Source organism: Schistocerca serialis, chromosome 8 (assembly GCF_023864345.2).
Source record: "Schistocerca serialis cubense isolate TAMUIC-IGC-003099 chromosome 8, iqSchSeri2.2, whole genome shotgun sequence".
Lineage (NCBI taxonomy): Eukaryota > Metazoa > Arthropoda > Insecta > Orthoptera > Acrididae > Schistocerca > Schistocerca serialis.
Window position 1 is genome coordinate 572,901,170 of NC_064645.1, and position 491,894 is coordinate 573,393,063.

General features: G+C 41.5%; 2 protein-coding genes, 1 long non-coding RNA gene and 1 other non-coding gene across 9 annotated transcripts; 2 read left to right on the forward strand and 2 right to left on the reverse strand.

Moving 5' to 3' along the window:
* The first annotated feature begins 39,491 nt into the window (after positions 1-39,491).
* Positions 39,492-41,521, forward strand: LOC126416455 (uncharacterized). The gene is made up of 2 exons (XR_007575462.1): positions 39,492-39,689; positions 39,803-41,521. It is a non-coding gene; the product is annotated as an uncharacterized LOC126416455 (long non-coding RNA).
* Positions 41,522-56,340: 14,819 nt separating this feature from the next.
* Positions 56,341-288,872, reverse strand: LOC126416454 (UNC93-like protein MFSD11). Its single transcript, XM_050084188.1, has 8 exons — positions 288,683-288,872; positions 119,702-119,871; positions 110,513-110,689; positions 106,333-106,598; positions 79,650-79,775; positions 74,402-74,570; positions 61,435-61,570; positions 56,341-57,688 (listed from the first exon to the last, which is right to left on the reverse strand). The coding sequence occupies exons 1-8, from the start codon at positions 288,785-288,787 to the stop codon at positions 57,491-57,493; spliced, it is 1,347 nt and encodes a 448-aa protein (XP_049940145.1). The 5' UTR covers positions 288,788-288,872; the 3' UTR covers positions 56,341-57,490.
* Trnas-uga (transfer RNA serine (anticodon UGA)) lies at positions 63,342-63,416 on the reverse strand. The gene has a single exon. It is a non-coding gene; the product is annotated as a tRNA-Ser (tRNA).
* On the forward strand, positions 112,387-455,696 carry LOC126416453 (rho GTPase-activating protein 44-like). Of its 6 annotated transcripts, none has more exons than XM_050084185.1 (17): positions 112,387-112,405; positions 291,198-291,368; positions 321,916-322,057; positions 326,637-326,707; positions 331,834-332,022; positions 332,104-332,200; positions 340,691-340,841; positions 342,068-342,217; positions 348,719-348,896; positions 357,312-357,521; positions 375,941-376,020; positions 391,369-391,615; positions 398,520-399,324; positions 422,857-422,992; positions 435,487-435,627; positions 447,345-447,471; positions 452,887-455,696. In XM_050084185.1, exons 2-16 carry the CDS (start codon positions 291,316-291,318, stop codon positions 447,464-447,466), a joined length of 2,772 nt encoding a protein of 923 aa, XP_049940142.1. In that variant the 5' UTR covers positions 112,387-112,405; positions 291,198-291,315; the 3' UTR covers positions 447,467-447,471; positions 452,887-455,696. The 6 variants fall into 6 exon arrangements, 5 of the variants coding, with proteins under 5 accessions (XP_049940142.1, XP_049940140.1, XP_049940138.1 ...); XM_050084183.1 differs by lacking the exon at positions 112,387-112,405 and adding an exon at positions 174,031-174,123; XM_050084181.1 differs by lacking the exon at positions 112,387-112,405 and adding an exon at positions 289,119-289,222.
* Positions 455,697-491,894: the final 36,198 nt, after the last annotated feature.

Genomic DNA, 491,894 nt, shown 5'->3' on the forward strand with positions numbered 1-491,894 from the left:
TTAAAAACTATTTGAAAGTACAACATGGTATAGAGCTAAATTTTAATTTATACTGTGAATATAAACTACAAACATATGAAAGAAATGAAAAAGTACAAGAATTTGGACATCAAACGCCAAACTATACTATTTTAATACAAAAAGATTTTAATAATAAATTCAAATATGGTAAAGACAAATTTTAGAAAAAATATCTTATTTTTTAGCACAAGGATCAGGATGGCCATTAAATAGAATAATTGGTTTACAAATAGTAACTAATAAATATGTTCCAGTAACGCGATCATCTTATATTGATTTACCAGATTTTATAAATTATAAAAGCATGTGTTAATGTAAAAAAATGATCAAAAGTGTTTTTATTGTCTATAAAAGCAGCTTTGTTTCCTGTAGATGAACATCCAGAAACGATAACAAAATATAAATATGTTAGTCTTGATATTGATAAAAACTTGAAAATAATGAATTTCCTGTATTAGTTGATCATATTCCTGAAATAGAATCTATAAGTAATGTATCTATTAATGTTTATTCATTTTGGATGAAGATGAAAATTGTTAAGTGTATCCATTAAAAAAAACAAAATTTAAAAAGGAAAAACATGTGAATCCACTTTATTTCAAGAAAGATAATAGTTCACATTATTGTTATATAAAATAGACTTGTATCAAGTCAAATGACTGAACATACTGAAGTAAAATCTATTTGTGATTTATGTTTACTACATTTTAATAGTAAAGAAAAATTAGATGAACACACAAAATATTGTTTAACTAATAAACCATTTAAAGTTGAAATGCCAGGTGAAGGAGAATTCATATATTTTCAAAATTATCGATTTACACAAAATGTTCCATCTCTTATTTATGCTGATTTTGAAAGTAAACTTTTAAAACTGGATAATTGTGAACCAAATCCCGAAAAATCGTATGCAATGAAATATCTCAAACATAAATCAAGTAGATTTTGTTTTTATATTAGATGTATATATATATGTAAGTTACACAGATCCTGTTGTCTATAGAGGATCAAATTGCCATAAAGATTGGCAGAATGTATAAAACGAGAAGTTGAAGAAATTGGATGAAAAATTCTCAAAATGAAGAAATGAAACCACTTGATCTTGATGAATACAACATGTGTCTTAAATCTACAGTTTTTACACTATGTAAATGTCCTTATACAATAAAGAATGAAAAAGTACATCATCATGATTATTTAACTGGAAAATATATTGCTCCATTAAGTAATATGTGTAATTTTAAACTACAAAAACCTGGTTTTGTACCAATTTACTTACATAATTTATTTGGTTATGATTCACATCTTTTTGTAAAAGAACTTGGTGATGATAATAAAGAAATAGAATTAATACCAAGTAATGAAAATAAATATATTAGGTTTGGTGAACACACAACAACTTTAAAAATTAGATTTGTAGATACATATAGATTTACATCTTCTTCACTTGTTAGATTTTCATCAAATTTACAGATAAATCAATTAAAAAAATATAACATTATTTTTCTCCTGAATTATTTAACTTAGTAATTACAAAATGTGTTTATCCATATGATTACATGGATTCTTGGAAAAAAATTGACAAACAAATTACCAACAAAAATTTTATTGTGAATTAAATGATTGTGACGTAAGTGATGAAGATTACGAACATGTGAAATTAGTTTGGGAAAAATTCAATATTAATAATCTTGGTGAATATCTTGATTTATATCTTAAAACTGATGTATTATTGTTAAATGAGGTATTTGAAAATTTTAGAAAAACTGTCTGGGTATTTTACAGCTCCGGGTTTATCTTGAGATACAATGTTAAAAATTACTAATCAAAAACATGATTTATTATATGATTATGATATGCTTTTAATGGTTAAAAAGGAATAAGAGATTAAATTTCACAATGTTGTAAAAGATATGTAAAAGCAAATAATAAATATATAAAAGATTATAATAATAAAGAAATCTCAAATTATATAATGTATGTAGATGGAAATAATTTATATGGTTATGCTATGAACCAATATTTACCATATTGTGGATTTAAATGGGAAGAACCAAATAATTTTAATTGTACAAAAAAGCAATATGTCATACAATAGTCAAGATGGATATATATTTGAAGTATATTAGAATATCCAAAAGAATTACATGATTTACATAAAGATTTACCACTAGCTCCTGAATCAAAACTTGTTCCAGGTGCAAATTAAAGTAAATTGCTTTAGATAGAAAAATAATGATGTAGTATGTTCTAGAAATCTTAAACAATATTTATCTTTAGGATTGAAACTTACAAAAATAAATAAAGTTTTAAAATTTCAACAATCGTGTTCGTTAAAGAAGTATATAGATCTAAACACACAGTTAAGAACTAAAGCTACAAATGATTTTGAAAATGATTTCTATAAATTAATGAATAATTCAGTGTTTGGTAAAACAGTGGAGTATATACGAAACTAACAAGACATAAAATTGGTTTCAAATAGTAAAGTATGAGACAAATTTGTAGCTAAACCAAACTTTAAACATAGAACTACATTTACTGAAAATCTTGACGCTATCCATATGAATAAAACTAAAATGATATTTAAATAACCTATTAATGTTGGATAAAGTGTACCTGATAGATCTAAAAAATTAATGTATGATTTTCACTATAGAATTATTAAACCAAAATATGGAGAAAAAATTGAATTATGTTATCAAGATACAGATAGTTATACTTACAATATTAAAACGAAGATTTCTAAGAAGATATGCAATCGATGATTGATTATTTTGTTAGAAGTGATTATCCAACAGATAATATATATGGTAATCCACAAGTAAACAAGAAAGTTGTTGGTAAAATGAAAGATAAATGTAACGGAAAAATGATGAAAGTATTTTGTGGTTTAAGAGCAAAGATGTATTCCTATAAAGTTGGTGACAAAAGAGACAAGAAATCGAAAGGAATTAAAAATGTGTTGTTAAAAACAAAATAAGTTTAGATGATTGTAAAGATTGTTTGTTTAACAATATAGAACAATACAGAAAATTTCATTTAATTAAAAGTGAAAAACATGAGATGTATACGATTCGAGTAAATAAAAAAGCACTAAGTCCTCATGATAATAAAATACACTCCTGGAAATGGAAAAAAGAACACATTGACACCGGTGTGTCAGACCCACCATACTTGCTCCGGACACTTCGAGAGGGCTGTACAAGCAATGATCACACGCACGGCACAGCGGACACACCAGGAACCGCGGTGTTGGCCGTCGAATGGCGCTAGCTGCGCAGCATTTGTGCACCGCCGCCGTCAGTGTCAGCCAGTTTGCCGTGGCATACGGAGCTCCATCGCAGTCTTTAACACTGGTAGCATGCCGCAACAGCGTGGACGTGAACCGTATGTGCCGTTGACGGACTTTGAGCGAGGGCGTATAGTGAGCATGCGGGAGGCCGGGTGGACGTACCGCCGAATTGCTCAAGACGTGGGGCGTGAGGTCTCCACAGTACATCGATGTTGTCGCCAGTGGTCGGCGGAAGGTGCACGTGCCCGTCGACCTGGGACCGGACCGCAGCGACGCACGGATGCACGCCAAGACCGTAGGATCCTACGCAGTGCCGTAGGGGACTGCACCGCCACTTCCCAGTAAATTAGGGACACTGTTGCTCCTGGGGTATCGGCGAGGACCATTCGCAACCGTCTCCATAAAGCTGGGCTACGGTCCCGCACACCGTTAGGCCATCTTCCGCTCACGCCCCAACATCGTGCAGCCCGCCTCCAGTGGTGTCGCGACAGGCGTGAATGGAGGGACGAATGGAGACGTGTCGTCTTCATCGATGAGAGTCGCTTCTGCCTTGGTGCCAATGATGGTCGTATGCGTGTTTGGCGCCGTGCAGGTGAGCGCCACAATCAGGACTGCATACGACCGAGGCACACAGGGCCAACACCCGGCATCATGGTGTGGGGAGCGATCTCCTACACTGGCCGTACACCACTGGTGATCGTCGAGGGGACACTGAATAGTGCACGGTACATCCAAACCGTCATCGAACCCATCGTTCTACCATTCCTAGACCGGCAAGGGAACTTGCTGTTCCAACAGGACAATGCACGTCCGCATGTATCCCGTGCCACCCAATGTGCTCTAGAAGGTGTAAGTCAACTACCCTGGCCAGCAAGATCTCCGGATCTGTCCCCCATTGAGCATGTTTGGGACTGGATGAAGCGTCGTCTCACGCGGTCTGCACGTCCAGCACGAACGCTGGTCCAATTGAGGCGCCAGGTAGAAATGGCATGGCAAGCCGTTCCACAGGACTACATCCAGCATCTCTACGATCGTCTCCATGGGAGAATAGCAGCCTGCATTGCTGCGAAAGGTGGATATACACTGTACTAGTGCCGACATTGTGCATGCTGTGTTGCCTGTGTCTATGTGCCTGTGGTTCTGTCAGTGTGATCATGTGATGTATCTGACCCCAGGAATGTGTCAATAAAGTTTCCCCTTCCTGGGACAATGAATTCACGGTGTTCTTATTTCAATTTCCAGGAGTGTATATGTAATGGAAAATAAAATAGATACATTACCATATGGTCATTACTCATTATTGAAAATCTAATACAAAATTATTATATATAAATCTAATAAATTTTTTTCTATATGAATGGAGACTACTTTAATCATGAAGCTAAATAATTTAAGTATTTCTAAAGAAATTGGAAACGTAAATAAGCTAGAGATAAATGTATTATATATTATCAAGGACTGTGAATATTTAAATACTAGATTTGGAGAACAACTTTGCCAAGAACTTAATAATGATTTTAATGTTATTTTACCAAATAAATTTTCTAAATTAGTTGACGTTTTTGATTTTGATATAAGTAAAAGAGGACAAATGAAACTGAAATACAGAGGACGAAGAAACTTAAAAATAGAAATAATAAATTGCATGATACAGTGTTCACAATGTAAAAAATTTACTTCTGTTAACTAATTCATTTACTTATGTTCACAATGTTGAATTATTTTTCTCATTAATTTCATTTTATTTAAATGGACAACCTAAGCGACAGCTAAAGCAGTCTTTAGGCTGTGCCAAGCCACAATTAAGACAGTGTAGTCAATGTATGATTAAAAAAGGCATTGAGGAATTTTATAAAGATAAATATCGAACAGTAATCCCATACATTATCACATATGGTCTGATTTTGAGCAATATTGCGATGTGTAGGGACTTCATTAGCTCACTAGATACTGTTACTCATGGTGAGTGGAATTTATTAGTATTTTACCTACCTGATAGTCTTTTATTGGGAATGTGTTCTTATAAACTTTCATCTTTTCTAGGTATTATGGGAGTGTATCACGGGAGTGTTCTGTTACTTTATGCCTTTTTTTGGCCTGATGTCCCCTAAAGAGCGAAAAATTGCTGACTATGAACGCTAGATCATCTCATTTCCTTTTATCGATCAGAATATGGCTTGATTTTGTGATATGTTCGTCATGGGAGTGTGTTATGGGATCATTTATTTATTTTATGCTGTTGCATATCTGACGTCTGGTACTGGGCGCTACATCATCTCAATTTCTTTTTTCTATCAGAGTGTGACATTTTTATGTATGTTTGTCCCTTATATACTATTCATTTCAGTTAAATTTTCTTGACTCACATGAGTTTTTGTCTATTAATTCATACAGATTGCACCTGATGTTTCAGTTAAAATGGTGCGAAACCGATCGCGCCAATAAATGAAGGACTCACAGCTAAAACGGTCTTATCTTTTCAAAATGATATACCCAGGCCGTGGATGCCCTGACTATAAAATTCTGCTGAATATACATAAAGCCATCCATAGTGTCTGGATGTCTTACGAATTATGCTTTTTTAAGGAATAAATAACGTTGAACACAGCTGTATGTTTCTCCTTCAATAGAGAGCGCCTTTTCACTGATAAAAAATATATTTAAAGAAACCTGCCTTGTTAGTTTATATTATTATTTACATGGGATACGGGATTTTTCTCTGTCCCGATCTCTCAAAAAAATATAATTTTTTGCTTTCAGAAATCTAGCTTGTCTTCTGGAAGTGTCGTCAATGGAGTAATCTTCAAAGGCGTCATGGTAAATTTGCAATTTGTCACAAGAACAAAGTATAGTAATAAAATATAGGTTAGGAACTCACAAAAGCACAAAATCAATTACTATGCAAAATACTTATTGCGGCGAAAATAGACTAACTTCCGATGTTAGCAGACAGCGACAAAGTACCCCGCACCTTTCTGAGAAATCTTGATTGTCACGTCACGTCACGTGATGTGGTGTTCTGTACAGTTGACGGCTTGTGTCAATGTTGAAATGCATTGGGGAATATTTTGACACGATGTTCCATTCCTTCAAGAGAGAATTGACCTTAAAAAGAGAATAAAAACTTCAATAATATAACGTGAGTGTGCATAAATCATTGACTTTGCCGTTGCGGGGTGGCTTTTGTGCCTCAGCGATACAGACAGCCATACTGTAGGTGCTACCACATCGGAGGGGTATCTGTTGAGGGGCCAGAAAACATATGGTTCCTGAAGACCGGCAGCAACCATTGCAGTAGATACAGGGGCAACAGTCTGAATGATTGACTGATCTGACCTTTTAATGTGGACCAAAACGGCCTTTATGTGGTGACACTGCGAACGGCTGAAAGCGAGGGGAAACTACAGCCATAACTTTTCCCGAGGGGATGAAGCTCTAATGTGTCGTTAAATGATGATGGTGTCCTCTTGGGTTATATATTCTGGAGATAAAATAGTCCCCCATTCGTATATTTTGGGGCTACTCAGGAGAATGTCGTCATCAGAAAAAACGAAACTGGCGCTTTGGATATTGAAGTGTGGAATATTAGATCGATTAATCGCCAGGAAGGTTAGGAAATTTAAAAAGCGAAATGGATATGTTGAAGCTAGATATGAAGGCAATTAGTGAATATCGGTGGCAGCAAAAACAGGGCATAAGGTGAGCTGAATTCAGGGCTATAAATACAAAATCAAATAGGGTAATGCAGGATTAGGTTCAATAATGGACAAGAAAATATAAATGCAGTTAAGCTTCTATGATCAGCATAGTGAAAACGTATTCATAGACAAGATAGATATTAGGCCAACACTCATCACAGTAAAATGAGTTTATATGCCAAATAGCTCTGCAGATGATGAAGAGATTGAAAACATCTATGATGAGATAAAAGAAATTATTCTAACATTTATGGGAGGTATAAATTTAATTGTGATAGAGATCTGAAAATCAATAGTTGGAAAAAGGAAGAAAATGAAAATTGTAGTTGAATATGAACTGGGGAAAAGGAATGAAAGAGCAAGCCACCTGGTATAACTATCCACTGAGCATAATTTAATCATAGGTAACATGTGGTTTAAGAAAGTGAAAGAAGGTCGTAAATGTGGAAGTCACCTGGAGATGCTGGTAGGTTTCAGATTGATTATATAGCGGTAAGACATAGATTTCAGAAGCAGATTTTAAAATGTAAAAGGTTTACAGGGGCAGGTGTGACCTCTGACCACAATTTATAAGTTACAAACTGTAGATTAAAACCAAAGAAATTGCAAAAAGGTAGCAAATTAAGGAGGTGGGGCCTGAACAAGTTTAAAGAACCAGAGCTTGTTGAGAGTTTCATAGGGAGTTTTGAGCAACAACTGACCAGAACAGGGGAATGAAATGCAATAGAAGAAGAATGAGTAGCTTTAAGAGAGAATAGTTAAGGCAGCAGAGATTCAAACAGGTAAAAAAACAAGGCCTGGTAGAAATCCTTGGATAACACAGGAGATATTGAACACAACTGATGAGAAGAGAAAATATAAAAATGCAGCAAATGCATCAGACGAAAAGGAGTACAAATGTCCAAAAAACGATATTGATAGGAAGAGCAAAATGGTTTTGTAGTAATGGATAGATGTAGGAATACAGAAGCATACATCATTAGGGAGAAGATAGATGCTGCCTACAAGAAAATTCAAGAGGTCTTTGGAGGAAAAAGAAGCAGCTGTGTGAACATCAGCAGCTCAGATGGAAAACCTGATCCAAACAAAGAAAGGAAAGCTAAAGGTGGAAGGAATATATAGAAGATCTGTAGAAGGGAGATGATCTTAGGGGCAATATTATAGAAATGGACGAGGACGTAGATGAAGAGGAAATTGGAGACATGACGCTGTGAAAAAAAAATTTAACAGAGCACTGAAAAATTAAGTTGAAACAAGGCATCAGAAGTCAATGACATTCCATCGTACATACTGATAGCCTTGGTATAACCAGCCATAACAGACTTCTTCCACGTTTTCTGTAAGATATATGAGACAGGCGAAACACCCTCAGACTTCAAGAAGAATACAATATCTACAATTCCAAAGAAAGCAGGTGCTGACAGGTGTGTATATTATCAAACTATCATTTTAATAAGTCATGGTTGCAAAATACTAGCACAAATTCTTTACAGAAGAATGAAAAAGCCGGTAGAAGCTAACTTTGGGGATATATCAGTTTGGTTTCTGGTGAAATGTGGGACATGCGAGGCAACACTGACCCTACAACGTATCTTTTAAGAAAGACTGAGGCATTACTTACATTTATTAAGACATACTTACATTTATGGCATGTGCAGACTTAGACAAAGCTTTTCACACTGTAACATGGTATACTATCTTTGAAATCTTGAAGAGAGCAGGGATAAAATACAGAGAGCGAAAGGCTATTTACAATATGTACAGAAACCAGACAGATGTCGTAAGTGTTGAGGGGCATGAAAGAGAAGCAGTGATTGAGAGGGGAGTGACACACTGTAGTCGCCTTTCCCCAGTGTTATTCAATTTGTACACTGAGCAAGCTGTAAAAGAAACCAAAGAAAAATTTGGAGTAGGAATTAAAGTTCAGGGAGAAGAAATAAAAAACCTAGAGGTTTACTGATGACATCATCATTCTGTTAGAGACAGAATGGGACACACAAGAGCAGATGAACAGAATGGGCAGTGTCTTGAAAGGAGGATATAAGATGAACATCAACACAAGCAAAACAAGGGTAGTGGAATGTAGTCTAATTAAATCAGGTGTTGACGAGGGAATTAGATTAGTAAATGAGACACTTAAAGTAATAGATGAACTGCAAAATAACTGATGATGGGCAGACTAGGTGGGATATAAAATATTGACTGGCAAAGGCAAGAAAAGCATTTCTGAATAAGAGGAATTTCTTAACATCGAATATAAATTTAAGTGTTAGGAAGTCTTTTCTGAAAGTATTTGTCTGAAATCTAGCCATGTATGGAAGTCTACATCTACATGATTACTCTGCAATTTACACTTAATTGCACGACAGAGGGTTTGTCTAACCAATTTCATACTGCTTCTCTACCATTCCACTCTCGTATGGCGTGTGAGAGAAAGGAACACCTAAATCTTTTCGTTCGGGGTCTGATTTCTCTTATTTTATTATGATGATCCTTTCTCCCTCCATAGGTGGGTGTCAACATTCGGAAGAGAAAGTTGGTGATTGAAATTTCGTAAATAGATCTCGCCGCAAAGAAAACCGCCATTGTTTCAGCGACTGCCACACCAACTTGCCTATCATATCAGTGACACTCTCACCCATATTGCGCGATAACACGAAACGATCTGCCCTTCTTTGCACTTTTTCGATGTCCTCCGTCAATCCTACCAGGTAAGGATCCCATATCTCACAGCAATATTCCAGCAGAGGACGGACAAGTGTTATGTAGGCTGTCTCTTTAGTGGGTTTGTTGCATCTTCTAAGTGTTCTACCAACAAAGTGCAGTCTTTGTTTCGCCTTCCCCACAATATTATCTATGTGGTCTTTCCAATTTAAGTTGCTCATAATTGTAATTCCTAGGTATTTAGTCGAATTGGCAGCCCTTAGATTTGTACGATTTATCGTATACCCAAAATTTATCGGATTTCTTTTAGTATCCATGTGGATGACCTCACACTTTTCATTGTTTAGTGCCAATTGCCACTTTTCGCACCATACAGAAATTCTCCCTAGATCATTTTGTAATTGGAATTGATCATCTGATGATTTTACTAGAAGGTAAATTACAGTGTCATCTGCAAACAATCTAAGGGGGCTGCTCAGATTATCACCTAGATCATTTATGTAAATCAGGAACAGCAGAGGGCCTATGACACTACCTTGCGGAACGCCAGGTATCACTTCCGTTCTACTCAGTGATTTACCATCTATACCTACGAATTGTGACCTCTCTGAGAGGAAATGACGAATCCAGTCACACAACTGCGACGATACTCCGTATGCATGCAATTTGATTAATAGTCGCTTGTGAGGAACGGTATCAAAATCCTTCTGGAAATCTAGGAATATGGTGAAAGGGTACAGTACCACCCGATATTGAAAATAGGTACAACATACTTCATTATTTTTGTCAGAAGAACACATTTTTTTTGTAAAATAACTCAATTTCAATTACTACAGCGAAGCCGGATACCAGTGTGGGAAAGAATGACAATTTATTTATTTAATTGATCACATGTGCACTCCCACAAAGTAAATCCCTACATCCAGTTTGGTGAGACCTGTGAAATGAATGAATGTATGGTCGTCTGCTAACCGCAGATAGTGAATGTGAATATATGATCATCTTTGAGTCGATCCTTTGGCCACCTTTGGTGGGACCAAAGGGATGAAAGTTACCAGAGCTTTGAGCGTCTGAAATGTGGCTGACCAATACGATAGCAAGGTGCTTCCCCCACCTCGACACAGGTGCGAGAGGACCTAGAGAACGGCCATGTTTCGGCACTCTGCCGCTGGATCTTGTGCTGTTAAGACCTGTTTTAGTTGAGCTCCGTAATGACGAAAGAGTGGAGACATGGTATGCATGTGGAATATTTAAGAGTAGTTTGAAATAATAATTTCTCTATTTCAGGAACTTTTGTGGGGAGAATTAAATGTCAGGCAGGTAATATTAATGGGATTGTAGGAATCTTCAGAAGTGACCAACGGTCACAATGAAACCACGTGTAGCAATAAGTTGAAATACTTCCGTGTGCTTAAGTTAAGCTGAATTACTAGCGTGTGTACAATAAGTTGAAATATTTAAGAAATAGCGTGTGTACCATAAGTTGAAATATTTAAGAAATGGCGTGTGCAGGACTTGAAATTAGAGACGAGTACTTCCACGTGGTGAGTACTGTGTGAGTCTCAAACTGTGTATGAGACAAAAGATAAAGAGAAGTACTCGTCCATGGTATCAGTTGAGGACTCGCGTGTGTGCTTAATATTAAACTGCATGATATGATTCCGTGTGACGCTAGATTTAAACTCTGAGAGAGAATCAAGGTGAGTCGGCCGTCTATCCAGCAACGCCACTTGGCTTGCGTTGCACAGGAAGACGTGCATTTATCTCCAGAGTTCACGGTAGGAAAGTAGAATTACAAAGTGGGGCAGTGTCGTGTGAAACTGGGATAAATATTGATTGAAGTGGGAAAGCTGAAAGTGATAATGTTGTAACCATTCTTTGTGTAGTATTTCATATTGTTGTGTGGGGTATGTCATGTAATTTGGGTATGTGTGGTTTGCATGGGGGAGTAGCAAGGTAGTTTCAAAAGATTTGTGGGTTATGCTTGTTCCTTCTGTATCGCTCGATCTGGAGGAAAGTTTCGTGATGATGATTGTGAGAGGCGAAGTGTGAGGTATAATAAAAGATCCACCATCCTATCCAGAAAGTGCACTGTAGCCTTAAATAAATTACGAGACCGTAATATAGAGATTCACCATTGTAAAGCCATGCCCACTGGGCGGAATTTCTCATGTGATATTGTTGTAGGTTGTAGAATTTGTGTGTTTAGGAATAAATCAGATAGTGAAAAGAAAGAGATTGGTGGCCTTTTTCATTGAATTGTATGCTGTCATAATGTCCCGAATTTATAATGTGTGCGCCATTCGTATTCAGTGGGATGGCCACGTGTAAATAAAAGCCGTTAAATAAAAGACAAAAAGTAAATGTGGTATTGCCAGTGCGTAGTGTACAGTCAGAGTTCTATAAATCACTGATAGTCAGATGCGTGTTTCCGTTGCGTATTATTCATACAGGAGAGTAATTTGTAACTAAATAGTAAGATACGAGAATTCATGTTACTCGATAAATTAAGGAAGAATCCACTCGCTTGGCAAACCACTCATCTTGCAGGCCTGACTGCTTGATGCCACAGTATGAGCAAGGCAAGTGGGTGCCTATCATAATTTCGAGCCTGCCAGGATATGTTTTTGCCAGGATACAGTTTTTGCCAGGATATTTTGCTGCCAGGATAATTTGGCCATGATATATTCTGCCAGGATATATTTTTGCCAGGATATTTTGCTGTTAGGGTTTGCTGTTAAGATTTTTTTATGGAATGTATTGTGATAGCGATAGAAAGTAAAATTTTTTTCTCTGTTTGCAATTTTTTTCTGGATTGGTGAGGATCTTTTATTTTTTTTATGTAATTAATTGCTATATAGTCCAAGGCTAGAAGATCGTGGTATAATTTTTTTTTGCGTAATGTCCGTAGTAACTAGGTCCCAGTCGAAAAGCGTAGCCACCATGGAGAATAGCGATTCTGGGGTGAACGTAGCAGTGCAGCAGGAAGTAGCTGTTGACCATGGGTTAATGAGCGAGAAAGACAAACACTCCGGAGGGGCTGTGTTGTTCAGTGGACCGCTGCAAGGGGATCCTTTATGCGGCGGGCTTTGTCCACAAACGCGGGCTTTTCCCGACGACGCGGGCTCGGGACTAGGTCAGGTATTCAGTGAAAGTGAAGCTACCCTTAGCGAAGCTACCGTTTCTCAGGCGAACGAGGTGAGCGCGTCGAAGGTAGCGAATGACAGTGTGCTACTGCAGCTTTTACAGAGGATGGACGAAAGATTAGAAGCGATGAATAGAGATAATAAGGAGAGAGATAGGGAGAATAAGGAAAGATTTGATAGAGATAATAAGGAGAGAGATAGGGAGAATAAGGAAAGATTTGAAGCAACTAAGGAAAGATTGGAAGTAAATAAGGAAAGATTGGAGGCTATGGATAAGGGAAATAAAGAGACAATGAGGAAGCTACACACAGTTATCGATGAGCGTCTGTCCGCAGTTAATAATCGGTTAGATGAGGGGGAGAAGAATCTGGGTGCGACGAAGCAAGTACAGGATGCTGTGAAAGAAAAAGCCAATAATTTGGAGGTACGAATAAGTGCAATAGAGAGCGATATTACAGAACGTAGGGACGTGTTGCCGGATGAGCGAATCAAAGAAGTAGTGGTCAGAATGAATACGATTAGTGTAGAGGTAGAAAAGATCAGTATAAGAGGCGAGACAGGCTCTGACAGTACGCAGCGAGAGGTTTATGCCAACCAGGAGGAGATACAATCACTATTACAGTTTAAAGAGGCACAATTAGAAACAAATAGGAAACATAGGGAAGAACTAGCACAGTTGCAATTAGCGTGCAGAAGCGAAGGTGAAACACCACCAGGTAGATTGCAGAGGGAGAGTGAGATAAATTCAAAAAACGAAAATAGGCAGAAAGAGGAAGACGAACTCAGAGAGTTAGAAGAACGGTTGTGTCGGATAAAACAGGTGGTAGACTCAACTGGGGATAGTCCAAGGCTGTCTCAATTTCAAGATTCATTACCTTCATCGTGGGGACTGCTCCTCAAAACGAAGTTTGGGTATAACCATTTGAGGGACGAGGCTAGAGCGAAAATGCAGGAAGTTATTAAAGACTGTAGTAGCTGTTTAAATGAATTCTGGTCGCAAAGTAAGCAGGACCAGGTTACGCAAAGCATATTGATGATGCGAAATGGTAACGAAGGTGGTATAAGAGATCCAGTGTCGTGCTATCAGGAAATGCTGAGACGAAACAGGTATTTGGATGTGCCATACGAAACTGGGGAGCTCATTAGGATCTGTATAACGAAGTTGCCAGTGAGATTGCGCAGAGATATAGTGATAGCAGGCAGAGGCTTAGACGATTCTGCGTCACTTCAGCACTTGTTACAGGAACTGGGTAATGAAAGCAATATCGTGAATGGAGACACGATTCATAGGTCAGACAGAGTCGAGGATAGGAACGGCAGAAACTATGAGAATGACAGGAGAGCATGGAATCCTGGCATTTCATTCTTGTCATAATGGATTGAAGGATAGGAGAAACCAATCCAACATATCAGCCCTTAGCATCTTGCCTTAAAACACATGCAGCTGGCTCTGAAAATTGTCTATGTAGCAGACATACTCTGCTGATATGTAGGAATGCAAATACCATACTTCTGATCAGAGAATAAAACACCAGTAATGGCATCTGTTAGGCTGGTCTCTCAGAGTAAAATTTGAAAATTTTTATTTGGAACACTAAAAGAAAAGGACTGTTTCCTCAAAGAAACCAGTTGCTAAAATGTTATGTAATAATGCCAATAAGTCCAGTTTAATTAGTGCGATTTGACTATTGCAGGTACTTAACATGTAATGTAAAACGTCAACATTGTGATCAGTGTGGAATAGGGTACGTTTATACTGCTGTTACAGGTCACATCAGTAATGTGATCGAAGTTTTTAAATTAGATGCCATCTGATCTATAGTATGTCATAGTAGTGGTGACAGTTATAATGAGGTGCTGTGTATGGTTGTTCGGAATCTGGTGTTAGTGAAAGAGGCTACTACCACCAAAGTTTCTAACACTTGGGCTGTCCCATTTCTCCCAGCTTGTATATTCTCTGCACACATTTAATTTTCATGTAAGCACAGATTCCTAACTAACAAATCCTTTACTGTGTATAGTGGACCATTCAGAGTGAGGCGGATTGTCCATGAAAATGCTGTACCGATTGAGACGATCAAGGGAAAAACAATCGCATGGGCTTCATCACATTTCCAACATCAAATTACGGAAAAGTTAAGGATAGATCTAAAGTAGGCAATTTATGGTAGATAGTCAGTGTATTTATTTGTGGTGTGTAACGTTGTGCAGGGTCAAAATCGAACATAGGAATTTTCAGGCGGGATGTCAGGAAATATGACGGAATAGACTGGTCGAATGAGTCATGAACAGGAGTCGACAGAGTGGTGTATGTACGTATTTTTTGTCATTTGAATGAGGATCAAGCAGAAACGACGTGATGATTAATGAGTGGCTAAAGATGGTAGATAGAGAAGTGACGTGATAAATAGTAGTGGATAAAGGTGATATATAAGGAGAAAAGCGACGTGAAGTAGTGTGATTAATAAATAGAGATTCGACGTGATGAAACAGTGGTAAATAAAGGTGAGTAGAATTAAATAATGTGGAGATGTCTTAGATGTATGTTACAGAGAGACCTGTGTATGCTGCAATAGAGATTGATGCGAATGGCGAAGGAAGACCAGGAAATGATGGAGTAATGGACGGACGGAGAGCCGAAATACGAATGAAGAGATGAGGACAACTGCACAATGTGAAAGGACATAAAGGGAGTATGAGATCCAGATGGTGAACGTTGTGGAACACTGACGTAAGATGTAATATAAGTGTAAGATCTAATTCTTAGCATAACATTTGCGATTTGGCAAAAATAATATTTATTGTTGTTGTTGTTGTTGAAGCCTGGTACCAGTATAACTAATCAAAACGGTACCAATAATGTGTACAGTTACTTTGCAGGAGGAATAATTTGTGTATTTTTTGTTCTTAGATGAAATGTCGCAATTTTAAAGTGATATTCAGCAGGAGGAATAGTCGGTAAAGGGAATGCAGAGGTAAGCCGATGGAGAGAGGTGCCAGAGTGAAAGGACGAATTCGGAGACTGGAATGCTATCTCCGAAACAGCTTCATGTGTTATGTGGTTGAGTATAAGGGAGCAAAGGTATGGTATATTGTCGTGAGTGTGGTGGTGTTATGAGTATAAGGGAGCAAAGGTATGGTATGTTGTCGTGAGTGTGGTGGTGTTAAGGTTAGCTGACTTCTAGACCTATTCTGTTAGTGTATTAGTGGATTGAATGAGAAGGAAAATGTGATGTCTGGTGAGTGAGAGTCGTAGAGTACTGTGATCAATGCGCACACTCCTGTAAAGGAGATGCTACCGATCTGTAACTAAAACATTATTGTGTATTGTTTGATTTGGATGAACCTCGATGGCAGGTCAGGATCTAACATGTGGATGGTACATACGTGTCCTAGAAATGTTGTTATATATAGTAAAGTGTAAAATAGATAAAGAGATACTAATTTCAGTGTGTCACAAGCACAAAGGTGCATTGTATGTTGTAGATTTAGAGTCATCAGTTTCTAAAATGTTTATTATGTTAGGATGTTAAAGTAGTTTAATATTTAATAACCTGTGGTAGGTAATTGTGAGCTGTGTAGATTATTTCTTATTTTTTTGTTAGAACACTTTCAAGGGGTATTAATTTCAGTCTGTCACAAGCACAAAGGTTCATTGCATATTGTAGTTTTAGAATCAACGGTTTCTAACATTTTCACTGTGATAGGATGTTAGAGTAGTCTACTATTTTATATTGTAATTATGAGTTGTATAGATTGTTTATTATTCCTTTTGTTTTTTTTTTACACTTTCATGTTTTGTATGAGGGCGACAGGTACAATCAATAGCACAAGTGTGGGCCGTATATAGAAAAGGGATAAATGTTGATGTATGTGTAGAAAACTAGGGTATATAGTTTTATGTTTTTTAGAACAAAGATTCTTTTATTACCAATGTATCTAATAGATCATACATGTAATCAATGAGTATTTAAATATATCCTTTTGTCTGTAATGTTGCGAGATGCACGGAACGGTCTGACTGATTGGGTGTCGTAACGCCCATACCGCTAGCGGGCCGAGCTGACGTAGCCATGGCGACGGGCGACAGAGCCGCGGCACTCCCCACTCCACTGCCGGACGGGGTACATTCCACGCGCCCGCTACAGCAGGTCAACGGCCTGGGGCGACACGCACGTACCACTGGCCATTCATAAGTCCCGCCACCCTTACGACTGGGGAAAGTATCCCGCGGAGGCAACAGCGGGTGGTTTCTTCTGCTCAACGGCGCGCGCAGCGGCGCCACGGCAGAATGGGCGACGCGCGGCAGAGCCCGGCGGGCATTTGTTACCAGCAACTATTAACTAGTACTGGACTGTGGAGCCGTGAAACAAGATGACTGCGACTTTCCATAAGGTGGAAAGTGAAGGATTGGTGTTTCCACGTTGTGAGTGGTGGAAAAGATTTTGTCTTTAGCAGACAGGACAATCGTTTTGTTTTGTCTTGACCACTGAATGGTGGGATCCATAAACTTTTGGCAGTGACTTGTTAAGTGTACTTTGTGAATTGCATGTGGGACGCTTGGTATTCTTGAAGAGGACAGTTGTCGTTTGGTGACTAATTATTGTATGAACGCAAGAAACTAGAGTGGGACATTGACATTTGCGTCTGTAGTAGGAGACATTTCTTGAATTGGTGCGGGAATAAGTGCTGTTTGATGGAACTTACGACTTTTAATTACACCATGAACTGAAAGGACAGAACCGTGGGTAATAGTAGTTGTAGGGCCATTTCTGGACGACCAGATCCGTGTGGATGGTACGCTGAGAGTGACTATGACATTTGTGTTTAATGTGAGATACAGTTTACTGTTCAGTGCGTGTTCAAAATGCCGATTTGAGTGACCTAAAGACTTTCGTCCGGGTAACCATGGGAGAGCTTTGACACCGAGACAGTGTTTCTAGGGAACCTCTCAGCAACTTTTTTGACCCCAAGAAAATCACAGAATGAAATGATTCCGTGTGACTCGCAAGATAGGGAATAATGTACTTGTAATTGTGTAAATGTTTTTTTTTATATATGTTTCATTCCTGAAGGGACAGCAAGGGTAATTGTATTTCTTTAACATTTGTGTTTAGAATAGTTAGTGTTTTTTTTTGTGTTTGTTCTGGGTATCAAGTTCACGTAGCATGTTTATTAGAATATTTGGTACAATGATGCTTTAATTATTAGCCAGTGGCGTAATACTAACGTAGCGGCTCTTGTAGCATTGATCAGTAAGGTTGTCACAGGGGAGAAGAGTTTGCATTGCACAACAAATATCGGAATTAATTGATGCATTTTGATGTCGTGGACAGTAATGATCTTGTTGGTGTGTTGACTGATGCCACTTATTTTATTATCACAGTGGTGATATTTCACATTAAAGTGTAACGAAGGCTAGTCGAAATGCAAGTTCTTGTCGTCTAAATGTGTGACAACAGAGAAATGAGCAGTAGAGTAAGATACGAGAGCTACTGGTGGATTCAAGCACTTATTGCTAACTATTTATTGTGTGTATTGATATGGAGCCTGAATTCTACATGTAACTAGTGTACGCAATTTTTTTTTCTTTTGTTGATTTTGTTGTGTATTTAGACTTTGCTGTGTAAAGGGTTTTACCCCGCAATTTATGAATGTCAGATTACTTGTTCTGTGTTTGGACGGTGAGCTACTTAGAATTTCATGAGTACAATTAGAATTTTTTTTATTTGTCATAGAATTAGTGAAGTTTGGATTAAGCAAATTTTTATCTCAACATAATTTTTTTATTTGTGTGATGTAATGCTTTGTCATGTGGATTGTTGCAAACTAGTATGTGTACGTTACTCCGGGTTGTGGAGAGTACAATAATAGAACAATTGTGTCAATACTTTGGTAAAGTAACAGCATTTGGTCGTCTATTTGAGGTCACCAGGGGCTAAGGTCTCCTCCTGGTTACTTTGACGACTTGCTACGTTTGTTCGAATACAGTTTTCTTAAAAAAATGTTCGGAACTACCCTCGCATTGCAAGGATAGTACCGTGCCATTTTTTTCTGCATGGGTAGCCGGTGGTGAAAGGGTACAGTACCACCCGACATTGAAAATAGGTACAACATACTTCATTATTTTTGTCAGAAGAACACATTTTTTTTGTAAAATAACTCAATTTCAATTAATACAGCGAAGCCGGATACCAGTGTGGGAAAGAATGACAATTTATTTATTTAATTGATCACATGTGCACTCCCACAAAGTAAATCCCTACATCCAGTTTGGTGAGATCTGTGAAATGAATGAATGTATGGTCGTCTGCTAACCGCAGATAGTGAATGTGAATATATGATCATCTTTGAGTCGATCCTTTGGCCACCTTTGGTGGGACCAAAGAGATGAAAGTTACCAGAGCTTTGAGCGTCTGAAATGTGGCTGACCAATACGATAGCAAGGTGCTTCCCCCACCTCGACACAGGTGCGAGAGGACCTAGAGAACGGCCATGTTTCGGCACTCTGCCGCTGGATCTTGTGCTGTTAAGACCTGTTTTAGTTGAGCTCCGTAATGACGAAAGAGTGGAGACATGGTATGCATGTGGAATATTTAAGAGTAGTTTGAAATAATAATTTCTCTATTTCAGGAACTTTTGTGGGGAGAATTAAATGTCAGGCAGGTAATATTAATGGGATTGTAGGAATCTTCAGAAGTGACCAACGGTCACAATGAAACCACGTGTAGCAATAAGTTGAAATACTTCCGTGTGCTTAAGTTAAGCTGAATTACTAGCGTGTGTACAATAAGTTGAAATATTTAAGAAATAGCGTGTGTACCATAAGTTGAAATATTTAAGAAATGGCGTGTGCAGGACTTGAAATTAGAGACGAGTACTTCCACGTGGTGAGTACTGTGTGAGTCTCAAACTGTGTATGAGACAAAAGATAAAGAGAAGTACTCGTCCATGGTATCAGTTGAGGACTCGCGTGTGTGCTTAATATTAAACTGCATGATATGATTCCGTGTGACGCTAGATTTAAACTCTGAGAGAGAATCAAGGTGAGTCGGCCGTCTATCCAGCAACGCCACTTGGCTTGCGTTGCACAGGAAGACGTGCATTTATCTCCAGAGTTCACGGTAGGAAAGTAGAATTACAAAGTGGGGCAGTGTCGTGTGAAACTGGGATAAATATTGATTGAAGTGGGAAAGCTGAAAGTGATAATGTTGTAACCATTCTTTGTGTAGTATTTCATATTGTTGTGTGGGGTATGTCATGTAATTTGGGTATGTGTGGTTTGCATGGGGGAGTAGCAAGGTAGTTTCAAAAGATTTGTGGGTTATGCTTGTTCCTTCTGTATCGCTCGATCTGGAGGAAAGTTTCGTGATGATGATTGTGAGAGGCGAAGTGTGAGGTATAATAAAAGATCCACCATCCTATCCAGAAAGTGCACTGTAGCCTTAAATAAATTACGAGACCGTAATATAGAGATTCACCATTGTAAAGCCATGCCCACTGGGCGGAATTTCTCATGTGATATTGTTGTAGGTTGTAGAATTTGTGTGTTTAGGAATAAATCAGATAGTGAAAAGAAAGAGATTGGTGGCCTTTTTCATTGAATTGTATGCTGTCATAATGTCCCGAATTTATAATGTGTGCACCATTCGTATTCAGTGGGATGGCCACGTGTAAATAAAAGCCGTTAAATAAAAGACAAAAAGTAAATGTGGTATTGCCAGTGCGTAGTGTACAGTCAGAGTTCTATAAATCACTGATAGTCAGATGCGTGTTTCCGTTGCGTATTATTCATACAGGAGAGTAATTTGTAACTAAATAGTAAGATACGAGAATTCATGTTACTCGATAAATTAAGGAAGAATCCACTCGCTTGGCAAACCACTCATCTTGCAGGCCTGACTGCTTGATGCCACAGTATGAGCAAGGCAAGTGGGTGCCTCTCAATGGAATCGATCTGAGATCCCTTGTCGACAGCACTCGTTACTTTGTGGGAATAAAGAGCCGTTTGTGTTGCACAAGAATGATATTTACCCAATCCGTGTTGGTTATGTATCAATAAGTTTTTTGCTTGAAGGTGATTCATAATGTTTGAGTACAGTATATGCTCCAAAATCCTACTGCAAATTGAGGTCAGTGATATGGGTCTGTAATTCAATCGGTTACTGCTGTTATCTTCCTTAAATATTTGTGTGACCTGTGCTACTTTCCAGTCTTTAGGAACAGACCTTTCGTAAAGTCAGCGGTTGTATATGATTGCTAAGAAAGGCGCTATTGTGTCTGCCTGATTGGTATAACATCTGGACCTGAAGAATGGCTTTTCTTAAGTGATTTGAGTTGTTTTGCAACATCTAAGATATGTACTTTTATGTCACTCATGCTAACAGCTGTTCTGGTTTCGAATTTTGAAATATTTGCTTAATCTTCTTTCTTGAAAGAATTACGAAAAACTGTATTTAGTAACTCTGCTTTAGTGGCAGCATCATCGGTAACATCTCCATCGCTATCGCACAGTGACAGTATTGACTGTTTTTGGCCACTGGTGTACTTTACATACGACCAGAATCTCTTTGGGTTTTCTACCATGTTTGAGACAATGTTTCATTGTGGAAAGTATTGAAAGCATCTCGCATTGATGTCCGCACTAAATTTCGAGGTTCCGTGATACTTAGCCAATCTTGGGGATTTTGCGTTCTTCTGAATTTAGCATGCTTTTTTCGTTGCTTCTGCAACAGTGTTCTGACGTGTTTTGTGTACCATGGTAGATCAGTCTCGTCTCTTATTAACATGCGGTAGAATCTATCTATTGCTGTCGACACTGTATCTTTCAATTTGAGCCATATTTGGTCCTCACTTACATAATTACATTGGAAGGAATGGAGACTCTCTCTTAGGAAGGCATCAAGGGAATTTTTATCTGCTGATTTAAATAGATATATTTTGCGTTTATTTTTAGTGGTTTTGGTTGATATGGTTCTGAGCTTCGCCACAATGACCTTATGTTCCCTAATCCCTGTATCCATCATGATGCTCTCTATTAGATCAGGATTATTTGTGACTAAGAGGTCAAGTGTGTTTTCGCAACCATTTACAATTCGTGTGGGCTCATGAACTAATTGTTCAAAGTAATTCTCAGAGAAAGCATTTAGTACAATTTCGGAATGTGTTTTCTGTCTTCCACCGGCTTTGAACATGTATTTTCGCCAGCAAATGGAGGGTAGATTGAAGTCTTCACCAATTATAACGGTATGAGTGGCGTACTTATTTGTAATGAGAGCCAAGTTTTCTTTGAACCGTTCAGCTATTATATTATCTGAGTCGGGGGGTTGGTACAAGGAGTCAATTATTATTTTGGTACGGCTGTTGAGTATAACCTCTGCCCATAGTAATTCGCAGGAACTATCTATTTCAACTTCACTACAAGATAAACTACTACCAACAGACACAAACACACCACCACCAACTTTACTTAACCTATCCTTTCTGAACACGGTTTGTATCATTGTAAAAATTTCGGCAGAATTCATCTCCGACTTTATCCAGCTTTCTGTTCCTATAACGATTTCAGTCTCAGTGCTGTCTATCAGTGCTTGAAGCTCAGGTACTTTTCCAACACAGCTATGACAATTTACAACTACAATACCGACTGTTCCTTGGTCGATTCTCGTCGTTTCTTTGCCTTGTACCCTTTGAGACTAGAGCCGTTTTTGATCTTTCCTGAGACTGTCTAACCTAAAAAACCACCCAGTCCACGCCACACAGCCCCTGCTACCCGTTTAGCCACCTCCTGTGTGTAGTGGACACCTGACCTATTTAGTGGATCCCGAAACCCCACCACCCTCTGGCACAAGTCGAGGAATCTGCAGTCTACATGGTCGCAGAACCGTCTGAGCCTCTGATTCAGACCCTTCACTCAGCTCTGTACCAAAGGTCCGCAATCGGTCCTGTCGACGAAGTTGCAGACAGTGAGCTCTGCCTTCATCTCTCTAACAAGACTAGCAGTCTTCACCAACTCAGATAGCCGCCAGAAAGCAGAGAGAATCTCCTCCGATCCATAGCGACACACGTCATTAGTGCCAACATGAGCCACCACCTGCAGCTGACTGCACCCTGTACCCTTCATGGCATCCGGAAGGACTCTTTCCGCATCTTGGATGACTCCCCCCAGTATGCAAACGGAGTGCACGTTGGCTTTCTTTCTATCCCTAAAGGGCTCCATCACCCATCTAACATTGGAGCTCTCAATGACAAACAACCCAACCGTCTGCGCTTGTCCAGACCTCCCAGGAAGACCGGCCACTGCTGCAACAGGCGAGGCCGCCCTTGCTCGCTCGGAAGTACTTTCAGCAGTGGGCAATACCTCAAACCTGTTATGGAGGCATAAGGGTACAGCCTTGTGGCCAGCACCAACATTCGCCTTCCACCCAGGGATTCACGACCCCGCCACGGTTCACCAATCACCGTCAGGCAAGTGTCGACTAGCAGGGACATCCAAATCCGAGGGTGCAGTGGCTTCAGAGATCCTAGGCGATGCTACACGTTCCAGACGCACCAAGGCGCTCGCCTCAGGTGTTACAATGTAACCGCAGCCCAGACAATCAACAGTTTAGAGAAGAAGAGAATAGAAGCTTTAGATATGTGGTGCTACAGAAGAATGCTGAAGTTCATGTGGGTATGTCACATAACTAATGAAGAGGTACTGAATGGAACTGGGGAGAAAAGAAATCTGTGACACAGTCTGGCTATATGAAGGGCTCAGTTGACAGGACACATTCTGAGACATTAAGGGATCTCCAGTTTAGTATTGGACGGAATTGTGGGTGGTAAAAATCGTAGAGGGAGGCCAAGAGATGAATACAGCAAGCAGATTCAGAAGGATGTCGGTTGCAGTAGTTATTCACAAATGAAGAGGCTTGCATCGGATAAAATAGCATGGAGAGCTGCATTAAACCAGTTTTCGGACTGAAGACGGACAATAATAACAAGTACAGCGAAAATAGGACAGTTGGTGCTGACAGCAGACGATAACACCGTTACCCCATCAACACTAATGTAAAAACTTTCTTAACAAGAAATCTTGTCCTTGGTGTCCTTGGTGTTTCATCCCATCCTGTTCCAGTTTGTTGGCAGTCTGTGCACTTGGTGGCGTTTGAAATACATTGTCATATCTTTTGACGTTTCATTCCTCCCTTTTCATTTCCTTCTAAGGCCTGTATGCATGTTGCCATTTGAAATTCATTCTAGAATCTACCATTCTGTTCAGTTACTTCAAGTGTGAATTGACCTTTATCTTCTGTACACATGCTTTAATACAATCCTACACATTTGTTGGCATGGACATCAAACGAGATATAGTAGCTACTGAAATGTGAAACAATTGCTAATGTAAATGTCCCTGACAGTTAATAAACAAAGTGTAAACATTAGCTTTCCTTTAGGTTACGTTGATCATCAGTAATTAACATTCTGGTTTTGTATTTTTCCTCTCATTTGTTATGAGAAGTCAGGAAAAAGTATCAACTTATGCATGTAGAAAGTTTTGGGATAGGCCTATTGCTAAGGAATGCTTTAGCTGCAAGTCAGTATTATGTGCACTATCTCAATTCATTTCATCCTTAAGGCCGATTCGCACTACACATCCATGGACCATACACATCATATCACACGACATCACTGTCATGTCAAGTTGTATTTGCACTGGAGATCGAGTGAAAGGTAAAAGTTAGATAACGAGACATGATCCTTTTTACAAAAAGTCAGAGTGCAGTTTCAAAACTGAGTAATTAACATTGATAAAGTGGCCAAAACAAACTACATAAAATATGTTTTTGAACAGTTTTGTGTGGTGAAGTGCTGAGAAGTGAAACAACAATTCATATGTCGACATTTATTTGCTATCAAAAGTATATGCGTGGAAATACATCAAACAATAGTTACAAGAGAATAAATACAGCCTGCTTCGGTGTCCTTGTATTACGTCATAGATTTTGTGGTTGACATCAGCTATTATTCTAAGTCTTCATTATTTGTTATTTTTTATTAATTGTAATAAATTGTTTTGTTCACTTATTTCTTTTGTTAAAATTTATGATTTTGTAATGAATGATGAAAGATTAACTGAATCTGTGAGGCAGCATTCCGAAATGTATGAAGTAATCACTACGCAAACTCAGTTGGGAAAGAAGCATTGTGAAATAAAATAGAATTATTTTGGTGGAATGCAGGTAAAGTAAATAGGATACTATGACATCAAAAAACTATTGTTACAAATACATGTAATATTAAGCCAAGGAACCATACCAACCTTTATTCATAGATCTAAATATTTTAACTATCCATGTGTTTACATATATGAACTATTTATTTTTATACACAACAATCCAGAATTACTTATAAAAAACTGTTCTCAACATACTTATGACACAAGAATTACGTTTTCTTATCTCCAATTGTGTCAGAGTTGATCAGACTGTTTTTCAGACTAGTAGAGCTCAGTCTCGTTTAGTTCAGCCAAAAGTGACCCGATTTAACACCTAGAGAAGCTCTTGGCAATACATGATGAGCTCTAAGTTTTTGTTTTGATATTTGCCAGCGACAATGTGAAAGTATGTCTGAAATGTTATGTAGGACGATTAATAAACCACATTTTGAAACACAAGAACTATTATCTCCACCATTTTTTGGTTTTTAGATATCTGACCTCAATCATGGAAGAATACTTACTAGCAAAAATATCCAAGCCATCTTGGAACATCAGCGGTATCATATAGATACTTAGACACAATGCTCAAAATGTGGAACTATAACATCAATGAACGCAGCTAATGTACAGAACTTCCAACTTTACACCTATTCACAGGTGTTGTCATGTCACGTCTGTTACGTCAAAACATTCTACAATGTATTTCAAATGGCAGCATCCACAGAGACACTGATGTCACATCATGTCAGGAACATTTTGATGGCTGATGTTATCCATCCACTGTCGATCACGTAACTTCTAAGCTTATTTCCTCCTGATATGTAGCCATGCTCTCATCCCACACACTTCATTTCATTGTGTTTGCATTAAGTCATGTTTTTTGTGGTTGGGGTCAGTTATTATTTCAAGTCTTCATAATCTGGTATTTGTTATAACATGTATTGTTCAGTTGTTTCATTTGTTAACATTTATAATTTTGTAATGAATGACATAAGATTATTAGAAGCTGGGAGCAAGTAGTTTGAATTGTACAACATGGGAAGTACAAGGTACTCAAACTCTGATCGAATAGAAGAATTATGGAATAAAATAGAATAATATTTCAATCGACTGCAAATAGTATAACTAAGATATTATTACTTCAAAAAGATTTTGGTAGAAATTTTTTTGATATGAAGCCTAGTAATTTATGGCAACATTTATTCATAGACTAAATAATTTAAAAACTCCATACACTTACACATGTGAACTGTTTATTTTTATATATAACAATTCGGAATTATTTATAGAAAACCATCTTTAACATATGTACAATATAAAAAGTGAAGATCATTATATAGATTAAAACTCTACCCCCAGATTTGTCAGTACATAAGTCTGGCTGCAATTCGACATAACAAATGAAAAATTGGTGGTTTGACATTCTAAAATATTTATAAAATGCAGATTCTTCTTCCTCAAGCTTCTTGTAGAGCGTGTGATAGATGTAAAAAAAGAAAAATTCGTTCTTTGACATTCTGAAATATTTACAAAATGTAGACTGCTCTTCCTCAAGCTCCTTTTAGTATGTGTGATTGACATAATAAGTGAAAAAATTGGTGCTTTGCCCTTCTGAAACATCTATAAAAGGCCAGTTCCTCTTTCTTGAACCCCTAGCACAGTTGCAAAATTCGCCTTCTGTACCCTGTAATGACATAATTTTTCGGACCCACACTCTTCTTTTGCGTTGATTCATACTTCATTCTTTCTTGTCTAATACACAAGTTGTCACTGAAAGGTGCAAACTACTGAGTCCAATAAATACCATTTTCGTCCAAACATGGAATCCACCACCAGCGTATACAAAAGAATCATCTTGTGAAGTCCACAGTTAGCGCAAGAAAACGGCTGAGTACTGCGATGCGTGTTGAGATTGCGAGACTTGAACTGACTTGACATAACGGACAGTGTGAATACACCCTGATGTGGTGGTGTCATGCCGTGTTAGTACCATGACGGCTAGTGTGAACTGGCCTTTTAGCAGGCGATGAAACTGTCGAAACTTTCTTCCCAAGAAACCTTGCTGGTGACATGATAGAATGGTCCATTGATGGCATGTATGAATGCCCTCATTTGTAATGCATTGTAGAATGTATTGCATCGTGATTATTCTGGTATTATTATAGCGCTAAAATTCTGTGATGGTTTATAGTGCCAGAAAAACAACACAGCATTCATAGGGTTAGCACATTACGCTTGTTTACTCATGTTCTTTTCCATTCCTTGTGGCGTAAATATTTATTCACAAGTACAAAAGAATGGTGGCAAGCCCTGGTGAGTTATCTTTGAACGCTCATTCACTTGAGTTCACTTCAGTTCATTCCGATTTTAATAAACCAAGATCTGACAGAACTTCTGCTTAGTTATGAACTAAATCATACCACTTAAATTCTAGTCAGATTTGAACTGGTTTTCATGTGTAAATTATATATTGCATAACTGTGGAGTTACGCGCAATTTTTCCGCAAACATAATTTGCCATTTGTGTATCGATATATGCTTCAGTCTTACACTATGAAAATTAATTGGCAAGTAATTAAAACCAAATGCTATAGAAACATGACTACACTAATTTTGCTACTTTTACCATTCGGTTTTAAATACACAACTCCTATGTTTCTATCTATATTTTTATTTATTTTACTATTTATATGTAACAGACATTGCAACGTAACAGGAAGTTTCCAGTTCCAGTATTTACAAATTTTGTAACTTTTATTAACAGAATGGCAATACAACTGAATGTGTTGACACTCTAAACTTGATTGTTTATATCTATGCAGGTGGGCCAGATGAAAGGTGGTGGGCATGAAAGAACCATTGGGAAGCTTTTAAGTAATAAGTCTTTTATTGGCCACTTTTGCCTTCTAATGGGTCTCGTAGTGAGATCTAGGGAGGTGAGAGTCAGGGGCGAACTGTAGTTTGCATAGTTAAGGAAAAGTGGTGTCTGGAAAGACAAAGTTGGTGGTGCCACAGCACCGGGAAGGGTGGGAGATCTTGACTGCTATGGGGTGCGTGATCGAGAGTGGGTCTGGTGGCGGGCGGCTGGGTACATTCAGCATGGACATGGGGCTTCCTCAGCCCTGATTGGTCAGAAGCTGAGAAACCCACGGGGGCAGCATGGAAATTTCCAGAGTGTGGCCTGCTCAGCATTGCAGAGACGGCGTTACCTTGCCTGCACACGAGCGAGGAGCGTGATCGAGATATTTGCTGACTTGCTGTTGCCAGACCTTGGGATGGAAAAATTACAGGCAGCCAATGCTACCGGCCGAGGCTTGGCCGTAATGAGAAAAATAAAGTCACCTTTTGAAAGCGACTAAAAAGTAAAATAAAATCCCCTACTGTCAGGCTACTATCTGGCTCACCCTTGCACTCAACCCCCTTGCATGGCAGCGGAGAACATGCGTGATTTTACTTTGTCTAACAGTCAATTTAGGCTCCCATGGAAGACGTCTAAGGCCTTAACCTATGGGAGGGTGTAGAGACTTTAAGGCCCTCCTAGGGGTCTCAAAGGGACTTACATACGTCAACAATATTATGTGTATACAAGAACAACGAATAATCTTCATAAAACATGAAAACAAAATTACATTAACGAAACACATGAATGAAACACATTAGAAAATAATAGTTTGAATGAGGCAAACATGCCGAGTGTTCTTGTTTCTAGGATGAAGTTAAAGTGTCTTTTTTGCTAAAATAAGTTGAAAGTGTGAACATATCACCACTGACATCACACGCAACGACGAGTGGCGCGAGGTGGCGTGTTGTGTTGTTGTGTTGTCCTCAGCAGGCAATGCGCAGGCTGCCGGTGGGAAGGGGGCGTGGCTATGGCCAAGCCCGTTCACTGGAACTCAGCACAGTGGGGTATGAGGGAAGGTTCACATGTTTCAAACACATTTAAAAATGGAGTTAACACTAGGGAAGCACTTCACTATACTGCACAAGTTTTCACATTTGTAGATACACAGTTACACTCTTAAAACTAAGGGAGGGCACATGCCTGATAGGTTCTTTCTTCTAGTCATGGGCGATATTTGCCCTGAGGCTAGGGTTCTGGAACCATTGGAGGGGACGGTCTTGTTCTTGTTGTTGTGTTGGTCTTCAGTCCAGAGGCTGGTTTGATGCAGCTCTCCATGCTACTCTATCCTGTGCAAGCTTCTGCATCTCCCAGTACCTACTGCAACCTACATCCTTCTGAATCTGCTTAGTGTATTCATCTCTTGGTCTCCCTCTACGATTTTTTCCCTCCACACTGCCCTCCAATACTAAATTGGTGATCCCTTGATGCCTCAGAATATGTCCTACCAACCGATCCCTTCTCCTAGTCAAGTTGTGCCACAAATTTCTCTTCTCCCCAATTCTATTCAGTACCTCCCCATTAGTTATGTGATCTACCTAATATTCAGCAATCTTCTGTAGCACCACATTTCAAAAGCTTCTATTCTCTTCTTGTCTAAATTATTTATTGTCCACGTTTCACTTCCATGCATGGCTACACTCCATACAAATACTTTCGGAAACGACTTTCTGACACTTAAATCTATACTCAATGTTAACAAATTTATCTTCTTCAGAAACGCATTCCTTGCCATTGCCAGTCTACATTTTATATCCTCTCTACTTCGACTATAATCAGTTATTTTGCTCCCCAAATAACAAAATTCCTTTACTGCTTTAGGTATCTCATTTCCTAATCTAATTCCCTCAGCATCAACCGATTTAATTCGACTACATTCCATTATCCTCGTTTTGTTTTAGTTGATGTTCATCTTATATCCTCCTTTCAAGACACTGTTCATTCCGTTCAACTGCTCTTCCAGGTCCCTTGCTGTCTCTGACAGAATTACAGTGTCATTGGCGAACCTCAAAGTTTTTATTTCTTCTCCATGGATTTTAATTCCTACTCGGAATTTTTCTTTTGTTTCGTTTACTACTTGCTCAATATACAGATTGAATAACATCAGCTGGCCGCGGTGGTCTAGCGGTTCTAGGCGCGCAGTCCGGAACTGCGCGACTGCTACGGTCGCAGGTTCGAATCCTGCCTCAGGCATGGATGTGTGTGATGTCCTTAGGTTAGTTAGGTTTAAGTAGTTCTAAGTTCTAGGGGACTGATGACCACAGATGTTAAGTCCCATAGTGCTCAGGGCCATTTGAACCATTTTTTTTAATAACATCAGGGATAGGCTACAACCCTGTCTCACTCCCTTCCCAACCACTGCTTCCCTTTCATGCCCCTCTGCTCTTGTAATTATCATCTGGTTTGTGTACAAATTGTAAATAGTCTTTCAGTCATCCCTGCCACCTTCAAAATTTAACCGATTGCAAAATTCCTTTTTGTACAAGGTCCATATCAGTACAATAATAAGTATAAGAGTGACTGGGGTTACTGGGGCGCTGGCTATAATGGTTGTATGTAGTTTAGTGGCTGTTTGCCATTCATTTAGGTGTGCTAACAGGCGATCGTAAGAAATTTGTCCTTGCTCATGTTTTAAAACGTCCTCAATTGACGTTAAGAGGTAATCATTTGATATATTGCATAAAGCAGGCAAATCAGTTGACAAGGGAATCACGAATGAGCTTTCAGGTAGAAAAAACGTAGTGAAATGGGCGCGAATACTAAGTAAGCCACAGTAACATGAAATGTTGTTAGTACACTAATAATGCGGGCGGGGTTCTGTGCAGTAGCCATGTCGAAGTGGCGTGCGGCAGAAGTGGGATTACATGTGACATCACGCTAAATACGTTGTTACAGCGAGTTCTGTTTAAAATTACCTTATGCTATAGTAAATTGGTTCATAAGCGACAAATACGTCACAACAATTACGTAGTAAGGCGTTATACATAAAACATATTAAAGTAAATTCAGTATCCTCAATAGTGCAGAAATGCTAGCTTGTTACCTGGATCCTCCTACACAATAGGCTTTAGTCACTTAAAAAAGAAAGATGACATGGCAAATGAGAAGGGTCTCAGCAATAGAGAATTATGCATGTGGACAGAGGGAAGGATAGCTCGGTACTCTGATGAGAAGTAAGAAATGAAATATAAGATTCGGAATGTTGGAACTGAAGATCAAAAGGTGACAGATGAAAAAGATAAGAAACCCCCCAACCCCCTACCCAGAATCCCCCACTGTTCCAGTACCTCACTGTGGCGCCGGAGGGAGAAATGTGTTCGGCATTCCTTGCAAAACGTACTTGCCACAGCTTCACCTTCCCAGTCCCCGAAAATTAACCCCAACACTCCCCATTAACTGATCAATGAAGGGTATCCAATTAGCATTCTGCAAGACAAAGTAATCAAAATTTTTTACATAGTGTTAGTTACATCCAATATCAAAGTTCCTTGGGAATCCATTTTAGCCCAGACGTAATTGTTACATAAACATGAAAATACAGAAATGGTACACAAGTATCATATTAAATTTACTGCATATTCCATATCAATAAGTAAACAAAGTTAAATGCACCTTGGGCTAACCATCGAAGTGCGATAATGTTCACATTATGAGAAGAAGTTTCTCATGCATCATTACATTTGCTAAACACCATAAAGTCATGTGTTAAAATGACAAAGAAAAATGACACCAGTTTCGTGCAGGTTGAGCCTCTCGTTGCCCAGGACTATGAAAAGTCGCATAGCCTCGACAGTAGAAAGTGTTAGTGTGGGAGGACAGGGTCAAATATCTGGGGTTACAAGTGTGTGAATTTGTGTTTGTGTTGATGAGTGAAAAACAGCTCTGCTTAACTCCAATGCCAGGGAAAAGAGGTGGGGAAGCAGTGTTACTGTAGTCGTACGATTACCATCTGTAATTAGATGGTACAGTCAGTCAGAAAAGGAATAGGTGGGGAGCCTAGAAACAGGCAGCATGCAGAGCGAATACTGCTAGAGATGCCAGGAAGGTTGAATATGAGTGGTCCCATGGTGACTGGGGCAGAAGACAAGAGAGAAATTCCAATTATAGTAACTGTACAGAAATGCTTCATATCAGCATTAAAAAATATCATAAGGTGAATGCCATGCAGGATGAATACTACTAGAGAGGCCAGAAGGCTAAACACGGCGACAATGGAGGAACTCCGACTGTAGTAGTCGTATTGGCCCCTGGATGGAGGCAATGATGCACAGATGAAAGCGATAGGCAGGCGATCGATTTATGAAACAGAAAACTGAAAGAATAAACTGATCAGCTGGGCGCTCTGCAGGCGCTAACTGCAACGTGTGAGATACACGGCCCTGGAGGAATTCAGCGCTGTTGATAATGAGAGGAGAAAAACAAAACTCGACGAGAACCTAGAGACTTCCACAGTGAAAACAGAAAACGCAAGGAATAGAATTAGAAACTACTAAATTGAGAGTAATTTCTGAAGGATTTTTCCTTTATGAACGTATAGTGCATGGCGCATCGTTGACACGACGGTATCACCTACTTAACTGAGTACGCGACAGTGCTTTGATTCCAAGATAGCTGCTACGTACTTCTTCCTAATACCCGGCATCATCCTCTATCCTTGGACATATCACAATGTCCTGAGACATGTCATACAGTTAAATAATACTACTTCAGTAGTCAGAGATCTTCCCTAAAATACAATGGAAGAATAATGTCAAAGAAGGCTCAAGTTTTGAACTGAGATTTCTGTTTACTGGCGGTTTAGCCGTGGGAAAGACATGGTTTGCATCTGATGATACCTGATCAGCTGTCGCCAGAGAGGACGAAACTCTGTTCTCGTGAACTCTTCTTCGAAATAAACGATTAAGTTCTAACTGTGTTAGTTCACATGGGCCAAATAGTTTTGTGTTAGGAACTTACCTTGTTGTCTCTTCAACTTTGCATTATGAAAGCAGTAAAATAGCACAAAAGGAAGACCCCTTTTACTTTTAAAGTAAACAATAAACTCCAAAAGACGTTGCTCAGTTGAAAGTTGACAGATAACAGTGGGTAGGACAGACTATGTCGCGAAATTGAAAAGTTAAGAAGCGACATACACAGCTGGGTCCGAGCGATTGCCTTTTGCGTTATGCCAGATGCGTACCCTTGCGGGTTGTGGTTCTCTTGTTCATCCAACAGACTAGGTGTATGGCCAAAGTTTGCTCATCCTGTGGGCGTTATTCACTTCGTTTTTGTTATCTATCATGGAGTTAGGAATGTGGCATGTCCCTTTGAATCAGCATCCAAATACAAATGAAACAAAACATGGTTACATCTTAAATTACCTTTCCAAAATAGTTTCTTAACTAGAACGTCCCCCCCCCCCCTTGAACCATGGATCTTGCCGTTAGTGGGGAGGCTTGTGTGCCTCAACGACACAAATAGCCCTACTGTAGATGTAACCACAATGGAGGGGTATCTGTTGAGAGGCCAGACAAACGTGTAGTTCCTGAAGAGTGGCAGCAGCCTTTTCAGTAGTTGCAGGGGCAACAGTCTGGATGATTGACTGATCTGGCCTTGTAACACTAACCAAAACGTCCTTGCTGTGCTGGTACTGCGAACCGCTGAAATCAAGGGGAAACTGTGGCCGTAATTTTTCCCGAGGGCATGCAGCTTTACTGTATGATTAAATGATGACAGCGTCCTCTTGGGTAAAATATTCCGGAGGTAAAATAGTCCCCCATTCACATCTCTGGACGGGGAATACTCATGAGGACGTCGTTATTAGGAGAAAGAAAACAGGCGTTCTATGGATCGGAGCATGGAATGTCAGATTCCTTAATCGGGCAGGTAGGTTAGAAAATTTAAAAAGGTAATTGGATAGGTTAAAGTTAGATATAGTGGGAATTAGTAAAGTTCGGTGGCAGGAGGTACAAGACTTTTGGTCAGGTGAATACAGGGTTGTAAATACAAAATCAAATAGGGGTAATGCAGAAGTATATTTAATAATGAATAAAAAAATAGGAGTGCAGGTAAGCTACAACAAACAGAATAGTGAAAGCATTATTGTGGCCAAGATAGACACGAAGCCTACTACAGTAGTACAAGTTTATATGCCAACTAGCTCTGCAGATGATGAAGAAATTGATGAAATGTGTGATGAGATAAAAGAAATTATTCAAGTAGTGAAGGGAGACAAAAATTTAATAGTCATGGGTGACTGGAATTCGACAGTAGGTAAAGGAAGAGAAGGAAACATAGTAGGTGAATATGAATTGGGGCCAAGAAATGAAGGAAGACGCCTGGTAGAATTTTGCACAGAGCATAATTTAATCATAGCTAACACATGGTAAGACAGAGATTTAGAAACCAGGTTTTTAATTGTAACACATTTCCAGGGGCAGCTGTAGACTCTGACCACAATCTATTGGTTATGAACTGTAGATTAAAACTGAAGAAACTGCAAAAAGGTGGGAATTTAAGGAGATGGGACCTGGATAAACTGACTAAACCAGAGGTTGGACAGAGTTTCAGGGAGAGCATAAAGGAACAACTGACAAGAATGGGGGGAAAGAAATACAGTAGAAGAAGAATGGGTAGCTTTGAGGAATGAAATACTGAAGGCAGCAGAGGATCAAGTAGGTAAAAAGACGAGGGTTAGTAGAAATCCTTGAGTAACAGAAGAGATACTGAATTTAACTGATGAAAGGAGAAAATAGAAAAATGCAGTAAGTTAAGCAGGCAAGAAGGAACACAAATGTCTCAAAAATGAGATCGACAGGAATTGCAAAATGGTTAAGCAGGGATGGCTAGAGGACAAATGTAAGGATGTAGAAGCTTATCTCACGAGGGGTAGGATAGATACTGCCTACAGGAAAATTAAAGAGACCTTTGGAGAAAAGAGAACCATTTGCATGAATATCAAGAGCTCAGATGGAAACCCAGTTCCAAGCAAAGAAGGGAAAGCAGAATGGTGGAAGGAGTATATAGATGGTCTATACAGGGGCGATGTTCTTGAGGACAATATTATGGAAATGGAAGAGGATGTAGATGAAGATAAATGGGTGATATGATACTGCGTGAAGAGCTTGACAGAGCACTGAAAGACCCAAGTCGAAACAAGGCCCCGGGTTACACAACATTCCATTAGAACAACTGACTGCCTTGGGAGAGCCAGTCCTGACAAAACTCTACCATCTGGTGAGCAAGATGTATGAGACAGGCGAAATTCCCTCAGACTTCAAGAAGAATATAATAATTCCAATCGCAAAGAAAGCAGGTGTTGACAGATGTGAAAATTACCAAACTATCAGTTTAATAAGTCACAGCTGCAAAATACTAACACGAATTCTTTGTAGACGAATGGAAAAACTGGTGGAAGCCGACCTCGGGGAAGATCAGATTGGATTCTGTAGAAATGTTGGAACGTGTGAGGCAATACTGACCCCACGACTTATCTTAGAAGAAAGATTAAGGAAAGGCAAACCGCGTTTCTAGCATTTGTAGACTTAGAGAAAGCTTTTGACAATGTTGACTGGAATACTCTCTTTCAAATTCTAAAGGTGGTAGGGGTAAAATACAGGGAGCGAAAGGCTATTTACAATTTGTACAGAAAGCAGATGGCAGTTATAAGAGTCAAGGGACATGAAAGGGAAGCAGTGATTGGGAAGGGAGTGAGACAGGGTTGTAGCCTCTCCCCGATGTTATTCAATCTGTATATTGAGCAAGCAGTAAAGGAAATATAAGAAAATTTCGAAGTAGGTATTAAAATCCATGGAGAAGAAATAAAAACTTTGAGGTTTCATCAATGACATTGTAATTCTGTCGGAGACAGCAAAGTACTTGGAACAACAGTTGAACGGAATGATCAGTGTCTTGAAAGGATTGTATAAGATGAACATCAACAAAAGCAAAGCGAGGATAATGGAATGTAGTCGAATTAAATCGGTTGATGCTGAGGGAATTAGATTAGGAAATGAGATACTTAAAGTAGTAAAGGAGTTTTGCTATTTGGGGAGCGAAATAACTGATGATGGTTGAAGTAGAGAGGATATAAAATGTAGACTGGCAATGGCAAGGAAAGTGTTTCTGAAGAAGAGAAATTTGTTAACATCGAGTATTGATTTAAGTGTCCGGAAGTCGTTTCTCAAAGTATTTGTATGGAGTGTAGCCATGTATGGAAGTGAAACATGGACGATAAATAGTTTAGACAAGAAGAGAATAGAAGCTTTTGAAATGTGGTGCTACAGAAGAATGCTGAAGATTAGATGGGTAGATCACATAACTAATGAGGAGGTACTGAATAGAATTGGGGAGAAGAGGAGTTTGTGGCACAACTTGACAAGAAGAAGGGACCGGTTTGTAGGACATGTTCTGAGGCATCAAGGGATCACAAATTTAGTACTGGGGAGCAGCGTGAAGGGTAAAAATCGTAGAGGGAGACCAAGAGATGAATGCACTAAGCAGATTCAGAAGGATGTAGGCTGCAGTAGGTACTGGGAGATTAAGAAGCTTGCACAGGATAGAGTAGCATGGAGAGCTGCATCAAACTAGTCTCAGGACTGAAGACCACAACAACAAACAACTAGAACATTGTTAATAAGCACTTAAATAATGGGCAATACTCAGGAACTTACTCTGGCATACTTGGAATCCTACAATTTAAATAATTATCCCCATCATTCAGTGACACATGGAAACACTAAGTTCATTGGCACAAATACTCAATTAGTAGTGCTGGTAAAGTTCTAGCAAAATTCTTCAATAACTAATAGTTGAACATAGACAAATTGAACAAAAATAAAAATTGTACATAGACATAAGTAATTGGACACAAGTAATAAGCCATAAGTAATTTTCAACCCATCCAATTGACAGAAGCGGTGGCAAAACGGCGACAGAAGCAAAAGTACAAAATATTATTTCCTTTACACAAAAACTTCCTTGTTCTCCAGTGATATTTCATAGCAAAATAAGTGTAAGTATTTTCCGTTATTCTCTTATGCTCTCGTTTATATTTCCATTCAGATTGACATGGCTTTGGTATGTCTACCTACAATAATGCTGTCGTTAAGTTAAGTCAATGTTATGAGCAATACTGTGGAATATAGCAGTGTCTCGTTAATACTTCCTTTAGCAAGATTTAATTTAGAGTAGTTTTACACCTCCTTCAGTTATCAGATCAATAATTGCCATTAACTTCTTTAATATTATCAAACATTTGGTATAATATTTCCTGTGTTATTTTGTACTCCTTGTCTCATTCTAGGTAAAGTTGATTGTTGGCAGTCCTTTAGCCTTTTGTGTCGAGTGTTGTTTGTTTTTCCTTTTGTTACTTTCTTACCTACCTGCTTCCTTATACTGGTGCTGGTTGCCTCTCGCTGACGTCATTATAACTTACCGGTCGGCGCTTTTGTTTGTAATAAAATTAGAGTCCAATTGTCATGTGTAGAGTGTGTAGCTAGGAAAGTAATTTCCTCAGTAGTGCAAATGTGCGTAAAGTTATTCAAAGTATTCGTCATATAGTGGTTGCGAATTCTGTGTTGAGACTCAATGCTGCTTGGGGCGCTAAGACGCGACAGGTTTAGGATTGCAGGTTGCTGACAGTACAGCTGACAGCACGGCTGCGACCAGTTTGAACGAGGTGCAGTGGCAGAGCTGGCATTCATGCTGGGTCCATCCTGATTAATACGTACATAAAACATTCTCATTGATACTGTGGCAGCAGATTAAAAATTAATTTCAGTAATAGTGGTGTTATCGAAGGTAAAAATGGTCTCACATAAAGTGTAGCTGTTTTGGGTACTTTTTGCTTTTGTTAACGTCGTGTACCGCACTAGATGACACAGCTCAGACGCTGCCGGAATGCAGGGTGTGGTCTTTTTCAACGGTCGTTTCTTTTGCCTGGGGCTAGACACAAACCAGATGGCGGGGTCTGGTCCCAATGGGAGGTGATTAGGGTGGAGAGCAGAATAGAGCTTTTGTATGTGTGGAGGCTGGGTGGTGTCGAGTTCCGTTGATGGGGTCACTACCAGCCATGGCCGGTATTACACTATCAAATTTCTTTGTCAAAGATTTGATCAAAGATGTGATTCAATATTCCGTCCAATATATTTGACAAAGATCTTTGACGTAAAAGCGCTAGAAGGGGTATTACACTGTCATCAAATTTTTCGTCAAAGTTCAAGATGGCCGACAACAACTTGTTATTTAACCGCAGCAGTTCTACGTACTCCAATTGCATTGTGTGCACATGCGGAAAATAAAGGGGGGGGGGGGGGGGAATGGAACCATACATACGAGGTTGACAGTCTTAAAAGTCCTGGGATTACAACTTGATAATAAATTCAGTTGGGAGGAGCACACCACAGAATTGCAGAAAGGCCTTAACAAATCTGTATTTGCAATTCGAGTGTTAGCAGACATAGGCAACATAAAAATGAAAAAGCTTGCATACTTTCATTCCATAATGTCATATGGGATAATATTTTGGGGGTAAATCTTGAAGTCAAACAAAAGTTTTCAAGGTCCAAAAGCGTGTAATACGTATTATTTGTGGAGTATATTCACGGACCTCCTGCAGAAACCTCTTCAAAGAACTGGGTATACTAACTACTGCCTCTCAGTATATTTACTTTTTAATGAAATTTGTCGTAAATAATATATCTCTTTTTCCAACAAACAACTCAGTTCATACATACAATACCAGGAACAAAAATGATCTGCACAAGGACTTAAAAGCACTTACTTTAGTTCAAAAAGGGGCCCACTACTCAGGAACACTCATCTTCAATAATTTGCCAGCAAACATAAAAAATTTAGTTAGAAATAAAGATCAGTTTAAAAGGAGCCTGAAAGACTTATTACTGGCCAACTCCTTCTACTCCATTGGCGAAATTTTTAATAGAAACAAATGATGTATTGTATTTATTCATACTATTAGTATTGTTACTTCAGCTTAAAAAAATCGACATGTTCCACATCCACGAGGATCTTCTCAGCACGGATCTATGGCACGAAAAAACTAATCTAATCTGGGTGAAGCCGTGGGTTTTACAACGACACGATAAAAGCATTCAACAAAACTTGTTACGTGAGCTTACAGTGGAAGACGTCAAGTCGTACATCAATTACTTAAGAATGGATGAGCATACATTTCTGTATGTGCTCAATGAAGTGTATCTTCATATCACAAAGCACAATATTCACTTAAGAACTGCTACATCTTCAGAAGACAGGCTCACTATAACACTCCGATTCCTTGCTACAGGAGAGGGTTATGTTAGGTTAGGTTAGGTCAGGTCAGGTCAGGTCAGGTCAGGTCAGGTCTCCAATCTTCTTAATCTATTTTTGTATTCAGGGTGCCTCACGTTGTAAAGCGCCTCATCAGCTTCAGACATCTCTATTAATTTTGTAGTTGTCGGCACACACCAATTGTATTTACCGGCAATGGTTATAAAAACACTACAGTCGACAGCACGCTGCAGCGATGCTAGCGCTCCATGTGGTAACATGTCACATTGCAGTGAACAGAAGACAAGCGGTCGGGAAGGGGCAGGGCTTGCTATCTGTAAACAGCTGTGGCCGGCGCCCGGCAGGCACTGCCTGGCGGTGACCACGCGACTTTTCTTTGGGTTGTTGTGTGTGTAAAATTCCTCTTCTATGCCATCTAATGACAATTTTCAGGCTCTCAGTCTTTTTTGCATAGTTTCATACTTCTGTCTTGTGGTCTAATATACGAGCTATCCCGGTAAGCAGAAAACCATTCGAATATGATCAATTTCATCTTCATGTAAAGTCAGCTCCAACATCTATGTATGTAAGACGCCATGTAGTGTATGTGCACTTTGTTCAAAAAAATAGCTGAGAGTCATCATGTGCGGACTGCAATTGCCGTAAAAAACAGTTGAGGAAAGCCTTGGAAGTTGAGATCATGTGACTTTAATTGACTAGATGTGATGTGACAGACATTGTGAATACACCTTGATTAGATGGTGCAGTGACATGATGGTGCCTTGACAGTCAGCATGAATTTGCCTTATCAGTCTGTACCAATCTGTTTCGATGGACAACAATACCCTGTTGAGTGCACTTCTCCAAATCTGCTAAAGACATAACCACATAAAGTTTTCTTGATGAATAAATCTGCTTGAGTTGTACTTGACAAATCCCTCATTTGGATGAAATCATACACATGACTTGGATTTAAGAATGTAAATCCGATCATCACGCGCTCGACTGTGTACAAGAAAATCGTACAACGAATGTAAAAAATGTTCAGTTTCTTGCAGCGTCTCATGCAAAAATATTTTCACGTTTTCCCTTTATGTATTTCCAAGCTCTATAACATAATTACTACAAAAGCCCTTTCCCACTTGAGAAGCTTCCAGAACATTCAATTTCATCTAAATAACCTTCTTAGGACAACTAATTTTCAGTTGTCATATTTAAAGTCATACGTTCCCATATGTATTCTGTGTCAGACACTGTATGATATGATATTGTAATAAATCAGGATCTCTCAGAACTTTTACTTTGTTAAAGAGTATACAATACCACTTAAATATCAGTGGAAGAAATTTTGTTTGCATGGCTGCATGCCCTAAATTTAATGAACCACTTAAATTCTATCCAGATGTGAACTGGTTTTCAAACCAATAACTGTCAGTGTTCATAGTTTTCCAGTCGTCAGCCGCAATTTTTCCGAAAATATAATTTGTTGTTAGTTATCGACATTTTCTCGTACTTCAATCTTACACCATGAAAGTTAGTTGTGAAATAATTAACAGCAAATGCTCTAAAAACACAACTACATTAATTTTCCAATTTTTACATTTCAGTTTTAAATACATGCAAATCTTACATTTCTGTTTGGAGTTGTATTTATTTTACTATTGGTATGTAGTGGATATTACAACCTAACAGGAAAAAAATGCCTCTGAGCACTATGGGACTTAACATCTTAGGTCATCAGTCCCCTAAAACTTAGAACTACTTAAACCTAACTAACCTAAGGACATCACACATATCCATGCCCGAGGCAGGATTCGAACCTGCAACCGTAGCAGTCCCACGGTTCCGGACTGCAGTGCCTAGAACTGCACGGTCACCGCGGCTGGCTCCTAACAGGAAGTTTCACGTTTTAAGATCTACAAATTTTGTAACCTTTGTTGTCAACTATTATTACTAAATATCTTCACATAAATATGAATGTCCAGGAGACAGTCTACAAACTAAATCTGATATATAATCTAAAAAATGGAGGTTACCTTAATATTATTTTGACTTACAAAGTGTTCAGGAATGTTTGAGAAACAATTACAAGTCTTATATTACGTTTGTCTGCACCAATTGCGTCAGACTCAGTCAGATTGTTTCTCAGGCCAGGAGCATTCAGCCTCATTGAGTTCAAGTCAGACTCATATATATTTTTTTTGATATGGTTTGAGTTAACACATAGAGAAATTTTGCAATATGTGATAAGCTCTAAGTTCTTTGTTTTTATATTTTCCTGCGACATTGTGAAAATACACATGTGAAATGTTATGTGCAATGATGAATAAACCACATTTTGAAACTGAAGATCTATTATCTCCACATCGTATCATTCCAAATCCTGGGGCAGTCTTTAAAAGCTAAGTGAACATTTTTACTGTTATCTGATGTTACCTTCCTTGCAGTTGAATATAAATTGCCTCATATAGAGAAAATGTATTGTGCAATATCGACATGAACTAGAACCATAAAATTATTTAACAAGAGGTACGTAAATAAGGCTCTATTTGTCCACAGTGTAGGATTTTTTTCAGATATTGTAGAACCTAATTAGTTTTTAGCTTCTAGATGTTTACCTGCATTTGTCAAAGTATGCATATTGCAGAACAATCCAAATCTTAGGGGAATCGTTTACAATGTGTCATAAAAGAAAAGAAGAAAATTCAATAGAAACTAAGAATTCAGAAGCACAAAACCCACTGTACTGTAACACGTGAGAGTGCAACGAGAATAGGTTAACATCAGCTGTTATCAGAGATGGAGAAATACCTCCATGTTAGTAAACGATGAGGTCTTCAGGCCCCAACCAATAAGTGAGTGATGTCACCAACTGCAGGCATACAGGAGTGTCAGGGATCTTTTATACAACGGAATTTCTAGTGAAGTTAATTCGTTTCTGAAATAGTATGGTGTTTTGCTTTTTAGTCGACTATTCAGGTATATTGACCCTACAACCTGTAGCAGTTGAGAACTTATTTCTAAGATGGTGAGCAAATGTGTACTGTGTCGGTAATTACAACCAGAAGCTGAGATCTATACTTTTAAATTTTCGAGCAGTGGAAATACACTTAGGAAATAGTTATCAAAAAGGACAAACTTGTTCCTTCATTCATTCAGCGATCAGAACTTTTTATTTTAAGCATCATAAACTGACACAAATAGAGTGACAAGAATACAAGTAGATGGATTTGCACTACAGATTTCAGCGATGTGCATAAAGCATCTTTTTCGTCACGTCATACCTCCGAAGATGATATAGTGTGAGAAACACAAGCATTAGACATGAAAACTGAAGTAAAGTGACTGCACCCATAACCAGGCCACAACTCAGAAAAATTGCTGTACCAAGGCTGTTTCCTAACTGTGTTCCACATCTTTTTAAAAGTGATACCAGAGTCCAATGTAATGAGTCATGACTCTTCACCAATTTTTCTGCAACTTTACTACTGCAATGCCGCCAAGCGGCTGGCATGTGTAAACACACTGCAATACGATTTCGTATTGTGGATATGAGGTCGAGAAGCCCATTCAAAATGCACATGAGGCCCTACTTTGGAGCTTATGGTGCGTTTAATTATAGCAGCTTCACTTGTATGTGGCATACATGAAAGATTGTTATTGTTTATCAAGGCCAGAAAAGTGGCACAGTGAAATTAATTTATGACATTAGTCGAAAACGTACACTAATTGCGCTTTGTACTAAATGTAATGGAACATGTGCTAGTTTAGTTTAAAATATGCTCATAAATAAGATGAAAGCGCCACAAGTGGATAAGGTGGAGGACTCAGTGTTACACCCAGGAAAGAGAATCTTTTAGATGTATGTACATTTTGATACCTGGGAAGAGGAATAGGTAAACATGATAGGCAGATGTGAAACATAGAAGTAAGAACAAGGCCAAAAAGTCGTTGATAAGAAGTAACAGCTAATCTCAAATAATGCAAAACTCATGCATAGTTTTTAATGTATTAAAAATGGTTCAAATGGCTCTGAGCACTATGGGACTTAACTTCTGAGGTCATCAGTCCCCTAGAACTTAGAACCACTTAAACCTAACTAACCTAAGGACATCACACACATTCATACCCGAGGCAGGATTCGAACCTGCGACCGTACCGGTCGCGTGGTTCCAGACCATAGCGCATAGAACCGCTCGGCCACTCCGGTTGGCTTAATGTATTACAATGAGCTTGAAATACACGGAGAAACTCATTACACGAAATATAATGGACATATAGATTCAGAAAGTATGTGCCAAGTATATGGATGTACTTGTAATCAGTTTCTTTTGAACTTAAAATATGTCAAACTGCAATTCATTTCTCATCTTACATGATTTTCGATTATATGATTATGACCCCGATGCTGTGAACCGCATGTATTTCATTGCATTGAAATCTTTTTATTATATATTGACATTATCAAAAGATGGGATATTACTTTAATTACATTTTCCTGTTAGTACTGGACAAATTTCAGCCACGTTTAGTGACTGGGAAATATAGAAGTGACAACATTAAAAAATAGCTGGTTCTCATTTGCATCGTGCCACTCTTCTGTTACTACATGCTACCTGCTTGGAGGGCTCCAACTGCATGGAGTTGCATGTTTTTGCCGTGGAGTTTCGCAACTGTTTGTTGTAGACTATGGTAATACCAGGAACCACAGAAAGGGGGAATACCCTTTTCGAAAAACAAGAGAAGAGAAAAGCTAGTACACTCAAAATATGCATAGAAACTAAAACCACTGGAGGAACGTAAAAAGAAGCTCTATTTCATTTCATGAAGTAATCAAGAAATATTAAAAAGTGAAATACACAGTATAAATGTTGCACAATAGCACTTATTCTATATTTTGTTATGAAACAGCTCTCCAATTTCAAGACCATCACCAGACTGCTTTACACTGAACAGACAGTCCACAGACCAAAAGCTTGAGAGCTAGAAGCTCTCACTGATGTTGTACAGACTGACTGTTCAGTCTTAAGTTATCTAACAGTGTTCTAGAAAGTTGAAAGCCGGTTAACAACAATAATTAAAATTATTGTGGAATATCACTACTGCATATTTCAGTTTTTGATATGTCTGTGTTCCTCCAAGTACCAATGGAATATATCATAAAAATAATGAAGAAAATTAACTGTTACCTGTGGTGAAAACAGGCCACCAGCAGCAAAAGATTAATTAATATATATGGCTTTTTCTTACTTTTGATTTTCAAACTGGATGAAACATGTGATATATTGTGCATAATTATTAATTCAGAACTCAGAGTAAACGTTTTTGTTAATGGCTGTGAAATCACTTACAAAAATGTTCCAAAACCTAGAGGTAATATCCATGATTCAGACAATATTATAAAATGTGCATAAAGGTTTGTGTTCATACAAGAACATCATCAAGATATTGTTCCTGAACTGTACTTCTTTCAGTGGGAGGGCAGGAATGAAACTACTTTTGAGTTCATAAGTAGCCAGATCAGTATGCTTGTTACCTCTTGAATGACACACGTTAGCTCTACATGTTTAGTAATTGATTCTCTAGCGTTTTTCATTTCAAGCCATACTTTCAGATTCTGTCTTGTCCTAATGCTATTACAAATGATTGTGCAGATGTTAATGTTAATCCAAGTAGTAAAAATTTGTGCCTTAAATTAGAGAGAAAGTGTCAAATGTGAATCAACTTGAGTAACCATAGATTACAAAGGTGGAACCTTAGTTGATATGACATGTGACAGCACTTCTCTTGCAACAACCACACATGTCTTCATGGTGCAAGTTGTAATGACATTTAAAGATATTGTTAATATCTTGCATGTGACTAAGGTGATGGTTTCGCAGGTGTTCAACAAAAAAAATATACTTTTTGGGCTACAAAACTTAGTTTTAAGAATTACGTGACTTGCTACTGGGAACAACTCAATTAACAGGAAAGCTATTTGTAATTTTGCAAATCCTTGATAACTTAGTCTTGCTTACTCAGACTCCACAAATCATTCCAGGCACGTCTTTCATGTTAGAGATACTGATCATATTTTAAATGCATAAAAATAAATGGCTTAACTGAAAGACTAATTTCTCTCATTTTACATCTACAACTTTGACAGCAAAACTGTAAGAACGCAAGCCTCATTTGATATTAAAGAAATTATTAAAATTCGGGTATAAACTCTCCAGTACTTTAACCAAATGTGAAAGCTTTTTTGTCATATTTGCAATGACAGGTGTAATTAACTGGAGTTGCACTAAGCACAGTGATTTTTCTACCTCACAGCTTTGTTGCTACACTGATGGCAGTGCACTAGGTCAACGCTAGCCGAATGTTCTGTGTTTGCATCCAATACAGTGTGTTCATGTGTGGTTTCAGTGTTACATTAACATGTTACTGTTAGCGAGCGAAATGCAGGAGCAAGAGCCTGTGTAGAGGACGAAAAGACATTAAAAAACAATCTAAAATTGTCGTATCGAATGTTTTGAAGTTTTTTAGTGAAGAAGCCAGGAATAACGTAAATTTTATACAAGTACATAAAATGGCAACAAAACCTTGTGGTATTTCGGAATCAACTATATTCCATATTAATAGTGCAGTAGTGTTGACAGAATCCCTAGATGTAAGCATGTGTTTTGAGTCTCAGAGAAAAGGCTATCAATGAAAACGGAAATCCACAGAATTTGGCGATTTTAACAAAAAGTTATTATCATTTGAACTTATCTCTGACTGGCAAGGCTGGAGGTGGCGAGATAACCTTAGGGTGCATATTATCATGGTGGCTAGTAAATGAACATATACTGCATTTATGGATACAACATTTGCTTTGCCGGCCGAAGTGGCCGTGCAGTTCAAGGCGCTGCAGTCTGGAACCGCAAGACCGCTACGGTCGCAGGTTCGAATCCTGCCTCGGGCATGGATGTTTGTGATGTCCTTAGGTTAGTTAGGTTTAACTAGTTCTAAGTTCTAGGGGACTAATGACCTCAGCAGTTGAGTCCCATAGTGCTCAGAGCCATTTGAGCCAACATTTGCTTTACTAGAACAGAGAACCAATTGTGTGTCAAAACTTTCATTGTCAAACTTACTACCTGAAAAATTTCAGTTTGATGTAGGGGAAGATCGATTTGGGCAGTATAAATTCTAGTGTACAACTCCACCAGTCAGCTTTGACCAGTCACATGCCGGACCAAATAACAGCAAACATAAGCTTTGAAAATGGCGACAAATACTCGTAAACATTTCCATGGCACCAAAATGTAATCAAAGATTATAAAATCGAGGAAATTCTTACTAATAAATATATATAAAGAAATGGGATAATCATGGGCTCTGGGTGAGGAAAAACATGTACTGTATGTACCTCAGAATCACACTAATAGTAATATATAGGAAACACGGATAAATTGTAGCACTGGACTCCATTCGCTGACTTTGAGTAATGATGTGATACCTACGGCAAAGACACTAGATACACGCAATCAATGAAAGCAACAGATCATACTCGTAAACAAATGAATGTAGCATACGATAAAATTAAAATCACATTCATGCAGTTATTTACTTAGTCGTGAATTATACAGAGTGTTACAAAAAGCTATGGCCAAACTTTCAGGAAACATTCATCACACACAAAGAAAGAAAATATGTTATGTGGACATGTGACCGGAAACGCTTACTTTCCATATTAGAGCTCATTTTATTACTTCTCTTCAAATCACATTAATCATGGAATGGAAACACACAGCAACAGAACGTACCAGCGTGACTTCAAACACTTTGTTACAGGCAATGTTCAAAATGTCCTGCGTTAGCGAGGATACATGCATCCACCGTCCGTTGCATGGAATCCCTGATGTGCTGATGCAGCCCTGGAGAATGGCGTATTATATCACAGCCGTCCACAATACGAGCACTAAGCGTGTCTAGATTTGGTGCCGGGGTTGCGTAGACAAGAGCTTTCAAATGCCCCCATAAATGAAAGTCAAGAGGGTTGAAGTCAGGAGAGCGTGGAGGCCATGGAATTGGTCCACCTCTACCAATCCATCGGTCACCGAATCTGTTGTTGAGAAGCATACGAACACTTCGACTTGAATGTGCAGGAGCTCCATCGTGCATGAACCACATGTTGTGTCGTACTTGTAAAGGCACACGTTCTAGCAGCACAGGTAAGAGTATCCCGTATGAAATCTTGATAACGTGCTCCATTGAGCATAGGTGGAAGAACATGGGGCCCAATCAAGACATCACCAACTATGCCTGCCCAAACGTTCACAGAAAATCTGTGTTGGTGACGTGATAGCACAATTGCGCACGGATTCTCGTCAGCCTACATATGTTGATTGTTAAAATTTACAGTTTGATCATTGGAATGAAGCCTCATCCGTAAAGAGAACATTTGCACTGAAATGAGGATTGACACATTGTTGGATGAACCATTCGCAGAAGTGTACCCGTGGAGGCCAATCAGCTGCTGATAGTGCCTGCACACGCTGTACATGGTACGGAAACAACTGGTTCTCCCAGAGCACTCTCCATACAGTGACGTGGTCAACGTTACCTTGAACAGCAGCAACTACTCTGACGCTGACATTAGGGTTATCGTCAACTGCATGAAGAATTGCCTCGTCCATTGCAGGTGTCCTCGTCGTTCTGGGTCTTCCCCAGTCGCGAGTCATAGGCTGGAATGTTCCGTGCTCCCTAAGACGCCGATCAATTGCTTCGAACGTCTTCCTGTCGGGACACCTTCGTTCTGAAAATCAGTCTCGATACAAACGTTCCGCGCCACGGCTATTGCCCCGTGCCAATCCATACATCAAATGGGCATCTGCCAACTCCGCTTTTGTAAACATTGCACTGACTATGCAAAACCACATTCGTGATGAACACTAACCTGTTGATGCTAAGTACTGATGTGTTTGATGCTAGTGCAGTAGAGCAATGAGTCGCATGTCAACCCAAGCATCGAAGTCAACATTACCTTCCTTCAATTGGGCCAACTGGCGGTGAATTGAGGAAGTACAGTACATACTGACGAAACTAAAATGAGCTCTAACATGGAAATTAAGCATTTCCGCACACGTGTCCACACAACATCTTTTTTTTATTTTTGTGTGAGGAATGGTTCCTGAAAGTTTGGCCATACCTTTTTTAACACCCTGTATAGAAACAAGATGAAGACAATGAAAACAATTAAGAACAAGAATTAAAGACAAATTTTCGTGTCTGATAAGAAGTATTCCCGTAATTTATGCGACTAGAGAAGCGCAGAGTACCTTTAAATTGCATTACAGTAAAGCGCATGATGAAGTCATGCTGCTATAAAATGGCGTAATTTTACATTAATTATTGAATCTAATGGGAGATGCGCAGGAAAGTGGGGGTTTCAGGAGAGGAGAAACTAAAAAGTATCAGAAAAACAGGGAAAATTAAATGAATGACAACAAATACGAAACATTAGTATAAAATATGGAGAAACCGACACACTAAATTCTAAAAGAAAAGCCAGAATTGACAAACTAATATCAACAAAAAATTAAAAAATGTTGGAATCGATAACTAGAATTAACCTATATAGATAAATTCCAGTTACAGATTCCAGCCTCTCCATGATTCTTATGTAAATTATTTTTGCAGTTGTGTGCACTGATACATAATACCATTTTTACATTTGTAATTACTCTCTAAATCTATTGCGTTGCAAAACAAAAATTGGAATCGGTAACTCGAACTGACCTTGTATATAGGTCAATTCTAGTTGCCGATTCGAATATTAGTAACATTTTTGCAGTAGTTCAGAGAGCAATTACAAATGCAGAAATCATAGTAGTCTACATTTTAGTCCACGCACTTGCTGAAAATACGATCTAATTAATGAATATCGAGTGGCTGCAACCAGTAACCAGAACTGACCTATATATTAGGTCAATTCTAGTTACCGATTCCAGCTTTTCGATAGTTCATAATTTTGGACATTTTGCAGTAAATCTGTGGATTATGTTTTTGTAGGATTTCTAGATTTCTTATTGATCTCAGAACTACGGTACTACGAAAAACCAATAAATATTGTCGGTACAGTTTCCAAATTTTTCTCTTTTTCATAGTGATGAAGATAGTAATAACATATTTATAAATCCTGTAACCCTTTAAAGCACGCATTTGTTGCTTAAATGATGTAAATAAGGAATCGTGGAATGGTTGGAATCGCTCACTAGAATTAACCTATATAGGTCAGTTCCAGTTACCGATTCCGGTATTTGTTAGACCCTACTTTTTGTCAGTTTTTGTTACTTGTGTATTCGTCCCATTAGATTTAACAATTTGTATTAAAAGTTAACGCTGATTCATAATATTATGATTTCAGCATACACTATACTGTACTGAATTTAAAGGTTTCTGTGCTTTTCTTACTCGCATAAATTTACTATAATAATTTATTTCAGACATGTACACTTCTCTTTTTCTGTTCTAATTTATTTTCATTACCTTCAATTCTTGTCAGTATATTTTGTCGCTACGTAATTAATCATGTGAACTGTGTTTGTAATTTTATCGTATGCTACATTCGTTTGTTTACGAATACGATCAGTTGCTTTCATGGAGGTAAAAATCCTCCATGGTTGCTTTAAAAGATTGCCTCTATGTAACGGCTCTGCCTTAGGTATGACGTCTTTGCTCAAAGCCGACGACGAGTACACACACGACGGCACTAGAATTTGACCCAGAAACACAACAGAGAAGTGCAAGATAGCCAAAAATAAGGAGACGTGGGATTGACAATTAGAGATGCGCTGTGTAACTGAAGAACACAGAGCGATACCAAACAAAGGAAATCCTCAAAGAAAATGCACTAAATAGTGAAAAATCGCAGGAAATAACAAAACAGAGTCAACAACTTGAATTGAGCTGTATAATCAAAGTAGACAGAACGATACCAAGAAAATAAATTCTAAAAGAAATCTTTCCACACTCATAAATAAACAGCCAAATATTTTAGAGACCAATATTATGTATATTACACATATTACGAATATGGAAGCTGTATTCTTAGAGCCGGCCCTAATGGCCGAGCGGTTTTAGGCGCTGCAGTCTGGAACCGCGCGACCGCTACGGTCGGAGTTTCGACTCCTGCTTCGGGCATGGATGTGTGTGATGTCCTTAGGTTCGTTAGGTTTAAGTAGTTCTAAGTTTTAGAGGACTGATGACCTCAGCAGTTAAGTCCCATAGTGCTCAGAGCCATTATTATTATTATTATTATTATTTTGTATTCTCAGATTCCTGTCGAAGCACGCACTTTGATTAGATTAGAGTAGATTTACTTTCATTCCAGGAGGTCCTCCAGGATGTAGAACATGCCAGAAAAACAATAATATGTGACAAATATTTACAACTGAAACAAATAAGCTAATGAACCTTCCACAGGTCCCAAGTGGAATGATCGTCATTTTTTTTAATGAACACTATATGAAAGAATCATCTTACAAACACTAATGCACGGAATTTAAAATAAAATAAAAAGTTTTTTTTATTTATAAGGTAATAAACATGTAATAGAACTACTATAATACTTATTTACAATGAACACATTACTGCACTGAAATTGTCACACACATTTAAAGACAACCACAGATTACATATAACAACGGGCTGCTTGCATCATTCTCATCAAAAGCTCATGATATTCTGAGTCAAAACCAAGAATCAGAATCGCACACGAGAATTGATCGTGAATTGTGTCCCAGGGAAATATGCTCAGAACCTTGCTACTCATGTTGTACATCAGTATTAACAGTAATAACAGGCTGAAAGAAACTACATAAGTATTCAGTCAGATTTTGATAGGATTTGAACATGTTGCAAATATTGGTAAGTTGCTTTAAATGTTCAGAGATGTTAAACTGTAACGTCCTATAACTATAGTATCAGTGAGTCACTGTTGGAGTCATCCAACTCATACAAATATCTGGGTGTAACACTTTGTAGGGATATAAAATGGAATGATGACATAGGCTCAGTCGTATGTGACGCAGGTGGTAAACTTCAGTTTATTGGTAGAATACTTGTGAAGTGCAATCAATTTACAAAGAAGATTGTAACTGGTTCTGGAATACTGCTTGAGTGTATGCGACCCGTACCAAATAGGACTAACAGGGGATGTTGGACATTTGCAGAGTAGGTCACAGGTTTGTTTGATCCATGGGAGAGTGTCACAGAGATACTGAAGGAACTGAACTGGCAGGCTCTTGAAGATAGACATAAACTATTCCGAGAAAGTCTATTAACAGAGATTCAAAAACCATCTTTAAATGATTACTCTAGGAATGTACTACAACCCCTTGCATATCACCTGTGTAGGTATTGTGAGAATAAGATTGGAATAATTACTGCACACACAGAGGCATTCAAACAACCATTCTCCCCACACTGTATCTGTGACAGGAAGTGGAAGAAACCATAATAACTGTACCCTCTGCCATGCCTCTCATGGCAGTTTTCAGTGTATAGATTTAGATGTAGACTGTCCATTAGGTCAGCTTCACACATGAAACAAAAAAAAATAGTGTCACCACACCTAGTGGCACAGTGCAGTTGCATGTGTGAACTCCCAGTTTTTAGTGGTGCAACTTAAGAGATGCAACTTTTGGCATGCCACAAAAAAGTTCAACTTTTTTGTATGTTGTTGTGCCACTTTCCTTCCACCACTGCTCCCTGGTGAATGTATTTTGAGACATCAACATTCTGTCACAGTTATTGTGGAGTAATTGCTGCTGTACTCCATTCTATTTTAGTGTGTTTTCATTTTACTACTGAAAAAAGTGAAAACATTGGTCGGCAGGTACACTTTTGCAGCTTCCGAAACTACAAGAACAGCAGCCTACGTTTAATTTTTTGCAACAGTGTGGGAGTGTGGAGGGAGTAGCGGTGTACAATATTTGCAAACAAATGATTTATCCCACAATCTAAAAAGATTTCTAGATGAATAAATAAATACACATAATATGTGTTACAAGTGATTTGTAAGACAAGCATTGTATAAGTTGTGGATTACACGCACGAAATAGCTTCCAGTGGCGTGTTTGCAGATGATTCTTACGTGCTAGCTGTTGTTTAGTTTGCCATTGCAAACAGCGTTTTCCTCTCCTACTGTGATGTCTTTTATAAATGTGTCTGTAGCCCTTGATTTATCCCTGTGCAAAATCTATTTTCAGATTCAACACTTGGGTTTCATCTCCCTTGTATTTAACTCTTGTGACAACTCCAATGCCATGACCTTCAATATAACATCCATACCTGCTCAGATGATTGAAGTTGACATCATTCGAAAGGTGTGCAACTATATGGAATTTGTGGCATCCTGTGTGAAAGGTAGTTCACGGTGCCATTACAGAAAGCCACAAGGTGCGGCACTGTATTAGTTATGTGTGTGAGCCCGGCTGAATTGTTAGCAATTTATCACCTTAATTACGGTGTTATGGATAGTTACTAAAAAGTTTCATGTTTTAAGTAAACTGAAAAAGACACTGTTTAAATTTCACTAATTATATGCTATTTTTAGATTGTAATGATTCTCTTACTGAGTACACAATAAACATGTCACTACGGTTTACTAAAGGTGCACTTACACTGGTTTCAAAACATGTTCTGTAACACTGTTCACACCTAGTAATGGACTATCAATGTTCACATATTGTCAAAATCTTGACAACGCTAAAGCAGTGTTCCACAGCTGTGTCGGTACAATTTGAAAGAACTTTGTTCTTGGCCTGCTCCCACTAAATGCCGCTATGCAGATTAGTGTTTGTTTTATGTAGTGTTGTGTTTATGACATGGAGTGGACAAGAAGCAACATTTTCTGATTTGTCACTTAGCCAGAGGAGTGTCTCTGGAACTTTTGGAGTCATAGCTATGAGAACGTTGAACAGTAGCCTCCCAGCAAAAAGGGCTGTGTTGCTTCGCACCAGCAGCAGTGACGTAGATAAGAAAAATTAAGTCCATCATTTCCCAATGTGGCAACAACAACAATGAAAATGAAAATGACAGGATTTGTTGTCTGAATATGGAAAAATTTGCCATCATCAGGTTCCATGATGGGCCACCTTACGATATGCTGATGACGCTGAAAAGAATGTACTGGTATGTAGTTGGCAGCAGCCAATATTAAACAAGAACTTTCCATTATTGAAAACATTAATTTGAATCAATTTCAGAATGAAAATAAAAATAAATATATGATCAGTTAAATATATCTTTATTATTTAGGGTCGAAGAGTGTCTTAAATATAGTGTTCAAAGGCTGATAACCTCTTCTCAAGGTTGGTAGCTATGCTCTGCATCCTGTATTCATTTGTCAGGACACACATTTTCTCATCGTGGATGTTGAATAAACAAAAATACAGCCATTTTTTATTTTATTTTTCAATGGACAAGCTATATACTTTTTCTACATCGAACTTTTTCCAAGCATCATTCTTCCTGTAATGGAGCACGTTTACAATATTATATACCACATCACTTAATTTTTGTCCCTCCACAGCCTAACATGACACTGCTTCATTGGATGCCATCTGATCTTAATGGTCAATAATTTTGCCCCGTCAGTGGCACATTACAACAGCAAGATTGTGTACTTAACTTTGGTCATGACTTGCCTTACATCCCTGCAGCCTTCAGTCAGAGAGAGAATGAGTCAACGAGTAGGAAGCAACTGCAGCGCCACGGTTCTCACTCATATTCATGGAATTACTGCAGGAAGACAGAATCCAATATAGCACTGACATAATAGCAGTGTCTTTATTTCTAAGGTATGCAGCTCTCAACTTAAGACTTGTACTAGCTCCATTCCTAATCTCTAAGATGGAATACATATTGGACAGGGCAACAATTTTCCACACACAGTGTCAAGGCAGGTCAGGACACAATGGGCAACATGCAGTCCCATGTTCTTTTATCAAAAGATAATATTGCAGAGACCTCGAAGGTAGGGCACAACCACTGTCCCCGACACACCATAAATGTATTGGCTGTGTGAACCAGAAGTGACCATGTGTAACCACTGGAACATCAAACCAGATGCTGGGCTCATATGACTGTGACGAAAACTACCTAGCAATATTTACTCACCTCAGAGGCTCCATACTTGGATATGTTCATTGTGATCCATACAGCGAACTAGGACTCATCTGAGGTGACGGCACAGTGCCAGTCGTATGTCCAGTTTGACATCGGGTGCACCACTGTCGATGCGGCCTCTCTACTGCACCACTGAGGGAAGCTACACAATGCTTAAAGTCCACAGTGCTCCAAACACTGTTGTACTGTCTGTGCATATACTCCACTTGCTGCAAACGAGCCTACCTGCCGATTCAGGGTATATGGATGTACAGTCCTATAAGAGTGAGCAAACAGTGTGTCTGTACTCTAAGAAACTAATCACACAGAGCCACTGATATATTAGATGCTGCCAAGTTTGACCCTCGTGAACCCAACAATTCCATACTCAAAAGACAGTCGTGGGATCCCGACTGACACGAGTAACAGCAGAATGACAGTTTGTAGCCTCGATAGACCACAATCCTGATGCTACTGAATTTTAATGTGACTGGGTAGACATCCTCCTTTTTACACATGGCATATCACCATCTTTTCACAAACTGCCAACATTCAAATGAAATTTCCGAATGAAACAGCAGGTGCTTAAACTATCATTATATACCAAATGTAGAAGGCTTTAGTGGCCCATAGCACACTATCAGTCTTCTACCCCTACTCACTTGCTGTCGGAGTACCGGTACTGACTATTCTTCATGTTTTCCTGTTCTGTTGACACACAATGTTTAAGTGAATATCATTAGGCCAATCTGGAAACCTCTAGTGAATGACTGCATAAAAATCCACTTCAAAAAACCATTTTGTTTACAGTAAAAAACAAGTATTTTCCATTTACACTAGGTGTCACATGAAACACAAAATGAATACATGGGAACTCTTCCCATCAGCTATTATAGTTCTTAAATTGATAGAACCCTTGTTCTACAGTGAAGTGTATTATCTTTTACCTTCGACTTTTGCTCTATTGTCTAACTGCTTCCATGTACACTACTCACATGTTAATTCGAGTGTAATGAAAGGGTATTAAAGTGATACATAAAACAAATGCATCAATGAACGGAGTACCACAACATTATTCAGAGCACTTCCTGAGAGCAGTATCAACAAGTAATATTTGTTTTGGCTCTCTGCACATACCCATTATGCAAACAAAACTGCAATTACCTGCCAAAAGAACAGGCAAATTGCACCTTACAACTCTTAGAAGAGCCATCCAGTTGAGGAGAGGTTGGACGAGCCAATATGCAACTTGGCATTTTTCACATCATCAAATCATTCCCAGAGGTGTGTGTCTGACAAAATGTTGAGGTATAGGATTTTTGTGTGTGTGTGTGTGTGTGTGTGTGTGTGTGTGTGTGTGTGTGTGTGTGTGTGTGTGTGTGAGTGAGAGAGAGAGTGAGGGGAGGGGAAAGGGGGGTGCCTCTGGATCAACAGAGGATTTATTCCTAAAGCTAGCAGGTTTGTTCCTCTTTTGCGTGTGCTTGTCAAAGACTCAACACTTCTGTTCGGTGAGGGTCTCTTTAACTCTTAAATTATTTACATTCTACCACGACTTTCTTAATATATTTATATTTCTAGTATACTTTTTTTGTGCCTGTCTATGACTCAATACCTTTTCTGTGTTGTGAGTAGCAATCTTATCATTTCTAAGCATGTGTATAAATTTAGCAACATCACAACTTCACTTTAAATGCCCGTATGTTCAAGGAATGTGTAGTTATGATTATCACTTTAACATTAAGTAATGTAATTATCTAATTAATACAGTTATTGCTTTGGTGGTAATATAAAAAATTGAAACTAAACACTACTGATACAATCGTGCTTATGGAAATATGCAGTCGCACTGTGATCATGTTGCAGGAGCGCAAATCTCGGTCAGGCTTGGACTAATTACTTGTTACTCACAACTTAACTGTCTGTAAATACCTTTTGTAAGGATTATAACCATCATGGAAATGCAATTTGAAATAACTACCAATAAAATTTGTTGGTGAATAGTGGGAAATAATAGAAAAAAATATTACACTCAGTTTCTGTGAAATAAATTTCTTCAACAAAATTTCTCACAGTACAAAATTTTTCTTCTTCTACCTGTGCATCAACAGCCACACACATCCAATAGAACTGACAAAAGTAAAGTAATGGGCATTCACTGAGTTTTATCTTGTAGGCCTGCTAACAATACTTTGTTTATAGGCAATAGAGAATTGTAGGCTATAGGAATTCAAATTTGTGGCACCTGTATCTCATCCATTAATTGTAGTACTCAAGTTTTTACCTCATGCGGTATTTGAAAAATATAATACATACTAGGAAATACAGTAAAAAGTCATCTAAAACGATATTATTCATTGCTTGAATGGTAAATAAAATAGGACTAAATTTACAGGGTTTTTAATAAATATTGTTCATGCTTCATTAGAAAAATAATCTCTGAAACAGGTCTTAAATATTGCACATAAAAAGTTATTAAATCTTATTTTATAAAACAGTTGTATAGAATAAAACCTGATATTACAAATTATTAATCTGATAGTTTCCTATGAACATGCCGGACCACAAAATACTGAATAACATCACTTCAGTGTTGTTCACAGGACATCCTGAAATGCTAATGAATGTTAACTGATCTGGAACTGGTAATTGATCCTTGCTTCTGCAAATAATTCTTGTTGAGCAAGAAATATCCATTTTTAAGAGTGTTAGAAGATTCCATTAAAAATGACAGCTTACTGTCAGTGACAATTTTGAAGGAAAATATTTAAAAACAATTAGGAAGGAATGTAATTGTAGAGATCCTCATTAGGAAGCGCACCACAGTGCAACATACATATCACAGAATTTTTGTTATCAATTTAACATTTGTGTAATAGCACCATTAAAGTTATAAGATATACACGGAAGGACTGTGCTAATTCCTATAATAATGGAGGTTAGCTACAATTTGCAACATTCCCGACTCACTAAATACTATAATGATTCAGATATGGCCAGAGGAAGACAAAAATGTCATTAATGACAGGTGAGGACAGAACCTAGACACAGTTGTTTGTTAAATTCACAATTTTGGAGCTGGGACAGCTATGTCGGCAATGCAGCAAATGTTAAGTTCCTCAGGAGGGCACTCTCCACAGGATTGGCACAAGCACATGTCTGCCACAGTAAACACACGGCAGTTTGTCAGTCTCCCTTGGTGGCTATGCTGCCTTCAACCTGACTGAGGTCTGGGCTGCGCTGCCTGTCTCGCCGGGCTCTCGACCGCCACTCGACCCAGCAGAACATGACGGTGCCCAGTGTGGACAACACGAGCAGGATGGCCAGCTGTGCATGCAGCCCTACGTGACTGCTGTAGAAAAAACTGGCGGCGGCGGCCACAGACTGGAAAAACACACAAGATTGTAATGAAGTTTAATCTCTCTCACATCATCATGTTTTGTTTGGAAAATATCACCTCTTGAGCAAAATAAGAATAACATGAGCCACTGTGTTCCAATCAATTGATGGAATATTGGCCAACAGCTATGTCCCTAATACATTTAAATTGAGTCGATGGGCAATATGGTATCTTTGTTCTAGGCAGCTTATGTTGATAAATTCTGTGGTCTCAAAGTGCATTGTTCATCCAATTTCTAATTTCAAAGATGCAGATTGGTTTCGAGCACTTTAAAGATTCATTTAACTTTATATTTTATCACCACACGTAAGTAAATTTCTCTTCGGAGGTAATTGTCATACCAAGATATACATTAACCTTTTAAACTGTTTATTAATTGTTGACAATGCATTTAAAATATGTCATGGGATGATTATGTGCAGAAATTATAAGCATCTACACAGGAGTGAAGTACACTGCTTGAGAAAAAACGTGAAGTGTCCAGAAATGAGGAGTGCATGAAATGAAACTTCGCAGTTTGAGAGGATATGTGATGTTATTTTAATTGTTCGAAAATTGAGCCAGATTTACAAAGAAATTGGCAGTATGAGCTCACTTATCAGTATGATGTTACACTCCCTCTGGCCTGGATGCATGAACTGATTTGTTTGGCAAGGGTGTCTTACAGCTGTTGTACCCTCTCCTGTGGCTAGCTTGTTCACAACTGTCGTAACGGTCCTCGATACTGTTGCTGGGACAATGTTGACCTCCAAGTTGGTCACAGACATGTTCTATTGGTCACAGTCTGTGGATCTTGCTGATCATGGAAGTACCTCAACATCATGCAGACAGTTCCCAGAGTAGTATGGATGAGAAATGTTCTGTAGAAAAATGGCATCACAATGTTGTTGCACGAGAGGTAACATGACGAAAAATGTGGGTGATGTGTTGTTGTGTTGCCATAGTTCCCTCAATCAAAACCACTAGTGACCTGAAGTAATACTTAATGGCTCCCCACACTATGAGGCAAGGAATAACAACACTGTGCCGCTCCAAAACATTGGAAGAGCGAGACCTCTCCCCCACGTCACCATAATACTTGCTATGATGGTCACCAGGACAGTGCAGAATTACTATCCATTGCTGAAGACAATGTAATGCCATTCATCACCACTCTGTGCTTCACAGTCAGAGCACAACTTCAAACACAGCTGTTTGTGCTCAGACAATGACATATGGGATGGTAGTTTCCTAGTCTGGCTGCTGTTAGTATCTGAGCCAATGGTGCCTGATGACAGAGAATGTAGTGAGAAGTCCATTACTTGTACTCAGATGGCAGGCACAGATGTAAAGAGGTTACAATGTGCTTGGTGCACAATAAGGCAATGCTCTCTTGTGGCTGACAGATGTGGTCGATCAGAACCTTGACGAGTATTCCTGCCTTCACTTTCCCACTTAGTCCAACATCGGGCCACAGTCACATCCAAATGCCCCACAAATCTGGATATTGCACGTTTCCATCAGCTGACCAAACGGAGGCTCATAGTAAGGCCCCTTGCAAACTCTGAGCTGGTGACAGTGTTGTCTGACATGAGTACACAGCACCCCCGTGTCCTTCACAGTGATCAATCAACATCCAATTCTATTCGTTCCCCTTATACACCCCGGCAACTAAACATGAACCATACTAATGCACCACCAGTGGTGTGTGTGTGTGTGTGTGTGTGTGTGTGTGTGTGTGAAATTATGTTGACATCCAACCATGCTTTCTGGCCGATTTCCTTTTTTATCATAAATGACTTCTTCTTTTGTAACTGGTACTGACACCACAGAATTTAAGTTTTGAATGAAAGCTAGTTTTTAATTTAGTCTCTAATAAGAGTTCATCACAGCTGCAAATTTGTGGTAATTTATGTTCTAATTCATTCAACACATCTGCATTTTATCCCTTATAATAATCCCTGTGGAATTTAATATTACATTTGATTAATTGATTAATGTGAACCTCATGGAGATTCTGCTTCCAAACTTTCCCGGTAATTACATAACAAGAAATGAACTCTTAGTTACCCATTACCATTCTGCAATATTGGCCCAGATTTTACTGTTCTAATTTGTGCAGAATGCTGTAGCTGGTAGATGCACGGGGCAGCAGGGCACGCATGGGGTTGGGCTTACAGGCAGGCATTGTAGGGGAAATGCTGGGCACTGGAGGGAAAGTGCCATTCTGAACTGAAGCCTACGCTCAAATTTTTTGTAAATGCTAAGTGGGGCCCCTCTATGCCAACACCTGCATGGTGACCATTCAAAAAGATCTACTGTCACCTCTGCTTTCGTTAGTATCGAAAAAGAATTCCACTGCAAATGCAGTGATTTATTTGTGCCTGGCTTGTTAGCCATTTGTAACTTTCAGAGAAATGTCATGAGTCGCAAATTTTGAGTAAAACCTACACATTTCCCTGGTTACAATGGTAAAATTTGCTTCTTTTGCCAAAACACAGAGGAGTTTACAAAGTCTCTCTTCATCAACATGTTGTGCAGACAACTGCAAGAGAATTCTGAAACAGTGGTTTCTTAAGTTTATTAAGTGAGGAACTGAGGAAAAGCAAAGTCAGTAGCTTACAAAAAAACCACATCCTCTGCACAAAAAAATGTGTATTCATTCTTCATTATATTGTTCCAAAACCCATAGCATTTCTCGTTTCACCAGCTATTGATCGCACTTAAAAATTACATTCTAGATAATGAAGATTTACATAACAACAACATAGTAAAATACTCTCCTCTTTGCGTGCTTTCATTTGCCAAAATCTGATATCAATGTCTGAAACATTTTATCAGATGTGAGGAATGTTGTGGATACTTCACTCTGACTTTATCACTGGCTTGGGGTGATCACAAGTGAGAGTGATACATCAGATCAATTTTCTCGAAATTGGTGACAGATGACTGTACCCAAGTCTACAGAAAAAATCAAATTTCATATGGAACAACATATGATGTAATATGCACCAAATGCAAAATCATAGCGACCTTTATTTTTTGTTGCACATTTTTCTGAATTTCAGCTAGTGTCTTACTTCCACATAAGTATTACAATAACTATGACCACTAACAAGATGATGGGCACATCATCATGAACCTGACATATAAAGCTATAAGTAGAGCAAAAATGAATTTTTTTACTGAATAGTTTCTGTAAAATCATGTGAGAAAGACTGCAGGACATGTGCCTCGATTCTGTCAAGGTTGACTGGCCATAAGCTGGAAAACACTTGTCGGCTTCCCCTTTCGAACAAACGAATTAGCTCGCCCAGCACTTGGGACGAAAACTGGTCACTGCACATTAGCCACAATACCCTGCATTAGGGTCTTGATTTGTCAACAACTATAATCTGTTGTTGTCAGGTTTGACATGTACTTGACAAATGAAGGCAACAAAAACAGAATGTGAGTACACCTATATAGTCTGCAGGAGAGCTTGTGTGTAAATCAGAATAAACTACTTGAAAACTCTTAGATAACAGGGTGATTTAATTGAACACACAAGGCAGTGACACAGTTTCATACATGTCTATATATTAGTGCTAATAGTATCTTGCCAAGAAAGTTTGCATCATCATTTGAAAGTGAAGTTTCAGTATTCTCAAAAGTACTGAACAAGAGTAAAAAAAAAAACAGACAGAGCACTGGAGGCTAGCTCTGTATATGGCATGAGGAAATTTATGTTACAATAGTGTAGTCAGCTTACCTGCGTAAATTTGAAGAGAGCAAATGCTGCTGCGCTATCATCTGCCCACACTCCTCCCAAAATTGAGTAGATTTGTGTATTGTAGCAGCTGTCACCAAAACCCAACAGCAGGCTACAGAGCATCGCAATATAGGCACTGAAAATATAACAATGAAAGCATTATTAGGCATTTTTTAAACAAATCCCTCAAGTAAGTGTTTGTACATTTCTGGGTACTTAGTGAAATACTCAAATTATGTGCTAAATCAATTGTATTCTGTTACGTATATCAACCAGATTTCAACAGTATTAAAACTAGAATGGCAGAAGGGGTCAAAATGATCCATCACACTTTTTTCTTCAGTGCCATATCCAACGTTTTTCACAATATTATGAGAAGTAAAGTTGCCACTCACCATATAGCAGAGATGCTGAGTCGCAGACAGGCACAACAAAAAGATTATCACACCTAAAGCTTTCAGCCAATGGCCTTTGTCATCAATAGACGCGCGCGCACACATGCACGCACGCACGACTGCCGTCTCAGGCAACTGAAACCACACTGCGAGCAGCAGCACCAGTGCATGATGGGAGTGGCGACTGGGTGGAGTAAATGAGGAGGCTGGGACAGGGAGGGGGAGGGATAGTATGGTGGAGATGGTGGACAGTGAAGTGCTGCAGGTTAGGTGGATGGCAGGGGAGAGGTGGGGAGGGGGCAGGGGGGGGGGGGGGAGGAAGTAGCGGAAAAGGAGAGAAATAAATTAAAAAAAATAATAAAATAAACGAAAAAGAAAGACTGTGTGTGGTGGTGGAATGATGGCTGTGTAGTGCTGGAATGGAAGCAGGGAAGGGCTGGACGAGTGAGGACAGTGACTACCAAACTTTTTTTACTTCGTTTATAAATTCATACAACTTTTCCTAATTGTTTCTTCTCTTTACAATGATGTATTAGGATTTAGAAAGTATTTATATTTTCTTGGACATTTCACTCAACATACCTAGAATGATGAAAGGAGTTAATTTGACACTGCTGTGATTGCTCTTATGAATATATGTAAATAATACAACAATAAGTAGCAACAATCAGCTATCAAGCAGAATTGTTGCTGTTCATTGCTGCGCCTTGGCACGTGCACATTCCAGTCCGCTGCAGTTTATACGCTTGACCATGGAAGACATTTTGATCATCATGGTCTTTCAGATGAAGGAATGTGTTATCTCTTAGAGAATTCCAACATTGAATTAGAAACTGACTCCATTCATAAAGATGAGGATTTTCTACCAGGGACAGGTGAAGATGAAGAAATTGTGTATAAGTAGGGATTAGTGAAGGAGGATTCAGATGCTGATCTATGTCAGTCCTCACTTTATACGTCACAGCAGACCCATCTGAATCCCTCTACAAAGGTGGTCATTAGGAATAAAACCAGGTATAAGTTAGCTAATTTTTCATCTTCTGGAAGGACGTTGGCTGCAAACAATCTGAAGGCGATAGGTGCTCCCACTACTTACACTTGTCATCAAGTAGACGACTGTCATTAGTGGTTCCGATCTTAAGTTTTGGCGAAGCAAAGCCACAGCTCATGAAGAAATATACAGAATCAAATGCTTGAAAAGTACTAAAAAACAATGACTGGACATAATCGCTTTAAATGGAAAACTTGATAGCAGTCATATACGTTCCCGATGTCATTTCTAAAAAAGGTATATCTCCAGATGATCATTGGTCGCATTCTTTGAGCCCCACTTTCATCAAGCAAGTTATTCAGAAGGACAGATTTCAAGAGCTTCTCAATTCTGATCACACAAAACAAGAAGTTAGTTCACTCAATTCATGCCCAACAAAGTTGACAAATGTGCCCAGAATGAGATTTTCACTCTGCAACGGAGTGTGCGCTGATATGAAACTTCCTGGCGGATTAAAACTGTGTGCCGGACCGAGACTCGAACTCGGGACCTTTGCCTTTCATGGGCAAGTGCTCTACCAACTGAGCTACCCAGGCACAACCCGTCCCCACAGCCTTAATTACGCCAGTACCTCGTCTCCTACCTTCCAAACTTCACAGAAGCTCTCCTGCATACCTTGTAGAACTAGCACTCCTAGAAGAAAGGCTGCAGAGTGAAAATCTCATTTTGGAAACATCCCCCAGGCTGTGGCAAGCCATGTCTCCACAACATCCTTTCTTCCAGGAATGCTAGTTCTGTAAGGTACGCAGGAGAGCTTCTGTGAAGTCTGGAAGGTAGGAGTCCAGGTAGTGGCAGAATTAAGGCTGTGAGGATGGGTTGTGAGCCGTGCTTGGGTACTTCATTTGGTAGAGCACTTGCCCGCGAAAGGCAAAGGTCCCAAGTTCGAGTCTCGGTCCGGCACACAGTTTTAATCTGCCAGGAAGTTTGACAAATGTGGGTTCAAATTCTGTATTGTTGCAGACATAGTGACAAAGTAGGTATGAAAACAAAAATACTAAATACCTTGTCACAAGAAGTCTCCTATAATTGTTTGAGTATTATAATATAATTCTTACTTTGTTACAAGTTCTTATTACAACTACTTTTAATTGTTGAAAGATTGTAAATAGTTATGTGGCTGTAACTACGAGAGTTATTATTGTCTTTGTTTCAGTATGCAGTTTTCAGGAAAATGATTTTTCTGTGGTGTTTGATAATCAGTGTTATGAGATGTAATGAAGGTATGAAGATATTTTTATTTGTGCCCTATGGTATGCACCAAATTCCGGGGACTGAAAATCCTCCCCTTGACCAATAAAAATTGGTTTTGAGTTTATAACACGCTGCTCTGGCTCTGCAAATAATTTTGATTCACTAGATTAGCAGTTACTCACACTTTACTATAAATGCTCAATTTTAAAAGTTGTATACTATAAGAAATTTAGTTATGGCAGAAGTTGGCATACAGTGCAATGATTACCTCTGTTTGTATAATCTCTTTGTGACAGTATCTGTTTTGCCTTTGACTTAACAAATTAAATATCTTTCCTACTTTTTACTCTGTTGTTTATCAATCCACACAAACTGCATTACTTGTCTTAACATTTTCCTACAAAGTTTCACTAAAACTGTCTCAGCTCCTCTTTTCTCTTCTTGTACTGTTTTATCTTAATTTTTGGTTCTTTTATGTTTTTGTTAATTTTCAGTCCTTTTACTGCCTCTACACTTCCTCCAAGGCGTTTACTTCTCTTTAACAGCTGTCTTTATCATGCTGTTCCACCAAGGCACCTTTTCTTCTCCCCAGTAGTCATTTTTATGTGTTCTCTGCACACTTTACAAAACCAGTTGTGAAACATATCTAGTCCTCTTCTACTCTGTTGACTTTATATATGTGAATTTCTTTTTTTCAGATCATCTTCGAACCATCCCCTTGTTTTATTCTCTTGTAACTTCTGTACCTTTATTTTCTTTACGTCTTTCTGATGACTGAGATATCGTCAAGACCGAATTTTGCTACCATGGTCTCCTTAAAATCTTCTTGGCATTGCTGTCATGTGTTCCAGTTGTCAATATTCCTCCTCTTCTTCCACCACAACCACCAGAAAAACATCAATCATTCTCCCCCCCCCCCACCCCCCACCCACGCACCCCTAGTTATTCTTTGTGCGTTATTTTTTGTAAACCATGTATTTCCAACAACTGATCATTTTTTTCTGCAAAGTCTGTTAACAAATTTCCTTCATCCCAGTTACCATAACTAAAGGGGCAAATTATACCTTCTGTACTTTGCCCATAATTTCCCATGTGTTCCACTCATATCTCCATTCATCTGTCTTTTCTAACTGTATAAAACTCATTGTTCCACAGTTGAGTCCAAGTCTAACTTAGATTATTTGATCTAGTCAAATTGTTTCCAAGCATTGAACTTAAACCTCCTGTCAGTATGATACCTACCCCATTTGTTGCCATTTTCTTCAATTTTTCTTTCTATTTCCCCTTCCATTTTATCTCGTTCATACCCATTATTGCAAAGTTTTTCATCTCCATATACTCAGTTACTCGTTCTGCCTTACCATTTAAAATGTGCACACTGATAACAAATTTCATGCTATCCAATAGCCCACTTCTCACAGGTGCACCGAAGCACTTGAAAACACGCATAACTTCCGGAGAACGCCCTAACATTTTCCAAGACTCATGTTACAGGTTGTTAATGTCATGGGGGAGGAAAGCTTTCACTACACCCAGAGGCATTTTATAAGCTTATCCCATGCTTAAATCAGATAGGCTCTAAATTGTATGTAGATACTCTTTGTAGCTGCTTCACTATCGAACATAATCTATCAAAACCTATAACCATTCAAATGGACAATCAGTTATTATCTGACAAAGGGAACTGAAAATCTAGACATGCCAGCAGCACCATAATGTTTATGCCCAAGAAACAAGGCAGAAATGCAGTGGCAGTGTATGTTATAGTACTCTTACAGATGAAATGCTGTCACATACTGCTTGTCTATGACAAATGACCTGCATGGTGCAACAATTAAACATTATCTAGCACTTGTTTGCTAATACTCCTTGCACAATATCAAACTGAAAACATTAATTTAAAGCATGTGGTATGTGTATCTACATTTTGCCTTAATGAACAATTGGGCACTAATTCTGATACTTCATTTTTCTTTCAGAAAAATGTAAAGTAGTATGATTGCACACGATGGCTTGTTTGTGATAGAAATTTAAAATTAATCCCATATACAAAATGAATTTTCTCAGAGTATACTTACTGGCCTTAAAGTACAGCTCTGTGAATATAAAAAAAATTGAAGTTGGGTAAAGTGACCAAACAACTAGGTCATGAGTCCATATTTCCTTGAACAGATGGGTCTATATGCCTGTAGGTCATTGTATTGTGCAAAACCCAAGATCTACCAAAGGTCAACGAAACTGAGAAAGGGATAGAAAGAAGATAGGAAGACTGAGGAAGATAGGCAGGCAAGGTGCCCCATTTAGGGAGCAGACAGAAACCCATGAAAGCAGAGTGCAATGAGGGGACATAACACCCCAGCCCCCACCACTTACCAGAGGTACGCCAATCATAAATGTGTAGGAATAACTAACAATATGGACAGGGCAAGAGGAAGAGGAGCACACAGAGACAAAAGATGAACAAGTCTAACAGACCACAAGAGGGAGGGGGAGGGGGGGAAGTAAAAGAGCAGGTAGGGTGATGACTAGGTTGGATCACTGAGCTCAGACAGTTGCAGCCTGGTCTGTGCAGAGGAGGCAACAGAGTGTTCTGCCAACCCCTCAGTGGACCAATAAGGTTAAGTGGCCCTCCCTTAAAGAGAGTGGTAAAAGCACCCTTCATGAAATAAAAAGGTAAAACTAAGTCATTGGATAGATAAAAGAATCTACTCACCAAGCAGTGGCAGGAGAGCACACACACAATAAAGTTTAACTTATGCAAGCTATCAGAGGTCCCTCTTCCAGCAGAAGAGATGAAGGGGAAGGAAGAAAGCTGAAAGAAAATACTGGAGAGGTTTAGGAAAAGGGGTACAGTTCAGAAAAGTCACCCAGAACCCTGGGTCAGGGGTTGCTAGAGGCTAAGTTTCCCCTGGCCCAGGGTTCTGGGTGACTTTTCGAAACTGTACTCCTTTTCCCAAACTTCTCCAGTCCTTTTCCTTCAGCCCTCTTCCTTCCCCTTCAACTCTTCTGCTGAAAGAAGGAGCCACTGGCTCCAGAAGTTTGCATAAGTTAAACCTTTTTGTGTGTTGATTCTCCTGCTGCCACTTAGTGGATAGAGTCTTTTATGTATCCAATAACATGACACTGTCAAAAATTGATTATTTTTGTTGTTGTAAAACAAAGTCAGCCACTGAGCCAATGTCTCCAGACACCAGGGGTAAGGAGCCAGGGAGATTAAGAGTCCACTGCATGGCGGTTAAGTTGGGACAGTCCACCAAAATATACATCACTGTAAAACAGGAACCACAATGGCAATAGGGTGGGTCCTCACTACAGGAGATGACCGTAAATAAGCCAGGTGTGACTGGTGTGGAGCTGGCAAAGAACTGTACAGTCATTGCAAGAGGTCTGTATGAAGGACCTCCACAGATTCATAGTCTCCTTTACCACTTGTAGTTTGTTTGGTGAAGTCACAGCGAGCCATTATATATTCCAGATTCCTAAAACTTGACAGTGTAATATCAATAGCAGGTCGGTTACCAGAATAGCAATCTGAAGAGTCGATTTACTGGTAGCTGGTTTGGCCAGGCTATCAGCGAGTTCATTGACTGGGATCCCAATGTGGCCCAGAGTCCAGGCAAAGGTCACTGAGCATCCACATTGTTCGAGGGTTTACAGGGAATACTGGAAAGCAATGACCAAGGGATAGTGAGAGTAACACTGGTCAAGAGCTTGCACTCTGCTCAAAGAATTGCTGCAGATGAGAAAGGATCCAAAAGATGCAGCATTATATATGCTCAAGAGCATAAAAGATGGCTACCAACTCAGCAGTGAAAACACTACAACCATCTGGCAAGGTATGCAGTTCGGTATGTCCTGTGTGAGTATAAGCAAAGCCCATGTGACCAGCAACCACAGAGTCATCAGTGTAGACTACTTCTGAAACCCCTACATGTGCCAGGGATGGAGAAAAATTGGCAGCGGAGGGCCTCAGGAAGGACCAAGTGATAGGTCAAGATGAAGTTGTGGCTAAGGAATGAACCACAGAGGTGTACATGTGTGGGCCTGGAGAAGAGGTGGAAGAGGAAACAACAAGAGGTCAGGGAGGAAAGACCAGATGCAGATTGCTGTCATAATCCCTGATCTGGGCCACTATTGTGGGAGATGGAATCCTACATTTGGAAAGAGATGCTTAGGGGAGCTGCAAATGTGGGTAGCATAATTGACAAGGTGTTTTTGGCACCTGATCTGCAATGGAGGGACCCCAGCCTCCATCTGTAAGCTGTTCACAAGGCTAGTTTGAAAGGCTACTGCTGCAAGTTGAACCCCACAGTGGTGTATTGGGTCCAATGCTGAGGGTGATGTCAAACCATATGCCAGGCTGCCACAATCAAGACAATATTGTATCAGGGCCTTGTAAAGCTGCAGAAGGTTAGTGTAATCTGCACCCCAGCTAGTGTCACTCAGGTAGCAAAGTGTACCCAGCACTTTTTCTTAAGATTGCAAAGATGGGGAATCCGCATCAACTGACAATCAAAGACCAGTTCTGAAAAGCAGTAAGTCTCCACCACATTGAATAGTTGGTCATTGAGTTAAAGTTCTGGTTGTGGGTGAACAGTATGACATTGACAGAAGTGCATGACGTGAGTCTTGGCAGCTGAAAACCGAAAGCCATTAGTGAGGGCCCATGCCTGTGACCTTCATAGGCCCATTGCAGTCAATGTTCAGTGAAACCCACACTAGAGGAGCAATACTGGAGGCAAAAGCAATCATGTACAAGGAGGGTGATACTGAGGATCCCACAGCTGTTGCCAGACCGTTGATGGCTACTAGAATGAGAGGGACGCTCTGTACAGAGCCCTAAGGGACCCTGTTCTCTTGGATATGGAGCATACTGTGGGAAGCACGAATGCAAACACAGAACATATGGTGTGACAGAAACTTCTAGATGAAAATTGAGAGTGGGCCCTAGAGATGGCAGACTCTAGGTGTGGAATGGCCTTGGCGAAAACCATCCTGGGATGGATCCAGTAGACCTTGAGACTCAAGAAGCCAACACAGCTGCCAGATCACCATGTGTTCAAGAAATTTGCAGAGAACATTGGTGAGAATTACTGGGTGATAACTGTTCATCTCTAAGGGGGTGCTTACCTATTTTCAGCAATGGGACAATGATACTTTTACAACATTGTGATGGGAACTCGCCCTCACTCCAAATATAATTGAAGATGGCAAGGATATGACACTGACAATCCAGTGATAGATGCTTGAGTATTTGGTTGTGGATATGGTCCGGTTCTGGGGCAGTGTCAGGGCAGTGGTCTAAGACACTGATGAATTCCCACTCTAGGTCACATGTAGTAAAAGATAATTGCTTTTGCCCCACTCACTGTTTTAGAACATGAAAAAAAGGTTGATAATTGTCAGATACTGAGGTTCGAGCATAATGCGGAGCAAAATGTTCGGAGATAGCATCTGGATCAGTGTAGACAGTGCCGTTCAAGGTAATACCAGGTAAACATGCAAGTATCTGGTATTCACAGAGATGTCTGATCTTAGCCCAAACCTGTGAAGGAGAGAAACATGGTCTAAAGGTTGAAATGTACTGTTTCCAGCATTCTTACTTCTGTCATTTTATTAGGTGGTGGACTCGGGCACAGAGCAGCTTGAAGGCAATGAAGTGCTCCATAGATGGATGCTGCTTATGACATTGGAGAGCCTGTCTATGATGTCTAATGACCTCTGTGATTTCTGATGACCACTAAGATACTGTCTTCTGTATGGTTCCACATCACATCAGTATACCATCACCCTAACATTTTCCTGCAATGAATCGCCATCAAAGGCCAAGATGAAGCCCCCTATTTACGCAACAGACAAAGTGTACACTTCGCTCCAAGTTGGCAGACATCATCAGAGAGTAAGAGCAGATCTCTCTGCAAAATGATGGCCTGAGCCATATTAAGACTTTTATGGTGAGTGACAGTCACTGGTACGTCCCCCAGCTTATTACAAATGGGCAGTGCCCGTGACTGGATAGGGGATGCTGCTTTGATCAGAACTGACCCACTCTTCATTTTGGAGATGGCTGCAACTTCCCCAAACTTGTCCTCTACAGTTTCTGCAAAAGAATAAAGGTTTTGTGGCCAAGAAGGAAGTGTGTAAACTAAGTACTGGGGGAGTATTTCTCTACTTGCCACTTAGCCCTACATTCCTCCCATGGCATAGCCATGGAAGGGAACGTTTTAGGATCATACCTCTCTGCATTAAAAGAGGACTGTCCTTTCATAGACACTGTTGGGGCATCAAGGCCACCAACAGAAGATATGAGGCACATCCAGAAAGGAAGTTTCCCTATTTCTTAAAAACAAAAACAAAAACAACATAGTTTCATGAAAAACATTATGGGCAACTGGTAAACAACCGCAGAAATTCCAGTGCTGCTCCAAAGTGTTTTGTTTTGTGCTCTGGTGTCAGGTTATTCAGCACCCACCTGGCATACAATTTCATGAACAGCAGGTGCTTAGTGACAATTTCATGTAACAAGGATCACAATACCTGCTTAAAATGGCTGCTGAGCTCCAGAATTGCGAAGCAATGGTTCTCCAGGATGCGCTGCTACACCAGCTCAACCAGGTGATTGTTGATGAGGGACAGTCACACACTATGCTTTCATCATCGACACGTTGATGACGTTTAGGAAAAAGCATACACCAGTAAAGAAACATCTGTTTGTTCATGATGTTCTGCCCATAGACCTGACAGAGCAGATGATGAATTTCAATGGGCACTATGTTTTGTGCATTAAGGAACCTTATCACTGACCAAACCTCACAGGTGGCGAGAGAATAAGAGACACCTTTCCGAGGCACTGCTGCCATGGTTCTGTCACCAGGCAGCACCTGTCCAGCTGGTATTTGATTGTCGTCATAGATATGTTGCGCATGCCAATCACGACGGGCACATACTCCTTGGTATACATGGGGAGTTTTCAGTTCAGGTACCAACAGTTCAGTCCCTGAATCATTAGGGGCCTATCACCATGCAGTTACTTGACGACATCCCCCGCTCCGCCCCCCCCCCCCCTCCCCCCCCAAACAGGATGGCTACAATGCTGGATTATGGGTACATTTCCATATTAAAGGGAAGGGTGCAAAATGGAAAGGCACAAGGGTGAAGCATACACTGCACTTCTGGAGAATTTTGAAAATTGGTGTCAGGTCAAACCCAACAATGAGGAATACGTGTTTATTTAATGAAAAGTTGTAGTAAATGCTGGAACTGGAAATTCTAGTCCCAATCATAAACTAAGTCCAAGGAAGATCTGCACCAAGACAACCATCCGATGAAGAGGCAAAGGGGAAGGGGTAGTGGATGTATAAATTGCAGCACAGGAAGGAAGGAATGCCGCAAAGGCTGCGGTCATGTGGCAGCCAACCATGTATTCACAAAGGAGTTCTGAGCTCCCTGCAGGAGGGGGTCTTCCTTTAAGTTGATACTTCAATACCACTACACTCAGCACTACGTCCCAACAACAATTATTTGCACTCATCTGCTTAACTTCATCATTTATTTTTGCTTCTTCTTCTTTCAGGTTGATACTTCAATCCCACTACACTCAGCATTATGTACCAATGCCTATTATTTGTATACATCTACTTACTCAACTTTATCACTCTGATTGCATATTACGATAGCATTTTCACTTGTTATTGTCAGCATATTTAATGATGTTAACTGCAAGCCGTGGTGGCAGCCAATGAAGGCTTTGTTCACCATGATTTTTGAAGACTGTCTTGATGAAATATAATTACACAACAATTTGAAAATTGTCAAGAAGCTAAAAATCTAGCATAGTCACTCATATCATAGTGGTTAACTGAACCACTAAATAACTAATACAACAGAAATATAAAAGTTCATACAGACTGTTTTTATGAAGCTCTATTAACATCATAGTAAAATGCTAAAGATCAACATGACAATGCTAATTTAACCAGGTACAGTTAATAAAAACATGCTAACATAGTTTCTTACATAACATATGGTGTATCTGCAATATTTTATCAAGGCAATCCTCAATTTTATTTTTATTTTTATTATGATGTAAAAATTCTGTGTAGGGCAGTTGTATGAACTTATTAGTGATCTTTGCCATATGATTTGGTGAATCACTTCACCACTAAAATATACTGACCAGCCACAACATTATGACCCCATATCTAACAGCCAGTATGTCCACCTTTGGCACAGATAACAGTGGCGACATGTTGTGACACGGAATGAATGAGGACTTGGTATGTCAATGGAGGGAGCTGGCACCATATCTGCACACACAAGTCACCTAATTCCTATAAATTATGGGGAGGGGGCGATGAGCTCTGAAGCCACATTCAATCACATCTCAAATATTTTCTATTGGGTTCAGACCTGGCGAGTTGGGGGGCCAGCCCATCAATTGGCTTTGCCACTGTGTTCCTTGAACCACTCCATCACACTCCTAGCCTTGTGACATGATGCATTTGTTGAAAAATGCCACTGTTATCAGGAAACATGATTCTCATGAAGGAGTGTATGTAGTCTGCAACTAGTGTACAATACTCCTTGGCTATCACAGTGCCTTACTCGAGCTCCACTGGACCCTTGGATGCCCACGTGAATGTTCCTCAGAGCATAATGGAGCCGCTGCCAGCTTTTCTCCATCCTGCAGTACAGTTGTCAAGGAGCTGCTCCCCTGGAACATGGCTGATTTGTAACCCCCCATTGGCATGATGAAGAAGGTATTGGGATTCATCAGACCACGCAACACTCTGTCGCTGTGCCAACATCCCGTGTCAATGGTCATGTGCAAATTTCAGTCTTAGTTGCTGGTGTCATGGTGTTAAATTGGTACATGCATTGGTCATCGGCTGTGGAAGCCTGTCGTTAGGAGTATCCGGTGAACTGTGTGATCAGACACCCTTGTACTCTGCCCAGCATTAAACTCTGATGTTAGTTCCACTGCAGTTCACTGCCTATCCTGTTTTACCAGTCTGGCCAGCCTATGATCTCTGATATCTGTAATGAGGGTGGCCACTCAATCCCACGTCTGGACTGGGTTGCACCTTGGTTTTGCCGCATGTTGAAGACACTCACCACAGTACTCCTCAAAAACCTGACAAGTTTTGCAGTTTCCAAAATGCTTTTGCCATGCCTCTGCCCCATCACAATCTGCCCTCGGTCAAATTCAGATAGTCTGCGTGTCTTCCTCATTCTACACACGGATAGCACACTCACTGATAGTACACGCAACATGTGTGAGTCTGACTAGCAGCCATTCCTCACTTGGTGATGCTGCTATCACCTGGACAAGTTCATATCAATAGAAAAAAACATTTTAAACTAGCATATTGGAAAGAATGAAGGTTGGTTGGTTGGTCTGCAATATAGAAGGTGTTGCATATACTATATGATGCAAACTGAGGCTACTGTACTTCTTGTAAACAATTAACTTCAGTTTCTTTCCTTTCTGTCTGCCTGTCTGTCTGTCTGTTGTTGTTGTTGTGGCCTTCAGTCCAAAGACTGGTATGATGCAGCTTTCCACACTACTCTATCCAGTTCAAGTCTCTTCATCTCCGAATAATTACTGCAACTACATCCTTTTGAAATTGCTTACTGTATTCATCTCTTGGCCTTCCTCTGTGATATTTACCCCACACACTTCCCTCCAGTATTAAATTGGTGGTCCCTTGACACACCAGAATGTGTCCTATCAACCGATCCCTTCTTCTAGACAGGTTGTGCCACAAATTTCTCTTCTCCCCAGTTCTATTCAGTACCTCCTCATTAGTTATGTCATCTGCCCATCAAATCTTGAGCATTCTTCTGTAGCACCACATTCTGCCTTTACACCAGCAAAGTCATTTGGTGACAATTACAGCTGCAAGTTTGTTGAATTACAGCTCACTCAGATCTTATGTTGACTATAATGGATCATTGCACTGGATAACAAATTGTTTTACTTATTGTTTTATATCAATTGTTTTATATCAATCAATTCTGTTTCTGTAATGTCCTATTTTAGAACAGAAAAAGACTATTTATATCTGGAATTTGGATATGCAAGAATAATAAAAAAAAACCAATGGGATTTTAACAGATTGTTCTGTTCCTATTATTTCTTACCTGAAATTTTGCTGTGGTAGTTATTACAAGTGCTATGCACAAGTACAATGGAATATCGTTCAGTAATGCCCACTTATTTGAAAGAGTATTATGAAGTGACCGTGAAAGAGTATGCAGTGCCATACAATAAGAAAGCAGAAGGAAAGAAATAATTTTCTAATTATTACATGATGAAGAAAATGTTTACCTGCTTGAAATGTAAGCTTCGTCATTAGTATCTTGAAATGGTGCTGAATTAGGCAGATTGAGGAATATGAGAAAAAATGAGAGGAGATGTATTACAAAGCCCATTATTACAATTGGGTCTCTGCCCCATCGTATTGTTTTATGTCCTAAAATTCCAAACAACAATCCACCTGCAAAAAGGTAACAACAGCAGTAAATTAAAATAATGGCAAGCATTACTAGTGAAAGCATATACAACAGTATTGAGCAACAATGTATTAAATTTATATTCTTTGAACATGCTTTGGTTTCTGTCATTCCCATGTTACTTTATACTATTTTATTAATATTACAAACAATTCTCTTGCAGAACAATGCTGACCATTTTCTGAATTCTGGAGTTCTATTCTTCAAAGTATAGCTTATAATTTGAATTTTGTTATTAAAAATATTTAAGCATATGAAATAATTTAAAATTATATGATGCTGTTATCTCATTCATACATCAAGCAAAATAAGCAGATTTCAAAATCTTTCACTGAACAGAAATTCTTTTTCACAACATTCATGTGAGTCAATTCATTCCATGACCTGTACTTCTGTTTAATGCATAACAGGACATACACAACATTTGCCTCATTGAAACAGCCATCAAATGAGTTGTCACATCAGTTTGAGAAGTAAACTTTTTGCATCTGCCAACTAAATAAATAGCTTCATTTGTTTACAAACTGAACTGTCCCATTGGGGCCTGAAACTTCTTATGAGTACTCAAAACTGCATTGTCCAATTAGTTTTTAAGTATAGTAAGTTTTTTCTCTGGAATAACAAAGTAGCTGACAAGAACTATTTACAGAACAGCTACCATGGCAACAATCACCCACAGAATGAGCTAGGCCATGCACTCTGTTCTCTTCATCAGTGTCACATGGTTACCAATACATAGTGAAGAATTGCAACATGTAATGTAACTGTTATAATTAATTTTTTGCTCACTTTGTCTTTGTGTGCAGCATGTATACTTCTTGCAAGAGAATGTTAAAGCTGACAGTGAAAGTGGACAGGAAAGCAGTAAGGCTAGCATGGCCCTGCAAAGAGAATTCAGTAAAAAAAAAAAAAAAAAATAGTGAATGTCTCCACGGACAACATTGCTTCCCTCCTTGTTCACCTAGACTGAAGTGACAGTCACTTTCTGATCCAAATAAATCTTATAGTTCATGATACCATCTGGTGTTCCTTCTGTTCCATCTGTAATATTCATCCACTGTGTTTGCAGCCTTCCCATTCGCCAACCTTGTTGCTTTCATCCTTTATGAATGCCCAAACCACTTAGTTCAAAATTATCTGACTTGCTCTATTAGTTTTCTTAATTTGTCCAGTTTTGTTTTCTGTACTGCAGAACTCAAGAGCTACTCTCTGACACCTGTAGTTGTAATGAGTTGCTCTTTATAGCTTTTCTTAGCCTTGATTTGATGTAGGTGTTGTTCATAACTGATTTTCATTTTCTTGGCATTTTGGGATCCCACAAAAGTAGACTAACATGTTGATGGAAATATGAGATCTTCTGAACACTATTTACAACTTCCTTCACGGCCAGACTGTCTTGAGATATTACACTACCAAGGTAGGCAGGATTTTCCACCTTTCCCGGGGAGCAATAACCTAACTTGATGTTTGCTGGTTACTCTTTACTATTCACTGCCAATACTACTGTTTGGCTTCACTTAGTTTTAGACCTTATTTCTGAAATTTATCAATCCATTTGTCCAGCTCAACTGTATTTCCACCACTTTTTCTTCCTGGGTCACAAAATCATACACAAAATCCAAAGGATTTAGTTATGCATTGTATTTCTTGATGTTCATTATGTCATTCATGATAATGATAAAGAGAAATGGCAATAAGGCATTACCTTTATGAATGTCACTTAGTCTGAAACTGGGGTGAATGACTTTTGCCAAATTGCAATTGCTAGTACTGTGCTCATAAACATTTAATCTTCCCCACTAAACCTGCAAGCAACTTTTATTTATTTTTTACAACATAATGTACTTTCTCAATATCAAGGACCACAAGGGGCCAATCATTCACTTTTCTCTTGGTATTTCTCCATTAACGTAAGGACACCGGATATTATATCTGCTATTGACTTTTTGTGGCCCAGATCCATACTGTTACTCTTCTAACTGTGGTTCCAATATTGTTTTTAATATCTGCTCCAGGAGCTTCTCAAGAATCTTCAGACTATGTGAAAGAAATGCAGTTCCTCGAAAGGTAGAAAACTTTTGATGATTACCTTTCCTGAACAGAGATGTAACAACACCTTTGCTCCAATCTTTCAGCATTGTGTTGTCCTTCCATGCTGCACTGAGTATTCTATACAGCCACTGTATACCTTGGGCCACTTCTGCTTTAGTCTTTTTCACATTAATTCCTGGTGATTTCCTATTCAGTATAATCTTAAGTGCTGCTTCAGTCTATGCCCACATGATTGCAGGTTTTCTATAATTGGCTGGTATCTGTCTAGATGATCAAAATAGTTCTTCATGACCTCCCCAACCTCGTGCTCCATCGTGACTAGATTTTGATTGACATCCTACATCACCTTTATGCTAACCAAAGACTTTAGTTCATTATTCACTACTCTGAACAGCTATCCTATATTATTTTTGCTGTGTTCCTCCAGCTTTTGGGTATATTTCATGAATACTACGCAGTTGTGCTACTTAAAGTCAGTGGTCACTGTTAAGGTTCTCACTTTGTATAGCCTTGACATCAGTCACAAGTCTACTGCTTCATCAGCAATGATGTTATCAGTGATAGATTGGAATGGTCCTACCCTTAAACCAAGTGTTTTGCACAACTAACCCACTCCTCATTCAGGAGCATAGGAGATGATGATCTGCATTTCTTTGAGCATAGCTATGTGGTCCAACACTTTTTTAAATGCTGTTCTACCTGACTTAAGCTGCACATTTAGGTCTCTCTCTCTCTCTCTCTCTCTCTCTCTCTCTCTCTCTCTCCATTCAGAGGCTGTCTCTTCAGGGTCTACCTGGAAACATATCTCTGGTGTATCCAGACTTGGGTGCATTTAAGTGTATCAAAGTTAACTTCTCCTACGCCACACGAATTGTTGCCTTCTCAATCCTCTTGTTGGCATACTGAATATCTGTTGGCCTTTGTAATCCTACACTAATATCAGAACAACACCATTTCTCATCTCTTTCTTGTTCCTATGTCAGTTGAATGGTTAGATCTTTCTCAACTATCTCTTTTTCTGCTTAATTTCACTAAATCTGAGGGCTGGTATCTTTCTATTCTTCTCGAAACCCACCGATTTTCATTTTTCTCAGTCAATGTTATTATATTTATTGTCTCTATTTGTGTCTGTAATCTTCTTTGAAATTTTTGCACCATTTCAAGTCCTGGATTATCACTAAGCTGTGTGCCATCTTGCTTGGCATATGTCTGTGGGTACTGCTTAGTCCAAGAATTGGATATTCCAAGGTCCATTTCACATTTAGAAGCAACCAATTCAATCCTCCCTCTATCTGGCTTCTTAGGCCTAAGACTACAGTGGATTTTCTGTCACAGTTGGTCTGCTTTAGCCTTTAACAGTCCTCTGCACCATGTGGATGGCAGCAGGTTTTTAATTGAAAATGTGTCATTTACAAAACCTTCAACAGTTCTCCTACAGGAGAATTCCTCTATCTGAAGCAGTTGATCCTCCCTTAGTTCAAAAAGTAAGGTAATGGCTGCCTCACCTTCAGCCAGACAGTCGCAGGCACTACTGCCTAATGTCACATACAATAGCAGGATGATCCTGACCTGATATATCTTAGTAATTATGTAAAACTATTTGATTTTTTATTGATTGATTTTGATATTAGACGGAATACGGGCACCAGAGATGCAATAGGGCTCCTACGAATCTTAGGAGAAAGGTTTATTGAAAAAGGAAGAGACCTATATATGTGCTTCATCGATTTAGAAAAGGCATTTGACAATGTGGTTTGGGACAAGCTGGCGACTATTATGAGGGAAAAGAGAGTGGACTGGAAAACCAGAAGACTTATAAACTCATTGTACCTTAATCAAAAAGTTTCAGTTAAAGTGAGAGGAGAAAGTACAAACTGGATCAGACTAGGGAAAGGAGTAAGACAAGGATGCTGTTTATCACCTACTCTTTTCAACCTGTACTTGGAAAATATGATTGACCAATGCTCATTAGATGACAAAGGAGTAGAAATTGGAGGAAGAAGAGTAGGGTGCTTGAGATTTGCTGATGACATGGTCCTTCTAGCCACAGGGGAAAAAGAATTACAGGATTTGGTGGACACCATTGCAACTAACGGAAAAAAATATGGAATGAAAATTAACACAAATAAAACAAAAGTATTGGCAATAGGAGGAAATAAGGAACTAAAAATTGTGCTGAAAGGAGAAACACTAGAACAGGTGCAAAATTTTAAGTATCTTGGAAGCAGGATAGACACCGACTGGAAGTGCACCACAGAAATTAAAACAAGGATAGCAATGGCAAAAGAGGCGTTTTATAAGAAAAGGAGAATCTTCTGCAGCGGTATGGACAGAGAACTCAGAAAGAGACTCATAAAATGTCTTGTATGGAGTGTTCTTCTATATGGCGCTGAAACATGGACTATGAGGAAAAAAGACAGAGAAAGGCTGGAGGCTTTTGAGATCTGGACATGGCGGAAGATGGAAGGAATAAGTTGGATGGACAGAGTAAAAAATGAAGAGGTACTGAGAAGAGTGGGAGAGAAAAGGCAGTTACTAGATGTAATAAAGAGAAGAAAAAGAAATTGGATTGGACATATATTAAGAAAAAATGACGGACTGATAAAAACAGTTTTAGAAGGTTATGTAGAAACGAAAAGGAAGCGAGGAAGGAAGAGATTCCAGATACTGGATGACATGATGGACGGTACAACATACAGCAGCCTTAAGAAGGAAGCAATGGATCGCAGAAAATGGAGAGGCAAAGGACCTGCTAATATAGCAGATAACTGATGATGATGATGATGATTTGATTTTTGTGTGTGAAACTATAAAATTTAATGATTTACATTTAGCAGAGAAAAACTTGAAACAAACATATTATACACATTGCAGCAGAATTTTATTTGTATGTTTGTTATCTACGTCTACAACAGATGGTTGGGCAAAAAATCAATCAATTAATAGTGATGATATACTTGCAAATAAAATTTTGGATGATAATATGCTGTGAACAGATTAACCAGTCTCACCTGTGACTTCACCAACACCAATAAATATTCCAGACAACCCCACAAGCTGCTTTGCATTTGGCCCAATCTGAAGAGTGAATCCTACACTTGGCCCATATACTCCACTGAAGAACGAAAGTTCAATTCCTGTAGAAATAAAAAATATATACAATTTGTTTGCACTAGTGCAAGGCTTAGACAACTATAACTTCTCAGCTGTGAAATGAAAATGAAGGCAAAGCAACTAGGACATTTGATACTAAATACACAGAGTGAATCATGAAGAGATGCAAATATTTTAATATGTTATTCTACAAGTAAAACTAAAGAAAACAGTTCACATAAACAAAGGTCTGCAAATGATTGGTTATGGAGTTACACGTAATGAAAGATTTTGCCAGAAATTTAGCAGCTTTGCTACTATGAAGCCATCGCAAAACTGTACAAGATTAAAGTAAAGAATGACTTCCATTTATTTTGTTGTTATTGATCTGGTGAATCTAATGAAACATGTCCCAGATGTGTATCTGCAGTACTTTTCCAGAACATCCATAGAAGCAAAGATGTAATTTCATAAAATTTTTAATTTATTAACTACCACACAACCGCACACAAAGTTTTCAACAGAAGTTGTAGAGAATTTAATTTTGGAAAAATGATGGTAATAGCATTAACTGAAACTGCATGAATGTGGCAGATAATCTGCTTTTATTGATACCATAGCACACGTGAATTCATGTTAAACCAGAAAAAAACAAAGCTCAGTGTTAAGGAAGTTGTACAGTGTACATACAACTTCATAATACATGTTCAAAAATGTCTCCATCGAGTTCAATGCATTTAGCTGCACATGTATGAACAAATTTTGTTGCTCATTCCCATTTCACAGGGTTGTTCTTAATTTCATATTTGCTTCTCTGGATGTTCTGGATAGCTACTGCAGATACATGTCTGGGAAATGTTTTATTAGATTCACCAGACTGAACCACAAAGTAAATGAAAATTGTGATTTACTTTAACCTTGTACAGTTTTGCCATGGCTTCATATTAGCAAAGTTGCTAAATATCAGGCAAAATCTTTTATTAGCCATAACTCCGTAACCAAACGTTAGTGGACCTATGTTTATATGAACTTTTTTCTTTAGTTTTACTTGTAGAATAACATATATTTGCATATCATCTTGAAGCACCCTGTATACTTTAATATATGTACTAGTAATAGCAGTGTCCCACAAAAAACTGGTATTGCATTTAATATATAAGTATAATATATTATGACAGATCACTAATCTCATAAAATGGAAGAGGAGCTCTATCTTCAACACCCCCTTCTGTTCAGTGATTATTGATCTGTCAGCATTTTCCAGTCTTGATTTTTCCATCATGATATTCTAGTTAGTTAATTAATTAAACAGAAATTTTATAGATCAGAACTGTAAAGGGAATAAAATGTTCTCAGTTTTCAAGCCGCGTCAACTCGAATAAAATCCTCGAGCTTTCAATGACCATCTCCGCCATCGTCATCAGGAGTTCACTGACTGCTGGGGCTGCTACGGTTTCTCGCTTATATAGGCATGACGACTTCATCAGCAGCCAATCAGATAGACCCAATGTGGTGTACGTGCGTGAGTCGACCCGGACAGCTAGGGGAGCTATCGCCCATGGCAGCACCGGTGACATCAGGTGGCGCCTGCCCTTGGCACACGCATCACATTTGGTCTATCTGATTGGCTGCTAATGATGTCATCATGCCTATATAAGTGACAAACCGTAGCAGCCCCAGCAGTCAGTGAATTCCTGACGAGGATGGCAGAGATGCTCATCGAAAGCTCGAGGATTTTTATTTGAATTGACGCGGCTTGAAAACTGAGAACGTTTTATTCATGTATGCTATCACAAAAGACTACGAGGACACAGAACTGTAAAAACTTTAATGGTCTGCAACATATACATTTTGGAAATGATACTGGGAAATTGTATGTGGTTGCATGCTAGTCCTTTACTACTTCTGTCCCAAAGTCAGTTTATGTGGAAAACAACATGTTGCCCAGTAAAAACAACATGTTGCCCAGTAAAATTCTAACACAGACAAGCATAAAGATTCAGTCTTGCCACATTAAAAAAAAATATTTCAGCATTCTACTACATTTTACAGATAAAGATATAAAAATTTGCAAGTGTTATTATTTTAAAATATTATGTAAGAAACTTACTGATACGCTCATACAATTACCTCTTTGCCATGTCATTGTCATTAATCCATACAAAGTTATTGCTAATTTTACATGATAAATTTGAATGAGGTCGTGTCAAGGTAAAAAGCAAGGCTGTCATCACAATGAACATTAGTTTGGATGTCGTAGTGCTTTCTGCTGTGAGTAGTTCAAATTGTTGTACAATATCCTCATCTTAAGTGCCTTATACAGCCGTCTAGTAAGGAAGTTACAGCATTCATTCATCTACATCTACATGGATACTCTGCAATCACTCTTAAGTGCCTGACAGAGGGTTCACGGAACCACCTTCACAATATTTCTCTATTATTTCAATCTCTAACAGCATGTGGAAAAAACAAATACCCATATTTTTCTGTGTGAGCTCTGATTTCCCTTATTTTATTATGATGATTGTTCCTCCTTACTTAGGTTGGCATCAACAAATTATTTTCTCATTCAGAGGAGAAAGTTGGTGATTGAAATTTCGTGAGAAGATTCTACTGCAATGAAAAACGCCTTTGTTTTAATGATGTCCACCCCAAATCCTATATCACATCAGTGACACCGTCTCCCTTATTTCTCGATAATACAAAATGTGCTGTTCTTCTTTGAACTTTCTGGATGTACTCCATTAACCTTGTCTGCTAACGATCCCACACCATGCAGCTGTACTTCAAAAGAGGACAGACAAGTTTACTGTACACAGTTGCTTTAATAGATCTGTTTCGTCTTCTAAGTGTTCTGCCTGTAAAATGCAATCTACAGTTAGCCTTCCCCACAATATTTTTTGCGTGTTTTTTCCAATTTAAATTGGTCATAGGTGTAATTCCTAGGTATTTAGTGGAATTTACTGCCTTTAGATTTGACTGATTTATTATGTAACTGAAGTTTAATGGATTCCTTTAAGTACTCATGTGAATGCCCTCACCCTTTTCATTATTTAGGGTCAACTGCCAATTTTTGCACCATACAGATATCTTTTCTAACTCATTTTGCAATTTCGTTTTATATTCTGATGACTTTCCTAGCTGATAAATGACAGCATCTTCTGCAAATGAACTGAATTGGCTGCTAAGATTGTCTCCTAAATTGTTTATACAGATAAGGAGCAGCAGAGGGCCTGTAACAGAAATCACTTCTGGTTTACTCAATGACTTTATATCAGTTACTACAAACTGTTCTGTAAATCCCTTTAAGGAAGAGGATATTCCGAGAAATGAGTCAAGAAAGCAAGCAAACAATTGAAACTTAATCTGTGTACTTTACTGACAATAAGCTATCATCAAACTTATTAATGCTATGAATGATTATGCTAGCTGAATTTAATAATGTAAATCAGAAAGAAAGGATCTACTTTAGACACAGAGCATCACACTAACAAAAACGGAGGCCTCTGAATAATATGTGCATATTTAAGCAAATGGGTCACTACATGGCTTTCCATAAACATAAAATGAGCTAAAGTATTCTCAAAAATCTATTTGAGAGGATCTTTCTGGAGTCTGATACTGAATGGAGTCTGAGGAAGACAGAAAAATAATGATGTAGCCATGTACTGCCAAGTGCGAAGCACGTCTTTGTTCTTATAAAGAGAAGATCCAGCATCGGTGGCCACGAAGAGGGTCATGTGCATATGAATTGTGTGTGTGTGTGTGTGTGTGTGTGTGTGTGTGTGTGTGTGTGTGTGTGTGTGTGTGTGTTGTCTATTTTAGAAAGAGATCTTTTGGTCAAAATCTCACATCTTTGTCAGTCTTTTTATTGTGCCTGACTGCGACTCAAAATATCCACTATATGGCGAGTAGCAATCTATCCTTTTTATAATATTGACAAAAATCATAAAATAGTATAAAAAGAATGTTCTAAAAACATTGTTTACTATACTGGGTGTATCTCTTAAAAACACTCAATTTATTATGGTATTTTAGCAGCTATTTGTAATATATACTGCACTATGTGGATGGAGTTACCCCAAACAAATGCTGCCCATAATGCATTTCATGTGGTGCTAATTGTCAAATGAAAACTTTGCCTGGTTTCTCACAAGTTAATTTTTTTTTTTAATGTGAATTTTTCATGCTCGTCTTATAGAACAGACCCCAGTTAGTTTCAGCCAATACTCAATTTAACAATATGTTTTAACATAGATGGCAAAAAATGAATAATAACCAGTACTCAAGCAGCAAATGATGATACAAACATTGCAATAAATAGTAAATCAAATACAAATTTAGAAAGGGCAGCTAATCAAATTTTTACTGACATTAATATGTGGTTCATACCCAATTCACTGTCATTAAACTTTCAAAAGATCCTCTATATGCAGTTCAGAACTTCCAAGAGATTTCCTTCTGGTGTGTGTGTATACAATATGATGAAATGGAAATAGAAGAAGTTGAGAGTGTAAAATTCTTGGGATTACAACTTGATAATAAATTCAGTTGGGAGCAACATACTAATGAACTGCTAAAGCGCCTAAACAAGTCTGTTTTCGCAATGCGAATGATGTCAGACATAGGAGATATAAAATTAAAAAACGCATATTTTGCTTATTTTCACTCCATTATGTCATATGGTACCATATTCTAGGGTAACGCCACAAACAGAGAAAATTTTTTTTAGAGTACATAAGCGTATAATAAGAGTAATGAGTAGTGTAAATCCAAGAACATCATGTCAAAACCTATTCAAAGAATTGGGCATATTAACCACAGATTCTCAGTATATTTATTCCTTAATGAAGTTTGTTGTAAATAATACATCTCTTTTTCCAACTAACAGCTTAGTACACAGTATCAATACTAGGAATAAGAATGATACACATAAATATTTAAAATCACTTACTCTTGCCCAGAAAGGAGTCCAGTATTCAGCAACGCATATTTTCAACAAGTTACCAGCAACCATTAAGAGTTTAGTTTCAGACAAGGCACAATTTAAACATAATTTAAAAGAATTTTTGGTGGCCAACTCCTTCTATTCCATCCACGAGTTTCTCAACAAGTGCAGTAGACCATTTTAATGAAAATTTATTATACTTTAATTTTTGACAATACTTGGTTGTAACAGCCAAGTAACTACCTACTGTGTGAATGATGGATGTATGGAAAGCAGATTTAAGTCTTAAGTCTGTAAATAGTGGAAGTTTAATTTTAAATCTTGTACATAATCTGACTGTTCTTAACTGAGGATCACTGAAATGAATAATTTACTTTAATTTCTGACAATACTTGGTTGTAATAGCCAAGAAACTAGCAAATGTCTGAATGATGGATTTAATAGTTGCAGATGTAAGTATCAAACCTGTAAATATTAGAAGTTTAAATTTAATTCATGTAGGTAATTTTACTGTTTATTGACTGAGGATCATTAAAATTAATGAAACTCAAGTTTTTCTAATTACATTTTTGTAATGTGTTTATCTGACATGTTCCATACCCAGGAGGATTCCCTCTTTTATGGATCTATGGAATGCATAATTAATCTAATCTAATCAACAGTGAAGTGCTGACAGCAGTGTAGACAGACAGTGGAAGATGTGGGAACAAATGTATGCAGTTATGAAATGTGCTAAAGTATATGTCAATTGAACTGGATGCTGCACTAGACTAATTTGGGAATACTGTATTAAAATACACTGGTTTTCTTTTTTTTGTAGGAGAAACATAACCAATTTTCTGTTGACATTGTCACAAGAAACACAGGAGCAGTACTTGTTTAAGGTGAGTATTACACATTGCAAAAACAGAACTGCAAATATCTGGGGAAATACCAAAGACAATGCACCTGATGACTCTTAGGAGAGAGACCTGATTTGTATAAATAATGCCTCTGAGTAAAATAATCATTTGCACCCTTGAAAGCCTCATACATATTGTTTAAACAGCCATCAACATTCCTGAACCTAAACAACATAGCCATACAGGAAGTCTAGTTCTAAATACTCTGGAACTTTTCCAGATAGCAAATTCCAGTGTTTCTGTAAAGGAAATGCCTAAGAGAGACATATATGTAACTAACAAAGTAATTATCCTGAATAGATAAAATTAGAAATGACATACACAATTAATAAGAGTTTAAGCCTCAGAGATGTGGATGAAGTGAAGGTACATGTCAGCTAACTAGCTTTTACCAATTAATCTCTAATAGACATAACATGATTAGTTTCCGTAGCTATACAGTGCACACTATGTGCTTCCACAAACTAAAAGAAACTTAATAAAATTAGTAAAAAGACGCTACTTGGAAAAAGTAAGTAATATTTGTTCATCTGTTACCACATTATGTGATCAGAGTATCTGGACACCTGGCTGAAAATGTCTTACAAGTTCATGGCACCCTCCTTTGGTAATGCTGGAATTCAGTATGTTGTTGGCCCACCCTTAGCCTTGATGACAGCTTCCAAACTCACAGGCATACATTCAATAAGGTGCTGGAAGGTTTCTTGGGGAATGACAGCGCATTCTTCACGGAGTGCTGCACTGAGGAGAGGTATCGATGTCGGTTGGTGAGGCCTGGCATGAAGTCAGCGTTCCAAAGCATCCCAAAGGTGTTCTATAGGATTCAGGTCAGTACTCTGTGCAGGCCAGTCCATTACAGGGATGTTATTGTCATGTAATCAATCCGCCACAGGCCGTCCATTATGAACAGGTGCCAGATCATGTTGAAAGATGCAATCACCATCCTCAAATTGCTCTTCAACAGTGAGAAGCAAGAAGATGCTTAAAACATCAATGTAGGCCTATGCTGTGATAGTGCCATGCAAAACAACAAGGGGTGCAAGTCCCCTCCAGAAAAAACATGACCACACCATAACACCACCGCCTCCGAATTTTACTGTTGGCACTACACACGCTGGCAGATGATGTTCACTGGGCATTTGGCATACCCACACCCTGCCATTGGATCGTCACATTGCGTATCGTGATTTGTCATTCCAGACAATGTTTTTCCACTGTTCAATCGTCCAGTGTTTACACTCCTTACACCAAGCAAGGCATTGTTTGGCGTTTACCGGTGTGACTTTCTGGTTTATGAGCAGCCGCTTGACCATGAAATCCAAGTTTTTCTCACCTCCCACCTAAGTGTCATGGTACTTGCAGTGGATCCTGATGCAGTTTGGAATTCCTGTGTGATGGTCTGGGTAGATATCTGCCTATTACACATTACAACCCTCTTCAACTGTCGGCGGTCTCTGTCAGTCAACAGATGAGGTCAGCCTGTGCACTTTTGTGCTGTATGTGTCCCTTCACATTTCCACTTGACTAGCACTTCGGAAACAGTGGACCTATGGATGTTTAGGAGTGTGGAAACTTGTATACAGACGTATGATACAAGTGACACCCAATCACCTGACTACATTTGAATTCTGCGAGTTATGCGGAGTGCCCCATTCTGCTCTCTCATGATGTCTAATGACTACTGAGGTTGCTGATATGGAGTACCTGGCAGAAAGTGATAGCACAATGTTTTGGAGGTGTCCGGATACTTTTGATCACATAGTGTATTTGCCTCATGATCTGCATGGCTCTGATAGTTATCACAAAATAATCATTACCTATATGCTATAATAATGGTGAATATTGTAAGTTCAAATATTATTAACATAAGTTTTTCATACATGAATATCAATAAATAAACAATTTGTAAAAATAAGTAGCTAATACGATGTACACTTTTTTTTATTCTACTAAGATTACCAGAGTCTTGCTTTACTTCTGCTAGCAGCTTGTCATAGGCTGCAGCATAACGGAATACATTGTTCGGACTTGAAACACGTATGTAACGCAGCAGCGATGGCGAGGCATTGTAGCATCTGTGACCAGAGAGTATGCGCTTGACCGCGCGAGTGTTGCGAGCGGTTCTCAGTCAGTCAGTAGTCGTTGCTCAGGCTGTTAGTAGCTGTAGGCCAGTGCAGTACAGTAGTCGTTGCGAGTCTGTAGCTCTGTCTAGTTGAGAGCAGTACTCAGTCTGTAGTCGTCTTGCAGAGCGGTCGGTCAGTAGTAGCAGCCCAGTGCGGTTGTGTGATGTAGGCGGTCGGCAACAATGGTCAAGATGAGGAATAAGGTATACTGTTAATTAATATAATCATTAGATAATGAAAAATTTTATTTATTGTAATTATTCTCCAACAAGTCTCCCAATAATAATTTTTTATTTCAAAAGCATTTTTTTCAAAAGTGTAATTTTTTTTGAACTAAAGATCTCGTTGCACTTCCCTTTTCACTCCACTTCTTTAAAAGAAAATTTTTTAGTAAAATCACAAAAAAGGAGAATATTATTATTTGCAATGCAGTTCCTCCAAGCGGTGCGCAACAACAAGAGCAGATATGTAACGTCCATTTATTCTGAGGTAAAACTTGAATTCTGATTGTTTTACACAGGGCCAAAGACCGATATTTCGATTTAATTGTATTTTCTTGTCACTGAACGGACTTTAAATTTTGTGAAGAATTTATATTTGAGTCAGATTGCGTATTTCACATTTTTGTTGCCATTGTCAGTACATTTGATTGTGGGCAGGTTACGCTTAGAGCCATGTCCATCAGCATTTCTAATTAGTATCGTTATTTTCTTTTAAAATTTTTGTGGGGAGGTTACACTTGGCTCCCATTTCTATTAAGTATTGCTATATTTTCTTATATAAAAAATTGCGGTGGGAGGTTACACTTGGCGACACCCAGTCCAGGATCGTATTTCGTTGAGAGTCTTTTGAGCAACAGTCAGATATCTGCTCTTATTTGCTTAAGTATAATTAGGATTTGGCGCAACGCTTTTATTAATCTTGTGACTTTCCTTCTACAGGTCAACGGCAATTTGTTGCTTTGTTGTATTTGTGTGTTGCTTTTGCATTGTGTTTATTTGTTTTGTGAAAAATTTTGACTATTGTAAAAATGCCGCGAAAGACTGTGAATAGTGTATCGCGAGGTATTATGAATGAAATTACCGACTTCAACAACGTGACCGATAGTAATTGTGATACGCAGCGTAATGATGACAATCCTGCGTTCACTAACAATCAGTGCATTCCAACCACTAATGATGACTTTTACCTTAATGATGAACAAACGAATTCAATTGTCTCGTCTGTTAACTCGACGACAATTGATGACGCGGAGCGGTCTATAGTAATGAGCGCTGCCGAGCTTAACACAACCGATTTAGTAAATTCACGTGACGAGCAGACAAATTTGTCTAATGAAGATGAACAGATCACACAAAGTAGGACGGATTTATTTAATTCCGAAACAATGACTGACAGTGTACGTCCGACTGATAAACCTTTCTGTGAATTACAGAATGACCAAATGGTCAAGCAAAACGTGACAATTGTCGGTACGCAATTAAACAGCACAGATATTAGAGTAGTTAATGGCTTGGGTCAAATTTTGGTAATGTTACGTCTAATGAATGAAAAACTGGATAACAATCTCGAACGAAGCAAACTGATTAATGAAAGGGATAAACAATCGAATGAAGAACAAGACAACATTGATAAAAAAATCAAACAACTTAGTGAACGAAATGAACGGATTAGTGAACAGATTAAAGCCATTGCCACGCAAAATTGTGATAATACAAGTCAATTACGTGAGGATACTAAGACTTGTGCTAATAACAGTAATGAAAAAGTTGGCACTGTTGCACAAGAATTAAGTAGCACACGTGTAAGCACAACAGAATTACATAAAGACGAAGTTAAAGCAGTCACTGAACAATGTTCAGCAAACGCAACAGTGATACACGAAATTAATGCAGTCACTGAAGAATGCCCTAAAAACGCAGTACAGATTCGCGACAAAATTAATTTAGAGTCAGTGGAAGTTTCACACACTCCGAACACGGAAGATGACGAGAAATTTGCAAGACACAACAACCAAATTGACGAAAGTATTAAAGTAACAGAATTAACAATTATTTCAGTCACCAATACGTCACAGAACCCGCCACGTTGCGAGCATTTGTCAGAGTCACACAGCGTGTATAATGTGAGCAATTTACAGCAACTACGCGACTTAAAATCCGAAAAGCCACGCGAATTAAAATCTGAAAAGCTACACAACTTAAGGTACGAAATGACACAGACGAGCGGATTCACACACAAGCCTGAGCATGTTATCAAATTCAATGACGAGAACGTAGATTTCGAGCAATTTGCATTTGTAAGAAAATCTAAGGAATTTAATAATGACAGCGTACAGGTACACGCTTTGCACTGTATACGACAATTTATCTTTGTACATTCACCGCTATTACCTGTAATGCAGAAGCTAGCTTTGAACCAGATGCGACAATTTATTTTTGTATTTACAACAGCATTGCCTGTAATGAAGAAATTTGAATTAGCACGAATACAACAATTTGCCTTTGAAATTTTACCGCTATTGCCTGTAACACAAAAGCTAAAATTTATTTGCAGTGCGTAAATGACCTCAGGGGATTCATTACGCTTTAATGAATATGTGCCGTAGCGAGCATAGGGCCCCGAGCTGTAGTAGTGCTGTTTCATCTTTAGTTTTCTGCACTGCTGCCTTCTCTTCTACTATCCTTTATATCTATCAAAACTGCTCTTTAACTATTGCTCTACCTAGTATTAAGAAACGAGTAATGAAAACCCGATGTGACAAACTTTTACCGAATGTGACAATTTTCATTAGGCACTCCAGAACCAGCGTAATTTTAATAACGGATAAAATCGTAATCATCAGTATGTGTAAAATTATCAGCAATAGAAACCATATTTTTGTAACAATAGATGTTCTTCACCACAATAGCATGAAAGTCAGCCGCTTAGCATACCTAACCAACAATGCAGTCTACAAGGTCAACCAAACTTTAATGTTTCGCCGCGTGCATGTATAGTCTCAGCTCCAACAAATAGTAACGCATGGCAGCAAAGAAATAACTACGTACAGACAACACACTATTTCAACTCGCATCGCTATGCGCCGTATAGAAATTACTATCATGACAGACGTAAAAATGATGAGCACAATTTTCAGCGTACATTTAATAACAGTCGATCTTTTCAGCAGCAACAACATCAGCAACAACGAATAATCATGAATGAAACAGACAATAGGTGTCATCCATAGCGTAACACGTCCATAAGAAATAACAGAACAGTTCATATAGTGGATATGCCACAGCATCCTCCCGTAAAATAAATAACGGAACGTAAGATGGATTTTAACCAGATACAGCACAGATTGCATATTACAGTAACGCAAACATTACTTTTGACACGCAGAATTTTGTTCACGAGAATGTTACGTGAAACATGCTTTGTTGAATGCACCACTATTATCGCACCCAGATCTTACTAGAAATTTTTCCATTGCCACCGACAGTTCCAACACCGCTTTAGGCGTACACATTTTCCAGGAAATAGAACAAGATGGCTCTACAGTAATTAAAAACATCGCATTTGCAAGTCGCATTTTGTCACCCGCTGAACGAAATTACTCCGTTACAGAACTTGAAACATTATGTGTTGTATGGGCTTTTACGAGATTTCGGCATTTTCTTTATGGCAGACATACCACTGTTTACACTGACCACAGAGCGATACAATTTTTACTTTCAGCCAAATTCACTCACGATAGATTAAGTAGATGGAAACTATATTTACAGGAATTTAATTTTACAATAGTTCACATTCCCGGCACACAAAATGTTATAGCAGACGCACTATCGCGTTCTCTCAGCAACAATCAGCAAGACGTAGCAACCAACTTCTGCAAAGCAAATTTCAGTGTCATGTACATTCAGCAAGTTGCATTTGAAAATTTTATTTCATCGTCATTACAGGACATAGCACAAGAACAAAATAAGGACAATGTGTGGAAAGAAATTAAACACCTTTGGCAAGATAGGAAAAATGTTACGATTAGGAACCACTACACTGTACGCAATGACATTCTGTTTCGCCGCTCTCATCCTGACAGCAACATTTGGTTATTATGCATTCCTGACGAACTGGTTAACAAACTAATTTGGTACACTCATTTAAGTTACGCACATTACGGAGCACGAAAATGTTTTCTTATACTGAGACAGAACTGTTATTTTACCAACATGGAAAAACGTATACGACGAGTTTTAGCGTCTTGTAAAATTTGCCAGAAAGCTAAATCAGACACCACTTCACATATTCCTCCTTTATATCCCATTATACCTGTGAAATTAAGACACATGGCCGCAGTAGATATTTTTGGTCCGATTCCGAGAACTAACAGAGGTTTTTGCTACATTTTTGTCGCTGTTGAGCTCACTTCAAAATTTGTTACTTTCACTCCGTTACGCAAAGCTACTGCTAAAACTGTTTCAAATGCATTTGTAAAACATTTTCTATCTCATGTAGGGCATGTAATGAAAGTAATTTCTGATAATGGATCTCAATTTCGTAGTAGTGTATGGACACGCATGTTACGAGCTAGAAACATTTCTCCGATCTATATATCCAAGTACCACGCTTCTTCGAACCCTTGTGAAAGATTAATGAAGGAAATTGGTAAGCTGTGCAGAATATACTGCCACAAAAGACATATTGATTGGGATACACACATACTCTCATTCCAAGATGTAATTAATTCCATTTCAAATGAATCCACTATGCTATCTCCGACTGTTATACTGAAAAACGTTGAACCACCGAACAAAATTAAAGAATTAATAGAATTCCCCAAAAATCGTCGCCTACGACACCACGAAATAATTGACATTGCGCTGAACAACATCAAACGTGCCGCAGAGCGCCGGAGAAGACAGCAAAAACAGGTTTGTACACGCCGCGACTTTCACGTTGGACAGAAGATATTAGTACGTACACACTATTTATCCAGCAAATTAAAAGGTAAGTGCAGTAAATTTGAACTTCTATACGCAGGTCCGTATCGGATTCGCAGTATCCCTCACCCCAATGTTGTACACGTCGAAACTTTGAGAACCAGAAAATCGAAAGGCAATCACCATATCTCAAACATTAAACCGTTTATTGAGTGAAACCACTGTATGATTCAACACACTATGATGCCATTTACTAATGCAATTAATTCACCTGACTAATTATTGATGATTATCGTATTTTTTTTTTGGCAAGTGCCCGGCAAGGTAAGGTTAGCAGGTCGCTTTTCTTGTCGTTACACATCAGACCGTGCACATTTTCCATTTTTTTGTGTATATGACTGTACTCCAGTTTTGTTTGTATGCACTATGAAATAGTTAAGATATAACACACACCAGTAGACTTTGACATTTTTTTTTTTGCCTTATGACATCTCAACATCGTGACTGTTTCACATTTTTTTTTGCTACTGCATTGTATTATTCTGTGTACATTTTTTCGCATCCGAACACTGTCAATGTCTTGGACATATTACGTTTTCTGTCATGTTATGCTGTATGGTTAATTGTGTCACCATAAACCAGTCATTATTTAGTGGGTATAGGATTTAAATGCAAGACATTAATCTTTGTTCATCAATTTCAGAAAGGAATGATGATTCTAAGAAATAAATTTAACATAAATGGGAATTTCACCTACGGAATAAACGAAAGGAGATGCAATAACTTTATGAGGAAGAGTAAAGGGATCAGGATTAACAAGCATTAACAAGACTATACTATACTCATCACAGAATAGCAGTCTTAACTAATTTTTTCTTTCAGAATACAAGGTGATTGATGCAGGCTGTCAGAGAGAACTACACATCTTATTTTTAGTGATGAAATATGCTAGAGATAAGGAATAGTTATGTAATGAGTAATGAAGTGATTTTTTGCAGATGATAGTGAATACTGATGAATAATGATGAAGGAAATGGTATTATGAATAATGAAGTTTTTCTTTACAGGTGATGACAATGGTGAAGTTATGATGATATGGATAATGAAGTTTTTTTTTTCTTTATGCCACGTAGTTATTTAAGTATTTGTTGCGGTTTGCTTTGACAGCAGGTGTTACATTGCATAGTAGGATGACGGAAAGTTTTGGAAAGGACAGCTATGGAACACATTTTATACACATTTCACTACTTGTTAATTCGAAGTTCACTACTTTTCAGCATAGTGTGCGTTTCTTCTTTCAGGTCAATAATCCGTTTTTGTATTTTTTCCAGGAGAAGTTTTTCATGACACTTACTAAACCTGTTACTTATTATACCTGTTCTAGTACTTGCATTTTTATATTTTTTACCCATTTGTGTTTATCATTTATAAATGTGATCACATGTACTGCCTTGTTACATAATCTTGCTACAGCTGACTCATGACGAATGACGTTACCTATCCTCATTTGCAGCAATAGGTCAAAAGCAAAAAGTATTATGCCTCAGCAATTAATTATCAATCCCAACGCAATGCATTGCTACCAAAAAAATGTATAATGTCACTAGTTTATGATAATTCTGAATAATACTGATCAACTCTGAATAGCATGTCACTCGAGTAATGACCTCTTAATGAGACTATATTCAAAATAATGCTTTGTCACTAGCTAATAACTGCCACTGTTTATTGTAATGCCTGTGATTACTAATGATTTGACTGTAATTAACTGATTTTTAATAATGACTTTGTAATGATCTGAATAATACTGAATGATGAACTATGTTTTATTCTATTCAATACTTGATGGCCACTGAGTGCCAATAATTAATGTCAATCAACGAAATTGTTATTAATTATGCCATTAATTAACTCTTGTTTTCAATGTTCATACTTTGTAATTTGAAATGAATGTGACAGTTTAATAATGCTTTGTAATTAATTAAGGCTAATAATTCTTAATATATTGAAATGACAAATGATTAATTAATTAACTGTAATTAGACAAATGATTAATTAACGACAAATGATTAATTAACTGTAATTAGACAAATGATTAATTAACGACAAATGATTAATTAACTGTAATTATACAAATGATTAATTAACTGTAATTAGACAAATGATTAATTAAAGACAAATGATTAATTAACTGTAATTAGGAGAAGGTTAATGATTCTTGATTATACTCTGTAACTGAAAAGAATGCGATTATTTCATAATGCTTTGTAACCAGGAAAAGAAGGCTACTGATTCTATGTAAAACAATTAATGAACATTTTTCTGTAATACTACATACTTGGTACAGAAATGTTCAATAACTGGGCTATGAATGCCACGAACTATCAATGAAGACTGTAATTGTCAATATTATGTGACTTGATGTCCTTCACCTCATAAGCTGACTACCCTGAATTACTGCAATGTCCATTTGTCCTGTTTATCCCAGTGATCATGGAGCACTATATTTGGTTTTGCACTAATTCTACGTTGGTGTGCCTTGTAAGAGTGTGGTGTTGACACGACATGCTGTCCACCACCATGAGCGATGAAGACATTATTATGGTCCCACTGTTTGGTGTACCTAATGTACTGCCAAAATGAAAACATGGAACATTACTACGACAGTTCAGTGTCTTGGCTACACTGATAAATTCTGATGGGAAAAGAACTTCAAGTTGTGTCACTTGGTGTTGTACTACTGTGGAAAGATATGGACTTTCAGAGCAGCTGTGTGCAATCTAAAGTGCTACAACCATGATGCAATCCTTCCCTTTCCTATCCTGATTCTTGTCACATAAAGAAAAAATTTTTTTTTGGTAACATCATTTATGTTCATAGGTTATACATTTTTCGATTCGCTAAACTCCAGTGTGAGTACACTTATGTCACTGGTCGACATGATGTTTGCCATTATGTTTATTTGTTGTGAAAATACTAAAGACATTTTTCAGTGCATGTGCACTTTGGACATGAATTTTTTTTTTTTTTTTTGCCATTATGTTTATTTGTTGTGAAAATGCTAAAGACATTTTTCAGTGCATGTACACTTGTCAACATAATATTTTTTGCCAGTCTGTTTATTTGTTCTGAATATGCTAAAGAATTTTTTCAGTGCCTGTGCACTTTATCTGTCAAAAAGTTTGTATATACTTTTCTGATTTGCTACTATGTTTAGTATTCACATTTTGTCCTTGTCTGATATATTTTGTACTTAGTGCGTGTGCACAACATTTAAATATTCTGTAAGTTGTAGGATTTTGTTAATTAAAGAAAAATTTTGCCGCGCTTGGCAAGTCCAAATGACTCACCATCGCTGCCAAATTTTTGCCCCCCGAGTGGAGGGTTATGAAACACGTATGTAACGCAGCAGCGATGGCGAGGCATTGTAGCATCTGTGACCAGAGAGTATGCGCTTGACCGCGCGAGTGTTGCGAGCGGTTCTCAGTCAGTCAGTAGTCGTTGCTCAGGCTGTTAGTAGCTGTAGGCCAGTGCAGTACAGTAGTCGTTGCGAGTCTGTAGCTCTGTCTAGTTGAGAGCAGTACTCAGTCTGTAGTCGTCTTGCAGAGCGGTCGGTCAGTAGTAGCAGCCCAGTGCGGTTGTGTGATGTAGGCGGTCGGCAACAATGGTCAAGATGAGGAATAAGGTATACTGTTAATTAATATAATCATTAGATAATGAAAAATTTTATTTATTGTAATTATTCTCCAACAAGTCTCCCAATAATAATTTTTTATTTCAAAAGCATTTTTTTCAAAAGTGTAATTTTTTTTGAACTAAAGATCTCGTTGCACTTCCCTTTTCACTCCACTTCTTTAAAAGAAAATTTTTTAGTAAAATCACAAAAAAGGAGAATATTATTATTTGCAATGCAGTTCCTCCAAGCGGTGCGCAACAACAAGAGCAGATATGTAACGTCCATTTATTCTGAGGTAAAACTTGAATTCTGATTGTTTTACACAGGGCCAAAGACCGATATTTCGATTTAATTGTATTTTCTTGTCACTGAACGGACTTTAAATTTTGTGAAGAATTTATATTTGAGTCAGATTGCGTATTTCACATTTTTGTTGCCATTGTCAGTACATTTGATTGTGGGCAGGTTACGCTTAGAGCAATGTCCATTAGCATCCCTAAATAATATTGTCAATTATTATAAATTTTGTGGGGAGGTTACAGACTCCATGACAAATTACAAAACTCTGTATAAAGATGGTGTGTCTTGTTCTTTGGTAGCATAAATCACAGGAACCACTGGATTTTATATTAATTGCCAGCCATAAATATCATTTTGGGGGAAGTTAATTGGTAAAAATTTAGGGATTCCATGATCTATGAAAACACACATCTCCAAGACCTGTAGTTTACTTTACATAATATTCTTATTGCTAATCTTTCCTGAATATGTACTGTATTTACTTTAACTGTGACAACCTGTAAGATAATTTGCTTAGACAACATGGAAGGAAACTAAGGAAAGTAAGCTGTCACTTTTGTCTTCAAGGTAAAACTCTGAACAAAGGTACTTCATATATTGGATTAAAAATAAAATCAAGGCTGGCTGGTCCAATAATGTCACTGGAAATAACAAAGTTTAAAGAGAGTAAATGAAACTGCATGTGATATTTTATGGCAAGAATCAGGAAAAAGGTAACAGAAATGGCTTGAGCGACCTCAGAACCATATTAGATTCAAAAATTAAATAAAAACTATAAAAAACTTTGAAATCATAGTGCACATACTAATAAAATTTACTGCAAACAAAAATGTATAAATGTGATGGAACATCAACTACAGAAATTATATATCGCATGCAGGAGGACATACAAAGGACAGTCAAAAACATCCTGGAATTTCATTGTAACTGTTTTGCTGCCCCTCATTGTTGTTGTTGTCTTCAGTCCTGAGACTGGTTTGATGCAGCTCTCCATGCTAATCTATCCTGTGCAAGCTTCTTCATCTCCCAGTACCTACTGCAACCTACATCCTTCTGAATCTACTTAGTGTATTCATCTCTTGGTCTCCCTCTACGATTTTTACCCTCCACGCTGCCATCCAATGCTAAATTTGTGATCCCTTGATGCCTCAGGACATGTCCTACCAACCGATCCCTTCTTCTATCCAAGTTGTGCCACAAACTTCTCTTCTCCCCAATCCTATTCAGTACCTCCTCATTAGTTATGTGATCTACCCACCTGTTGTTGTTGTTGTGGTCTTCAGTCTTGAGACTGGTTTGATGCAGCTCTCCATGCTACTCTATCCTGTGCAAGCTTTTTCATCTCCCAGTACCTACTGCAACCTACATCCTTCTGAATCTGCTTAGTGTATTCATCTCTTGGTCTCCCTCTACGATTTTTACCCTCCACGCTGCCCTCCAATCCTAAATTGGTGATCCCTTGATGCCTCAGAACATGTCCTACCAACCGATCCCTTCTTCTGGTCAAGTTGTGCCACAAACTTCTCTTCTCCCCAATCCTATTCAATACTTCCTCATTCGTTATGTGATCTACCCATCTAATCTTCAGCATTCTTCTGTAGCACCACATTTCGAAAGCTTCTATTCTCTTCTTGTCCAAACTATTTATCGTCCATGTTTCACTTCCATACATGGCTACACTCCATACAAATACTTTCAGAAATGACTTCCTGACACTTAAATCAATACTGGATGTTAACAAATTTCTCTTCTTCAAAAACGCTTTCCTTGCCATTGCCAGCCTACATTTTATATCCTCTCTACTTCGACCATCATCAGTTATTTTGCTCCCCAAATAGCAAAACTCCTTTACTACTTTAAGTGCCTCATTTCCTAATCTAATTCCCTCAGCATCACCCGACTTAATTCGACTACATTCCATTATCCTTGTTTTGCTTTTGTTGATGTTCATCTTATATCCTCCTTTCAAGACACTGTCCATTCCATTCAACTGCTCTTCCAAGTCCTTTGCTGTCTCTGACAGAATTACAATGTCATCGGCGAACCTCAAAGTTTTTATTTCTTCTCCATGAATTTTAATACCTACTCCGAATTTTTCTTTTGTTTCCTTTACTGCTTGCTCAATATACAGATTGAACAACATCGGGGAGAGGCTACAACCCTGTCTTACTCCCTTCCCAACCACTGCTTCCCTTTCATCTCCCTCGACTCTTATAACTGCCATCTGGTTTCTGTACAAATTGTAAATAGCCTTTCGCTCCCTGTATTTTACCCCTGCCACCTTCAGAATTTGAAAGAGAGTATTCCAGTCAACATTGTCAAAAGCTTTCTCTAAGTCTACAAATGCTAGAAACGTAGGTTTGCCTTTCCTTAATCTTTCTTCTAAGATAAGTCGTAAGGTCAGTATTGCCTCACGTGTTCCAGTGTTTCTACGGAATCCAAACTGATCTTCCCCGAGGTTGGCTTCTACTAGTTTTTCCATTCGTCTGTAAAGAATTCGTGTTAGTATTTTGCAGCTGTGACTTATTAAGCTGATAGTTCGGTAATTTTCACATCTGTCAACACCTGCTTTCTTTGGGATTGGAATTATTATATTCTTCTTGAAGTCTGAGGGTATTTCGCCTGTCTCATACATCTTGCTCACCAGATGGTAGAGTTTTGTCAGGACTGGCTCTCCCACGGCCGTTAGTAGTTCCAATGGAATATTGTCTACTCCGGGGGCCTTGTTTCGACTCAGGTCTTTCAGTGCCCTGTCAAACTCTTCACGCAGTATCATATCTCCCATTTCATCTTCATCTACATCCTCTTCCATTTCCATAATATTGTCCTCAAGTACATCGCCCTTGTATAGACCCTCTATATACTCCTTCCACATTTCTGCTTTCCCTTCTTTGCTTAGAACTGGGTTTCCATCTGAGCTCTTGATATTCATACAAGTCGTTCTCTTTTCTCCAAAGGTCTCTTTAATTTTCCTGTAGGCAGTATGTATCTTACCCCTAGTGAGATAGGCCTCTACATCCTTACATTTGTCCTCTAGCCATCCCTGCTTAGCCATTTTGCACTTCCTGTCGATCTCATTTTTGAGACGTTTGTATTCCTTTTTGCCTGTCTCACTTACTGCATTTTTATATTTTCTCCTTTCATCAATTAAATTCAATATTTCTTCTGTTACCCAAGGATTTCTACTAGCCCTCGTCTTTTTACCTACTTGATCCTCTGCTGCCTTCACTACTTCATCCCTCAAAGCTACCCATTCTTCTTCTACTGTATTTCCTTCCCCCATCCCTGTCAATTGCTCCCTTATGCTCTCCCTGAATCTCTGTAGAACCTCTGGTTCTTTTAGTTTATCCAGGTCCCATCTCCTTAAATTCCCACCTTTTTGCAGTTTCTTCAGTTTTAATCTACAGGTCATAACCAATAGATTGTGGTCAGAGTCCACATCTGCCCCTGGAAATGTCTTACAATTTAAAACCTGGTTCCTAAATCTCTGTCTTACCATTATATAATCTATCTGATACCTTTTAGTATCTCCAGGGTTCTTCCATGTATACAACCTTCTTTCATGATTCTTAAACCAAGTGTTAGTTATGATTATGTTGTGCTCTGTGCAAAATTCGACCAGGCGGCTTCCTCTTTCATTTCTGTCCCCCAATCCATATTCACCTACTATGTTTCCTTCTCTCCCTTTTCCTACACTCGAATTCCAGTCACCCATGACTATTAAATTTTCGTCTCCCTTCACAATCTGAATAATTTCTTTTATTTCATCATACATTTCTTCAATTTCTTCATCATCTGCAGAGCTAGTTGGCATATAAACTTGTACTACTGTAGTAGGCGTGGGCTTCGTATCTATCTTGGCCACAATAATGCGTTCACTATGCTGTTTGTAGTAGCTTACCCGCATTCCTATTTTCCTATTCATTATTAAACCTACTCCTGCTTTACCCCTATTTGATTTTGTGTTTATAACCCTGTAGTCACCTGACCAGAAGTCTTGTTCCTCCTGCCACCGAACTTCACTAATTCCCACTATATCTAACTTCAACCTATCCATTTCCCTTTTTAAATTTTCTAACCTACCTGCCCGATTAAGGGATCTGACATTCCACGCTCCGATCCGTAGAACGCCAGTTTTCTTTCTCCTGATAACGACATCCTCTTGAGTAGTCCCCGCCCGGAGATCCGAATGGGGGACTATTTTACCTCCGGAATATTTTACCCAAGAGGACGGCATCATAATGTAATCATACAGTAAAGCTGCATGCCCTCGGGAAAAATTACGGCTGTAGTTTCCCCTTGCTTTCAGCCGTTCGCAGTACCAGCACAGCAAGGCCGTTTTGGTTATTGTTACAAGGCCAGATCAGTCAATCATCCAGACTGTTGCCCTTGCAACTACTGAAAAGGCTGCTGCCCCTCTTCAGGAACCACACGTTTGTCTGGCCTCTCAACAGATACCCCTCCGTTGTGGTTGCACCTACGGTACGGCTATCTGTATCGCTGAGGCACGCAAGCCTCCCCACCAACGGCAAGGTCCATGGTTCTTCAACATTCTTCTGTAGCACCACATTTCGAAAGCTTCTATTCTCTTCTTGTCGAAACTATTTATTGTCCATGTTTCACTTCCATACATGGCTACACTCCATACAAATACTTTCAGAAATGACTTCCTGACACTTAAATCTATACTCGATGTTAACAAATTTCTCTTCTTCAAAAACGCTTTCCTCGCCATTGCCAGTCTAAATTTTATATCCTCTCTACTTCGACCATCATCAGTTATTTTGCTCCCCAAATAGCAAAACTCCTTTACTACTATAAGTGTCTCGTTTCCTAATCTAATTCCCTCAGCATCACCCGACTTAATTCGACTACATTCCATTATCCTCGTTTTGGTTTTGTTGATTTTCATCTTATATCCTCCTTTCAAGACACTGTCCATTCCGTTCAACTGCTCTTCCAAGTACTTTGCTGTCTCTGACAGAATTACAATGTCAAAGGCGAACCTCAAAGTTTTTATTTCTTCTCCCTGGATTTTAATACCTACTCTGAATTTTTCTTTTGTTTCCTTTACTGCTTGCTCAATATACAGATTGAATAACATCGGGGAGAGGCTACAACCCTGTCTCACTCCCTTCCCAACCACTGCTTCCCTTTCATGCCTCTCAACTCTTATAACTGCCATTTGGTTTCTGCACAAATTGTAAATAGCCTTTCGGTCCCTGTATTTTACCCCTGCCACCTTTAGAATTTGAAAGAGAGTATTCCAGTCAACATTGTCAAAAGCTTTCTCTAAGTCTACAAATTCTAGAAATGTAGGTTTGCCTTTCCTTAATCTTTCTTCTAAGATAAGTCGTAAGGTCAGTATTGCCTCACGTGTTCCAACATTTCTACGGAATCCAAACTGATCTTCCCCGAGGTCGGCTTCCACCAGTTTTTCCATTCAAGAATTTGCGTTAGTATTTTGCAGCTGTGACTTATTAAACTGATAGTTCGGTAATTTTCACATCTGTCAACACCTGCTTTCTTTGGGATTGGAATTATTATATTCTTCTTGAAGTCTGAGGGTATTTCACCTGTCTCGTACATCTTGCTCACCAGATATTACTCTGAATTAATTATTCTGATTTAACTAATTATTCTTGATTGTTCCGCAATAATCTGTTTAATATTTTTTGTTTCTTTACAGGTAAGAGTGTGTGGTGTTCTGTTTGCACAATGTTGCAGTGCAAGCAGAGGACAAACATCAGATTAATGTGCAGATTGGGAAAATCTGCTTCAGAGACTTTTTTAGCCTTACAAAGTTTTTTTTGTGAATGCTGCTTTAACAAAAACCACCATCTTCTTTAATGAAAACAGCCATTTATGAATGATTTTTGACATTTCGAGATGGACAGGAATTGTTGGAAGATGAGCACCACAGTGGAAGATCATGAACCTCCAGAAACAAAAAGAAGGTTGAGCAAGTGAAACAGTTAATCAGATCATACTGACAATTGACCACTGATGAGTTGGCACAAGAACTGCAGATCTGTCATGGATCCATTTTCACAATCCCGTCAGTTGATTTGAAAACGGAATATGTCAGCGTAAAGTTTGTCCACTGGTGCTGATTGGATCAAATGGAACTCACCTGTAGACTGCAGCCATATTTTTGAAATAAGGACAGAGGACCTAACGTTTCTTAAGACAATCATTACTGGTTATGGGGACTTGGGCGTAAATGTACTATTGGGTTGGCAGAAGAGCTAACACCGTGTTACTAGAGGAGGCCGAAATGCATGCGGTTTAGCTCATGCAGGCTGGTGTGAGGAGGGAAGAACTATACTGACGTGAGGGCTGGAACATGACAAGGAATTAGAATTCAGAAAGCGGATGGAATTAGTGTGATACTTAACTTTAATCCATTAATGATGAATGTCGCTCTTGATGGTACATGATTCACAATATTGATATCAATAATAACTGAAGATGGCGCCCTGCTAGGTCGTAGCAAATGACATAGCTGAAGGCTATGCTAAACTGTCGTCTCGGCAAGTGAGAGCGTATGTAGACAGTGAACCATCGCTAACAAAGTCAGCTGTAAAACTGGGGCGAGTGCGAGGGAGTCTCTCTAGACTAGACCTGCCGTGTGGCGGCACTCGGTCTGCAATCACTGATAGTGGCGACACGCGGGTCCGACGTATACTAACAGACCACGGCCGTATTAAAGGCTACCACCTAGCAAGTGTGATGTCTGGCGGTGACACCACACGTACAACCTGGAGCAAAAAAGGCAGTGATCAGAATGGCACGCAACATCCACTCCTTGACCAAATCACAATATTTCAAATCCAAAACAAAGTGAAACTCATTGCAATTTTCAGCAATGAAAGTGTGGTGCACCATGGATTTGTATCAGCTGGACACACAAACAATGTTCCCTCAACACATTGCATGTTGTGGGGGACATGACTCACAGAAACAAACATTCTACTCTTCTGAAACTTTCTGGCAGATTAAAACTGGGTGCTGGACTGAGATTCGACCTCAGGACCTCTGCCTTTTGCAGGCAAGTGCAACTGACTGAGCTACCCAAGCATGACCCGCAACCCGTCCTCACAGCTTCAATTCTGCCAGTACCTCGCCTCCTACCTTCCAAACTTCACAGAAGCTCTTTTGTGAACCTTGCAGAACTAGCACTCCTGGAAGAATGGATACTGCAGAGACATGGCTTAGCTACAGCCTGAGGGATGTTTCCAGAGTGAGATTTTCACTCTGCAGCAGGGTGTGCACTGATATGAAATTTCCTGGCAGATTCTACTCCTCTAATCGCATCCCTACTCACCGGATTTAGCACCACTGAATTTCTGGATCTGCTCAAGATCAAAAAGGGACTCACAGATAATCATTTTGCCACAGTAGAAGGCTTCAAAACCAATGTGATGCCTGAACTTCAGAAGATACCACAAAAGGAATTTCATGGTTGTTTGTAGCAATGGCAGGAGTGGTGGAACAAGTGTATGTGCACATGTAAGGGCCTGTTTTGAGAGTGATTAAGTAGTGAATGTGTACCTATATTGTGGCAATAAATAGCCACAATGAAATTCCGGGAACTTTTTGACTGCCCCGCCCCCCTCCCCTTCCCCAGTATATAATTGCTATGTCATTTTTGGGAGAAGTATTTCCGAACTACTCGAGAAAAGCGATGATAAAACCAATATGATAATGAGTGGTAACTGCAAACATGTATACCTATAGCTCTTTTATAAGCAATTTCAAACTTATACTCACATACTCTTTACATCTCTAATTGAAAGAGATTTATTTATAAAAGCCACTTTGGCTTCTATAAAAAGAATGTACTGTAGAAATGATCTCAAATTTCATTTGGAGTATTAATTATTAGTAACAAACTCTAAAATAAATCGTTCATTACTTTCCATATGCTGGCCTCTATGACTGAGCAGTTCTAGGCGCCTCAGTCCAGAACCGCGTTGCTGCTGCGGTCGCAGGTTCGAATCCTCCCTCGGGTGTGGATGTGTGTGATGTCCTTAGGTTAGTTAGGTTTGAGTGGTTCTAAATCTAGGGAACTGATGGCCTCAGATGTTAAGTCCCATAGTGCTTGGAGCCATTTGAACCATTTGAATTTTCCATATTACATACTGATTATATTCTCAGCATCATTACTTGTGATAATATTGATAATCCCATTATTCAATGATAATCACACAGAAAATGATGCACTTTGTATTAATTTTTTCTGCATTAAGTTGTAAGTCTATCTTGTAACGAAGAACCTCCAATATTAGCAGCTTATTCAAACAACAGTAAAGAAAAAGCCAGAATAATAGCCAATATTGCATGTAGAAAACCACATAGCCCATCATGTAAGGTAGTCGATACATTACATTAACCAAGACTTCAAATATAATCCCAACATCATGACATGGCCCAAATGTGACAACTAAATAGCTTCCAGGAGACCAGGAGAAAAAAAAAAAAAAAACCTATGAAACAAAAATCAAAGCTATGTTGTCTTAATATTGAACCAAATGCTAGAGGAAAACTCCCCTGTAACCTCAAGAACATATTTAAAATATCTGTAATGAAACAAAACAACTTATTATAGCTAAGACAATTTTAATATTGTGCAAGCCTATGTAATATTATTTGTCTGCCTCCATAGTTGAGTAGGTAGCATAGATGGCTAACATGTGGAGGACCTGGGTTCGATTCCTAACACTGAAAATGGTTTTTCCTTGGCAGGCGGCCTGGTATAGGGTATACTCAGTCTTGTGATGCCAACTGAGGAGCTGCTGCAATGAAAAACAGCAGCACCAAGTTCTTGTAAGTTGACAAAAGAGCCAGGAGAGTGGTGTGCTGACCATAGGCCCCTCCTTACAGCAGCCATGTAAGCTGAATGGCATAGGATGACATGGTAGCCAGTTAATGTCCCTTGGGCCTTGAGGGACTGGACAAGGAGCTCATAATAATGTTTACAACATGAGATATATGAGCATTTCGTACCTTAATATTGAAACTCTTGAGTTTTCTTCCTCTTGTTCCAACAGAGTTCATTTTTTCTGTGGTTTTATTTCTGTCTTTGTCTTTTGCATTTTAAGCATATTTATCCTCTTTCTGTTTATGTTTTGTCCTTTTGCTTTACTAGCTCCTAAGTTTTATTGTTCTTCCACAGCAATTCCTCCTCTATAAAATGTGTTTTCTTTTATGTCCAACCTCACTCCTCTTTTTTTCCTTTTATAAATTCAAATGTAACTATCTCAAATTCAGTTGCATTCTAACATTTTTCAAAATTTCCTTTGAACTCTCCATCTTTCTGTATCACCTTTAGCAAGTTTGTCATTGTCGGTTTGTCCTGTATCACTGTAAATTGTGACACCCAGCTTCATTTATTCAGATAATTTTCTAGCTTTCATGCCTAAAAACTTCTGTAACTATATATGGTTTCCTTCCTCTACCAATATTAATAATGTAACAATAAATATTTATAATGAACTGCAGTAACATCCTGCATCTCATTCTTATTAAATAGCATTCTTAAATGACATAGTTCCAGTTATTACAGTATTCTATATTTAGTCTTTCTCTCTGTTGTGTTAACTTCCAAAACTAGAGCAATCTGTGGTTCTAGGAAACTGAGTACAATATTTATGCCTGTCCTTATAACTAAATTGTTTGTATCTCCAGATATACAAAGTCTGCGTACAATAATCTATTCACTCACCTGTGTAGAAAAAAGTCAGGGTGAGTAGCATCATATCCTTGGTAAAGAACAACCTAAATGCCTTCTTCAGTGCAGTGAGTGGGCCTGTGGTATCTTTACCCACCATCTCTCCATCTGCCCTCTCTGCAGGCCTTAGTACCAAGAGGAATACTATCCCCACTGCCGCAAGAACTATAAGGACAATGAAGACTACCATGCGAGTTTCATGGTCAATGTGTGTTTTCCCTTGAAATTTGAAGTATACAAAGAGGTTTCCAAAAAACATGCTGCAAGAGTAACAAGAAGACTGTTAGAAATTTAAAATCACATACCAATTTTGCAATTCAATTAAAAAGCAAGAACTTAGGCATATCTAAATAAATGTAGATAAAAACTACTTACAGAATATATCTTTAGAGTAATGCATAAAATTATAATCTGAATTTCAAGCAAAAGGCAAATTGTGAGAAAATCCACAAGAGCAATAAGGATAATTAGAATATATTACACAGAATATTGAAAAATGCTATGAATGCCCTCTGAAATTCATAAAATGCAAGAAGGGAGAGTTCAACAAAAATTGAAATACCATTTTAGAATAATTCGTGACTTACTGAAAATTAATAGCAGATTAAGGAATGAAAAAGAAAGCCTGGTGAGAAACTGGAGTTAAGTGAAATGCAGGAAAATATAAAAAGATAAAAAACAGGAAAGCTGCAACACATCAAATCCTAATAAAATCATGGTGGATTTGTGCAACAAAAAGAAAAAAATGCTAAAGACTGGGAAGCTGCAATAATCATTCCTATCTTTAAGAATCTTGAATGTAGAAATCATTGGTGCCTAGAAAGATGTGCTGCAGGATTTTAGAGATTTCTCGGAAGGAAACAAGTGTAAGATAAATTATAATGAGAACAGTGTGACCTTTGAACAAACAGAGGTTTGAAGATATTTGCAAACTCTTAAGTCTGTAGAGGGATGTGACATCCAGTGGCCTTTAAGTGGATCCATCAGGAACATGTACACAAACTGGAGTTGAATTCTTAATGAGGTAAGAAGTCCAGCAAAGATACAGCTTCAGTCCCTTGATTTTTTTATTTTATAACTTGGCCAGATAATGAAGACATCTGGCAGCAGAGTTGAAGAACTGATCAGAAATTACCAGATGAAACTAGTTCAATTGAATAGTTTCCCTTTTGCAGTCAAACTCTTGACAATAACATGTAGAGAATAAAACCTTTAACACAATACTAGCGTTTAGGTGGAAGAAATGAAGCAGGTAATGCAGATAAATGCTTGCAGGAAAAAGAATGAGGAAAATTAAAACAGAGGGGAATGATGCCTCAACATAACGATTTAAAGAAAGGCATCAGAACAAGTTTGTAAATTAAAGTAGTCTTAGTATCAGTGCAGGGGGGGGGGGGGGGGGGGAGACAGAAGAAGAAACTGGACACAATGCCATTTTTTTAAACAGTCTGCACTCCAAGATTGACCAAAGCTTTGAATCTTTATCAATGAGTGAGGATGTAAATAGATCAAAATTAAAGAGATGAAATATCTGTAAATGAAGAAAGCAAAAATTGGAGGGACAGAATCCGAAACAGTTATTTTAAAAAATTTGAACACATCAACTGGAGAAAACTGAGCAACAGCTGTAGTATCTGGCAATGTCTGAAAAATGTTAAAGATCACAGACCAACATTAATGAAAGAGAAAAGGAAAAAGGAATGGATGACACAAAAACAGGAGAACAGGACGTAAGATGCACTGCAGGAGATGGGAATGTGTGAGAGAGTGACATAAATCACAAGGCAGGAAAAGAAATCCTTGAAATTACTGTTATCAAATTTGTGGCATATGCCTCAAAATCAGTGACCATGATGCCATGCTGCCAAGTTCTACGTAATTAATTAATACCTGAAGAGGCACATGAAGTAAAGTACCAATATCAATGCCTGTAATAAGCTCTTTGAATACTAAGACTTTTCAATAAATGATTAGTGCATATTCTGCATAAAAGTAGTGTCTTGATTCCTTCAATGGAGCTAGCAAGCCATGTGTATAAAAATTAGCACATTTTAATTTGCAGTTCTGTTCACATGATAGAAACAGATGCGAGAAGCCAGTTCCTAGTAAACTGAAGCAAATGTCCAAGTGCTGTGGTTAGCTCGCAGTGGTATGACATCATTGTCATAATTGGCACAAGAAGGAAAATTAGGTTTAAATGCCCATTAATATCAAGGTCTTTTTCAAGGATTGTTTAAGATGTATTATTGCACAATAACTGTCTCACAGTGTATTTGAGATTTAACTCTTATGTCAGTATAATTATAAACAGTGAAATGCAAGATACTGATAATGATAGATTCACATAATTATTATACCGAGCAAGACTGACATCTAAAACTCCTGACATCAATATTTATAATATACATTTAATCAAAATATGATGCAGAACTCTTATAATCATCAATAGTCTCACCAATACATAAACTACCACCACTTGTTTGCTTCTGTCATAGCTCTTTTAACATAATAACAAAAAGTTTTACGGTACTCTGTTTTGCCCAATACAGCACCTTATTTCACATTTACATCTACATACATGTTCTGCAAACCACTGAAGCACATGGTAGAGGGTACTCAGCATGATGCTGCATGTTAGGGTTTCTTCCTGCTCCAATTGCGTATGAAGTGTGGGGTGACTGACTGCTTAAATGCTTTGTATGTGCTGTAATTAGTCCAATAGTTGCCTCACAGTCTCTATGGAAGTGATATATAGATGTCCAAAGAATTTCTCTAGAGCCTTCACTTAATAATGGCTCTTGGAGTTTTGTAAGCAGCCTTCCACAGAATAATTTGCTTCTGCCTTCAAAAGTCTGCCAATTCAAGGTTTTCAATGTTTACACGACATTCTCCTGTGATACATTTCTTGACAATTATGTAAGCGTCAACAGCAACTGTCGTTTTTGTACCACTAGTAGATTTGGGTTTGCAGTGTTGTGTATATATAATCTGAAGTACACTTCACAGTTTTTACTAGGTTACACACAATACTTTCTTATACATGTTAACAGGTCACAGACCCCAGCATTTCTGAGGATAACTTTAAATTTAGGATTTGAACTGACTTTCAGGTTAGTGACAGTTTTACCTGCTGCTAACAAGATACCACCAGCCAGGGCCAATTTGAGACATTTTTCAACACAAATGATGTAACATTTACAACCCCCCCCCCCCTCACCACCCCCTTCCTGCTCCACCTCACTTTTCCTTTGCACCCTTTCCTGGTATCAGTTTCACTGCTAATTGTGATATGCACATATATAATACTTGCACTTGGTCATCCCTCTTAGCTTGGCACCTCCATCGGTGACTTCTAATTGTGATACAGCCCATATTGAAATCTAGCAATTTGGCACCCCTCTTAGTTTGGTGCACTTGTGCCTTAAACTGTCTCTGCCACCAACACATCATGTTATTTGTACAATACATTTAGGTTTAATAAACCTGTATTTTTGCAAATGGTTGGCTGTTATTTCCAATCCACCAAAGATCTTGCATGCACAGTTGCTGAAGCACAGCCATGTTTAAACTCTTGAAACGTTATAAATTATTACACACTGAATAACACCACATACCAGGTCACACAGGGCAGTGTGGGTATTTCTGAGCAGAAGATACTACGTAAATTTAATATATGAAGTTCAGATCATTTTCTTCTCTTTAATCCAAGCAAATCATTTTTCTGCAAAATGACTTCCGCTGGGTGCTATACCTTACAACTTCTGTCATGAAACTCTTAAAAATTTCAGTAGGTTAATAGTTCCTCTAAAGAATCATTTTATTCTACTGAGTCACACCAGTGATATAATAATACAAACCTATAATGCTTTGATTGACAAATATTATTTCTGAGACATTTGTTCAGACAAACAAAATGTTTGTGCATATTGAAAAAAATTGTTGAATAATGAGTGTTGTGTGTGTGTGTGTGTGTGTGTGTGTGTGTGTGTGTGTGTGTGTGTGTGTGTGTGTGTGTGTGTGCGTGTGTGTGTGTGTGTGTGTGTGTGTGTGCACGCGCGCGGACACACACACACACACACACACACACACACACACACACACACACACACACTTACATGCATGCACACACTGAACAAATAGCAGTTCTGTAAGCTAATTTGGAAGTTATTCTTACCTGGCTTGCAGCATTGCCCAGAAGATACCGGAGTTCCGAGATATAGTTGAAGAGTCAGAATTGAGTGTGAGGTAATTGCCCTGCCCAGTCCATATTATGGCTGCACCAAATCCAATTACACAAGAGGCCACATATAAAAGCCATGTCTTGGGAAGCAGGAATGTAAGAATGAACAATCTGCAAAAATAAAAACAGAAATATTTTAAATCAGGAAACTAGTAGAATCAACAGATGACAGCTATGCAATAAAATAAGTAAAATAAACAGATGAAACATCACTATAAATGAAGAAGATGAGGAAGAGCCACTTCCATGAATGTGTAATAAAATAAAGTTTGTGAAAATAAATAAATAATTAAACAAATTTAAAAATGTGTTGTTTTTTTTTTTTTCAATTCTGAATAGCACAGTACTATTGTAGCATTGAATCTAACTTCAAATGAATAAGACAGAAATTTTTCAACATGCTGTAGCTTCATTAAACATGAAAATGACGATCAGACCAGTCAGGTTTCACGTTAAGTTCCGAAGAACTGTAATCCAACCATAAAACATATAAGTCACAATATCAAAGTTCAATTAATTGTCAAGCATTGTCTGCAACTCCAACATGTTGTGTGTAAGGGTAGAGAAGATTCAAGATGGTCTGTATGATTCATGTTGATTTTTTATTAATTTCTACAGCAAAGCTAGTTGAACTTTTTTGTCAGTGGTTCCATACGGTGCATCTCTTTGCAACCCCATCTCAGTGTTTTAAATGTAATTACTATTAACACCACATCTAAATGGCTGAAATATTAATTTCCACACAGGAACAATTCATAGAAATAAATGGTTGCAAATGGCAGAAGAACTGCAATTGCTAAATCTGATGGAGCCTCCACACCAAGCCAAATCTGTTCAAGGTTTTTACTGGAAAATTGAAGTTTGTGGTTTGAGTTACAAGACAGTTCTGCAAATTTTTCCTGAGATTTTAGCAAGAGATATTTTATATGTTCCGTTCCTATGGCAAAAAGATGAGAATAATCTAACTGATTATTGTTTTGTTCTGATAACAAATGCTTCAGTAAATTATTTTATAAACATGCCAAACAATCTGTTATGATGTGCTCAACAAAAGAAACAAACTTATTATCAGCATTAAGTTGTTTGTACATGAAAACATTTCAAACAAGGTATTTTGACAAATACACAATCATTCTGAGATAAAATGTTGTTACTTCTTTTTCAACTCAGATCCATTTCACAACATTATCCCCTTGACAGCCACTGCAAGATTAAAAAGCTATGGAAAATAAATTTTTCCAGATTATGGAATTTCCTAAAACCATTCATGTGACCCTCAGTTAAGCCCTGTTACAGAGCATGACAGAAGTGATAAAAATGCTCCAGTAGCAGGCACTACTGAAACTATCTTTTAGATCACAAAGATACCTACTCTCAAAATTCCAAGAAATCACATTTCATATTGACATATAAGTAAAACATTACTTACTCAATACACTTTTGAGAGCAACGATCTATGTAGTCACTTTTGTACAGGAGGTATAAATGTATACCTGCATTCTCAAACAAGTTGAACATGGCGTGCTGTGTCTTGTACTATGTCCTGCATTTTTGCAGGTAATTGGGAGGACTGCATCAACCCAGACAGTATGCGGGCTTCTGCAGACAATCAAGTGGCCTCTTTGCATCCATTACAAACAACAGTAAAAACTCCCCCTAGCATCTTGGAACTGAAGAAGGTGGGCAAGGAAATGTCTGGAATGGAACCTAACTGTCTTCACCAATGAGGACAAGATTCCTTTGATGCCTACAGATTGTTGTAGAAGAGAGTGCAGTTGGAGAGGGACCAACACAAATCTCAAGCAAGCAGTCCTGAAGGCTCAGCAGGTAGGTGGGTCAGTATTGTTTTGGACCAGTGCCATTTGTGGATTAGAGATTAGATTAGATTAGATTAGATTAATACTAGTTCCATGGATCATGAATACGATATTTCGTAATGATGTGGAACGAGTCAAATTTTCCAATACATGACATAATTAGGTTAATTTAACAACATACTTAAGTTAATATAACAACTTTATTTTTTTAATTTTTTTTAAATATTTTTTTCTTTTTTTTCCTTAATTTATATCTAAAAATTCCTCTATGGAGTAGAAGGAGTTGTCATTCAGAAATTCTTTTAATTTCTGACACCTCTATCATCTCTGTCAAGGATAATTTGATGAGTGTGGAGTATCAGGTTCAGTTCCTCCAATGTACTGTCCAGCCCTACAATCAGCATTCATCTTTCAAGGTGGCAGTGGAGGAGCACAGCACGTCCACCTTGTGCATGCTGATTTTGAAAAAAATTGCAGTGTATGTGGCAACACTGGACATGCATCGATGGAAAACATGTTAATACTTTACTCCTAAAGGAGACCATTTACCAAAAAGCAGAGGCCTGTGCCACTACTTGGTGCTGGCTGGACACAAATTACCAGGAGTGCAGTTCGTCATGTGGATTGTGGTAGGGTAGGTAGAGGAAGAGAGGCAGGAGGCAGGAAGAGAGTTTCAGGTGGGTAGCTAGTGGATTGAAGGGAGATAGCTGGTTTGCTGGTTCGGAATGTGGGAAGGGAGGGATGGCAGGTGCACAGGCTAGGTACGTGATGCAAGGGTGTTGAGCCAGTGGATGGCAGTACACAATGAAGGTGATGTGGAGAGAAGGGGATGATAGGAGAGAGGAAGGGGAAGCTGTTGGGTGGAGGGTATACAGACAGTCCATTAACGGAGACTAAGGCCAGGATTGTTCCATGAATGAATGACGTGTTGCAGGGATAGCTTCCATCTGCGTGGTTCAGAAAAACTGGATGTGGAGGGAAGCATAGATATGGCCCGGATCATGAAGCAGCCAATGAAATTGAGTACATTGTGCTCTGCTGCATGTTGTACCACTGGGTGGTCTATTTTTCTCTTGGCCACAGTCTGATAGTAGCCATTCATTCTGTTGGACAGCTGGCTCTTAGTCACACCAACATAAAAAGCTGTGCAGCAATTTCAGTAGAGTTGTTACATGACATACCTGCTTTTGCATACGGCCTGGTCTCTGACTGAGCAGGATAAGCCTGTTACATGACTGAAGTAGGAGATACCGGGTAGGCAGACTGAGCAGTTCTTGCACCTGTGTCTTCCACAGGGATATGACCACTGTGCAAAGGGACCCCACACAGTGAATGAAGACATGAAACTACATTTACTAAGTGAATAGGATCGTTTAAACTGGCAGGAAAGGCTGAATAAGTATTTGCCATTTCCTGCCTTTAGACTGAATGAGAGAACCACACTTTGCTTACTCACCTGTGTTTTGTATGAAGCTGCACCTCCAAGGTGCAGACAGACACCATAAGCAGAATCATCTTATCCATGTAACACAAGCCACAAACTCCATGCTGTCAGGCCACACACACACATTGCCCAGTTTCCTGGCCAGATATTAGCAGTTAGCATTTGCACATTAACTAAAGTGTTCGATACTGCTTCATCAATCAGCAAAAGAACTGTCACCTTGCAACCTAGCCAAGACCTTAGGCAATGTTACAGGTCAGTCTGCCAGCAAAGCATACATTCTAAAAGCCAATATATGTCTAAAAGAAATACTGTCATTATTCTATTCTCTCTCTGTTTGCACATGTATGACATTGCTTGACACATCACAACTATGTTACATGATGGAGTTGAGATCCAGGATTGGTAGGTTCAATTCACCTGCTGTTTTGGACTGGAAATAATGTATCATTGGCATGAAATTTTGAGAGTTTTAGAACATGTGAAGAATACAGTCATTATCATTCTTCTTTATTAAACCATATTTTATGGCTTACATATTGGCACAAGAGTATTGCATACGTATTCTGTTCCACTCTGGTCTGCTGTGTATTGTTACTAACATATATCACAATATTGTGGACAGATTACTACCTTTGCATTATTAACAAAGCTCATCTACAAAACCTTTTCTTGCTGTTCCCTTCCATCGAACAATGAAGGCTGCTAAATGAAAGAGTTGGACAATGAGAAATCTTATGAATTAAGATGATATAGATCTGGCTCACTTATTTATATTTTTGTTTTTCTATTAAACAATCCATTCACTAATTGTAAGTTCAGTCAATGTGTCTTTACAGATTTCACTGCCATGTTTCAATGCAATTCTTTAAGATTTTCTTTCATGTTTTAATGTTTAATCTATTCTAATATGTCAGTGTGCTTTTTTTCACCTGTCAAATGTAGTGGTGTTACATTTTTAGTTGCTACTGCAAAGCACAACTTGGGTCATACATTTTCACCTAGTGTATTGCCATGTTTTACTATGGAGCATTGTCGTATGGAATGTGTCATAAAATTTCATTCAATCTAGAGGGCTAAACTTTATAAGTTTATAACATGACAGATTTTACTTTATAATGTGAGCTGTAGTCAACTATAAAGAATTTTGAGACACTGTGCAGAAGCCTGCAACAACAGGTAACTGTCAGTTCTGATTACAGGTAATCTGAGTGATAATAAAAACCTGGGACAGTAAATAACTTATTCTTCCCACCTAGTGATAACAAGAACAACAATATGTGGCCAGCGTCAGTGCTACATGCAATAAGTAGGCATTGGCCCAAAAAATGTATTTCTGTTTTATGATGAAGGAACTTTTACCATAGGGGAAGTTAGTGCTCAAATTCCCCCCATCTAGTTTCACCAGTGCAAAGAGGCCCATGCAACTTCAAACTGGTGCTGACCACATGGCTCAGTACATCCTGTGTCCTGCCCATCATGCTGGTGGACTCACTTATCAAACATGATCACAGATGGGTTACAGTTTAGTCCGTAGGGCAATTCTTGCGATATATCCATCTCTCTCATTCCAACAAGATGCTGAAGACATGCCAGTATTATGGAAATCAGCCTGCCATGGCTCCAGTTTACTCTTTGATCACATGGATAAAGCTGTGGAATTGGCAAACCAAAGACTGTTTTATTTGCAGAACACTTAGAACAGACAACAGGTATACTAAAGAGACTAACTGCACCATACTTGTCAGTCCTCTGCTAGACTACTACTGTGCAGTATAGGATCCTTACTAGATAGGGTTGATGGAGGACATCAAAAAAGTTCAAAGAAGAGCATCTCAGTTTGTATTATTGTGAAACAGTGGAGAGTGAGTCAAGCATATAAGACACGATTTGGGGTGACAATTGTTGAAACAAATGTGTTTTTTGATACAGTGAGATCTTTTCATGAAATTTCACAAATGTGTTTTTTATACAGTGAGATTTTTTCATGAAATTTCAGTCTCCAACACTCTCATCTGAAAATTTTGTAGACACCCACCCGCACAGCGACAAATGATAATGTAATAAAATGAGAGAAATCAGAGCTCATACAGGAAGATCTAAATGTTTCCCCAAACACTGTTAGACTATGGCACGGGGAGGGAGGGCAGAGAATAAAAGTGGTTCGATGAACCCTCCGGCAGGCACTTAAGAGCGATTTTCCGAGTAGTCATGTAGATGTAGATGTAGATGTGTTAACATCATGTTGAGAGCACATACGCATGTGCCCATTTTCCTTCGAATACTACAGTGGCTGCAGTGTGGAGGGACGATACCTCACAACAGTAAGTTCACACACTCATATGTGTGGAGCTGGATTCTATCTGACAGATTATAATACCTGAACACAGAAGTCGATGGAGGCCATCACATTCACTTGACTCACATATAATTAAATATTCATCTGGCATTCTGTGCTGAGGTAGTCACTTTTGGGGGAGCGTAATCAAGCAATCAATTGTTGATGAGATTGTCATGGCGTTTTATCTCAGTGATAAGAGCTACCAGTCAAGTTGGAAACAGAATCTGGCATTAGCAGCCACACTCCAGAAACACACGCAGCAGATTATGCTTTGTGAGTCTCAGCAAGAATGAACACACTAAGAGTCGAATGGCGACCCGTGCCCTTCACCACAAGTTACTGAATCGAATGGCAAAAGGGGTGGGAGACACAGCGTTCACTCAGGAAACTGTATGGGACAACCATGCAATCTCAACACTTCACCAGAAGATGATGAAAGTGACACTCATTGAAACAAGCTTACAAGCAATATGTCAAATGCAGTGTTAGCAACAGTTTTTCCTGATCAAAAGGTTGAAGTAACTCACTAAGTTGGCGTGCATCAAGGAAGGTGTTTTACCTCAGCTGGTAGTACTTAATGTTGGAAAACCAAGAACATACTGTGTTTGAACTGCCATCTGTTTGGGATATTGCAGACGACGTCAGAATATCGAGTGTTTCGTGCTATGAGATTCTAAATGAAAAATTGGACATACAAAGAGCTGAGGCATAGTTTGTTCCTCATTTTGTGATCAAAGACTAAAAGGGACATTCAGCGAAAGTTTTCAAAAAACTCTTTGAACAAGCTGACGATGACAAAACTTACATGCACAGGATAATAACTGCAAATGAGTGAGAGGTATTGAATGAGTAACAGGCATCCCACAGTTCTCAAAGAAGCAGAGTAGGTTGTCAAAGGTGACCTCCAAGGGCCTTGCACCCCCCCCCCCCCCCCCCCCCCCAAAACAAAGAACATCAAATGTCTAAGTGACGCTCAATTATCTTGTTTATTTCAGCAGAATTCTGCATATATACCTACAATTTGTTTCTCCAAGTTGAAATCATCAATTGTCATTACCATACACAAGGGAATTGGAAAGGTTGCGTGAGAAAATTTGCAAAGAGACTGCACTTGTCTTACTAAACCTCACAGTACCTTCATCCACATGTTCATCTACATAGATACTGTGCAAGCTACTGTATAGTGCATGGCGAAGGGCACCCTGTACCACTACTAGTCATTTCTTTTTCTGTTCCACTCGCAAAAAGAGTGATGGAAAAATGGCTACCTAGATGCCTCTGTACGCCCTAATCTCTCTAATCTTATCTTCAAGGTTCTTATGTGAAATATTCGTTGGCGGCAGTAGAATCGTTCTGCAGTCAGCTTCAACTGCCAGTTCTCTAAATTTTCATAACAGTGCTCCTCAAGAAGAACATTGCCTCCTTTCCAGTGATGATCATTTGAGTCCCCGAAGCATCTCTGTAATATTTGGATGTTGTTCAAACTTATCATTAATAAATCTCACAGCCTGCCTCTGAACTGCTTCGATGCCTTCCTTTCCTCTGACCAGGCTTGCATCCCAAACACTAACAGTGCTCAACAATGGGCTGCAGTAGCATCCTATGTGTGGTCTCCTTTACAGGTGAACCACACTTTCCCAAAATTCTAGCAAGAAACCAAAGTTTACCATTCGCCTTTCCTACTACACTTGCAACCTTAAACCTCCTACAGCCACTGAAGTTCAATACCTTCTTGTACTCCACATCATCATCAGCAAACAACCGCATACTGCTGCTTACGCTGTCCAACAGATCATTTATGTATATATAAGGTGACAATTATTGAACTATATGAAAGAAAATGTAAATTACTTACAAACTACGGTGTGCGCACACTTTATTCAACATGTAAATGTCACTACAGACATTCAGATTTTGGGTACGACATGTTCGATATCCCTGCCATCATTGGCGACAATGTGGTGCACACGAATAGCGAAATTCTGCACGACCTGCTGAAGTGTCGCCAAATTGATGCTGTTGATGCCGTCCTGAATGGCTGTTTTCAGCTCAGCAATGGTTTTGGGGTTATTGCTTTAATATAGCCCCTCAAAAAGAAGTCACATATGTTCAGATCTGGAGAATATGGCGGCCAATCAAGGCCCATGCCAGGGCCTCTGGGTATCCTGGAGCCAGAATGCAGTCCCCAAAGTGCTCCTCCAGGACTTCAAACACTTTTCTGCTTCAATGACGTCCAGCTCCATCTTGCATGAACCACGTCTTGTCAAAATCAGGGTCACGTTGTATAAAGGGGATGAAATAATCTTCCAAAACCTTAATGTACTAGCACCACATCTGCATACACAAGTCACCTAATTCCTGTAAATTCTGGCGTGGGGGCGGTGTATGTTCAATCACATCCCAGGTGTGTTTGATCGGGTTCAGATTGGGGGAGGGGGGGGGGGGGGGAGGCAGCACATCAATTGGAATTCTCCACTGTGTTCTCGATTCACTCCATCACACTCCTGGCCTTGTGACATGATGCCTTATCGTGTTTAAAAATGCCACTGCCATCGAGGAATATAATCGTCATGAAGGGGTGTACATGATCTGCAACCAGTGTCCTTGGCTGTCATTGTGCCTTGCACCAGCTCCACTGGACCCACGGATGCCCGAGTGAATGTTCCAAACAGCTTAATGGAGCTGCCAGCAGGTTTCTCCTTCCCCTAATACAGGTGTCAAGGAGCTGTTCCCCTCGAAGACGACAGATTCACGCCCTCCCGTAAACATGACAAAGAAAGTATGAAGATTCATCACACCGTGCGATGCTCTGCAACAGCGGCAACATCCGGGGCCAACGGTCACATGCCCATTTCAGTTACAGTTGCCGATGTCGTAGTGTTATCATCGGCACACGCACAGGTCGTCGGCTGTGGAAGCCCATCATTAGGAGTGTTTGGTGCACTGTGTGTTCAGAGACACTCGTACTCTGCGAAGCATTGAAGTCCGATATTAGTTCCAACACAGTTCACCGCCTGTCCTGTTTTATCAGTCTGTATGGTCTACAATGTCTGACATCTGTAAGGAGGCATGGCTGCCCAGCCCCATGACATCTAGACGTGCCACATTGTTGAAGAGACTCACCACGGTAGTCCTCGAACACCCAGCAAGTCGTGCAGTTTCCGAAACGCTCCTGCCGAGCCTCTCTGGGCCTTCACAATTTGCCCTCGCTCGAACTCAGATAGATCACACACCCTTCCTATTCTACATAGGGACAGCACGCTCACTGATACTACATGCACTGTGCACGTGTCTGAAAAGCAGTCATTTTCCACCAGGTGACGCAGCCATCTGCTGGACGGTTTTGTATCAATATTAGGTCGATGGTCGTAATGTTCTGGCTGATCAGTGTATTCTCTGAAGGTTATATGCTATGCAGTTCGGAAAAGGAGGCGCTAGACGCTAGTAGTTACATAACTGGTGTCGGGAGCCTTTCAGCCAGATGACGTGTGGTGTTTTGGTAGTGGGGTGTCGAGACTCACGCGTAGGTGATGCCGCCGATGACCATGGTTAGACGCGGCCCCACCACGCTGATGATGGACGGCGCTAGCCAGTTGCAAACGGCGAACACGGCGTAGATGACCGCCAGGCTGGTGTAGCCATCCCCACGGAACTCCGGGTCGTCTGCTTGGATGCTGTCCAGTACGGTTTTCTGCAGACAGAAAACACGAACAGGTGTAGGCAGGCTCTCCCACTTACCATGGCCAAGCCTCATCAAGTGTCGCTACATAGCGTCAAGCTACATCTACATACAAACTCCGCAAGCCACCACAGTGTGCGTGGCGCAGGGTACCTTGTACCACTACTAGTTATTTCCGTTCCTGTTCCACTCACAATTAGAGGGAGTAAGAACAACTATCTATCTAAGCCCCAATTTCTCTAATCTTATCTGTGTGGTCCTTACGTGAAATGTATCTTGGCGGCAGGAGAATCACTGTGCAGTTAGCTTCAAGTGCCGGTTCTCTAAACTTTCTCAGTAGTGTTTTTGGAAATGAAAGTCTTCTTCCCTCCAGGGATTACCACTTGAGCCCCCGAAGCATATCCGCAACACTCGCATGCTGACCGAGCCTACTGGTAACAAATCTACACTACTGGCCATTAAAATTGCTACACCACGAAGATGACGTGCTACAGACGCGAAATTTAACCGACGGGAAGAAGATGCTGTGATATGAAAATGATTAGCTTTTCAGAGTATTCACACAAGGTTGGCGCCGGTGGCGACACCCACAACGTGCTGACACGAGGAACGTTTCCAACCGATTTCTCATACACAAACAGCAGTTGACCGGCGTTGCCTGGCGAAACGTTGTTGTGATGCCCCGTGTAAGGAGGAGAAATGCGTACCATCACGTTTCCGACTTTGATAAAGGTCGGATTGTAGCCTATTGCGGTTTATCGTATCGCGACATTGCTGCTCGCGTTGGTCGAGATCGAATGACTGTTAGCAGAATATGGAATCGGTGGGTTCAGGAGGGTAATACGGAACGCCGTGCTGGATCCCAACGGCCTCGTATCACTATCAGTCGAGATGACAGGCATCTTATCCGCATGGCTGTAACGAATCGTGCAGCCACGTCTCGATCCCTGAGTCAACGGATGGGGATGTTTACAAGACAACAACCATCTGCACGAACAGTTCGACGACATTTGCAGCAGCATGGACCATCAGCTCGGAGACCATGGCTGCGATTACCCTTGACGCTGCATCACAGACAGGAGTGCCTGCGATGGTGTACTCAACGACGAATCTGGGTGCACGAATGGCAAAACGTCATTTCTTAGGATGAATCCAGGTTCTATTTACAGCATCATGATGGTCGCATCCGTGTTTGCCGACATCGCCGTGAACACACATTAGAAGCGTGTATTCGTCATCGCCATACTGGCGTGTCACCCGGCGTGATGGTATGGAGTGCCATTGGTTACATGTCTCTGTCACCTCTTGTTCGCATTGACGGCACTTTGAACAGTGGACGTTACATTTCAGATGTGTTACGACCCGTGACTCTACCCTTCATTCGATCCCTGCGAAACCCTACATTTCAGCAGGATAATGAACGACCGCATGTTGCAGGTCCAGTACGTTCCTTTCTGGATACAGAAAATGTTCGACTGCTGCCCTGGCGAGCACATTCTCCAGATCTCTCACCAACTGAAAACGTCTGGTCAATGGTGGCCGAGCAACTGGCTTGTCACAATACGCCAGTCACTACTCTTGATGAACTATGGTATCGTGTTGAAGCTGCATGGGCAGCTGTATCTGTACACGCCATCCAAGCTCTGTTTGACTCAATGCCCAGGCGTATCAAGGTCGTTATTACGGCCAGAGGTGGTTGTTCTGGGTACTGATTTCTCAGGATCTATGCACCCAAATTGCGTGAAAATGTAATCACATGTCAGTTCTAGTATATATATTTGTCCAATAAATACCCGTTTATCATCTGAATTTCTTCTTGGTGTAGCAATTTTAATGGCCAGTAGTGTAGTAGCTCGCATCTCAATTGCTTCAGTGTCTTCTTTCAATCCGACCTGGTGTGGATCCCAAACACTCGAACAGTTCTCAAGAATAGGTCGCACCACCGTCCTATACGCGGTCACCTTTACAGATGAACACGCTTTCCCAAAATTCTCCAAACATAATCGTCACATGCTCGTTCCATTTCATATCACTTTGCAACTTAACGCTCAGACATTTAAACAACCCGACTGCGTCAAGCAGGACGCTACTAGCGCAATATCCATATATTAAAGGAATGAGATTTTCACTCTGCAGCGGAGTGTGCGCTGATATGAAACTTCCTGACGGATTAAAACTGTGTGCCCGACCGAGACTCGAACTCGGGACCTTTGCCTTTCGCGGGCAAGTGCTCTACCATCTGAGCTACCGAAGCACGACTCACGCCCGGTACTCACAGCTTTACTTCTGCCAGTATCTCGTCTCCTACCTTCCAAACTTTACAGAAGCTCTCCTGCGAGCCTTGCAGAACTAGCACTCCTGAAAGAAAGGATATAGCGGAGACGGCTTAGCCACAGCCTGGGGGTTGTTTCCAGAACGAGATTTTCACTCTCCAGCGGAGTGTGCGAAAGGCAAAGGTCCCGAGTTCGAGTCTCGGTCGGGCACACAGTTTTGATCTGCCAGGAAGTTTCATATATTAAAGGTTTGTTTTTCCTACTCGTCTGCATTAACTAACATTTTTCCACATTTAGAGCTAGCTCCCATTCATCACACATCTAGAAAATTTGTCTATGTCATCTTGTATCCTCCTACAGGTACTGAAGTTCAACAGCTTCTCGTACACCACAGCATCATCAGCAAACAACTGCAGATTGCAGTTGTCCGCCACGTCATTTATGTATATAAAAAAATAATAGTGGTCCTTCACGCTTCCTGTGGCACTCATGACGATACCCTTGTCTCTGATGGACACTCGCTGTCGAGGACAACATACTGGGTTCTGTTACTTAAGTCAGTAGCATATCTGGTAGCCTATTCTGTATGCACCTTCATTAACAGTCCGGAATGGGGCACCGTGTCAAATGCTTTTCAGAAATCTGCTTGTTACCCTTCATCCATAGTTAGCAGGGCATCGTGCGAGAATAGGGCAAGCTGTGTTTCGCACGAGCGATGGTTTCTAACACCATGCTCATTAGTTGACACAAACTTCTCAGTTTCAAGAAAATTTATTATATTCGAGCAGGCAATATTTTGGATCTTGCAGCAAACCGATGTTAGGAATATTGGTTTGTAGTTTTGTGGGTCCGTTCTTTTGCCTTTCTTATATCAAGGTGTCGAGTCATCTGCACTTTTCTCTAGTCGTCTGGAACTTTGCGCTGGGTAAGAGATACGTGATAGATGCAAAGTTCCTCATCTCACAATACAAACAAATCAAGCTCCCAGTTGCCCGGATGCTCATTATTCGTTTTGCATTGTGTCCGTGTACAGTTGGGCAATATTTGAAAAAATAAAAGTGAATTCGTAATTACTCTGTTACAATTAGAAGGAGTAAAACTTCCTGGCATATTAAAACTGTGTGCCCGACCGAGACTCGAACTCTGGACCTTTGCCTTTCGCGGGCAAGTGCTCTACCATCTGAGCTTCCGAAGCACGACTCACGCCCGGTCCTCACAGCTTTACTTCTGCCAGTATCTCGTTCCTACCTCCCAAACTTTACAGAAGCTCTCCTGAACCTTGCGGAACTAGCACTCCTGAAAGAAAGGATACTGCGGAAACATGGCTTAGCCACAGCCTGGGGGATGTTTCCTATTAATGGAGAGGTGAGGTCCAAAGATCCATAGGAATTGAGGAACTTTGTCAGAGTGGATGTGTCTAGTTTTGATAAGCTGCTGAGGATCAAACATGACGGGATTTGCGCAAGTGACACAGTAATGAGGGAAGCTATTTCACAACAGTACGAGTGGAAAGATGCTAAGAAGTTATTACAGTCCTCCCTGGCCGTGGCCAGGACGACTGGTCTGACATTTGCGGCTATTCTCTGAACACTATCTTTCCTAGCATGTTGACATAATACGAAAGATACACTCGACTGAAACAAGTGTGGTACTTTCACAAATTAAGGACACACACACACACACACACACACACACACACACACACACACACACCGAAATAAATATTCACATAGACGATATACACTGTGCGATAAAATGTTTTTCTTATTAGGTGCACTGTGCTGCCACCTACTGCCAGGTACTCCAGATCGGCGACACCAGTAGTCATTAGACATCGTGAGAGAGCAGAACTCACAGACTTCGAATGTCGTCAGGTGACTGGGTGTCACTTATGTCACACGTCTGTATGTGAGATTTCCACACTCCTAAACATCTCTAGGTCCACTGTTTCCGATGTGATAGTGAAGTGGAAACGAGAAGGGACACGTACGGTACAGAAGCGTACAGGCCGACCTCGTCTGTTGACTGACAGAGACCGCCGACAGTTGAAGAGGGTCGTGATGTGTAATAGGCAGACATCTATCCAGACCATCACACAGGAATTCCAAACTGCATCAGGCTCCACTGCAAAACACGTGACGTCACGCCGCGGCGCGGGAGCGCGCGGACACGGAATTTAGCGGCAGTCAGTAGCGAGCCAGTGGGTGGTTTGGACCTTCCATCGAGCTACGGACCCCCTTGAAGATGTATCCCGCAGTCGGAGACGAAACGTTGGGAATTGACACAGAATTCAACAACCGACCACGGCATAACAGCCCGGATAATTATAATGGACATGAGTACTATGACAGTTAGGCGGGAGGCGAGAAAACTTAGATTTCACAGTCGAGCGGCTGCTCGTAAGCCACACTTCACGCCAGTAAATGCCACGCTTGGTATAGGGGGGCGTAAACATTGAACGATTGAACAGTGGAAAAACGTTGTGTGGAGTGACGAATCACGGTACACAATGTGGCGATCCGACGCCAGGGTGTAGCGCCAACAGTAAAATTCGGAGGCGGTGGTGTTACGGTGTGGTCGTGTTTTTCATAGAGGGGCTTGCACCCCTTGTTTTGCGTGGCAGTATCACAGCACAGGCCTACATTGATGTTTTAAGCACCTCCTTGCTTCCCACTGTTTAGGAGCAATTCGAGGATGGCGACTGCATCTTTGAACACGATTGACTACCTGTTGATAATGCACCGCCTGTGGCGGATTGGTTACACGACAATAACATCCCTGTAATGGACTGGCCTGCATGGAGTCCTGACCTGAATCCTATAGAACACCTTTGGGATGTTTTGGAACGCCGTCTTCGTGCCAGGCCTCACCGACCGACATCGATACCTCTCCTCAGTGCAGGACTCAGTGAAGAATGGGCTGCCTTTCCACAAGAAGCCTGCTAGAGTGGAAGCTGTCATCAAGGCTAAGGGTGGACCAACAGCATACTGAATTACAGCATTACCGATGGAGAGCGCACGAACTTTTAAGTAATTTTCAGCCAGGTGTCTGGATACTTTTGATTACATAGTGTAACTCGGATTTGAATATTTGCAGAAGTACCTTGTTACTGTACAGCGTATCTAGAGTATTATATAGACACTTTCCTTGCTGTATGCTTCAATAAGCGCACTCATATTTTCTTTGTTTCACTTCATTTTTACAGTAAGAAGACATGATTCGATATACAATATTTCTCAATGCAGTACAGAAAAAAAGAATTTTGAATTGTTTAATTACAGTATTTATAAAAATTACTCTGAAAATGTTGGAATATCTCGTGCAATAGCCAAGAGTCCTCAAGAGTTTGCTGCCCACAATTGTAAACAATAACAAGCAAAAAGCCCGCTCGAAACGCCGAGTTCTGCTCATGGGCGCTAACACCACCACCACCACCACTACCACTACCACTACCACTACTACTACTACTACTACTACTACCGCACATGCGCGGATCCACGACAGAATAGAAAGGTTCTCTTTTCTCGCCCGCGCGGCGGATAAACGGTCTGCTAAAATCTGCAGCTAGGCAGAAGGCCGTCTACCCCTTACTTATACATGGTAGGCTTTGGATAATACTCTACTGACTGAGCGATGGCGACAGGCAACAAGGCTGCTGAGACTTCTCCGACACGCTGTATGATAGTGCGCGGAATACCGGCACTTTTCCGACCGCGGATAGTCCGAACTTTAGAAATAGGCTGGTCCGCGTGTAGTAGAGTCAGGCGAGGCACGGAGGCGGGCGGCCACGCCCAGGCCGCGTCTTTGGCAAAGGTCGGGGGTTCGAGGCCCGCCTGCTGTGACCCGCTACAGGCGCGGACCGGTTGTGCTGGCTGGCCTGCTCCCGTTTCTACGGCTTGATCCCAGCCCTTACATGGACCGCGGGAGTGGACACCTCACAGTACAGAATTATTGACGGTAGGCGAGTCTGATGGTGCAAACAATAGCAGCTATATTACACACCAGAGTGTTGGAAAGCCACCGCAGCCTCAACACGTACTTCGTCATCTCACGCCTAAAGGCTGGTTCACACTGTGCCAGTGATTTAGAAGGAGGAGGTCAGTGTTTAATGTACCGTCGACAACTAGGTCATTAAAGACTGAGCACAAGCTCGGATTAGGGAAGGATGGGGAAGGCGGTGCCCTTTCAAAGGAATCATCCTGGCGTGTGCTTGAAGCAATTTAAAAATACCTACATCATGATGGCCGGATGCGGGTTTGAACCGTCGTCCTCCCGAACGCGAGTCCAATGTGCTAATCACTGTGCCGTCTCACTCGATGTCACATTTAGCCAAGGGCCAATTGACTTAGTAAGTAAAATTTTCTAAACGACATTGTTTCGTATACGAGGCGTGAGGAAAGTAATAAGCCTGATCACTACGAGCGATCTGGCAACGCTGTGTTGTTCTACTTGTGTAGACAGGTTTATTCATCAAAAAATGGTTCAAATGGCTCTAAACACTATGGGACTTAACATCTGAGGTCATGAGTCCCCTAGAACTTAGAACTACTTAAACCTAACTAACCTAAGAACATCACACACATCCATGCCCGAGGCAGGATTCGAACCTGCGACCGTAGCAGCAATGCGGTTCCGGACTGAAGCGCCTAGAACCGCTCGGCAACAGCGGCCGGCGTTTATTCATCCTTTCCAGATGTTCAATCCAAGTTTCAGCTCTGTACAGCCATCATGTGATTTCTGAGAGCGTCCTCAGTGACGTTGCGTTTTTGTAGCGCGTCACGAAAATGAAACAGCGGAATTCAGAGCAATGTCATGCTATTAAGTTTTGTGTCACACTTGGGGAATCATCGAGTGTGACCTCTGAAAAGTTGAACGAGGTCTATGGGGAATTTTATCAAGAATACAAGATTTTCGTTGGTACAAATCAGTTTTTGAACGTCGAGAACAGGTTGAAGATGAACCTCACTCAGGGAGACCTTCAACTTTAAAAACCGACGAAAACGTCGAACGTGTGCATGCTCTTGTGAGATCGTTGCTCCATGACAATCTGTCAACCACGTGTTTTACAAAGATATCCTTAAAAGGTTTAGAAAAAACGGTGAATGCAGCTCGTGGTCGTGCGGTAGCGTTCTCGCTTCCCACGCCCGGGTTCCCGGGTTCGATTCCCGGCGGGGTTAGGGATTTTCTCTGCCTAGTGATGACTGGGTGTTGTGTGATGTCCTTAGGTTAGTTAGGTTTAAGTAGTTCTACGTTCTAGGGGACTAATGACCATAGATGTTAAGTCCCATAGTGCTCAGAGCTATTTGAACCATTTGAAAAACGGTGAATCGAATGAGATCGGACATTGCAGACAACTGGATGTTGCATCAAGACAACGCCCCATGTCACACGGCCACTTCAATCAAGAAATGTTTGACCTCGAAAGGCATTCCTGTTGTTCCACAATCCCTCTATTCATCTGATCTGAGTCCTCGTGATGTTTTTCTTTTCCCGGAATTGAAAAATGTTTTAAAACGAAGTCATTTTGGAACTCGGAAGAGCATTCAAAAGAACGTGGCCGACATGTTAAAGACCCGACCAGTTGAAGCCTTTCAGCGCTGCTAGCAATACTGGGAACAGCGACGCCGCCGGCGTGCAGGTGTCGAGGGGAACTACTTTGAATGGGACAAAAGTGTTGTTTGGGAGGGAATAAAACTATGGTAGGTTAAAAATCAGCCTCATTACTTTTCTCAAGCAGCTAATAATCTGTAGGTAGGTAGTCCAGGTCACCTAACAATGGCACGCCCCTGGACTAGTGTGAAAAGCTGATTAGTAGCACGCATTATTGTCTGTCTTCGTTCCGCCCTCTCCTTTGAGTCAACTGTTGCTTGTGGATCGGCAACATGGCTCGTTGCAGTGACGTACCACTGTTAACTTAGTTTCCCTCTATGTAGATCAGGAGTATTTGTGGAACGTGAAAGTCCACTGTACAAAAGTAAAGCAGCCAAGGTAGCCGGAATATCAAAGCTGGAGAAGTCGGCAGGAATGCCGGGGTTTCAGGAGGATAAGATTAAACAGAGTGTTAAAAGCATCAGGTCGGTATTTATTGTTTATTTTATGATTCTGAATACTGCACTACAGCGAGCAGATCTGACATACGCTGTAACATTAATAGTGCGGTTTTAAAATTACCACATTGCATATTCCTGAGAGATCTATCTACTCCCAAGAACAGAAGAAAGTGAAGGTAACAAAATCATCGGTATATGCGCTGATGCAGTGTGTGTGCCAAATGTTAAATGGTTTATGATATTGGAGGAACGTCTCGGAAAGCTGGACACGGAAATTAAGTAAAGTGAAGGCAGATCGGTAAGCTAATAGTTTACTAATCGAAAGATGTTTGTCAGGGTCCTTGAACCACAACCAGTAGCAAGAAGGTACACCATTTCCTGCAATTTACTTTCTGTATATATGGCTTCTCGCAGATAAGTATCAATACACTGGTTTTTCCTACACATTTTTTATAATAAAACAATGAAGCGACTTTTCACATTCTCAGTGTTGGAAAGTATTCTTTTGGATCTTGATTCGCAATTTCTTTCAGAAGCACAACGCACCCTTCACGAAGATCTCAGCGAACACTCCGCTGTACACTAGAAGATTCACTCTGCAAACATTACTCTAGGCTGAGGGTAAGCTGTTCCTCTCAGTTCCTTTCTTCCAGGACTGTTAGTCCAGCGCCGGCCAGAGTGGCCGAGCGGTTCTAGGCGCTTCAGTCTGAAACTACGCGACCGCTACGGTCGCAGGTTCGAATCGTGCCTCGGGCATGGAAGTGTGTGATGTCCTTAGGTTAATTAGGTGTAAGTAGTTCTAAGTTCTAGGGAACTGATGACCTCAGATGTTAAGTCCCATAGTGCTCAGAGCCATTTGAACCATTTTTTGTTAGTCCGGCACGGAATGCAGGAGAGCTTCTGTGAGGTTTGGAAGGTAGGAGATGAGGTACTGGCGGAAATAAAGCTGTGAGGACAAGTCGTGAGTTGTACTTGGGTAGCCTTTACCCATAAAAGCAAGGGTTCTATGTTAGAGTACCAGTCCAGCAAATAAATGTAATTTTCCAGGGAGTTTCACTCATGAATCGTGTTTCCAGATCAAATGCCGCAACAGAAAAGTACTCTGTATACCACTTAGCAACTGTTTGCATTCACTTCAAACAGATAATCAACAAAACACTTGACAAAATCGTCTAAGTAAGAGTACACGCACGATACGATAGGCGATTCGCAGTGACCAATTTTCCTCCAAAGCGCTGGGCGAGTTCATTCGTTTATTCGGAAGGGGAGGCCGTCAGTGTTTCCCACCTTTCAGCCAGTCTGCGATGACAGAATCGAGAAGCACGCCCTAAAATCTTTCTCAAACGATTTTAAAGAAACTATTCGGTAAAAAAATTTCTATTTTGCGATGCTTATGGCTTTAGATGTCCAGTTCACGATCATTTGACCATAATTTCGTTAATGGTCATAGTTATTGTGATATTTATGTCGAAGAACAGTCACAAAAACCATGTAAGTATATAGTTCTGGCAACACCGACCATGACCTTCTTCTTCTGTACGGATGCACACATGTTCCCCGAACTCTTACGGGACTTGGTAAGAATGTCTTCCACGAGTAATGAGTGTGTTCGGGTGGGACATTGCGAATGTAGTGTGTGGACAGACAAGGTGAGAATGAGGGTCTCGCGGGAGGCGTGCGCGAGATAGTCCCTGCAGTTGCACTATTCTGTGTGTCCTCGGTGGCTCAGGTGGAAGCCGGCACGGCAGCTCAGCGTGTTCGGTCAGAGGGTTAGCTGCCCTCTGCAATAAAAAAAAACTGAGTTAATCGATCAACAACGAACTTAAACGGATGTCTTACGATGTCCTCCCCGAGCAGATGCAACGAACAAAAGCGAACAAAATGAGATTCCCCGGCACGGAAGCTCAGTGTGTTTGGTCAGAGAGGCGCTATCACTTTGTAATAAAAAAACTGAGTAAAGGAAACTACGATCAACTTGTACGGATGTCCTGTGACGTCCGCCTAGACCAAACGCAAGGAACGATACTGAATAAAATTTTTAAAAAAGATGGATAGAGCGTCTGCCATGTAAGCAGGAGATCCCGGGTTCGAGTCCCAGTCGGGGCACACATTTTCACCTGCCCCCGTTTATACATATCAACGCCCGTTAGCAGTTGAAGGTGTTAATATAATTCTAATTTTGATACATAATATGTTACTGCATTCGAAATTTAGCTAACATACTGAATACAGGGTGAGTCAGGAGGAAAGGTATATACATGTTTTGACGTATGATACTACTGGTGATTCTGAACAAAACACTTCTAATAAACATATGCCCTTTTCTTAACCGTCTCCGGGTAAACCACTGAAAACAGCTAGGAACGGGAAAGGTGCAGGTGGCGGTAAATGGAGATACTGTTATGATATGGTTTGTTTAATTGTGTACGTTTCCTCCCAGAAGATGTTCAAACAGTCCACTGTCAACTTCAATGCATGTTGCTGCTCTTATAGACAGGCGCTGTGTCGCCGATCGGAGCAGTTTTGCATTCCTTTACCCGGGCACAAGCATGTAAAATACGAACGAGAAGTTGCTCTCTTGCGTCCACTCTCCGCTTGTAGACGTCGCTTTTCAGCCACTTCCACAAGCAGTAATCCAATGGCGTAAGATCGGGTGATCTCGGTGGCCAAGCAATAACTCCACAGCGACCGATCCAACGACCAGGATATGTTGTGTTGAGATACTGTGTCACTGGCCGTACGAAATGTGTAGGAGTGTTGCCAAAGGGATATCCTCCACGTATTCTGGTAACACATTTTGAAGACACTCAAGATACCATGTCCCAGTAAGACGATTATCTAAAACAACTGGACCGATGAGTTGGTCACCAACAATACCGCACCACACGTTGACTGGGAAACGTCGTTGAAAATTCGTTTCCACAGTAGCGTGCCCATTTTCATTTGCCCATGCATGAGAGTTGCGCCTGTTGTTGATTCCGTTGCGGGTGAATGTTGACTCATCAGTGAATTGACTACGTGGAATTAATAGCTCATTGGCAATGATCCATTGACAGAATTCTTGCCGGGGGCAGCATCTCATTCATGCAGATGGTTCAAATGGCTCTGAGCACTATGGGACTTAATATCTGAGGTCATCAGTCCCCTAGAACTCAGAACTACTTAAACCTAAATAACCTAGGACATCACACACATCCATGCCCGAGGCAGGATTCGAACCTGCGACCGTAGCGGTCGCGCGGTTCCAGACCGAAGAGCCTAGAATCGCTCGGCCACAGCGGCCGGCGACGTTTTTCCTTCTGCCGATGAAAGAGATACAGACCGTGCTCGTGTACTGTGCGTATCACTCGTGTTTGCGGAATACTAAGTTGGGCAGCAATTCTTCTAGAGCTAGTAGTAGGGTTGCGTTCCACTATTTGAAGGACGTTCTCAACTTCATTAATAGTTTGTTGTATGGGACATTTAGAGAAAAAATTTACGCTGGAAAGCCGTACCACAGTCACGCAATCCGTGGAACACCTCGCTGAACACCTTGCTATCTTGTACTCTGCGATTCGGAAATCGTTGTTGGTATTCTCGCCGAGCAGCTCTGGAATTCCCATTGGACAAACCATAGACAAAATGGTTCAAATGGCTCTGAGCACTATTGGACTCAACATCTGTGGTCATAAGTCCCCTAGAACTTAGAACTACTTAAACCTCACTAACCTAAGGACATCACACACATCCATGCCCGAGGCAGGATTCGAACCTGCGACCGTAGCGGTTACGCGGTTCCAGACTGAAGCGCCTTTAACCGCACGGCCACACCGGCCGACAAACCATAGACAAACACCATGTCAGCATACTCTGCGTGCGTAAACATTCGTGGCATTTTCACTACACAAAACTGTATTCGTCGATCACTTAACAACACTGTAATACCGTGCATTACGAAAAGCACTTTCGGACTGAGACATGAGGTAAACAACTGCACCATGCGCAAGTGAACTGCGTACTGACACGGTTAGTAAGGATGACGCTACACGTCTCCCGTTCCTAGTTGTTTTCATTGGTTTACCCACAAACGATTAAGAAAAGGGCATATGTTTATTAGAAATTTTGTTTTCGAAATCACCACTACTATCACCCCTCAAAGCATGTACCTTTCCTTCCTACTCACACTGTATTTCTTTAGACTTGGGTGGGGATCCATCTGTCACCAATCTCGATAAAACTGATCTGACGTTGCACACTCATTTGCCATCGCACCATGCTGGTGATAAAGCCAGACTGAAATATTTACAACATTCCTCATATTTCATAAACGGTTTGAGATATAGAAATGGTATTGTAGCAAATGATAGCAAGAAAAGAGGAGAGTATTTTTCCATGCAGTTATTACGCAAAACTTAACTATCTACCATGTTACTCCACCAACTACTGACTTTTTGGATGAAAGAATGCAGTTTTTATGGGCCATCGATGTCTGGTGAAACGAGAAATGTTACGGGTTTTGGAACAACGTATGTTAAGACTTACAAGTTTAATTTGTTGATAAACTTAATAAACCAATGTTTCAGGATTCTCTCGCAATAGCCTATGCACGACGTGTTAGTGAGGTGCCACTGTGTAATTTCAGCTGTGTATAGCAGAAGAAGCGAATTTTAACATGGCAACAAGAGAAATGTGTAGGTTTTACTCAAAATTTGCCACTCATGACACTTCCCTGACAGTTACAAATGGTTAACAAGCAGGCGAAAATAAGTCGCTGCATTATCAGTGGAATTCTATTTCGATTCCAATCAAAGCAGAGGCGACGTCACAATACGAGTGTGGGCGTGCCGGGGCTCCACTTAACATTTAGAAAAAAATATGAGCGCAGGTTTCAGTTTAAAACGGCCCTTCCCCTCCAGCGCTCGGCACGTGCCTTACAGCGCCTGCCGGTAATCCTCGTCTCTACCGCTCTCCCAACACAAATCCTGAAGACTGCTCATCTACAGGCCACGGTATTCTACGCGGGCTTTAATCTGCATTCGCAAAAGGCAGAAATTTATTCAGTGTGTTGTCAGTCGTTGGATAGAAATTAAGCCGGCCGAAGTGGCCGTGCGGTTAAAGGCGCTGCAGTCTGGAACCGCAAGACCGCTACGGTCGCAGGTTCGAATCCTGCCTCGGGCATGGATGTTTGTGATGTCCTTAGGTTAGTTAGGTTTAACTAGTTCTAAGTTCTAGGGGACTAATGACCTCAGCAGTTGAGTCCCATAGTGCTCAGAGCCATTGGAACCATTTGATAGAAATTAATGTTAGCGTTGTCCATTCTGTCACTGAGCCGTACATGGAGAATTATAAAAACAGCAAGCACTCTATTGCAGCAATTAAATCTACAGGGTTATTACAAATGATTGAAGCGATTTCACAGCTCTACAATAACTTTATTATTTGAGATATTTTCACAATGCTTTGCACACACATACAAAAACTCAAAAAGTTTTTTTAGGCATTCACAAATGTTCGATATGTGCCCCTTTAGTGAGTCGGCAGACATCAAGCCGATAATCAAGTTCCTCCCACACTCGGCGCAGCATGTCCCCATCAATGAGTTCGAAAGCATCGTTGATGTGAGCTCGCAGTTCTGGCACGTTTCTTGGTAGAGGAGGTTTAAACACTGAATCTTTCACATAACCGCACAGAAAGAAATCGCATGGGGTTAAGTCGGGAGAGCGTGGAGGCCATGACATGAATTGCTGATCATGATCTCCACCACGACCGATCCATCGGTTTTCCATCGGGTGTCAGGGCTTGTAGCAATTGTAAACGGTAAGGCTTCTGCTTTAGCCTTTTCCGTAAGATTTTCCAAACCGTCGGCTGTGGTACGTTTAGCTCCCTGCTTGCTTTATTCGTCGACTTCCGTGGGCTACGCGTGAAACTTGCCCGCACGCGTTCAACCGTTTCTTCGCTCACTGCAGGCCGACCCGTTGATTTCCCCTTACAGAGGCATCCAGAAGCTTTAAACTGCGCATACCATCGCCGAATGGAGTTAGCAGTTGGTGGATCTTTGTTGAACTTCGTCCTGAAGTGTCGTTGCACTGTTATGACTGACTGATGTGAGTGCATTTCAAGCACGACATACGCTTTCTCGGCTCCTGTCGCCATTTTGTCTCACTGCGCTCTTGAGCGCTCTGGCGGCAGAAACCTGAAATGCGGCTTCAGCCGAACAAAACTTTGAGTTTTTCTACGCATCTGTAGTGTGTCGTGACCATATGCCAATGAATGGAGCTACAGTGAATTTATGAAATCGCTTCAATCATTTGTAATAGCCCTGTTGATAGTTTTGTACAATTATTCTGACAACCTTCAACGTGTTGTTAGTGTGAGACAACCAGGAACTGAATTAAGAATGAACTGCACCAACTGTGGGATACTGAGTATAAACGCTACTCCTAGCTTAGCATTTATGGTGTTTGCCATCGATGCGTCTCAGTGGAATTCGTAATTATGTTTTAACCTCTAATATAAGTTAGGCCATTTGAGTGACATCCTTTTGGTATTCTGGTGTTCCTTCAGCTCTGTACATGAGCCCATACATTTGGAATCCATCGAACATAGGCTTGGCAAGGTAAGTCATTCGAGTAACAGGTCGATATGGACTTCAATTGCTCATGCACCTGGTTTATTTTAGACTTGACAACATCGCGGAAGAGGTTTGGAAAACTTATCGTCCACTGATTTCCTGGTGTTGCACTGAATTATCTGGCCAAATTCACTAGATAGTCTCTTGTAAACTGTAGGAAATTCCATGAGTAAATCACATGTAAGACATGACACTGAGGTTATGAATTTAATATTTCGAGCCCAGGAAAATCACAGAACCGTTCTCACGCTACGGACAGTCTAGAGCAGAGGAGGACACTGTTCAAGATGAAGTGTTTGAAAATCCTATCGACGCCCTTTCTAATAATACGCGATAAGCTGTTTTATTATAACTGCGTAGACCAAATATGTTGTAGATTAAGTCGCGAAATGATCACAGGTGGAACGTTATTGTACTTCAGTATTTTAGGGACATTAAAGAGACTGTCGAGAAAGGAAAGACAAATACCTATTCCAATGCACATAATAGGCGGATGTTTTATCACGAACCACGGACTGTGGACAAGCTGAGAGAGTGGATGTAGCAGTTAAGATGAGTGTACGGTTGATGCAGAACATTTTCCTGATTCAGAAAATGTACCAGCATTTATGTATTTCTTCCCGTCTAAAGAAAATAAAATTTGTGGTTTTCAAATAAATAACGACAACGGGTGTGCCTTGAAGCTGATACGTGCACGAAGCTGGCACGCTACAGATCTTAAGATCGCAGGTTCGATTCCCCGTCATTCGTATGATTTTTGCAGTCATTTATCTCTAGAATTTATTTAATTTATGAAAAAATGAATGAGCTGTTACACTTTGAACTTCATGTTTAGAAAAAAACTCAAATTTTATGGTTAATTATCTCAGTTTTTAAAAGATTTGGAAAATTCTAGAGTTTCATACACCTGTAAGCATGGTTTGTATGCTGCGCAAAATTCCTCGAAGAAGCTTTCTTACTTATGAAGGAAAGTGTACCTATAGCAACAAATGCAGCCAATAGTAAAACGATGACATTTCACAGGTAAAAATTATTTTATTATGTTTTTGAACTTCCACTGCTATGAGTGTGAATTCTGAATTCTTCCTGGTCATGCTGACAAGGTTTCGTGAATTTATTTGTAAAAGTATAGACAGTGGAAATTAAAATGCCCTGTGGTGCCTCTCCTGCTCCAAGTCGGCCCGTTTGACGTCCCATCCCCCCTTAAGAAACCCATACCGTACAGCCAATACTCTAACAGAGGAAGAACGACCATAATATAGGCAGCATCTTTAGCAGACCTGTTGCATTTTCTAAGTGTTTTGCCAACAGAACAAAGTGTTTGGTTTGCCTACCCCCCCCCCCCCCCCCCCCCTCCCTTTGTGATCATTACAATTACAATTTAAGTTGTGCGTAATTTTAATTCCTAGGTATTTAGCTCAACTGACAGCCTTTAGATTCGTTTCATTTGTCGTGTAAATTTAACAGATTCTTTTTAGCACTCACTTTGATGCCCTAACAATATTCATTGTTTAGCGTCAGTTGATACTTTTCGACTAAACGGAAATATTGTCTAAATCATTTTGCAATCCGTTTCGATCTTCTGAAGACTTTACTAGATGGTAAATGACATTATCATCTGCAAACTATGCATGACGGCTATTCAGCTTTTCTCCCAAATCGTCTGCATAGATTAGGAAAGCGGAGGGCATATAGCACTTCCTTGTGGAACGCCACATATCACTTCCATTTTTTCTCGATTACTTTACGTCAGTTACTACTGTGACCAGTCGCACAACTGAGACTATACTCCATAAAAGCCGCTTGTGAGGAACGGTATCCGAAGCCTTTTGGAAATCTAGAAGTATGAAATCAATTTGAAATTCCTTGTCGATAGCACTCTTAGTTCGTAACAGTAAAGAACTAGTTGTCTAATATTTTCCGCAGCAATGCTGACTTTGTGTCAACAGATCGTTATCATTGAGGTAATTCATAATGTTCGAACACAGTATACGTTCCAAAATCCTGCGGCAAATCAACTTCCGTGATATGTTGTTGTTGTGGTCTTCAGTCCAGAGGCTGGTTTGATGCAGCTCTCCATGCTACTCTATACTGTGCAAGCTTCTTCATCTCCCAGTACCTACTGCAATCTACATCCTTCTGAATCTGTTTAGTGTATTCATCTCTTGGTTTCCCTCTATGATTTTTACCCTCCGCGCTGCCCTCCAATACTAAATTGGTGATCCCTTGATGCCTCAGAATATGCCCTACCAACCGATCCCTTCTTCTAGTCAAGTTGTGTCACAAACTTCTCTTCTCTCCAATTCTATTCAATACCTCCTCATTAGTTACGTGATCTACCCATCTAATCTTCAGCATTCTTCTGTAACACAACCCTTCGAAAGCTTCTATTCTCTTCTTGTCTAAACTATTTACCGTCCACGTTTCACTTCCATACATGGCTACACTCCATACAAATACTTTCAGAAACGACTTCCTGACACTTAAATCTATACTCGATGTTAACAAGTTTCTCTTCTTCAGAAACGCTTTCCTTGTCATCGCCAGTCTACATTCTATATCCTCTCTACTTCGACCATCATCAGTTATTTTGCTCTCCAAATAGCAAAACTCATTTACTTCAGTGATATAGATCTGTAATTTATCGGATTACTACTTCTTCTTTTCTTGTGGATCAGTATGACCTGTGCAACTTTAAAATTCCGAGAGCGTACTTTCTTAAAAGAAAAAATGGCTCTGAGCACTATGGGACTTAACATCTGTGGTCATCAGTCCCCTAGAACTTAGAACTACTTAAACCTAACTAACCTAAGGACGTCACACACATACATGCCCGAGGCAGGATTTGAACCTGCGACCGTAGCGGCCACGCGGTTCCAGACTGAAGCGCCCAGAACCGCACGGCCACACCGGCCGGCTTTCCTAAAAGAGTCGAAGTCCGCTTCACCAAAGCGAACACAAGTGAACCACGTGAACACATTCGCAAACAATACGCAAGTGTGCACTAATTATGAGGCTATTATACTTTAAACCGTCGAGGATGCGTATTCCTAGACATTTTACTGTCCAGGCGTGGAAAACAATATTTATCTGTCATAACATATTCGTAACATTACACGTGCGCCAGCTCTGGATGGCTTGCACTGATAGCATTTCACCTTCATTGGTTTCATCCCCAGTGACGCCATTCGTGTAGGTTCCAGAGACCGCAACTCGCTGTTTACATTTAGCACGCCCGCGCACGTCGAGCGGCGAATCGACAGGTGGCTGTGTGGCGTTGTCAGCCGCTCGCCATTGCTGGCCGGACGGCGTTTATCTGACTTTGGCGATGCGATACGATATGAGGGACACTCCCTGACGGGCGACACGGAGCGGAACCACGCCACGTTTCGTCGCGTCCCTTGGAATAGCAGCAGTGTGGTGAGTAGCCAGCCTATTGGTGAGCGTGTGTGCAACGCAGCCTCTCACATTCCTGTTCTCTTATTTCATCTAAGCTTCTGGGTCACGAATCCCTGCTGTTACATCAAGAGTGGCTCGAAACCCACGCAGCGCACCGTATCAAAGCGCGTCGGTGACGGCAAGCGGTCAAGTTGTGAAAGTGGAGGTGGTCTTTCTTCTGGTCGGGGATCAGTGTCATCAGACTATGAGATAGTAGCACACACTCGACGAGGTAGGCAGGACTGGGTTGGTACAAGGGGACAAGCTGGTAACCACCTCCCCCTTTCCAGGAAAAACTTTTCACAATTCTTCGGCAACTTGCATAGTAACATCGCAACTTGATTTATGCTCCCCTTCAGCATTTGATCTCTCTGTTTTTAGTATAGCAATTTATCTGGTTTCGCGTCAAAGTAAGTCCTATACTAGATCTACATCTACATCTATACTCCGCAAGCCTCCTGACGGTGTGTAGCGGAGGGTACCTTGAGTACCTCTATCGGTTCTCCCTTCTATTCCAGTCTCATATTGTTCGTGGAAAGAAAGATTGTCGGTATGCCTCTGTGTGGGCTCTAATCTCTCTGATTTTATCCTCATGGTCTCTTCGCGAGATATACGTAGAAGGGAACGATATACTGCTTGACTCCTCGGTGAAGGTATGTTTTTGAAATTTCAACAAAAGCCCGTACCGAGCTACTGAGCGTCTCTCTTGCAGAGTCTTCCACTGGAGTTTATCTATAACCTCCGTAACGCTTTCGCGATTACTAAATGATCCTGTAATGAAACGCGTTGCTCTCCGTTGGATCTTCTCTATCTCTTCTATCAGCCCTATCTGTTACGGATCCCACACCGGTGAGCAGTATTCAAGCAGTGGGCGAACAAGCGTACTGTAACCTACTTCCTTTGTTTTCGGACTGCATTTCCTTAGAATTCTTCCAATGAATCTCAGTCTGACATCTGCTTTACCGACGATTAATTTTATATGGTCATTCCATTTTAGATCACTCCTAATGCCTACTCCCAGATAATTTATGGAATTAACTGCTTCCAGCTGCTGACCTGCTATATTGTAGCTAAATGATAAAGGATCTTTCTTTCTATGTATTCGCAGCACATTACACTTGTCTACATTGAGATTCAATTGCTATTCCCTGCACCATGCGTCAATTCGTTGCAGATCCTCCTGCATTTCAGTACATTTTTCCATTGTTACAACCTCTCGATATACTACAGCATCATCCGCAAAAAGCCTCAGTGAACTTCTGATGTTATCCACAAGGTCATTTATATATATTGTGAATAGAAACGGTCCTACGACGCTCCCCTGCGGCACACCTGAAATCACTTTTACTTCGGAAGACTTCTCTCCATTGAAAATGACATGCTGCGTTCTGTTATCTAGGAACTCTTCAATTCAATCACACAACTGGTCTGAAAGTCCATATGCTCTTAATTTGTTCATTCAACGACTGTGGGGAACTGTATCGAACGCCTTGCGGAAGTCAAGAAACACGCCATCTACCTGGGAACCCGTGTCTATGGCCCTCTGAGTCTCGTGGACGAATAGCGCAAGCTAGGTTTCACACGATCGTCTTTTTTCGAACCCCATGCTGATTGCTACAGAGCAGATTTCTAGTCTCCAGAAAAGTCATTATACTCGAACATAATACGTGTTCCAAAATTCTACAACTGATCGACGTTAGAGATATAGGTCTTTTGAGGATCTGCGTGTATCTACTGTATATACTGCTTATCAGTCAACGTGACGTGAGTGGTGTTGTTGTTGACTATGTGAGCAGAAGGCGAGACCGTGTGTCAGCACACAACCTGCTGCTCTTCAATAGCACCAACTGCCGAGCTTAAGACCCTACCTGACGGACGAACCAATCGTAATGGTCTTTCACTCCGTCAGACATTAAGTGGTTTGGAATTTCGCCCGTGATATTCGGCGGTCAGTAGATGACTTCTTCACCTCTACACCCTTTAAGGCATAAAGGACGATCAACACATAGCAGCGTAGCGGGCATTGATTTATGTCAACCGGAAAAGTTGAAAATTTGTGCCGAGCAGGGATTTGAACCCTGGTCTCCTCCTTAATACGCAGATGCTCTGACTTTTTTTTTTGTTGACCTCATTTTGCTCGTTATTGGCCGTTGATTTTTGTTCGAGGCGGACGTCCTATGACCCAGGTTCATCGTTGAGCCATTCACTCAGTTTTTTATTACAGAGGGCAGCTAACCCTCTGACCGAACACGCTGAGCTACCGTGCCGGCAACCACTACGCCATCAGGACACGGAGGTCATCCCATCTGCACGGACTACCCTAGCACGCCTCCCGTCAGACCCAAATTCTCAGTTTACTCACACACAATTGACGTAGTGCCCTACCCATTGTCCTCATTACTCGTGGCGTTTCGCCGATTCCTGTAATAGTATGTGCGTGGGGTGTATCTACACTGAAGAGATCATTGGACAGCCACGCGCTAATTATATATGTCGTGTCTGTTTCTTTGGACATGTCCGAAAGAACAGACACTACGTATCTAGTCCCTTTTTCGAACCAAGTACTTCAAGATGGAGTCCGCGATCTAGACTATTCACTGCCGAGCTGGGCATTTGTGTTTGCTGAGGGGCAGCCTAATAATGGGTAAAGAAGTTATCCGATCGTCTTTAATTGAAAAAAAAGGCAGAATTTTGATCAGACGCCTGCTCCCCTGTTCTAAAATAGCACCCTCCATACCCCTTCCCGAACGTTATCAGGGAACCTTCCAGAACCACTTCCTTTTCAAAAGTTTCCGTTTACATCAATGAAGCAAATCATATCAGTTCTTACTTCAGTAACATTAAATCATTCCCAGAGATTTTTGACGAGGAACGATGCTATTTCTACTGACAAGATCATCTTATCTCAATGTACTGCTACCAATCAGTAGTTATCATTTTCTCTGAATGGGGTGTGTCGGACAAAGTTTCATATTACGCGAAATTGTCTCTTCAATTCAGGAACGTGAAAATCTTACCTTTACTTGAACTTCAATTGTAGAGCTGCGTCATGCTATGTCATTATCACGCAACCAGCATTTGAACCTAACTTTATTTAATGGTGAATAACGAAACCAGCCACAAATACTTTTACAATGCTTTATTTCATTGCCATAACCGGTTACGGAAATGTTATCCATCATAAGATGGGCATAAATGCCCGAGATCGGATACTGAACTGGCCACGCAGTTCTTGAGATCCAGTAGGGATAAAGAAACAATAGATTTATTCGTCCAATTCAGGCTTGGTAAATACAAAAATATACCGGTAATGCCCCTTTTAACAAAATTTCGGCTGCTGAATGTTTCAAACTGTTTATGCTCGGCTTTGGAATGCTGCAGCAAGACAAAATGTCCATATCCATTGCCACTTTATTCGCAGGTCATTGTCAGGAATATGCAGTCAGACTCTTGAGTACTATTTTTGACGTAACAAATGGTTCAAATGGCTCTGAGCACTATGGGACTTAACATCAATGGTCATCAGTCCCCTAGAACTTAGAACTACTTAAACCTAACTAACCTAAGGACATCACACAACACCCACCCATCACGAGGCAGAGAAAATCCCAGGCCCCGCCGGGAATCGAACCCGGGAACCCGGGCGTGGGAAGCGAGAACGCTACCGCACTGACGTAACATAAAAAGAAACAAAATGTAATGGCAAGTTGTCGCCTAAACAAATTACATGGATGGTTCGATAAGTCTGGTAAATTTCCATGAAAGAATTGTACATTTTTGTTGCGCCTTTGTGGTAAGTAAGCTTGATTGTTCCACGAATCGTATAAAGAATTCAACAAGGTACAGCGTACGGTCCATTGTTGATCGCCGTCTGAATTAGTGTGTCTACTGCGACTGAAAATGGAGAAAACCAAGTCTCGTGCTGTTATTAACCATTTTCATTTGAATGGTTGGACTGCCGCAAAGTCAAAACAGAACTGTATAAAGTTTATGCGGGTTCTGCAAAATCACTGAAGAACTTTACTTTTGGATAAAGCAATTTAAACGTGGTCGGACAAGCACAGAAAACGAAGCTCGATCCAGCCCTACAATAGAAGTCACCACAAAGGAAACGCCCGACAAAATCAATGATACGGCAATACAAGGCGCCACATGAAAATTCTTGAGATTGCTGAGACTGTAGGCATGTCAAATTAGCGAGTGCACGGAGAACTGGCAACGAAAAAGCTGTGTACGAGGTGGGTGACCCGACTGCCCACAATCGATAGAAAGCGCACCCGGAAGGACATTTCAACACCATGTCTGGCGATGTTTAATCGCAATCTGCTAAACTTTTTGCGCCGAATTTTGTCTTTTGACGAAAACTGGATCCATCGTTACACGTCAGAGTCAAAACGGCAGTTTCAACACCATGTCTGGCGATGTTTAATCGCAATCTGCTAAACTTTTTGCGCCGAATTTTGTCTTTTGACGAAAACTGGATCCATCGTTACACGTCAGAGTCAAAACGGCAGTAAAAATAATGGACAAAGGCAATGGCCATTTCGTCAACTGGTGAGGTGATCGTCACTATTTTTTTGGGTTTCCCAAAGAATAGTCGTGATAGAGTACTCGAAAGAAGACAGAACCGTAAATGGATCCTATTATGCTTCATTCCTGGATCGTTTGAAACTTACATTGGCTGAAAAAAGACCAAGGTTGTCACGCAAAATAGTAGTATTTCACCAGGATAATGCACCATCCCACACATCAGAGATAACATGGCAAAAATGGACGAACTGGGCTTTGAATTCGTTCCTCACCCACGCTATTCACCAGACTTAGGGCCAAGTGACCTATTCTTGTTCCTTAACTTGAAACTTTGGCTTACTGGGAAGTAATTTTCATCAAGTGAGAGAGTGACAGTTGCAGTCAAGAAGTATTTTGCCAACGAGTATTTTGCAGAGTTTGAAAGAACTAATTTTGCGATGGGAAGAAAAAGCTGGAGAATCGCTGGACCAGGTGTAAATCCCTAAAGGAGACTTTTTTACCGGACTTACTAAACCACCCTCGTACATGTTCACAAATTTAATTTATTCAACTAATAAAAAGTTGAGACATATATCAGCATTTTGCATAAAGTTCTGCTCTGGCGGTTACCATTAAAAGTAAAATTGTAATATCAACAGTGCAGAAAGAGTACAAATGCTATGGCATGTGGTGCGCTATCTGGAAACGTATTAGAAAATATTGCTTCCGTCCCAACGTATGAGATGTAACGAGTAAGTAAAAACACCAGTATTCCCAACTACTAATTTTAAAATTCAAAGTTCTATCTACGTCCGGTAGTAGAATATTTTCTGGTTAGTAAGAGGTATTCACACCTCTCGGTATCTTGAATTTACCAAAATTGTAGATATCCTGACGCTTCAATCCTCCCTCTCCACAACCCAAATAACTGGCTAGTGAGGCGCTTCATCTGTACGAGGAACACAAGGGCACAGTTATAGCTTCACCAGATCAATTTAGAATACAGCTAACTGCCGGCCTCTGTGGCCGAGCGGTTCTAGGCGCTTCAGTCTGGCGACCGCCACGGTCGCAGGTTCGAATCCTGCCTCGGGAATGGACGTGTGTGATGTCTTTAGGTTAGTTAGGTGTAAGTAGTTCTAAGTTCTAGGGGGGTGATGACCTCAGATGTTAAGTCCCATAGTGCTCAGAGCTATTTGAACCATTTTGAATACAGCTAACCGATACTGAAACCAACAATACTGGTTGACTGCCTTGCTTAACGTAAAAGGAGTTCCATCACGTCTTTTCCGAGACAGTTATTATATTGTGTTCATCAGTTTCAATTGTTGACGCTAGCAAATTATTGGTTTAATTCACTCCGAATAGTCCGTATCAAACGATAAGGGGCAAGCGAACAAAACACTACACGGGAAACTCTTGGCTGGCCTGCAGATAAGGAGAGAAGATATTTCTCGATGATTGCAGCTGTGTGCAAGTGTTACGTAATGAAGCTGAACACCGGCGAAGGGAAGGCAAACGACGAATATACATGTCTGTTAGTGTGAGACGCTGAAGGAAAGGGACTTTTTCTGCCTTGTCTAGAAATAGCGGGCACCAGAGTCAACCATATGAAAACTTACGTGACTGGATGCACCCTTATCGCTCTGCGCTTGCGACATATAACAGCCGTGTTGAGATAATTGTGTGGTATCTCTCGTCGCTGGTTTGTAATGTTGATGGCCGCTCTTCAGAGACTGCCAGTTTGTAAGTACAGAAAACATACGTGTTCGGTGTTCGAAAACGTCCCTTGAGAAAACACTTTGGTATCAGGTTTAACATTTGAGTATAATGACCTTTTCGTAGAACGAAAATAATGAAACTTACTGGCAGAGTAAAACTTTGTGCCGGACCGAGACTCGAACTCGGTACCTTTGCCTTTCGCGGGCAAGTGCTCTACCAACTGAGCTACCCAAGCACGACTCACGCCCCGTCCTCACAGCTTTACTTCTGCCAGTACCTCGTCTCCTACCTTCCAGACTTTAAAGAAGCTCTCCTGCGAACCTTGCAGAACTAGCACTCCTGAAAGAAAGGATATTGCGGAGACATGGCTAAGCCACAGCCTGGGGGATGTTTCTAGAATGAGATTTTTGCTCTGCAGCGGAGTGTGCGCTGATATGAAACTTCCTGGTTGATTAAAACTGTGTGCCGGACCGAAACTCGAACTCGGGACCTTTGCCTTTCGCGGGCAAGTGCTCTACCAACTGAGCTACCCAAGCACGACTTACGCCCCGTCCTCACAGCTTTACTTCCGCTCCAGAGTGAAAATCTAATTCTGGAAACGAAAATAATGTCGGTAGGGATCACATGGATTACTCAAACAGGAGCCTTCAGAAAACTCAGCGTGCTTTATTCATCCATGAGCTCTAGAGGGAAGTAGATAACTGTGCCTAGATACACGCTGTGTTCCTTGGCGTCCGTAAGGCATTCTCTACAGTTCCGTACTGTTTTTAGTGAACGTGCTACGAGTTTATCGAGCATCGGATCAGCATTGTAGAGATACAACTCTACAGATCTTAATGGAACGGAATCATCAGATGTTAAAGAAACGTCGATCTTTTATAAGTGAGTGTTTCAGAAGCGTTACTCTTACAATTATACACAGACTACCAGGGGCATCCAATAAGTAATGCCACACATTTTTCTCTCGGACAGTTTCGGTTGAAAAAAGAAAGCGGAATTTGTTGTGGGACATAATGGATCATTCCCGTTACAGCCCCTGTAGTTTCATAAATTTCAGATACGCAACCTTCAAAATGTCGTCTGTAACGGAGGTGCGTCCAGGCAGAGAGATGTCACTGATTTTCTTTTGGCAGAAGACAAGAGCATCGCAGATATTCATAGGTGCTTGCAAAATGTCTACGGAGATCTGGCAGTGAACAAAAACACGGTGAATCGTTGGGTAAGGCGTCCGTCATCATAGCAACAAGGTCGCAGAAACGTGTCCGATCCCCCGCGTGCCGGCTGGCCGCCACAGCTGTGGCTCCGGCAATATTGGGACGTGCGGACACTCTCATTCGAGGCATTCGACGGATAACAATCAAATACCTCGCTGCTCAACTGTACGTCTCTGTTGGTAGTGTTGACGCATTCGACCACCACTTGGGGTACTCACATGGGTGTGACCGCTGGGTTGCTTGTCGCCTAGCAGAAGATCATAAAAAGCACTCTAATGGGATTATTCTGTTTAATCTTCGCACATCCATATTTAAACTGTATGAAGGTGGGACACAGCTAGCATAATTTTTTTTATTAAAAATGAAACTCCTCCGCTGTACTTAAGATTTATATTTACTTGGCTACTAGTTTCGACGTTGCATCAACGCCATCTTCAGGCCTGTACACTTCGATGAAATCAATTGTGTGTGGCAGTTACTGTCCGCCATCCATGTGGAGCACGTGTTGGTCTCACCGCGGACTTCTAGTACTGAGCCACACACAATTTATTTGATCAAAATTTACGGGCCTGAAGATGGCATTGATGCAACGTCGAAACTAGTAGCCAAGTAAACATAAAATCGTAAGTACAGCTGGAGGAGTTTCATTTAAAAAAAAAAAATATTCCGTTTAATGTCCTTCCCCATGGTGCAACGATCAACTCTGAAGTATTGTGCTACCTTCAGGAAATCGAAGGAAATTCAGCGTGTTCGTCACAACAAAAATGCAAATGAACTTCCCATCTCCATAACAATGCAAGGCCTCACACACGTCTGCGCATCCGAGAGAACGAGAGAAGTTCACATAATTTCATTGGACTGTACTTCCTCATCCACCCTACAGCTCGGGTCTCGCAGCTTCCGACTTCCTTCTGTTTGGCCCAATGAAGGATGCACTCCACGGAAAGCAGTATGTGGAAGGTGGGGAGGCTACTAACGCACCAATACGTTGGTTCCAACGTCGACCAGCAGAATGGTACCATGCGGGCAAACAGGCCCTCGCAGTAAGGTGACGTAAGGCTTAAACGGAGATCGTGTTGAAAAATAGGACTTTGTAGCAAAAGGAGCGGGGAATAATACGGTTACTGGAAACCTGAATAAAACCAATATACTTTCAGGAAAAAAGTGTGTTGCATTACTTATTGAAAGCCCCTCGTAAGTGATGTGGTTGATAATTATGCAAGGGTTTTTGTGGATGTTTACAGGAGAATCTTAACGCCACAAAATTGCAGCGAAAACGAGGAAGGCCTGCAGAAAATCGATGATTGGTGTAGGAATCGGTACTTGATCCTAAAGAAACAACTGTAACAGGTCGCAAATAGAAGGAAAGGATTATTATTGTTCGACTACACAACTGTCTCTTGTGGAAAGAGTCGTAACTGTAAAATATCTACCCCGTCAGACCAAAAAGTATCAACACTGGATGAACCAAAAAAGAAAAGATAAGATGGTGGTTTTTAGTATATCATGTGTTCTACATAGTCTTCTCTCACTTGAATACAGCTCACAGACCGTTAATACAACTACGCGAAACTGCCATTAAACTATTTCTATGGGATATTATTCAACTCGCTTGTCACGTTGGCTTGAACGTCAGTTATGACGTCAGAGCGTTTACTTTGCATGTGGATTTCTGGACTTTTGTGATAGGTTCGTATTGATAATACCAGCTCTTGTCACCACTCTAAATTTTTTTTCCAGAAAAGAAATGGGCACGTTTTGCATTTCAATCTCGTCGCGACAAGTGTCCCTAAGCCGTACTTTTTGCTCGGGAATCAAGGTGTGAGCGACCAACTTTTGGCAAATATTTTTCTCTTCTTCAAAAACTTTCTCCAGAAAATCTTTAACACTTTATTTCCATAGTGGCTTGTGGCACAGCAATGGTGGCACACTCGGGCCGCAAGCCCATTATTTAACACCGCCTGTTGACCACGGTCTGGACGAAAGCAAATCTGTTGCTTACAGTTGTTTGCTCACGCTGCAACCGCAGTTGCTCCGCTGAAGTCGCGTATACGCCAGGAATAAAATCAATCTCGGAATTTTTTGGGCGAACAGTGCTAAAGTATGTGACCTGTGCGGTTTCAGTTTGAACTATGACCCATAACTGCCCGTCAGAAAGATTGATTAGAATAGACCAAAAGGAGATACCTTACAAAACCTTCATTCAATCGACTGCTGAGGACTGTTCGTTAGTCTAAGGTATCTACCTAATAGGTAGGATCAACAGATAAGACGGACAAAATCCAAAGAAGAGCAGCGCGCTTCGCCACGCATTTCGTATAGCAACAGAGCATCGTTGGGAGAATCGGAAAACTTCAGTGACAGTTTAAGAGTGCGTATCTGTTGAGTTGTGCAACCAGAGTCAAACAACGTATTTCTTTGTTCCACACCCATCTCCCGAAATGATAGTGACTGTAAAATCACAGATATTCCAGCTCATTTACGGAGCTTTGCCGACAGCCGCTAGCACACAATTTGTTAATGGAACAGGAAAAGAAGCAAGTGATATTGGGACATATTGATAACTGATATTGATAACAGTCCGTATGAGGAATACAGCTGACAGAACGCAGTACGATATCCTGGCCAATGAGTCATCCCCCCCACTCCCCCTCCCTCTCTCTCCCTCTCCATTCCCCCCCCTCCGTCTCTCTCTCTCTCTCTCTCTCTCTCTCACACACACACACACACACACACACACTGTCTGACGTGTTCCTGGAAAATGTGAGAAGACCATTACTCTCTATAGTATCTGTATTACTAGAGGGATAAACCGTCACCTGGTTCCTATTGCAGATTGCGCATCTAACGGCTTCGATGTATAACAAATTTCATTTTTAGTATTTCAGATAATTATTGACTGAATTTAAAGTTTAAAATGCTGTCATAATCTACCCATTAAGGAGTACAGTCTTATGTTAAGGTATTAGCACAACAAACCAATTATTACAGTTAGAAAGTGTGTATGTGTTTAGACGGCGTAACTCACGACTATATGCTCCGAGTGTTTGATAAAGAGAGCACAAGCGACTTCACACATAATTTCGACGCTTTCTGAAACTTTTTCACTAGTCTATGAGTGAATAATCGGAAACTAATAAAATCAACATAATTAGCGTTTTGCGCCTTCAAAAAAATGGTTCAAATGGCTCTGAGCACTATGGGACTCAACTCCTGTGGTCAAAAGTCCCCTAGAACTTAGAACTACTCAAACCTAACTAACCTAAAGACATCACACACATCCATGCCCGAGGCAGGATTCGAACCTGCGACCGTAGCGGTCGTGCGGTTCCATACTGTAGCGCCTTTAACCGCTCGGCCACTTCGGCCGGCTTTGCGCCTTCAGGCACGAGAGTTTTAAATTATTAATGTCAAATACACTCCTGGAAATGGAAAAAAGAACACATTGACACCGGTGTGTCAGACCCACCATACTTGCTCCGGACACTGCGAGAGGGCTGTACAAGCAATGATCACACGCACGGCACAGCGGACACACCAGGAACCGCGGTGTTGGCCGTCGAATGGCGCTAGCTGCGCAGCATTTGTGCACCGCCGCCGTCAGTGTCAGCCAGTTTGCCGTGGCATACGGAGCTCCATCGCAGTCTTTAACACTGGTAGCATGCCGCGACAGCGTGGACGTGAACCGTATGTGCAGTTGACGGACTTTGACCGAGGGCGTATAGTGGGCATGCGGGAGGCCGGGTGGACGTACCGCCGAATTGCTCAACACGTGGGGCCTGAGGTCTCCACAGTACATCGATGTTGTCGCCAGTGGTCGGCGGAAGGTGCACGTGCCCGTCGACCTGGGACCGGACCGCAGCGACGCACGGATGCACGCCAGGACCGTAGGATCCTACGCAGTGCCGTAGGGGACCGCACCGCCACTTCCCAGCAAATTAGGGACACTGTTGCTCCTGGGGTATCGGCGAGGACCATTCGCAACCGTCTCCATGAAGCTGGGCTACGGTCCCGCACACCGTTAGGCCGTCTTCCGCTCACGCCCCAACATCGTGCAGCCCGCCTCCAGTGGTGTCGCCACAGGCGTGAATGGAGGGACGAATGGAGACGTGTCGTCTTCAGCGATGAGAGTCGCTTCTGCCTTGGTGCCAATGATGGTCGTATGCACGTTTGGCGCCGTGCAGGTGAGAGCCACAATGAGGACTGCATACGACCGAGGCACACAGGGCCAACACCTGGTATCATGGTGTGGGGAGCGATCTCCTACACTGGCCGTACACCACTGGTGATCGTCGAGGGGACACTGAATAGTGCACGGTACATCCAAACCGTCATCGAACCCATCGTTCCACCATTCCTAGACCGGCAAGGGAACTTGCTGTTCCAACAGGACAATGCACGTCCGCATGTATCCCGTGCCACCCAACGTGCTCTAGAAGGTGTAAGTCAACTACCCTGGCCAGCAAGATCTCCGGATCTGTCCCCCATTGAGCATGTTTGGGACTGGATGAAGCGTCGTCTCACGCGGTCTGCACGTCCAGCACGAACGCTGGTCCAACTGAGGCGCCAGGTGGAAATGGCATGGCAAGCCGTTCCACAGGACTACATCCAGCATCTCTACGATCGTCTCCATGCGAGAATAGCAGCCTGCATTGCTGCGAAAGGTGGATATACACTGTACTAGTGCCGACATTGTGCATGCTCTGTTGCCTGTGTCTATGTGCCTGTGGTTCTGTCAGTGTGATCATGTGATGTATCTGACCCCAGGAATGTGTCAATAAAGTTTCCCCTTCCTGGGACAATGAATTCACGGTGTTCTTATTTCAATTTCCAGGAGTGTATTTTACACATTAAATGATTTGTAAAGTAGCCACACGTTTGAAGCTGTGGTACACACGAGAGTTCTATTCTTTAAAGAACTAGTGGTACGTGGGAAGGGTACTGATTTATTACTAGCTGAAAGGGCACAATTAGTTGTTGTACGAGACTCCTCGCAGACGAAGCTATCATTCCTATGTATGATTTCGTTGTACCACCCGTCCACGATATTACTGCGCTTTGCCTGCCGTGGCTGTTACCGGAAACACGCATCGCACTGTGGATTGCTTCAGAACAGCTACGTATACACTGTGAAATGGTTCAGTGTGACCTCGTCAAATATCACGATAAAAACTCAACGATATGCCGACGGAGCGCCCTCAGTGCCAGGTGCAATAATTTTGTGATCGACTAATAATAATCATAAACACGTCAATAAAACATCATCCACATGGGAAGATTGGCAATTATCTCTTAATGAAGGGAAACAAAGTTATGCATTTCACGAAATGTGAAGTTCAAATAGGCTAAGCTACACGCACAGCAAATGGTTGGCTTCGATTAATTGGTAGAACATTTCTCAGGTGTATAGCGTTCACATCAGATCACACTAACAGGCGACGTCGGTAGCATACAAAGTAGGTCAGCGCCATTGGTAAAGGAGCTGTTTGGCTCAAGGGCGTCTAACAGATATGCTGGAAGATGGTGGTGGTGGTGGTGGTGGTGGTGGTGGTGGTGGTTAGTGTTTAACGTCCCGTCGACAACGAGGTCATTAGAGACGGAGCGCAAGCTCGGGCTCGGGAAGGATTGGGAAGGAAATCGGCCGTGCCCTTTCAAAGGAACCATCCCGGCATTTGCCTGAAACGATTTAGGGAAATCACGGAAAACCTAAATCAGGATGGCCGGAGACGGGATTGAACCGTCGTCCTCCCGAATGCGAGTCCAGTGTGCTAACCACTGCGCCACCTCGCTCGGTATGCTGGAAGATATCGTTAGCAAACTTTAAAGATGTCTAATATCTCATGAAACATAATCTGGAAATTATTAGGATCTGTTTTTAGACTAAATCCGTGTACATTCTTGAATCACCCGAGACGATATGACACGATTTATTTTTTAAATTCATTTTTCTGACGTCTTGTGTTTCGTAAGCCCAACGCTTTATAGTACCAACGTATGGAATAGTATGACGACTGCTATCTCTCAGAAAATTATCAATTTACTTAAAGTGCTGCGTAAATGGACGAGTTAAGTTTTGCCAACCAAATTATATTTGAATTTTTTTCCGTACAGTATTTTGACGTAGGTAGAAATGAAGATTGTGATCGCTTGCACACACGGTGACGTGGATGCTGGTGGAAGATCAAGGCGCTTCCGTGTAGTCTGCAACTACAGCTAACGCAGTTTACGGCTGGGCAGGCAGAAAGTCCAGACCACAACGAAGGTCGCCGTAAAGAATGGTAAATACGTCTTCAGAGAAGTCCAAATCGAGAAACGAGCAGCAAGGTCGACCTCGGAATAATCGTACGGCGTGTAGACAAAGGCTTCACAGGCTGAGAGAGAGAGACAGAGAGAGAGAGAGAGAGAGAGAGAGAGAGAGAGAGAGGCAGGCTGGCCGCGGTATCGCTTCAGTGGCCACGCCCACCCCACACCACGTGCCGGCTTCACTGTCCATAGGACTCCGCGTCAACTGCTTGGGATGGCCACACGGCCCGATACATCATTGATTACGGGTCTTCATCATTAGTACTCAGGCTGGGCGGTTTAAAGATCCACAGTTTGATAGTTTCTGATACAAATTGCGTCTATCGATGCCGGGTTACTGTATCAATGTTTTCGATATTGTTTTTGTTCGTATTTGCGCAATTTTCTGTCTTTGCGGGGGTGTTTGGTGTATTAATGTACTTTTCAGTTGTTGCTGTTTCGTTATCCTTTTCGAAGCTTTCAGGAACATTTTGTATGTTCGGGATGCAAATAAATGAAAACTCTGGAAAGCTAGTCATTCTGGTATTTTTCAAGCTAATTTAAACAAAAATTGATAAAAAAACATCATTATATTTACAAGAAAAGATCAATTTCTGATTTTTATTGCGCGCAGTGCACATCACAGGTTCTATTTAAATCTTTGTAAGGCTGTTGAAATTTGTCTTTGGAGTATTATTGTCTTTGGTATTGGGATGGCTCCAAGACGGGCGATCAGTTTCTGCTGCATTAATCATGGTGCAGAGAGAGAGAGCTGTGTGTGCTGCTTAATATAACTGTTTTAAGACCGAGTCTCAGTTGAAGTTGTATGTATGTGAAGCTTTACATTGTGCTCGAAAACATATTAGTGTGCTCGTCTAAGAAAATATTGTAACAAATCAAAAAGAGCAAATAATTAGTCTTCAGGAATCTCATGACATGGAGCTGCATGAACCGTTTATTTACTGGCGGTTATGTCACATTGGTTTTGTGAGTGACAATCGATGAAGCGAGAAAATCGTTGTCTCCCTTGCAATTGGTCGCGACTTTGACAGTTAAGGTGATTACGTTTCTATATGAGTAACATGTAATTTGTATTGGCCAATTTTTCGCACCAGACGACGGATTTGGGGCGAAACAGGGAGTAAATAAGCAGTGCAGTTTTGTGTCATGAGTTTCTTAAAACATGTATACGCTGCTGATAAGAGCCTGAAAAAAGTATCGGAATCAGCCTTACGTCATCTCAAGAAATTGGCAAACCCGGACCGACAAAATGGAAAGCTTGAATACACTATTAGCATTTCTAGACGACTGCTGCCAACAGAAGATAAGTACATCTACATCTACATGGATACTCTGCAAATCACATTTAAGTGCCTGGCAGAGGGTTCATCGAACCGCCTTACAATTCTCTATTATTCCAATCTCGTATAGCAGCCGGAAAGAATGAACACCTATATCTTTCCGTACGAGCTCTGATTTCCCTTATTTTATCGTGGTGATCGTTCCTTCCTATGTATGTCGGTGTCAACAAAATATTTTCGCATTCAGAGGAGAAAGTTGGTGATTGGAATTTCGTGAGAAGATTCCGTCGCAACGAAAAACGCCTTTCTTTTGATGATTTCCAGCCCAAATCTTGTGTCATTTCTGTGACACTCTCTCCCGTATTTCGCGATAATGCAAAACGTGCTGCCCCTCTTTGAACTTTTTCGATGTACTCCGTCAGTCCTACCTGGTAAGGACCCCACACCGCGCAGCAGTATTCTAAAAGAAGAAGGACAAGCGTAGTGTAGGCAGTCTCCATAGTAGGTCTGTTACATTTTCTAAGTGTCCTGGCAATAAAGAGCAGCGTTTGGTTAGCCTTCCCCACAAAATTTTCTATGTGTTCTTTCCAATTTAAGTTGTTCGTAATTGTAATACCTAGGTATTTAGTTGAATTTACGGCTTTTAGATTAGACTGATTTATCGTGTAACCGAAGTTTAACGAGTTCCTTTTAGCACTCATGTGAATGACCTCACACTTTCGTTATTTAGGGTCAACTGCCACTTTTCGCACCATTCAGATATTTTTTCTAAATCGTTTTGCAGTTTGTTTTGCTCTTCTGATGACTTTATTAGTCGATAAACGACAGCGTCATCTACGAACAACCGATGACGGCTGCTCAGATTGTCTTCAGAATCGTTTATATAGATAAGGAACAGCAAAGGGCCTATAATACTATCTTGGGGAACGCCTGAAATCACTTCTGTTTTACTCGATGACTTTCCGTCAATTACTACGAACTGTGAAATCACAAATCCAGTCACATTACTGAGGCGATATTCCATAAGCACGCAATTTCACTACGAGTCGCTTGTGTGGTACAGAGTCAAAATTACTCAGCAACATCGCATAACACCTCTCAGTGGATTTTAATTATGTGTAATATTAGTGATGATTCAGTACACTGATATGCTAATATTGTTATCAATTAGTAACTACCATTTGATGATGATGATGATGTTTGGTTTGTGGGTCGCTGAACTGCGTGGTCATCAGCGCCCGCACAAAGTCCCAATTTTTACACATTCCAATTTTTTCACATAATCCAATCTAGCCATAGTCACGAATGATGATGATGATCATGGCCAACACATGTGGTGCGCTATTGTCGAGAATGGCGGCGAATATTTGATGAGGCCCGCGCCAGAAGGCAGCAGACCGATCTTAGCCAACGCCAACTCCGGGACGACGAAGATGAACAAGAAGATGTGGGTGCAGGAAGACATAGGTCACCATCGACGCAAGCTAGGCGCTGGAGAGGACGCACCCCAACACGCCGATCAAGGTCTCCATCGCCGTTTAGAAGCTCCAGCCGATCACCTACCCGCGCAACCTGGAAAACTAAAGGGTGCGATCTTCCTTGGAGGTGAGGCCGCCGAAGAGAAAAATCCTCCGCCGCCGATCACTACTAAAATGATAGGAAACTACGTCGATATCCTCATGGATGGCCGACCAGCCCAAGCTCTTGTGGACTCTAGAGCATCATATTCAGTCATTTCGGGGGAGTACCGTCGCCAGTTGCAGAAAACCGTATTCGTCGACAGCAAAACATCTCTGCTGAAGATGGCTAATAGGAAATATGTAAAACCTACAGGAAGATGTACCATTCGTGTGGGTATAAGTGGACATACACGGCCCTTAGAATTCGTCGTCTTACAAGAGTGTAGTCGCTTGGCGTAAGGAGCATAAACACTGGACGATTGAACAGCGGATAAACGTTGTGTGGAGTGACGAATAACGGTACACAATGTGGAGATCCGACGGCAGGGTGTGGGTATGGTGAATACCTGGTAAACGTCATCTGTCACTGCGTGTGGTGTTATGGTGTGGTCATGTTTTTCATAGAGGGGGCTTGCACCCTTTGTTGTTTTGCGTGGCACTATCACAGCATAGGCCTATATTGATGTTTTAAGCACCTTCTTGATTTCCAGTGTTGAAGAGCAATTCGGGGATGGCGACTGCATCTTTCAACACGATCGACCACCTGTTCATTATGCACGACCTGTGGCGGAGTGGTAACACGACACTAGCATCCTTGCAATGGACTCGCCTGAACAAAGTCCTGACCTGAACCGTATAGAAAACCTTTGGTATGTTTTGGAATGCCAAATTAGTGCCAGGCCTCACCAACCGACATCGGTACCTCTCCTCAGTGCAGTACTCCGTGACGAATGGGCTGCCATTCCCCAACAAACCTTCCAGCAACTGATTGAACATGTGCCTGCGAGAGTGGAAGCTGTCATCAAGACTAAGGGTGGCCCAACATCATACTGAATTGCAGCATTACCAATGGAGGGCGCCACAAATTTGTAAGTCATTTTCAGCCGGGTGTTCGGATACTTTCGATTACATAGTGTAGGTTTGTAGTTGTGTTCGACTACATTTTTCGAAAACGGGAATGACTTGTGTTTTCCCTGCATAACTAAGAAAGAATTGCTCCTACGGCGACCTACGGTACACTATTGTTAAGGCTTTCGTGGCCACTTGTTTAGACAAACTGCCTGTTGGCGTCTGACTCGGATTCTTTGGCCGAAGAACCCGACACAGAAGCCAATAAGCAGTTTGTCTACGGTACATTGCTGCTAGAAAGACAGCAGGTTCTGTCACTAACTTTATGCAGAATAGTGTTGGTATCTCATCAGGTGTCCACAGTCTGTGGTCTCGCGGTAGCGTTCTCGCTACGCGGGTTCGATTCCCGGCGGAGTCAGGGATTTTCACCTGCTGCGAGTTCACTGTGTGTCAGTGTATGCTCGACAGTGAGCTCTTGGCTACGTTAAAATTGCAGTCACGCTCTCTCTGCTTTCGTAGCAGCTTAACAGCGTTATCGGGTATTCCTCCTAGCACAATGAAACGAGGCGTCAGATAAGGATTGCACATGCTCTCCGGTAAGAAACAGAAGTAAATAACCTTCAGTATCTAGCATACGTAATTTGGAAGACTCTCGCAGCTGTAACACACAGTGGGATACAATGGTACTGTCACCTCGTTTATCTGACTATTGATCTTCAGAACTTAGGTGACTTTTGATCGTCACCTGCAACTGTTACGAGCTATCGGTGGGATGTACAATGAAAACATGCTGAGTTAAGTCTGTTTTATCGGGAATGGAAGTATGAGTTTCTCAGTCGCGTAAAACCTTGATATGATCCGCACCCATCTCTGAAACTGCAAAGGACCGCTGCTCGCAAGTAACTCGTTGAAACATCTTTCCATTGGTGGGCGAATTACGGTACGACATGTGGGTGTCTGTAGCTTGATAAGTATTTTCTAGGCTACTCTCATGCTGACGATGTAAAGTGGCGGCTCCGCAAACTCAAAACAGATGCTGACCCTAAACGCCCCGTTAATAAGGCACTACTTCCACGGTGCAGCTCATCTAATGTTTTGAATATGATTGTCTAGCAGACTTGTCACTCGTGCACTAATAATCGCGCCATGGACGCACGCAGGGGATAGATTATCTATATACACTCCTGGAAATTGAAATAAGAACACCGTGAATTCATTGTCCCAGGAAGGGGAAACTTTATTGACACATTCCTGGGGTCAGATACATCACATGATCACACTGACAGAACCACAGGCACATAGACACAGGCAACAGAGCATGCACAATGTCGGCACTAGTACAGTGTATATCCACCTTTCGCAGCAATGCAGGCTGCTATTCTCCCATGGAGACGATCGTAGAGATGCTGGATGTAGTCCTGTGGAACGGCTTGCCATGCCATTTCCACCTGGCGCCTCAGTTGGACCAGCGTTCGTGCTGGACGTGCAGACCGCGTGAGACGACGCTTCATCCAGTCCCAAACATGCTCAATGGGGGACAGATCCGGAAATCTTGCTGGCCAGGGTAGTTGACTTAAACCTTCTAGAGCACGTTGGGTGGCACGGGATACATGTGGACGTGCATTGTCCTGTTGGAACAGCAAGTTCCCTTGCCGGTCTAGGAATGGTAGAACGATGGGTTCGATGACGGTTTGGATGTACCGTGCACTATTCAGTGTCCCCTCGACGATCACCAGTGGTGTACGGCCAGTGTAGGAGATCGCTCCCCACACCATGATGCCGGGTGTTGGCCCTGTGTGCCTCGGTCGTATGCAGTCCTGATTGTGGCGCTCACCTGCACGGCGCCAAACACGCATACGACCATCATTGGCACCAAGGCAGAAGCGACTCTCATCGCTGAAGACGACACGTCTCCATTCGTCCCTCCATTCACGCCTGTCGCGACACCACTGGAGGCGGGCTGCACGATGTTGGGGCGTGAGCGGAAGACGGCCTAACGGTGTGCGGGACCGTAGCCCAACTTCATGGAGACGGTTGCGAATGGGCCTCGCCGACACCCCAGGAGCAACAGTGTCCCTAATTTGCTGGGAAGTGGCGGTGCGGTCCCCTACGGCACTGCGTAGGATCCTACGGTCTTGGCGTGCATCCGTGCGTCGCTGCGGTCCGGTCCCAGGTCGACGGGCAGGTGCACCTTCCGCCGACCACTGGCGACAACATCGATGTACTGTGGAGACCTCACGCCCCACGTGTTGAGCAATTCGGCGGTACGTCCACCCGGCCTCCCGCATGCCCACTATACGCCCTCGCTCAAAGTCCGTCAACTGCACATATGGTTCACGTCCACGCTGTCGCGGCATGCTACCAGTGTTAAAGACTGCGATGGAGCTCCGTATGCCACAGCAAACTGGCTGACACTGACGGCGGCGGTGCACAAATGCTGCGCAGCTAGCGCCATTCGACGGCCAACACCGCGGTTCCTGGTGTGTCCGCTGTGCCGTGCGTGTGATCATTGCTTGTACATCCCTCTCGCAGTGTCCGGAGCAAGTATTGTGGGTCTGACACACCGGTGTCAATGTGTTCTTTTTTCCATTTCCAGGAGTGTTCAAGCTGCTCTGCACAAGGTGTTTCTCTCGGTACCTTACAAAGTAATACGTAAACGGAACATACACTACTAGCCATTAAAATTGCTACACCAAGAAGATGACGTGCTACAGACGCGAAATTTAACCGTCAGGAAAAAGATGCTGTGATATGCAAATGATTAGCTTTCCAGAGCATTCACACAAGGTTGGCGCCGGTGGAGACACCTACAACGTGCTGACACGAGGAAAGTTTCCAACCGATTTCTCATACACAAACAGCAGTTGACCGGCGTTGCCTGGTGAAACGTTGTTGTGTAAGGAGGAAAATTGCGTACCATCACGTTTCCGACTTTGATAAAGGTCGGATTTTAGCCTATCGCGATTGCGGCTTATCGTATCGCGACATTGCTGCTCGCGTTGGTCGAGATTCAATGACTGTTAGCAGAATATGGAGTCGGTGGGTTCAGGAGGGTAATACGGAACGCCGTGCTGGATCCCAACGGCCCCGAATCACTAGCAGTCGAAATGACAGGCATCTTATCCGCTTGGCTGTAACGGATCGTGCAGCCACGTCTCGATCCCTGGGTCAACAGATGGGGACGTTTGCAAGACAACAACCATCTGCACGAACAGTTCGACGACGTTTGCAGCAGCATGGACTATCAGCTCGGAGGCCATGGCTGCGGTTACCCTTGACGCTGCATCACAGACAGGAGCGCCTGCGATGGTGTACTCAACGACGAACCTGGGTGCACGAATGGCAAAACGTCATTTTTTCGGATTAATCCAGGTTCTGTTTACAGCATCATGATGGTCGCATCCGCGTTTGCCGACATCGCAGTGAACGCACATTAGAAGCGTGTATTCGTCATCGCCATACTGGCGTATCACCCGGCATGGTGGTATCGGGTGCCATTGGTTACACGTCTCGGTCACCTCTTGTTCGCCTTGGCGGCACTTTGAACAGTGGACGCTAGATTTCAGATGTGTTACGACCCGTGGCTCTACCCTTCATTCGATCCCTGCGAAACCCTACATTTCAGCAGGATAATGAACGACTGCATGTTGCAGGTCCTGTACGTTCCTTTCTGGATACAGAAAATGTTCGACTGCTGCCCTGGTCAGCACATTCTCCAGATATCTCACCAATTGAAAACGTCTGGTCAATGGTGGCCGAGCAACTGGCTCGTCATAATACGCCAGTCACTACTCTTGATGAATTGTGGTATCGTGTTGAAGCTGCATGGGCAGCTGTACCTGTACACGCCATCCAATCTCTGTTTGACTTAATGCCCAGGCATTTCAAGGCCGTTATTACGGCCAGAGGTACTGTTTTCTCAGGATCTATGCATCCAAATTTCGTGAAAATGTAATCACATGTCAGTTCTAGTATAATATATTTATCCAATGAATACCCGTTCATCATCTGTATTTCTTCTTGGTGTAGCAATTTTAATGGCCAGTAGTGTAAATTCTCTCCATCCAAGCGTTTGTTTCACGATGGAAGCGAAGAAAAATGAAGACTTCCCGTTTCTAGATGTCATGGTTCGTAGAAAAGCGGATGGCTCTTTGGGTCACAGTGTGTTTTGTGAAGCAACACAAACCGACCTGTATCTACGAACTAAGAGCTGTCGACACCCACACAGCGCAACAGTGCATTACGGACACTCGTACATAGGGCCCGAGCTATCTGAGGCACGGAGGGCTTGTCTGCAAAGCTCAGCCATCTCCGCTCCGTGTGTGTCCTGAACAGGTACTTCCATAAGCAGGTAGGCAGTGATTTTCAAACAGCACGCACTAAACCTCTGGAGCAGGCAGAACAAATTCAGAACTCCACTAGTATGGTTATGCAGCCTTACACTGGCGACGGGTCCTTCAAGATTGGTAGACGCTTCAGGAAATGCCGAATAAAGTGTGCGTTCTGTGCTCCACCACAAGCGCAAACGTTGCTGGGTTCCGTAAAAGTCGACCGGGTCTAAGGAGACCACGAATGTTCAAATGTGTGTGTATTCCTAAGGGACCAAACCGCTGAGTTCATCGGTCCCTAGACTTACACACTACTTAAACTAACTTGCGCTAAGAAAACACACACACACACACACACACACACACACACACACACACACACACACACACACGCTCGAGGGAGGACTCGAATCTCCGGCCTGAGTGGCCGCGCAATTAGTGACATGGCGCCTCTTACCGCGCGGCCACTCCGCGTGGGAGACCACGAATATATCCGACCCCATGTGAGCGTGGAAAATCATACATTGGCCTTTACGTACTGACGCAGTGTTAAAGACAGATCGAAGAACATAGATGTCACACACCGTAGGTCAGCCAGAACAACCTGCTGTTGCTGAACACTTTCTTGATACGAGATATATGAACCACGGACTGACCAAAATCCTCTCGTCGTCCTCTATGTACTGGGAGTCCGTCAATAAAGGAGAAGCGTAGATACGTGCAACTGACGACGTAACTGCCGGACACATGTTTTCAGCTCAGCAAAGCACGAGAACCAGTATTGGTTGCTGCAAGGAATCGTCGGCCGGAGACAAAGTAATTCAGCGAAATGATACCGATGAAGAATCGAAGGCAGGACAGCTGAAGGAGGACAATAACGTCTCGCCCGCGAGCGTTCGCTGCGGTCCGCGATCGAACTTTCTCCCGTTTCGCAAACGGAGTCCGCGGCTCTCTGCTCTGACAGTGGGCTCTAGTCGATCCTCCGATGACGTTATAGCACCGTCGCGCCTCTTGGCGCCTGTGCTACATTGGTGATATGCTCGAAGTCACTCACTTAGATACGACTTTAGACGCTGTATGGATAACATTCCATCAGAATTTCTAAAATCATTGGGGGAAGTGGCAACAAAACGACTATTCACGTTAGTGTGTAGAATATATGAGTCTGGCGATATACCATCTGACTTTCGGAAAAGCATCATCCACACAATTCCGAAGACGGCAAGAGCTGACAAGTGCGAGAATCATCGCACAATCAGCTTAACAGCTCATGCATCGAAGCTGCTTACAAGAATAACATACAGAAGAATGGAAAAGAAAATTGAGAATGCGCTAGGTGACGATCAGTTTGGCTTTAGGAAGAGTAAAGGGACGAGAGAGGCAATTCTAACGTTACGGCTAATAATGGAAGCAAGGCTAAGGAAAAATCAAGACACTTTCATAGGATTTGTCGGCCTGGAAAAAGCGTTCGACAATATAAAATGGTGCAAGTTGTTCGAAATTCTGAAAAAAGTAGGGGTAAGCTATAGGGAGAGACGGGTCATATACAATATGTACAACAACCAAGAGGGAATAATAAGAGTGGACGATCAAGAACGAAGTGCTCGTATTAAGAAGGGTGTAAGACAAGGCTGTAGCCTTTCGCCCCTACTCTTCAATCTGTACATCGAGGAAGCAATGATGGAAATAAAAGAAAGTTTCAGGAGTGGAATTAAAATACAAGGTGAAAGGATATCAATGATACGATTCGCTGATGACATTGCTATCCTGAGTGAAAGTGAAGAAGAATTAAATGATCTGCTGAACGGAATGAACAGTCTAATGAGTACACAGTATGGTTTGAGAGTAAATCGGAGAAAGATGAAGGTAATGAGAAGTAGTAGAAATGCGAACAGCGAGAAACTTAACATCAGTATTGATGGTCACGAAGTCAATGAAGTTGAGAAATTCTGCTACCTAGGCAGTAAAATAACCAATGACGGACGGAGCAAGGAGGACATCAAAAGCAGACTCGCTATGGCAAAAAAGGCATTTCTGGCCAAGAGAAGTCTACTAATATCAAATACCGGCCTTAATTTGAGGAAGAAATTTCTGAGGATGTACGTCTGGAGTACAGCATTGTATGGTAGTGAAACATGGACTGTGGGAAAACCGGAACAGAAGAGAATTGAAGCATTTGAGATGTGGTGCTATAGACGAATGTTGAAAATTAGGTGGACTGATAAGGTAAGGAATGAGGAGGTTCTACGCAGAATCGGAGAGGAAAGGAATATATGGAAAGCACTGATAAGGAGAAGGGACAGGATGATAGGACATCTGCTAAGACATGAGGGAATGACTTCCGTGGTACTAGAGGGAGCTGTAGAGGGCAAAAACTGTAGAGGAAAACAGAGATTGGAATACGTCAAGCAAATAATTGAGGACGTAGGTTGCAAGTGCTACTCTGAGATGAAGAGGTTAGCACAGGAACGGAATTCGTGGCGGACCGCATCAAACCAGTCAGTAGACTGATGACAAAAAAAAATAAAAAAAAAAAAATAAATAAATAAAAAAGGGTAAAAGCAGATAAACTCTTTTTAAAAGTTGAACAAGTGCAACATACGTTACCGAAGCTCCACAAAACAGGCCTCGACAACCGAGCGACGCAACAGCTAGACGGTACCCCTCTGCTAGCAATAGACACTAGTTTCATCAACTTCAATGTGGGTATCATTAGCGAACCCGGCAATGCTTCGCAATTGCTAAATATGTATGGGAATTGTATATAGTTCTAATTTCCTTCTCCCTTCTGTCTCTGTCCATCTCCTCCTCTTCCCCCTTCTCTTTGTCCATCTGCTCTGCCTCACACCTCTCATGTCCTTCTACTCCGCCCCCACCAATCTGTCCACACCCTCCTTTCCCTCTATCTCTGAACTTGATCCTTGTTTACTGTTACTGCAAATGAAACCTCGAATGGGAAATGTCACTTAATGATTAATACATGGAGTACAGGGTTGCAAAGGGAGTGAGACAAGGTTGTAGCCTATCCTCGATGATATTCAGTCCGTAAATTGAGCAGGCATTTAGAAAACCAAAGGAACAAATTGAAGAACTAATTGAAGTTCATGTAAAAGAAATAAAAACTTGGAGATTTGCTGATAACAGTGTAATTCTGTCAGAGGCAGCAATGGACTTTCAAGAGGAGTTGAATGGAAAAGATACTGTCTTGAAAAGAGGTCGTAAGATGAGCATCAACAAAAGTGAAACAAGGGCAACGGAATGTGGTCTAATAAAATCAGGCAATTCTGAGGGAATTACGTTAGAAAATAAGGTCTTAAAGAGGTACACGAGTTTTGCTACTTGGACAGCAAAATAACTGTTGATGGCCGAAGTAGAGAGGATATACCATACAGATTGCTCTTTTCCGGAAACGGTAGAGCAGGTATGCTGAACTTAACTACAGATTTGAGTGTTAGGAAGTCTGTTCAGAACGTATTTCCTGGAGTACAACAGGTTCAATAACATCTGAGGTCATCAGTCCCCTAGAACTTAGAACTACTTAAACCTAACTAACCTAAGGACATGACACACATCCACGCCCGAGGCAGGATTCAAACCTGCGAGCGTAGCGGTCGCGCGGTTTCACACTGAAGCGCCTAGAACCGCTCGGCCACACCAGCCGGCCTGGAGTACAACCTTGTGTGAAAGTGACACGATGGTAGTTAACACTTTAGGCAAGAAGAGAATAGAAATGAGATAGTGCAGAAAAATGCAGAAGATTAGATGGGTAGGTCGATGATGATGATTATTTTTATTTATGGCAGAGGGTGCTAAACAACTAGGTCGTCAGCGCCCTTGAATTAATGTTACACCGAAGAAGATTTTCACGATCTATGGAAGGAGATCAATAAACTGGAAAACTACGTTTGATCCCAGCACAGGAAACGTAAAGCAACCCCAAAAAGGTGAGGTCCAGAAAAGCCCGCAATAAAACCCCAGCGAGACACAGCGGGATAACTAAATAAAATCATGGAGGAAATACCTGTGAGGATGCTGTTACAAAAGGGACAAGTAACAATGGCTGGATGACGACTTAGATCGAGTCACTAATGAGGAGGTACTGAATAGAACTGCAGAGAAAATATATTTGCGGCACATCGTGTCTAAAAGAAGGGATCAGTTGACTGGACACGTTCTGAGACGTTATGATATCATCAGTGCGGTAATGGAAGGAAGTGTGAGAGGCAAAAACTGTAAAGGAAGAACATGAAATTAATACAGTAAACAGGTTCAAAAGGATGTAGGTTCCAGAAGTTATTCGAAGATGAATAGGATTCCACAGGATAGGTAGCATGGAGAACTGTGTCGAACCAGTCTGGGCTGACGACGAAGACGAAAACGACGACAACATGTAGCAGTAGTTTACTGTTAGTATGGTTGTTCATTTAGTTTATAACAGATGCTGCTTTTCCTATTTTATCGACAAGGATATAAGCTGAAACGATGAATTAAAATTTGTGCACCAGCCGGGACTTGAACCCGTGTTCCCTGCTTACTAGGCAGACGTGCTAACCATAAAACCACCCTACCGTTTTGGTGGTGGTGGTGGTGGTGGTGTTGGTGGTGGTTAGTGTTTAACGTCCCGTCGACAACGAGGTCATTAGAGACGGAGCGCAAGCTCGGGTTAGGGAAGGATTGGGAAGGAAATCGGCCCTGCCCTTTCAAAGGAACCATCTCGGCATTCGCCTGAAACGATTTAGGGAAATCACGGAAAACCTAAATCAGGATGGCCGGAGACGGGATTGAACCGTCGTCCTCCCGAATGCGAGTCCAGTGTGCTAACCACTGCGCCACCTCGCTCGGTCTACCGTTTTGGCTACCACAGCTGCGCGGACTACGTAATTCCAATGCCCTTCTTAGCACAAACTTCAATTCAAACCTGCAGCCCATTTTGCCCTTCTCTCATCGTCACTATTGCCGAGGCTGTCAGTCATTGGAGTAGTACCCGAGCATCTACATCTACATTTATAATCCGCAAGCCTACCAACGGTGTGTGGCGGAGGGCACTTTACGTGCCACTGTCATTACCTCCCTTTCCTGTTCCAGTCGCGTATGGTTCGCGGGAAGAACGACTGCCGGAAAGCCTCCGTGCGCGCTCGAATCTCTCTAATTTTACATTCGTGACCTCCTCGAGAGGTATAAGTAGGGGGAAGCAATATATTCGATACCTCATCCAGAAACGCACCCTCTCGAAACCTGGACAGCAAGCTACAACGCGATGCAGAGCGCCTCTCTTGCAGAGTCTGCCACTTGAGTTTGCTGAACATCTCCGCAACGAATAACCCTGTGACGAAACGCGCCGCTCTTCTTTGGATCTTCTCTATCTCCTCTGTCAGCCCGACCTGGTGGTGGTGGTGGTGGTGGTGGTGGTTAGTGTTTAACGTCTCGTCGACAACGAGGTCATTAGAGACGGAGCGCAAGCTCGGATTAGGGAAGGACTGGGAAGGAAATCGGCCGTGCCCTTTCAAAGGAACCATCCCGGCATTTGCCTGAAACGATTTTAGGGAAATCACGGAAAACCTAAATCAGGATGGCCGGAGACGGGATTGAGCCCGACCTGGTACGGATCCCACACTGATGAGCAATACTCAAGCATAGGTCGAACGAGTGTTTTGTAAGCCACCTCCTTTGTACGTAACGGGGAAATCCTCAGCAATAGTGACAAGTCTGTATTTAAGTTTGTGTTAAGGAGTGCGCCAGACGTATCAAGTTCATGGAGTAGTGGTAGTCACAACGCTACGGTGGTGTAGCGGAGAGTCCATCTACCTAGTAAGCAGGATAAACGGGTTATAGTAATGTAAAATTATTTGTTTGTTGGCATTAATCGTCAGAGTAAAAACTCACACACAATGAGGAAAGAAGTCAACGAACCCAAATCGAAAACTTCACAGAAGAACAAAGCATTCTCAAAACAGACACAAGGAAAAATTTCCAAAGTCCAAAAACAAAACGAACTTTCAACAGTGAAAACATATTCAATGAAAATGTAATAAAAGAGGAAAGTTTCAGAAGGAAAAACTGAAACGAAACATAATGTAACATTTCCTAATAATATGTGCTATTTGTAAGTACATACTAAACTGAATAAAGTTTTGTGATTGTTAAAAAAAGCTCAAGTCCCGGCAGTGGTACAAATTTTAATTCATTGCTTCAGATTCTATCCTTATCAAAGATAAAGTTGGGACTCATGTGTCTCTATAATTCCATCAGATCAACAGATGCTGTTTTGATAAAGTGAACCCGGTCTCGTTTTGAATCTGTCACGATTCTCTTTCCTGAAGATCTAAAAAAACACCATGGGTGGATGGATGGATGGATGGATGGACGAACGAACGGTTAATTATCTCTAGGAAGCTGGGGGGGCCAAGGTCAGTGGGTCAGACAGGAGAGGCTGGAAGTTGACGATGATAGTCGGACCCTAAAGGATGCTTCCGGTTGTTGCGGCTCTGTCCCAGTGTTATCGCCACACTTCCTGGCCGGATGGTGGCGATGATACAGCGCAAGATGGCGCGAGACCCGACCAGCCGCACCCAAACTTGGCTGCGATTCTTGCTGGAGCAGACGGTCGAACGTGGAATGCCGACGAACCGGAGATGACAACTGGCCTCTATCCCAACACGCTGTAAGTTGATTATACCTGTGGTCAGCCAGACACCAGAACCTCGAATATAGGGCTAACCTAAGGTGAGACAATTACATGCTAAATACACCAGCTCAAGTCAGAAGTAATTCTCTTAAAAATAACTACTTACTGGTGAAAGAAAGTTGCAAGTCACACCAATGTCTATGTAATATCCCTCGACCACTACTCAGTAACTGACAAGCCTCCTAATTGCGTTCTGGAAGAAGCTTTCTGACATCTCTCACTTCCACTCTATAGTCCGATTAAAATTACTTGATAGTTGACACTTCACTTCAAGCGTTGGAGCTGCTTTCCTCCAGTCAGAGCGCTCGACGTCACGCCTTTATCGTTCGCCGTTGGCAGATTGCCACCACAATTGATCAGTTCAGTTCCTTGTCCGGCATTCTTTCTTTGCATGTTTGGATCCCAAATCACTTATTTCGTATTTCACGACACATGATAACTAAACTCCGTCCGAATAGGCCTTGGAAGGCCCAACGGTCACCGACCGGCCGCCGTGTCATCCTCAGCCCTCAGGCGTCACTGGATGCGAATATAGAGGGGAATGTGGTCAGCACAACGCTCTCCCGGCCGTATGTCAGTTTACGAGACCGACGACACATGATAATCACACCGAAAATAACGCACACACGAGGCAGTGCTAATTAAATACACACGTTTCATATACAGCACTAACCAAACAATACTGGATACTTCCGCACAAGACGCAATTTAGCGTCACATACACAGTTACCAGAATTACAGATATCGGCTTACAGTAGTTCCGCACGACATTGCGTGAAGCCGAATTTTTGAAGGCTGCAATTCATCGATGCGACTGATGCACCACAATCATATATATAACCGCTCAACCGTCTCTGGTGGCTTAGCACAACTGCAAGCGAATTAACCTACTGCGAGGATGGTCGTAGACTCGAATCTCATCAAATAAACTGTAGAGAGATATTTTTATTTCTTGATCTAATCAAAAGACATTGATTATTATTTTTATTCAATTAATTGGTTTAAAAGTAATTTTTTATTTCTGTTTGTAGGTGGTAAGGTCTTGTGGGACCAAACTGCAGAGGTCATCGGTCCCTAAGCTTACGCACTATTCAATCTAACTTAAACTAACTTACGCTAAGGACAACACACACACCCAAGCCCGAGGGAGGACTCCAACCTTCGACGAGGGCAGCCGCGAGGACCGTGATAAGGTGCCTCTGGCCGCGCGGCTACCCCGCGCAGCCTTTCTGTTTGTTTGTTGCATCGTTTTCATCACTGTATTGACCTTATTTGCTGTTATTTTTCTTCCTATCATTCGTTTTTCGTTTGGAATCTGCACGAGTCGCTTATAATCTGCAAACCAATTGCAAACAAAGGCTTCTCATCGAGTGGTAACGGGCAGTTCGTGTGACAAGTGCGAGGATAATTTCAGGTAATCAGTGACAGCGAGAAATTACAGTTTCCTTTTAGTGCCCAAACTGATTTCTTTTTCATCTTGAGTTTGCTCGTAATAGGTTAGTTTTAATCGCCGTGAACAAAACGATAGTGATTTTAGTTCTGCCGCAGATTGTTGACAGTCGTTTTCTCGGATACACTGCGCAGGTTGTGTCCAAAGCTAACCACGAGTTCAAACTCAGGGCTACAATAGGCGTTGCCTGCCGTTTAAAAATCAGCTGTCGACAGAGCATCTCGCCATTCCCGCACCTCGCGACGGCCACTTTCAACATTGCTCCGCGTTACACATTAACAGCATTTGTGAAGTACCTGTTGTGTGTGCGTTTGTGTCACCCATAACCGAGCGGAAGCCGGTAGCCGATGTGGCAACACTATAGCGGCAACTGATCGACCTCAACCATCAAGTAATTTTGATCTGACTGTAGCATCGACTCCCACAACCTTGTCACGTGAAGGAAACACTTACGGAAGTGCTCCCTCGTCAGACAAAACAAGTGAAAATCACTTTGAGCTGGCCCAGTACTGAACACTGGATAGATGAAACAACATTCTGAGGATACCACAACAAGGTGACTTGTAATATGCGTCACTTGGATTCTGGGGACTCACTGGTTAGTTATAAACAGAAGAACAGCGACAAAACTTTCCTTCTTATTTTTGTTAGTGCTTTTTTCCATGAGACAATTCCATATCATGTGCCGCTAAACAGCTGCCTGAGAATAACATAACTTTCTTTGGCAACTTTTCTTTTTTAATTTATTATTTTGTATTTTTCCTTTCTTGGACGGAAAGTCCCTACGTTTGACAGAGGGATCGGAAGCCCGTCCATATCCTTTGGAAAGAAAAAAGAGCAGAAAGTCCCCCTGCGTAGGGACAAATGGTTCAAATGACTCTGAGCACTATGGGACTTAACATCTGAGGTCATCAGTCCCCTAGAACTTAGAACTACTTAAACCTAACTAACCTAAGGACATCACACACATCCATGCCCGAGGCAGGATTCGAACCTGCGATCGTTGCGGGTGCGCGGCTCCAGACTGAAGCGCCTAGAACCGCCCGGCCACTCCGGCCGGCTGCATAGGGACATGTGGCTACAGTTGGCAACTGTGTTTAGAAGCATAATGGACCATCAGTGGACTTGTAAATACCGAGACAGTCATTATCAACGTCACTGATGACCTCAGAAGTCGCATAGTGCTCAGAGCCATTATCAACTTCTCTTTAGACGCTTGGCTTTTGGTTTTGCTGTAGGTAGAGGTGGATGTTTCCACTCCGTGCACTACCGCTATTGTCCGTAGTCACTACGTTACTGAGAAAGCTTTCTTCCTCTTCAAAACGACGTAAATGTGTTTTCGAATTTTTGAAACATTTCTATCTTTCTTCAGCCATCACTAAACGTAGTCCCCAGAGAGCACACAACTTTACGATAGTTCAGATATTCATGGACGATTGGGTAGTGTTCAATACCCGCAATATCGTCAGTTCTGGGACGGCGATCACCACGAGTCATTCGCTCAACTTCTCGATGCTTCTCTCCTTTATTCGAAGTGGATGGCCAAGCCGAATGGTTTTCGTCGCAGACCGATGCTCATCCTCATTTAAAGCAATTTACCCACTCGAAAGTTTTTCAGCCTTTAAGACAGCTGCCTTCTGCGAAGCCTTTCCGTATTCTAGTCCCTTCAGATCAGAGAAAATTAACCAATCTCCACATTTCTTCCTTGTGACACAGCTCAAAGAGGTTTATTACCAGTGCCGTCATCCCATGGAGCAGAAACAAGTATCGTCTTTAGGTACTGAGTTGGGCTCGCAGCAAACACATTGTGTGACATACACAGCATGAGGTGAGCAGATACCGTTCCAACGCGTATGTAACTTTCACTAGATCGCGGTCGAAATCTTATCCGTGTCTGGTTTTAATGCAACTTCCAGCTAGGGCGGTGTTCTGGGCTGTCGTGCTGCGCCCCCTCCGTCCAGTTTTTCCATACACACGTATGCTGTGACAGCAATCTCGGCGAAGAAAAACTGGCCACGCGCATGTCGGGAGATAACAGCGCGACACATGTTTTCCACGCGTCACCCATGTTCTCCCTGAATCGCGGCGCAGGTGCGTTCTATAGTCGTCATATTCATTCACTGTGTCTAAAGTTTTTCAGATGAACAACATGCTGCAGCATAATTCACGACAATTCGTTCCAGCAAATTCTTCAGTGTGTTCGGTCACTGCTATTAAAATTCCACTGAACTTCTCTCTCATCACAATAATACCGTGCTGCACTTGGAGCTTGTACAAAATCCAATGAAGTTCCTTTTCGTAGAGCCTTCCTCGAGTTGGAAAACTCAACTGTTTGCAGACTCGCTCCGTGTTGTTCCTGATCTGTATGTTCAGTCAGCCATCTTAATCACGGATTTTGATTAGTCTCAGTTATGTTGAGGAGGGACCTGTTGTGAGTACGTGGGTGGTGGCTATTCACGCGACAGCCCCTAGTTTCTGAGAAAATCGATGTTGAAGTTTTATGCGTACCATCTGTATACGTAACGTTAGTCACGTTTATCCGGAGTGGTTAGTTATAAACAGAAGAACAGCGACAAAACTTTCCTTCTTGTTTTTATTAGTGCTTTGTGTGATAGGACCGTTGCTGTTTACAATATACGAGGGTTGGAACTTAAGTAGTGGCAACTATTTATTTACAACTGATAGAAAAGAGTTACATCTTTGCACCTGTTACTGTCCTTCGAAGTACTCACCAACGTTGTATAGAACCCGTTGCCAGCGATATGGAAGGCGTAGTATACCGTCAGCAGAGCTTATTCTGTTGAATGGAGCGGTGTATTGCCTGTCGAATATCTGGAACAGTTCTGAAGCGAATGCCACGAAGTGGTTCCTTCATCTTCGGAATCAAATCAAAGTCACAAGGACTTAAGTCCGGGGAGTATGGTGGATGGTACAGTACTTCCCTGTCCCATCGACCGAACAGAGCAGCCACAGCTTGCACTGTATGAACCCAGCCATTGTCGTGCAAAATGATGGGTGGGTTGCGCAGAAAGGGTCGCCGCTTCGACCGGAAAGCTGGTCGCAGGTTATGCTTCAAAAACGAACAGTAATACTGTGCATTTGATTCTGAAGATGAAGGAACCACTTCGTGGTATTCGCTTCAGAACTGTTCCAGGTATTCGACAGGCAGTAGACCGCTCCATTCGCACCATCAACAGAACAGGCTCTCCTAACGGAATAGTACGCCTTCCACATCACTGGCAACTGGTTCTACACGACGCTGGTGACTGCTTTGGAGGACAGTAACAGGTGCAAATATGTAACTCTTTTGTATCGGTTGTGAATAAATAGTAGCCACCATTTAAGTTCCAACCTTCGTATATATAAATGATCTAGTAGCTTTTTAAGGCTACTCGCAGGCGAAGAAGTTGTCTACACCAAAGTAGCAACGCCAGAAGACAGAATTTGCAGAACGACCTGCAGAGAATTTATGAATGGCAGTTGACCCTGAACGTAAATAAATGTAACATATTGGGCAGACACAGGAAAAGAAAACCACTACTGTACAGCTACACCATTGATTACAAACAGTTGGAGACCGCGTCTGCCGTAAAATATCAAGGCATAGCTATCCAGAGCGACCTTAAAAGAGATAGTGGGAAAAGCAGATGCCACACTCGGATTTATCGGAAGAAATAAAGAAGTTGCGCTTGCCCCGTATTGGCGGTCAAGGGAGTCATCAAAAAAGGACACACAGGATGGATGGTTGGGATGGAGGCGGAACGCAGCTGTAGTTTGGCGGCGTCTGCATAGAAACTCATAACTGGGCTAGTGTAGAAAGCTCCAATGACCAAACTTACGCCTCGATGGTGGACTGTGTTGAGATGGCGTAACGTAAGACAACAGTGAGCAATAAACCGCAGAATAAACCAACATTGTTGTCTTTAGGCCAACATAACATGAGATGCTTCTGAGAGCGTAAAACGCTGAAATGAGCTTCTCGATTCCTTCATGAGTGTGTTGACTCCATTTTAACTTTTTTATTCATCTGGACCCCGATTACACACGGTGCATGATTCAACGTATGACCATTTATGTCTTCTCCTGCTATTAAAAGCTCATTATTGTTTCTTTGAAATTGCTTAACATGAGTCTTTGTGAGATTCAGAAACTGCTAGCTGGTCAACCACTTGTAGGCCTGTACAGTTATCATCTGAGCTGTGACTGCTAAGATCGAGTTGGGACCCTTGACTAGTATACTGGTGTCGTCAGCAAACATTTTATATCTGTCCTTGAAAGATGTCTGTGGGACTTCAGATGTTATCTCCCGCAGTCTGAAGTTACAGCCGAAACCGGTTATAACGACATCGAAGGAGCCGATGGTTTACGGTCGGTAGCCAGTAGTCGCACAAACTTGGTATTTGCTTTGTTTTGTGATAAAAGCTTCGTATCTGTAAAACTTAGGTGCCATAGAGTTTAAAATGTAACAGAAGTACAGTACACCTTCAGTGTTTGTAATACAGTATTAGTGAAGAGAGACAAGACAGGATTTTATCCTTATGTTTATGCAGAACGCACAGCAAAAAAATGCCACCAAGATGTAAAAACCTCTAATAAGTGAAGAAAGAAGCAGCAGCAATGCAAGTTTTTCAGTAATGTCGAATACGGCCTCAGATAATGAATGACATAAGAGTTGAGCATGCTTGAAACTGATTGTATCTTCTGTATAGAACAACAGTCATGAACAACACAAAAATGGTTCAAATGGCTCTGAGCACTATGGGACTGAACTGATGTGGTCATCAGTCCCCTAGAACTTAGCACTACTTAAACCTAACTAACCTAAGGACATCACCCACATCCATACCCGAGGCAGGATTCGAACCTGCGACCGTACCGGTCACGCGGTTCCAAGCTGTAGCGCCTAGAACAGCACGGCCACTCCGCCCGGCAATGAACAACACAACTTCGTTCCAGTTACTGTATTACAAAAAGTAATCAACAGTACCAAAACGAAAAGATACGACTCTATACATAAATTACACGAAGGTCTACACGTTCTCCTATGTTTCTCTTTAAAATATTGTAGAAATGTTATGTACTACACCTAACAGATAACCACAAAACATCGATAATGGATACACTATTATTTCATTTCTGTACTTTGGAAAAGTAACACATATTGGAATTTCATTTTCCAGTTTTCTACAGTCACCGCAAAGACAGTATTATTTCGTTTTTTAACCAGTCGCTTTAACTTTAGAATGCAATACAGTAACTCATACTACAGTATACTGTCCTACTTACCGTAATTAATTACCTCTGTTCGCTTTCTGCTTTAATATATGCGTACGCATTTTGAATTTGACAATGCATTCGTTTTGACGACTGATTTGAAACCAACGAAAAAAAAACCACGAGTTCGAAAACAAGAATTACATTGTTAATAGTAAGCACCTAAAACGTAAAAAAGAAAAACGAAAATTGGAAGTTGTAGTCGATATATTTTTCGAAAAATGTAATTAAAAATTGTATGTCGTTTTATACGATAAGCTGCGGTAAGCCATGTCGTACTAAGCGATTTTTTAAGTATAGCCTTTACATACAGCATTTAGACGGGACCGTTAGATTTCCCCGTTATAGCCACTGCGTCGTTAAAAGCGATGTCGCTATAAACGATATCGACTGTTGATGAGACCCTATGCATTCTGCGAACTATTGAGGAAGAAATGCAGAAACGTTGTGCGGCCGGTTGGCTTGTTGTCGCATTATGACTAAGCCAGACATTCGTTCGATAAACTGACGCGGAAGGAAGGATGGAGGGAAACTGCAAGGGGACACGCACACGCAGCTGGTTGTTCGCTGGGTGAGGCCGCCATAGCGTCGCTCCACTGGGAGGTAGGAAACAGAATACTGTAGACTAGCTACTAGACGCCTCCTCCTTCCCTCCTACCAGTCTCCCAGCCTTGTTCCTGCCGCCGCCGATTCTCGTCTGTCAACTGAAGCTTTCTGGTCAAGGCAGTCTTCGCTCTGTTGTGATTGTTAAAAGGCCCATTCACACATACCGTCAGTGCATCGGAGCGGGACGTGACGGTCGGACACCAACGCGAAGGATTCTCGGGAAAAAGTATCCACGTTGGCTCCTGCGGTGGTGGACAGTGCCTTCATCTGCCAACATCGGAAGTTCGCCACTTCTCGCCGATCTCACTCATACCTACATACTCCGTTTTGTGCTCTGGTGTCCTCTTAGTCATTTTATTGTTGGCAATTTTTTGTGATATTTTGTCATTGTTCTACGAGGGCTTTGCTACTATCTCTGTGACCGTTCTTCAATAACAGAGACGAACTACCTGAAAGCGAAATACACCTCGACAAAGAAAGGCACTACATTGTTCATCGTCGGTACAAGCTGGGCGGACTGCCGTTCGACCGTTAGAACCTGCATGTACTTAATCGACGGAACCACACTACACAGAAACTCCTAACAATATTAAAGTTAGCTTTATTGATTACAGCCACAGGAGACGCCAAAGGATACACGGCTTGTTCTATGGTTCAGAGCTTGTAGTTGCTAATAATTTAACTTGCAGGGAACGAAAACATCAACGTTATCTCGTAGCTATGCACGAACTAACTACCAGCATGGAAGATACAAAACAATAAAAAAAGCATAATCAAAGACTAACAGAACACACATTTAAGAAACACAACGCCTCTAGAACAAAGCGCCTCTGGTGGCTGGCGCGAAATGTTTGACGGCGCGGTAATTTCTAAACACAAGCAGACGACATGCGTAATACAACACTATGTAACTGCACGATGTCGCCACACTCGTGAATACTAACAAATTATTTATACAATTGTCACTAAAAACCTGTTTCATACTTGAAACGTCATCTCTACTAAAGGCGAAAAATGATGTTTTTAATGTTTCTCGATACTTTGAAAATAAGCGAAACACAATGGATAAGGCAAAAAGGTATTTTGTTTTGTGTTTTAAACATTCTCTGATGTGTATGTAGGTCGGCGTATATAATTTCTCGAGCAATTAAATGTCAATATTTTTAAACGTTTCGGCGTCACTTTCCTAATTCTTTCAGTGACCAGTGATGTAGAGAATTCACCCTACAGGCTTTTTATAGAGCACCGTCGGTTATGAAGTTTGCCGTAGCCATTAATGAACTTTTACATCACTGTTACTTCACCAATTCTCATAGCATATTCAGCCTTTCTGAACGACGGGTCGTATCCCCAGTACCTCGTCCCCTACCTCCCAAACTTCACTGCCTCTTCTGATTAGTCTGGACGTTTCAAAACAGCGCACATTCTTCTGTAAAGCGAAAGATTCATTCTGAAAACAGTCCCCCAGTGAGCTTTTGTGAACTATGGAAGGTAGGAGACGGCATTAAGTTTCAATTAGACGTTATTTGCTGGTATCTTATATCTATTGTTAGCTGGTGTTCATTACACATTTGTATACGTATAGTTTTGACCCTAAATATTTGTCACATCCAATACAGCTATAATATTTACAAGTTGGGAACCTGGAAGAGATTTAGGAATGTCAGGCATAGCGCTGTCTCTTATCTGTTTTCTCTTATGGTAGGATTTGGTTCAAAATGGTTCAAATGGCTCTGAGCACTATGGGACTTAACATCTGTGGTCATCAGTCCCCTAGAACTTAGAACTACTTAAACCTAACTAACCTAAGGGCATCACACACATCCATGCCCGAGGCAGGATTCGAACCTGCGACCGTAGCAGTCGCGCGGTGGTAGGATTTGGTAAGCCGTGCGTGGCAGATCAGCAGTTTAGTTTTACGGTCCACCACGGTCGATAAATAGACTGACAATGAGTAACGTATACGATGGGTTAGTAGTCATACGAGGAACAGATGCAGCACGGTCAGATGACATCCTCCGCGATAAGCAAATGTAGCGTGTGTGTGAGTCAGGCTGCACACAGCTGAGGCTTAGGGGGTGTGTGGTTCCCTGCTCTGCTGTTATGTTGGCCCTGGAGCGGTGCTGTAACACGAGCTTCCAGCGCACAACATAGCTACAAAAGCAGGCTGTAGATGGGCATCGGCGGAAATTTATCCGAGAAGTGGCGAGATACTAAATTTAAAATTTCTAAGAGTTTCAGAACTTGTCATAGCGTAGCACACAACGCACTGTATGGCAAACGACTGATAGTCTCAACCATTTTTTGAAGGTAGATTACTTTGATACAAAAAATGTAAGCAAGCATTTGTATACTAAAAATACTTCTTTTGGATTATCAATGTGAATATGGATGTCCCCTCTTTGATTTATGTGAGATTACATCCAGTATGATTAAATCCAGGATATCCAACGAATTGGGAAACACACCTAAAAAAAAATCACAGAATTATTTATGTTCTATAAACCGATACGTCTCGTTTCCGGACATAAGTTTACTGGAATTCCTTCAATTATCGTACACCTTCATTGACGTCAGTTTTCGACATTAATTATTGTGCTCTGTGGTGGCTCTTTTTTAATTTGATATTTTTAAATTGTGCAACTGCTCTGACAATGAGTCAACTGCATAAACTGGGAGGAGTAATTTACAATCAACAAAGCGAAAGGGGATGACGTGCCATTTGGCACATACTCGTACACAAAATAACAGACAAATATCCTTAATATCGGTTTGCTGTAGCCTCTTCCGAGTTCGAATATAACAAATTTCCTATGGAACATAAAGTTCATGTCCACGAATCAGCACGCCTTTAGAAAGCATCGCTCGTGCGAAACCCAGCTTGCTCTTTTCTCCCATGATATCCTGCGAACTATGGATTCCAGATTTCCGTAAAGCATTCGACACGTACCCCACCGCAGACTGTTAACGAAGACACATGCATACGGAATTACTCACAGATATGTGAGTGTATCGAAGACTTCTTAAGTATTAGAACTCAGTATGTTGTCCACGACGGCTAGTGTTCATCAGAGACAGGGGCAACATCAGGAGTGCCCCAGGGAAGTGTGATAGGACCGTTGCTATTTCCTGTACACATAAATGATCAGGCAAGTAGAGTGGGCAGCAATCTACGGTTGTTCGTTGATGATGCTGTGGTGTGCAGGGAGGTGTCCAAGAAAAGTGGCCGTAGCTTGATAAATGATGGCGTAGACAAAATTTCTAGTGGTGTGGTGAATGGCAGCTAGCTCTAAATGTAGAAAACTAAGTTAATGGGGATGAGTAGGCAGAACAAACCCGTATTGCTCGGATACAGCATTAGTTGTGCCCTGTTTGACAGAGTCACATCGTTTAAATATCTGGGCGTAACGTTGGAAAGCGATATGAAACGAAACGAGCATGTGGGGATTGTGGTAGGGAAGGTGAATGGTCGACTTAGGTGTATTGGGAGAATTTTAGGAAAGTGTGGTTCATCTGTAAAGGAGACCGTATATAGGACGCTAGTGCGACCTATTCCTGAGTACTGCTCGAGTGTTTGGGATCCACACCAGGCCGGATTGAAAGAAGACATTGAAGTAATTGAGAGACGAGCTGCTACATTTGTTACCAGTAGGTTCGGTCAGCATGCTAGTGTTGCGGATATGCGGGTCGTGAGCTCAAGTGGTAATCTCTGGAGGGAAGAACATTACTGAGAAATTTTAGAGAACCGGCATCTGAAGCTGACTGCACACGAAGATAAAATACGACACGAAGATAAAATATGAGAAATTAGGGTTTATATGGCGCCATATAGACCGTCGTTTTTCCCTCGATCTATCTGCGAGAGGAACAGGAAAGGCAACTACTAGTTGTGTTACAGGGTACCCTCTGCCACGCATTGTACGGTGGCTTGCAGAGTATGTATGTAGACGTAGATGTATGTTTGAAAACAAATTCCCTAAAAAAATTGTTTTTAATTTTGTTATCTCAAAAATATTATCAAAAGTCCTTGATAACACAATGACTTTATTACGTTCCAACTTACATGTTAACTTTGACAATGAAACCTATAAAGCTTTTACAAACGATGTTTGTGAGACAAATGTGTCGACAAAAATCACATTTTCTTTGAAAGATTCTTATTCTTCGATGACGTCCGTTTTTATGCCCTACGAACTTCTTGCGATGCTGGAACTTAACGCTCTCAGCGAGAGTTACAGTGAACACTTTGGCTGTCCTTTTCTGCAGTAACTTTAACGACCCAGCTGTGCATAAGATTACCAGCACTGTCAACAGATGCGGATACAAGGCAGTGGGACTTAGGGGCCATGTGCCCCACAAAAAAATAAAGCGTTTATATTTTCACGTACAAGCTTTGATAAAAACGGGAATTTTCGTTTACTGGAAAGACAAAAAGTGAGAGAAGGTGCATTATAGGGTGCAAAATCCGTGAACTGTTTTGGCACAAACATGCACTTTTTTTTCCTCTCTGACATGCAAACGGCGCTGAACTTGCAAGTGTTATTCCTTACTGATCGTTCGACCTTGTGCCAAGAGCTCCTGGTGCTCTATGCCGTTGTCGCTTGGGGCTACGTCTGGTGAATAAGGCGGACGAGGAGCCAATTCAAAGACAAGTTTCTCCCCTCTCGGCATTGTTATCACTGATGTGTGGGATGATGCATTATCCTGGTGAAAGAGTACGTTTTTGCGTGCCAGCCTTTGTCATGTTTCAGTCAATGCAAATTTGAAAGATCCAACAATGGAGCATAATAGGATCCATTTACGGTTCCGTCTTTTTCCGAGTAATCTGTGACGATTACTCTTTGGGAATCGTAAAAAAACCGTGGCCATCAGTTTACCAGTAGACAAAATCGCCTGTGACTTCTTCGGTGCACTTTCACCAGTCTTTGTTCATTGTTTTGACTGCCGCGGTCGCAGGTTCGAATCCTGCCTCGGGCATGGATGTGTGTGATGTCCTTAGGTTAGTTAGGTTTAAGTAGTTCTAAGTTCTAGGGGACTGATGACCTCAGACGTTAAGCCCCATAGTGCTCAGAGCCATTTGAACAAATCGGCGCAAAACGTCTTCTGGATTGCGATTAAACATCGACAGACATCGTGCTGAAATGTTGTGCCGGATGCCCTTTTGGTTGACAGTGAGCAAATGCGGCACCCACCTCGCGCACACCTTCTTCATAGCCAATTCTCCGTGCAGGATATTAACGACTGGCTCAGTTGAGATGTCTACAGTGTCAAGAATCTCACGGAGTTTTATTCGGCGGTCTTGCATTACCATTCCATGGAATCTGTCAATGGTTTCCTCTGTGGTGATCTCAATTGGACGGCCAGAGTGCGCTTCGTTTTTGGTGCTTGTCCGACCACGTTTCAATTCATTAGTCCAAAAATAAATGGTCTTCATCGATGGTTCAGAGTCCCCGTGAACTTTGTCCAGTTCTGTTTTGATTTGTGCGGCATTCCAACCCTTCAAATGAAAATGTTTAATAACAGCACTAAACTCTGTTTCCTGCAATTGCAGTCGACGCGCGGGATTAGCCGAGCAGTCTCGGGCGCTGCAGTCATGGACTGTGCGGCTGGTCCCGGCGGAGGTTCGAGTCCTCCCTCGGGCATGGGTGTGTGTGTTTGTCCTTAGGATAATTTAGGTTAAGTAGTGTGTAAGCTTAGGGACTGATGACCTTAGCAGTTAAGTCCCATAAGATTTCACACACAATTAACAATCGCAGTCACACACTGACCAATTAAGATGGCTGTCAACAAACTGTAGGCTGTACATCATTGAAATTCTTTACACGATTTTTGCAATAATCAAGCTTACCAATGATTAAGGCGCAACAATAGTGTTCCATTCTTTCGTGGAAATATACCCACGACTTATCAACCAACCCTCATACATACGCATTCAATGAGAAATCTTCTCATTCGGAATGGGCAACGTTTTCGCTCCTAAAAAAAATCATGGGTCAAGTTACTGCACTTTGTTAGAAACAAAGTTTCATATTTCGAGATTTTCGTTTTGTTCCGAAATGGCTTCCGAATTGCTTCCCGATATCCCCAGACATTAACACAGTAATTCGCAATGATTGGGTACCGCTTTAAATCGTCAGACTGAACGCAGAGCGCCTATGGAGCCAATAGAGAGGGGAGACGCAGCTTTCGCAAGGAGGGCGGTGCGAGTGGGCGTGGCGCGGGGGGGGGGGGGGGGGGGGTTACCCGTGGCCGGATCGGCTTTCCCTGCTCTCCACACGAAACACAACGCGGCACTTCCGCCAACAACGCAACGCAAGTCAGCTCACCGATTCTGGACTGTCCAGCACTGTAAGCCAGTGGTCGTCAAACTGCACCTCGCGGACATTTAGCCGTATTTTATAGTAATATCCACCTAGCAATTAACTACCGACTCCAAAAAACACCACTAACATTAAGGGAGGTAGAACGTCAAAAATTTTAAAAAATTCGATTTTTCAAAAATATGCCTATTTTGAAGCGCACATCTTCCTGAGTAGTTTGATGTATAAAGCAAATACATTTCAGAGATTATAAGGCACGTTATTTGGTCTTAACTGTATCAAAATGCAGCGCCACACCCCTTTGCACAGCATTTTTCTGTCATACGTAAGTACGAGGGGCGTTTGAAAAGTCCGTGCAAGGTCCGAGAGATAGCACAACCGGCGCGTATCGAGATCATGTTTAATTAGTAGCATCTTTGGAAAGAACGCACACCAAGTTTCAGCCATACTGGTCTATTTCTTTGTGTTTGGCATTCGCGTGAAACAAGAAAGTCGAGTGACTGTCAAAAAATAGACGAAAAAAATTCGTGTAGTGATTAAACATTACTTTATGAAAGGCAAAACACCTCACGAGACTAAAGAGAAGCTTGATAGACATTACGCTGACTCTGTACCTTCCATTAGAACAGTTTATTATAAGTGGTTTCAAAATTTTCGGAGTGGCCATATGGGCAAGAGTGATGCTGAACGTTCTGGACGCCCTGTGGAGGTTACGACTCCAGAAATCGTAGATAAAATCCATGATATGATGATGGCCGGCCGCAGTGGTCTCGCGGTTCTAGGCGCGCAGTCCGGAACCGTGCGACTGCTACGGTCGCAGGTTCGACTCCTGCCTCGGGATGGATGTGTGTGATGTCCTTAAGTTAGTTAGGTTTAAGCAGTTCTCAGTTCTAGGGGACTGATGACCACAGCAGTTGAGTCCCATAGTGCTCAGAGCCTTTTGAACCATGATATGATGATGGATGACATAAGAGTTCAGGTGCATGAGGTTGCTAGTGCTGTGGGCATCTCGAATGAACGAGTACATAATATTTTGCATAAGCATTTGGACTTGAGAAAGCTATCCGCAAGATGGGTTTCGCGATTGCTCACGCTGGACCAAAAACGGAATCGCGTGAAGTGTTGCAAAGATGGTTTGCAGCTGTTCATGAAGAATACGCAGGAATTTAAGCGTCGTTTCGTCACTGTGGATGAAACATGGATACATTGCTATACTCCTGAGACCAAACAACAATCTAAACAATGGGTTACCAAGGGGGAATTTGCACAAAAAAGGCGAAGACCATTCCTTCGCCGGCCGGTGTGGCCGAGCGGTTCTAGGCGCTTCAGTCTGGAACCGCGCGACAGCTACGGTCGCATGTTCGAATCCTGCCTCGGGCATGGATGTGTGTGAAGTCCTTAGGTTGGTTAGGTTTAAGTAGTTCTAAGTTGTAGGGGACTGATGACATCAGATGTTAAGTCCCATAGTGCTCAGACCCATTTGAACCATTCCTTCGGCCAGAAGGGTTATGGCGACCGTCTTTTGGGATTCGCAAGGAATAATCCTCATAGACCATCTGGAAAAGGGTAAAACTATTACAGGTGCATATTCATTGGACCGTTTGAAAACCGAGCTGCAAGAAAAACGCCGGAGATTGGACCGCAAAAAAGTCCCTTTTCCATCACGACAATGCACCAGCACACACCTCAGAAGTTGTGGTCGCAGAATTAATGGAAATAGGATTCCAACTCGTTTCACATCCCCCGTATTCTCCAAACTTGGCTCCCTCGGACTACTATTTGTTTCCCAGTTTGAAGATATGGCTGGCAGGACAAAGATTTTATTCAAACGAGGAGATGATTGCAGCAACTAATAGCTATTTTGCAGACTTGGACAATTCCTATTATTCGGTAGGGGTCAACAAATTAGAACAGCGTTGGACGAAGTGTATAAGTCTAAAAGGAGACTACGTCGAAAAATAATAAAGGTTTACCCCAAACACGTAAGTAGTTTTTATTTTTGCACGGACTTTTCAAACGCCCCTCGTAAGGAAATCATCACAGGAATTCTCTACCAACTGCTGTAATGGAAACCATCATATATATTCAGGGATCTTCAAAATTAAAACTTATTGAAGAAACGTCTTCATGGCAGTACCGAAAACCCAAATGAAAGTTTTAACCAATGTGTATGGGAAAGATTGCCAAAAACCATTTTTGTGGACGGAAATGCACTTCTTATTGGTGTTTATGATGTAGTTTAATGTTTCAATGATGGTGTGCAAAGCAGGAAATACTTTTTTTTTTTTTTTAAATGGGAATTAAGCCCGGAGTGAACTGCATCAAAGCTTTGTATGCGATAGAGAGCGTGTAGTGAACGCAGATAAATCATTTTTGGAAGTGAGAAGAGTACATCATAGGAATTTGAAAAGGAAGAAAGCTGATTTGGAAAATGAAAAAGAACCTGCTTATGGTGCTGGACAGTTCTAAAAGAATGCCAAATATAAGCAGAAACTTTAACGCCCATTTTACGCGAAACGCAAATTTCTGTACTTAGGTCCATGTAACATCCGAAATAAATGTCCTATTACTTTCAAACTTGCTATGCTTATTAAACACAAACTCCTTAATGCAAAACATTAGAATTTTCCAAATCAATTAAAAACTGTGGTAAAATTGAGATAATTAACTATAAAATTTAAGTTTTTTTCTAACCATTAAGTTTAAAACATAACAGCACCTTCATTTTTTTATAAATTAAATTAATTCTTGAGTTTCATGCACCTGTAAGTATGGTTGTATGCAGTGCAAAATTCATGGAAGAATCTCTCTCACTAATGAAGAAAAGTGTACCTACAGCAACAAAGGCAGTCAATAGCAAGTGAAAAATGGTGAAATGTCACATGTAAAAAAAAGTTTATTTTGTTATGTTTTTGAACTTACACTGCTGTGAGTGTGACAAAAATTGTGTCAAGGCAAACTCTGACAAACTCTTACGACTTTATTTGTAAAAGTATAGGCAGCAGAAATTAAAATGTTCTGTGGTGCCTCTCCTGCTCGAAGTCGGTCCGTTTGGCGTCCTACCCCCCCCCCCCCCCCCCTCCGTTTGGCGTCCTACCCCCCCTCCCCCCCTACGGATTTCTTAAGTGTGTAGTTTTCATGCTTAGTAACAAAAAATATAGAGACAGAAATATTGTAAGATGTGCTTAATTTAAATTGACGTTGGTGAATTCGACCGTGAGCTACGTTGCGTCACGGGCATAGGGATAATTAGCGCGGCCACTGCGTTGTTAGAGGAAGTGAGCGGGTGAATGTGTTTTTCTTTTCTTTTTTTTTGTCTGTCTTCCAGTACTGACAACACTCACGTGTGCATTATTCGTACCGATCAGCTGCAAGGGCATAAATCGCAGTCTAATAAACACAGTCAGGACACACTCTAGAGCGGTAGTTGTTACCGTTTGACTAGCGCTCGCAGCAGCGAGAAAGCACACAGTCACGTGCGTAGTACGCGTTTGTTTTTAATTATTTTCTACTTAATTAACGGACTGAGTGTTATATTTCTGAGTTCCATGCGTCAGGAAGTTATCAAGAGACATGAATTATAGTGAAATACATGTAAAAACAGCTGAATCACACTGATTTAGTGACATAAGCTACAGCTCATGAAGAAATACTTTCGAATATATATTTGCAGCTTATTCCTCTGAAAGCAAGAGAGTACAAACACATGAGAACTATGCATTTCTGTTGTCTGTTGCTATCGTCATAGGCACTTGCCTTGACACAAATTTTTGTATGGAGTCCATCTATTCACCCTTTCTTACACTTCACTCGACTTCGTAATACTGGAATATTTTTGTAAATGTAAATACTTTTGCTTCAGAAGCGAATGTATTGATGTTTCTTGCCGCTTATGGCTCAGATTTGCCAACAATTGCGGATTTGGTTTTTCCTGTGTTGGGAAACAGTTTTATTGCTTTTGCCGTTTTTTTATCACGTGTGTTTGGTTCTCTCTTAAGCCACAAATAGGGTGGCTTACTTGATACGTTAAATAATGTAGCTATTACACTCCATACAGGTTTCCTATGTTCCACATTCACTATTTTGGCTGGAAGAATAGCGAACAACTCTCTGCCTTGTTGGATAGATATACGTCATCTTTCTGTAAAAGGTCAGGTCTTCTTTTGCTATTAAAGGAAACCGACATTATTTGGCAAATGTTTGTAAGTTAGAAGAGAATCGTAAATAAGCTGACACCGTTTCGTATCTCCCATGGTCCTTAGGATACTAAATAGTCACAATTTTTTTAGTTATTGTCCTTTTTATGGTACTACACACTGTCCTATTGTAAAAACTATGTTACAAATCAATATAACCGTTAGCATTCGCACTAATCTGACATATTATTCAGAAGTGCCGCTTGGGGCGCTGCTATCGCTGGGGGTAACAAAAACGAGATAGAGTGTCGCGACCGTGTTTATTACACTATGGTATAAATGTTGATACAGAAGTAACATGGATTAGCGGATGCACATTGTATAGACCGTCGGGTTCAAATGTGGTAAGTATTTATAGCAAGGCATTTGAAACTAAATTAAGGCTGTTGTAATGCAACGCCATGATTAGCAGAAAAATAACATTTAAAACTTTTAGTAAACATTTGATCTGACACTTGTTGTATAAGAGGCAGTCAAATGAAAACCAGGCAGACGAAAATAAGTAAGTCCACTGTTTATTATTCCAGAAGTAGTTGCTGTAACTGTGGTGTCACCGCCAGACACCACACTTGCTAGGTGGTAGCTTTAAATCGGCCGCGGTCCATTAGTACATGTCGTACCCGCGTGTCGCCACTTTCAGTGATAGCAGACCGAGCGCCACCACACGGCAGGTCTAGAGAGACGTACTAGCACTCGCCCCAGTTGTACGGACGACGTAGCTAGCGATGCACACTGACGAAGCCTCGCTCATTTGCAGAGCAGACAGTTAGAATAGCCTTCAGCTAAGTCAATGGCTACGACCTAGCAAGGCGCCAGTAGCCTTACATAGCTTGTATCTAAAGAGTCTCACTTGTCTCATCAAGAGCGATGTACCACAAGGATGGATTAAAGTTAAGTATTCCAGAAGCTACGTACTTTTCTTTATAGCCTTCATTACGTATCCTGTTACAGACCTATCTCTTGCCTGCGTGAGCTAAACGCGTGCCTTTCGGCTACTTCCGTGGCGTGGCTGTCTTGCTACGCCACAACAGTAACTATTAATACATTCATCTCATTATGCGGTTGCCTACTGGACCATGATTGTAACCAGACGCGCACTTCTTCGTCCAAAGCAAACCTATGGTCACATATGTTATCCTCCAGAGCTCCAAAAACATAGAAATCGCATGGCGCGAAAGCGGGACTGTATGGAACATGTGTAACGGCTACCCAGTGGAACTTTTGCAGTACAGTCGAAACAACCTTGACAACATGTGGGCGGGACAAAATGCTGCCAACAAGGTAGACATTCGTGGCCATCGATTTGCTTCGGACTAAGAGGTACACGCCTCGGTACAATCATGGTTCCTGAGGCAGTTTGAAACTTTTTTCGATGAAGATATTGACCGTCTTGTTTCTCAGTAGCATAAATGTATTAACAGTTATGACGATTAATTTTGAATTAATAAACAATCCACTCACTTTTTTTTCATTCGTCTCGTTTACAGTTGACTGCTCCTTATATCATCCATTCAAATGTACGTAGAATTACTATTATTAGTCAGTCATCGGCTCACAAAGACAACGCAACAAGACATTGTCACGGTTTACAGTGATGATGATAATGATGATGATTGGTTTGTGGGGCGCTCAACTGCACGGTTACCAGCGCCCGTACAAATTCCCAACCTTTGCTCAGTCCAATCTCGCCACTTTCATGAATGATGATGAAATGATGAGGGCAACGCAAACACCCAGTCATCTCAAGGTAGGTAAACGGTTTACAGTGTCACAGTTTTAGGGTCGCTGGGGGCTGGTAGCAGTCTATATTAGCGAACAACCGACACGAAATGCTCCGAATAGTACCGTATTTGAATGATAAGTACTTGAGTGCCAGCGGCCAACTTATTGCGCCTTTACTACAACTAGTCTGTTGTGGCTCAATACGTACTAAAATAATAAATAATAAATAATAATAAAATCGGTAGATGTGCGGCCCGCGGTTCCGCCACGCTGTCAGTATTTGCTCCAGAGCAAAAACGTTTAACGACTGCTGCTTTAAACACCCCTATGCCATGTCCCGCAGAGGCACACTTTCTTCCCGCAAATGTACTAGGAAGGGTGTAAGTTTCTACCATCACCACTTCCACCCGCCCGGTTATTCGTGCTGTCTAACACACGGCTTTCCAGATTGGGAAGGAGCGCCTGGTCCCTGGCACGAATCCGCCCGGCGGACTTGGGTCGAGGTCCGGTGAACCGGCCAGTCTGTGGATGGTTTTTAAGCAGTTTTCCATCTGCCTCGGCGAATGCAGGCTGGTTCCCCTTATTCCGCCTCAGCTACACTACGTCGGCGATTGCTGCGCAAACAAGTTCTCCACGTACACATACACTACCATGCAAACATCTGGTGTCAGACGTCCCTTGGGGGGGGAGGGGGGGGGGGCACCGGAGGCCGAACCGCACAATAACCCTGAAAGATTGCTTCGGTGTGGGGCGGCGGAGGGGTGAAGTGGACTGCGGTAGTCGTCGTTGGGTTGTGGACCAAAACGGCTGCGGCGGGGACGGAGCCTCTCCGTCGTTTCTAGGCCCCCGGTTAACATACAATACGCCCCACTCCCTCCTGTCAAGGATGTTACCGGAAGCGTGGGTTGGCAGCTCGTGCAATAGTGCTTACCGTCGCTGTTTAGATCGCGTGGTACTGGGGTGGATTCCCGGGCACGTCAGAGATGTTTTTCGGTCGGGCACTGGATGTTCATTTGATCTTATCTTAGTCCGAGCAAGTTCTCGAAGCGGCGCCAAATAGAAAGCGTTGCCCCAGAGAGCCGAGAAACTCCAGATGGGGTCTCCCGGACAATAATGCCGTACGATCATTTTATTCAACAGCTCTACGTCAATTCGCAGTTTAATTGACACATTATGTACCAGTTCCTTTAACAGGTCCCACTTGCTTCGATGGCGTGAAACAAACATGGGGAAAGGTTTTTGAGTTTACGTCAATGTCGCGGTGTAGCCTTTCTACGGTATTACACAGTGGTTGGGTAAAATATGGAATCGCCGCTTGAACATAAAGAGAGATGCTAGCCATGCCTGTGAACGGCACTTGAGCAACGTCCTCAATGCGTTGCAAGTTCACTCGTGATCAGAACAGTATTCTGTGTAGTTGTGAATGTGTGTCGGAGATAAGTGAATCCGAATGGGGGTAAAAGGTTAGCTTTCGTATGATGGGTGCTTCCGTAAACAAGGTAGACGAAGTGTTTGGTGTTTCAATAGGCACCGTATCGACGATTCATACCGCATTCAAAAATGGTTCAAATGGCTCTGAGTACTATGGGACTCAACATCTGAGGTCATCAGTCCCCTAGAACTTAGAACTACTTCAACCTAACTAACCTAAGGACATCACACACATCCATGCCCGAGGCAGGATTCGAACCTGCGACCGTAGCGGTCGCGCGGTTCCGGACTGAAGCGCCTAGAACCGCTCGGCCACCGCGGCCGGCACCACATTCAGTGGAAGCGGAAAAACATCATCCGGCAAGCCAAAACGCAGACAATACTGTGCGCTGAGTGATCGTGATGGAAGGTCATTGATGATGATTCTAACGAAACATTGGAAGAACACAGCTGTAAAAGTCACTATTTAACTGAAATTCGCTCTCGTGAACCCCGTCAACACCAAAACAACACAAAGGGAGATCTGGAAGCAGGGAAATAGGGTGAGCAGGAATTCCGAAACCAATGATCAACGATGCAAATGCCCGTAATAGGAAAACGTGGTGCCGAACCCATAAAAACCTGGACTATGGGACAGTGCAAGAAAACCATTTTGTCAAGTGAGTCTCGTTGCACAGTTTCCAATTTCTGGAGGAGTTTACCTCCCAAAAGGGGGGGCGGTGGTCATTTGGGCAGTCATATCGTCATACTCCAGGATTACTCTCCATGTTCACATTACTGCCAAAGATTATGTGACTGTCTTCGCTGATCAGTCCCACCCTCTTAATAGAATGTTTATCCGGCGGTGGTGATACTGTGTTCCAAGACGAAAGGGCCAACAGCTCTATGGTACTGATGCATGATACCCAACCACTAACATAACCTTACCTTGCACGATCTGTCGCAGATAGCAAGAAACCGCTACTGCCCTTACTACCCAACCTGACACTGTCGCAGACGTTTTTTCCCCTTGGCCCTTGCTTTGGCACCGGCTGCGGCGGCCGTGCGCTTCTAGGTGCTACAGTCCAGAACCGCGTGACTGCTACGGTTGCAGGTTAGAATCCTGCCTCGGGCACGGATGTGTGTGATGTCCTTAGGTTAGTTAGGTTTAAGTAGTTCTAAGTTCTAGGGGACTGATGACCACAGATGTTAAGTCCCATAGTGCTCAGAGACATTTGAACCATTGGAACTTGCCTTGGCACTTTTTTCCCTCTGCCCTTAAAAACCGCTTTTCTTTCAAGCTTGATTCTGTCAAGCTTTTTCGACCACTTCTATCACCCAGATGCGCCCGTATTAATGGGTAAACTTACCCAGATGTACGGATAACATCGCAGTTCCTCGCTCCTGCGATCTCCTCGATTATAATTACTACATCTACATCTACATTTATACTCCGCAAGCCACCCAACGGTGTGTGGCGGAGGGCACTTTACGTGCCACTGTCATTACCTCCCTTTCCTGTTCCAGTCGCGTATGGTTCGCGGGAAGAACGACTGTCTGAAAGCCTCCGTGCGCGCTCTAATCTCTCTACCTTTACATTCGTGATCTCCTCGGGAGGTATAAGTAGGGGGAAGCAATATATTCGATACCTCATCCAGAAACGCACCCTCTCGAAACCTGGCGAGCAAGCTACACCGCGATGCAGAGCACCTGTCTTGCAGAGTCTGCCACTTAAGTTTGCTAAACATCTCCGTAACGCTATCACGCTTACCAAATAACCCTGTGACAAAACGCGCCGCTCTTCTTTGGATCTTCTCTATCTCCTCCGTCAACCCGACCTGGTACGGATCCCACACTGATGAGCAATGAAATGAAATGTCGTGTGACGAGGGCCTCCCGTCGGGTAGACCGCTCGCCTGGTGCAAGTCTTTCGATTTGACGCCACTTCGGCGACTTGCGCGTCGATGGGGATGAAATGATGATGATTAAGACAACACAACACCCAGTCCCTGAGCGGAGAAAATCTCCGACCCAGCCGGGAATCGAACCCGGGCCCTTTGGATTGACAGTCTGTCGCGCTGATCACTCAGCTACCGGGGGCGGACACTGATGAGCAATACTCAAGTATAGGTCGAACGAATGTTTTGTAAGCCACCTCCTTTGTTGATGGACTACATTTTCTGAGCACTCTCCCAATGAATCTCAACCTGGTACCCGCCTTACCAACAATTAATTTTATATGATCATTCCACTTCCAATCGTTCCGCACGCATACTCCCAGATATTTTACAGAAGTAACTGCTACCAGTGTTTGTTCCGCTATCATATAATCATACAATAAAGGATCCTTCTTTCTACGTATTCGCAATACATGCAATACCAATACTAACAATGCAGAGGTGACAGTAGACCTTTTGAGTTGGCCACCATGCTTGTGCGAGCGTGGAGGGGCTCCCACCTGTAAAAAAAAAAAAAAAAGGCTAGCACAGTCACCAGACTTCAATATTACTGATCCTTTGAGGTCTACTTTGGAGAGAGGTGTGCGTCATCGCCCGCATCTCGTGGTCGTGCGGTAGCGTTCTCGCTTCCCACGCCCGGGTTCCCGGGTTCGATTCCCGGCGGGGTCAGGGATTTTCTCTGCCTCGTGATGGCTGGGTGTTGTGTGCTGTCCTTAGGTTAGTTAGGTTTAAGTAGTTCTAAGTTCTAGGGGACTGATGACCTAACATGTTAAGTCCCATAGTGCTCAGAGCCATTTGAACCATTTGTGCGTGATCGTTATCCACCTCCATCATCGCTACCTGGCCTTGGTACTATTTTGCTGGAAGAATGGTATAAGATTACCATACAGGGGCAGTATTTATCCATTCCGAGACGACTGGAAGCTGCTTTGAGAGCCAACGGTTTTCCTAGACCTTACTGCCTTTCCCAGGTACTGTGTTGTGTTTTTGGTACTCCCACCCCCGCTGGCACAACCTGTCTGACAGCGGACTATGTCGCCAGACCTCGGCCCTGCGCTGCTGGATGTGGGCGTCCGGGTCGCCGCCCGGCTGACCTCGTTCGGCCGTCAGCCAGCTCCGAGGATTGAGTGCTTCTGATTGTGGTAGGCCGCCGGATGCCGGCCGCTCTGGGACAAAGTTCGGCCGCGCTGGTCATCCATTCCGCTCGCTGTGATAACGTTGACGCAGTAGGCACGCGATCCCGCATATCAAGCGCACTATTTGTTGGAAAACCTTACCAATTTATCTCCCGTTTTCACTGCTTAATCTCTCTACTTTAATGTTCTGGAAGAATCAGGATTTGAACAAGATGATTTAAATAATGAAAAACTGTACCAGTTACTTGGTTCAAATGGCTCTGAGCACTATGGGACTTAACTTCTGAGGTCATCAGTCCCCTAGAACTTAGAACTACTTAAACCTAACTAACCTAAGGACATCACACACATCCATGCCCGAGGCAGGATTCGAACCTGCGACCATAGCGGTCGCGCGGTTCCAGACTGTAGCGCCTAGAACCGCTCGGCCACTCCGGCCGGCTGTACCAGTTACTGCTTTTTAATGCTTAGTACAACGCGATTCGACAATTTATTCTCATTTTCAAGTGCATTTGTTTAACTGAATTTTCTCATTTTGATAGTACCGAAGGAGCTGTCTGTTTTACTTGCTAAAAACTTTCAACAGCCTAGATATTTCTTCATTTAAGACAATCAGTTTGGGCAGACTTTGCCGTCATCTTCAGATCTTAAAAATCTTTTGTTGTGAAACGCGTTCACTCTTCGTCGGACCTCACGCCAAGTTGTCATGTGGATAAAAATCAGCAATTTATAAGAGGTTTGTCATAACTAGAATATTTAAAAACATAAAGCATCTTGTGCAAATGGCCATGTCTCGGTTATTAAAACAAAAAGTTGAAATGTGGGTGAAATCTTATCGGACTTAACTGCTAAGGTCATCAGTCCCTAAGCTTACACACTACTTAACCTAAATTATCCTACGGACAAACACACACACCCATGCCCGAGAGAGGACTCGAACCTCCGCCGGGACCAGCCGCACAGTTTATGACTGCAGGTTATTAAAACCTGAACATCACAGCGAAGTCTGTTGAAACAGGTTGTCTTAAATAAAAAAATATTTATGTGGTCTACGCTGTTGAATGTTTTGCATTTGTTTACATAAATATTTTTGGTGGTGTTTGCATGTGTTTTTTTCTGCCTCTCTTGCATTGTAGATGTTTAAAAAATGGTTCAAATGGCTCTAAGTACCATGAGACTTAAGGGGGGTAGGACGTCAAACGGACCGACTTGGAGCAGGAGAGGCACCACAGGACATTTTAATTTCCACTGTCTATACTTTTACAAAAAAATTCATAAAATTTTATCAGCATGACCATGAAGGATTCAGAATTCACACCCATAGCAGTGGAAGTTCGAAAACATAACGAAATAATTTTTTTTACATGTGAATTTTCATCATTTTTTTCACTTACTAATGGCAGTATTTGCTGCTATAGGTACACTTCTCTTCATAAGTAAGAGAGATTCTTCGATGAATTGTGCACAGCATACAAACCATACTTAAAGGTGTATGAAACTCTAGAATTTTCAAAATATATTAAAAACTGTGGTAAAAATTGAGGTAATTAACTATAAAATTTGTGTTTTTCCTAAACATGAAGTTTAAAATATAACAGTTCATTCGTTTTTTCATAAATTATATAAATTCTAGAGTTTCATACACCTGTGAGTTGGTATGTATGATGTGCAAAATTCATCGAAGAATCTCTCTAACATATGAAGAAAAGTGTACCTATAGCAACAAATGCAGCCATTAGTAAGTAAAAAAATGATGAAATTTCACACGTAAAAAAAATTATTTTGTTATGTTTTCGAACTTCCACTGTAATGTGTGAATCCTGAATCCTTCCTGGTGATGCTGACAAAGTTTTATGAATTTATTTGTAATAGTATAGACACTGGAAACTAAAATGTCTTGTGATGCCTCTCCTGCTCCAAGTCGGCCCGTTTGACGTCCTACCCCCCCTTAACATATGAGGTCATCAGTCCCCTAGACTTAAGAACTGCTTAAACCTAACCAACCTAAGGACATCACACACATCCATGCCCGAGGCAGGATTCGAACCTGCGACCGTAGCAGCAGCGCGGTTCCGGGCTGAAGCGCCTAGAACCGCTCGGCCTGGAGGTCGGCTGTAGATGTCTTTTTGAGGTTATAAGGTAGTGTACCTCCTCCATTACACACAATGTCACATACACACGAAAACTGCCTCGTGATGACTGGGTGTTGTGTGCTGTCCTTAGGTTAGTTAGGTTTAAGTAGTTCTAAGTTCTAGGGGACTGATGACCATAGATGTTGAGTCCCATAGTGCTCAGAGCCATTTGAACCATTTGAACACACGAAAACCGTCACCATCACTTACATTGTTTGTTTTATTAATCAAAACATGCTACATCAAAGAGACATCTATTAGTCGACCACAATATCATTGTATCTGGGAGAGAGAGCGCTTCGATTGGCTTATCGTGAGTTTTTATCGTGATGTTTCTCGAGGACATGCTGAACCACTTGACAGAGTATGCACAACTGTCTTGAAATCGTTCACAAAGCGAAGCGTTTTCCTTAGTAACCACTGTACTTGTTTACTGTGACGCTACCACTTGTTTCCGATAACGGTCAAGGGAGGCGAAGTGCAACAGTATCGTATGGGATAATATAATGCAAGAGAGACAGAAAGTCACTCCCGCAAGCATCTCCAAAAATATTCTTGTAAACAAATACACTTGAAAATGAGAATGAATTCTCGAAACGCGTTGTGCAGTTTTTCTTTATTTAAATAACGGATGACAGTTGCAGGCTTTTCTAAAGCATCGAATATGACGAACTAAATTAAATTTCTTGAAGTCCATCTTTAATAGGATGGTTGAGGGACTTCGGCTGTTCAATATAAGATGTGAAGCGTCTGTATTTCAAGTTTTATTTTGCGAATGCGACCAATTCCAGCGTTTCACTATGTCATCTTCAGTCCCCTGGCCGACATGTAGGAAGAATCCAACCTCATCTGCACTCTAAATATGAGCCAGCATTCAGTAATTGGTATCCGTAGACTACATTAACAACGCGGTCCCTTCGTTCATCAGTTGCGAAATTGATGTACGAAGGGATCGCATTGTTTAAAAAAAGTCTACGGATAACAGTTACTGGCTCATATTTCGACTGCACATGAGTTCGGATTCTCCCTATACGTCGGTCAGGGGGCCTGGAGAGGGCGTAGTGAATCTCCGAAACTGCTCGCATAAGTAAATAAAATCTGAAATATAAACGGCTGAAGGCGTTTTTGATTTGACATTGAAATTAAATTAGAACAACAGCTGTATGTCACTTTGTTATGAACAGTTTCTGTTACATAACACACCACCCTCAGGCATTTATATACTGTGAAACACCGCAATTAGGCAGTCATCACAAACAATAACAATCGTCACACAGCTATTCAACATTCCTTACGTCACTTACTGAAAATTAGTTAAGTGGGGACAACTATTATCTACATCAATGTGTCAGAACCATAGCAAGCAGGAAAGACACGTTTTGTGACAGAAGAACGTATGCCACTACATGTTGTCCATGTACTTTACCACATTAAATCATTACCTTACGTGTGTGTTGTACGCTTTTCTGCATGTGATGGTTGCGATGGATTGATGTAGATGAAACTTGACATCATCTGATACACGTCCTGTAACTGATGGAGTTTTCTTATACTATGTGAGGATTCTAGGAGTCTCTTTGTTTGCGATCGTTGTGCCTAATTACGGTCTTCTTCACTGGGTATAGACGCCTGAGGATGGTCTATTATCTGACGGAATTGGTTGTTTGCAGCGAAGTCCCATACAGATACACCCATGCTCCTAAATTAAGAATAACGCTGATACATGGTGAAACAACGCTCTGGTGGGCGGTTTGCGGGTTTAAATCACCTCGGGGTATGACCATGGGGTGCATTTGACCTGCGGTCGTCGCACGGTGGCGCTGGCAGCAGTCCACATACGCAGAGGTGTGTTGGTGCATGTCAGAGTACGGTGCAGCGAGTAAGTGTGCAGACGTTTTCAGACGTTCTATGGTGACTGTGTGTTGAAAATGGCTCAAAGAACACATATTGATGACGTTATGATGGGTAGAATACTAGGGGGACGGGAGGCTGGTCAAACACAGCAGGTCGTAGCATGGGCCCTCCGTGTGCCACAAAGTGTGATGTCAAGATTATGGCAACGATTCCAGCAGACATGAAACGTGTCCAGGCGCTACAGTACGGAACGCCCACAGTGTACAACACCACAAGAAGACCGATATCTCACCATCAGTGCCCGCAGGTGGCCTTGCTCGAGCCTTACCGCAGCCACTGGAACAGTTTTCTCCAGACACAAAGTCCACAGACGACTAAACAGACATGGTTTATTTGCCCGGAGACCTGCCAGGTGCATTCCACTGACCCCTGGTCACAGGAGAGCCCGTAATGGCCGGTGTCAAGAACACAGTAGATGGTCATTGGAACAGTGGTCCCAGGTTACGTTCACGGACGAGTCCAGGTATAATCTGAACAGTGATTCTCGCCTGGTTTTCATCTGGCGTGAACCAGGAACCAGATACCAATCCCTTAATGTCCTTGAAAGCGACCTGTATGGAGGTCGTGGTTTGATGGCGTGGGGTAGGATTATGATTGGTGCACGTACACCCTTCATGCCTTTGACAGAGAAACTGTAACAGGTCAGGTGTATCGGGACGTCATTTTGCACCAGTATGTCCGCCTTTTCAGGGGTGCAGTGGGTCCCACCTTCCTCCTGATGGATGATAACCCACGACCCCACCGAGCTGCCATCGTGGAGGAGTACCTTGTAACAGAAGTTATCCGGCGAATGAAGTGGCCTGCCTGTTCTCCAGACCTAAACCCCATCGAGCACGTCTGGGATGCTCTCGATCGACGTATCGCTGCACGTCTTCAAACTCCTACGACACTTCAGGAGCTCCGACAGGCACTGGTGCAAGAAAGGGAAGATATACTCCAGCAACTGCTCGACCACCTAATCCAGAGTATGCCAACCCTTTGTGCGGCCTGTGTACGTGTGCATGGTGATCATATCTCATACTGATGTCGGGGTACATGCGCAGCAAACAGTGGCGTTTTGTAGCACACGTGTTTCGAGACGGTTTTCTCAACTTATCAGCAATACCGTGGACTTATAGATCTGTGTCGTGTGTGTTCCCCATGTGCCTATGCTATTAGCGCCAGTTTTGTGAAATGCCACGTTTTGTGGCATCTCATTCTGCAATTATCCTTTATTTATGAGTATGAGTGTATTTTTCGAATCACGATTTTTCGAAAACATTTACAAGATGTTAATCAACACTTCCTTAAATTAATGCGTAGACCGAGATTGAGACACACTTGAACATTCAGGAAAGCTGGCTAATCGTGTCGTCGTTCCTCCCACCAACTCTAACGCCGGCTTGACGCAGTTCCACATTCGTGCCGCCTTGCCATCTGCAAACTTAATTCAGTTGCAACTCTGGTCGACGAGATGCCTTAATAAACTTTTATGTAGAGCTGCCGATGCAATTCTTCCCTTCCGTCATTTTCTCATTTGCTCAATTTTCAACAAAGACTCGTGGTATAATATGTGACTAACTACTTTATCTGAAAAAAAAAGCGAAGTACCCAGATGACTTATGCTTTGGTATACGTATGCGCCATCGCGGGTATGCATATGGTTATAGCTTCAATTTTCTTCGACAGCTGCAACGGCGACCGAAGTGGATTAGAGTTGTTCGTGTTTAGTGTTTTTTATAGACGTGTTAGGATATATACTGCCTGACCACGATATTACTGCACTTGGCCTCCAGTGGCTGTTAACGGAAACATACGGCGACTGAAGTAACCAAGTACAGTGGTGACTAAGGAAAACGCATCACACTGTGAATGATTTGAAGACAGTCGTACAAACACTGGTTCAGCGTGTCCTAGTGAAATATCACGATGGAAACGCACGATAAGCCGCCCAAAGCGACCAGATTTCAACGAGCAGCAATATTGTGGTCGTCCAATAAGGGCGGTGAACAGCGGCAGATGCGTCAGATGTTGAGTGGTAACCGTGAAAGACACGGAAGTGCCTCATATTCAAGTGAGACAGCGTTATCAATACCTGACCGAATTCGAATGGGGCCTCTTGTGTGTCTCCATTTGACCGTCTGCTCGAATCGTTCTGTATGCAGAACTGTGCGCCATTCGAACGTGACAGAGGCCTTATTTTGGACTGCGCGGGAACATGAGGACAAGCATACTTTTCGTCAAGCTTGTGGACGATCACGTTTGACAGAGCAAGATAGAATCGCCGTATCGTGCACCAAGGACATGGTAACAGATTCATATAGCTGTGCCCGGCATCCGACTAAAGTAATCGCCTCCCTCCAACATTCTGTGCTATCCCGCGTCAGAGGTCGGAGAACAGCCGATAACACAACACGAACAGCTGCGTTTGGAATGGTGCCGTGACCATGAAGCATGGACTGGTGAAGAGTGGCGTCGCATTGTGTTTAGCTATGAATCGCAGTTCTCCGCTACCCTGGATGACCATCGTTTGCGACTATAGCGGCGAGCTGGGTAGAGGTCGCATTCTTCCGATGTTTTCGAGAGGCACAAAGGTGTTTCTCTTGGCAACGTGGTGTCCGAAACCATTGGGTAGGACTTCGAGTAGCGACTGAGCTAAGTGTGATGGCATAACGGTTCGTCGCGGACATCTTCCTTCCCACGCTACAGTATTGTGATGCCTTTATTCCGGACGGTTATGTTCATCTACTTGTGGAATGCGTCTCTGTCAGTTGTCTGCGTGATGTTCAGGCACCCTGGTGGCAAGCACCACACCAGATCTGTTACTGATAGTACACGAATGGAACCAGCTCAGGCGTCAAACCCTTCCCAGTGCCTCTGTCCAGGATATCCTGGGCGTGTTACAACAGTTGTAGGCGAGTTTGCCTCAGGAGAGGATACAACGAGTTTAGGACACTTCCCAACCAAATCACTGCATGTATCCAAGCCAGAGGAGATACAAGGTCATACCGACAAGTAGACTCATACTGCCAAGGTCAGTTTGACTCGAAATTGCAAGCACTTAAGTTTCATCACATACCCTCTCACCCTGTGAAGTATCATATCGCTTCGTCCTCCCCTTCTGGATGATCCACTTCCTTTATCAGGCAGTGTACTTCGTCTCCCATTCACAGGTTCTTTAACAGGCACTTTTTCACACTAACTCTTGTCAAGATGACTTCACTCCTAACTCGATCAACGCTGCTGACCTTCAACAATCTCCTGTGACGGACCAATAAAAAGCCTTCTGATCTTCTCACTTATGCCTTCCGCATTGTCTACGTTTGGCAGCCGTTCAGAGTCCTGCTCCAATCATTAACCAAGAGGCCAGAAAACATTAACCGGAAGCTGTAGCTGCGGAGATTAGCAGTTGTTTCCAGAGAGAGCACTTTTCAGCAAATACATGCTATTGTATTTTTCTGGCATGTTCCATCTTTATCTGTTCCGCTTCCGAGATGACAAGGGACCATGTAAGACTTGGGTGTATTTTCTGAAGCTTATCATTAAGCCATCTAGGGGCATGCCTTGCGTATCATTACCTTTGTTTTCTTTTTGTTTCTATTCATACTGTAGCCACTGGCCAGCAAACGTTCCATTTCGTTAAGTACCAGAATCTGTTGCTGTTAACTTCCGGAGAGCAATGTTACGTCATCATCAGAGAACCGCATCATGCTGATCATCTGACAGTGACAAACAACTCCCATCCTGAGATAGTTCTTTACTTCGCCCCATTACCTCTTCAATAAATCAATTAAATTCGTATATATCGCAGATTATCCATGATTTTGTTTCTTTCAATAAATGAGTGCGTTCATCTCGTTCAGCTACTGCTCAAATGGTTCAAATGGCTCTAAGCACTATGGGACTTAACATCTGAGGTCATCAGTCCCCTAGACTCAGAACTACTTAAACCTAACTAACCTAAGGACACCAAACATATCCGTGACCGAGGCAGGATTCGAACCTACGACCATAGCAGCAGCGCGGTTCCGGACTGAAGCGCCTAGAACTGCTCGGCCACAGCAGCCGGCCAGCTACTACTCAAAGCTTCTTTTTGGTAGATGTAAATCTATATTCAAACTGAGACCAAAAGCGTGAAAACACTGACATTCGTAACATATGTAAATTGTCTGAAGAAAGGAAGTTTTACTCTGGAATCAAACATACGATGTAGTTCCACTTCCTGACAGCTTGAAGTATTCATCGCAAAGGAATTCAAACCATGTGGTGCCGAGGGAAGGGGAAATGCATGTGGCTATTTTTGTGCTTGCCTTAGGTTCCGCTGAAACAAGAAATCGAGAAGAGCTTCGAACATCTTCCGTGCATGGAGAAGAAAAGTTGTTCACAGTGGAGCTATCGGATTCAGTTCATCTATTTTTAAAAAAGAAAAGGAAAAAGAAAAATAGACTTATGATTGTAATTCTAATCAATGTGATAGACTACGACAAGTAACAGAACGCAACATTTTAGTTCCGACTGAATGAATAAACCAAACTATCCTAACAACTGATACAACCATTAAATAATAAACAGCGCACAGACAAATATAGGATACTTAAATACAGCGAAGAGACATATTCAAATTATCATTTACATTTTTTGGTAAATCAAGATTATACATCAAGTTTGATTTTCATTTTCCATTTCTACCTTTCCGTTCATAAATATTTTTCAGTGTTTCTCCTAATAAACGTCTGAATTCCTTGTTTCCATTTGGACGGTGGTCTGCCTCTTTCCTTCCTTCCCGGAGGTTCCTATTCCACGATTCGTTGTGGCAGTGTCATCTGACATCCTTCACGTGTGTGCACATCAGAGTTGATTTTCTTCCACAGAATCAATAATAGGACTTCAGAGATCCATTGTCTTCCCGATGATTTCATTTCTGACCCTTTCCGTTCTGGATATCATTGCAGACCGTATCCAAAAATCCATCTCATTTGCCATGAACTGCGATTTAACTGTCCATACTTCTGATCTGTACATCATAATGCTTCTAATACTTGTTTTGAAATTTTTTTCCTTTCTTTTCTTTTCTAATCTGTTGAACGTATAAAATACCATTTAATGTTCGAATAGTGAACTTTTCTAGATTTAGTCTTGAATTAATTTCCTTATCGTGTTTATCCGAGTTGTGTGATTCTTAGTCCTACATATTTATACTCTTTAGTATGTTTAATCGTTCCCATTCATTCTTGGACTGTCAAATATTAATTTTTTACTCCTATTACCACGTATTTTGTTTCATCCATGTTAAACAGAAGGCCCCACTTTTCTTCAACTCTTCTGTTAATTTCCTAATGATATAGTCAGTGTCTTCCTCATCTACCAAAATTAGGTGTTGGGCAGCAGATTGTGGTGAATATGCAATACTATAATTTACTGGTATTCTTAGATTTTTTCTTTTAATTTTCCAAGAGCTTTCCCTTGCATATTTAATAAAGTGTCGGTGATACACTCCCATTATTCCTTTAAAACAGAAACACTGCTAACGTTGCCATTAACGTAAGGGGGCAGGTTACACTTAACAGTTTAATTAAAAGCTTTTGTAATAATTTGATATTTTGCAAAATACCCCACCAACAGGCCGGCCGAAGTGGCCGTGCGGTTAAAGGCGCTGCAGTCTGGAACCGCAAGACCGCTACGGTCGCAGGTTCGAATCCTGCCTCGGGCATGGATGTTTGTGATGTCCTTAGGTTAGTTAGGTTTAACTAGTTCTAAGTTCTAGGGGACTAATGACCTCAGCAGTTGAGTCCCATAGTGCTCAGAGCCATTTGAACCAACCCCACCAACATTAATTATGAAAAATGAAAACTTTTGTAATAACACAAATTAAGGAAGCTTTCATGCCACATTGATCCACGTGTAACAAAACTGGTTTCTGAAATACCATTTCTGGAAAATAAGCTGTACACAGTGAGCTGTCAGAGTATTTTCAGCATACTTTATTATAATATCGAAACATTCATTATTATTCTAATTATTTGTTTTGCTAATTTTTTGTTTATGTTTTAAATTATTTATGTTTCAAATTCTTGTTTTTGTTTTTTTAAAGTTTACCATCTCACATACATGTATTTTCTTAACTGAAAATTATAGGCTGATACAAAACATTACAATAATGAATCTGTAAAGAAGTGCTTAAAACATTCTTTTTTTTTACACACTGCACATAAAAAAATTCTTCACGTAATAAATACGACCAACAACACATTATATAATGAAATTCAGGAGAACGATCTAGGAATGTGCCACTGCCTTTCGTATCGCTCCCGTAGCGATTGCGAATGAAGAAGTATACTAAAAAGAGCGCGCACAGAGGCTTTTAAGCATTCTTCACGCGCTCCATACGTGAACGGAAAGGAAAGAAACCCTACGCACGGTGCAATGGGAAGTATCCTCTACCATGCACTTCACAGTGCGTTGCAGAGTGTGGATGACGTGTACAGTTGTCACGTCGTGGACAAAATACAAGATTACGGAACCTTTGCTCAGCTTTGTGACTCGATTCGAGTAGAACCCTACACGTATCTCTTAAACGGGATCGAGTCGAGAGATGTATACGCAACTTTAGGAGCATTCCAGAAAGTGTTACAAGCACATAGCTACTCGTAATGTTTATAAATGATGTGCTGCATAACGTCGGAAGCTCGCAGATGGTGACGTTGTATTTAAGAAACTGTACCGTATCTAAGACGACGTAAACGTCGACGAAACGAAGTAGATGATTCTGCGTAATACCTTACACGACTACCTGCAGTGTAACCAGTCTTCTTAACTTCGCGCAGCTAGGCCACTTCCAAAAGAGCACCTGAGTAATATGCCTACTATAAAAATAAACCACACCATCATTAAATCTGAGTGTTGGCCTATCATTTTAAAAATCATTCTACACGATACCAAAAATGTGAACTGCTGAAAGACAGCATGGACAACTGTATAAAACCAGTCTTTGAACTGAAGACTACTACATCAACAACAAATTAGATGTATATGGTAATGAGAACAATTTGCATACATTATTTCCAATCGAGTATGTTACCTGTATCAATGCCCACAGAAGGTGCATGGATGCATAGGTGCCACAATAAAAGTGCTGTGGGTGAAAAAAATCGTTGCATTTTACGCTATTGCCTGTGAAATGTCTTATAAGGACTCCATTTTTGCACACAGCACAGAACAGTTCCACATTTTCCGCATTTTAAAGTCGACTATGTTGAGGGCAAAGTCTAAATCTTCCCTTCTGGCCCATACTGTGACCAGTTATCAAAACTGCCATATCGGATATCATCCACTGGCACAGGGGCATCAGTTTTCTTCTTCTTCTTCTTCTTCTTCTTCTTCTTCTTCTTATTCTTGTCTTGTCCATCCAATACTCAAAGCTAGGCTTCCTCTTCCCAGAAAAGATAAGTCAATCTGCAATATCCCAGGTAAGAATTCGCTAACATTTGTATAATGACTGACCTTCAAGACTTCCTCTTTCCGTTTACGAGCGGTTTTTGTCCACAATAAAAAAATAGCGCCACAAAATCTAAAGCAGCTGGTGCACGGGAAACTGATGCTCACATAATCTTGCACGATGTCTGCTCATTATTTAGAAATTTTTCACCAGAGACCATAGAATATTGCTGTATATTAAAGCTTAAACGTTGCTTGCAAATACCATTAACAATCCAAGGACGAATTTGGAACATGTTGCAGGAAACAGTCTGCAATTTTGATGTTGGTTGAGAGCAACATTGCCAAATAAAGGATTAAGATCTTTACCTCTCTCTCGCAGCTGCCCTGCCGCAACCCCCATTTCTTCTCTAGAAAAAAAAAAAAAAAAATCTTGGCAAACCGAAGTCGCAGCCTGCTTCACCAGCATATCAATTTAAGTCAAGTCGGCACACGTGATGTGGAGTGACCAGTAGCAAGTGCAAGCGAAGTCATTTTAGTCGTGTCACCTGAAAGTCGTGTCAGATGATACCTCTCCGCCGGCTCAGTTCCAGAGTAGACTCTCAGTTAAAATAACCATTCATAGGTGCGACACACTACACTTATAACTTCCACAACTTACAGGTTTACCCTCAGCGAATTTTATGAGACGATAAAGGTATTCGTTACGAGGCAACCCCCAAAACACATAGAAACCATTGAAATATGCTACCTCAGAATGGAGGATTTGGTATTGGAAACCTGCTCCTCTACAACGAGAATCGAATGTGCTGACGTCAGAGACACTTGGCTGTGCAATCTCTCCCGTGTAAGAGATTCCTAAGCCTATAGGCTGTCCGTGACTCCTCGAAAATGTATCGGGTTACGGAGAAAAAGCAGTATCAAATTCTGACATCGAAATCCAACACACGTAACGCTGTTCGCATGCTCTCTCTCTCTCTCTCTCTCTCTCTCTCTCTCCCTCCCCCCTCCATGGCGCACAGATTTCGTTTCCCCGTGCAGCACTTCTGTGCGCTCTCAAAGCGAACTCTCTCGTACTACTCGCCTTTCTTAGAGGGAACGTATTTGGAAGAATAAATTCTGTAGTATTCCGATTGTGTGATTTGGAGACCTGTTTAGTGAATTTTTGGGGCTTGAGCGCGACACCGAAACAATGTTATCACAGTGAATCATAATAATGACTTCTCGAAAAATCATTTCTTCTTGGGGAATATCTGTCTCTGTACATTGATCTCTCTTTACTTCTAATCCTTCGTATGGTCAGTAACAATTTTCGTCCTCCGCGTGTAATTATCTGCAATTCTGTTGTATATCGTCGACATCTGTACTGTTTTATACATATTTTTAGTACAATACACGTACAAAGATAAAGGAGGGTAAGATATCAAACGAAATTAACTTCTCTGTATAGAACCATTGGATACCACGGGTAAATTATACCAAATTAGCCAGAAAGTGTTCCTCAACTACATCGGAAATTTTGTCGCCGCATTTCGTATTCACTTGTAGATGGTGCATCTGCCCGTTTTACGCCGGAGTGTGACTGCAGAAACAGGACACCCTAAATCCAAGACTTGACCTAATTTGTGTTGCGCCCCCTAAGCTTTTCTTACTTCAGTTGTTACGATGGAATTCCATATTCGACGATACCAATCGCCGAGGAATTTTCGTCCGCTACCGCTTTATTTCACGTAGACATCTTACCAAGAGTCGTGTATGACATGGCCTTTGACGCTGTAACGTTTCTTCCTTACTAGCAGGATAAAAAGTGAAAGAAGTATTTAAATCTGGTAAAAAATATACAGTCATTAACATAGGCTTGCCTCGGCGAAGACACATCAGAAATGAGATGGTACAATGCCGTTACTACTTAAACAAGCATCAAATAATCTCCAGCTATTTTATTATATTTCATCACCTTCCATGATTTACGAATGCCATCGCTCGCTTCTTTTCCTCTTTATCTATCATCTCCGATGGCGATTGTACATCTTCATTGCTGCACAGCATTGATCGTGAAAAATATTATAATGACTTCCACACACAAAGCGGTAATAACTATAGAATCGGACTTCGTAGTAAAGAACGCAGAGGTTGGACTATATATGCACGTAATATGGCTCTGAGCACTATGCGACATAACTTCTGAGGTCATCAGTCGCCTAGAACTTAGAACTAATTAAACCTAACTAACCTAAGGACATCACACACATCCATGCCCGAGGCAGGATTCGAACCTGCGACCGTAGCGGTCGCTCGGCTCCAGACTGTATCGCCCAGAACCGCACGGCCACTCCGGCCGGCTGCACGTAATACTTAAACAACGCGATAAGCTATCGGACGTTTTGCTCTCGAATAATGTGTGCACTACCCCGATACGCTGACCTGTGCTGTGAAACTCCAATAACAAAATTAATGTATTGTTTCGAACGGATACTACTAATAATTGTAGACACATATAACAGAAAAGGGACAGTTATTATTCAATAATAATTAGAAATTGCACCGGACCAAATAGGTACCTCTGATCGCTTCGCAAGTGAGAGCTGAAGTGAATTACAAGAAAAGGAAGCCCTCCTTCCCGAATTTTTTGCTTTTGAAAAAACTGAAAGAGATTTTGAAGTTATCCTTGGCATTTCTCGTGTACACAGTCTGTGGGTTACACCCAATATTAGTTCTCTTGCACATGACATGTTTCTTTTCCATTACACTGTTCTTATAGAGAGCAACTATTTCGTCGTAACGCAAAGAAAACCAAAAATAATTCCTCTTTTATAAGATATGTTTGAATTACTGCTGTGGCTTGTTGCGTTCCAACTGCCTGACGCAAAACTTATGTCATCCATCCTCACTTCGTTTTATGTATTTCTGGACAGCTACAAGGACAGAGACGTAATACGGTCTCTGTCGTTTCGCTTAGAGAAGGGAAAGAGGTTGTACTACGGCAGTGTTAGCGCGAGGGATCCGTGTTATCGCTTCACAAATATTCTTCGTGCCAGAACAAACTCTTAACTGGGCATGTTTACTCGTCCGAAATTTATCACCACAGACTTCATGTTCACAGCGTGGCGCCATACGTCCTATTTTGTTGTGTGTTAACTGCCGCGATTTAGTTTTCGGGGATGAACATAGACAAACGACGCCCGTAGAAAACAAAAGGTCTGTCTCAGCACGACTTATGTTAGGCTTTGGAGTTAAATAGAAGACCCGTCGCATGACTTGTTGAGGTCGTCAACCCTGAAGTCAGTTTGGTGGAGTCCTCCATTCATGCCAGCTGCCACTTATCCTCTTAATTTCGGCGTAACCGCTGCAGACCACTCCAGCGTCATATCCAGCTCTAGCTCTGAGATGCTTCCCCTCTATCGCCCTTTAAAGTACTTCAAATAGTTTAGTTGCAACAGAGATCACAGCCGTGATGAACTTCTTGAAACAAGTAAGTTTCCTGCATTGTCTGTTGTTCGTTTCCATTTTATTGTAATTAGCATACTACGACGTTTCGGCTGTGTAGCCATTCTCACGTAAATGTTAAATCCGTTAACTACGTGTTTTTTGAGTTGCAGTCATTTTCATAGGTAGTCCGTGGTTGGCCGGGCTTGAAAGTTGTAGCCACGATATCCGGTATGGTACAGTACAATACATGAAAATGAGATAAAGGGGTTAAACATTTTATTTTACAATACCTACACAGCCGAAATGTCGTAGTATGCAAAATGAAAATAAAATCTAAATGAATAACAGCCGATGCCGAAAACTGTATTTGTTTCAAGACTTCCAAGTATTGTTTTCGGGGGTGACATATGTCAATGTGGGCCCAAAAATTCTCTCTGTTTCATTAAGTCCTCCACGACATTTTTTTTTTCTTCTCATCTGATCGTCGCCAATCCTTTTATTTCTCGCTCAGTCAATCTATCTAATCCTCAAGAGTTCCCTGGAACTGGGTATTTTAGAGGCTTCTAAATATTTTGTTTCTCTCTTCCCTGTTACAACGTATCGCACCCATAACAAGCCGTGCTCCAAAAATAGCTTTTCAAGAATTTTTTTCTGGTATCAAAGCTTATATTTTAGATGTAATCAGTAGATTCTTCAATAGGAAGCTCTCATTAATGTGTGCCATCCTTGCTACTAGACTGTATCTTACATATCTCTTCCTTTTTTCCTCTCTTCTAATTTCGTCATAGCAAAATTCATTCAGATGTTCAGAGGTTGTTGTCCAATTTTAACACTTAGCCATCCATCATGTCCAGGACTTTAGTTTTCTTTTTGTTCAGGTATATAACAGGCATCAGCTAACGTACGTTCCATTTCACGGAACATCCGGATCTGTTCCTATTCACTCTGCTGTGTCGTAAGCAAACAACTGTGCTACTAGCTTCACGTCCCTGACGTTGATATTGTTTTGGAGAAGCGGAGCAATTCTTAACCGGGTTACCAGCCCTCAGCTGCCGATAACTGGGCAGGTCGTCTTCACTGATAACAACTGTGACGCAACATCATATGTTATGGAATCTGACATGTTTTCACGACTGTTCTCAACGCTTTCGGAAGGATGGATGTGCTACAATCCAAGGCCTTCCAAGACAACAGTACAGGAAACTTAAGATTTACTACTGAATGTTATTCTCACGAGTTCGCAGTAACAATGGCACGGTTCATTGACCACTGAGCAGTGGCTGGATGGATTTAAAATTTCTGGGCGCTAAACAACTCGGTCATCAGCGCCCCTTCACAAGATCGTGGTATTATTGAGTAATAATTGTCTTTTTCTGTTAAATGTGTCTGCAATTATTTGTAGAATCCGTTAGAAAGAGTACATTTTTTTCTGGAAAGCGATAGCCACAGTAACAGAAAATATTACAAGTTCCAGTAGCTCCAAGCACGCCTTCGTCACACAAGCTGCCGTCGGTCGAACCGACTATTCGACCATGGCGCACATCTTTACGAACTCCACGAAAGGACGAAAGTGGTCCTCACCCGCCTTCGTATAGGCCACTTGCCCCGTGACTCTTGCGGCAAGAAGACCCGCCGGCAATTGGCACTTGCTGAGTCATATTCACGGTGCACCATATGTTAACCTCCCGTGTGTTGTATGGTGATAGGAGGGAAGCCTTTGGTCTATAGAGGGACTCAAGCCATAACGAAACAGTAGCACGACAATTGACATTGTGTGTGGCGTCAAGACTCCTGTCCAGTTTAACTGGACGGAGGCTGGCTCAACTTTTTAGCTCCGTGAACATCCAGCCTTCTAGAATGAGATTTTCACTCTGCAGCGGAGTTTGCGCTGATATGAAAATTCCTGGCAGATTGAAACTGCGTGCCGGACCGAGACTCGAACTCGGGAACTTTGCCTTTCGCGGGCAAGTGCTCTACCATCTGAGCTACCCACGCACGACTCTCGCCCCGACCTCACAGCTTTACTGCTGCCAGTATCTCGCCTCATACCTTCCAAACTTTACAGAAGCTTTCCTGTGAACCTAGCAGAACTAGCACTCCTGAAAGAAAGGATATTGCGAAGATCTTCCTGGTAATAGCAACCATTCGTGTCGTGATGACTCCATTTACTAGCTCACAGCCTTGGCTGACCCTTGCAGTCAACCCCAGCTAAGGTAACGTCCTGTCTCTAATTAGACTAATTTTGAAATACTGAAAGACAGTTATCGATCTCCAGTCCGAAAGATGCTCTGGCACAGTAGTAGCTCAAACGATGCAGAAATGTTATTTCCAGTTACCTGGTTCAAATATCGGATTTAAACAATTTTTTATCATTTTAATTCGGCCGGCACGAGTGTGAAACGTGACGGTGCACTGTTTCTGATCAGATGGTTGTATACAACAATTCTGTGTTAAAATGAACTACTTCGTGGACCAGCGCAGTGATTCTTAGCTGAAGTATTATTTTATTTTTTATGATTTAAATAATAATAATAATAAACTACAGCTGTCACTTGTCAGTACTTGTAGATAACTGGTGCAGTTTTCCGTGATTTAAATTATGATTGACACAGTTGGAGGCTTTATCGAAAGCATAGACTACAACAAACGAAATTAATTTTTTATTTTATATTCGTCTGAAAAACAGGGTCGTCTTGTAATAGCCGTGTGATTTGATTGTCTCCAAATAGTTTTCTTATTGTTTTGTCAGGCCTATAATTTGTCCAGCTAAGCACCTCCGTAACTGGATTGATAATTTTTTTCATACGTCGAATGAAGACCGGGGGCACACCGTCTCCTATAGTACGGTACCTCACAGAGTATTGTGCTGGTCTAATCAACCTTCCGGTTGATGGTAGTTTTACTTTTTACAGGAGTGGTCGTCAACTTTCTTCCCGTCAACTAAACGCGAATTTCATAGGAGTGGGTGCGGGAGGAGGGGGTGGGAGGGAAGTTTATGATTGACTACGAATACATCGCCACACACCGTACATTGATTTCCTAACTACAGTTGTAGGTGAAGTTCCAAAGACCTTGCTGCAGTCATAACACCGGTTCTCGGCCGGCCGGAGTGGCCGTGCGGTTCTAGGCGCTACAGTCTCGAGCCGAGCGACCGCTACGGTCGCAGGTTCGAATCCTGCCTCGGGCATGGATGTGTGTGATGTCCTTAGGTTAGTTAGGTTTCATTAGTTCTAGGCGACTGATGACCTCAGAAGCTAAGTCGCATAGTGCTCAGAGCCATATGAACCACACCGGTTCTCGTCAGATCACCGAAGTTAAGCGCTGTCGGGCATGGCTAGCAACTGCACGGGTGACCGTCGGACTCTGCCGAGCGCTATTGACAACCGGGGAGCTCTCAGCGCTTGTCAGGTCAATTGAGGAGCTACTTGACTGAGAAGTACCGGCTCCGTCCACGAAAACTGACAACGGCCAAGACGACCGTGTACTGACCACATAGCCCTCCATATCCGCATCAAGTGACGCCTATCGGCTGAGGCTGGTCGGTACCATTGGCCATTCCGAATCCTGTTCGGATGGAGTTTAGTGTATTCGTAGACGTATTACATTGATACAATAGCAGAGATATCTGCAACTGCAGATCAGACTCAAAAGCAGCCAAGTGCCTTGATGTGACGACTTCTAACGGTTAGCATCGAATCCACAAACTGACAACAGTGAAACACTGGTGAGCCAAAACGTTACCACCACCTGCTTGATAGTGTGTTGCTCCGTTCTGGTTCAAATGGCTCTGAGCACTATGGGACTTAACTTCTGAGGTCATCAGTCCCCTAGAACTTAGAACTACTTAAACCTAACTAACCTAAGGACATCACACACATCCATGCCCGAGGCAGGATTCGAACCTGCGACCGTAGCGGTCGCGCGGTTCCCGACTGTAGCGCCTAGAACCGCTCGGCCATCCTGGCCGGCCGCTCCGTTCTGGAACAGACTATTTACATCTACATCCATACTCTGCAAATCACCGTGAATTGCGTGGCAGAGGGTATGTTCCATAGTACCGGTTCCTTCCCGTTCCATTCCCGCATGGAGCGCAGGAAGAATGATCGTTTGAATGCCTCTGTGCATGCAGTAATTATTCTAATCTTGTCCCCAAGATCCCTCTGTGAGCGATACGTATCGGTTGTTGTATATTCCTAGAGTCATCATTTGAAGCCGGTTCTTGAAACGTTGTTAATACATTTCCTCGAGATAGTTTACGTCTATCTTCAAGAGTCTGTCAATTCCGTTTCTTCTATATCACTGTAACGTTCTACCATGGGTCAAGCAAACCTATCATGCTGCCCTTCTCTGTATACGTTAAATATCCCCTGTTAGTCCTAATTGGTGCGGGCCATGTTCCAGAATGGGTCGCACGAGTGTTTTGCAAGCAATCTCATTTGTAGACTGATAGCATTTCCCCAGTATTCTACCAATAAAACGAAGTCTACCACCTGCTTTACTCACGACTGAGTAGGTCTTCATTCCATTTCATATCCCTACAAAGTGTTATACCCAGGTATTTGATGTGTTGGCCGATTCCAACAATGACTCATAGCTATTATAGTCATAGGATTCTACGTTTTCTGTTTTGCGAAATTCAGAACTTCACATCCAGAACATTCAATGAAAGTTATCAAGTTTGCACCACTTCGAAATCTTACCAAGATCTGACTGAATGTTTATGCAGCTCCTTTCAGACAATAATTCATTATACACACACCAAAAAAAGGTCACCCCGGTTCCCAGAACTCCTGAAGATAAAAGTTGAATGTGGGTATTGTATCACACAGACACAGTCCCTTTGACTGTTCAGAGATATCACTAAACCCGCCAAAACATGTAAACAACCATGCATGAGCAGCGCCTATTAGACGGAGGGGGTCCGACAGCCGATCAGTTCCAGTCATTCTACCAGGAATGAGGTAGACGGCTCGTATTGTCTGTAGTTCAACCATGCATAGACGGTTAATATCGCGATTCGATCGCGTCCGCATTGTTCCTTTGTGCCAGGAAGGGCTCTCAACACGGAAAGTGTCCAGGCGTCTCGGAGTGAACCAAAGCGATTTTGTTCGGACACGGAGGAGATACAGAGAGACAGGAACTGCCGATGACAAGCCTCGCTCAGGCCCCCCAAGGGCTACTACTGCTGTGGATGACCGCTGCCTACGGATTATGGATCGGAGGAACCCTGACAGCTTTCGTGCAACCACAGGACGTCATGTTACGACTCAAACTGTGCGCAACAGGCTGCATGATGCGCCACTTCACTCCCGACACCCGTGGCAAGGTCCATCTTTGCAACCACTACACCATGCAGCGCGGCACAGATGGGCCCAAACAACATGCCGAATGGACCGCTCAGGGTTGGCATCACGTTCTTTTCACCGTTGAGTGTCGCATATGCCTTCAACCGGACAATCGTCGGAGATGTGTTTGGGGGCAACCCGGTCAGGCTGAACGCCATAGACAGACTGTCCAGCGAGTGCAGCAAGGTGGAGGTTCCCTGCTGTTTTGGGGTGGCATTATGTGGGGGGCCGATGTATGCCGCTGATGGTCTTCGAAGGCGGCGTAACGACTGTACGACACGTGAATGCCATCCTCCGACCACAATAGTGCAATCATATCGGCAGCATATTGGCGAGGCATTCGTCTTCATGAACGACAATTCGCGCCCACATCATGGACATCTTCTGAATGACTTTCTTCAGCATAATGAGATCGCTCGACTAGAGTTCCAGCAAGTTCTCCGGACATGAACCCTGTCGAAACATGCCTGGGATAGATTGGACAGAGCTGTTTATGGACGACGCAACCCACCAACCACTCTGAGGGATCTACGCCGAATCGCCGTTGAGGAGTGGGACAATCTGGACCAACAGTGCCTTGATGAACTTGTGGATAGTATGCCACGACGAATACAGGCATGGATAAATGCAAGAGGACGTGCTACTGGGTATTAGAGGTACCGATGTGTACAGAAATCTGGACCACCACCTCTGAAGGTCTCGCTGTATGGTAGTACAACATGCAATGTGTGCTTTTCATGAGCAATGAACAGGGCGGAAATGAAGTTTATGTTGATCTCCATTCCAATTTTCTGTACAGGTTCTGGAACTCTCGGAACCGAAGTGATGCAAAACTTATATTGATGTATGTAGATAAATGCATCACGTGCAAAATTCTGATGTTACTATTTATATTACCTACAACATGAACAGCAAGGGTCCCAACACGTTTCCGTGCTGCACGCCTGACGTTACTTCTACATCTGACGATGACTCTCCATCCAAGATAACATGCTGTGTCGTCCCTAACAAGAAGCCCTCAATCCAGTCCCAAATTTCACATATGATTGAACTTTTGAGAATAAGAGTAGGTGCGGTACCGAGTCAAATACTTTTCGAAAATCAAGAAATACTGTATGTATCTGCGAGCCTTGATCCAAAGGTTTCAGTATGACATGTGAGAAAAGTGTGAGCTGGGGTTCACATGATCGATGTCACAGCAGCGCTTTAGTCCGACACGGATTCGAATAGTCCTTCCGGATGTGTGGGGCCCCAGGTGTCTAAGCACAGATCACGCAGTTCTCGTGAATTACAGACCCGTGGTTTTTGTGTGAGGACCTGGCGCCCAATAGCGCCCCAGATGTGTTCCAACGGCTTCAGGGGATATTCACATCCAAGACTTCAGTGTGAGTTGTGTATCAAGCTCCTCAAACCAGTGTAGCACGATTCTGGCCGCGCGACAAAGTTATCCTGCTGGAAGATGCCAAAGATAAAGGTGGTTCAAAATAAAGTTTATGTAGTCCACAGCTGTGTGGTGCGTTGGAATACTACCACAGGTCCAATGAAAGCCAACGTGGATCGCCTATAGCGTTAACACAGCCCCTACACCCATCGTCCTTGGCGCGATTTATGTTTCGAGCAGGCGTTGGCGTGGATTACGGAATATATTTGGACACCACTGACGTGGCGTAACAGGAGGCTTGGATCATTTGACCACGCAATACGTTTTGTGCACAGGATTGCCACATCTTGCTGGAACCTTGTCGGGACACTCTAAGATGGGGGTGTAGAAATGAAGTAAAAATTTTATTTAATACAATTACTTTTACACTACTGGCCATTAAAATTGCTACACCAAGAAGAAATACAGATAATAAACGGGTATTCATTGGACAAATATATTATACTAGAACTGACATGCGATTACATTTTCACGAAATTTGGGCGAATAGATCCTGAGAAATCAGTACTCAGAACAACCACTTCTGGCCGTAATAACGGCCTTGATACGCCTGGGCATTGAGTCAGAGCTTGGAAGGCGTGTACAGGTACACCTGCCCATGCAGCTTCAACACGATACCACAGTTCATCAAGAGTAGTGACTCGCGTATTGTGACGAGCCAATTGCTCGGCCACCATTGACCAGACGTTTTCAATTGGTGAGAGATCTGGAGAATGTGCTGCCCAGGGCAGCAGTCGAACATTTTCTGTATCCAGAAAGGCCCGCACAGGACCTGCAACATGCGGTCGTGCATTATCCCGCGGAAATGTAGGGTTTCGCAGGGATCGAAACAAGGGTAGAGCCACGGATGGTAACATATCTGAAATGTAACATCCACTGTTCAAAGTGCCATCAATGCGAACAACAGGTGACCGAGAAGTGTAACCAATGGCACCCGATACCACGACGCCGGGTGATACGCCAGTATGGCAATGACGAATACACGCTTCCAATGTGCGTTCACTGCGATGTCGCCAAACACGGATGCGACCATCATGATGCTGTAAACAGAACCTGCATTCATCCGAAAAAATGACGTTATTCCAATCGTGCACCCAGGTTCGTCGTTGAATACACCATGGCAGGCGCTCCTGTCTGTGATGCAACGTCAAGGGTAACCGCAGCCATCGTCTCCGAACTGATAGTCCGTGCTGCTGCAAACGTCGTCGAACTGTTCGTGCAGATGGTTGTTGTCTTCCACACGTCCCCACCTGTTGACTCAGGGATCGAGACGTGGCTGCACGATCCGTTACAGCCATGCGAATAAGATGCCTGTCATCTCGACTGCTAGTGAGACGAGGCCGTTGGGATCCAGCACGGCGTTCCGTATTACCCTCCTGAACCCATCGATTCCATATTCTGCTAACAGTCATTGGATCTCGACCAACGCGAGCAGCAATGTCGCGATGCGATAAGCCGCAATCGTGATAAGCTAAAATCCGACCTTTATCAAAGTCGGAAACGTGATGGTACGCAATTTTCCTCCTTACACGAGGCATCACAACAAGGTTTCACCAGGCAACGCCTGTCAACTGTTATTTGTGTATGAGAAATCGGTTGGAAACTTTCCTCATGTCTTCACGTTGTAGGTGTCGCCACCGGCGCCAACCTTGTGTGAATGCTCTGAAAAGCTAATCATTTTCATATCACAGCATCTTCTTCCTGTCGGTTAAATTTCGCTTCTGTACCACGTCATCTTCGTGGTGTAGCAATTTTAATGGCCAGTAGTGTATTTAGAACACGAATACATGGATCTTGTTGCGGCGGAAGTAGTTGGTACACCATATTTTCCAGAAGATTTGGCCTTTTTCAAAAAGTATTGTTTCCCCTTTTACATGTTTATAAAACTCCATGCAAGTCAGCTTGTACTTAAACCACCATATTTTCCAGAAGATTTGGCCTTTTTCAAAAAGTATTGTTTCCCCTTTTACATGTTTATAAAACTCCATGCAAGTCAGCTTGTACTTAAACTGGCACTGTAAGATTGATTCCACATTTCCTGGCAGCAGTCCACTGGGCCTACATCAGCGAAAATACTCTTTCCACAGTGGAATAAGCCGTAAAATGAAACTTCTTGCTATTGTTTTATGCATTCGGAGTGTGGTGCGAGAATATCTTTAACAAGGGCTGTAGCTTTGGTCCTGGCTGTAGATGCTTTGCGGCGACTTTGGAGTGAGGGTACATTGCGGCATTCAGCCTCAAGGTACAGTAAAGAGAACTAGAGGGTTGATGATACCTGGCGCTTTATAATCTGTTGTTAATCCTGCAGCAGCAACGAGCAATTCTTCCCGGGTATCTTCCTTAACCATGTATGTAGAAATACGCTTTCATGCCGATGCTACCGCGGAACTACATGGTGCAAAGTCCGGGAACACTTTCAACTATTTATTGCTCAAGAATTTGAAAAAAATTGTGGTAGGGACTTATGAGACCAAACTGCAAAGGTCATCGGTCCCTAAGCTTACGCACTACTTCCTGCGTGCGGAACGATTTGAAGTGGAATGATCATATAAAATTAATTGTTGGTAAGGCGGGTACCAGGTCGAGATTCAATGGGAGAGTCCTTAGAAAATGTAGTCCATCAACAAAGGAGGTGGCTTACAGAACACCCGTTCGACCTATACTTGAGTATTGCTCATCAGTGTGGGATCCGCACCAGGCCGGGTTGACAGAGGAGATAGAGAAGATCCAAAGAAGAGCGGCGCGTTTCGTCACAGGGTTATTTGGTAAGCGTAATAATGTTACTGAGGTGTTTAGCAAACTCAAGTGGCAGACTCTGCAAGAGAGGCGCTCTGCATCGCCGTGTAGCTTGCTGTCCAGGTTTCGAGAGGGTGCTTTTCTGGATGAGGTATCGAATATAATGCTTCCCCCTACTTATACCTCCCGAGGAGATCACGAATGCAAAATTAGAGAGATTCGAGCGCGCACGGAGGCTTTCCGGCAGTCGTTCTTCCCGCGAACCATACGCGACTGGAACAGAAAAGGGAGGTAATGACAGTGGCAAGTAAAGTGCCCTCCGCCACAAACCGTTGGGTGGCTTGCGGAGTATAAATGTAGAATGTAGATGTAGATGTACTTAATCTAGCTTAAACTAACTTACGCTAAGGACAACACACACATCCATGCCAGAGAGAGGACTCGAACCTCCGATGGGGGAGCCGCCCAAACCGTGACAAAAAGCCTCAGACCGCGCGTCTATTGCACAAGAACCAACATTGTACAGATATCATACATATGTCATTTTGAAGAGAAACCTCGAATTTTTTTTCATGTATACCGCCACAGCGTAGTTTGGTAATTTGCTGATAGTCAGCGCTAGTCGCAAACATGGCGAGTTCAGCTGCCGAGCTAGCTTTCTGTGTGTTGGAGTTCGAAAAGGCCTCCCCGATCACCAGATCTCACTCCGTGTGACTCTTTTCTGTGGGGAAACATTAAAGATCTGGTGTATGTATCGTCTCTACCACGTGATGTAGCAGAGCTCCAGGAGAGAGTACGGGAAGCGAATGCCACGGTCGACGATGCCATGCTGGGACGGGTATGGCAAGAATTTGATTACCGGGTCACTCATGGTTCGCATCTCGAATGTTAGTAAAAAAAACTTTCAGAGTTTCTCTTCAAAATGCAGTATGGATGACATCTGCACAATGTTTAGTTTTTGTGCAATAAATAATTGAGGGTGTATCGGACTTTATGTACACCCTGTATTTGTATGGCTCTTCATAGAATTGGGACGCCTCACATCTGCCTTAGCTTCGTGAGTTAACAGAGATGAAAAAGCTACAAATCACACACACAACGCTACCTGATCCGTACGTAATTTATTGACAAAAGGTGGTGGTGGTTAGTGTTTAACGTCCCGTCGACAACGAGGTCATTAGAGACGAAGCGCAAGCTCGGGTTAGGGAAGGATTGGGAAGGAAATCGGCCGTGCCCTTTCAAAGGAACCATCCCGGCATTTGCCTGAAACGATTTAGGGAAATCACGGAAAACCTAAATCAGGATGGCTGGAGACGGGATTGAACCGTCGTCCTCCCGAATGCGAGTCCAGTGTGCTAACCACTGCGCCACCTCGCTCGGTATTGACAAAACACCACTCTTTTGTGTAACATCCGAAATGTGCCACTTTCTCTTTCCATCATTGGGCATTTTCAAAGTTTACTAGACGGTATACGGTCGACAATAAAACTTTACTCATCGAAGTACACTTCACTATAAACTTCACGCCATATGTACCCGCAGTAAACACTTCAGACATTACTAACTTGCACTCGTTGTTCGTATTACGTTTAGAGAGAATCGTTTTATCAGATCGCTATTCAAATGGGAAACTGCCAGATTCTTCCGCGTGGCGCTGCTTAAATAGTTCCAGTCCCGCACTACTAGAAGTCTGGCACTTTCTCGAATAATGGCGCTACATCTAGAGGTACTCGCACTCGTCAACACACGATACACGACATGCAACGCCATCTGTAAGACGACCCTGTGAACACAAACGTGTCGACATAAATAAAACTAACTTAGGCCGAATTTACATTGCTCAGTCACTGCAAGCCATCATGGGCCTACATTTCAGTAAAATAATGTCGCCCGGATACGGTAGGGTTTCTACTGCTTGTGTTCGTGTCTGCCAATCCCTAGCTTACCCAGCGAGGCCGCCGGATCTCTTTCCAATTCAAAACGTTTGCTGCATGCTAGGCAGGGCCCTCCAATCAGCTCGGGATTTTGACGATCTAACGCGCCAACTGGACAGAATTTGGCACGACATCCCTCACGAAGACATCCAACATATTATCAATCAAGGCCTAGCCGAGTAACTGCTTGCTTAAGAGCCAGAGGTGGATCAACGCGTTACTGACTTTCTCAATTTGTGAAGTTCTTTCTCTTGAATAAGTCATCAAATTTCTCTGAAATTCTAATCAATTCTTTCGTGATGGGGCTCTTTTTTGTCTTAGCGCGTACTTTCATTATCCGCGGTTAATCAAATGAGGCGAGTAGTGGCCTCGCTTTTGGCAGGAGAGGGTAAAACGCCCATCCGGCTATTCTAATTCGGAATTCCCCTGAATCACAGCGAATGCTGGGACAGTTCTGGTGAACAAGACATCTGCAGTTTCCTTTCCAAACGTTGTCCAGACAAGGTAGTACTGTGTCTCTAATCAAGCAGTCGTCGACGGGCGGTCAACCTTTTTTTTTTTAGTTCTGTGATGAACGAACCCGATATTAGGTCTCATAAACACCGCACCAATTACTCCAGTGTGATCTGTGTTCGACGCTGGAGGCAGCCACTGCTGCCGTACTGAATGACCGCGCAGAGGGTCGAAGGAAAGACCCCTGGCAAATGGTTTAGGAACCAGAACAGAAGCACGAGCTGTCCGTCAATTTGTCACCGAGTTCCAAACGCCAACCAGCTAGTGCGCGCACGTCCTTGACCCCTGGTATTCTGGGCTGTGAACACGACGGCTGTTACCGAGCGCGCAGCGGCACTTTCACCACGCACCGGTGCGCTAAGCGAGTATCTCGCAGGGGCAGCCCCGCAGACCGGCCACCAGCATTTCGTGTACACCAAGCATAGAGACAGCAGAGTAACGACAGTCGAATGAACCCCCGCTCCTCGTGCTGATTATTCACTGGCTCCGCAAAATTACAAGCTTTCAAGAAGAAAAACGTGTTTCACTCTCTCGGGTTACAAACGTACGAGCTGGCAACAGTAATACAGACAAATCTAGTTACAAAGTCACCGTCGTGTTGCAAGTAATCTAAAGCTGGCGCCGATTCCAGCTTTCTGTTTTCGGCTTGTTCCGATCATGCCAGTCTCCTTGTAGTCCTCCGGCATCAATCGCCAACCGCGCCTCTCGACTCTAGCTCCTCCAAGGTCGTCCACCCTTTCTTCTTTACTCTGTGGTCCGCCGCCACACTTCCTTTCGCCATCGACTATCATCCATCCTTTCCAGATGTCAATACCATTTTAGGCGTTTTATCTCTATGGCGTCCATTATTGATTTATCGACACCCATAGCCCCTCTTCTGTTGGTATTTGATACACGGTCCAGACTGGAGATGCCACAACTTTATCCCCAGAAGTCCATCCCTAGCGCAAGAAACTTTTTTCTCTGTCGCTTATTTAGTACCCACGTTTCTGCTCCCTGCTTTTGTTATTCCGAAGGACCACGCACAGTGATCGTATGGTCCTCCTACCCCTCCCTATTTTATTATTTATGTCATCCTCACTTTTTCTGTTCGACAACATCATACCCCCCCCCCCCTCTTTTTTTTGTCATCAGTCTAGTGACTGGTTTGATGCGTCCCGCCACGAATTCCTTTCCTGTGCTAACCTCTTCATCTCAGAGTAGCACTTGCAACCTACGTCCTCAATTATTTGCTTGACGTATTCCAATCTCTGTCTTCCTCTACAGTTTTTGCCCTCTACAGCTCCCTCTAGTACCATGGAAGTCATTCCTTCATGTCTTAGCAGATGTCCTATCATCCTGTCCCTTCTCCTTATCAGTGTTTTCCACATATTCCTTTCCTCTCTGATTCTGCGTAGAACCTCCTCATTCCTTACCTTATCAGTCCACCTAATTTTCAACATTTGTCTATAGCACCACGTCTCAAATGCTTCAATTCTCTTCTGTTCCGGTTTTCCCACAGTCCATGTTTCACTACCATATAATGCTGTACTCTAGACGTACATCCTCAGAAATTTCTTCTTCAAATCAAGGCCGGTATTTGATATTAGTAGACTTCTCTTGGCCAGAAATGCCTTTTTTGCCATAGCGAGTCTGCTTTTGATGTCCTCCTTGCTCCGTACGTCATTGGTTATTTTACTGCCTAGGTAGCAGAATTTCTTAACTTCATTGACTTCGTGACCATCAATCTTGATGTTAAGTTTCTCGCTGTTCTCATTTCTACTACTTCTCGTTACCTTCGTCTTTCTCCGATTTACTATCAAACCATACTGTGTACTCATTAGACTGTTCATTCCGTTCAGCAGATCATTTAATTCTTCTTCACTTTCACTCAGGATAGCAATGTCATCAGCGAATCGTATCATTGATATCCTTTCACCTTGTATTTTAATTCCACTCCTGAACCTTTCTTTTATTTCCATCATTGCTTCCTCGTTGTACAGATTGAAGAGTAGGGGCGAAAGGCTACAGCCTTGTCTTACACCCTTCTTAATACGAGCACTTCGTTCTTGATCGTCCACTCTCATTATTCCCTCTTGGTTGTTGTACATATTGTATATGACCCGTCTCTCCCTATAGCTTACCCCTACTTTTTTCAGAATCTCGAACAGCTTGCACCATTTTATATTGTCGAACGCTTTTTTCAGGTCGACAAATCCTATGAAAGTGTCTTGATTTTTCTTTAGCCTTGCTTCCATTACTAGCCGTAACGTCAGAATTGTCTCTCTCGTTCCTTTACTTTTCCTAAAGCCAAACTGATCTTCACCTAGCGCATTCTCAATTTTCTTTTCCATTCTTCTGTATCTTATTCTTGTAAGCAGCTTCGATGCATGAGCTGTTAAGCCGATTGTGCGATAATTCTCGCACTTGTCAGCTCTTGCCGTCTTCGGAATTGTGTGGATGATGCTTTTCCGAAAGTCAGATGGTATATCGCCAGACTCATATATTCTACACACCAACGTGGAAAGTCGTTTTGTTGCCACTTCCCCCAATGATTTTAGAAATTCTGATGGAATGTTATCTATCCCTTCTGCCTTATTTGACCGTAAGTCCTCCAAAGCTCTTTTAAATTCCGATTCTAATACTGGATCCCCTATCTCTCCTAAATCGACTCCTGTTTCTTCTTCTATCACATCAGACAAATCTTCACCCTCATAGAGGCTTTCAATGTATTCTTTCCACCTATCTGCTCTCTCCTCTGCATTTAACAGTGGAATTCCCGTTGCACTCTTAATGTTACCACCGTTGCTTTTAATGTCACCAAAGGTTGTTTTGACTTTCCTGTATGCTGAGTCTGTCCTTCCGACAATCATATCTTTTTCGATGTCTTCACATTTTTCCTGCAGCCATTTCGTCTTAGCTTCCCTGCACTTCCTATTTATTTCATTCCTCAGCGACTTGTATTTCTGTATTCCTGATTTTCCCGGAACATGTTTGTACTTCCTCCTTTCATCAATTAACTGAAGTATTTCTTCTGTTACCCATGGTTTCTTCGCAGCTACCTTCTTTGTACTTATGTTTTCCTTCCCAACTTCTGTGATGGCCCTTTTTAGAGATGTCCATTCCTCTTCAACTGTACTGCCTACTGCGCTATTCCTTATTGCTGTATCTATAGCGTTAGAGAACTTCAAACGTATCTCGTCATTCCTTAGTACTTCCGTATCCCACCTCTTTGCGTACTGATTCTTCCTGACTAATGTCTTGAACTTCAGCCTACTCTTCATCACTACTATATTGTGATCTGAGTCTATATCTGCTCCTGGGTACGCCTTACAGTCCAGTATCTGATTTCGGAATCTCTGCCTGATCATGATGTAATCTAATTGAAATCTTACCGTATCTCCCGGCCTTTTCCAAGTATACCTCCTCCTCTTGTGATTCTTGAACAGGGTATTCGCTATTACTAGATGAAACTTGTTACAGAACTCAATTAGTCTTTCTCCTCTTTCATTCCTTGTCCCAAGCCCATATTCTCCTGTAACCTTTTCTTCTACTCCTTCCCTACAACTGCATTCCAGTCGCCCATGACTATTAGATTTTCGTCCCCCTTTACATACTGCATTACCCTTTCAATATCCTCATACACTTTCTCTATCTGTTCATCTTCAGCTTGCGACGTCGGCATGTATACCTGAACTATCGTTGTCGGTGTTGGTCTGCTGTCGATTCTGATTAGAACAACCCGGTCACTGAACTGTTCACAGTAACACACCCTCTGCCCTCCCTCACCCGGTATTTAAAAGACTTACGTCCCCTGGTCTGACTGGCTTCATCCTCCAAGTCTTCTGTGTCGCCAACCTTCAGGTATTCGGTTTTTGTCATGCTTACGGTGAGGCCCCATCTTTCATACTCCTCTTTGGCTTCCAAAGCTTGTACTCGGCATCATACTTGTCTCCTCGAACGATGACCTGGTTATCAGTGAATAGAAGTCTGTAACAGATTTTGTCACCCACAGGGACTCCAATGCCTCCACATATGTTCCTATGGATTTTAAGTGCTTCCTCAACATAAATTTTTAAGCAGAGTCTGTGCTTAGTGTAGCCCTTTTGTACAGGGAAACTCCGGGGACACTGAATTTCCTACTTTGACGGCGGTCACACAGTTTGTATCGAATAGTTTAACTGCTTTGGTGTAAACGGTTAATGCGCTACTATTCTTCATACTTGCCCCCAGAAACCGTTACAGCCTGCAGGACAAAACTGTAGAGAGTGCTCAGCGATATTAGAGTACTGTTGGATACGTAGAGAAAGCAGAGCGCAAGGTATTTCATAGCAGCCCGACGTTTATGCATCAGGCAGTAGCTCCGCAAGGAGGACCGAAACAACTGATAAGGACCGAGGAAATGAGGGGACGTCAATTTGAGCAGACTTTCCAAATAAGCACAGGTTGGGAACGGTCCATTTCGGAGCTACGGTCGTAAAACGACAGCTAGTTAGCGACGAGTGAACGTGTTTTTGTGGTGTGCTTGTCAGAATAAAAATTCATCCATCCGCTTTTTACGCTCGTAAGGAATGGACGCGTGTGGCCTTAAGATTTCTTTATTAAAACACTGCATTTACAGGGCCTCATGTTCACTATCCTACTGTTTCTTCAGTACAGCTTATTATTTCAAAAACTTAATAGCACGGTAGTTTTACAAGACTCTTCCATCTGATATACAAGATATATGAGAAATGATGAATATTGCCAGATCTGAAGAAGACTGCAGTAATTCCAATTCCAAAGAAGGCAAGTACTGCCATGTGTAAATATTATCGGACTATCACTAGAGAGCAAAAAGGAATACAAACGTCTGAAAAATGAGATCGACAGGAAGTGCAAAATGGCCGAGTGGAGGTTGCTAGAGGAGAAATGTAAGGATGTAGAGGCATATATCACTAGGAGTAAGATAGATACTGCCTACCGGAAAATTAAACAGACCTTTGGAGAAAATGGTTCAAATGGCTCTGAGCACTATGCGACTCAACTGCTGAGGTCATTAGTCCCCTAGAACTTAGAACTAGTTAAACCTAACTAACCTAAGGACATCACAAACATCCATGCCCGAGGCAGGATTCGAACCTGCGACCGTAGCGGTCTTGCGGGTCCAGACTGCAGCGCCTTTAACCGCACGGCACTTCGGCCGGCCGAGAAAATGGAATTACTTATATGAATATCAAGAGCTCAGATGGAAAACCAGTTCTAAGCACAGAAGGGAAAGCAGAAAGGTGGAAGGAGTATATAGAGGGTCTATACAAGGGCGATGTACTTGAGGACAATATTAAGGAAATGGAAGAGGACGTAGATGAAATGGCCGATATGATAATGCATAAAGAGTTTGACAGAGCACTGAAGGCCCCGGGAGTAGTTCCATTAGAACTACTGACAGCCTTGGGAGAGCCAGTCCTGACAAAACTCTACCATCTAGTGAACAAGATGTATGAGACAGGTGAAATACCCTCACACTTCAAGAAGAAAATTATAATTCCAATCCCTAAGAAAACAGGTGTTGACAGATGTGAAAATTACCGAACTATCTGTTTAATAAGTCACGGCTGCAAAATAATAACACGAATTGTTTACATCCGAATGGAAAGACTGGTAGAAGCTGACCTCGGTGAAGATCAGTTTCGATTCCGCAGAAATGTTGGAACACGTGAGGTAATACTGACCCTACGACTTATCTTAGAAAATAGATTAAGGAAAGGCAAACCCACTGTTATAGCATTTGTAGCCTTTGAGAAAGTTTTTCACAATGTTGACTGGAATACTCTCTTTCAAATTCTGAAGGCGGCAGGGGCCAAATACAGGGAGCGAAAGGCTATTTACAATTTGTACAGAAACGAGATAGCAGATATGAGAGGGCATGAAAGGGAAGCAGCGGTTGGGAAGGGAGTGAGACAGGGTTGTAGCCTATCCCCGATGTTATTCAATCTGTATATTGAGCAAGTGGTAAAGGAAACAAAAGAAATATTCGGAGTAGGAATTAAAATTCATAGAGAAGAAATAAAAACTTTGAGGTTTGCCGATGACATTGTTATTCTGCCGGAGACAGCAAAGGACCTGGAAGAGCAACTGAACGAAATGGACAGTGTCTTGAAAGGAGGATATGAGATGAACATCAACAAAAGCAAAACGTAGATAATGGAATGTAGTCGAATTAAATCAGGTGATGAGGTAATTAGATTAGGAAATGAGAGACTTAAGGAGTAAAGGAGTTTTGCTGATGGTCGAAGTAGAGAGGCTATAAAGTGTAGACTGGCAATGGCAAGAAAAACGTTTCTGAAGAAGAGAAATTTGTTAACATCGAGTATAGGTTTAAGTGTCAAGTAGTCGTTTCTGAAAGTATTTGTATGGAGTTTAGCCATGTATGAAAGAGAAACATGGACGATAAATAGTTTAGACAAGAAGAGAACAGAAGCTTTCGATATGTGATGCTAGAAATAATGCTGAAGATTAGATAGGTGGATCTAATAACTAATGAGGAGGTACTGAACAGAATTGGGGAGAAGAAAAATTTGTGGCACAACTTGACTGGTAGAAGGGTTCGGATGGTAGGACATGTTCTGAGGCATCAAGGGATCACCAATTTAGTACTGGAGGGTAAAAATCGTAGAGGGAGACCAAGAGATGAACAGAATAAGCAGATTCAGAAGGATGTAGGTTGCAGTAGGTACTGGGAGATGATGAAGCTTGCATAGGATAGAGTAGCATGGAGAGCTGCATCAAACCAGTCTCTGAACTGAAGACCACAACAACAACAACAACAACAACAACAACACTTTAGAAAGTCATGGTTTAACGAAAATAACAAGAATTATTCACAGAATAACTGCTAGAAGCCGCTCTCAGTTTGCGCTACAGATAAATGTAGGAATAAGCGAGGCAGTACTGACCATACGACTCATCATAGAAAAAAAGTTGAAGAAAGGCAAACCTAAATTTACAGCACTTGTAAACTTAGAGAAGATTTTTGACAATGTTGACTGAAATATAGACTTCGAAATTCGCAAGGTAACAAGGATAAAATACAGAGAGCGAATGTTTATTTAATACTTCAACAGAAGCCAGAGCGCACTTATAAGAGATGTGGGACACGAACGGAGAGCAGTGGGCGTGACGGCAGTGAGACAGGTTTGTAGCCTGACCCCGATGTTATTCTATCTGTACACAGAGCAAGCAGTGAACGAAGTGAAGACGAAAACTGGAAAGGAATTCAAGCTCAAGGAGAAGGAATAAAAACTTCTGATGTTTGCCGATGACACTGCAATTCTGTCAGAGACGGGAAAGGACTCGGAAGGGCAGTTGAACGAAGTGGAAAGCGTCCTGGAAAGAGGTTGCGGAATGAACAGCTACAAACAAAAAAAAAAGGCTAAGCGAATGTAATCCAATTACAGGTGACGCAGAGGAAGTTAGATAATTAAATGTGACAATATAACTCGTAGATCAGTTTTGCTGTTGGGTTAGCAAAACAACTGATGGTGGCCGAAGTAAAGAGGATATAAAATACCGACTGGCAGTAGCAAGAAAATCGTTGAGGAAAAAGATGAATCTGTTAACATCTAATATAAATTTCAAGTTAGGAAATCTTTTCTGAAGGTATCTGTCTTGAGCACCATAAGAATGGTGAAGATTAGATGGGTAGATTGCGTAGTTAATGACGCGGTACTGAATAGAACTGGGGAACAAGAAATTTATGTGAGAGATTGACAAACGATTCTGAGACATCGGTGGGTCGTCAGTTTGGTAATGGTACGAAGTGTGTCTGGTTAAAACTTTAGAGGGAGACCAAGAGATGAGTACAGTAAGCACGTCCGAATGGATGAGGGTCGCAGTAGTTATTCCGAGATGAAGAGGCTTGCACAGAATAGAGTAGCGTGGCGAGCTGCATCAAACCAGTAATCGGACTGAAGACAACAACGGTACTTTTAGCGTAGAGCTGATTTAATCGTCTCATTTTACCCAGTACACATCGCACAAAATTCATGTCTAACGTTCAAATGTATGTGAAATCTTATGGGACTTAACGGCTAAGGTCATCAGTCCCTAAGCTTACACCCTACTTAACCTAAATTATCCTAAGGACAAATACACACACCCATGCCCGAGGGACCAGTCGCACAGTCCATGACTGCAGCGCCTAAGACCGCTCGGCTAATCCCGCGCGGCTCATGCCTAACGTAACTAACCACAGAAGGAATTTAAAGTTTGCTTAGCTTTGACTGATCATCTCCAACCATTGTATTCGGCTCATTTTAGTATTATCTGTGCCCTTTATCACAACAGGGATCGATTAAGGAAAGTCAGTGTAAATGCGTACACTTAAGCGAGCTCGTCACCTGTTGGTTGTCGCTTTATGGCATTTCCGACCTGCAGTTGTCTGGAAAAAGTTACACGATTCGACATCCCCTATCCTGCTCTGCTGTGACATTATTTCGTGTTGTCTGCCTTCCATTGTATATACAGTGTTTCACAATTCATGTTACACACTTCTAGAGATTGTAAAAGGGCTTAGTAGAGCAAGTTTTACATAGGAACCCGTGTCCGGAAACGTTGTCAAGCGACGTTACGGAAGGTCAAAGTCATAGACGCCGGCGCCTGTAAATGTACGCATAAAAGGTGATTCCTGGATGATGTTACAAACTTTCTGAGATGATGGAGAAGGTTAAATGTATCAGTTTGAGCTAAGGGTCGCTGTACTGGAAACGAACGAGTCTAAAATTTTAAGTGAAAACTGTTCTGATACCTCTGACAGTGTAGTACATGTCCTTGTACTATTGTTGCTAAGATTGTAGGACAGGCAACTATCAGAGGTGGTAATATGGACCAATACAAGCAAAAAAAGTGCAGTAAACATGGGATCTAGAATGCATACCCTAACAGCTATGAGCACTTGTTCAATAGAGGAGGTTTATTCCACAGTGCAAGGACCCTTACCTCAAACTGACACATTTATCTGTCTCCATCATCCCTGAAAGTTTGTAACATCACGGAATCGCCCTATACATACATACATATCTACCATAGATACACACGCGCTGGCCCCTGTAACATGGACCTCTGTAGGGTCGTTGGATGACGTTTCCATACAGGAGTTCCTATGTAAAATTTGATCTGCTAACGCCCCTCTACAACCTCCAGAAGTGTGTATCATGAGTTGCGAAACATTCTGTATATGTATGACAGTACTGGTGCAGTTCGCATAAACTTAGATAAACTTGCCTATAAGGGGATGGTTGGTTTCAGCATCGCAGTACTTTACTACGCATCGTCCTTTTCGAAGTAGTATGCACTTCGCTCGACTTTTCATCTGAATGATCCACCCAGCTTTAGGGTGACCCAGTCCACGTGAACTTACGACTCACGGTGCAACTTGGCATTTTTCACATTAATATACCATTGCCTGCGGTTAAAGAAGCCATGACCACCAACCTACGGAAAAATAATCCCATTGGTGTGACCTAAAAAGACGACTCTTGGATACGATGGAACGCAGTCTAGGTGTTCGACACGTGCCACAACTTAAGAGAACACAGAAACATCGCTTTACATTGCGTGTTGATCTTAACGTGTTTAAGGGCACAAAAGGTTGCGTTAGTTTGTTACAGTAGAAGAAACGTCAGTTTGTATCGCGAACAGCAGTACATCAAAAACAGGGATGTGTGAAGCCGTTTACGATGGTCCATCTAAGCTCTGCATCAAATTAATATTATTCCTGCAAAGCTGTTGCAACGTCTGTCGTACGGAGTACCGTACAGTGGCTCGCGAAGTGAAATTTCAGATGCACGAATACAATATACAACAATACAGTGTTTTGTTTTTTATTCATATTTAATCGTCGTCCCATTCGTCTCCACTTTCTTCCTCGTCACCACTGTCTTCCGAGTCCTCTTCAACTGTGGTGCCATCTATCAGCATCAAGAATAATAACCACAGAACCACTGCGAGCAGCAACATGTCCATTAGCTCGATCTGCGAGGACACCTTCGGCCAAACAAAGCACCTTTTCTTTCGTGACCTTAAATGATCCATATACCCATGATCACCTGTAAAAAATATATATCCAGTTCCACCTTTTGAAATGACAATACAAGCATCAAAGCGAGTTTGCTGATGTTATACAAAACCATTTTACGTGGCCTCAATAAAAGCTGAAGTAGAATTAGACCACGAAAGAAGAGCAACTATAAAAGTTTCTCTCACAAACGCCATTACTACAGGTAAAAGCGAAAATAATTGTAATACACCTCACTGTACTTTAACTAGGATACCGGGAATGTAACGTTTACGTTTCCATTCAGTAATGATACATTTCTCGTGATTGTGGAATTCGTCAAACTGTCTAGTTGTTTGTTACAATATTGCAGTACCTACATTAGGTGATCAAAAGCATCCGGACACTCCCAAAAACAAACGTTTTTCATATTAGGTGCATTGTGCTGCCACCTACTGCCAGGTACCCCGTATCGGCGACCTCAGTAGTCATTAGACATCGTGAGAAATTGGGCGCTCCGCGGAACTCACGGGCTTAGAGCGTGGTCAGGTGATTGGGTGTCACTTGTGTCATACATCTGTACGCGAGGTTTCCACACTGCTAAACATCCCTAGGTCCGCTGTTTACTATGTGATAGTGAAGTGGAAACGTGAAGGTACACGTACAGCACAGAAGCGTACAGGCTGACCTCGTCTGTTGACTGACAGAAACCGCCGACAGTTGAAGAGGGTCGCAATGTGTTTAAGACAGACATCTACCCGGACCATCACAAAGGAATTCTAAACTGCATCAGGATCCACTGCAAGTACTATGACAGTTAGGCGGGAGGTGAGGAAACTTGGATTTCATTGTCGAGTGGCTGGTCGTAAGCCACAAATCACGCCGGTAAATGCAAACGACGCCTCGCTTGGTGTAAGGAGCGTAAACATTGGACGATTGAACAGTGGAAAAACGTTGTGTGGAGTGACGAATCACGATACATGATATGGCGATCCGACGACAGGGTGTGGGTATGGCGAATACCCGGTGAACGCCATCGGCCAGCGTGTGTAGTACCAAAAGTAAAATTCGGAAGCAGTGGTGTCATGGTGTGGTCCTGTTTTGCATGGAGGGCGCTTGCACCCCTTGTTTTGCGTGGCACTATCAGAGCACAGAACAATTCGGGGATGGCCATTTCATCTTTCAACACGATCGAACACCTGTTCATAGTGCACGGCCTGTGGCGGAGTGATTACACGACAATAACACCCCCGTAATGGATTGGCCTGCACAGAGTGTTGACCTGAATCCTACAGAAAACCTTTGGGATGTTTTGGAACGCCGACTTCGTGCCAGGCCTCATCGACCGACATCGATACCTCATCTCAGTGCAGCACTCCGTGAAGAATGGACTGCCATTCCCCAAAAAAACCTTCCAGCACCTGATTGAACGTATGCCTGCGAGAGTGGAAGTTTGTCGTCAAGGCTAAGGGTGGGCCAACAATATTGAATTCCAGCATTACCGATGGAGGGTGCCACGAACTTGTACGTCATTTTTAGCCAGGCGTCCGGATACTTTTGATCACATAGTGTATGTCGTTAAAAAGAACGATGCAATGTTCCTTTGGACATGCATGCGTGTCCGAAGGAACAGTTACTGATGCCACTATAGCCGTTATGAAATACATGAAATGTGTTTGCAGTTGTGAGTACTAACAAGCATCAGCTGTATAAGGGAATGACGACGATGACAATGTGCCGGACCGGGACTTGAACCCGGATTCCCCGTTGTACGGAAGCGCCACAATCGCTTTGGCTATGCGTGCACAACTCCCGGCCAGACCCAAATTTCCATACATCCGAAGAAAGACTGCATCTTTTTTCTTAACACAGGCACTGCAATATAGTATTCATCCGCCGATAATAGTCAGCGATTTTCAATTAAAATGCATACAGGCAACATCAATTTATGAGTGTCGCGAATAGCAGTACATCGAATACAGCAATGTGTGAAGCAGTTTACGATGGTCCGTCTAAGCTCTGCAAGAAATAAATGCTATTCTTAAACAACTGTTGCAACTTGTGCCTTGCTAATAAAAGTACTGCACAGCGGCTCGAAGTAAAAAATGTAGAAGCACGAATACAGTATAGAACATAACAGTGTTATGGTTTTTATTCGTAATAATTAGTCGTCAAACTCGACTTCACTTTCTTTCTCTGTATTATTTCGGAAACCAGATGACCACTGAAAACTTCCAGAAGACTAGGGAGGAACTACCAGAGCGTGCAAGATTTGTAACGCTAGGCCTCTGTTTTGCTATCGTTGTGTGAGGAACTTCATGTTCTGCAGAGATGTCACACGACTTCGGCTGTGCGCATACGTGACCGTCAGTCACAGCCGATGATGATGATGATGATGATGATGATGATGATGATGATGATGTTTAGTTTGTGAGGCGCTGAACTGCGCGGTCATCAGAACCCGTACAAAGTCCCAATTTTTACACAGTCGAATTTCTTTTTTTTACCCAATCCAATCTAGCCACTGTCACGAATGATGATGATGATGAAATGATCAGGACAATACAAAAACCCACTCCCCGAGCAGAGAAAATCCTCAACCCGGTAGGGAATCGAGCTCCGGACCCCGTGAATGAGAGACAGCAACGCTCGGCCGTAGACCGCTAGACCCGAGCTCAAATTTGAAGGAACTGTCACGAGTGTTAACTGCACTCCGTTATTCGCCTTCCAACCAAATATGACATATGGCTCTGGATTTTAAAATCTCCCCGAAGTTTTTTTTATCTCCAATTCGCCATGTTTTTTTTTCATACGTTATCCGCTACTTCAAAAAAACAACTGAACACGTTCGTATGGAACGAATCCGCATCTACCTGAGTGTCATATGCCGCCCCTCTAAGTTATTGTTTTTTTATGGATGATGGATGTTTGCTGTAGTCTGGCTAGCTAGGGAAATTAGGCATCGGACATTGATAATTAGCCAAATACAGAGGGAGTACTCAATCTCAAAGGTACATGCGCCAGTAATTAAAGTTCTGATCGTGAGCCTAAGACGCGTGCCGTATCAATTCTCCAACACCGTACTATGATTCTGTCCCTTTCAAAATCTTTTTATTATCAATGAAGAGGTTTTAATATGTGAACTCTTTTGTACCGTATAGTTATTTATTCCATTTTGTAAAATCATGTAACACGTCCCATCTGGTTAAAAAATGGCTCTGAGCACTATGGGACTTAACTTCTGTGGTCATCAGTCCCCTAGAACTTAGAACTACTTAAACCTAACTAACCTAAGGACATCACACACATCCATGCCCGAGGCAGGATTCGAACCTGCGACCGAAGCAGTAGCGCGGTTCCGGACTGAGCGCCTAGAACCGGGAGACCACCGCGGACGGCCGTCCCATCTGGTTCAGACTACATTCACACTACAGTTACTCATTTATCACGATCTTGTACAAGTAGACAATTGCCGGTTCATTACTGTACGATCACCTCATCATTCATAACAACTCTTCCGGTTACGAAATATTCAGGGCGTTTAAAAGAATGACATTATATCAAAACTGCATATTTTTTGATAAAAACATACTATAAACATGGGATCAATTGTAAAATACTCACAAAATCTTAAACAGTTGGCCGTGCCATTACAAATGCTCTATCTGTCCACCAGCAGGAGCAAGAAAAACATATAGACGATAACTAAACTGCCATAAACTGTGTACAATGGATCTGCATTTACAGACATAATGGCAGATGTTATTCTGTTCTTCACTTCTTCTGTGTCACTAGGTAAAGCGGAGATGATCACACTTTCCTTCACATACCCCCACAAGAAAAAATAGTGTAGGGTCACGTATGGCGATCCTGAAGGTCAAGAATTAAGGGCAGTGTCTCGGGGTCCCGTGCGCCCTCTCCAGCGTTCAGGCAGAGTGTCATTGAGAAAACTAGGTACATTGTTGTTCCAGTACGGTGGAGCCCCATCCTGTTGGAAAATCAAGTCATCTGTGTCCCCCTGAAGTTGTGGGGAGGAAAAAAAAACTGCTCATGTGAAGATAGCTTGTTCCAGTACTGTGATTTCCTCGAATAAGCAAGGACAACACATTTTTTCGTCAGAAATGGCACAAAAAACTTTCACTTTATGTGACTCTTCTTTGGGTGCGGGCGGATGCCAAAACGCCGACGAAAAGCACGCTGAACCGAAATCACTGATGCACCCTTTCCAAACTGCAGTACACAAAGCCCCTTCTATTTAGCGGACGAAATCTTACTTCTGACTGATTGCAAATTGAGAAGGCGCTTTGACTGACATCTTAACGGCGATTTTCTGAAACTCGAAGCCACTTCCATTCAAACAAGACACATTTCCTTGCCGGCACGTCCAATATTTCGTAATTATTACTGTCCACAATCAGGTCACTTTTTTTCAAATACCATGTAATACTGAGCTCTAAAATTCTAAATTTGCTCACACATATACGCTTTTTAACTCTGGTGTGACTATCATCAAAATCTCTCACTGTTATGAGACCTGCCCTGTAAGCATGCTTCGGCTGGACTAGCAATATTGTGCAATATCCTACAACTAATGATGATTAATCGAAACCCTCAGCTGCCAAATGGTGTTGTTGATATACCTCAATGGGGACAGCTGAAAATGTGTGCCCCGACCGGAACTCGACCCTGGGTTCTCCTGCTTACATGGAAGACGCTCTATCCATCTGAGCCACCGAGGGCACAGAGAATAGCGCGACTGCAGGGACTTATCCCTTGCACGCTTCCCGTGAGACACACATTCCCAACTGTCCACAACCTACATTCGTAATGTTCCTTTTGTATGCGCGATGCGCCTAGCACGAGCTCCCAGCACCTGCACTACAGACTTGCTCAGGCTCGACTGACTCAATTCTTCACCCCAAAAGATGTCCACGCGCCAGTCTCTTCCTTCTAGAACTATGGGGCATCCCCGTCAGCGATGTCGCTGTGTCACAGGCAAAGAGCGTAACAGTAAAGTCGATCCTTCAATTATAAGATCGTTATTTGTACCCTTACAATGTCAACTGCCTGACAGCACAGATCTCATACAAATTATATTGTCTTAATGAGGCACATTCTACGTAGTAGATACCTGTAATAAAGTGGTTGCATCAGTACGTCTGGCCATTAATAAAAGGTTTTTGAATAAATTTAAATATTATTTAGCTCCGCTAATATGTCTTTCAGTGACCGCTATGCGATGCTTTGACGCCTGACGAGGAACCCTCGTCGTCTGTTGGGCGAGTGATCAAAGAACGAGATCACTCAAGATAAACAGCAAAGTTCAGAAATATCTCTCCGACTTTGTAATTACAGCAGCGTGAGTTGCGTCAGAGGAAACACGGTCATTTGTTTCGTTGACGCTCTGACCTGTGCGTGTTTTCCTAACTGGACGTGAAGGAAACCAGTCGGTCAGGTCGCGGAAAGCAGTCGAGGATCTGGGCCGACAGCACTCCTGTATGCGCCGCGGATGAAAGCTGCTTGCGTAAGAATATTTGCGTGCTGGAAAGCCGGTCGCTAAGAGAGAAAGCTGCCACGCACTCTTTCTGCACTGGTAATTAATTAGAATGCCCGCCGTTGCTCGTTTGTGACTTCCTCTCAATGTGCTGCATACTCTTCGCGACGAAGTTCGTCTCACTAACCCGCAACACAAAAAATGAGTGTGCAACATTCGGAGTACTTCAGTAAGGTCGATGTAAGGTTATTGTATCCTTACATATACACTGAAGAGCCGAAGAAACGGGTACACCTGTCTCATATCGTGTAGGGCTACGCGAGTACGCAGAAGTGCCACAACACGACGTGGCTTGGACTCGACTGATGTCTGAAGTAGTGCTGGAGGGAATTGACGCCATGAATGCTGCAGGGCTGACCATAAATCCGTGCGACTACTAGGGGCTGAAGATCTCTTCCGAACAGCACATTGCGAGACAACCCAGATGTCATCAATAACGTTCATGTTCATGAAGTTTGGTGGCCAGCGGAAGTGCTTAAACTCAGAAGAGTGTTCCTGGAGCCACGCTGTAGCAAATTCTGCACGTGTGGGATGTTGTATTGCCCTGCTGGAAATACCCAAGTCCGTCTGAATGCACAATGGACATGAATGGATGCAGGTGATCAGACAGGTTGCTTAAGTATGTGTCACCTGTCAAGAGTCGTGTCTAGACGTATCAGGGGTTCCATATCACTCCTGCTGCACACGCCCCACACCATTAAAGAGCCTCCACCATCTTGAACAGTCTCCTGGTAACATGCAGGGTTCAATGATTCATGAGGTTGTCTCCATATCCGTACACGTCCGTCCCCTCGATACAATTTGAAACGACACTCGTCCATCCAGGCTTTGTGTCGTGCCGTCATCAAGGGTACACGAGTGGGCCTTCGGCTCCGAAAGCCCATATCGATGATGTTCCGTTGAATGATTCGCACGCTGACACTTGTTGATGGCCGAGCATTGAAATCTGCAGCAATTTGCCAAACAGTTGCATTTCTGTCACATTGAACGATTCTCTTCACTCGTTGGTCCCGTTCTTGCAGGATCTTTTTCCGGCTGCAGCGATGTTAGAGATTGGATGTTTTACGGGATTCCTGATATTCATGGTACACTCGTGAAATGGTCGTACAGGACTTAGCTGCGATGATGACAGACGCCTCGCCCGACGACGCACCGTGCTTTTGTTTACTGCCAGGTCTCCGTAGACTTTCTGCTAGCGCCGACGAATGTCTTCGTTTTTCTGGTTTTCCGCTGAAAGAATGACAGCTCTCCGTTTGGAACGCACCTCCGTTGCACACACCTTTATGAAGGCTGCATATAGCGTCGCCACTTATCGGAACTTCATGGAACTATACGGGCTAAAACGGGAATATTCCACGATGACTCACGACAGATTCCACAAAGCCCAAAACTAGCCAAGAAAAAATGTGTTGCATTACTAGTAGAAAGAACTGCTTCACAAAAATACACAAGATAACTGAAAGAAATACGCAATGAGACGTACAGAAATTACAGAGGAGTTCTAGCGATAAAATGTTCTAATTTAACCCTAGCTTCATTGTCTACAGGGTGTACCTCTTGAAAAGAGGATTGGTTCAAATGGCTCTAAGCACTATGGGACTTAACTTCTGAGGTCATTAATCCCCTAGACTTAGAACTACTTAAACCTAAGTAACCTAAGGACATCACACACATCCATGCCCGAGGCAGGATTCGAACCTGCGACCGTAGCGTTGGAAAGAGGAGTTGAGTGATATGACAACTGTTACGGTTTACGGTAGAATTTTCTCATAAACACCCGTGTAATTTTCTAATCCGAAGCGCCAAGGCAGATGGCATCGTGCGTCCTTACGCCAAGGAGATGTCGTCCTATCTGGGCGGCTGTCGGTCCGTGCCGCGTAAACACGCTAACTGCCGTGGCCGTGGTGTCTATTGTTATCGTACACACACACACACACACACACACACACACACACACACACACATTACGTGTCGCGTGAAGAGAGCTGCATACAGGCCAGAACTGACAGCTGACAGCTCGGGCAGAGCTTAACACGCGAAATCGTTACGCAGCTTCCACGTTAACTGCTCAGTTCGATGCAGTTCCTCGTATTTTTCCTGTTGTCCTTCCGTGAGAACAATTATCCATCCTCGCAATGGCCTCAAACAGACTTCAACCAGGGTTGGTTGGGCAAATGTTTGACCCTACTCCACCCCTCCCGAATACGACACTATTATCATCCCATTACAGCCGGGTGAAAGTCTTTAGCTTACACAATATTTCTGCCTTGTCGTCACCAATAACATTATAATCAGGATCGTCATAAATTGTTACCAGCACCTATACGCTACTCCGCATACCATTATGAAGTGAGTTGCAGAAAATAAACACCGAAAGGAAAAAATCGAAACACGAAAACATAATGAACAGTGATGACATTTCGGGAATAGAATGAAGTTTCGTATCAGCGCACACTCCGCTGCAGAGTGAAAATCTCATTCTGGAAACATCCCCCAGGCTGTGGCCAAGCCATGTCTCCGCAATATCCTTTCTTTCAGGAGTGCTAGTTCTGCAAGGTTCGCAGGAGAGCTTCTGTAAAGTTTGGAAGGTAGGAGACGAGGTTCTGGCAGAAGTAAAGCTGTGAGTACCGGGCGTGAGTTGTGCTTCGGTAGCTCAGCTGGTAGAGCACTTGCCCGCGAAAGGCAAGGTCCCGAGTTCGAGTCTCGGTCGGGCACACAGTTTTAATCTGTCAGGAAGTTTCATTTCGGGAATACTTTGCCTAGGTAACATGCTTAAGTGATTAACAATAACAAGTTCAAAAAATGGTTCAAATGGCTCTGAGCACTATGGGACTTAACATCTACGGTCATCAGTCCCCTAGAACTTAGAACTACTTAAACCCAACTAACCTAAGGACAGCACACAACACCCAGTCATCACAATAACAAGGTCACAGATTAAGGTAAGCTAGGAATAAGCCACTGCAAATGTGATTTGCTGGTACTTCAGTAACCGGTGTAACTGCCAGAATGTTGAATGCAAGCAAGCAAACGTGCATGCATTTTGTTTTGCAGGTCCCAGATCAATTTCTCTGAGGCTACACTTCACTGTCTTCTTATGAATCCGAAATGGATCAAAACAACTTCTTTGTAGGAAAGAATACTTATTCAGAAACACTTTCATATGATGATAACAAACACTAAAGTTTCCAGGAACTGTACTTCTTGTGCCCACAGGGTGTATCCCGGATCTCCATAGCAACAAATCTTGGTCCGATTCATCCAGACCATACAGTACAAAGTGAATGCCACATTTTGTTCCATGTGTTGTTTTATGAGATTCAGATGCTCGTGCTCTACCAATACTGCAACTTGTTTGAACAAAATACCACTAGGACACTCTTCTGCCTCCACACTGACTTTCCACAACAGTACTGACCAGTCTGAACTAGAATCTTAAAAACATAAGTAACCTGTAATTGTTGCTTGTTTCCTTTGTTGTTCCTGCCAACAATGACATTCTGTCCCTGAAAACTACCATTGTTTAACTTTCTGTTGCTTAATGGTTCCCAACAATTGCTGCAGCTTTATCTGAAACAAGCTGTCTGCATCATCACTATTACTTGCTACATCGTGTTAAAAGAAACGTAACCAAATACATCTGTGTCAACTTTTATTGTACACAAATGGCTTGCAATAACAAGTTGAACTTTTGCCACATATTATATTATGGTCTACTTATGCAGTGTTTGAAATTTGGCTTGGATATCACTTGTCCCTTTTGTGCTACCACACTTAGAAAATCCATGTTCTTGATGTAATTTTTCAAATTTTTGTATTTTCATGTGCATGTAACTCTGTTTGTGTGACTGATATGGGTAAGATGAGTTCTGTGTGTGTTTAGGCCACATTAAGCTTACCACAAAAAAATTTATACCCTTTTTGAGTGAATTATATTTGGCATAGAGGGCATCTACAATATGTACCTTTTAATGTATTACTTTTTTAATCACATTTTGGAATTTTTTATTTTCCCTCAGAAATATGTTGTTGGTGTTTTGATTCATAGAGTGTGTTCTCTAAGTGATGTTACTGAGTTGTAAAAATTTCACTGGACTGTGCAGAATAGTTCCAAAGTCATTAAGACGTGAAGTTGGGTCTGAAGATAGATTGCCAGATGCGGGTTGCAATTTCGGGGTCACGCCACCTTCTTTCACAAGCCATAATTCTGGTACTAATTGGCAGGGGAACTTAAAATTTTGTACATGAGTGTTCCACACTTGGTAGCATTGGTGTGCTAAATTTGAGTCAAATCTGAGATTATCAGATGGAACATTAGCTCAAATTGATTGAATTGACATGGAATGACCAGGATGTCAGTTTGTTGGATGGAGTTCCATACCTGATGCACTTTGTCAATACAGGGACGGTTAACGCTGGCTGTAGATAACGCTTGAGCTATCGTCCGGTGATGTCCGATATGTGCTCTACTGGAGACACATCTGGTGATCGAGCAGGCCAAGGTAACATTTCTACATTCCGTAGAGCATGCTGGGTTACAACAGCGGTATGTGGAAGAGCGTTCTCCTGATCCGAAACACACCCTGCAATGCTGTTCTTGAGTGACAGCACAGCAGGTCGATTCACCAGATTAAGGTACAACTTTACAGTCTGTGTGCTTGGGATAACCAAGAGTGTTACTGCTATCATACGAAATCGCACGCCAAACCATAACTCCAGGAGTAACCCCAGTGTGTGTAGCACTCAGACAGATAGGTTGATTGCACGTCCTCAACTGGCCTTCCCCTATACAACACGAGGCCATCACTGGCAACGAGGCAGAGCCGGCTGGAGTGGCCGAGCGGTTCTAGGCGCTTCAGTCTGGAACCGCGTGACCGCTACGGCCGCAGGTTCGAATCCTGCCTCGGGCATGGATGTATGTAATGTACTTAGGTTAGTTAGGTTTAATTAGTTCTAAGTTCTAGGCGACTGATGACCTCAGAAGTTAAGTCGCATAGTGCTCAGAGCCATTTGAACCAACCGAGGCAGAACTAGCTTCATAAGAAACCACAACAGACCTCCACCCTGCCTTCTAATGAACTCTCGCTTCACGCCACTAAAGTCGCAAATGGCGGTGGTCTAGGGTCGGTGGAATGCTGGTTACAGAGCATCTGACTCGTAGCTATCCTTGAATTAATCTATTTGTAACAGTTCGCTGTGTCACTGTGGTGCCAACTGCTACGCAAACTGCTGGTGCAGATGCAGTACGATGCGCCAGAGACACATGCAGGCCCTCAACTGGTCTCCTCCTAACCATCACACAGTCGTAACTGGCACCAAGACAGAACCATCTTTCACCAGATAACAAAATAGATCTCTATCCTGCCCTCCAATGAGCTCTTCTTGGCACCACTTTAGTAGCAAATAGTCAGTGGAACACATGCTACAGGGCATATGTCTCGGAGCTGTCTCGGTAGTGCCACGTGTCCTTACGAGGGGCGTTTGAAAAGTCCGTGTAAAGTCCGAGAGATGGTACCACCGGCGCGTATTGAGGTAATGTTTAGTTAGTAGCATCTTTGGAAAGAACGTACACAACGATACTGGTCTATTCTTTGTGTTTGGCATTAGTGTGAATCAATGAAGTCGAGTGATTGTCAAAAAATGGACGAAAAATAATTTAGTGTGGCAAAACGCCTCAGAAGACTAAAGAGAATCTTGATAAACATTACGGTGACTCTGCACGTTCGATCAGTGGTTTCAAAATTTTCGGAGTGGCCATATGGGCAAAAGTGATGCTGAACGTTCTGGACGCCCTGTGGAGGTAACGACTCCAGAAATCATTGATAAAATCCATGGTATGGTGATGGATGACTGAAGAGTTCAGGTGCGTGAGATTGCTAGTGTTGTGGGCATCTCGAATGAACGGGTACATAATATTTTGCATAAACATTTGGACATGAGAATGTTATCCACAAGATGGGTTCTGCGATTGCTCACGCTTGACGAAAAATGGAATCGTGTGAAGTGTTGCAAGGATGGTTTGCAGCTGTTCAGGTAGAATCTGCAGGACTTTAAGCGTTCTTTCGTCACTGTGGATGAAACATGGATACATTACTATACTCCTGAGACCAAACAACAATCTAAACAATGGGTTACCAAGGGAGAATCTGCACCAAAAACGGCGAAGACCATTCCTTCGGCCGGAAAGGTTATGGCGACCGTCATTTGGGATTCGCAAGGGATAATCCTCATCGACTATCTGGAAAAGGGTAAAACTATCACAGGTGGATATTATTCATCGTTAATGGACCGTTTGAAAACCGGGCTGTAAGAAACACGCCGGCGATTGGACTGTAAAAAAGTCCTTTTTCATCACGACAATGCATCAGCACACACGTCAGCAGTTGTGGTCGCAAAATTAATGGAAGTAGGATTCGAACTCGTTTCACATCACCCCTATTCTCCCTCGGGCTACTATTTGTTCCTCAATTTGAAGAAATGGCTAGCGGGACAAAGATTTTATTCAAACGAGGAGGTGATTGCAGCAACTAATAGCTATTTTGCAGACTTGGACAATTCCCATTATTCGGAAGGGATCAACAAATTAGAACAGCGTTGGATGAAGTGTATACGTCTAAAAGGAGACTATGTCAAAAAATTAATAAAATGTTTACCCCAAACACGTAAGTAGTTTTTACTTTTGCACGGACTTTTCAAACACCCCTCGTACAGAGCCCGGTCTTCCTGTGATTGTTCATTCCCATGACCACCGCTGCCAGCAATCATGGCAGTGGCTACATTCCTGCCAAATCTGTCTGCAATGTCGCAGAAGGAACATCCAGCTTCTCGTAGCCCTATTACATCTTTCAAACTCAGTTAGGTGTTATGGCGTATTTGTTGCGTTAAAGGCATTCTTGAGTAACAGCTAACCACGTCCAATCTGGAAGGTAACTAACGCTCACGATCGTTACAGCGTGTATTTAAAGCAAAACTGGTTTGCTTCCTCATTGTGGCGCTACTAGCGTCACTCTTAGGCGAATGGCGCGAAATTTGAATAGACATCATCTTTCAGGTTTAGAAACACGCCGACCAACCTTCGTTTATGTCGCATAGCTCCCCCTTGGTGTTGCGACTTTTTTTCATCAGTGTATTTCATTGTACTGTAAGTTGCATAATAACGTCAGTTTAGTCGTTGTTGCATTTACATTTGTACCTCGGCATCTACAAGCCTCACTGTACATGGGTGGGTATGTGGTACCAAAATCAACGATTTTCTGTCCTACTCTACCGGCTTATGAATAGAGGAGGAAGTGATTGTCTGTACTGATCGCTATGTACAGTATCTTAATTTCTTTTGTTCTCTTGATTACGATAGTAGCAACAAAAATTAAGCTGTCTGTTGGTCTGTCCACGCACCTTTATGAGGGATACTAACGTTCGTTTTGCTCTATGCTCTGCAACCCACAATGAAGGTTGTGGAAAAGGATACTTCTTACTATACCACATCTCACACCTTTCCATCCTATTTATTGACGGACCGAGGGAACAATGACCGGTTGTACGTATTTTTGCAAACTGTGTGTAAGCTAACTCTGCGGAATCTGTAAGTTATTTGTTGTTTATGCCGTCGAAGGCGGTTTTTAAGCCTATTGTCAAGATGCATATTGTGTCGTTCTTCCAGTTTCTGTCACTTAGCCGGCCGCTGTGGCCGAGCGAATCCAAGCGCTTCAGTTCGGAACCGCGCTGCTGCTATGGTCGCAGGTTCGAATCCTGCCTCGGGCATGGATGTGTGTGATGTCCTTAGGTTAGTTAGGTTCTAAGTCTAGGGGACTGATCACCTCAGATGTTGCGTCCCATAGTGCTTAGAGCCATTTGAACCAGTCTGTCACTTATTATTTTTCACCATTTCGGTTACACTCCCCTTCCCATGACCAACTGCACTGTTCGGTTTCCACTCGGATGATGTACCCTCTTATGGATTTGACGCACTTTAAATTTGGCAGTAGTGTGTTTTGCAAGCGATCGCTTTTGAGGGCAATCTATAGTTCCAAAGTACACCGACAACAAAACAAAACATGCCCTTTGCTTTACTATAAACCAAGTCTATGCCGTCGTTCCCCTTCATATCCCTGTCGACCTCTCGTATTTATTTGTACAACTTCCCTTTTCCTGATTCTAATTGAGAATCATTAATCGTACAAATATCAAATAAAGTTTTGCATCACCACGGTTCCGAGAGTTCCGGAACCTGTACAGCAAATTGGAACAGAGGTCAACATTAACATATTTTCCGCCCCTTTTATTGCTCATGAAAACCACATGTTGCATGTTGTACTACCATACAGCGAGACCTTCAGAGGTGGTAGTCCAGACTGCTGTACACACTGGTACCTCTAATACCCAGTAGCACGTCCTCTTGCATTGATGCATGCCTGTATTCGTCGTGGCATACTATCCACAAGTTCATCAAGGCACTGTTGGTGCAGATTGTCCCACTCCTCAACGGCGATTCGGCGTAGATCCCTCAGAGTGGTTGGTGGGTCGCGTCGTCCATAAACAGCCCTGTCCAATCTATCCCATGCATGTTTCGACAGGGTTCATGTCTGGAGAACTTGCTGGAACTCTAGTCGAGCGATCTCATTATCCTGAAGAAAGTCATTCAGAAGATGTCCATGATGGGGGCGCGAATTGTCGTTCATGAAGACGAATGCCTCGCTAATATGCTGCCGATATGGTTGCACTATTGTGGTCGGAGGATGGCATTCACGTATCGTACAGTCGTTACGGCGCCTTCGAAGACTGTCAGCGACATACGTCGGCCCCACATAATGCCACCCCAAAACAGCAGGGAACCTCCACCTTGCTGCACTCGCTGGACAGTATGTCTAAGGCTTTCAGCCCGACCGGGTTGCCTCCAAACACGTCTCCGACGATTGTCTGGTTGAAGGCATATGCGACACTCATCGGTGAAGAGAACGTGATGTGAATCCTGAGCGGTCCATTCGGCATATTGTTGGGCCCATCTGTATCGCGCTGCACGGTGTCGTGGTTGCAAAGATGGACCTCGCCACGGACGTCGAGAGTGAAGTTGCGCATCATGCAGAATACTGCGCACAGTTTGAGTCGTAACACGACGTTCTGTGGCTGCACGAAAAGCAGTATTCAACATGGTGGCGTTACTGTCAGGGTTCCTCCGAGTCATAATCCGCAGGTAGCGGTCATCCACTGCCTCAGCGAGGCATGTCATCGACAGTTCCTGTCTCTCTGTATCTCCTCCACGTCCGAGCAACATCGCTTTGGTTCACTCCAAGACGCCTAGACACTTCCATTATTGAGATGCCTTCCTGTCACAAAGTAACAATGCGGCCGCGATCGAACCGCGGTATTGACGTCTAGGCACGGTTGAACTACAGACAACACGAGCCGTGTACCTCCTACCTGATGGAATGACTGGAACTGATCGGCTGTCAGATCCCCTCCATCTAACAGGCGCTGCTCATGCAAGGTCGTTTACATTCTTGGGCGGAACAGTCAAAGGGAGTGTGTCCGTGATACAATATCCACAGTCAATGTCTATCTTCAGGAGTTCTGGGAACTGGGGTGATGGAAAACTTTTTATGTGTGTGTAATCAAAAACTTCTACTTTTTGGTTCAAATGGCTCTGAGCACTATGGGACTTAACATCTGTGGTCATCAGTCCCCTAGACTTAGAACCTAACTAACCTAAGGACATCACACACATCCACGCCCGAGGCAGGATTCGAACCTGCGACCGTAGCGGTCGCACGGTTCCAGACTGTAGCGCCTAGAACTGCTCGGCCACATCGGCCGGCCCTTCTACTTTTTAAATGCTTAGATTTACATATTTAAATACCGTAAATTAAGGGTAGTTACAGTATTTGCGGACGAGCCTGACATTTTGTTGATTTCTAACCAGTTGTTAAAACATTTTTCATGGGACAAGATTTCTTCACAGCAAACTGCGTTATTTACAAAACTCTGACTGCGACAAATACAGCTGTGTTATTAACGTACATTATCTTGTGCAACTGCTACTTCAATAGTAACTCTACAGAAATTTGGTCAGAATTCTGCACACGAAAACAGCACGCCGTGACATAACATGAAGAGATCGCCATCCATTGAAATGAACTGGTGTACGTTAGTTACATTTCATTACTTTCAGGTTAAACTGTCAATTGCTGCACGAATTGTCGATGCTCTGCATGTCTTCCTGCATATCACTACAGTGCTCTGGCATTGCAACCTTCCTATAGGATATATACACTACTGGCCATTAAAATTGCTACACCTATAACAAATGCAGATGATAAACGGGTATTCATTGGACAAATATATAATACTAGAACTGACATGTGATTACATTTTCACGCAATTTGGGTGCATAGATTCTGAGAAATCAGTACCCAGAACAACCACCTCTGGCCGTAATAACGGCCTTGATACGCCTGCGCATTAAGTCAGAGCTTGGATAGCGTGTACAGGTACACCTGCCCATGCAGTTTCAACTCGATACCACAGTTCATCAAGAGTAGTGACTGGCGTATTGTGACGAGCCAGTTGCTCGGCCACCATTGACCAGACGTTTTCAATTGGTGAGAGAGCTGGCCAGGGCAGCAGTCGAACATTTTCTGTATCCAGAGAGGCCACTACAGGACCTGCAACATGCAGTCGTGCATTATCCTGCTGAAATGTAGGGTTTCGCAGGGATCGAATGAATGGTAGAGCCACGGGTCGTAACACATCTGAAATGTAACGTCCACTGTTCAAAGTGCCGTCAATGCGAACAAGAGGTGACAGAGACGTGTAACCAATGGCACGCCATACCATCACGCCGGGTTATACGCCAGTACGGCGATGACGAATACACGCTTCCAATGTGCGTTCACCACGATGTCGCCAAACATGGATGCGACCATCATGATGCTGTAAACAGAACCTGCATTCATCCGAAAAAAAATGACGTTTGCCATTCGTGCACCCAGGTTCGTCGTTGAGTACATCATCGCAGGCGCTCCTGTCTGTGATGCAGCGTCAAGGGTAACCGCAGTCGTGGTCTCCGAGCTGATAGCCCATGCTGCTGCAAGCGTCGTCGAACTGTTCGTACAAATGGTTGTTGTCTTGCAAACGTCCACATCTGTTGACTCAGTGATCGAGACGTGGCTGCACGATCCGTTACAGCCATGCGGATAAGATGCCTGTCATCTCGACTGCTAGTGATACGAGGACGTTGGGATGCAGCACGCCGTTCTGTATTACCCCCCTGAACCCACCGATTCCATATTCGGCAAACAGTCATTGGATCTCGACCAACGCGAGCAGCAATGTCGCGATACAAAAAGCGCAATCGCGATAGGCTACAATCCGACCTTTACCAAAGTCGGAAACGTGATGGTACGCATTTCTGCTCCTTACACCAGGCATCACAACAACGTTTGACTAGGCAATGCCGGTCAACTGCTGTTTGTGTATGAGAAATCGGTTGGAAACTTTCCTCATGTCAGCACGTCGTAGGTATCGCCACCGGCGCCAACCTTGTGTGAATGCTCTGAAAAGGTAATCATTTGCAAATCACAGCATCTTCTTCCTGTCGGTTAAATTACGCGTCTGTAGCACGTCATATTCGTGGTGTAGCAATTTTAATGGCCAGTAGTGTCGATTGAGTCAAAAAAATATTTACACACTAACATGGCACATCGGGCATACAACAAGGATTAGTAATCACACATGAATCCCGGGTCACAAGGTCATTCGGGGCTAGTAAATGGCGTTGCAGTTATTTAGTCGCATACTATAAATGGACCCTCCACTACAGGAGATGCTCAAAGTTTTGTCCAGATGCATCCAGGAACGCGTGAAAGTGACGCTGCACTGAACGACACACCCTGTCAAAGACGTCTAGTGTATCTTGAAGATATCCTGCTTCCGCAACAATCCTGCCTATTAGATTCTCCGGCGATGTAACAGGTGTTTCATACACAAAGCCCTTCAGATACCCCCACAAGAAAAAAATCGATTGGGAACAGATCAGGTGATCGTGGTGACCATTAATTCAGTGGTCGGGATAGGTCAGCTGCAGATGTGCCCTCACTTGCCTGCTTAAGTCATTGAGGCTCCATCGTGCGCGGCAACGAAATGGCATGGGAACATTATTCAGCATGTCCTGTAGAGCTTCTCGCAGTATCAGGGGATATGTGCGACCATCAAATCGGTGCGAGAGAATGTACGGCCCGATTGAACAGTCTCCAACAATGTCAGCCCTCTCGTGGCGTTTACGACTCCCGGTTCCTATGTGGTTACTAATCATTATTGCATGCCCGACGTGCCATGTCAGTCTGTAATTTTTATTTTTTTAGCACCCTGTACACAAGCCCATTAATATATACTGTAAGCAGTGAAGCCCCTGCAACACTGCCTTCGGATACTCCGCAGATTATCTTTACATCTGTCAATTTTGTAACATACACTGTATCGTCAAAAGTAACCTGCCATATATTAGTGGACGTTAATATCGACTATGTCCAGCTTCGCGATTATGACGACAGTATCAGCGAGGTTTCTGTATGTCTGAAGAATGGCAGCTGAAACCACAGAAGGTTGTGATACTGGGCTCTGGGATCAGGAGCGAAGTCTACCTCGTAACTTATGCAAAAGGCGTTCCATTGCGTTCCGATAGGGACTCTGGGCACGCCAGTTGAGTCTTAGAATGAGATTTTCACTCTGCAGCGGAGTGTGCGCTGATATAAAACTTTCTGACAGATTAAAACTGTGTGCCAGAACGAGACTCAAACACACACATCCCTGCCCGAGGCAGGATTCGAACCTGCGACCGTAGCGGTCTCGTGGTTCGAGACTGTAGCGCCTAGAACCGCTTGGCCACTCCGGCCGGCTACAGAGAACACAAATCTGTAAAACGTTTTCATATGCTTTCATATTCTTTAGCATCGACATGGGCAGCATCAGAAGTGTAAAAATGTTCCTGAAGGATTTGCTGCTCAGGTGTCATTGAATGACTAGTCCACGTTCAAAGTTACTGAGTCCTCCTGGCAATCTGCTGTTATCGGTTCACTGCGGAGAACACCAGAATATCAGAAGGGCTCCGCCCATGTTACGATTCGGAAACAAGAGACCGACAACAGCGTGAACTTCGAATTCCAGGAAAAGTTACACGATAATCTGTAGTCTTGCTCTGCGAAATACAAGTACTAGAAGATATTATTTTTCATTTATACTTTTTGGGTGGGTCTGGTAGTCTGGTGGAAGAATGTGTTTATTTGTAAAACCCAATATTGCAATATCGATCGTGTGGCTGTTATCAAATGGCAGTTATGCTCCTGATTATGAGCTCTTTGTGTGTATTGCACCTTTTGAGTAACATTGTAAATATGTTGCTTACATTCTTTTTAAATTTTGCTCTCATCCGTAATATTGCGTGGGGTAAATGGTATCACATTTGTTTTTCTTTCATACGAAACAAAAGCTCGTTTTTTCGTATGGTATTCTGTGGACTCATGTCTGCCTGTTACTGCTTACGAATCCGCGTGTGAACTGTTCGATTTAAATGCATTGTAAGTATATTGCTCATATACTGCGTTATTTTTGTCCCCATCCGTTTTTCTTACTTCTGCATTTAATGGAGGCCACCGAAATTTTCACTGATTTCAGCTAAAATGTATGCTTTGCAGTACTTGTTAACAATGTGTGAAAATGTTTGTGTCAATTACTGTCGCATTTTTAGCATTTGAAAGGAAGAATGCTCTCGTAACTAAGGCTACAAAGCATACACTGGCAAGAAGCAACATCACTCAAAGCAGAATTACATACTCATTCCTTGACAAAATGTAATAAAGTTGAAAACGATATCTGCCTCCATTAAATGTGAAAAATAACGGAAAATGGATGCAAACAAAACAGAATAAAAGGAACATATTTAGAATGCATTTAAATCGAGCAATTCGCACACAGGCTGGTAAGAAATAAGAAGTGCATACAACACCATGCAATGAAAGCAGCTTCTGTTGTATGTATAACAAAAAGAAATACCGAATCATTTACCCTACCCAATATTACGGATGCGAGCAGAGCTCAATCAGAAGATGGGCAATATACAGGGTGGTCCATTGATAGTGACCGGGCCAAATATCTCACGAAATAAGCGTCAAACGAAAAAACTACAAAGAACGAAACTCGTCCAGCTTGGAGGGGGAAACCAGGTGGCGCTATGGTTGGCCCGCTAGATGTCGCTGCCATAGGTCAAACGGATATCAACTGCGTTTTTTTAAATAGGAACCCCCATTTTTATTACATATTCGTGTAATACGTGAAGAAATATGAATGTTTTAGTTGCGCCACTTTTTTCGCTTAGTGATAGATGGCGCTGTAATAGCCACAAACGTATAAGTACGTGGTATCACGTAACATTCCGCCAGTGCGGACGTTATTTGCTTCGTGATACGTCGTGTTAAAATAGACCGTTTACTAATTGCGGAAAAGGTCGATATCGTGTGGACGTATTGCTGCTGTGATCAAAATACCCAACGGGCGTGTGCTATGTATGCTGCTCGGTATCCTGGACGACATCATCCAAGTATCTGGACCGTTCATCGGACAGTTACGTTTTTTAAGGAAACAGGAAGTGTTCAGCCACATGGGAAACGTCAACCACGACCTGCAACAAATGATGATGACCAAGTAGGTGTTTTAGCTGCTGTCGCGGCTAATCCGCACATCAGTAGCAGACAAATTGCGCGAGAATCGGAAATCTCAAAAACGTTGGTGTTGAGAATGCTCCATCAACATCGGTTGCACCCGTACCATATTCCTATGCACCAGGAATGGTATGGCGACGACTTTGAACGTCATGTACAGTTATGCCACTGAGCACAAAAGAAATTACGGGACGATGACAGATTTTTTGCACGCGTTCTATTTAGCGACGAAGCGTCATTCACCAACAGCGGTAATGTAAACTGGCATAATATGCAATATTGGGCAACGGAAAATCCACGATGGCTGCGACAAGTGGAACATCAGCGACCTTGGCGGGTTAATGTATGGTGCGGCATTATGGGAGGAAGGATAATTGGCCCCCATTTTATCGATGGCATTCTAAATGGTGCAATGTATGCTGATTTCGTACGTAATGTTCTACCGATGTTACTACAAGATGTTTCACTGCATGACAGAATGGCGATATACTTCCAACATGATGTATGTCCGACACGTAGCTCGCGTGCGATTGAAGCGGTACTGAATAGCATATTTCATGACAGGTGGATTGGTCGTCGAAGCACCATAACATGGCCGGACGTTCACCGAATGACGTCCCCGGATTTCTTTCTGTGGGGAAAGTTGAAGGATATTTGCTATCGTGATCCACCGACAACGCCCGACAACATGCGTCAGCGCATTGTCAATGCATGTGCGAACATTACGGAAGGCGAACTACTCGCTGTTGAGAGGAATGTCGTTACACGTATTGCCAAATGCATTTAGGTTGACGGACATCATTTTAAGCATTTATTGCATTGCTGTGGTATTTACAGCTAATCACGCTGTAACAGCATGCGTCCTCAGAAATGATAAGTTTACAAAGGTACAAGTATCACATCGGAACAACCTAAATAAAATGTTCAAACTTACCTACGTTCTGTATTTTAATTTAAGAAACCTACCTGTTACCAACTGTTCGTCTAATGTTGTGAAGTTGTGAGCCCTATGTCTGTGACTATTACAGCGCCATCTATCACAAAGCGAAAAAAGTGGTCCAACTAAAACATTCATATTTCTTTACGTACTACACGAATATGTAATAAAAAATGGGCGTTCCTATTAAAAAAACGCAGTTGATATCCGTTTGACCTGTGGCAGCGCCATCTAGCGGGCCAACCATAGCGCCATCTGGTTTCCCCCTCCAAGCTAGGCAAGTTTCGTTGTTTGTAGTTTTTTCGTTTGACGCTGATTTCGTGAGATATTTGGCCCGGTCACGATGAATGGCCCACCGTGTATTTTCACGCAATTTAAAGAGTGCAATATACGCGAAAAGTCGTAATCAGAAGCACCTTGTGGTGAAACAAACTTTTTTTTAACTACGAATGGAGGACTGAAAATAGCCAATAAGAAAGCGAAATGGCGGAGTGATGTACTTGTAGCGCACCAAGCGGCCTGGCAGCGAACCAAGATCGCGTTACCGGAGGTCCCCTATATGAGCTTCACACCCGTGGTTCACTATTTACAACACGGCCCGACTCTCGTGACATCTAGTGGTCAGTTTCGCATTCCATAAGGGTGTCCGACACACAAAAACCAGTACCGCCTCGGCGCCGCACAGCGTCGACGTTATTCCTCCACCAGGACACGCTTGGGGCAGGAGCGACCTTGGTAGGCGTGGCACTGCTTGGAGGCAAGGCCGATGCTGAGCACGTAGGCCTGTGGCGAGGTCGCGTGGGTGTACCGGGACCGGCACTGGATGGACGATTCGCTTTACGGTCAGGTACACGGCGACCGAGCGAGGTACTCCGTCCCACGACTTTCCGTCGAGTGTGCGTCAGTCCAGCAGTGAATTTAAGCCTTTCGTACGATCTGGTGTCATTTGAATTCACCTAGGATTTTTCATTCCGTGGCGTACGCACAGTAGCATCATCTGTAGCCGCCCTTTACGTCTGCACAGCTTGAACTACCTCACATGTTTCAAACCTTATTTGTCTTCGTTTTCAAGCTGTGACTGAATTTGCCTTTATAGGGCATGTTTTGCGCTTGGATTAGGTACAGAAAACTGTCCAAATTTGTAGTCTGCGTATTGCGACAGTCATTAAATTTATAAATTTATTTTCGTAATTATTGTCGTGAATCATTTTGAAACAACTGCGGCTCGAAGGTCAACATGACTAGCTGTGAAGAGGTTGTTGTATTTCCAGTATCACAAGATGTACTCTAGCAGAATAAAGGTAGAGGAAATTCTGGCGTGCCTTCGAAACGGATTTCTTCTGACGCCGACTCGGAGATTGGCAGTAGCAGTGAAAGTGGAGATAATGTGTTAGCTGAAGACAGTAATCTCGATTTGGGGATGTACGCCATAACAAATAGTTTTCCAGACTAAGCAGAAACTCCTGGACGTCCAAGTACATCAACAGAACTATTAACAAAAAAAAAATTAAATAAAACTGTTGACTGTTGTTTCAGTTGAAAAACGTGCAACAGAAGCAAAGCTCCTACTAATACACGGCACCTCAGCGCGCAGTATTAATTGTAGAACAAAGAAGGAACCTCACAGAAGCAGATGGCGGTGCGCCCTCTGTAAAATAGCCCTATGCCTAACTGCGGAAAGGAGCTGAAGTTTACATTACCATCAAAAGCAGGACATTTCACGTACAGTAGCTCCATTTGAAATTACCCCGTACGTGTTCAACTAATGTATGTAACACTTGTTTTTCGCATTGTTTTTTTCTCGTTGTGTGTCTAATAATCTAAAAGATAAGAAAATTCGGAAAACCTAATTTTCAATATTTGGACTCTGAATGGTTTAAGCGGCCCGTCAGCTTGGACACAGACTGGTCCCGGCAGTCACTGCGGGCAGTACCCGACGGCCCCTTTAATTTGCAACACTGTGACAGCCAAACTTTGTTCGTGCCTTTAACAGGAGCAACTGTGTGTGTGTGTGTGTGTGTGTGTGTGTGTGTGTGTGTGTGTGAAGGCAGGCGGGGGTTTAGGGGGCGCTGGGAGGGGGGGGGGGGGGATGAGTGTCGAGGTAGGCATGGGAGGGTGGATCAATTCTTTGTAGGAAATTGTGTGACGCCATTTTACCTTCACATCCACAACTTAAGCTGTGTGAGATTCTACAAGAACACACATGAAGACCCACATCGACTTCATACAGCGATGTATGGACGTCATGACTGCGGCACGTTACGGCGTCACACAATACAGATTTCTCAGGCAGAGATCTGGACTGTGCGGCTGGTCCCGGCGGAGGTTCGAGTCCTCCCTTGGGCGTGTGTGTGTGTGTTTGTCCTTAGGATAATTTAAGTTAAGTTGTGTGTAAGCTTAGGGACTGATGACGTTAGCAGTTAAGTCCCATAAGATTTCACCCACATTAGAACATTTTCAATGGTTCAAATGGCTCTGAGCACTATGGGACTTAACATCTGTGGTCATCAGTCCCCTAGAACTTAGAACTACTTAAACCTAACTAACCTAAGGACATCACACACATCCATGCCCGAGGCAGGATTCGAACCTGCGACCGTAGCAGCCCCGCGGTTCCGGACTGCGCGCCTAGAACCACTAGACCACCGCGGCCGGCAGAACATTTTCAGGCAGAGATCAAGCGCAGTTCGGTAATCCTAAATATCTGTATGTTGTCATGTTCCTAATCCCTGTTATCAAGTCTTAACAGTCAGATGTATCCTTGGCTTTGAAATGTTTAGAAATGCTAATGTGCTACGTGATACCGACGGAAAAATAGCTAAATCTTGGTGCTTATTGACATTCTCTCTTTAAGAGAACCGTGACATTGCGAAGCTGACCAACAGGCAACCCCCCCTCCCCCCCCCCCCCCACATACACAAAAACACTGCAATAGAAGACAGTTCTGTGTGGGTAGAAGTCGTATGCCACTATACATTAATGCCCAAAAATTTGGCACATCTTGCGTGTCTGCTCATATGAGTAATTTTAGGACCAAGCCAGCAGGGAGTGGAAAAAGTTAACGGAAATAAAATAGTTTTACTGATAAAAAACGAAAGAGTAACTACTACACAAAAATTACTTTAAAAATATATCACCCCTCCGTATTCTGACCAAGGATTTCGGGAGGTTTCCATTGGTCGCAAGACAAAGGTAACGAATAATTTGGAGTTTGAAATTTGCACCATAACTGCGCTGAATAGCAAAGTTTTTTGGTTTTCGCTCATTAGTGAAGACTATGTTTTCATCTTTAGTTATAAAAACGCTGTGCCTGTCATGTGCAAAGCAGGACGGCTCCAAGCACGAAAATACTCGCTACGTAAATTAAAAGTCACTAATCGAAGGCCGGCCGCTGTGCCGCTGTGGCCGAGCGGTTCTAGGCACTTCAGTCCGGAACCGCGCTGCTGTTATGGTCGCAGGTTCGAATCCTGCCTCGGGCATGGATGTTTGTGATGCCCTTAGGTTAGCTAACTTTAAGTAGTTCTAAGTCTAGGCGACTGATGACCTCAGATGTTAAGTCCCATAGTGCTTAGAGCCATTTTTGAACTAATCAAAGACGGTCCCACCGTATCACCACCAGCAACGATAACAACAACAACTAATCAACCAATTCCATCACACGGCAATGTGGCCTCTTTGACACGGCGTGCAACATAGGATCCCTACAGGTTCTTCCTTTTCTGCCGATCTTTTAGTTTTCGGTTGCCAACTGAACCCAGCTCTCATGTCTCTGTCCCATCTGTCAGCTGGACTGCCCAAGGCTCGCTTTATTGATTTGGTTGTTGTCGATTATTTTTTGTAAATTGCTCTCGAATCTAATGTCTGTTTTGACCATCTACCATCCTTTCATCGAGCGGCATGAGCGGCCCACTGTCATTTGAAGGAATTTACTCTTTCCATTAAACCTTTTTTTACGTCAGATACCTACTGCTGTCTTTCTCTGTGTAGCCCAACATCGAACTTACTATTCCTCTTTGAGCTAATTTGAGTTTTCTAACAATGAACTCATTTTATGTCCATCTACGTTATTACTCGGTTTCAAACTAAGGAACGAACAATAAAATTGAAATTTAAAGGCTGTGTAATAATATGGCCATACACTGAGGTGACAAAAAGTCATTGTATAGTGGTATGCGAGAATGCATATGGTGGTAATATAGCGTACACAATGTATAAAAGGGCAGTGAATTGGCGGAGCTGCCATTTCAACCCAGGTAATTCAAGTGAATAGGTTTCCGGCGTGATTACCACACGACAAGAATTAACAGACTCTGAATGCAGATAAATAGTTGGAGCTAGACGCACGGGATATTCCGTTTTGTAAATCGTTAGGGAATTCAATATTCCGAGATCCACAGTGCCAAGAATGTGCCGGGAATACAAAATTCAGTCATTATCTCTCATCACGGAAGACGCAGTGGCCGACGGCCTTCACTTAACACTTTGCCGTCCGCACGTCTCGTACAAATTTATTCGCTTGTTGCCGGCAGCGCTAATTCGGATTACTTGGCTTGTTGCCGGCCGCCTGTCACCTTTCCGTTGATGACAAGCTTCAAACACATTGACTTTTGCACGCTTTAGTTTTTCCGGAAATCCTCTATTTTGCCGTCACGTTCCACAAACTCGAATTTTGTTTTCAGGTAACTTCTCTGCAAGTTCTACACTGTTATAGTAATTATCCATGTAGAGGTGATACCACTTTCCATAAGAAGGTGCCAATAGTTCAATCATTGTTTTTGCTAAAGGCTGTCCAGCGCCGGAAAATATCTTGAATGAGGAAATGTATCCCGTACTCGAACCACACAGCATCCGAATGAGTATGCCATATTTGGTAATTTTCGACGGATTGTAAACTTTAAAAATTTAACTGTCCATGCCACGGCATCATTCCTTCACCAGTTGAGATGTTTTGACTTAGATTAAACGTTTCTTTAAACTTTTTGGAAAAATAATCAATTACGAATTGCGCTCTCAAAAGCCGGTCGGCCTTATCCGGTTTATTACAGTTGTGGGAAAAATGTAAAAATGATAATATTTGTCTGAATCGGTTGCGGGACATAGTTTTGCGAAATATCGGTGTGTCTATCAACGGATTCGTTGACCAGTAATCATAGATCCGTGCTCGTATTTTCAATTCCCATAAGTATAGCAAGCCCAAACACTTTTCTGAGTTCGGGTCACGTAACGTCGACAAATTTGGCATTTTTTTATCCAGTTTTCTTCTATTGCAATTTTGACTGTAATACTTGTTGGCTTCGTTGCTAATATATTCAAATAGATCGTTTCCAATATATAATTCTACGATACCCACGACGCTCTGCGTATCTTTGGGAAATGTGTGTGGAGCCGAAGATCCTTCAAGTTTATTATTGGTCCTCAGTAAATCATAGTCTGTCTTCTTCGTCTGATTGATCCGAATCAGATGGCAACCGTATCGTTAGCCGAATTCTTCTTGCACGTATTTCAGTGTCTTCCGACGATTCTGCTTCACTTTCATTTTTTTTTATATTCAATGTCTTCTTCCCAATCGGCCAAGTCCGGAACATCAGACAAGACGTCCGCGCATTCATCGTAAATAATCGTATCGTCTCTTTCGTGTGCCATGATGAAAGTGCACGGGTTCTTATAAAAACAAAAAACTTGTTGACGTGTTTAACTTATTGTTACCTAAACAAAACACCAACAGAATGAACAAGATACTAAAGTGCTGTCGCCGGCCACTGTGCGATACTGTGCTCACGACACCACTGTGGTGTCGCCGGCCCCTGCGCGATACTATGCAGACGACACCCTGTGGTGTCGCCGGTCAGCAAAATGTTAACGACAGATAGCAGCGACGTTTTCGTAGGGTTGTCAGTATTAACAGACAAGCAACATTGCGTGCAATGACCGCAGAAATCTATGTGAGACGTACGACGAACGTATCCATTAGGATAGTGCTGCGAAATTTGACTTTATTTGGCTATGGCAGCAAAAGACAACCGACGCAAGTGCCATCGCTAACAGAACGACATCGCCTTTAGCGCCACTCCTTGGCTTGCGACCATATCGGTTGGACCCTAGACAGTTGGAAAACCCTGGTGTGGTCAGATGAGTCCTGATTTCAGTTGCTTCTTGAGCTGATGCTAGGGTTCGAGTGTGGAGCAGACCCCACAGAGCCATGGACCAAAGTTGTTAAGGTTGGGGTTGTTTTGGGGGAGGAGAGGTCATCGGTCTCATCGGATTAGGAAAGGACGGGAAAGGAAGTCGGCCTTGCCCTTTCGAAGGAACCATCCCGGCATTTGCCTGGAGCTATTTAGGGAAATCACGGAAAACCTAAATCAGGATGGCCGGACACGGGATTGTACCGTCGTCCTCCCGAATGCGAGTCCAGTCGGACCGAAGTTGTCAACAAGGCACTGTGCAAACTGGTGGTGGCTCCATAGTGGTGTGGGCTATGTTTACATGGAATGGACTGGATCTTCTGGTCCAACTGAATAGATCACTGAATTGAAATGGTTAGGTTCGGATACTTAGAGACCATTTGCAGCCAAACAACGATGGAATTTTTATGGATGACTATGCACCATGTCACAACTGTTCGCGATTGGTTTGAAGAACGTTCTGGACAATCCGGAAAATGATTTGACCACACAGATCGCTCGACTTTAATCTCATCGAACATTTATGGGACGTAATCGAGAGGTCACTTCGTGCACAGTAACCTGCACCGGGAACATGTTCGCAATTATGGACAGCTATAGAGGCAGCGTGGCTCAACGTTTTTGTGGGGGACTTCCAACGACTTGTTGAGCCCGTGTCACGTCGAGCTTGTGCACTACCCCAGGCAAAAGATGTCGGACACGATATTAGGAGGAATCCCATGACTTCTGTCACCTCTGTGTAAACTACTGGCCATTAAAATTGCTACACCACCAAGATGACGTGCTACAGACGCGAAATTTAACCGACAGGAAGAAGATGCTGTGATATGCAAATGATTACCTTTTCAGAGCATTCAAACAAGGTTGGCGCCGGTGGCGGCACCTACAACGTGCTGACATGAGGAAAGTTTCCAACCGATTTCTCATACACAAACAGCAGTTGACCGGCGTTGCCTGGTGGAACATTGTTGTGATACTTCGTGTAAGCAGGAGAAATGCGTACCATCACGTTTCCGACTTTGATAAGGGTCGGATTGTAGCCTATAGCGACTGCGTTTTATCATATCGCGACACTGATGGTCGAGATCCAATGACTGTTAACAGAATATGGAATCGGTGGGTCAGGAGGGTAATGCGGAACGCCGTGCTGGATCCCAGCGGCCTCGTCTCACTAGCAGTCGAGATGACGGACATCTTATCCGCATGGCTGTAACGGATCGTGCAGCCACGTCTCGATCCCTGAGTCAACAGGTGGGGACGTGTGCAAGACAACGACCATCTGCACGAACAGTTCGACGACGTTTGCAGCAGCATGGACTGTCAGCTCTGAGATCGTGGCTGCGGTTACCCTTGACGGTGCATCACAGACAGGAGCGCCTGCGATGGTGTACTCAGCGACGAACCTGGGTGCACGAATGGCAAAACGTCATTTTTTCGGATGAATCCAGGTTCTGTTTACAGCATCATGACGGTCGCATCCGTGTTTGGAGACATCGCGGTGAACGCACATTGGAAGCGTGTATTCGTCATCACCATACTGGCGTATCACCCGGCGTCATGATATCGGGTGCCATTTGTCACACGTCTCGGTCATCTCTTGTTCGCATTGACGGCACTTTGAACAGTGGACGTTACATTTCAGATGTGTTACGACGCATGGCTCTACCCTTCATTAGATCCCTGCGAAACCCTACATTTCAGCAGGATAATGCACGACTGCATGTTGCAGGTCCTGTACGGACCTTTCTGGATACAGAAAATGTTTGACTGATGCCATGGCCAGTACATTCTCCAGATCTCTCACCAATTGAAAGCGTCTGGTCAATTGAGGCCGATTAACTGGCTCGTCACAATACGCCTGTCACTACTCTTGATGAACTGTGGTATCGTGTTGAAGCTGCATGGGCAGCTGTACCTGTACACGCCATCCAAGCTCCGTTTGACTCAATGCCCAGGCGTATCAAGGCCATTATTACGGCCAGAGGTGGTTGGTCTGGGTACTGATTTCTCAGGATGTATGCACCCAAATTGCGTGAAAATGTAATGACATGTCAGTTGTAGTATAATATATTTGTCCAATGAATACCCGTTTATCATCTGCATTTCTTCTTGGTGTAGCAATTTTAATGGCCCTTTGTGTATATTGGGTCACGCAGGTAAGTCACACCCTAAGTTTCCGTGACCGAATTTTGGTGATGAAGCTGGGTTTCTGTTTTAGGCAATACGGTACTAAAAGAAAGTAAAACAAAAGCTAGGTGTAACTTAGGCGCGCAGATCTGCGAGCGTGCGCCCTACTTAGGTCGTTGGCGACGCAGACTTTTGCACGTTTCGCGATGAAAGTGTCGCCTTTCTCCGCTGTGCGGTAGCAGATCTTGGTGGCAAAGTGCCAGCCAGACACCTGCAGGGAAAGCCGGGATTTGCACGCCAGGCCGCGTTTGCTTGTTTGACTTGTCGGACGGGATGTGGGATGTGCGTTAGCGAGGACACCGGCCACTGGTGTGGCACGGCAAAGCACTTACTTGTTAGTGCCTTAAAGGGCCGTCACTGCGGCAGAGGCGCGTGAAACGGGTGAGCGGCCGACACCTTCGCGGTCTCCCTAGGCGCTCGACTACGTTCATTTTACAACTAGTGTATCATTTGTTATTTTTCGCCCCGTTAATCCGAGGGCAGCAACGAGCAAAATTTTAAAAACAGAATTTATCACTGTCAAAACTTGCGTAAATGATACCCAGGCTCCATGGGTTTTGACTTCAGTCTGCTGGTTTTCCATCACGTATACAGCGACGTTCAACCACAGACATACATTACCAATCGTCGTCTTTGTTTGTCTGCTTCTTTTTTCCGCATTTGCACATATACAAGTTGTAGAGGTTAACTTCCGTCTTCCGCAACTGTAAGAAAAGTCTTATTGAGACCAGATGCGGTTGTGACCATTTATTTTGAAGTATCTTCAGTGACAGGTTTTTTTTATTGTTCATTGCATTCTTCGTCTTCCACGTGTATGTGTTGAGTTTTTATACACAGTACATTCACAGCACTTTATAAATTCACATTTCTTTGTCGGTCAGTAGCACTACCCTCTCACCCTTTCGAGAAATGGCGAGAGGTCAGTGATAGTTCCCGATAAAGACATGTGAATTTCTTTTTCTCAATTTTGATATCAAGTAGCAATTGCCCCATATTTGGTTGAATTAGATTCATTGGTTTAGGATGATATGGCTGGCATCCACACATACATATATATCCATTCATTTATACATATAATACACTAGGTGATCAAAAGTAGCCGGACACCTGGCTGAAAATGACTTACACGTTCGTGACGCCATCCATCGGTAATGTCGGAATTCAGTATGATGTTGGCCCAACCTTTGTCTTGATAACAGCTTCCACTCTCGCAGGCATACGTTCAATTAGGTGCTGGAAGGTTTCTTGGGGAATGGCAGTCCGTTCTTCACGGAGTGCTGCACTGAGGAGAGATATCGATGTTGGTCGGTGAGGCTTGGCACGAAGTCGGTGTTCCAAATCATCCCAAAGGTGTTCTATAGGATTCAGGTTAGGACTCTGTGCACGCCAGTCCATTATAGGGATGTTATTGTCGTGTAACCACGCCGCCACAGGCCGTGCATTTCGAACAGATGCTCGATCGTGTTGAAAGACACAATCGCCATCCCTTAATTGCTCTTGAACAGTGGGAAGCAAGAAGGTACTTAAAACATCAATATAGGCCTCTGCTGTGATAGTGCCACGCAAAAAAACAAGGGGTGCAAGCCCCCTTCATGAAAAACACTACCGCACCATAACACCACCGCCTCCGCATTTTGCTGTTGGCATTACACACGCTGGCAAATGACGTTCACCGGGTATTCGCCATACCCACACCCTGCCATCGGATCGCCACATTGTGTACCGTGAGTCCCCACTCCACGCAACGTTTTTCCACTGTTCAATCGTCCAATGGTTACGCTCCTTACACCAAGCGAGGCGTCGTTTGGCATTTGCCGGCGTGATGTGTGGCTTATGAGCAGCCCCTCGACCATTAAATCCAAGTTTTCTCACCTCCCGCCTTACTGTCAGAGTACTTGCAGTGGATCGTGATGCAGTTTGGAATTCCTGTGTGATGGTCTGGGTAGATGTCTGCCTATCACATAAAGATCAGTCAACAGCCGAGGCCGCCCTGTACGCTTTTGTGCTGTACGTGTCCCTTCACGTTTCCACTTCACTACCACACCGGAAACAGTGGACTCCGTGAAGAATGGGCTGCGATTCCCCAAGAAACCTTCCAGCACCTGACTGAACGTATGCCTGCGAGAGTGGAAGCTGTCTTCAGGGCTAAGGGTGGGCCAACACCATACTGAATTCCAGCATGACCGATGGAGGGCGCAATGAACTTTGTAAGTCATTTTCAACCAGGTGTCCGGATACTTTTGATCACATAGTGTAGGAAGGATGTCCAGAAACGGTTCGTTTCCATTTTACAAGGTAAACAAGAGCTACTCAGTCGCGCGCTAGATGTTTCTTACACAGTTCGGTTATGGTTGACTACACACATTCATGAATGGTACGACGACGTGATATTCTCTGCTTCCCTCCGCCTTGTTTTCATGTTTCTGGTGATGCGTCAGTTGACATTATGGTGACTAGCACTACAGTAATAAGGTGCCTTAACACACGTTCGCAGAGCACACCGATATATTTTAATTTAAGGCGACGTTTGCCGTAATGGAAGAGAAGCTCAACTTCTGGACCACGAGTGCTTTCAAAATCGTGTTACTCCATGTCGTCCCATGTCTACCAGAGTGGAGCATCGGCTGCGGGAAAGGGGAAAAATTTCACAAGTGATAGAGTAAATTGTGGTGTTCCAAGAAGACTGCGTACAGTCGTATTTGAAGAGGAAGTGCTTTGTAAAGTTGAAGAGAACCCATCGACGAGTACTCGAGCCATTGCACGTGTCTCGAATGTCTCTTAGTCTTATGTCTGGCGTGTTCTGCATCATGCACGCCACGCTCCCAGCGGATTTTGTGCCATGTGTCAATTTCTGTACTTGGTTTTTACACCGTTGTGTGGATTTACCTCAGTTTCCAAGGCTAATTTTGTTCAACGACGAAGAGTATTCCAACATGGAAGGTGTTTTGAACGCTCGAAAAAGCAACATTTGGGCATCAACAAAACCTCAAAGCTACGTGTACACGAAGATGTCTCCACACCTTCGGCGTCAGTGTCTGGCCAGGCCTTGATATTACTGCAACAAATGATGGCGGAGTTTTTCGGAATTTGTCCCATGCAACTTTCGGCACGAATTTTGGTAACACCGTGATGTCGCGGAAATACATTTTGCAGTTCACGTCCGAAACCATCTGAACGTAGTCTAAGGGGACAGGTGGATCGATCGAGATGGATCACGTGTTTGGCCACCAAGATCCCCACATTTAACCCTTTTAGGATGTTCTTGTTGGGCCACATGAAGAGTCTTGTTTACGAGACCCTTGTCCAGCCAGAGAAAGATCTGGTTGCGGCAGAAGTGATTAGCAATACACCACGCATTTTGGACAGAGTTTATGCGAACTAACTGCGCACTGTGTGCACCGAAATTGGTGGTCGTCATATCGAAAAGCTGTTGTAACATCGCAGTAAATAGGAGTGAAATCTTCACACCTTGTTTACCGGACACTGTGGCCGAGTGGTTCTAGGCGCTTTCTGTCCGGAACCGCGCTGCTGTTACGGTCGCAGGTTCGAGTCCTGCTTCAGGCATGGATGTGTGTGATGCCTTTAGGTTAGTTAGGTCTATGTACTTCTAAGTTCTAGGGGACTGATGACCTCAGATGTTAAGTCCCATAGTGCTTAGAGCGATTTGAATCATTTGTACACTACTGGCCACTAAAATTGCTACACCACGAAGATGACGTGCTACAGACGCAAAATTTAACCGACAGGAAGAAGATGCTGTGATATGCAAATGATTAGCTTTTCAGAGCATTCACACAAAGGTTGGCGCCGGTGGCGACACCTACAACGTGCTGACATGAGGAAAGTATCCAACATATTTCTCATACACAAACAGCAGTTGACCGGCGTTGCCTGGTGAAACGTTGTTGTGATGCCTCGTGTCAGGAGGAGAAATGCGTACCATCACGTTTCCAACTTTGATAAAGGTTGGATTGTAGCTTATCGCGATTGCGGTTTATCGTATCGCGACACTGCTGCTCGCGTTGGTCGACGTACAATGACTGTTAGCAGAATATGGAATCGGTGGGTTCAGGAGTGTAATACGGAACGCAGTGCTGGATCCCAACGGACTCGTATCACTAGCAGTCGACAAGACAGGCATCATATCCACATGGCTGTAACGGATCGTGCAGCCACGTCTCGATACCTGAGTCAACAGATGGGGACGTTTGCAAGACAACAACCATCTGCACGAACAGTTCGACGACATTTGCAGCAGCATGGACTACCAGCTCGGAGACCATGACTGCGGTTACCCTTGACGCTACATCACAGACAGGAGCGCCTGCGATGGTGTACTCAACGACGAACCTGGGTACACGATGGGCAAAACGTCATGTTTTCGGATGAATCCAGGTTCTGTTTACAGCATCATGATGGTCGCATCCGTGTTTGGCGACATCGCGGTGAACGCACATTGGAAGCGTATATTCGTGATCGCCATACTGGCGTATCACCCGGCGTGATTGGTTACACGTCTCGATCACCCCTTATTCGCATTGACGGCACTTTGAACAGTGGACGTTACATTTCAGATGTGTTACGACCCGTGGCTCTACCCTTCATTAGATCCCTGCAAAACCCTACATTTCAGCAGGACAATGCACGACCGCATGTTGAAGGTCCTATGCGGGCCTTCATGGATACAGAAAATGTTCGACTGCTGCCCTGGCCAGCAGATTCTCCAGATCTCTCAGCAACTGAAAACGACTGGTCAATGGTGGCCGAGCAACTGGCTCGTCACAATACGCCAGTCACTACTCTTGATGAGCTGTGGTATCGTGTTGAAGTTGAATGGGCAGCTGTACCTGTACACGGCATCCAATCTCTGTTTGACTCAATGCTCAGACGTATCAAGGCCGTTATTACTGCCAGAGGTGGTTTTTCTGGATACTGATTTCTCAGGATCTATGCACCCAAATTGCGTGAAAATGTAAACACATGTCAGTTCTAGTATAATATATTTGTCCAGTGAATACCCGTTTATCATCTGCATTTCTTCTTGGTGTAGCAATTTTAATGGCCAGTACTGTATATCTTGTTTGCCTTCTATTACTGAAACGAACTATTTTCGGACATGCGTTCCTATGCGAAACCCCTCTACAACATCCAGAAGTGTGTAGCATGAATTGTGAAACACGCTGTATGTCTACATTATGGATCGCTGTTTGGCCTTGAAGGCGAAGGGGAAAGATCTGCAGGGGTCCCCACAAGGTCCCTTTCATGGTACAAAAACCAATGTTTAATGGCGCCTTCTTCACTTGGTAAGCCTTGGTCAGTTACACACACACTCCAGTGAGGTGGACAGGAAATATTTCCTGAGTCACCTGAGGACGCAGACATGTGCGTTCTTCGACAGCAGCCGCAAACCACCTGTGGACTAGCCGAACACCGCACCAACAGCTCGATAGGTAGAAGGCGGTGCCGGTGCGGTTGCAGGACCTGGCTATTGCGACACGGGCGGGCGTGGCAGCGGCCGTTTCTGCGCGCCTCCGCTCCCGTCGAGCGGTGCCGGTGTATTTTGGCAGAGCTCCTGCCGCGAACGCTCCCAACACCGGGGCTGACCTGCCCTGCCCGCAATGAGCCGAGCGTGACTATTTCAAGACCGCCGCCTCCTGGAGAATCACGCGCCAAAATACTCGACGCAGTGCTGGCGCCCTCACAGCGGCACCCGAGGTGAAGACGGAGTCGCGACTACGCACGCCACATTGTGTGGCGAAAGTACTTTGCGTTGCATTACCACTTACAGCTTAGGGTAGGCTACCTGTACACCGGCAGAGAAAACAAGTTAACGAGCATTCCGGAGAACAACTCCCTAATGTTCACTAACATTCGCTTGTACTTTCGAACAAGCGTTTACACAAGACGAAAGAGAGAGAACACTACCGAACGAGCATTGACCGTGCGAACACTACGTTTTTGTTAATTTGGCACTAAACTTAGGTTACCCTGTATCCACTGAAATGACAGCTACGTCTTAAGATTTAACAGGGGAAAGCTTCATAAGCATAACAAGGGGAAACGTACGAAGCAGGTACGCAGCACCAGAGCGGGGCAGCAGGCTTACGTAAAATATCATGTGCTTCAAGTCACGTAGAAGGGATCATTACAGTCGGTGACACCATGAAGAAGCCAGCCGCGCTCAAGAAATAACACTGTAAGCAATAAATATCATTTCAGAGAAAGGGAGTAAGAGAGAGAGAGGTTCAAATGGCTCTGAGCACTATGGGACTTAACTTCTGAGGTCATCAGTCCCCTAGAACTTAGAACTACTTAAACGTAACTAACCTAAGCACATCAAACACATCCATGACCGAGGCAGGATTCGAACCTGCGACCGTTGCGGTCGCGCGGTTCCAGACTGTAGCGCCTTGAACCGCTCGGCCATCCCGGCCGACAGACAGAGAGAGAGAGAGAGAGAGAGAGAGAGAGAGAGAGAGAGAGAGGTTGGGGTCTATGGAAGGGGTACATATACACTATATCATCAAAAGTATCCGGACACCTGGCTGGAAATGACTTAAAAGTTTACGGCTCCCTCCATCGCTAATGCTGGAATTCAATGTGGTGTTGGTTCATCCTTATCCTTGACGACAGCTTCCATTCTCGCAGGCATACGTTCAATCAGGTGCTGGAAAGTTCCTTTGGGAATGGCAGCCCATTCTTCACGGAGTGCTGCACTGAGGAGAGGTATCGATGTCGGTCGATGAGGCCTGGCACGAAGTCGGCGTTCCACAACATCCGAAAGTTGTTATATAGGATTTACGTCAGGACTCTGTGCAGCCCAGTCCATTACAGGGACACTATTGTCGTGTAACCACTCCGCCACAGGCCGTGCATTATAAACAGGGGCTCGATCGTGCTGAAAGATGTAATCGCCATCTCCGAATTGCTCTTCAACAGTGGGAAAATGGTTCAAATGGCTCTGAGCACTATGGGACTTAACATCTGAGGCTATCAGTCCCCTAGAACTTAGAACTACTTAAACCTAACTAACCTAAGGACATCACGCACATCCATGTCCGAGGCAGGATTCGAACCTGCGACCGGAGCAGTCGCGCGGTTCCAGACTGAAGCGCCTAGAACCCCTCGGCCACCGAGGCCGGCTAAAACAGCTATGTCGGCCTGTGCTGTGATAGTGCCACGCAAAACAACAAGGGGTGGAATCCCCCTCCACGAAAAACACGACCACACCGTAACACCACCGCCTCCGAATTTTACTGTTGGCACTACACACGGTGGCAGATGTTCACCGAGTATTCACCATACCCACACCCTGCCATCTGATCGCCACATTATGTACCGTGATTCATCACTCCACACAATGTTTTCCTTCTGTTCAATCGTTCAATGTCTACGCTCCTTACACCAAGCGAGGCGTCGTTTGGCATTGACCGGCGGGATGTGTGGCTTGTGAGCGACCACTCGACCATGAAATCCAAGTTTTCTCACCTCCCGTCTAACTGTCATAGTACTTGCAGTGGACCCAGATGCAGTTTGGAATTCCTGTGGATGGTCTGGATAGATGTCTGCCTATTACATGTTAAGACCCTCTTCAACTGTCGGCGATCTCTGTCAGTCAACAGACGAGGTCGGCCTGTACGTTTTTGTGCTATAGGCGTCCCTTCACTTTCCCACTTCATTATCACACCGGAAACAGTGGACCTAGGGATGTTTAGGAGTGTGGAAATCTCGCGTACAGAGGTTTGACACAAGCGACACTCATTCACCTGACAACGTTCGAAGTCCATGAGTTCCGCGGAGCGCCCCATTCTGCTCTCTCACGATGTCTAATGAATGCTGAGGTCGCTGATATTTCAAAAACATAATAGCTATGATATATTTTGGATCGGATGATCCTTTTTGATTCACCCCGTATTTCGACGACCGACCCAGGATTCTTCAGGTGCTGCAAGTTTTCCAACCATACAGAAGTCCAGGCAATTAGTACAGACAACAGCAGAACTCGCAGCACTTGAAGATAGAGGATAGGCTGATCGTCCAAACATTCATATTGTGCACAAAAGGGAAACAAGACGGCAGAACACCCGGAATCTCACTATTACCTCAGTAAAAAAAAAAACTAAAAATACGAGAAAAACCTCTAAAAAGTTTAAAAATAGTATGTCTACATCTACATGTACATTTATACTCCGCAAGCCACCCAACGGTGTGTGGCGGAGGGCACTTGACTTGTCACTGTCCTTACCTCCCCTTCCTGTTCTAGTCCTGTATGGTTGGCGGGAAGAACGACTGCCGGAAAGCCTCCGGGCGCGCTCGAATCTCTCTAATTTTACATTCGTGATCTCCTCGGGAGGTATAAGTAGGGGGAAGCAAAATATTCGATACCTCATCCAGAAACGCACCCTCTCGAAACCTGGCGAGCAAGCTACACCGCGATGCAGAGCGCCTCTCTTGCAAAGTCTGCCACGTGAGTTTGCTAAACATCTCCGTACATCTACAGAGTAGATTCTGGGTTTCCACAAATGACATGATACGCGAGCAAAAAACATGTTCTAAAATTCTATAACAGATCGATGCGAGATATACAGGTCTATAGTTTTGCGCATCTGCTCGACGACCCTTCTTGAAGACTGGGACTACCTGTGCTCTTTTCCAGTCATTTGGAACCTTCCGGTCCTCTAGAGACTTGCGGCAAACGGCTGTTAGAACGGGGGCAAGTTCTTTCGCGTACTCATGTGTAGAATCGAATTGGTATCCCGTCAGATCCAGTGGACTTTCCTCTGTTGAGTGATTACAGTTGTTTTTCTGTTCCTTGGGCACTTATTTCGATGCCAGCCATTTTTTCGTTTGTGCGAGGATTTAGAGAAGGAACTGCAGTGCGGTCTTCCTCTGTGAAACAGCTTTGGAAAAAGGTGTTTAGTATTTCAGCTTTACGCGTGTCATCCTCTGTTTCAATGCCATCATCATCCCAGAGTGTCTGGACATGCTGTTTCGAGCCACTTACTGATTTAACGTAAGACCAGAACTTCCTAGGATTTTCTGTCGAGTCGGTACATAGAATTTTACTTTCGAATTCACTGAACGCTTCACGCATAGCCCTCCTTACGCTAACTTTGACATCGTTTAGCTTCTGTTTGTCTGAGAGGTTTTGGCTACGTTTAAACTTGCAGTGAAACTCTCTTTGCTTTCGCAGTAGTTTCCTAACTTTGTTGTTGAACCACGGTGGGTTTTTCCCGTCCCTCACAGTTTTACTCGGCACGGACCTGTCTAAAACGCATTTTACGATTGCCTTGAACTTTTTCCGTAAATACTCAACATTGCCAGTGTCGGAACAGAAATTTTCGTTTTGATCTGTTAGGTAGTCTGAAATCTGCCTTCTATTACTCTTACTAAACAGATAAACTGTAGTGTTGGCAGAAGAGCCAACACTGTTTTTTCTAGAGGAGGCCGAAATGCACGCGTTTAATTACACGCTTACTGGCGTTAGGTCTGGAACAGGTCAGAGAAATAAGACTAGCAAAACAGGAGGTAACTGGTAGAATACTTAACTTTAATCCACAATTGTAGAACATCTCTCGTTACGGCACATGCTTCATAATATTAATTATCAACTGAATACGGCGCCTTGCTAGGTCGTAGCAAATGTAGCTGAAGGCTATGCTAACTATCGTCTCGGCAAATGAGAGCGTATTTGTCAGTGAACCATTGCTATGAACGTCGGCTGTACAACTGGGGCGAGTGCTAGTACGTCTCTCTAGACCTGCCGTGTGGTGGCGCTCGGTCTGCTATCACTGACAGTGGCGACACGCGGGTCCGACGTATAATAATGGACCGCGGCCGATTTAAAGGCTACCACCTAGCAAGTGTGGTGTCTGGCGGTGACACTACATGAACCTTCCTCCCTTTTTTTATACTCCTATTTACTTCCATATTCAGGGATGCTGCAACGGCCTTATGATCACTGATTCCCTGTTCTGCGCTTACAGAGTCAAAAAGTTCGGGTCTGTTTGTTATCAGTAGGTCCAAGATGTTATCTCCACGAGTCGGTTTTCTGTTTAATTGCTCGAGGTAATTTTCGGATAGTGCACTCACTATAATGTCGCTCGATGCTCTGCCCCTACCACCCATCCTAAACATGCCTTTACGTTTATTTTAAGTAGCAGTATTTTGATCCAAACGTCGTCGCGTCGGAGGATCGCTAACTGAATAAAAAAAATAACAAGTTACACGCAAATCTCGTTTCTAGACCAAAATACTTTCATTATTGCTGGGCGTAAACCTCTTCTGTTTGACATCATCTCTTGCAGTCCTGGGTGTCATGCGTCCACGCCTCAGAATAACTAGTGAAGTTATATTTACTTACCATATAAAATGCGAAAGCCAATCAGTCTTTAATTAGCCTATCAATTTTAAAGAATACAGTTACCTATTTATTTCATATCACATTTTTACACAATTAGGTTCGATCTTAGTCGCATGGCTCATTCTACCTTACGAGGCCTCTGTCCTGCAGTGGTTTGATGACAGCGTGTTAGCTCACGTTTCATTAAATCTGCAGAGCGAGTCGCACATTTTGCGGCGCGGGGCGTGAGATGACCAAATAAGGCGACCCGAACGAGCAGATGCCTGAGGGCCGGAGTAATTTAATTAAGGCTTAGACTCGACAATTAGATATTGTAGTTTTGATATTTACCTACGTTGCCTAGGTAGCTTACTTGAACTTAAATTTCTTACTTTACTATTTTGACATGTAATTACTCTATTTTTATTTTATTTCCTTAGCTATCCCTCGACACGACGACGCTTTTGCCAAAATATTGCTCCTTATATTAAAACAAGGCCCCCGGAGTAGACAACATTCCATTGGAACTACTGACGGCCTTGGAAGAGCCAGTCCTGACAAAATTCTACTATCTGGTGAGCAAGATGTATGAAACAGGCGAAATACCCTCAGACTTCAAGAAGAATATAATAATTCCAATCCCAAAGAAAGCAGGTGTTGACAGATGCGAAAATTACCGAACAATCAGTTTAATAAGCCACAGCTGCAAAATACTAACACGAATTCTTTACAGACGAATGGAAGAACTGGTAGAAGCCGACCTCGGGGAAGATGAGTTTGGATTCCGTAGAAACACTGGAACACGTGAGGCAATAATGACCTTACGACTTATCTTAGAAGAAAGATTAAGGAAAGGCAAACCTACGTTTCTAGCATTTGTAGACTTAGATAAAGCTTTTGACAATGTTCACTGGAATACTCTTTCAAATTTTAAAGGTGGCAGGGTTAAAATACAGGGAGCGAGAGGCTGTTTGCAATTTGTACAGAAACCAGATGGCAGTTATAAGGGTCGAGGGGGCACGAAAGGGAAGCAGTGGTTGGGAAGGGAGTAAGACAGGGTTGTAGTCTCTCCCCGATGTTATTCAATCTGTATATTGAGAAAGCAGTAAAGGAAACAAAAGAAAAATTCGGAGTAGGTATTAAAATCCATGGAGAAGAATAAAAACTTTGAGGTTCGCCGATGACATTGTAATTCTGTCAGAGACAGCAAAGGACTTGGAAGAGCAGTTGAACGGAATGGACAGTGTCTTGAAAGGAGGGTATAAGATGAACATCAACAAAAACAAAACAAGGATAATGGAATGTAGTCGAATTAAGTCGGGTGATGCTGAGGGAATTAGATTAGGAAATGAGACACTTAAAGTAGTAAAGGAGTTTTGCTATTTGGGGAGCAAAATAACTGATGATGGTCGAAGTAGAGAGGATATAAAATGTAGACTGGCAATGGCAAGGAAAGCGTTTCTGAAGAAGAGAAATTTGTTAACATCGAGTATAGATTCAAGTGTCAGGAAGTCATTTCTGAAAGTATTTGTATGGAGTGTAGCCATGTATGGAAGTGAAACATGGACGATAAATAGTTTGGACAAGAAGAGAATAGAAGCCTTCGAAATGTGGTGTTACAGAAGAATGCTGAAGATTAGATGGTTAGATCACATCACTAATGAGGAGGTGTTGAATAGGATTGGGGAGGAGAGGAGCTTGTGGTACAACTTGGCTAGAAGAAGGGATCGGTTGGTAGGACATGTTCTGAGACATCGAGGGATTACCAATTTAGTATTGGAGGGCAGCGTGGAGGGTAAAAATCGTAGAGGGAGACCAAGAGATGAATACACTAAGCAGATTCAGAAGGATGTAGGCTGCAGTAGGTACTGGGAGATGAAGAAGCTTGCACAGCATAGAGTAGCATGGAGAGCTGCATCAAACCAGTCTCAGGACTGAAGACCACAAAAAAAAATGGTTCAAATGGCTCTGAGCACTATGGGACTCAACTGCTGAGGTCATTAGTCCCCTAGAACTTAGAACTAGTTAAACCTAACTAACCTAAGGACATCACAAACATCCATGCCCGAGGCAGGATTCGAACCTGCGACCGTAGCGGTCCCGCGGTTCCAGACTGCAGCGCCTTTAACCGCACGGCCACTTCGGCCGGCTGAAGACCACAACAACAACAACAACAACATATTAAACTTAGTGGCAATTCTTTGTTTTTGTTAGAGGTTTTTCTCCAGCTTTTGTTTAAATTTTTAATTTAAATTTTATTTCAAGCTTTTTAAACTTTATATTTTACTAGTGGACACGGTACGATCGACACAATAGCCCCACATTCACACAGATATTTCCGAGACGAAATACGAAATTGCGACGTGAGATCCAGCCTCGCCGAAACCTCCGTGTTCCAACAACACATGTGTTTTCATGAATATTAGTACAGCTGCAAGATTTTGGTAACGCAATATTGCACTTGTGGTTTTGAGTTTCAACCTGAAACTATTATTTTATGACTTTCATTGACTATGTTTTAGTATAGATTTAGATACTACAGTTAACATAAGCAACAAGCATGGCGACAACTGTATATCAGGTCGGAAGAAAGTGGGCTGGCATTGCGCTCTCTTGCAATAGGCTACCTAAACCACTAGAGCAACATATTTGATTTACTACTGAATTGTAGGCCTCAAGAAGAACTACAAAGAAGTCTGCGAGAGTATATGTTTAACAGTTGAGTCACAGTTGCCCTTTTCCTACTTTGTATGTGCTGAAACGGGCGACCTCAATACGCAAAAATCTTCGCTGTTAGTCAACCGTAAAAGATAACCACATATCCTCGCGAACTTTTATTTAGATCTTTTTGAGTTCTACAATCTGGTACTGTAGCTTGATGTAACACGTATTACGTAGCGCATATCAAGAGAGCGCGCTTACGGGAAACATTTTTATTTAATTTAGGTGATGAAATCTAAATGGCTAAACAGACTTTCGTGGAACATAGCTAAGAGTGATCCCGATTAAACTATCTTACCAAAAAAAGCATTAAACTCGGACCTTTCGTTTATGCCACAGACAAATGGAAATGCCATGTGGCTAGGGCCTCCCGTCGGGTAGACTGTTCGCTTGGTGCAAGTATTTCGAGTTGACGCCACTTCGGCGACTTGCGTGTCGATGGGGATGCAATGATGATAAGGACAACACGACACCCAGTATCTGAGCGGAGAAAATCCCCGACCGAGCCGGGAATCGAACACGGGCCTTTAGGCGTTACATTCCGTCGCGCTGACCACTCAGCTACCAGAGGCGGACTATGCCACAGACAGACACACATGTTAAACTTGCAACATCCCTCTGTTTGCGTCTTGATTTACAGTGAATTTTGTGTAATTCCTGTAAAATTTACATCATGGGACAACACGCGTTCTCAGAGTCGGCAGTGGTGGATTTTTGTTTGGTCTTCTGTCCGAAGAGTGGTTTCATGCAGCTCTCCACACTACCCTGACCTGTGCAAGCCTCTTCATCTCCGCCGGCCGGTGTGGCCGAGCGGTTCTAGGCGCTACAGTCTGGAGCTGCGCGACCGCTACAATCGCAGGTTCGAATCCTGCTTCGGGCATGGATGTGTGTGATGTCCTTAGGTTAGTTAGGTTTAAGTAGTTCTAAGTTCTAGGGGGCTGATGACCTCAGGAGTTAAGTTCCATAGTGCTCAGAGCCATTTGAACCATTTTGAACCTCTTCATCGCCGAGAACTACTGCAACCTACATCCTTCTGAATCTGCTTAGTGTATTCATCTCTAGACCTCTCTCTAGGAATTTTACCCTCCAATACTAAATTGGTGATCCCTTGATGCCTCAGAACATGTCCTACCAACCGATACCTTCTTCTAGTCACGTTGTGCACAAATTTCTCCATTCCCAATCCTGTTCAGTACCTCCTCATTAGTTACGTGATATACCCATATAATCTCCAGCATTCTTCTTTAGCACCACATTTCGAAAGCTTCTATTCTCTTCTTGTCCAAACTAGTTATCTTCCATGTTTCACTTCCATTAATGGCTACACTCCATACAAATACTTACAGAAACGACTTCCTGACATTTAATCTATACTCGATGTTAAATTTTTCTTCTTCACAAACGCTTTCCTTGCCATTGCCAGTCTACATTTTATATCCTCTGTACTGCGACCACCATCACTTATTTTGCTCCCCAAATAGCAAAACTCCTTTACTACTTTAAATGTCTCATTTCCTAGTCTAACTCCCTCAGCATCACCTGATTTAATTCGACTACATTCCTTCATCCTTGTTTTGCTTTTGTTGATTTGCATCTCATATCCTTCTTTCAAGACACTGTCCATCCCGTTGAACTGTTCTTCCAAGTCCTTTGCTGTCTCTGACAATTACAATGTCATCGGCAAAATTAAACGTTTTTATTTCTTCTCCCTGGATTTTAATTCGTGCTCCAAATTTTTCTTTTGTTTCCTTTACTGCTTGCTCAATATACAGATTGAGTAACATCAGGGATAGGCTACAACCCTGTCTCACCCCCTTCTCAACCACCGCTTCGCTTTCTTGCCTCTCGACTCTTATAACTGCCTTCTGTTTTCTGTATAAATTGTAAATAGCCTTTCGCTCCCTGTATTTGATCCCTGCTACCTTCAGAATTTGTAAGCGAGTATTCCAGCCAACATTGTCAAAAGCTGTCTCTAAGGCTACAAATGCTAGAAATGTAGGTTTGCCTTTCGTTAATCGATCTTCTAAGATAAGTCGTGTGATCAGTATTGCCTCACGTGATCCTACATTTCTACGGAATCCAAACTGATCTTCCCCAAGGTCGACTTTGCCTTCGTCAAAAATAGACCACACCCACTCCCACCCACCCACCCACCCACCCACCCACCACACACACACACACACACACACACACACACACACACACACACACACACACACACACACACACACACACACACACACACACACATTCGCCACTGACCCTCACTTGACTGCTCAGGCAACTGGCCTCAGTTGCTTGAGGCTGCAGTCGTATGTGACTGAGTTGCGTTCGCGCGCGTGGTGTGTGTGTGTGTGTGTGTGTGTGTGTGTGTGTGTGTGTGTGTGTGTGTGTGTGTGTGTGTGTGCGTGTGTCGTCTATTTTTGACGAAGGTCTTACTGGCCCAGAGCTTTATTTGTGACCGTCTTTTAGTTGTGCCTATCTGCGACTCAGCATCTCCGCAATATGGTGAGTAGCAACTTCCCTTGTGCCCACACTTGGATCTATTGGACGCCCATGGCCAGAATGCAACTCCCGTCACGTCCACGCGTCGCCAACCGGCCACAGCTGCGGTAAGTGGCTGGAACCGGTCCGGAGAAGACCCCGTGTGGCCAGTGGCATTTGCCGACGAGCCGCTAATCACTGAGCTCTCCCGGCGCTGCCCACCTCATCTTCACTTCCGCGTAGCGACGATCCGCTTACCGTGACCAATGGAACGCAGTGGTATTGCGCAGTACTTGGCTGGAACTTACCGCCGCAGTGACGGCTGACAGCTGACTACAGTTGTCAGGAGAAACAATGGACTGTCACTGTAACTGCTCTGCAGCCGAAGCCCGTGACGTCATCGATTCGCTTTCTCGACTGCTGCGGCTGGATCGCAGACCGAGCTGTCTGGCGGTCACGTTCCGACTGCCAGGTGTGTCCAATACGGTGGCAGCCACGTCTTATTTAAGATATAATATACAAGAATGGCTTTCATTTTGACGACGACGATGGACTGGCAGGGTAGAGTACAGTAGGCTGCTGATTGGTTGGTTGATTTGGTGGAGGCGACCAAACAGAGGTCACCGGTCGCATAAGATTAGGGAAGGATGGGGAAGGAAGTCGGCCCGCAACACTACCAGGCGGCCTTCAACCTCGTAGTGGATAGTGTTAATTATGTTTTGGCTAATCAGTATATGTATACAAGAACGTTCTCTTTATCTTATATGTTCGTATGCATGTCTGGTTATTCCAGAAACTGAGGAAGGAGAGTAAAGTAACCGCCGCGTTCTTTTCGAGACAGATGTAACTCATTCACATGCATTTGGCGCCTTTTTATTGGCAAAAGGCGCAATGCAACACACTCTTGCAAACACAGAGTCGCGTGGTATCTATCCCCTCCCCTTAAGGAGGTTAAAATCCAACATATTTCACACATAGAACAGTTTCTAACCTGACCTAGTCTCCCTGACCCCACCGAAAACTGACGAAGGAAATCGAACGCACCGTGACCAAGCTGTCGGACGCGGGCGACCTCTGGCGACCGCTTTTGACAATCATTGTCGGTGTCACTGTGAACGCAGCCTTATAGGACCACTTTATTGTCTATCCGTCCGTCTGCTAAAACACTTTTTCCCCAGGAGTGGGTCGTCGTTGTTGTTGTTGTGGCCTTCAGTCCTGAGACTGGTTTGATGCAGCTCTCCATGCTACTTTGTCCTGCGCAAGCCTCTTCATCTCCCAGTACCTACTGCAACCTACATCCTTATGAATCTGTTTAGTGTATTCATCTCTTGGTCTCCCTCTACGATTTTTACCCTCCACGCTGCCCTCCAATACTAAATTGGTGATCCCTTGATGCCTCAGAACATGTCCTACCAACTGATCCCTTCTTCTAGTCAAGTTCTGCCACAAACTTCTCTTCTCCCCAATCCTATTCAATACCTCCTCATTAGTTATGTGTTCTACCCATCTAATCTTCAGCAATCTTCTGTAGCACCACATTTCGAAAGCTTCTATTCTCTTCTTGTATAAACTATTTATCGTCCATCTTTCACTTTCATACATGGCTACACTCCATACACATACTTTCAGAAACAACTTCCTGACACTTAAATCTATACCCGATGTTAACAAATTTCTCTTCTTCAGAAACGCTTTCCTTGCCATTGACAGTCTACATTTTATATCCTCTCTACTTCGACCATCATCAGTTATTTTGCTCTCCAAATAGCAAAACTCCTTTACTGCTTTAAGTGTCTCATTTCCTAATCTAATTCCCTCAGCATCACCCGATTTAATTTGATTACATTCCATTATCCTCGTTTTTCTTTTGTTGATGTTCATCTTATATCCCCCTTTCAAGACACTATCCATTCCGTTCAACTGCTCTTCCAAGTCCTTTGCTGTCTCTGACAGAATTACAATGTCATCGGCGAACCTTAAAGTTTTTATTTCTTCTCCATAGATTTTAATACCTACTCCGAATTTTTCTTTTGTTTGCTTGACTGCTTGCTCAATATACAGATTGAATAACATTGGGGAGAGGCTACAACCCTTTCTCACTCCCTTCCCAACCACTGCTTCCCTTTCGTGCCCCTCGACCATTATAACTGCCATCTGGTTTCTGTACAAATTGTAAATAGCCTTTCGCTCCCTGTATTTTACCCTGCCACCTTCAGAATTTGAAAGAAAGTATTGGCACAAATGGTTCAAATGGCTCTGAGCACTATGGGACTCAACTGCTGAGGTCATAAGTCCCCTAGAACTTAGAACTACTTAAACCTAACTAACCTAAGGACAACACACACATCAATGCCCGAGGCAGGATTCGAACCTGCGACCGTAGCGGTCGCGCGGTTCCAGACTGTAGCGCCAGAACCGCTCGGCCACCAGCGGCCGGCAAAGAAAGTATTCCAGTCAACATTGTCAAAAGCTTTCTCTAAGTCTACAAATGCTAGAAATGCAGGTTTGCCTTTCCTTAATCTAGCTTCTAAGATAAGTCGTAGAGTCAGTATTTCCTCACGTGGTTCGACGTATCAAGCTGAAATTCATGTCAGGTACGAGAGTCTACGATCCATTGGCGGCGTAACAAATTTTAACTTTACGTCAAAGTAACCAAAAGATACGGTCATCCACGTCACACATTTTGTTTGACACTCGCAAACTCACACATCATAACCTATAGGGCACTTCCCGTTGACTCAGAATCACGAAATTTGGCAAGAACGAAGGTTTTACAGCACAAGTAAAGGAAAAAATCCGAAAATTGTTAGACCGTAATAATTTCACATAAGTATCTTGTTGCCATTAGAACTATCGTCTATTAAAAGCATAACAAACATAAAATGTATGTTGTCATATTTTAGTAAGTAAATAAAAATGCTTTACAGTATTACATATTCTCTCTGTACGTTACAGAGTGTCTCCTGAGAGTGGCCAGGCGCTTTTTCTCTGGCGTTTCAGTATATATTTGCAATTGTGTTTTTGGTGTGTGTAGCTGGAGTCAGCCCATATGAAAACTGCCCATGACGCCTTTCAAGCGACGCCCAGTGCTGACTGACGGTTTGTTTCCCGTTGGAAAGAAAATCGGTTTTCAAGTGGAATTTAACGAGCCCATTCAATAGAGCAGTCCCGAGTTAGTCTAGTGCGATGCTCCATTTATCTATATGTATTAACAGGAATAGATGCGGCAGGAACAAAAGAGAATCGAAGAGTCTGAGATGTGGTACTACAGAAAAACGTTGAAAGTCAGAGTGATAAGGTATGGAATGAAGTGGCTCTGCGAGGAATCGGCGAGGAAAGGAATATATGGAGAAGAAGGGACTGATTGGTAGGGAATCTGTTACGAGATCACAGAATAACTTCCACTTCCATGGTAATAGGAGGGAGCTGTAGAGAGTAAAAACTGTAGGGTGAGACAAAGATTTTAGTACAGCCAACGAATAATTTCGGACGCAGGGTGCAAGTGCTACTCTGAGAGGAGATGGAAATGGAAATGAGCGTTTGGCGTCATTGGCCGGAAGGCCGCTTACGGGGCAGGTCCGACCGCCTTGGCGCAGGTCTTACTTGTATTACATTCGACGCCACATTGGGCGACCTGCGCGCCGGATGGGGATGAAACGATGATGAAGACAACACAACACCCACTCCATGGGCGGAGAAAATCTCCAACCCGGCCGGGAATCGAACCCGGGGTCGCTACATGGTAGGCAAGCACGTTACCATTTTTTCTTTTTCTTTTATTCTACTTTTTTTGCCTTAGACCGCTTTTTTTACACTATAGAACATCTTTTTATTGGTAATCTATTTGGATACAAAATTAGGCAGCTCACAAACACTAAATGAAATGCATCCTCTGCAAAAAACATTGTAAAACAAATCACAAATTTAAAGGAACAGGGATGTTGTTGTTTTGTTTATTTATTTTCAATAAAGATCACTCTGTTAAAAGGAACATGTAGATCATTTCATGGTATAGTATGTACATTACATATTGAGTGGTGAGAGAAGCGTGAGGTTCGTTAGCAGCTGTCAAATGTGCACACCGACTGCACCCGGCACATCCCAACTGCGTGGTGGGTCGAGGAAGACTGCCTGAAGATAGTTGGCAAAGGTTTTCCGATAGTGTGACCATCTATGAACCTCACTGTGGGCTTGCTGCAAGAAATACCAAAAGTCAAGTCGCGACTTGGCAGCGTCCCCATAGAGGTACGCGATCGTCCAACCTTTGACCCAAATGATCGACTGTGACTTAGTCGCCGGAAAGTAGTCACTCTCCGGAAGTAAGAAGGAAGCAGGTGTAATATGTTTCGGGGTCACACGGAGGTAGCTATCATCTGTCTTCCTAGCAGCCAGACGTCCTCCACCGCGATACAAGTTAAGCGGCGATGGTCGTCATCCACTTGGCGACATTTCGGGCATAGTGGAGTGTCCACTAGTCCAATTGCATGGAGCCGTTGGTTGGTGGTGAATTTGCCACAGGCGACAGAGAACCACAGTGTCCGAAAGAAGGTAGGAAGGAATTTTTGGTGTACATGTCTCCAAATCTTCGGCCAATGCAACCTGGGGTGTTTGAGTTCAATGAAATTACGACTTATCCATCGTAGCAGCCAAACGTAAAAATCCTTCGCGCATGGCGGTCTCGTGCGCGGAAGCTCGTCTCTGATATAACTAAGTTCCACGATAAATGTCGATACATGCGCAAAATGTGGCGTAATGTTGTCCACCGCCACCGGAGGTGTGAGGCACGCTGGAACTAGGAGATCCAGTAGGCGGGATGTAAGGGAATCACGCCCGCTACGCCATTGCTTGTACATAGTGGCTAGAAGGAGTGCCGTCGCTCGGCAGTGAACATTCGTAAGTCCGAGTCCCCCCTTGTCCGTAGGGCGCGTGAGCGTTGCATATCGCACCTTGAGGGGCGACCCAATCATCACGAAATAGCCTAGTGCTGATTGAAGTCGACGTCCGAGCGTGAGTGGTAGGGGCAGGATCTGCGAAATATGCACCATTCGAGAAACCACATAAGTGTTCAGATACTAGACTCGCTGCAAAGGATCAAGGCGCCGTAGGAGATGTTGTCGGACCATGGTACGTGTTGTCTGTAAAGTACGTCGGTAGTTAACAGCCGCAGTATGTTTTACAGATGAGGTAAAGTCTATGCCGAGATAGCGGAATCGTTGCACATAAGGAAACGGACTGATTTCTTCCGGCGTAAGGCCACTTCCAACCGGCATTGCCGCCGATTAGTTCATGTTCACCATTCAGCTATCGGGGCGGACTGAGATGAGATTAGCACAGAGGAGGAATTTGTGGTGGGCCGAATCAAACCAGGCATAAAACTCATCATCATCATCATCATTTAAGACTGATTATGCCTTTTAGCGTTCAGTCTGGAGCATAGCCCCCTTATAAAATGCCTCCATGATCCCCTATTCAGTGCTTCTGATGTTAAACCTATTACGTCAAAATCATTCTTAACCGAATGCAGGTACCTTCTCCTTGGTCTGCCCCGACTCCTCCTACCCTCTACTGCTGAACCCATGAGTCTCTTGGGTAACCTCGCTTCTCCCATGCGTGTAACATGACCCCACCATCTAAGCCTGTTCGCCTTGACTGCTACATCTATAGAGTTCATTCCCAGTTTTTCTTTGATTTCCTCATTGTGGACACCCTCCTGCCATTGTTCCCATCTACTAGTACCTGCAATCATCCTAGCTACTTTTATATCCGTAACCTCAACCTTGTTGATAAGGTAACCTGAATCCACCCAGCTTTCGCTCCCATACAACAAAGTTGGTCGAAAGACTGAAAAGTGCACAGATAACTTAGTCTTGGTACTGACTTCCTTCTTGCAGAAGAGAGTAGATCGTAGCTGAGCGCTCACTGCATTAGCTTTGCTACACCTCGCTTCCAGTTCTTTCACTATGTTGCCATCCTGTGAAAATATGCATCCTAAGTACTTAAAACCGCCCACCTGTTCTAACTTTGTTCCTCCTATTTGGCACTCAGTCCGTTTATATTTCTTTCCCACTGACATTACTTTCGTTTTGGAGATGCTAATCTTCATACCATAGTCCTTACATTTCTGATCTAGCTCTGAAATATTACTTTGCAAACTTTCAATCGAATCTGCCATCACAACTAAGTCATCCGCATATGCAAGACTGCTTATTTTGTGTTCACATATCTTAATCTCACCCAGCCAGTCTATTGTTTTCAACATATGATCCATAAATATTATGAACAACAGTGGAGACAGGTTGCAGCCTTGTCTTACCCCTGAAACTACTCTGAACCATGAACTCAATTTACCGTCAACTCTAACTGCTGCCTGACTATCCATGTAAAGGCCTTTAATTGCTTGCAAAAGTTTGCCTCCTATTCCATAATCTCGTAGAACAGACAATAACTTCCTCCTAGGAACCCGGTCATATGCCTTTTCTAGATCCATAAAGCATAGATACAATTCCCTGTTCCACTCGTAACACTTCTCCATTATTTGCCGTAAGCTAAAGACTTGGTTCTGACAACCTCTAAGAGGCCTAAACCCACACTGATTTTCATCCAATTGGTCCTCAACTAATACTCGCACTTTCCTTTCAACAATAACTGAGAAGATTTTACCCACAACGCTGATTAAAGAGATACCTCTGTAGTTGTTACAATCTTTTCTGTTTCCATGTTTAAAGATTGGTGTGATTACTGATTTTAAAAAAAAAAAAAAAAAAAAAAAACAAAAAAAAAAAAAAAACGAATAACTAGCTGCATGGCGGTAGCAATCAGCACGGGCCAGGGCGATGGGCAGTGGCTGCTCTAATGCTGGTTATTCCTTAACTTGTTAATATGTATCGGTGAAACGAATGTCGCACTTGGCTATTTGTTTGGGCTGACTCCACTTACACACTACAAACTGAAATTACAAATATCTGTGGAAACACCATAGGAAAAGTGCCTGACGACTACTGGGCCGGTATAAGCCCCTGGTGCCGCGCGGGATAGCCGCGCTGTCTAGGCGCCTTGTCACGGTCTGTGCGGCTCTCCCCGACGGAGGTTCGAGTCCTCCCTTGGGCGTGGGTGTGTGTGTTGCACATAGCGTAAGTCGGTTTAAGTTAGATTAAGTAGTGAGTAGGCTTAGGGACTGATGACCTCAGCAGTTTGGTCGCGTAAGACCTTACCACAAATTTCCAAATAAGCCCCTGGTTGCTTCTTTTTCGATTCCACGCTAGTCTCTGGAACTACTGTAGAAATTCTGATATGGTCTTTGAATTCCCGGAACCAATATCAGGAAAAAATCGTCGAGATTCACGGGATGGTTACACTATCTGCATATACAGGGTGTTACAAAACGGTACGGCCAAACTTTCAGGAAACATTCCTCACACACAAATAAAGAAAATATGTTATGTGGACATGTGTCCGGAAACGTTTAATTTCCGTGTTAGAGCTCATTTTAGTTTCGTCAGTATGCACTGTACTTCCTCGATTCACCGCCAGTTGGCACAATTGAAGGAAGGTAATGTTGACTTCGGTGCTTGTGTTGACATGCGACTCATTGCTCTACAGTACTAGCATCAAGCACATCAGTACGTAGCATCAACAGGTTAGTGTTCATCACGAACGTGGTTTTGCAGTCAGTGCAATGTTTACAAATGCGGAGTTGGCAGATGCCCATTGGATGTATGGATTAGCACGGGGCAATAGCCGTGGCGCGGTACGTTTGTATTGAGACAGATTTCCAGAACGAAGGTGTCCCGACAGGAAGACGTTTGAAGCAATTGATCGGCGTCTTAGGGAGCACGGAACATTCCAGCCTATGACTCGCGACTGGGGAAGACCTAGAACGACGAGGACACCTGCAATGGACGAGGCAATTCTTCATGCAGTTGACGATAACCCTAATGTCAGCGTCAGAGAAGTTGCTGCTGTACAAGGTAACGTTGACCACGTCACTGTATGGAGAGTGCTACGGGAGAACCAGTTGTTTCCGTACCATGTACAGCGTGTGCAGGCACTGTCAGCAGCTGATTGGCCTCCACGGGTACACTTCTGCGAATGGTTCATCCAACAATGTGTCAATCCTCATTTCAATGCAGATGTTCTCTTTACGGATGAAGCTTCATTCCAACGTGATCAAATTGTAAATTTTCACAATCAACATGTGTGGGCTGACGAGAATCCGCACGCAATTTTGCAATCACGTCATCAACACAGATTTTCTGTGAACGTTTGGGCAGGCATTGTTGGTGATGTCTTGTTTGGGCCCCATGTTCTTGGGCCCCATGTTCTTCCACCTACGCTCAATGGAGCACGTTATCATGATTTCATACGGGATACTCTACCTGTGCTGCTAGAACATGTGCCTTTACAAGTACGACACAACATGTGGTTCATGCACGATGGAGCTCCTGCACATTTCAGTCGAAGTGTTCGTACGCTTCTCAACAACAGATTCGGTGACCGATGGATTGGTAGAGGCGGACCAATTCCATGGCCTCCACGCTCTCCTGACCTCAACCCTCTTGACTTTCATTTATGGGGCATTTGAAAGCTCTTGTCTACGCAACCCCGGTACCAAATGTAGAGACTCTTCGTGCTCGTATTGTGGACGGCTGTGATACAATACGCCATTCTCCAGGGCTGCATCAGCTCATCAGGGATTCCATGCGACGGACGGTGGATGCATGTATCCTCGCTAACGGAGGACATTTTGAACATTTCCTGTAACAAAGTGTTTGAAGTCACGCTGGTACGTTCTGTTGCTGTGTGTTTCCATTCCATGATTAATGCGATTTGAAGAGAAGTAATAAAATGAGCTCTAACATGGAAAGTAAGCGTTTCCGGACACATGTCCACATAACATATTTTCTTTCTTTGTGTGTGATAAATGTTTCCTGAAAGTTTGGCCGTACCTTTTTGTAAAACCCTGTATAATTATGTTTGTGCGGAATCGTCAGCGCGCGAGTCCTACTTTTAGTGAAAAGTGAATGCAGACATCACCTCCACATTAAACTAAAGAAACATATCACAAAAATCTTGCCAATGGCGGTGTTTTAACTGAGTAAGACAGAACACGTATCGTTAGGAAACATCTTTCAGTACCTTCATGCTCAGTAGCAGTATTAATGAATTACTGACACAGCAATTACTGATATCGTGTACACAAGTGGAGAATTTGACCGACGTTATTTCGAAATAATCAATCCATAGACGACTTGATAGGAATTAAGATATTTACGTCGCTCAAACGTCTTCAATTGGAAGTGAGTTACACGTTAAAACGAACGCGAATATGCTCACATAACAAGGTTTTTTGGGAAAGTTTTTAAGGCGGTAGAGGACGGTACGGTGGGACAGCTGTGTGCCACTTTTCAATCAGAATCTTTTAAACAAGAGGAGCATATTCACCTTCTTTCTGCTCTGTATAGACAGCGGAGTTGACAATGGTGCATGGGTCATTGGAATCTGGTTTAAACGAATAAAAAATGCAGCTGGTAACATTACCTTCAAATTAACTGGAAACCTATCGTGGTCCTTACGTGGAAATCTAACGAAGTAAATAAATAACGTGGTATGGCACTTTTGGCTGCGAGATCCCTAGCAGTAGGTTCAGCCACCCTTGTTGGAGAAGTTTCCTTTCTCTGTATAACTTTCCCTCGAGAAAGTTGTGTCTTAAGTATTTTTTAGCGTAGGTGACAGAAGTAAGTGCATACACAGTTCTAGTGAGCAGGAACATTGTACATGTACACAGCTCCCCCCTCCCCCCGCCCCCCTCTATATAACCTGTGAGGCCGCCGAGCTTACGTTCCATCATCATCAAGTCTCATTTGCTCTCAAGTCAAGGGACGCAGCGGAATGGAATTAAATCAAAAAGCGCAAAAGCCTGGCAATTAGGAACTGTACGCCTTATCTTTTAGGTCACTGACGGCCAAATAGTGGCGGCTAATTTTCTTCCTTATACAAATGAACCAAATTCACTAAACCAGTGTGGATTAATTCAACCAATCAATTGAGGCGACAACCGTCCATTCACCCAAGATGATAACCGACCAAGAAAAACAACGCGATAATCGGTCAGTCAACCAAGGCAATCAATCGAGTCGATAACAACATGTAAATCAGCGCAAATATATTAAGGTGATAATCGAACAGTGCATAAACGCGGTAATAGATCAATGAAATATATTTTATTCGACAAACTATTTACGACGAATAAACAACTGCAATAAACAAACAAACAGATGCGATAACCGACCTAAAAATAGATGCGATAACCGATCACTCCTTAAATAACTGCCGTGCGGTTAAAGGCGCTGCAGTCTGGAACCGCAAGACCGCTACGGTCGCAGGTTCGAATCCTGCCTCGGGCATGGATGTTTGTGATGTCCTTAGGTTAGTTAGGTTTAACTAGTCCTAAGTTCTAGGGGACTAATGACCTCAGCAGTTCAGTCCCATAGTGCTCAGAGCCATTTGAACCATTTGAACCTTAAATAACTGGCGAGATGGTAGGCAAATAAATCGACGCTGAGAACGAAAATTGATCGATAAATATGTCTACGCGTAGACGACCTACAGATCTGTGCGATAATCGACAAATACGTTGGTACGATAATCGACCAACAGCAAGATTTGATCGAGGCGATAACTGAGCAGTTGCGACCTTACTATAGTCATATTTATTACAGCTCTTTGAAGCACTCCTGTTGTAGTGCAAGGGAAAAGGACGAAACATCAGTTACAAACTGAGTCAGATATGGATGTGTGCTGAGACACACCTTACGGCTGCTTCTTAGAATAAGGAATCAGGTTTCTAGGCCAAGACTGCAAAATGTTCAACGGTGGTTCCCTGTTCCACGCAAGAAAGGTATGCGGGAAGAAAAACGAACAGTAAGCTTTCGTGTTCCATTTAATCTCTCTCACTTTTCCATTATGGCCACTTTCCGATAAATGCACACTTATGGAATTTTAACAGCAAATTATTCCGCGTTGTACAACGGCTCTGGGACTGGTGACCTCGTTATTTTGTCCCCTTCCCCCAAGTCGAACAACCAGCAACGCCTGTCTTGTAGAGTCTGCAACTGGTGTTAGATGAGAATATTCTGTGTGATGCCCTCGCTGTAACTAAAAGAGCTCGTGACGAAACGCACAATTCTTCGGATCTTTTCTACTCTCTAGTAGACCTATCTGGTAATAGTTCTAGATTGACTATGAATTCTGGAGATTCAGTCGAAAGAGGCACTTGTGAGCGTCATCCTTTGTGATTGAAATATTCGTTTAAACCTGGATGAACAAGTAACATTTTCTTTGGCAGAGTAAAGTTTCATTTGAAATTATGTCTTCAGAGAGATTAATGAATGACAATGGTAAATTAAGTTGGTACATACTCAGGACTCTTGTGAACTTCGCTGGAAAGGAGACTGAAACACCTGCTGCTATAAAATTTCGGTGGGTACAATCACGTCTACTCCTAGTACCATCTACGCATTCCTGAATGAAACATTCCCATTTTCAGCAAACTGACGTCTCATTATTTATCAGTCTATTCCCCTTCCGAGCACTCACTAAGTTCGGTCGCTCTGTACCTGTGAACAACTTAAGTGGAAAGGTTAGATGCATGCAAGCTTTGGAAATGAATGACAGCTGCACCTTTACCTACACAACCTGTTCCTGGGATAGGACCACTATCTTGAAGTAGCTGGGAAGTCACTTGCCCGATGAAAGAAAAAGTGGCGGCAAAAAGTTAATAACACTACTTTGTGCGCTGTTGTCCAGAGCTGGATTAAGAACCTGTACGCAGGATCTAGCACAGTCCGGAAATGTTTGTGGAAATCTGTTGTGTGGTCTCATTAAGGTTGGTCTACGCTGGCTTAAAGGCTCTTTCTTCGCCCCCCCCCCCCCCTCCCTCCACCCCCTTTCTCTCTGCCTCTCTACCTCTATAACACACACACACACACACACACACACACACACACTCTCTCTCTCTCTCTCTCTCTCTCTCTCTCCATTTCCAACAGAAGGTAGGTGATGACAGGTGTACTACTGAACTATTGGTTTAGTGACTCATGCTCACAGAAACACTGACACAAATTATTCACAGAAGAATGGAGCTGCCAGAAGCCGACCTCGGGGAAGCTCAGTTTAGGTTTCGCAGAAAAGTAGAAACACGCGAGGCCATGCTGATGATGACTTACTTAGAAGATATGTTACAGGAAAGCAAACCCATTTAATAACATTTTTAGATTTTGAGAAAGCTTGTGACAATGCTGACTAGAAAACACACTTTGAAATTCTAAAGGTAACAGAGACAACATACAGGGAGCAGAAGGTTATTTATGAGTTGTACGGAAACCAGACGGCAGTTATAAGAGTCGGGGGCGTGAAAGGGAAGCAACGTGCTGACATGAGGAAGGTTTCCAACCAATTTCTCATACCAGGCGTTGCCTGGTGAAACGTTGTTGTGATGCCTCGTGTAAGGAGGAGAAATGCGCACCATCACGTTTCCGACTTTGATGAAGGTCGCATTGTAGCTTATCGCGATTGCGGTTTATCGTATCGCGACATTGCTGCTCGCTTTGGTCGAGATTCAATGACTGTTAGCAGAATATGGAATCGGTGGGTTCAGGAGGGTAATACGGAATGCTGTGCTGGATCCCAACGGCCTCGAATCACTAGCAGTCGAAATGACAGACATCGTATCCGCATGGCTGTAACGGATCGTGCAGCGACGTCTCGATCCCTGGGTCAACAGATGGGGACGTTTGCAAGACAACAACCATCGACACGAACAATTCGACGACGTTTGCAGCAGCATGGACTATCAGCTCCGAGACCATGGCTGCGGATACCGTTGACGATGCATCACAGACAGAAGCGCCTGCGATGGTGTACTCAACGACGAACCTGGGTGCACGAATGGCAAAACGACATTTTTTCGGATGAATCCAGGTTCTGTTTACAGCAGCATGATGGTCGCATCCGTGTTTGCCGACAGCGCGGTGAACGCACATTGGAAGCGTGTATTCGTCATCGCCATACTGGCGTATCATCCGGCGTGATGGTATGGGGTCCCATTGGTTACACGTCTCGGTCACCCCTTCTTCGCATTGACGGCACTTTGAACAGTGGACGTTACATTTCAGATGTGTTACGACCTGTGGCTCTACCCTTCATTCGATCCCTGCGAAACCCTACGTTTCAGCAGGATAATGCACGACCACATGTTGTAGGTCCTGTACGAGCCTTTCTGGATACAGAAAATGTTCGACTGCTGCCCTGGCCAACACATTCTCCAGATATCTCACCAACTGAACACGTCTGGTCAGTAGTGGCCGATTAACTGGCTCGTCACAATACGCCAGTCACTACTCTTGAAGAACTGTGGTATCGTGTTGAAGCTGCATGCGCAGCTGTACCTGTACACGCCGTCAAAGCTCTGACTCAATGGCCAGACGTATCAAGGCCGTTATTACGGCCAGAGGTGGTTTTTCTGGGTACTGATTTCTCAGGATGTATGCACCCAAATAGTGTGAAAATGTAATCACATGTCAGTTCTAGTATAATATATTTGTCCAATGAATATCTGTTTATCATCTGCAATTCTTCTTGGTGTAGCAATTTTAATGGCCAGTAGTGTATTTTAGGAAAGAGCGGTTCACCCGTAAAGGAGACCGCTAACAGGACGCTGGTACGACCTGTTGTTGAGTACTGCTGTACTGCCTGGCATGCGTACCAGGTCGGGTTGAAGGAAGGCGATGTTCTTTTCAAGAAACACTATTAAGAAAATTTAGAGAACCGGCATTTAAAGCTGACTGCCGAATGATTCTATTGCCCCCAACAAACATTGCGCGTAAGGATCACGAGGACAAGTTACGAGAAATTGGGGCTCATAAGGAGGCATACGGACAGTAGTTTTTTCCCTCGCTCTATTTGCGAGTGGTACAGGAAAGGAAACGGCAAGTAGTGGTAGAGCGTACCCTCCAGCACGCACCGTACCGTGGCTTGTGGAGTATCGATGTAGATGCACAGAGCTAATTCTAAATATAAAATAAATACTAACTTTAAGAGCCTCTGTAAAGAGTAGTTAGAGTTGGTTACACAATGTTAAACACCACATTATCTACAAAATATCTTAGTCCAATGCAAACGCTATAATGACCCCGACGAAACTTATCTTGCCCTCTTCGTTCCCGTCTTATACTGCCAGGTAAATTAAAATTTCCAGTGTGGACACACGTACAAGCTCGTCTGCGAGAAGAAGGCGCTAAGATATAACTGCCAGTCTGCTAGAATAAGACCAGAGGGTGGTTCCTTCCAACACGAAATTTGATCAACAGTAGCCCACTATCGTGTCAATACGAGGCATTTACTCTGTTCGACTGTTGCGTGCCGTGATAGCATCACCCGCAGTTCCGCATCTTTCTAACTTGGTGCGTCAAGTCACTGACTACGGCATTAAAACGGAAAAGTTCTTTTGTATATGCCGCGCATATATTTTGTTGTGAAGAAACTGGAAATTTTCCCTATAAGTATACGTCATTGTGGCTTCAATATTCAAAATAAGCATTTACAATCCTTCCCTCCCCCTCATTAATTTATCAACCAGCAAATTTTATACTCCCTAATTATAAACAAATCAGAAAACCCAGCAGCAGAGCGTTAAAAACTATGGATCCATTCTCAAGAATTGGAAAAAAGGCCCTTTTGCTTTTATTAGCTTATGAAAAACGACATCGAATGCACTGGAAAATATATTTGAGGTTTAGGGTGAGTAGGAAGTCTATACTACTTATTTTCTTGTCCGGCAACGTCTTTGGATATTTGCTGTTTTAAACCTATTATGTTTGCCTTTAACCTTGGCTTCTTGAAAACAAAATCCGAGTGTCATCGACTTAGCCGATTATCAGTCTTGCAGTATTTAGACTTAATTCTGCACTGACCTACGCAATCTATGCGTTGTACTAAGAACTAAAGATAATTGTGGAAATACTTTTACTTAGGAATCTGCCTAGATCCGTGAATACGTAGGCGTGTGTGTATGCGGGGCAATCTTATTGTTGCGACCTATTTTGATAGTACTGTGTACAGAAATACAAATATAATTTATTACGTTCTATTCGTCGAGTTCCTCACTGAAGGTAAGTAATAACGTTAAGCTGCCACAGAAAGCCAGTTTGATATATTTCAAAGTGATGGAGACGCGGCCTTTTTAAATTTAGCGCTGTAGTGATCAAAATGTTTTAGCTTGCTGAAAAGAACTGCTACGTCTAAACACCTTAATGAACACAAAGCTTTAATATTTCAATTAAAGTGAAAACAATCATCGTAATATTAGCTACGGTGGATACCTGCACACATGCTGGTGTATCGGGAGAAAATACCGCCACTATTTCACCGTACAAAGTATTTGACATATTACAAATTTTCCGCAGCTTCTTTAATGTCTACTACTAACAACAAAAACAAGTGCTGCATCAGTAATCATGAACGGAAATAACCCAAAATATGTTTGCAACCTGTTCTTATTTTCCAGATAATGATTTTAATTGTCGGAACAGCTCAGTTATGTAAATATTGTATCCAAATATTGCCATCACCAACTTTAAGCCGCAGCTGCTGCAATGACAGACATGTACTTCATATTCTCTAGTAAAATGACATAAGACTAGTCTCGCTGCGTTCACGGGTCTGTTTATTATTCTTCTACACTAAAATATTCAGAAGATGGGAGAATAAAATTTAGTTCTCTCATAAATAAAACATTAATTTCTGAATATTTATTCGTTGCTCATAAATCTTACCTCTATGTTTCCCATTGTCTGGAAGGCTGTAAATACGAACATGAAACCAAACCCTAACAAAATTACATTTAAGAATCTTCTGTCACATCGCGAAACACACGCCATGGTTGTAACACTTGTTTACCGAACCGTCTGCTTTCTTGGTTTCACGTAATTTAACGCGTCGCAGCCAGATAACTTGTTTAGTAAACTCAGATGTTCCAAAGAAAAGTGGTGAAGATACTGCACACTCGTATGCTTGTAGGTTGCGTATTCTTAGTGTCAGTATGTCATACGCATTGTGTGCCTTAGTTATATAAATACTTTACTTATATTTTTTCTTAATTTCATAAAGTCTATATTCTTTTTATTTTATTTAATTATGATATTTTTGCTTTGTCTTTGACAATAGTCGATTTCTATATATCGAAACTGTGATGTTGGGCAATCAGCCGCATATCGATAATATGCAGTGTACAGAAGGAAGTGTAATTTGTGTTTAGTTCTATGCTTGTGTGCTCGGTACAGGCTTTAATTTCATGAACTTGTAACTAATTTAAGGTACATAGTTCTATGCTACGTTCAATTGTGCTATATTTTTTTGTACAAAGAGCGTCTTTATTGTTGTGTCCAGCTATGGAAGTGTCTATCAATTGAGAAGGATGAGATCATCTGCCATTATGACTTTTGTGTTGGGCTGGGCTGAACGTGTTTGTTTTGGGTGCCAGTACAGTGATATTTACAATAATCAAACTGAATTCCATACTTAATTCGTGACCTTAGTGTAGTGGGAACCCTTCGGCACAGGTTAGTCGAAGTGACTATCATGACGATTTGACGAGGGATGCTACTTGGAAGTATCGCTTTCTTTGGTAAATTTGAACTGGCGGAATTCTGCTTGTTGGACTAAAGTGGAGATATTTTTCATATTTCTGATTTTAATAACAATGAGTATCCACTTAAGGTTTAGTAACGTAGAGGAACCATTGTTTCAAACAGTAGCAACAGTACTTCGTTTCTGCAGTTGATGTAGATTCAACTTTAGTAAAGCACATGTAGTAAATTCTTCATTAGATTTTGTCGTAGACTTAGAAACTAAAGTTTGTGGTTTTGTTGTCTGTCACGTTACCTGTTGGTTTATAAAATAGTCATTTCCTCAACAGTAACTTAGCCATAGTCATAGATTAAAAATAGCTCGTATTTCCTTTCTAGCAGATTTAGTAATTTACAAGTAAGCTGTTCTTTTCCTGGACTTTATCTTTGTGATCACTTTTACATAGCGAACAAAGAGGTCCGTTTCATCTTCGAGTCGCTGCCTGCTATCACCCAACGCCTTCTATCTTATATTGTTGTGTTAAAATTAAGACACACAAATTGGATAGCACATAACAGCGTGCATGTACCCACCTTTTGGAATATAAGTTTGGATAATTTAAGTTTATGGTATGATGTGTTGGTGTTTGGAAAACATTCTGCTGTCTGATACAACTCGCCAGTTAAAAGTAAAGATATTTTCTAGCTGTTCATGGCCCTTTGAAATACCTACCACTCCTCTTCAAGAAGTCTATGATTTGGAATCAGGCAATTGCAGTAGAATTTATATTAAATGAAACAACAAGGTTACTGTTACCAGTCACTGTTTATTTATCTCCATGATAAGATAAATAAACAGTGACTGGTAAGAGTAAATTTGTTGTTTCATTTAATGTCAATAATAGTCACGGTAAAGCCTAACCTAAAATGTTCGCATTTTCAGTAGAATTTGCTGATGCTCACTGTGACAGGTCACCCTGTATATTAAGTCATTCACAGTGCTAGAAATTCCTGAAAATTATGTTGCTAAGCAGTTCACCACATTTAGGCCTTCTTGTATGAAAAGCTGCATTTGCACCAAACATTGGCAACTCTCCGAATCCACTTCAATAGTAATTTCAGTCTTATCAGTCATGTCTGGTAGATGTCTGTGATAAATGTGATTTTATGAGCCTCTGTAGTTTTCTTCAACACAGTTTACCTTTGGATTCAACTTTTCATGTGATGTACATTGGAAAAAAAATTTTCCCCCTCTGCACATTGTTCTAAACTGTCGGGCTTTTCAGTTTATTTTTTTTTTTTAATTTGGCATATAATACTAGCAAAACTGCGGCTAAAATGGCAATAAGTATTTGAAGTAAAGTGTGAAACCTCATTGTGAACAAGATGGATCTGCAGTAGTATTATGATTTTGGCTATAATTAATTGCTTATAGATTCCATTACATTGTTCACTGATGAAGCTACTGACACCCAGTAAACGCATTATCATCTTTTTAACATTCGTTCAGTGAACATCCATTTACTTTTGTTTTGAGGCACTCCACACTCATTTATGTATGAAGTAGTGTCTGTAAATTTATGAAGTAGAGTATTTGACATGTGACTGCATCAGTTGGGCTTAGCAAATCATGTTATATGAAAATTTACTACCCTAACAGATGAACTTAATTTTTTGTTTACAAGGAGGCTGTGTTGTGTGAAACTTGGACATTATCTTCCAGGTATGGCAGTGGTATTGAAAGCTTCATGACAATAAGTACGAGAGGGAATGAGCCGGCATAGAACTCTGATGCCATCTTTTCTACGCCTTCCTTCTCCAACCCATTAGCTTATTTGAAGATGAAGAAACAGTTCTTCCGTGTGAAGCAGTTGGCTGATCAGACCTTTTCTAGGTATTTATGAAGAAAATATTATTTCTACATCAAAGAAAAGCTCTTTACTTACTTTTGTTTTGTGAATTAAAAAATATGGGTTTCTGTTTGTATACCCTGCTCCCCATTTAACTTTTATAAATTCCTATGGACAGAGGATAAATTATTTGTGTTCTATAAATTAATTGGAAATGATGGCAGGAGTGATGAAGTTGCAAGAGAAAGAGGTTCCAGATATACTGCATAGACTCCAACTTGAGAGCAAATACAGAGTGGAAAGAATTGTCTGTAGGGAGAGGGAATGAAGTAGTAAAAACAAATAATTCAAAATACGAAGTAGCTAAAAGAATCGGTAAGAGGTGTGTGCTTGCCTCCCATTGCACATTTCTTAGTTTATGTACACTGTGTGAACAAAATACACACCAAAATGTACATAAGATATTTGTCAATTATGTAATATACCTTTTCTGAGTTTACCTAGCAGTTTTAGTTATTTATAATATAGAGGGTGTTATGTGTGCAGTGATCGTAGACGTCCGACATTTTGAGATGTTTGCTGAAGAAAATGCTGACAATGTATCCCGATGTTACATTATCAAATGTGAATGTCGTGTCATGATTTCACAGTGAAGTGTTTATGAGTATAACTGTACGTGTAGCCTAACCAGAAAAAGAACTTAAAAGTACGAAAGATCTAAATTAGGATTTTGTAACATACTGTATGCTGAATGAAAGCTAGTAAAGTAATTGGTGTGTATTTACTTGGATTTTTACAGAACATTGTAAAGAGAGGTGTTGAGGTGGTTGTGTTCCGGTTCTGTAATCTCCACTACGGAGATAGTAATAACTGTCGAAACCCAATATCTGTGACATGCATGTGCCACGAGAAACATGACTAATTATTGTAGGCAAAAAGGTTATAGGTTTTGATTTCCAAGACTGGGGAAACTTGCTACATGATGAGGTACAAAGAGTGAAGCTCATATCTGCATCTGTACTTAGCAATCTGCTTATGGGTAATTGTAGTTACTCGCACATTTCATGGTGAAATGTTGGTTTCGTGAAATGTGACGAAACAGCAGGCATTCTCTTGACAGTTAATTTAAAATAAAAAATAAGAGTACAGCAGGCAGCTGACATATTGTTCTATTTGAGAAAGCTCATTAGGAACGTATCACAATTTAGGAGAACTTTGAACAACAGTGGATGATAGTGTGCAAATTATTAAGATATATGGCAGCAAGCGACCTTGACAACTTATAAAAAAATGTTAAAGGAGAAAAGGATTATTTGTGAGACGCACCTAACCTGTAAATACTTTCTACTGAACCGCTAAGGACTTTCTACTGAACCACTGCTTCATTGGTTGATAATTGTAGCCAAGCTGCTTCTGTCACCAAAAATCATCATTTCAGATATGTACTACTACTCACTCGTCAGATCCGACAGTATCACACACTCCTCTACAGTCATTGTAAAACATAGTGAGCAGTCACGATTCTAGCAATTCAGGGAATACCAAAAATAGCAGTGTCGCATGCCAGCTTTAGCCTGCAATGTCATAAATATGGTGGGTGCCCCATAAGGCGGCTATTATGTTGTAAGTTACACACAAAAACAACGCAAAAATCATTTACTTGCAGAAATAACAAGAATCTTAATGGGAAAAGTGCATGAATTAGGGGGGGTTTTGGGTGAGAACAAACTAAATATATGTGACAATCCTAATAATGGAGACATACCAAAACAGACATTAATGAAAAAATCAACCAAACAAATCCTGAGCAATCAACAATAAAACACAATAACAAAAAACCTGGGAGAGAAAAAGGTACCAGAAATTTCATTTGACCTGTATAGGTCAAATGAAGCCCACAGTACCACAAACCTACAAAAGTAAAGGTACTGGAAAATTCCCTTGACCCATATTGCTCAAAGAAATCCATGATACTACCATCCAACACACAAGCCAAAACCAGGTATCAATAATTTCACTTGACCTATACAGTTCAAACAAAGCTCATTGTACCAGTAAACTACAGCTAGCAGAATCAACTATTCTCAAAACCTAACCAGACCAGAATAACTTACTACACACTCCACCGTACCCACCACTGCAAACTATTAAATATGAACTTCAACTACCAACCCAAACCACAACATAACAAAAAGTAACTCTGACATAAATTTCAATACCCACAAAGAAAATTACATACATAAACAAACCCACTACACTTCTTACACCAAGTAGGGTAGCACAGTGGTTAGCACGCTGGACACGCATTCGGGAGGATGACGGTTCAAACCTGCATCCGGCCGTTCTGGTTTAGGTTGTCTGTGATTCCTGGAAATCGCTTAAGGCAAATGGCAGGATGGTTGCTTTGAAAGGGCACGGCCTTCTTCCTTTTCCATCCTTCCCTCATTCGAGGATTTGCTCCATCTCTGGCGATCTCATTGTTGATGGGATGTTAAAACACCAATCTCCTCCTCCTTAGATTTCTGACAATAAAGGCCACAAAAATGTCTCTGCCACCACACCCCAAACCAAATTAAAGAAAGAACCCTTTGTATTATTGGTGCAATCCTCAGTTGCATAATATTTAAACTCTACACTATAGCTCATTGTTAAATGTCAATAACCACTGGTATGTAAATCTGTATGAAGAAAAAGAATCTGAAACAATAGTGGGACCCTCTGCAATGTGCTCTTCAATCAAATCGGCCAAAACCTGTGTTTTACACCTCACCATCATCCTAAAAACCACATCAGACCAAGCGAGGTGGTGCAGTGGTTAGAACACTGGACTCCCATTCGGGAGGACGACGGTTCAAATCCGTCTCTGGCCATCCTGATTTAGCTTTTTTGTGATTTCCGTAAATTGTTTCAGGCAAATGCCGGGATGGTTCCTTTGAAAGGGCATGGCCGGTTTCCTTCCCCATACTTCCCCAATCCGAGCTTGTGCTCCCCGTCTAATGATGTCGTTGTTGACAGGATGTTAAACACTAGTCTCCTCCACCACATCAGAAGACCCACCCCAGAAACAACAGCCACCCTCAGTGATGTTCCCACAGAATTATCACCCCTCCCATACTTAGCCATCTCAAATGCAGAGCTGCCAATCTCTACAACTGCCTCCTTCGTTTCTCCTCACCTACCAAAGACCATGTGCACTTAATAAACCCTGAACACACCTTATGACAAAACGGAAAATCAATCTAAAACACACCTATCACTGACACACATCACATGAGGACGAACCAGATAGGCAAATGATACCACAAGTAAGAAGTTAACAAAATGATATCCCTCATGGCTAACCTAGATTCCTCGAACCAGGAACCACTTGTGAGGAACCTTCAAATATTGTCATGATGACACTGCCACATGCACTTGTTCCTGGTTCAAGAAGCAGCGATTTTAGTCAACTTCTTCAAATCCCGACACTGCAGACACCTTACATACTCGTCCATGAAGTCATATACCTATACAAAATTTGTTGCAGCCTGATCATCACTCCTAGCAGCAAATAATAAACAACTAGTAACTTTAGTCCTGAAATCTATACTTTAGCACCTAATGACAAACAAAGAAAATCAAATTTCTAACTGTGAATGAACAAATTTCAAACAGTGAACTAATATAACTAACAACTCCAAAACTGGAAACAAATCAGTAGCTAATAATTAAGAACATTAAAATAACTCAGTGACAATCCAACAAAGACAAACTCTGAAAATGCAGAGTAATGCACGGCATTAAGTATAATGCTGCACTAACATCACTCACAAACCATTCAGAAACGTAAATGTCCCACACTGTAATGTGCCACTGCGTAGTCAAGTACGCTCCCTGCATACATGATTCACTTCAAAGATGGAGTATTGCAGTTACACCACACAACAAAACACAGTTACATCATGGATCAAAGCTGAAGTGCAGCACTGCAACTTTTGGTATTCTCCATTTGTTAAAGCCACTCACTTCAGAGCAAATAAAAGTACCACCTTCCAAACTAGTTATATCTTCAAAATAACAACTTCTTCACACTGTAGGATGTGTATGGATCCTCCTGAAGCTTTAGCCAAAATCAAGAAAGGTTCATTTTAGCTATGTTTACACTACATGAATTCAAAGAAGTGACAACCAAATAGAATTTTATCGTGTGTTGACCTATGTAGCGACGTCGAAATTGTGCTCCAAGCTCCCTTAATATTGTTAGAACAATAGTACAACTTTTAGCAGTTGGAAATGTTGTAGTGCCTTTCAGAGATACTCTCCTTCGTAATACGCAGAACAGCTTTGGTCTGGCAGCTAACACAAAAAAGGAAATACCAGGCTTTTTTCTGAATAGCCTATCCACAAACTGTAGTCTTGTCATTTTGTTGCGTCAGTAGATTTACTCTTACTAAACTGAGATCCATTATTTACAACTACTTCTCCCATTCCAAAGTGTGTCTCATTTTCGCTCAAGGACATTTGAACACAAACACCTCTGCAGAAATGTCTCCATCTAATAACAATTTTTTTTTATTGTGCTCGATTCTGAAAAGTGCAGCTTTATGAGAAGTGATCTCATTACGGCACTAAGAACCCACAAATAAGTCTCCATTTTTAGTTTTCTGCCAATGGATCATGACCCCTCACAGACAGAACACTTCCTGCTCTGTCAGCTTGTACACTTCTTCTACAAGACATCTTCAATCACAAAATTATTTGAAAACAGTCTTGATCACAGCTGAGGTTTTCTTCTGACTCATTTCGGCCTTTTAATTCGGGTCATCATTAAAGTTTGCACCATCTGGATGATGGCGATGGCGTCTGACGCGCTGTGGAGGCCTCAGTCGTAACCGGCCAAAAACGGTCAGAAGTTAACATTAGCTGCAATCAAGACTGTTTTTAAATAACTTTATGAGAATAAAGATCGCTGTTCTACAACAATATTATATAAAATTGTCATCAATCAGTTGTGCTGTTGTTTAGACTTATTTCCCCATTACATCTTTCAGCGCTTGTAACTCATCATCCTTGCCTATCTATTCCTTATTCGGCAGGGTGCTTCACCAAATGAAATTGTTATCTCTAATGTGTGGAGCAACAACAAAATAATATGGCGAACATACCAAACTTTGAATGTGGCGGAAAGATTTCAATTTCTGGGAGAGAAATCGGGGGGGGGGGGGGGGGGGGGGGGAGGAATCTCCTGTTCCATTGATTCAAATTACTTACCTAAAATTAACTTTGTATTGGTTATTGTTTATGTAAGCTAGTATTTTGCCAACTTATAAATGATAGCTGCAAAGATCCCCACTAATGCTTATCACGTTCTTGAGCTGGGTCTGTAGAGAAGTAAAAGAAAGCACTGGAATGAAAGAAATTAAATCAAAATTTTTAAACTATATGCAAAGACTGATGGAGTAAATGTTATAAAACAAACATATGAAAATAATATAATGACATGAATCCTACTAAGCACTTGGTTTTGATTGTTATGTGATTGACCACTTCATGAACCCTAAATTGCACATCAGATCATAGTATACTACAAGTTCTGTGTGCATATTTCAGTATTATTAATTTGATTTTGTGGAGAATGTCATATGAGATCAGAAGGAAAAGGAGAAAAAAACATTTGAAGTGGAATCCACAAAGGAACTTTGGAGCCAGCTCATGTTACCAGTAGAAAAGTTTTGCAACAGAAAAAAAGTGAAGGAAGGTAACATTTATATGACAAATAGTATCTGAATGAAAGAATCTTATAAATAAGAGTGTCAGTAGCTTGTGTAGGGTTATTACATATACACAGCTTTCTCCAACACAGCTAGTCTTCCTACCCCAGAGAGCCTTGGTATGCAATTAGTAAATTAGGTTGACTACTTCTCTTTTAGTTGGGGGAAGTCTTGGGTATTTGCGTGGTATTTGGATGTAGTAATCTCTTTGAATCAGTGGAGTTATGGTGCCACAACTTGGAGTATCCGCCTGAATGCTTATCTATAACTGAGGTTCTTTTAATGGCTATAACTTTTTGTACTGTCGTATATGTGGAGAAATTAGCAGTATTCAAAGCAATCCTAATACTGGGCAAACTGCAGGGATGTGCAGTGGCGTTTATGTAATTCACATTGTACTACCCCCCTGCGGGTTCGGGGGTTAGAATAGGCCTGCAGTATTCCTGCCTGTCGTAAGAGGCGACTAAAAGGAGTCTCAAACGTTTCGGCCTATATGCAATGGTCCCCTCTCGGGTTTGACCTCCATATTTCCAAATTCTTCGGAAGAGCAAGCCAATTGGGGAAGGGCACTGTGTCAATCGTGCATTGAGACCTTTAGCCAGCTTTCTCGTCGTCGCATTGCCGTCCCACTCGTTCTCCATCTCTTGGGTAAGGATACATTCCTGGGTGCAATTTCCACCAAGTACTGTGCAGTGCTGCGTTTTGTGGAGTCGACGACCATGGACTTCCTTGCACCTAATATCCAGCATGGTAGCCAGTCCATTGTGGTGGGGCCACCATGTACCCAGTTGGTTGTAGCCCCCGACAACACAGGGATTGCCCTGCTGATGCCTGCGCCGTTAACTCCCCATGTATCCCAAGGAGTAGATGCCTATCTCCCTGGGGCATTGGGACTCCCGGCAATGGCCGTCCTGCGAGGTGGCCCTTGCTGAGGCTGGGTGGCGCTCGTGGGGAGGGCCCTTGGTCGGAGTGGGTGGCATCAGGGAGGATGACCCACAATGAAGCATGGTACATCATCTCTCACTGGTGGCCGGCCGCTAGCAGTCTCTAAGCATTCTTGGGATCAATTCAACGCTCAGAAATATGGTTCCAAATCATTCCCCTCCCTGGCCACACCGTGGGAGGAGCGTAAGGCTCAGGATGGCAGTGACACTTATTTGCCTCGGTTCCTAGTTTGTATGAGAGCTGGTGGAGAGTCTTTCATCTCAACAAAGCCTCAATTCTTTGTAGAACATTTAGAGGACAAGTTTGGGGAGGTGGAGGGCGTGTCCAAAATGCTCTCTGCATCAGTATTGATACAAACGGCATCCTCTTCCCAGTCATGAAGGTTACTTGCGTTTGACAAGTTGGGGGATGTGCCGGTTACCATCACACCCCATAAGAGTTTAAGTATGCCCCAGGGTATTATTTTCCATAGGGACCTTCTTTTGCTGTCTGATGACGGGCTATGCACCAGTATAGTGTGTCGAGGTGTTCATTTCATCTGGTGCGTTCATCGGGGTCCAAAGGATAATCATATTGCTACAGGTGCCTTCATCTTGGCCCTCAAGGGTGATACATTACTGGAGAAGGTAAGATGATTGTCTACCGCTGTGATGTCAAGCCCTATATCCCTCCCTCGATGCGGTGCTTTAAGTGCTGGAAGTTCGGCCATGTGTCTTTCTGCTGTACTTACAGCCTCACATGTTGAGATTGCGGTCGCCCATCACATCCCAGTACTTCATGTGTCCCGCCTCCCATCTGTGTCAACTGCGGAGAGCATCATTCACTTTGCTCGCCAGACTGCAGGATGTTACAGAAAGAGCATAAAATCATGGAATACAAGACCCTGGACCGACTGACCTATACTGAGGCTAAGAGGAAATATGAACGACTCCAACCTGTGTGAATAACTTCCTCATATGCCGCCGCTACGACAACCATGATAGCCCCATCAGTTCAGCGAATTCCAGTCGGCTCACTGAGCCGTATAACTCCACATGCCCCCATGCCCATGGGGGGCACTACCCAACCTGTTGCTCCTGCACCGGGAGCAACACCCCCCCCCCCCCCCCCCCACCCATTGGGGGTGTCTGTCCGCGCTTCTAAGCCGGAGAAGTGTCCAACTTCTTCGGCTCCTCTCGCTTGCAAGGGGTCTCTTGGGTTCCTCCCTTCCCAGATTTTCACAAGTGGGAAGGATGACGCCTGACAGTGGCATAAGTGCCCACAAGCAGCTGGTCGTAGGGTTTTGCGATCCTCCTCCATCCCGGAGACTGAATCGGTGAAGCCCTCCCAGTCAGCAAAACCTAAGGAGCAGCGAGAAAAGGCCAAGAAGAAGACCTCTAAGACGAAGAAACTTGCGGTGGCACCCACCCCACTGAACCTACAAGCTCTGCGTCTGAGGGCGAGGTAGAGATTTTGGCGGCCGCTGAGGACCTAGATCTTGCTGGACTCTGACACAATGGATGTCACTCGCACAGGTACTCAATCAGTGGCAGCAGGTGACTAAGCAGCGTAATCTGCCTGCCCGGTCCCTTCGCGCCTTTCTTGGCCATGGACAGTGTCGTCCTCCAGTGGAACTGCAGCGGTTTTATCCACCATCTTGCTGAGCTCCGACAACTTCTCAGCCTTCACCCTTTCCTCTGCATTGCTCTTCAAGAAACTTGGTTTCTAGCGATGCGAACCCACGCCCTCCATGGCTATCGGGGTTATTATAGGAACCAGGCAGCTTATGAGAGGGCATCTGGTGGCGTCTGCATCTACGTCCTTCACTCTCTTTACAGAAAGTCTGTCCCTCTACAAACACCTCTAGAGGCTGTTGCTGTTTGGGTGTGGATGCCTCAGGCTGTTACTGTCTGTAGTCTCTATCTTCCACCGGACGGTGATGTCCTGCAGCATGTCCTGGCTGTGCTGATAGCCAAATTGCTGCCACCTTTTCTGTTATCGGGTGACTTCAGTGCCCATAACCCTCTGCAAGTATTGGCACAGCTCGACCTTTCCCTTTTAAATAATGTTGCCTTCACACATTTCAGTGTGGCACATGGCACATACTCAGCCATCGACCTTTCGATCTGCAGCCCTAGCCTATTACTATATGTCCAATGGAGTGTGCATGACGACTTGTGTGGTAGTGACCACTCTCTGATCTTTCTGTCACTCTTCTGGGTGCTCCTGCACATGGGCTATGAATAAGGCTGACTGGGACTTGTTCACCTCCATTGCCACTATTGAGCCTCTTTCCAATGACGCCATTGATACGGTGGTTCACTCGGTCGCCATCGGCATCGTTACTGCCGCAGAATCTGCCATTCCCTTTAATTCTGGGTCGCCTCGGCGGAGGACTGTGCCTTGGTGGTCGCCTGAGATCGCTGAGGCGATTAAAGATCGCAGGTGGGCACTCCAGCGTCACAAGCAGCATCCCTCATTGGAACACCTCATCGCCTTTAAATGGCTCTGTGCGTGAGCCTGCTGCCTCATTCGCCAACACAAGCAGGAGTGCTGGGAAATGTATGTCTCCACCATTGGCCTCTGTACCTCTCCATCACAGGTTTGGGCCAAGAATAGGCGACTCTATGGCTATTGGACCCTCGCCAGCGTACCTGTGCTTTCACTGAATGGAGCAGACTGTACTGACTCTGTTACAATTGCAAACTGCTTAGCGGAGCATTTTGCTCAGAGTTCTGCTTTGCAAATTACCCACTGGCCTTCTGCTTCCTGAAAGAGCAGTTGGAACGTTGGAGCCTTTCATTTCACACGCGCCATCCTGAATCGTACAATGCTCCGTTCAGTGAGTGGGAATTCCAAAGTGACCTAGCCGCTTGTCCTGATACGGCTCCCAGGCCAGATTGCATCCATTGTCAGATGCTCAAACACCTCTCGGTGGACTGCCAGCGACGCCTCCTAGACCTTTACAACCGTATCTGGGTTGAGGGTGAGTTCCCGTCACAATGGCGGGAAAGCATTGTAATCCCTGTGTTGAAACCTGGCAAGAACCCACTCAGGGTGTATAAGGCCTGGGACATCCGGGAGGTCCGGGAAAAGCCCGGGAATTATGTAGAATTCCGGGATTTTTCATTCTTTTAGATTTCAGTTAAATTTTTGTAGGTTTGACGTGTAAGATCTGATACGCTGACAAAGAACTTTAACCCACTACTGCTGAATAATACTGCAGCAATGAAACATAAATCAGAGAATAACACCAAAATAAAAGTTTAGTTGCATAGGAAATGAGTAATTTACACAATGCACAGACCAGTTTGCCGACAACGAAAAGTGTCAAAGGCTTTAGGTCGAAGATTATGCAGTACGTCCGTAACAACTAACGTGCATTCGATGTGCTTGCGTCGCAGTTGTTTACATTTCTAACAGATCACTGGAAAATATTACGAATAGTGACTTGAGAAGCGTCACTTTCAAAGTAAATTTCCACGCAAGATGATGTATGTTACGTGTGAGAATGTGCAGTGAATTTCTTAAATCACAGGGCGTTATAACTCTCATTCAAAACGCACCGGTAACACTTGAGGATCAGCCATTTGAAAAATTGCGGGCCCAGAAGATAAGTCATTTATGCCACTATTTAAAATTTTACTGCACATTTGTATTTGGTATGACATAACGTGCAACACACGTTAAAAAAAGACTGAGCTTCAAGTTAGTTTTCATATTTAATGTTGTTCTTTCATACATAAAAAATTATGCAATTGATGGCAAAAAGTATAATTGACCTTCAAAAAAGTGAATAATATGTTACTGAGCAATGTCACAAGTTTCTTCATGCCAGAGCACTTCGACTTTTCTGTAGTATACAAAAGACGAAGTGTTCTGGCATGCAGAGCAATACCATTTCGCTTCTTTTCTACTTTTTTGCCGGTGAATTGGATCTTCGTCTCCGAACAGCTCTAACGTTCGCTACTACTTCTTTCTAACTAATCCTATAAATGGACAACAGAAGGCAACACCAGTCACGCGACAGGTAGCGGGACATCCGTACCTTGATCTCGTACGAAATTAGTCCAGTTTTAGAGCGAAAACCTGTGTCAAGCGCAGCTACTATATTCCCCGCTCTAAAATTTGCTTTCAGTAAGGACAAGTATGTCTTTTACCTCTTCAATTCTTCATTTTTTCTGATTTTATTATTTTTTATTTAAATACAAAAGCTTGTGGTTTAACCATTGTTAAAGACCTTTAATTACTGTCTTTCGTTTTAGAATAGTAAGAGATTTTTTCCGTAAAATATTTTGTGCATTTTTACAGTCCTTTCTTTTCGGATTTTCGTGTTGCTAAATTTTAGCTCCGGTCGTTATTTTAATACTTAATTTCTTAAATTAGGTTTATTTTTCAAATATTTTTTAATCACGAAAGTTATTGTTTGAAATGTATATTCAAACATCTGTGGGAGTTAGCAGTTAAAATAAATAACGCTATCATATTCATTTGTTTTAAAAACATTTTATTAAAGAAACATTTTAATTATAATTAGACAATACGACAAATAAAACAAATAATTTAGAAGGAAGTACCACGTTTAATAACAAATATTGTAATTTAGGAATTTACCTTGGAGAATAACTCGCTTGGAGCTGTGTGCGAGAGCCTTGATTCGTTCTGTAATAGATTCTCGCTCTATCTGAGCGTTTTGAATAGTCCACTCAAGTTTTGCCTTCTTCTCTTTAAGCTGTCTTATTTCTGCGTCAACAATCTTCCTTTTAGTCAGATGATCCTTTTTCCTGGATGACTCGTCGGTTCGATTTTTGAGGTCTTCAGCATATCGATCTCGCGAGTTTCTTACAGAGTGTATAAGGGACTTTGTCATAGGCACTCCTTGGACTCCGCCGTGTGTCTTGACGGCGTCGTACACCAGTCTTCTGCTCACTACAGATTGTTCCCTCATATTCTCGAAGAGGCACTCTTTGTTCACCGAGAATCCTCGCTCCGCAGCTGCTTGACCGTGCGACAAAGTGAGCGCGATTTCCATTGCCTTCTGCAGCTCGTGGCATGTTGCATTCTGGTTCTTGAGACATTTCATCCAGAACTCATCCAGCCGTTGCTCCTTTTTGTTGAATGTTTCGAATTTTGTTTTGCAGTTCTTCTTTACAACAGAAGCGTATTGCGCTTCTGCTTTATCGGCACATACACCGTTCATCCAATTGCTCTCCACCAAAATCTGCAGAAAGGAATGAAATCGTTTGGGACCAGCCTCCCTGCACGCTATTGTGGGATCAAAGCAGCTTACAGCTTTTGTCAACCTGAAGTGTAAGGGAGATTTCTCCATCAACTTTGACACAAGCTTGATCATTCCTCTTCTGCATTCACTCCGGAACTTAGCGATTTCAAGGGCTGTGAGAGACTTGCATTTTCTGAATTCATTCTTGACGGTGAACCCAACCTTGACGTGGTTCACACCCAAAAGATTGGATTCTTTGTCCAAATTAACTGACTGCGAGATCTTCGTCGGCTGGACAAATCGCGTCATCGTTGTCTCCATTATCTCTGTCAAAGCAGAGTGGAGGAACGGTGCTAGTGGCCAATCGGATTGAAAATCCTTTAGGAAGGGTGTCAAGTCTCCAGCAAGAGTCTTAAAAAAAGCAATTTTCGGACCAAGTAGCTTGTCATTGAGGTGATCCTCCACTACTCTGTAGCTAGCACATTTTGGTTTGTTTTTTTCTTCCATTTTTCCAACAAATATTCGCAGAAACGAAAGCATTACTAGAGCTTGCTCAGCAACTTTCACATTCTCCAGCCATCGGATCGCGCAAAACTTAAGGGTAACAGTTCCGATTCCTTTGTCGAAATATACAGAGCTCTTCTGGCAGGGACATCCTTAAAAAGATTGTACAAGGCACGTAAAAACTGAATTATCGTCCACTGTGTTTCTTGAATTGCGGACTTGAAGGCGCCGTGAACAACGTGAAGCCCACACGTTCCAATTTCCAGTAAAACGGTGTCTACTCCTTCAATTGCTTTCAAAAAATTTTTAAGTTCCCTTAAGAACGCGAAGTTGACGTTAGGGCCGTCCATCGATACTTGTAAAAGTTTTTTCATTGCTTCACCGGGAATTTTTTTCTTGAAGGACTCGAGTAGCTTAGCTGCCGTCGAACTGCCTAGAAGAGCCGATGCGTAGTAACAGGTGCACACTAGATTTTTTTAATGTCCCAATGACGCACTAAAATGTCCATCTGGATTATTTTGCACACCTTGTTCAAGGATTCGTCAAAACAAACAACAATCCTTGATGCGTTTACGAGGTCAGATTTAATTTCAGACTCAAAGAAGGGAGCTAGTCCATATTACACGATATAACCGATTTTGTCCTTTTGTAAACGCATGCTCTTGGCCACTTCACTGTCGGGGAACATTGCGCAGAAAAGCAACACGTCGTTCTCAGAACTACGCAGTGACTTGTGTGAAATAATGCACTCCAAACACCACAGTATTTCCGCCTTTGTTACTTCGTCCTTTATTGCCATCCGATCAATTCCTCTCAGTTTATCCATGGGTTTTGACATTGCAGTGACATCCTTCTGCGGAGGCGCAACAATTCCTGCGGCCAACGCCACTGTTGTTGACCCAGCTGAATCTGCAGATGTGGTAGTGGAAGTAGAATCTGACTGCTGGGTTGAAGTGGTCGCTGCCGGTCGGGTGTAGACATACAAACTTGCTGTGCTTCTCATGGCAGCTGCTTTCGCAACGTGCTTCTTGGATTTTGTCATTTGACTTGTAAGAGCCGATCTTCCCATAGTACGGATGTTAATGAGGGTCCCTGGACATAATCCACATTTAGCACTATAAAGGTCTGTAGGTACTTTCACCAACCAGTCCTTGAATGCTGGATCTGAAAGCCAGCTATCTTGAAAACCAATCGACATGGCGCAGTCGCAGTGGTTGTTGGTGGGCAACCTTTATTGGAGAAAGAAGAACGATGGATGTAAAGAAGGCTGCACCTCGTTATTATGCATAATGAAATATGACACAAAGAGTGTTACCTACCTTGTCAGTTTATAAAATTTTGCCCCGCACGTGCGCAGAACTGAATTCAACAGGTGAGCCGAGCACACTGACTACTGACAGACTGTGATTTGAAAATCGAACGAGGCACGTTTGACAACACTGTCTCTGCCAAGCAACAATCGGCGTTAATTACAATATTATTGATAGCGCTGCTTTTGTTGACCCTTTAAGAAACTACGAGGGCAGTTCAATAAGTAATGCAACACATTTTTTTTTCTCGGCCAATTTTGGTTGAAAAAAACGGAAATTTCTTGTGCAATATTTTCAAACATTCCCGCTTCGTCTCGTATAGTTTCATTGACTTCCGACAGGTGGCAGCGCTGTACAGAGCTGTTAAAATGGCGTCTGTAACGGATGTGCGTTGCAAACAACGGGCAGTGATCGAGTTTCTTTTGGCGGAAAACCAGGGCATCTCAGATATTCATAGGCGCTTGCAGAATGTCTACGGTAATCTGGCAGTGGACAAAAGCACGGTGAGTCGTTGGGCAAAGCGTGTGTCATCATCGCCGCAAGGTCAAGCAAGACTGTCTGATCTCCCGCGTGCGGGCCGGCCGTGCACAGCTGTGACTCCTGCAATGGCTGAGCATGCGAACACACTCGTTCGAGATGATCGACGGATCACCATCAAACAACTCAGTGCTCAGCTTGACATCTCTGTTGGTAGTGCTGTCACAATTGTTCACCAGTTGAGATATTCAAAGGTTTGTTCCCGCTGGGTCCCTCGTTGTCTAACCAAACACCATAAAGAGCAAAGGAGAACCATCTGTGCGGAGTTGCTTGCTCGTCATGTGGCTGAGGGTGACAATTTCTTGTCAAAGATTGTTACAGGCGATGAAACATGGGTTCATCACTTCAAACCTGAAACAAAACGGCAATCAGTGGAGTGGCGCCACACCCACTCCCCTACCAAGAAAAAGTTTAAAGCCATACCCTCAGCCGGTAAAGTCATGGTTACAGTCTTCTGGGACACTGAAGGGGTTATTCTGTTCGATGTCCTTCCCCATGGTCAAACGATCAACTCTGAAGCGTATTGTGCTACTCTTCAGAAATTGAAGAAACGACTTCAGCGTGTTCGTAGGCACAAAAATCAGAACGAACTTCTCCTTCTTCATGACAACGCAAGACCTCACACAAGTCTTCGCACCCGAGTGGAGCTCACAAAACTTCAGTGGACTGTTCTTCCTCATGCACCCTACAGCCCCGATCTCGCACCGTCGGATTTCCATATGTTTGGCCCAATGAATGACGCAATCCATGGGAGGCACTATGCGGATGATGAAGAAGTTATTGATGCAGTACGACGTTGGCTCCGACATCGACCAGTGGAATGGTACCGTGCAGGCATACAGGCCCTCATTTCAAGGTGGCGTAAGGCCGTAGCATTGAATGGAGATTACGTTGAAAAATAGTGTTGTGTAGCTAAAAGATTGGGGAATAACCTGGTATATTTCAATGCTGAATAAAACAACCCCTGTTTCAGAAAAAAAAGTGTTGCATTACTTATTGAACTGCCCTCGTATGAATGACAAGACGTATCAACCAGTCTTACTCCAGTAACCTGTTGCAAGTTTCTAGCTAATTTTACATGTACAGTACAGCACCTCAATTATAAAGACGAAAGATATTAAGGCCACCGCGCTCATCGACCAAAGTTCTGAAGGCTTCGCCACCTTTTCGTTCTAGCTTATTCCTTACCATGAGGCTTCTCCTCCTTCTCTCTCTCTCTCTCTCTCTCTCTCTCTCTCTCTCTCTCTCTCTTTCTATTGGCTGCTCTTGGTTGCTTGCTCTCGTCTCCCATCCACGATTACTAAGTTATGAAGTCTGCCGGTTACGAACGACTTGGCCTCCCAGTTACTCTACAGCTGAGGCGCTCTACTGTGTGTAAAATTTCCGAAGTGCTTTAGGACTTGGTAGACCTTCTGTTGTACATATACCGATTTTAATTTAAAGTCTAGATTCTGTAGCAGCGTACATGTTGATTTACTTGTAGAGGAATGATTTACCCGCTTAATTTTAAAATATGGTTTTACTTGACATCCAGTACATTGATAATGTTGCTTTTTATGTATCCCTCAGTACCTAGAAACGTAATAAACCCTGTTCAGCTGTTGTTGTTGTCTTCACGTTATGTTTTCTTGCTGTTCTTTGACGTACTTGCAAGCCCCCTCTCCATATTTTTCTGTTAATCAAGTCCGCAGTAAAGGAAACACTCTGGATGATAATTCAGTTTGTAGATGCCCTGTAAAACCTATTTAAGGATTTCCATTCCAGACTAGCTCTGTATATTTGGACCATTGAATCGGAACGTTTGCCCTTGAAGATTTGCGTGATCCGATGGCTGGAGCACTTTGATGTTGCGGAGTGCGCTCTAGTAACTGCTTCTGTATTTGCCAATGTTTGTTGCAAAGATAGAGCACAAAAAACCCGAAACGTGCTAGCTACACGATAGCCTATGATCATCTGAAGAACATGCTACTTGGCTCAATAAACTCATATTTCAAGACTCTTGCTCTAGACTTTTCTTCTTTAATTATTGACCAACTTGTGTAATGTTTTCTTTACCACTTATTTGCCAGCTAGTATTTTCCTGTAATACTGTCTGGACGTTTTTTTTTCTCTTTAAATATACCAAGTTATAGTTTTTGGCAATGAATGTATAAACGGCAATTGTTTTATTTGTATTTAATCACGGTAACAGCGCCTGTATTATTACGGCGTTTCACGGTATTGGGATTTTGAACAGGCATGTAACGATGTTAGCTGCTGAAAGCAATGGCTCGTCTTTCGTGTGATAGATTGCTGGCTTGGTCATCTCACCTCGCCTTCTCAGCTCGCAGCGATGTCTCTTCCCACTTCATACAGTCGCTGGATCGCTTGCATTGACCAGCTGATGCCATGGTGACTCCTATTATGTCCCATCCTTCATTGCCACTCCAGTCCCAGTCAGGCAGAACGCAGAAAGCTCTCAAAGAGCCCTAGACCTTGTTGTGAGTGCTCGCAGCCTTACGTCAGTGGGTATTTAAATGTTGTACAGTATATTCAGAGTTTCGGATAAAAACAATGTAAAAGTTGATGCATCACTCGTCGAGAAAACATGACACCGACTACAGCTAAGTATAAACTTCACTTTGTAATGGTTCTCCTAAATCGCTGCAGCCATGATCACGAAATAAAAACTAAATAGTGTTATTGGAAAACGGCTTATGGAAAGTTTAGGGGTTTTATACTTCCGAGCACTTTAGGAAACGAAATCCAGCAAAAAACAACGCGTTTTGGAAAGATCTTTGATTCGCATCGGCATTTGGACTGCATGTTTGCATAATACGAAAGTATATGTATGAAATACATCAAATACAGCAGTTTAGTTTCTGAAGCATTCAGGTTCCTGCCTAACCACGCCCTTCGAGAAAAAGCAGCAAAACATTGTTAATGCCAAATATTATATGTGAAAGTTCAGCTTTTCGTGAAGACATAGTGTACTTACATTACTTCAACCCATTAACCTTTCGTCTTTGTATGGTCGTGCTACTTAACAATGATGCTGCTAGTGATTGAGTACATAACATGTATTATGCACTGACCGAGGCCCACGAGAAAGACAGGCTGCGGTGCGTACGTCACGAAAAACGGCCTGAGCTCACTTGTTCCTGTAACTCAGCGGGCAAAATGCTTATTTAAATCTGTTAACTCGCATCCGGGTTTGTGCATACTAACGAGAATTTCATCTTGTACTGGAATCCGTTATTATGAAGTCTTACTGATTACTGTTCGTACAACACAATTTAAAATCAATTCTCGATAGAAATGGTATAACCGCTCGTTTACAGCATTTAGTCTCTTCTTCGTAACAGTTCTCCTTTCATAGAAGATGTGGTGCCTTACAGAACTGATAATCATTTTGGTATGATTTTAATTGCCAAATTAGAGCCTGTTAGTAGGCCTACGGACTTCCTATCATTGTAGGACTAATAATAGTGGATTCCAATAGTCGATGCAATTCTCGTTCTTACATACACATTTAGTTACGTTAACCGGTGTAGAAACGCACTTTGCTGAGTTGAGCGAGCTCAGCCGACGTTCGTAATGTACACGCCGTGACCTGTCTTTCTCGTAGGCTTCGTGCTCTGAATAACTGCCGTCATTCGCTAGCGAGATCACGTGTCACGTGACATGAGCTGTGACTGGCTGACAAAAGTGCATCGCTCAACGCAATCTCTATTTTAAGGCTTCGGAAGCTACCGTGCTGTAACATGTGGAATTTGTGTATATACTTTCGCAATCCGAAAATAAAATCTGTCTATATTGTCTCGCATCAAACATCTATCCCAACGCATTGTTTTTCCTGTTTCCTTAAGTGCTGGGACGTCCTCAGCCGGTATAAGACCTTCACTATTCAAAGGACTGATAGGTTTTACAGCCCGAGAGAAAGTATACTGTTGCTTAACACGGATGTATTTTCACCCCCCTTTATAAGTAATTTCATCCGGAAGAAATTGTATTTTCACCCGCTTTATACGTAATTTCATCCGGGAGAAATTATGTTTTTAACCGGGAAATTCGGGAATTTTTTTTTCTTGTCCACGTAGACACCCTGCCACTGGAGGTGGACAGCTACTGCCCCATTAGCCTCACCAACGTTCTTTGCAAGTTGCTCGAACGCAAGGTGAGCCAGAGGTTGAGTTGGCTACTTGAGTCTCAGGGGCCTTCTGGCTCCGTTTCAGGGTGGGTTCTGTAAGGGCCGCTCTGCTGCTGATAATCTGGTGTGCCTGGAGTCTGCCATCCATACGGCCTTTGCCCGCCGTCAGCATCTGGTTGCCATTTTTTTGACATGTGGAAGGCATACAATATGACATGGCGACATCACATCCTCTGTACCCTTCATGGTTGGGGTCTTTTGGGTCCGCTCCCGATTTTCATACAAAATTTTCTGTTGCTTCGTTCCTTCCGTGTGCAAGTTGCGGCCTCCCGTAGTTCCTCCCGAGTTGAGGTGAATGTGTACTGCAAGGATCTGTCTTAAGTGTCTGCCTCTTTTTAATTGCAATTAATGGGCTTGCTGCGGTGGTGTGAACATCCGTCTCAAATTCCTTGTATGCTGCCGACTTCTGCCTATACCATAGCTCCACTGGCGTTGCAGCTGCTGAATGGCAGCTGCAGGGTGCTATCCGCAAGGCGCAGTCTTGGGCTGTAGCTCATGGCTTCCAGTTTTCGACTGCCAAGACCTGCGTTATGCATTTCTGCCGGCGATGCACTGCTCACCGTGAGCCACGACTTTATCTTGAGCCTCTTGCTGTGGTGGAGACGCACCGGTTTTTAGGATTGGTTTTTGATACCCAGTTGACTTGGCGCCCTCATATTCAGCAGCTTAAACAGACGTGCTAGTGGCATCTTAACGCTCTTCATTGCTCGAGTCACACCAGCTGGGGTGCCGATCGGTCTACCCTTCTGTACCGGGTGTTAATTCAGTCCTGTCTAGATTATGGTAGCCTGGCTTACGGTTCGTCATCACCTTCCGCATTGCAGTTGCTGGACCCCATCCTTCACAGCGGTATCTGACTCGCCATTGGAGCTTTCCGGACAAGCCCTCTCAATAACATACTTATGGAGGCAGGTGTCCCTCCATTGTGGTTCTGGCACCAACATTTACTGGCCGCTTATGCTACACACATTTGTATCTTGCCCGAGCATCCCAATTATCGTCTCCTGTTCCGTCAGTTGGTTGTCCATCTTCCGGAACGGCGGCTCCGGCCAGGGTTTACAATCGCAGTTCGCGTCAGAGCTCTTCTCTCTGGGCTTGAGGTTTTCTCTCTTCCACCTCTTTTCCCTACCCCTCCGCATATACCCCTGTGGTGTGTGCCCTGCCCATGCCTTCAGCCCGATTTGGCACAAGGCCCGAAGGACTCAGTCCCTCCTGAGGCCCTCCGCCGCTGCTTTCTTTCAATCCTTGTCGCGTTTCAAGGCTCTGGCGTTGTCTATACTGACGGTTCGATGGTTGCTGGTCATGTTGGTTATGCTCTTACCCTAGGGGATTATTATGAACAACACTCATTGTCAGCTGGCTGCAGTGTTTTCACTGCCGAACTGTTCGCCATCTCTTGCGCCCTAGAGTATATCCACTCCTGCTCAGGTGAGTCCTTTGTTATCTGTAGTGACTCCCTGAGCTGTTTACGAGCTATCGACCAGTGTTTCCCTCACTCTCGTCTGGTGATGGCTATCCACCCCGAGACCCTCCATACTCTTGCCCGTTGTGGACGCTCTGTGGTCTTTGTGTGGACCCTGGGTCATGTCGGCATCCCAGGAAGTGAATGTGTTGATGTGCTGGCCAAACAGGCTGTCGGTGCACCAGCCTTGGAGATTGGCCTTTCAGAGAGTGGCCTCAGGTCAGTTTTGCAGTAGAAGGTACTTCGCACCTGGGGTGAAGAATGACGCACCCTTCCTGCGCATTGGCCACACCTGGATAACACACAGCTATTTATTACGCCGCGAGGATCCATCTTTATATCGCTGCAGGTTGGCTTTGACGGTGGTCCACATATTGTTGGACTGCCCACTTTTAACTCCGCTCAGGCAGACGTTTGCGCTGCCTGATATGCTTCCTGCACTTTTATCAGATGACGTTGAAGTGGCAGATTTAGTTTTGAGTTTTATTCGTGCAGGGGGTTTTTATCGCTTGATCTAAGTGTTTGTCCTTTTTTTGTATGTTGAGTGTACCCTTTGGCCTACGATTTTAGACTGGGGTTTTTAGTGCGTTTCTTGGTGGTTGGCTTTTCCTTTTTTTTCTATGGTCTGCCAACCACTGTCACACTCTGTGTGATTTTAATTCCTTTTTTCTGGTCTCTGTCTGTGTCTTTCTTGTCCTGTGTCGTCTCTTGTCATCATCATTGTTTGTTATTCTTTGTGGGTGTTTGAAGTTCCTGGAAAAAGGGACCAATGGCCCTAGGAATTTAGTCCCGTCAATCCCACAAACCAACCAACCAACACTGTACTAAAGAAAGCTACAAAAGAATTTGAATGTTCTTGAAAACAATCTTGTGGGCAACATTTTAGGAAAACGATATTTCCAAAAATCTTGTGGATCCTATTGGTATAGAACATTGTGTGGTACAAAGGATGCCATCATGAGAGCTATGACTGGTGATGACGCGTAGTTGCAACACACACACACACACACACACACACACACACACACACACAGATAGAGAGAGAGAGAGACAGAAAAAAATCGCAGCACTTTAAAAGGAGTTAAATGACAAACAAAAGTTGGTAGACATGTTTCTGCATCCGTAAGATGACATCCACTCAAATTCCATGCCAGCCACTTAGGAGTGGCACTACTAGCACCATTATGAGGATGCAAATCAGGTTTGCTTTAAATACACTCTGTAACAGTTATAAGTGTTTGTTACTTTTCAGATTGAAAATAGTCAGTCAATGTCGGTCAAGAATGCCTTTAAAGCTGCTAATGTGCCATTACCAACCTCGCTGAGTTTGAACGAGGTATTTATCCCCCTCCATGAACCATGGACCTTGCCGTTGGTGGGGAGGCTTGCGTGCCTCAGCGATACAGATGGCCGTACCTTAGGTGCACCCACAACAGAGGGGTATCTGTTGAGAGGCCAGACAAACGTGTGGTTCCTGAAGAGGGGCAGCAGCCTTTTCAGTAGTTGCAGGTTGCAGGAGCAACAGTGTGGATAATTGACTAATCTGGCCTTGTAACACTAACCAAAACGGCCTTGCCGTGCTGGTACTGCAAACAGCTGAAAGTAAGGGAAACTACAGCCATAATTTTTCCCGAGGGCATGCAGCTTTACTGTATGATTAAATGATGATGGCGTCCCCTTGGGTAAAATATTCCGGAGGTAAAATAGTCCCCCATATGGATCTCCGAGTGGGGACTACTCAGGAGGACGTCGTTATCAGGAGAAAGAAAACTGGCGTTCTACGGATCGGAGCGTAGAGTGTCAGATCCTTTATTAAAGTTAGATATAGTGGGAATTAGTGAAGTTCGGTGGCAGGAGGAATAAGGCTTTTGGTCAGGTGAATACAGGGTTATAAATACAAAATCAAATAGGGTTAAATGCAGGAGTAGGTTTAATAATGAATAAAAAAAGTAGGAGTGCAGGTAAGCTACTACGAACAGCATAGTGAACGCATTATTGTGGCCAAGATAGAAATGAAGCCCATGCCTACTACAATGTACAAGTTTATATGCCAACTAGCTCTGCAGATGATGACGAAATTGATGAAATGTATGATGAGATAAAAGAAATTATTCAGATAGTGAAGGGAGACAAAAATTTAATAGTCATGGGTGACGGGAATTTGAGAGTAGGAAAAGGGAGAGAAGGAAACAGTAGGTGAATATGGGTTGGGGGTGAGAAATGAAAGAGGAAGCCGCCTGGTAGAATTTTGCACAGAGCATAACTTAATCATAGCTAACACTTGGTTTAAGAATCATAAAAGAAGGTTGTATACATGGAAGAATCCTGGAGATACTAGAAGGTATCAGATAGATTATATAATGGTAAGACAGAGATTTAGGAACCAGGTTTTAAATAGTAAGACATTTCCAGGGGGAGATGTGGACTCTGACCACAATCTATTGGTTATGAACTATAGATTAAAATTGAAGAAACTGCAAAAAAGTGGGAATTCAAGGAGATGGGACCTGGATAAACTGAAAGAACCATAGGTTGTACAGAGTTTCAGGGATAGCATAAGGGAACAGTTGACAGGAATGGGGGAAAGAAATACAGTAGAAGAAGAGTGGGTAGCTTTGAGAAATGAAATAGTGAAGACAGCAGAGGATCAAGTAGGTAAAAAGACAAGGGCTAGTAAAAATCCTTGGGTAACAGAAGAAATACTGAATTTAATTGATGAAAGGAGAAAATATAAAAATGCAGTGAATGTAGCAGGCAAAAAGGAATACAAACATCTGAAAAATGAGATCGACAGGATGTGCAAAATGGCTAAGCAGGGATGGCTAGAGGACAAATACAAGAATGTAGAGGGTTATCTCACAATGGGGGTAAGATAGATATTGCCTACAGAAAAATGACAGAGACCTTTGGAGAAAAGAGAGCCACTTGTATAAATATCAAGAGCTCAGATGGAAACCCAGTTATAAGCAAAGAAGGGAAAGCAGAAAGGTGGACGGAGTATATAGAGGGTCTATACAAGGGCGCTGTACTTCAGAACAATATTATGGAAATGGAAGAGGATGAAGATGAAGATGAAACTGAAATGGGAGATACTACACTGCATGAAGAGTTTGACAGAGCACTGTAAGACCTGAGTCGAAACAGGGTCCTGGGAGTAGACAACATACCATTAGAACTACTGATGGCCTTGGGAGAGCCAGTCCTGACAAAACTTTACCATCTGGTGAGCAAGATGTACGACACAGGCAAAATGCCCTCAACTTCAAGAAGAATATAATAATTTCAATCCCAAAGAAAGCAGGTGTTGACAGATGTGAAAATTACCGAACTATCAGTTTAATAAGTCACAGCTGCAAAATACTAACTCGAATTCTTTACAGACGACTGGAAAAACTGGTAGAAGCCGACCTCGCGGAGGATCAACTTGGATTCCGTAGAAATGTTGGAACATGTGAGGCAATACTGACCCTACGACTTATCTTAGAAGAAAGATTAAGGAAAGGCAAACCTACGTTTCTAGCATTTGTAGACTTAGAGAAAGCTTTTGACAATGTTGACTGGAATACTCTCTTTCAGATTCTGAAGGTGGCAGGGATAAAATACAGGGAGCGAAAGGCTATTTACAATCTGTACAGAAACTGGATGGCAGTTATAAGAGTCGAGGGACATGAAGGGAAGCAGTGGTTGGGAAGGGAGTAAGACAGGGTTGTAGCCTCTCCCCAATGTTATTCAGTCTGTATATTGCGCAAGCAGTAAAGGAAACAAAAGAAAAATTTGGAGTAGGTATTAAAATCCATGGAGAAGAAACAAACACTTTGAGGTTCACCGATGACATTGTAATTCTGTTAGAGACAGCAAAGGACTTGGAAGAGCAGTTGAACGGAATGGACAGTGTCTTGAAAGGAGGATGTAAGATGAACATCAACAAAAGCAAAACGAAGCTAATGGAATGTAGTCGAATTAAGTCAGGTGATGCTGAGGGAATTAGATTAGGAAATGAGACACTTAAAGTAGAAAGGAGTTTTGCTATTTGGGGAGCAAAATAACTGATGATGATCAAAGTAGAGAGGATATAAAATGTAGACTGGCAATGGTAAGGAAACCGTTTCTGAAGAAGAGAAATTTGTTAACATCGAGTGTAGGTTTAAGTGTCAGGAAGTTGTTTCTGAAAGTATTTGTAATGGAGTGTGGCCATGTATGGAAGTGTAACATGGACGATAAATAGTTTGGACAAGAAGAGAACAGAAGCTTTCGAAATGTGGTGCTACAGAAGAATGCTGAAGATTAGATGGGTAGATCACATAACTAATGATGAGGTATTGAAGAGAATTGGGGAGAAGAGGATATTGTGGCACAACTTGACAAGAAGAAGGGACCAGTTGGTAGGACATGTTCTGAGGCATCAAGGGATCACAATTTTAGCATTGGAGGGCAGTGTGGAGGGTGAAAATCGTGGAGGGAGACCAAAAGATGAATACACTAAGCAGATTCAGAAGGATGTAGGTTGCAGTATGTACTGGGAGATGAAGAAGCTTGCACAGGATAGAGTAGCATGGAGAGCTGCATCAAACCAGTCTCTGGACTGAAGACCACAACAACAACAAGAGTAGAATTTAAGGAGGTGGTGTGGGATTTTGTGGGAAAAGATTCCTCAATAAGCAACAATCAACATACCCATTAAGTACATACTGTGGAAAACACTGTTGGAGCAGCAATTAATGCTACAATCGTAAACAATGTGCACAAGCAGTGAGTCAAAATGATGTTGAACCAAGAGGTCAAATACTGCCAGTGTTGTTATAAAGAATGCATTGAGACTGGTGGCTATCGGTTTCACCTATTACTGACCTTAAGTTACATTTGCTGTAAGATGTAAATTGTTCATGTGACAAAAATGTTTATTTCTGACCATTATTTCCTCTTATAAAAGCTGTCAGTTTAGAATCCTGTCTGCCCCCGGTATCTGGGTGGTCAGCGCGACAGACTGTCAATCCTAAGGGCCCGGGTTCGATTCCCGGCTGGGTCGGAGGTTTTCTCTGCTCACGGACTGTGTGTTGTGTTGTCCTAATCATCATCATTTCATCCCCATCGATGCACAAGTTGCCGAAGTGGCGTCAAATTGAAAGACTTGCACCAGGCGAGCGGTCGACCCAACGGGAGGCCCTCGTCACACGCCATTATTATTATTATTATTATTATTATTATTATTATTAGTTTAGAATCCTTGAGCATCTGTGTAATTTTGAACCTAACAGTAGCTTACAGCAAGGGAAACTCTCTCGTATAAGTTTTCAGCACCAACATAGCATGATTTCTTGGATGGTGAGACATCAGCATATTCAGGTGTGCTCCAGGGAAGTATGTTGGGACCTTTGTTCGTGTTATGCATTAATGACATGGCAGGCAGTATTAATAATCACCTCAGACATTTTTCAAAAAAATCCATGATAAAATACTGTCCGAAAACCTGCACCAACTATTAGGTGAGATTCTCATAAGATTTCAAAGTGGTACAAAGATTGGCAACTTGCTTTAATTATTCAAAAACAGAAAGTTGTGCACTTATATCGCATGACTACAATATCAGTGAGTCTCCGTTGGAGGCAGTCAGCTCAACTTTTAGGGACATGAAATTGAAGAAACACACAGTCAGTCCTAGGTAAAATAGGTAGCAGACTTCAGTTCATTGACAGGATAATGATCACAAAACACTCTTGTGGCCTACTCGGGAATATTGCTAATTTGTATGAGACCTATCCCAGATAGGACTAACAAGGAATATTGAATGCGTGCAAAGGAGGTCACCACAAGTGCTACCAGGTTTGTTCGACCCTTGGAAGAGCTGTAAACCCTGAACTGACAAATGCTTTAAAACAGATGTCAACTATCCTGTGAAATCCAAGATACAAAGTTTCAAGAACCAGTAGTGACAGATAAGGAATCTGGGAATATACAATGGCTATTCATAAAGTAATTTCAATTTTCTTATAGTGTGCATAGTAGTAGAGATAGTGGCACCAGTGTTGCAGTGGAATGCACCTTGAATGAATAGGCTGTGAGCAGGAGAGAATCAAGGTCCTTATTCCTCTCTGAGCCACATGCTTTTAAAATGTTTGCTGTAATCAAGTCCCAAAATTTGTGAAGTATGAAATATGTTCTGTACTTGAAAAAACTGTAAATCTGGTGAAGTCCATACAGTAGTTTAGGGGCCAAATGTAAGAGAATGGTGCTGTATGTTTGAAAACGGGCAAACCAATGTCCACGATGAAGAGAAAAGTGGTCAACCAAGTATTGTGAATGCAGACCTGATTCAGTCAGTTGATGAAAGGCGTAGAGAAAATTGTAGATCCATCTTGGAGCTTTGTGTTCGTTTTCCACAGATTTTGGTTGTGAAATGCGAATGCAGAAACGAAACTGCAACCAATGCAGTGGGGCTGTACTGGGTCACTGGGAAAAACCAACAAAGTGTCATCAAACACTTTTCCAGCAGGAAACTCGTGGAAACTGTTATGTGAGATAGAAAAGGAATTTTGCTAGTGGAATTCTTGGAGAGAACTGCCACAGCTAATGTTGGAAGATAATGTAACACACTAACGAACTTGAGAAGGACCATTCAAATCAAAACGTTATGGCATGTTGAACTCTGATATAATTTTCCTGCCCGCCCCCCCCCCCCCCCCCCCCTTTTCCCTGCAGCCCCTGCTACTGTGACCAAACTGCAAGAGTTCAGATGGAGGTATCGGATCATCCTCCTCACTGCCCTGATTTGACACCAAGTTATTATCACCTCTTCCTGCTCATGAAGAGGTGGCTTGTCTCAAAGTGCTTCGGCGATGATGAAAACCTGTGTCTTAGGTTGGCTTCAGTCACAGGCAGCAAAATTCTGTGGTTGTGCAATTTCAGAGGTAATCAGACAATACGACAAATGCCTCAGTGTGGCTGGAAACTGTGTGGAAATATAAAATAGTGTGTGTACTTTCACAGTATTGTACAACAAATCCTGTAACTTCATTCTGATTTTAAAAAAATAATCTGATGCAGTTACTTCATGAATAACCCTCATAGTACAACCAATATGTATCACTCCCATGAAGACAAAATTAGATTAATTACAGCATTTATGTAGACATTTAAGTAATAATTCTTCCTGCACTCCATACGCACACGAAACAGAAAGAATTTCTAACAAGTTGTACTGTGGGACATACCCTGTGGTGCCATGTACTGCCCAGTGGCTAGCAGAGTATGGATGTAGAATGGGCTGCTCCATCTCAAGTTTCATTGGCAAGCTGACTGGCACTCATGGGTATGTGAACCCTAGGGGCAGTGTTGGAACAGCCTTATGCAGATGTTGGATGCAGGCAACTGGTGATCTGGATGCAGAAAATCTTGAGTTGTTCCCTTTGTGTGGACTGCCTTTCATTCACTTTCTGCATTTACCTCATCTTGACAATTTGGTGCACTCGCTCATTGTGTTGAAATAGTTATTAATTGTTTCATCAGTTATATGAAATCTTTGGTTTTGATGACAGACTGATCTATAGCATACCCTGAGTTGTGATTTACGTTTAAAGGTGATGGCTGTATTTTCTCCGAGCAAAACAAGTAGTGTGTACAAGCTGGGATTCTGGGATATATATAAGAGGGAAACATTCCACGTGGGAAAAATTATATATAAAAACAAAGATGAGGTGACTTACCGAACGAAAGCACTGGCAGGTCGATAGACACACAAACATACACACAAAATTCAAGCTTTCGCAACAAACTGTTGCCTCATCAGGAAAGAGGGAAGGAGAGGGGAAGACGAAAGGAAGTGGGTTTTAAGGAAGAGGGTAAGGAGTCATTCCAATCCCGGGAGCGGAAAGACTTACCTTAGGGGGAAAAAAGGACAGGTATACACTCGCACTCACGCACATATCCATCCACACATACAGACACAAGCAGACATATATATATAAAAAAGATGATGTGACTTACCAAGCGAAAGCGCTGGCACGTCGATAGACACACAAACATACACACAAAATCCAAGCTTTCGCAACAAACTGTTGGCTCATCAGGAAAGAGGGAAGGAGAGGGAAAGATGAAAGGATGTGGGTTTTAAGGGAGAGGGTAAGGAGTCATTCCAATCCCGGGAGCGGAAAGACTTACCTTAGGGGGAAAAAAGGACAGGTATACACTCGCACACACACTCATATCCATCCGCACATACACAGACACAAGCAGACAATGTGTACATAATCGACACATGAGTGGAATATTTCTTGTGAAAAGAAATAACGTGAGGTGATACATGTTGTAGTTCGTAGTAATACATTGGCAAAGGGACTGGATAGTTCGCTTAATCTAAAGGCAAAGACTGCTGTTGCAGTTAAATTTTATCTTATTACTCAACGCTTATATGCAGTACACAGATGTATTTCCCATGCCAACATTCCTGGCATCTGGATAGGTAGTGTGTGTAGTTTAAGTGAAGAAACAAAATTTCAGTCCTGTCAATTTTTAAAGCTGTATGCTGAAATATCAGAGATGTCTACTGCAACTGTAATTTCATAAGAGAGGTGCAAATTTTGCATTGTCATATATCAGTAAAATGAAAAGCTAAGTAGGCATGAAAACATTACACTCACATGTGGAACTCTGAATATATCGAATATCTGTTCCTTAAAATCATATTCCTGAAGTGGCAAAATAAATCGCCAAGGATTTGTGTTAATAACCTGGGTGGCAAAAGAAAGCCCAATTATAATAGATAAGAATAAAATGTATGCTACAAATGGGAATGATGATATAACCACCGAAGTATCATAGTTTTCGACAGCATTAGTAAGTTAGCATTGGTTGCTGCAGGCCATCTTTCCATAGAGTCCATATAAAAACAAAACACAAAAACCAAGTACAACAAGTTGTCTTCCTAATAGGTTGATGACGAGACTTAATGCGGTGTGATAAACCTCGATAATTTTTTTTTTTTTATCGTAACACAAGAATCTGAACAGTAAATAACTGGTAAAATGCCTTCTAAATAATAGAATTATGAGCATCATAACGACAATGAACTGTATAGGACTGACAAGTATGGGGGGAGGGGGGGGGTGAGAGGGAGGGAGTGAGTGAGTGAGTGAGTGAGTGAGTGAGTGAGTGAGTGAGTGAGTGAGTGAGTTAACATGGTGAAGTTAGCAGTTACTGCGGAGGGAAGGAAGTTCACACCCCCTCCCACCTGGTTTTATTCTGAAATTGAAAACTTTGTCCGAAGAAAATTTGTGTAAAGGGTTAGTGATTTGTTGCTGAGAAAAAGGCTGGATGACAACAGAATTAATGATAGACTTATAGTTACTGTTTGGATAGACTTGTAATTACTGTTTGGAACCACAGAACTGGTGCACTGCACAATAAGATAGAACTGGTGCACTGCACAATAAGATTGATATGCTAGTGTTTCATGCACTTAAAGGTACCTCACACCTGAAGTATAGGATTAAATTGCTGCATTTAGGATGAAACTAGTACTTATTCGTGAAGGTATGACTTAAAAACTGCATGTTTTTGGTGGTATCTCAAAGAAGTCATTTAAAATCAGGCTAAACTAATTCAGATTGGCTTTTAGAAAGGGATCATGTACTCATTGTATCTGGCAAGACTAGAAAAGCCATCAGTCTGCCTTGTTGAGTGGATTCTCTATTCATGGTGCAAAATGCAGGTTGTTTTGAAGTCTTTGCATCAAACATCTTTGGTGTAACAGATCATGGCATGGTGAACAACTTTTGTTCGAGATGTTTGCTGATACTTCCCAGCAACTCTAGTTATCTTTTTATTGAATTCACGAGCCCTGAGATTTCACAGAACTAGCAGGATCTACTAACCAGGTGTGCCACTTCTGCATGTTACCTGTCCCAGTAAATTTTAAGAGTGATTTTCAACAGCAAAACTCTAAAAATGAGTGAGGAGAATGGTGTCTCAGAAGCCTGGCCTACCCCCTTTCATGTGTAGCAGATGATTGAATCATAGGCAACACATATTACGTGCAGATCCCACAGAATGCTGAAGCTTTGCTGTGTATCAAGTGCATAACCAATTATAAAAGCCACCTAGTGTTGCTAGAAAATGTCAGCAAACATTTTATCTGTAACAAAAATTATTCCCTACAACATGATTTATCACCCCTAGACGTTACTGCAAGGACTTTGAAACACCCTGTATAACCTAACAATGTCGTCAGAGGATTCCAGAAGTTCTGCATGCCTAATGCTCTTCATGGTATCAAGGACACTGTAATTTGGAAAAAATGATGAAAATACTGACGGTGATGAAACAGGTATGGATAATGATGTTAAACTGTGACATCATGAGTGTTGGTATTTCTGTGTAATTTATGTACATTACAATATAAAAAAAAAGTGATAAAGAGTTATCTTATTTTGTAAACAGGTAGTGTGACATAAATTTCTCTGCATCGAGTTCTGAATTAATGCTGCAGTTTGTATTTTGGCCAATAAGGTAGTACATATGAAGTTGGTATGTAATTATAGTCATATCACTATAATGGAAACAGTATTTCAGTGATATAAAGAGCATTTCTGTGCTGGGTAGGGTATTTTCTGCTTGCCTTACTTAATACATATGCAGAAATACAAAAAGACTGTGGCAGATGATTTCTGGTACACACAATGTGCTGCATCATTCTGTTTCAGAGCTGGAAAAACAGAAGTGCTGTCAGACGATTTAATAGAAGCAGACCGAAGAGTAGACTACATACGAACAGCATGTCAGAATACAGGGAAGAAACTGACCAACTGTTTCCCCTATCAAGGACAAGAGATCGACAAAAGGGTCGTGAGTATAAAATAACATTTTTTCCTTCTTTAATATGAAACTATAAAATTTAGCACTGTAGCAAACCCTATCAATAAAAATAATGGCTTTAGTTTTCCCTTTTAGAGTCCAATCCTTCTCTGTCCACTTGTGTTACCATATCCTCTTCTTCGTGCATTATACATACACACAAAATTTGTTCTCTATAAATTGAAATTATTGTTGTGTTCCCTTTATTGTTACCTGTTTCTGGGTGTAGGTCATATATCTCCCACCGTGAGTCATTATGTCAGATATGGAGTAGCAATTCCTATTCAAACTTCTGTGAGTTTCTTGCTGTTTTATTCATATGTTTCTCAAAAATTAAACCACAAAGACTTGCATAGCTGCGTGCCCTTTTGAAGTTGTTCAACTCTTCGAAGCACATGACTCTAAATGTTACTTAAGCTGTAGCAGTTTGTAAGATTTAAGTGGATGATTTGCTTCTGTAAATGACATTACTTAGTAAATGACATTAATTTAGATCACTTAGATTTTTAATTTTATTTTAGAGTGTATCCTTCATTCATCAAATTCCAGAAATAAATAACTACAGTTACCTACATACCTGCAAGAGGATAGGCCATAATAAGGAAAATGATTGACCAAATTCCTATTCAGTACTGAAGTTTGAGATGAAATCATAAGCAAACTAAGGAGTGAAACATTAATAAATTGAGTGCTGGATCCCAAATCATTGATTAAATGAAATGCTGTATCATGTTTGCAAAGTTTTCTGGACTCCATGTCTGAATATTCCCCTGTATTGCACGGTCCTGGAAACTTCGAGCTTGTACTATAGTACTAGTTCTTTCATATCCAATCATGCAATATAATTCTGAAATGAAATGTGATAAGACAAGTATCATGGTACAGACTCCAAGAATCGTGACAGAATAATTAAGAAGTGTATTAAAATAAGGTGGTCAGAAAACAGGGACTAACCTGCTACAAAAAGATTTCGGGCTTGCAGCCGGTCATCGTAAACTTCATTGCACGATATTTCAGTTGGACAACTGCCAGCCATCTTCAGGTGAGCCGAATGAGGACTGACGAAGACGTTCTCCAGTCCGTCTTATATAGTGCGCTGATAGTACTGCCGCACATGCGTTGCAGTCGCGGAAACAGAAGGACCACGCTGCCCAGCGGCAGTGCCGTCACTGGTGGAACTGCGAGACTCAGCTGCATTCGGTATTGTTGCTGGTCGCAGCTATCAAAGTCTTCTGGCATCTTAATCTCAAGCAAATTTCGAAAATGATGGGATTCCATGTGTTATCCAATTGGTAACCACTGTCACGGTTCATTAGATTTCCTGCAATGCGTATTTCAATGGATTCTTTGATAATGGAGTCCCAAAAAGTTGTTGCTGCGGCCAGAATCGAAGTTTTGTCATACTCCATTGAATGTCCGTTAGAAATACAATGTTCCGCAACTGCAGACTTACTGGGTTGCAGTAGGCGAGTGCAACATTGATGTTCCGTACAACGCTCTTCCACTGTATGTGTTGCCTGTCCTATATAGGCCATACCACATTGACACGGTATTTTGTAAATTCCCGCCTTCTGCAGTAACAAATCATCCTTCACTGATCCCAGCAAATCTGAAATCTTTGAAGGCAGACGAAAAACCACTTTCATGTGAAAATTATTAAGAATCCTCGCTATGTTTAAGGAGGTATTTACAACAAAGAGAAGAAAAGCTAGGGACTTGGCTGGCGCGTTCTCCTCTTTATCCGCTTCCTGGTTCCTGGCTCCAGTTGAGAAGGCCCTGTTAATTAGCGGGGTTGAGTACCCTTTGTCTCTGAACACCGTCCTTAAATGTTGTGAAAGTTCCTTAGGCAAATTTCCTGCATCCGACACCATATGTGCCCTGTGCACAAGGGTTTTAAGTACACTCACGGTGTGGGATGGGTGATGGCAACTTGAAGAATGCAAGTAAAAATCAGTGTGAGTGGGCCTACGATAAACAGAATGTCCCACCGAGCCGTCACTCTTTCGTTTAACCAAAACATCCGGGAATGAAAAACAACAATCTTTCTCTAGTTCCATAGTAAATTTAATATTCTCATGGATGGAGTTAAGATGATGGAAAAACACTATTAACTTTTCTTCTCTGTGGGGCCACACTATCAAAGTATCATCGACGTATCTCCAAAAAATAGTTGGTTTACAAACTGCTGATTCATGTGCTCTCTCCTCAAAATCCTCCATAAAAAGGTTAGCCACTAGAGGAGACACTGTCAGACTGTTCAAAATATTCCTGGTTAAACATAAAATAAGTTGAAGAAAGAGCATGTCGAAGCAAAGCAATGATGTCCGATTCAAACTGTTGACCAATTAGAATCAAGGAAACCGCAAGAGGTACTTTTGTGAAAAGGGAAACTACAGCAAAACTTACTAGAAGATCCGAACTACTTATGTGGAGAGCCCCCAGTCTGTTGATAAAATCAGCAGAGTCCCATATATGATGTGAACATTTGCCAACAGATGGTCTCATCAAAGAAGCTAGATGATTGGCTAAATAATATGTGGGTGCGTCAATATTACTCACTATAGTCCATAAAGGCAGACTTTCTTTATGCACTTTAGGAAGACCATACAGTCTCGATGGTACGCCGCCATGTGGTCTTAACAGCTTGATGGTCTCTGAAGCTAATGAGGAAGAGTTCAAAAGTGCACAAGTCTTTCGTTGCACATGTGCTGTTAGGTCTTGATCAATTCTCCTGTACATAGTATCACTAAGTAGACTATACATTTTCTCCAAATACAACCCACGAGGTAGATAAAGTGTAGAATTACCTTTATCAGCCTTCAGCACCACTATTTCCGGATCTTCTCGGAGGTTCCATAGTGCAGCCCTTTCTTCAGCAGGTATATTACTGCGTTGGGGAGGAGCTTTCAGAACCCGACCAGTTTCCCTTCTTATTTCTTCAGCAGCATCCATAGGAAGGCGACATACAGGTGGTTCAACACGACTTACAAAACTTATAAGAGGTACTACACTTGGTGTAGGTGCAAAATTACGACCTTTGCCCAAAACTGACTACGTCGCATTGTCTAAAATCTTCTCTGTGAAATTAACCACGCAACGTCATGCAGTTATTTCCTGTGGCGTCAGCTGTTGTGGTACTAAGCAAACAAATTTCGACATCTGCTGGGAACTGGCAGCCCTATATGCCCAATCAAACTTAGCTGAAGTCACTCCATTCACCCAGTCCCATGATAAAGCATGATGCAGCTGAGTCTTGCAGTCCCATCAGCAAGGGTGCTGTCGCTGTGCGGTGTGGTCCTTTTGTCTCCGTGACTGCAACGCATGCATGGCAGTACTATCAGCGCACTATATAAGACGGAGCGGAGAACGTCTTTGTCAGTCCTCGTTCGGCTCACCTGAAGATGGCTGGCAGTTGTCGAGCCGAAATATCGTGCAATGAAGTTTACGACAGCTGGCTGCAAGCCCGAAATCTTTTTGAACAGTTGATTCGCCGGGAAAATTTCAAATTATACAGCGACTAACCTCTTTAATTTCTCTTGAAGTACTTTCCATTTGTTATTTTTAAACCCACCCTTGTCTTTAGAGTTAATGAAATATAACGTAGGCAGATAAAAAATTACTCAGTAAGCAATAATGTGAGAAAATACATACAAAAGTATGTGGAAATGAGTGAGCTTTCGGTGCCCCTGGGGTTTTTTCCCCCCCCCCCCCCCCCCCCCAGAAGGGAAAGGAAGCAGTATGAAGAAAATGACTGACGTAGTTTTGGAAATGGGGGGAGTTGAGGGGAAAAGTTGTCCGGAATCCTGGTTCAGGGCAGAGTTGCTGTACAGGACGTGAAGGAAAGAGTGATTGATAGTGCCTGCACTAGATGAGATTTGAAAACCTGAGAACTTAAAGGTGGAAGGTAGGATAATAAGTCTTTCCTTCTCATCCTGTCTGGTAAGCCTCCCTTGATCTGGGGTTCTGGGCAACTTTTCTGTAGCTATTTCTATTTCCTAAACCTCAACAGTTCTTTTCTTCCATTTATCTTCCTTTCCGTTTTACATCCACATCTACATTTATACCTTGCAAACCACTGTGAAGTGCACAGCAGAGGGTGCATCCCATTGTAGCATTTATTAGGGTTTCTTCCCGTTACATTCACATACAGAGTGCGGGAAGTGTGATTGTTTGAATGCCTCTGTGCCTGCTGTAATTATTCTAATCTTATCCTCATGATCCCAAAGTGAGTGATTTGTAGGGGGTGTCATCATTTACAGCTGGTTCTTGAAACTTTGTTAGTAGACTTTCTCAGAATAATTTACACCTGTCTTCTAGAGTCTGCCAGTTCAGTTTCTTGAAAAACTTTGTAACACTTTCCCATGTATCAAACCAAGCTTCTGCCAGAAGAAAGAATCACTGGCTCTCAAAGGTCCTATATTTCCACATCTATTACATGTCTTTTCTCCTGCTGCCACTTGGTGAGTAGAAGATGTATTTAGAGTATAGACGGCAGCTGTGGTTTTTACTCTGAAATATGTTTACTTTGGAAATTGACTGAAATATTGACCACTAATTTTCTTTGACGCAGAAAAAGATTCCAGAATACATCCTAGGAGCTGCGATGCAAGAAAGTGGGACAGGTGATAGTTGCCTTTTAGGGTGAGTTCCAGTTTTTGATATTATGTATTTATTTTGTAAATTTATTCTTAACACAGCCATGAAAAATATTTTGCTGAATACAGGGCACTTTAAAAACAGGACTGTATCTTCTACAGATTAAAGATGGAAACTTTGAGATAATTTTAACTTACCAGTCAAAATTAAAAGTTTATGTTGCCAATTGTTATAAAGTGGTGCTGGCTGGTTTATATGGTTGCCAGAAGGAGTCCCCCTGGTGCAACTGGTGCGCTCATTTGCACACCTGTTCATTGCTCGGTATGTTTTGATTCAAGATGGTGATAACACTGTCACAAAAAGTGTTTTGCACTCTTCATTTCATTAGAAGCAATTCAGGTACAGCTATTTGGTGTGATTTTTGTTGAGGGTGCAGCATTGAAGGGATGTACAGATCTTGCATTGCATCATTGACTTCAAATGTTGCCTCTCATGGTATGTGATTTGTTTGTGGGAGTTTGTGAAAGCTTCCATTTATGTGGCCCCTTTCAACAATTTTGGGTAAAGTGTGACTCTACATAGCAACTTATGCATAACTGTAGACATGCTCACAAATATATGAGATAAGATTGATTATCATCTCAATGTTCAGCATTCATGATGTGGAGAGTCCATTGAAGATTTATGAACCTAAATATAATAGTAAAAAGTACCCCAAGTTTGAATTTGCTTATATGATAAGATATATATATCTTTGTTAAAAGTCTGATGGGTCTTATGAAAATGAAAACTCTGTTGTACAATGTGTAAGTTAAAATCCACCCCAGATTTCTATCTTTATTCGTGTAGAAGATATAGCCTTGTAAAATTGGATGAATCATATTGGAAAAACCTACATTATAAAGTGTAAGTAATTAAGGTCTCATTTTTTCGTATCTTGTCAGGATGTGAGGAAATAAGGAATATTGAATACGTTTTAGGTCTACAACTTTGCTTCCACATTTTTTTTCTTGAAGTTAAAGGTTTTTTCATGAAAAACTGACAAAATGTATGATTCAAGACACTAGTGATAGCTGGCCACTACTTTCTCTCGTCTTTTGGCCAGCATACAAATCTGACGACTGAAGAACTGCGTGTCTTTTGAAGAGATTCTTGTATTGATCCAGTTTTGCACTTGTTCATATAATGGGAGACACTGGTCATCCAGGCTGTATGCCATTGACCAAAAAAGGTGGTTATTCAGAGGGAGCAGTGCCTGGAGAATATGGCAGAAGCACTTCCCATTTCATTGTTTCCAAGTATGTTGTTGTTGGGTTTTGCGACCTGAGGTCAAGCATTGTCATGCTTCCAAATCACTTTTTCATGTCTATTGGTATATTATGGCCACTTTTCTTTCAGTACTTGACTCAAACGCATTAGTTGTTTTCGATAGTGATCTCCTCTTGATTGTTTCAGTGCTTGCTCAAACACATCAACTGCTTTTGGTAGTGATCTCCTCTTGTGTCAGTAGCTTCGAAAACCTTCAATCTTCCATCAGTATGCCAGTCTTATACATCAAAATCGCTGTTTTTGCAGTGTTGGAACCATTCTCTGCATGTTCTTTCACTAATAGGTGCCTCACCAAAGGTCTTATCGAGCACTGTATGAGCCTCAGCTGCAGATTTCTTCATGTTAAAGTAGAAAATTAAAATTTCCTGCAAATGATGAGAATTGAGCTTGTAAGTTGATGCATTCATTTGAGAATAACTTTATGATGCAACCACAAACTAACATTTTGATGGCGTTATGTTGACAGCTGTCCAAGTTTATTGTACGACACTTATGATCCACAGACTGCACCATCATTTGCCGCTGCTGCCATGTGCTGCAAAAATGGCAGAAGCAAAGTTGTAGAACTGATGTCTTAATTTTTCTTAATTAAAATGGGGTATTTTGTAAATTCTTTGGCAAGATAATGAAAGTCTTCACACAATGTTTGTATTGTTATTTTAAATAACGTATATTTCATTGTGATCAAAGAAAAAGAAGCGATCATCATAGGTACCTACAAACTTTGATAATAAGTGTTTGATCCTGATTGCAGACTCTTAAGGCTCTTTTGTGCTGTTCAGGTTTTTATTTATTTATTCTCCCCCTTGCAAAATAAACTATATATACGAATCCTCTTACAGAGTGTGTGAAGCTAAAGTTAGTAAAGCATTTCATAATTATTAGTAGTCCCCCGTCTCCCTACCCCTACCCCACCACCACCTCCTCCTATCTATCTCATTGGATGGTAATTCTTCATAGCAGGGAAAACAGAAAAATCTTCTCCATGAAAGTTGCTGGAGAAAAGCTGTTTTCCTGAAAGGTGCATATCTCCTGCTCAGTATGAATTGGGTAGCAATCTTAGTTTATGTTTATGAAGACACTTCTTGATGATTAATTTCAATGTGTATCATGCATATGATAACATAGAGATATTAAGTCTGACAACTGATGATCTATATGACTTTTGATCTTTACAGTATGCTATAGTGAAGAAAGAGTTACAGCCAGCCACAATTTTTGAATCACATTTATTTCACCTTAATCAGTTTTGGGCCTAGGCCTGCTGTTGGATGGCAGTGGTGATTTTGTATGCGGATTTCATGTTTCTGTCTTGAAGGAAAGGCACTACATTACATAATAGGAGTTTGCTTCCTTGACATGTGATGATGCACTGAAACATGAACAAGACAAAAATGTGAAATTTGTACACAAGATCACTGCTGCTTTCTGATGACAGGTGTAGGCTCAAAATTTGATCCAATGAAGTAAACCACCCATTTAAAAATGTGACTGGTGTTAAATCTTTCTCCAGTGAGTTTTTACCAGAACAGCAGTGGTGTTCCAAACAATTGTGGGTAAAATGGTGTGTTTGTGGTCTCAGCTGGATGGTACAGTTTTTTATATCTTTTGAGAAGTGTCTTAAGTCTGGCAACTTTGTAATGAAATCCTTAACTTGGTAAAAAAAATAAATAACTAAGTACACAGGAGTGTGTAGCTGAAAGGAAAATTTTCACATTTATGTCATGGAGTTACAATGCGTAAGTGAAGTTCTTCAATTTTTGGGGCTCTTCTTGCAGAGACACGTTTCATTCTTTGTTAACTGAAAAGTTAAACGTAGCTTTCTTATTTTCATTGAAAAGCAACTTATGGAACTATATTGTAGCATAGTTGCTGTTTAAGAACTTTTCCCAAATTCGTCATTCGAAAAACACAGGGTTGTCTTATATTCACAGATAAAATTGTTGCTGCTGAGGTTAACATTTTTATGTTGTTTAGTAGATTATACAGGGGTTATCTTAACATTTGCAGATGAAGCTTGGCGTATCGAAGTCACGTGCAGATTTATTTTGGAGAATTTGGAGGTGCGTGTCTGGGTAAACAATACTCTTTGATAGACGGACTTGTGAGTTCTAATAACTGGAGGCGCCCAATGCAGTATATGCATTGCTAGAACGATCACGTGACAGCTGACTCGCACAGTGCCAGTGCCAGGTCTATGCGATAAACTATAAAGGAGTCACTACAACTGTCTATTGCCCTGCTTAAAATTTGGCAGATTTGTGAAACACAGGAGGAAATAGCATTAAATTCTATCAACTTACAAATTGTTGTTGTATTTGAACAGGTTTGCAATAAAATTTCTCTTACTGTACATGTACGGATACAGTACACAAACATTAATGTTCCTTTTTTAAGTAGAGGTAACATTCAGAAGCAAAAATGTCATCCTTAAAAATGCATTACTTGACTGAACCCAGATCAGTATTATATTTGATTATGAGAAACTCCAATAATGTACCAAGCAGTTCGAAAAAAGAGACATTTGGTCGCCGTTCACGTACTGATGTAAGGTTATCTGGGTGAAATGGAAGTGTGTAACAAAAGAAATAAATCATACTAAACTGACTGTAATTGTTATTGCTAGAACAAATTACAGCAGTAAGACTTGTCGTGGAATAGTACAAACAGGCATCAGTAGATCGGGGGATGAGCAAAACTTCGAGAATTGGACTGAATCATGACTGCGAAATTTTACTTATGTATTAGTTGCTGTTGTTACATACGACCTGCACCATGTTTCACAGTTGCTTAAGCCCAGCACTATGGAAGGGTTGGAGGGGGACCAGTCACACCAGCTTCCTGAGAAATAGGACAAGTGCGAGGAGTAGAGTGGTGAGCTTGCAGCAAATTACATTATGTTGCCAATCTATACTGCTTGCTTTGGCTTTTCGTGAACGTCTGCCAAGTTTAAACTGCACCTTGCTTGAATCTGTTTGTAATCGGAATTGAATTGAATTTAAAATTGGACTAATACTCAAAAATAATGTTCATTTCTGCAGGAGACAGTGAAACTCTAGATAGGGGCCAGTGACATACTTGACTTGTTTCGTGCTGCGATGTTGTTGGCGTTTGCCGTGCTGCGTGATGGGAATGAAGGGGGTGTGTCAGGTGCTGGTTTTACGTAGCCAATGAGAGAGCAGTGGGCAGATGATATGTTTGGAAGCAAGAGACATAGAGACATTTTAACATTCTCACATCAATCTGGAAGCGAAATCTGATTTGTATTCAGAAAAAACAGTTGTGTTTGCAGGTCCCACCATGACCACAACTTTGGAAATAACAGCATATTCAGAAGGAAGAGACAAATATTTGTGACAACTAAGATATAAATTTCACAGATATGCTATTAGGCTGATGATTAAAGTAATGATACCACAGACGACAGGGTTGGTAAGCAAAAAAGGTATAAAAGAAAACCATCCTCAAATTAATGTAAACCATTTCTTTTTCTTTATTTTATTTCTCCTTGTATCATCAAATGTAGACAATCAATAAATGGCATAAGTTTAGATTATATATGAGATTAACATTTTAGGCAGATACCTTATGTCAATAAAACAGTTTGTAATTTTGATTAGTCAGACTATGTTAAAAATAAATTTTTCTCAAGGAGCTTCTTAATCAAAAAGAAATGGGGAGGGAGGCGAAGGACTCTTATATTCAGGGTTACTTAGACCCAGATAAATATGATAATTTACTTCTGTTACTATCCTATAAATATATTCATCCGTCAGTAATGATGATATTGTTTAACTGTTATCACATAACTTTATGAAGAGTATTGTGAACATTTGTTACAGAAATATTCTTCAACGGTGTGGCGAAGTCGAACAGGACCTGGCAAACTTGCTTGTCAGCTATGAAGTGGGCGTTGAAAAGGCTGTGATAGAACCTCTACAGAATGTGATAGATGTGGATATTCCTAATATCAGTAAACATAAACGGAATTTGGCAAAACTCACATTGGACATGGATGCTGCAAAAACTAGGTGGGTTCCACACCATAAAAATGTATGCAGATGTGCTATATGGCTTGAATGTTGTTGAAATAATTTTTGATGGCTGTATAGGTATCAAAACTCAGTGAAGCATGCGAACACAAATGCACGCTTAGATTCCATAAAGGATGAAATGGAAGAGGCTGAATTGAAAGTGGAACAGTGCCGCGTAAGTTTTACCAGTACCATTTTTGCTTGCTATCAGTGGTAAGGAATATGTTGGTTTAGAAAGTGATATATGCAATAACTATACAGCTTCGTCTTTATTTTGTACTTCAGTGTACAGCTTGTTCTTTATTTTGGACTTCGACATTTGAGTTTTGTTCACACACACACACACACACACACACACACACACACACACACACACACACACACACACAGCTATAGTTACTGAACTGATGGATTTGAAAATGTGCACTGTGTGCTGCTCAATTCAAGTTACAGTATGCTTTCTGTTAGTTCCATGTGCAGTAAACTAATTATTAAGTTTATATTCATTGGAATAATATTGTATTTTGACCGATATAAAGTTGTAATTTGTATTGTCATATATCTTACAGATTATATGAATATATCTAAAAACAAAGATGATTTGACTTACCAAACGAAAGTGCTGGCAGGTTGATAGACACATAAACAAACACAAACATACACACAAGTGTCTATCAACCTGCCAGCACTTTTGTTTGGTAAGTCACATCATCTTTGTTTTTATATCTAAAAACAAAGATGATGTGACTTACCGAACGAAAGCGCTGGCAGGTCCCTCTGGAATTCAAATTGTGATTAACAAGGGGGGGGTCCCCAGGGGTTGGATTTTTCTTTTTACCCCAAACCACCTGTACAGTGGTGTAGGTTAGGTTCCCATGTATCAAACCCTGCAGCCATTCATCCTGATGAGACCTCGTTTGCAAGTAAGTAACAAAACAGAATTTCTTGTGGTCCACTACAGCCTTGTGAAAATAGCACTTATTTCAAAAGAGTTCCAGAGCCTAGCAGTTAAATTGTTAGACCGAAAAGCTGAAGGTTGTGGGGGACTTAATGCTCAATGGATGTGATCCACTTTTTTCCATATTTATGTAAAGGACTGCAATCATTACTTTTATTCAGTTAATCAGTTTAATTATAATTTTTCATTTCTATTCCCATTTAACATTGTATTAACTTTTTTATTTGTTCTCATTTCTTCTTCTTTTTATTCTCTTTTTATATTTCAGATCTGTAACCATATGATTTTAGTTATTATTTTGCATTTAGTCAAATTAATTCCTTCTGGATTGTAGCTTGCTGGCTTTCTGGGGGATGAGTGAGTGGTGGTGACAGGTCATGGAGCCGAGGGCAAACACTGTTAACAATTACAAAGAACTTTTATTGATTTGAATAAATGATGTAGTGAGGCAGACATGAGTAGCTCTCCCTGTTGCCCCTGGCTGCTACTGACAAATAGATTCTGCCCGTAGCTGCTGAGCTGGCGTCAGTGGTGTTAAGTGTTGTACTGTGTCAGTGTTCCACTTGGGTAACTGCTCTGCAGGTGACCACGGTGGCAGTGTGTGCTTCGCATGCACTGTCCATAAATCATATACCAGCAGTGCTGCTGGAATTGATGATGGTCAAGCAAAATTCAGGGTGTATACGACCCCGGACAACCGGGAGATCTGGGAATTGTTTCATCCGGGAGAAAACCGGGAAAGACCCGGAATTTTTTTAGAATTCCGGGAATTTTTCATTGTTCTAGTTTTCTGTTAAATTTTGTAATTTTGACTGGTATGAGCCGATACTCTAACTAAGGAGATTGCTGTATCCCGCCACTGCAGAATAATACTTCAACAATAAAACATAAATTAGAGAAAAAAAATGAAAATAGCTTAAACTGCAAAGGAAATGCGCCATATCCAACAACAACACACAGTGCTCATGCAGGCATCTGCCAACAGCAAAATGTGTCAAAGGCTTTAGGAAGACTATGCAATGCTTCATAACAACAAACTGCCTCCGTGAGCATGAAGTCACAACTGTTTACATTAGATTCGTTTTAGCAGTTACGAGCGGGCTCATGCGCATGCGCAGTTCAGTCGCATTTGATTAGTAGATACTCCCGCTTCTGGCTAAAGGAATGTGGCTGTTGGCTGTGCAAGCATAGATGCTACCAGGAAAAGGGGGCGACAAATTCATATTCTTGAGGGGCGGGGGAAAAAAAACTTGTCTCACCTAGCATCCAGTGCATGTTGGTCTCTCGATTATTCATATGATTTTGAAACACATCCCTGTTGGTTTTTGAACACATTTTAATTGATTTCTGAATGAATCATAAGTTGATTTTTGAATGCGTGCATAGTGTACGTGATGTCTCTTGTCAGGAGAATCCTCGTCGCATCTAGAAATAAACTTTCCGCAGACAAAAGGGGATGGGGCTATACGAAGTGAGCAGAGTAAAGCCAAACGGATTAATGCCAATCGCTGTCTGATTATGTGGTTGATTGGGTTTGCGAATGATCAGCATTGTTATAATTACTAGCGAAATCCATAAATTCAGACTACCAGAATGGAAATAAATGACTAACAGGTGAGAAAGATTACATGTTATCTTCTCGGTGTATCCAAGAAAATGAAATTTTGACAGAAAATTTGAGGCCAGATCACTACATTAGTAAGGACCAGCCGCTTAAGTTCTATTCTGGAAGTAATGCGGAAAACGTGATGTACGAACATGTTACAACACCTAATCAGGGAATAATGGCGGGATAATTAAACCGGTGATTCTAATAGGGTTAGTGAAGTTAATCGGTGAACAAATTTTGACAACGGCAGGAACACCTACAGAATTGGTGATGACAAGATTGTTTGTTAGAATGAGGAAGGAGAAGAAACGGGGACATCACACACATTATGGAAGAATAAGACCATTCCAAATTTATGTAAAAAAATGCGTAATACTACTATTCAATCTCATGCTTGAGAAACTGGTGCGTATGATTGAAATGTGAAACTATTTCGTAAAATAAAGCTTTTTGCTTGTAGTAGGCCTTATAGGTATTTGATATTGGTACTTCGTGAATTATATTCTGTTGTGTTATAAAAATGACCATTTGTGCCAAAACAGTCTCGTTTATTTGGTGTGTGTTACAAAATTGCTACCATATTAGAAAGGCCTATTTTGTTTTATCTAGCAGACAATGAGAAAATAGATGTAATCAGATCGAGAAACCACACCAGTCTTGTGGTATTATTTGTATTAACAGCTTTTTCAGTATTAGATAACGACATTTCGATTTTTCATGTAGCATAACGTTTGACGAACTTTGGTGAGGTAATAGATTCTTTCGCGGAAAGGAAAGTACGCCATGTAAAGCTGTAGCAAGATTAGAGAGAAAAAATGCTAGGAGCTAAGGATTGAAGAAATATGTACTTTGTTGCTTGTCCCTTGTCTTCATTGGTTTTATGCATCCTATATTTAATTTTATGTCACACAAAACAGCAAGTTATTAGCTAATAGGCAATAAAGAGTGCAAATTTTCTGAAGAATTCTTGTTCTCCCGATTACAAATAATCCCATCTACTATTAATTGCGAGATTTTTTAAAAAGTGGGGCAGGCTGTTAAACCAGCCGACTGGGAGCTGGAGAGGCACCATAGACTTTCAATTTCCACTGTCCTGAATATAGTTTGATGGCATCCATTGCAAAATATACATGTTTCGATTCCACAGAGCGAAATACAGTGACGTGTGATAGAAGAATGCTGTATGAAGAGGCGTGGCACTGCGCTTTGGCACACTTACGACCAAATGACATGCCTTACATTTCCTCGAACACGTTTTATGTTTCAGACTTTTCAGAAAGATGTGCTTGCTACAAGATGTACATAATTTTTTTTTTTAGTTAGCAAATATCGTAGATCTGCGGCTGGTGCGCAGAGCAGTCCGAGTTATAGTGGATAGTCTCCATGTGACCCATGTTTACATTTAGTTCAAAAATGGTTCAAATGGCTCTGAGCACTATGGGACTTAACTTCTGAGGTCATCAGTTCCTAGAACTTAACCTAACTAAGCTAACTACATCACACACATCCATGCCCGAGACAGGATTTGAACCTGCGACTGTAGCGGTCACGCGGTTCCAGACTGTAGCGCCTAGAACCGCTCGGCCACCACGGCTGGCTTACATTTAGTGATTTTGCTGTTTCCCTTCGTTTACTCTCATGTCGAATGAAAACAAAATGGATATCTGTGACCGGGAGCTATCAAGTGAATTAAAATTCACGTAATTACGGAGGGCTAAAATATGTTATTAGTTTCAGATTTTATTTTCGTTCCACCTTTCTGACAATCAAGCGTTAATTGCCTTGCAGAACAATGAAGTTATTTTTGTCTGTTTGCTAAAGAAATTTGACTTTTATCAACCTTTTCCACAGAGGCAGTCAATGTATTTGAAACGAAATGGTTAATTCCACAGTACTGGCTAGTTTCAACTGTCCGCTGCATTTCAGGTGCATGTTTTCATCTTCTAGCACGTATGGCATTATGCCATAATAAAGAACCAAACATGATATAATACAGTACTGGTGCTCCAGGAAAATTTACATCCCGAAAACCACACTGAAAAGCTTAATATCAGGTCGAAGTCTACTTCATTGGGACTCTGGACATACGAATGTGCACTGTAAATATGCAGTTTAAATGTGCACATTTTAGTATGGTTCACGAAATTCTGATGCTCTTGGAGTGTCCTCTGATGTCTTGTTTCTTTTATGACATGATGTGTGATGTTTCAATGTTTTACACGTACGTACATATGGGCTTCCTACGTCATGGTACTTGCGCAAGTGTGGTGTCACCTGTTCCTTGTGCTCTCTGGCAACTGCTGAAATGAAACTGTTTGTAACAAGTCACAGAAAAATATTGCGAATGGTAGTTTGAAAAGCGTTACTTTCAAAGTAAATATTGTTTTACGTAAGTTGAACTACTTGCGAGACTATACCATGAATTTCTTAAATCACAGAGCGTTTGACTCTCATTTAAAAATCAACTCTTTGATGACAAGCCTTTTAGAAGAATTTCGAACCCTGAATATCAGACATTTATGTGATTATTAAAAATTTTACTGGCACATTTGTTTGATATATCTTAAAGTGTAACATGCGCAGAAAAGATCAACATTGTATGCGAAAGCTTTGGTTTTCTTGTAGCAACACTATATATATTAATTTAAACTTTTAACTTTCCCTGTTGGTGTGTTCTTGCTATTTAACAGTGATGTTGCTGCTGGCTGACTACATCACATGTCCTGTGCTCTGCATATCCGCTGTCATCAGCTGGTGAGATCACGTGACGTGAGCTATGACTGGCTTACAAAAGCGCATCGCAATCTCGATTTCAATGTTTTGGAAAGTAACATGCGGAGTTTGGTGGGATTCCAATGTATACTTTCGTAATACGAAAATACACAGCATACATGTTGCTGCACATCAAAGATATTTCCAAAACGTGTCTTTTTCCGTGAGTTTTGTTTTCTAAAGTGCCGGGAAATCCTATGCCTGTGTATAAAACCATAACCATTCAAATGATTGATATGTTTTGAAGTTTCGAGGGAAGTACACTGTCACTTAACATGGAAAAAGTGTGTTTTCACCCGTGAGAAAGTGTATTTTTAACTGGGAAAAATCCGGGAATTTTTTTCCTTGTTCGCGTATACACCCTGAAAATTGGTTTGGGACATATCAGTTACAACAGCTTCTTACTTACTTCCAAAGATGTTGCTGATCAATTACAACAGCTTCTTGCTTACTTCCAAAGATGTTGCTGTGCTCTTAACAGTCTGACCAATGGGAAATAAAGGCTCACCTTTTTCGTTTTCTTTCTCAAAATAGTCTATTGTGGGATTGGCTGTGTAGCATTCTTTTCTTCCTCCGTTTCACTTCACATGCTGGGCTTGCATCATTCATTGCACTGGACATCGTTTGAAATGAAACAGAAGTGAATAAACACTAAAAACACCAAAGTAAAACAAACTATGAACGACACTCCTAATTAGACAAGTGATGAATGGTAACAGATATGCATTTCAGCTGTGCAGCACGGCAACATGACTTGTGCTATTTGCTCGAGCACAGTCCATCAGTGGCTGGCTATCCACTGTCACTAGACAACAAAATGATTCAACTGAGTTGTCAGACCAAAGACTTGTGTTTCAAATGATAAATATTATGGTAGATAAATAAACGTGATTAAAATATCATGGACAGAGATTCCTAATGCAAAAAGAATAACAGTAAGCAAAAATGAGACAAACAAAAAGTTATTATGATAATTAAATGACACAGCTAAGGATTAGAAATGAAAAAAATTATATTTAAACCATTCAGTTGAATAAAAGTAATGATCACAATAATTTCAATAAAAATCTAAAAACAGCAGATCATACCAGTCAAGATATGAACTCTCAACCTTCAGCATATCAGCCAGATAACTTCATCACTGTGCAACGACAGTATTTTGAAACTGATGTCATTGTCAGTCAAGACTAATGGATCACAAGAAATTCTGAAATTATTTTTTGTTGATTACTCGCAAATAAGGTCCCACCAGAATATAATAATTCCAATCCCAAAGAAAGCAGGTGTTGACAGATGTGAAAATTACCGAACTATCAGCTTAATAAGTCACAGCTGCAAAATACTAACACGAATTCTTTACAGACGAATGGAAAAACTAGTAGAAGCCAACCTCGGGGAAGATCAGTTTGGATTCCGTAGAAACACTGGAACACGTGAGGCAATACTGACCTTACGACTTATCTTAGAAGAAAGATTAAGGAAAGGCAAAGCTACGTTTCTAGCATTTGTAGACTTAGAGAAAGCTTTTGACAATGTTGACTGGAATACTCTCTTTCAAATTCTAAAGGTGGCAGGGGTAAAATACAGGGAGCGAAAGGCTATTTACAATTTGTACAGAAACCAGATGGCAGTTATAAGAGTCGAGGGACATGAAAGGGAAGCAGTGGTTGGGAAGGGAGTAAGACAGGGTTGTAGCCTCTCCCCGATGTTGTTCAATCTGTATATTGAGCAAGCAGTAAAGGAAACAAAAGAAAAATTCGGAGTAGGTATTAAAATTCATGGAGAAGAAATAAAAACTTTGAGGTTCGCCGATGACATTGTAATTCTGTCAGAGACAGCAAAGGACTTGGAAGAGCAGTTAAATGGAATGGACAGTGTCTTGAAAGGAGGATATAAGATGAACATCAACAAAAGCAAAACAAGGATAATGGAACGTAGTCTAATTAAGTCGGGTGATGCTGAGGGAATTAGATTAGGAAATGAGGCACTTAAAGTAGTAAAGGAGTTTTGCTATTTGGGGAGCAAAATAACTGATGATGGTCGAAGTAGAGAGGATATAAAATGTAGACTGGCAATGGCAAGGAAAGCGTTTCTGAAGAAGAGAAATTTGTTAACATCCAGTATTGATTTAAGTGTCAGGAAGTCATTTCTGAAAGTATTCGTATGGAGTGTAGCCATGTATGGAAGTGAAACATGGACGATAAATAGTTTAGACAAGAAGAGAATAGAAGCTTTCGAAATGTGGTGCTACAGAAGAATGCTGAAGATTAGATGGGTAGATCATGTAACTAATGAGGAAGTATTGAATAGGATTGGGGAGAAGAGAAGTTTGTGGCACAACTTGACCAGAAGAAGGGATCGGTTGGTAGGGCATGTTCTGAGGCATCAAGGGATCACCAATTTAGTATTGGAGGGCAGCGTGGAGGGTAAAAATCGTAGAGGGAGACCACGAGATGAATACACTAAGCAGATTCAGAAGGATGTAGGTTGCAGTAGGTACTGGGAGATGAAAAAGCTTGCACAGGATAGAGTAGCATGGAGAGCTGCATCAAACCAGTCTCAGGACTGAAGACCACAACAACAACAACAGGGTAATGGCTGCAGGGTATGATAAGTGGAATCCTAACCCATACCACCGACCACATAGATGGTTTGAAAAAGTCAATCCCACCCCTGGGGATCTCCCCTTGAAAGTCTGAATCTTGCTGCAGAGGTGGTCATGAAATCTGTCTTTATATTATTATTACAAGGGGATCTGTCAATGGCTTACTTGAGTCTGCTTGGAAATACACATTTTGAAAGGTATCCCTTGTTATATATATGTCTTGATTGTCAGTGGAACTGACTGAGATTAAAAATGTTCAAATAATAGTATTAAGTAGAAAATGTAGACAGAAATGTGAAAGAGCAGAGGGCTAATAACAACATACACAGAAAATATATATTTGTTCTCTCAAGCTTTTTGAGCTACAAAATAGTTACCTGCTCCATTGCTATCTTCTCCAGGTTTTTTTCCCCTGAAGAACAACCCATAGTTATCTGTGCTTGTTTCCTTGGACTGTAATGGAATTTGTGTCAGTATGTTACATGTAATTAAAAGTCTCTAGTGCAAGATTAGACTGAAATTTCAATGCTTTTTGTTAAGAGTGTAAAACTTTTTGGCTGCAGTACCACAGTGTCAGATTTATCTGTACCCGGCACTAAAATGTGAACAGTAGTTAAATACTATCACACTTTCTCATTTTGTGGCCATTATTGAAATATTGCGAAAGCTGGACATTGTATCAATATCAACAACAGAAATTGTGGAGAATTATTTATTTCAGGATGCTCTTGCAGCGGAGATGTTCCAGTTCATTTCAAGGGAGGCTGAAATTGCTCAGATGGTTGTTGAATATGCAAGGCACAAACGTGATTTTCATGAAAAGGCTCTCAAATGTTTAGAGGACGTTATACCAGCATTAGAGGCTACTATTCGTAAGTAATTACGTGGTTTTGCAATACGCAATTATTTGGGATAATTTAGCATGTAATATTTAGATTTTAGCACATTGTTTCTGTGACTTGTCATCAACACAGTTGAATGGAGACATGATTGTAAGCAGTTTTGTGGTCAGAATTTTTTCAGAGGTGATTGTAAGGAACCCCCAATGATTTCTTAGCCTGCTAACCATTATGTTTTGGGTGTTTTAATTAGATTCCAGGCAGTGTCATATTTTGATACATAGATTTAAATTAAATAAATAGATAGTTATCTGCAGAAAGTATGCAAGGTTAAATTTTCTATTTTTCTATTAAGATGATGGAAAGGTTGGAATAAAATTAACTAATTATTGCGAACACTTTTCATGCCTTGGGAATGCAGTCAGGAATATCCATTTTATTACCCAGAACTAAAAAGTATCTTGAAGCGACTGAACTGGTGGGATGACACGGTCACAAGTAATAACCGATTTGAATCAGTGTGATCACTGCATTCCTTGGTCGTATGTTTAATTTACTTTGCAAATAAAACAGTCTGGGACACCCTTTACCTTCTGCCAAAACAGTTGAAGGAAGTATTATTCTGCTGATTATGGGCCATGTGGGCATTTAGGGAAATGCATTAGCAGACAGTGCAGTCAAACTAGCATGCCAGCAGCTCATTGTGATAGTTACTATCTAAACTTCCAGGTATCTCTTATGTCATTAATGCAGAAAATCATGAGACGATGGCAAAATGAGTGGATGGAAGTGACGGGCAACAAGTTACATTGCACGAAACAGATAATTCAAATCTAGTGCACCACTTGGTTTTGCGGACAAAGCAAAATGAACCCTCATATACCTCTGTTAACACATTGATTTCTGCTTCCATCCAAATGGGGGAGTAAAAACTAGCACATACAGTGCTTTGCATGCCAGACCAACAGCTGATCTGTATTTGGCTGATAGTCTTCTTCAATCCTGGGTGACAATTGGAAATGTGTACAATGTATATTATGGTGTGGCAGCATTCCTTAAATTCTCTCTCTCTCTCTCTCTCTCTCTCTCTCTCTCTATTTGTGAATAGCGGAGGAGGATGATTGCACTTTAACCTATCCATTTACTTACTGTTCCATGTCAAGTTAAATTTAGATGGGGATATAAAGAGTGTCGCATTACTTCCTGTTTTTGTAGATGGAGAAATATGTTTGTAATCTGAAATCTTTGATTGTACGCAGAGGAAAGTGACATCAAGCCTGTGTACTCGCAGCCTCTAGAGGAGCACCTGCGCATCACGCACCGTAAGATAGCACTGCCTATTGAGTTGTGTGTTTGTGCGCTGCTGGAGCTGGGTATGGCAGAAGAGGGTCTCTTCAGGGTTGCTGCAGGTATGTAGCAATATTTGAGACATTTTGTTGTTTATTCCTTGCTTTATATTTTCCTATTGTGGAAATACAGTCCAAGGCTCTTTATGGTGATTCAAGTGTCATCTGTCAGATTCCATAGTCGTATTCTGCGAACACCACAGAGAGTAGTAGTCACTGGGGTGTGGAAAGGTGTCAAAGACGTAAATTTAATTTAAGTGTAATACAGTGAAATGCCTATTCAAGAGTTTTTGCAAGGATACCCTTCAGTGGGGTAAAAGGAGGTGCCCAATGAAAAGTTCTTTAAATCAACAGTAAACTTCATCACATTATCTACATACATTTAATGTGCTCTGGTAGGTAAGTGAATACATGTGTATTTTGACGGCTCTCATTTTTCAAGTTTGACTTTTCCTTTGTGCTACCCTCTAGTTTGGTCCTGCCGCAAAAAAAAAATTAAAAAAAATTAAACTGTGTATAATTTGGGCTGTATAGGAAAAGGGAAAGATGTTTGTCCGTGGCCTCCACACTTGAATGGAAAAAAAGTGCATGAAATTTGAATTAATTTTATCTAAAACTACATCATAATTAATAAAGTCCATGAAACATTTTAAAAATAGCATAAGTAAATCACTAAACATAATGTAACAAATGATACAGTACGTGAAAGACAAACTCGGGATTTTTTCAAACATATTGCCTGCAAGTGCCACTGGTTGTAGTTGCAGAAAAATTATGACGAACCAGGCAAAGAAAGCATTATGTGTGCTAGAATTTGCCTGTTACCACTTGGTAGTGAGAATGTAAAGAGCATTCCATAGCAAGTATCACAGGACACCACCAGTTAACAGCAACATAGAGAAGCGGTACAAGAAATTTGAGGAGGATGGTTCTTTGTGCGATGTAAAATATTCAGACTAAATGGATATGTGAAACCAGGCAGTGGACTGTGTTAGGGACATAATATTAGGAGACCCCACAATCTAACTATCCAGTCAACAGCGAGAAAGATATTCGTAAGCAGTTGAGAGTGAAGCCATACAAAACTCAGCTCCTGCAGGATGTAAGCCGAGATGACAAACTGCAAGTTCTGCATAGATAAGTATCTCTCAGGGAAGGTAAATCAACACATCGCACACATGTGGGGGTACAGAGAATTCACCTGCGACTGTTAAAGATGTCCTTGATTCTGAGATGTCCTTGATGTCAAACAAGACGTTCCGTAGGCCTTTCTTTGCTGTGAGAACTGTCAATGGTATCATCTTTCATGACATGCAGCAGTTGTTGCTCTGGCCACAACTTGAATTGATAGTAGTGATTTCGGCCTTCAACAAATGGCCCCCTCAATGTTTCCAGAGTTGTGTTCGAGATTACCTGATCACTACAGGTACCAGACTTGACACCCTGAGATTTTTCCTTGTGGGGTTATATGAAGAATAGTGTTTATGTCCCACCTTCACCACAGAATCTCGAAGACTTGTGACGCAGCATCACAGCAATTATGGAGTTGGGTATACCTTATTTACTGGAATCTAAGCCGCGCTTTTTTTCCGGTTTTTGTAATCCAAAAAACCGCCTGCGGCTTAGAATCAAGTGCAAAGTAAGCAGAAGTTCTGAAAAATGTTGGTAGGTGCCGCCATAACTAACTTCTGCCGTCAAATATACGTAGCGCTACACAGGCTTGCTTTGCAGGCACAAAGATAAATACTGGCACCAAAACCTTTGCGTCAGTAAATAAATTAACGAAGTAAATACAAATTCCACATTGTTCATCTTCGAATGTAGCAGCATTTCAATGTACTACGAAAATCCGACTGGCAAGACTGTTTGGGGTTTTTGTCAATATGGCCAACTCTACATTCAGAATTTTTTCCTACCTGTGAGAAGAGATGGTTGTTAAGAGGAATTTTTATGAATTGTGAATCACATGCATTATTCTCTTCACCACAAGAATAATACGAATATAAACATTTTGCCATGTATTCTTTCGTGTTTGCTGCTATCTCATTTAAATCCTGTCTGCCTAATAAACTACGAAACTAGAGTGAGACAACAGCAAATGTGGAAGAATGTACATATCATGTCATGTTTATATTCATATTATTCTTATGCCTAATAGTGATACAGTCAGAAATGAAGCATGGCAATTGACTAGATTTTTAAATCTAAGATGACTCTAATTTCTGTGCAGAATGTAATGTACTAAAGAGGCGTCTGCAAAGATTTTCAAACGGAGAAAAATTTTCGCTAAGCTCTCATTCAGAACATCTTCTATCATACACAGTCTATTATTTGTTTCTTGTTGATCATTATCAAAGAAAGCAGCAGTGTAAGTAACAACAAATAGCAGTCTCTTGCCATTGTTTCGCTGATGAGACAATTCCCCCCCCTCCCCCAAATTGTAAGCAGTGGTAGCGCGCACAAAAGCAAGCCATGCCGCGAGCGGCGACAGGCCGTAAACACTCATTATCAGAATGCGACAAACAATGCATGACACAGTACAGTAATGCATTTTCAGCTTAGAGTGACGTAAACACCTATACCAAAGAGAACGGCACTTACGAGATCAAAGAAAAATAAGCAATCAATTCAATCCAGACGAAGCACGTGAAAAAGGAAGGGTACCCGTATAAATACCAATGGAGCGCCTGACGCATAGCAATGGCTACCTGATAAAGCTTAACTGCTAAGCTTACGACTCAAACCAAACTACTGTAGCTGTATCGTCATTCATTCGATCTAAATTGTGTCTCATATTAAAATGGACCAACTTTGTTTCGATTTGGAGGTGCGGCCTAAAACTTTTCTCTCCCCTTGAATTTCGAGTCTCAAATTTCAGGTGCGGCTTAGATTCAGGAAAATTTTTTTTCCTTGATTTCGAGTTTCATTTTTCAGGTGTGGCTTAGATTCGAGTGCGGCTTAGATTCAAGTAAATACGGTAGGCGGAATTCGACTGCTGGTTAGATGTATGCCAAAGATGTGTGCCGTGTGATGAAGGATGGGCACATAGAACATTTATAAACACTGGCGGGGGGAAAGCTTTGGAGTTTGTCTTTCACACGCTGTATAATTTCATATTGCCATTTGTCTGTACAGATGTTTTGAAGTGTTTCATGGATCTGATAATTGCCCTGTATTACAATGGAGGTGATGATTAACCAATTACTTTCAATTTAATTATGAAGTTTCCTTTGAGAAATCCTTATTCTTGGATAAACGTTTCTTTTTCATTGGCTGGAAAATTAAGGCAATACTCAGATACAACCTGAAACATACACGCTTAGATTTATCATTTTATGTAAATAGTTATTGTAGTCCTTGATGAGCTTGATGCTTTTATTTGCTGGGTCATTTACGATTTTCAGTTTATTGACTAGTTCTAGAAAGTTGATGAAATCTTCATTTTCATGCCACAATGAAGAATCTGTCTTAAGGAACTCATCTAAAAGCTAAACTCTGCCTGAACAGGCCACGAAGGCCCATCTCTACCAACTGGCTGCCGTGTCATTCTCAGCCCACAGGCGCCACAGGAAAGATACAGAGGGGCATGTGGTCAGCACACCATTCTCCCAGTCGTATGTCAGTTTAAGAAATAAGGAACTCATCGCTCAAGTCAAATCTGTTAAGAAATTGCCTTGTTTTATTATACAAAAACTGTTCTATCCCATTGATAGTTTTTAGGATTTGATCAATTCCTACTTAAATTCTTTTAATATTTTTACGAAATGGTTATTCCTCATGATACAGTTTCCATTTTTGGGTCAGAAGACAAATTAGTATCAAAGAATGCAAAGCCAATAGATTGAGAAGACAGGTACTGCAAATGGTGTTTCAGTTTGTGTAAAACCACACAGGAGAAATCACAATCGACCACCTGGTATTTATAAAATATCTATCTGTACCACCCGTATTAACCAACATCTTGCCCCTACATCTTTTCTAGTAGTGATTTCCATGCACTTAGACCGATACGTTGATATTTACAAATTTGCAGGTAACTCTTTGTTTATGATTCACTATACTCTGCACGGTCTTCTCCTGATCATCTTTCTCTGATTTATTTGCAAATCTGACAGCACTTTTCTTTCCTTCTTGCCATTTACCTTGCTTCTAGGTGATTCTTTCACATTTTTGTGTGTTTGTTTCACCAAAATGCACTAGTTGACCGTTACTGCGATCTCCTGCATTATTTTATTTCCCAAACACAGCACATTCCATTTTCTGCAGTGACTTCCCTTCTCTATTTGCCCTGTTTTTAAGCTTTTGTTTGTTGTTATGTTTTATCCACGAACTTCCCCGACCACAATTTGTTGTTGTAATTGAGGTGTTGTCGGGAACAACTACTTAATTGAAATCCAGATCAGTCAGTAATTCTTGCATATTACGCTATCACCTCATATATTCTGAAAATACAGTATTTCATTTATATTTGACTGAAGTTTAAGGCATGTACTAGTGTTTTAAAAGAAAAAAAAAGAGCTATTTGAGACGCTTGATAATCCATCTCACAATCTGAATATTGCTGTTCCAGTGAATGGCTCAGTTTTTTCCTATCATAATTTTTTTCTATAATAGTGTCCACTTTTCTTGTGAGAAAGTCTCGCCTGCTTATTATGTAATATGACCCACAACCCGGCACCGGCGAGTTCGTGCAGCACGGGATAACAGTGACAGGGACCTGGAAGAGTGGAGTGAGAGGGGATGACAGAATAGAGGAAGGGGAGACTGTAGGGAAGAGGGTGTCAGTGTATGCTGAGTAAAGTTAGGATGTTGGTGGCAAGGTTCAATTACATGTGGGGAAAGAGGCTAGCGGAGAGTGAGGTTAGAGGATTACAAAGTTGAAGGGTCTGTTGAAAGGGTAACTTGCGTCTATGTTGTTTGTAGAAGTTGGTGCTGGGCAGGGGGATACAGGTAGCATATATTATAAAGCAGCCATTGAACTAAGTATGTCATTCTCAGTATCATACTCTGACAGCAGTTGTTGGTCAACCCTGCTCTTGGCCACAGTGCGGTGGCGGTCATTCATTTGGGTGGGCAGCTGGTTGGTGGTCACGCCTGCATAGTGTGTAGAGTGCTGTGCAGAAGTTGTAGTAGAGCTTCTATATGACAAGACTGCTTTCACAGATGACCCTACCTCTGGAGGGACAGGTTAAGCCTTTGGCTGACTTGGAGTAGCATGTGCTGAGTGACTGAATTGGGCAGGTCTTCCACACCTGGGACTACCACAGGGATATGACCCAAGGGGCAAGCTGGTGGCAGTGGGAGTGGGCCAGAGTGTTGTGCAAGGTGGGTGGGCGACAGAGTGCCACTTCCGGGGCGCTGGATGGGATTTGGGTAGGATGTTCCTCATTTCTGGGAATTTATTTAATCGTATGGCTAGGGCACCCCATCGGGCAGACCATTCACCGGGTGCCGGTCTTTCAATTTGATGCTACTTCGACAACCTGCAGTCGATGAGGATGATAGGATGATGATGATGATGATGATAGGATGATGATGATGATGATGATGACAGCACAACACCCAGTCCCTGGGCGGAGAAAATTCCCCGACCCAGCTGGGAATCGAATCCGGGTCCAGAGGATTGACAACCAGTCACACTGACCACTCAGCTACAGGGGGGGGGGGGCATTTCTGGGAATGATGATGGATAGCTGAAGCTCTGGATAAAGATATGATTCAGTTGTTCCAGAGTGGGTGATTTTGGTTTTTCTGGGGAGGGGAGGGGGGAGGTACTCCTTTGCAGTTGGGTCTTGGGGTGGAGAGATGGTTCGGGGAAGCGTGGAATGTGAGGATCTGGCATGGGAAATCTATTTGCCGACCAGGTTTGGGCGTTAGTACCTGTCTGTGAAGCATACTGGGTGAGGGAATTCTTGTGACTGCGGAAGCACCATCCATCCATAGCCAGATTATGTGGGAGTGTTTTCCTTTGGTGTGGATAAGATCCCTCCCACATCTGTCTGCTTAGATGTAGGATTCCCACAGTTTTTTAAATGTAGTTACCAGCTATTTCTGATATAACTAAAGCTTTCATCATTTACTACCTTTAACTAATCGGATATAAAATAGCTTCCGTAATACAGCGAAAGGCCTTTCCTATTTCCTTTCTCATTTATTTCATTAGATTTGGTATTATGAGCAACTGAATGTGATTCAGCTGTCACCTGAAGATGGACTGAGAAGCCAAAAGCTGGTTCATGACTAAATTAATATAATTTTGCAGAAATGTTTTCGTTTTTAACATTAATAAAATGCATTACGTATTTGCATCCAATTTTTCAGCTTCTGTTCTGATAAAAAGCGGCAGTACTTGTTCTAGATTACATGGAAAAAGTTTTCCAAAGCATCAGCTTAAAATGTAATTAATTTTTCTGTTCAATATTTAAATTTGAAGTGCTATTTTAGTAGTTCGCTCACCACTCTCCCAGTGACAGTGTTTTAATTAAGTCATGTGTAATTACAGACAAATGGCAAAGCCTGTTTTCCAAAGTAAATTTGGTGCATGTACTGTGGTTATTTTTTAAGGTATGTCAAAAGTTCGGCGCATGAAGTTGAGCCTAGATGCTGGTTTGATGAAGCTGGAGACAGCGGTAGAATATGGTGACCCTCATGTTGTCGCTGGTGCACTGAAGTGCTACCTGAGGGAACTCCCGGAGCCACTCATGACATACAAATTGTATGATGAGTGGATTGCAGCCTCGAAGTGAGTGTGCTTTTCATTTTTTTAGTGAATTGATTGATGCAGGGAACACACACACACACACACACACACACACACACACACACACACACACGCACACAGACAGAGAGAGAGAGAGAGAGAGAGAGAGAGAGAGAGAAGTAAAAAATTCTAAAATTCTATTCTGCATTGGTATCCAAAATTAAAGCAACAGTCTGGTATTTACCCATCCTGTGTCCAATTCACGCACGATATAATCGCACAAACTGACAACAGGTGTACATATGGTGATATTCTGCATGGAAGATGGCGTTTTGGTCAACAGAAAACAAAGCCAACGATGACGTCAGGGCACCTATCAAACGGAGTTCTGTTTACCGGGTAGTCCCACATCCACAATCGCTGTGTGCACATTCACAGATGGTGCAGTATGGCACGAATAAACCTACCATGCTCTATGCCGTGGAGGGCCATAGGAAGAATGAAGCAGGACAGTTGAAAACTCATTTGACCCGATGGCTCAAAGTGTATCATTCTGTTTCTCGGATGTGGCGACAGTTTATAGAGACCGAAACTTTATCCCAAAGGCCAGGGCAGGGCCGACCATGTGTGAAATCAGAAAGGGGTGACCGTTATGTGCTGTAAGGTTACAACGGTACCGCCTTAGTACTGCACAGCGACTAGCATCTGATCTATCAACATACTGGACGTGTTGTATCAAGGCAAACACTGTAGAGAAGGCTTCAACAGAGCGGCGTTTATTGTTGGAGACCTGCTATGTGGGTGCCTCTGTTGAACAGTGGGCCAGTTTCATTTCACAGATGATCCTGATTTGGTCTGCAGGATGCTTCTCAATGGATTCACATCTGGAGGGAATGTGGAACACGATTTCGAGACTCGAACATTGTGGAGAGAGACTGATATCAAGGAGGATTGCTAATGGTGTGAGCAGGGACTATGTTGACCACTTGAAAACCTCTCCATGGATGAATCAACAAGGTTTAACTGCTGTCAGGTATCATGACGACATACTGGTACCTCATACATGGTTGTTGCAAGGTGCTGTGCGCCCAGACTTCGTATTGATGGATGGTAGTGCTTGACCTCATAGAGCACAAGTGGTTGATGTTTTCTTGGAAACTGAAAATACTGCTTGCATGGTGTGGCCTGCTCACTCTCCCAATTTGAATCCCATAGAGCACATTTGGGATGCACTAGGGAGACAGATTGCATCACGTTAACATTCACCAGTCACTCTCCAAGACTTGTGGGCAACTGTGCAGGAAGAATGGGCATTATTGCCTCACCATGACATTGATTACATCATTCACAGCATGGTCAGTTGTCAGGCCTGTATTGCTGCTAGAGGTGGTCACACACCATGGTGAGCACATTAACCAGTTGTCAGAATGTGTGTGCAAATCCGTTAAGTCGGGAAAAACGAAGACCATTTTCGTCTACTGCTATACATGCTACAGTTGATCATGTTCTATGTTCTTTACATTGTTTCTATTTTGCTATCACCTGTTTATACCATTTTGTAGCAAAATAAACTTAACCATGTAAAATTTCCATTTGTTGCTTTAATTTTGGACATCAGTGTATTTTAAGCATAAACAATGTGACTGGATGCTGCCTGTTGATTAATTGAGAAGATAGTGAACAATTGAAAAACTTAAACATTTGCACTATTATTGCAAGCCTTTTATTACATGAGTCACATTCCATGGATCACATGGAGAGAGATCACTGGTATTAGAGAGAAGTCAAAGGTGTGCAATATATTTCGTTTGAATCCAACACCATAAAATGACTTAAATTATGAAAGATCACTGTATACAGTGATAATGTGAATAAGATAATGCGAAACATTAATTTTTAGTTTCTGTGAAAATATTTGTCAGTGGAGTAGGTTTTGCCCAACAGGAAGTTCCTTAATTTAGTCGTGAACTCCACATTTTCTTCCTGACATTCAGTAAGGCCTGGCAGGATGTTGAATGCTTCTGTACCCGTGTATCAGACTCCTATCTGTACTGTTGTTTACTCTTGAAGCCTTTTTTGTAGGACTTTTTTGTGCCTGTTATATTTATGCTTTTCACTATTTCTTGAGAAAACAGAAATAGCGGTTATGTCAAATGATATGTATTTATGTTTTTGGAGGTGGTTAAAATACCCTGCTTTTTGGTGAAGTCCCTGCAGAATGTTCTAAAATTAACACCAGACATGAGTAATAGCACACTTCTGTATTCTGAAAATACCCCTATCAGTTGCGTACCCCCCTTCCAGATGTATCATAACTCAATAGTGCACAGAAATTTGTTGAATAAACTAGGATAAACAAGTTTCCTCATATGTAAATCACCTACAATAATTTCGTGAATACTGAAAATAATAGCTAAACAAAGGCACCTAATTAATTCTAGACAGTTGGTATTCCAATCAGTTGTGTGTTGGTTGTGTCTTTTTTGTAGTCCCAAGAACTGAACACTCTCTTCTTCTTGTATTTCTTTCTTTGGAAAAAAAACATTACTTTGTTTGAAAAAAGTGTTTTTATAGCTTATGAAACTCTACAAGTAGTACTATGCGCTATGTACCAAGTCTAGTCAAAGTTCAAATATGATACATTTTTCTTGAACTTGTGTGTTGATGTTTTCAAATACTTCGTTAACGGTCTTTTTCAGCAAGAGGACTAGCCCTACCTTTTGTTCTTATATTTGTATCATATGCAAAGAGGGTCCGCCCCTCGTGGTCTCGCGGTAGCGTTCTCGCTTCCCGAGCACGGGGTCCCGGGTTCGATTCCCGGCGGGGTCAGGAATTTTTCCTGCCTCGAGATGACTGGGTGTTGTTGTGTCGTCTTCATCATCATCATCATTCATTCCCATTACGGTCGGAGGAAGGCAACGGCAAACCACCTCAATTAGGACCTTGCCTAGTAAGGCGGTGCGAGTCTCCTGCATCGTTCCCCTACGCTCTGTATAGAAGCATGGGACTTCATTTCCATTTTTCCATGCAAAAAGGATGAAGTTTGCCTCTCCCGGGGCTGCAATTGAAAGATCATTTTATATGTAGCAGCACACACATCACTACAGAATGAAAACCATTCTGCAAGTCATTCTCTGTAGCATGAATAAGCCATTTCCATAGGATATCTTCTCTTGCAGGAGTGCTAGTCCGCCAGTACATGAAGGAAAACTTGTGTGAAGTATGGAAAGTAGAAGAAGAGGTGCTGGTGGAAGTGGAGCTGTGACAGAAGATCATGGGTTGTGCCTTACAGCTAAATTAGTACAGCATTTGGCAACCAAAGGCAAACAATCTAGGTTGGAGTCTCAGTCTGGAACACAGTTATAATCTGCCATGGTGTATCAGAATGCTAGTTCTTCTTGTAGTTCCCAAAGTGGTTCCCCGCCATCTCTGAAAAAATTGGCCGTATGTGCCTATAATGTGACTAGTACAGAGCTACTTTTAACATCATAGAGACTTGTTCTGCTGCACTAATAAAACCTATGATGTTGCAGTACTTCTGGTGTTTCTACATGATTGAGGCAGCTTCCTAAAACAAAAAAAGTCATCAGTTGCTTTTTCAGATAGATTGATAACTTTCCAGATGACCCATAGTTTATGTTTAGTTTGGAGACCCCTCCCCCCACCCCTGATGCATCCAAATGATGCTATGTATCAGAAGATGATGCAATGAAGGTTGGTATTGTGTAGTACTCTGAGAAATTTATTTACTTTTCTATTTTGGTAGATACTCATTGCAGTGAGTTGACCTGATAGCAATACAAGATCAGGTCATTTTGATGAGTGATTACTGAAAGTACATTCTGAAGGACCAGGAAATATATGATAGCCGCAGTGTGAGAGTGGGAATCAATAGCAGTCCCTATCACACATTATATCTGGATGTAAAGCTCCACCATCTGGAGAATATTTGAAGAGGTTGTTGAGGTTATCGAAATAGTTCATCGGAAGATGGGACAGCAATATCAATTACTGACTTTGTCCACACTATAGATATGATCCTCCCACTGTTCTAGAAAATACCAAGTAATACATTGTGCTGATGGATCACTGGACTCCTGTTCCAAAGGACAGCAGTAAAGTCCTTGTCCAGGCATCCAGATTGTAGATTTCTCTACAACACTTCAGGTGAATATCAAGATGGTTCCTTTGAAAGAGAACTGCTGTCTTCCTTCACTCAGTGAAGATAGAGCTCTCTCATCGTCTGGGTATTAAACTCTTACGATCTCTCTCTCTCTCTCTCTCTCTCTCTCTCTCTCTCTCTCTCTCTCTCTATTATTATTATAAAAAAACCAGTGGGAAATCCAGAATGGAATAATGACAATATTATAAAAAGGACAGTTGCTACTCACCATATAATGGAAAAGTTGAGTCACAGATAGGCACAACAACAAAAAACTGTCAAACAAAGCTTAGCAGCCAGCCGACCTTAATTTTTTTTCTCTTCTAGCTAGTACCTTCAGCTACAGGGATATGATCAGAGTACACCATTAGGCCTCATACTTCTAAAGAAAACAATATTTGTATTAGAGTTTTTGTACGGAAAAAAATTAAAACTTTGGTTTTAAGTCATATTTAGCCACATCTAATATATTTGAACTTAAAATTTGTGTTCATATTATCAATCTACATAGATTCTGCATGATATAATATTTGTTTGTGTGTTTCTGTCACATATTTTAGAAAATAAGGCACCCTGAAAAAACTGACGCTAAAAATGGGCAAAACATCTATAATTTTGTCAATAGTTCCAACAGAAAACAACATAATACCCATAAGTTTTAGGATCATTTATTGACACACAAAGGTTGACCAACACATTTGGGATGTAATCCCTTCTTACAAAGTACACATATTGTTCTTGATTGTCGCCTCGTATCTTTTGTAGAGCACACAACACAGGCTTGCTCCTTCTTTCCCGGTAGTATTTCTACACCATACACTGTGGGGGGGAGGTTATAATAATCAATTGGCGTAACACTTATTGGTACATGTTTGGGGCCCGGTAATTCCGAATACATGAAGCGCTGAGGAGCAGGATTGTCCAACTAATGAATTCCAATTTCAGCAAACGTGTCGCTGGCTGCAGTCAATTCTTCAACGTTGTCTTCCACACTGCTGGTTGCATTATTCGGCTATTGAATGACTCACATGATATCACGACTAGACCACTCATAGATCGATCCATTGTCCGAAAAACCTGCAAAATCGTTCTCACTTTCACTACTTTCCACGGTATACATCACACTCAAACGAGATTTCTTCCTTGGCGGCGCCATATTACCTTCGAAGCAAACGAAAAACAGCCATGTGTTTGGAACTCATAAATATCGATTATTGGCATCGACAATGGAAACGAAGTACTTGACGACTATCTTTTGACTTTCGTTTATCTTCACGACATCGATATAGTACGATCTGTGCCTTAGTTTGCAAGAAAAGTGCACAAAAACGACAGTACGATTAGATCGTACCTGGCACTTTTCGCATGTACCATGTGATCCGATTAGATCGTATTTGGCACTATAAGGGTTAAGCATTTTTCAAGATTTTTTAAAAGCCTGCCAATATATGAGTGACAAGGAACTGTAAACTCACATTATATTAGGAAGCAGGTAGAAAGCGTTACTTGTCGACTATTTGTTTTATAGTTGTCTGAAAATTGTAATTATAAATTCATTTTAACTCAGTTTTCTATTAGTAGACTAAATTACTGTACCCATCACTTGCTTTCATAAGTAAGTCATATTTACACATGTACCTTGAACACTTTCCTAAGAAACAATCTTTGGCAAAGTTAATGAAAGACGACTACACATGAATCTTATAAGATAAACAATGTAATTGATATGGTACATCGACTGAGTCTGCTTTTCCCAATGTTCATCTGCCTTGATTTGTTTGTCTTAATTTTCTTGTTCATACTGAAATTTACAATTGCTAGTGTATATGTTTGTTAAAGTAATTGCATGCAGGAGCGTAGACAGATACATGCAGATGCCTAGACAGATATAGCACAATATAATGTAGGTAATATGGACATCTGTGTGAAAGTCAGTTTTCCATTTGCATGCTTGTGGGAGAAACAGCTTAAAACAACTGTAAACTTAATTAACAACAATATTGAAAGGGTAAATTGCTACTCATCTTGTAGAGGAATGTTGAGTGGCAGACAAGCACAATGCAGAAGGCTGCTACACATCATTCAGATATCAGACTACATCCTTCATCACATTAGACAGTAGGGGCGGAGGAAGATGGTGGTGCTGCCTATGGAAATGTACAGGGACATGGTTCGAACAGGATAGCTGGTGGGAACTTTCCCTGCAATATATACATTTTTAATCTAGCCACATGGCAGTGAGGTGCTGCAGCAGTTTCTTATCATTTTGATGGTATACATGTCATCATAAGCTTCACGGTGGAGATGGACGGGAAGTTTCCTTTCATAGATGTGTTGGTAGAATGGAAATCAGATGGACAACTCGGCCATTCAGTGTAGAAAACACACACATCTATATTTCAACGGGTGTAGCTTTTACTGTCTAACTGTGAAGAGAGCTATGCTGAACACCTTAGTAGAAACAGAACTATTTCTGGCATGGACCACCTTGGTTCCAATATTAAGCATCTGAAGCTGGTGTTCAGAAGGAATGGGTATTCTGTTCGTGACATTACACCAACACTGTCAAGAAAACAAAGATGTGATACTGTTCAGACAAGCCAAGAGGACCAACACATAGCTTGGCTTCCATTTTGCGGTGCAACAACTGGCATGTTGACTAAACAGGCAAGGAATCAGATCAGTCATCAGGCCACCCAGAAAAATTAATTAAGTGTTGTGACTGGTTAAAGATAATCTCGGCCTGTGTGTGCAGGAATTTATAACATTCATTGTGAGTGTAGCAATAGTTACATGGGGCAGACTATATGGCCCTCTCGGGCTGGCCGAGCGGTTCTAGGCGCTACAGTCTGGAACTGTGCGACTTCTACGGTCGCAGGCTTGAATCCTGCCTCGGGCATGGATGTGTGTGATGTCCTTTGGTTAGTTAGGTTTAAGTAGTTCTAAGTTCTAGAGGACTGATGACCTAAGAAGTTAAGTCCCATAGTGCTCAGAGCCATTTGAACCAGATTATACGGACCGTTGCCAATTGTTGCACCTAGCATTACCTTAAATACAGGCAGTTGGATAAATCAGTTGTGGCAGAGCACAGCCTATTAAATAAGCACAAGATTTTGTTTGAACAAATAAGAATACATGCTCACACATGGACCTATTGGGATTCTGTGATTAGAGAAGCAGTGGAAATAAGTTTTTTGTGAAAACAACTTCAATAGAAATCCTGGCTCTGCACTTGGCAATGCATGGAAGTGGGTGCTTGACAAGGGAAAAACAGAGAAATACTTCTCACAGTTCACCGCGTGATGCAGTGGATGGCGTTGCGGGCAATGTTAAAATGGAGAGTGCAAGCAAAATCTATGGACTGTATGCACCATCATGACATAATCCAGCCAGTCGGATGCCCTCCTGTGAGTATAAAAGAAGGAACCTTGCCAGTTCACAACAGTCAGCTTTAGTCCATGATGACAGTGATGGAGGATATCTTTGGAAGCTCAGAATTTTATCTGAATTTGACGTGGCAATCAAGACCATTTTATGCAACATATCCTTTGTTCTCTAACCCCTCCGATCTCATCCCTCAGTAGTTCCTGTCCTCCACCTACGTATCCTCTTCCGTGTTCCCACTCGAGCCGTATACGGAACTTCTATTCTGCCAGTGCACCTGCGTAGTCTTTTCTCCTCAGCAAAGGTCAGTGCTCCACCCCAGAAGGAGTCGCAGTCGGGCCTTAGTGCCTGGAGATGACAGGGTCATTTGTATGTGTGTGGGAACTGTGCTTGTGTGAATGTGTGAAAGTTTTGTTGTCTCCGTGCGACGAAGGATGTAGCCTGACACCTGAATATTATTGATCAGTCTTTTTTCTTGTGCTTGTCTTTCACTCAGTGCTTCCACTGTATAATGAGTACCAATCTATCCTTTCCATATTGTTATTCCATCTCATATTAAGGAAGAGTAATGAAGCAAGTCAGCAAGCGCTCCACAGCTCTGAAATGATAATGGAAAGACTTCTTCAAGACACTAAAAGCTGCAATATCAATAATTTTAATATAGGAAAGTTCTAGTAGAATGTAAATAATTTAGAAGTTCTTTTGTATGTGCCTATCGACGACTTAGCGCTTCTGCTATTCAATGACTGGTCTCCTTTGTTCCTAAATTGTCAATAACAATAATTTTTTATTGAAATGAAAAATAATTTATTTGTTTAAACAGTGTTACTGTATCATCTTTTGGCAGCTTGGAAAGACATACCTGGATGAAATGCTTAAAAGGAAACTAAATTGAATGCATTTGTTTTCAGAGTTCAGAACCAGGAGATACGCTTACAAGAGTTGTGGAAAGTAGTCCAGAAGCTTCCGACAGCGAATTTTGACAATTTACACTACCTCATTAAGTTCCTTTCTCATCTGTCACGCAATCACGCTCTAAACAAGATGACGCCACAAAATATTGCAATTGTTATTGCTCCAAATCTTATGTGGGACAGTGAGACTGACGCAAATACTGTCGGGTGAGTATCTGTATCCCTTTTTTGAATATTAATGTAAATAAATTTTGTTGGTAATTTGCCCTTATTTTGCATTTTATACACCACAGAAAGAGGATATCAAACAGTGGAAAGTTGAGTATGGAATAACAACAATAAAAGTGGGTATAACACTCATAATTACCAGATGAAACTAAGACAGGCTTTCACAATACTAAGTACATCACACAGTCTGATTTCTTGTTTCTTGGTTGTACAAAACTTCGACATTCATTGCATACATACAGTTTCTGAATGGGAGAGATTTATTTTTTTTTTTTTTATTTTTTTTTTATTTTTTTTTTTTTAGTGACAGTATTTTGTCAGTTACGTCCCTTTTTTTTAATCCCTTATCTGAGGCTGTTCCAGCTCGTGTCTGCCTGCAGGCAGAGGTAGGCAGGGGCGGGCAAACAGTTCACGTGACAAAGAAACTGTAGAGTTTGCGACTGTATCTCAGTCGAACTTCCTCTTGCAGGGGTGGACAAATTGTACCACTGTAGAGTTTGCGACTGTATCTCAGTCGAACTTCCTCTTGCAGGGGTGGACAAATTGTACCTGCACACATCAGAACAGTGTGTGAATGCAGCACAATGGGTCCACCTGGTTTGTTGCCTGTGTTAGCTGCACCTGTCCATGGACGATATGACACATGCTTGCAAGTGCCCATGCCCCATATGTATGTTAGAACAGCCATGGAAAGTAAGTTGTTGGCTCCACAAAACCTCAGATGTTTCTTTATTCTTCGTGTGTTAGCTCTGAAAAAGGACGTTCAAAAACATAGCAAGGTGTCATCCTTTTATACGTGTTTGTGAATGCTGCTTATTGATTTTCTACTTGATGTGTAGTTATAAGTTCTCGTACAACTACACTGGAATAACATTAGCACATTTCTGAAAGGACCACAGATTTTGAACATCATAAGTGGAAAAACATTATTGAGAAACATCTAATTTGGTAGTGATTCGATTTTTTTTGTTGTTGGTGAAAATGCAGAATTAAGGGTACTGTATGTGGAGTAATATGCAAATCCACACTTCCTGATGTACTGTCTCAATAAATTATAATTCAGAATGCACTTTTGAGAAAGCATTTTGAATCGCACACAGAATTTCTCAAAATCACATGCTAGTATACAAGAACCAAAAATGTGTTAAATATGACAACATCAGCTAAATCCAATATATTGGATGTATACACTTCTACCATTAACCTGTTGGAATGCAGGAAAATCAGACAACACAAGAGCGTAGCCTCATCCAAAACACATACCTGGCTTGTAATGTAGACTTAATAAAAGTATGCTAAAATATTAATTTTTATTGCACTTCTATCAAAACAAACAAATGTCTTCATTTAGCAGCTCTCCATTAGTGAATCGCTACTGGTAATTGATAGGGGTTTTCATTTAAACAAACTATTTGTGTATTGTACATCTTGTTAGCCTCACTAAAATTTAACACAATAAGATATTGTGCCTAGTCCTGTCTCCATAAAGGTTTGAAAAAGAAATCAGTAGTTGACTGTTTGTTTCGTCAGAATGTTAATATTGAATTGTCCATCATAGTTAATACGTTCATCACTTCTTCGTCAACTTCAAAAACTCAAAACATAATGCGGCACTGTGTCCATTGTTTCAATGGTTTTTGACATTGTGGGGACTGGCAAAGGTTCTGATTCATCCTTGACTTTACTTTGTTTCTTTGTCATCTGTTCCTGCAAGACTTGATTAATTGTCATGAAATGAAAGTCAAGAACACCATTGTCACATTTAACATACTCATTGAAGTTTAAGGCAGAGAACATTTTCCTCTTGTTCCATTATTTGCTGTCTTTCTTCAGCTGCAATTCCTTTGTTTTCAAAAGTAATGTCTTCTGTAAGTATGTGATGAAAACTGGCCATCTTGAAGTGGTTTGAGATTGTGCTTACTTTTATGGAAATATATAGTGTGCATCTTTTTCATTATAGTGTCAAGACACACCAGCCTCTTCCGTACAAAAATCTCCCTGTATTTTTGTTTTAGACTTTTTATAATGTCTTGGTCAATTGTTGAAGGTGGCGTGTACAACTTGGAGGAAAAAACACTACATTTATATTATATAGAAACAACATATTGGTGGGGATGTGTTTCACATGGGTGAACAAACTGTAGGCTTTTTACTCTTTTGAACACCCAGCCTTGCATCCCAGGCAGGCAAGAGTTGTTATCCTTGTGTTTGCATTAGACGTATATTTACATGGAAATGTTTGCACATTTTTAAAGCATTATGTACTCGTCCCCTTCCCAGTTGTCAGTTGCACCAACATCTCTGTTCCATTTTCATTACAACGTATTAAAACAGTTAGCCTCTCTTTACTAACTTTCCCCCATGGCATTTTTCTCCTTCGAACTCGAGAGTTTTGTTGGGCAGAAGGTGAAAAAATAAGCTTGTTTCATATGCACCTGAAAAATCACTGGGACTGTTCTTTTCTGTGATTGATGGAAGAGTATTTTTCAATGGCTGAACAGTGTCAGTGTTCACGCTTCGAGCCTAAACTCAAAACATGTTTATACACTATATTATGTGTGTTATTCAATGTTTTGATCCAACCATTGGATGCTTTGATATCGGCGAGTCCCAACTTTTGTGTCAAATGTATTGCTTTAGCACGAAACACAGTTATATTGGTTGGAATATTCAAAGCAATTCGGTAGTATGTTTTCCAGTTCTGGAAACTGACCTTCACACAATAGTTTTCGTGTGCTGTTCACTTCTTCCGGACATGCTTCCTTTTTGTTTGCTGCTTACTGTGCTTAATGTTGATGGAGGAGTCAGATTTGATTCCTAGTGGAATGGGTGGTTCCAGTGACTTTGTTTATTTGAAATTGAAACAATGTACATTAATTAGTTGCTAATAACTTTTGCAGATCTAGTTTTTAACCATTGTGTGGCTGTCATCAGTGCTGAAAACATGTAAGAATATATTACATTAAACACATGCCTGACTCAAGCTGTATGAGTTTTGTATGAGTTGAAACCCCTATTCATGAGTTTGTATGAGTTTTCTAAGAGAGTAAATGATGAAGCAACTTGCTAGTAAGATGTCAAATCATTATTATTGCTTGTCTATATGAATAACCTATACTATACTATCCGTATCAGTATTTCAGTTTACACTATGGCCCCTATGTGTATTGAAATACTAACATGGATAGTATAGTAGGAGCTATTTATATAGACAGGCGATAATGATGATTTGACTTGAATATTACTTTATCGTTTATTCTTGTGCAAAGATTTTGATTCATGAATGTCTTATTGTAATGTATTCTTACATGTTTTTAGCACTGGTAAGCCACACTGTGATTGTAACCTACATCTTGAATAAACACATTATTAGCGAATGATTGATGTATGTTTACTCAGCTTGATGGAGGAATGTTAATTTTTTGCAAATACAAAGGGTACTAGGAAAGTTTTGCAATACAGCTTTATTTATTTAATTTTTTAAAGTAATTTCTGCCACATTGAATACACCTCCCCATCCTATGGAACCAATCCCTAAACCATTTATCCCAGGTTTCGGTAGGGAGTAAGGCACACTCGTCCCAGCCCCTCAGGAGGGCCTCATAACTTGACAACTGCATTCCCTTCAGCTTTCTTTCCACTTGCAGGAACAGGGCAAAATTACAGGGAGAAAGGTCTTTACTGTAAGGAGTACGCTGAAGAAGTTTCAGTGCTGTACTCCACAAATGCTCCATGCATGTGTTGGCATGGAGAGCTGGATCATTGTCGTGGAGAAGGAACTAAGTGTCCGTTCTTGACTTCGGTTGCAGGTTCTCCAATGTTTGGATGACCTTGGGTGGGCACTACTCAATGTACCACATAGCTGTGACTGTCTCCTGTGTGTCCAAAACAGCACGCTCCATAATTCCGCTTGATTTTTTTTTTTTTTGGGGGGGGGGGGGAAGAAGCTATCATATCATCATATCAGTCGTGTGTGGTCAACTCCGAAGACCCAAACTTTGTTTGCGTCTCGGTCGGCACGTCATAACAGTACGGCCAAGTCTTGTCATATGTCATGATGTTATTCACATACTGAGATTGTCTCTTAGAAAACTTCTTTAACATTTGCCGGCACAAAGTCACACATCATGTCATCTGCTCTTTTGTTGGTCTGTGCGGCACCCAGAGACATCCAAATTTGTGTACTTGCAAACAATCATGCAGATTTGTACTAATTGCTGGTGCATTTAGCCCTAAGGTATCCTCTATCTGCTTATAGATCACTCACCTGTCTTCGTCGAGCATTTTCCTCATAGCATCAATGTTTTCCTCCGTAACTGATGATCACCATCTTCCCATCTTCTCAGCACCCTCCAGAGTGAAATTTCCTCTTTGGAATTTTCTGTACCACCTGAACATAGTTGTACGATGTGGACACACATTACTGAGTGAGTGAGTGCAAGTCATTTCTTCAGAGCAGTGCTCTGTGTTCAATCGTGCATGAAGCTGCACCCTAAAACTGTCTTAATCTCACTTTGTGACCATGATGCCAATAGCAAGCACTTCTAGCCAACACTGCTAGTGGACAATTGTACCCTCAGACTTGGCACAGTGGCTAAAATACAAGTATGAAGTATTCTCAGAACACAGCTAAACAGTCTTCTGCTATTTATTATTGTGTTGTATTGCAAAACATTCCTAGTACCCTTTCAGCACTGAATGAAATTTTCACTGTGCGACAGACTGTACACTGACATTAGTCAATGAAATATCAACAGACTTCACATGTGAATTTCAGTCCACTTCCTGAGCATAACATTCTACTTTTCTTCGTTTGTTAATTGTCCCACTGTCTTTTTGTCAATGACATACCGGTACACTTAAAAAACAGACTGAGTCAGTCAAATGCAAAACACAAACAAAGAACACCAGCAGCTGAGTTGTTTGGTATCTGGTTTATTGTTTGGCCGCTACGGAAGTTGGAAGTCGTCGAAGGTACTGTCAACCTATACAATTTACTTTTGTGCCTCAGTTCTTCCAAAGAAAGAAGGCTAGGAGAGTGTTTCTGCTAGAAAGAGTGGACAAGCAGTCATTCGCATTCGACTTGAGAAATGAATTAACATCATGATGAATATGGAGGAAGTATGGGCAAAGTGTAAATGGATTATAAATTGTGGTCTGGAGAAGTGTGTGCCGAGTACAGTGTAAACCTGCTCTCATATTCCCAGAATTAACTTTTTCGTGCCATTTATGGCATTATTTATCGCTCATCGATTTTCCTGTGCTCACAACGTATATTCACATCCAATTTTGCATTAACATATTTGTAATTTTCACACGATTTATGCTTTATGGAAAAATGTTTATGGAGAAAAATCTGATGTAATTGACGTAGAATGATGCTGGCATGGCGTTGGATTTCCCGTAGTGTTTACAAACGTTATGTGGTTAAGTTTCTTGACAGTAGGGGGCTCTCCTCAGCTGATCCGCTTAAGTAAAAGTCGGAACAATTTGCTATTTATCACCTGCTGCTACCACCAAGATCTTGGCACGGTGCCTGGATGGGAGTAACTAGGTTTTTTCGAATACACGTATCATGACCCATCACAACCATTTACAAACTCTCTCTATCATGCATGCGCAGCTTCATCATAGTTGTGATTTAACGTCGTTGCATTTTGCTTGAATGCATATTTTGCTGGTTTCGTTGTTTGGCCACCTGTAGCGATAGTTGACACCTTTGCTCTCTTTGCAATGCCCAAAGGTTTTTGGTTTCAAAACAGTACCAATTACTTATTTTTTATGCTTAACAAGATGCATTTCTAGAATTTATTCTCATTGTGAAGTGCAAATATTTTCTGAAGTATTTTTTTTTTTTGTTTCACAAAAAAACAATGTGAGTGATAGTTTGCATTGTGTGGTGTTTTGCATAATGGATGAGGCACAGTACCTTATAGCCTCAGAAAGGTGATCACAGCGCAAGAGGTGCAAAACAACACACATACAAACACCACACAAAATACTTGTCAACGAGAATAAATTTTCGAAACACATTGTGCTAAACATAAGAAAATAAGTGGTACAGTGTTTCATTATTTAAATAACGAATGATAGTCATAGAATGCAAGATGAAACTAACAGTATTGTGAAGAGGAAAGTTACTACTCACTATGTAGCGGAGATGCTGAGTCGCAGATAGGCACAACAAAAAGATTTGTCACAGTAGAAGCTTTCGGCCAACAAGGCCTTTGTCAAAAATAGGTGAGACACACACACACACTGCAGCCTCTGGCAGCTGAAGCCACACTGTGAGCAACAGCAGCAGTACATAGTGGGAGTGGCAACTGGACGGGGTCAGGAAGAAGCTTAGGTGGGTAGGGGGAGGGGTAAGTCACAGTTCTTTGAACACTATAATAGTGTTCAAAGAACTGTGACTGAAGCCCGAACAACAGGGACTTACATGCATTGAGAACTGAAAATAGTGCATTGAGAATGGCTAGCTACTAGCCGGGATTTGCGTAATAAAATTTAAAAAAAGGATGACTGATTGCTGCACTCTATAAGTGACATAACAGTCGCTGAGTGCACCGACTTTCCAAATGGAAGGTAACCTGGCTTTAAATGTATGCCGTTATTAAACGTACAGCCATTGGGTGATAATCTCTGAATGAAACTGTGATGAATCACTTGGATTTTTATTCCTTATTTGGTGAGATATGCCCAGTGCAATACATTCTCGTACTAATCAGAACCATCAAAATTATCACCAACTCTGAATTCTCTCAGTAAAGATGAATAGATTAAATTTTATCTTGAAACATATCTAATCTTAGTTTGGCAAGCAATCATTTTCAGTATGCAGCTAGCTGCCCAAGCATTACCTTCACTTCAGAGATCACAGTGTATCTGTTTCCACAAAAAGAACTACCTTTATCATTTCACTGACAGGAAATATAAATCTTGATTTATATTTTATAAGTGATTTACATCAGACTGTTCTGCATTACTAATGATGTTGCTTGAACAGATTCTAATTCAAAGTTATTTTTAATGCAAATACAAAATTAACTGGGGATACTTACCTCTCTTTGTTATAATCTTCAAATTTTAATACATCGGTTGACATGGTGTTGAGTCATAGGGGAAAAAAATCTGATAATCCCACTAACTCTCTACCTATCTTCAACCTACACTTTCTACACAAAAGGAGCATAACAAAAATGGGAGGACAGCCTATATGGTTCTGCCACTTTTGCAACTACAATTATTGATACAATTTTTGTAAAGGAAGTATATAAGAGTTTCAACAAAGTTAATCCTAATCCAGCATGTTGAGCACAGTGACTGTGTGTTAAGATTTTAAGACTTTAGAATTGCATGTGAATACATGGTAGGATAGATAAAAGAGCATGTTTCGATTCTCATATATTGGCATAGGCATTTGAGTATAATTTACACAAAAGGAAGAATAATAGTGCAAGAGTTAACTGTGTACAGGTTAGAAAGCAACCCCCCCCCCCCCCCCACAAGCACATGTAAACGTGGCAGAGCCATATAGGACTTCCTCTGACTTAATTCCTTTTGTGTAATAACTGTAGTTAGAGTTTTGCTAGAGAATTAGTGGAGTTATCAGAATTTTTTTCCATATGACTCGTGACCATGTCAACCAGCGTGTTAAAATTTGAAGAATTAAAACAAACAGTGATAATTTCTGTACGTGCATTAAAAATACACTGAAGAGGCAAAGAAACTGGTACACCTGCCTAATATCGTGTAAGGCCTCCACGAGCATCTAGAAGTGCCGCAACATGTTGTGGCAGGGACTAGACCGAAGTAGTGCTGGTGGGAACTGACACCATGAATCATGCAGGGCTGTCCAAAAAATTTGTGCATACGAGGGTGTGAAGATCTCTTCTGAAGAGTGTGTCGCAAGGCATCCCAGATATGCTCAATAATGTTCATTTGTGGGGAGTTTGGTGGCCAGCGGATGTGTTTAAACTCAGAGTACTGTTCCTGGAGCCACTACCAGTTCTGAAGATGTGGGGTGTCGCATTGCCCTGCTGGAATTGCCCAAGTCTGTCGGCATGTGCAATGGACTTCAATGGATGCAGGTAATCAACAGGATGCTTACGTACTTGTCACCTATCGGATGCATATCAGGGACCCCATATCCCTTCAACTGCACATGCCTCTAACCATTACAGAGCCTTCACCATCATGAACAGTCCCCTACTGACATGCAAGGTCTATGGATTGCCTCCACACCCATACACTTCCATCTGCTCGATACAATGTGAAACAAGACTCGTCCGACAAGGCAACATGTTTAGGGTAATCAACAGTCCAATGTCGGTATTGACGGGCCCAGGCAAGGCGTAAAGCTTTATGTCGTGCAGTCGTCAAGGCCTTCGGCTCCTAAACCCCATATCGATGATGTTTCGTTGAATGGTTCGCACACTGACTCTTGCTGATGGCCCAGCTCTTAAATCTGCAGCAATTTGTGGAAGGGTTGCACTTCTGTCACGTCGAACGAATCTCTTCAGTTGTCGTTGGTCCCATTCTTGCAGGATCTTTTTCCAGCCGCAGTGATGTCTGAGATTTGATGTTTTACTGGGTTCTTGATATTCACGGTACACTCATGAAATGGTCGTACAGGAAAATCCCCACTTTATTGCCACCTCAAAGATGCTGTGTCCTGTCACTTGTGTTAAGACTATAACACCACGTTCAAACTCGCTTAAATCTTGATAACCTGCCATTGTAGCAGCAGTAACCAATCTAACAACTGTGCCAGACACTGGTTCTCTTATAGAGGCATAGCCAACTGCAGAGCTGTATTCTACTTGTTTACATCTCTGTATCTGCTGCTCGTGGTCTTGTGGTAGCGTTCTCACTTCCCGAGCACGGGGTCCCAGGTTTGATTCCCGGCGGGGTCAGGGATTTTCCCTGCCTTGAGATGACTGGGTGTTGTTGTGTTGTCTTCGTCATCATCATTAATTCCAATTACGGTCAGAGGAAGGCAATGGCAAACCACCTCCAATAGGAACTTGCCTAGTAAGGCGGTGCAGGGTCTCCCTCATCATTCCCCTACGCTCTGTAAAGAAGCATGGGACTTCATTCACATCTCTGTGTATTTGAATACTCACACCTATAACACTTTCTTTGGTGTTTCAGTATAACTTTGCATTAGAAAATGGTCAAGCAACATCATTAGTAATGCAGAAAAGTCAGACACAAATAAGTTTTAAAACATAAATCAAGGTTTTATATTTTTTGTCAGTTAAATGAGAAAAGTACTCCTTTTTGAATGCCTTTTTGTAGTTAAAATTATAATATATTCACCTTCTCTGATAGATTTCAGAGTTGGTGATTGATTTGATGAATTTAATCAGTATAGGACTGCATTGCACTTGGCCTACCTTGACAAAGAAGTAATAAAGATCTGAGTCATTTTCCATAGTGACGTTTAATGATTATCACTCAAAGGTTATGGCCAGTACAGGTAAACTTTTATCAACAATTCCGTAAATAAAAAAAAGACCCAATCAACATAGAGTGTACGTTATCCTTGATTCATCAAAATGTTTTGATTGAGTTGAAGGACTGTAAGATTACTAGACAATCCCTACAAAGAGTGTGAAGACAAAAGCCTCAGCCTACCTCTTCTCTTGAGGTGGTGTTCTGCCAGGTCAGTCTTATTTGCAGGATTACCTATAACGAGTGGATTGAATACTCTGGCTGATCAGGCTTTTGTCACATTTGGAAAAGTAACTGATTTTTTTTTTCTTTTTCCTTTTCGCCTGTATGTACCCTAGTTGAAACTATAAGGGTATAGCTATTACTTCTAAATGAGTTAATTAACCAATGACTAATTTTATTAGGAGTATGTTGTTGTTGTGGTCTTCAGTCCTAAGACTGGTTTAATGCTGCTCTCCATGCTATTCTATCCTGTGCAAGCTTCTTCATCTCCCAGTACATACTGCAGCTTACATCCTTCTGAATCTGCTTAGTGTATTCATCTCTAAGTCTCCCTCTACGATTTTTACCCTCCACGCTGCCCTCCAATGCTAAATTTGTGATCCCTTGATGCCTCAGAACATGTCCTACCAACCGGTCCCTTCTTCTTGCCCAGTTGTGCCACAAACTTCTCTTCTCCCCAATCTTATTCAATACTTCCTCATTAGTTATATGATCTACCCATCTAATCTTCAGCATTCTTCTGTAGCACCACATTTTGAAAGCTTCTATTCTCTTCTTGTCCAAACTATTTATCGTCCATGTTTCACTTCCATACATGGCTACACTCCATACAAATACTTTCAGAAACAACTTCCTGACACTTAAATTTATATTCGATGTTTACAAATTCCTCTCCTTCAGAAACGCTTTCCTTGCCATTGCCAGTCTACATTTTATATCCTCTCTGTTTCGACCATCGTCAGTTATTTTACTCCCTAAATAGCAAAACTCCTTTACTACTTTAGGTGTCTCATTTCCAAATCTAATTCCCTCAGCATCACCCAACTTAATTTGACTACATTCCATTATCCTCGTTTTGCTTTTGTTGATGTTCATGTTCTCTTTTCTCCAAAGGTCTCATTAATTTTCCTGTAGGCAGTATCTATCTTACCCCTAGTGAGATAAACCTCTACATCCTTCCATTTGTCCTCTAGCCATGCCTGCTTAGCCATTTTGCACTTCCTGTCGATCTCATTTTTCAGACGTTTGTATTCCTTTTTGCCTGCTTCATTTACTGCATTTTTATATTTTCTCCTTTCGTCAATTAAATTCAGTATTTCTTCTGTTACCCAAGGATTTCTACTAGCCCTCGTCTTTTTACCTAGTTGATCCTCTGCTGCCTTCACTACTTCATCTCTCAAAGCTACCCATTCTTCTTCTACTGTATTTCTTTCCCCCATTCCTGTCAATTGTTCCCTTATGCTGTCCCTGAAACTCTGTACAACCTCTGGTTCTTTCAGTTTATCCAGGTCCAATCTCCTTAAATTCCCACCTTTTTGCAGTTTCTTCAGTTTTAATCTACAGTTCGTAACCAATAGATTGTGGTCAGAGTCCACATCTGCCCCTGGAAATGTCTTACTATTTAAAACCTGGTTCCTAAATCTCTGTCTTACCATTATATAATCTATCTGAAATTTGTCAGTATCTCGAGGCATCTTCCATGTATACAACCTTCTTTTATGATTCTTGAACCAAATGTTAGCTATGATTAAGTTATGCTCTGTGCAAAATTCTACCAAGCGGCTTCCTCTTTCGTTTCTTAGCCCCAATCCATATCACCTACTACATTTCCTTCTCTCCCTTTTCCTACTACCGAATTCCAGTTACCCATGACTATTAAATTTTTGTCTCCCTTCACTATCTGAATAATTTCTTTTATTTCATCATACATTTCTTCAATTTCTTCGTTATCTGCAGAGCTAGTTGGCATATAAACTTGTACTACTGTAGTAGGCATGGGCTTCGTGTCTATCTTGGCCAAATTTTTGTCTCCCTTCACTATCTGAATAATTTCTTTTATTTCATCATACATTTCTTCAATTTCTTCGTTATCTGCAGAGCTAGTTGGCATATAAACTTGTACTACTGTAGTAGGCATGGGCTTCGTGTCTATCTTGGCCACAATAAGGTGTTCACTTTGCTGTTTGTAGTAGCTTACCCGCTCTCCTATTTTTTTTATTCATTATTAAACCAACTCCTGCATTACCCCTATTTGATTTTGTATTTATAACCCTGTATTCTCCTGACAAAATGTCTTCTTGCTCCTGCCTCTGAACTTCACAAATTCCTACTATATCTAACTTTAACCTATCCATTTCCCTTTTTAAATTTTCTAACCTACCTGCCCGATTAAGGGATCTGACATTCCACGCTCCGATCCGTAGAACGCCAGTTTTCTTTCTCCTGGTAAAGACATAACGACGTTCTCCTGAGTAGTCCCCGCCCGGAGATCCGAATGGGGGACTATTTTACCTCCGGAATATTTTACCCAAGAGGACGCCATCATCATTTAACCATACAGTAAAGCTGCATGCCCTCGGGAAAAATTATGGCTGTAGTTTCCCCTTGCTTTCAGCCATTCGCAGTATCAGCACAGCAAGGCCGTTTTGGTCAGTCAGGGTGTATACGACCCGGGAAATCCGGGAAAAACCCGGGAATTTTTTTATCCAGGAGAAAACCGGGAAAAACCCGGAATTTTTCGGAATCGCGGGAATTTTTCATTGTTTTAGCTTTCAGTTAATTTTTTGCAATTTTGACTGCAGAATTGATTCTCTTGCAAAGAATGTTGTTGTATCCTGCTACTGGAGAATGATACTGCAGCAATAAAATATAAACAAGAGGGAAAAAAATAAAACTTTAGTGGCAAAGGAAATGAGCAATTTACAACAACAAAACACCGTGCACGCACAAGCGTCTGCAAATAGCAAAAATATTTCAACGGCCGTAGGGCGCAGACTGTAATTCTTCGTAACAATAAACTGCTTGCTATGAGCATGACGTCACAACTGTTCACGTTAGGTTCGTTTGACCAATTTCCAGCGGTCTGTTGCGCAAGCGCATTTGACTCGCGTATAAGCAGTACCTTCTCCCGCTACTTGAAGTTTGGCTGTTAGTTGTATCGGTAAGCAGCCAGATGCAAACGAGAAAAATTTTTCTCCCGCGCCCTAGCTGCCAGATTCACGCTTGCACAGAGTTGTCTGGGTTGTCGTGGGGAGAGGGTTTATCTCCACGTGACCCGTGTTTACGTTAAGTGATTTCGCAGCTTCTCTTCGTGTACAGTTCCCACGTCATGTGAAAACGAACGGATTTCTGTGGCCGGGAGCTATCAAGTGAATTAAAATACATTCACATAATTACGGAGGGCAAAAATATATTATTAATTTGTTTTCTGATTTTATTTTATTTCCAAGTTAGTAGCAGTCAAGCATTAATCGCCTTGCAGAACAGTGAAGTCATTTTTGCAAGTTTGCTAAAGAAATTTGGCTTTATTAATCTTTCTGCTGAGGCAATCATTTTATTTGAAACGAAGTGTTTCATTCTACAGTATTGCCTAGTTCCAACTGTTCGCTAAATTTCAAGTGCACGTTATTATCTTTGGCCATATATGGCATTATGCCATAATAAAGAACCTAAAATGAGATCGCAGAGCACTGGTACTCCAAGAAAATTTACATCCCAAAAACCACACTGAAAAGCTTAATATCAGATGAGACCTACTTCATTGTGAACTGGAAAAAGCCAATTTGCACTTCAAGCCGAATTATGCATTTTAGTGTGGTTTACGAAATTCCAATGCTCTTTGGAGTATCCTCTGATGCTCTGTTTCTTTTATGGTGTACTGTAAGCTCTGTTAGTGCTTTATACACGAACATGCGGGCTTCCTGCACCACTACAGTTGCACAGGCACAATAATGCCTGTTTCCTGGCGTTCTCTGGCAACTGGTAAATCGAACCTATTTCTAACAGTCTCCGGATAGTTTTGCGAACGGTGGTTAGAAAAGTTACTTTCAAAGAAAATTTCTTTTTACGCAACATGAATTTTGTTATGTGTGAGAAAGTGGGATGGATATCTAAATCACAGAGCGTTCGAAACTCAACAGTTTGAGGACCAGCCACTTACAAGAATTTCGAGCCGAGACATTTAGGTCAGAATTTTAAATTTACTGGCCCATTTGTGTGATGCATCTTAAAGTATAACACGCGCAAAAAAAATCAATATTACATGTGAAAGCTTAGCTTCTGTTGGGGCGCGTTAATCTTAGAGACCAAAATTGTATGTGAAAGCTTAGCTTTTCTTGTAGATATACGGTACTGTGTACATTAATGTAAACCGTTAACTTTTCCTCTTGCGTGTTCGTGCTATGTAACCAGTGATCTTGCTATTGGCTGACTATAACAGGTGTCCTATGCTTTGAATAGCTGCTGTCATCGGCTGGCGAGATCTCGTGGCTTGAGATATGACTTGCTTACAAATGGACATTGCAACCTGAGTTTCAACGCTCTGGAAACTAACGCGCTGTGTTTGGTACAATTCGAATTTATACTTTCGTAATACAAAAATATGCACCGTATATGTTGCTGCAAATCAAAGGTATTTCCAAAACTTCTCTACTTTTTTTAATCAAAAGTCTCTCCAAAACTTCTCTGCCCCGTCTTTTTTTTTTTTCCGTGAAGTTCTACGTGATTGTATAAAATGTTAACCATTCAAAGGATAGATAAGTTTTACAGTTCCGAGGGAAAATCTACGGAAAACCTACTGTCATTTAGCACAGAAAAAGTGTATTTTCGCCTGGGAAAAAGCATATTTTTTAAACGGGATATCTGGGAGAAATCTGGGAATAATCCGGGAATTTTTTTTCCTTGTCCCCGTATACACCCTGTTAGTGTTACAAGGCCAGATCAGTCAATCATCCAGACTGTTGCCCCTGCAACTACTGAAAAGGCTGCTGCCCCTCTTCAGGAGCCGGCCGAAGTGGCCGTGCGGTTAAAGGCGCTGCAGTCTGGAACCGCAAGACCGCTACGGTCGCAGGTTCGAATCCTGCCTCGGGCATGGATGTGTGTGATGTCCTTAGGTTAGTTAGGTTTAACTAGTTCTAAGTTCTAGGGGACTAATGACCTCAGCAGTTGAGTCCCATAGTGCTCAGAGCCATTTGAACCATTTGAACCCTCTTCAGGAACCACACGTTTGTCTGGCCTCTCAACAGATACCCCTCCGTTGTGGTTGCAACTACGGTATGGTTATCTGTATTGCTGAGGCATGCAAGCCTCCCCACCAATGGCAAGGTCTATGGTTCTTGGGGGGAGGTATTAGGAGTAATAATCTCAAAAAATAAAGAAATTTCTACCCAAGAACAAAAATAACTTTTAATTGCAAATGTGGCAATGGTAATGAAATTCATCCTTTACATTTCATAATCCTTTAAAAGCCAGTAGTTTCTAACCCCCTGATACTTTTTCTTACAAATGTTATTTTATACAGTGTTATATGGATTAAGCTCAGTCGGCCAATAGTTACGATTGATGTCTTAGCAGGTGCAGCTTACAGTAATTGCAGAGCACAAATGAGAGAGATTAAGAAACAATATGTCTGATAGTAAATAAAATTACACAGATGCTTTTGTACGAAGATTAATTATTTCCACAAGCTGTGACATGGCTGTGAATAAAACAGTGATCCAGAAAATATAGAATAAATTTCTTTACTTCCCATCTGTGATCACTAAATTATTAGATCCTTAGACTACCAGTTTTAGTCAACAGTGGCCATCTTCAAATTTGCAGCAAAACGTAGGAAAAACAGAAATACTTTAAATGCATTGTCTACATCTTAAAACAATGAAAGAGGCCATAATCAAAAGTGTTACCAACATACATGTGGTAAACATTGCTTTAAATGTGACGAGGCATGTGTTTTAATAACATGCCGTAATATAATGGAGCCTTCATGGAGTCATCATAAGATAAAAATCAGCTTAGCGTTGTTGCACATATTTAAAATATGGTCTAAACTAGCCACAGGGAGATGGAGTCGTCATGTTAACAGTGTTGGTGTTTGTAACAAACTGCTGTACAGTAGCCACAAAATGTTTGTGTCATAAGCTCGTCAGATGTTGCTACTGTAGGCGTACATGTTTATGTCATAGATAAAGCCTATAATGAGTTTACCAGGTGTGTAAGTCATTACAGTAATTAATGCAATAAATTAAAAACACAACTAAAGTTAGATTTTTAAAGAGAAAATAATTCTGATGCACTCCTGTGGCAAATTTTAAATAAAAGTAGAATGACGTTCGTAAGAACAAGCTTATGGAGTTAACAGAATAATATAAAAATGATGAAATAAATAGGAAAATAAGCCAAATGGATGAAACCACACACTGTAGTAAGTAATCAGCATCCTGTGTTGCCATGACCGCCAGAATGCCACATAGGCGAGAAGTGGTCAGATTGACTTAACTGCCAGAAATCCCCTCATATCCTGCGACATGCCTTTCCAAGAAAAGAATGATAAAACACTGTACCACTCAATGTGACTGATTAATGAAATATATAAACAGAGAAGGGTCAAGAGAACATGAGTAATATGCTCAAAGTAAAGAAACAAAGTAAATATGTATAGATGTCTATACCAGGTAAAGGCAAAGGCAAGATATATTTGAGATAGACATTGAGTGATTAAAGTAGAACATTGTCAAACAAAGCAAAGTGTGCATTGGATACAAAATCGCTCTGCCCATTGAGCACTTTTGATGGCTCTTGTCCTTCCACTTTATAAATTTCAAGCTCTTTTAACAAGTTGAGAGCACGGCCTTTTTGCACCACATGGAGAATACACATACTATTCACAGTTTTCTCTGTAGTGTGACCAATTTCTGATAAGTGTAATCCCAAAGCAGTTTTGTTCCGTGGTTGTGAATGCACCTTAAACCTTGCATTAAGAGAGAGGCTGGTTTGGCCGGTATAATATTTGTCAAGTTGTGACAATGAATCCTGTATCTTCAGAACCATTAAATTTATCATACACCCTTTTCAGTTTGTGTTTTACTCTCAATTTCAGGGTGGTTTTAACTTGAAAGCCACATTTAATTTTAGATTTTCTGAAACACTTATTCATTTGCATGGACATTTTGACGTGAAATTTCATTGGAATGTTCTTCATTCGTTCCTTATTGGTTCTAGTTTCTGGATGAGTGTGCATTTACGTGCTGTTTGTTATTCATTTCTTTAGCTTATTGGAAGGGTGCATGACATTATTTTCAGAAAAAAATGCATTTTATTACTGTAATTTTTACACCTGGTAAGCCAACTACAGACTTTACCTATCACATAATTCTTTTTATTCATATCATACAGTTATATAATTGACATAACTGTGTACACTTACAGTAGTGGCATCTGATGAGCTTACGACACCACCATTGTGTTCCTACTGTACAGCAGTTTGCTATGAAAAGTAGTACTGTTAACAGCATGATTCTGCCTACATGTGGCCTACTTTAGACATATATTTCAAATATGTGCAGTGATGGTGTGTTTATCTTTTGACAATGCCACTATGGCTCCATTACATTAGGACATGTTTTTAAAACAGGTATGCCTTACCATTTTTGAAGTGCGTGTTTTCCGCATTTTTGTCAGTAATATTTCTCATTGTGACCTATTTTATTGTTTTAAGATTTGGACAATCTACTTGAAGTATTTGTTTCCCCCGCCCCCATGTTTTGCTGTAGAACTGAAGGTGGTCATGTCTGACTGAAACTCATTGTCTAAGGATGTAACAATTTTGTGATCACAGATGGTAATGAAAAAATTTATTCTACAATTAATTAGTTGTTAATCAAAGATAATGATGTAACCCTCAGTGATGATATCCTTTTTTTAAATTCGCAGCTATCATTTGTGTATGTTACACACCTGAAATCTGGCATTAGAGCAAAGCACTGGTAAGTTTTTGGCAGTGCCTCAAGGATATGCTGTCATCTGTTTCCATATGCTGTCATTACATGGAAAAGAGAAAATATGACTGTGTCAACATATGCTCGAACAGTTCATCTCCTAAATTTAAGGATTCTTATTTCACTACCAAAACTAAATCATTGATATTGATGTGCATATTTTTGACATTTGAGCAGTCATTAAGAAACAACAGAAAAAATTGACACAGGTAAAAAAAAAAAAAAAAGGTGGGGGGGGGGGGGGGGGGGAGTACTGGATATATTGACTGTAATCTTACAGGAAGACTCTGCCATTGTGACTGGTTAATTTCAAGATCATAGTGATAAACCTAGTTTTCATCACCAGTAACAACCTTTGGGAGAAAGTTTGGATCAACTTGAAGCTGCTGTTTCAGCTCAATATTCCTTCCGTTCACCTTCAAGCAGGTGTGGCAAAAACATCACTTCAATCCTTCTCATGTTGAAATATTGTTACAGAATAGATTCACATGTACAATAACTTATTCCTAATGCATGCAATGATTTGACTACAATGTTGCAGAATCGGATCCATTGTTGGCTAAACATTTTCTAGTGTGTTACCAGTGATGGCTGACCAGAACATTTGTCGTCATCAGTTGACATTTGCCCATTTTCAAATGTTTACACCAGTTGTAGGTTTGTGTCGGATCTAAAGTATTGTCTCCAAAAGCTTGCTTCACCATTTGGTGAGCAACACCTAAGCAAACTACACAGTTCACAGCTTTTTGCCCTACTAATTCAAGAAGAATGTATGGAGGAACACCTAGTGGTGTTTCAGGGTACTTGTAACATTAAATTTTGGGAGTGTTTGTATACCCATTCGTATAAGTGTGAATCTGTATGTGACGGTATATTCCAAGTTACTTTTGTAGAGAATTACATGTTAGTATGACCATAAATCTTACTGTCCCTTTTTCTTTTCAGAATGAATATGAACTCGGCCAATATCCACAGCAGTGTTGTGGATAGCTTGGTCACGTACGCTGATTATTTCTTCCCCGGAGGTAAGCTTTTTATTACTTTTGTTATTTAAAGGAATACATGAATAACAGTGTTGTGTGATATGTGAAGGTAAAAGTGATAGAAAAGTCAGTCTTGTTGTCAGAAATGCTCATCTTATGTGTAAACTTAAAACTGCTCACTTGATTATAGGGAAGCAATTCCAAAAGCAGCGTGGTTTAAAAGTTCCATTCACCTTAACTCCTCCTGCCTCAGCACTTTGGCCTTGTTGCAGTGTTACATATTAGAAGGGTGTGTACTTAAGGGAAAGCAGTGCTGTGAATAGAATCACTGTGATGCCAACTGCTGCTGCAGCGTTCAGTACAGTAACATGACCTTTGACTTGTGCAGTGCGAGTGCAAGGGATACTTGAGAAACTATGAGTTAGCCACAACAATAAGCTATGTCTTTGCTTAAAATTTAAAATTTGAATTTTTCATGAAACACTGTAGGAAATAGCATGGAATCCTAGCACTGCACAAACTCCTACTGTGTTCGAACAAATTTACTATGAGTTCTCATATAGTGCCAGTATGTATGGATATATAGACATTTATGCTGATTTTTTTATGTAAAGGTAACAGAAGATGAAAGTGTCCTCCAGAAAAATATTACTTGACTGATCCCAGTACAATATTTTGTTTGTTTATGGGATATGGTATTAATTTACCAAGTAGGTTGAAAATGAGCAGTTCAATCACTGTTCACATAGTAGAATAACAGGTAAAAAAGTTATCAGATTTTAATCAGTTTGAAAACGTGATGGCTATATTCAGATGAAACAGTCAAGAAAATTAATCAAGACTCAAATACTAAACAAACGAAACATATCGTAATAAAGTGATTGTAATTTTTATTGTAAGAATAAATTACAGCGGCAAGACCCATCCTGGTGATAGTACCATCGGATGTCATTAGATCGCATGACGAGCAGATGCTCGAGAATTGGATAGAATCATGATAGCTGTTTTTTGTTCATATTTTAGTTTTTGTTGCCCATGATCTGCACCCTAGAAGATATTTCAGTCCATATTTCACAGTTGTTTTTATTGTTTAAATCCTTTGTGCATTAAATAAACTAAGGTGGGTCATTCTGATAGTACCAATGAAAGTTAACTAGATTCCAGGTCAGTCAAGATCGAAGCCCACCTGTTTAGACAACATTTTAGGTTATTGCTGTTAAATTAAAACAATGAAGAAAGTACATATACAGTTACTACACAGCTGGCACAGATAGTGAGTTACATGGAAGATTAACATGTAAAACCAAGAACGTGGTTCTAAAGATGTACGTAGGGTTAAATAAATAAATAAAAATAGCAGATGCACTAATGAAATGTGAAGAATGGACATTTTCCTGTATGAAACACATGAGTAAATGACCCTGTACTATATTTGTGAATAGCTGCCTCTATCTTTTCATGTAGAACTTAGAGTTGCTCACCATCCTTGAAGGCTCTCCTTCATGATGGGGCTATGCAACATGGTGTGTAAGTGAGTAAATGATGATTATCGCAGGAACAATTTTGCAGTTTGATACTACTCTCATAGTGCTATGAAAGGCTACCGGGACATCCTGCTTCAAATGTTGAAAAATCCTGACGACTGCCTGACTATGAAAGATAATGCTTTTCCATTTATATTGAGAGTGTTGTGAAGTGTAGATCATAAGAGTACCAAAGACATCATAAGAATGTGAGTTAAAATATTTATGAAATGCTATATCTCTAGCTGGTAGTGGGAACTGTTTATTTTAAATTATGTTTGCAGCTGAATCCATATCTAATAGGGAACAGCAAAATTGGTCGATTGAGGGGGCAAGTAAGAAAGAACTTCCTGTCCACATTTTTTGCATGCACTGCCACCCTGTACCCCCATTTTCATTCTATTTCTAATTCTCAGATGCTGTACTTTATGCATTGTATCAGTGTCCTACCACCACAATTCTGCCTTTAAATGAACAAACAAGTATTATATTTTTGATCTGTGTTAAAGTATTTATAGTATTCGCCTAATAAAAGTGGGATTACAAATAAGGCTACATTCAAAATCTCCTTGAAACAATTCTTGCTGTCACAGTTCATATTAAATATTTGGATTATAACACTGCATTCTTTTTACGTTAAAAGACATGCATGCTAGCTAATGCACAGATGATACATCTGCTTTCACAGTTAAACTTTTATCTTTTTCACAGTGGGTATCACAGATGTAAATGTATTCAGGGTGTATACGCCCTGGGACAACCGGGGAAACCTGGAATTTTTTTCAGCCAGGAAAAACCCAAGAATTTTTTAGAGTTATTGGAATTTTTCATTGTTTTAATTGTGAACAAAGTTTTTGTAATTTTGACTTTTAAGAATTGATACTCTCACAAAGAATTTTGCTTCGGCGTGCTACTGCAGAATAATACTGCAGCAGTGAAACATAAACAAGAGAAAAACACCAGTATAAAACTTAAGGGGCAAAGAAAATGCTCCATTTACAACAACAAAACACAATGTGCACATAAACATCCATCAACAGCAAAATATGTCAAAGGCCTTAGAACAAAGATTTGTTTGAGCAGTTACCAGCTGTCTCATGCACAAGCGCAGAACTGAAGTCATGTACAAGCAATGCCTTCTCCCACTTCTCACTACTTCAAGTGTGGCTGGTAGATGTATAAGCGGTAGCTGCAAGCAGCCTGATGCTATCTGAAAAAAAATTTCTGGTGCACCCAAGCTGCCAGATTGGCTTAAGTGCAGAGCAGAGTAGTAGTGGGGAGTAGCCTACATGTGATTACTTTTCATGATTTTGCTGTTCTCTTTTCAATTACAGCTCTCATACCAAATGAAATCACAATGGATTTCTGTGGCTAATATTTATCAAATAAATTAAAATACATTCCCATAATTACGGAAAACTCAATTTTCTGGTTTTATTTCCACATTATCGGCAATCAAAAATTGTTTTGTAGAACAATGAAGTTACTTTTGTCAGTTTGCTAAAGAAATTTGGCTTTTATTAATATTTTCTGCAGAGATGGTCAATTTATTTGAAATGAAGTGTTTCATTCCACACTATTAGCTAGTTTCAACTGTTCGCTAAATTTAAAGTGCATGTTTTCATCTTCTGGCACATGTGACATTATGCCGTATTGAAGAACCAAACATGAAATAATAACAGTAATGATACTCCAAGAAAACTGGCTTCTCGAAAACCACATTGAAAAGCATTAGCAGAATTTTATAAAGCTGCCTTCTGTGAAACACAATATTTTATGATCAATACCAGAGAAGGAAAGTTGCTACTCACCATATAGCAGAGATACTGAGTTGCGATAAACACAACAAAAAGATTCATGCAATTATAGCTTTTGGCCATTAAGGCCTTTGTCAACAGTAGACACACACAAACACACACACACACACACACACACACACACACAACTTCCACACACATCTGCAGTCTCAGAGAGCTGAAACTACACTGCGAGTGGCAGCACCAGTGGGAGTGGCGACTGGGTGGGGGTAAGGAAGAGGCTGGGGCAGGGAGGGGGAGGGGTAGTATGATGGGAGTGGCAGACAGTGAAGTGCTGCAGTTTAGATTGAGGGCAGGAGAGAGGGTGCGGGGGGGGGGGGGGGGGGGGAGTAAGTAGCGGAAAGGAGAGAAATTAAAAGACTGGATGTGGCTGTGAAATGACGGCTGTGTAGTGCTGCAATGGGAACAGGGAGGGGGCTGGATGGGTGTGGACAGTGACTAACGAAGATTGAGGCCAGGAGGATTACGAAAGTGTAGGTTGTATTGCAGGGAAAGTTGCCACCTGCGCAGTTCAGAAAAGCTGGTGTTGGTGGGAAGGGTCCATATGGCACAGGCTGTGAAGCAGTCATTGAGATGAGGGATATCATGTCTGGCAGCATGTTCAGCAACAGGGTGGTCCACTTGTTTTTTGGCCACAATTTTTCAGTGGCCGTTCATGTGGACAGACAGCTTGTTGGTTGTCATGCCTATTTCTCTCCTTTCCGCTACTTACCTCCTCCCCCATCCGCACCTTCTCTCCTGCCCTTCAGCTAAACTGCAACACTTCACTGTCCGACACTCCCACCGTACTATCCCTCCCTCCCTCTCCCCGCCCCGCCTCCTCCTTACCCCCACCCAGTCACCGCTCCCATCATGCACTGGTGCTGCTGCTCACAGTGTAGTTTCAGCTCTGTGAGACTGCAGACGTGTGTGCAAGTTGCGTTTGTGTGTGTGTGTGTGTGTGTGTGTGTGTGTGTGTGTACTGCTTACAAAGGCCTTAATGGTCGAAAGTTATAATTGTGTGAGTCTTTTTGTTGTGCCCATCGCGACTCAGCATCTCCGCTGTATGGTGAGTAGCAACTTTCCTTCTCTGGTATTGTTACATTCCATCCTGGATTTTCCATTGTTTGATTTAATATTTTTTGGTCACAAGACATGTTTCAACATGTATCTGGTACCTCCTCTTGGATTGACGTTATTACTTAATTTGTGTTGTTTATGTCTTAAAATTACAGAACATCATTCTTCAGTAATTTACAGGCTGGTATCATTGCAACTCCCCACAAGGCCTTGTAATTACTCCTGGAGTAGAAAATACACTGCCATTTATACAGTTTTTTGGCTTCGTATGTAACCTTATTAATTTTCATACAGTGTGAAAGAGTCATGAAAAGCTTATTGTTCTTAGTTCTGGTGTATACAAACAACTTTTTTTTTAAATTTTTGCAATAAATTTGTATTCCTTCTTATTAGCTTTTTTCAGTGCTTTGTGGATGTAAACTTGATCGGAAATACTACAGGACAGTATTGCAGAGTATGAATTTAAAAAAAAAATTAGGTTACTTAGAGTATAGAGTCTAGTTTTGAAACAAATGTTGTGCCAAGGACTGCTTGCTAATTTTGCTTTCCTTATGTAGACAGGATATGATAAAACTATTGCTGTAAGTACAGTAACTTCATATGTCCCCTCCGAGCAATATGCCGCAGTGCTGCACATGGTCGCATGGTACCCCTCTTCAAATGAAAATCCAAACAGAAATGCTATGAAAGGTGTACGAGCAGAGCAAACACCCATCACGGGCTACCTGTGTCATCGTAGCTGCGCATGCCCAGTAATGCCTGCCTTCTGGTCCTCTGTGAAAACTGCTTGAACAAACCTACCTATAACCGGTCGTGGGAAAATATTGTGTATTGTGGATTGAGAAGCGTCACTTCCAAAGTGAGTTTCCTTCTGCACAAGATGACTAATGTTCTATGTGTGAGGACCAGCTGCTTAGAAAACTTTGAGGCCCAGAAGACCAGACATTTATGTCACCATTTAAAATTTTACTGGCACATTTGTGTTTGATATATCTTAAAAGATATGACCAATATTATAAGTGAAAGCTTAGTTTTTCTTGTAGATGTACTATAAGTATATTAATTTAAATGATTAACTAAGAAGTTTGTTTGTTTGAGCTACTTGAGTTATGTTGGTATTGGCTGATGACATCAAGTGTCCTTTGCTCTGAATATCTGCTGTAATTTGCTGGTGAGATAATGTGACAGGAGCTATAAATGGTTGACAGAAGTGCATTACAATCTCCATTTCAGTGTTTTGGAAACTAATGTGCTATTTCAATGTTTTTGGAAACTAATGTGCTGTGTTTGGTGGAATTCATGTTTATACTTTTGTACTTTGCAAATATGCATTGTACGTGTTGCTGCTCATCAAAGATATTTCCAAATTGCATTATTTTTTTTGGGGGGGGGGGGGGGGGTTTCGTTTCCTAAATTACCATGAAGATCTACATCAGTGTATAAAACTATTACCATTCTGTGCATTGATAATTTTTATAGTTCTTAAGGAAAGCATACTTTCACTTAACATGGAGACAGTTTCACCTGGTAAAATGTTTATTTTCACCCAGGAAAAAAACGCGTTTTTAACCGGGAAATCCGGGAAAAATCCTGGGTTTTTTTCCCTCTTGTCTGCTTATACACCCTATTATTAAATGAATGCAGCATTTTCCCATTTGGAAGCAGTTTAATTAAATGTAGTCTGAGCAGAAAAATTCTGTATTCATTTGTTAAAATTTTACTTTTTGGCTGTCTTGTTCTCCGAATGAAGGTAATGCACCTAATGTACTTACCCAACGAATGCTGGCTCAAATTACTGATTCCATCTCTTTTTCAAGCATGGCATACTATACGTCTGTTTAAATAAAAAGTAAGTTTAATACATAATTTGAGGTGCTAATTTTTGGGTTTTACACTAGTGTTAACCAGTTATGCAAAATCAGGAAATGAGAGCTTATTTCCTGAACAGAGTAAAAAAAAAAAAAAAAAAAAAAAAAAAAAAAAAAAAAAAAAAAAAAAAAAAAAAAAAAAATTGGTGCCAAAACACCAAGATTAAACTTCTGAAACAGAAAATAACATTTAAAGAATTGACATAACTGAAATAACCCATTCCAGTACACAAAATATTTAGTACATAATATGACTACCCACAGTGCATGAATGTACAAATTCCAAACTCTGTTAATGGAGACAGGCGCACATTCTGAAAATTTCACAAAAGTTGGGCGGAAGAAAAGCTGAGTAAATAAAAGCAAAGATGGAAGCCCTCAGGCAAATGATATTTTATCTAACACTCACCAACCTTTGCTCTCAAACAATAGTGTCATACAAGTAGCATTCATAGCTCCATTTCTATTTTTTTAGGTATTGTGTTTGGTATTGTTATGTAGTCAGAGAGACTGTTAATGCATATTTTGTCAAATTGTGACGAAATTTAAGATGGAATTATATAAACAGTTAAGCATCATTAACTCTACATATCAGTCTTAAACTCAATATGAAGTCCAAAATGCGTGTCCTCTTTCGCCTGCACTCAAAATTGACGAACTTGCCAGCACAGACTGTGTTCTCCTGATAATTCTTACACCATGAATCAGTAAATTCTGATTAGTGTAGAGGAAAGTGACAGCAGAGAGGGAAACAGATTTTAAAGGCTTTCCCGACTGTGAATAACTACGAAATGTAGCTGAAAATTCAGTATCGGAACAGTTAATTGAAGAAATGATATTACTCTTTCTAGAATTCTTCTGGCTGCCTGGCTTCTGAAAGCCATCTAACAATTTTCTGTTGTGGCACTGTTTATGCATTATAAAACAATCAGATGAATAACATTCTTCTGAAAATTCACTAAATCATTAACAGTCCTTCTTCCCACACTATATTTCCTGATTAACTTTTCATCACAGGTTTCTAGTCTCTTTGTGTCTGTTCATATTCCTGTTCTTTTAAAGTACTACCCTACATGCCATTACTGTTACAATTTGCAGTGCCAGTATGGTTTCATCTCTTCTGCAACTCCCTTTTCATCGCAAAGAAATTTATATCTGGCTACCTTTATTTGACATAATATGCGTTGGATATGAGCCAATAAAAACCTCAAAACAAGAAAACTGCACAGAACTGACAAAATGCAGGGAAAATTACATCTCTGTATGGATGGTCGCTGCAGTAAAAATGACGCTGAAACAGATGTATGCATTTAATAGTGAGTTGATGTAGACTTCTCATGAGGAGTTGCATTAGGAGGGAGCAATGAGGGGGTGGAAAACTGACATTCTTCTCCTAGCCACCAGTTTGGTTGCTCCTGAGTATAGTGGATGGACATGCTATTCATTCTCTTACTGTTTCAAAGAAGGGCCCAATAATTAAAGGGTGATTCAAAAGTCCCTTGACAGTTTGGGGAAACACATTTTTATCACAAAATGGAAGTTGCAGCTTCATTACAAGCACATGGAGGGACATGTCAATACGTTTCAGTGTAGTGACCCTGCAAATCTGTGCACAGCAGCCATCTATCTTACGTGCACAAAACACTGGTGCCAATATTCCTTTTGTTATTGTCCCTGCTGAATCGGTTATTTACTCTATCAACTTGTTTACCCTTTTAATCTTTAGCTGGTACAGATTTAACTTTATAAAACCTCAATCAAAAAAATCCAAGGGCATCATGTCACGAGAGTGGGCAGCCGATAGTCTGAAGTGATATGCGAGCAATTCCTCTACAAGAAAATATTTCCTCCAAGTAACCCTGAATGATGATTGCAAAGTGCAGAGGTGTGCCATCTTGTTGGAAAACAACAGTCTTTTATCCTATCCTTTTCCAGTTGTGGTTCCAGGTACTGTTGAAGCACATTTGGGTAAACTGTTCCTATTTTGTCTTTTCGACTAACATGAAAGGTCTGTCTGTATACCTTTGTTTTGGTCACTCCCATCCACACATTCCCTTTAAGTGTGTCATATCCCCAATCCTGGACTATATTTGGCTGTTTATCCAACCAAATGTGACAGTTGTGCCTATTCACCTTGCCACACATGTGAAATGTGAATTCATCACTGAACAGAGTGTTTTCCATTTGGTGTTCATCCTCAGTTGCTTGTAGCAGGTCTGCACACATCGTAACACCAGCAGCAGTGTCTTCAGCGTCATGGTGATGCATAGTCTGGATGTGGTATGCATGGTTATTAAACGTGAATCTCAGCGTCTGCCACACAGTCGCTTGGAAGACATTTAGGTCCTTACCGAGCTGTCATGTTGAGGCATTTGGACTCCAGTTGATAGCAAGCTGTATGGCATCTATGGTCTCTGGTGATGTTGCTGGGTCCCAGAATGTACTCCATCAGCAACACTCCCTAGTCTTTTGGACTTCCCTGATAGCTTGCCTCGGTGGACCAGGCTTTCTGAACTTCGCAAACCTATAGTGTTCGAACAGAGCATTAGTAGTTAGCTGCTTGATACAGACATGTCAATTAAATATCTATGTGTAATGTTGCAAATCAGTATGAAATGGAATATAGTTCACCAGTAAAGGAGAACACATACAGAACACTACTGTGAACCATTGTTGAGTAGTGGTCATGTGTTTGAGATCTGCACAAGGTCATATTGAAGGAAGACACCACAACAATTCAGAGGTGGACTGCTAGATTTGTTACTGGTGGGTTTGATCAGCGTGCAGATATTACAGAGATGCTTTGGGAACTCAAATGGGAATCCCTGGAGGGAAGCATTCTTTTCAAGGAGTACTATTGAGAAAATTAAGAGAACTGGCATTTGAGGCTGACTGCAGAACAATTCTACTACTGCCAATGTACATTTCACGCAAGGACTTCGAGGATTAGATTAGAGAGATTAGGGCCTTTTCGGAAACACAGAGACAGTTGTTTTTCCCTTACTCTGTTTTTGAGTGGAACAGGAATGGAAATGACTGTAGTGGTACAAGGTACCCTCTGTCACACACCATATGGTGGCTTGCGGAGCATGGATGTAGATGTAGTTGTATGCAAAACACACCAGTGACAAGGCACAGTCAGTAACTTCACCGCACAACAGCAGTTGTAATGTTACCAACAATAGTGCCATTTAAGTGGAGTTACTAAACACAATTTTCCATAATTCCTTCACCAAAGAAGATGTTAATATTCCAGAATTTGAATCAAGAACATCTGCCAACATGGGTTATTTAGAAATAGATACCCTGAAAGCAATTCAAGTCACTCAGTAAAGGCAAGTTTTTCATGTATACCAGTGCTGATGAAATAGCTCCATTTTAGCTGCCCTATAGAGACTGTGAAAGATCTGTACCTAAAGACTGGAAAGTTGCATTGTTCATACCAACATACAAAAAGGGAATAGAAGCAATCCACTGAGTTAAAAGGCTCATATCACTGACATTGATTTGCAGTAAGATTTTGGAACATATATGTGTTTGAGCATTATGAAATACCTTGAAGGGAAAAAAAAAATTGTTGCCACAGCCAGCACAGATTCAGAAAATATTGTTCTTCTGTAACACAACTGATGCCTTATTTACACAAAGTAATGCATGCTATCAACAGGGTATCTCAAGTTGATTCCATATTTATAGATTTACAGAAGGCGTTTGGATGATCACCTCAGTTGTGTGACTAGATTCAAGATTTACTTTGGGAAAGGTTACAGTTGATGTGAAGTCATAAAGTGATTTGCGTTGTCTTCCCGCAATAAGTTTTACAGGCCCTCTTCTGTTCCTGATTTGTGTAAACAATTTAGGAGACAATCTGAGGAGTCTTAAAATTGTTTTCAGATGATGATGCAATTGTTATTGTTGTTGTGGTCTTCAGTCCTGAGACTGGTTTGATGCAGCTCTCCATGCTACTCTATCCTGTGCAAGCTTTTTCATCTCCCAGTACCTACTGCAACCTACATCCTTCTGAATCTGCTTAGTGTATTCATCTCTTGGTCTCCCTCTACGATTTTTACCCTCCATGCTGCCCTCCAATACTAAATTGGTGATCCCTTGATGCCTCAGAACATGTCCTACCAACCGATCCCTTCTTCTGGTCAAGTTGTGCCACAAACTTCTCTCCTCCGCAATCCTATTCAATACTTCCTCATTAGTTATGTGATCTACCCATCTAATCTTCAGCATTCTTCTGTAGCACCACATTTCGAAAGCTTCTATTCTCTTCTTGTCCAAACTACATGGCTACACTCCATACAAATACTTTCAGAAATGACTTCCTGACGCTTAAATCTATACTCGATGTTAACAAATTTCTCTTCTTCAGAAACGCTTTCCTTGCCATTGCCAGTCTACATTTTATATCCTCTCTACTTCGACCATCATCAGTTATTTTGCTCCCCAAATAGCAAAACTCCTTTACTACTTTAAGTGTCTCATTTCCTAATCTAATTCCCTCAGCATCACCCGACTTAGACTACATTCCATTATCCTTGTTTTGCTTTTGTTGATGTTCATCTTATATCCTCCTTTCAAGACACTGTCCATTCCATTCAACTGCTCTTCCAAGTCCTTTGCTGTCTCTGACAGAATTACAATGTCATCGGCGAACCTCAAAGTTTTTATTTCTTCTCCATGAATTTTAATACCTACTCCAAATTTTTCTTTTGTTTCCTTTACAATTACTGCCCAGTAAACTCGGCAGATGATCAGTATGTATCACAAAATTATTTACACAAGGTATCTGCATGGAGCGGAAAGTGGCTGTTGACTCTGGACAATTAAAAGTGTAATCGTCTCCACATGACTACTAAAAACATTCCATTAAATTGTGGTTACATGATAAATCATACAAATTTTTAAAGGTCATTGACTCAACAAAATACATAGAAATCATCGTTAAGAAAAAATTAAGTTGGAGCATTCACACAGAAAATGTTTGGGGAAAGCAGAACACTTACAAGGTGCAACAAAATCTACTGAAGAGACTGCCTACCCTATGCTTGTCCATCTTCTTCTGGAGTATTTCTGTGCTGCCCGCATCTCGTGGTCGTGCGGTAGCGTTCTCGCTTCCCACGCCCGGGTTCCTGGGTTCGATTCCCGGCGGGGTCAGGGATTTTCTCTGCCTCGTGATGGCTGGGTGTTGTGTAATGTCCTTAGGTTAGTTAGGTTTAAGTAGTTCTAAGTTCTAGGGGACTGATGACCTAAGATGTTAAGTCCCATAGTGCTCAGAGCCATTTGAACCATATTGCTGTGCAATGTGGGATCATTACCAGATAGGATTAATGGAGGACATTGGAAAAGATCAAAGAAGGGCAGCTCATTTTGTATTATCGAAAAATAAGAGGAGAGTGTGATAGGTATGATAAGTTAGTTGAGATGGCAATTATTAAAACAAAAGTGTTTTTCATTATTGCTAGAAATTTTCAAAGAATTTCCATCACATATTTTCTCCCCGAATGCAAATAAGGTTTGTTGGCTGCAACATGCATAGGGAAAACAACCATTTTGATGAAATAAGATAAATTGGAGCACACATGGAAAGACCTAAGTTTTATTTTTTCTCAGATGCTGTTCAAGAGTAGAACAGTTTGGAAATAGTCCAAAAGTGGTTTTATGAGCCTTCTGCCAAACACTTCAATGTGAATTGCATAGTAGTCATATACGCTGATCAGCGAGAACATTATGTCCACCCCTGGTGTGGATAACAGGGACGATGCATCATTGCATGGAAGCAATGAGGCCTGGGTAGGTCGCTGGAGGGAGTTTGCATGCACACACACACACACACACACACACACACACACACACACACACACACCACCTAATTCCCATAAGGGGAGGGGGTCAAACATGACCATCATGAAAGGGTGTACATTGTCTGCAACCAGTGTACGGTCCTCCTCGGCCATCATGGCACCTAGCATGAGCTCCACTTAACCCAGGGGTGCCCATGTGAATGTTCCCCAGAGTGTAATGGAACCGCCACCAGCTTGTCTCTCTTCCGCAGTAAAGATGTCAGTGAGCTGTTCCCCTGGAAGGTGATGGGTTTGTGCCCTCCCCTTGGCATGATGAAGAAGGTATTGGGATTCATCAGTCCAACCATGCAATGCTCCGCCACTGCACCAATGTCCACTGCCAGTGATCATATGCCCTATTCAGTCACAGCTGCTGATGTCGTCTGCGGATGCCCGCCATTAGGACTGTTTGGTGAACTGTGTGTTCAGTCACATTCACACTCAACCCAGTGTTAAAGTCTCTTTAGTTCTGCCACAATTCGTTGCTGTCATGTTTTACCAGTCTGCCCAGCCTGCGATGTCCGACATCTATAATGAAGGGTGGTTGCCTAACCACACGACATGTGGACATGGTTTCATCTTGATTTCGCCTTATGTTGAAGGCACTCACCACAACACTTGTTGAACGCCCGACAAGTTGCACAGTTTCTGAAATGCTCGTGCTGAGCTTCCAGGCCATCAAAGTCTGCCCTCACTCAAACTCAGATAGTGTGTGCTGTATCTGCAGTGGAAGAGACAAAACACAAACAATATTCCTCAGTCTGTTTTTATTGGGAAAAACAAATAAACATGAAAATTGCTGATGTTGTCAAAGTAGTCTAAACAAAACCCAGTGTAAGCACGAAACAAAGTATGGATCCCACTTGGATCTTATAACAGAAGACTAACAAAACACAGTGCTTTCTTCGCAAGTTTCTTGCTCTAGAAAATCCCCAAAAGAAAAGACGGAAACAAAACTACTAGAGAGTGGTCGGCACAGCAATACCACAAAACTGTTGAGGGAGGCTAGACCACTGTTGCACAACTCTCTTGAGTCAAAATCCCAATCTAACACTCCTGATGATCCGGGATCAGCAGACGTGGCACATGGATGTTTTGGCCAGGATGGCAGATCCCTGAAAGTCCGGGCGGCATGTCGAACTGCCTTCTGGCTGATGGTGCACCATTTTAAAAGGCCTGTTGGTGGATGGGTCGTGACTATTTTTGATCACATGAGTGGCGTAGGAAAATAGTCCGTTGTAACCTGTGGCACTGCTGCTGACCTGTGATGCTCAGGTAGTGAGCACTGGCAGCAGCCTTGGTCATACTGTAAACATCTGCTTTGGTTTAATTCGCTGTTATGAAGGCATCCTGTATCTCTGTTCTGTCATACAGTATGCCGATGTCGCAGGCGGATGGTATGGACGCTGCAGATTGCGCACCTTCCCCAAGGTATACACTAACAGTAAGCTCACTGATACCATACGCACAGTTTGTGTGCCTTATTAGCAGTCATTCCTCACCAGGTGACACTGCTGTCTCCTGGACGGGTTTATATCGATAGTATGTTGATGGCCAAAATGTTCCGGTTGAGCAGAGTAGGTGTAGATATGTTGTGATGTTAGTTTTTAACTGTGTATGCGGAACTGAATATAATCTTTCTTATTACGAGGGTAATCCCAAAAGCAAGGTCTCCTATTTTTTTATAAGTACATAGACCTGTTTATTTCTACAATGGTTTACATCAGTTTACAGCTTGAACATTTAACTATTTCTCCACATAATTGTCATTTCTGTCGATGCATTTTTGTAGACGCTGTGGCAGTTTTTGTATGCCCATGTCATACCAGCTCGCCGCCATGCTGTTCAAAGTTATGAACCTCTTCTTTCACCTCATCGTTGGAGCTGAATCGCTTTCCGGCCAAATGTTTCATCATCCGTGACAACTGAGTTCAGAAAGTTGTCCCGTTCGGCTGCAAGGCGGTGAAGGCATGCGCGGGAAACATCAACTCGTTGCCACATGTGCTCCTCAGTCAGCATGCATGGCACCCATTTTGCACACGCCTTCCGGTAGTTCAATGTTTCCATTAAAATTCTGTGAGCGGTGCTTTGGGAAACCTCAGGAATCAACATGCAGAGATCATCCAGGGTGATCCACCGATCTTCACGTGTGCTTTGCTCAACCTTCAACACTGTCTCCTCAGAAATCGACGGTCTCTCGCGCCTTTGTTCATCGTGAATTTCAGTCCAACCAGCTGCAAACTCTCTGCACCACTTACGAACATGTTTGAAATCTATGCACGACTCACCGTCAATTGGCGATGGATTTCAATCGCCGCAGTGCCCTTTGCGCTCAAAAACCGAAGAACTGCGCGCAATTCGCACTTGGCGGTAACATCCAAAGGGAGCTCCATTCTCAATGGCTGCCAAGCCAAGACTGAGCGCCTCAGCACAGCATTTGCATGTTTACACACAGCGCCTAAAGCACTCTCCATAACAGTGTGACCAACTGCCACACAAACAGAGTTCTGTACTTATAAAAAAATAGGGGACCTTATTTTGGGATTATCCTCGTAAGATAATAGTAAAACCGCTTTTCTTGTACCCTGTGTGAACCACCTCCAAACTGGGCAAAAATTGAACTACACTTACAAGTGATCTCTGAATGAAAATAATGTTAAGGATTATAATGCTTTAGCATACACCTAAATGAATGTGTTTTCCAGTGTTTTGGAATGACACATGACAATTATAGTGAACTGAAACTGTCCTGTCAAGGACAGTGTGGATGTGCATGACGTTATAAAACCTTTCTACTGTATACTGAAAGTTAAGATATTAGACTATGGGATTTGTTGTAAAAATTTACAAGGAGCACTAAAAGTATTGTTGCAAACTGTAGACCATCCTCCCTATTCATTTATCACTCTTTTTTAGCGTTAACATACATATTATTTTGGAAATCTGCAATTATCTCAATAAACATAAGTAAAGCAACAGTGTTAATGTTGTTTGATTCCAACAGTGCTTTACTAGGCATTAGATGTGGAATTATTTATTGTCATACATTTGTCAAATGAGGCAGGCTGTTGTTACCAGTGCTGACAGTTAAACTATTACGTAACTCTTGAAATACCTTTATTTGGTGCACTGGAGAATGTTACATCCAGTTAGTTTCATTTAGTTAATACATTTGTGGTTTTGTATTATCATTGATAAAACTCCACAGATTATTTATTGTCATGCAGGACACAAATACATGCCTTCAATTTTTTCTATTCTTTTGACTTTCCAGAACTTGACTTCTACCAGACATTTTCGAGGGAACCCACAGGTGGCGTAAATGGTGGAATGTCCCTGAGTGTAGGTAGTGGTGCTGTGTTCCAGAACAGCATTCAGTCTTCCGCGTCTACAACTGCTACAGGGATAACTTATGGGCATGTACGGAGCAGCAGTGGTGAAAGCCAAAACATCACCTTGGGTGATACGACAGGTGGCCTGAAGCGGGCACAGTCTAGCAGCAGCCTGTCTGACCACAGCAGGTACCTACAAATGTTTGTTTTGTATCATTATGCACAGAATTTGAAGATTTATACCCTACATTTTTGGTGAAGTGTACAAAAATGTGAGATTCAAGACAGATCACAAGTGTGAGTTTTAATGTAGTAGTTTTTATATTACTTTTTATATTACTTCAGACTTTCACAACAGCTCTTCAATTTTTCACTTAAGTACAAATTAAATTTGTGAGAACTTTGATAAACATTCAGTTTGTAGTGAGAACAGCATGAACTTACAATGAAATACACGTACGTAGAAATAGAATCGGGACATTTGGTAAATTGTTTCTCTCTTACTATTCATCCAACATGTAGTAATTTCAGAAAATTACTACGACAGACAGACAGAGAGGACATTTCAACATGTAATTACAGAGAAACAAAAACTTTATTGTATACCCCGCCAGTCCAAAACGTTTTGAGATAGGATTAAATAAAAAATTGGGAGAAGTTAACGTGGTAGTTTTAATGCTTCAATTATCCTACCTAGTGGCCCACCCCCCCCTTCCCACTCCAACCTAAATGAATACAATGACAGAATTTTTATACAACCATGTGAAACAATCAGAAAAGTCATGCATCATATTTGCGCCTTCTTTCTTCTTTGGTTTTGGCAAACCATCAGAGATCCATTCTGGACTTGTCGTTTTATGGTAGTTTTGTATTTATAGTAGAAGCTCTCATTGCCAGTTGTGATTTTTTCGAGGAAAGAGTTGTCTGTGTTTATCATTTCAGTCAAGAAGCAGCAGGCATCCATGCGTTTTTTTCATTACAGTCAAGAAGCAGCAGGCATCCACACATTGTTTTTTTTTTGTTCGGGAGACAAGATATGCAGGACAGACTTTCTACACACTTTTCTCTTCTTCAAAATATTCTGGAGAATGTCGTGAATTCTTGATATAGAGATATTCAGATCCTTACTCCATTGCGGTTTGTGACACAACTGTGACACACCACTGTCTTTCCCTGTCCGAACAGGCCTTGGAAGGCCCAACAGTACCGACCGACTGCCAAATCATCCTCAGCTGATAGACATCACTGGATGTGGATATGGAGGGGCATGTGGTCAGCATACCACTCTCGCGCCTGTTGTCAATTCTCTTGACTGGAATTGCTATATCTCAGTCAAGTAGCTACTCAATTGGCCTCAAAGGGCTGAGTGCATCCTACTTGCCAACAGTGCTCAGCAGATACACTATAGTTGTGTGTCCAATACTTATTACTGTGTGGTCACATGTGATGGTTCAGTGCACATCTTTTGTTTACAGATATTAGTTTGAGCTATCGCCATAATTGCTGCACTGACATCACTTACACGGCAGGAGTAAAATCAATCTCAGAAGTTTGTGGATGGACGGTTTATGTTCAACTATGTACAAGTTTAAACAAAACTGTGTCAAACTTCACACTGTAAAAAGAAAAAGCAAAGACAGAACTACTTGAAAGCAGGAACATCTGTGAATCTCAAAGAAATCACAAGCAAGCAACGACTTAAATACTAATGTGGCCTCTCAGTTTTTAAAGCCACGGTTTAAATTAAGAACAGCCTTAAGTTCGGGATTTTAGATTTGAAGACGAAGTCCTTTAGCATAGTTGTGTTGATTAGTGCAGGAAGAGGATTTATCAGTACAGCTATCGCCATGTCCTCCGTCAGCTGATACTCCAGTTTCAGTGGATACTGGGAAGTGCTTGACAAAAGAATGGAACTTCACATGAGTATGTTTTTTCTTTGACTGAAAAATTTGGTTGTATGCTAACTTTTGTGCAGATTGATTGTTGTTTTAACAGGGAGATGTGTGACAGCTACCTCAATCCCATTTTTGTTCTGAGAGTTGCTCATTCATTGTTCCAGTAAAAGTGAGGATGTAGCCTCAGTTTCGGAGTTCTCTTAATCAGCATTTGCAGAACCAAGAGATTCCTTGCCTGTCCCTAATATTCAACAGCTGCCTCTCAGTGCTCTGTTGGGGGTCTGTCAAAACTCACTCAGCAGCTTAGCAATGAACAGTAGTGTGATTCTTATTGAACAGGCTTAAGTTGTTCAGCTACAATATGTGTCATGCTGTTTGGTTACAGAAATGCACACCAGTGCTCCAACAAGTTCCGTGAGTGGAAGATGTGTGTGGTCTTATTCAGTGATAGTTGTTTAGTCCAACTGTCTTTGAGTTGCTAATGGGTACTTACTACATTGCACGCAATCATTCTGAATTGATTTAAGATTTCCCTTAAATAGCTACTTAATGCAACTTTATCATTGGGTTGATTGATCTCAGTGTCCAGAAAATGCCTCATACTCGTAACGTTTTAGACAGCAGGTCAGGAAGATTGCTTATGACGGAACTGACGTGGTTTTCATAACCTCTCCACAGTGCCATCAATCTCGATCGCATCAAAGCTGGAAGTTCATATAAGTGTGGAATGGTGGTGTTACAAAATGTACGTGACACCAGCAGTTTAGTTGACATTGACACACACACACACACACACACACACACACACAAGCACACCCAAACACAGTGGCACAAACTAAAAAATTCACATTTATATGTAATCAACACAATTTACATTTAGCACAGTCCTTGAGAGATTCATTTGTAAGTCAGCCGTTACTAACACAAATAACTTGAGTCCAGCAATAGCTATTGTCAATGACTATAACATTATACACTCCTGACAATTACAACAGTAGCACACAGAAAGATTGTTCATTAATACTACATACAGAAGAGACTCAAAAGTAATTAAAGTTCATGAGTTCCATGGTTTCCGGTGCGTATATTCTTGTGTTCAGAATGTACATAATATAAATCTGAGTTAAATAACGAGAGCATGTCTGATTTAAATGTTAGTTGTTAGCTCACTACATGTGGACTGACTGAGATTGTCTTATAAAGACACTCTCAAGAACAAACTATTATTTCAAAAAGTATAATACTTTAAAATTTAGATAAGTTGGAATTCACTGTTTTTGATGAACCATGAGAATTAATATGATTTTAATTTATAGAAAATGTCGTTAGAAATTCATAAAGATGCGTGGAACAATTATCCTTACACCAATAGGAATCCCCTCATACGAATGAGCACAATGTTGTGAAACATGTTAATTCACATTAAAGTACTAATTAGTGAGATAATTAACTATTACTGTATGTTATATTGTACAGAAAAATTAAAGTAACAAAAGTCCGCAGTCAGAGTTGAAAATCTGGTAGTGGTTGCTACGAAATCTGCGACAGGGATTGACAGTAGCCACAAACTTTGATGTTAATTATTGTGTAAGTTTCCAGTTTTCAGTAATTTACAATACTTTTATGAAAAATGGGAATGCCTAACAACTTCAGTTAACTGTGACTTTTAATTAACATTGCCCTAATAAAAAGTAATTACACAAATGGAATCAGAACACTTGAAATGACAATGTGAATAATAAATACAAGTTCAATTTGGTCTGAAGAATAACTTGAAATTTGTAAGTGTTATATGTCACCTGGTAAGCGTCTTGAAAAGAAGATGAAAGTAATCAATAAATTTGGTTAGTTTTGTGGCTGGAGAATCATAACAGATAGAAAGAATCCACCTGCTTTGTTACAAGCTCATTCTTCATTTGTTTCATCGTACCCGTGTCCACTGAAGCAATTACAGTGTCGGATGCACAAATGAGTGAGAAGACAAGATGGTTTGCTTGACTCTACATGTACGACTCTACACACATACATGTAACTCAGCACTTGTTGGTTGCAGTGCAGTTGATTGCATTTGTCTTGGTGTATGACTGCCAACCTGCTTAATGAAATCCATAAATGCTTTTCTCACAGAAAGGCAGCATTTTGTCGTAAGAGAAGTCTGTGATGTATGTATTCTATTATTTGAAGAACAAAACACTCAAGATTACATTTTAATGAACCAGTTTTGGCTGAATTGAACCACCTTCAGATTTAACACTGCAATGCAGGAGTTTTTCATATTCACTGGTGCGAGCAGTGTGCTTATTTCATTGCACACACTTTGCCTCAAGACTTCAACTCTTGGAATATATCTCTTGCCTCCTTGGCTATGTGGTCATCTTTCTTGACTTGTTATCCTTAATAAGATTTAAACTATTAGGTCTTTCTGATCGGTGAATGCCCCTGTGTCGGTGTCACCCTTAAGAAATACAGTGGTTATATCCGACTGTGACAATAAATGTAGGGTTGACAACATTTATTCGAATCACAAATACAGACAAAAATTATCATTCTTTAGTCATAAATAACGAAATTATTTATTCGAATGGTTATTCATTTACACAAATTAAAAATATATTTGTTTCCTATTTGTGAATAAAAAGGAAAAGAATGAAAGATAATTTTTAGATTCAGAAATATTTATTCCTCCAATTCTCTGTCAATTATAGTGTGAATGTAGTTTTTGATCTTTTAGATTACTTTTCAGAACAGTTCCTTTTCTTAAAAATATTTATCAGATCTTCGAAAGATTAGCCATTGTGGCATATGAAAAAACATATTCTAGCGATACCAGGTAAAGTAGTGTCATGTTATCTCTTCTGAAAATCACCATTACTTCAGGATAGCGGTCGAAGACCTTCAAAATCATGATATTCTTCAGCAAAAAACAGAAATCAGGTATTCTGCTCTAGTTTTTTGGCACATAACTTTGTGGTTCCTTGTAAGTTGCGTCTCCTCAATCTGATTTAAAATCAAAAAATGAATTAACTTTTTCTGTCACCACTTCCATTTCAGACACCCCACTCGATTTCTGCAACATTTCTTGGTCTACTATATGCCTGAAGTTGTAAGCTTTCCTTGACCATGGACAGCAATGCAGGTGAACAATTTGTTTTTAATTTGTGGGCAGGATAGTGCTGCAGTAGCTGCTTGTCTCTCATTGGTGTAGAAAGGTGCAAAAAGTCTTCATATCGTCTATTTCTCAACACTTTCTCAGTAGGAAGTCACCCATGTGCTGCAATATTTAAGAGGAATGTTCTCCTGTTTTTATGCCTCTGAGTTGAGTCCTCAAGCATGGAACTAAAATTCCAAAATACATATATTTTCACATTGCAGTATATACAGAGCTTCATCAGTTGGGCCTGAACATGCTGTTAATGGTTTAACGTACTTAAACTCATCCTCTCTTGTGGAATTTTCAAATGAAAAAATTCTACTTAACTGGATCAGCTTATCTTGGATGAAATAAATTTGTTTCATTGCATTGTAGAAACCATTACATTTTGTATCTCCAGGTTTACTCAGGGCTTGCCCTAAACACTTTCAATTGTTTCGGAGCAAATTGGTTGTGCAGTATTATTCCACCGAGTCTTGCGTTTTTGTTCGGTTCATTAATGCTATGAATTCTTAATTCTCATCGTGGTTATGAAGGACTGTTTAGTATCACCGGTGGTTCACAAATACACTCACTTTGTGTGCAATGCATTGAATTGAATACGAGATAGATTTGATAAATATTTTCCAGGAAATGGAAATAATCCATCAAGTATTAAATTTTCATCGTACTATTTCAGTGACACCTATTTGTGATTTTTTGCTGTGACCATACAATGGTATGGAGGTGTAAGTTCTTTATATATGAATGAATTTTTAAACACAGGCTTAAATAATTAAAATGTTTTGTGGGGAGGGGATTTTTTTCCTTGCATTGAGATGCTCCAGATTTCACAAAGGATTTGATGGGAATGCAGTCTTTCAAGAGCTTCTAAAGCCACTATTGATTAAACACAGTTTATATTAAATATTTGTTTACTTGATATGTAAATAATATATCTGACATCATCTCAGTCTTTGTGAAATACTGCAGACTGTTTCAACTTTTAATTTTTGTTATCTTCACTATGAGTATAATTAGGGAAGAATGCCTGAACACCCCTAACTTCTATTTATGTTCAGTAATAGAAAAAGGAAAAGTACATTGCCTTATGAAACGAGAGATGTAAATGTGTGCATTTTACCAATCTTATCACACTGTCGAATGCTCACGGATAGTGTGTTTCTACATCTTAAAAGTGATGTCTGTTCAGATTTTGTGCTAGTGGCATAAGAGTGACACTAGTAGCGCCATTATGAGTATGCAACACAGTGACACAACAGATGGTTACAAATTGGTTACTTCAAGGACAACTCTGAGCCAGACACCCTGTAGTGTGCATTCCACTGACCCCAAACCATTGACATTTGAAAGTCAGTAGTGTCACTGGATGTTAGAGTGAAGGACTGTCGTGTTTTCTGATGAAATCTGGATTTGTTCTGTCTCGATGCCAGTGAGGGCTGAGTGTTGGTTAGGAGGAGGCCAGCGTCTCTGTGCACTGGACCTACACATGGAGTTATTGTCTGCGGTGCAATTTTGTATGACAGCAGGAGCACTCTCATTGTTATCTCAAGCACCCTGACTGCAAATTTATATATCGCCATTCATGAACAGCATACCAGGGGGGTGTTTTCCGACACGACAATGCTCGCCCACATATAGCTGTTGTAACCCAAGACGTTCTACATAGTGTCGACATGTTGCTGCGGCCTGTTCGATCACCGGATCTGCCTCGAATCAAGTACATACGCAGCTTCATCGGAAAGCTTCACTGTCATCAACAAACATCATTAACAGTGCTTGTATTGACTTACCAAGTGCAACAGACTTGGAGCTCCATCCTTCAAACTGAGATCCATTTCATTGCTCTACACAAATTATATTCTGGTGTTGCAATTTTTTGCCCCATTAGTGTATAATGTCATTAACAGTGGTGTAACTTGTGGATTTACTGTTGAAAAGTTGTTTTGTTTTGAACAGGTTGTTCACACATTTTAGATCTTGCTGTATCTTAATTGTGATGTTAATAATATAATTGTCTTCTCAAGCCCATTTTTGTCTTCTCAAGCCCACCTCAAGGGAGTCCAAAGCCAATAACACGACGGAAGAATAAACCTGCACCAATACCACCAGCTGCTGTGAGTCGGGAGCACCCAGAAAAGCCACCACGACCAACTGTTGCACCACCACCCGTGGTTTCAACGCTGCCACGACCAGCTAAGAAACCGTTGTTACCAGAACCGCCTCCGCCACCACCGGCGACAACCGCCTCCAGGCGGAGCCTCGACCTAGAACATGCAGCGCCATTGGCGCAGCCCGAGGAGGTGACACCTCCGCCCGTGACGGAAGTGTCGCAGCCTCTGTCTGCTACTGGTGGAGGCCACACTACGACTGTCACTGTCACTGCAGGTAGCATTGGTAAGGTTTCCATCCTTTCGGATCACCAGCTCCACCTGCAGCCACATCTGCAGCACCAACAGCAGCAACAACAGAAGGTGACAGTGAATTGCAGTGATAGTAACATGAGCACCCTCGACAGGAAGCACTTGCAGAGACCTGTCGCTGCCCCACGTACCTCTGTAGTCAGTGTAAATACTTCTGTAGACTGTGTCCCTGGCACTGCAGAATCACACACTTTATTCTCATCATCACCACCCAAATCCAACTCAGAAACGGTGGGTGTAAATAGTTCCACTTCGGCGGATGGAAGTGTGACACTGAGAAAAGTGCCTGTAAGTGACATTTGTGAAAAATCATCCAAACCGGTTGTGCCTGAACGACCTGCTTCCCTGTTGCGGCCACATGCAGCTTCTTTCCGTGCTACTAAGCATTCTGATGGTGATATTTCTTCTGTCGAAAAAGCAAATTCAGAAGTAAGTACTATTGTACCGGTTTCGGGGACTCACTCGCCGGGGCAGCAATAATGTAAATATGTGTTGCTTGAGTCTTTGTGGTGTTCCTTGGTGTCTCATGTGATGTTACACTCTGCCTACTTCTGATGATTTTATTGTCATTCAGAGCTTTTAATTTATTTCAGCTTCTTTTGTTTTCCTCTCTCAAGTAATCACACAGCCTTTGCTTCTTATTTATTTCAAAACTTTTTTAATGCTAAACTGAAAAAAGTCAACAATTATGATTTTAAATAGTTTTGCTAAAATTAAATTCTCTCTTCATTTTGTAGCTTTACACTATGTTGTCAGAAATGTAAGCAAATAAGGCAGCTGAAGAAAAGACTGTTGAGAGTTCCTGAGTAAAAATTAATTAAACTCTACTAGTTCTGCGATTGAATTTGCACGTACGTTTGGTTATATTTGTTTACTGTGGCACCTACCATTAAACAAACTTTGTATTTTAGCATTCCCTTTTAGTAGTCATTTTCAATTTGCATTATTATACTTAATGGTATCTGTTTCAATGCCCCATCAGTGTGTTGTATTCTTTATTAACACAATGCTTTTTTTGAGATAGTTTGTTGTAATTATTGTGGGTTTGCCAGTGGAGACATAATTCACCAATACAGTTTGATTATGTGACTGACACAGTGTCTACAGATATGACATAGAAGTCTCTCCGCTTCTTGACTTTAAAGCAGAGCAGTTCTGATGGAGTTACAGCGTAAACTGCACCAGAAGTACCTGGAAGAGAGCAATGTGTGTGTATTAGGCTGCTATTGTGATTGACAAGTAAAATAGTATGGTGTAGAAGCATGTTGGTAGCATTTAGAATGAACATACTTTTGAAGACATGACCAAGTGAAACAAAACTTTATTGGAGAGCAGGGATAAATTTATTATTTTTGTCTTTCTTTCTGTTTTATAGAAAGAACTCAAAAAAGATAACCTGAAAAACACCACAAATTACATAAAATATAGAAATTTTTTTTCATGCAGATTTCTATTTTGTCAGGTCTGGGGATATTTCTAACCTATTTCTCATCATTTTTTATTTTTCTGCACTGAGGAGCTGTTTATTCACTTTAACTTATTTAAGACATTTGCAGCTTCGTGTATTCAACATTGAATGGGTATAACGACTCAGATACTTTAGTCAGGTTGGCTGTGGCTGTACAACATAAATGTTAGAATTGTAATTTGTAAAAGACAACTTTTATTACATGCATATGAGAGCAACCAGGTATTTTGTTTAAAAATGACTAAATACAGTAAGTAATGTATATAGGCGTCATAAAAAGTATTTCCGAAAGTGAAGTTTGAATTAAAACTATAAAAAGAACTAAAGCTCAGAAGTTAGTAGGTTTTTATGGTGGTTTAAGTGTGATAGTGGGCCCACTCAATGTTCATTTACTGTCAGTGACTGCCTATTCTTGAAGGAAGTTAAAATTTTATTACAAGTAATACAGGACACAGGAAAGTAGGAAACTTCATTGTCAATCACTTTTTCTTTAAATCTGTGTTAACATCTGTGGAGACATCAAAGTGAATTGGCTGTATTGCATCTGTCTCTGAAAAGAAATCTCTCTCCTTGATTCTAACAGCAGTATGTTATTTTTATTTGTTTTGAAAAAAAGGCAACATCTCTTTGCATCAAATAGACTCACTCATTGTTGGAAAATTATGAGAAAAGTGCAAAATTTAAACTTCTTGTAAGAGGCTTTCAATGCTTAAACTGATATTACAACATGAAACTTTTAAAATGTTCTTATGATATGGGCAGTATTAGTGTGTGTTTATCAAATTCATTTTCAGTGCATATCAGCCTGTGCCTGTTAATCACAGCAAGCAATAGTCACGGTTGCAAAGGTTTGGGAGGGGGGGCTGCACAGAGATATGCAGCATTGCCATTTCCTAACAACAACTGTAGCAATTGTGCAGAGCTGTGGCACTGTGGTTTTAAAATCTGCTACTGTTTTGTGTAGAGAATGTAAGACATAGTGTATTCCATAAATGTCTCCTACTTGTTGATATAGTATTTGTCAATTGGCACTGTCAGATACTATGGCTGCTTGCAATAGTTCAGTGGAGAATAAATTGCAGAATAACTCACTGTAATTGCAAATTTCATATTGACGTTAATCTTCACTGCAGAACTCTCAGAAAGGTACTGAATGTTTGTGGGTGTGGAAGAGTATATAACTCACTGTAATCACATTTTGTTATGGCATTTGTGACATTTATTCATTATTTCTTGTTGATAGACTTCTCAGTAAAATTTTGCCTGTCGTCCTGATGTTCTTGTGTAATGAATTCAGTAATGTAAGTGAAGCTTAGTTTTGATTTAGCTAGCATTTGTTTAGTGCTCGGAGTAGTATGATATAACTGATCCCTGTGCCCTACATGTTAACTATTTGTGAACCATTAGTTAGTGGCAGACAAAAAGGAGCATCGAAAGTGACCAGCAAACCCTAATGACAGAAACTGTTTTCCTGTTAAGTAATAAAATATTTCCCAACAGAAATAAAGCACACATTAGTACATACTGTTAGTGATTGGCTGTTGGATATATATTCCAGGTTTGCGATGCTTTTGGTTTAAGTTGGTCAGGTGTAGCCTTTGAATTGACCAGGAAATTTTGTTCAGCACTGGATATTGGCATGACCACTAGCATTGTTGCCGACATTCTGTTGTTGAACATACCTACATCATAATAGCAAAAACCTGGCAACTCGTTAACACTACTTGTCTTTTGCATTTTTCTCTTCCACCTCCTTCCCTCACCCTCTTTCGTGAAATATCATGGTTTCCAAACTCTCACTTTTTAAAACTACTGAAATGTTAACTCAAGCTAGTTTCTTCACTCTTTCTAGTTCCTTGCTACCACCACTTCCTAATTTCCTCTTTTTTTTTCACCTATTAAGTTCGGCTGCCATCTTTTATGTGTGTTGATATCATATGCTCATTTTTGTGTAAAATAATGTGGGTGACAGCTTTTATAGATAAATGACTTATCCATTATTCTGTCTTTATCTCTTGTAGTATCACCTCCCTTTTGACACACAATGTCTTGTCACCATTTGCACAACCCCCCCCCCCCCCCTCCCACCCTCTCCACCACCACCACCAAAACACAGAGAGTTGTTCCTGCTTCAAAACTGATAAGTAGACATTCCTCTTGTGTACCGTGTAATGTATTTTGTTTTGATTTGAACAATAATTTAGTGGCATTCAGTGAAGATACTATGTAAATGTAATGTATGATTTCCTCCTTTCATTTTGTGATCTGTTGGGGAACACTGGTATCACAAATGTAAATTTTTGTCAGCAATTCAGGCATGCAATGGTACACCCCTGTGTTGTGTTTGTGTAGCAATACTTTCAACATTTATATGTATGCATGATTTTCTTCTTTATGATTGTTGGATGATTATGATGCATCAAAAACTATAAAAGTGTGCATAAACTGTTTTTGGGAAGTATTGTTGTTGTCTCATTCAAATCCTTTTTGATTTAGCGAGTTACTGAATATGTAGTCATTTTTCTTGCAGTATTACTTTCCATTGACAAATGGTCTAATTCTTGTGTGTCTAGATTTGCAGAATTAGAATGTTACTTGTGTTGAAGGAACTAAAAATCCTTGAATTTTATTCCACTTATTTCTCTTTTTCTTGACCTTTGAAAGCCATGGTATTCACTAGCTTCAATTGATGCTTTCCTCACAAACTCCCCCCCTCCCCCCCCCCCTCTCTCTCTCTTTCTCACCTCACCCTCTCCCCACTCCCCTCTCTCCCAAGTTGTCATTTCAGTGCAATGAATGAAGCCATGACACATCATTTTTAATTGTATTTTACTGATTGACTTCAAGACAGTCAATCATATTCAATCTGTCAAAAAGATGAATAATGAATCTGCTCCTTACACAGCACTGGGACTAGTCTCACATATTCAATTGTTTTTTGTTACTAGTTTGTATACATGTTTTTCATTGGAGATACAATATATTGACAAGGAAAGAAATAATTGAGGTACAATATATAGATGAGGAAAGAAATAATTGTAGTTTTTTTTTTTGCTGCAGCATTGAAGACTGAAATGAGTAATGTGCTGTGTAATATTAAAGAAAAGGCACTCGCTCACAAAAGATATCATAGAGAACTATGTCATGTTTTATTAGAAATTTGGTCAGTTACTTATGTTGCTATCACAAATTTTTCCTCAGGTCCAGTACATAAATTTCAGTAATTGATTATTTTTCTTGCAAAAAAATGGAGTGTATTTGTGTGTGCCTCTTAGGCTGTTGATAAAATCTGGTGTACTTCCATAGTAGTTTGCAGAGTGACATATTTTGTTTTAGGGCCACTGTGATGGACACATACCACTGAAAGGTTTACAGTTGCAGAAATTAATGTATAAGAAAGTTTTTTTTTCGTGTGTAAATACGGGTATGTCCCATCACTGAACTGAAATCACAGAGGTCACTCATTTTGTGACGATTGTCATTTATTGTATATTTATGGCATTATGAGCTCAGTATTTCAGAAAAGAAAGACTGCAAATAAAAGAATTTAAAATGATATCCAGATGGTATGCTTATTTGGTATTAATTTTGACTAAATCAGTTTAATGAGTACTGCCCTGTTTATTACATACTTCATTTGTATGTTTCCAGTTATGTTATTTGATGTTGTGTTGGGTGTGACAGAAATATAGATTTTATTTATTGTATATATTTAAAATGAAGAAAGCAGTTAGTCTGCATGGTAGCTATATTAATGTATCTAAGTCTTCAATAACAGTAAAACAAACAGATCTTCCTAATGTATAATAATTTTAACAATAGTGTTCTTTGAAATCTCACAAACTGATTTGCATTTGGTACTTGATATTAGTGCCATAGGGCTCCATATATTAACTAGTAAATAAAAGAATTTCACTGCCTCATTACTTAGACTTCCATGGCACTTTCTCAAAATTATCATCAGCATTTTGTTATTACTTGTTGTGCTCGGTTCCTTATATGTCTGTTTTCTTTTTCTTTTGTTATTATTGTAGTTACTATTTGCATTTTTTTGTAAATACACTTTGCTTGTTTTACACTTGTGATTATTTCATTTATTCTGTTGAGTATAGTTTTGCACGCTGCATTCATGTTAGCTTTGTAGCAAAAGTGTGTTATTCAGCTTTTGTTTGCTGTTAATTTGTATTGTTTCTTATGTTGCTATTAAACTCTGTTATCCTGCTGTAAATTTGGATTACATTTCTTTCCTATTACAAATGTGATATGTCCTCTTTACCCTTGTTGCACAAAATGTGGTTGCCTTGGGATCACATTGGTTATGTTGATAAAGTTTTATGTAAAGTATCAGTGTGTCAGCGCTGCATGCAGGCATTTGTTGTTGGCTCTGGTTATCTATTGCAAACAAAGAAAAACAGATAAGAGGAAAAACTTCTGCTTGTGAGTGCTCCTACAATACCATTTGTAGATTGTATCAAGCATTGTGACTGGAATGGAAAACTTCAGAGTGTTTATACAAAAATATTATGACAAGTTAGCACGGGATAAAATAGAAAAGAATGACAGTTAAAACAGGGGACAACCAAGCAATGAAGGAAAAAACCTGTAATTTTAAAGAATTGTGGTAATTTTTCATTGTTTTACTTTAACATTAAATTTTTTGTAATTTTGACTGGTAAGAACTGATGCCTAACAAAAAATTTTATTTTAGGCCACTGCTGTAGAATAATACTGCAGCAGTAAAATATAAATGAGAGACTAACGCCAAAATACAACTTTAGTTGCAAAAAGAATGCATCATTTACAACAACAAAACACAGTGCGCACCTATTGTCTGTCGACAGCAAAATGTGTCAAAGGCTTTAGGATGAAGAGTAGCCAATACTTTTAAATACAAACTGCTTTCGATGAGCACAATGATGTGAGAAAATGTTGTGAATGGTACTTTGAGCAGTGTTAATTTCAAAGCAAATTTCTTTGTACGCAACATGAATTAAGTTACATGTGGATATGTGCAATGAATTTCTTAAATCACTGAGCGTTTGACACTCATTCAAAACAACCACTTGGAAAAATTTTACTGGCATGTTTGTGTTTGTTATATCTCGTAGGGTAACATACGCTAAATAGATCAATATTATATGTGAAAGCTTAGCTTTTCTTGTAGCTATATGTATGTATGTAAATATAAACCAGTAACTTTTCCTATTTCTGTGTTCATACTGCACCATGTGTCCTATGAACTGAATATCTGGTGTCACTGGCTGGCAACATCACATGATTATGTGAGCTAGGATTGGCTGACAAAAGTGCAGTGCAATCTCGATTTCAGTGCTTCAGAAACTACTGCGCTTTATGATGTATAAAATCTTTACATTCCAAGAATTGATAAGTTTTACAGCTCAAAGGGAGAGTAAATTGTCACTTAACAAGTAGAAAGTGTATTTCCACATGGGAAAAAGTGTATTTTTAACTGGGAAATCCAGAATTTTTTTCCTGTCTACTTACATATCCTGGAAAATTTTTTGAGTAAAAGTTATGTTGTGTACATTTATCAAGTAGTGTTCAAACTGTTGCCATATCTTCATCTTAGGTTTTCCCTCTCAGCTGATATGTTATTTTCTGTGGGCAAATAAATATATGAAATCATATTAATTGTTTCTACAGATAATTACAATTTTTACAATTTCGCTCTTAAATATTATAAATTATGCAAACATCTCAGTTTGAAGAGCAATGAGAGGGTAATTAGGGAGTGTCAGGCTAGATTCATACAAAACTGTAAACCTGGACAGCAATAAGAGTCAAGAGGAAAGTGGTATTTATTTAACTATGTCTGTGAGCAACAAAATAAGCATTACATGGAATACGGAAGGTCTTAAACACAAATGTAGAAGAAGGGAGGCTTGCGAGGAAGGATAACAGAACACATCAAAACCAGCCAATCTCCCCCCCCCCCCCCCCCCCCCCCACACACACACACACACACACACACACACACACACACACACACACACACACACACAAAAGGAAAAAAAAGGAGATTTGTTAGTGCTTCACTGTGCAGGATATTTGTGTGTTGCTGTGCTCAAGCACATCCTTTTGTCAGTTAGTCAGGAGGAATGCAGTAAAATTCCACTTGTGGAAAGCATGATGGAAGGAACTGATATGTTTGAAGAAATCATTTTGGAAATTTGTAAAGACTTACTGAAAAAATGGGAAAACGAAGGGAGGATGAAAAATGAAAATCTAGAATGTTGTTAATGCTTACAGCAATTGACTTATACAATACAGTAAAATAATTTGCAATAACAGTACCATGCTGAGTTGCATAACTGGGGGAGCTCAACTGGCAAAAAAGTTGTGGAGCCTAACATTGTGTTGGGGTTTATGGGCACTCAACATCGAGGTCATCAGCGCCTCATTGGCCAATATAACTATGCTGATAATATAGATCGAAGATAAATCAAACCAAAATACCATATTTACTCATATCTGTTGAATCAGACCCACGGCAGAGGACAGGAGGTGGAAATAAGAGCAGCACTTTTAAAACTTGTAAGTAATATCACGTGTAAAAATGCACTTATTTCAGGTGCTTAATATGACACAGTAAGTCAGTGTTGTTGAACTAATGCCCAATAACTGTAGTTCCTTTGCATTCCCATGTTTAGATTTGCATGATTGCACTTTTCACATTTCATTATATTGAAGACACTAACCACTCTATGTAATCCAAATAATGTTACGACATTTCCTGGGGTTAATTTCTGGGGTGTAAATAAGTGAAAATTATTGGTGGATGATTGCATGTACTTTTCCTCCTTTTTTTCCCTATCCCAGCTTGGATGGCTTATAGTAGATAATTTCTTTCAGGCCCAGTTATTTTATTTAAATGTTGATAATTTTCATTTAGCGGAAATGCTGAGTCGCGATAGGCACAACAAAAAGATCACACAATTATAGCTTCGGCCATTAAGGCATCTGTCAGCAATAGACACACATACACACACTCATGCAAACGCAACTTGGATACACGCTGCCAGTGTGGTTTCAGCTATCTGAGACTGCAGAGGTGTGTGCAAGTTGCGCGTGCGTGTGCGTGCGTGTGTGTGTGTGTGTGTGTGTGTGTGTGTTGCTGACAAAGGCCTTAAGGGACAAAAGCTGTAATTGTGTGAATCTTTTTATTGTGCCTATCGCGACTCAGCATTTCCGCTATACAGTGAGTAGCAACTTTCCTTCTGTAATATTGTTACATTACATCTTGGATTTTCCATTGGTTAATTTCCATTTACATATTCTTGAGGCTCTTGCACATAAAGAGGTCTCCTGGCATGATTTTGTGTTTCATATAAATGTGAAAGGAATGCAAAGCATAAATTTCTGTAGTTAATTGTTCTGTGGCCATAAAAGGCTTTTGAAACTGTACGTACACATACTGTATGCATGATTTTAAGGTATTGTGGCTTAGATTGCTTCTCCTATATAGCATATTTTACAGACTGTAAAATGCACCTTAATTTTTAAGCAATTTTTTTAAAAAATATTTTTGCCTTTTTTATTGTTAGATTGCAAAGCCAGACTAAAAACAAAATTCTAATTTATAAAACCGAACTGACCTTTAAAATTAATGAATATCATCTGAACTTTCTTCTTCTTCTTTGTCCTCTTCGTATATAAGATGGTCTTCAGTGCCATCGGGAGCTTACTTATTCCTCACTTCTTTAAAGATTTAACAAATAATGTCTTCTCTCATTCTAGACCATGATTGTTTTATCCACTGACGCACTTGTTTGATTGTAGGTTGTCTTAAAGCTCCCATCAGTGTGAATTTATGTTAGGTACCTTCCATCATCCATTTGTTCCATTCCTAGGTTTCTTTCATCATCCATTTGTTCCCTTCCTCTCTCACACACAAACTGTAAATGGTTTATTTATTGAGACATCAAGAGGTTGCAGTTGTGAAGTAAGTGCTCCCAGAATAACAGCAAGCTGTCTCAATGTCTGTTTCACAGAATTTTTCTAATGACTACGAAAATGAGTTAGTACAAGAAGAGAACTCTTCTTCAATAAAGCACCTTTCCTTTTCTCCCACACTCTGTAAATCCATAATTTCATGCCAGCCTCATCCATCTGACCCTTGTATGTTAACACCACCATATGACGGTATTTCAGAAGTTTTTGGCATTGTTTTGCACATGAAAATGATAAGCACAACATGGATGGGCAACATGTAGTGCATTTTTATAGTTACCGTTTTAGCATCTTTCATGGCAACAGTTCTGTTACTCGGCACATCAAATGTTAGAGGAGTTTTGTCCATATTTGCTATTTGTCTTAGTTCCACATTGGTTTTCTTTTGATGTTGAATAATAAAGAGGTGGAAAGATAATATTTTTTTCTTCATACTCTTGAGGCACTTTTTTAAGATATTTTGGGTTTGGTTCGCATGCTAGGTCCATGACATTTCGTAAACCTGTAGCACCAACCAACTCCACCCGTAAAATCTGTTAAGTTCCAATGTAGCACTAGCTTACGATTGTGTATTTGACTCATTTTTGTATTAATTTCAGTACCATTTTGATGGTGTCCTTGAATCCATTTCAATATTTCATCTTCTAGTTTTGGCCATTTTGCATTCAGTCCTGTATTTTCCCATTTAGTCTTCCACATTTTATTTCAGTTCTTCTTTACTAGCCCACCAACGGCAAATGTTTGGTGCTAGCTTTTTGTTATTTTTATTTATTTATTTATTTTTTTTTTTTTTTTTTTTTTCGTGTTGGTGGAGGACTGAAATGTCATTCAGCTGCTCTGTTTCCTTGTTGCTCTCCATTTGCTATTAGTTTCTGTCTATAGCCCACATCTTATGACTAGCTGTTACTTTTTTTTTACATTATGAAACTAGCTACTAACAAAAATATTTTACTGTTACCAATAACACAAATCACTTTCAGTTCAAGTTCACTGGCACCGTAGACTGTAATGACGCATCATAGGCTAGACAGAATTCTGGGTTGTGAATACCCACAACACGTTTGTCGCACAGGTGCACTGCTGCTGGCAGTTAAATCGAGTGTTGGCAGATAGAGACAGCTTTCCTTTGGCATTGGACGTATGGCTGTTTTTAAGACTGATAGGAATTTTAAATCAAACACACAACATTTTCATATTAATTTCGAGTGTAAGATGCACCTGAATTTTGGATGCAGTTTTTTGAAGAAAGAAGTGCATCATATAGTCCGTAAAATACAGTAGGTAGTTATCTCCCAGATGAGACAGAAATGCTGGCCATTACTAACCTTCAGGAGGCAAAATATTTAGAATCACTGCTACACAGGTGTGAAAGTGAAAGTGACAACACTATCCTAGGTTTTGAAACTGTCAGTTCATTCCTCAGTAAGCAGAGGAGGATAGACTGGGGAAGATGATAAAAGGAAAGACAGGTCACTCACAGATTCCAGGCTGAGAGGGACTCACTTGTATTGAAGGTGAGGGTAAACAAACATGCTTGAAAACTTGTATGGCAAGCTCAGAAACACCTTGCAGAGCATTAGCATGAATTCAAATACATTGAGTGCACAAGCAGAAAATCAAAAGCTCTGGAGCCTGACCAGCTCGGTTGGAGTTGATTTGTTTGAATAAGGTTGTAGAGGGTCAGCAAAGATCAAAAAGTTTGGCAAACACGCTGTCATCCCTGTCCTGCAGTCAGGAGCAACAAATGTAGATACGGGTTCTGCACAGATTGATTGCCTGAGCCACCGAAGGCAAGTACATAAACATTTTTACAGCATTACAGGAGAAAAATGTGCACTCAGAAATGAGTGGCAGCTAAAAGAAGCAGTTGGATTGATACCCGAGGGATTTGTTTGTGAGTAGTGGAGCAATAGGTTTTGAGCTGATTTTTGAACTCCAGCCAACTGTTGACATGGTTTCCAGTTTCAGGCTGACATAATTTAGCATTTAAAAAAAGCACCAGCTTATTTTCACCCATAATTGCATTATCATCATCATCATCTTTGTATTGACCAACTGGGATCACATAACTTCAGTTCATCTTCTTTATTGTTTTCTATTTTCCAGAACGCCTCCATCTTCTTCCCATGTGGTCTTTTTTCTTTATTCTGTCCATGTTGTCCCTGATTTCTTATTCCTTCTGCCTTAAAAGTCTTCTAAATTTAGTATTTTATTCTTTGAAACGTTTTTTTCTGTTATTTCTGATTCTTTGATGGTGTGTCTTTAGTTCTTTTCTTATTTATGTAATCCATGCCATTTTCCAGAGATACACTGTCTCAGAGAAGACTGGCTGGAACACACACACACACACACACACACACACACACACACACACACACACACAATCACCTTGCTAATGTAACAGCTGAATAACATCCCAAAGTTAACACCAACCCTGCAGCTGAAAGTATTGAGTTGATTAACTGTGTATATGCATGGTAGTCAGTTTAGCTGTTCATAACTGTGTTATAATGCTTGTCTTAATGTAAAATAAATGGAAAGTATTACTCAGTGAAGTGATGTGTCATCTGAGCTCGGCAATTGCATGAAACAGTTGTAACATTTCATACTTTACAATATGAGGAAATACAATTATGAAAAGGATAGAGTGCTGCTCATCATAGAGATGACCCACTGACTTGCTGACATAGGCAGAAGAAAAAGACTTCATGGAGTATTCTGTTTACTTGCTGTAGTTGTAATCAACCATTGTATTGAATTTTTGGAGCTCCTATTTTGAGAAGGTTGGAAAACTACTGTTACATGTTAACATCTTGTCAGTGTATCCGTAAAATTAGTCTTTCTGTTGAGTAGCATAAGTTGGATTCTTGCATATCATTAAATGTTACTTTTTCTATATGTAGACCCATTTTCTCATCACTCTTTGTGTCTGAACTCTCATTATACCTCAAAAACCTTACAACAGAATTATTGCATTGCCATGCTGAGTACTCTTCTGGAAAGACTTTTTGCACTGTTTGTCCATCTTTCACACTGTTCCAATAACTGTTACTTCAAACTTCAGTCAAGGCACATTTTACCTTACATCATACCAGCTCCACTCTTAATTGCTTCTGATCACCCTCATAACATTTTAAATATCTTTATTGAAACGTTACATTTCCAAAACACCTTCACACCAAATGCCCCCCCCCCCCCCCCTTCCCGTCATTCAACTAATTCCACTGTAAAACCTTCTCCATGCACCAACCCACAATCATTGCTCTATCCCTTCCACTGACAGAGTGTACAACGTTCCAGGCAGTCATATGTGACTCACTCATGTCATTTGTTGACACAGCATTCCTCTTAGGGATGGCTGCCTAAAAACTGATAGATTGGACACAGACAAGCTGTTGCCACTGCTCAGTTACCGAGACTGCTCTCCAACATGACTCGAGAGGCTTGAGTGGTGGCTACACTGCACAGTGTATTTGGATTCTTCTACTGAGCACCAGTTTTTCTGAACTCTAGAGACAACAATTGTATCTTCATATTATCCGCCCACATTTTACTTCAGACAGTGGAAACTCCGGGTTGAAATATCAACAATGTGAGGAAAAGATAAATTGCTACTTACCAGAAAGATGACACATTAAGCTGCAGACAGGCACAATTAAGACACTTAAATATTATCTTTTGGCCAAAACCTTCAGCAGAAAAAGATGAAGGCTGTGGCCGAAAGCTAAACACACACACCATTCATTCATTCACAAGCAAGCACACCTCACGCACACATGACAGCCAACTCCAGCAGTACGGACCATTCTGGTTTAAGCTGCTGGAGTTGATGGTCATGTGTGTGTAAGGCTTGCTAGCTTGTCAATGAGTGGTGTGTGTTTCTCTTTCTTTTTCTGATGAAGGCTGTGGCTGAAAGCTAATGTGTAAGTGTCTTTTAAGTGTGCCTATTTGCAACTTAATATGTTGTCTGGTTATAATAGAGGGAAACATTCCACGTAGGAAATATATATCTAAAAACAAAGATGATGTGACTTACCAAATGAAAGTGCTGGCAGGTCGACAGACACACAAACAAACACAAACATACACACCCTTTATGATAAGTAGCAGTCTATCTTTTCCTTACATTGTTCACATTTTACTTTAGTTTTTCAGGCTTATTAGAATTTTTACTTATTCTCCAACTGTCTTAAACTCGTAATTTCACTCTACTTGTCGAATACACTATACTTTTCTCTTTTTTTCCATTTTTATATCCTACTTTACTTTTCAGTGTGCTTCCTAATGCATTATGTTTCACTCTCTCTCATTCTGACTTCTTTTGCACTAAACAGATTCTGAGCACAATTTATCTGTCGTTCTGATTGACCTTGGATCATTGGAGGAAATAGACATTGTGAGCTTTACCATTTCATGATCACACATAAATCTGTAAATCTGCTGCTCTCTCTTTTGTTGTTACAAATCATACAAGGGGAAGTCACGAGTTTTAACTGTCACCATGAAAAAATGAAGTTATCTAAATTCATTTTGTGTTTACTTGTAGATATTTGTCTGCAGTCTTGATATGCATTAAAATCTCCATGCCACAGTATTGCAGTATGCCCCTAGTGGAGGGGTGGCTCACAGTCCTTCCATTGATAAAGTGGAGTTCTGTGCTGTAATTCATTTTCTGTAACATTACTACTGCTGCCAAAAACGAATTACTCCACAATATTCTGTTGTATCAGTGGGCTGCACCATTTTGTTTCGACTGCTACGGTACTGTAGTTTGGAGATTTCACCATGTACCAGAACTGCAAAGTGCACTACGAACAAATGAACAAACAAAATTATTTATGAGATTTAACATTTCTCTTTTAAGTTGGTGATTCAAATTTTACAATTAACCCTTGAACGTATTTAAATAAGGCAACTATACACACACTATTCAATAATCACTGATATTTTCACTGGTACGATACTATCCTCCAACATTTCTTATCAACTCCTCTTATGAGTTTCTTTCCTCTTCAGTTCTTCCTAGTTCCTCTTCACTTTCTACAGTATGTAGCAATTTTTAGATGGCTTTCTGTAGTGTACAACATTTCATATGCTTCCAGTATTTTCAGTTTTCCTTGTTTCGTGTTTCACTTCCATTATAATACTGTTCTCCAGATATACATTTTCGAAACAATTATCTTCAATTTCATGTCAATATTTAATACCAGAGGAGTTCTGTTGCTGACTTTTGTTCATCTGTATCAATCCACTTCTGATATACCACCATTCTGGATGTCTCGTGTATTTTTGCTTTCTAGATGTGAAGTCTTTCACTACTTATACTAGGTACTCACCAGTTTTTGTGTATTAAGAAGGGACTAAAGACCCTGTTCTTCTTTCTTCTGTTCTTCATCACTTGTTTATGCTCAACAAAAATTCTGTGCTAAGTAATTTGCTGTATCAATGCAACAACTTTTTTAAGTATTCAGCATTGTTGAAGTTCTTTCTTCACAGTTACCTTACCACTCTTCCTAATTTTGGTGATGCAAACATCCATTAAATCTTTCACTTAGCTGCCTTTCCTTTTAATCAGATTAATTAATACTAATCTAATGTCAGATCTGTGTCACGATTTTTCAGCAATCCTGTTGTGAAAATCTGATTGGAAAATCAGTGTAGCTTCAGAGGTTTTTTCCCGATTCTTAGGATGTGGCTGTTACAGGATTATTTTGGAAGTTTGCCTGTTTCTTGTGTGCTTTTTGAAATGAAGTGGTTTGTATTGCATTCTCATGCTGTTGTTCTTTTCTGTCTTTGTGAGAAATTCATCACTTTGAAGATGTGAGGGGTGTCTGAGATTGTTTACTCCTCCTTGACGGAATGATGGCACTTCCGTATATCAGAAGTATTTGACCACTGTAATACAATATCTCATTTATGAAAACTGTGACTGTGCTGGAACCTGGGCTTTTTGGGTTAAAGATCATAGATAATAATCAATAGAATACGCTGAAAAAAGGTGTGTCTAAAAGATGCAATGCAGAAAAATGGGTGTTGCACTAGCTTGTATATTCCATTTACTGGAAAACATTCAACTTTGGAGATCCTGCTATTGAATATACTACTGCAGGCATAACTTCCAGCTTTATGTGGATATATGAAACTCTCCACCCAAGTTGACTGTGTTAAGCTTATTAATACATTTTTCCCTGAAGGAGTGCAAACATACAAATTCTCATTTGTCTTCATTGAAATTTGAAACAGGAAATTTAGAAATAGGAGGAATTATATTTATATATACAGTTTCCCTCATCAACATTCTTTTTTTGTCCACTGATATTTTTTTTTTATATTCTTGTATAAAGTGTACTTCATCGAGCTGATAGTCATTATTAGGAGTGAAATGGATTTCTGAACAAGGAATTGCCCCCTAATTATAAGGAGAATTCGTGTGCCTGTGAGCACTGCATTTTCACCCTTTATTCCCAAGATCAACGATCATTAAGAATGTACTGAGAGATATTTATTATTTTTTAAATAACATGGTAATTGTTAAAATTAGCCTAATTTAAATGCATATTATTCTTTTCCATGTACAACATTACAAGATTATATATCCTTTTAACTTTCACAGTGGAGTTACGATGTAGATTTCAATGAATGTGTTGTGACAAATCAGAGTTAGTGCTACATGAGGGCTGTGCTAGACCATTAGGTTATCTTAGCACCCTCAAAACCTGACGTAAACTTTTGTTGTTATTGGTGTCATCTTTTTTGTCCTCCAAACGTAAAACCGGAGGTTCTTTCATGGGACATGTATGTATAACATTACTGGGGAAGCAGTTTTGGTGGAGGACAGTGGCTTACCTTGCCATAAGGATGTATGCCAATTCTGTTTAAAACAATGGGATGAAATGTAAGTGACACCAAAATTTGGAGTTAGGCCATGAAGTGTGTTAAGATAGGTCGAAGGTGACTGCTCGCACTAAGCCGGAGGTCTGCTCAAAGCTTAGTCTGGCACAAATTTTTGTTTGTCACGACATATTCATTACATTGCAGATTCAGCATTTCTGAATAGTTTTCACCAACATCACTTCACATAATTTTGTGAATTGAATTCTAGATTTGTAAGGTTATGAAGTCTGCTTAAATTGGTATCTGCTTTCAAGTATTTTAGGTTATTGTAGTTTAAAAGTTAGAGACAATAATTGTTGTCCAGATTCCCTGTTTAACTTCTCATGTCTAATTTCATTGACAAATACAACACCAACTTCTCACAATTTTAAAGGTCAAACTGGTGACCAGACACCACAGAGAGAAAGGGGGAACAGTCATGATCGAAACTATTCAATGGTTTTAAATATTTTTGGTAACATAGTCAACAAGAATGAAATCTGTGTTTCATAATTGTACAAAATCAGTCTCATCTGTGCAACTGCAGTTGGTAGTTTGTTCTGTTAATGCGCACTGTATTATGAGAACAATATAGAAATTGCGTTGCCAATCTTGTGAAGATGAAGCACATAATGTTGTTGGGTGTTCAGTACAAGAGAGAGACTGAGTTTGACCAGTTGGAATACGCTAGTTAGTGGTAGTGTGGTAGGGCCTTTTTTGTTATCTGTCCATTTAAATGGCAACATTAAGGTGTTCAGCCCTCTCATATGTTTAATCAATCATTTTTAGAGATTCTCTGTAAAATTACAGTATGGAATACAGGTGTATCTTCAGCAATTTGGAATCTACTGATAGATAATGGCTGCCATTATCATTTCCATCCACTACAGTCTTCAGCTGTACATATCTGTATGTTGTTCCTGCATGTTGTCTATGGTTGTCCCACCATCCGTTCATCTGGCTGCATGTCCTGACCATGTACACTACATTTTCTTTGTTTTATTTCCTTCCTGTTTTAGTAATTTCCAATATGATGTATTTCCATTCCTTGCAACATTCAGTTTTTGGCAGTTTTTCATTAAATGTCCCTGTCTCAGTCAAAACTGGCAGTACACAGTGATTGTAAACTTGTCTTTTGAGACTTGTAGCAAGCTTACTTTTTATATCTTATTTGGTTTATCAAAAGCATTCCATGTCATTTTTACTCTTCTGTTGAATTTTGTTGATTGTCAATCAAGTCATTATCTTTATCTTCAATTACATAAAATACAAAGCTCATCAACTAACTCTTAAGACATCACTGTTAATGTGTGCTTTTTTCAGTGAGCCTAATTCCACATTAGCTCTATTAAGTTCTTCCATTAACTATTAACAGTTTATCTGCAGTGGAGCATATAGCACAATGTCAACAGCAAAATGAAGGTGGTTCTTTACATTCCATTACTGTGCATCTGTGTATTCCTTCATTTTCCCAGTTTAAAGATCTGAAAACCTCCTCTTTGAATGCTGAAAATTGATGACATTCAGTTGCCTTGTCTGATATCTGTGTCAGTAGTAAATTTTTTAATATGTGATGAGGTCTGATTTTTCAATATACTCACATAGACTGAATGAGTGCCTTGTTTCTTTAGGGGTATTAATACAGATATTGTTGAAACCAAAGTCTATGAAAACCTGAAAAAGTAGTGACTCATTCTCATTACTTCTATCTAAAATTTTGTTTCTGACCTGCAGTTGATCCATTGTGTTGTATTTACACCAAAAGCCAGTATCTTCTTATGCATGAGTGAAATCCAACATTTTTCTGTGCAGTTGGTAATAATGATAATGAGCGTATGGCACTGGTGGCCGGGAGACCCCTCGCGGGGCAGTTCGGCAGCCGCTCCACAAGTTCTTTAATGCCACTACGGTGTGCAGTTGGTGATATTTTTATTGTAGATCTGATGCATTATGGAGAGGAGGCTTATAGATCTTTACTTTTAATTACAGCATTGTTACATTTCTGGGGCACTGTCTTCCTCTTCAGACATATATAAATAATTATGAAAATTTATTGTGTGATACTTTGCCTCCAGCCTGAATCACGTCTATTGAAATACAAACAACAATGTAGGAAAAGATAGATTGCTACGTACCGCAAAGGAGACACGTCATGTTGCAAATATGCACAATTAAAGTTACAATAACAATTATTAAAAACAATTAAATTTTAATTGTGCCAGTTTTCAATTTAACGTGTCTTTATTTATGGTTAGTAGCACTCTATCTTTTCTTACATTTTTGTTATTCCTATGTGGAGTTTCCATTTATTGAAATACAATCACATCCAGGGGCCTTTCCTAGACCTGGAATAGCATTATACATCACATCTGACATTACGTCCCGAAAGTGTTATTTTCGTTAAATATATGGCTTTGTGAGAGGTGTCTTGAATTATACAAACATTTAATGAAATAATCATCTTTTTGGATGTTGATACTCTTTTGTTTTTTTTTTTTGATGAGAACAAATTGTGAGATATTCTGTCTTACTTTTCCCAGACAAATTTCAACAATGTTTGTGCTGTCATTTATTTTCCAGTCTTACATGATGCTAATAAGTTGCACTGACGGTGGTGACCACGTTTTCTGACAACCCGTCATGATTTTTGGTCCTACTAGCCTTTATTCCCATTATTTACAGTGTCTGAAGTTCGACAGTTTCACACACATTTTTATTTATTTTATCGCAACAGAAGTTGTAGTTACAAATCTGTTAACATAAATGCAACTTACTAGCATCATGTAAAACTGGAAAATATAACCCATTGGTGATAGCACAAACAGCATCTCATGTAGGGTGCAGTATCTCACCAATTTAAAGAAGCCTTGGACTGCTTGTATGGTTTTCTCTAAGTTGTCAGATAATGTATTATTTGACATCTCAACTAGAAATAAGTGCTGTCCTAACACAAGTTCCTGTTTTTATTTTGTACTCTTTCATGTGCTTATTGTTTTTCAGTGTTAGTCTTAAGTGCTCATGAATATAATTTCAGCGGTTCATCAAGCACACATCACAGTGATTTTTCTATGATAAATAATTGTGGTCATGTGTGAGAGATGTATGGCCTTTTCCATCTTATACACTTCAAATTACAAGGTGGTACCCAAAGCAACCCAAGAATTTCATTGTAAAAATCAGAAAACTGCACTTAGGTCCTAATGTCCTATGTCACCTTGAAAGTAGTCAGTGTTGTTCCCATTCTTGGAAGCACCCCTGGAAGCCTGCAGGGTGAAAGGGTGTTCAGGACCCATTGTCATTCGACTTGGAAGTCTTCAATTGAGTCAAAACTTTGCCCTTTTAATGTGATTTTTATTTTCAGGAATAGGTAGAAGTCACATAGGACTAGGTCTGGCGAGTGTGGAGGGTGGGAGACCATTGCCATGTTGTTTTTGGCCAGGAATTTCTTCACAGTGAGTGAGGTATGCCTGGGTTTGTTGTCACGGTGCACCAACCAGTCTTTCTTTTTCCACAAATCCAGCTGTTTGTGCCGAACATTTTCCCTCAGTCGTCTCAGAACTCCTCCCTGCCCGTTGCCAGTCTGACCAGTTGGAACCACCACCTTATGCACTATTTCACGAATGTCAAAAAAATGATCAGCATTGACTTCACATTGCTGCGAACTCATCGAGCTTTTTTCGGCCATGTAGAAGATGGCATTTTCCATTGTGATGATTGCTGCTTCATTTTAAGCTCATAACCATAGACCCAAGGTTCATCATCTGTGCAACTGAGGCTTTGTTGGCTGATGGTGAAAAGGCAAGGGACAGACTTTGGTGCAGTTTGTCTCGTGTTCAGTTCGTCAGCTAGAATTCTTTGACGTGTTCTAGCTCAAGTCTGTTACAAACATGCCTTCAGTCCTCATGAATCGTGTCATGCTTTTTCATGCTCATTGCTGTTGTGCACGTTCAGTTGACCAGAATGTTTGTCACCTTTCACAGATACTCGGCCTTTTTTGAAGTGCTTGAAGCACTCAAATGTTCTTGCTTGACTCAGTGCATTCCCACCAAAATTCTCTGTCAGCTCGTGGTGAGTTTCAGATGCAGTTTTCTTCAACTTGAAACAGAATTTGAAGCAAATCCTTTGCTCCTTCATGTTCACAATTCATAGAAGCACTGAAACACATCCTGACATGTGCAGCTACAACTCTTGCCAAAGATGGCACAACTTAGTGCTGCAGTGGCTACGATGTGTACCTCAAGACGTGTAGTGGTAGAATGTTGTTCTGCTACTGGTTTGATCTGTACAATGAAATTCTTGGATATTTTGGGTAGCACCTTGTATGTTTCAATAATGGAAATTGCAGACAGTACGCCTTCTTCACTCTCTTCCTTTGATTGCAGGCTTAATATTTAGCTGCAAAACCCATTGATCTACATGGAGAAATTTCATAGTCAAAGAACCACTTTCAGCAAACAAAAATGTATGTGACGCTAACTTGGGCAGTTGCTACTATTATTCCAATAAATGGTCTGTCATCATGAAATTCCGTAACTAGTTAATCACGTTCATTTTTCTACTTCAGAAAAGAATTTGTGTATGTCAACCAAGGCTGCAGCAAGAATAAATCTGCCAGTTATCTGAGGAAAAGGAATGTAAGCAGATGAGTGAAGCCAGAAAACTTAGGAAATGGCTTCCTATTGAATTTGAATGAAATGAGTAAGAGCAGACAGACTAAATTCTACCTGTTGGTCACTGCTGACGTATGAAATACAACATTATACAGGGTGTCCATAAAGTCTGGGTTCATAGGGAAGTGTAATAAATAATAATAAGTACATTTTAGTCACTTTAATATAATAAGTAATATTTTCAACTTCATGATTTTCAATGCTTAATTTGATATGCATTGCAAGATTAAGGTGAACTCGATGGAATAGGTCTGAATTGCTGTCAATTTTAGCACACTGACTGGTAATGTGTTCTGTTAAGTGGTTTAAATTTGTAATCTTCATCGAGTAAACTTTCTCTTTCAGCATACACTAGAAAAAGAAAAGGGGAGGAAGATCTGACGAATGGGGTGAACACTCCACATGACCTCTTCTCCCAGTCCAGTGAGGAAAACTGTCATTCAACCAATCTCTTACAGCTGCATCCTGCTGAAACCAGTCTGCAAGTCCCTCACCCAAACCCTCAGTTTGAGGCATCAATTTGTCTCAGCGTGTTCAGATAAGTCTCACCCGTTAAATGTTCACCAAAGAAGGAAGCACATGAGCTTTCCACAAACCACTGCATACATCATCTGTTGGGAGCCCTGCTGTTAGGATGGACTCATCCAATGTGGATTGCTTGAGACCAGTATCAAAGATTCTTTTCGCTTCACTTCACCATTGACGCAAAACACAGCTTCATCACTGAACAACACACAATCTTGAGTGAAATTGGTATTTTCATCCAGTTTATCTGCTAAGCACTCACATCTGCATATGTCTATTGGGATCATCTTCAGTTAAGTGACGCAATATCTGTAACTTGTACAGATGAAACCTCTCCTCTGCCAGGATTTTGGTGATGGTTGTCTTTGGAACACTCAACTCTGTGGATGTCTGATGGAGCAATTTCTTTGGGCTAGCATAAACCTTGGCCAAGACAGCCTCTTTCATTTTGTCTGAAGTCTTTGGTCATCTGGAATGGGGTTTGTCCAACACACAGCCTGTTTTTTTAAACTTGCTGATTAATTTTTCCAATGGAAGCTAATCAAATAGGCTGATGGTGAGGGTGTCGAAGGTTAAATTCTTCTGCAGTATTGTGATATGGCCATCCTTCTCATCCACTTAAGAATACCAACTCCACTTACTCTTCTTTAGACATAGCCATCATTTGGTCTGGAAAAAAATTATTAGAATTTATTTTGTTAATTATTTATTAATATTTATTAGAGTTCCCTATGTATCCAGTCTTTGTGGACACATGTATAAATTTGAATTTTATCCATATTTGGTATGGTGGATGGTATGACGTTTTACAGAAATTCATCTTTTTAGAAGGAATAGAATATGTAAAAAGTGGTTTTTTGCTCATTGCCGGTGTATGTTCACAGCTTTTGGAGCATTCCTGTTCTGATTACACACATTGGTTTCCTTCCTTTGTTTTTGCATCTCTTTTACAATCCTTTGTGTAAATAAGCCCATGAATTATACTGCATTTCTTCTTCGAACGTTTAAAAACATTTCTCTGAGTTAATTTACAATGATGATTGGATTGGGTAAGATTTTTGTAAACAGTCTCCTTAGATGAGGTATGTGTTCCAGATTTTGTACTGAATCTTATGCTGGCTTGTGCTTTTCCAGTAATTAAATTTATATAGTTAACTCACTACAGATGTTAATGTCAAAATTTTTTGACTCACCACATAGAGCAGGCAGTGATTTGCAGTCAGGCTTAATTATAAAGACTGCTGAACATTTAAGCTTTTGAAATAGAAAAAACACACAAACACATTCACACAGAAGCACAATTCATACACACAAATGGCCACTGTCTGTGGTCTGCCATATTTCCATTATGGATAGGGTTGCAAACAATTTGGTCTAGATATTTTCAGAGAAAACTTTTGTAACAGTTTTGCCAGAAATTTTGTCTCATTCATTTTCTTCAGTTCCAAGTATAATAGTTAATATTATTTTTATCCTATCCTCAACAGTGATTCATTTCCACACCATTTTTGCATGCAGACTGTATTTCTACCTCTGTTGATTTAAAATTCTTTCTTACTGCTATAAATACTACACCACCATTTATTCCATAGAGCCCATTGTTTTGGTAACCAGTTATGTTTCCCCCAAAAGTGTCACAGCTAATTTTTTTCAGTTTTAGTGAACTCTCAGTAACGAGTACAGTGCTTATGAGATACATCTCTTTCCATCTTTCAAAGCTTTACCTTCTGAATCATGTACTTTTCTTGCCGTTTGTTAGCTGTTCTAACCGATTATTATGATGAATGTGACTATGCCTCTGCACCTGTTATTGCCTCAGATATTGACATTCATTTGATACTTTTCCCATATAGCTTGTACACTGAACAGTTACGTTGCAGTAAAATAAATGGTCCAGTGCTTGTGCTTTGGTTCTAAAAAAAACTTGCTTGGTTGATGGGGCAGTGGCAGTGCTTTTTCTTTTCTTTGCCGGTGCTTGGGCACAAATGTAAATTCATGTCTTGTTTTACTGTGCACTGAGAAGTAAAAGTATGGCTACAGCAGGAACATAGCTTTATACTTTGTACTGTGGCTGACTTAATGTTCATTCTTATGTTATGTCTTCATTCTAGCTAGTTTTGCTGTCTCTGTAATTGCTTTCAGTTTTCCATCATTGATCTTTGCTATATAAAAAAAAGCCAGAAAAAATAAGCTCTCTGGATATTTTTATATTTCACCTACAAGTTCTGTTAAATAGGGTACACCTACATATATTTATATTAAAAGAGGGCAGTAGTCCATGCAGTTTCTTTTCTCCTCTGGATGCTTGTGGAGTTGAATTCTCAATGCTGATATTTACGTGATTGGTTTGGCATGCACACAGGGTAGCAAAGATCACTGATGGCCTTTTTTTGTGTTGCACACACTAGTGTCAATGTGATTTCATTCTTGTTATGGTGTGGGTGCTATGTGCAGTCTTCAGAGCGCCCCATGCTTGAACGTGCCCATCTGTACTCAGTAGACAAGCAGCAAGTGTCTATAATACAAGTGGGAAGTGAAAGGTTGCCACAAGAGAGCCCATTGTTTCGTGGTAGGACATCGTCTCTAACAGGTGAGTTATATTTTATTCACATAGTAGACACAATACATGGGTTACAAGGAAGCAGGTACCACATCTTTGAATTAAATTGAATTGCTTTTAGCACGTTTCCTAAGTTCTTTGCACCGGAATTTCAATGTAAGTATTACACTGCTACAATTGGAAGGTCTTGTATGATAAAGATACTTGGAAATGTGTTTTACTTCTTTTCTATATACTATTTTATGCTTACAATTAATATTTCACTCATCACATTCACAATATCTCACCTGCATCTTACTATATCCCCCTCCCTCCCCCCCCCTTTTTTTAAAAGTATGATGATGAAACAAACAGTGGTTCACAGTTTAGCCACTGTAACTGAAATAGTACCTTTGACAGATCTGTCTTTGAGTGTAGCGTGAGCCATTTGCTGACATTACTCATGATTAAAAGTTGGTGGCATAAACTAGTACTTATTTATTTTGATCCCAAGAATCGTATGTTGTACAGTGTACAAAAGTTACAGGACAAGTCATAGGTATACAAAAACTGTAGCAGAGAAAAGGTATGATAATAAGCTATACATAATAAAATTATGTAGCGCAGCTCAACAAAAAGTATGTCTAAGTAAAATGTTCTTAATTTTATTCCTAAGTGTCTTGCTGTTTTCAGGAACTGATTGGGATAATTTGTTGTAGAGCACACTGCCCATAATTCTTACTCCAGCTAGATCCTTGGCCAGTCTTTTGCACATAAGATGAATGTTTGCACTGGAACATGCATTATAATGGTGAACAGATTTACAAGTTCTTTCAACAGATATCACAGTTTCTGATATATAAATACAGGAAACACTTAATATTCCCACTTCCCTTAATATTGGCTTGGTAGGTATTCAGGAGACACTTGTTTCATTACCTTTTTGAGTCCCTTTTGCATCACAAAAATTTTCCTGTGGACTAACTCCCAAAATGGAATGCTGTAAAGTGTAGTTGAATGGACTACTGCAAAATAAACTGCATTTAGTGTTTTGATATCACAGGATCCGGAAAGTGTACCACAGACTGCTCAATCTTTTCTGCAGCTTTTTCTCTGTGAATATTCCATTGTAAATTATTGTAGATCTATACCCCAAGAAATTTAATTTTCTTGAATTGAACTATTGCTTTGTCACTTACTAGTATGGGATCCATACAGGTACGGTGTTTTTTGGAGGCACCAGTGCTTGTTGTATGATGGTACACTGTACTGATACCTCTGATGGAAAAATGCTTTAGAATAAATTTTCAAAAAACACCCTCAGAAGAACCTCTTTTAAAAATCAAACACTGGGAGGCACTTAGTAGTATACATGCAGTTTTGCTTGTATTTGTTAATAGTCTGTTATTATGCAAGCAGGAAGTTAGTTAGTTTATGTAATGAATTAATTTCTCTCTCATTATTTCAACTGACAGGTTTTGGAAAAGGAGATTTGTATCAGCTGTGCACAGAACAGTCTAGGCTTTAGACAGATTCAGAGGCAGATCATTGATAACAGGAAATGGAGTGGACTCAGAACTGAGCCTCGAGGAACATTGTGCCTAATCACAGTTTCATTGGACACAATTTTATTAGCATGTGTAAAACTCAAACTGATATTTTGTAACAATGTATTATTATGGTTTCAAGGAGTGCTATTACATGGTTGTACACTACTTTTTTCAATATTTCCAACATGGCAGGAATAATAGTGCCTTGTAGCTGTTAACGTCATTTGTGTCTCGTTTGTTATACAGTGGAGTAACTTTCATAATTCTGAATATATCTGTGACACATCATGTGATAACGAACTATTAATAACTTCACAATGAAGCTTTATAATTACCACAGCAATATTTTCTATTGAGTATGTTGAATCTAAATATTATTCATAAATTGTCTGTCTCATTTGAGACACCTGCTAAACCTGCTGGGCAGAACAGGTAATAGGATTATGGAAAGGGCCAAGGGCTGAGGTCAGTTTCTGCTTCTAGTTGTCATTTATTGTAATTTAGCAACTCTTTCACGGCTGAAGGCCTCCAACAAGAAATTTTAATGAGATAAAAATCCAATTAAGATAGCCATAAAATAATTTAAGGAAACAACATATGCAAGGTGCAATACCAATGGCTGAGGGCCACAATCAAACTTCAAAATTTCAAAATATATTACCATAATCTTTAAAGGCAGAAGGCCACAGTGTTTAAGCTTGAAAGATAAATTTAAAAATTAATACGTAAAATTTTAAGAAACAAACAATAACCAAGAGCCCAAAATTTAAAATAGCTGACAACAGATAATTAAACATTGGTGGCACTCAGAAGGTCTCCAGGGAGGTCGGTCTGCCCTCGTTCACTTAGGTGAGACAGATGGTGAGCCCAACTATACTTGACCCGTCGGAGCCAAACCAAGGGGCAGCCACGGACCAACCGACACAACAACTTGCTTCCCATCAATCAGTACATGAGAACCCCAACCGACAATGTCACAAACGTGATAATCCACAATGGAGTACATATTAGCTGTCAAAATTACACACCATGTTGGACAGTGACAACAGGTGAGGAAAGGACGCTGCCTGAAATTACATTAGTGGCCAGGGCAGGTAACCGGAACACTAATGGCCACAAGACAGAAAATGCCACTGGTGCACTCAAATCATAGTCGACCAAAATAGTTAATTGCACCATATGGCGTCTAAATCTCAGCAGTAGAACCACTTGGTGTTGCTCACCGGAAAAACCTCCCCAACAGCAAACCACCGACGCCAACCACCACAACATGAATAGATGTGGCTTGAGTAGTTGAAACCACTACTCAACTTTGACATCCTGAGTCGGCGAACCACAAAGCTCGTTGCGATTGGACAGCTCCACACACGCTCCGACACTGTGCAGGGACTGCCAGTAGCCCCAACCGACTGCACCGCGCGGGGAACTTCCCTCATCCGCAATAACCAACCGATTCCTCTTAGAGTGCCAACAACATCAAAAATAATCGTCAGTAGAAATAAGGACAACTACACACACAATCTGACAAACACTTCCACGAAGACCTGAACGGGAGTCAATGCGCGCGCGCGCGCGCGCGCGCGCGCGCGCGCACGCACACACACACACACACACACACACACACACACACACACACACACACACACGACTCATGAACGATCGGTGAGCCCAAACGCGTCGTCTGGCAGAACGACTGACCGATGATCCACCAAGACGGTGACCCGACTCAGGTGATGCGTGGCGGCAACTGTTGGGCAAGCCAAGTCGATGCAGGCCTCACTGCTGCCCCAACCCGACTGCACCAGCGCCGCTTTGCAGATAGCTGACTCCTGAACAATCAGCGAGCTAAAACAGATCGTCCGGTAGAGCGACCAACCGACGATCCACCAAGACTGTGTCCTGGCTCAAGTAATCCGTGGCGGCAATGGCCAGGCGAGCCATGTCATTGCAGACCTCACTGCTGCTCCAACCCGACTGCCCAAGTGCCACATTGCCACTCCGACTGGCAGGTTCGGACTGCACTCCAGACCCATTCCAACTGACTTGCAGCCCGAACTCACAACCCAATCCGGCCATCCAAACTGCGACCAACTCCCTTGCGACAGTCAACGACCAGGAAGTAATAGCAGTCGAGCAAAGATACTACGAGAGGGGCTATATTGATACGCACTGCTAACGCCGCTCAGTCACGCAAAGCAGCAATTCAGTGACAGTAGTAATTTAAATTAATGTAGTGAGATGGAAGTATGTTAAAAACAAGGTGTAAAATACATAATGGCGGGAACACAAGTCACGTAAGGCTCAACCTCAACCCCCCCCCCCCCCCCCCCCACTCCCCTCGAACCAAAACCTGGGGCTGATATGCCAAAATAAACTAACTAGCAGCTTCTAAAAAGGCACAAGACAGTGGCCGAGAAAGGCCGCGAGTGAAAAACTCGGTCGGACCCATCCCTGCAGAGGAAACACGCCCACTGACTACCCAACATCCCTGCTCCAGGAAGAGACCAACCTAAGTCCGGCAAAACGACCAATTCACAGCCACTGCTAAGCCAGCAATGAAAATAGCGAGATACCCACTCGGACTTCAACAATGCAGAGGAAACATGCCCCAGGCAACCAGACATCCCTACACAGTAGAAGACACCGAACTAAGCCTCAAAAGATGACCAAAGTTGGTGGGTCTATTCGAAGCTGACAATCAAAGAGCTACCAGAACTTTAAGACCAGAAGGAAATGTCTGAACTTAATGGATTATCAGTGCCCGCACTCAGTCCAGCTGATTGTCACCAGGTTGGGTTCCCTCTAGAAGACAAATAATGTCTTCAAGACCTTCAGTAGCCTTACAGGAAACCAAATTGCCACTCCTGTCACTCCTGTCTCTCCGACCACCGCTGTCGTGACGTCAACCGGCTGACGCATGGCAGCGCGCAAACGTGCTACCAATTCTGGAGCAATGCCCTCAGTCGGTTAATGCCTTACTGCCAACTTATAAACGAGATGGTCTCTTCTCAGCATACCAATACTCGATCACTGTCTGACTGCCATCATCTTAACACCTGAAACAATACAATGCTACAGATACAATAGAAACAGGAGTGAAACTGACCGCGGGTTTGGTAAGCACGAGCGTAACCACGCTCTGCTACCAGTGAAATGCCCGCTAAACCCACTGGGCAGAACAGGTAATAGGATTGTGGAAAGATCCATCGGAACCCAACCAGGGGGCAGCCATGGACCGACTGACACGACAACTTGCTTCCCGTCAATCAGTACATGAGAATCCCAACCGGCAATGTTACAAACGTGATAATCCACAATGGAGTATGTATTAGCTGTCAAAATTACACACTATGTTGGAAAGCGACAACAGGTGAGGAAAGGATGCTGCCTGAAAATACGTTAGTGGCCAGGGCAGGTAACAGGAACACTAATGGACACAAGACAGAAAATTCCACTGGTGCACTCAAATCGTTGTCAACCAAAATAGTTAATTGCACAAAATAGTTAATTGCACCGCATGGCGGCTAAATCACAGCAGTAGAACCACTCACCAGGAAACCTCCCCAACAGCAAACCACCGACACGAACCACCACAACATGAATAGATGAGGCTTGGGTATGTGAAACCACTACGCAACTGTGACGTCCTGAGTCGGCGAACCACGAAGCTCATAGCGATTGGACAGCTCTACACGCAGTCCGACACTGTGCAGGGACTACCAGCGGCCGCAGCCGACTGCACCGCATGGAGAAGTTCCCTCGTCCGCAACAACCGACCAACTCCCCTCAGAGTGCCAACAACGTCAAAAATAGTCATCAGCAGAAATAAGGACAACTACACACACAACCAGAAAACACTTGCACAAACGTGTCGTTTGGTAGGACGACTGACCGATGATCCACCAAGAGCGTGGCCCAGCTCAGGAGATGCGTGGCGGCAACGGTCAGGCGAGCCATGTCGACGCAGACCTTACTGCTGCTTCCACCCGACTGCCCTAGTGCCATATTGCCACTCTGACTGGCAGGTTCAGACTGCACTCCAGACGCAGTCCAACTGACTGGCAGCCCGAACTCGCAACCGGATCTGGCCACCTGAACTGCTACCATCTCCCTTACAACATACAACAACCAGGAAGTAATAGCAGTCGAGCAAAGGTACTACGAGAGGGGATATATCGAAATGCGCTGCTAACGCCATTCACGGTCAGTCAAAGCAGCAGCTCAGTGACAGTAATTTAAATTAATGTAGTGAGATGGAAGTTTGTTAAAAACAAGGTGTAAAATACATAATGGCGGGAATTCGTGCCATGCACGGCTCATCATTGACTGAGTGAAATGTTGTGTAAAAGTTTGTCCAGCACAAAGGTAACTGAGAGGAGAAATTAATATTTTCTGATTTGTCTTTTTGTGACCTACTTAGGACATCATTGAAATGTCCTGAGAAAATACCTGACATATTTTTTTTAAATTTCTGGTGGCATGACTATTTCCTTTATGAAGATGTATGACTCTGAAGCGTAGAGTTCCCTCTATACTCACACTTGAAAGAAAAAACTGTGTTTCCTTTTGCACTGGGCACAAATTGCTGGCACAAGGATTATTTTTCCTTTGTTATGTTAGGTATGAGAGATCGTGCTGTAGTGGATGATTTGTGATAGTATTTGTAGTATTTTTATGTTTGTCTTTCTTTGGAAATGATATAGCCAAGATCAGAAATTCAGCCTTCTTGCAGTGGATGCTGCCTGTAGTCTTCATTGTTCAGGTTCTCATAACAGCTCACTTCTACACGAAACCAGTTATTGAGATTGAAATTTTGAAGAGAGATATTTTTCTTCTGTTGTGTTTTATATGAGAGTTGTAACTAGTTTTGGAGTTTTGGGCTAGCTGATAGTTACAGGAGTATTCTTGATCTCACAAAGACCTTCAGTCTTGTCAGGTATGAATTATTAATGTAGAAATTGCTACAGTCTGGATTTAGGGGAAAATTCAACAATTGGTTTCAGTTGTATCTCTCCAATTGAATACAAAGAGTTGTAATCACCTAAAAAAATTTCGAAAGCTTACAGTTAAAAGACAAACCATTCTTGAAGCTCCACCCTTAGTCCACTTGAAGTGGACCACTTCTGTTTATTTTATTTATTCATGATCTCCATCAAAACATTCAGCAAAGTCTACCAGTAATGTTTGTTGGTGACAGCAATACACTTTATTCAGATGAACATGCTCATGACTTGCCTGGATAGCTTCATGTTAAAGCGCTGCTTCCGAGACGGGGAAGTGCTCTGGCCCCAGATCAAATCTGCCCAGCAGATTGACGATGAGAATTGGTGTTCCAACCACCCTGGATGTGATTCTTTGGTGGTTTCCCACATCACAGTACGCAAATACGAGGCTGGCAGTTAAGTCCACTCTTAGTTACACGATTCTCAAACATTTTGCAAACTTGCACTCTCGCATGCCATGACACTACAAGGAGACAGTTGCTGTACACATATTACGTCCTGGGGATGGGATGGGATGGGATGGGGTTGGGGTGGAGTGGGGTGGGGGGGGGCAAGGGGGGGGGGGTGAGGTAATGGGTGGTATCAGGAAGGGCATCCAGCCACCCCTTCAACTAACCATGCCAAATCCATTACTAACCATGCTGACCCAGCACCGGTACAGGCCAAAGGCACAAGAAAAAGAACAAGAATCAATGTGCTAATGAACTCCATAACACCTTTTCTCAAACGAACTCCAAGCTGGTCAATTGGTTAAACACAAAAAAAATGTTACTGAATAAAGGCAAAACTGTATATATAATTTTTCAGCCATAACATACAATTTCATCAAGGATATGTGATAGCAGAATTAAAAATGTGCCTATAAACAAAGAGGTAACCACTAGAGCACTATACCTACATGGCAAAGCTGAGTGAACAGCAGTTGCTCCCCATCATTCGCTATCCACATGTTATGACATCATTCACTTTCAGTGCTTGAGAAACAGCTGAGTGCGACCAAACTGGCACATAGCCCTTTCCGCTTAGCTCCATCACAGTACAACATGAGGCCTACGGAAGAGTATCAAACCCATGCACACAGACCTTGCAGCCCATGCATGTCCGTGTGGCTATGTGAGCCGTGCAGATAGCTGTTTCTGTACATGGTGAAGTGTCTCTCGTCATTGGCAACTTTTGCCAAGCTGTGCAGAGTTTATTTGGTTCCTCGTCTACTGCAGCCGAGTGAACTGCATGGTGATTGTTTTCTTACTGTGGTATGGCAACCACTAAATTCCTCAGAGAGCGGATAGATGACGCTCTACAGTGGTGCATACACAATCCAATCCAAAGTATCCGACACTCCTGTGTAATCTTGAATTGACTACTAAATGTCACAAGAGATAGGCCCCACCAGTATAAGAGGAGATAGGGCATATTGTGTTGTCATTAGAAAAGCAATAACAGCAGGACGGGTGTATTATTAGAGCTCAGTTACTTTGAATGTGGACTAGCCATTGGATGTTAATTGAGTAATAAACCCACAAAGGACATTTCAACCTTTCTAAAGCTGGCCGAGTCAATTGTTGGAGGTGTGTTTGTGAAGTGGAAACATGAAGGAAAAACCACAGCTAAACCAAGACCTGGCAGATCTCATGCTGATGGGACTGTCGAGCATTGCAGAGGGTGGTTGTAAAAAATCACACGGAATCGGCGGAAGGAATCACTTGTGAGTTCCAGAGTGTTACTAGCAGTCAAGCTACAACAGTGAGTGTATGTAGGGAGCTAGGAAGAATGGGGTATAATGGTGGAGCAGTTCCTTATAAGCCACACATTTCTGTAGTCAGTGCTAAGCATGCTGGAAGTGGTGCAAAGAGCGACACCACTGGACAATGGAAATTATCGTTGTGAAATGATGACTCACACTATACACCGTGTGGCAGTCTGACGCAAGGGTTTGGGTTTGTTGAATACTTGGAGAACATTACAGGGCATCATGTGTAATGTTGATAGTAAAGGACGAAGGATGTGGTGGTATGGTATTGGTGGTTGGGGGTTCATGGTTGAAGTGTGGTCCCCTTATTGTTTTTAGGAAAACACTAAATGTGGAAGGATACAAACATATTTCATGGTGGTGTGTGCTGCATACAGTAGAGGAACAGTTTGGAGACTATAACTGTTTGTATCAGCATGACAATGCACCTTATCATAAAGCAGCATGTGTGAGGCAATGGTTTGTGAAATGAAATGAAATGTGGCTAGGGGCTCCCGTCAGGTAGTCCGATCGCCTGGTGCAGGTCTTTTTAGTTGACGCCTCTTCAGCGACTTCCATATCGATGAAAGATGATATGGTGGTGAAGACAACACAGCACCCAGGCCCTGAGCAGAGGAAGTCTCCTACCCAACCAGAAATTGAACCCAGGCATTCTGCTGTGCTGACGAGTCAACTATGGAGGGGGACTGTAGACAACAACATTTCGGCAATGAACTGGCCTGCCCAGAGTTCTGACCTGAACCCAACAGTACACTTTTTAGATGAGTTAGAACGTTGCTTTCACTCCAGACCTGACCTTCCAACATCATTACCTTCTCTTGTTTTGGCTGTTGAAGAAGAATGGTCACTGCCATTCCTCTACAGACAGTCAGACACCTCATTGAAAGTGTCACGAGCAGAGTTCAAGCCATCATAAAGGCAAAGGGTGGACACATCCCATATTCATTTCCCCTAATGGGTGCCTACATACTGTAGATGAGATAGGGTATATAAAAAAGTTAGTAATAGATGGAGCAGTTTGAGCGATGCATTTAACCCTCGAGCAGGTGTGCCAATTTTCATAACATGAGCATGTGCGCAATGTACTTTGTACACATGTAAAGAACAGCATCTTTATATTACCAAGGTAGACATATAAGAGTAAAATCATAGTTTCATCTAAGTTTAATTAAACAACAATAGAATAAAATTATATAATACCAGCTAAAGCAGAAGTGTTGGCAATGGACAGTTGTTACCCCACAGTAATGACCCACGCCAAGCATCAGAGCCCACCCAGCTGCTTAGTCTATTACCAATTATCTTGTGGTCAACTGCCACGCTGTGGGATTGTGCTGCTAGCTCATAATCTAGGTCATTTTCTTCCGAGGATAGTAAATTTTTTCTGATCTAGCTCACTGTTGATTTTATATTACTGTTGCTCGTGTGAATGTATGACAACACTGTGTAAGCTGAAGCAATAATGAATGAATAAGTATGGGCTGGCCATTGTGAAACAACAGCGAAACGCTGAAAAATAATTTTACTTGTGTTTGGCGGACTATACAGGTGGTCCATTGGTCATGACTGAGCCAAATAGCTCACGAAATAAGCGTCAAACGAAAAAACTACAAAGAACGAAACTGTTTGACCTACAGCAGCACCATCTAGTGAGCCAATCATAGCACCATCTGGTTTCCCCCTTCAAGCTAGACGAGTTTCGTTCTTTGTAGTTTTTTCGTTTGATGCTTATTTCGTGAGATATTTGGTCCGGTCACTATCAATGGACAACCCTGTATAAATAGGTGTGCTCACTTGTGGGTTAATGATGTAAGTAAGTTATGTGATATTGAAACACTAAAATGTGCATGTTTTGTAATTGTATATTCAATACTGTCACATATTGCATTCCATTTTGGCGTGTCTCACACAGATATTTACTATCATAAGAAAATACTCAAATAATGAGAGAAGTGCCTCTCCCCTCAACCACTAAGCACCTATTTATGGTGGTCAGTACCCTGCCAGTGCCTTATGTTTATGTTCGTGAAACAGTGCTTTTTATTCATGAAAATTTACGTACTTTACAAAAAATAAAGATATCTACCATCATCAGACCCGTAACTCCAATGATATATCTATAATTAGTCAACAGCTACATGTAAGGCACATGGGAGTCGGGAGTCCTTCTATACAACAAGCTACCTGAAAGCCTAAAATCGATTAGATGAGGATTCAGAGCAAAAGTAAAAATGTTACTTCAGATGAACTGCCCCTATACAGTGGAAAAATTTATGAATACCATCTAAAATAACCAAGTTAAATACACTGACTGACAAAAAAGTTGAAGCACCCAGAAAAAATATCAGATGTCAGTTAACTTTGAACACATACACACCATTGGTAGGTTGTAAATGATTTGGGTTGCAATTATTTGTGACAGATGGGATGGCCACCATTGACGTTTAGTGTTGTTACCAGGCTTGGTAGGGTATACAAGGGTTGTGAGTACCACCAGATGTTGAATGATCACTGAAAATTACAGATGTGCCACATATTCGTGTGAGACAGCTTTATCAGCACGCTAGAGACTCTGAATGGGCCTTGTCAGTCTCCATTTGGCTGGTTGGTTGAATCGAATAATATCCGGATTTGTGTGTTATTCAGATATGACAATGGCCTGATGTTCAACTGCATGGGAACATGAGGGCAGGTATACTTGTAATCAAAGGACTGGTTGACCACGTCTGACCACCACAAGGAAGGATCACTGTATTGGCACCGAGCACCATATAACAGCTTCACATGTGCACATGTCCGAGAACAGGTAATGGACTCCCTGCAATATTCTGTGTCAACCTGCACCATTGGTCAAAGACTAGTGCAGCCAGATTAGGGCATTACCATCCCACGAGTAAGCCACCGTTAACACCACAACCCAAATGGCTGCATTTGGAGTGGTGCCATTACTGGAAAGCATGGACTGATGATGAATGGTATCATATTGTGTTCAGCAATGAACATGGTTCTGCACTACCATAGATGACCATCTTCAGCAAGTACAGCGATGACCTGGAGAGAGGCCCTGTTCTCCCAATGTTTTGGAGAGGCATAATAGTTTTACTTGTTAGCATCATGGTGTGGGGAACCGTCAGGTATGACTTCAGGTCACAATTGGTAGTGATTGAGGGAACCCTGTTGGCACAACAGCACATCAAGGACCTCCTACATCCTCATGTCTTATCTCTGATGTGACAATATTCTTGTGCCATTTTTTCAGCAGGATGGTGCTCATGCAGCCAGCAATATTCCAGATCTGGCCCTGATAGTACATGTGTGGGACCAGCTCACATGACAAGCCAATTCCAGTGCAGGTTTCCAGGATACGAAGGACCAGTTACAACGGTTATGGGCCAACTTGCCTCAGGAGATAATACAGTGGCTTTATGACAATCTTCGTAACAGAATCAGAGCGTCTATGCAGGCCAGAGGGGGTTCAATATTATACTGATAAGTTGGCTCATACTACCAAGTTCTTTGTAAATGTGACTCGATTTTGTAATCACTGAAATAGCTTCACATACCCTCTCAACCCATCACGTTGCATTTTGTTTCCTCCTTCCCTTCTGGCTGCCTCACTTTTTTGTCAGGCAGTGTATTTTTGTACTGTACCATAAGTTTATAGCTGACTTATTTCATTCTACAGATATAGCTATTCTTTCTTCTTGCTAGAATTAATTATAAAATTTATAAAAATTATAATTGTGACTTGTCCAATATCCACGTGTAACAACACACAACAGAATATCTGGAATCAATAAAAATCAAATCAAGTGTTCATTTTTTAATATGGATGTTATGTATACACAGTGAAAGGGGAATGTTTTGTTACCATCCTTTAATAGGGAGCAATTCTTTTCTTTCAAGTGTCTTACAAGTGCTGTTTCTCGAGAAGACAATAAAACTTTTTTGATGTATGTTGGATTTCCACCTAACTGGGAAGTTCATTCTCTATAGTCACTTTTTCTATAAAGTACTTCTCATTCACCTGGATGGTGGTAACCAAAAACAGCCAAGGAAGTGTGTGTGTGTGTGTGTGTGTGTGTGTGTGTGTGTGTGTCAATTTAAATGATAAAGTAATTCCATTTTGTTGTAATGAGTGGAAATGGACCTTTTTTTCCAGAGTGACAAATGATTTACTTTACACATAAGTTCTGAATAAAGGCAAGTATATTAGTAAAATGTCTTTTTACATGGTTGCAGATAGAGATCAGTGCCCAGAAAGGCCTCAAAGACCCTCAAAAACTGAGGAAGTTTATAGCAACGTGGAGAAAGAAAACGGAGAATCTAGTTATCCCAGTACACTCTCGAAAGGAAATGACGTCAGTCTCCACAGTGACCCATGTAAGCAAGTATTCTGTGCATTCACATTTCATTACATTTTCTGTGACTATTGCAAGCAGAGAAGTTATATAATTGTCTGATTTATATGACATTACAGCAGTGTTATACAAGAAACAGAGATTTCAATTGTAACTGTAGGATGCTCACTATGAAACCCAGCCATTGCTACCATTTTAAAAGTGTGTGAGATCTCTCAGCTCAACTCCAAATCAGTTAGACTGAAATCTTTGTTCTGCTACCACCTGTTTATTTTCAAGCATTATAGAGAGAGGTAGGAATGCAAGACTGATTCCCCCTCATAATATATATTTTATGTAACGTAACATGGGAAAGCAGAAAACTTAACACACATTCTCCTGGCACTGTGCCACTAAGCCCAATAGCTGAGCAGAAAACAGCTTTCTTTTCTTATCTGAACAAGAACACAAGTTTAAAACTGAGCTACAATATGTAACATCAGTTTATGAGCCTATACACCATTTGACACCTCGTCTACACAACTACAGTGTATAATGTCAGCTTATGAGCCTCTACACCATTTGACACCTCCCATACACAGCATGTAGTTGTCTTTTTATGATTCAGTTAAGTTTATCTATGAGCAGTTGTGTTAATATGAGATAATTTGTAACAATAATGGAAATTCCTCAATGGAATAGTATGTAAAATAAGGGAAAACACCCATACAGTTATGTGAACAGATGTGTGGAACATTAGAAACACATAACGGAAAGCAGCATTGACTGTAGCTTTAGATCTCTTTCTAATTTTCTTGTAAACATAACATTCCCACAGCCACAGTGAGACTTATTATTGATTATCTATTATTGAAAGCAGTTGCCTCACTGATGAAGGTGGGGAGGGGGTAGGGACGAACACATGAGGTATGGATGGGGTAGTGGGGTAAAGTGAGGCAAATCTTTTGACAAATGATTCTGTGGCTGCATAGTAAGACGAAAGGAGTTCATAATGTAGGGCATATGAGAGATATAGGCACATAAGAGACATGGAGGGTGGGGGAGGGAAGATAGGGAGGGAAAAAGGAGAGGAGGCTGGGGATGAAAAGGGTAACTGACATGGAAGAGAGAAAAATGGAGAGGGGTGGAAAAGAGAGGGGGAATAAATGGAGAAGGGACTGAAGAGAGAGGGGAGAGGGAGATAATGCATGTGCTTGATGCAGGGGGGGGGGGGGGGGGGGGGGGGAGAAGGCAGTACACGATCTGGATGGGGAAGGAGTGATGTGGACATAAGAGATGAGGGGCAAGGTAAGATGAGGCAGTGGTAAACAGGCTAGCTGGGATTCAGGCCAGGACGATTGTAAGAGCACAGGATATGCTGTAGAGGCGATTTCCACCTGCTCTGTTCAGAGAAACTTGTGCTGGAAGGGAGTATCCAAATGGCACACATTGTGAAGCAGCTGTTGAAGTCATTTGTGTTGTGGTGAGTAGCATGTTTGACAACTGGATGGTCAGACTCATGGTTCACCACAGTTGGAAGGTGGCCAGTCATGTGAGTAGATGGGTGGTTACTTGTCACACCTACATAGAATTATGTGGGTAATTGCAGCAGCTGATATATAACATGGTTACTTTCACATGTGGCCCTGTCCTTTATTGGGTTCAAAATGCCTGTGAATGGACTGCGGTAGGAGTGGTGGATGAGTATGTCGTACGGAGCAGGTCTTTCACGTGAACCGACCACGAAGGAATGACCCATGGAGGGCAGGATTTGGAGCAGGGTTTGAATAGGATGAACAAGAATGTATGGTTGGGTGGGCAGCGGAACACTACTATAGTTAATGTGGACAGGATTTTGGATAGGATATCGCTCAATTCAGGGATTGTCAAAAGGTGAGTGAAGCCCTGGTGAAGGACGTGGTTGAGCTTTTCGAGGCCAGGATGATACTCAGTGACCAGAGGAGTGCCGGTTGGTGGCTGGTTGATAGAGTTACTGGTGTCAGAGGAGCAAATGGCATGGGAGAGTTGTTTATGGATGAGCTGGATAGAATATTGTCTGTCAGTAAAGGCTCTGGAAAGGTTATCAGTATACAAGTCAGATCCTGTTATTTGAGGATTCATTATCCGCATTTTCTCATGTATGCAGCTTTAGTTTTAAGTCTAGTGCTGCCAGCTGTTAACAGTAGGCTGAAGTAGTGCATTAGCACATCTCAACTCGCATCTTCTTTCATGTTTGTTGAGAAATAGATTATCAGCTCAGGTCAGTAGAGCAGCGAAGTTGCACTTGACAGGGTCTGTTTTTAAAATGTTGGGTAAAAGGAAAGAAAGTGTGCCTGTCAAGGGAAAGAAATGTGTATGAAGGTTGTATTCAGTAGGAACAAAGCTAGAACTTTAGTAGATTGCTGTGAGAAAGATGAGCATATTGTCGACATTCTATGTGCTTTGGGACTTAGTCAATCCACTGTGAGAACTGTTTGTGATAATGCGGAATGAGTTCAAAAAACCGTTCCATCTTCAACTAACGTAAGTGTGATTAGAGTGCCCAAATCTTGCTTGGAGGCAATAGAAAGAATGGAAAAAAATGCTGTCACTGGATTGAGCACAACAACCAACAATACTTGCCTCTCTCTGGAGATGCTATTCAAGCTAAAGCCGAGAGCTTGTATGGAGATTTAATGAAAGAAGGGGACAATTCAGCACCTTTCTTGGTCAACTGAGGCTGGTTTTATCAGGTCAAGCATCATTTCGGGTTTCACAATGTTAAAAGGACAGGAGAGGCAGCTGTTGCAGATGAAGTTTGAGATGAGGAATTTAAAAAGACGTCTAAAAAAATTGTCAAAAAAATGCCAAGCAGGTTCTCAACCTTGATGAAAGGTGTTTATTTTGGAAATGAATGCCTAGCTGTGTGTTCATTCCTATTTAAGAAAATTCAACACCTGGACTTAAGATTGTCAAGGACCAATGTACCCTTTTCAGAGGAAATGATGCAGGCGATTGCAAATTAAAACCCATTATGATCTACCACTCTCAAAATCTTAAGAGCATTTGTAACAAGAGCAGGCTGAGAGTTCATTGGAAATGGAATAAAAATGGTTGGATGATGCTGCTATTTTCAGTGACTGTTTTGTTAATGAACCGAACAGAGAACTGAGGACGTATGGTGAGGGGGGGAAAAAAAATCCCTTTAAGAATTATTCTCTGTCTTCGTTGATAATGTTTCCAGCCAACCACTTACAATTATTGAGTCATACAAGAACAAGTCCTGTTTCTGTCACTGAACACTACATCCATCCTGCAACCCATGGACTAGGGATTTTGTCTACGTTCAAGGCATACTACCTGCATAAAACTTTATCCAACTCAAATAAGAATGTGGTTCGAATGTTAAACTTGCCATCAAGATTTTTGGTGACTGTTTAATATCAAGATGGCGATTGATGTTAGTAGAGTGTTACGTTTGACGTCACTCCAAAATGTATGAATGGTGTACAGAGGAAGCTGTGGCCCAATGCTGTGTCAGTACTTGAAGATGAAGTGAACTGTGACTCACAATTACAGCAAGAGAAATTGTGGATATGGCATGGTAAATTCACTGATTTTGATGAAGAGCTGTTTTGTGACCTCCTAAACTATCATTCTGAGGATATGAGCAATGAAGATTTTATACTTTTCAGTGAGAACAGTAATGAAGCATAAACAGAAGTTGAGGAAGTTCAGCCTGTTAGAAAGCTGACTCTGAAGAAAATGGCTGAGGCCTTCAGCATGATCAACGCTGTGATGAAGTTTTTGGAGAACATGTTTTGAAGAAGTAAGGAGTGCAAAGTGAAGAGAGAAGCTGAACATTCTCTTAAGTGTTATGAAGAGTTTCATAATCAAGTGGCAAAGAAGACAATACAGCTGCCAAACATTTCAGCAAAACAGGTTGGCCCTTCGAATGAATGTCAAGTGCCTAGGAAGAACAGTTCAGTTACACAGGGTTTGCATGTTAGAAACCCATCACGGAAGCTTAACTGACTATGGCACCATCACATTCTTCAAATGTAGATGATCCAGAGGCTATTTAGGATGTAGAGGGACTTAATGAAAATGATTGTAGTGTATTATCATATGTTTCAGTATTAAATTTTAATTTGTAATAATTTTGCATAAAAATCCATTTGAAGAAGATGAAAATGGTGATTTTTGGTAAAAATACTAAGAAATTTGGCTATTTTAGACTTAATATGTGAGTAAACAAGAGCCTACCCCATATTTTACACATAAAATGACACTCAGTTTATGCGAATTCTATGCTTGGTGATTTTGTGGAATAGAACTATCATGTGTAATGAGATTTACCTATGTTTCGACAACTCCTGCTGTGCCCTGGAGATGCGGTATCAGTAGGTGGTGAGGCTGTTAAGGAAGCCACTTCTTGACATAGAATGGATGACAGCTATCAAAGTGGAGGTACTGTTGATGCCTGACGTGCTTGATACAAACAGAAATATTAATGGAACTGTCCAAGAAGCAGAGATCAACATCTGGGAAGGTAGCTCATTTAGTTGAGATGGACTGGTGGTGATGATCATCAGCACCTGTACAAATTCTCTATATTTTTCACTGTCTAGTCTCTCCACTTTCCCAGATGATGATGAAAGGATGAGGACAACACAAACAACTAGTCCCCGAGCGGAGAAAATCCACGATCTGGCTGTGAATCAAAGCTGGGATCCCATGCTCCAGAGGCAGCAATGATAGCCACTAGACCACATGCTGCAGATGGATAAAGACTGGGTAAAGCAGATTTGGGAGTAGGTATTGTTATGGAGGAAAGGGAAGGGTTGTCCTTATGCTGAGTCCAAAACACTAAAATGCTGTCAATGGATCTGAATCAGTCAGTGGGTTTTGGGTGTCCGACTGCCAAAGGAAGGATTCCTGGCTATTTGAAAGCACTTCCCCTCCCATGCCCCTCACCCTCCCTCTGTAGCTCTTATATGCTCTACCCTCTGAACTCCTTTTATCTCACTGTGCAGCCACTGAGTCATAAAGACCTGTCGTACTTTATCCTGCTCCCCTTCCTTGCCTCATGCATTCCTCCCTACCCTTTCCCTGTCTGATTTCAGTAACCAATAGTCAATTATCAGTCTTGCTGTGGCTGCAAAAGTGTACATCTGGGTGTCTGTGAAGGTATGTGTATACTTTTACTAGAAAAATAGCAAGAGCTCAAAAGTTACTGTGAGAACTGTTTTGTTTTGTGTGTTTCTATGCTCCACAAATCAATCTGGTATAGGTGAGTGATTTCCATTTCCTTATTTTGTGTATTAGATAATATGATAACTCATTCAATATTGAGTTTAATAAGCAAAAGGAGAAAATATAAAAATGCATCAAATGAAGCAGCAAAAGGGTGTACAGAAGTCTAGAAAATGAGACTGACATGACAGAAAGTGCAAAATGGCAAGTATGGCTGGAGGACAAATGCAAGGCTGTATGTGTGTGGCTGACTACGGAAAAGATGTATGCCGCCAATAGGAAAATAAGAGAGACACATGGAGAAGTGAGAAGCTTCTATGTGAATATGGAGATCTCAGATGCAAAGCCAGAACTATGCAAAGAAGGAAAAGGTGAAATGGAATTATAGAAAGGCTGTATAAGAGAAATGGACCTTGAGGCAATGTTAGAGAAAGGGAAGAGAAAATACATGAAGATGGAATGATGGAGAGAGTATTGCAAGAGGAATTTGACAGAGCACTAAACTGCTCAAGTCAAAGCAAGACCACTGGAGTCGATAACACTGTCAGGATGACTGAGATCCTTGAAGGAGCGAGCCATGACAAAACTATTCCATCATTCCTGTATGCGAGATGTGTCAGACAGGTGAAATACACCCACACTTCAAGAAGTATGTAATAATATCTATTCCAGAGAAGACAGATGCTGAACAAAAGTCATGTTACAAAATAGTGGCATGAATTTTTTACAAAATAATGGAAATGCTAACACACGCCGACCTAGGGGAAGATCAGTTTGGTTGCAGAGAAATGAGGCAGTACTGACCCTATGGCTTATCTGCATCTGCATCTACAACTACATTCATACTTAACAAGCCACCGTATTGTGTATGACAGAGCGTACCTTGTACCACTTCTAGTCATGTACTTTCCTGTTCCACTTGCAAATACAACGAAGGAAAAACGACACTCTATATGCTTCCATATGAGCCCTAATTTCTCGTATCTTATCATTGTGGTCCCTGCGTTGTATTAGAATCAGTGTGCAGTCAGCTTTAAATTCAGGTTCTCTAAATTTTCTCAATAGTGTTCCTCAAAAATGATGTCTTCTCTCCAGGAATTCGTTTTTGAGTTCCCGAAGCATCTCCGTAATACTTGTGTGTTGTTCAAACCTACCGGCAACATATCTAGCAGCCCACCTTTCAATTGCTTCAATGTCTTCCTTTAATTTTAGCTGGTGCAGATCCCAAATGCTTGAGCAGTACTTGAGAATAGGTTGCAGTATAGCACATTTAAAATTCGTTGCGACTTTTGATGTTTGGCTGAGTGGAGGGGGACGCGACGCCATTGCCCAGGTAACACCAGTGGCGGGTGACTTCCCCTACCAAGCCGTCTGTGGTTCTGCACCCCTGTTACCACATCATGAATAAACAGTACAATGTTGTGTCACACATTAGATGTGTCAACGCGTGTCAGCTCCATAGTAAAGTCATATTTTCTGGTGTTGAAGTGTTCTGTGGTCGTCAGGTATTGTGAACAACTGTTTTGTGTGTGCAGTACTTTGGAATATGTGATTTTCAGTTAAAGAGTCATCCAAGAATGCATTCATGGGCTCAAGAAGATAGTTGAGGAGACACTGATTTATGAAGGATTGTAAAGAATTTTGAGGAATACGTAGCTTCTGTTGTTACCATGTTAAAATCTGCTTATTTTGTCAAAACACATTAGAGCCTAGAAAAAGTCATCTCTCTAATATTCTAATGCTGTTAAAATTGTGACAGAATCTGGAAATACTGTATTATTAAACTAACAACTGAGTGTGATTCAGGTCAATAGTTATGAAATGGCCCATTCTCAGTTTAAAAATAAACATGTAACTTCTTCATTTACATTGTTACAAAACCCACAGCAGTTCTCATTTAATCAGCTATCGATGGCCCCCAGTAATTATATTATTTAATTGAAAAAATCTGTAGTTACTTGAATATCGTAGTAGGAATGGAAGTTTCGCATATTAATCATATGGCAAAACACTCTTGTGTTTGTGCGCTATTATTTGCCAAAATCTTGTTTTGATATGTCAGACCATTTATGAAATACGAGGAATTTATGAATATTTCATTCTAGTTTTTTTCACTGACGCACAATTTTGTGACGGAGCACTTTACATACATTCCATTTTCTCAAGGTTGGAAACAGACAGTGATATAAATCCAAGTTTAAAGAATGATTCAATATGTAGTGACCTATTTCTGACAATCGATCCCTACAGGTGTACACTGCTTCATAAACATTCCTTGAAGTGTTAATTTACGTGCAGTGATATAGTTTTTCTTTGACTTAGCTTTTGTTAGGTATTCCATGCTGTTCATGTCTACACAATTCATTCATGTGTGTAGTGTTAAGTTATTGCTAAATATATGTGGGAATAAAGGAATTGTTTTCTCCAACACCCACATTTGGTGACCGCAACGTGATCTCGGGGTATCCTTTCAGTAATCGTATATATATGGTGTGCCGCCTGTGACTGTGCGTACCTCTAGTGGTGTGATACAGTGGTGTCCACAGTAGCAGATACATCCCACAGATGGAAGCAGTGACAAAGGCCATTGATTACGATGCCCTCGCGCATGCGCAACAATGTGATAGTGAGTTCGTGATCTATTGCAACAAGAGAAAGGATTGAAGCTACAGATCGTGACATTTCCTGAAGCAACCATTGAGTTGTACTGTGACGTAGCAAGAGGGAAGATACGTCCATTTGTGCCACAGCATTTCAGAATACAAGCAATTGCATCAGTGCACAATCTGTCACACCCAGGAGTAAGAGCCACACTCAAATTGGTCAAACAAAAATTTGTATGGCCAGGTATGCACACAGACTGTAAAACATTTGTAAAGCAATGCTTGGCATGCCAGAGGAATAAAATCACACAGCACATCAGGACACCATTAGGCACATTTCTTCCACCAAATCAGCATTTTGACTATGTGCATGTTGACATCATCGGCCCACTCTCGACATCGGAAGGCTACAGTTATTGCCTCATTGCGATTGACAGATCTACTAGGTGGCCTGAGGCATTTCCAATGAAGGACATCACTGCAGAAACTATAGCTCAAACATTTTTTCGTGGTTGGATTGCTCGGTTTGGAGTTCCACTGAGAATTACAACTGATCATGGACGACAATTTGAAGCCTACGTTTTCAAAGCATTGGCTACGTTCTTAGGTACGAAATGCATACGCACCACGGAATACCACCCCGCATCAAATGGCGTGGTTGAGCGCCTTCATCGACAGTTAAAGGCAGCACTGAGATGTCACGCAACACCAAATTGGACAGAGGGACTACCTATCGTACTTTTGGGTCTACGAACGTCATTCAAAAGTGATCTGAAAGCAACAGTAGCAGAACTGGTGTATGGACAAACGTTACGCCTACCTGGAGAATTTCTGCACAGCATGACAGATGATACAATCACAGCCTCAGAATTCGCCACAAGATTAAGAGAGCATATACGCCAATTGAGACCAACAATGCCTAGAAACCAGCTTGGAAGACACTCGTTCGTTTTTGCGGAGCTAGACAAGTGCACGCATGTATTCTTACACAATGATACTATGCGTAAACCACTGCAGCCACCATATGACGGACCATATCTGGTAGTCAGTAGGGATACCAATACTTTCCGTATAATGATTAACTGTACACCCAGCACAGTTGCAGTGGACCGTATCAAGCCTGCATTTCTGGACGCAACAGACACCACAGCTACCACTGAACACAAACCAGAGAAGACAGGAGAAGCTACAAGATGTGTTCCTGTACCCCATGAACACCACAACGTTCAGCGAACACCAGTCACTGCAACACCAAGACCGACGTCGAGGACTACTACACCATTCCCTGACACAACCACTGACACATGTGACGCACCTCCCGGTTTCAAGAAAGTAGTAGTTACAAGAGCTGGACGGCGTGTGAAATTTAATCTGCGGTATCGTTAGCATTAAAGGGGGGAGTTTCTGACAATCGATCCCTACAAGTGTACAGTGCTTCATAAACATTCCCTGAAGTGTTAATTTACGTGCAGTGATATAGTTATTCTTTGACTTAGCTTTTGTTAGTTATTCTGTGCTGTTCATGTCTACACAATTCATTCATGTGTGTAGTGTTAAGTTATTGCTAAATATATGTGGGAATAAAGGAATTGTTTTCTCCAACACCCACATTTGGTGACCCACAAATATATTATCTTCATTTAATACACAGCAATATATAACCTAACAATCACCAAACACAAATTTATAGCAACACCTATTTTTCACTGCAAATTAAGAATTTCTAGCAGTACTAGCAGCAGTTACCTACTAACGAAATATCACAATAACTATGGCCATTAAGGAAATGATAGGCGTTGCATCATGAAACTGAATAATTAAACTTTAAGATGTTTGAGAATGTGAGTTTATTACCCATTGGCTTCTTTAAAAAGTGTTTGGGAAAGATCGCAGCTCACTCTCGAATGAGCTGCTGATGTGCCGTGCACACACCGGCAACTATGCTTCCCTCCACTCGCTCCATACCAAAATGTCAAAAGTCGCATCTTATTTTAAATGCCCTATAGCATCCTATATGCAGTCTCTTTTACAGATGAACCACACTTCCCAAAATTCTTCCAATAAACTAAAGTTGACCATTTGTATTTCCTACCACAATCCTCATATGTATGTTCCATTTGATATTGCTTTGCTGTGTTACACCCAGATATTTAAATGACATTATTGTGTCAAGCAGGACACTGCTAATGCTGTATCTAAACAGTACAGGTTTACGTTTCCCTCATCCACATTAACTTATGTTTTTTTTAGATTTAGAACAAGCTGCCATTTATCACAGAAATTTTGTCTAAGTTGTTTGGTACATTCCTAGGGTCACTCAACTACAACGACTTCCCATACACCACAGCATCATCAGCAGAAAACCACAGATTACTGCCCCCCCACCCCCCTCCAGATCATTTATATAGAAAATATTAGCAGCCATATCACACCTTAGAAGGTTGGTTAAAGAATGGCAAACCTACATTTATAGCACTTGTAGATTTATAGAAAGCTTTTGATATTGTTTACCGAAATACAGCTTCTGAAATTCCGAAGGTCGCAGGAGTAAAATACAGGGAACCATAGGTTATGCACAACTTGTACAGAAACCAGACTGCAATTTTAGGAGTTGAAGGACATGAAATGGAAGCAGTGGTTGAGAAGGGAGTAAAAAATGTCGTGTGACTACGGCCTCCCATCGGGTAGACCGTTCGCCATGTGCAAGTCTTTCGATTTGACGCCACTTTGGCGACTTGCGCGTCGATGGGGCCGAAATAATGATGATTAGGACAACACAACACCCAGTCCCTGAGCGGAGAAAATCTTTGACCCAGCCAGGAATCAAACCTGGGTCCTTAGGATTGACATTCTGTCGCGCTGACCACTCAGCTACCGAAGGTGGACGAGAAGGGAGTGAGACAGGCTTATCCCCAATGTTGTCTGATCTGTACATCCCCGATGTTATCCAGTCTATATGTTGAGCAAGTAGAAAAGGGAAAAAGGGAATTCAGGGCGAATAAATAAAACTTTAAGGTTTACTGATAATATTGTAATTCTGTCAGAGGGGCCAAAGGGCTTGGAAGAGCAATTGAATGGAATGGAATGGATATTGTCTTTAAAGGAAGTTGTAAAATGAAAATCAATAAAAGTAAAATGAAGGTAATGGTATGAAGCAAGATTAAATTAGGCAAAGCTTTGAGACACTAACAGATGGCTTTTGTTATTTGGACAGCAGAATAAGCGGCTGTGTCCAAAGAAGAGAGAATATAGTATGCAGACTCACAATAGCAAGAAAACATTTCTGAAAAAGAGAACTAAATGTGCTATGAAGCCTTTTCCTGAGGTATCTGTCTGGAATACAGCCTTGTATGGAAGTGAAACATGGAAGGTAAGCTGTTCCAGACAGGAAGACAATTGAAGATTTTGAAATTTGGTACTACACAAGAATGCTGAAAATTAAGTGGATAAGCTGAAAAACGAGTGAAGAGGCACTGAATCATAATTTGGGAGAAAAGAAATTTATGGTGCAACTTGACTGAAAGAAGGTACTGACTGATTGGTCACATCCTGAGGCATTGCAGAGTTATCAGTTGTGTAACACAGGTAAGTATAGGGGTAACAACTGTAGTGGGAAACCAAGAGATGAACACAGTAAGTAAATTCAGAAGGAGTAGGTTGCAGTATTTACTTGGAGATGAAGAGTTCTGCACAGGGTAGACTAGTCTGAAGAGCTACCTAAGTAGTCTTTGACAGAAGATCACAACAGCAACAGTTGGGTAGTTATGAGCTCACAGTGTCTGCTTATCATAAACAGGCCTACTTGCATACTGTTCTATTATGTGTGCTATTATACTATAAATTGCTCATTATTTATCATGTTACCTTTAATATTTTAAGTAGTTGGTCTTGTTCCATGAGTAATTTGTTTTAATGTTTATAGCTGTGAGCTGTACTGAATCGACAGTGAGTTCTCTCAAACCACCAACAAAGCCACCAAGACCTGGACCTCCACCTCCACAGCCACCACCTCGCAGAGACAGCATAGAGAGCACAGATCTTTGACATTGGTAAGAATGTAGGGACATTTCGAGGTAGTGTGTGTCTCAGTTTTATAATGGCAGTATTTGTGTGTTCTCACAAAGAGAAGTTAAATGAAGTAACTGCAACCATTTTGTAAGTAATCAAAACGTATTTGTCCTGGTGCTGATTTGATTTCTTTGCTTCCTATTGGTCCCTGCAGTTACCCAGCTAGTCAGATTCACAAGTAAATTTCCATTTCACTTTAGCTATTGTAGTGTGCCCCTGTTAGATGTATACAGTGCATCCAGCAAAGGAGTCTGTAATTTCAAAATTAAATAAGATCTATAAATGATTGCAATGAAAGGTATGTTTATTGTGAAAGAATGTTATATGGAAGCTAAACAGAAGTTTCAAAATAGTCGAAAAGCTGCTAATAGATGGTGCTGTAATCACACTACCTATTACCTATAAATAGTGGGCTGCAGCTCATAGCAATTAGTTCCACCATTGAAACTTGAAAGGAGGTTAGCATACTGGAGGAAGAGGTTGAAATCATGTATTTCATTTAACAACATCTTTTTGTGCTAATGGAATGCCATGGTTTGGAACGCAGTCCTAAGGCAATAAGGCACAGTTTTCAAATAGAATTTAATGTTCCGAAAAGACCCAATGTGAAAACCATACGCAAGCTCTTCACCAAATTCCAATGGAAAGACAGTGCGGCTTATAATAGAAGGGAACATTGGCCCCAGGCAAACTGTCGTTCCTCCTGAAAATGTCACCATGGTTTCTGGAATTATTCAGCAAAATCCAAGGAAATCCATTGGAAGAATTGCAGCAGAGACTGGTTTGAGCTTTCCAGCACTCAGAAGGTGTAGACGCAGGGCCAACACATTTCCATTCAAAATATGAAGCCATCAGGTCATACCTGTACGAGCTGTGTCACAGAGGGCTGACTTCACGATTCAGATTCTCACAGTGATTGATAATGAAGGATTTGGCATTGGCTACTTCTAGTTCACAGATGAAGCTCACTTCCAAGTGAACGGAGTTGTGAATAAGCAAAACTGGTGATTTTGGTGTTCTGAAAACTCCCATTTGTCTGAAGTGAAACAACCGCATTTCCCCAAAGTTACTGTTTGGGCAGCAGTATACAGCACAGGCATTATTGGCTCTGTTTTCATGCAAGAAATGATCACTAGTGCACATCACATTGCAGTTTTTGAACAATTTGTCACCACACCAGGCACTGAGTGGTTCACCCAAGATAGGGCTAGACTACGTATCACCAAACAGGTGCCTCACTTTCTTGATAAATACTGCAGAAATAGAGTCATTGTGTTGGAGTATTGCAAATTTACTGATGCAGGGTTGGATTGGCCTCCATATTCGCCTGATCTGACTTCTTGTGACCACTTTTTGTGGGGCACATTAAAAGGCACTGTCTACAAGAACCATCCTGCCATTCTGGACGATCTAGAATCAGCAGTCTTGTGTGGCATCTGAATCCATTTCAAATGAGACACTGCTAGATGTGATGGCAAATTTCATTTTTGCTTTGTGCTGCCTCCATCCAGCAAATGGTGGACATTTCAAAAACACTGTGGTGTGCTTGCAGAGGATGAATTTAGTTATGCATGCTGATACTGTACAAACTGCACAGTGTACAATGCCGTCAGTCATCAGCTTTTCGAACTATTTTGAAACTTCTGTATAAAGTTCTTACAGCTTTTACAATAAACGTACCTCTTGTTGCACTTGTTATTGATCTTAATTTCTGAGATATTTAATTTTGAAATCAGGGACTTCTTTGCTGTATCCTCTCTCTCTCTCTCTCTCTCTCTCTCTCTCTCTCTCTTTCTTTCTCTCTCGTGTGTGTGTGTGTGTGTGTGTGTGTGTGTGTTTTTTTTTTTTTTTCAGAGTAGAGTTTGTTGACTTCTAGTAGCTCTGAACAAATCCACATGAAATACAATTATCTTGTGACTGTGCTACTGCAAATTAATTGGACTACTACAGCATTGCAATGTTGAAAATGCTTCAACAAATGAATAACCTTCTCAAGTAAATCAGAAGTGTTTCTTCTGGAATAATCTTTGTATATTATCCACTAAGATACAACAACTTCTTCCATCCACAATTTAGAAACACAGCATGACATCTTCTTCTTCTTCCTCTTCTTCTTTTGAAGGGGCCAGCTAAGGACCATGATCCTTGTGTGATTGTCTTCTGTACTCACCATCTGTTTTGACCCGTCACAGAATTTTTTTCAAGGTCTTCCTCTCCTGACTCTAGTTTATCTGTCAAGCCTTTCCTGTTCAGATTCAAGCATTCTGAGGCATATAGGACTTCAGGGCGGATAACTGTTTGGTAATGTTTTAGTTTGGAATTGTAAGGTAGGCATTTCTTATTATAGATGTTCCTGGTTAATCGATGTGCTAATTGTTACATATTAATCCGAGTTGCTAGTGCCGTTCCTTCTGATAGATTAGATTCCAACCATTCTCCTAGATACTTGAATGTGTCAACTTTCTCAATTTGACCTTGTCCCAGCTGTAGTTCGCTGGGAGTATCACTGATGTTGGAGAGGTATTTTGTCTTTTCGGGTCGACAGAAGCGTCCGATCCAACGCGTCGGCTTTGACCCGTGACGTAAGGATGTTGTCGTGTGTGACATCATGACGGCGCGGAGTTTGGTTTGAGTGTGCCTGTCTCCAGTTCTGTTTTATCTTATTTTATTTACTTTTCTGATCTGTTCGTTCTATCTCATGAGATTTTTTTTTAAATTTAAAAACACTTATTACTTATTTTAATTATCTGTTTCCTCGAATTTCTGTTTTAGTTTATTATATTTATCTTTCTGATCTGTTCGTTCTATCCCGTGAGATTTTTTTTTTTAAAAAGACAAAAAACACTAATCAGCTACTGAAGCATCTTTATCTTCTATGGGTTGCAGGGGTTACGACCCCTGGGGAGGTGGGTGGGTATTCATGCATGGCTGTCTTCACTTACACGTTGTAGCTACGCAAGGCGTCCAAATTTGTTTATATTTAGTTTGCCCCCCACGCAAAACACCCCATTTCCCGTGCTTGTCCCGTTAGTGTCATTAGGCTTCTTGTGGAAAGTGTGTGTGTTTGTTTTTGTTTCTGCCATATTTGTGATGTCATGGGTCAAAGCAGACGGGTGGGATCGGACGCTTCCGTATTTCCGTCTTTTCTAGTGACAATTGAAGTCCTACCTTGGCAGCCTGGAGTTTTAGCATATTGAGCTGCTTTACTGCTACTTCCACTGGGCTTCCTATAAGTGCCAGATCATCTGCAAAGGCTAAACAGTCTACCACCTTCTGTTTGTTTCCCAGGTAAATACTGCTTGGTCTGTTTTGTACTTCCATTTCTTTTCGCCACTCTGTGGTCACCTTGTCCAGCGCACTGTTGAAGAGAAGAAGTGAAAGTCCATCTCCCTGTCTAACCTCCTGTCTTCATCACAAAGCTTTCTGAAAGTGTTCCTGTGAACTTTACTCGTGACCTAGTGTTACTCAGGGTCTTTTGGATAGGGCTGTGGGCTTTTTGGTCCAGGCCAGTTTCCTGCAAAATTCTCATAAGCGTATGTCTGCCTATTGTATTGTATGCTTTCTTGAAGTCAACGAAAGTAACTACGTACTGTTTATTTGCTAGTTTAATTTGGCTTCAAGTTAAGGATCTGCTCAGCACAAGAACATCCTTTTCTAGAACCACCTGGATAATCTCCAAGTTTTGAGTCCAATTTTGTTCAATAATGCCTTAGATAATATATTATAGGTACGTATCAATGAGAGCCCTCTATAATTGTTGATGTCAGTCAAATCACCCTTCTTGGGTAAGGGATGGATCAGATCGGATGTCCAGTCATCTGGTAACTTCTCAGTATCCCAAATGTTCTGTAGGATATCAGTCAAGTTGATGATTGCTTTGTCTCCAGCCTGCTTCCACAGCTCTGCAACTATAACGTCTTCTCCTGGTGCTTTGTTATTCTTCAGGGACTGAGTTACGTATTTTACTACTTCTTCTGTTGGAGAGTGAGAGTTTGTTTGTCTGGAACTGTCTTGATAGATAAAGGAGGTTTTAGGGGACTCACAGTTGAGATTCTCAAAATATTTGGCCAATATGTGGCAGTTGTCTTTGTCATTATAGGCTATGTTTCCATCTGGTCTTCTGAAGTGTAAGCTGGGTGGGGCATAGCTTTTAAGGTTTCGCTTGAAGGTTTAATAAAAGTTTCTAGTGCTATTCTTCTTGAAGTCTTCGTGTAATTGAGTCAATTGGTCCTGAGTGTACTGATGTTTAACCTGCCTTGTGGTTTTGGCAGTTAGCCTGCACTGTTCTATGAATTACTCCTTATTTGTTTCAGACTTTTGTGAGCTCCATCTTAGCCAAGGTGCTTGTCTCTTTGCGATCGCTTGGTCACAGGTACTTTCTGTTTATTTAGTGGGTTGACTTCTGTTGTGGCTTTTACTAATTTTTCCCTTAGTTGGTCCCATTCTGTTCCATGATAATGTGCATCCACGCATCTCCGAGGTCACACAAAGTTTAATGGCCAAGTTCAAGTGGCAGCAGCTTGAGCATCCACCCTACAGCCCAGACACGTCGCCCTGAGACCTCCGTGTGTTTAGTCTGCTGAAAAAAACCTTCAAAGGGAAGCAATTAAGTTCGAATGACGAACTGGAGGACACAATGGATGACTAGCTCCTGTCACAGCCACAGGACTTCTGGAAACAGGGAATCCTAAGGCTCATGAAACAGTGGTATACTTTTGCTTGGCCTCTGGTGACTGCTTTTGAATAAAGACTTTAATTATGACCACAGTGTTGTTTTGTACCTTTCTTTTGAACACCCCTCATACAGCTCAAGTTCTGAGATTAGAGTGAAATTGATTAAATTTCAGTATTCTTCTTCTGTTTTGCATCAATGTCACAGTGTTTTGTAATGTTGTGTGCAGTTATTTGGTGGTGGGCTTCATTACTCAAATTCAGGATGACAGCACAAGGAACATACACAAAGCCGACACAGGTAGCTCATCCTCACGGTGATATTGCAATTGACGACTCATCTCTCAAGAGGTGCACTGACTCTCCAGGAATTTGTTACAAGCAAAAAAAGAGATAACAAACTCTCCAAGCAGATTCATATTCTCGATTACTAAATCGTTATATAGGTAAACAACTGCAACCATAGTATATCAGTTAGGTAGACATTACATTACATGTTGTGTTATAATTTGTTACCTGCTGTATCACTGTTAACCCCCTCCAAATTCTGTCCTGTATTTGTCCTGCCTGATCTACTGTCTTCAGAAACACAAACAGTTTTATATATTCATGATTATAACAACCTTCCTATATACAATTTCTTATGCAGGAGCATGTAATGCAGCTTGTGATGTGTGTATTTTGAATTATCTAAATGAGGTGTCCATAGTGTTCTTCTGTTGCAGATTTCAAGAGCTTGCAGGAAGCTCATCTGCCTTATACCAAATGAAGCATTTGTAACCATCAAAAGCATTTTTTTACGTTCATAATGTATATGGGTAATATAAAATATAAACGAAGCAAACCACAAAAAGATCCAGCATGATAGCAAAGACTCAGGAACTTTGGTGCAGACCGTTGTTGTACCCTTCTGTTTCATTGTAACTTGTAAATTAGCGATGTAACATATTGAACACAACTGAGGTTGGTTACTATAGAAAACTGTACCCCGAAAGAATGTTAAAAGAACTGTATATTTATGAATGTAAAGTAGTTCAAATTTGTAGTTTCTTTGCATATATACTGTGATTATAATTTAATATCTTTTTGTAAAATACATCTCTTTTTGTGGATGTGTCCTATGCAATCTGACTGGATAACAGTATTTATCCTATAAATACTGAATGTGATATGTGCAATTATTGTCTTATATAAAATTTTATTTTGTATTAGTTTAAAGTTTCTTTTCTGACTCCCATAGTGGTTGTATTACACTGCAAGACTGTTTACACTAATGAATGTCATTTATAATGAGTCATTTTACACATTGTTAATTTAATGTGTATGGACATTTGATGGCTATTTTAAATTAAATATGGCATTTTTGTAGGGAGTAGGTCTTTTTAGTCATATAACAAATGACCCTTATGTAAACAATCTTAAAGAAGTCTAGAAAGGAAACTTTCAATAAATATTTTTGTTATGCATTTATTAGCAACTACAGGAGCTCAAAAAATTTTGTTTGAAGTGGAAGCTTGTAAATTTGTGTGTTTGTTTATTAGAAAAAACTAATTTGCTCATATTTCTTGTGTGTGGTTGAACATACCCAGCAATATCCTCCATCCTATCTGACTTCACTAATTCCAGAGCTGCAGTTAACTTGACAGGCAATGCTAATTCCCAGTGCGTTCTTTTAGAAGTACATTGTTATAGAATGTAATACTATGAAAACTTAAATTTAAAATTTGGACTTTAGGTTCATCTCAGGAGACTGTGTGCTTGCATAGAAAATGTGCTGCTCGTATATGGAAGTAATATCAACATTGCAACTCCAGATAATTGTGGAAATGAGATGTCACTTGTGAACTGCAAGAAGAGCCCAAATAAAGTTCATGCAACATTTATTATTTCCTCAAAATCCAAGAAAATGTTGGACTGGCGCACGCATTCTACATAATTATCTGATTGCAGTTCCTTTCTGCACTGATAGTGATACCTTGGACAACTGCATGGTCCCCTTTGACCATGCAGTATTGCACAAGGATACCAGGTGCAAGGTAGGTTGATGGAGTCAACCGAACTGACAATCAACATGGCCTCTTTAAAAGGTAGCTCTTGGTTGCAAGGTTGAAATTAAGGATGACCCTATGATGAAATGAGTACTGATTAAGGTGCTGTCTCTGCCCCCCCCCCCCCTCCCCTCTGTGGCAGGGCTTTAGTCTGGATGTAGATAACAAAGAAAGAAAAAGCGAAAACAAGAACCTCTGATTTGCAGATTGCAGACTAGTTACGAGTGATACTTAAATCTGGTTGTTGAACAACATATTATGAGAACATATATGTTAGACAGAAGACAGGAATAGCATGTAGGGTCAAAATCTAATGTGTGCTGTCGGTTAATGTTATTTGGATCAAGCTGATTCCAGACAGTGAAGGCTGATTTGTTGGCCAGTGAAGCAGGGACAGGGAATATTAGATGTTTGGGATGTTATTCCTTGACCTGGAATTGCAGGCAACATCAGATATTTGTAGCCTGAGGGGACTTTGATGAAGCCAGTTCCCAGCATAGCACATAACAGCTTTGGGAAGAATTATGCATACACGGAATTTTCCCTTTTGTAGGATCAGTAGCTGGCAGAAGTGGCACTGTCACTTTTGAGTTGCTCAACCTTGGTGGTGGGAGAGGGGTAGAGATTAATAAAGAAGCTGATCTGGCAGGTGTCATAGTTACTGCCCACTGATGTCCCACAAGCCTTCTGGATAACTATTCTCCAGAGACTGACAGTGGTAGTTGTTTTGTAGCATAAAACACTTCGTTTCCAAGAAAGAACTGATTAATTTCACTGTTAAGAAATCATCAGCTATCTTTAAGGACCATGTCTCTTAATCCATACTTCTTGATACTGTTGACTGGTGACATCTTCCTTGAAGTACAATGTGCAAAGAGTTTTAAAATACCATTCTGCTTTGTTGTTGTATCACTCCCTTTAAAATCGATAATTGTATATTCCGACTCTCAGTATATTACAAAGTATTCAATTTCACTTCATTTAATCAGTATAAGATATGCATCACTTTGTGTTCTGATATTATGAAGTAGTGAGCCAATATGTTTCTGTAAACGGAATAATATATTCTGAATATACATTTGAAAATTTAAGAGTAGAAGTGGAAATAATTTCTTCTAATTGAAACAAGTTTAATTTACAGCTTCACCATTGTACATGCCGCCTGAGCTTCTATTTGTACGGAAAAAGTGCCTTTCCACTTTGCTATTTTGTTCCTGTTGTTGAAAAAGTCAAGTATAGCATTTAAAGAAACAATTCTCTCTTTTTATTGTCTAAAATAGTACTATGGCCAACTTTTTTAAATATGTTATGTGCCTCTCTAAATACTAATGTAAGGACAATAAGCTGTTTGCTGAATACTCTGGCAGTACTGTATGTAAAATGCCACACATTTATAAATTCTCTAGATTCCATGTCACTTACGAATAACGGTTTTATGATGGTTGTCCTTTGATATTGTTCTAGAATAAAGATGTGTGGTGTTAACATTTTGTCTTTATTTAGCAAAAAATCTCCCATAATAAGAAAAACCATCAAAATAATTGTGTATCCTCACAAAAACTGACGTAGTTTTGCCTTGGACAACAGCTTTTGCCCCAAAACTCTTACCAGTGTAAGTATTGCTTGGGATGAAATGTTAAATTAAAAAAAGAATTGTAATAAGAGCAGCAAATAAAACAGGAATCAGTTTGCAGTTTGAGTAAAAGACACACACACAGAATTTAGACTGGCAATGTAATTCAAAGAAAATGAAAGACACCACAAGAGAGATCAGTGAGCTAAGTTCCAGAATAACCACATGATTCCATAATGGTAGCAAGTGTGCATGTGGTGAGCAGTGGGTATTGTGATGAGCAGTGGGATATGTGATGTTGCTGCTCAGAATGCTACAGGTGGATTGTGAGCTGGAGAGCATATTCATAATGAGGAGAAAATAACTTCAAAATAAAGAACGTGTGCCATGATTGACCTCACACTTAAATGTCTTGTAGCCCTTTTTTTCCGTATAATCCTCTGCAAAAAAAATTCTTGTGACCGATGTGGTCACACATTAATGATTTATTGTGAGAAAGAGTGAGCGTTACTCCTTCCAGTTAAGTTAATTACTACACCATTGTGGACTTATCATCTTGTGTTGCAATGCAGTCAAAGAGATTCTCAAAACCAAAATCAACCTTTTCCCAGAAATGGAGGCAGGAGTCTTTTCTTAGATAATCTGCTTTGCAAGACCTTATGACCAGTAGAAATGACACATTAATTATACATTTTTCTTCGCGTGTTTATTCCTAGCAGCGGGACTCAGCAAGCTGAAGGTACACTGTCCATAGAGGTGTCTGCAAGGGGAGCATTCCCCCCCCCCCCCCCCCCCCCCCTCCCCTTTCCCTTCCCTTCCTCCAGGAATCTGGAGTATAGAGTTTTTATTTATTACACAATTTTCACAAACTTCTGAAAGTGATTTGCTTGCCTTTTAAGCGTCAAAGTTATCTACCTATAACAAGTACTGAGTGGGCTATATTAAGTATTTGTATCGCCTGTAAAATTTATTTCTTGTGGCTTGACTCGCCTCAGAGCTGACCAACTCATTTCACTCTAGGAATCAGGAGGTAAGAACAGCACTTCTCTTTAGAGTACTATGAGTATGAGGACAATATGGCAGTTAAACCACATTACTTCATCTGGAAGAGTCTGGAATGAATGAGAGGCAGTCTGAATAGACATTCATCTGTCTTAAAGGGGGTAATATATAGGTATCAGAATGATGACATCAGCAGTTTGGTCCCATAGAAGTTACCAAAACCTGGCCGCGGTGGTCTAGCAGTTCTAGGCGCTCAGTCCGGAACCACGCGACTGCTACAGTCGCAGGTTCGAATCCTGCCTCGGGCATGGATGTGTGTGATGTCCTTAGGTTAGTTAGGTGTAAGTAGTTCTAAGTTCTAGGGGACTGATGACCACAGATGTTAAGTCCCATAGTGCTCAGAGCCATTTGAACCATGTTGTTGTAGTTGTGGTCTTCAGTCCTGAGACTGGTTTGATGCAGCTCTCCATGCTACTCTATCCTGTGCAAGCTGCTTCATCTCCCAGTACCTACTGCAACCTACATCCTTCTGAATCTGCTTAGTGTATTCATCTCTTGGTCTCCCTCTACGATTTTTACCCTCCACGCTGCCCTCCAATGCTAAATTTGTGATCCCTTGATGCCTCAAAACATGTCCTACCAACCGATCCCTTCTTCTAGTCAAGTTGTGCCACAAACTTCTCTTCTCACCAATCCTATTCAATACCTTTCTTCTGTAGCACCACATTTCGAAAGCTTCTATTCTCTTCTTGTCCAAACTGTTTATCGTCCATGTTTCACTTCCATACATGGCTACACTCCATACAAATACTTTCAGAAACGACTTCCTGACACTTAAATCTATACTCGATGTTAACAAATTTCTCTTCTTCAGAAACGCTTTCCTTGCCATTGCCAGTCTACATTTTATATCCTCTCTACTTCGACCATCATCAGTTATTTTACTCCCTAAATAGCAAAACTCCTTTACTACTTTAAGTGTCTCATTTCCTAATCTAATCCTCTCAGCATCACCGATTTAATTTGACTACATTTCATTATCCTCGTTTTGCTTTTGTTGATGTTCATCTTATATCCTCCTTTCAAGACACTGTCCATTCCGTTCGACTGCTCTTCCAAGTCCTTTGCTGTCTCTGACAGAATTACAATGTCATCGGCGAACCTCAAAGTTTTTACTTCTTCTCCATGAATTTTAATACCTACTCCAAATTTTTCTTTTGTTTCCTTTACTGCTTGCTCAATATACAGATTGAATAACATCGGGGAGAGGCTACAACCCTGTCTCACTCCTTTCCCAACCACTGCTTCCCTTTCATGCCCCTCGACTCTTATAACTGCCATCTGGTTTCTGTACAAATTGTAAGTAGCCTTTCGCTCCTTGTATTTTACCCCTGCCACCTTCAGAATTTGAAAGAGAGTATTCCAGTTAACGTTGTCAAAAGCTTTCTCTAAGTCTACAAATGCTAGAAACGTAGGTTTGCCTTTTCTTAATCTTTCTTCTAAGATAAGTCGTAAGTTTAGTATTGCCTCATGTGTTCCAACGTTTCTACGGAATCCAAACTGATCTTCCCCGAGGTCCCATTCTACCAGTTTTTCCATTCGTCTGTAAAGAATTCGCGTTAGTATTTTGCAGCTGTGACTTATTAAACTGATAGTTCGGTAATTTTCACATCTGTCAACACTTGCTTTCTTTGGGATTGGAATTATTATATTCTTCTTGAAGTCTGAGGGTACTTCGCCTGTCTCATACATCTTGCTCACCAAATGGTAGAGTTTTGTCATGACTGGCTCTCCCAAGGCCATCAGTAGTTCTAATGGAATGTTGTCTACTCCCGGGGCCTTGTTTCGACTCAGGTCTTTCAGTGCTCTGTCAAACTCTTCACGCAGTATCTTATCTCCCATTTCATCTTCATCTACATCCTCTTCCATTTCCATAATATTGTCCTCAAGTACATCGCCCTTGTATAAACCCTCTATATACTCCTTCCACCTTTCTGCTTTCCCTTCTTTGCTTAGAACTGGGTTTCCATCTGAGCGCTTGATATTCATACAAGTGGTTCTCTTCTCTCCAAAGGTCTCTTTAATTTTCCTGTAGGCAGTATCTACCTTACCCCTAGTGAGACAAACCTCTATATCCTTACATTTGTCTTCTAGCCATCCCTGCTTAGCCATTTTACACTTCCTGTCGATCTCATTTTTGAGACGTTTCTATTCCTTTTTGCCTGCTTCATTTACTGCATTTTTATAGTTTCTCCTTTCATCAATTAAATTAAATATTTCTTCTGTTACCCAAGGATTTCTATTAGCCCTCGTCTTTTTACCTACTTGATCGTCTGCTGCCTTCACTACTTCATCCCTCAGAGCTACCCATTCTTCTTCTGCTGTATTTCTTTCCCCCATTCCTGTCAATTGTTCCCTTATGCTCTCCCTGAAACTTTCTACAACCTCTGGTTCTTTCAGTTTATCCAGGTCCCATCTCCTTAAATTCCCACCTTTTTGCAGTTTCTTCAGTTTCAATCTGCAGTTCATAACCAATAGATTGTGGTCAGAATCCACATCTGCCCCTGGAAATGTCTTACAATTTAAAACCTGGTTCCTAAATCTCTGTCTTACCATTATATAATCTATCTGATACCTTTTAGTATCTCCAGGATTCTTCCAGGTATACAACCTTCTTTTATGATTCTTGAACCAAGTGTTAGCTATGATTAAGTTATGCTCTGTGCAAAATTCTACAAGGCGGCTTCCTCTTTCATTTTTTCCCCCCAATCCATATTCACCTACTATGTTTCCTTCTCTCCCTTTTCCTACTGACGAATTCCAGTCACCCATGACTATTAAATTTTCGTCTCCCTTCACTACCTGAATAATTTCTTTTATCTCGTCATACATTTCTTCAATTTCTTCGTCATCTGCAGAGCTAGTTGGCATATAAACTTGTACTACTGTAGTAGGCATGGGCTTTGTGTCTATCTTGGCCACAATAATGCGTTCACTATGCTGTTTGTAGTAGCTAACCCGCACTCCTATTTTTTATTCATTATTAAACCTACTCCTGCATTACCCCTTTTTGATTTTGTATTTATAACCCTGTAATCACCTGACCAAAAGTCTTGTTCCTCCTGCCACCGAACTTCACTAATTCCCACTATATCTAACTTTAACCTATCCATTTCCCTTTTTAAATTTTCTAACCTACCTGCCCGATTAAGGGATCTGACATTCCACGCTCCGATCCGTAGAATGCCAGTTTTCTTTCTCCTGATAACGACGTCCTCTTGAGTAGTCCCCACCCAGACATCCGAATGGGGGACTATTTTACCTCCGGAATATTTTACCCAAGAGGACGCCATCATCATTTAATCATACAGTAAAGCTGCATGTCCTCGGGAAAAATTACGGCTGTAGTTTCCCCTTGCTTTCAGCCTTTCGTAGTACCAGCACAGCAAGGCCGTTTTGGTTAATGTTACAAGGCCAGATCAGTCAATCATCCAGACTGTTGCCCCTGCAACTACTGAAAAGGCTGCTGCCCCTCTTCAGGAACCACACGTTTGTCTGGCCTCTCAACAGATACCCCTCCGTTGTCGTTGCACCTACGGTACGGCCATCTGTATCGCTGAGGCACGCAAGCCTCACCACCAACGGCAAGGTCCATGGTTCATGGGGGAAGATTTGAACCATAGTTACCAAAAATTTCCAAGAAATATCGGTACTGACTCCAGGCAGCATAAATACAAGAAGTCAGTCTAAATTACCTGTTTTAATGAGGACAAGAGTCAGCTCTGAAGACAAAATTTTGAGACAAAAGTTGGACAAAATGAGATGAAAATTACTTTTTTGGGGGGACAGGAGGGGGGGGGGGAGTGTCTGTGAGCTTTCTTGTTACACTAATAAGTTCCTTAAGACAGTTGCAAGTTGTAAAATGTGATTGTGAGAACAAGATTAGATTAATAACAACATGAAAGAAAGCATTAAAGCAATCATTCACCACACACTCCATATGTGAATGGAATGGGAAGAAGCCCTGACAACGAGTGCAGTGGGACTTGCCCTATGCATGCACTTCACAGTGGTTTGCAGAGAATAGATGTAGATGTAGATGTACAGACTACCTGACGATCTAAAGTGTCTGGGCTGGTGGTAAAATATGGTGTTGTGTCGACAGCTCACATGATGACCCAGTGGTAATGCCTACTTCCGATACTCATAAATCCCCTATATTATAATAACAAAAATTTATCATAATTTATTTCTCAGTTTTTAATAATATTGGAAGTATTAAATACTCATCTTCCTGAAGGTAAATGATGGCCAGCAATTTTGCTTCATAATTTATTAGTTTTCTCAGCTGAATTTTACTTTGATACAATCAATACAATGAAATAAATAGGTAACAACTTGTTACCAGTGTTATACTACCTTGTATAAATTTTACTACTAAAAGAGGGTTTCTAGGTTGACCAGAAACATCTATGAGAGTCTATATAAATTGTAGTTATTCTTTAGTAGCTGTTGAAGTCAGCAGGGTACCTTCAGTTCTAGATCTTACAGTGGAGCATTTTGTGAATGCAGACCAATTAAGTTGTTAGTTGGTTTCTTCCTCTTCATCACCCAAGTTATGCAAACAGTGAAGATCAATAGTGTTACAGTGATGTAGTGCAGGTAATTACTGGAGCAGTAGTGAGCAAAGATTAGATTTCCATTGGTTTCTCTTTAAACTCCCTGAACAGCAGCAGTTGTCATACCATGACACTATTGGTGATGAAGTGTATTGGTGATGAAGTGTATATTTGTGTGAAAACTCTTGCCCTACTTCTGGAAGATTCCTGCCATTGTCTGTCTTCTGCACTTCTCTGGCTAAAACTGTAACTCTTCTAAGGAAATTGTTACTATTGTTGGATGTCAGTTATTATTGAAAAGTAACTCACATCTGATTTTTTTCTTTCAACTCTTGGCTTCCAGTTTACCTACATCACACTTTTATTTCTGTTTAATGTTTTCCTGCTTGTGACTAAACCAGATTTAGTATGCACTGCAAAACGTGTCTTCCTTGTATGTTTTAAAACTGATGTCTAATTAAATAATCTGGTACACATTTTATAGTTTTAAAAATCACTTGTAAATTTAATCTGTTAAATGCTGACTGATCATCAGTCCTTGCACTTGTCTCTTCCCAGATAAGCAGATCCAGTCACATACAAAAGAGTACTTCCACCAGTATTAGAAAGTCAATCCAAACCTATTTTTCAAATTTCTTTAGGTTTGGTCAACAATTCTAACATGGTTTCAGTTGTGCTGAGACTGCAATTGTGTGTGTGTGTGTTGTTGTTGACGAAGGCCAATGGCCAATAGCTTTAATTGTGAGAATCTTTTTGTTGTGCCTATCTGCGACTCAGCATTTCTGCTATATGGTGAGTAGCAACTTCCCTTCTCATAACTGTTACATCCCAGTCTGGATTTTCCATTGTTTGATATTGACAAAGTTACTTTTTGGACTGAGTTGCTGAACAATTAGCTGCTAACATCCACCATTCGGGCACCTTTTATCTAAAAAGAAGTCAATCCATTGAACAGCTTACATTGTTTGACTATATTTAAAAAAAATAAAATAAAAAAATAAAAATAAAATATAAAAAAAAACTAGAATTGCACAGTAGTGATACATTTGCCCTGGGAATGGCAGATACATAGCTGATGAATGATTGCAGTGACCTGTGGATGATACAGCAGAATCAGGATTATAATGCTATTCTGTGAGTGTGACACAAAAATCCTTGGTTTGTACCCAGCCACAACAGGAAATGTGAACCATAGCTGTTATCCTGTGGCTTATGATGGTCAATTTTTGACTGAAATACTTTATGTTCTGTGGAATCTAGAATTGTGCAGTGAAAGTAAGTTTCAAAATTTTACAGCCATTATTCGCTTATGAACATGTATTGAGTCACATTGCTGTTACATGTAACAGATGCACACCTTATATTATTGTCTTGCATAGAGGTGACCATTTCATTATCAGTTCTGATAGCAGAACACTCAAGAAACATTAGAAGCACAACCTTGCCATTAATCAAAATGCATCAATAACAGTGCTACTGATACCATTGTGTATTGTTTTGAGTAGTATCTTCCAGTTCCACAATCTAACACAGTCTAAACTTGCCAAAATCATTAAAGAGAGTATATTTTAAGTTTGAATATCACTTATAAAAATGGTATTAACATAAATATTTTTGAATGTTGTATGGAACAATAATAAATTAGGAGTGAAGGTAATGAAGTAGTGTTGTGTTGAGTGGGCCAGAGGAGGAAAGAGATGGGGAATGAGAGAAAGGGTGGCTGATAGAGATGGGAATGCGGGATGGAGACATGGCAGGTGCACAGGATGGGAATGTGGCACAAGCTCTGGAGCCAGTCAGTTTGTGAAGTGCATGATGACAACAACATACTTGAGTGTATTGGGGGAGGGGGGTTAACAAAAAGGGGAAGAGGAGACAGCTGAGAAGACCGTTTGGATCCAGATGGTTAGCAGAGATCAAGGCCAGGAAGATGACGGGAACCAAGGGTGTGCTGAAAGAATAGCTCCCATTTACGTAGTTCAAAAAAGGTGGTGCGGGGAAAGGATCCAGATGCCTTGGGTTGTGAGGTAGCCACTAAAATTGAGTACATTGTGCTTATTAACATGTTTTGCCACTGAGTGGCCAACTCTGCTCTTGGCCACAGTTTGGTGGTGGCCATTAATTCGAGTGGAAAGTTGGTGGTGGTCAGACCTACATACAATGCTGTGCAGAAATTGCAGCAGATCTGGTATACAAAATGGCTGCTTTCAAAGGTGGCCCTGCCTCTAATTGGGCAGGATAAGCCTGTGACAGGACTAGAGGAGGATGTGCTGGGTTGGTGAACAGGGCAGGTGATGCTGTTTGGTGTCCCACACGGATATGACCCACATGGCATGGGGTTGGGAGTGGATGTGGAATAGGGGTGGCCCAGGAACTGTATAGGTTGGGTGTATGGTGGAATGGCATGATAGGAGTGGTGGGAAGGATTGCAGGTTGGATATCCTTACTTTCCAGGTTCAATTACAGACAGTCAAAGCCCTGGAGAAGATATGGTGCAGTTGCTCCAGCCTTGGATGATACTGGGCGATTAAGGGGTGCTCATATGCCTGTGGTTCTTGGAAGAGGTAAGAGGGTTAGCAGTGTGTGAAGATATGACATGAGAAATCTGCTTTTGGAATAGGTTTAGGGGATAGTACCCGTCTGCAAAGACCTTTGTGAAACCTTCAGCATACTGTGCAAGGGAATTCTCGTCACTGGAGATATGCCATCCACACGTGGCCAGACTATATTGGAGTGATTTTTTGATATTGAAGGAGTGACATCTTCATAATGCAGGTACTTTTGATGGTTAGTGTACTTGATATTGACATATGTATGGATGGAGCCATTGGAGAGGTGAAGCTCAACACCCAGGAAGGAGGCATGGGCATGGGCTGAGGCGGACCTGGTGAAGCAAATGGAGAAGGTGTAGAGTCTGTGGAGGAATGGTAGGGTGTCTTAGCCCTGGGTCCCAGTAATGAAGATACCAACAATGAACCTGAAACAGTCAAGGGGTGTGTGCTTTTACAAAGATTTCCTCTAGATAGTCCCATGCAGGTCCCCATCAATGAGCAGCAAATTTGTTTACATGTCTTCCCCTCAAAGGAGAAATAGTTGTGTGTGTCAATGTAATTAGTAAGGTGCAGAAGGAATGAGGTGGTGAATTTGGAATTGGAAGAGAGAGAATTTGGTAAAGGCAAAGTGACAGATGTGGGGGATGTTGGTGTATAAATAGGTGTCAACATTAAGGAATAGGGACCCAGATGGTAATAGGTGGGGATGGTCTAGAGTTGGTGAGGAAAGCAGTTTGTATTTTTAATAACAGATGCTGGGCTACAAGCAATTGGTTGGAGGTGTTGGTCAGCAGCAGCAGCAGAGGTTCTTTCAGTCAGAGCACAGTAACCAAGTACGACTGGGTGCCCAGGATTGTTAGGTTTATGGATGTTGGAAAGCATGTACAAGGTGGGTGTGCTTGGGGGTCATTGGGTTGAGGAGGGAGATGGATTTAGGGGATAGGTTCAGTGATGTGCCTAAAGATTTGAGCAGGGTTGGAGATTATGCTGGACTTCGGGGATGGGATCACTATGACAGGACTTGTGGGTGGCAGAGACAAGACAGTTTGTAGATGCCTTCTGTCAGATAAGTCACCGCAGTTAATCACAACAGTGTGGAGACTGTCTGCAGAGAGGATGATAAAATCAGGGCCACTCTTGAGGTTGCAAATGGCTATTCTTTCTTCCATGGAAAGGTTTGCGTTCTTGGGTAGGGTAATGGAAAGGAAGATGAGGCCAAGTCGGAGGTGAGGAATTCCTGGAAGGTAACCAGCAAGCGGTTACGGGGAAGAGGGTGAAAGTAAGGATTGGATGGTGGTATGAACAGGGAGAGGCAAGGTTCACTGTCGGGATTAGAATGGCTTTGATTGGAGGGATTGATAGCAAAGAAGTGTTCCCACTGTATGGATCAGGAGAGAGAGAGTATGTCTTTGATTGAGGGTTTTGGTGGGCAGGTTGACAACAGTGTTTTGAATGTGTTCTGTTGCTGTATATGTAGTTCTGTTCCTGTAACTGTAGTTATAAGAAAAACTAAAATGTTGATGAATTACACTGAAAGGAACCTTATTTCAAAGTTTTAAATTACATATTTTTGAGGTATGATATTCTTTCACACTATACTACATAATTTTACGTATTTCAATATTATAGTGGAGTTATTAGACGTTTTCGTAAGTTCCAGACATCTTCATTACATAGCAAGGAAGGAAAAAAAGTTTCGTGATGTGTTTCTCATACTGGCATCAATCTTATTACACTACATTGCATAAGTTTGACGCAGACAACAGTGAGATATTTTAAACACTTTCCTTTCTTGTTCTCAAATGCTTCATAATGTCTAACATGAGTTGCATTTACGTTAACCACGTCACTGATTGCATCTTTGCTGTAATTGGAGCTGAAAACATGGATTTCTATCGACAGTGCTTTAACCACAAAATAGTCTTCTGCCAGATCAGTGACAAACATATAGGATGTGCTATGAAATCTCAAAATGAACATTATTTGTGAAGCAATATACATATCAGGAATAAATACATTTCCTCGAAGAAACAGGTCCTACTTACATTGTTGCAATGACAGCCTACATCATCTAATTGTGAATTTTACAAAGAATTGTGTTTTGCATTGGTTGCAGGGGACATAATCTGGAACAAACTTCAGATACCTGAATTTAAACATTTCTTACAGAAATACATCCGCAGCTTGTGGTCTTGCGGTAGTGTTTTCGCTTCCCGCGCATGGGTCTCGGGTTCAACTCCCAGCGGGGTCAGGGATTTTCCCTGCCTCGAGATGACTGGGTGTTGTTGTGTAGTCTCCATCATCATCAGTCATCCCCATTAAGGTCGAGGAAGGCAATGGCAAACCACCTCCGCAAGGACCTTGTGTAGTCGGCAGTGCAGGTCTCCCAATTGCTAGGTTCATTAATGATGGTCTTAAGACACTATGGCCAGATAGTATAAAAGAAAAGAGGGTCCTGTTGATGTACACAGATACAGCTCCATACATGTTTAAAGTGGGGAAATTGCTTAATGTATTTTATCAAAACTTAGTGTCTGTTACATGTAGGGTTCATGCATTGCAACAAGTGGCAGAGACAGTTATACATCAATTCCCACAAGTAAATACACTGATATCAGCAAGAAAGAAAGTTTTCTTGGATTGTCCTTATCATGTACAACAGTACAGGCAGCAGCTATCTGATGTACCTCTGCCTGCGGAGTCAGTGGTAATGAGGTGGGCAATATGGACTGAAGCTGTGATTTTCTACAGTAAGCACTCAGAAACAGTAAAGCCAATGATGGAGAACTTTCTTCTGATTCTGCAGTGTCTGTGAGTGAATCATTGTAGTATTCAACAGTTCCAAAGTGCTCTGTTCAGTTTCATACATCACAAGTTACTTCAACTGACTTCCCAACAGTATCAAGAAACTGGAGACTTCAATTATGTCTCTCCAAGACGCTGTGGGAATAATGGCAGTTTGTAAGGTCAGTCTCATGCCAGATGAAGTGGGTGGTGTAATTTCCAATAAACTGCAATGTGTGCTGCATAAGAACCCTGCGTACTCAAATCTTGTTATTTTGTTTCACTTATTTAATGGTCGTATTGTAGAATCCTCCGTATGCACACACAGTTTACTTCTTGTGAAGTTGAGGGATCTTTCTCTGTTTATAAAAACATATTAAACAATTGAAAATGCAGGATTGAATGTAACAGTATTATGAAAAGGATCATTGCTACTCGCCATATAGCTATATAAGAACATATTGTCAGACAGAAGGCTGTGCATGGCAGCAGAACATATAGAAAGGTACAGTACAATTCCAGTGTGACTTAAATGCTTGAATAGGAGACACTTGTACTTCAGTACTTTGTAGCAGAAGTGAAGTGATTAAAAATTAACATAGATAAATTAACATAGATAGCCTACCTGTGAACTTATCGTTTCTAGTGAAAATATAACATTTTGGATTTGACATGTAATTGCTTCAGCACATATTTATTTACATATTTAACCAATTTTAGTTACATTTTTGTGTACATACTTCTTAACTTGATATTAAAAAAAACTGGGCTCTAGTAATATTGCCTGTCAGTCAGGGATCTGTACCAGATATGACTGATAGAGGAAACAGAGAAAATCCAAAAAAGAGCAGGACACTTTGTTATAGGTTCATTTAGTAGCAGACACTGCAGGAGAGGTGTTCTGCATCACAGTATAGTTTATTGTTAAAGTTCCAGGAGCTTATGTTCCTTGAAAAGTCAACCAAAATATTGCTTCCTCTTGTATATCTCGCAAAAAGACCACGAAGAAAAAATCACAGAGGTCTGAGCCCACACAGAGGCCTACTAGCAACCTCCTGTTAACCATTCGTAACAGGAGCGGAAAAACGGGGAAGCGACATCTGAACACACAGGATGCTCCACGATACACCATGATGTGGCTTGCAGAGTTTAGATGTAGATGTAGATCCTTGATCTATAGATAATACACTACTGGCCATTAAAATTGCTACACCAAGAAGAAATGCAGATGATAAACGGGTATTGATTGGACAAATATATTATACTAGAACTGACGTGATTACATTTTCACGCAATTTGAGTGTATATATCCTGAGAAATCAGTACCCAGAACAACCACCTCTGGCCATAATAACAGCCTTGATACGCCTGGGCATTGAGTCAAACAGAGCTTGGATGGCGTTACAGGTACAGCTGCCCATGCAGCTTCAACATGATACCACAGTTCATAAAGAGAAGTGACTGGCGTATTGTGACGAGGCAGTTGCTCGGCCACCATTGGCAAGACGTTTTCAATTGGTGAAAGATCTAGAGAATGTGCTGGCCAGGGCAGCAGTCGAACATTTTCTGTATCCATAAAGGCACGTACAGGACCTGCAACATGCGGTTGTGCATTATCGTGCTGAAATATAGGGATTCACAGGGATCAAATGAAGGGTGGAGCCGCGGGTTGTAACACGTCTGAAATATGACATCCACTGTACAAAGTGCCGTCAATGCGAACAAGAGGTGACTGACACGTGTAACCAATGACACCCCATACCATCATGCCGGACGATACACCAGTATGGCAATCACGAATACACGCTTCCAATGTGCATTAATCGCGTTATCGCCAAACACGGATGCAACCATCATGATGCTGTAAACAGAACCTGCATTCATCCGAAAAAATGACGTTTTGCCGTTCGTGCACCTAGGCCAGTCGTTGAGTACACCATTGTAGGCGCTCCTGTATGTGATGCAGCGTCAAGGGTAACCGCAGCCATGGTCTCTGAGCTGGTGGTCCATGCTGCTGCAAACGTCGAACTGTTCGTGCAGATGGTTGTTGTCTTGCAAACGTCCCCATCTGTTGACGCAGGGATCGAGACATGGCTACACGATCCATTACAGCCATGCAGATAAGATGCCTGTCATCTCGACTGCTAGTGATATGAGGCCATTGGGATCTAGCATGGCATTCCATATTACCCTCCTGGAACCACTGATTTCATATTCTGCTAACAGTCATCGGATCTCGACCAACACAAGCAGCAATGTCGTGATACGATAAACTGCAATCGTGATCAGCTACAATCCGACTTTTATCAAAGTCGGAAACGAGATGGTACGCATTTCTCCTCCTTACACGAGGCATCACAACAACGTTTCACCAGGCAACGCCGATCAACTGCTGTTTGTGTATCAGAAATCGGTTGGAAACTTTCCTCATGTCAGCACGTTGTACGTGTCGCCACCGGTGCCAACCTTGTGTGAATGCTATGAAAAGCTAATCATTTGCATATCACAGCATTTTCTTCCTGTCGGTTAAATTTCGCGTCTGTAGCACGTCGTCTTCGTGGTGTAGCAATTTTAATGGCCAGTAGTGTATATGCAAGATAGTAATAATTGATGCACCTTTAAGAAGGCATTTGCTTCAAGTTAATGACAGTTGATGAAGGATCTTCTAGAAAATCTTAGGGATTATGTCCCTATGTAAACTCAACCAATGAATTAAAACCTCCCCAGCGTTTCTTGGTTCAGTCTGTTGTTGTAATCGGAGAAAACAAATAAAAAAGGAAACATTAGCTTCCACCTTTTTAAATGTATTTACACAACACCCCACTGACATGCCAGAATGATGTACCTTCACTCACGATGTGCGTGATTTCAGAGATCGCACATCCATACATTTCACAGGCTCGCTTATAGAGGCCACCTGGGTTAGCCCCATGGAGTCCTCTGGTGAGTCGCCAAAGAAAAAATATTGTTTAAGCGATTGCAAAAGAGTCCTCTGCCTGTTCTGCTATCTGTGTTACTGTTGTCCAGTCAGTGTGCTCAGTGCTACACACAACTTGCACTTCATTGTATCTTATGTGTTTCTCTTTAGAGTACCGCATTCCATCAATCGTGTTTATTCTCGGTGTAGCAAACTTGGTGACAAGTGAGGGTACATTTTCTGTGCATGTTAGTGTTAGCGCTAAGTCACCCAACAAATGTTTCAGTGGAACAAATACTCCATTATCTCATTGTTCAGCAGCAAGCTTTCACAGAACAACAGCAGGCTCTCAGCACCACTCTACAACAAATGGTATCTGCATGTTCACAGCAGGTTACTCTCCTATCAGTCCAACCGTCACCCTTTCCAGCATACAATGAATTGGCTGAAGATTGGGACTCCTACGACATACAGTTATGCCAATATTTCCAGGTTTCTCGCATGGATGATGCAAACCTGTGTCTGGCTTTCTTTTTTGCCTAGCTTTCCCCGTACATTTATCAGTCTTTTTGGCAACTCGCATCTTTGCAAGAACCAGCCAGCTTATCACTTGATGAAATGGGCAAGCTTCTCTAAATCTATTACTGGGACAGAATTCATGTCAGAGCAATATATGTAGAATTTTACCATTGTTAGAAATGCTCGAACCAGTCTTACAAAGCCTGGGTTGACCTACCGTCGTAAATTTCTCACAAGTACCCATCACGAATCCTAAGCTGATCACATGGTGTGTGATGATATTATTCTATTATTCGTATGGCCCTGGATAGGGAAGTCTGCAAAAAAGCGCTTCAATGCGAGAATCCGATGCTTATGGATGTGCTCAATATAGCACAGTGCATTAAAGTGTCATGGTCCACAGGCGATCAGATTGCTGTTTGGGGGGGAGGTATCAGAAGTTGCTCAGTCAAATACTGTTAGGCACACTGCAAGTGTTCAGGATGACAGGGAAGTCTTGTAGCAGTACAACCTTCAACTCAGCGTCGCATGGGCAGTTTCTGATACGGCCACAGAAGCAAGAGGCCGTGTCACGGCAGTGGCTGTGTGCCCCCCTTTTGTCTTGTCCATATTATTTCGTCCAGCATGTGACACACGCCCTGAGCATTGGGTGATTTGCAATGGACTTGGACTCCCCTCCCGTCACACAGGTTTCATGAATGTTGATTAGCTACAATAAACAGCAAATCTGTTGTTCACCCACTCACCTTCATTGTTGTGGATCATACCGGTACCACAGACCTGTTTGGGTTACATGTGTTTAATGCTTTTGGTTTCTCCATTGCCAATGAGGTAAATTTTGTGTCAGTTCCAAGTTCTGTATCAGTAACTGGAGTCCATCTGCTCTGAGATTTCGTCTCTGTTTTTGCCTGTGCTCAGTTGTGCTACCGGTTTTCAGGCCCACGTTACCATGAAAGAGTCTGCCCGCTCTTGGTTTTTCCTGCGTGATAGGTACCTGCCACGCTGTGTGACTCTGTCAAGGCCAAAAATTAAGAATCCAATGGTCAATCTTCGCGTCCATGGCAACTTCAGTGTCATGTTTAATGCACAGTCCATGATAGATACACAGCCCTTGTTCCACCCTGACAAGCTGCTTGCAAAGTTGTCAAGTGGCCATTACTATTCCAAGACTGATTTGTGAGAAGGGTATCTCCAAGCTGACCTTGGATGAGGCCACTAGGCATCTTCTAATTGTCAATACATCTTGTGGCCTACATCAATATCAATGTTTGCCTTTTGGCGCCGCTAGCTCGCCTGCAATTTTTCAGTGAAACTTCCTGGCAGAGAAAAATTGTGTGCCGGACCGAGACTTGAACGCGGGACCTTTGCATTTCGCAGGCAAGTGCTCTACCAACTGAGCTACCCAAGCACGAGTCACGCCCCGTCCTCACAGCTTTACTTCTGCCAGTACCTCGTCTCCCACCTTCCAAACTTTACAGAAGCTCTCCTGCGAACCTGCAGAACTAGCACCCCTGAAAGAAAGGATATTGCGGAGACATGGCTTAGCCACAGCCTGGGGGATGTTTCTAGAACGAAATTTTCACTCTGCAGCGGAGTGTGCACTGATATGATAGCAGTCCCGCGGTTCCGGACTGAGCGCCTAGAACTGCGAGACCACCGCGGCCGGCGACTACTCTCCAGATCAATACCATTAGAAAATACAGGGTGGCGCAGATAAAAGTAGCCTGTCTAACGGAAATGAGTGAAATTACAGAATCAAAGAGCTGAAATGGATTTACCATTTATTTACAATGAAAAATACATTTAAAGATGCCCAAAGTGACTTCCTGCAACATCAACACACAGCTGTGCACATCTAAGCATATTCAGATACAACCCGCGTAAACTTCAATAGGCCTATGTTGATGGTGGAAACTGCACAGCTGATGTTGTTCTTTCAGTTCCTATACTGTATCTGGATTTTTTTCATAGGCTTAGGAAAAAATAGCATGTTGTTAGACCCGATGAACATGATGGCCGTGAATGTTTACTGACAGTTTGTTCCTCAGTGAAGACTTCATGTGATCGTTCCAGCGATACTTTAGATGTGTGGCATGTTGCCCGTCTTGCTAGAAGCAGTAGTATTGTCTTTCACATTCAGTGAGTTGAGCACAAAATGTATCACAAATTTTCATGTATACAGGGTGAGTCACTAACTATTGCCACCTAGAATAAGTCCGAAAGTTTGATAGTAGCTGAAAAGTTTGTGGGACAAATGTTGCATGGGACAACGGGGGCCATAATATGACGTTGGTTTTTTGTTGCTAGGTTGGGTCGTTTCAGAGATATGAAGGTCAACTTGGCATGAAAATCCATTTACAGAAGATGTTCGAAGTGATGACCTTTGGTACGGTATCAATGCAGTGCTGCAATCGTCTTATCATGGACTGAGTGGTATTCCTTATCACTTCGGCACTTATCGAAGCACATGCTCTGACAGTTCTCTCTCTTATATCGTGCAAATAGTAATTATTCACCGAATACGGGGTATCCATCTAACGCGCCATTGACATGTAAACGGCATTCCATGGTTTCACAATAACACATTAACAGGAATAGTGAAACTAGTATCGTCGAATCAAGCTAATGTGAATGATTTATTCCTTCAAAGAACAAGTCGATGTACTTCTCATTTATGGTGAATGCCAACGAAATTCAGTGAGAGCTGGAGACTTATATGCTGAAAGATACGGTATCCTTAACAAACTTACCCTACACGTCATACATTTAAATATGCGTGGATAAATTGAGAACAACTGGACATTTACAGCATCGGGAACATATCCGGCAAAGGGAAGTTACTAACGAGGAAACACAAACAGGTACTCTTGCCACTGTGGTTCGAGATCCTCGTGTTAGTTCACGTCAGATCGCAAAGGAATCTGGCATGAGTCAGAGTGGTGGTGTTCATGTTCTGCATCGCCATAAATATCATCAAAAAATAGTTCAAATGGCTCTGAGCACTATGGGACTTAACATCTGAGGTCATCAGTCCCCTAGAACTTAGAACTACTTAAATCTAACTAACCTAAGGAGATCACAAACATCCATGCCCGAGGCAGGATTCGAACCTGCGATCGTAGCAGTCGCGCGGTTCCAGACTGTAGCGCCTAGAACCTCTTGGCCACACCGGACGGCAAATACCATCCTTACCATATCAGTCTCCACCAAGAATTAACTGGTACGGATTGTATGTGTCGCACTGAATCCTGCCAATGGGCTCAACTCCAGATTCATAGGGATGACACATTTATTCATCTGATTTTATTTATTGACGAGGCTACATTCACAAACCATGAAATGTTAATTTGTGTAACATGAATTATTGGGCAACTGAAAATCCACGTTGGCTGCAGCAACTGTGGTCGGTGAATGTATGCTGTGGGATTCTGGAGGACAGAATTATAGGCCCCTGTTTCATCGAAGGAAATCTTGGTGGTAGAAAGTACACCACATTCCTGCAAGAAACATTAGGTCTGTTACTGGAAGAAATACCTTTATGAACAGGGAACATAATGTGGTATCAACACGATGGGGTGTCCGGCACATTTTTCGTTGATGGCTAGAAATAAGTTGCAAAGACAATTCCCAAATCGTTGGATTGGATGCGGAGGAGGTGTGTCGTGTCCGGCTCGTTCGCCAGACTTGACGCCTCTGGATTTTTTCTTTTGGGGATTCGTACAAGACATTGTTTATAAGGACGTTCCAACTAAACCTGAAGATATGCGAGGGTGAGAATTGTTGGTGCATGTCCTTCGATAAGTGCTGAAGTGATAAGGAATACCACTCAGTCCATGATAAGAACATTGCAACACTGCATTGATACCAATGGTCATCACTTCGAACACCTTCTGTAAATGGACGTTCATGCCACCTTTTTTACCTTCATTGACGTTCAAAGATCTTACTGTTACACATCACTGGATTTGTCTCGATAGCCACTATCAGAATATAAGTACCAAACAACAGCATCCCATTTAAAAGAAAACGAAGTAGACCTTCATATCTCTGAGACAACCCAACCTAGCAACAACAAACCAACGTCATATTATGGCCGCCGTTGTCCCATGCAACTTTTGTCCCATGAACTTTTCAGCTCCTATCATAGTTTGGGAGTTATTCTAGGTGGCAATAGTTAGTGACTCACCCTGTATAACCGTACTGAGGGTAATGTCAAAAAATATCGGTCCAATGAAGCTCCTGTTACAACGCCCCAAACGACGATTTTTTCACCATGGAGTGGTTGGTGATACGCAATGTTAGGGTTCTCCATTGCCCAGCACCTCGTATTCTGTGAATTCACGTGACTAGAAAGATGAAATCTTTCTTCATCACTCATAATGTAATGGAAAGAGTCCAACAAATCATCGCTGATGTTATTCAAAAGCCCTGTGCAGTAATCTACTCGTTTCTGATTGTCATCCTCCTGTAATTGCTGCACAACCGTCACACGATATGGGTTCAAATGCAGACTTTTCAATATCTGCTGGCAACTCCTCCCAATTACTGTCGCCTGTTGGACCAATTTACGTGTATCCATTTTTGGGTTCCGAAAAATTCTTCGGTGAATGTCTGCAATAGCTTCTGGAGTGCAAACTGAAGCAATACTTTGTCGTTTTGCGTTTTGCACAGATCCGTAGATGCGCCATTTTTTTTGCCGACTCTGTATTGTTCTCTTTGCTGGTAGTCCTCTATCTGGACACTTAACCCCGAGGCCGGCCGTTGTGGCCGAGTGGTTCTAGGCGCTTCAGTCTGGAACCGCGCGACTGCTACGGTCGCAGGTTCGAATCCTGCCTCGGGCATGGATGTGTGCGATGTCCTTAGGTAAGTTAGGTTTTAGTAGTTCTAAGTTCTAGGGGACTGATGTCCTCAGATGTTAAGTCCCATAGTGCTTAGAGCCATTTGAACCTTTTGAACTTAACCCCGAAAACTTCGCGAGTTTCCATAATTAATCGAACTTGTTTCCACACGCGATTCCACAATTTCAATTCTTTCTTCTACTGAGAAAGTCATTTTCCAGACCGCAAAGAGAAGGGTCTAGCTTCACTAATGAAATAATCTGAAATGCGGGCAGAGAGTGCTGAAATCGATTATTGCATGAACTATCCATTGTTGAAGCTGTTTACTCTATTTATAAGTCGAAACATTACATTCGCATTCAAATGAGAAGCGGGCTACTTTTAACTGTGCCACCCTATACTTCCTAACTTTCAAATTTATATTAGCTGTTAACAAATTCTTCTTTTTCAGAAATGCTTTCCTCGCTATTGCCACTGTGCTCTTTATATCCTCTCTCTTTGAGCTGTCGTCAGTTATTTTGCTGCCCAAACAGCAAAACTCATCTACTACTTTTAGTGTTTTATTTCGCAATCCATTTCCCTCAGCATCGCCTAATTTATTTCTACTACGTTCCATTACCCTTGATTTATTTTGCTGATGTTCATCTCTTTTCAAGACAGTATCAATTCCTTTCAGCGACTCTTCTGAGTCCTTTGCCGTCTCATGGACCATTACAATTCCATCAGAGGAGCTCAAGGTTTGTTTTCTTCTCACTGAGCTTTAGTTCCCTTTCTAAATACCTCCTTCACAGCGTGCTCGATGTACAGATTGAATTTTCCTTCTCTTTCCGTGAATTATACCGTGCCTTCAAGGGATCAGCAAGTTATTCGTGGTTTGGCAACGTTAGTGGTAGAAGGGTGGTGCAACGGTTGAAAACTAGGTTTAAATTTTCAGGAAAGTAAGACGGCACGCTTCACAAAACGAACAACTGTAGTATCATATGACTACAGTATCAGCTAGTCACAAGTGAAATCAGTCAACTCCTAAAAATATCTGGGAGTAACACTTTGTAGCAACATGAAATGGATCCATCACATAGGCTCAGTCATAGGTAAAGCAAGTGGTAGACTTCGATTCATTGGCAGGATACTGAGAAAATGAAATCGGCCTGTGAAAAATTAACTACAAAACACTCGTGCCACCCATCAAAGAATGATGTTGCTGAGTATGTTTAAGGAGACTAAGCGTCTATGTTTATCAGTCCCCTGTTCACCCCTCTGGATGGAATCTGTGTGTACCATCCGTCGACGTCTAGAACAAATTCTATGTGTAAGTGTGAGCAAGTTTTCGAAATTTTGGATAACGTGTATCTGATGCGGGACATGGGTTCCAGTCCGGTATTCACTTAGTGAGATGTGTGAAACCACCTCAAACCCACATCCAGGCTGGTTGGCGCACCGTCCTTCATCGTTAATCTGCGGGGCGGAATCTTAACTCGGAAGCGGGCGGATTAATATACACGGTTACCAGCAGAGTCCTAGAATGTTGCTCAAGTATGTAGGACCCATACCAAATAAAACTAACACGAAAACCTGAACGTACATGAAGGAGGTTACAGGAATCGACACAGATTATTTTAATTTTTTTACCCTTGGAAGAAAATCATGGAGACGTTAAAAAACCTGAACTGGCAACGTTTGAAAACAGATATCAGTTACCCTGCCCTACATATCACCCTCTTAGCAATCGCGAAGACAAATTACAAAGTGCACAGAGACCATTAAGCTGTGACTCTTCCTGCGCTTTGTAAGTGAATGAAACAGGAAGAAGCCCTAATAACTAGTGTAATGGGAAGTACCCTCTGCCATTCACTTCAGAGTAGTTTGGAGAGTATGCGTATAGATGGGCACAGAAAAAAAAGTTGCAATGCTCTCAAGGACAATGTCATTTATTGAGAAATAACATAACAGGTAGTCGTTCACTGTGGAAGTACAGGGTTATTACAAATGATTGAAGCGATTTCACAGCTCTACAATAACTTTATTATTTGAGATATTTTCACAATGCTTTGCACACACATACAAAAACTCAAAAAGTTTTTTTAGGCATTCACAAATGTTCGATATGTGCCCCTTTAGTGATTCGGCAGACATCAAGCCGATAATCAAGTTCCTCCCACACTCGGCGCAGCATGTCCCCATCAATGAGTTCGAAAGCATCGTTGATGCGAGCTCGCATTTCTGGCACGTTTCTTGGTAGAGGAGGTTTAAACACTGAACTTTTCACATAACCCCACAGAAAGAAATCGCATGGGGTTAAGTCGGGAGAGCGTGGAGGCCATGACATGAATTGCTGATCATGATCTCCACCACGACCGATCCATCGGTTTTCCAATCTCCTGTTTAAGAAATGCGGAACGTCATGATGGAAGTGCGGTGGAGCACCATCCTGTTGAAAGATGAAGTCGGCGCTGTCGGTCTCCAGTTGTGGCATGAGCCAATTTTCCAGCATGTCCAGATACACGTGTTCAACCGTTTCTTCGCTCACTGCAGGCCGACCCGTTGATTTCCCCTTACAGAGGCATCCAGAAGCTTTAAACTGCGCATACAATCGCCGAATGGAGTTAGCAGTTGGTGGATCTTTGTTGAACTTCGTCCTGAAGTGTCGTTGCACTGTTATGACTGACTGATGTGAGTGCATTTCAAGCACGACATACGCTTTCTCGGCTCCTGTCGCCATTTTGTCTCACTGCGCTCTCGAGCGCTCTGGCGGCAGAAACCTGAAGTGCGGCTTCAGCCGAACAAAACTTTATGAGTTTTTCTACGTGTGTGTAGTGTGTCGTGACCATATGTCAATGAATGGAGCTACAGTGAATTTATGAAATCGCTTCAATCATTTGTAATAGCCCTGTACATGATAAATTTAGACCAAATGAAACATACGCCTCACAGTAAAGGCTGCTCAAACAGTTGCATTAATACACAGTGTATCTGCCCTCTGGCGGCAGCACAGACTGTATACTCGCATGCAAATGATCATCGTGATCATCAGTGATCGTAATTCTGCTGCAAGAAGACGGTTCCCAATGGTCCCTGTTGGCACCGCAAGTGCAACATGGGCCCAGATTTCTTCCATCGATGACGTTCAGTCAGTCACTGCTGCTCGTAGAGTGTGTCGATCTTGACGTACATCCTTACTGTGTGGATGTCAAGAATCTGATCTATGTTTGTGGACCACTACTGAATCAGCAACATACCACTAGTACATTGTACCCAATATGTGCAGCAGTCTGTTGATACGTCTTTCGAGCTTCCCACAGCTCGACAATGCAAACCCATTCAAATGGTTAAAGCTGTTGAACAGGAGTATGTACTTGTTAGCAGGGCCGGTTCCAGAACGTTTTCCCTCCCAAACGACTTATCATTTGCCTCCTCCATCTCCTTTTCCCTCTTACACCTTCACCCTGTCAGTTTTCGCTACTAACTGTGATATACGCTGTGTTCAGGTTATGCACTTGGGTGCCTCTCTCAGCTTGGCGCCCCAAGCGGTGACTTGTCACTTCGGCCTTAAACTGGCCCTTCTCGTCGGCGGGATATGGTTGTACCCTAGAATGTAAACACTTAACATCTAAACTGAGCACATTTACTGAGTGCAGAGTCGAAACAGAGGGCGCATAGACAGGTTTTCTGAACGCATCTGATCGCCGATGACTGTCTCAAATGGATCACTAACGCTACAAACCCCCAGAATATCGACGAGCAAGTCACCGAAGTGGCGTGAAATCGAAAGACTTGCACCCGGCGAACGGTCTACCCGACGGGAGGCCCCAGTCACACGGCATTTACATTTACCCCCAGAATACACACAGTATACGTCAAAGTCACTAAATACAGTCCTTGAGAATGTTGATGAAGACGAGTTGGAGAGCTTTCAAAAATTTCCTCGTGTCTGAACTCCACCTTAAGCTTCTAGAGTGGAGAATTTAGTGTTTCAGCATTCACGCAGTCGCTGTCATCTATTGTGTTGCTTAATTCTTTCCACTTAATTTCTCTTTTTAATTATAACTTTTAGAAGTGACTAAACTCGTGCTTCTCATATTCCCGTGTGTGTGTGTGTTTTAGCGCGTTTTTATACAAGGGACATTGAATAAGTAATGCAGTAAATTTCTTTTCTCGGCCAATTTTGATTGAAAAAATATGGGACTTGTTATGGGATATCCTGCAGTATTCCCGCTTCAGCCCCTATATTTTTATGAAGTCATGATGGGTGGCTGCGCTATACCCAGCCTTCAAAATGGCGACTGTTGCTGACGTGCGTTAAAAGCAGAGAGCTGTCATTCAGTTTCTTCTGGCGAAAAACTAGAGCATCGCAGACATTCACAAGCGCTTGCAGAATATCTACGGAGACCTGGCAGTGAACAAAAGCACGGTGAGTCGTTGGGCGAGAGATCTGCCATCACCGCAACAAGGTCGCGCAAGCCTGTCAGATGTCCCACGTGTCGGCCACCCGCACGAAGCTGTCACTCCTGCAATGTTGAAACGTGCGGACACTCTCATTCGAAGTGATCGACGGATCGCAATCTAACACCTCGCTACACAACTGGACGTCTCTGCTGGCAGTGCTGACACACTCGTCCACCAGCTGGGGTACTGAAAGCCGTGTGTGCGCTGGGTTCCTCGCTGCCAAACGGAAGACCATAATGAGCAACGAAGGACCACTGTGCGGAATTGCTTGTGCGTTACGAGACTGTTCGTGACAATTTTTGTCGATGAAACATGGGTTAATAACTTCGAACCAGAAACAAAACGGCGGTTCATGGAGTGGCGCCACATCTTATCTGCTCCAAAGAAAAAGTTCCAAGCTGCACTCTCAGCCTATAAAGTCTTGGCGACGATCTTCTGGGAATCTGAAGGAATTACTCCGTTTGATGTCATCCCTCATAGTGCAATGATCAACTCTAAAGTATTTTGTGCTACCCTCATGAAACTGAAGAACGACTTCCGCAAGGCCTCGCACAAGCCTGCGCAACCGAGAGTAGCTCACAACACTTCATTGGACTGTTCTTCCACATCCACCCTACAGACCGGCTCTCGCACCTCCCGATTTCTATCTATTTCGCCTCATGAAGATCGACTCCTCGGGAAACAGTACACGGATGATGATGATGAGTGACATAAAAGTAGATATCTTAGGTGTTGCGAAACAACTCAAATCACTTAAGAAAGGCAAGTCCTCCGGTCCAGATGGTATACGAGTCAGATTCCTTTCAGAGTATGCAGACACAATAGCACCTTTCTTAGCAATCATATACAACCACTCACTTGACGAAAGGTCTGTTCCTAAAGACTGGAAAGTAGCACAGGTCGCACCAATATTCAAGAAAGGAAACAGGAGTAACCCATTGAATAACAGACCCATATCATATATGTTCATATGTGTGTTAAATCTTATGGGACTTAACTGCTAAGGTCATCAGTCCCTAAGCTTGCACACTACTTAACCCAAATCATCCTAAGGACAAACACATGCCCGAGGGAGGACTCGAACCTCCGCCGGGACCAGCCGCACAGTCCATGACTGCAGCGCCTAGACCGCAGACCCATATCACTGACCTCAATTTGCAGTAGGATTTTGGAGCATGTACTGTACTGTACTCGAACATTATGAATCACCTTGAAGAAAATGACTTATTGATACATAACCAACACGGATTCAGAAAATATCTTTCTTGTGCAACGCAGGTAGCTCTTTATTCCCATGAAGTAATGAGTGCTGTGGACAAGGGATCTCAGATCGATTCCATATTCCTAGATTTCCAGAAGGCGTTTGATACCGTTCCTCAGAAGCGACTATTAATCAAATTACGTGCATATGGAGTATCGTCCCAGTTGTGTGACTAGATTCGTGATTTCCTCGCAGAGACGTCACAGTTCGTAGTGATAAACGGTAAATCATTGAGTAGAACAGAAGTGATACCTGGCGTTCCGCAAGGTAGTGTCATAGGGCCTCTGCTGTTCCTGATTTATATAAATGATCTAGGTGACAATCTGAGCAGCCCCCTTAGAATGTTTGCAGATGACGCTGTAATTTACCGTCTAGTAAAATCATCAGACAATCCAATTACAAAATGATCTAGAGAGAATTTCTGTATGGTGCGAAAAGTGGCAATTGGCACTAAACAAAGACAAATGCGAGGTCATCCACATGGGTACTAAAAGAAACCCATTAAATTTTGGGTATACGATAAATCGCACAAATCTGAGGGCTGTCAATTCGACTAAGTACCTAGGAATTACAATTACGAGAAACTTTAATTGGAAAGACCACATAGATAATATTGTGGGGAAGGCGAAACAAGGACTGCTCTTTGTTGGCAGAACAGTTAGAAGATGCGACAAACCCACTAAAGAGACAGCCTACATTACACTTGTCCGTCCTCTGCTGGAATACTGCTGCGCGGTGTGGAATCCTTGCCAGGTAGGATTGACGGAGGACATCGAAAAAATGCAAAGAGGGGCTGTTCGTTTCGTGTTATCGCGCAAAAGGGGTGAGAGTGTCTCTGATATGATACGCGAGTTGGGGTGGCAGTCACTGAAACAAAGGTTTTTTTTTTTTTTTTTTTTTTTTTTTTTTTTTTTTTTTTTTTTTTTTTTTTGCGGCGAGATCTATTTACGAAATTTCAATCACCAGCTTTCTCTTCCGAATGCGTAAATATTTTGTTGACACCCAGCTACGTAGGGAGAAATGATCATAATAATAAAATGAGCTCGAACGGAAAGATTTAGGAGTTCCTTTTTCCCACGCGCCATTCGAGAGTGGAATAGTGGAGAAGTAGTATGAAAATGGTTCGATGAACCCTCTGCCAGGAACTTAAGTGTGAATTGCAGAGTAACCATGTACATGTAGATGTAGAGAGGTTATGTAGAGAGGTTACGTAGAGGCCTTCCCAGTAAGGCGACCAAGGCCGTCGTACTGAACGGAGGTTTTGTTGAAAAATAGGGTTTTGTAGACAAAACGACTTTGGATTAATATGGTCTATTGGAATCCTGAATAAAACCAATCTGCTTTCAGAAAAAAATTGTGTTGCATTACTTATTAAGCGTACCTCGTATTTTAATTGTTGTTTAAGATTTGTTGTTCCATCACTTTAGTCACAGTAGTCTTTTAAAATCTTAGGGAGGCCGCTAAAGATCTCTCGTGGGTGCAAACTGTCATCATAATATCCACTTTTGGTTTAGGCATCCTTGCCTGTTCCGCCTTGCAGACTTCAGCTGTTTCCATCTCCTCTTAGGACACCCAACGTTTATTTTGTATTGAGACGTATATATGTATATTAATTTAGGTATTCGTTTAGCTGGCATCCTTTCAATGTGTTCATGCCATTTCTTTCTGTTCTCTTCTATTTTCTGAAGTATGTTTTTGCACCCTGTTAATTTTATTTTTACTGTTATTTATCCGATGTAGTGGTTTACCAATTACTATTTTGCTCTTAAGTGCTCGTTACCATGGAATGCCATTATCTTAGCTTTATCTTTAGATACTATCATATTATAATCATTTGCTACCTTATGCAAGAACCGAAATGGCTCTCTATAATTTACCTTCCGAGGCCGCCAAGATTATATGATCATCTGCAAACAGGAGTGTATTTATAGCTTCATTATTAAACTTAGAATGGTGCAACACTTTAGTCTGCCATGTCTTTACCACGTCGTTGGTTTATATATTAAATAACGTATGCGATAAAGAACATCTTTGTCTCACTTCTTGAGAGATGGTTCTTGCTAACGGACTTACTTTTAGTGCTTCGATTTTGTTGTGTATGTACATACACTTATTAGACGTTGAGGTATACCATTCTTTTCTAAAATTTCCCATAATTCAACTTTGTTAACTGTATCAAAAGCATTTAAATAGTCGATAAAGGCTATGTATGTTAGAAGAAGGAGGGAAGATTATAATTTAACGTCCCGTCGACAGCGCAGCCATTAGAGACTAGAACAAGCTTGGATTACGCAAGGAAGGGGAATGAAATCGGCCTTCTCAAAAGAAGTCTAAAAGAACAGATACCATATATATACACTCCTGGAAATTGAAATAAGAACACCGTGAATTCTCCCAGGAAGGGGAAACTTTATTGACACATTCCTGGGGTCAGATACATCACATGATCACACTGACAGAACCACAGGCACATAGACACAGGCAACAGAGCATGCACAATGTCGGCACTAGTACAGTGTATATCCACCTTTCGCAGCAATGCAGGCTGCTATTCTCCCATGGAGTCGATCGTAGAGATGCTGGATGTAGTCCTGTGGAACGGCTTGCCATGCCATTTCCACCTGGCGCCTCAGTTGGACCAGCGTTCGTGCTGGACGTGCAGACCGCGTGAGACGACGCTTCATCCAGTCCCAAACATGCTCAATGGGGGACAGATCCGGAGATCTTGCTGGCCAGTGTAGGTGACTTACACCTTCTAGAGCACGTTGGGTGGCACGGGATACATGCGGACGTGCATTGTCCTGTTGGAACAGCAAGTTCCCTTGCCGGTCTAGGAATGGTAGAACGATGGGTTCGATGACGGTTTGGATGTACCGTGCACTATTCAGTGTCCCCTCGACGATCACCAGTGGTGTACGGCCAGTGTAGGAGATCGCTCCCCACACCATGATGCCGGGTGTTGGCCCTGTGTGCCTCGGTCGTATGCAGTCCTGATTGTGGCGCTCACCTGCACGGCGTCAAACACGCATACGACCATCATTGGCACCAAGGCAGAAGCGACTCTCATCGCTGAAGACGACACGTCTCCATTCATCCCTCCATTCACGCCTGTCGCGACACCACTGGAGGCGGGCTGCACGATGTTGGGGCGTGAGCGGAAGACGGCCTAACGGTGTGCGGGACCGTAGCCCAGCTTCATGGAGACGGTTGCGAATGGTCCTCGCCGATACCCCAGGAGCAACAGTGTCCCTAATTTGCTGGGAAGTGGCGGTGCGGTCCCCTACGGCACTGCGTAGGATCCTACGGTCTTTGCGTGCATCCGTGCGTCGCTGCGGTCCGGTCCCAGGTCGACGGGCACGTGCACCTTCCGCCGACCACTGGCGACAACATCGATGTACTGTGGAGACCTCACGCCCCACGTGTTGAGCAATTCGGCGGTACGTCCACCCGGCCTCCCGCATGCCCACTATACGCCCTCGCTCAAAGTCCGTCAACTGCACATACGGTTCACGTCCACGCTGTCGCGGCATGCTACCAGTGTTAAAGACTGCGATGGAGCTCCGTATGCCACGGCAAACTGGCTGACACTGACGGCGGCGGTGCACAAATGCTGCGCAGCTAGCGCCATTCGACGGCCAACACCGCGGTTCCTGGTGTGTCCGCTGTGCCGTGCGTGTGATCATTGCTTGTACAGCCCTCTCGCAGTGTCCGGAGCAAGTATGGTGGGTCTGACACACCGGTGTCAATGTGTTCTTTTTTCCATTTCCAGGAGTGTAGTTAAGGCCCACCGGCCATTTGACCATCTTCTGTGCGGATGCACAAACAGTGCCCGAACTCTTACGGGAACCGGCAAAAAGCCGCGAGTAATGAGTATAATCAGCAGGGGCACTATGAATATAGTGCGGGACAATAAGTTGGGAATGTGGGTCTCACGCGAGGCGTGCCAGAGATAAGTCCCTGCGGTATTTATAACTTCATTATTAAACTTAGAATGGACTAATACTTTAGCCTGCCATGTCTTTACCACGTTTTTACCTCGATGGCTCAGATGGATAGAGCGTCTGCCATGTAAGCAGGAGATCCTGGGTTCGTGTCCCGGTCGGGACACACATTTTCAACTGTCCCCGTTGACTTACATCAACGTGTGCATGCAGCTATCGGTATTCATTTCATTGTAATCCCGGCATATATCTAGATCGATTTAGGGAAATCATGGAAAACTTCAATCTGGATAGCCGGATGGGAATTTGAAGCATCGTCCTCCTGCATTCGAGTCCAGTGTGATAACCAGTGGACCACCTTGCTCTGTGGCTATGTTGCAGCATGATTCTATTTCTGTGTTTTTCAGTAAGTTGGCAGACTGGAGAACTTGACATGCGAAGAAGACGGCAACGCTAGGATCCAGCAAGGAAACCGATCCTGCTTCAGCCAACACAATTGATACTGCCCAGATATCACGAGACGGTTCAAGATTCAGCTGTAAAAAACCCTGTCCCAACCTGTGGTACTATATGGCTGTGAGATGTGGAGTATCCTAAAGCAGTACTTCCATAAACTTCTCGTATTTGAGAGATATATGTTGCTGAATATCTTTGGTCCAATGTTGGATCCAAGTACGGGTGAATGGGGAATCAGACAACAATGAGCTATGTCAATGGTTCCCAGTCTTTCTTAGACCATTATTCCTGAGTGCAATCAGATATTAGCTAGTACTGCTATACCTCACCCATCATCATCGACATTAGAGACTAACTAAACTCTAGAATGAAAAAGAATTTTCTTTCGAACACTGATGAATGATGACTGATATTTAGTTTTTGTGAGTGTTTTATTAATCCACGAACTGATCAATGGGGCAGTTGGTACTGTTTATGTCTTAACAACCTTTTCTATATTTGAGCTATTCTCAGTCAGTAACATCATATACCATGCTCAGTATCCAATCAACTCCTTGTTTTTACACTACTGGCCATTAAAATTGCTACACCACGAAGATAACGTGCTACAGACGCGAAATTTAACCGTCAGGAAGAAGATGCTGTGATATGCAAATGATTAGCTTTTCAGAACATTCACACAAGGTTGGCGACGGTGGCGACACCTACAACGTGCTGACATGAGGAAAGTATCCAACTGATTTCTGATACACAAACAGCAGTTGACCGGCGTTGCCTGGTGAAACGTTGTTGTGAGGCCTCGTGTAAGGAGGAGAAATGCGTACCATCTCGTTTCCGACTTTGATAAAGGTCCGATTGTAGCCTATCGCGATTGCGGTTTATCGTATCGCGACATTGCTGCTCGCGTTGGTCGAGATCCAATGACTGTTAGCAGAATATGAAATCGGTGGGTTCAGGAGTGTAATACGGAACGCCGTGCTGGATCCCAACAGCCTCGTATCACTAGTAGTCGAGATGACAGGCATGTTATCCGCATGGCTGTAACGGATCGTGCAGCCACGTCTCGATTCCTGAGTCAACAGATGGGGATGTTTGCAAGACAACAACCATCTGCACGAACAATTCGACGATGTTTGCAGCAGCATGGACTATCAGCTCGGAGACCATGGCTGCGGTTACCCTTGACGTTGCATTACAGACAGGAGCGCCTGCGATGGTGTACTCAATGACGAACCTGGGTTCACGAATTGCAAAACGTCATTTTTTCGGATGAATCCAGGTTCTGTTTGCAGCATCATGATGGTCGCATCCGTTGAAATGGTTCAAATGGCTCTGAGCACTATGCGACTTAACTTCTGAGGTCATCAGTCGCCTAGAACTTAGAACTAATTAAACCTAACTAACCTAAGGACATCACACAAATCCATGCCCGAGGCAGGATTCGAACCAGCGACCGTAGCGGTCGCTCGGCTCCAGACTGAAGCGCCTACAACCGCACGGTCACTTCGGCCGGCGTCGCATCCGTGTTTGTCGACATCGCGGTGAATCCACATTGGAAGCGTGTATTCGTCATCGCCATACTGGCGCATCACCCGGCGTTATGATATGGGGTGCCATTGGTTACACGTCTCGGTCACCTCTTGTCCGCATTGACGGCACTTTGAACAGTGGACGTTACATTTCAGATGTGTTACGACCCGTGGCTCTACCCTTCTTTCGATCCCTGCGAAACCGTACATTTCAGCAGGATAATACACGACCGCATGTTGCAGGTCCTGTACGGGCCTTCCTGGATACAGAAAATGTTCGACTGCTGCCCTGGCCAGCACATTCTCCAGATCTCTCACCAACTGAAAACGTCTGGTCAATGGTTCCGAGCAACTGGCTCGTCACAATACGCCAGTCACTACACTTGATGAACTGTGGTATCGTGTTGATGCTGCATGAGCAGCTGTACCTGTACACACCATCCAAGCTCTATTTGACTCAATGCCCAGGCGTATCAAGGCCGTTATTACGGCCAGAGGTGGTTGTTCCGGGTACTGATTTCTCCGGATCTATGCTTCCAAATTGCGTGAAAATGTAATCACATGTCAGTTCTAGTATACTATATTTGTCCAATAAATACCCGTTTATCATCTGCATTTCTTCTTGGTGTAGTAATTTTAATGGCCAGTAGTGTATTTTCATTGCTGTCATAGTCAAAAATCTACTTTCTCATCGATAAATCTTGAATGCCGCAAATCCTTTTTGATGTTTTCTGTTCAGATAGCGCGTGCATTCTGAATGCTACCTACAACTCCTTCTCAGATAAGAAAGCTACCTATCCACAGTGAGGCTAAACATTACGAAACACGCTCTGCCTACACGGATCCTCTTCCTAGTCGTAACTGCTTACCTGCTTCAGCTGCACCCTGCACCTGCATTTAAAATCAGCCAAGTTAAAATGTATGCACTATACTTACTGTTTGTAAATCACTTCATTGCTGGACTCCTTACCTCTAAATTCAGACTTCGTGCTGTTTATACTTTGTGTCTGATGACTAACAATATAGTAGTGTATAGTAGATCTTATGTAGTTGCTGTTGTGTCGTACTGTCAGTTCATGTACCCGTTTCGAAATGAGTTGTTGTTGTTGTCTTCAGTCCGAAGACTGATTTGATGGAGGTCTTCATGTTACTCTATCCTGTGCAAGCCTCTTCATCTGCTAATAACGACTGCAACTTACATCCTTCTGATTTTGCTTATTGTATTCATCTCTTGGTCTTCCTCTACGAATTTTACCCCCCACACTTCCCTCCAGTACTAAATTAGTGATCCCTTGATGTCTCAGAATATGTCCTTCCAACCGATCACTTCCTCTAATCAGGTTACGCTACAAAATTCTTTTCTCTCCGATTTTATTTAGTACTTCCTCATTAGTTATGCGATCTACGCATCTAATCTTCAGCATTCTTCTGCAGCACCACATTTCAAACGCTTCTATTCTCTTTTTATCAAAACTTTTTAGCGTCCATGTTTCACTTCCATAAATGCGTACGCTCCAGACAAATGCTTTCAGAAAAGACTTCCTAACACTTAAACCTATATTCGATGTTAACAAATTTCTTTCATCAGGAACGATTTTCTTGCTATTGCCAGTCTACACTTTACTTCCTTTCTACTTCGGTCATCATCGTTTATTTTGCTGCCCAAACAGCAAAACTCATCTACTACGTACTTTAAGTGTCTCGTTTCGTAATCTAAGAGGGTCACTCCTAAAGAAATGCACACTATTTTTTTTTTCAAATCCATCTTTTATTCTACATGTTTGAAAGTTTTACAGTGTGTAGATACATCCTTTAGGAACAATATTTTCATTTCTCCACCTAATTTGCATCCCTCTCAACTGCCTTACGTCATCTTGGAACCAGCGCCTGTATACCTGCACGGTAAAATTCTGGACCAATCTGTTGGAGCCACTGTTTGGCAATGTGCAGAAGTGAGTCATCATCTTCAAACCTTGTTCCACGAAGAGAGTCTTTCAGTTTCCCAAAAAGATGATAGTCACATGGAGCCAAGTCAGGACTCTAAGGCAGGTGTTTCAGTGTTGTCCATCCGAGCTTGGTGATCGCTTCCATGGGTTTTTGACTGACATGTGGCCGTGCATTGTCGTGCAACAGCAAAACATCCTGTTTTTGCCGACGCGTCAGAATTTAGGGTGGTTCCACTTGGCATGATGTCCACAAGCAAGAGTCCTTCGGAATCGAAAAACACCTTAGTCATAACTTTTCCAGCAGAAGGTGTGGTTTTGAATTTTTTTTCTTGGGTGAATTTGCATGATGCCACTCCATTGATTGCCTCTTCGTCTCTGGTGAAAAATGATGGAGCCATGTTTCATCGCCTGTCACAATTCATCCAAGAAATTCATCTCGACCATTCTCGTACTGTTCCAAAATTTCTCTGCTCACTGTTTTTCTTGTTTCTTTGCGAGCCACTGTCAACATCCTGGGAACCCACCTGGCACAAACATTTTTTAACGACAACACTTTCAGTATTCTGCAAACACTTCCTTCCCGTATCCCAATGTAGCGTGACAATTCGTTCACTGTGGTGCGTCTGTCAGCAGTCACCAATTCGTTAACTCTCTGCACACTGTCTGGAGTGTGTGCAGTACGAGGCCTGCCGCTGCGAGGACAATCCTCAATATTGCCCTGCCGGCTTTCATCACGTAACCCGCTTGCCCACCGACTAACTGTACTGCAATCGACAGCAGCATCTCCATACACCTTTTTCAACCTCTTGTGGATGTTTCCCACTGTCTCGTTTTCGCAGCACAGGAATTCTATGACAGCACTTGCTTATGACGAACGTCAAGTGTACCAGCCATCTTGAAGACATGCTGTGACGGCGCCACTCACGGGAACAAGTTGAACTAAGTTTGAAAACATGCGGGAAGGATGTATCTACACACTGTAAAACTTTCACACATGCAGAATGAAAACTGTATTTTTACAAAAATAGTGTGCATTTCTTTTGGAGTGACCCTCGTAATTCCCTCAGCATCACCTGTTTTAATTCGACTGTTATATTATCCTTGTTTGCTTTTGTTGATGTTCATCTTATACCAAACTTTCAAGACATTGTCCATTCGGTTCAACTGCTCTTCCAAGTCGTTTGCTGTCTCTCACAGAATTACAATGTCATCGGCAAACCTCGAGGTTTTTATTTCTTCTCCATGAACTTTAATTCCTTCACCAAATTTTTCTTTGGTTTTCTTTACTGCTTGCTCTATGTACAGATTAAACAACATCGGGGTTAAGGTACAACCCTACGTCACTCGTTTCTCAATCACTGCCTCCTTTTCATGCCCCTCAACTGTTAAACCTGCCGTTTGGTTTCTATACAAGTTGTAAACAGCCTTTCGCTCCCTGTACTGTACCTCTGCTTCCTTCAGAATTTCAAAGAGAGGATTCTTGTCAACATTGTCAAAAGCTTTCTCTAAGTTTTCAAAGGATGTAACTTGTGTTTGCCGTTCCTTAACATATCTCCTAAGATAAGTCGTAGGGTCAGTAGCGAAGCAGTTTCTGGTCTAATGCATGAACTACCTATAGCATAGAGAAAAGGAATTATTGATAACTTACATAACCAATATTAGAGTCTTAAAAAACTGTGATAATAACCTTTCAAACGCGATTTATCCTCATTTCATCTTACCCTCGGGGGGGGGGGGGGGGTGTAATTATCACCAGGTTGGCAACGACTGTGCTATATGAACTGTACGGAGACGCCTATATAGCAGCAGTCACATGTGAGCACAAGTGAGTACCAGGTTGATGGGACTTAACTTCTGAGGTCATCAGTCACTTAGAACTACTTAAACCTAGCTAACCTAAGGACATCACACACATCCATGCCCGAGGCAGTATTCGAACCTGCGACCGTAGCGGTCGCTCGGTTCCAGACTGTAGCGCCTAGAACCGCACGGCCACTCCGGCCGGCGAGCACCAGGTCACCAGCATTTTGGAGCTTACTGCAGGGTTGGCTCAGGTGACTGACAAGCATAGGAGAGTTATGTAGGAATTTTACGAAAGAGGAACAGGTACTGATTGTGGGTGGAGCAGGGAATAGTTTTGCTAGGGATGGGTAATATGATTTAGGTGCTGAGCTGGTACAGATAGCTACTCAAACTAGTGGAACTACTTTGCACTTCGTGCAACTGTTTCAGCGTCATGACCAGCCTCATCTTGGTGCTGCTCTTAGGCGTGTTAACATGGGGCTGGAGAAGGCACTGATGGCAGAGGACGTGGCTCACATTGCAGTGGTGCCAGGTGAGACTGTCAATAGACTTGAGTTTCACTAGGCATGGCCTACACCTCAATAGGTCTGCAAAGGAGAGGCTGGCAAAGCTTATGGATAACAGTGTACTGGGTACTGGTGGGATCACTCGTGGAAAAATTCCTGTAGTGGTTGGTGTTAGAGCTGCACCTTTTTTAGATTGAAGTCAGCTATAAGTATACCTGCTTAAAGGATGTCCCTATAACAAAGGAGTCACATTCAAAGGAGGTCAGGTATCCAAAGAGAAGGAATTAGCGTATTTCATCAGAATATAAGAGGTATTATAGATAAAGTTAGTGAACTGTTTGTACATGTTGACTCTGACATTATTGGTATATCATAGCACCACTTAAATAATTTGACAATTCAGGGGCTTCCTTTACCAGGATACAGATTAGCTGGCTGTTTTTCAAGAAGTTCTTTATGAAGTGGGGGAATGGCAATGCACATAAAAAACAGTATTCCATTTCAGTCCGTAGACGTATCACGGCACTGCACTGAACAGGTATTCGAATATTGTGCAGGGACAGTTGAATTTAGTGAAACTAAACTTCTAATTGTTGTTTATAGGTCCCCTAACTCTGACTTCAGAGCATTTCTGCTCAAGCTAGAGAGGGTTCTTGGTTTACTTTATAGGAGCTACCAAAAATTAGTTATATGTGGTGACTAAATAATTAATTTTGTATATGATTGTGCAAGAAAAAGGATGTTGGTAGATCCCCTAAACTCATATGATCTGAGGCAGACTGTGTTTTTTACAATCTGGGTGCAAGGGAACAGTAGCACATCCACAGACAATATTTTTCTTCATTCTTCATTACTAGATGGGCATTCTGTTAGTAAAAGGGTGAATGGCCATTCACAAATTTCAGTGGCCTTGCACAAATTTTAACACTAACAGGTTTTTGTACTCAAAAATGTTACTTATAATTACAAACTATGTAGGAAAGCTAATCAAATGCA

Excerpts from the sequence above, each read along its gene's own strand:
- LOC126416453 (XM_050084185.1), top strand. The coding sequence starts at position 291,316 with ATGAAGAAACAGTTCTTCCGTGTGAAGCAGTTGGCTGATCAGACCTTT. Across the intron at positions 342,218-348,718 it reads TCTCTTCAGGGTTGCTGCAG|GTATGTCAAAAGTTCGGCGC; the intron begins GTATGTAGCAAT and ends TTATTTTTTAAG. Across the intron at positions 357,522-375,940 it reads ACTGACGCAAATACTGTCGG|AATGAATATGAACTCGGCCA; the intron begins GTGAGTATCTGT and ends TTTTCTTTTCAG.
- LOC126416454 (XM_050084188.1), bottom strand. The coding sequence starts at position 288,787 with ATGGCGTGTGTTTCGCGATGTGACAGAAGATTCTTAAATGTAATTTTG. Across the intron at positions 110,690-119,701 it reads ATCGGCGGCATCACCTACGC|ATTGTTCATTCTTACATTCC; the intron begins GTGAGTCTCGAC and ends TTATTTTTGCAG. Across the intron at positions 61,571-74,401 it reads GAAGCTTACATTTCAAGCAG|TGCCTATATTGCGATGCTCT; the intron begins GTAAACATTTTC and ends TTATATTTTCAG.